Raw genomic sequence first — 514,882 nt, forward strand, 5'->3', positions numbered from 1 at the left:
GCCCAGCGCAGAGCCTGGCACACAGCGGGCGCGCCGGAGCAGAGCAGGGACGCCCAACACAGAGGCCGCTGCTGGGCCTCGCCGGGGAAGCCCAGGGAGCCTCAGGACGGGCTGCGCGTGTGGATGGTGCCCTGGCCCTGAGTGAGCCAGGCCTGTAGCCCGGGCTGGCCCAGTGCGCCTGGGCTTCTCCATTATGCTACTAATAGTAACAACAGCCCCCACCCGCTGGCTCCTCACTACGTCCATTACCTCGCCCAACGGCACACGCCAGCCTAGGTATGTGCTATCATCATCCCGTCCATTTATAGACTAAGAAACTGGGGCTTAGAGGGGTGAAGATCCCGTAGCCCGTGACTGGCTTAGCAAGGATTTTCATCTCTTTGGCTCCAGACCTCGGCTCCTAAGCCCCACTATTTTCTGCCTTCCCACCAGCTTGGGGCCTGGGCTGGGTTCAGACCAAGCCCTCTGGGCCTCCTATCAGCCCTAGCTCTTGCCTGGCTGGCAAGAGGCTGGCAGAGGTGGGCATCCCCACCGCCCTCTGAGATTCCAAGGCCTTCCTTCCATCTCAGAGCTCCTCCTGCCTTCACATCAACACCCCCACCCCCATCTATAGATACCCAGGCTGCAGGCCTGCCCCCGCGTCCGCCCTCCCTTCTCACACGCCCTCCTGGTGGGCGTGTGGCCTGCGTGTCAAAGCTTTTGCTTGCTCAGTGCCCTGCTCATGCTTCATGCCACTGGCCTCAAGCTTGAGGAAGTCGCCCTGGCTGGTGTGGCTCAGTTGGCTGGAATGTCATCCTGTATACCGTACACTGGAAGGTGGCGGGTTGCAGGTTCAGCCCCAGTTGGGGATGCAGGGGAGGCAACCGATGGATGTTTCTCTCTCACATTGATGTTTCTCTCTCTCTCTCTGCATCACCGCCCCCCACAGTCTCGCTCTCTAAAAATCAGTAAGCATGTCCTCGGGTGAGGATTAAAAAAAAACTTTGAGAAGCGCCTTCAAATGTTTCTCACTTCCAGTTTTCTGTTCATGTCCTTCTCGTACCTTCTCCTGCTCAGGGACCCCCATACCGCCCCACCTCAAGCTGTGATTCCTTCTGAGGTTGCCGGCCTAGGTGCCCTCTCCCCTTTGCTGGCTGACCTCAGCCACCACACTGAACCTTCCCAAACATCGCTCTGATCCCGCCCCTCCCCTGCTCACAAGCCTTAGGGGGCTCCCTGTCGCCTCCCGCAGCAGTGGAACACCCCAGCCTTCCCGAGAAGGCCTTCATAAACCAACATTTTCACTTCTCCTCATTCCCCACCCTTAGCTCAGCCTGGAAGTGCGACACCCTCTCATTGTCTCGCCGCCTGGCCCCAAAATTCTAGCACATTCTCCCACTTCCCCCTCCCTGAAGTCTGTGAGGCATGAACGGGCAGCGCCCACACACTCATTTTCCCTGTTGTTTGCTGAATGACCACCTTGGACTAGTCTTGCCCAAGTGTCTTTCCCACAGTAGGTTATGAGAGGTTATTTATGGGATATGTTTGTAATAGGGATAATCAAGAAACAATTCAAATGGCCAAATATAAGGGAAATGGTGTGTGAGCAGTGAGGAAACATGAGGCAGACACTCTAAAGATGGTAGTAAAGACTAGCATGGTGACAAACACGAATGAAACAGTGTGGGATCCACTCTGTTAGGAGGATGGGTTGCGGGTCGTCCCCTGCTCCTTTCCTAAGGGAAAAAGACATCATGGTGAGCTGTTTGGACAGGAATGACATGGGAGGACAGGCACCCTTCCAGGTCATACCCACCCGGGGCTGGTCCAAGACCCCAGAAGCAGCTTTCAGCAGGACCCACTGCGGGCCCTTCTCAGGTCCTCTCCGGCGGAGCGAGAGGAGAAGGCGGCCGCCGCAGCGCACGCACGGCCAGGGAGCGCAGGCAGGATGAGCGTCAGCACACATATTTCCTTTGCAGTTCTCGGTATTTTCACTGAGTCCTTCCCCGGGGCACCTCCACCGGGCCCCTGCCCCAGCCAGCAGGGACTCTGTGTTAAGTGGTGGCAGTGGCAATCTGCTTACACGGCCGGGACATCCCAGGGCTCCCCAAGTCTGATCTGCCTCATCCTCATAACCAGCCTGTAAAGAGGGCCCCCTGCAGACGAGGGACCTGCGGGAGGCTCGGAGAAGCTGATGAACCGGGTGGTCAGCAGGCAGCCCGCTGGGACCCAGCCCAGTCCTCCTGCTTCACTGCTGTTTGCCTGCCACTCCTGGACGTCTGGATTCGGGGGCTGACCCACTGAGTGGGTGCCCAGGCCGGGGAGGAGGCAAGCCCACACGGGGCCGGGGAACGGGGCAGTTTGGGGAAGGGAGGATGGTGTTGCTCCCTGCCCCTTTCACTTGCCTCTTCAGTGGGGCCTCCCCAACCACTCTGCCTTATTTTTCTTCTCCACTCTCATGCTTACTCTCTCTCCCCCAGTGGGAAGGGAAGCGCCATGAAGGCAGGAATCGATGTGCTTCAGTAACTGCCATTATCGCCAGTGCCTAGAACAGTGCCTGGCACGGAGCGGATGCTCCATAAATAATGGAGTATGTGAGAGCTAGGCACCGTGCGTTCCTCGGCCCCGTTGGAGAGCCTATCAGGAAGGAAGCCAGCCACCACAGTGGGGCAAATGGATACAATGTGGGCAGAGCCAAGAAGCTGAATCTGTGCCCAGCTGGCCCCTCCTCCAAGAAGCCCTACCTGACTCCCCTGGGTGGACAGTAGGCTGTGCACGTCTGCCGCTCTGCCTCAGAGCTTGGCTCTGCCTCCCGTTGGCCGGGGGTGGGTACTCACCTTCTCTTCCGGCACCAGGGGGGCACGGCTGATCTCATCACCTGTACACCCCCAGGACCAGGAACACGGGGTGCTCCACATGCATCTGCCAAGTGCATGAATAGGACTCAATTTCTGCCCCTCTCACCCCTCCCCCGCGAAGCAGCTCCCACCTCTGAGCCCATGGAAGGCGCTCAACACACACGCAGGGCATGAAGGCAGGCCCGCCTGGCACAGCACTGCTTGCCTCTTCTTTGCACCTGTTTAGTCTATCCTCCGTTGTCCAGGCCTGGACCCATGGGCTCCCTTGTGTCCTGTGCACACTAGGCCCCTCTCCGTTGAGGCCCGGGGGCTCTGGGACGGCCCCAGCGCCTGCTCACACGGCATCCGCGGGCCTGGCCATCCTTCCCTTGGTGTGGGCACCCCTCAAGGTTTCTGTATGATGCTACCCCCTCCGGCCCTGGAAATCTGCTCCTCATTCTCTGGGCTGCCGGTCAAGGCCAGGGCAGCTCACGTGTGGGCGAGGGACAGACAGGGGCGCTGAGAGCGAGCTGTCATCTCCGACAGCCGCAATGGTTGCACCGCGTGTTTATCCTGCTTCTCCGGTTGACCGTGGGCCTGGCCTGGGGCACACCAGGCTGCCCCGCCAGAGTCTGGAGAGCAGTGAAGGGGTCCGTGACTGACAGGCAAGTTTCAGGAAGGCTAATGTTTTTTGTACGCTTACCAGAGGGAAGGAACCCTTGGCTAAGAAAGCGTCCTAGCTCTGACTGGAAACGGGCCCACTCAGTGAGGTAACTTCCAGTCTTCAGCGCTCACTGGAATCCCTAGCAAGCAAGTATACGAGTCATTGATTAAAAGGGGAGAAAGAAGTGATACTTATTATATACAGTTTAATAACCAGAACTTTTGAAACAAGGGGTCTTAGCTGATGGAAGTGAAGGGTTGGGGACCCCAGGTCAAGCCGCTCAGCACAGGCTCACCCAGGGACCCTGGGGAGAGGGGGCCCCAGACACTCGGGGAGGGACTGGCATCTCCATGACCAGAAGGCAGGGGCAAAAGTGAGTTCCTTTGGTCAGTTGAAGATTAAGGGCAGGCATATGAAAGGTAAGGAAGGAGGAAAAAGGGGCCCAGAGGTAACCTGTGCCAAACCCAAAAGACAGTACTGGGACAAGGGTCTTTTCTGAGTCCTGACTGCGCGCCAGTGCTGCTCTGAGCGGTCCACGTGTCCTGACTCAGCGAACCCTCAGTGAACCCTGCAGGAGTTGCCCCGTTTCTCAGAGAGGTCACCCGAGGTCAAGCACCTTGCTCAAGTTCAAACCGCTAGTAAGTGGTGGAAGCAGGATTTGACTCAGGCAGCCTGGCTCCAGAGCCCACGGACCTCAGCTCTCACAAGCCAATTAGCCAAGGGCTTGGTGTCACCGGAGAGAGGCTCCGGTCTGTACTTCGTTCTGCGAAGGGATTGCTCTTGGTGGCTGCTGACTAACAGAAGTGGAGGTGGGCGGTGTTGTGGGGCCAGAGGGCCTGGGTGCCTGGGGCAACAGCGGGAGAGGCAGACGAGGTCCCCGGAGGACAGCCTGGGGTGCCACTGATGGGTGGGAAAAGGCCGGGGAGACAGAGGTGGCTGCTGGGTTGTGCACCTCAGCAGCCGCCGCAGGCCAAGAGCCCCCATGTGGGGCAGGGGCGGAGTCCTGCCCATCCCTGGGCCGGTGCTGCAGTCCCAGAGGCGGGCCCTGAGGCAGGACAAGGGGCGGCAGAGTCACCTACAGTCCGGCCAAGAGCGAGTGTGGGTGTGGTGCCCTCCGGCAAGGAGTGAGCCTTTGAGGAGCGACCCCCTGCCCAGGGCAACCTGGCTGTGGTAGGCTGACCCCGGCCCCAGACCTCGTGTCCCAGGCATGACATCAGCCCCCAGCTGGGCTATGAAAGGAGTCCAAGGTAAAAATCCCTGCACTCACCAACTTGAACTTATGCACCCAAATGACCCTGACCTCATCCTTCCAAGTTGTCCCCTGGGGAGGTGGCAGCCTTATTGCGCAGGCAGTGTCTTACCCAAATGGTTTTTGGCCAATCCAGGAAGTGCCGTCACTGTCCTGACGCCTGCCTTTGGCTCTCTCAGTGTGGCCTGCCCCAATTCTTGGAGGGGTCAGAGGACCAAGAAGGCAATGGATGCAAAGGGCTTGGAACAGGGACCGGAATATCATGTATGGTGCTTGAGGGCAGCTGCCACTGTCAACGCCCGCCCACCACCTTATTTCTAGAGGGCACCTGGCATTCTCCTGGCTTCTGTTCTATCAGCACCTGTCCAAACAGCCAAAGGTCGTCGAGAGCTGGGAGTTCTGTTTTGTGGCAAAGTATGATCCTGGAGTTGAAAGGGATGGATCTTCTTGGGTGGCTTCTAAACCCCTCAAAAGGCATGTTCCAAAGAGAATCTTAAAAATGAGGAGAGACTCTGCGCCTTGGGGACTTTGAGGACCGGGGTGGGCGGGCTCTGTTTTGGAGGAATGAGTATCAACACTCTCCACATGTCGTTTGCGTGTCCCAAGTGGTGCCGAGGCAGCTGGCCCACAGCAGAGAGGGTCATTCTGGTCATTCCTGGGTTGCTCGCAGGGCTACTTTTATTGCCATGATTAGTCTTGATTTCTCATGACCCCAAGCATGACCTCTCAGGCTTGTAGAGCGTGGTTCTTCCCAAGGAATCAGAGAAAAATGGCGCAAAAGTGGGAATCCAGAAGGTATCACGAGTTAGGTTAGGAAATAACCCTTGGAGCTGTTTCACATGTACCCTGGAATTGGTTTCGGGTCCTGCTGTCTTTGGTAATATCTTGGTAATTTTCTTTAATAGTCACAACAACTGTTTTTATCTTGTTTTCCTCAGATAATAGGCCATTATTTCAACCAACTGTGTTTTGGACTTTAACCTGATAACATGACAAGCTTTGAAGTCCTGGCTCAACCATCTGAAAATCAGTTGGTATTTATATATATTTACATAGCCATATAGTGGACCTATCTGTATACACAAAGACTGCTTCGAAGTTTGTCTTAGTTGGGTGCAGGCAGACACACAGAAGCCCCTGTGGGGAAGGCTGGCCTTGGGCCCAGCACACCTGGGCCTGCCTCCTGCTTCCCTCTGCTCTAAGCCAGTCCCAACCATTCCGAGCCCCTCTCCTCCCATGGAAAATAACAACAGAAAAAGGATGTGAATTTCTTATACATGGCCTTGTATAGAGGAGATGCTCAATACCTATCTCTTCATTTGGGGAAGCTGGATAAAGTATGTAGAAAGAAACAGGAGGGGTGTGGCTTCACTTCCTTTGTGTAATAAAGATAAAAAGGGAGAGAAGGAAGAAGGGAGGGAAAGAAGAAGAAAAAGAGAGGGAAGGGAGAGAATGCATGAGAAGTAAGTATACCAGCTTCCTGTCCTCAGGTAAGTTATCTAACCTTTTTGAGGCCCAGTTGCTTTATCTATGAAAGGGGGATAATGACACCTGTCCTCATTGAGTTGTTTTGAAGATTAAAAGAGACATATACAAAGTAGCTAGTATGGAACATCATTCATAGCTCAGTAAGAGCAGCTATCAGCATTACCACCCACCCCACTTCTATTTGACATCTGGTCTACTCTCCCAACTTTGACTCTCCTGGCACTGTACGTGAGCCCTATCGGTGCATAAACAAAAGGTGGTGTTTCTCCTCTTGTCTTCATTTTTAAAAGCACCGATGAATTAATTATGATGCCATTAATAGAATTCAATGCCTTCTTACCACGAGATGCTGTTTTTAAGATTCAGCCAGTCCTTACGCACTGGGACAGGTTTGGGGCTAGTTCTATTTAGAGGCCCAAGCGAGAAGCAAACTCGAAGTGGTTGTTTCTCTGGCAAAGCTGTGACCCCAAAACAAGAGTTTCTAGCCATCAGGAACTGAAACTGAGTCAGGAGCAAAAGTGACTGATGCTGCTCTGATTTTTCTGCCTGTGGGAAAGCACAGGCCAGGGTGAAAAAGCAGGTCAGTGGGTTGTTTGCTCTCAAGTCCTGCTGAGCGTTAGCAAGACCCAGTGGTGTGTGTATGTGTGTGTTTTGGGGGGGCGGTGGGCTGGGAACTCCCACTCATACAGCGAGTCTCTCATTCGTTAAAATCAAGGTGACTCATCCTTTTGTCTTCCTAGTTAACCAGGCAGGGCCACTCTTCTAAAGGCCGCATTCCCCGGCAGGGCTTGCTAACAGGGGCGTTCTGACTTTTTAGAAGGCGGCCAAAGTCAACATCAGAAACTCCTTTTTCTGGTCTGCAGGAATAACTTCCACTATTTAGCAAACGTTTCTTAGTGCCAAGCACCCCACTTGGTGCTGTATGTACTTTTCTTGTTTAATTTCCACAACCCGGGAAGCAGATATTACTTGTTTCCATTTTATAGATGAAGAAAACAAAACTCAGAAAGATTCAGTCAAGACCCAAACTGGTGCCCACTCACCCAGCAGGGCTCCTACCACAACCACCTTCCTGCTCTTCTCCAGTCTGTGTCTGGTGGTCTCTCCTTCAGGGCTTGAAATGGGTCAGGGTAGGAGTATTTACACATTGGCAATTGGCAAACAGTACAAACCAGGGCCCCTCCTTTTTTAAACCGCTGCGCAACTGCTTGTTCAGTATTTACCAGGCACTAAATGGGCAGAGCCAGGATTCAAATATAAGTCCCTCGCCTCCTCAGGCTCATACTCTTTCCAGTTCGCCCCAGAAGGCCGCGGGCTCTCCCTAATGGAGCACCGCCTGTGGGTGGTGGTGGTAGGGGCGTCCCCCGGGGGCCAGCCGAATGGCAGGGAGCAGGCCGAGCACTGACTACCAGGCGTCTGCGCTGCCTCCCCGGGCCCCCAGGAGATGCCCTGATCACGTCTGGGTATTACTAGTAAACATATGTGCGTCCTTTTCCTGAGCTGTGCTGAGCTAAAGATTCACTGAAATTACAAGGGCTGAGTCAGCTAGAGACAGGATTTACGAGGTAATAATAATGTGCTCTCATATATGGCACTTTTCATCTTCAAAGCATTTTGTGGCCATTTACTAATTAGTCCTGGGCTGCACTCTGTGTATGGTACAATGCTCAATGACAGGCTGAACTAGAAAGAAGTGTTTAAAAATATACAGGTGACTGTCACTCATTTACAAGCGCCACTTGCTTCTGTTGCTATTGGGGATAGAGATAAAATCTCACAAATGCTGGTTCTGAATCCCCAGCATTTAAAATATGAAGTCGCTATTACCACCTTCCATTGTTTGGTTCTGCTTAAGAAAATCAGTCCAAACCCTCCTCTTGTGCTGAGGGGGCTGGAAGTCTTTTAAAAAATCACATTATCTCCACACTTACAAGCTTATATTTTTGTACATCATCCTTTACTGGGAAGGATAAAATAGGTCTCGGTTTACTAGAGTCAAGAACACACATGAAAAATGGCTTTGGCTCTCGAGCCAGGAGCGTGGGTGGAGTCCTAATCTGACCTGACACTGGCTGGCTGGTGACCATGGGTAATCACTTAACCTCTCTGATCTTGTTTCCGCACCTGTGGAGCAGGGCGATCCTACTCCCCTGCCACCTCACAGGTCTGCTACAGAGACGTGCCAAGACGGAGCGTGCAACAGCACTCCCCAGTTAGGCTGGGCGTACGTTGCAGATGTGCGGGCGTAGTCTTTGATGGTCTGGCCAGCCTGGGCGTATGTGGACCCCTAGAGGTTGGCAGGGGCCAAAGGGCCGCCCCCAGATTACACCGCCCACTGCTGATGGCTGTCATTACCTACTGGCTATTTGAAATGCCAAGGGTCTAGGCTACAAGACCTCACCCCATGCCACAGTGCCCTCCGCTAGAACTGGAGCTGGAAACCCCTACTGGGTCCCAAATAAACCCTGACTCAGTCAACTCTTGGCTCTCTTGGTGCCAAGACCAATCTGAGCCCCATCCAAGCCACTCCGTGTGGGGAGGGGGGCATAGCAATCCCAAATGGCAGCGTTACAGAGCAGAGAGAGTGGAGCTTGGCACACAGGTGCTGAGGTAGAGGGGCAGTCGGTGCGCTGAGGGGGCCGTGACCGCCTGCTCAACAGAGCCCCTCGGGGAGTGTTATCAGGCCCCAGCTGCCTGAGTCCCGGTTGGTGGGCTCTGAACTGGCAGGCCTGCCGAGGGACCAGAGCAGTTCTTTAAACAGCTCCTGGGGGATGCTGATGAGCTGGGTCCTTGTATAACAGAGAGCAGGGACTTACCCAAGGTCACCCAGCCAGCTAGTGGCAGAGCTGGGGTGTGGACACAGGACACTGGACTATTCTCTACCATGGGAATTCCCAAGGCTTCAGGGCAAGGGGCAAAGTACCCACACGCTGAAAGATCCAAGCTGGGCAGCCGTCCAACGGGCAGCCAAGCCGGTGTCTGCGGGAGCTCTGTTCCGGCCTCCTGAGCACATTCCTGGGTGCAGGGAACACAGGAAGGAGAGGCTTTCCTCACCAGTCCCCACAAAGGACTGAGCTGGTTCCCTTCCAGGCTCACATGGTAAAGCTGGGCTCCAGGAGCCACAGGGGAACTCGGGACACTGAGAGGCCAGGTTAAACCTTGCGCTTCGCCTCGGCGCGGGCAGCAGGTGGGTAAGGGGCAGCCCAGGCAACGCAGGCCGGCTGCCGGTGTCTCACCGCTGTGCACAGGCCCTGCTTCCTTTTGGTGAAAGCCTCCGCGGTGGAGCGACGCTAAACTAAACTGTGAATCTTGTAAAGCTGCCCAGCTGGCTGCAGTCAACAGGGGTGCGAGTGAAGGGGGGTCGTGTGATGGGATGGAGAGGCCTGGCTCCCGACTCCCAGCTTGACTACTCATCTGCTGGGAAATTTTCTGTAGCTCTTGGGCCTTAGTTTTCCCCTCTGTACACTAGGGGGTAGCGGCGTGGAGGGTGGTGCTGGTGGTTGGGGGGTGGGAACAGGTGACTTCTGAGACCCTGCCCAGCTCCAATCCATTCATCTAGGAAAAATGGTACCCTCCTCAGCCCTGTTCCTGGATGGCTGAAGGGCTGCCAGCCGGAGCCTGGATGTCACGTCTAGCCAGGGGTAACCCCCGAGACCTCTCCTGTGCCTCCCAGGTGCCATCCTCACAGTGCTGCGAGTGCCCCAGCGGCTGTCCCGTCAGCCCTCCCATCAGCCTAGGCAGGGGTCAGGGGGCAGAGGGGCCAGTTCACCGACGCATGCAGCAAGCTCTAACGGCAGCCTCTGGGGTCAGGATGGGCGGTGCCCAGGGAGCTGTGCGGGGAGGAAGGGCGTGGTGCTGGAACCCAGTTGTTCTGAGCTCCACCTTGGGGCCTGGCTGAGTGGATGGCTGAAGTGGTGCAAGTTGGCCAGGTTCATTCAGGCAGCACCTTTTCCAATGGAGGAACGGCCCCAAATGGGAAATGTTGGGGTGTAAATGACACACACACACACACACACACACACACACACACACACACACGACACTAGTTTCAGGGGGTGGAAAAGGCAAAGGAGGGTTTAATCTTAAAACTTCAAAGAGGTCTTAGAAGACAAAGAATAAGGGTGTGTGCATTTATGATGTCTCACTTTCCCTGGAAAAATATTGCGTCATGACTTTTGTGACTTTATTTCTTCCAACTGAGAAACATACTGAAGAAAACAAAGAGGGAGCAACCAGAGGTGGGGGCGGGGGGGCTTGAGGATGGGTTACCGCCAGCCAGCTCAAGTTCGGGTTCCAGCCGGGGCTCGCAAAGCTGCTGTGTGAGCGAATTGCTGCCATGAAGACATTCCAAGTGGCTTCCAGGAAGCGGCCGTGTGTGCTGACACGCATGTGGACAGAGCAGTCTGGCTGGCCACCTCTCAAGACTGGTGTTTCCTAGAGCTTTCCATTGGCAAAGGCCGCCTCCTGGAACTGAGGGACAAAGGTTTTGAAATAAGCCCTGGTGGGAAAGAGATGGAGAAAAAAACTGTGGTTAGCACAAACAACTTGAAAAAAGTGCAACTCAGAGCTTTCAACCTAACTCAGAACAGTTGTTATTTATTGTTCATGCATCTCGGGTTGGATTTTCCTTCCTGCTGATGCAAAGCCTTCTGGATTTTTCCAAGGGAGGTACACGCACTTCACTATTGTGCTATCTTGCACGAATATTTAAAGGGCCTGTACAAAGATCTTCCTGGCTGCCAATTCCTATTAGACATCAGTACTCAGCTTCTGCCTGCTGTTTCCCAGGCCAAAGACAAGATCTGTTCAAACTATAAACCAGAGACTGACCAGGTCACTACCCAGTCTTTGTTGTGATCTGAAATATCAAGAGGGTTGTACTTTCTACTTAATTGGATCTTTGACTTCATGTAGACAAAGAGTGTCTAACAAAAAAGATTTCTAAGTTATCCGTGGTCTCCATTTATTTCCAAACACATGAGGTCTGTCCAGAAAAAGTCTGGCCATTGTTAATATAACAAGAACAGTTTGCACAACATTGATGTAACCTGGCAGCAAAGAGTGGACTGGAATGTGCATGTGTGAACAATGACAACTTCACTGTACTAATCAGTGGGAGTGGTAGACACTGTCGAGTGAGCATGTGAACTGTGTGGCTGTTGCATTCAAAATGAGCAAGTAGAGCAAAAAATCTGCATCAAATTTTGCATTAAGCTTGAACATTCCTCTGTACAAGCTATTTGGATGATTCAGAAGGCCGCAGCTACGGGCAAGTGGTGATTGGCAGCTTTAGAACAACAATGCACCTGCTCATGCATCATGTCTTGTGCAGAGTTTTTTGGTGAAACATCAAATCACCCAGGTGACTCAGCCCCCTACAGCCCAGATTTGGTGTCCTGCAACTTCTGGCTTTTCCCAAAACTAAAATCACCTTTGGAAGGGAAGATTTCAGACTGTTGATGAGATTCAGAAAAATATGACTGGGCAGTTAATGGCAACTGGGAGAACTGTGTGAGGTCCCAAGGTGCCTACTTTGAAGAGGGGGGACTGAGGCGTCATTGTCCTATGTACGATGCTTCTTGTATCTTCTTCAATAAATGTCTCTATTTTTCATAGTACATGGCTGGAGACCTTCTGGACAGATCTTGTATATACAGTTTGGTCTCCTGGAAAGAAAGCCAGGTGGGTATCAAGAGAACCTTCCCCAGCCAAAGACGGGGTCTAGGGCAGACCTGCCCGGTGCTTGGCCTCCCTGACACCCAGGTCCAAATCTGTAGAAGCAGGCGCTACACTATGCATCAGGACAGGGGCATGTGCTGGGCCTCCTCTGTGTAGGCACTCCATGAGGTGCCCGCGGTTGTGAAATGACACAGAAGTGGCACCTGCTCCCCTGGAGATCTTGGTTTAGAGGAGGCGACAGACACAAATGTAACACCAACTGAGGTGGTCAAAGAACTTAGGGTGGGGCCATTAGGCACCCATCTGTGGTAATCAGTGCAGGTGGAGGTAGGGTGGGCATTACAGGGGCTCTAGGAGAAAGACGCAGCAGGAGCAGTGGCGTGGGGGCCTGGGACAGCTTGCTGTGAACTGGGAACTAAACACAGCAAGTGCAGGGGGAAGCCGCTGGACAGGTCAGGGTGGGCAGCCCATGCTCTGGTCACCCAGGCTTGCCTCCTACTTCTCCCTCCTCTGCCCCTGACTCTTACAAGGGCAGAGAAGTCACACTTACCCATAAGTGGCTCACTCAGAACTGTGACATGAACTTTAGGAAGGGCCACCAAGAAGACTCATCACCAGTACTCAAAGGCCTTGTGCACCTCGCACCAGGGGGCCTCCCACAGCCCATTTTATTTAGGCTACGGTTCTAATAAGCTTGGGCTCCAGGCCCTGGGGAGCTCAAAGGCACCAGCAAGAAGAGCGGAGCGGCTAACCGGAAGACAGCACGCAGATTTGCTGAAGCAGTGAGGAGGGAAAAGAGGTGCTCGGGGGTCGTGAAAATTCCAACAGGAATCCCCCAGCGACTCAATGGGCCCGGGGCTATGCCCAGATCAGGGCACAATGCCGTTACGGGTGACACTCAATGCCTCCCCTCCCCCAACACCAAGTCCACTGAAACCGGTTTTTGAATTTCACCCGTTGCTCTGGCTTTCTCAGTCCTAGCCTCTGCAGCCCGCAGGAGCACTGAGATGTCGGGGCCTCCCCCTGGAAGCAGTCCTTCGTGTGACACGGCACATCACAGGTCTCCTTCCCCACTCTCAGATGGGCCACCCCCCTCACCAGGCATCTCCCCCGTCCTGCCCCGCTTCTGCCCCCTCCGGCCCAGCCTGGCTCCTCTCAGGCGCACACTGCCCTCAGCAGAGACCCACACAATCGGGGACCCCAGCCCTCACTTCTCTCCCAGCCTTCCAGGCCCCGTGACCTGGCTGTCTCTTCGTCATTGGAATCACTGTGTTTGTTCCAAATGAAGTGTCCCTCAGCAATCGGTATTTGAAGTGCTTTGGCCCGTTTGTACTTGTGACACCACCCCGTTCCCATTTCTCCCTAAACCTCTGTGGTGGGTTCATCCTACAGGTTCTTCCTCTTGCTCCCCAATGTCCTCTCTCCTTCCTGACACCCCCTGGCTCTCGGCCATGACGCTCTTCAACAAATCTGCTGCAGAAGCCTGTTTCTCGCCTGGACACAGGTTTACCTCACCTTTCTGCCTCAACTAGGTGACTCCTCTCCGCGTACGGGCCTCTGTCACCACCCCCTTGCACCCTGGCACTCACTGATTGTCATTTTCTGGCTCCACAACAAGTTAAAAAACAGTCCCCCTGCCCCCCGCCACTTTGAGAAGCTGAGAGAGCCAAGGGTCCTCTGCCCCTCAAAAATTGGCCACTTGCTCTTGCCCAACACATGCCATTTTTCGCCTCCAGGCCTTATTCATGCTCAGGCCAAACGCCCTTGTCCCCATCAAGTCTTCCCCGGTCACCAGGGTTCTCCTCCTGCACACAGACACTGCATCTCCTGGGGCATCTGTCATGAGTGCTCACATCTTACTTGCTGGGCCGCTGCCAGCCCTGGAAAGCAGACAACGCGTCCCTTCTCGGGGACCCTACAGGCCTGCCCACAGACAGCACTCAGCAGGGCCTCTCGGGCTGTCGGTAAGGGAACTACCGGTGGCCACCAGTTTGCAAGAAGCAGACAGTCCAGGCCCGTCCATTACACACCGTCTAAGAAGGTGGGAGACAGCAACCCTGGGAAGCAGATACATGTAATATTTAGGTGCTGAAGAAAAATGCAGCCGGCTCTCAAGATTCATGCCAACAACTAGTGAGAGAGAAAGATAAAGCTCCCTCCTTCATCCACATCTTGCTCAGCATGGCCCTGAGACAGCTGAACTGCCACCTCCTCTGAGACTTAAGACCCTGGAGCCCTTACCCACCCACTGGACCACGCTACAATGGTCCCCATGGAAAGGGGGACTGTGACAAGGCAGAAAGCGCCCTGGACCTCGAGTGAGATGCCCCGAGCTCCACTTCCCTATGGTGAGGCAAGGGGATAAGCCCACCCTGGGACTGCGCTTGCAAGAGAGGACATGGAGGAGGAAAGAGCAGCTTAGCTTTTCCTTGGAAACTCCTAGGGGAAGGGGCTGCAGCAGTACAAGCTGCTTAGAGCAAAAGGTCTTGGTGGGAGGAAGCACGCCTTCCAACAAGCTCTTTCCTCCTTCAGAAAGTTCTGAAGTTTCCTGTTCTGTCCTGGGCTTCCCCTGCCAGGGCAAACTGCGTGACCCGGAGGGGAAGTCGTGTGGAGGGCTGTTCCCAGGCACAATGCCACGGCCGCTGTGAGTGCCTCTCAGCGGTCCTCAGGAGGTCAGTCACGGCAGGGGAGGAGGTGGCCCGGCAAAATGACACCGGGCTCCCCACCCACGGAGAGGGTTTTTTTTAAAGCACTAGTTTCATTTATTTCACTTCTTTATTGGAGAAAATGGACAGCTGCCAGGAGTATATCTTGCCATCGGCACTGGTTATGTACCTTTTAAAAACTCTTTGACCCAAAGACGAAGTGTTGACACCGGGTGGGGAGGGAAGGACCCCTCACTTCCCTGGGAACTGGCCAGGGTGGGCAGCAAGAGAGGGGCCCGAGGCCGCCCAGCTCCTCACTCCGCCCTCACTGAAAGGGGCTTCGTCTTCAGACGAGCAGGCGCTCAGTGCGCCTCAGGACAAAGGGGCGCTCCGGCCGCCTTCACTAAGCTCGGTCCCTCTGCTCCGGTTTTATAGTCAGGCCTCAGGCCAACCCCAGGGTCTCAGGTTAGGAGAGCGGAGCTGAAAGAGCGGACCCCAGGCTGCGGCTGGGTAGGTTTTCCATGAATGGGAGCAGTACTTGCTTCTGCCCAGGCCTCAGCTCACGGGCAGAGCAGGGGGCAGAGCCCACGGACTCCCTGAAGCCAGGGTCGGGGAACTACGTGACGTGCTCGGGGCGGGGGGGCTCTGTTCTTCTAGTTCTTGGATCCAGAGGGGAATTTCTTCTCTTCTCTGGGCTTATCTACAAAGCAGGGGGCCAAGCCGGATGATCTCCAGGGCCCTGTAGGTGGCAGGCTGTGAGGGGCAGGTGGTGTTGGGGGGCTCTGGGGCCCACCTCACCTGGGCTCCAGGCTGGGCCCTGCTCCCCACTGGTACTATCACTTGGGCAAGTGACTCACCTCTTTAGTTTTGTCAACTATAGAGGGGGAAATAATACCTAAAGGGTGATCCTCGTGAGGATCACATGAGATGGTCCAAGTGCCTGTCATAACAGATGATCAATAGAGTTCAACTGTTAACCCAGTTGGGTCTGAAAGGGAGAGGCTGTGCATCTGAGGGGACAAATGGACCTTTTCTGGAAAGAGAAGTCCCAGGGTCATTGCCCTCAGTTCATTCTTTCCCCTGTGGCTTCCTGGATCACTTTTCACTTAATATATGGAGCTGGCAGTTGGAGGCACAGGGATGGCCAACCTCGGGGATGAATGTCCAGCCCAAGTCACTGGGACACTGTGCATCTCTTGAAAGCCAGTTCAGAGCTATTAGTGACATACTATGGTATCTAAGGATGAGCTCTGCAGTGAGAGGCGCCAGCATGTCCTGTGCGTCTAAGCCGGCACATGTGCTCCTGTGTGAGGCTCTCGTCAAAGGCTTTGTCAGGGAGGAGGCCGAAGCTGTGGAGGTTTAAGAATCATGGGGCTCTGCCCTGGCCAGGAGGCTTGATTGGTTTGGGCATCGTCCAGACCTGCCAAGGTTGCAGGTTCAATCCCCAGGCAGGGCACATATAAGAATTAACCAATGGATGCATCAATAAGTGGAACAACAAATCAATGTTTCTCTCCCCCTCTCTCAAGTCAATAAATATAAATTAAAAAAAAAAATCTTGGGGCTCCTTCATGATGGGGGTACTGAAGTTGGGCTCAAATAGATGTTTTTCTGATTCATAACAGGGAGACAGAGGGGAGGTAGAAAGAGCACTGAACCATGAGGGAGAAGGCGTGGGCTCTGGCCCAGACCCCGTCTTGTGACCACTTTGGGAACTGGGACTCAGTCTCTTCACCTGCAATGAGAAGATCTATACTCGATGATCTCTAAGTGCTGCCCAGCTATGCTTCTAAGCTATCCATGTGACCTTACTGTGTCTTGATTCTTCATCTGTTAAATCAGGGCAGTGGCCAAAGGCAGGGCCCACTGTGTCACAAGTGGTGGCAGTGCAGTGAGGTGATTTTCCGGGACACTTTTTCACAAGCGGGACCGGGTTAGTGATGAACAGCGCAGAACGCTACAGGCAGTTCATGCGGGATGGCTGCCCACCCCCCTCCCCGCCGCCACCCACCACACAGGAGGTCTGCAGTCAGGAAGATCACGGTCAGCTGTCCAGGGAGGCAGTGCGTGAGGAATCCAGGAGTCCGTGTGCTCTGAGGAAGGGGCTCTGGGGGCACTGAAAAGCGTTTCGACAGGAGGCCCTCAGGAACCTCCTCAGAGGCCTTGGGGGAAGGCAGTTAGAAATCTTTGTTCAGCAACGTCTCATCGACAGGGGTTTCCCTACTGGAAACATAGTTCTTAATTTATTAGGTGGAGCTTTTTGAAAGAATAAAACAATCCATGCAATCAACATCTGAAAATCTGAATCAATACAGCTTTAAGAAAGTGAAAATAAAAACAGACTCTAAGTGTGAAGAGGTTGGGGACTCTGGGCAAAAGAAGGAGCCGCATGAGGCAGGCTGCGCGCACAGCTGGGCTCACAGCAGTTCCTTTGGGCCAGCGTGGTGGCAGCCACGCTCCCGTTTTGCCAGTGGGAAAGCGAGCTTCGCGAGTTTAGTAGACACCTGCCAAGGGTCCCCGTGGTCCCAGTGCCACTGAAGCACATCTTCCCACAGGAGCACGGCAATGTGGCGTAGAGCCTGTGGTCTTGCTGCCTTTAGCCTCACTTACTTAGGACTTTTTATTTTGCAAGAGCCTAAAAAAATGCCTTCTTCCAAAATAGGACCAAAAGTAGACTCTTTCTGGAATTCAAAAATGCTTTTCTCTGGGCAATCATAAGATGAGCCTTACGATGTCTGCCAGAGTCAGGCCAACGTGGTGGCGGGGCGGGGCGGGCGGGAGAAGCGGTTCAGGGACACGACCCTCATTGTCAGGAAAATGAGAACATATAAATCAAGTCAGAATTCACTCTGGCAAATAGAGGCAAGTTCCAAAACATCTAAGGCTCATTTCTTTTTCCAGTTTTCTTCTGCAGCGGTGACTTCAACTGGCACATGTTTTCAATCACTCATATGAAAACCGATTGTGGTCTGAAAAATCAAAGCAGTCCTGTAAATAGTGTAAGTCAAGTCCTGCTAATTATTCCTCGTGGTCTTGCCTCGTCCTCACTGTCCCGAACGGCCACTGTAAATAGTGACTCATTTGGGGTTACTCTCCCCATGTCAAAGGGGTCATCGTTGTAATAAGATCTCTACAAAGAGACCGGTTCTACTTCAGTGCCCTTCACCCAGAACCCTCCAAGGGCCCCCGTGAAGACCTGGCACGATGGGAGCTTATTTTGTAGCTGAGCCCCAGGCCATGTCAGCCCGGCTTTAGGAACAAACGAGTGCTTGTGACTGGTTCACAGACAGAGTCTCCCGAAATGTGCCAACCCTTGAGCGGGCCTGGTTCACTTTTAAGGGGTCCAAACTTGCAAAACAAGAAAATTAACACACTTGCAATGCAGAGGCTTGATATCATACTGAGAACGAAAGAGCAGAGCTCAGTGTCAGGAGGTGGCCCTTGTCCTCAGCTGGAATCAATCTACCCTCTGCTGAATTCCATGGCACACGGGGCCTCCGATCTCAGGCCCAGCCAGGTCGGCCCCCGGTCTGAGATGCTGAGGCTGGTGTCTAGACGATGTCTTACACAGCTCGGGCTCCTCGCCTGTGATGTGTCTGAGACCGTAGTCTCAGTATGTGTTGAATTAAATCAAAAGCTGTTTAGGAGAACTTCAACCAACTGGGATCCATTTCTAGACATCAAAGTATTGGGATGAAATCTGGCTTCTTCTAAATCATAGGGTATTTTTAAATGCTTTTCTAAAATGATCAAAATTACCTACTAGTTCTCTCTCCTTTTGAGGCACTCCAAGGAGGCCCCCTGGAGCCTGGCCAGTTCCTCTGGGCCCGAGCCGCTCGCAGCCGGCTTTGCAGCTGCGGGGCCAGCCCCGCTCCCAGGGCTGCCGCAGCTCTGCTCCCCGGGCATTCGCTGTGAAGTGTCTGAGAAGGGGGAGGCGGGCGGGGGAGGGCCAGCTGGCCAAGTGCTAGGGAGGGCCAGGGCAGCCCTCGCAGGCTCCCGAGCCCCCCCCAGCCACAGGCTGCCTCCCTCCTCCGGGCTCCATCGCTGTGCGCCTGTGTCTGTCTCATCCCAACCATTCTCTCATCCATCTTTGCGCCCTACCTTTGAGTATACCGCCCAACACAGCAGCTCAGTAAATATTTCTCAAACAAATGTAAACATCTGGCTTATTTAAAGGTGAACTCTAGAGTTATAGAGTTTTGTAACAGAAAAAAACCTCAGAGTTCATAGAGTCCAGTCGTTACAGAGAAGGGAAGCTGAGGGCCAGAGAAGTGGATGGTCCCTCTGACCCAGCGTACGATAACGCCACTGTCAGCACAGGTCTCCTCTGTGAGCTCTCGGAGGACAGCGTCCGGGGAGAGGTCGGCCTTAGTGCCCATGGTGCTCACCTTCCTAGGGCTCCCCAGCAGGTGCATGTCAACTTGGTGCATGCATGCGTGCATGCATGGATGAATGAAGGCCCCTGGGGCTGACCTAGCAAGGCCCCAGAACCAGTAAGCAGAGTCCGAGCCAGTCCTCCCTGTCTCCTTACTCTCAGGCTGATGTTGTTTCCATCATGAACCTACCTGATGAGAGGCTGGGAGGAGGGGGTGACAGTGTGGCTGCTGGGAAAGGCGGGGTCCTGGGGTGAGGGGTCAGCGAATACGATGGCGTGCCCCTGGCTGGGCAAAGGCCCGACGGTGGGTGCAGGGAACTGAGAGAGATGGTGCTGCCCGGGGCCCGGGACCCCAGCGCAGAGCCGCGGCCCCATGCTCATTGTGCTTCCCCATCTGCGCCTGCCAGGCGTGCCTCGCGTGGCAGGGCCCTTGGCAGCAGGCACCCCCGGTCCTCTGCTCGTGCAGCCCACCTGCATGGGGCTGCCAGGGAGAAGCTGGTCGCCTGCTGGGGCAGTGAGTCACTGCCAAAATCACAAATTACCCTTTCCTTCTTAGTCAGCACGAGGGGAAAAACCAAAGGACGGACTTCAGAGGGGAAGTGCTCAGGGTCCCAGCAGCGCTGACCAGGCGGAGTGTGAGTCCTGGCCAGTGTGCAGTCCAGCACCCAAGCCTCACGCTGGCGGGGACGTGCCTCAAGGCTTCTGCTCAGCACTGCCAGGCAGCGGCCTCTGCAGGCAAGCGCCAGGCCCCCGAAGGACTGACAGAGCGTTGAGGAGACCAGCCCTTTGGGGCATAAAAGCACCATCCCCTCCCAGAAAGCCTCCCTGGGGCTTTGGAGTGCTGTCTGCCTGGCTACAAGCCTGGTTTCTCCCTCTGGACTCAGCCTCTCGAGGCCACAGCTCACACCTCCCGCAGCGGTTCAGGCCCCTGCCGGCTCTTTCAGGCACAGCGTGTGGTTGCTCCAGCACTCTGGGCATTCGCCCTCCTGGCTGGGTGTCCACAGATACCCCCTGAAGATCTGGGGGAGGGGCAGCAAGGATGGCCATGGTGCAGCTTCATTTCACTCTAATCGCCCCCCGCCTGGCCACTGAAAAAACCTCCCCAGGTACCTGGCTCTCTGGGCCTACAGGCAGAAAAACAGCAATTCCAAATAAAGAAGCTCTTCCATGGGAGGTGAAGCCAGAGGCCCGCCCTCCCTGCTGGAGTGCCAGGTGCTCCACGGGAGCTGGGCTGGGGCATGGGAAGGTCCCATGGCAGGCAGCAGGAGGAAGCAGGCCTGCGGGCAGGCGGAGGCCCTTCAGGGTCTTCTCGGTCACGCTGAGGAGCACTGCAGAGGGAGGGAAGGGCACAGGAGAAGGAGCTCCCCTGCCCTGTCGGTCTGCGGGGCCCACTCTGCTCAGCACCAGCCCAGGGCCCCACACGTGCTGTCGACGGGTAGCTCTGTGGCCCCATGTGCCAGTTACAGAAAGGAAAGGAGGAACACACATCCAGTGCGGAAAAATGACAGCCACCCGTGGCATCAAATAGGCTTGTTCACATGGTGGGTGTGATCCACGAGCGTTGTGCAATCAATTTAGTGGGTCCTGAACAGCATTCAAATAAAATTAAATAAAAGAAGAATACATCACATGTGGCAAGGATGAGTATTTTTTGTGTGAAACGTTTGTTTCAGTTATATACACTGGATTAGCATATAAAATAAACGTCTTCCTGTGGATTGTGGTAAAAGTCTGGAAGTCAGGAGTATAAAGGAAGGGAGGTGCCTAACACATGCCAGACATCATGTGATGTGTTTTTATCTATACTCTTTTACACTTACTCCTCCTGATGGGCCTGCTACCAGTTAGGGATTACTCTCTCTATTTTTGCCAACGAGAAATCGACAAGTCAGAGATGCAAAGCAAATTTTGGAAGATCATGCATCTAATAAATGGCAAAGCTATTTATGTTCCAGAGCTGCTCGACTTCAAAGCGCACATTCTTTCCACACTGCCAGGACTTCCAGTGGGGAGAGCACTGGGGGTGAGCTTGGAGTCCAGGGCTCAGCCTTCCGAAATGCTGGAAATGCTGCACGACACTGAGTCACTCCTCCGTTTCCTCATCTATACCATGGAGCGAGATAGGTGATATCTACATTTCTTTTTGATTTGGTGATCCCTGCCCCGCCCCAACAACATCTAAGCTATTTTTTAGTTTCCTCCATTAGAACTGGAATTACCAATGGCCTGGTAGTGAAACAGAGTTATTTACTGCCAACCCCTGTTACACCTACATTCGTTCTTACAACCCCTTCTACATGGAGGTGTCGACTGGTATCTTTATCCCTCTCTAGAGACCTGTGTAGGGTGGCTTTTCAGCAGAATTATGACTCTGGTAACAATGCACAGCAGGGATGAACCTGACTTCCCTCTTACTTGTCCACCTGGGTCCTGATGATACTAACGCGCCCTGGAAGGATGGGGATGGCCCGGGTGTCTGGGAGGAGGAGGAGGGAGAACGAGCACGAAGGGCACGTGCAATCCGCCAGCAGCACATGGGAGGCACCGCAAGTGTTCTCCAAATAAGGGCCCCAGAAAGTTCCTTGAGTATAAAAGCACTATATCCATAAAGTGCTATAAAATGGTAGGTAGGTATCCTAACATAACTGAGCTGTGCACTAGAAACAGGGAGGCCTGAGTTGTGATTCTGGCCCCACTCCTTACTTGCTCTGCGACCTTGGATGGGCATGTCCCCTCTCTGTGTCCCAGAGGCCTCACCCATAAAGTGAAGGGATGTCTTCCTAGTTCACTTCCAGGTCTAATATACTATTATCCGTTATTCTTATTCTTGCTTTGGTATCAATCCAAGCACTTCAGCCAGAGACAGTTTCTGAAGTGGAAGCAGTAATTAATAATGACCTCTCCTGGGCTTCGCTACAGGGGTGCCCTCAGGAGCCTTGAGAAGCATCGTCAAAGGCACTGCACATGTGTGGGTTTCCATATGTCTCCCTGAGTCTCCAGAAAGGACTGCAAGGATGGATGGCCAACATCCATCCTGGCCGCCTTCCTTCCATCCTTCAGAGCACCGAACCACCACAAACTCACTCATTCACAGCTGGCTCCTCGACTAGTTAGTGAAGCTTTGCTTCCAGCAGCAGTCAAGGAGTGAGCCTGAGTGCGGCCCAGCCCTCTGAGGGCACATGGGCGCTTGACTCCCAGAGCAGGGGGCGCGCGCCAACCCTGGTTGGGGGTCGGCGGCTTTGCTTTCACAGCCATGGGCCCAGCCCTCCTCGGCCAGCTCCTTTCTGCTGCCATTGCTCTGGAACAACCGGAACAAACTTTCTGCCTGGGGTTCGACCTCTTTCCTACTCAGGGCTGAAACAGGGCATTATCCAGCAGGCCAGACGTCTAGCATCTTTAATGACAATAATAATAATTTGCATTTATACAAAGTCTTTCATCGGGGTATCTTAAAGTATATCACAAACAATAATTAATTCCCATTTGCAACCCTGGGAGCCAGGTAGGTAGGAGTCCCTTTACTTTGCAGGTTAAGGGTGCTTTCCTGAACCATGGAACATGTTGGGGGTCCTCCTGTCTACTCCAAACCTACCCACCCCCAAGGCCTGGCACAAGCGTTAAGCCCTCCACAGAGTCTGCCACCGCCAACTCCAGCGCAGTCACTTGTCCTGCCTCTGAAGCTCCTCGGCATGAATTGCTGAGCCCTCATTTGGTATTAATCAGAGACAGAGTTGGAAGAGATCTTAGGATCTTGTCCAAGGCAGGACTTGCCCTAACAGCACTTCCAGGGGCGATCCTCCAACCTCTGCCTGAGTATCTTTTGTGAGGGACAGCTCATTCCCAAAGGGTGTTTCTAAGTTACAATGTTCTTCCTTCTCCTGAACTGAAATCAGTCCCTGGGAAACTCCCACCCGTGGGCCTTACTTTTGCCGTCTTGAACAAAACAATTCCACCTGAATTGTCTGGGGCTGCCAGTTGATCTCTCTTCTATACACGCCGTTTGCTTCTGTGGTCAGCTTTGGGCAGGGCATGGTGGCTCACCCCTGCCGAGGTTCAGTGGGGCCTTGTGAACGGAGAGGGGATGCAGCTGAGGCCTCTATCATGTGCTCCTGCCTCCGAGGCCAGGCTGCCTTCCTGAGCACTGTGGGCAGGCTCTCCCTGGGGCTTGCTGGCTCTGGAGCCCTGGGTCTGCCCAGCTTTAAGTGTAGCTCTTTAGATTCCCCCCTTGGGTATAGATACCAGAGGCTTCTGTGTTCATTTCTGGGGGCTGCACCTCAGGGACACAGAAATACCCTAATTTTCTGCTGAATGACTGACTGACCAGATGAATAAATATCCTTTTTTCTTCCCTAAATCTAAATCTGGAAGTCTAGGCAATGACTGCCAATTGCAGGGACAGGTTTTGGAGACCAAGCCAGGCAATAACTTCTTTAGTTCTTCTTCTTCTTCTTTTTTACTGTTTTCTTTATTAGAATAAATACTTGGTGCTAAACTTCAGAAAAGTGGTGCTGGGAACAGACACGAGGACACGGGCTCTGTGCTTACCTTCTTCTCCAAGGAGTTGGCGGCGAGGGCGGCCTCGGGATGCAGGCAGGGCGAGAAGGGCCAATGAGGTCCTTAAAAATTTTATTTCAAAAAGCTGGATCCTCTGGGGAAACCAACAGCTCCCTCGAATGAGTCTGGGTCCTTGCTAGTAGCTCTGAGCCTGAGAAGATGCCTGCGCTCCTTCTGCCCGAGTCACTGTGCGGGTGAGATTTTTCTCGCAGGGCCTCACCAAGGAAGGAATTTTGAATGCGCATCAAAGGCTGCTGTTTTCCTGAAACCCGCGCCCATGTGAGCATGAGGTTTGGCTTGCGGTAATGGAGCCTCATTCTGCTTTGACTGCAAGCGGTTCCAGCCTTCTGGCCAAGAATCAGGGGGGATCATTTTTGGTTTGGATTTGGCCTGGGTCGTTGATCTGGGGAATCCTTGGGAGGAAAAAAATGGACAAGGGAGGGAACCTGCTGGGGCCAATCTCGGGCAATGAGAACACCCTCCAACCATTCCCACCCATTCAGAGGGACGAACATGGGCTTTGGAGTCAGAGAGACTTGAATTCAGACATGTCTCTGTCACTCAGTACCTGCGTGTCTTGGTAAGTTACTTCCTGAGTCTCCACATATTGTATTTTCTCTCCAATGGACCCACAGGACTGATGAGGTTGTTGTGAGGCGACAGTACCAGGCACACAGTAAGGACTCAAACCACATTCGTTTCCTTTCCTCCCATCCTCCACTCCCATCTCATAGCTACATAAACACCCTGTGACCAACTCCTGTGTCACATTCACTCAACAAAGATTTACAGAATAGAGCCTGTTTATGAGGGGCCTGGGACGCCTGGGACCAGCGCCTGTACCCAGTAAGCATTCAACAGTTGTTGAATGAGTAAATAAACTAAACTACCTTCACACTTGGTATTTGACAATATGCTTTCAAAATTACCTCATTTTAATTCAAGCAACAATCATGTCTATGCAACAGAGGCACATGGTAAAGGCACAGTGGGGTCTGGCTGCGAGCCAGTGCCCAGGGACAGCACATGCCAGCCCGGGAGGGTCTTCTGTGCCTTCTGTGGTCACAGGCTTAGAGCAGGAAGGGCATGGCTCTGGGGCGACCACATTCCACAAGAAGGGGTCTAGGGGCACCCATGCCCCATTGGAAAGGCTCTGGAGCACCCATGTTCCACCAGACGGACCCTGCCGAGTGCTGCTCTCAACCCCATGTCTGGCCATACACAGCACCTGTAGCTAAAAGTGAGGGGCATTATCGTGGGCTTGGTGACTGAGAGCAGTAAGTGTTTAATTTTGAAAACATTTGCTAACTGGAGAGTTCCTTCCCTCAGGCCCTGGGCCCCCGGGGCCAGCTAGCATTCAGGACTATTCCCCTGGGGCGGACTGCACTGGGCCCCTATCTGCTTTTGCCACAGGGTGCAGCCTCCCTCTCGTGTCTCTTAGGGCACACAGAGACGTGCTCTCGACCACAGGACTCTAACCATTCCCTAGCGCGGTGCTCTGCACAGTTTAAAGGCTGAGGACCACGGCAAACTACATTCCCTGCTGGTCCCAGTAGCCTGTCAGAACTAAGAAAGGGGACAGGAAGTAATGTTGAGCTCTCAGCTGTAACGGGCCCCAGCATTTCTCCTGCTTCAATTCTCCAGCCTCTGAGCTGCTGGGAACCGCTGATAGATGCAGAAAGAAAAGGGTGGGTTAGGAATTTTTCAAAATTTGCCCACATGGCTGGCCCAGATACAATTTTCAATGTCAGTTGAGAGGTGGAAATCAGATCTGACCACAAAGCCGTCTCACCCACAGGGAGTTCATCACAGCCTTTCAAACCCGCTCTGACGACACGCCCTGCAGAGGAGGGTGTCCAGGCAGTGTCGTCAGCGCACACTCGGCAGCGTGTGCCCCACGCTCGGGGCGGGGAGGTCAGTCCCATCACCACGAGCTTGTCTATTCTGGACCTCTGAAAACACATGTCTTTGTGCTGCTAGCATGTCACCTTTGAGACAGAATTGTGTGGAAAATCATGTGCATTCCCTAAGCTGAGCCAGTTTTAGGTCAGAGGTTGGCAGAGAAGAGCCAGGACCTAAACCAGAGCGGTGCCTACATGCCTGCTGGGAGAGGACCGAGCCTCGGGGCACCTAACTTCCAGCCCTGAGCCTCTGAGCCAACCTCCCAGTGCAGCACCACTGACAGGGACCAGCCCAGGCTGCCATGGGCTCAAACACCAAGGCCGAGCAGAGTTCACCTGCTATCGGCCAGCAAGGCCCCTGAGAGAGGACCGCGCAGACTTCTAGCATGCCAGGCACCAGCAGTGGCTGCTGCATTTGGGAGTGCAGCTTCTGCCCTGCACAAAGGGTCTGGCCCAGGGCGCAAGTGGGGCCCGAATCCAGCCCCTGCTCCACTCACTGAGCTGTGTGCTCTCCCAGGGCTGTGTGCCCAGAGAAAAGGGACAGGTTTTTCTTATGCAAAGCTATTAGTTGAACTCTGCACCAACCCAAAGCGGGGCCTTTTCCCAGTTTGCACAGAAGTTCTTTATAGGCCAGAGGCCCTGAGACGGTTTGGTTCTGTGCTTTGATCCGCTATAACGCACCTGGAACATGGGTCTGGGGTGCTTGTCACAGGGATACTAGTTGTAAATTAAAAGATTAGAAGGATTAGCTCTTTCCCAGTCTCTGCATTTGTGAAGCATCTTCAAGACCCACTCTTGTTCTCACCAGTCTCCCACCTACCCCGCCATGCTGAACTACTGCCCCATCCACTGCTCCGGCTTAGAGACTAAAGCAAACACAGGCTCTAATGCAGCGTTTGGCTCCCTTTCCGGCCACGGTTATTAAGCAGACAAATCAGCATTCTCCTCCCTGTAGATACAAATGGGTGGCCCACCTCGAACACTGTTGCTGATGCTGCTGAATGAAGCCAGACCCACACAGCTGGGGTGCCTTTTTTTTCCAAAACGGGCGGACACCATGGATACAGAGCCATCAGATCAATAAACAAATACAGACATGCAGCAAAAGAAGCCCCCGCCCTTTGCAGATTTCAACAATCTGAACGCATGCTTGGAATGGAACTACTACAAAGGAGAGAGGTCCCCCCCCTCTAGCTAGCTCCTTATTGGTTACTTCAGAAGCACTGGCTGTAAAAAGAATGGCTACAAGATCAAAAGTCATAAAAAGATGGATTTGAAAACACTAAGGATTACCTAGTCCAGGGATTAGCAAATTTTCTCTGTAAAGGACCACCAGATTGTTGGTATTTTCAGCTTAGCAGGCCATACACCGTGTCTCTAGAATTCTTTCCCTGTAGTGATGGCAGCCATGCGTAATATGCAAGTGAATGGGTATGGCTGTTTTCCAATAAAACTTTATTTATAAAAACAGGCAGCTATTATGCCCTTAGGCTATTGTTTGCCGGGTCTTCATCTAGTCCAACCCTTCATTTGCAGAGGAGGACTGGAGTGATTCCTTCACAGTCTTAAGACCCACCCAAGACTAAGACGGGCATGGCTGGGCAGGAGGAACAGCGGTGCTGCTGCAGCCTGGCGGCCACCAGCACCAAAGGCCACACTAGCCAGCGGGCTAACTGCAAGTGGGAAATCGCAGGCTAAAATCTGAGAGGACTGGGGAAGACGGCGACCGTCAGACGGGTAACCATCAGTTACACCCTCGTAAGTGTAGGTTGCTAACGTTCATTCCTCAGTTAGACTCAGGCACGGTCTTAAAATGTCTCTGGGGAAGCTAGAAAAAAGGGGAAACAAGGACCTGGAAAGCCACTAGCACCTGCCTGTGAACAATATGAGAAAAACCCAGCAAATTCATTTTTTCCAGTCAGCAGCTAGTCAAACATCTAACAGTACACAAACGGTCAAAGAGGACAAACCCTCTCATCCAGGGCTGAGAACAGGTTGTTTTGGCTGTCAAGCATTTTCAAAACAAGTTTTCTTGGTCTCATGACAGGTTGTGGCAAGAACAAGAAAATAAAAAGAGTGGAAGATCCCATGATGGCTGCTCCGGGCTCCCACGTGGGCTGGCTCTGACTGCACAGCCGGGCTTGCTCTCAGGGTGTGCAGATAAAGCTCGTCTCAGGGCAAACGCTGCCTCGCCAGGGACACCATTAATAAAGTGATTCCTCTAAGAACTCTCTGGCAGCCGGATAATCATTCTAGTCTGGGAGGAATAGGTCAAAGTCACTCTTAAGCCCAAGGGCGCTGTTCTGCTCAAACTACGCCCTGCCTTATTTTAATTTTCACCTCATGGTACGTGCGCCAATTATTCCTCTGAAACGGAGGTGAAAAGCCATCTGCTCTGAGGTGGATTTTTCCACCCCAACCGCAGAGCTCCTGGTCAGGGTGGGGCGGAGATCAGCCACCAGGCCCTGGCGGGGAGGGCTGAGATCGAGCTGGTCTGAGTGCCGCGAGCTCCCCACCGGCACGGGCTCGCTCTCAGGGGCTGAACAGACTCCGCCTGAAGCAGACGGGGACATCAAGGCTACGTGTGGCTGCGCTGAAAGACACGAAGGCGCGTGGGCATCTGGAGGCCTCTGCTACCAAGTAATCCAGAGACAAGGCTCAGAAATCGGCCACACGTGTGGTGGGAGTTCTCAGACACACTAAATTGTTTCTGAAGAACCCAGAGTAATAGGCCCAGACTGCAGTTCAGACTCACATTCTGAACAGCCGTGTGACTTTGGGCCCAGCACCTTCCCGCTCTGGGTCCTCCCTGTTTCAGGCCCAGAGGGAGGCTGCGGGGTTGTCTGTCCAGCTCCACTACTGAGAGGCTCGGACCCGGCAGGGCCGGGAGCATTTGGTCAGTGCCCACCATGCCTGCTGTGGCCGACTCAAGTCACGCACACCACAGGGACAGTTAACGTTCTTGGAAGAAACTGCGCTCTTATTCCATGACACAAGTTATCAGGCCACAGAGGCTTTTCTCCATTCTGCCACCTGTCTGAATGCTTTGCAGAAGGCGGCCACGGATACGTGGAGACTGGTACCCCCAAACACACACCGCGGCACCCATCCCCATCCAACGTCTCTGCCCAGAAAGTGGTCTGAAGACGCTGCTGAAGTCCGCCATGCAGGACCTTTGTTACCCGCGGGAGAAGCCTAGGAACGGAATGAGTCTCCCTTCCGCAGCTAGTCAGACGGATGAGCAACAAATTACGTTTTAGTGTAACTATGTCCTAACTGCATGGGATATACTTAAACTACATTATTTTTTGTTTATCTGACATTCAAAGATAACCGGGCATCTTGTGTTTTTAATGCTGAAACTGGCAACCCTAACTAACTCTGGAGAACAAGAGTGGGCTCTTAAAGCCCTGGGCATTGATGTGGCAAATAAGGGGCAAAGGGGCCCAGGACAACCATTCCTTGATAGTGTTCCACAAGCATGACCATAAAGAACTTGGTTCTTCCTACCTTTCTTAATATTTCCAAGGCCAAGAGGACCTATTATGATTTTTATCTCCACCAAGGTAGATCATTGTATCAATGCGTAATTTGTTAATTAAAAAAACCCCAAAACAACAAACACCTGATTGCCTACATAAAAAAATAAAGATAGAACGTCTTAGCATGGCAGTTAGTAAGAATAGTTAGCATTGCTTGAATACCAGCAACATGCCAGGCATTTTACAATCACTTTCGCATTTAACTTTCACAGTCCCCAAAGAGAAAGGACTGTTCACCCTTCTGCACAGATGAGAACACCAACGTTTACAGAGGTAACAAAGCACAGCCGAAAGTGGTAGAACCAGGGTTTGAATTCTGGTTGGGTTGATTCCAGGGCACATTCCTTCCACTCTGCAGAACTCAGCTCACCAGCCTCTGCTTTCCCTTTCTCCTGCCTTGCCGACTGCTGCCCTCCTCGGTGTAGCCTGGCCTGGAACCCCCCTGCTTCCTGGCCGCAGGGCACTCTGTTCCCTTGGGCAGGAGTCTCCTCCCTCCATCTTTGCCCATCAAATCCTACCCGTCCTCCCATGTGAGCTTCCTTGATCTCAGGGAACAGACATCCTCTCCTTTCCTCAGGACGCCTACTGTGTTTCACCTGCACTTGGCCCATATTGCTGCCTGAATAAAGAGAGTTATTTATACAGAATTTTCATCCCATCTCTAGTTCAGCCAAGGCAGGCTCTACATCTGAGACATCACTTAACAGGGTGCCTAATACCTACTTTGAATTCAAAAAACATTTGCTTAAGGAAGGAATGAATAAATGGGAGAAGTGCTAGTGATCTGGGCAGAACCTAATCAAAATGCCTGTCACTACAAATCCGTACCAGGGCACGCCAAACCCGAGTGTCAACTAAGACAGAGAGCCTAGGCACTCTAAACAGTTCTAAACAGACAGCTGAGCTCGGCGGCCGGGCAAGTTGGGGGTAATCCAAGCAATCAGTCCGAGGAAGAGACGCAGGGTGTTGTGATGGCAGGGTGCCCACCTAAAAGTTAGAAAACGGATACATATTTTCAGTTCCTGTGCTGTTACTCTGTGACCTTGGACGAGTGGCTTCACTTCGGGGGTGGGGGGCTCAGTTCTACAACCTGTAAAATAGGTGTAACGCAGTGCCTGTTTCCTAGGGTTCTTATGAGAATTACAGAAGGTGGAACATACACAGCATTTACAGCCATGTGGGACAGGGTGAGTGCTCGGCACATTTGTCATTACCATCTACACGGTGACCAGGAAGGACTGGCTGGTCCATTATCATATATGGCCCCATAAATTTCATTATTCTGGACACTTGGAAAAACAACAGTTTAAGGATTACCCGATCCCTGAAATGATCAATAATGGGAAATTTTGATTTTCTGAATTTTAATTTTGATTTTTAGAAGAGCTACAGAGCTTGCTGCTTTGCAGTTCTGACTTGTACCCCGTGGGCTGAGTGGTTAATGCTGTGGGCGGCCCCAATGTCAGAACGGACTCTCAGCCAGTGGTGGACTATCCCCCAAATCAGCCAGCAGGCTTTGTGGGTGGGGCTCTTCAAAATGTCTGGGTGAGTTTTAGCACCTGGAGGGCAGCCCCTTGAGTGAGTGAGAGAGAGAGAGAGAGAGAGAGAGAGAGTGTGTGTGTGTGTGTGTCTCCCCAGTGCTTTGCACACACTCTGTATATAGTGTACGTCACTCTAAGGTGTTTGCAGAATGAAGTACTCGCAATAACGTAACTGCAGAACCCACTGTTACACGTGATTCTTACAGTCACGACTCTTCTAAAGTCTGTCCTCCCGACGGCCCTGGCAGCCCCAGCTGGCAGCAGGGCCCTGACTTCCCGGGGCACGCAGGGGGCAAATCACTCTTCCCCTCGGGGTGCCTCTGGATTAATGACTACCCTAGATCACGGCAGCCTCACTTCTGCTTTCTTGGCTTCCATTTTCCATGAGGCATGACTAAGCGCCAGAGGTTCTGTCTGTCTGGGAAGATAGGAGTCACTGGAATTTTTCGTCCTCTTGTCAACGCGCAGCTTTCCTGCCAGTGTGGCGGCAGCTGTGAAGCAGTGTCTTTCCATTGGTCGTCTTCTTCTTTTCTTTTGCACGCTGATTCTAGTAATAAATTCGGCCACAGGAATGTTCTCCCCTTGCAGGTACTCAGTGCCAGGTCTTTATACTCTCAGGAGAGCTATTTCTGTTCAAGAGCACCCTGGGCTTTCCCACGGCCACAGCAGCCCTCGGCCTCCCTGGTGAGCCACTCCACGGGCCAGGGGATGGCTACGTGCGTGCAGAAATGCTCACCTCCAGCCCTGACTCCGAGGTGCTGCCCCTGGGAGCAAGGGGACAGGGAACAGGCTTAAAAGAGGTAGGCGGTCAGAGGTAGCTTGGGCTGGGCCCTGGACCAGCGACCAGGGACAGAGGGTTCTAATCTTGGTACTGACTGTGTGGCCTTGAACAAGTTCTTCCAGGAAATGAAAATGATGAATTGAGTGTCAAGTCTATTCCAATCACTATATTAAGGGTTGGAAACCAATATTCCATTAGTTTACACCAGAATGGTTACTGCTTACCACACTCAACCTTGGCTGTGCTAGATGATCCCTAAGGGTCCTTCATGTTCCAAGTCCTGAGACTGGCCCCCAGTGTCACACTTACCTTCCTAGATGCATTCCTGCTTGGTCACCCAACTTAGCCCTGCATGGGCTGTGGATCTGGCAGATCACTGGAGTAGTGGCAACTGCCCTCACATCTGCTTCTGTGTTTGCTCACCTCTAGAAAGCTTCCATTTTGAAAAGTCAGGGATTTAGTTCATTTCCATTGGTGGCCCCTGTGTTGAATGATCTGACAGGAGACAAGAGAGGATCCCACTTCCGCAGAAGCAAGGCCTCTGCCTGTCACCAATAATGTGCAGGGTGGACGGTCTTGATTGTTCTCTGACGCTGCCCCCACCCGTCCCCCCTAAAATTCGTGCCTTAATGAGAAGTGATAGAAATAAACACTTGGCCCTCCTGCCTTGGCGGGACTCCACAGCACACACGGGAGCCCTGAGCAGCCCTGGCGGCACCTGTCAGAACCCAACACGCACATCTGAACAGTCAAGCCCGATTCCCGAGAAGCTGTTTTAACTTGACATCTGAAAATGTATTACATCTAGAATTGTTTTACTGGGTGTGTGTTCAGGGCATATATGTGCACGTTCCACACTAAAGTGTTCTATAAATATCAGATACGGGTTGTACAAAAAAGTATCACGTACAGAGTGTGCTTAATTCCATTAAGTAATGTTTTCAATTTGTGTCTGACCTCTGGCAACGGAGATGGAATTTGCTCAACAGGACTACAAAAGTAGGCTAAGCTACCTTAAACAGAATTTTCACTTAAAATGCCAGAAATAAATGAAAACTCAGTGATCATCACTAATAGCCCAGTTCTTTCAGACGAGGGTGCTGAGGCCCTGAAAGGTGGAGCGTCTTTCCCAAGATCACACAGGACATTAACAGTGGCCCAGGCGAGGCCCAGGCCCCCCAGCTTCCGGGCCACTCTTAGCATTTCCTCTACTTACGGCACGTGTCTTCTTCCAACAGTTCAAAGGAAACTCTGATTCCATTAGTAAGTATGTTTCTACTTTTTTTTTTTATAGTTTTATAAAAATCCAGAATCAAGTCCTCTACCCTTTCATTTCTGACTAAGGCATCTATTTTTTCCAAGAAAGAAAATACATGACCATAACTCACAAACAAGGGAGTGGCTGCACTTGGTTATCAAGCGCGTTCCCAATGGCTAGAATGGAGCATTGGAAGCCAAGCCTGGGCCCTCCCTCGGGAGATCTCACAACGGCACCTCCGAGTTAATTTTCTTGACAGAGATGTGCCGACCTTCCACTCTTTCCGCGGGCAGCTTCTTCTGATGCCCAGTCAGTAAACCTTAAGCCTGTTTCTCACTGAGAAAGCAGAATGGACAGGGGTGGGGTTCAGTCCTTACTGCAGCCCTCAGGGGGACCACAGGAGGAAACCACGGGATGCCAGGGACAGAGACAGAGAGCCGGGGGCAGGCCTGCGGGTCCTGTCCCAGCGGGGTGTGGAGGCCGAGCGGGGCTGTAAACGCCCGGTGACTGGTACAGCTGAAAGGCCTGTAAGCAGCTCAGCCTGGGATGAGGGCTGTATTAGCAGTAATTGATGGCCACGCTTTTTAATGGGAGCTCATCATTTCACAGCAACAGATGTCAGGTTCTAATAAATAACATGTTCTCTCTGACCTACGCAATTTGGAGAGGATGCCTGGACGGCAGGCAGATCTGGATTCCTCCCCATCTCTGTTGCTCTCCCCTTTGAAAGTAAAAACAAACCAAATCCCTTGACGATACTTTTCAAAATGATTCTCTTTGAGAGTTCAAGGATCCCCAAATGCCACGTTATTTATCTGCTTTATTTTTCTTTTCACAGCTTTTGTATTTCTAGTCCCCCGGAGGGATGGGTGAGCTTGCCCACGCAGGAACCCAGGGCGTGCAGGTGAGGGGAGGGCTTTGGAGACCTTGACCTTTCTCCGTCCCTCGGTGGGCTCACCCTCACCGGGCCCTTTCCTGTCCTCTCAGGGCGCTCCCGGGCACCCAGGCGCTGCTGGCCGGGGCCTAGAAAATTCCCTCTCCTGAGGGGAAGATGAAGTTGGGATTTTTGTAAAGGGAACTATTCCCAGGAAACTCAAGGTAAAACAAAGAAAAAAGAAAACCCATGAATCATAGCAGCAGTTGGGCTTAGGGTTTCTGTCACTAGGGTCTGACCCCGACGGGCCCCTGTAGCAGAGCTTCCTGGGGGCCCAGACTTCCCCTGTGCTGTCCCTGTGGCCTGTTACCCTTCCTGCCCAGTGGCTCAGCGGCAGCTGCTCCCCCTCGAGCAGGGGGTGCGGTCACAGCTGGCCACAGTCCTTAACTTCCTGGTCATCGCCCTACCTTTGGTGTCAGAAGTACAGATATGAAGGGAAGAGATGGAGGGAGGCGGAGTGAGTCCAGGGAGAGGGAGAGGGTCAGCCCGTTGACAGCCAGCAAGAAAACAGGGACCTCAGTCCTATAACCACAAGAAACCGAACTCCGCCAGCAACCTGAATAAGCTGGGAAGAGACCCTAAGCCTCAGAAGAGAGAACAGCCCAGTCAGTACCTTGAGTTTAGTCGTTTGGGACCCTGCTGCAAAGTCCCCACCAGGGTTTTCCCTAACACTGAGTCGGGTCTGGACAGCAGGGCCCCAAAGCTGGCTCAGCGGGGGCCCCTCTGACCAGCTTCCCAAGCACAGGGGCTGCTGGCCTGGCCGCTAAATTACGACAGAGACAAAGCGTACTGTGAGCTGCCTTAAGGAACTACCAACAAAGGCATGAGTAAGTGAGTGGTTAATTTCTAGAGAAACAAACACATACACAGGCTCATATTATAACCGCTTACACTTCACGAACTCCCCCTTCCCAGCCCAGCCTGAGCGCCCCGAGAATTCTCAGGCCTCAGGGCTCCTGGGCCCGTGCTGTGAAGCACCCTCTTAGAGCTGAGACTTCCACACTATGCTCCCTGGGATCCTGGGGGTCCGCAGGTGTCTCAGAGCGGGTAGGGATGGGGTGCAAACTGAGTGGGAACATCTACCGCCTTCTCCTGAATCAAGCAGAGATCTATTTTTGTCAGTTTTATTTAGAGAGCTGGATTGAAGTATTTGGCAGCTAATGAGAAGTTTGAAGAAAACAGTATCTTTGAGAATACGAAGGTATCAAGAGTGAAAAATAACTGAAATAGTCCAGAGTATACCATTTAAAAAATATTGAAGGAGAAAGTTATTCTGCTAAGATGATTGGATGACAAATAGTAAAAGTATTCATGGTGAAGAGCAACATATGGGAACTCATGGACCGCTTTGGCCGCACTTGGATAGGCTTCTAAATAAGAAAATAGCAACTTTCTGACCTTGAGGCAAGAAGGGGAATAACATATGATTTTAGGAGCTTCATGATGAATTTCTCCCATGTGTACTGAGAAGATATTTTTCAAACATTCTTTAGTAATTCCATTTATATCATAAATTTAATGTGTGACACTGCAGTAGGTGGTTTCCCCAAATTAAATTAAATTCTATTCTAAGAACCTACTTAGGCCGTTAGGATCAACCTGCATTTTGTACAATGAAATTCACGGAAAACTCACTCCACGTATTCATCAATTTATCGAACTAGAAAGAATTACAAAAATCATTTGAGTCACTCTTCTAGACAAACCAAAGCTACATACAAGAGAACAAGTAGGTAGCTAGTGGGTCCGGCTTTTTTCAAGTGAACGTTGAGTTTATGTGAATTAAATAACTCAAGGGCAGATTTTTCCCCCCACTTTTCAAACCAGATGTGCTGGCACCAGGTAGGTACAACCACAGGGAACAGCAGCTATGGGTGGGACAGCCTAGAACTTAAGCAGCTCTGGCCAAGGCACTGAAGTCGGGGGACTGTTTACTGGGGTGCATGTGATGACGGCGCAGTTGACTCAGCTATCTTAAAAAAAAAAAAATATCTCTTTTCTTCCTACAGGCAGGATGGTGCTGAGACTTAACATTTACTGAATGCTCACCACATGTCAGACTCCATGCCAGACAGTTCACCTACATATTACCATGTGCTTGGCAGAATTCTAAGATAGCCCCCAAGATTCTGCACCCTCAGTTTACACTCCCTGTACAGTTCGCAGGACGGTGAAAATGAAGGATTTCATTCCCGTTACTGGGCTGTGATATGTGGAACATAAGTTTTTAAGGAACACAGATTAAGTGGTAGGCCTGACCTTATCAAATGAACCCTTTAAATCTGGGTCCTGAGGTCAGCGACGAGAGAAGTCAAAGATCAGGAACATGAGAAAGACTGGATGCAACACTACTGACTTGACAGTGGTGGGGACCACGTGGCAGAGAGTGGTTGCCAAGGGGACAGCCAGCAAGAAAACAGGGACCTCAGTCCTATAACCACAAGAAACCGAACTCTGCCAGCAACCTGAATAAGCTGGGAAGAGGCCCTAAGCCTCCGAGGAGAGAGCAGCCCAGCCAGCACCTTGCGTTTAGTCGTTTGGGACCCTGAACAGAGCGCCCTGGCATTTTGTCTGGACTCCTGATCCACAGAAACAGATAATTTCTGTTGAGGTAATTTGTATTGTTCTAAGCTGTTAAGTTTTTGGCAATTTGTTAACCGATAATAGATATCACCCCATTTGATACTCATAATAACCCTCTAAGCTAGCCTCAATATTTTACAGACAAGCAGACGGCCTCAGGGAAATTAGGAATTTGTCCCAAGTCATACTTGCGGGCCACTGACGGGCAGGGACAAGTTTCATCCCAGTTCTGACTTGACTAGGGCCAGAGCTCTTAAATGCCACACGAATTCCCTCTCTATATTTATGTTCCCCAAGTGCCCGCACTCTGAGGAGGGAGGCTCAGCCAGTGGTGAAGAGAATGGGGAACTCTGTTTCTCCGCCTGGGTGTGGACGTGCAGGGAGGCCAGAGGCCCCGGGCTGAGCCCTGACTCTGCTGGAAGTTAGCTGTCTGCCTTTGGGCAAGTCATTTACCGTATTCTGCCGTGTATAATGCACGCTTTTTTGCCCAAATTCTTGAGGAAAAAATAAGGATGTGCGTTATACATGGATATAATGACAATATACTATTGGTATAACAAACCCATGTATAATGCGCACAAAAACCATGGGTGCTCATTATACATGGCAAAATATGGGTGATCACTGAACCTCAGTACCTTTATGTGCAGGAATGGTGGTGAGGATTCCCTCACGGTCCCCCTCACAGGGTGCAGGGACGATCCCGTGGAAGTGTGGTAGGCTGCCTGTAAACGGGGAGTCCCCAGGGAAGGCAGAGGTGCCAGGGTGCCACACACCTAGAGTGTTCTTTTCTTGATGAGGGTGAGTCTCAGTGTCCTCTGTGCACAGGTTGAATACAGTCTCTTTGATGGTTTGCTCCAGGGGAGACATTTAAAAATAAATGTTGTGTTTGGTTTTTTATTAAAGGGAGAGGAAATGACTCTCCATTATCTTATTTGGAAATTACAAAATAAAATGAAATGAAATGTGCTTTTTTCTTCTTAAATGCTTTATAAGTTAAAACATTAAAAGCCAAAGTAATAACAATGTATTGTGGGATTAATAAAATATGTGAAAGTAAAACAGGTAAGAGCTCAAAGGACAGTAGTAGAAAGTATAAAGAGAATTACACTGTTTTTTTTTTTTTACTATTATACTTAAAGTACTATATTAATTCATGCTATACTATGATATGTTAAGGAAGTATTATAGTTATTAATAACTCAAATAGAATACAAACAGCTATAGCTAAAAAGTCAATAGAAGAGAGAATGGTATACTAAAAAAATATTCAAATAAATCAAAGGGAAGAACAAAGGAATAAATAATAAATTAAAAAAGAAATGAAATGAAACAACAAAGAGTAAGATGTTAGACTTAAACTCAATAAGCTTATTAATTATTAATTATATGAAATGTAAATAAACCAAATACTCCAATTAATAGGCAGAGGTTATCAGACTAGATTACAAAAACAATTTACAAAAGATTTCTTTGAAATATAAAGATATACATAGGATGAAAGAAGATACACCATGCAAAAAATAAGCATAAGGAAGCAAATGCAACTGTATTATATCAGACAAAAACTCTAAGAAGTATTACCAGAAATAGCTATTTCATAATGATAGAAAGGTCAATTTACCAAGAAGAAATAGGAATTCTAAATATGTACCTAAATAGCAAAAATTCAAAATATAGAAAGCAAAAATTGACAGAAAAGGAGAAAAAGACGAGTCTAAAATCATAGGTGGAAACTTTTAACACCTCCGTTTAGTAGCTGATATAATAATAAACACAAAAAATTAAAGTAGAAGATTTGAGTAACACTAATAAGCAATTTGGCTATATATATATATATATATAATACTATACCTTAAAACTGCAGGACGTATATACATTCAAGTTCACAGGGACTAATTATCAAGATACATGGAGCCATAAAACAAATCTCAACAGGTTTCAAAGGGTTAAAATCTTACAGATTATGAATTTGACCAAAACAGAATTTAATCAGAAACCAGTAACAATAAGATATCTAGAAAAACCCTCAAAGACTTGAAATTCAAGCAGCACAATTATAAATAACCCATGAATCAAAAAGAAACCACAAGGGAAATTAGAAAATATTTCAAAATATTTCTAACCGAATGATAATGAAAAACAACATATCAAAATTTGTGGGATACAGCTAAAGCAAACCTAATAAAGTTTTAAATTTTAAAGACTTATATTAAAAAAGAAGAAAGAATTAAAATCAATGGCCTAAGCTTCCATTCTAAGGCTGAAAAATAACAAATTAAACTGAAAATAAGTAGAAGAAAATAATGAAGATAAAAGCATAAATCAATAATGTAGAAAACAAAAATGGATAAAATCAGCAAGGTCAAACTTGCTTCGTTGAAAAGATTAGTAAAATTGATAACCCTCTAGCTAGACTGTTTTTAAAAAAAGGAGAAAAATATATAAATTTTCAGTATAAGGAATGAAAGAGGTTATATCACTATAGCTCCTATAGATAGTAAAAGAAAAATGAGAAAATATTACAAAGAGTTATGTAAAAACTTAGACATGATGAGTAACTTCCCTAAACACACACACAAAACTTGCTAGAATTAACACAAGAAATTTAAAAAATCTCAGTGTCTCTGTATTTAATAAAGACATCAAATTTTTTCCCCCGCAAATAAAACTCAAACACTTAGAAAAAAACAGAGCCAAATCTACACAAACTATTTCAGAGAGTACAGGAGGAAGGAAAACTTGCCAGTTCATTTATGAAACCAGCGTTGTGCTATTATCAAAATCTGACAAGGTCAACACAAAGAAAAGAAATGTCAGACTAATATCGTTAATGAGCATAAACATAAAAACCTTAACACAATTTTAGCAAATCAAATATAGTAATATAAAAAAGGGTAAAATATCATGACTGAGAAAGGTTGGTCTAACATTCTAAAACTAATTAAAGCAATTCACCACTTTAATAGCATAAAGAAAAACCACAGGATCCATGTCAGTGTATGCAGAAAAAGCATTCTACAGAATTCAACACCCATTCACAATAAACACCCTTAGCAAAGTAGGACTATATGGTAATTTTTTCATTGTGAGAAAGACATCTATGTAAAACCTATTGCTAATGTCAACTTCGATGTGTAAATATAAGGCCAATGTCTGCTCTCACCATTTGTGTACATGGAACTGGAGGTCCCAGTCCATGCAAGCAGGAAAAGGAAATTTAAAAAACAGAAAGAGTATAAAGATAAGAAAAAGTAAAGCTGTTAACAGATGATGTGACTGTCTGTGTAAAAAAAGGCTGAGGGGAAATAGCTGCCGGCACGTTAGCACGGATGGGGAGAACCAGAAGGAAGAACACTGAGTAATGAGTAGATCTGAAAGGACAGAAAAAGGGCAGGAGGAAAGGAGGGAGCAAAGGCTCAGTGGGACAAAGCAGAAGCTAAACCCAAGGGTCCTTCCTAGGTCCGCTCACAGACGGACCTTTCATAGCAAGCTCATGGAACAGGGAGGAGTACAGTCCTGTTTTAGAGGGTCAAGTGCAAGCGGTTAACAACCTTGCCCAAGGTCATAGAGCATATAGGGTTAGACCTAATGACAGGAGCTGGACAGGCATGACCCCAAAGCCTGCGCTCAGCCAGGGGAAGGTATTTCATTTGCAAGAACAGAATTTGCTGGCCCACCATGAGCAAGAAGCACACGTCACAGGAAAAGCCCATGTTAGCGCCAGCAAGTGTCCTTTCTGAGTTCACGTGTTTGGACTTTTGCTCTACGGGAGGGAATAAACAGCCATCCACGCGAAGGGCTCCATTGCTGTTCATAAACTGTGAGACTGTTTATGTCCCTGGCAGAGCTCTTAAAGTGAATTACAGCCTTTCATGCACTGTGCACCTACAATATCTTCGCAGGACAAAGAAACAGGGTGTGGAAGGAGTGCTGTGGCTGACCTTTCTTTCTGTCCTTTCTCTCCAACTTTCTCCACCAGCCTCGGGTCTGTACTGCAGGACAGTCCCCTGGCTGTGCTCCCCATTGCCCAGCCGGCTGACAGAGCCCGGGGCGGCCACTCGGTTCCACTTAAGAAGAAAGCTTTTAAACTGTTTCTTCTTCCTCGCACAAAGATGCTGGCTTTTTCTTTCATTACATTTAAAATGGATCCTTCTTACTACTCTAGAAGGCAGATTTTTTTTCAGTGTTACTTCAGATGTTTTCATTAGGCTGGTGTTAACATAAAGCAAATGTCTCTTGAAATTCTGAGCTGATCTGTTAAGATAAACAAGCTTCACTTACAATATTCCTGCACTGGAATCATAGGCTTGTGGTCTGCAACTCCTTAAAGACTCAATTCATACATGCTAAAATGTCTACTTAGTACACACACACACACACACACACACACACACACTCCAAGATAGTTTTGCCATGGAAACCACAAAGACACATCTGGTTCAGACGCCACAGCACATACCACAAATAACAGCCCATTTTTCTAGGGGCAGATCCTGTGTATACACAGGGAAAGCCCAGAGAATTAAACAACTGCAATACCTCAAACATAAAACCTACTTTATAATCCCTTTTTTCAAGTTTGTTTCAAGGTATGCAAGTCTTAATCATTGTTATTAGTTACATTTGTATATGCTTGTGTTTTTCCTTAAATAGACTTTCAGACTTGACTGTCATAGCTAAAAATGGCAAATACAGGGAAAAGGGCACACTGAAGTGTCAGATAACAGCAGCTCTAGATTCCACAGATGAGTCTGGGGAGGCCTGCATTTCTAGAAGCCACTCTGTCACTATTTAAGAGTCCCGATCCTGCTATAAGTGAAGGGCTTGTGTCGTAGAAAGATAGGAGAGGTCAACACGTAGGCTGGGAGGGAGCAAGGTCTTAGGTGGGGGGCAGGGGGGCAGGAGGCATGAGCAAGAAGTCCTGCTAATCAAGAGCATTCTAGGTCTGGAAGGCCAGGTTGTGTTAGTAGGTACTTTAAAACCGTTGGAAGTTTGATATGACAGAGGCTTTGATCTCTCATGCCGGGCTACAGATTCCGTGAAGACATGGACAGTTTCTATTTGCTTGTCATTGTATTCCCAGCATGGAGCACTTTGCCTGGAACATGGCGATGCTCAATAAAACCGATGAGTGAATGAAGAAGATGCTTAATAGATAATAATTCTTTTCTGTGATTCTCTGGATCTGGCCATCCTTCATTGGGATCACAGGTGTGAACATAAAGCTGTTCAGAGTGATAAAATAATAACCACCTGCCACTCACGCTATGATTTATTTTTGGAAGCAATAATTTTGATCCACTGTTGCTTCAATCGAGAAGGCCATGGTTCATGAAGACTGGTGTTCCACATACTAAAGTCTTACCTATACCTTTACCTGTCTACACAGCATGCTCCTATACTTCCTTATTCCACCTGACTGGTAAACGCTTTCCAGAGAGGTTTGTGTGCAATTGCTGTAACTGTGAACTCCAAACTCAGTGAACTTTGACCTCCCAACCTACTTCCATAGGGATTTTAATAGTTCTAAGCTATTTGTGTAGCCACTTGTTTAATCAAGGAAAATGTGGGCCTTACTTTAGGCAATGGCTGCAGAGATGCCATGAGGGATACATTCCACCCTGTTCCTTCAGAGACATTACAGCTCAATATGAAAAGCAGTTCCTGCAGTTCTACAGGTACTAGATCCACGCACTGACTACTAAGCAAAAAATCTGCTGTCAGCTGGAATTTTCTTTCTTTCTTTTTTTTTAAATATGAAAGCAGCTACCGACATTTCCATCGACACCATTTATCCGTAACTCTAATTCCTATCTAGGCCTTTTCTAAATAGACAAGTTGATTTCTGTTGAACACCATAATCCACTAAAAACAACAACAACGACGCAGTCTACCTGATGAGGCTGGATAAGGGGTTGGCAAGCTTTTCCTGCAAAGGACCAAAGAGCAAATACTTTTGGCTTTGCAGGCCAAATGTTGTCTGTTGTGACGACCCACTCTGCCACTGTAACATGAAAACAGCCATAGAAAATAAGTAAAGGCATGGGCATGGCTGTGTTTCAATAAACCTTTATTTACAAACAGAGGCACAGGGCAGGATTTAACCTGTGGGCAGTAGTTTGCCAACCCCTGAACTAGATAAACAAAATGCTCTTCCCTGCAGGAAACAATGGATTCACTTACTTTGCTCTTTTGGCCATTTCATTTCCATCCCATCTGGGGCTGTACGGATAATTTTTCTGGGCCTGGGAATAAAGCTGTCCGCTGTTGGTAAAGTGATAGACGGACTGAAATGTGAGAGTCGGCTGGTCTCGAGGAAAAAACAGGGGCAGGTCAACTGCAAACACAGAAAAAAGGAAAAGAAAGTTAGGGTTTAAGTGCATCTTACAACAATTTTTTTGGTTCAATCTAAATGCTGGGTACAAGATGCTATTTAAACTACAAATACTGGTTGAGGCTTAGGTAGAAGATGCGAAGAGAGGCACCAAGAAATACAAGGCGTCTTCCCTGCCTTTAAGGAGCTTACAATATAGGTAGAGGCAAATCACATATAAATGAAAATGTAAGCACTCTGAGGCATCGGAAGTAGGTGCTGAAGGAATGCCGCCTCAACTCCTATGGCACTTATCTTGTCCAGAGTTCTACAGCGGAGTTAGCTGGATACGTGTTTTAAGTCTCCATTGGACCATAAACTCGTTGAAGGCTGGGCAGGGCCTCCCTCACCTGTAACCTGATGGACGAAGTGCGACAGAGGCTGTCCTTCAATAGTGAATTCAGGCAGGGGCTCACCAAGAGGACAGCTGATTATCTTTCTGTATTATAGGATATGACGACTGGACCCCCAGGAAAAACAAAGTTATCACTTTACTTCTAAAGAAGCAGTGAGTTTTGACACTCAGCAGTTTCAAGGTTTTTCGCAGGTGTTACCACATACATCTCCCAACCAGTGGGAGCCCCTCAACGGAACGCAACGGGGGCAATGGGGGCACTGCCTGTCTGCTGTGGGAGGACAGGCTGATTCTCGTCCTTGTTGGTAACAAGTGTGATGTGCTTTATCAGTTCAACTGGGGTTCTTTCACTCTACTTTTAAAAAGAAAATGACAGTGATTTTAGTTGAGGAAGATCATCGTTAAAAATGCAGATTGATTCAGTAGCAAAGCCCTCAAGGTATATAATGTATGTTTGTGTGAATGTTACCCACTTCTAGAACAAAGAATGGGCACGTTAACTTATCAAAGATGATAACGAGACAAACGCGTGTAGAACTGTCTAGCTTTTACAGGGCACTTCTACATACTCTATCTAATTTGAGAGTTATACCTCCAGGAAGAAGACATTACTTTTACCGTTTGCATTTAACAGATGAACAAACTTGAGACTCCAGGAGGTTTAGTCACTTGCTCATGCCACAGCGAGGCAGGGGTGGCATTTGACCCTCGGCTCATGATTTAAATCCCAAGCTCCTTCCACAAGGCCACGTTGCCTTCTGCTGTTAGGGACACTGGTACGACCTGCTTGTCACATACTTTCTATGTCACAATCACAACTCAGTAAGTTCAAGTGTTTACTGTGAAGGATGCACAGGCTCATTTTTTGGATGACATGAGGCAAGTGGATGAAAGAAAGAAACCCCATATACGAGACTGTTATACCAGTTTGGGGAGACATTTGACTTGGACTAGGTTCTCTTAGGATCCACCATGATTTCTTGAAGAAAAAGCCAGGTTTGCAGCATACTTTAAAAAATAAAATAAAAAAAGAAATAGAAAACCCAAACAAACCAAGAAATAAAAAACTGTCAGACCAGTAGGGCCTCTCCGGCCTCTTAGGGAGTCTGACTCTGACTCAGCGCTGCAGGGGGTTTCTGCGTGAGTCACATCACAACCAAAGAAAAGTGCAAGACTTCGAATGGCCACTCTTTAGTCACATTTTCCGCCTCAACACAGTCTCCATGTCTATTTGTGCCAAAGCAGAGATTTAGTAACATATAGGAACAATACAAAATATGAAAAGCAGACTAATTCAAATTATAAAGAATTCGATCCAAAAACCACTTTTGAGTCCTGTTTATTACAGAGCATGATCTGTAATATCTTTAGTCATTTTGAATAAATACTGCTTTCTAAAATAAGTTTTTATCTTTCTGGATTACTCATTTATTTCTTCTGGTTAATTTTAGAAGAAAATGCCTATTCACATATACTTGAATTATGTTTATATTATGTGTAAGTTTCCAAATATAAAACAAGATTCATATTAACCCTGAAAACAATCACTGATAGCATAGGTGAAAAGTATATAACATGTAAGCTTCCATTCAAAAAAGCAGCACTTTTAAATAATAGAATTGAATGGCAATAATTGACTAATTTAAAGCAACCACGGTCACCATTCTGTATCAAAGTAATACCACAGGCTTCATGATGCTCAAGCTATCAGCTTTTTGGGTTTGGGAATGAATCATATTTTTTGTTCTTTTTGCTTTGTTTCATAGAAAATGAGTTGCTGGTGTTTTGATAACCTGAAAAATGATTTTCCTACCAAGTTCTGAACCATCCACTCTGTTCACCAAAATGCCCAATCAGCATCATAAATAATTCAAAATGTGAATGCAAATTTATTTATCTAGGCAAGTGAGTTGTTTTGATTAAAAAAAAAAACTGCCAGCCAGGTATATACTGATAGGGACAGTGATCCCACAAAAGCACTGATTACATGATTATTTCTCCATGGAGGTTTTTTCTAAAAATGTGTAGTTGAAGCCAATGTTAAAACCGGAACAAAACACCTAGATTACCAGGGGAGCAGGAATGGCCAGAGTATTTCAGAAATGAAATCAGCAATCCACATACTAATTCACATATGAGAAAATTAGAAAAATATCTGGCTCAACTAAACTATGTTGTATCCTATCTGTATCAGTCAGCAGTCAATAAAAGAATGGCTTCCTTAAAAATTTTCTAGGCATAAGAAAAAAATCATGAAAATATTTATGAAAAATACTTTGCATTCTTCTTGTGAGAATGATTTAAATGGTACAAATTAGTCAGAACTAAAGAAAAACAAAACCTGTTTTCCTTATCCCCAATGGTTCTCTCACTTAACATTTGCCTATAGGCTAACTCATGATTTTCTAACGCACACTAAATGAATTCAGGCCTTCAAAATAGCTTACTTGTTCTGAAGGAACTCCCAGATTCTAAGCAGCTTGGGCTGGTAGTTTCAGCTATATCAAAATTAAACATTTTAACCATTTGCTTCCCTAGAACCTAACCCACCCACTGGCTCATGTTTGATTTCCGGAGTATTTGGGTCAGTTACTGTCAGTATTATTTTGACAACTGCTTTCTATTTCCTTCTTCCTGGATACAGACACTGCATTTTGGTCAGCTCTCTATCCCGGGAAGGGATGGTCCTCACTTGTTCAGTATAATCTCAGTAACCATTTTCAAAGCATTACTTCAGGGACTTGTCAAAACAAGTCACACCCGAACACTTCTGATTCTGCCCGACCTGGGCAGTGCACAGGACTCGCTCCCAGGGCTTTGAGGCCTGGCGCTGGGCAGGAATAACTGAGCTCCGTACCCCCTTGCCTCATGCTGGACACTCGCTGCAGGGCAGTCCCAGAGCGGGTGGCGCTGTGCAGGCAGCCGCCAGCCATGCAGCCTGGGCAGGGAGCTGAACGCCACCTCTCCCTTCAGCACGCTGGGTTCAGATGGACAGACGCAGTCTCACCGTCCCTGTGAATGAGCCTAACCGCCCCCAAATGCCCCTCCTTTCACTGCAAGGAGACTTCACTCAAGTGGTACTGAAGTTCATACGGCGGCGCTCTAGAAACCTCACTTCTCCGAAGCTTCCCCCATGGAAAAAGGACCCTGAGCGGCCCACAGCAACTTGACACTATGCATCTGCTCCACAGGGCAGCTGTCAGATACTTGGGGCACTTTAGACGGAGTTCTAGCAAGTTTGATTTATGTGATTTTTCCAGAAAAAAATCTAATTATGGGAAGATAAGGGCAAGGCACATTAATAGCCAGTAGTGATAACTAGCAATCTGACACAAAGGAGAGGGAATAATAAATAAAAGCAGACTTAAGGACATCAAAAAGAACCCCAGTCCGGGGTCATTTAGTGTAGAAACAGAAAGCTCAATCATCTGTCCAGTTACAGCCGTGCTGGAAGGGATGCTCACCCTCAGCCCTGGAAACCACAGAAGACACCCCTGGTGGCCCGACCCAAAGCCATTCTCCATCCTTCTTTTCACGGGCAGACCCCCCACCCCGCCCACTCGAGTCCAGCAGTGCGGGACACCCTCTCTCTCTACCTTCCCAAGAGCCAAGGCTTGGAAACATGACTCAGCCCTGCCAGTGGGGCCCGAGTGGGGAAGTTGGCTGGGGGTCTTCTGAGAAATAGTTTCTTCTCTGATTAAAGACACGTGTGAGGAGAAGCCCCCATTCCATTCCTGTGAGATCCTAGGCTAGGAGGTGTCAACCCATATTGTGACCACAGGGGAAAGTCAGCCTGACGTCACCGAGGTGCCAAATTCGTCATCCTTGGAGCTGCCTGGCTCGGGGTTCTTCTTATGTGAGGCAATCGCAAGTCCTAACTATTTAAACCTTTTTTCCCTTTTTGTTGCATTTATTGGGGTGGCACTGCTGAACAGAATTACACAGGTTTCAGGTGCGCAGTTCCACAACACGTCCTGTGTACACTGTGTTGTCTCCTCCCGTCACCCCTTATTCCACCCCCCCCCCGGACCCTCCTCCGCCCCTCTCCTCGGCAATCACCGCACGCTGCTGTCCAAGGCCGTGAGTTTTTTCTAAACCTCTTTTTAATCAGGTCTTCTCAGACTTGCAATCAAAGGCATCTAAGGAGAAGTTATTTCTTGCAGCTTCTGTTCAAGAAGGCAGGATAATTGTATAATCTATTTCAGAAATATTTCCACCAAGCATGGTTAAAAAACATCCAAGGCACATAAATAGGAAAGTTTTAGTTGTCTGGAAAATGCAGTTATGTGGGACAGTTCAATCCCTGAAAATGCCAAACAAATGAGGGGTTAACCATAATTGCTTCCCTGGGAGTCACATCATCAAATATTTTCATCATTATTCACAAGTCAGCCATTATTTCATTTCTCCAATCCTTCCAGACTACATATTCCTGTGCTTTTCCCCTGTGCCCTTGGGGGAGCAGGGAAGACACTCCCGGATTCACTTTGTGGCGGTCAGTTACGTTCTCATTTCCAGGCCGCTCAGGCCTCTCCAATTCCTCGAAGACTCGTTAGGAGAGAGTTCTGACCCCATGTGGACTTGCCGTAAAATCCCCCTCCAACGGTGATTCCACCGGAGTCTTCCCGAGAGCAGCAGCACACAGCTCGTTCCCAGGCTACCCCACCGAGGGCACACAACCCATTAGGGAGGCGGCTATCTATTCACTAAGCTCCCCAATCTTACTAGCTACACGCTAAACCTTCAAGACACATGGGTTCTAACCGCTAGAAAGTTAAATACCACGTATCCAAAATACTCGCCTACAAGCAATATAAGAGTAAAGCTTTCCAGTTCAGAAGTATCCTTAGTTAAGGCACCAAAAATTTCCTTTTACTAACATCACTGCCTTTCATTTCAGTGACAGGGGAGACTAAATATTGATCAGATTCTGTTAAACTGGTTTCAGATTTTCACTGTCTGGGTGATTTGATCATGTAAACAGGTCACCTTTGGGGTTTTAATGTTACCAAACTGAGGCCTGGAGTTCCTTGAATTTTGCTGCAAATTCCACAAATTCTAATGTGGGAAGAGACGGCATGTATAGTGGGGAAAGGCACAGTCTTTGGAGTCAGGTAAAAATGGGTTCAAATTCTAGCCCCACCATCGATTAGTGGTGAGGCTGTAGGCAATATACGGACACTTCATCTCCTTGACTTTCTCACCTGCAAAATGAGGGTAAGAATTATTATCTCATAGTGTTGTTCAAAGGCTGAACAACAGCTGAGCAGGTACTAAATAAATATGCTTTCTGTCTCCCTCCCTACCCCCCCTTTTCCTTAGCTTTTTTTTTTTTTTATCCTTAATCAGCTTTATACACTGTTCCACATATGTGAAACTTCTGAAAACGAGAGCATAAGCCTTCATGGTGCTTAAATTTCAACTCTTTTGATGGGAATCTTTCTAAACTGTGTACATATTCTGAAAATAATTTAGCCTTTTCTTGATGGAGAACACATAAAAAAATCACTGTAAGCGATATAGCCTCAAGAGTTGGCGGAGACTTAGCTTGTGCCCCCACGAATGTCTCCTGCCTAAGAGCCACTCTTCCTGCCTGTCCACAGTTAAGAGATGACATACCTTTAGGGTGGTACACTGAGGTCCCCAGGGTTACTGGGGTGCAACACACTGTTTATCCCCTGACTACAAACTTTCTCTACTTCTGTTTTCTTTTTCTACCCAGCTTCGTTTTCCTCTGCCACCTCTCACCAAGGCCAACTGTGTCTCAATGTCTCCTTTCTTGCCTCTTCTCTTTTCTTTTGTCTATGGCACCCCATGTGTGTCTCAGCTTCTGAAGTCAGCACAGCTGCCTGTCCATCCCTAGACCAGAACCTGGCACGGAGCAGGTGCAGCACTAAAGGGAAGCGACGTAGTGTGAGCTCGGGGCTGCTGTCCTCCATTCAGAGACCATCTCTTCCTTGCCCCCCTACTCCTCCCCCCGCCCCACCCCCTTGTCGTTGTTTGTTGTTTCCTTGCAGGCTTACAGCTGTCCCGATAGTTAAAATGACAGGAAACTTGGCCTCTGCTTGTGTCTTGTTTAGCAATTGCTTTTGAGGTTCTTTATAGATGCGAGTTAATCATTCCAACACCCAATGAAGCATTCACGTAAGAATGCAAGACAGACACTCAAATGCATGGGATGCCACCGAGTTGGCTGGTGACAAGCCGCTCTCTCACCCTGCCCTCACATGCAAACCCGCACTGCAACTGCGAGGCTCAGCATCACCGTGGGGCTAACGTTGCAGGTGCTTGGGCCTCCACCCCAGCCTGGAGATGCCTCTCCAGGTAGGAATTGCTGCAAAAACTGGCAGCTCCTAAGGGTAGGACCCATAAATTAGTTACATTAGCATGTCTAGTATAGTACATGACACAGGACACAGAAGAAATACTAAATAAGTACTTGTTGAACTCTGCATCTGGTAGATTTCTTATCTCCATTTTGTTTAGTTTTTTTTTTGGAGTTATGTTCTGTTCTTTCATTTTGGGCCATATTTCTTTGTCTCTTCATTTTGGCAGCTTCCCTGTGTTTGTTTCTATGCATTAGGTAGAGCTGCTTTGACTCCCTGTTTAGTAGCGTGGTCTCTTGTAGAAAAGTGCAACGGTAAGTTGGATGGGGCGGAGCCTCAGGTGATCTCTAGGGTGGGGTGACTCACATGAACCAGCTTGATGGAGTCTCAGATACGGCATCTCCCCTGTGTGGCTCTGTGTGGGGGAAGGTCCAGAGAAGGGACAGTGGCCACTGCCTGGCCTTTGAGGTTGTGTCCAGGAGGAGGCTGTCCCCTGGCACTTGCCCTGATGCCAGACACATCAGCTTCTCCCTGTGAGGCACTGGTGCCTTTCCAGCTGCTGCCCCAGGGCTGCAGCTCAGAGGGAGTGAGTCTGCGTTAAGTTCTAAGTCCTTTTCGGAACCTTTAAGAGGAGACTCTTGCCTGAGATCCTGCCCTTTCTTCTGCCACTCCAATCCCCACTGGTTTTTACAGTCAGAATTTATGGGGACTTATCTTCCTGGCTCTGGAGCCCCAGGCTGGGTGGTCTGGTATGGGACTGGGATCCCTTGCTCCCGAGGTAACCCTCCCGATTTTTATCCTCCATACATGAGTGTGGGACCACCCGTTCTGCGTCTCTGCCCCTCCTACCCATCTGAATGAATGTGTCCTCTTTAATTCCTTGGTTGTCAGTCTTCCATGCAGCTTGATTTTCTGATGATTCTGGGTGACAGTTGTTTTGCAGCTTAGCTATAATTTTTGCTGTGGTTGTGCAAGGAAGCAAACCATGTTTCACCTATGCCTCCATCTTGACTGCAAGTTCCCGACTGACAAACATTTTGAAACCCAGTAATACTCAAGTGTTGTCAAAGCTGTGGAACACAGGGAATTCCCACTCACTGGTGAGAAAGTAAATTCCTATAACTTCTTGTACACTAAAAGTGAAGATGTACATACTTCCTAACTCAGCAATTTCATTCCTAAAATACTGCTACATTTTAGGCAGAATATAGGTAGGATACAGTCTGCCGGTAGCATTATTTATGGTAACAAAAATGGGAAACATCATGAACGTCTTTCAACAGGAAACTGTGTAAGAACACAATGTTCAGTGAAAAAGAGAAGTTAGAGATGAAGACTGTTCAATACACACAAAGTGCAAAAACATGCATACATTATCACATACTGTTTCTAACTGTTTATGTAGTAAAAGTATAAAAAGGTGCACAGGAATGATAGACACCAAGTTAGGGATGGTAGTTTCCCCTGGGGGTTTTAGAGAAGGAAAGAGGGGCAGGAATGCACCAGGGAGGGGCACTCCTAGGGCTTCAACCACACCGGTAATGTGCTGCTTCCTAAAAGCAAAACAAAAAAACCCCCAAAATCAAAATATTAAGATTTGACTAAGGTGGATACATGGGTATTTGCTTTTGGAATGTGGACATTTTTCTATGAACACTTCTAGGGGAAATATCCCATTCCACCCACTCCAGTGGGTCAGACATTTTCCTACAATTTAAACATCCTCAGCATAGTATAAATTCTCCAGGATGGAGAATGTTTGAAAAAGTATGATATACAAATCAGAAATAAGTTATTTATTATTAAAAGAGAGCAGTCATTTACTTCTCAGTGTGGAAAGTGATTCCTTTTTACAAAATGTCTCGACGCTTGCCTCTGGGGCCCTTAGAGCCGAGAGGCTGAGTGGAAAGCCTTTTCATCATGAGTGGGCTGCTAGCGGTTTCTAGGAGTCGCCCATTTTTTTTCCAACAGCTCTAACTTCCTGTGTGGACAACCCATCCAGCAGGGCTTGAGGTTGGGTTTGGGTGTAAGACTGGGCTGGGACATTGTTTAAGTCTAATGCCTGGCAGCGTTTGGGAACCATACCCCTTCAGAGTGATGAGACATGGTTAGCAGCCCTGGTCACCCGGTCATTCCCCCAGGCAGAGGTCTTTGTTTATTTTCTACTTGTGTGGCATGCTTTCTAAGCATTCTCCACTCCAGGTATATACTGTTCTGGGGTATTAAAATTGTAGAAAACTCTCTGACCCACTAGGTTGGGTCGTATAGGGTATTTTCCTTAGAAATGCTCAAAGACAGGACACTCCATTCTTGGGCTGCTTTCGGCTAAGCTCTGTCAGGCGAGATGGACAGGAAACGGCTAGTCTGCGTGACGCTGAACGCGTCAGTGGAGAAGGCGTGTGCTCTGGAGGTGGGTAGTGGATGAACTGACCTCTCTGAGCCTCTTTTCTTACCCATAAACTGGGAAAACTCTAACCTCCAGGTTGAAAATAAAGCATGGGGTAGTGTCTGGCACAGTGAAAGTGCTTGATAAGTAGGGGTGAGCGCCTATAGGAGTGTAAGAACAGGATGGTGTTGTGGAAAGAATATGACCTTTGGAATTTGACAGATCTGGGCTTGATTCCTTCTCTGCCAGTTGCTACCTGGGCAACCTCAGGCAATTTACTAAACTCTCTGAGTCTAGGCTTTCTTGTCTTTAAAATGGGATAATACCTACCTTACAAGGATGTTGAGTGGTTTACACGATATAATGAATATATGTAAAGTACCTGGCAAGTAGCAGATATCCATAAGGGAACCTATTTATTATTCACTTTTCTCTTAGAAGGAATTTAAACAGATAAACTTGAGGTTATATTATTTCTTTTTTCAAACCTGACTTCCAGCTCAGAAAATACAGTCCATAGGTTAGAAGTAGTCATGTTTTTTTCAATTAAGCTTCCAACTTAGTTTTGCCCATTTCTAAATATGAGGCAAATTTGGGAGTCCTTAGGAACTCTTCACTTTTTAATTCTACGATCTTCTTCCTTAAAAAAAAAAAAAAAAAAAAAATCATAGCTCTGGAGAATCCAAGGTTTTGCAGCAAAAGCTGACCACAGACCAGAAAACATTTGAACAGAGAAACCTGATGAAAACTTGGTTAGACCTTCTTATTGAAGGTTTGGGTAATGCAATGTTCTTTCTATTCTCATAGGTGTTTCCTTTAAGGTGAAGAAAGGCTTTTTAAAAAAATTTTTTTTGCTAAACTACTTATTTGTAAGTGATTTTGTGCTCTGGGAAAAAAAAGACCAGAAGTGTAATCAGTGTCTGTACCTAAAGAGCACCTATCCGGTCTGTGAACTACCCAGGTTTTGTTTGGTCATTGTGTTTTTGGCCAGCGCCGTGGCCATTATTTCTTCTATGAGAATCAGTCGGGAAATGGACGTCAACTCATGCTCTTCTTTGATAGCAATTCCAGTTAGAATTTCGTTTGAGATGAAGTAGGATTCTCTCTAAAATGATGTTTTTAAACCGTCATATTCTCATATGTAACTAACTTGAATTAAAGAGGATAAACTGTGTAAACATGAGGTGATCACGCTGAGGCAAGCCCTTGACTTAAATGAGCTGCTTGATTTATATACCCAAATTCAAAGGAATAAGATCATTTTCAAACAAAGGTATTGGATCAGTGTTGCCTAAGAAAAGCATATTCACACCCAGTAACTGAGGATTTATTCTTGGGAGCCAAAACTTTTTTCTTTTTTATTGTTTTGTTGTTTTTTCTCTTGAGAGACATCTTTCTAGGGTGGACTTCCTATCTCCTTCTAAATAACTCTAAGTCAAAAATTATGAATATTAACTCTTAGAGTGGGACATAGAGTCATGACGCCAATAAGGCACGCCAGCCCCTGAACTGTGTAGCACCGGGTCTGTAGTTTTGTGGTTCCCATTACTCCTAACTGCCAGCCCAGGCTACGAGGTTAGCGTACCTGCATGCCACAGACCCCCTCTGGGCAGTCAAGTCACTTGGGACTGGGGAATGAGTGCGCCCAGCTTACGAGAAGGTGCAGATCAGGCCTGGAGGGTTCCACACAGACTCTGTGACACGCCCCCCCCCCCCCCCCCGGCGCCGCCCTGCAGCAACCCACTCCCTGCCTTTCGGCTGTGTTTTGACAGGTATGCTAAAAGGGCTGGGCTGAGCTGCAGACAGGTGAAATAGTTCCTTAAAAATCTCCACATCTTAAAAATCTCGCAACAGGGGACACATTCCTAAACCACAGTTCAGAAAAGGGCCTTGGAAGTTATCTACCCTCTCCGTAACGGAAGAGCCCATGGCCCAGAGTGATGAGCTGCTTGGGTAGCTGCACAGAGAGCCCCAGGGTCTCGACCCTGTATCCAGGGAGCGACCCTGTACCATGTCACTAGTAACCCAGTAAGTCTCTCTGCAGGAGCAAAGTAACCGCAGCTACCACAGTCACTCTTACAGTATGACTTTGTGGTCTTCACTAACCTGAATCTGAAGAATCCCCTTACTACAGATAACAGTGAGGTGTGTTTTTTTTTTGTTTTGTTTCATTCTAATAAATAGTTTTTAAATGCTAAGAAAAAGGAAGGAATTGACATTTATTGAATACCTATAATGGGTGCTTTCTGCAACGAGTAAGAGTTTCTCTTACCCCTTTTTATTAGGGAACAAGCCTTCCTGGGGAAGGCCCGAGAACTTCCTTGCAACCATGAAGGAGAGACGGGCCAGGATTAGCACGGGTTCATCTGGGTCCAGAGCCCATGTTCTCTTCACCACGAGGGCTACAAATTACATTTATTGCTTGTTTTTGACATTCTGGAAGGAGTTCCTACTCAGGGGCATTTTGGCTCATCTACCATGTCAGCCAGGGGTTGCTACAGGCAAGCAAGTCCTCTGGCCATTGATCAAGAAAGTGCACAAAAGTCTGAGACCGACATGCGCAGTCATGACAGGCCGGCAAGAGGAATATAACATGTTTGTCTTTCAGACCTTGTAAGTTACACTCGAGGGTACAATGATCCCCGACTTTTAAGAATTTTTATTTTTGATGTTTCAATTTCTTTGTTTTCTTCCTTTTGATTTGGAAAGTATTTTATGGTCCTATCTATGGGGTTTTAATGGCATTTGACACTGTTGCTCACTTCTGCTCTTCTCCCATGGTTTCCATAACACTGTATTGATCTGCTACTTCCTTTTCTTTTAAAATGTTTACTGTCTTCTTTCTTCCATCTGCTTAATCGCCCCTCTCTCAAAGCTCATTTGAGGGACTTATCAACCCTGAAGTCTTGGCCCTCAGCTTCCCTCTTTCAGAAAGCCCCAGAAAGTCCCATCCATCAATATACTCTGATCATTTCAAAATCTCCATAACCTTCTGTGACCTGCCTTCCTGCTCACCTGGCTTCAGACTGATCATCCCAGAGGCCGGAGGGATGTCATTAACTTAAGTTTTATGGCTTACATATGTTTTCACATATATTGTTTCATCTGTAATCTTCAAAATGGCCACAGTCCCCCATCTACAGGTAGGAACACTGAAACTTAGGAAGAGAAAGTAGCTTGTTTAGGGTTACAGTTATATGGCAGAGCTAGACCTTAAATTCACGTCTTCTGAGTTTGAAACCGATGGCTCTGACCCACCAGGGTATTCTGCTATCATCTGGGAAAGAATCACACCACATGTCTGAAATAAAAGCTTGCTCCTCATCTGCCCATGGTAGATGAGCCAAAATGTCCCTGAGTAGGAACTCCTTCCAGAATGTCAAACACAGCTTGCTCCTCATCTGCCCACATGCAGACGGGGGCTCATACTCTGTCACGCTCAGAACCTCTGCATCACCTCTGACCCTTCACTTTGCTGTTTCCATCTCTGGAAAGGTGCGCCACTAACAGCACATCCTGGGCAGGCCCGTCCACGAGGCGCTGTCCTACTGGGAGGGCTCTGGGCAGGGGCACATTTAGTTCTGCTGCGGATAAACAGAAGCGGGAATGTATATATTTAAAAACAACAGTCTACTTTACACAGCTGAATATGCTTATGAGAACGCCCACCGTTTTGGGTCAGCTCCGAATGCCAGTCCACTCACACCTGAAGTAGCTCGATAAGCTCTCTCCACCTTCAGGAACTGCTTTGCTATCTGCCCTACACCTTGGCGCCAGCCTAATGACCTTAACTCCACCTCTCGTTCTAGCCCACAGGGGCGAACCAAGGTCTCCCACTGGTGGGGGCAGCTCAGAGGAGGCCTACCTACCTTTTTCTTCTGAAGAAGGTGTGGTACAGCTCAAGAGTCTCCGCTTGAAAGACTGAGATTTGAATACCGAAGTCCAAGTTCATATACAGAGCACATTTAAGGATGAATCAAAAGAATCAGATTAGGGATAAAAAAGAGAAGGAAGTTCCAAAGGGCTTTAAAATAAAATACCTTCAACATGGTCACACCTGAGCATAGCCCGGTGCGGACTCCACACTTAACCCCTTCTCATTCAGCCTGCGTGCTGCTCCTAAGCCCTCCTCCCTGCTCCACCTTATTCATGACCTGCCAATACTCTCTGTGCTGAAATCTCTTTGTTTCTGTAGTTAAATAGTTCACTTTAGGTATGTTATTAATTAGTTGTATGGAAAAACAGGTTTGATTCTTTAAATGTCCAACTTGCTAAGTCATCATTCAACCTGAGCTCACAGAAAAATTACACTGGAATCTGCAGAGGAGTGCGTGAGCAGGCACCCACGTGGATCCGAAGGAGGGTTGTGGGAACCCCAGGTCTGGAGGAATGTTTTACCAAGTGGTGCCATATTTTATAAGCATGCACGCCCCCTGTCTAAATACACATGTATGTGTATGGGTATGCATGTAGTTTAAGGAGCAGGAAGTGTACGACTTGTACAAAAAGAGGAGAGAGAGCTGCTTGTCTGAAATTCAAAGCGGCTGACCACGAGCGTTCCTGACCACGGGGCTCCTGACCAGCGAGAGGTGAGGCATCGTTTAGCATAGCACAGAACGTCCTATGGGCTTTACCTATTTAAAGGCAGTAATGACTTGGTATCAGCATGGGGCCAAATGCACTATTGTAGGTCAAATGAGAAAAGAACACGTGTGTTTGTACATTCCTCTTTTGAGCTACCCGGTCTGCCATGGATCCCTGTGCTAAGGGCAGAGGATCGCGAGATGAAGCACAAGTGAACTCTGCCCTAAAGGGCTCCTCATGAGGGAAGGTCAGTAAACAGAACAATCGCATACAGAGTGAGAAGCCCTAAAGCAGGAGGATGCCTTCCACGGCCTGGGGTGCAGAGGGAGGAAGCCTGGCCAGTTACCAGGACGGCTTTCTTTTCTTTGTTTCATGAAGTGCCATTTTTTCTTTAGTAGGTCATTGGAAGTCAACAGTAAGATCAATGGCCTTGCTTTGCTGAGCAACTGTCCTGAGACTTCTGGCTGACTAGACTTCAGGTCCAGAGACAACTCTACTTTGCCTCCCGAGCTGCCTCTTCCCATGGTGGGGGTATTCAAAGCACAGACTCCACGGTGGCCCGATGGGTCCCTCGGGCAAGCCAGCCAGGGCCATGAGCTGAATGTTGCACTCTCTTCCCTCTTTTGCTCACAAGGGGCTGAACTCAAAGGCCGAGAAGTACTGTGGCTGGGTCGGCTGTGATAGTTGCAGGGGCCACAGGTCCAGAACAGGGCGACAGGCCATTGCGCATACTCTGAGGGGCAGGCGTTCCGGTGTTAAGGTCTCAGGCATAAATGGAAATGTGGTAGAGTTGTCCACTGTGAGGTGAAGGACCAGTTTTGTTTTGTTTTAATTTCCAATCTGCCATAGACTTACACAATAAAACCGAATGACCAAAACCCCAATCAGGTGCTGAGCTGTCACAGCACTGTCAAACCGCTATAAAAATGTTTAGATGCTGACTCTCAGTTTCTGTGTGTGTCTCTCCAGTCAGGTAACGGGCAGCAGCCGGCAGCCCGCAGACTGAGGTGCACCAAGGAAAGCCTCCGCTCAGCGGTCAGCAGAGCCACAAGACGCCTCCGGCACGGTCGGAAGCCGGGGCTCCGGGCCTCTGCAGAGGCGCTCCCAGGTCACGTGGCTTGTGCAGTAGCCTGCTGGACAACCAGACCAGCATTGCCCATGGCTTTCTGAGGGTCTGGCCGAGTTCCAGACAGTGACAAGTTTTCTGCCATGACTTTGTGTGTTGCTGGGGCTGCTTTCTTACCCACTGCCTCTGTGCAGACCCTTTGATACCCCTCTTCTCACCCACTTCCTCCCTCACCAGTCCCTCCCTTTCAATGAGGCTCATCTGCTATCTCCGTATAAATCTGCCCTCCCATCTCTTCTGAATGCCCCGTCACTATGGATCCTCTCAGGCCAAACACCTAGTACCACACACCGGTGACCTCTGCTTCTAGTTTTGGAGTCACTTTCTCCTCTCTTCTTAGAATGTTCCTGTTGCCTCCTTGTCTCAGTTGGAAGCTGTCTTTCTTCCTTGGCTGCCCCCTTGAGTAGAAGCCACTCATTTTCCCAGACCTGCTTACACCCTCAGACTGGCCTCTGCAAAAAAGCATCCCATTCGAGGCTCACACCATTTGGCTGGATCACCTCTGTTGATCCTCGTTGCCGTCATCTATCTACTTGGTCTCCTGGTTACACATCTACAGCGGCTCCCAGTCTTCCCCTCCGTCCTGGCTTCTCTAATTATCTGGGGTAACTTCGGCACTTACAAGGCAGCCCTTCCGGCACCCTCTTCCCTGGGGCCACACCCTGAGCCTCCTCATCATCTATTCATGCTCCAGCTGGAAAATAAGAACTTCTAAAATCCTACTCTCCGACCACGAAGTGAAAGCTGATTGATTCAGAGACATTTTTGCGAGTTGACTTTGTCCAGGCACCGTGAGGTGCCGGTAACAAAGAGATAAATTAAACAACTCCTATCTTGCTGTGCCGCCTCTGATGACTATTCTACAACATCCCGTCTCTTTAAAAACCCTAATCCCATCTCTGACACCCTTACTCAGGAGATAATCCTGCTTCCAACGTCTTAGAGAAAGTGAACACTCAAGGGCAAATACCTCCATTTCCTGGCCCTCCCTCCCAATACCTCCTGCTCATCAACACCTGTTTGCCTCTCCCCGCCACCCGCCCCCCCCTCAGAAGAGGCAGAGTTCCCTCTAGTCCAAAGCTTCCTCCCTGATCTGCATCCCAGGTTCCACCTCCAAGATTTTGCTCTTTCAACTCTCTTCTCCCTTTCAGTTTCAGCGCCCTGACCCCCACTGGTTCCTTCTCATTGTGCTGAAGAATCTCTTATCCCCCAAAGTGCCCTTCTTGACCACCACCTCCACCAGCTACTGCTCATTCACTCTACGTTTTATCCCCCAAACTCTTGAAAGAGGACGGGCTCAGTTTCTTCTTTGCCAACTAATGCTGTAATACAGCAAGACCTGGCCGCCACCTAGCGCGATGTACGGATGCTTCTTTTACTACTGCAGCACTGTGAGCAATGGCCATTAATTACCAACACAAATGCTTTTCATCGTCACCTCACTTGCCACTCCTTCCTTCCGGATGCCCCTCTCTCCTCGTTCTCATCTTACCTCTGCTGCTTATGAGCCGCAGTCCAGGACCAGCTGTTGCCTTCCTGAGTTGTTTTCAGGGCTCTCACGTTACAGGCAAGTCCTGTGCTTTTCCACCAGTCCTGTGCTACGTGCTACGTGGATCACAAACCTGCGTCCATCAAGGGGTTCTTCTCAGCTTCAGTCTCACATTTCTGGCAATTTACTGAATACTTCCACCGGGTAATCACATGAACTCCTCAAACTCCATATATTCCAACTCATTACCTTCCCCCTCCAATTCTGGTCCTCCTCTTCAATTTCCACTTTCTACTCATCTATCCCAGTAATCTGCAACTCCTCCCTCTCCCTCACTGCGTGTGCTCACTAAGGCCAGCTGATTCTACCTGTGCAGGATTTTTAGAATCTGTCCTTTCCTCTCTCTCCCATCCCCACTGTTTTGGCTCCTTATATTATTTTGCCTGGAGCAGTCATCCCAAGTGGTTTTCCTACCCCTGGCTTCTTCCCACTTGAATTCATCCTCCACCGGGCCATCAGATGTGTAACATAATTGAGGTAATGTCACATCCTTGTTTAAAAACTTCCAAGGCGTTCCATTAGTAACAGGATGTGCTTTCAACTCCTCACATGCATAACCAGGTGCATTTCTTCCCCACCTCATCTCCTATTACTCCCTTAACTCATGTACCCAGAAAAGGAAACTTTATGAATTATTCCCAATCTCCGGGAGGCACTGCATCAGTTCATGAGCACACTGTTCTCTCTGTCTGGGACATCCTTTCCTAGTTACTTATGTAGTAGATTTCTGTTTCCACCTGAAGACCCAGCTCTGAAACATGTCTATAAAACTCCACAGAAGTTGACTTAACACACCCACATGACACACCTGCATTATATCCAATAGCATTTTCCACGCAGCAGTTGTAGCAATGTATTTATTCGCACATCTGCCTCCCCGACCTGACTGCAAGCTCTTTAGGGCACCTACCCATTTCTGCAACCTCTGGGCCTAGCACAGGGCTCAGTCCTGGCAGACACTCAAACGCGGGCTGAGGCGACTAGAGTGCGTGCGGGCCTCTCTCCAACAGCCGGACGGAGGCTTTAGCCTTGGCGTGTCCTGGCCTTCTCCGTGGCTGTGCCACAGACACAGCAGGTGGGAAGTAAACCGATAATGGGGTCAGTGCCAGTTAACAGAAGTGGTTAAAAGTGACTGTCAACGAGCAGGCGTGGGGCAGAGTACTTTTTTCTTTTTCCTATTTCCTTCTGGAATATTTACTTCTGTAACCCTGCTCATGTTTCCTTGATAAAAATAATAAATATAAACTTCCTTGTTGGTTATGAATAATCTACTGGTATTTCTACAAACTGCAAAGGGCCATTCCCTGTATATTTGAAAGGACAGGTCATGTTCTGAGGGCGTAACTCTGAACAGGCTGCACAGCCATCATGTGCCCACGACGAGGGGGCGACCCTGGGTGAGGCTGCGCCTTGAGGGCCTCCGGCCAGCAGAGCCCTGCGCTGGAGAACAGCGTGGCGGCCCTGTGGGCACAGCGGTATGTTTGCTCTGACAAGTCAGCATACATAGAGAGATTATTCTTACCAGTGTATGTACATTAAAACAATTTTTTAAAAACACAAGACTATGTTTTACAGACATATTATTTTATTTCTTCTAATGTCTGACATGGACATAGTGTGGAGGGGAGTACTGGCCTTTGAAAGCTCTTTCTGCCACCTTATGAAAACTAAAACTTTAAAACGTCAGCCTGAAGATTTTTACACATGCACATATTTGGTTAAGGGACGTGGGCCTGAGTGTTGGCTATCTTACTGGTGAAAGGGTGAGGCTGAGATTTTCCCTGAAGACAGCTGGGCACTAAGGTCAAAGGCCCAAACATGAGGAGGTGGCGCTGCGAGGCAGAGCAGTGGGCTGATCGGGCACGGCAGACAGCATGGACCACAAACAGATTCTCTCAAAGGCCAGAGATGAAGATAACTCCATCCTTGCTAAAATCATCTGATGGCTGCATGGTCCAAAGGCATATTTTGCTTTGCTACGTAATTTCCTCGGCACTTAACTAAAATTTGTGCCCCAGAATTGAATTCGAGTGCTTTTTCTAAATGGGCGCTGAGTCACAGGTACCTCAGTGCTGTGTCTGCAATCTGAAGTGGGTGACTCACGTCTGTAAAATTCTGAGAGAAAGTACCAACCGACCCATTGCTTAGTCATCTTTTGCATGGATGCTGGGTTCATGAGCTCTGTAAACTATAATGAGCTATCTAGCCTTTTACCATCTCTTTATTCTTTTCTAAACAGTACAAATTACATCTCTAAAAATAACTTCATCTATGCAAGTGAGTCACTTCGACCTGACAGGCTTCCACAAGCTACCCTGCTAAATTGTAATATTTACTTGTGAAGGTACAAATCTTACTGTCATATTAGCCCCATTTTTATTTCTGAGATCAAAATTTGGTAGATTTGGGGAAGAAAGGGGATTTCATCAAATGTTTTCATGGAAATGTGGTTTACTCCTAACCTTCGACATGGGCAGGGGTTTGGAGTGGGGATGAGAGAAGAAATTCTGTGAAAGCTATTTCTGAGAGCTTATAAAAACTACAATTTTAATATTTCAGGTTAAAGATTAATGAAAAACTCTGTACTTTTCTTTGGTGAGGGGTGTCTATTGGTTGTTGAAAGAAAAATATCAGTAATCTTATCTGCTTTAAAATCCTGAAATGTGAAGTTCTGACTTTTTTTTTTTAGTTATGACATTTTGGACAAAGGGCCCAGCCTAGCTAATAAATGCAGACACATTAAATGCTAACCTCCAGTGGCTGATTCCATCACCACACACGGATTCTCCAGCCACACAGCGAAGCTTCGCTGCTCCCCCTCCTTGCTGGTCGCGGTCCAGCTCTCAGGCCTGCCTGCCCTTCTGGGCCTGGAGTTGCCAGCTCGCAGCAGCCTCACCCCAGGCCTGCCCCAGGTAGGCAGTATGTACAAGGAATTCACCCGGAGGCAAGGGCAGGTTACCTGCAAGGAGCTTACATCTTCATTAACTGGGCAGCAACACTGAAATGTCAAAGCACTGCTAATCTACACTCTGGCTGAAGCCAGAGAAGAAGAAAAGTGTTTCTCATTAGTGCTTGGTCAGAAATGGAATAACTGACACCTCTGGCCCAGAAAGTTTCCCTGTTGTTCTGGCTTTTCCTTTCAGAGACCAGACCACTTGGCCTCAATAGGATGGCCATGTGAACAGTCTCTCCTGGGGTACAGGGGCGCCTTAGAACAGAAAGATGGAATCACTGGTCCATTTGAAAATTCCCCAGGATATGGCCTGCAAGGCCCACTGGCCCACCAAGCAGGGGTGGGGGCGCTTGCGTCACCAACATCCCCCCTGACTCCTGTGCACTTGTCTTGTCCCACGGGGGCCGCTGGAGTTCCGGGGAGGCTGCTCTTCACCATGGCGGGCAGCCGCCCCTGCCATGGCGCCTGCTGTAGGGTGCTGGGTCCGGTCACTTCTGCTGGGTCTGCACCAGCGCAGCCTCAGCCCCAAGCCCCCACCTCGGCTATGTGCTACCTGCATTTCCCCACCCCACCTGTGCGCTCTGCCACGCTCTGGCTCCTCCAGGACACAGTGCCCTCTTGTCTCCCTCTCGTTCCTACAAGTTTGATGTTATTTCACCTCTCTAAGCCTCTCTGTTCTCCTTTGCAAAACGGGGAAAATAGCCATCTCCCTCTCGGGGTTGTGACGATGAAAAGACATCCTGTCAATGAATGCGCTTTACAGATTGCAAGTGTGCTCTGACCAGCTCCTGCAGCACGTGGCGGCTGGGCCCCTGAGAGTGCCTAACACCGTGCGGGGCACTGTGCGCAACAGTAATTGAAAATACCATTTAGATGTTGTCTTTGACCTTGGCAAGCAAATTAACCAGGATAACCAAGCAAATACACGTGACAGAGTCATCCAAGATAATCGAAATCTCATAATTATGATATTCAGACCAAGCACTGTGAGATGCGGATAATCAGATTAGAGAGAAAGCTGGAGACAGGCTTTAAGAAATGGCAAGACAAGAAGGCCAAGGGAGAGGCAGGCAAGGGCGACGGAGAGGCCAAGGCTGAGCGGGAGGGAAAGCCTCCTGGACAAAATGAGCCTCACTACCGAGAGAGGCAAGCGGGTGCTTGCACACAGGAAAGGAACCAAATGGAGAGCGATGTTCCAACACCAAGAATTTGGTGGCAGGGCACAGGGGCGACAGGCAAACCAATCAGCCAGTGAAATACCCTGGAGAGAGGTGACTGATTACAAACTCTGGTGGAGGCGCAGGAGTGGTAGGCACCTTACAGCTCTACGGCACACGACAGTCTCCAATATGAGTCAGTCCTCATAAAACCCTGGGAGCTGGGCAGCAATGCACCGATCCCATTTCACGGGTGAGAAAAGTCTCAGGGCCAGATGTGATGATGCTGCGGACTTGACCCAGGTTTTCTGACCCTGAGGTGAGTGTTTTTTCTATCTGTGTAGTTCTTAGGCTAAGCTGTGCATCAGACTTACCCATGATGCTGTTTTTAGATAGATATGCGCTCAGCAACTACATTCACCCCCAGTTCTGATTCAGTAATGGAGGGAAGCCGGGCAGAGGAGAAAGGCAGGGAGGTGTTCAGGCGCTGGACCTTTCCAAGGCTTTGAGGGGTCTGGTGTAGGCTGAAAGTACCAATATACTGCGCTGTACCACATGGGGCCCAAACAGATAAAGGGGTAAAAGAGAAGGAGGAATTGCACACCATTCTGAGGTCTGGCGCCTCCGTTCCCAGAGTCTGCCCTGCTATTAAAAGCTGGATGGAGCAGACGATATTCAGTCAAGGTAGCTGGTAAAACCTGTCTCCTTGATGGCGATGTTGTACCTGCTCCGTGTGCCTGCCTGCACTCCTATCGTTTTTATCTTCGCCAACCAGAGCGAAAAAGGGTTTGGCAGCATTCCAGAAGACTGGCTGAGAGCAGGGGCTGTGAAGGCGAGTTCCTGTGATGGGGGGACACACTCCCAGCTCCGAGTGAGGGCTGGTGCTGCTGGAGCCTGCTGCTCTCCCGGTCTCCTCGGCCCTCACACGACTTCAGCCTCGTCACGTGACATGGCTCAGCCGGCGCCTTTGGGAAGCCACCTCCAGCTCCCTCAGCACCCTCTTCAGTTCCACAAAACTCTGGAAGTCCCTATCGCACAGTGGGCTTTCTGAGTGTCAGACTTTCCCGAGACAATGAGTAACTTGAGGGCAGGCACCAGCTCATGTGGTCTTGTACTTCTGACATGGGAGAGGCGCACAAACTATTTGTTTCCTCTGTGAATCAAACTGAATATACCTCAGTCTGATATTCGGCATTATGCTACACCCTTCCGGCCATCTGGGACGAATGTCGAATTCTATCAAACCACAACTTTATCTGACTAGTCTGACAAACACTTGCCTTGAGCCAGGCTGACCTGCCCCTTATCTCTGGGCCTTTGCCTAAGCAATAGGGTGGCCCTTTTATTATATGGGGTCCATTTTCCACCTTATTTCCCTCCCCAAAGCTACAGGTTTTAAAAGGTTTTGCCTTCACTACCATTTTCCCAGGCTGACACAACTCCAAACCAAGCGAAAAACTTGGTATTTCACTTAACTTGTCCAACTTGCTCATGGATGAGCATCTGCTTTTTATTAGGCTTTTTGAATTATAGCTCTGAACATAGTTCGGTCATGGACCTCCACTGCTGCTTTTGTGAATAGTAACCTGGTCTAAATACTAGAATCAGAATCAATCTCTTGCCTCCTGTTTATCATACCAAACCCCACCTTCAAAGTAGAGTCTTAAAACCTCTCGGATGCTTTAGCAAAAGAATTCTCCCAGTTCTGTACCAGCTAACGTAACTCTGCTCCACCGCCCCCTTAGAAGGTGTGGTACCCACCGTCTCCGCGCGCTCTTTCTCACTGCACGCAGGCTCCCTGTGAATGCCCTTGACAGTAGGCACCGCTTCTAAAATCTGTGTGCCCAGGACTAGATGAGTGATCATCTGAAATTACTACACATTACTTATTAGCATAAATGTCATGAGCCAGGGGTAATCATGAAGCTTGAGCACCCATTTTAAACCTGCCATTTTCAAGTTGATAGGTAGAATCTTCCAATATTATCTTGTGCAGTGAACCTGCAGGCTGGCCCTTTTCCCTTTTACTGACGGCTCCATAAAGGATGGCTTTGGGGTTACCCATGCTTTCTGAATTTATCTAAAATCCGTTCTGATACCGCGGGATTGCCTCGGTTTCTGTATGTCACGGGAGCACTTGCTGTAAACGGCATAGGTGTTATCATGCTGCCCAAAGTGATGATTTACAGAGTCAATAAAACTTCCATTGAAATCCCAACAGCATTCTCAACAGACATTTTTTTAAAATCCTAAAATTCATACGAAACCACAAGACAGTGAATGGCCAAAGTGATCCTGAGCAAGAAGAACAGAGCTGGAGGCGGCACTTTTCCTGATTCCAAACTATGTTAAAATGCTACAGCAATCTAATCCACATGGCACTGGCCTAAAAACAGACACACAGGCCAAGGAAACAGAAAAGAGAGCCCAGAAATAAGTCCATCCATTTGCGGTCAACTGATCCTTGACAAGGTTACCAAGGACACAACGGAGAAAGGATTGTTTCCTCAATAAATGTTGCTGGGAAAACTGGACTTCCAAATGCAAAAGAATAAAACCGGATCTTTACCTCACACCGTATACAAAATTCAACTCAAAATGCATTAAAGACTTGAGTGTAAGACTTGAAACTGCAAAACTACTAGAAGAAAACATGGAAAAAAAGATTCTTGATATTGGTCTAGGCAATGACTTTTTTGGATATGATACCAAAAGCACAGGCAACAAAAGCAAAACCAGACAAGAGTGATCGCATCACACTAGCAAGCTGCACAGTCAAGGAAGCAAACAGAGTAAAAAGGCAACCTAAGAAATGGGGGAAAATATTTGCAAACCATGTATCTGATAAGGGGTTAATATTCTATGGAACTCAAAGCCAAAAACCAAATAACCCAATTAAAAACCCAGCCAAGGACCTGAACAGACATTCTTCTAAAGAAAGCACACAAAGGGCTAACAGTTACATGAAAAGGTACTCACCACAGCTAATCATCAGGGAAATGCAAATCGAAACTACAGTTGAGATATGACCTCACACCAATTAAGATGACTATCAGCAAAAAAGACAAGACATAACAAGTGTGCGGGCAAGGATGTGAAGAAAAGGGAACCCTTGTGCACTGTTGGTGGGTTTGTAAATGTAGCTGCACTAATGTAAATTGATGCAGCTACTATGGAAAACAGTATGGAGATTCTTCATAAAAATTAAAAACAGAACTAATGTTTTATCTAGCAATCCTATTTCGGGGTATATGAAATCTGTCCAGAAAAAGTCCAGCCATTGTTAACATAACCAGAATGCTTCACACAACATTGATGTAACCTGGTAGCCAAGGAGAGTGAACCGGAATGTGCATGTGTGAACAACAACGACTTTACTATCCTAATCGGTGGGGACAGTAGATGCCATTGAGTGTGCATGTGTGTACTGTGTGGCTGTCGCATTCAAAATGACTGAGTATGTAGAACAACAAATTTGCATCAAATTTTGCGTTAAACTTGAACATTCCTCTGCAGAAACTATTCAGATGACTCAGAAGGCCGCGGCTATGAACAACTGGTGACTGGTAGCTTCAACACAACAACGCATCCACTCATGCATCACGTCTTGTGCAGAGTTTCTGGGCAAAACGTCAAATCACCCAGGTGACTCAGCACCCTACAGCCCAGATTTGGTGCCCTGCGACTTCTGGCTTTTCCCAAAACTAAAGTCATGTTTGAAAGGGAAGAGATTTCAGACTGTCAATGAGATTCAGGGAAATACAACAGGGCACCTGATGGCAACTGGGAGAACTGTGTGAGGTCCCATGGTGCCTATTTTGAAGGGGACGGAGGCATCATTGTCCTATATACAATGTTTCTTGTATCTTGTGTCTTCTTCAATAAATGTCTCTATTTTTCCTATTACATGGCTGGATACCTTCTGGACAGACCTCACACAAACCGGGGGAAATAAAGTCGGTATCCTGAACAGATAGCTGCACTTCCATGTTCACTGTAGCATTATTCACAACAGCCAACATATAGAAACAATCTAAACATCTATCAATGGATGAATGAATCAAGAAAATGTGATCCACACACAAAGGAGTATTATTCTTCCTTTAAATAGAAGGAAATCCTGACATTTGCGATAAAATGAATGAACATGGAGGACATTTTGCCAAGTGAAGTAAGCCAGACACAGAAAGACAAATACCACACACTCGTACTTGCATGTGGAATCTCCAAACAGTCAAACTCATAAAGGCAGAGAGGAGAGTGGTGGCTGCCAGGGTCTTGGGAGGGGGACACAGGGAGATGGTAAGTCAAAGGCACAAAGTTTCAGCTACGCAAGATGAGCCAGTTCTGGATCTCTAATATGCAGCACGGCAACTGCCGTCAACAATACTGTGTTGTCGACTTGAAATGTGCTAAGAGGGTCCATCCGAAGTGTTCTCGTCACACAAGCACACACACAAAGAGGAAAAAAATGGTAACTATGTGAGGTCATGGATATGTAAATTAGTTTAATTGTGATCATTTCACAGTGCATAGGCCTATCAAAACATCAAGCTGTAGCCCTGAAACAGATGTGATTCAGTTGGTTGGGCATCAGTTATCCACAAAGCAAAAGGTCACCAGTTTGATTCCGAGGTCAGGGCACGTGCCCAGACTGGCTGGAGAGGCAACCAATCAACGTTTCTCTCTCACATCGATGTTTCTCTCCTTCCCTTCCCCTCTCTCATAAATAAATAAATAAATATACATAAATCAAATCTTTAAAAAGCTCCCATCAATTTGTATCTCAAATGTATATAATTTTTATTTGTAAATTATACCTCAATAAAGCTGGGAAAAAAAAAGGGGGTCATGGCCATTTGAGATGTTTGCTTCCTTCAGAATGTGTTGACAGGTTGGTCTCTCAAAATTTCTTTCTTTGAAAAAGAAACCCAGGAACCATTTGGAGACTGTGACTGAGTCACGTCACTGCAATTGGAAGGACATCTCCATGAGGGGCCATGTCATGCAGAGAGGAGATGTACTACCTGGACCGGTAAGATCTTGAAGGAACAATGTCCCTGATGCAGCAGGAAGCGGCCCTGGTGGCAGGTGGTGGCTCTGGTCCAGCGTGAGGCCCAACACTCAGCCACCTTGCCTTTACAAAGACCTCCTCTATTTGGATGAGACAGATGAAAACCCTAAGACCCTGGGTCTATGTTCTTCTGAAGAATTGCACACATCTGAAGCAGTTGCCTCCTTTTACCTCAAATGCTGCCAGACAAGTTAAAAATGCCACTCAGCTTGGCCATGTGCCCTTGGATAGCCATCTTCTACACTGAGAAAACCAAGTAAGGTGCTCCACATCCTTTTCTGCATCCAAGGTTCTATATATGTCAACTCAGTGTTCATGTTCCCCCTGCATAATTGACTCCCTGAATGCCAAGGAAACAGGGCAAGATCACATCACTGTAAGAATCAACAAATAACATCATTACCTTGCTGTGTGAGCAAGATAAAGCGAGGCAGAGCAGACAGGCTGAGAGATGGAATGGGGACAGCTGGGGCCTGACTTAAATCGTCCCTCATGTACCACCTGCGGGGGGCCAGGGGGCGGGTTTCCTGAGGCAGGCTACCAAACCTCTCTGCTTCCTATCTTTCCATTTGCAGAAGAGCAATCACGGTTTTTGTCTTGCAGGATTATTGAAAGGATTACATGACACACTGTACATAGTGTACCTGGCACAGCTACTGTTTCAGAGTCAATGTTCCATACGTGACAACTATTAGTGGAATTTGGATTGAGGGCTGAGACACTTTCTCCTCACAGAAATGGCATAGTTACCAACAGATTAAAGGGAAAACCATGCCATCTGGGTGAAGAGCAGACTGGCTCTTGGTTCAGGCATGAGAAGAGGAAGGTGGTATCTGGTTTAGTTATAATCAAATACCGGACCAACCACAGCAGGGGCCAAAACCTGGTCCGCAGCACAAAGGCCACAAAGCGGGGATGCTGATGCCAGATACCACTACACGGGGTGCTTTTTCATGGATCTGGTGCTTTCTTAGGAGACAATGTTACTATTATTTTCTGGAACAGTAGGATATAATGATGATTTCCTAATTTTAAGTTCCATGACGGAGGGTCTGTGTCCTATTCGTGTATCTGATCCAGTGCCTGGCCCGAACAGGGAGGGGGGGTTCCACAAATGACTTTTAACTGAATTGTAATAGTGGACCGAACTCTGTTTTCCAGGGCAAAGTAGCAGCAAATAGCATACGTGCCATGAATAATGCCAAGGCCACGTCTTTTCCACCATTTTCATAACATGTAGAGTTAGCCAAGTGCTGCTAAGTACTGTTAGTCAAGTACTGTTAGAGTCTCTGATGTGACTTTTGCAGTACAAAGACAAGAACAAAATCCAAAATCTCTAAAGGCTCTTCTTATTGCACAGCCTAGGTTTGTTTTTAATCTTTCCACAGCCACAGTTCACATCTGTGGCCTGCCTTTTATGGGCTCTGGAGCTATAAATCTAAAAGAAGACTGATACGGTAGAAACCTTGTTAAACAAAATCCCCACCAAAATGACAAACATTCAAACAGGAGTGGCCGCCTTTATCTCATCACCGCCCAGTTTTCATGGAGTCTGTTTCCCTTTTACAAAGAGTTTGCTGTCTGAGAACTAAACATTTCACCCCGGAGACCAAAGTCACTCCCCAAGTAGGTATTTCCCAAAGGAGCTGAACTGCACGTCCCAGAGCCTTGCTGCTGAGCCCACTCGCTGGGTGGCTATAAAACGCCTTGATTTTTATCTGCGGTTGCACAGATCGGGTTTTTGATAATTTCAGTCCATTTTCCTGGAAATGCGGGATGCATCCACATGCTGACTCATTCCAGGTGCAGAGAGCACAGAATGCCCTACGGAGGCGGAGGCTGCTAAGGTGAAGACCTGGGGTAGAGAGGAGGGGAAGGGGGCGGGAAGGGAAACCGACGTCCAGGGGACTGTTCTGGATTGATTATTTACAGACAGTTTGCCTGCAGCCAGATAAGAGATGGGTCCTGGCTGGCAACTAGTACTGTGGTACTTCCTTTAGGTCTTTCACTTTAAGATCAAGAAGATCTGACTTGTTTGTTAAGTGATTTGGTTGCCTTGGAAGTTGGGCATGCTCCCGTGGTGATAACTGTATAGTAATTGCTTCTGTTTGTTACAAGATCTGCTTTTATTTGCTGAAATGTTGGATGTGGTTGCATCTTTCTAGGTATGAGATACTTTTAAAGAGACAGTATTTAGTATATTTAGATATATAAAACTTGCCTTTCACTAGAAGGATTACAATATAACTTTGCACGATTTTTCTGCTGAGAATAATTTCTATGGTAGATATCAAGTCACACTACACCCTACGAGTATGACAATAATTGAGTCACTGATGCACAGGAAATTTAGGAGAACTGCGCAGAATCAGATTGGATTTTGACCAGGGCACTGGCACTGGCCAAAACAATGGGGACCGGCAACATCTGTGATCTTAGGGAGACCCGGCCCCAAAGTGGGTCACTTTCACAGTATTAGTAACACCAATTAATATGAGTCACTTTTTCAAGTGATGGGGCTATTCCTTGTCACATTCTCGTGACCAATAAAGGTTTACTTTTACTACTGTTAATTACAGTGTTCCAGTTCATTCTTTTAAAAATTACTATGCAATATTTGGCACCCCACATAAGTTCTATAACATAGTGAAAAACCAGAACACACAGGAATCCACATTCCCTCTCAGAACAAGGCTCCCTCTTTCTAGTTAATCTTTGTACCTCTCTCCTCAGAGAGAACGACTATTCTCCAGTGTGGATTTCCCATTCCTTTGTTTTTTAAAAACACGGCTTTAATACCTGTTTCTTTATCTCTAAATAATATACTGTCTTGTTCTGCTTGTTTTTGAGCATTTTACATAAAAATTCTCCTGAGATTTGCTTTTTTCTAGTCAACCTAAGTTTGTTTTTTTTTAATTTTGTCTTTATTGTTCGTAAATATAGGTTTGTCATTTTCACAATTGTATACTATTCCATGGGGTAAGTTTAACACTTTACCCATTCTCTCATCAGTAAGCATTTGGTTTTTTTTCTGGCTTTTACCACAACTAACAATACCACCAAGACTAGCCTTGGTTATGTGCTCCTCAAACATTTTTCCTTCCCAGGTATAGCCAAACAAATTTCTCAGCTTTCCTGCACGAGGTGGGGCCGAATGACTATTCTGAGCAATGGACTATGGATGGGAGGAATGAATGTGACTTCTAGACCTGGCCCTTTCAACCCTGACCTGCTGGCCTGGAGCAGAGAATGCAGGGGAGGCTGCCCCGCCCAGAGGAGGTGGCGGAGGCGGAGAAGCCAGGCCCCAGGATGCCTGCAGGAGGCGGGTCCTTCCTCATGACCCACCACTGACCAGCCCCAAACTGACATCCCAAGAAGTAAACCTGGTTGGGCCAGCTACAGAGACTGGGGTTGCTTGTCACAACCACATGTCAATGTCAATGTCCTGGCTGTTGATACTGTGCTCCAGTGGTTCAGATGGCACTGCTGGAGGGAACTGGGTAAGCGGACATAGGGTTTGTCCGTATTAATTCTTACCCTTACATGCGGGATATACACTTACCTCAAATTAAAAAGTTTTTAAAGATCATGAAAGGCTGGATGGTAAATATGGAGAAGTGTAAACAAAACTACAGAAGATAGTTTCTCCCCGTTTTTGGAAAACGAAAGGAAAGTGGCACTAGGTACAGAGGACAGCCCTTAGGCTCCAATGTGTGACCCAATGCAAACCCTTTGCCCTTGATTTCCTCACCTGAATAACAAGGACTTGATACCCGCCCTCCCAACTGCACGAGAGTTTTGGAGATTCAAATTAAGTGAGATGACAAATGGGAAAATACTTTGAAATACTGTAAAGTCTTATACTGGAATTGAAGAGACGTTTCTCGTAACAACTTGGGAATGCCGGAAGCTTTCCTAGGAGCTAGAAAGCTGCCGGCTCTGAGTGTTTGTGTAAACTCAGCAACCAAGACCAGGGAGAGACTAGGATTTGCACATATGTAGTGACAAGACAACAAAAACGTGTTCCAGGTACTAAAATGGTATATAATATGCTACTTATCATAGAAGAAATCTAGAGAATTGAGAATATATACTTGTATTGATTTTATACACATAAAGATACTACTAGGCTGAATTTTAAAAAACTAATGAAAGTGCGAGGAGGAGGAACAGGGTGGACTGAGTAGGACTGAGCGAGAGATTTTTCATAGTGTGTATATTTTTAACTAGATGAATATATTGCCTAGTCAAACAATAAAGTAAAAAAAAAAAAAGAAAGGAATTCTTAGGCAGGGTCCCTATATATTTTTGTGTGTGCAGGAGGGACAATTACTCTTTGTGTTTCCCAAGCCTCAGTTTCAGGAGTATACAGTCAGCTGAGTGTGTTATCAGTGAGCGGCGTGTGTGCATGTGTGTGAAAGGACATGCCTGCACATGTCAGAGAATCCTGGCCAACCCCACCTCCTTCCTGTCCCCCCAGGCCGGAATACCAGGGGTCGTGGAGGGGAGTAGCAGTGACCCCTGCTTTTCAGTTTTCTGCCTCGTTGTTTACTTTAAGAATATCAGTGGATTTCATTAGACCATTGCCTTACATGGGGAAACCGAGGCTGACCTAACTTACCTGATAGGGCAAAATGAGATCTGAAACAGGAGCTGAGGTCTTTACTCCCGCTTCTGTACTGTAACCATTAATCAGTACTGTTTTGGGTCATACGTGGCTTGAAAAACTAGTGCTCTCGGGGTACCAGAGTTAAATCTGGCTTGTTTCAAAGGATTTTCTAGTTTTGAAAGAATCAAACTTTCAAAGCTGAAATCAAGACGCAATTCTGATTGTGTAGGTTTTCTGTGGCCCCCGATCCCTGGAATAGTGAAAACAAAGCATGATGTTGGAGTAAACTGTCTTTGAACATTAGAGCATGTAAGTCTCTTTTTGTTTACCCTTTGTGGAGTCCACTGAGCCTGCAATCTTGGGCTGTTCACCTCCCAGAAGAATGGATCTTTTAAAGTATTCTATCCTCTTGGTTACAGGACAAATGAACATGTTTTCATCTTCCTATAAACACAGTGTTCAAGCACCGTCTCACTGAAATGGGTCCCCCCTTCTCACTGACTGGCTGTGGTGGGACAGTTTGAACTACGGGTTTGGGCCCACTCCGCTCTTCCAACATAAATCAAAAGCTATGCCATTTGGAGATGCTTTCTTGAGACCATAATTCATTTCTGAGGTCTCCATCAAACAAGAACTTAAGGGAAAACTTTGCAAGTCCTTTCAATTTGTCTGACACTGGAGACAGTTTACAATACATATGAGGTTTCCAAGCTACAGCCAAATGAAAAATAAAAAATATTAGCACAGCCAAAGAGAGCGTTCACTGGGAAAAGCCTCAGGGAAGCTGAGCATAATACACTGGGAGTTCCTTTGGAAAAGGACCATGTCCCATTCAGCCCTGTATCTTTAGGATTCAGCATGGTGCCTGACACAAAGAATATGCTTACGTATTCCTGGAGTTAAATTCAGGTGTGACCTGAGAGTACATTAAAAGGGAAACCCCATTTTTACAAATGTTTAGGCCTACGAAGCTAAATACGACTCATAATCTAACCCGAAAGACTACCTGGAAAAAATGCACGAAACTAATTTGTATCTTTATTGGGAAATAGATTGAGTGGAGACAATGGTTTGCGTGAGAGATTGTGGGGTGGCTGGCAATTAGCAAGTGAATGTGGTCACCAGTTCCCTGGCCTCAGTCACACTGAGAGAGTCCTTTTGGCAATGAACTTCACCAGGCTCACCTGCATGCAAAGTCTGCTGATCAATGGAGGGTACTATGGTTTCCCTGGAGACAAGGAATCCTTAATCCACCTTTTCAACACTGGGGAGAGTTCAAAAGACTTGACAGTACAAAGAAACAGATTCACAGTTGGGGGCATCAGAATTAACACTGGGGAACCCTGTAGGACCTCATTTGCAGCAAAGAAGCAGGAATTAGGATCCTTACTCATCATGTACACCGGGGTCAGGAATCTCTTGATCATATGCTTACCCAGGTTCTTCTTAGTGGTATAGAGGAGGCAATACAGTGCTGTGCTGCACTCCCCTGCCTCTTTCAAGTCATGGCATGTACTCAGGAAAATGGTGTGATTTAATGGCCCATTGGGAAAAAGGCGTGAGGCTAGCGGAGGCTCTGGACCCTGGGGTCCAGCTGCCCCACGCGTTCAGTCACCTGTCTGTAGCCTCTCCCCAGCCCGGCGGTGCCTGGCACACAGACTGGGAAGCTTTAGTGAGCTGCTGAGTAAGAGTTCTAGAATCAAAAGGTCTTAGTTCAAATGTTGTTTCATTCAACTACTAGCTGTGGAACTTCTGGCAAGTTATTTTATTGCTAAGTGTTCTAGTTTCTGCTCATGGAAAATAAGATAAGTAGCCATCTTTAGGACTACTCAGAGAGTTATACGGAATAATGAAGGTAAAGCCCTTAGCACAGTACTTTGCACATAGTGAGCACTCAATAAATGGTTTTATTTGTATAAAAGACTGGCATTATTACTATTAACTATTACCCAAGGTCACGTCTTACCATCTCAGTAACCTCTGACTGAAAAATGAATTAGAGAAAGAAAAAAAAAAAAAAACCAGGTTGACTGAGACTGAAGTTGCCAATAAAAGGACTGCCTACTAATGAATTGTGTTTTTAATTGGTTCATTTTCAAAGTTGTGGTAAAATATGCATGACATAAACCATTTGAAATGTACCGCTAAGTATATTCACTACCACCCAACTCCAGGGCGTTTTTCATGGTCCCAAACTGAAGCCGCCCCTGAGACGGCAGCGCCCCATCCGGGCCTCGCTCTCCACCCTGTCTCCCTGAGGCCGGCTGCTCTGGGTGCCTCACGTGAATGGAATCATACAGTACTTGTTGTTTTATGAGATGAATTGTGATCTGACACTCCCTTCACCCTCAGCTGCCTAAAGACAAGGGTTTAAACTCAGCCGGGGGCCATTCTCTGTTCAGAAGTAACTCCCAACAGCCTCTTTCCGCACATCCTAGGCCAGGCCACCTCAAGAACTTGAAGAACCTTTTTGGGGGGAACTGTTATCAACAAGGTTTCCAGTTCCAAACCAGGTCCTGTCCCATGGGTAGCATCACTGAATCCTTTTGTTAAGGGTTTCGTCAGCCCAGATAGTTCTGCACCATCCAAACTGCGGTGAAGGACTGGGGTCTCTGGGTGGGAATGGACTCCAGGTTAAGCTGGGGAGAGCCTCCACCCACATCATTCTGTGGGAGTGTTCATTCATTCACTCCTCACCTGCGTACCCAGTGGCGCATAAAAGTCCACTTATCCCAAACTGGGCTCAACATTTCCACATCTGCCCCCTCCTAACATAGTCCCTGCTTCACATAAGGACATCATCAGCTACCTAGATGCCTAGGAAAGAAACCTGTGAATTGCTCTAAATTCCTCTTTGTCCTTTACCTTTTGGGGATCAATCACTACATTCTGCTGATTTTACTTCCAAAACATTTCTTGAAACATTTGCTTCCCCTCCATCCCTAGTGTGGCTGTTCTAGTTCAGGTCTAACCATCTATTTAGGTGCCCTGGCTCCCATTCCAAATCATCTGTTACATAATACCAAATAGTCGATTTTTTAAAAAGCAAATATATGCCATTCCTCCACTGAGCATATTCCTCCACTGTCTGCAACAACGCCTCACTGTCTGTAGGATGAAGGCCACGTTCCTCAGCCCAGCGCACACCACTGACCTCTGGGCTCTGCCTGCCTCTTTAGCTCGATCCCTCCCCGCTCCTCAGGCTCCGCTCTGTATCTGAGAAATTGCAAACTGCCTGTGATTCCTGGTGCACCTTCTATTTCTTCCCCCAGGGCCTTTGTTGCTAGTCTCTCGGTCTGAAATGCCCTGACGGTCCTCCTGTCCTATTGGGTCCATTTTAAAACAATTTCACTCCATCGTTTTTAAACTAAATCGTGTGGAAGGAAAATGGGTGGCGATAACCATTATTTGGGTCCACATGCATTCTCTTCTAAAGAAGGGTTTTCAGGATTCATGGGTCCTGACTTGTTTGGATTCTGATTTGAACAAACCAACTGTAAAAAAACATGTTTGGGACAAACGGAAATTTGAACAGAGACTGGGTATTAGATGATATTAAAGCGTTAGATGGAATAATGTTGTATTAGACACTTTTCTTTTTTTTTTAGGAAAGAAAAACCCCTTATCTGTTAGAGACACACACTGAAGTATTTACAGGTGAAATTTCGTATTTGATTCAAAATATTACAGAAAACTTCTAAAAATTAAATTAAAAGGAGGGAGGGGTCAACGGAACAAAGTAGACAAAACTGCAATATGGGTGATGGGCACATGGGAGTTCATTATATTTTTCTCTCTAATATTTGTTGAAAATTTTTATAATACAAAATGTTTAAAGAGAGATTCATGGGCCATTAGGACAGACCCAGCCCACAGAAATGTTTGGATTATACTGCTTTTGTTTAAATCGAAACCATGTAAAGGGGCGTACAGTTTGCCACGGCCCCTGCCACTCCCTCTGGTCTTAGGCCTGGGTGCCCTTGGCTCTACCTTGGCTCTGGCTCAGGCAGCATTTGGTTTTGTAAGTCTGCATGCACTTGTTCCATCAACCATTATGTCTAAACAGATAAAATCTAGCTTTTGATGATTGGCAGCTGGTTAATTCTTTAATTAGGCCACTCAGTTTTGCTTTTTCTGTGGCCACAGAGTAAAATCTACAAAAGCCAACATATTTGTGCTACGGGTAGGGCATTAGAGCTGAACAACCTCTCACCATTACTGGGAAGTGACACCAGCTTCCTGCTTGCTGCCTTCAAATCAGTAATGTCTTTGGAGAGATGTCCTTTCATGTTCCTTAGTGACGAGACACCCTACACATCCCCGAGTACATGGCTGGATACTAAAACCCTCTACTTTTGTTCCCAGGGTTTCCAGGTTCTCTGGGAAGCTCCAAAGGCTTCCACCATTGATCAGCATCCGTGGGGACCGCACTCACCATAATGTGAACCAGCCCAGTAATGCAGGGTAGCACATGGGCTCTGGAATCCCTTCCTGGATTGAAATCCTAGCTCTGTCACAGTGAACACAGGTGCTCTTTCTAAGCCACGGTTTTGTCATTTGCTAAGTGGGGCACTACCAGGAATTATCCTAAGAAGGATGTTTTGAGGATTAAATAACACGAATATATGCAAAGTACTGGGAACTGTGTCTGGAATATGGTATATGCTCAATACCTGTCAGCTGGTACTGCTATAGCTATTATCTTCAACAACAGCAAAAATTTCGCACCAAAATAATGTCCATGTTTCCTCAATGTCAATAATACTTCAAAATTCATTTTAAGAAAGGTTACACTGAACTAGGTCAATACAAAAATTCTGTCATTGAGTTTGATGCCTTCTTGGATTAAACTTTATTAATTTCAAAGCAGCTGCGTAAACTTTTAAGTTAAAATCACTGAGTTTTCATGACCTTTCTTTGATCGGATGAATTCTCTTTAGTAATTACTTTAATCCAATAATTACGACTGAAAAGAACCATACAACATATATAAAAAGTATGGGGGGAGGAAAAAAAACATCATTTGGCAACACACACCTGCTTTATAACCTCCCTCCTTACAAGAAGTCCCATAAGGTCATTAAAAAGGTGTCACATAAATCCAAGGTATTAGAATGCAGAGAATATTCCCAATGAAGATTAATGAAATAAATTCTCGGAACTTTCTGAAAGTAGACTCTAAAGATAAAACTCAAGTTTCAATCTGAATCAAAACAGTGACAGCAGTTGCTGAAGGGCTCGAGTATCCGAGCTGTAAACTGCATACAGTGTGCGTGTCTGCGCGGGACCAAAAGATAAACATCGCTTTGACCAGCAGAGCTGCGTACTTACAAAGATGTGCAGGACAAAAATTAACAAAAATGTTTAGAGTATCTAAAGGACCCGTAATCAAAGCAAAAGGCACTTAGAAAGTAAGTTTTATCTTTTCCCATATCCATTTATCATTATGAATATAGAGAAGTGATTGGTTTCACTTTTTGTTCATAATCTATTTTAGTTCTGACTGCTTTGATAGCTATTATTACTACTAGAAATAAGGAAATTAAACCACAAATCTTTACACATGCCTCATCTGAGGTAAATATATTAATTATAAAATAGGTTTGTATAGATTTGGTTTGAAATGAATTCTAATACATAACATGATAGTTTATAACTGTAATTGCTTCATCGAGTCTTACTTGTGCTTCAAATCTACTTGCATAGGAATATGATTTGTATTCCAAAAGCATGCCAATTTTGAGACACATCAGTGTTGGCTTCACCGAATTACCCAGCAGCCAGCCGTCGAGTTTGTTGCAGCTAACTACCGCACAGGTCATTGTTTCTGTGGCAATGAGGACCCTGCTCAGGGATCGAGCCACTACTACTATGGTGGCCCTGCGTTTGAGTGGTGAAGTGACAGTGCTACACCGATGCCAGTAACTGCGAGGTTACACCAGCAGCGACACAGCCTGTCAAAATCAGAGCTTGGAAGGGGCATGTGTAGCAATAAACAGAAACCTCTGATTTTTACTTAAATTTCAAAAGCTGGCCTAATTTCTAAGTCATTGGCCTTGATTACAGGCCTATGAAGAAAGAATTATTTAAATAACTAGCAGAATTAGTCTGCAGTTGTCAGCTTCCTCTAGCTTAGGGGAAAAAAGTCTTACCAGAAACAGAGCTCCCTGGAAAAATAAAATAACCGCCTTCTGAACTTAATCTAGGGGTAAAACTAATGAACAAATGAATGAGTAAATGAATGAATGAATGAATGAAAAGATGAAGACAAATACCAAAGAAGATTAAGAAATCTGCATGAAATTCAAAATACAGGAAAAAAAAAATCAGAGTAAGAAACCCATCAGCTAAAACCAAATAAGCCCTGCCGCGCCCCTGTGCACTCACCGTAGCAGCTATGAAGGGGGAACGGAGCGCCCAAAGTCCTGGGTGCTAACACCCATCCCAAAGACACACCGGAAATTATGGACAGGGCAAAATATTGTACAAAAAGAAATTTTAGTTGATTTTGAAAATATAAGATTGATTATAGCAGTAATAACAAAAGCAGCATTGTTGTGTTCCCACTATGATGTGTAGCTGTAATATATGACAGAAACAGCTCAAAAGTGGGGGATGAAATGGAGCAAAGTCGTTACATTTTACCAGAATGAAGTCTCTGTTAATGTGAAGTAGATTGTGTTAAAGATGCATACTGCAATGTCTAAAGAAACCACTAAGAAACTAGAAAAAGTAGCTAAAAGTATTAATGGAGGAATTAAAGTGGTACACTGAAAACATCTGATGCAAAATAAGGTAATAAAAGAGGAACAAAAATGGAATGAGACAAAAAGAAGACAAATATCAAAATGGCAGACCCAAATCCAACTATACTAATAATTACATTAAATGTCAATGCATTAAACTCTCCAATAATAAACAGGAGAGATTGTGAAAATGTCTACAAAAGCAAAACCCAACCATATGCTGTGAACAAGAGACACACTTTAGATTTAAAGACCCCTCCCACCCCCCAAAAAAAGGGTTGAAAGCAGCAGAGGGAAACATATATACCAAGTAAACAGTAAATGTAAGAAGACTGGGATGGGTATATTTACACTAGATGCACTGGACTTTAAGAGAAGGAATGTCATTAGGGACAAAGAAGGGCATTCCATAATGATAAAAAGGCTAATACATCAGGAAGAGACACCTGTGAATGTGTCTCCCCAAGGGGAGACAGCCCTTCTGCGCAGCCACTGGCTGGCAGTGGCTACATTACTCTACCAAAGGCCCTCCCCAGCCCCTGCCGGGAGACCCTCTCCTACAGCTACAGTTCTAGCTCCTTCCAGCCTCTGGTGACCATTCTTTCCTCTTGCTCATGCAGACCTAGAGAAGGTAAGACTCCCTGCCGCTGCTGACCAGCCCTCTTGGGTTTCCTTAACTCGGTCCACGTTTTTGAACAGTCCTTCCGTTGAATTCTCCCTAGTTACCTGCATGATGGGTCATCTATTTCTTGATGGGACGTTAACCTAGAAAAAAACCCAAACTCCTAGCCTTGGTTTGAAAGCGGCTAGTAGCTGCTTATTAGTATCCATTCCCTCTCACTCAAAGAAATTTGAATTTTAGTAGTGCATTTGCTGCCCAAGCTAAAGAACTACACTTCCCAGTCTGCCCTAGCTAATATGCTGAGGCCACATGAACCATGGGACAATGACACGTAGCTTGAAGTGGTGCATGAGACTTCTTACAAGTCTCAGTGAATGAGGTCTGTACCCTTCTTCCATCTTTTTCTATTCTGTTACTTAGTGCGTGGTGGCCTGGCCGGAGCTCCAACAGCCTTCTCGGACTGTAAGCAAGAAAGCCACGCCCAAGGGATGGTGGAGGGAAAAGCATGAAGGAACCTGGGTCCTCTGTGACCTTTGGACCTGCCATTCCAGCCCTACACTGCCTACCCACACACCAGTGAGAATAAACTTCTATTTGGCAATCCAGAAATAAACGTCTACCTCGTAATCCATTGATAAGGGATGAAGGAAGGAAATAAGAAATAAATGGATAAAAAAGATCCATGGCCATATTCATGGCCACAGTCCCCACTCCTGGAATCACCAGGATGCCAGGAAGTTGCAGAATCTCCTGAGAGATCCCAGAATAAGTACAATGTTTTTTCCCTAGGGCATGATTGCTTCCGCCACTCTGGCAGAGTCTGAGGTCGAGCCGTCTGTCTCCAGAGAGGAGTGCCTCTTTCCTCCGGCGTCCAAAACACTCTAAATTATTGCCAGCCCCTGCCTTCTTGACAGTCCTCCTCCCAGGCCCGGGCAGAGCGGAGGAAGGGGAAGCAGGGATGTTACGTGGGGCCCTGCCAGGCCTGCAGTCTCCTGAAGCAGTGGAGCCGGCCACAGAAGACTGGCTACATCTCTGGGCACTTCCTTCTTCCTTCACAAGTTCTTGAGATCTCAGAGTAATACACTGCAATGTTCTACCATTAAGTCTCTGCCACCCCACATTCACATCCCTATCTTCGTGGGAAAAACGGGGAACAAGTGGTCCCTCGGGCGGTGTAACCAAACAAGCAGATGCTTCCATAGGAAGGTAAGTGTCAGGTGCCTAACTGCATGACTGAATACAAAACCATTACCTAGCCAAGCTTCATTCTGCTGTAGCAAGTCCTAGATATAGGAAAGAAGCAAAAAAGGTGGAAACGATTTAGTTAAAGGCAGGCTGTGAGTTAATGATGGAGCAGAAAGGAGCATCCAGGTCCCCAGGGACGTGGTCTCATCTGCCGAAGCACCCAACGTGGGCAGTGATGCTGAGAGACCGGAAGTGAACAGGCTGGGGAGGAAAGGAGCTGCAGCCTGAGGAAACACTTTGGTAAAGTAAATTCAATGCACCCCAAGGTCCCTGAAGCTATTTTAATGAGTGTCTGGGAGTTCTGTGTTTCTGAATAAAGTAATCAATACTAAGTGAAAATACGACTTTGGGACTTGATTTTGCATAGATGCCTCACTTGGAAAAGCTACGACGAGAAGGTGGAGGAGCTGTATGAACTACTGGACACGCGGTGCCATGGAGAGCATATTCTGGGGAAGAGATCATCCAGAGGAAAAGAACTGTCACAGCACTGGCGACACTGGCAAGAAAGCTGGCAGGAGCTGAGAGGCGAATATGTTTTTTTGACCCCTGAATATCACTCTTGCTGGCCACCACTGAGTTGCATGTAAAAACCACAGGTTAGAATGAGCAAAGCCAAGAATATCTTTTTTCCCCTATGTTTGATATAATTAGACATTAAGTTTTTTGAAAGTAGAACCATAGCTAGGAACTGAAGTAAGTTTCAGAGAAGAGTTGAGAATTCATGCCACTTTGGGATAAAGAAACTGGTCAAAGAATGCATCTCATTTAATGTTTGCAATTGTCCTTCTGTGTGTTCTTCCCTCTGTGTCCTTCTCCCATAGCCACTCTGGGAGGGCTCAGCCTGTTGCCACCACCATTCAAGGCAGGGGAGGGACTGCGCTAAGGGACTCACACCAGACTAATCGCCCAGGCAACTGTCCAGGGTCATGGGAGGCAAACCAAGGATACAATCGGCATCTGGGGTCAGGTTACCAGGCTGGAAAAAGGGTCCCTGGGATCAGATGGAGGGGCGAAGTGGATATGGCAAATGGGAAGTGAGATCTATCTCTCAAAGGAATTATGGCTCAGCATGGAAAACCAAAGCAGTGACACAAAGTCAGGCTCAGAAATGGTGGCTGGAAGTAGCCGTGGGGCCACAGAAGGCGGTGAGCAAAGAGGGGAGGGCCAGGAGGCCTCGGCTGTGAGGCTGCCCCCCGCCTGGCCTGTGCTGCAGGTTAGGCGTGATATGTGACGTCTCCACAGGACTGAACGAGATATCCAGGGCACGTATGAGAAAACTGAAGTAGATGCGGCTTGTCCTAGTAATTTGAACAAGGTCATGTAAGTAGTTGGAGGTACAGCCAAGATTAAAATCTTGACCTCTCCAGCTCTGCTTGTCTGTGCACATTATTAATACATAGTGAACGTTTACATTTTTCAGCTGCATTTGAGAGGCTGGTCCCACATAAGACTAGCTAGCTAGAGAGAAGCAGCACAATACAAAGCGCTGCGTGAAAGGTGCTTGTCACTCGGGAACACCTGAAAGGCAGGGAGGACCCACTCCTTTCAAGTACAGCCACCTCTCAGTTACCGCCACATGGAGTTACGGTACGGTTTTGATTAGACGCTTTCTTCCCTCTGCCACCACAGACAGTTTAGTGTTTCTTCCCTTCCTATCTGTTGGGGTGAAATCAGGTAAGACAAACGAATTTCAGAACTATTTTAGCTTAAACAAATCACAACCAAGAAGGTCAATCTGCTGGGGAATAAAAGCCTCCCCAAATCAGTATCCTGATGGCTTGGCTAAACAGGACACAAGCTTTGCTTCCTGATATAGTTTGTGAAGGTCTAGAGTAGTTCTGGCTACTGAGTGAAGTTAACCCAAACCCACTGTTTTCCTGTAACTTCACTTGAATCAGCTGGGACTTCTTTGCCTTTAGCTTGAAAACTGGGCATTTTGCATTCCAAATTAATAAAGAATGAAGGTTTTGGTTACTTGCAACTTGAATCTGGCATTGTGGGTTACTGGTTCTTATAAAACAAAGAAATAAACAAAAAGACTCTTAAATTTTCCATCAAGAGAAAGCTGGACCAAAGCTGATTGACTGACTAATGTAACAAAAACATTTAAATACACATACTTTGTGGAATAAAACTGAAAAGTAATGTTGCGGATACATGGGAACATTGTTTCATCTTAAGAGATATATATATATATATATACACACACACTGTACACTTTTAACGTAGTAAGGATGCTAACCATATGATCAAAGCAAGTATGTTTTGAGTAATCCTGAAAGTTTTGAGACCTGATACTGGAAAGAATCTTTGAAACAGAAATCTGTCTTGGGAAGAGTTTCTTAAATCCAGCACTACTGATATGTTGCACCCAATGATTTTTTGGGGGGTGGTTCGGTGGGGGGAACCTGTCCTGGGCACTGTAGGATGTTCAGCAACATCCTTGACCTCTACCAACTAAAAGCCAGTAGTAATAATCACCTTCCTTGCCTCCCCCCACCCAAATCATGACAATCAAAAATGCCTTTAAACGTAGCCAAAGGTCCCCTGAGGGGAAAATTACTCCTGGTTGAGAATCACTGATCTAGAGGTATTTCTCTTTAAAACCACACAATATATATGCTGAAGTAAAAGAAACCCAGTCAGGACACTAAAGGTCCTCATACTCATTACATGTGGTTTTCACATTTTCAAATGTATGCTGACATGCTAATAGCAGAAGTATACTCACTGTGTACAAGAAAACAAAAATCTTTCCACATCAGCAGTAGAGTGAGTTTTGTAAAGCCTTCTGCATCATATTCCACGACACCTCTAAGTAACAAAAACACACACACACACACAAACAAAAACTCATAAAATAAGGTATAAGAGAAAGAGAACCAAGTAAAGAATATATTCACAAAGTCAGGGTTACTGAATCTGAGATGCACTTAAGGCGTGTGAGTATTACCACAGGAAGGATGTGGATTTGGAAGGACAGCATCTAGGTTTAAGTTAGAGCTTTGCCATTTACTAACTATTATAATCTCAGGCAAATCACTTAACCTTTGGAGCCTCAGTTTCTTTATCTGTAAAACAAACATATATTTCCAAACTTCATTACAGGGTTGTGAAAAACAAATAAGAGAAACCATAAAATGCCACGCAAATGTTAGTTACAGTCATGAGTAAAAGGACACATTAGGAAACCAGGCCGGCAACGACTCTGCTGCCTGGGGAGTGATTTAAGTCTCACTCTCGCTTAGGCACTAAAAGGTGATGAGCAGTGACAATATGACTATGTTCGGGGATATATATTATTTTCTCCCAACGTATTGGATTGGCCAAAAAGTCCGTTTGTTTGTTTTTTTTTTTCCTGTAAAATAAAAGACACATTTTTCATTTTCATCAATAATTTTATTCATTTGGATATTTTGAGTATGTCAGCTTATCTCCCCCATGGTATAACACTGATTGTTCTCAATGTCTCAATTTGATCACTATCAGCTTCAACTCGTCTACCCAACCATGAAGCACTGTCCAGCGAGAAATCTGCAGCAGGAAATTTTGCAAATCATTTCTGACACGTTTGATTAGTCACAGCACTTTCTCCATACACTGCACAGATCTTTTTTTCTTTTGCATTTCAGTTGCGTTTTTATCTTTCTTGAAATAATAAAGCATGATATGCCAAAAATGTTGCTTATTTTCTTCCATCTTCAATATTAAAATGGCTACACAATAATTCACCAATTTTGATGTTTTTATTTTTCAAATGCATGCTGATTATGACAGCTGCCACAATACAACTAACTAAATTGTTTTGAATGAAGTTAACGACAACTAAGCACTACTAGAGCCATCTTATGGGAAAAAACTAAATGAACATTTTGGCCAACCCAATACTGGAATCCTTTCCCTTACACCCCCCGCCCTTCCCGCTGGGCACCAGATGAAGCAGAAATGTTAGCTGGATGGACACTGGGCTCAGGTGCAAGGTGGGCACCTCATGTGTCAAGGGAGAACAGCTCCTGACAGCTGAGGGCCCAGCAGGGTTCTGGTAGGCTCGCCTCACCATTTCCTTCGAGAGCTGAGTGCCTGGGGAATGTCACATAATGTACCAGCACCACCTGCACACCGAGGACAGGGTTTGTGTTCTCTCTCATCCATGCAAGAAGGCCTTTGCTGTCCCTAGAGATGACGTCTCCCTGGCCGAGTCAGGCCAATCAGACCACCAATGCTGTTGGCCACCCAGCTCAGTTCAGAAATAAAGGAACAGTCGCACCCACTGCAAAGGTAAAGGAACTGAGACGCTGAAGGCTAAGTGATTTGCTCAAAGACTCTCCATGTATCGTTTGGGTTTGCTGGCTTAAGTCAATAACTTTATTTACCAGTTTATACTTCTTTTCACAAATTTGTAACTAACTCAATATATTATAACACTGATATCTAAACTTCTTAGATCCTGCATTCTACAAGCAAAAATAAGCAGATTCCTTCTCTTCATGTATACAGGGTCAGGCAAAAGGCGGTTTATAGTTGTTTGTGTGGAAAATAATAATCAATCAATAATACTACAAGGTCCAACTCTTTCACGTCCTCACAACTGTAAATGTGCTTGTGTCCTACCTTGTATAGTACAGTAACATAGTAGTATTTGTATAGAATTTAGTAGTTGTATACAAGTACTACTGTATTATATGTATAATTAAACACATATCAAAATGTACATTAAAAAGAATGAGCTCTAAATACAAATGTAAATGAATTTCCATGTTTTTCTTGTGCAACAGCGGCATGAGGTGGCGCTGGGATGTGCGCGCCCGACTGCGGAGGTCGCTGCACCAGCTTCTTCATTTTCAGTTACTCCCACTGATGACGGTCTCACTCAGGAAAGATATATATCAAAGATGGTCTTACTCATAAATGGTGTCATTTATTAACCACTGTTTGTGTCATAAGGACTTTCTCAAAAGGTTCATAAATAGAGCTGAAAAAGTCTTTAGTAGTAAAGACTCACGTGAGAGACAAATGGTTTTGATACTGACAGATCTACTTTGGAGGCATAAAAATTCCACGATGGGCAATGAGAACATGTCTTGAAACCGTTTTGGGGAGTCACAAATTTTGCTTATAATTATGCCACAGTTTGTAAAATTATATCCCAGGAGAAGGCCAACCTTAGTTTTTATTTCATTTTCTCTTTCCTATTCCCACTTTCCTTTTGCCCCAATATCTTCTTTAACGTGGTATTATTGTACCTATCTTCATATACTTCGAAGCCTCTCTGGAACACGGCGGGCTGTGACCAGACCACTGAAACCCTTAGTGCTTCACGCCCCCACGGGCAGAGTGATCCATCTGGGACGCAGCCTGGCAGAAAATGCGGTCCTTCTCCCCCAGAGCTCCGCCCTGCCGAGCAGCATGGTGAGGCCTCTGCCATCAGGGACAGAAATGGAGCTGCACAGCAACACTGCCCCCGCCACCCGAAGGAAAGGGTGAACGCAGGGGCAGCGGGGGAGGACGTGCCCCCCGTCACAGCAGGGACACACTGCCCCTTTTCCCTCGAAGTGCCTTCTTCCAGCTCCTAATCCTGGTGGGAGAAGGGGTCCTGTTGGGAAACCTGAGTCCCAAGAACCCGGGTTCCCACCCTGGCTCTAGCTCTTCTGGGTGTGACTTCTGTCAGGTTACTAAACTTCTCAAGGTTTCGGGGCTTCCATCAGTAAAGCGTGTCACTAGCGCCCGCCCGGTTCACCTACCGGTGGCTGTGAGCCGACGGAGCCGACAGGCTGTGTAAACTGTAAAGGGCTCTAGGACAACAGGCGGGGCCCCGTCGTTACTGCTGTGCGCGCTGCCGCTTCAGGGACACATTTCACTTTGGTATTTGCTAAAGCTAAAAAAGAGTCTTCCTGGGAGCTTCGGTGGAAGCAATTTATGAAATGTATACTGTAAGTGCTGAACAATTGCTTTTAATAATTGTATGCTATTTAATTTAAACGGAAAAGGAACTCTCCATGAAAGTTCTGGACACTATTTCTGGATCAATGCTGTGTCTTAGCTCTTAGATCAAATATTTTTGACTGCATCTCACTTTACGGTCATCAGGAGGCAAGGGGATCATTGACATATGGCTCAAGTAAAGACAAACTTACGTGCCAAAGTGGCTGAGGAAAGCAGCAATATACTCTCTTCGTTTGTGATATCCTTGAATCACATACTGCACCTGGAATAGGAACCCAAGGCTGAGAAAATTTTAAATGCTTTATTTAAAAGAATGTCAAAGATTCAGAGGAGTAGAAATAGCAATAAAACGAACATCCACATTCCTGCCACCTATATTCAACAACTGTGACTATTCTGTCTAGTTGTTCCATCTAGCCATCTACTTACCTATCAATCTATCAATCTAGCTGAAACATTTCAAAGAAAATTAGAGACATCATGATAGTTTGCCCTAAATACTTCAACATGCATCTCCAAAAAACAAGACATGTTCCTGCCTAAGCACAGTCTCATTATCGCACCCAGCACATTCAGCCACCGTTCTTTGACTTCACCTGCTATCCCGCCCATCTTCAAGTTTCCCAGTTGTCCCAGAGACTTTTTTTTTAAGGCAGGGTATAATCAATCAGGAGTTGGGCAATTTAATCTAGAAAGTCTTTTAGTCTAGAATGAACTGCCTCTTAGGCCGTGTGTCTAAGTGTTTGTGTGAGCCTGCACATGTATGTATGACATTGACTCTTCAAGGAGATCAGGCATCTTGTAGAAAGTTCTGCATTCTACATTCTCCGATTCTTTCCTTTTTCCACTACCCTCTGTATTTCCTATACACTGAAAGTTGGAGCTAAAGTGTAATTAGATTCAGGTTAAATATATTTGGCAAAAAAAATTCATAGTTAATCCTGGCTTGATCCCTGGTTACAGGGATCATCCCACTGTAAAGGGACCAGCCCTTTGTAAAGGGATGCTTCACCTTTGCTGCAGTGAGTAATCCACGGGTACACCTCTCGGAGCATGTAAAGATCTAGTTTGCCACAACTTTTCACGATTTAGTATCTGTTGGAGATCCTTGTCTGAGTCGATTATTTCATTAGGGCCTAAAAAACGGTGATTTTTTTTGAATTCTATCATTTCTTCTGCAAGTATCAGCTGGAATTCTCTATAAAGAGCTTTCACTCATCAAATAGGACTATTTAGTTATCCTGAACTACAACTCCTATCGAAAAGACAGGATAATGCTTCAGTGTTTCTTTTTAAATTCCTAATATTCAGAATAAGGAGTGTTGAAATAGGAGATTTTATTTTGCTTGTTATCACCAAATGACAGTTTCTATTAAAAACTGTGAACTCCCCTGGCTGATGTGGCTCAGTTGGTTGGAGGGCTGTCCTGTAGACAGAAAGGTCATGGGTTCAATTCCTGGTCAGGGCATATACCCAGGTTATATGTTCAATCCCTAGTTGGGTCACATATGAGAAAGCAATAATCAGTCTCTCTCTCTCTCTCTCTCTCTCTCTCTCTCTCTCTCTCAGAAATGAAAAAACGTCCTCTGGTGAGGATAAAAAAATAATAATAAAAATAAAAGTAACAAATTGTGAACTTAGTAAGCTAGGCATCTATCTGAAAGTTAGCTATTTACCCATCAGCTTTTAACAAAAACGTACATTCCTTTCAACGTCTGCAAGAAACAGTGGGAGAAAGAGATCCCCCAAGCTATTTACAATGGCTGTAGCCACAATGAGTTTCCATGGCTAACAAAAGCTTGAGATAAATTGCTTGAAATAACTTCGACACAATTGGTACTGATAGCCATGCTGTACACTTTAAAAGTAAAACAATTCTATTTATATAATAGGGGTTTATGTCAATTTATAAAAACAGTGCTTACTTTGCAGGCTTAATGCAGGATCAGAAATGTTATTTCAGGAAAAGAAAAACAGATGATAAGTTTGCTTAAGTGGCTTTGTTTAAAAAGGGGATGAAAACAGTTCTGTATACTTGATTTTAAAAACAGAAAACCATTTTAACAGAAACCCACAACAAAACTGGCTATAAAGATAGATTCCAATGTAATTATGGAAATTCATTTGAAGAGATTGTTTCTAAAAGCAGCCATACTGTCCTCATTTGTAGCAAACAGAAGAACATCCATTTTAAAAGACAAGTAAAATTAATGAAAGGGAAACAGATAAGAAAAACAAACCAATTCTTGTATATCTGGGGAAATGGTATTATAATTTTTTGAGAAAAATGCATAACTAGAAATTAATCTCAATTGGAGAGCTTTAAACAGGCTTTTCTACCCAGTGCAGGAAGAGCAGATATGCATTTTTCTCCATAATAGTGGGACACAGAGTTGAGGGCAGTGCAAAGCCCGCAATGTAAATAAGCATTCTGTCCCCTGATGCGTTTTGTAAGAGGGTGGAAGCAGGGGAATTCGGTCCAATGAGGAGCAACCACTCTATGAAAGTTAAATGCTCTGGAATCTGCGCCAAGCCCACAGGCTGCAGAGTTGCCAGATTTTAATTTCTCTGACATTTAAAAAATAATATTGAAGCCTATGAAATATTATTGTATATTTAAGAGACTGTCCATGTAGATATAAACTGTCTTTTTTTTTTTTTTTGAGATGAGCTATCTTTTGAATGAGAGGGACAAACAAAAGCTTTATTTTCTAAGCAATGTGTACAAAAAAATAGGAGCAAAGAAAACAGCACTTTGGGAATTAAGCAAAACTGAGTCAGTCCATGGAGAAGAAAGTCAGTATCGCTTATGGATTAGTATCTCCAGTTTTCAGCTAAATACACTGGCTGGATGCACTTTTAAAAAATATCTGACAACAATCATTAATGCAAACTCAGCACCTTGTCAATGTAATGGCTCATTAGTGCAGCTAACAGAGAGCTTCAGATAGTCTGATGTGCCTGGACACAAGGCCAGCTGACCTGAAAACCCTGTCCCTAGAAGGACTTGGGCAAACTGCTCTGAGACATGGCAGGGAGAATGAAGAACTGACTGTTAGAAAGGGAGGTACAGAACAGCCGCAGGCCATGAAGGCAGCTCTACAGAACTATCCTAACATTAACTCGTGAAAACACACACACACAAATACACATACTCATATTCACTCACAGGCTATTGGAAAATGAAGGCGTTCAAAAATTTTAAGCCATAAGAAGATGTAAATTTAGCAAATAATTAGGGCATAAAGGAAATTCCAGAAAGGGGAGATACAAATTTAAAAGATGAAGATACAACTGGAACAAGAGGTCAGAATCCCTAGAAAAGGGAGAAGGAGTGCAAAGAAATGGGGAGAGAAACTGATGAACTGTAATTCAAAGGCGGAGAGGCCGACGTTAGATGGAGGCTGAAGCTAAGAAGGGGGGTGAAGTGGACGGCGCCCGCAGGGCGCTGCTGCGTGGGTGTGACACTGGAGGAGGGCACCTCACAGGGCGGGGTCACTTTTACCTTGTTGGTGAGCAGGTGGCACACTTGAGGAACATAATCAATGAGACATCCTCCTCCTGGAAAAGCTGGGATATGAAGGGCTGAGGAGCCTCCAAGGGCACTGCAAGGACAAGAGTACAACGGACACTTTTCTTAGGGCTCAAGCAATTTAAGAACTGATACCCCCAAAGAGACTTGGCTTCTTTTAGCAAAATTTGCCCACCAACTGCCCAAATTAATGATGGTGGGAAGCAGGCTTTACTTTATGATCACATTTCTGCATGTCAACCCATTTTGTTAAATTAGCATGTTCACATTACACATGACTAACAACTAAGGATAAAAAACAACTAATGATCCTATCACACGACAGTAAAAATTAGCAAACTTTAATTGGCATTCGTAAATGTCTTACCAACATTAATAGTAATGTTGGTAAGTTATGTTATTAGTAATGTTATTACTAACTGAGACATACGTAAATGTCTTACCAACATTAATAGTAATGTTGGTAAGTTATGTTATTAGTAATGTTATTACTGCAACACAGACTTTTTTACTCTTGATTATGTCCAGTTACGTGCTTGGCAAAGATGAGTCACTCATCGACCATCTTTAACGGAACGGAACTGAATTGATACGACATTATAACGCTGCACAGAAGGCACCAGTCCTGCCGTATTCCAGCTTTGTTGCCCTGGGCAGCCTCCTTTGGGCTTCCCTTCCCTTATTTTTAGTGTGAGGCAGGTGGTCCAGAGCAGGTGTTGCAAACTCCAGGGTCTACTCAAGTCCAGGAAGGTGATGTAAATGAGTGGAGAGAGACTGGAAATTTTATGCACAGCAGGAAAGGCTCTCCATTGCTCAGCTCCAACTGATCTCTGACATGGAGGAACATGAGCCTGCTCTTACCAGGTTACTGAATCTCTCAATTTTTGAATGGTGGCAACTGATTAAAACTTTCTGAAATGCTATGCTACCTGGTCCCATGTCTGTGTAAGAAGTCTGCAACTAGTCCAAATAAACATTGATATTCAACTCATCTAAACAAGGTAAGAAATCACTGATCTAAGGACTAAGACCCAAAGCTGACCTAGTAATAATTCCCAGAACTTTCATGCACATTCTCTTTTCAATTTAAATTAACCAGCACATGATTATTAAAAGACATTTTTCAGAACCTCACAGCATGCATTTCACATATTCTTAATCTCAATTTCGTCTTCTTTCCTACTCTTACTTTCCTTTGGTCCTGATTTGTTATTTCTCATTTAAACTTTATCATAATGCACTATATATTTCTATAACCCCTTAAATTCTCTCTATAATACGATGGAATATAAAGACCCCTAAAATCCCTTAATGCTGTGATTATTCATTATCCAAGTCCACACAGCAATAAGATTGTAAATGGAAGCAAAATGTCCCCAAGCAACAGTCTAGAGAATCATTCCTACAGAGATAAGAGCAGACAGACTCAGTCTAGAGTTTGTGACACAGGAACTGATCCGTGTAACTACTGAAAGGTCTCCAGACCCAGCCTGTCTCCCTATCGACTAAACTTCTGAAATTATGTTTTCTGATAATAATGAATATTATCTTTACTTATCGGAATGAAAAACCCACAAACACATAAAATCCTAGGTGATGTGAGGAAGTCAACACAGAGTAGAAATACTCGCTAGAGACTTTTTCTGCTCAGATTGATACCTAAGAAGCACGAACCCTGAGGAAATTATCACAGCACTGGACTAAGTAAGACAGTAACGAATCACCCACAGTCTGCAACTGCACAGAGTCAGCACGAATATCACTTCCATTTGCTGCTCTTGGAGGAGATACTGGATCAGATCTTGCCTAAACCCTGAAGAAGGCCAGGAAAATTCCTATCGCTTCTTGTGAACTGGAGGAAGGCTTTGTATCCCTGATTTTGCATTAATGAGTACACAGAGGGGACACACCTCTAACCAGAGGTTCTAATGGTACCATTAGGAGGAAAAACTGATTAGGAAGAAAATTCTATAGTATAAGAAAAATAAATCCAATATTTACATCCTGTAGTTGTTGGTGAAATATCTATATAATGTAGAGATTACGAAGGCCCAGGCTTCTCATAGCTTACTTAGAGGGCAATATCCTTAGAATAATAAAATTTAAAAAAAAATAATTTGGGTAATTCCTTGGAATTGATTGTAATGGGTTTTGACCTGCATAAAATATTACAGGGTAAGTTCTTAATCATTCATTAAATTGAATACAAGGAATGAAAATAGTCTGTGGCTAATCCTTGAAACTGGAACTCTCTCTCTGCTTCTGAAATACAGCCATTAGACAAAACTACCTACGATGATGGAAGAAGCGAAGGCGTGGAGAAACCCGAAGGCCGGCTGCTCTGCTGCCAAGCATACGTCTCTGCTCCTGCTTTTGTGATTATCAGGAATTAACACTTGTTGCTAGGTGCTTCCTCATTATCTAATTTAATCCTCCCCACAATTCAGTGAGGCAGGAATTACCACTGTAATTTTACAGGTGAAGAAACTGAGGTTCAGAGAGCAGAAGAAATTTCCCTGGGTTCGCACAATAAGAAAGCGGTAAAGCCAAGATCTGAACTCTGGCCTTCCTGTCGCAAGGGTCCATGCTGTTACTGCTGAATTATGCGCCTCTCTGAAACCACTGAGTTTTAATCTTTAAAGGGCAAGGCGGGGTGAAAAGAAACAGTCCAACTGGCCTGGCTACCAGCGAGCCGGGCTGGGACTCCAATGAGGCCAACGGGCTAGCAGCACGCAGACCGCCGCTAACACTGGTGCTGCGACACACAGCTCTGTCTCCCTTTACAGTTGTCCACAGAGCAGCAGAGCGAGCCTTCTCAGCTTTGTTCAAGTCTCATCCTCTCCTACCCCAGGCGTCAAACAACCAGATTCACTGAATCTTGGATGTGAGGGACTAACCACTCTATCATGTCTGACTGTGAATGACTTTGGTAGCAGCGCAGGGTAAGCCTCAATGTGTTGAAGCATTTCAGGTACTGAGATGGATATTTTAAATGAGAGTTTATTTTTAAAGGACACATTGCCCCCCTTTATTTAGCTCAGTACAATATACTTTCTTAGCCTGCGAGGGTACTGAACCTGACTTCTAGCGTCACACACTGATAACTGCTGCTGATTCATGTATAAATATCCGCCTCATGGGTAAATATTTAACAGCTTGCTATAGCTTGAATGCTGCCCTGATCATGCTGAATAAACAGAGTTAAGTGCCATAAAATAAAAGAGCTATTATGTTTTGAAACGGGACAAGATGGAGGCAAGACCTTGTGATCTCTAATTATTTAATATTCATGAATCAAAATACATGGGGCTGAGCATATAGAGCAGAAAAACTCACCCTCTCTGAGAGTCCAGGGCTCACTGAGCTATCCCCAGGAATGCGGGGCTGGCTGGAGAGGAGGCAGGGCCTGACTAACGCCCCCAGTGGCTGGGGAGGGGCGGCTGGAGATGAAAGGGACCAGGTACTGTTGGTCCTTCTGATCGCCAGAGCAGTGCAGGGCGAGCGCAGAGGGGAAAGGGGAAGAACATACTGGTGTGGCAGAGTCTCAGGCTGAGCCTGGGAGGAGAAAGAGGTGAAAAGGGCTGCTTGGAGAAAGTACTTTCTATCTCGTTCTGGCCTGAAATGAAACAGGAAATTGGCTGATAATTTTTAGAACTGAAACTGTAGATATAAATTAGAAGGACAAGGCCAGAGTTTGAGAAGCCTTTCCAACAATGGGGTTGAAGAGACCAAAAGGTAAACCAGAAAAGCATTTCCTGTCTTATTGGCTCTAAAAGTCAAATGTAAAAAACTGTCTATGTTAAATGTATTAATACTATTGTTTTTCATGTAAATAAGAGCTAATAGAGCCCTTTGTGAGCCTTGCTCTGTTTGCAAATATTCAGAGCATCTCTAATATTGAAGACTTTGGCTACAGTGCAATAGCAGAAGGGAAATATTTTTGAGCATTTTGACATGAAAAAGTGCCAGGAGTCAGCCTGTCTGAAAGCTTGACTTGGGACAACAGGGTTTGATTTTGACCCATTATAGGAGAACAATTCCCTCCTCCCCGTGTGGGGTTCTACATTACCGGCCAAATGAAACGAGCAAACCATGATTTTGGCACTAGAGCAAGTCAGAAGGGCCAGTGACTCTTGCTTCTTGCTCCTGCCAAGTTTGCTCTTTGGTTCTACTCAACTTTGTCATCGGGGCAGTGGGGATGACGCAACTTTCAAGAAGACCCATCTCTCTCCAGGGTTAAAGGGTTTGAGCAACAATTAGAGTCACACTAATATTCAAATAGCACCAAGCCCTCCAAATGAGACTTTATTCTGAAGTGCCTCTTGAGTGTTCTGTGCCCCCAGGTTCTGTTCAGGTGCTGTTAGAGGCCCTGGGGTCAGTCTCAGTGACCTGCTTTCCTCCTCCACAGCATGATCCAGGGCAGTGCTGGAGGCGGTCACCTGGGAACAGGGAACTCCCAGGTGGCAGACAGGCACAAGCTTCCACTGGCCCCCAAGTTAAGAGAAATCCTAAGGAGAGGTGGGCCTTCAATTAAACAACCACTAACTGCACATAAGGTCTTGAGTCTCCCATTCTGAGTAAGTGACTAGGGCACCACTGTTAGTTCTCCTCAAGGCAAATGAAGGCCAGGGACCTCAAGAATCCGAGCCCTCCCTAACGTCAGAGTGTGTTTCTGTGGGCCAGCCAGAAGAGCCACGACAATGAAACAAAAAAGTCACTGAGTACCTGCTTTCGCCAGATACTCTAACAGGCATTTCGTGATCTCTAAACCTTACAAGAACCCTGCCAAATACTAATGAGCCCAATTTACAGATGAGGAAACTGAGGTTCTAAGAGTCTAAGTATCCTGTCCAAGATTACTCATCAAGTAAGTCGCAGAGATGGGCCTGAATCTTAGCCTTTCTGGTTCCAAAGCCTGTGTCCTTTTCCATTTGAAATTTTGTCATAGAAAGATGGTGTGAAGTTTATTGAAACAATGGTATAAGTGGCTGAAATTATCCTCAAGAAAGCTTTCATCCATAAAACTCATCACCTTGTCATCTCATTTCTTCTTTTCTTAAGATAGCTTATGTCTCAACAAGTTAGCTTGATAGGATAAAAAAAAATCACATATAGGTTCTGAAAACCCAGCAAGTATATAAATACTACATTAAGGAGAGACTCCTTTAAAAAAAAAACAAACCAACAACAACTGGATTTTCTTTTTCCTAGTAAAGCATTTTCCAGAGCATTGTTAGCCATCTCATTTTACAGATTCAACTTTGAGCCATCTCCAGAGTCTATCGATCCCTCAGTTACATAAAATCAAGGTATAGTTCAAAATGGAAAAATCTCAATGGGTCTAACAGGAGATAAAAACCAAAGATGAGAATGACAAGTTAAATTCACAAGTAGGACAAAATTTGGGGAGCCAAACTCAATAAGAGGTTTACTGAAGCACTGATGTAGGCCTGGCCATATTACACCTGTGACTGATCTAATCTTCCCGCTCAACACGCTTCATAGCCTAAACCAGGTCCTTGTTTAGAGTGGTCTACTAACAGGTCTACTTTACAGTAAAGCACTGTATTCCATTTCTTGTTTCCCATTTTTAGAGGGACATATAAATATGGAAATGTTCTGAGACAATAATAAATATGATTAAATACTCCAAAAATGTTCCCTTGGAACAAAGCCTAAAGAAGTTGAAATTGTGCAGTTAAATTACTTAGAAAGCTATGGAATTATTAAATAGAATAATTTTACAATGTGAATGCATACCATATGAATACTTTAAATCAGCTGTTCTTTGCTTAGGCGCAGTACACATGAAGAGAGTTTGAAAGGCAACATGAGGAATTTAGCTGGAAAATGAGTTCTCCACAGAACGGAGTAGTGAATACCAGCCCCACTTACGAAGCACTGTGTATCAGGGGTTTTCCTATACGATACCATTTCTTCTTCACACTACTCTGTGAGAAAAGTGTTGTCCCGCTTTATAGATGAGGAGGCTGGAGCTTGGAGAAACAACCTAACCTCTCTAAGGTCACGTAGGTGGTAAATGGCAGAGGAGCACTAAATCCAGGTCTTTCTGCTCTAAATCTCTCCCATTGTCAGGTCTTCGGTTTTTACTTTTGTGACTTAGGAATCCTTGTCAGGACCTGCCATCTGGTTCCACATGTGTGAGATTCATCAGGCTCCTGGCTTGGGGACTTCAGGCAGATACCTGGGCTGGCTGAGCCCCTGAGCTGTTTCCAGGAATATTTATTAAACTTATTTAGGTCCCTGAACTGAATGATTGGGGTCTTTTTCATTCTAGGCAAATCAACCCCTGGAAACCTGAAGAACTCTGAGGGCCAGGGGACCTGATAGAGACTTCCCAGTGGAGAGGGAGGAGTGCACACAAGGAGATTTTACGCTTAATGTGCAACGAACGATGGGAATATTGTAATTGCAAACAGAATAGGTCTAATGACATGAACACTAACCAAGTTTTTGTTCAGAAATGTGTATTTTAAGTTTGTTAGCATCTCAAAAAAGCCTTTAAGGGACAGTAATCTTAACAGATGTCCACCATCAGGATTTTGTTAGCATGTGGGAAAGCATTTAAAGTAAGCTCCCTAAAACAACAATGGTCTTAGCAGATGTTCTATTAAAATTTGGTATAAACTATTTATAAAGATGCCCGGCCATGCAAGGCAAACAGGCTAAGGGAGGGAAAAGCCTTTTTCCTTTCGTTGCATTAAAAAAATTTTTTTTAAATTGTTTTCAGAGAGAGAGGGAGGAAGGGGGAGAGAAGGAGAGAGAAACATTGATTTCTTGTTTCATTTATGTACACAGTCATTGGTTGGCTGTTGTATGTGCCCCGACCCAGGATCAAACCTACAACCTTGGTATATCCAGAGGACACTCTAACCAACTGACCTGCCCAGCCAGGATCCCCTCTTGTTGTATTTTTATACCTGCCCTATTACTTAAAGTTGATTCCATCACAATTTCTTTAAGAAGTGGAATTATTTTCAAATACCAGTTGGGAATGAGTGAAGTAACTATGAGCCTGTTACAAATTTACAACTTTCAGGCTCCAGTGAATGATTTTACTGCTCTGCTACTACCATGCAGAGGTTACTTTTCCTATAAATTACCTTCGTATCTACTGGAAAAAAACACACACATCTCAAATCATCACGTTGTACCTTTTAAATATCCTACAATTCTGTCAATTATACTTCAGCAAAGCTGGAAAATAATTAATGCATACAATAGTCACCCTAGACTAAATCCACAAGCATTTTCCTAACTCCTTCCTCCTCATTGCAGGTTTTAATGGTGGTCAAAGGAAGATGCAGAGAATTCTAAAACAATCCCTCTGCCTGACTGACAGTGCTGAAGGCTCAGACACATAAACAGCATTAGACTGCTTCATGCTCACACTCCTGGTCTCTGTAGTCAAAGAGCTAATACCTAGGGAAGTGGAGCTTGGCTTGCACGTGTGCACACACACCCACGCACGTGCACATACCACAAAAAGATACCAGAGGACGAGAAGACCCAGGGTACCTGTACAGAGCACTTTACAATATTTTCCAAAGTGCTATCCAGTTGGTTTTTTACAACAGCCTTACAAAGTAGGTAGCAGGTGTCAACATGCTCATTGCAGAGACGAGAAGACCAAGGCGTGACATGGATGACTGCTCCAAGGTCTTAAAGCTAGCAGTTCTCTGCACTGGTGGTTTTCATGATTGTGTAAGAATAACCTGGGGAGCCTGTTAAACTCTCAGATTCCAGGCCCCACTGGGAATCTACAATTTAACAGCTTCCAGAGTGAACGCAGGTGCAGGTGGTCCTCACACCGCTGCGCTGTACCTCACTGCCATGCACCACTGGGACCGGGGACAGGGAAGAGCATGCTGAAAGCGAATTTTGCCTGTCTCAAAGGCATTAGGTCGCTGACTATTCAAAAGGGGCTATGGACAACAGGAAGGTAAAGAAAACACAGATGTGCTCTTCAGGAGCTTAAGGCCTACTATGGGCCTGTTTATGGGCCTACTATGGGCCTACCCTGGAAACAACCAGAAAGAAGGGTGATTACTGCTAACTGTCAACATGGGCAAAAGGAAGTACGTAGTTACAGGCAGATAACCAGAGGGCAAGGCAGAGGAACAGTCAGATCAAGACTGGGGTGGCACGAGGGGATACAGAGCCTATTTAACAAGCCAAGGCCCTGGATCAAATGCTAGGAACTACACGAACAGCAGATGATGGGTCCTGGGCCACAATGAGCAGCTTTTGCCCCAATGATAGACGCGTGTTTCATACTTCAGGCTGCCTAACACATCTCCTGGTAAAAGGGCATCTGCCTGGAGATATGATGCTGGGTCCGGATGCATGACAATGGTGAACTGCGCAGGAAAGAAAATTTGAGGTTAAAGCATGTTATTCTGTTTAGTCATTAGAGTGAGAGATGTCCTGGAGATTAAAAAAAAAAAAAAAAAAAAAGTCTGGGGTTTGAGATGGAATCTCAGCCAGTTTCATTGCTTAACACATATCTTTGATACCGATAATTCCCAAATTTATACTCTAGCTCAGGCCTTCCTTTAACTTGGGACTCACATAGCCAAGTGCTGACTCACCACCTCCACTTGGGCGTCTAAAATGCAAGCAAACCCTGCAAACCCTACTGCTCCTGTCCTCAGTCCATTTCAGTCAACAGCAGCTCCAACCTGCTGGTTTTTCAGACTCAAACCTCAGCCGTCCTCGACTCCTCCCTCTCATACCCCACAGTCAATTAGCTGGGTCCAGGCTACCATAACCTCTCGCGGGAATCACTGCCTCCGTGGGTAAGCCGGCGCTGCTCCCCGCTCAGGGCACTAGCCCAGCTCTTCCCTCTGCCTGGGACTCTCCTCTCACCTGCAGGACTTGCTTCCTCGCCCCTTCCCGGTCTCACTCCAATATCAGCTTCTCAGCAAGGTTTCCTGAATAGCCTATTTAAATAACCCACCCCCGTCTCTGTGTCCCCTCTCCTTTGTTTTTACTTTTTTTTTTTAATGGCATATATCTCCATAAGACATTCTACAAATTGTATTTAATTATCTCCCCTCACCCCCACCCTTCACTAGAATAGAAACTCCTCCAGAATGGGAAACTTTGCTTTACTCACTGCTATAACACCAGAAACAAAGAATGTCAAGTTCACAGGAGACACTCAATAAATATTTGTGTCCAGAATGGACATCAAAAGTCAGTAAATACATATGTATATTTATCTTTTCTGAAATAGTCATTGTGAAAAGGAAGGTTTGAAGGGTAGGACAGGGGCTGGCAAATGTTTTCAGTAAAGAGCCAGGCAGTAAGTATTGTTGGCTTTGCAGCCGTAAGGTCTGTCGCAACAACTCAGCCCTGGTGCTGGAGCACACAAACAGCCACAGACAGTATGTAAACAAACGAGCACATCTGTGTTCCAATAAAATTTTATTATGGACACACTGAAATGTGAATTGCACATAATTTTTACGAGTCACAAAATATTATTCTTTCAATGTTTTTCTGATTGTTTTAAAAAATATGAAAATCATCCTTAGCTTGTAGGCTATACAAAGCAGGCTGCAGGCCAATTTGGCTACTGGGCTGTGCTGACTCGTGGTCTGGGATCATAGGATCATTAGACAGTCCCACAGATGCTGAAGGTAGGGAAAATTAGCCAGAGAGAAACATAGGCAAAAAGACCTATGCTGGTTAACAAAAATGAAAAGCAGGTAAACACAAGCACTGGCCTTTTTCAGGAGAGGGTGAGGTGAACATTAGGCAACTCATGGATTGGCTGTGGGAGTTCTCATACTGACACTGGGTTGGAGATGTGCAAGAAGGAGCTATTTATATGATTTCGAAGGAAGCTTGAGGCATATTCTGGTGCCTTTTACTTCTATGCTAGGTGAAAAAGCTGCCTACAAAAGTCTTCCTCCCACCCAAAATACTAGCTGTTAGTTGGTGACTGATCCTCAGAAATATTAAGATGAATCATATATGCTCTTTTCACAGTGCAGAAAAGATAATTTTAAAACTCAGAAAATGTCACTTTGGGTAGTCACAAACCACACAATAGGAAAACTGGCCAGCCTGGAAATTGTAAATAAATAAAATCCTGTTCCTGCGCAGAAACCTTTTTCCTCATTTCGATTCCAGTGCTTGTCTGAGGACTTGCCGCCAAGGCTGGCTGGTGTTAGAACGTGTTGGGTCCCATCACCTGGTGATGGAAGGCAGCCTTTGTTCTCTGCCCCTCTTCCCTGGGGCCCTCCTTGGGTAACTGCTGTTCTTGGTAACCTGGCGCACTCAGTCTTGACGTGCTCAGTTGTGGCCTCCCTGCCTACTGAGCCCTGCCTGGGCTGGCTGAAAGGTGCCAGCTGACAGCGCCGCTCAGCCTTTACCCAGGCGCGGGGAGAGGGGTCCCGTGTTTCTTTCTTCTCTCTGCTTGGAGAAACAGGTATTTTCATCTTTGATCCCTAAGGTTTGCTTTCCTTCTCTTGTTACTGAACGGTTCGCTCCCTATCTCCCCCTGCCCCCCCGCTTCGCCCTTTTTTGCAACTTCATCATTTTTCCACATTGCACCGTTTGGCACAGGAGGAGGAGGGAACCACATCAAATAAAGGAATGCAACCACAAAAGCTGCCTTGAGAAGCAAGGCCCCCAAGATTTTTTTGTGTGTGTCAATTTACCATTTTTAGACTTGTTCTCCCATAATCAAATCCTCCCTATCGTGTTAACAATGCGGTGGTGTGTCAATACATTGGAATTCTGCTTCAATCAGCAACCCAGAGCTAACTAGGAAGATGAAGCAACAAAATGTTGGTCTTACTGCTAACGCTGAGCTTGGACTGTGCTTAGGATGGGGATGTTGGCTTCTTGATGGTTCGCAGGCCAAACCTTCAGAGCGCTGCGATGGCTCAGGGCTGTCGGCAGGGGCCCAGGCAGCTCCTTGAGCATCAGGGAGGCACGCCTCTGCCCCGTACGGGGGACCGATCCCCAAGTACCACAGGCTGAAGCACGAAGTGCCCCAAATTTTAGTAAGCTAGCCGACATTTAAAAGACACATTCGGCTTACTGGCAGCAATTCCCGGGCTTGGCTCCTTGACACTCAAGATATCTGCAGTGATCACAAAAGGGCTGCGTCAAGTTAAAGGGGGTATTTAAAAATGAAAAACATGTGTCCCTAAATGGTCAAAAACCATTTAGGGACAACAATAAGGTGCCACAATTCCAAACTCTGAAAGTCACTATTCCATGTCCTCAGGATATGTGTTACAGTTAATGTTTAACAAGAGCTGGCTAATAGTCATTAGAGAAGAAAACACTAGTTAGATGTAGTGATTTTATCTTCTGTGACTAACTTGGAAGTATTTCTGCTGTTGTTTGGGTTCGGTTCACATGGAGTAGTCACTTGCCATTCTGGTTAACGGTGGAAGTTAGCCTGTCGTTGAACACCATCTATAGCCAAAAGAAGCAGTCAACACACAGCCACGAGGCGGCGAGTCCCCATCTGCATCTGCCCCAGCGTACCACCCAAGTAATGTGATCTCTCTCTCAAGAGTCTCTTGGGGAGGAAAGGAGGGGTAGAAGAAGAAATACCTCTTTCCCATCCTTGTTTTAGGGTAGCACGTTAGACTCTCCAGGTAGAGAAATGTACGATCTGAAAAAATAAAAATAAAACCCCCCAAACCCCATAGCTGGTCTTGATATGCATTACAGGGTAGATTTTCCAATTGCCCCCTCCCCGCCCCCCCCCACCCTGGCATGAGAATCATTGTATCAAACATACAGAAGGAGGAGTCTTGCATCCTAGAAGTTAAAGCCCTTCTCAACAGGTGAAACTGCTGGCAATATTCAGCCTGGCCCAAGCTCCACCTTTAAGAGCGCAATCACCTATGTTGTTTCAGTTGCCCACTAACATTCCTGCCCCTCTTCCAGCTCCTCCTCCCTGCCACATCGCCACAGCTGCCCAGCAGGACAGAGTGTGATCCAGTCAAGGCAGTGGGCAACGAGGGGCAGTGGGGACTGCAGGCAGGAACTTGCTTAAAGCAGCCCCTCCCCACAGCTGCTGGTGCAGCGGAGGTGCCCGGCCCCAGGAGCCGCTACTGCCCCAGGAAAGGCCCCCGGGTCTGCGCCCGGGGCACCGACACAGGATGGGGGTGCTGCTCCCCTCCATGGACCACCCCTTGAGGTGGTGCACTCCCAAAGCCACCAGAGAAGCAGGAGCCTTGGCTGGAGCACGCTGGGGACAGGGAATCGAGGCAACTCTGAAGAGGCAAGGGACTGAGGAGGTTGTAGTATAATAGGAATTTTAACAAAAATAACATGAAATATGTAGATCCCTGTCATTTAAAAAACATTTTATCTTCATATTGTTTACTTACTAACGGAGAAAAGTGGGAGTTCAGTTCTGTTAATGTCCATCTGTGCAAAATTGGGAGCCTGTTTCTAAACAGCATAATTTATTTACCTGTATCTTTTACTTGAAAAAAAAAATCCATAGGTTTAAATACTATTTTTATCAAATTTTCTAAAATAGATGATTCAAAACAGCCTTCTCAGTAAGCAAGGGCCTGCACAGCGGTAGAGCGGGCCTGAGGAGTAGCAGCAGGCCCGGCGGCGGGAGCGGGGGTGGGGGACAGGGATGGGGGGGACGGGGATGGGGGGGGAGGTGTTGGTGGGGCAAGGCCTGCTGCTCAGGGAGACCTGTTTGCGGGGAACCTGAGAGTCCAGGAGGCAGATGTGTTTGCCTTCTTTAACCTGGGGGCGCGAATGCAACAGAAGAAAGGTCTACTTGGGAAGGGACCGGGTTCTGGTAAATGTGCACAGGACAACGCCAGTTTAATTGGCTAAAAATAATTGAGGTTGAATTAAAAACACACTTTCTTGGTTGCTTCAGAATTTTGATTTTCTTAAGCTTTCAAAACCAGAACACTCAAAATTTATTAACAGAGCAATATAAAGAGCACAGAGGGAACCGCAAGCACAGCTATTTAAAACGTTGAACGCTGCTGAATCCTGACTCTGCAGTGGGAATGTATCAATGCTGCTTGGTGGCATCTGTGGACCTGAGGTGATTTCACTCACACACAAAAGACGCTGAATGGACCTCTTGGTGTAAGGATTCAGTGCAAGACACTCTAAGCTCTCAGAGATCTTGGTACTTTCTCAAAATAACAATCCCACAGAAGTCTATGTGGATATTTATAGTCTTTGAGGCAGGGAGGGACCCACCATTTCTGGGCCACCTGGCAAACCCTGAGCATCCAAGCAGTCAGGGCTCAGTGGCCCAGCGCAGAGCTTCTGGCCACTCAGGAGCGGCCCCAGGCTCCCGTCATACCTCTCTTTCCCAGTCCCCCAAGGCTGCTTCTCAACACGCTGCAGCAAACTCAGGGCAAGTCGCTTTTCTGGATGCTTACTCATTTCTCCAGGAACTGACCAGGGATCGGGGTGACTTTCGAGTAGGGGAGCCCTTAAGCTCGCTTACATCACATCCTCAAACTACTGAGCTGCAGCCATGCTCACAGCCTGAGCAGCAACCACGCCAATTGATCCCTAGAGTCAACCTACAGATCGGTCATGTCCTGAGAGAGGGGACCATCCTCAGAAAGGTGAGGACTGATGCCAAATGCTAGAGAGAGTAAATGACAAGTTCATATGGGTAGGACCAAATTGCAAATGTACACAACAGATTTCAAACAACTGAAATATCTATTGACTGAGCAGTTGGGTACTGGAAGAGAGTAAAATATTCCAGTGGAGTACCACGTAGCTGCTAGAAACAGTGAAAGGGACCTACAGGTCCTGATTTAGAATAGTGGCCATGATAATATTGTTAAAGAAAAAAAAAAAAGCAAGTTGTATAACAGTATATAATATATCACACCATTTTTATGGCCAAATTAAAGCAATAGCAGCAAAAACCCAAACTGGGTGAGTAGTGACAACATGGTGAAAATATTAAACCCACATACTTGGCATTTCCCATTAAATCATACTTCCCTCTGCCTTCTGAGTGTGGGGAAGACTTGAAGCTTACTGAGCTGAGGAGGACGGCAGAACCGCTCAGGCCAGAGAAGCCCCCAGCAGAGAGAAGGAGGATATAGGAGGACGATGAGCATCCTCCCAGTGGGAATGGACAGAAACCGGCAGCAGGCGGATATGCCACGGGGGAAAGGACAGCTCCAGATGAACTGAGGGCAATTCAAATGGAAGGGGGCTTTTAATTCCACTTCCCATTTGGGGATGAGGAGATCACGTTGTAGAGTGACTGTCAGAGCAAGAGGGAGTGGCCGTAACACAAAATGATGGCATTTTACTTGTACAATTTGTTTGTTGGTGGTACTGAAATTGGGATTGGTGGTTACAATCAGTACGTATTACTTTTGTAGGAGAGAGACCAGACAGACACCAAGGGATAAAAATAAGTGAATGCAAAGAACAGGTGTTGAACTTGGTGAGTGCAGGTGTAACAGGAAGGGCAATGACCCAATGACTGAAGTGCCTGAGTGGTGTGCACAGTATTTCACAGTTTGGTTTGGTTCTGGGGTTGGGAACCTCAAATTCCAAGGGCTTTGGGATTCCATATTATTAATCTGAGTACTACTATTTAGTAGAAGAACGGTAATAACAGCTAACATATACTGAGCACTTTTCATGAACCAGGCATTGTACTGAAAGCTTTCATTCATTAGCATTATTCCATCCTTACAAAGGCTCTGTGAGGTTGATGTGTTTTACAGCTGGACAGTGAGGCTTGGCAGCTTACGTAACTGGCTCAGTGAACTCATCCAGTAAATGATGGACACTGGGTTGAACCAGGCCATCCAATTCCTGAAGCCACACATTTCAGCAGCGCTCCACACCCTGCCTTTCCCACGGAACATCTGGAACATCTGGCCACGGGGGCTTTAGCAACCACGTAGCTTTTCTGGTGTCCAGTTTTCTAATATGCACAATGAAGATGGGACCAAGTAACTCAAATATCTTTTAGTTATGCCATTCTACTCTGGTCTAATGCAGTAGTATAGACAGGAAGGCAGCTATTTGGCTTCAAAAAGCTAGGAGTATATTTTATTAAAGAAAGCTTTCAAACAACTCCTACAACAACTAATGATCTAATCTTAATGTAAAAAGTTTCCCCGCACAAAATTAAGAAACAGTGACTAGTTGGTGCAAACATATTATTCAGAAGCAGAAGGTCAAGGTGCTGGGAAAAGGGCGGGTATTAGATTTGGGAAACAGCAGCACAGCCCTGACTGTCCGGTGTGATTTTCCTCACCAGTCCTGGGTGCACTGAAGTCCCTGCAGCCAGCAGCAACACAATGTCATTTTGCAACAGGGACACTTGGACATTAAGTCCTACATGCTCGTCTGACTCCTCATCAGGCTGCCTAACCCCTCAAGCACTGCCTTCAAGGTCTTGTTACTGCTACACACCCTTCTCAGCCCGGCTCTTGACTACAAGCCTATTCCTATGAGTTAAACATGACACCGTCTCTCACTGAATGGCTTCTTTGCTTGCAATCCTCTGACGTTTTCTCTGAGTAAATGCAAGCACGCTCCTAGCTCAAGCCTTGAACAATGTAGGCATTTGCGATGGGCAGAACTATGGCTCCCCTCAAATGTCCAAGCCCTAATCTCCAGAACCTGTAAATATGTGACCTTATATGGCAAAGGGACTTTGCAGGTGAAATGAAGGTTAAGGACCCTGACATATCCTGGGTTATCTGGGTGGGCCCAATCTACCACCTTCGAGCAGAAGAGGAAGACAGAAGAGTAAGCGAGGAGATGTGACAACGGGAGGGTAGACAGAAAGAACTTGAAGGGGGAGGGGGAGTAGACCTGCTACTGCCGGCTTTGAAGACGGAGGGAGAAAGCCATGCTCAGGGACGCAGGTGGCCTCTGGGACCAGGAGGAGGCCCTCAGCTGACCTCCAGCAAGAATGCAGGGCTCACCCTGTCCTACCACTGCAAGGAGCTGGAGCTTCCCAACAGCCCGAACGAACGAGCAAGAGATTTTCCCCTAGAGTTTCCATAATGGAATATGCAGCCCGTTGACACCTTAATTTCAGCCCAATGAGGCCTGTACTGGCCTCTGGTGTACAGAACTGTAAGATAACAAATTTGGGTTGTTTTAAGCTGCTAAGTTTGTGGTCGTTTGTTACAGCAACAATAGGAATCTAATATAGTACTCAAAATACAACTTTTTCTTCTAGGAAATATGATGAGGTGTTTTCTTTCTCTACACAAAATAATGATAGTAGTGACATATGTCCCATTGAATAATATAAAATTAATAAGTCCCTTCCAATATGAACAGATAAATGGATAAATAAATAAAAAAGGAAAGCCCTTCTTCACAGTAGAAAGACAACTAATAAATGTAGATGGAAAGATGAAACTAGAAAATCATCAATGGGTGTTAAAACTAATGGCCGAAAGTCTGAGAAGGATATTTACAGTCTTGACACATACCCCCACAAATTTCGTATTAATCACAAAGATAAAATCGGTGATGCCAGAGTAAAGAAACCTTGTGGACATCAGCTAGACCAAGTGATCCAAGTTAACGTCATCAATCCTGGGACAAACTGGCCTCCCGTGCCCCTGGGTCTGATGCCCTTGGGACACATGACATGCCTGCAGCCCTGCGGCCCAAAATTCATCACCGGAATCTAAACACGAGGAAACATCAAACGAACCGAACTAAGGAACAAAATAGCTGGTCTGAGCTCTTCCAAACTGCCAAGGTCAAGAATAATAAAGACAGACTGAGAAACTATTCCAGATTAAAAAAGTAAAATAAAGAGACATGACAACTGAAGACAATGTGTGATCCTGGCTTGGATCCTGGACCAGGGTAAAAATTAGCTAAAAGGGTATTACTGGAACAATGGACAGAATTAGAACACGGACTGTGGATTAGATAATAGTACTGTGCCAATGGTACGTTTCCTCATTTGTGAACTGCTCCGTGGCTATGTAAGAGAACGTCCACGAACTTAGGAAATACATTCTGGAGCACTTAGGGTAAAGGGCACCATGTCCCCAACTTGCTCTCAGATGACTGAGTTAAAAGATAATCATGATACATAAATACAAAGAATGATAAGGCGAATGGGGCAAATGTAAACAATTGGTGAAACTGGGTAAAAGATATGAGAAGCTCCTCATTCTCTTATCACCTTTTCTCTTCAGTTTAAATATCAACAGAAAAGAAATCATCCAAAAAACCCTATAAATGATGCTTTCAACTCTTACACTTATATTAGATCCACTGTTACAAGATACACAAAGAATTTGGAGGAAAGAACATCTAAATTCAATGGGTTTAATTTTTCCTATAACGCAGTATGTAACTGCCTAGGTGATTTTTCAATTCATGCCATTAACATGTGATATAAAACCTTGAATACAGGAGGTAAGCGATAAGTATCTGTGGACTGAGCGCCAAGTAATTTATTTTTAGGAGGCAACTCAGTATCCCAAATAAAAGCATGAAGATATAGAACATGATATGAAATCAGAACTTAAAAAAAATAAGCTTAAAGTATGAAAGAGCCATAAAAATGAGGTGGTTAAGAGCCCTTGTTCTGGGGTCAGACAGACCAAGAGGATCTGAAATCCAATTTGGCCACCTAGCGTACTTTCAAACTCCCTTAAGCCTCCATTTGCTTATCTGTGAAGTGGGGATAACAGCTCACAAGGCTATTGTGAAAAGTGAATTAAAGAGTCACAGAAGGTATTTAATGAGTGCCTCACCCATAGTTTTAGATGTTGTTATCATTGAGTTCTAATACTTATGTACTTGTTTAATGGCCTCTTTTATAATAAAGGGAATCAACATTCAACCCGAAGTAAAAAATTAATTCATTTAGTAGGTATCTACTGTTAAATGCTTGGAAAAAAAGAAATCACACTTTTAATGAACTTAAAGAAAGAAAAATCAACCTGCTCTGGAGGAAAGTGGAGTTAAAGGGATCTCTTTACACTTCCTAGGTCACTAGTCTAACAGGCCCCTCCTGCTCCCTCCCCCCACCCCAGGACGCCACCACTTCAGACCTGTTTCTTCACAGAGAGAATTGCTTAAGCATGTCAGGCTTTCTGCTCTCTCTGCTGTAGACCCCCTTGTTTGTTTTCTTGAATCTAGGATGGCTACCTGTAACTTTCTGGTCAAACTTGAACTGTTTCTTTAAAATCCTAAAGTCCATCTATTCAGCTTCTTCATGCTCACTCTCCAAGCGATCCCTTCACTACAGTGCAGTCGGGCACCGAAAAATGCTCTTATTGATCAAAGGGTTATTGACCTTCACACAGCACTTATGAATATAGATAATTCCTCACACATAAAATGCCATTATCTCTGCCCAACCACATCCATCATCTTTTCTAAAACACTTAAATGAGTGACAATCCACTAATCCTTTCTTTTCTTCTTAATCACTTTATTATTTTTATTTTTCAGAAATACATTTTTTGGCTTTGTTAGAGAATTGTCTAAGTACTTTGCTATTAATCTATTAAGAATAGATAAAGATAACTGAAAGGGAATTATGTCATTTCAGTTGCTGAGTATTAAAGCTGATCTGAAGCCTTTCTTGACCACCATAAAATGTATCACTCCACTCGTCATTCATTCAAGAAATATTAATAGACATGGTAGAGAACAAGATAAATACAATTCTTGCTCTCACTGAATTTACATTCTAGGAAGAGACAAGGCAGTAACAAAACAACACTAACCGGAAGAGAACAGAAAGCACGACAAAGGAAATAAAACAGAATGCTGAAGAGCCTGACTACAGGTGCGGGAAGGCAGGAGGAGGCAGCTTCAGGGCCATCAGGGAAACCTTTCCGGAAATCAGTTCTAACGGACCAAATGATAAAGTGGAGCCAGACAAGTAAACATCGGGAGGAAAAGAGTCTTTCTGGTAGAGGGAACAGCAAGTGCAAAAGCCCCAAGGTGGTAATGAGCCCTGGGTGCTTGAAGCTCAGGAAGAGGCCGATGTGGCCAAAATGGAAGGCACTAGGGAGAGCCAGATAGAAGGTCACATGTGCTGGAGTATGACGTGATGGCATGCTGTTTAGATTTTATTCTTTATCCATGAGAGGGTTTTACATTACTTCTTTCTTCTTATGGTAGATAGTTCATGGGTTTACAGAGGCTCTCCATGCAGCAGGTGCTTGTTAGGGGCATACATTATGGAAAAGTAGCTGGGAGAGAAATGGGGCCAGTGCTCTAAGATGTTGGGGTGATGGTTTCTGTCACCAACAGGTACCTGTTCTTCATCGACCTTAACCTGAGGGCAATAGGTCTGTTACACTACAGGAACACAGAGTTGTCATGGCAACTCTAATTAGGTGTTTTCTTTCCAAGGAAGATGAACCAAATACTGCATTTACAGGCTGGTTTGGTTCTCTAAAATACCTGGAAGGACTGCAATCCTCTACAAGCTGAGACACTGAGTTCAGGGAGTGCCCCATTTACCAACACGCTAGGTTCCCAAAGTTGGCTTATTGGTGAGGAGTTTAGGGAATGCATTTTCCTTCAGAAATAATGTAAAGGAGGCTAGACTCTTAGGCCAATCCACTAAAGCTTTTAAAATTCATAGAGCGGCAGTCATACTATAAATCTGCATTGAGAAAATAACAGAAATGAATTCTTTTGAAATGTAGCAATTAAACAAAAATTAAGTTGGTGCTTTTAATTTGTCTTGATGCTGTTATTTGAGGAAAAGAAGGATTAATTAGAATAAAATGAGCAGAGAAGCGGAAAATTTAGTGGAGATTCTATTAAAGAATTCTGGGCACCATCAAGGCTTTTAGAGGTTAATGTCACTAATTTTTTTATTATTATGACTTTTAATTCAGGTGTCTCTCAGATAGCTTAGTCATGATTATAACCATGTTTGCCTCCTAAGTGGTTGAGTTCACCAGGAGGAGAGGCTGTCCTGAGGTCGCTGTGCTGTGGTGAGGTTCTCTATGGAAACAGAAGAGATGAAAGAGAAAAATGGCTTCATATATAATGAAGAGAACTATGAGAAACTGAAAAAGTAAAATGAGGGAAAAAGAGAAAGAGAAAATTCATACAAGAGTAGGGAAGATTGGAGGGGTAGAAACTGGTTCACCTAGAATTGCTGGATTGTTACCAAAAAACTGGGAGGTGAGGAGGACAAAGAACAGGGGAGAGAGAGAAAGAGAGGACAGGTATGAAGGGAACAGGTGAGAAGTTAAGGACCAAAGACTGGTCTTGGATGGGTGGAAGAAAGTTTTCATTCACTTATTCAAACATAAATGGGATGTTTGAAAATTAAATGGCACATTCTTCTAAGATTGAATCTGTGCTTCATATAACTGTCTTATCTCAAATGCCCAGCATAGCACTTAAAAAGTAAGGGAGTTTAATAACTTATTGTGAAATATGTGAAGGCTGCAACAACAATAACAACTAATTACTTATTAAATGCCTATTATGTGTTAAGCAATATATATCTATATTACCTCATTCAATCCTCATAACAACATGAGATAGTTATTAGCCCCATTTTACAGATGAGGAAACTAAGGTGACACATAGTTAGAAAATAATGAAGGCCACATTAGAACCAAGTCTGATTCCAAAGGCATGCTTTTAACCTCTCTGCTTTGTACTTGCCTCAAAGGTGAGACCTTCAGCAAGTATGTGATCAATCCCCCTTGACATATATCAATGAAGAATTAGTAGTAACATGAATTCATATCTCAAGTTGCTTCCTCTGGAATCTTTCTCTTTTTTTGGTTACTATATTTTACCACTAGCAATATGAAGCCTGCAATGAGTACTTGGGGAAGGCAGCAGTTACAGAATAAATTTCATTTGCCAAATTATATAAGCATATCAATAGATGCAGAAAAAAATTCAACAAACTCCAACAACATTCAAGATAATAATGACCAGCAAACAAGGAATAAAGGAAAACTTTCTCAAATTGATAAAGAAGATCTACAAAAAAAAAAACAAAAACCCCAAAAAACCAACCCTAGAGCAAACACCGTATTTAACGGTAAAATCCTGAATGCTTCCCCACTTAATATCAGGAAGAAGGCAAAAATGTCTGCCTGTAGCACTCTTCTTCAATAAAGTACTGGCAGTCCTAGCCAATGCAATGAGGCATGAAAACAAGATGAAAGATATACAGATCAGAAAGAAAAAATGCCACTGTCCTTATTTGGAGAAGACATGACTGTCTATGTAGAAAATACCAAGAAATATACAAAGGGCACACAAAACTAATACACAAATTCAGAAAAGTTGTAGGATACAAGATTACCACACAAAAGTTAATCATATTATTATACACTAGTAATGAATATGGAAATCAAGATTAAAAGCACAATATCATTTATAATTGCTCTCCAAAAATAAGTAAGTACATAAATAAATACCTATGTATAAATGCTAATACAAAAAGCAGAAAAGAATTATTTTGCCACGATATAACAGCTCTGGATCATGATTGTCATAATGGCTACATAAAACCATACATCAGATAAAGCTGCATAGAGCTACACACACATGCATATTGCGCAAATGAATGTAAATAATAAGATGATGAAGAGCAGATAGATGGAGGAAGTATGACACAATGTCAAATATGGAGGATAAGTACCTGGAGTCCAATATACTACATTCTCTGGTTTTGCATACACTTGACAATTTTTCTTTAAAAAATTACTTTTAAGTTCAAACCTAATTCAACATAAAGATGGCAGTTATCTCTTGAAGTTCTCCAAAACAACCCAACTACCTTCTTTTTTGGTGACCACAGGAAATTCAGATGACATTAGAGTGAAATTCGGTAGTACCCTCTGAAGGTTTTGGCTACGATTTGTTCAGGGAAAACAAACTCATTTTATTATTAATCCAAGAAAATTACGGTAAACTTGGAGAACCAAATCATACAGATTGCATTCTGAAAACAGATTTAAAATACTTGAATTGTCTTTACCACTGTCCTTCATTTGCATAATAAATTAAGGGTTAATACTGAGATGAAATCATTTTATATCTCTGTTCCAAAATGTCTAAATGTTCTGCTTAAATGTTTAAAATATTCTGTTTAGGAGCAATATAATCATTTTAAGAAATCTGCTCTGAGGAAGTACTTTTTAAAAATCTGTTCTTCTGGAGATTCATTTCTAAGGAACTGGCCAAAAGTATTTAATGACTGAGCTTTGAAACTGTGGTGCAGTTTCATGGACTGTCTAATCCAGGAGCTTTCATTGACACTATTAGGAGGAGGGATGCTTGTTCGCCTTTGCTTTTCCTTTCCCTTACATTTTATGATGCTCTAAATATAAAAAATGAAAATCCTTTTTCATTGAAAAAAAAAAAGTGCCTAGAGCGCAAACTTTTGGCATCTTTCTCTTTCCTTAAGCTATCAAGGTGAAAAACTATCTTCTGCTATCACCTTTGCCCGGCAAACTCCGAGGCCTTCTTTGGTACCTAGCTCAACTGTCATCGTACCCTGGGGAAACCCCTACTCCCTAGCTTTTCTGAAGTTTCTAGCACTCTCTTCTTTTTAAAATATTAATTTTTTTTTCAATTACAGTTGACTCACAATATTATATTAGTCTCAGGTGTACTCTTTATATAACTTATGAAGTGATAACCCTGGTAAGTCTAGTACCCATCAGGCACCATACATAGTTACTAGAATATTATTGACTATATTCCTTAACTAGCACTCTCTTCTATCCCTCTAGTATACTTTGCTCATAGCTCCAACAGAAGCATTTTCTACAGTGTGGCATAACTTGCTATTTCATATGTTGTTCACCCTCCTTAGACTGTGAGTACCCCAAGAGTAGAAACACATATTTCTTAGTTATCTTTCTAGCTACAGGACTTGGCTCTATCCCAGGCCCACAACGGGTACTGAATACTTTATCGATTAATAAAAGGCAGGAAAGCAGGACAGGAGAACCAGAAAAGAGAAGCTCTTCCCTTACCAACTCCCCCTGCAAGCTTTTTTCAGGGGGCTAAAGTGTTAAAGAGATGAAGGACGTTACTGGGAGCCGCAGAGCCAGGGAACTCCAGGGGTCAGAGCGTTTAAGGGAAGAAGTACAAGAACAGAATGGAAAGGTCCTCCTTTAGACACTACGGAAATAAACCCCCAGATTAACAATTAGAACAGTGAAAGCTGCGTGAATAAGGTACTTAATTATATTTAGGCTTCTGTTTTCTTTTGCATTTCTCTCTATATCAATTATTTTAAAATATGGATACCCTAGCCTTAGCGTTCGACGTTATCTTATGGAATAATTTTATTTCTAAAAGGAAAAATCATATCAGAATCTCCATCTCAGGTAAACTATGTTTATGTTTTGATCCCTAGGTCAGTTGGAGTATATAGAATTAAGAAAACAAAAAACAAAAAACCCCGCTACCTCCTCATGACAGGAAACCCTAACTGCAGGCCAAATGTTGAAAAAAAACCAAACAGTGCTCAGCACTGGCCCTGAGGAGTAAAGAACCCTCAGTGGCTGGACAAGCATCTGACACACGGCTGTTCAGTTAATGTATGCTGAACGAATGAGTAATGAGACAACAATAACAACACAATTACAGCACATACATCATCTCCTACTAATCTGGCAGGTCTTCTCCTTTCTCTCAGTTGGCAATGCTTATAATTCAGAGTCTAGAAACTTAAAACTTTTTACTGTTTCTTATCAAGGTAACCCTTTTCCCCCCAGGCCACACCTATTGCGGGGAATCTGAAGTTCAGGCTAAAGTCCAAAGTTTCTATTATTAGCAAAGTTCCCACCCTAATCTGTGGGATGCCAATCCTAGCAGATTGCTAATGGGTAGATAATCAGAACCTTCTCCACCCAGTGCAGCTACTTACAGAAAACAACTCTGCCTCAGAGATAAATTAATCACCCAACTCCACCTCCATTCTGAGGACGAGCTGAGAGAGGCTACGCTGACTTCCTACTACGGACACACACAGCCAGAGTAGCCACACTGAGCCAACAGAGGATTGCTGAGCTAATGGGGTGTGATTATGACCAACTCAGCGCGCTCAAAGGATCAAAACTTATTATTGAAAACCACTTATTGGGGACCCTCCGACCTAATGTAGTCTCATTACATTTCAGGAAACCAAGACCCAGGCCCACTAAAAGACTTGCCTGAGAACAGAGCCTGGGAAGGCCCAGCTGTGATAAGAGCCACTGCCCCGTGGTACCAAAGAGCACAGAAGAAAGAAGAGTGAAGCCTGTAACCAGTTCACTGGGGACTGATGGAGCTGATACGCTCTGTTAGAGGTTACTGTCCTGTCACCCCGCTTGTCAGCTCTGGAGCCCCTGCTCACCTGGGTAGGTTCGTCAAATCCTATGCTAATAGTCTGACGATAAAACCGCTAATAGGATATTAACTACTTAGGAATTTACAAAATGGTCTGAATAGGAGAAAAGGGTTAGCAGACAAGCAAGCATGAAAAAAAAGAAAAAAAGAAAAAGGACCAAAATCGTATGAAAGGTACAATACCAGAAGAATTCATCTAGAAGGCAGTGCCTCAGGGGTCCCCTTTTGCACATCAGAAAGACTGAGTAAGTCAGCGGAGGTTCCACCAGGCTGGGTTCTGATTCTAAATTGTGCCAACTGGTGTTGGAAAAGGGGGCATTTCTGCCAAATTACAGCTTCCTGCTGAGTGAAAACTCAGACTGAGTTAGAATTTAATGACCGGTCTCTGCACCTACCTGGGCATGTGAAATGGCCCTGTTCCTGAGCAGGCTAAGAAAGGTATCCAAGAGAGCCAGCCCCCTCCCCACGGCTGACTCAAGCGCTGTGCGTGCTGCAGGTGCCTGCGGCGGTGGTGGGGTGCCTCTCGTGTTTTCGCTTCCTGTAAAGTTCCCAGGAAGTGTATTCTGCATACTGCTCTCTCTCAGAGATCAGGCTGGTTCTCGAATTCTCTAAGGTCTTGGCCGAAGCATCCTAATATTCAACGCTCCCTCCTACTGCTAACTCAATGCACATACAAAATATATTTTTTCCCCAGAAAGCTACAAAAATTTAAATAGAATAAATAAGGATTTCCGTTTGAGGAGGAACATAACAGACAAAATGAACAGACAGGTAACTTACAGGAAGAAGATAATGGCAAAGACTAAAACAAAGCATGAATATCTAAAATATATAAGAAACTCTATAGTAAGACAAGAAATAATGTAAAAATGGGCAAAAATATGAATGGGGAAACTTACATGGGTAAGGCAAATAAAGTGATCAACCTACCAGTAATCTGAGAAATAAAAAATTTAAAGGAAGATGCCATAAAGAATGGCAAAACTGCTAAGTTTATATAATACAAAGTGCCGGCAAGGGTGTGGGAAGACGGGCATCCTCAGGCACGGCCTCTCTGGAAGGGCCATCCCTTAGGAGCGTCCACCAGGCACACTGAGGTGCCTCAGCTGGTTATTGCTAAGGGATGAAAAGAAAAATGTGGCGGGTGCTTGGTATGGAACCTAGATATTAAAGGAAAGATCTTAAACGCATAAAGCCTAGTGAGTATGAGAAATAGAGTGGGAACCTTAGTATATCACCTACATAAATAGAACATGTGACTCATGTAAAGTCCACAAAACAACATTATATGTTTTTATTAAAGAGTATACTAAGAACATTATTAATGGGAATGGGAAGAGAATGGAGATTTGGGGCAGGGTGATGAAGTAAAAAAAAAAAAAAAAAAAAAAAATGCATAAAAGCAAAAGCAAGGCCTTGCACAGAATGGTAGTATAGACAATACTAACTATCCAACCAGTATGGAAAATTCAGGTCTCTACCCTGAGGCTCCATCGAAACTCACACCCACATGAAAAGGGAGAAAAATTACTGGAAGGAGTTAGTTGATACTCATCCATGAAGTTCTGCCTAAAATTACTGACTGATATTTGTAGATAAATGGAATAAAATAGGCTATGGGGTGATGAGGATCTGAATAGAAAAGACTTTAGTGCAAATAAAAAATACCGATGTTATTACTTGCTTTTTAACTGCTCGAGTGGATCAAAATTGTTTGATGGCAGCCTTTAAAAGTGAGCCCTTTTCTTTCCATAAAGGTTTTGAAATGAGAAACCCAGATCCTAAAATATAAGGCAGCCCCAGTGTAACATTTTCACAGAGGCTTAAAAGTAGTATATAAATGAATGTATTATAAAGGTCAAAGTACAACCTGCCCCCTTAGCTCACTCTGACCTTCATTGTGCCTTTCCTAATTCTGGTACGTGTTAATTTTGGCACCTCATTAGCGTATACAGGAGCCAGGAAGTGTCCACAATGATTCATCAATAAGAATGTATTCTTTCTGCGGGGGTGTGTAAGAACACAGGTGAGGTTAAGGTACAAAACACATGCTGATACTTTGTCATAGTCAACTGCACTAAAAATGGGAGCAATTTTTTCCCATGTGTGAAGCACTAAAGGCATATATTCATGTTGTCTTACAGGCTTTATTTTCTATTACCTGTTGAAGATTTTTACATTTGTCTCTTTTTTTACTTCTTTTCTTTTCCCTCCCTTCTTCCTTCTTTGTCTCTTTCCCTCCCTCTCTCTTCTGTTACCTCTAAATTAAAGAAAATTTTGAATATTTGTACTTAGATTCAATTTTTGGCATACTTAAAGATAATGTTTTGGTGAAGTTATACAATGCCATGTCCTACTCCTCCCCGAGCTGCGCGGATTAAGTGAACAAAAGCCCCACATAAAGTGTCCAAATCACATAAACCAGAGCAACACCACTAAGTCCAGCTTTGGCAAAACCCATCCACCCTGCTATCTGTGAACCAACTCGATGCTGAAATTAAAGTAGAATTTTCTATCTTTTGAGGACTGCTTCCTTAGCACTGTAAGAATATAAGCAGTCCTCAATAAAGCTACTGAGAGAAAACTGACTTGTTAAAGCCGAGAAGGAGGAGGGAGAGGGACAGAGAAGAGGAAAGGAAGGGAGGAAGGAGGATAGACAGACTGAGGGAGGAAGGGTGGAAGGAACAGGAAGCAGGGGAAGGTTGGGTGACTGAGGACACAGGGAGGGGGACCAGAGGGTCAAGTTGAGGCAGACTAACAGAGCAATGCTAAAGGAATCTTACATTAGGACCGAGCAAGAACCCTCGCCATGAATTGTACTCCACAGAGCGGTACTGAACCACCTCTCTCTGGCGCTCTCTCCAGGATTCGTTCCCACTCTCGGCCCAGGAGCGCTCTCCCAGCTGGCCTCACACTCCCTGTCAGAGTGAGGCGCGAACTGCACCCAGGGAAGGCTCTGGGGCCTCAGAGCACTCTCAGTTCTAAAAGCTTTTAACTTCCTCTGGCGAAGGATGCCTCTGGCTTGCTGCTCTCAATTGCTCCTCTGGCCAACCGGGGCCGCGGCTCACCCCACATGACTCCCCAAATGCAGGAACATCCCGTCTCTGCATCTATGCGGTGACCACAGAGATCTTTCGCCACCCAGGGCTCCAGCTCCATTTTTGTGGCCTGGCCTCTATCAATCCTCCATGTCTTGCCAGAGGCTTTGTCTTCATTTTGCAACCTGTTCCTGCTGATGCACTGTATTTCTTGCCAGCGTCTCTGTAAGTATCAAGACTTAAGAAATCCCTGGCAAGAAGCTGTGGAGGATTAGATGAGGCTACAAAATGGAGATGAAAATCCTGATAGAGCCAAATTATCAGAGTTTGGCCACGCTCGTTCTTGATTTTTTTCCCCTTTCCTTCATATTAAAAATCTGCCTAAACACAACAGTAGAGCCTTTAATCTAAATTAACAGAGGTCCCTTGGTGACAACTACAGCCATAAACCGAAAGCAGCTCCTTATGCAGACAGAGATTTAGAACTCCATGTAACACCTAGGCCAACACCATATCCTGTTTGAGTGGGCACTGGCTTCCTCAAAAATATCATCTCTCTTGGCATCCTACTCGAAGCTCCATATATATAGAAAGAAATATAAATGAAAATGTGTGCGTAAGGCAGCAAACAAATGTTGAGGAGATTGGGTCCACATTAGCCATATGGTATTTTTGGGTAAAAACAATCATTATGTGATATTAGAACCAAAGAATATGAAATTCAAATTCATCTCTAAAATCTGGCATCTTGTTTATTTCTGCTATCATGTTGTATACTAGGAGTTCTTTCCTTAGAGTTAAACTTTCAAAACAATAACAACAAAAAGACACTATTGTACAGAACAGTATACTGCTTTATTTTTTTTTTTTTTTGAGGACTATAGGATATAGCTCCTTGATTATTACTGAAATTTACTGCCTCCTTCCACCCTCTCCCATGGGGGAAAAAAAAAACACACAAAAATTTGGTAAACTTGTAAATAGCCTAGAGTTTTTAACAACAAAAGACAAACCTTGTAGTTTTAGCCTATTTTTGGAAAGGTCAATGATGCTCTCTCTTCTTTGAGTTTGATTGGCTGTTCAGTCAAGTGAGCAAGAAGAGGAAGTTATTTAAACTATTATTTATAGATGATGAGGCCGATTAATTGTTTCGGCAAACTCCCAGCTGCTTACTAATATGCACTTGACCCCTCTGGCTAATTGACTGTGTGCACAGCATGGTTGTAAATGGATAGCTTATGGTCCTTTCTTCCATCTGAAATGATATATTGCTTTTATTAACAGGGAGTGAAGAAGAGGGTTAATATCTATAGATAACATTATATTTCATTTACTTCTCTAAAAAATTAGCCCTTTTAGCCTTCCAATAGTAGAGGGTAATAAGGTACAAACATCCTCAATGGAGAGACACTTGGACTTTGTGAGAGGCAAATGGCAAATGATGATCCATGAAAAATGGATTCAGAAGACTCAGCAATGACTAATGAGGGGAAAAAATTTAGTGAAGAGTTCCAATCTTTTGTCCTGCCATCTCCTTTAGTCTAACAGATAGGAGAGATTGTTCAGAAAGTAGATTCTAAACCAACTATGAAGAGGGTAAACAAAAGTGAAACATGTATTTCCCTAAGAGGCACATTTCACACAGTCAGTAGAGAAGAAACCAGAGCTAAATGTGATTAGCAGTTCACTGTTTTAAAAACACGTTCAGGAGGAATAGGGGTTTCCTAGCACTTACTTCACAACATAACTGGGTGTTGGGAACTGCCCAGCTCTACCCATGCTCTGCTTGAGTGCTAACCCCAGACAAGGGGCACTTATTTAGGTCTTATCATCCGGGGTATTCTGTTCTATACTGGCTGCAATGGCTCCCAAATTTTGGCCAGATACCTATCAGCCTGTAGGTTCTTCCACTGTTGCACACTTCTACCTTCCTGGAACCCAATCCGTCGACCTGACCCAGAACACTCACTGGTTCTCTACTCCTCAGCTGCTTTACTGCTGACTAAAGGGACAACACAGCTCCGGATGTCTTCTTTGGCCCTGGCCTAGGACACTAGTGCCTAGCCAATCTTACCTCCTTGGGCTAATACCTAGTCTCAGTTTTATCTTCTGTACTTTTAACTGCAGTCTATACAAAATAATAATTCGTGCAAAAAATTTACCGAGTGCTTACTTTTTGCCAAGCAGAATTCTGGGAGCTGGGTGTACAGCAGTGAACAAAGTCAATTGTGACTTTTCAAAATTAAGAAACAAAGACTGTAATCTGCTAGAAAAACCCACAGCCACCAAACAGCAAATACAGGCTGGGAACAGGAAGAGCTGGCTGGCTCCTACCTGCGCCAGCAGAGCCAAGAACATGCACGTAAAACACGCAGCTTGCTACAAGCATGGAATGAAAGAGTAGAGGTTGTGTGTTGGCCAAGAAGTCAATTCAGCATGTAATGTAACACATGCCACCTTGTTTCTGGGATTACACCAACTGGCACAATACTTTCAAAATCCACTGTTTGTCCTCAATGCTGACCCAGCACAGGGATTAGCACTGCTTTGTAAAATGAAATCCAAGAAGCACAAAAACAAGGAAGGCACTAAAAGATATGCTGGGACAGAACCCTGGTAACAGGCAACAGGTAGACAAATTCGAGCCAATACACCCTAAATTCTTGCTTTTTTACTGTGCTTACTGCAAGTGGGGCCGTAGGGAGCCCAAAGGTCCAGTCGCCTGCTTTCCCTTCTTGGGCTGCCCTGGGGTCTCATCCTGGTCAGAACGCTCCCCTCTCTGACCTGTTGCCAAAATGAGCACACTCTTAATCCACACCCCCTGACCTTTATCCCTCAAGCCAACACAGGGCCTGCTTTAGGGGTTTCTTTGTGGGGGGGGGGGGTTGTCATTGTTAGAAATGATTTTTAATATAGTTAGGGCATAAAAAAAGCTCTCTTCATTTCTCTTTCTTTTCCCTTCCCATTTGCATCCTTCAGGCCCAGACCAAAGACTGTGAATGCCACAGTGGTTCTCTGCTCACTACAGACCCAAGGTAAGCCTGATATCAAATGAGAGTATCTCAGCCAACTATAGTGTCTACAGGTCCAAAGAAGACCCAGTCTCGTGGTATTTAATCACAAGGAGGGGGCAGGTGCTTGAGGTAGAGCAGAAAGGCAGTTTGGATGCCAGCAATCTAACACAATTTTAAGGAAAGTTTGTGGTTGAAGGTTTTCACACCCTCTGACAGTGTACATGTGGGCTGCAAGCTGGCAGGCTGCCTGTGATTCTGAATTCTCAGGAGGGAACTTATGCTCCCTTCGACCCAACACCAAGGTCAAGGCAAACATGTTTCCTCGTAGTCCTCTTCTGTAGGACAGTCCTTTCGACTTTATCCTCACATAGAGGCCACTGCACTTTAGAGTCCCATTTTTTTTTATGGACTCCTCACATAAAGCAAATCCTTGGATTGGCTCTTGTCCTTTACATCTAGTGAATTATCAGAGACTTACTCCAAAGACATCATTGTTAGATACATGTCTTTGGGCTGAAAGCTGATTTTGGTGCTAACTTACGCCACTGGGTTCCTGCTTCAACACTATTTCTCGCCTTTGAAGTTATGTTACTTTCAGTTTTTATTTTACCTCATTTCATTTCCAGAGTTTTTAGTCAGAGAGTTGTTCGGGTACTTAATCATACACTGAGAGAAATAAAATTTGGAATGTATATTTTTCATCAGAAAGTTCCCCAAGTGATACTGAAATGGAATCAGGTTTGGTTACTAGAACTCTAAACAATGGATGTGGTGGACATAATTTCCTGATTCTTTCTAACAGAAACAGCAATTACCTAGTTAAGCTCTTCTACCCCGTCTTCAGCTCCCACCTGGGTTTAAAGGTAGGGCATGTAAATTGTAAAGAGGCAATATTCTAATAGAGAAAGGAGAGAAGCACATTCTTCTTTGTGCTTTTTTTCCTTCTTCCAACCTAGTAAGTTCAGTGTTATTAGCTATATGTTTACAGATAAAGGAATAAGGTCAGAGAGGCTACACAAACTGGTCAAGGCCGTCTACACGCTAAAGCCGAGCTCTGAGCCAGAGTCAGTGGGACTCAAAAGAATGTCTTCTCCTCCACCCACAATGTTCTTTCTCAGAAGTGTAAAATAGAGCCTCATGTCCTCCTGGAACTCACATTTTCATTGGTAAACAGTTGTGCCAATTCAGAGGTGAAGGAGCTGAGGTTAAAAAAAAGTTAGTGACAGGCTCACAGACACAGTTCACGTTAATGACAGAGTAGGCAGAGTGGGCACGCTTAGCCTTAAAGTGTGTGTGTGTGAGAGACAGAGACAGAGACAGAGACAGAGAAAGAGAGAGAGAGAGAGAGCGAGAGAGAGCACGCGCGCGCGCGTGCAAGCCTTCACTGTGGGCTACCTAAGCACTGTTGTGAGAAGCAGGGCGCTCATCACGGTGGAAGGCGATGCTCAGAGAGTGCGGCAGCGCTCGGCGTGCCCTCTTCTAACCTCCTCGATACCAGGGATGAGCCCAGCCGTAGCTTTCCGATGAGGATGGGATATTTTTTTTTCTTGCTCAAGCTAATATTTTATGTGCGCTTTAGACTTACCTAAAACTACTTCCATGTTAGGCAGACTTGAATTTTCAACTATTTTGTGTGAAAAATGTGTTATGGTCAACTTAGCACTCTTGCCTCTGCAGGTAAGTTAACTAATGGCCTGTGTCAAATATGCTTACTGAGACCTTATGTCCAGGGACAGCCACTTTTACAGACAGGCTCCGCGCATGTCTCAACTGTGCTGTGTATGCATATGCATGCTACATATTTACATGTGCAGGGTGGGGCAACATTAGTTTTATTGTTGTGAGTATGCAAAACACAGTTTATTCTTGTATAATTATTATTTTATTTTCCATACGAACTGTGAACCCACTTTTGCCACTTCCTGTACATGTATACCTGCTTTTGCTACTTCCTGTACACACATCCCAAATAGACACTGCTGTTTTTTTCAGTAATGATTCACTGGCGTACCTGAGACTCTGGGCTTCCTGACAGGCTCCCACAGCCCAAAAGAATGGAAGCCGGGTCACCTCAGTTGCTAACAGGACCCACACCTGGACCTCTCATGTCACAGGGATTTTTCCCCACATAGAAATCTGAACATGAGAAACAAAGAGATAACAAACTATCCTGACACCTGGGGAAAATCCTGTAAAGACAATATTATTATTATTATTATTATTATTATTATTATTATCATCATCATCTGTAATGGAGACCAAGGAATCTGAAAAGTAGCCTAAAGCTATAAAATACAAAGATAAAAGGAAGACCAACACAAGTACAGATAAGCAAAAACTGCAGACTTTTTTTTAAACTCTCACCTGAGGATACATTTATTGATTCCAGAGAGGAAGGAAGGGAGGGTGGCGAGAGGAGGGAGAGAGAAACATCAGTTGGTTGATTCCCATTCATGCCCTGACTGGGGATTAAATCCACAGCCTAGGCATGTTCCCTCACTGGGAATTGAACCCATGACCTTTTGGTTTTAGGGGACAATGCTCGAACCAAGTGAGCCACACTAGCCAGGGCTGTAGATGCATTCTTAATAATATTCTTCAGGCCTGCAAACGTGCTAACCACACCTTCCCCCCAGGGGGTTTTAAAGTGTCGATGTGACATCTAGGAAAAAGGAAATAAACGAATCGTCCCACCGTATAAAAACAAAATCTCACTGCATTTGACCTCAGAGAGCTTCTTCCCCCTGTATTCAGATCTTTCCTGGTCTTCTCCGCTACAGCACAATTTTCTCTCTAATATAGGGTTCCCATTTAAAATGTCTATGTTGCAACCATAGTATAAATCGTGACAGAAACACTGAAAAGCATGCTTTACTAAACAGCATAAGTGATACTGTTTATTTGGAGAGGTTTCTGTTTTCTTGACAGAAAAACACTGTAAACAGTCAGTTAGGTCACCATAAGCCAAGTTCTGTCCAAGGAAACCCTTGCCTAGACAGAGGTCAGCAACTGTCTCAATCGCGAGGACCACCAACAGGGACCTCACGGGAACCTGGGAGCTGTGAGCAGGAAGCCTACCAACAGAGACAGCCAATCCACCCCCATGCGGCTCTCTGCTGCTCTTACCATGGCTTTCGAGGCCCCCAAGCCACCCGTCCCCAGAAAACACCCCCATCCCACCTCCTGCCTTCCTACTCGCCTTCCACTCTAAGCCCCAGTCACACTACACCTTTGCACGTGCAGGTAGGTCCTTTGAGCGGAGCCCTCTTCCCTAGTCTTGCATGGCTCATCCGTACTTATGCTCAGATCTCAGTTCAGAGCTCTCTTTCCCCTGACTCCCAAACCTGGGCTATGGGCCCTGCCAGGCACTGCAGAGCACCCCCAATTCTTCCTCTCTGAGCACTTAACAAACTGCATCACAACCCCCACTGCAATGTCAGCTTCTCAAAGGCAGTGACTCATGTGTTTTCTTCCTTGATTTATTTCAATTGCCCACAGGACGTGATACCTGGCAGGTGCTTAGCAAACATCTGTTGACTAAATAAAGGAAGCAAAATGAGGAAGTAGAGGATGGAAAAGAAAACTGGGAAGAGGGAGAGAGAACTGCTTTTGAAGGAGCAGGGCAGTGTCCATGGCAACAATATCATACGTCTTAGTGACATTATGTTTCTAAATAGAAGTTAAATTATGACATAGTCTTATTTTCCTTCTTGCAAATCGCAAAGATTACATACTTTTGTTTTTCTTGAGCAGTAGATAAGCACACAACGAGATCCCAGACAAGATAACAGCAAAAGTAATACTAACCCCTTCCATGTTAATGCCACAGCTCAGCTTTTAAAAAATGGTTGGTCATGTGACTCTCCTATCAATTCTGGGCAGCAGACAGGACAGGTGTTACTACTGCTCTCATTTTACACATAAACTGGGGCTCTGTGACCCATGACTTGTCAATGTCATGCGTTTATTAAGTGGAAAAGCCACAGCCAGAGACCAGGCCTTCAGACTCCTGGTTCGGGGCTGACTTTTGCCCACTCAGCACAATGTATCATTCCTGCATCTTGCCTAACAGCCTGAGGAACAGAGACTCAAGAGTGCAGAACTGTCAGCATCTATCTACAGCAAGTTAAAATCTAGTCAAAATGTAATTTTATAATGTGCCCAATTTACTCTCCACAGGTACTATAAACAGAACTATTGCCTCTAAGAGTAGTTTCTTTGAAATAAATGCAAACACAAGCTAAAAACAGGAGCTAGAAGAAGCCCAATCAAGTTAACCAAGTCTCACAAATCAAGTTAACAAAGTCTCACAAATCATGATTGCTTTAGCTTTTTTACCTGGCTTAATGTATAATCTCCTGCCAACACCAACGAGGCACTGAGCTCCTGTTAAAAATCTCTTTTTGACTGATGTCAAATGAAAATGACCATATTAAGCAATTTTTTTTTACAGCTTTGAGGGATAACTGGCATACAATAAATCACACATTTTCCAAGTTTACAATGTTAATGACTTCTGACATACATATACACCCAAGAAACCATCACCAAAATCAAGGTAATGAACACATCCATCATCCTCAAAAGCTTCCTCTTGTACTGTGCAATCTCTCCCTCCCGCAAGCACACCACTTCTAACCCCCGGCAACCATGGATCTGCCTTTTGTCATTATGTATTGGTTTGCATTCTCTAGAACTTTACAGAAATGGAATCATACAGTATATACTCTCCTTTGTCTAGTTTCTTTCATTCAGCATGACTGTTTGGAGATTCACCCTCTGTTATATGTATCAACAGGATATTCATTTTTTATTGCTGAGTAGTATTCCACTGTATATACACACACCACAATTTATTTATCCAAACACCTGTCATTTGGGTTGTTTCAATCTTTGGGTCATTACAAAGCTGGTATGAAACTTCACCTACGACACTTGTGGACATATGTTTCACTTCTTTTCGCTAAGTACCCGGGAGTAGAGTGACTGGGTCAAAAGGCAGGTGTGTGTTTAAGTTTGTAAAAAGCTGTCAAACTGCGTTTTTAAAGTAGATGTACCATTTTATATTCCTATGAAAGTTCCCGTTCCCCTATATTTTTGCTAACACTTGGCTGGGTTAGTTTTTTTAACTTTACCCTATCACTGTGGGTGTAGAGTGTTATGTCCTTGTGGTTTTAACCTGTATTTCCCTAATGACTATGTTACCTGTTCAAATTTTTTTCACCTCTATTTTACTCAACTGTGTGTTTTCTTATTCTTATGTTGTACAAGTTCTTTGTATTCAAGAATAGAAGTCTTTCTTCAGATACATATTTTGAAAATTTTTTTCTTTAGTCTATTGGTTTGCCATTTTGTTTCTGTAACTGTGCCTTTGGAGAGCAACCATTCTTATTTCAATGAAGTATACTTTATTGCTTTTTTTCCTTTTATATTTATTTCATGTTCTTTTGTGTACCATACTTAAGAAATCTCTGCCAAACCCAAAGTCACTAAGATTTTTTTCTTTGTTTTCTTCTAGGCATTCTGTCTCTAGTTTTAGCTCTTACATTTAGGTCTGTAATCCATTTTGAGCTAACTTTATAGATGGAATGGGGAAAATACTAAGGTTTATCTTTTTGCTTATGGCTATCTGATTGTTCCAGCATCATTTGTTGAAGTGCTTATCCTTTCTTTGTTGAATTACCTTAGCGCCTTTGTTAAAAAATAAATAAATAAATTGTCCATATATGTTTGGATCTATTTCTGAACTGAATGATCTGTTTCATTTAGCTATTTTTATCTCTTTATATCAATACCACACTACTTTGATCTTGGTAACACTATAGTAAGTTTTGAAATCAGGTAGTGTGAGTCCTTCTTCCAACTATGCTCTTCTTTTTAAAAAAGTTATGATGGCTATCCTTGGCCTTCTGCATTTACATAAACATTTTAGGACTAGCTTGTCAATTCCTACAAAAAAGTCTGCTGAGATTTTGGACTGGGATTGCCTTGAATCTACAAATTTGGAGAGTACTGATATCTTAATATATTAAATCTTATGATCCATGGACAATATATTTTCCACTTATTCAGGTCTTCTTTAATTTCTCTTATAATTTGCAGCATACAGGTTTTGAATCCTCTTCTGTTAAAATCATTGCTAAGTACTTCCTATTTTTGATGCTACTGTATTTAACAAAAACAATCCCTTTGCAAAGGAAAGGTGTGAACTTTTCCTCCCGGTCTGCCTATCCCTAAATCTCCTGTCCTTCTGTTTAACCGATATTTTCTGTGTAACCAGCGTGAACCATGATCTGAAGACTCTGGCCCAGCCCTTGTGTGCTCAATGCCTGTGATACTTAATCAGCACTGTTACTGCATTGCACAACTGAACGTTGTTACCTATGCTGTTGTGCTCTTGTTTTTTGGGATGGTTTTTTGTTTGTTTGTTTGTTTTTGGTATGTGTCTTATCTGCCCAATGAAATTGCAAGCTCCTTAGATGGAAATTGCAAATGATAAAAACTATCATTTATGCTTATTTGTAAATCCACAATGCTGTGAACATATTGATAGGAAAACTGAAGGTAAATCTTTTTTTAATAAGGTATTCACAAAGTTCAGCAAACAAAACTTGTCTGAAACTCTAGTCTATTTGTATTCAATAATAATTTACAATTAAATAAATTAAAAAACCCAATGATTTAGTATGTATTTGTTGTGTTCAACTGTAGCCTAGGGACAAAGGGGTCAAAGGAGCAGTGGATTGGCCTCCTTGTTCTTAGGGAGCTCACAGGAAGGGAAGCACTGCAGAGACACCCCCACCCCGGCCCCCCACAATCTAGATGGCAGTTCTCAAAGGCCCCCAGGGCCTATTGCTGGGGGAAGCCTGGTTCTGTGGTGGCTTCTGTCCACTTTCCATTTCAGTCTCTGGCATGTGCAATTCTGACAAATAGCTGTTAGAATCTGTTTACAAGACACAGGCAGATGTTTATAAGACATGGGCCAAATTCTACCCTTCACTATCCAATAATTATTTTCAGTGATTTCAGGCCCATTATTTGATTCTGGATTTCAGCCCTAACCATTTATCAGTACAGTTAAGACTGCAAACACCATTTTCCAAGCCCTTGAATTGTAGGGTCTCTCTTCTCCTCCAACAGTAAATCAGTTTCAAGCTTGTTCACTGCAAAGAATATGAGACAGGTTAAGGAAGTCATCACTGGTGTTTTTTAAGAGGCAAGCCGGTTAGATGGTTGAGCTGTTTTGCCACCGTCACATGAACATGCAGATGGATATGTACGTAGGAGGGAGGGGGAGGTAAGCGTCCAGAAACGACAGCATGAGAGGCATCAGGAGCACATATATGAGGCAGACATTGTTGCAGATCACACAGTCGCATTTGTCTAAGAGTTTTTACCTAGTTCAGAGATTAAAACATCAAAATTGCAAGTAAGATACTTAGGATCTAGTCTACATCTACAATTTAGCATCTTAGCAAGCTCAACTTTTCTGAGTTTCTCCTTGTCAGCCATCTTCCACCCACATTATAAATCGTCAGTATAAGCAAACGGCTATGGCGGTCACACGCAACACAGTATATGGCAGACAGCCGCTTAACCCAAACTCATTACAGAGAGTGCTAGGTATGCTGTCCAGTGTTCTCTTAAAAATAAAAACAAAAACAGACATAGTGACAGACATGTGTAAATGGGAAAAATACACAGTGTCACAATGGCACGGTTAATTAACAAGCATTAGTTCAAAATCCACCATACCTCATTATAAAACTGCTGTTATGGATGGACCCAACCACATGGTTTTGGATTGCATTTTCTTTCTGATACCAAGCAGCTTCAGCTTCAGCTTCAATCCCAAAGAACTCATACATGTCTACTATCTGGAGTAGGGATGGGGGTAGAGGGAAGCATGTGTTTGAAAAATTTTTCATTTATTGATTTTTGATAAAAGGGGGGGAGAGAAATCAATTTGTTCTTCCACTTATTTATGCATTAATTAGTTGATTCTTGTATGTGCCCTGATGGAGATCGAACTCACAACCTTGGCATATTGGAGATGACACTCTAACCAACTGAGCTACCCTGCTCAGGGCTGAAGCATGCCTTTTAAAATTGCAACTGTAGTGAAGAAGCATCTTTCAAACACCCCAGTGGTCAGATTATAGATTAATGATAATAACTATATTATTTATGTGAGTGTATTATAATTCTCCTGGTAAAAGCCAACAGTTATTATCAAGAATTTTTATTAAGATTTCAGAGACAGATAAATAGATAGGATAGACAAATTTTTCCACTAAAAGACTTAGAGGACAGAGAATCCCATGAACCATTCCTGTAACGCTGCTCTGTCTTTAAAGCACGGTGTCGGGGACTGCATGTGGCCAGGGCTCTACACATCTGCCCCCACTTACTCAGGGGAGAGCTCTACAGACGGAAGACTCCGTTCACTCGACAGTGCCAACAAATACCTACCAGGCGCTGCGGAGGCCACAATAGGGCAGCCATGGCTCCTGCCGTCAAGATGCTCAGCTTGGCGGCCCCTCGATACAGGTCTGTAGGAGGTTAGTATCTCACTACTGCCACTTCACCAGGCAAAACTCTGAGCGCTGGAGGTGCTCGTGAGACGTAAGTGCACTTGACAGAAAACAGCAATCAAGGCTCAGATACCACAGAGCCAGTGACATGCACGACAAACCCATTTTTCCATTATTAAAAATGTTCAATTCCTTATAAGCCACAATGTTACAATGGTACAGAATAGCAGGATAGGCTACCACCCTTCCTTACCACTGTTCTATTTTGACTTGCCTTTCTCCTTCACGCCCTTCCCTCCCCTCCTTTCCTCTCTTTTCTACTTTAGAATATACTTCTCATCCACCTTTTGCTCTCTGTGTGTGTGACAGTAATGGTAAGTCCTCTAAAATGTCCCCATAAAGACAAAAGTCCTTAGCCACATTTTTGTATTTGTTTCAAAATAATCCAGCGGGCGGTGGGGAGCTGGGGCTGGGATATAAGTGGGGTGCAAGACTGACCACAGATAAGAGGAGTAGGCTGATGGGTACCTGAGGTTTATTATGTTATCCTGCTTTTGTATATTTTTGCAATTACCTATAAAAAAGGTTACAATAAAATAAACAATTTTTTAAAAACCTTACCACAGTGACATTTCCCCATATGGTGGTAGGCTACAGTAGGAATTAACCATGGATTTGCAGACATGACAGAAGCACATTAAATTCACATTTATAAATCACTGTCTTTTAAAATACGGAAGCCCTGTCTTCAACTTTCTCTCTTTCAGCCCTCTTTACCATTTCCCATATTAAACCCTACCTTCGGGGATTTGCCCACTTTTAAAGAAAGAAATCGGTGATATTCTACATTAGATCAACTCTCTCAGCAGGCACTTTAAATTGTCACATTTTAAAATAACTTTCATGAAAAAGGTATGTTTAAAAAGGCAAAAAAAAAAAAAAATCCTTCAAACATTTAAGATAAGTATTGAAAAGAAAAGAAATGTGGTCATCCAGGTAATTTACGTCTCTCTCTAAGCAGCTCATCCCAATCAGCTTCCACAGTAACTGGAAAGACCTCAGGCGCTGACCCTGCCTGGGATTACTTGTGCAGAACACACATTCAGACAAAAGTCTCCAATGTGACACTGGAATTCGAGACCTAATATATTTTCAATGTAACTAAAGTTTAATATCACAGGAGTTCAAGTCAGTTCTAAGATTGTGCCCAACAATGTTTCTGGCAGACGTGCATTCCGGATCATCCACGAAGCTATTTACAGTCGCCTGCCAGGTAACCACGGCAGATTTGAGAGATCAAAACACAGGTGCGTGTCAGTGTTGCACAACTCTGCAGTGAGGGTAAGAACATGCAATCATTCCACCTAGAAACAGACCCAAACACAAACACCCACCTGGGGCTCAGGTGTACGGCTCTGTTGGCAGGCACGGGAATTTATCTCTGGAGTTTTGTTCTAATATAATTATCTTCTGATAAGAAACAAGATGTTGCTATATTAATATTACTCTAAACTGGGTGGGTCTTTGTAGCTGGCAAGCATCTTATACACCTGCCTTTATGTTCTTTTTAAATGGGTTTATCCAAAGACCCATTTCTCAATCTAAGTGGATTATAGTTTCCTATAATTTCAATAGCCTTTTTTATTCTTTTCAGCCTCGATAAACATGAGTAGCACAAAAGTTTCAGGACAGTAAAAGGCAAAAAATCTTTTCCATTTCACTATGAACCAAGAAAGAATATTATTAAGATAAAGTCTTTACAAAGTAACTTAATTAAAGCCTCTTCACAAAGTAGTGTGTGCCCTTCATCCAATGTTCACTTAATATTAAATATCTCCTACATGTAAGGCATTACAGACTAACTGTTTCATGAGTTTTAAAACTACTTGGTAGGGAGGAGACAGAAAATTGAACAGAGGCAGTCCAGGTAATCTCTGCAAGTCACGGTTCTGGATCTTTGGTTAAGGTTCACAGTAAATCTGCAGAGATTTATTTCATTTGCGAAAGAAGGCTAACACTAGTAAAGGAGTTGCTGATCCAACTGAACAAGTGCACACTTCTCTCCTGTGCCCAAATGCAAAGTTTATTGCTCAACAGACCAGGAGTTAAGTTTTGCATGAACAGGAATACAAAAGGAAGAGTTATTTGTGCATCTTTGTGAATAAGTAACTACGTTGTTGCTGATTTTAGGCTTTACCAAGAGAAATACATCCTTACTTTAAAAAATAAACTAAGAAAAACAAAAGCATAAACAGGAGATGCATTTTGTACACTACCGACATTTGATGAACAGATGTTGGCATATGTCCTCAGCTCTCACAAACAAATCAATGTACTTTATTTCTGTGTAGCAGCTTCTATCCAAAAGTAACATGGAAAGCTGTGTGGCTGGTTTGACAGTGTGTCTGCAGATTCTGCAGAGAAATAACGGAGTGAACACCTGCCAGGCTGGTTTAGAGGCTGTCTCAGCCAGTGATTGGCTCTGTGATAAGGTGGCCGCGGGGCTGGCAAAATGGTCTTCCCTAAAGTAAAGCCAGGTACCGTCATCTGTCACTGTGTGCCATTGTTTGCTTGCTTTGTGCCACATTACTATATGACCTTCACTTACATTGAGAAGAGGAGAATATTTTGCGAATTTTCATGATTCACGGGGATGTTTTGGATTAATAGGAACCATAAATGACAGACTTTAAAAAACAACACTCACTTCTGAATCCAACAGAACCAGGATCTGGTGTCTGGTTTATTACAGACCATCCCCCCAGTTCTAAGGAAGTCACATAACTCCTCTGGATTTCGGTGTCCCCGCTTGTAAAGGACGTTGGAGATTTGTGTTTACCAACCTGTTCAGGAGTGAGGGATATTCTAACACATCAAAACTTCTCTTAGACTAATCAGATGACAGCAGTTATACTTTAAGAATTTGTGCAGTTAGAAAACATGTAACGATAAAAAGAGGGTTGTGGTGGAGTCAGAGTTGGAAATAAAATTCCAATTTATTAATCGCAGCAGAGTCTGCATCATGTTAAAGTAATGGTATACAGATGTTGGATATTATTTATTTAGTCTGAAAACAACATTAGTTTACATGGGAAATTGCAGTCTTTGCAGTAACTCCGCAGATCTTCCCACCCCAACAATGTCTTCTGTTTAAAGGCTGGGCACCCCGAACAATGCAGACGCCCCAAGTCCTTTCCGGCACTGAACCTCCACCATTCTGGTCCCACCACCATCGTTTACTAGCCATGTTGCTCTGAACATGGTCAGCAGCTCTGAGACACTGCCCTCCGGCCCATGCGTTCCATCCCATCCCCCACAAAAAGCAAAGAGAGACAGATTTAGGGCAACAATACCTGAATCTGAGACAAAATCTGCGGACACCCACACTTGGCTTTCTCCAGAAAGCCTGTGGCTGTAGGTAAAATAAAAACCCACATAGAGGAAGAGGAAGCTGCTATGCACCCCAATGCAGGTGTACAGTGGTTCTTTCCCCAACAGTTCAGAAAGAGGCCAAAAGTGGAAGCCCAGGTCGACCCAGATGGTCTTCTCAGTCCTTGGGAACTTCATTATTAGCATCAGTTTATCAAGGTACTGTCCATATATACATATTCAGTGCCTAGGCGAGCACTACATACTGATAAATTCAGTTATGCTAGAGCCACCTTAATGGACTAATTTCACAAAATGACATGAAACAAAGCTGCATAACAGTCTCTATCTTTGAAGGATAAAAATCCTGATCTTTGCCTTTGGTAAACTTTTAGTACTCAGCTTCTGTCACTATTACTCCAAGTTCTTTAGATGGTTAGATGGTTCTCCTACACATCAGTGGCAATTCCTTGGACGTACTTACCTAATCCCTCCTACTAAATCCACCAACCAATCAACAGACAATCACAGAAACTCATAAAAATTGGACCAAACACCTTAACAGACACTTCACCAAAGAAGATATGCAGATAGCAAATAAGCACGTAAAAAATATTCTTCATCATATGTCATCAGAGAAGGAGATATCACTACACATCTATTAGAATGCCCCAAATCTAGAAAACTGACACCACCAAATGCTGATGAAGATGAGAAGAAACAAGAACTCCCATTCATTGCTGGTGGGAGTGCAAAATGGTACAGACACTCTGGAAGATAGTTTGGTGGTCTCTTATAAAGCTAAACACTGTTACCATACATACTAGCAATTGTGCTCCTTCATTATTTACCCAGAAGAGTTGAACACTTATGTCCACACAAAATCCTGCACATGGATGTTTATAGCAGCTTTATTCATAATTGCCAACACTTGCAAACAACCAAGATGTCCTTTAATAGGTGGATGGAGAAAAAATGTGGTACATCCAGACAATGGAATATTATTCAGTATGAAAAAGAAATGACCTATTGTGCCATGAAAAAACAAATGCATACTGCCTTACCTTACCTTAAATATATATCACATAATACATTACCTTAAATGCCTACTAAAGGGATGATTACTATCAATGGTCACAAAGAGAACTCAATGCCATGTATTTAATGCCTTTGTCCCCAAACTATAAAATGCATACAAGCTATCCCCAAATTGTAGAAATAACCTTTAAAAAACAAAATCAAAAGGAAACAAACGTCTTTCTGAATAGTTATCCCATGAACTACCTTGAATAAAATCCTTAATAATCTTTACCATCAAAAAGTTATTACTTACATGCAACCCAAATCTCTCATGCTACTAATTTGCCTCTTTTTCTATAACTGATTTCTGTTGATCACACATCTTCACATCTCCAGTAATTTTTATATATTTCTCAATGTAAGTCAAAAAACAATAAGGCATCAAACTTAAAGTAAAATCTTGAAAGTAGGACTTCTCTGGCTAGATCAGGCCAAACCAATTTAATAAAGTGTAACATGAGAGCCTGGCTCTAGTACACACTACGGCTGTCTAATCAAAAGAGATTCCTGGAAGTCCTACAGTCTAACAAAGACAGAAAAGAAGGAAAAGTCTTGGCATAAAGACAAGTGCAGGGATATAGCAGGGTAAACATGTTACGGCTCACGGGCCAAGTCCAGCTTGCCACCTGTTTCTGTGAGGTTTTACTGGGCACAGCCAGGTGTACTAGCTTAGGTACTGTCTAGGGTTGCTTTTGCACTCTGCCGGCAGAGATAAATAGTGGGGCCACAAAGCATAAACTAGCTACTCTATGGCCATTTACAGAAAAAGTCTGCTGATCCCTGATTTAGACATTCATCTTGCCCTGAACTGGCTCACGTTGGAGCTCCAGGGTTCAAACTGGGCCTTCTTTTTTTCCATCTAACTCTTGTTTGCTATATGAGCTCATCTAGTTTCAAGACTTTAAATGCCACCTATCCACCACCAACTCCTAAGTGTGTATTTCCAGGCCAGGCCTCTACCCTGAACTCTAGACTCACATATCCAATTGTCTGAGGGACGCAGCCACCTGGGGAGCTAATAGGCATCTCAAGCTTAGTGCACTCACAACCTAATTCCCGATCCCCAGCCCCTTCTCTACCCACAGTGTTTTTTCTTTCAGTTGAGGGCAACTCCATTCTTATAGCTGAACCAATAAAAACCAACCAAACGAAAACCCTGGAATTACCGTAATTCTGCTCTCAGCAAATCCTGTGTATTCAGAAACCTGCCACTCATCACCTCTGTTTCCATCCCTCTGCTCAAAGCTACCATCGCCCCTCATCTGGATTCTCGTAGGACTTCTTAACTGGCCTCCTGGCTTCTACCCTTGTCCCTCTCGTCTATTCACATGACAGCAGTCAGGGTGATCTTGTTAAAATGACAGTCGGGCCACCATTCATCTTCCTTACTGTCACCCGCCCCCACCCCACACACACACTCCTCCAGCCCCACCGGGATCCCCGCTGACCCCTGACCACTCTCTGCGAGCCCGCACCCTGGGCCTTCGCGTTTGGTGACTCTCCTCCCCGGAGCACTCCGCCCCCCACATATACGCAGCGCTCACTCTTATACTTCCTTCTGCTCAAATGTCCCTTTCTCAGCGAGGCTTTTCGCTGACCCCTCGATCCAAAATAATGACTTCATCTTGCAACCCCACCTCACCTTCATACCCTGTCCCTCTTCCCTGTTTTATTTTTCTCTGTTCTCCATGTTTATTCTGTTGTCTGTCACCACCAGCTAGAGTGTAATCTCCATGCAGTCAGGGATTTTTGTCTGTTCTACTTATTGCTATATCCTCAGTGCCTAAAACAATGCCTTGTACACAGTATGTGCCCCCCCAAAATATTTGTTGAATGAAAGGATGTGTGTATACGTCTTTCCAAAGGTTTAGAACACAGTCGTGTGGAAAACAACATGTCTAATTTTATCAGAAAAATTAATGGGAACATTAAAGCTCTTTAGTGAAACGTACTTTACAGACAAATTAGCGGGCAAGTACCATTCTACTCTAAAGCAAGGGACCCTGTCCCTCAATAAATTTTTAGTTTTTCACTCAGATACCTGCATAATAAAGGAGTTTATAGTTAATCTTTACCTTTCTTTTCATCCTTCTAATTCTCTTAACCTTTCTAAATCCTATTTCTCAATCTTGTCTTCGTTTTTTTTGTTTTCTCCTAGATTATATTTAAGGCTTGCAAACCCAAAGGTCAGGTACCAACTTGTACCATAGAATGCTTTAAGCTGCTGTCATTGATTTCTTGGCAGTACATCACCAAATGATGCATTGATTAGTCAAACAGAAATGGCAATATCATGTCAATCTAAACACTACTCCTGAGCGAGTTAAAAAATCTAAAAACAGCAAGGGAAGGTCAGGGACGCTGTGGTCCCAGCATGAAGTCATTCTGCACACATGAAAGCCATACTCAGTGTGACCCAGGAGCCTTGCCCCCTGCTGGCCCACTGAGCTGTGCTAGGTCACTGCAATGGCTTTGAAGGACTTCAAGTACCTTCTTACAGTGCTCTGAGCCCTAGGACATCCAGAGAGCTAATTTTAAAAATCCCCTCCCTACCCTTCCGGGGGTTGTTTGGATCTGGGGGATCTGGCAGACTACCTGGTCCTGACCTAAAGTCATGTGAGACCTAGAGGCTTGGACTGCATGGTGAATTGTATGCACCAAAGGGGAAAAAGTTAATAGAGTCAATTATTCACATATCATTAGTCAGTTTTTGCTCAGTTAGGGTCTTGTCAAAAGCAATGCAACCTGTACCAAGGCAACTCCCACTACGCAAACTCAAGCAAGAACTGAATGTTTATGCCCCCCTCAAATTCACATGTTGAAGCTCTTAACTCTCAATATGATGGTATTTGGAGAAGGAGCCTTTGGGAGGCAATTAGGGTGAGATGAAGTCATAAAGGTAAGGCCCTGATCCAGTGGAATTAGTGCCTTTATAAGGGACAGGGAGAGATTGTGCACTCTTGCCACATGAGTACGCAGCAAAAAGTCAGCCATCTGCAAGCCAGGAAGAGCCCTCACCAGAAACTGACCAGACTGGCTACCTTGAACTTGAACTGAGGAGCCTCCAGAACTGTGGGGAAACAAATTTCTGTTGTTTAAGCTACCCAGTCTACAGCATTTTGTAATGGCAGCCTGAGCTGACCAATACATGAGGTTTTAGGGTTTAAAAATTGCTTTAAATTGTCAAGTCCCAAAAAGCAAATTTGGAATGCTCTGTTGGTGACACCCTAAACCTGACTTCTAAACAAGAAAGCACAGCAACGCTTGTCTATCCTAATGACACATACGGAGTACTCTGAGAGCAGCCACACCAAGCTGAGACAAGGTTTTCCTTTCCTTTGTAGCAAAGTGTAAACTAATAGATCAGTTTTAGGATGTCCTGAGAGAAAAAGACACATCAGGACAGAGTCCCACGGCCCTGGACTTCTGGTCCAGTCCCCTTCCAGTATCCTCCTTGTCCAAAGGAGCCACTGAAACAGAATGAGGCAGACACACGCAGGGTGGTTACGCTGGGGCTAAATGTGGGTGAGTAGGGGTGTAAAACACAGCTCTATCTTTCCTGCTTTGTAACCATTCAGAGGAGATCCTTCAAATGCTTCTAAGAACCTCTTGTTGTCTTTTTAACGAGAAAAATTAGCACAATGAATATTGAACAATTAGAAATAGGGAGAACAAACCCACGTATATAATCGCAGATGTTGTTCTGCAGAGCACTGAACAAATGCACTCATCTAATCGTGTTATCAGGTGCCAGAAAAAAACGAATGGTCAGTTCTATTAAGGATGCTACGCTGAATAATATAAACACACACACACCGTGAAACAAAATAAAACCCAGAAGAGGTAGGTAATCTTTAGGAGGGTCACATTTCCTGAGCTCCTCTGACGTCTTACCTCCCTTTTGATTACATCCCTAACTATAAACTCTGAGTAGCACAACCCATTAGGAAAACCTCTTTGTTCCAGAATTACACACACAAAGTAATCAAGTAGTCATTTTTTCTAAGTTGACTGAAGAGAATAAAATTATTTTTAAAATCTGAAGAAAATAAAGTCTTAATTTATAACTTTCTCTGACACACGTCTCTTAAAAGTCACTAAACATTCCATGTGCTACGCACACCCCAGGAAAGCTAGCTCTGGTATTAATGACATAACTTATTAATTAATATGGAATCATGAGGTGCCCCAAGCAAAGGGTAAATAAAATTCACAGCCACAATTGCCAAATTAAAAATGAGCATAGGGCACTAAACATGAAAAACAATTAAAATACAGAGAGATTTCCCTCCTTTTTTTCCATCTTCAGTTATTATTAATAAGAAAAGCTACCAACTGCTAAAAAAAAAAAAAAGGTTTTTATTACGGGAAGATCTACTGGGCAGGGATGCAAGAGTGGACTGCCTCACCCCTCCACTCCCTAGCCCAGGGCACCCCTAACCGGTAAATGAATGATCCGCGCTCCCTATTGGCCTTATAAGTGCACCTGCCGGCTGACCACCTCCGACTACCTCCGGCAGTGAGGGACCCACCATTTCGGAAGGCAAAACAAATGAGGCAAATAAGGTCCTTCATGGGAAAAGCTTTGAAAACTATACAAATATGTATAGGTACTATACAAATATGAGAATCCCACAACCATTTCTAATCATTTAACAGATGGACAGTTATAACAGTCCTTTCTCCTCAGCATATGTACAAAGATATTCATTGTTGGATAGTAGCAAAAGAAAAAAACCCCAGAGAACAAAAACTCCTATGTCATTCAACAAGGATTTGGTTAAATAAATTACCTTATAATAATTCAGTGGATCTATCTGGCTTAATATGGAACAATCTCCACAATACACTTTTAAGTTAAGAAAAAAAGAAGGCTGCAGCACACTGTGTATGGTATGATAGAGTGATAGAGGATACATTCATATACACTTGTGTATTCGTGAAGGACACGTGCACTTGTAACCGGCTATCTTTGGGGAGAGGAACTGGAAGCCTAGGGGTACTGGGGTTGTAAGAAATGTACTTTGCATTGTATACCCTTTTATATCATTTTCTTCACTTAAATTTTTAAATATCATTTTTATGGATATACTGTTTTTCTTTAAAAATGATTTTTAAAAAAGATTCTGCTGTTTTATTTTTACAGAGTGGGGAGGGACGGAGAAAGAGAGGGAGAGAAACATCGGTGCCTGAGAACTACATAGATAGGTTGCCTCTCATGCGCTCCCCACTGGGGACCTGGCCTGCAACCCAGGTATGTGCCCTCACTGGGAATTGAAATGGCTACCTTTCTGTTCCCAGGTCAAAAAAATGTTTTAAAATGTGAGGGGAAAATGAATTTCTTGCAAAGTTAAATGTTTTTCCTTTATGCTTATGAATCTATTTAATCTCTTGGAACCAAAAAATACAAAACAATAATAATAAAAAGTCCTCTAATTTCCCTTTGACGGTTGCATAATTTTGTTGTAGTTCAAAACATTTAAAAATAATTTTAAAAATATGATACTATCAATCAACTGAAAAGATATGGAGCATACTTTTGAACTATTTTAGGGAGGAATATTTCTTACATTTTTATTGTCCTATATTTTCATCATTAATAGTTACTACTTTAATGGCAATTGGTGGGTAGAGTTAATATTTCAGCTTCTTAAACACACTAATTATGATATGCTGGGCATCAGAGAAGTCAAAATATTGGCTCTATTATTTCAAGGATTCAAATAACATTTTTCTGAATAGAAAGTAGGGCATGTTCATTGTAGAAAACTTGAAAAATAGAGAAAAGCAGATAATAAAATTAAAACAATTCATTATCACACCACTCCAGAGAAAACCACTATTAATTCTGATGTATAGCCTTCCTTTTTTGTTTCCAATGCACGCAAGTGTATTTTTTTCACATAATTGGTGTCTAACTGCACATATTGTTTAAAAAGTCTGCTTTAATAAATTATCAGCCCTACTTATCTTCTGTTTTATAACTTTTATGTTTATGATTATAAAATATACATTACTTACAAAATTTCAAAGACAAATTTTTAATTTTTATTTTTTTGTTCCAATCCCTCTGATAAACATCAACTGAAAAAAAATTTAATTAGCCAATATCAAAGTGAAATCAGTATTGTAAAAACAATTTAAATAATGATTCTTGAAAATCTGAAGCATTTATGCTTCTGAAGTTATTAAAGCTTAAAACTGAACTAAGACTTTTGGAATGTCCTGTGTTATCTATTTCCATGCCCTTGGTATGAAGGACCCATGGTAATGGCCAACAGGGTGGGGCTGACGGGGCGGGGGGGGGCGGGGGGTGAGGGGGCTGGGCGGGGGAGAGCAACGCGGGAGAAACTGGGGCAACTGTAACTGAACAACAATAAAAATAAACATATAAAAACGGCTAATGGGATGCTGTTATTCTGATATGTCCTAAGAGACCAACCCCTTATTACTGAGTATTTAGATGGTTTCTTTGAAGAGGTCATAAAGAACACAAAGATAGGTAGGTAAATGCTTGTAAGCTATAAAGCCCCACCCAGGTTAGAATTATATTAATATATTGAAATCCTGGAAAAAATAGTCATGCACCTTGAAAAAATGTTTAACAAATATCATCAAGTTATCTTCCAGAATGGATAACAAGCAACAATGCCATTGATATTGGGCATACTTGGAGTAAAATAACAATGTCTGTTAAAATGTGTTTTTCCTTAACCAAAGACACCTACCTGTATCAATAATTAAAGTAATATGTTTCAGGCTTAATTTGTTACCATAGCTTGAAATAAAATTCCAATAAATGGCTTAAGGGTTTTTAAAACCTGACCCACCATCCTTACTGGGGCTTGCAAGGAAGTAAAGTTTCAAATAAACCCATAATAAAATACAGTTAGTCAGGTCTGCAATGGGAGTAGTAAGATAAGAAGCCTACATATTGGAGCTCAGCTAAATTTTTTGCCAGTTTTCTCAGAAGCCCCCCCACACCATGAAGAAGTATAAAAGAGGCCATTACTGTCAAATCAGTAAATGCATGAGTAATAAGACCAAACTGTCAACTACAATGTTGTTGTATTTTGGAAAGTTTGGTTGAATTTACTGATTTGAGGAGCAGTCATGAAAATAACTATCCTGGACCACAGGGGAAGTTACTAGATCAGTGCCCAGATAGGACACAAAGAAGAAAAAGTGTGAGGATACTAACCATTTAAGATGCAAGTTTCAGAGATTAGAACCATGCTCAGAACTAAACTTCCTGTCTTGTAAGAATCATAAAGATAACGATAATTTTCAACAACGAATTGGACCCAAAAACGCAGTAAGGAACTTGGGCCATAAACCATTTCATTTTTGTATGCTCCCACCTTTCAAAATCTCAAAAGTGGGGAGAATGTGGAAAAAATAAAAGGAAAATACTCATAGTCACTGGGAGTGACCATGGCCTGCACAAGGCAGGCTGGTGAGCTCCCATGAAGTAGGAGGCTAGGGCTTAGAAAAGTACCAAATGCACTCTAATGATAACACACGAGCCTGGAAGTGATGGTCTTCCAAGGAAATGAGATTCTGGCTAACTTAGTTAATTTGGTACAAGGGATACAATTTTATACTAGCCAAAGATAAAAAGGATATATTTTATCCCTCCTACACAGGCAATTCTGGCTCTTTATGATAAAAAGGTTCAGCTCTGTGCAGGACCTTCTTTAAAGGTATCTTCCGAGTCTAGACTACAGGAACACCTTGTAGGTCAAAGCGTGTTCGTTACACTGGGTTCCGCGTCCTTCTGTAACAAAAAGCCCTTGGATGGAGGCCAAGAAAAGTCTTTCCAAATATTAATGAAAACCCTCATTTATTCAGATAAATAGAAGAATCTGTCTCTGACATTTACTAGCTGTGTGCCCTTGGGAAAGTTATTAACTTCTTTAAACCTCTGTTTCCTCATCAGTAATACGGCAGATATTAATGGTACCCACCTCATGGGGTAGGAATGCAGATTAAATAAGCCAGTTCATGAAAAACATTTAGCATCTGAGGATTATTATTATTTCGGTTTTATAGGTACTATAGGTTAACTACTTTGGAATATATAGAGTAACTGAATCTCAGCCAATAAAGTGTCATCTACCAAAGGGACTTTCAGCAAACTGTTTTAACAAATAGATAAAAATAACCTGTCATTAACTATTGATTACTTATACAGAAATGTATTCCTGAAATCTCTAAGGATACTTAAAAATGTTTTCCTTTGTTAACCTACTTAAACAAAGTTCTCTTAGCAACTCTTTCACTAGTTACTGACTTAAGCAACAGAACTATTTTCTCACAGTTCTGGGAGCTAGAGGTCCAAGATCAAGGTGTTGACAGGATTGGTTTTTTCCTGAGGCCTCCCTCCTCTCCTGATGGCCTTCCTCTCCCTGTGTTTTCACATGGTCTTCCCTCTGTATATGTCTCTGTCCTAATTTCCACTTTTTAAAAGGACACAAGTCATACTGGATTAGCGCCCACACTACTGACCTCATTTTAACTTAATTATCTCTTTAAAAATCCCACTTCCAAATCCAGTCACATTCTGATATACAGGAGATTAGGATTGCAGCATATGAGTTTGGGGGGGAACAATCAGTCCATAGCACAGAGTACGTATTTTTTCTGTGGAAGAGCCTTCACTGCCCCCACCGCCCCTTCTGCAAGACATCCTGTAGCCTTTTACCCACGGCACACAAAAGCTAAGATGGCCTGGCTGCCCTTTCTCCTTTTCCAGCTTCATCTCCCGTATCTCCCGTTTTTGCACCCTGGACACCAACCCCACCATTTCCTACACTTACTCTTTCATATTTCCCTGTCCCTGCATATGCTGGTCTCTCTGTCTAGAATACTTTCACATGTCAGGTATTCTGTGAAGTTATTTTTGATGCCTGAGGCAGGGCCAATTATACTCTTCCCACTCCTCAAAGAACATTCAATACCCTACTATTACAGCATGTAGCACCCTGAATTGCAATTAACTCTTTGCATGTCTTCCCGCGCCGCCCGCATCCCCGCCCCCCCCCCCCACACTGGGAATTCCTTGAAGGCAAGGACGACGTCTGCTTTTGCTCATTACTGATTCCTCTGCACCTGGTGCAGACCTGGTACACAGAGGGAGATGTATATATTTCTTAAATGAAGAAAACAAATAAATAATGAACAAACTAATGAATGAGAAAAGGGTTTGATTTCTCTTTAATGCCAAGTACAATGCTTATAAGTGATTGCTGAATAAAATACTAACTAGATCATAGGAGAAAACCCCAAATGGCGAGGGGATCTGGAGTCATTTACTTTAAGAAGAGTTGTAGAGGCTGATCATCTTTGGGGTAAAAAGAAAATGCATTTTAAAAAGTCTATAAACTTCAGGGAAGAAGTGCCAAGGTACACGTGACAGGCAACCAGAGCTCCACGCTGATCCAAGAACAAAGGGTTCCTGCTTTAAGCTATGGAAGGGCCTGTTCCAGAAGGCAGCTGGGCAGAATTTCCTCACACGAATAGTTCTTAATGTATGGAAAAAAGAAAAGAGCAAAACAAAACAAGCAAAGGCAGCAAAAGGGAATAATTAGTATAAACAGTTGTGTTTTGTTTTTTTTTAAGTGCATTGGACAAACCCCAAGGAGAAAAATGCTGTGGGATAAACATCTGTTCATTGGGAACATGACAGAGCCCCTGACAGGCTCTGTGGCCTGTGCGTGTCCTTATGTGCCCGGGGTTTATATTTGTGCTTCCACTGCTCAGACGGCCCAGACACTGGCCCAGAAAGAGGCCTATTCCAGGCCAGGACGTACTCCACTGACTTCAGTTGGGGCTGTTACTCTCACTCAGTTGTGTTGGATATGACAAAAGCTACATCGAAGGGGAGAACAAATACCAACCGTACGTACGTGCAGAACTGCCTTGCTCTGTTTGTACAGGTTTCCACCAACATTTTATTTTTTACTGCTCCATCAAAGTGACCAGCCGTGTCTCTGTTAGAGAGATAAGCATCTGTTTTCCATCCCTAAGATCCTAGCTATCAAGATAGTAAGTACAGTAAGTTAAGAGAGTCTGTTTCCTTGAGCCAGACGTGCCCACTGCCGTCAGTCACTGAGTCCAGGAGTTTCTGTTAAGAAGAGATTTTCCTGGGAAAATTCTCCAGTCTCCATTATCACCTGTTGGCTTCTGCCTCACCAACTAAATAGTAGGGAGTAGCTGTGAGGGACCAGAGATGAAGCCAGATGGAAACAATCCAGCGATTTTCAGTGGGCAGGGCCCGAGGGGTGGGAGGTCTTAATTCCTCCTCTCGTGAGGCTGGATCATCACCTTCCGTGGCCCGCTCCTGAGCGCTCCGACCCAGGTCCATCAGCCCCGCCCATCTACACAACGTTCCCTCTGTGGAGTACCTCGCGTTAAGATGGAGGCAGACTTGGCCTCATCCTTCATCTTTCTTTCTGGCTGTGGTCAAACTTCTCTTGCTCTGCCATCCAATTCACTTCCCTTTTCTTTTTCTAAGGCCCAGTGATCTCAGTTTTTCAGTATTCTCATGACATTAATGTCTAAATCTGGCATTTTATTAAACCCCAGGCAGGGGTGACTGTCATATGCTTCTTTCCCAGACCTCTGTTTCTAGCTCAGTGTGACCTATAAAGGGAGTTAAAGCCATGACAACTGTAGTGCCCTGATCATCAAAGTCATACTTGTTTTACAGATGTACATTTTCTGTGACCTGCCTCAAGACCAGAAAATGCCCCCCTCCCCAGACATATAGCTGTCTACATGTCTACAGTCTCCTGGTATAGCCAGCTACTGACTTACCCTATATAACACAGGACGCCACATTTAACAGAGCTATTTTGAGAGTGGCCAGTTGGGGCTGTTAGAAAACTAATTATACGTGTTCTGGTCCACCTACTGAGTTGGCTGGAACAAGTACCAGCACTCAGAGCTTCGCATTCAGAAGAAGGTCACAGAGAAAGCAGAGTAGCTGCAGGCTGGGAAGGCGTGTAGGGAAGAGCAAGGATTTCACCAGAACGAAAATGCCATAAGCTGGCCCCAAACCACAGTTCCAACACCTTTTCTCTGGGGTGTCCCACTCTATCTGTCCACATATTCACAATAAAAAATATTTATAAATAAAGATACTTGGTAGTAGTTTTGATTTTCTACAGAACTGTGATTGAGATTGAAAAAACAATTTATTCTTATGGATTGAGTGGTTACTCCAGTTTAATTTTATCTAAATGGGGGGGGGGGGGACTGACATCTAACAGTTAAGTCTTTGTCACCCGAGGCCTGTAACACAAATCTCAATGGTATTTTATGGGCACATGTTTAGCTTTTCTTCCTTTGTGGCTATAAATGCTGCTGGAGAAGCCCCAACATGTAAAGGTTGATGCTTCTGAATGTGCTGAAAGATGCTGGAACTAAACCATGCAGTGACAGCTATCAAAATGTCACCAATGCAGTGTCATATTCAGTCAAGATGCTTAAAAATTCAAATGTTCGACTAACACTGTTCTAGCCATGGAAGGAAGATGATGATCTGACTGGGTGGTGGGGGGCATGAAATGAGGCAATGCGCACACCAGCACTTAGTAGGGCGCCTGGCACGGAGTGGGCTGCAGAGTAAGCGCCCGCCATCACCGGGTGCTTCCTGAGTGCGGGAGTGCACGGCAGCCACTACCCTCAGTGCTGACATCTTCTAGCCCCATTCGTCCGCATGACTGCCCTTAGGCCCAGCTCACAGGCGACAAGCTGACGCACAGAGAAGTTACGGAACTTGTCCAGTATTACCCAGCCAGTAAGCGCTGGGTTCAAACACAGGCCTGCCTTCCTGTTCCGCACAAGCGTCCTCCTACAGGAAGCGGACTACGTTTCAGGTGCCTTTTATGTTTACTGCCCAGGTGTGAGTCATGCACTCAGAGCCCAAAGATGGTACTTGCTTCATCTTGGCCTAAACACATACTGGAGGCAGCATTAAAAAAAACAAAAGTATATTTCAAACTTCTAAATAATTTCTGTTTAAAGGATTGCAGCTCCTAGTCACGTGACCATAAATTCAAAAGGCTTCATTTGAAACCACTGGTACTCATTTCAGGAATTAGTAACTTGTCTGAAGAAATGGATACAACAGCTAAAACTTAAACTTTTGCTAATTAAGGGTGCAGGAAACAGTCCAGTCCAGTTTGGATTATATTTAAAAGTGAAAGCAAACAATAGGATGCCCAAATATTTGGTCCTAGATCTATCAGAGTCCATTTCTGGCTTTAAATCAAATACTTACAGATCTCAGTCCTCAGTTTACCCCAACTGCAAAATAGAAATAGTACCTCCCTCAACACATGAGTGGTTAAATGAGCTGCAGCTGTGCCAGCCTGGCACTGAGTAACTGCTGTGCAAGATTCTTTGACTACAAAAGAACAAACTGGAGGGGGACACGTGCCAAAAAAGGACACACCCACTGTGCTTCCTTCCGTGCTATGAATGTGGGGCTCAGCACTGCTTAAGGGGTTTCAGGACACGACGCGGGACAGGTCTGCCACACGGCTCTGGCTCACCCTCGCATGAAAGGCAGAAGGCGAGTCTGGGTTCTAAGGTGTTCCAGGGTAAAACGAAGACGGGCCTTTGAGACACTTGGGGAGACTGGACAAAATAAGGGACTCTTTGAAAGTGGGGAAAACAAACTGACAAATCCAACCTGTATCAAATACCTGCTTTCCGCCTAGTCCCAGCCCGACTCTGGTCCCCATCCCTGCGCCCAAGCTCGAGAGTCTTTTGCACTAGAAACCTGCTCAAGCCTGAGCAGGTCACTGGCTTACTCCAGCACCAGCCTGGGTCTCAGAAGCTACTCTAAGAGCCCCGGGGGTCGCAGAGCAGCCCTCGGGTTTGGGAAACTCCAAAGAAGAATGTGCCAACTACTGTCCCTCCCCCCAAAAGGGCAATGGTTAGACATGTGCTCTCTGCTCTACAATGGCATTTTTCAAATGCTTTATAAGCCACTTAAAAAGAAAACTGCCTACCCATAATTCCCTGAAGATGTCTGCCTGGTCTAAATAATTCCTTAGTTATGAGACTTTCCTTTAAGGGGAATCTATTGGGAAGTTGGCTCTTCACAATTAGAAAACTTCGGATCATCACAATTATAAGCCACCATTAATAAATCCACAGAGAACCACGCCTAACAGTTTTAACTTTGTAGTAGTCTCCAGAAATTTGACTAAGTAACATTAAATTAAAAGAAAAAAAGCATGGATAGTAGACTTCTTTCATGTACCAGATTCTGACAACTCTCAGACCAGAAGTTCCTGTCCCTCCCAAACTCTTCCCTTCATCACTTTCTAATACCCTCCCAGTCACTTCCTTTGCTCATTTGCCCACAGACATGATTTCATTATGATGTGCCATATGTCTCTATTTTTTAAAACAATTTATTGTGCCCCTACCCATGTTCATGTAATACTAGAAGCTGATGCTTGTGCGCCTCCCCCCTACCCCCCCGGACAGAAAGAACTCCTCACCAAATATTTAGAACGTGCCTCCTGGGGACTCAACTTTTCATTAAGAATAATGGAAGGGAATACAGAAAAGCGTATCTATGTGACTGTGTGGTGGTTATGCGTACACACACAGGCATGGCTCCCTTAAACTCTCGCTTCTGTAGCCTAACACTGCAGGTGAGTGAATGGGTAAAATACTGTCAGTGTGATGTGTGAAAAGACATTAGCACAGCTGGCTAGGTGGCTGGGGACCTGGAGCGGCAACGGCTACAGCCTAAACACACAATAAGCTCTGTGCCTAGGATCTGGCAGAAAAAGAGCCTAGTACACACCAATACTTTTCTGGGTTTTTTTGTTGTTGTTGTTGTTGTTTTTGAGGAGGTTAAACCCTTTACCTAACTAAATTCTGGCACTGAGTGAACTACAGCCAGGACCGCTCATGATTAAACCTCCATATTATTTAACTCGCAGTGCCTGGAAATGCCAGGCACACATTTGCCTCGGTCTAGTTCACACGTCCCTTCTGTCTGGAATGCCCATCCTCTCCTTCGCCCCTTGGAAAAACTTTATTCTTGTTTCAGTGCTCTAGTCAGAAGCCACCCCTTCTGTGACTCCTTGGACCTTCAAGCAGACAGTGATCATAGCTCTACAGCCTGGCTTGTGTGCACGTAACTCCAGCATAGGATTCTTGACGCTGCTGCAGCCAGTCACTTGCGTGCTGGCCTCTCCTGGTAGGCTGCATTCTTCTTGGGGGCTGCACATCTCCATCCTAATTCCACACCCTGAGACAGTGTTAGCAGAGTGCCTGGCATAGGAAAGGCACTCAGAAATGTTGGTGGAGAGAATGAAGGACCAAACATTCTTTAAAAACAAACAGAGGCTCCTGAAATGCTTTGACATAGATCAATTCCCTCAGAATATAGGAATTTCAGATCAAATGTTTTTCTCCCTCACCCATTCAAGTGAAGAGAGAATCTTGTTCATGATGCTAAAGCTCCAAAAATGCTTTCCATACCAGTACCATTTTCAGGCATGAACTGTAAAGCAGAACCGAGGCTGCCACACAGCTTAGACCACTGCTGATAACTTGAAACAGGGAAAGAAAAGGGCGATGCCATGAATGAGAATAAGCGACAATTTCCTACTCTGGCAACTCTAACTTTTTTCTATTTAAAAAACCTCCCATAATCCCTATGTAAAAATCCACATTGTTAATCATTCAATAATAACAAGAAGGCAGGCAAAACCCACATTAACAAGTAGTATCAAGAAGCAAGGTAGAGGTCTCAAACTGTGTTACACTGTCTTTTTATAATGTGGGAAGAGTAAGAATTTGGCTTCCAAATAATGAAGGGAAAGGGGGCACAAAGGTCCAACAAACAAAGAATACAAGTCTGAGAGTGAACTCTGGTACCGCTAAGAGAAAACACTCTTGGGAACTCCTACAGGCTCACACGGTGACACCACCGAGGCCCACGATGGAGGCCAGCAGTTCCTCCCCAGGAACCGCTTGTGTTGCTTTGCTACTGACAGTTTTAGGGCCACTGTGCAGCATGAAGTGGGAGTTGCCTTACTGAAAGAACATTATATAAGCAGTCATCTACGTATTTCCTTTGAATGTGTCTTTTCTCCCTATGTGAGTTTCTTCATTTAGAATTTATTTGTGAAGTTTTACCACCCTGCTGAGCTAAATCTGATGCAAGTATTCTGTTGTTTTTATTTTGACTGTTTGGGTGAGGGTGAACATTGTTTCCATATTCATTAGTTGCCTTATTTTGTCTTTTGTAAACTGAATGACATTATTCTTTACCCTTTTACAAAGACATTTTGTGTTTCTTCTGATCAATTTCTACAGAAAGGATGTTAATGTGTCATATTTGTAACAGGTATCTTTCTGTTGTTTTCATGCTTTTTCTGACATAGAAAAAGAGCTCAGCTTAAGTAGTTGGGTAAATTATTTATGATTATATCTGAGATTAGAAGCCAGGCCTGTCCGATCCCACAGTGCCGTCTTTAAATAATTGGCTGAACAGAATTAATGAATTTTGGTACAAATTCCATTGATAATGTAGAGCCGGCACTGGGAATGTCAGTTAACATATTGCATTTTTTTTTTCCTGCTTTTTATAGCTGTCTTTTTTGCTGCTATCATGGCATGTCGATCCATAGCAGCCTGCCTCTACTTAATCTGCTGTTTTGAATGAGCCACGAGTGTAAAAACAGGCTAACCAAATTTGCCAGGTCCGTATAAAACAAAATAGCTGAATGAATTTTTAAAATAGGTTCTTTAGCTACACAGACTCCTTTTCTCCGAGTCCAGGGATCAAGGCTCCTTTCCAGGGGGTTGCCAGGAGCCTCACCTTCGGAGAAGTGGGGTTTTTCCAAGGGACTGGGAAGATGGCCTTCCCGTAGCAGGCACTTGATAAATGTTTGCTGAAGATGATGAAATACTTTTCTTTAGTTTTCTAAATTGCCCAGGAGAAACTTTTCCAGTCAAGATTAGAGAAATGGAAATTTTCCATACACAGGGAAATAATTGGGATCTCATTCTTATAAGGAAAGAAAAAGTCTTTCAATTTTCTTTAAGTTGAAAACACTTAACTACTTTCATTCTCACCGAAATCTAAAAATTATAGACCACTCACTGCATTTGTTTTCTAAAGAGAAATACTTAATTCACTTTAAAGAAAACCTCACTATAAAAAATATTTCTACCAATTGAATTGAATGGAGTAAATCATATGTTTCTATTAAAGCACACTTAAAAATTTATAATATAGAATGAAATTTGGCCTACTACTCAAAGATGTCCCTAGACTACTTAAACTCATTTAAGCAGAAGATCTATTTTTTTTTTCAATTAAAGTAATAAGTAAATGCATTCCAAATAAGCCACAGACTTTTTAAAATTCCAAATAAGTCTTAAAATTCCATGTCTGCTGTAGGGGGAGTAGACAAAGTAAGATAAGATAAGCCTTGTGCATGGCACTGTCCTTGAAACTAATCCTCTAACTCTTTCTCTGTTAAGATAAATACTTCTTTCTAAAAGTCTTCTCAAGTCTCTTATTTTGTAAGCTGACTCCTGATAGTTTATTTATAATTCTAGGGAAGACTGTTCAGTTACTATTACTAACTTAACATCCTTTAAATAGTCTATGAGAAACTATAATTCACAAATATTTAAGAGTTGCTTATTCTGTGAGTGCTCAGTCTTGTACTCAGCAGTGGGAATAGAAACATATAGTTTCAAGGATCTTCCAGTTAGTGGCAGAGATAAGTTAAAAAAAAAAAAACTATTGTAAGAACTACTATAGTAAGAACTACTATAGAGACTAAAGAGTCACGTAGACATAGAAGAGAGTCTTAACTCTTTAGAAGGGTGACAAGAAAGGTATGGAGAGGAGGTGATATTTCAGCTGAATCTTGAAGGAAGAATAGAAATTAACTAGGAAAGGAAAATTACAGACAGAGAAAATAGGAAATAACTTTCCTTATGCTCTCTCTTAAGTCTGGGTATGTATAATCAGAAAAATAGATCTGAACTTGCCCCAAAATAAATTTGTAAGCATCAGAAAGCTGATTAAAAAAACTAGCATTATTTCATAAACAAATATAATCAAATTACTCTAATTTTTCTTCTCAGATAGAAAGGGTAAAAAACAGTGAAGTGATCTAGAAAATATAGGTAAATATTTTGCTTAATTGATAACAGGTATCTTGTGTTATCAATTATCCATACATACAACAATTTCACATGTCTTCCACCCCCTACTAACCAATAGGAAACCCAGAAGAACAGCAACTGAGCTGCCTATGGCTGACAGCCCCATCTGGTGGTTAATATGGGGAACTATGTGGTTAGGTTTCTGTCCCTCTACTCAGCGTACCGCCATTTTTCTTTCCCACAGGGAAGAATGAATATACTAGGTTCCCTCACTGTTTCTGCCTTTCTCCTTTAACTCATGTCTCCAGCACCTGGTCCTTAGTACACAAATATTTGTTTTGTAAAAAAATCATTAATACAAAGAATTTGTATGGCCCTTCCCATTTTTCGCAAGCACTTTTACTGAGTACTTTTAGCTCAATCATCTTAATAAGATAAAGAACAACGTTGCATAAATCACAGGATTTTGATCAGCTTGCATTAAAATATGTGTATTCTATAAGGAGATGATCCCTCTCTATCAATCAATTATTTGATGAATTAATGAATAAATTTCCTATCCTCTTCTCTTCAAATTCTTAATCTTTTATTTTAGGAACTGTTCATTTTATTTGTAAGGCAAAGGTCACCGTAAATCACCCATAAAAGCAATGCTAGTTACGCATACACCTGCAGCTGAGCAAACGGAAGCTGAAGATTGTGATAATAAAGAACTATCTATTTCCACAGCTGGTGAAGTGCTTAAAAAAACCAAACTCAAATATTCCATAAGTCTCTCAGCACTTTTTTTTTCTTTATCCTTTAATTAAGTCTGCTTTTTTCTAAAGGGTTGATCTTCAGGATTTTAAAAGCTGATTTTAGTTTTCTGTGATACTTAATTAACATTGAAACAGAATTAGTTCATAAAAGCAAAAGAGAGAGAAGGAAGATGATAGGAAGAATACATAGAAAGAAAATGGGAGAAAACTTAAGGTAGTAACAGCAAGGAAATACCACAGGATCAAAAGTTGAGGTGAAAGAAAGAAAAATGGAAAGAAAAAATGGTGAAATTTAATAAGGTCTCCAAAAGACCTGAACTGATTCTCATCTCTAAACTGGATTCATTTAATACATACTCCAACACATTTGAGATATATAATATCTCAAGATATATAATAAAACATACACATATAAGAACTCACAGAAAATGAGTAGAAAAGTGGTTACTGGGGGCTGAGGAAACAGGTATAGGTGGTAAAAAGGTACAAACATGCTATAAGATGACTAAGTTCTATGGATCTAATGTACAATATAACATGATGGCTACGGCTGATTACACTATGCTGCATAAATGAAATCGGCTAAGAAAGTGCACTTCTTATCTCCCATAGCCAAACTTTCCAGGTCATCTTGGGTGAGTCTTTTACTTAACCTTTTCTAGTCTACAGTATCTCATTCTGTAAAACAACGGGGCCTGATGATATTATCTTTAAGGTCCTTTCTAGGATGTTCGTCGTCATCTTCTTCCTCTTTTTTTGAACATTCTCTGACTTTATAAATAATTTAAAAATAAAGATGGCCAGGGAAGGAAAGGCCGACGGAGAAGCGAGAAGGAATACCAGATGTGCAGCACAGAAATGCTAATGAGAGAAACGATGGTGCTTTCCCGCCGAACTTCTCTAGTTATTAAAGGCATTAATTAGAGTAACCAAAAATGGTGGTTTTCACTCAGGGTATACCCTGAAATGCCAAAACAGCTACCACCCTACCACCACCACTCCCCCACCCCCACCCCCAAATCACAAATGTTTCCTTTGAAATAGTCCCATTTCTCCAAGTTGAATGTATCATTATCCAAGAAAAGTGTCTAAGCTAAACTTTCGTATTCAGCTTCAGGTTTTAAATCTATAAAATGAGAAACTTAACACTGACCTCTCTTGCAAGGTGTTGCATAGTATGTTTAATAAGGCACTTTAAGGCTTTCGGTTTAAAGAAACTTGAGAAATACTATCATTATGTTAATTACTATTATTATAAGGCTCCAGAGCTTAGACTAGCTATAGTTTAATGTCTAATGTACTAAGTAGTCCTCTATGACCCAGGAAGGTAATTTCCAAGCATCATGTGTAGGTCTGTTACCCCTGTCCACCTCCGAAGTGCCACACACAATAAGTCCAAGAGGATCCAGTGACTTGGGCTTTGGTAATATTGTTGGAGTCTGCCCTGGCCGGTGTGGTTCCGTTGGTTGACCTGCTGTCCTGTAGCTGAAGGGTGGTAGGTTGGATTCCCAGTCAGGCACACACTTAGGTTGCTGATCCAATCCCCTGTCCAGGTGCCTATGGGAAGCAACCTATCGATGCTTCTCTGTCGCATCGACATTTCTCTCTCTTCCTTCCTCACTCTCTAAAAGCAATGAAAAATGTCCTTGGGTGAGAATAAAAAATGTCGGGAGTCTAACCTTCTCTAAAACTCTTTAATGCCAGGGAGAGTATGACCCAATTCGTTCCTAGCAGTATTCTTCAAAGAATTCAAGTCAAAGATAGACCAAAGAAAGGTCAAAATTCATTTCTCCTGGAAAAAATTAGGTAATAAGTCCCAAATAAGTGAGTGCGGAGCCAACTTCAAGCAGAGGTTCTCAAACTTTCTGCGCATCCATACAACCACACACATAATCCAGGCTTCTGAGCCGTCAAGATTCTGGTGTGTAGGTATAGGATGGATTCAAAGACTCTATGCTATTAATTTCTAAGGCTGGTGCAGGTGATCTGCTCACTATACTTTTTTGAGAAGCACTTTTTTGTGGTTTCAGCCACAGAATAAATTAGCCAAGATTCTGACTCAATACATTCAACAAAGATTTAGAGGTCTCAAAGATAGTAATGTGAAGTGGAACATATTAATTACTTTTTAGTTTCAATTAAACAGCAACTTAAGGGGCTAGGATTTAGACCACTCGTTCTAAAGTCAACCAAAAAAAAAAAAAAAAAGAAGCTGAATTGAGAGACTGTTTCAAAAACGTAATACCATGAAATTCACTCTATTTGAATAGAATAAAGCAAAAGAAAAGCCTTTTAGATAGCAAAAGTGATTGTTACACACTTTGCATTTTGAAATGCACCAACTAGCAGCTCAGGGAACAGGTGTGACAAACAATGGATCAATCTAATGCCCAATGAAAGAAGTAGTTGAGCAAAGAGCCATTTGTGAGTAAGCCTCTAAGGAAGAGCTTCCAAGAAACAGCATCCAAAATCCCAATGTGCCTTTACATTCTTAAATGCTAAAGTTAAGTTAAAGAAAAAAAACAACTCCAAGTGAAATGTTATGAGGTGTTAATGTATCAAAGTGTTAACCACTAAGAATAACACACAAAACTGCTCAAGTGATTACTGGAAGCTTTTATTATAAAGACAAGTAGAGGTAGGAGAGATGGAGCCGAATAAAGGAGAGAACATCTCTGCAGAACAACAGAAGGTCTACACACTCCCATCCTCCAACAACTAAATTACAAGCTGAACTACTGGCAAGGAATAAATAGCATATAAACTTTATGTAAAACTCCTGGTATAGCTAAATCAACTGGATCTGTAATTAGAGCTCAAGTCTTAGTAGCTGGTGACTGTCCTTTCAGACTGCTCAAAGCACACCTCTTCTGGGAAGCCTTCTGTTCCTTACTAGTGAATACAATATAGGCATTAGGTATCCTGGTATCACACTACTCTTACAAACCAATACCGGTATTTCTCTTGGCCTCACAGCACAATCTCAGAGGGGGTGAGCAGCTCCATTCATCCTCAGCTCTCTCCAGTGATTGGTTCTCTCCAATTCCTCCCCGCCCCTGCTCCGGCCTCCCCAGCCACTCTCCCAGACACTTTGACTGTAAAGTAGATGAAGTCTCCCAGCTCCTGCAGTGTCCCCTCCCCACACCAAAACCAAAAAAGGCCCAGGCTAGACTTGGAGAAGGGGGAAGGACTCCCACTCCTGGAGCTGAGGGACCTCTTCCCTGGACAAAGGGCAGCCTGGAGAGAAATCGAAGCCGGTATCGAGGCCAATGGCCGGAGCTGAGAAGTGCCCAGTGTAATGGGGAGGGGGAGAGGTCTGGAAAGCTCCACTGAGGGAAGCATCTGAAATGTGGCAAGAAGTCCCAGTGCCCTGTGGCCTATGCCTTGGCAATTCCAGGAGGCCGAGCCAGAGGGGCTGGGGTCAAAACCCTCAGGGGCCCATGAATCTTCATTCTAAGTTGTTTAAAATATGAGTTTTAAACCTTTAAGAAGTAGGGTACTAAATGTTAAGCGTGGATCTTTTGGGCACGCAGAGGAGTGAGGTGAGGCTGTGGCTGTTTGTTAGTGCTAAAATGACTTGGGAAACATACCCAATCAGAAAGTGTACTGTTCTGTATCCTAACTGGGCAGATTCATTTGGATTACTCCTTCTAAAATCATCTGCTAGAAATGAAAACAGTCCCTGGAAGGATTAGGTTTATCACTTATTTCCAGTGCCATGTAAATACTCTGGTGGTCACACCAGGCCAATCTGCCCACTCCCCAGCAAGGCGTTGAGTGCCCATGAAAGGGCGGAGGATCTGTGGGTGAAGACCACCAACAGCAAAAGGGGTGGCGTGTCCCAACAAAGGCCTGGAAGTGCTCCTGCTCATGGAAAGGCGCGACCTGAATTTTCCACCTAGGGAAATCCTAAGGCAGATTAAGTTACAAATGCAAAAGATTCTAGGTTCTTAGCAAAGGGACCAAATTGTATCAAAGTATTTTGAACTATCTTGCTCTAAATTACAGTTTTTCTCATCTCTATTGTAGAACTATTCGGAATTGGTTACTAGTTTTGGCTCACTATTTAAGACTGTCTGTAGAAAACCCTGACTGTACTGGAGCTCCTCCGTGCTTCCGGAGCAGCCACCTGCCTGGTGTGTGGAGGCAGAAACAAGGTGTCTCGAGGTATCTGGTGTCAGCAGAAGGAAAGGAAGGCACAGTGTCCAGGAGAAACTCCAAAACCTCACATTCATTTCCTTTAGACCTAGCACAGTAAAACTAAAACTCGCAGGTACCGTCGGAGACCCTCCACACTATTCCCCAGCCAGTCACCCATGAGTGAGCAGATCTGTTCTACCCACACATTGCATTAGAACACTACCTTCCACGGTCTCCATTTTCCATAAAAGAGTCAGACCTTCAGGAGCTATAAACATTCAGTTCCCTTTCAAAACCTCTTCATTGGCAAGGTCATTAAGTAGCAAGATGTTTTTCATCATTCTCACAGGTGTTGTTTTCTAAAGATACTTTTCCTACTAACACGATCAAGACATTTCTATGGATGACAATAAAACAGCAGCTGCTGGGAGGGCCATTCAGTTCCCATGGTTTACAGGTAGGGGAACTGGAACCCAGAGCGGGGAGATGACTTACCAGCCCAGGGTCACATGGCCAGAGGGAGAGCCAGAACCAGGACACAGCACTCAGGCCCTCAGGCTGGCCCTCTCCCCGCGCACCTCCCCCCGCCCCGCTTCTCGCTGCCTTTCCAAAAGAGGACGGCTCTTTCCAAGAAGCTTTAGACCTGCTCAGCACGGGTGATGTCTGTGAGCAGGCCCCACCTTAAGAGCCACTAAACCACACGTCGCTCTTAGTTAGTTTACCTTAGTTCAATTAAGTTACAAGTTCAAACTTACACCAGAGCATTTGTCAATAGATCCATGATCTTTAGAAGAAAGAGGAAGGAGTTGGCTCCTTTCTGGGTGGCTGTCAGGGAAAAGAAAAATGGCTGCACTCTACCTAGTTTCCCTCCTTCCTGCCATATCACCACAGCTCCAAGGTGCTCTTTTGTTTGCTGCTGTGTGCCCTGCAGACGGCACTCTTTGCACCAGAGGATGGTGTGTGGGATAATAGACAGAATGTGAGCCCTGGAATCAGGAGGATAGATCTCGACATTCCCTCTACCTTTTATTTGCAGTCACTTAGCTGGTCTAAACTACCGTTTCTTCACCTGTAAAACATAAAACATCATCTACAACACAGGATTTTTGCAAGGATGAAATGAGAGCATACATTTAAAGCACCTAGTACAGTGTCTGGTTCACATAAGCTCCTCAAAGAAATTAGTTCTTCCTTCCCTTTTATGCTGTTATTGTTGAGATTTCAGACAAGTAATTTAACTCGTTAAACTCCCCTATATAATGAAAGATAATAAATGCTTCTGGTGAAACGACACTACATAAAAATATAATTATTAAGCATCAAGATTAATACCTGAAGGCATTAATTCACTTTGTAAAATATGCAAAGGTACCAATTCACTGATGAATATCCTGTGGCAGGAGCTTGTCTTAAGGTCACGATTTGCTGAACTAAGAGGATGCTGGGGCCAAAGTGCCAAGAACGCTGACACGAGCAGCCAGAGGGGGATCCTACGTTTTCCGCTAGCAAGGCTTCGCACGGGCAGGCACAGCCAGGCCGAGGGGAGCAGCAGCGGCGGGAAGAGCACGAGAAGATGGGGCCCCACAAGCCCTCTGCGGGGCAGGTCAAGTTCTTGTGAGGGTTGGGAAAGTCCTTTCAATATTGATTTTAACTCTGGAAAACAGGGAAGACAACACCTGTCCCATCTAGCTGTCTAAGGTAATAGTGGAGAATGTACTTCTAAAGTGGAAAGTGAAAGTTAAAAGTAAAAATAAATAAAATAAAATAAAAGTAAAGTTAAATTACTGTTACTAAGCCAGCACACAGAGGGGAAATAAATGCAATGAGGAAGCCCTGGAGGGTGATGAGAAGTCAGGAGGAGAGAAGCCATCACCCTAAAGAGACGAGGACACCAGTGAAGATTCTCCAGCAATTATTGGAGAAGGGCTCAGGACTCCCTACCCAGCGCTCAGCAGGCCGACGATGACCTAGCATGCAAGGGACAGGGCAGGTGATAAACGGGCACAATAAACATTTAACTTGTACTCAGCTTAATTTCAAAAAAGAAAAGAAAAGCACAACAAAAAAAATGCTGTTACCCTTCCTGTCTTGGAACAGTACTGGGTCTAGTGTTCTGTCAATTCCTTAATCCAAGAACCCAGATCGTGGGGTAGTAAGCTTTTGTGGACAGGCCCCACGACCAGTCTGAGCCGGCTGGCTTTCTGTGGGCGACACAGGGTCTGCAGAGATGACTTACAGAGACGATCGTTTATGGCAAGGACCCTTGGTAATGTAAGAAAGACAGGAAGGCACTCCATCCACTCTGCGCCCACTCTGGCTCCAGTTTTGGCTCTGGGATGTGGGGTGGGTTTCATGAGTGGGGGATAAGTTGCAAATAACAATCCAGAACTGAGCGACAGCTCAGCTGTCATTTACCCTGCCCTACACTTTGTGCAGAGAAGGTATGCCTGGGCTTGGGGGGCTCTTGGTGCACGGACTTCTGCTGGGTGAGCTGAGCCTGGCCCATCTGCTGCGGCTGGGTCCCTGCTGGCTCCCTGCCATCCCCCAGCAAGGCAAGCTGCACAGCTGACAGCCACTGAAGATTAAAAAAAAGGGTGGGGTTCTGTCCCTCAAAATGTGGTGAAATACATGGCAGGCACTATGACTTGATGGAATCCTTCAGTACATCCAGTTTCCTTGGTAACCCAACTATGTACTAAATGGTTTCCATAGCAAAACATATCCCAGAGTCCAAACAATCAACATACGCATATAGTCTGAAATGTAACTTATTAGTGGGGAGCTGCTCACATTTAAAAAATTTAGTAAGCTTAAAAACCAGTCCTGCTCACCTTGTTGTGGCACCAAGGCAGGTGCCTTGGGGAAGCCCTACTCAAAAGGCACCTCCGTATAAGGGAAGGGACCGGGAAAGGGAGAGCCACACCTACAGTGTGTCACCGTTTCCACAGTATCCTCTGTTCCAAGACACAAGATCCTGATGTGACAGATGCCAGACAACCACAGAATAGGAGTGAAGTAACTTCTGGGATTCCTAGAACTCTCTTCTAAGAACAGAAATAAGTTTCTCAAATAAACAGCCTAACATGTGTTCAGTTTATAATCTGGAACTAAAAAGGGAAAGCAATTACTACTTTCTTCCCCAAATGGAGTGATGGCACTCCCTCAGAGGACACATGCGAATGTATGCGGACATAGCAAGGGGTCTCAGTTACTGAGGGGCTCTCCACGTAGCAGGCAGGGGCCAAGATCGCTAAATGCCCTGCACTGCATAGGATGGTACCACACAGCAACCTGAGCATAAAATGTGTCATATTGCCAAAAGGATTTCCTAATGGGAATAACTATCCATTTTTGAGGTATTTCTTGCCATTTTTCCTTTCTTTTTAAAAAACAAAATAAAAAGGGAGTAAAAAATAAAAAAGCTAAGTAATATTTTAATAGTTCTTAATCTACTTAATAAGGGTCTTGCATCACAGAGATGTGAACTTAAGCAAATGAGATACAAGAAAGTTAAAAATGATTTGTCAAAATGAAAACAGGAAGCAGTTTGAATTCCTACAAGAGGACGGTGCTCCAAAGGCAGCAGCAGAGACTCCGACCAGCGCAGGAGGCTGACCCCACCCTGGGCCTACCGTCACCTCTGAGTCCAGAAGCCCTCGGCCCAAGGTCAGGGTCCAAACGGGCCCTCTTCTCACCCGGCAACTCCCTGAGGCTCGCCAGCAGTCTTGCTTGCCAGCAGTTAGTGACTTGTGTGGAGGACAATCACCGAGTGCAAAATCCCTCCTTTCAGGTGTTCAGGAAGCCTCCCAGTGATTGGATCTGGGATGAGCAAATCCTCCCTATCCTGTCCTGCTGCGAGCCCAACTTTGGGCCCAAGACAGTCCGCTGCAATCAGACTTCCTTAGTTCAAGGCTCGCTTTGGAAGCCCTGAACATTTTAAAATTTGTACTGAATTAAAACGCTCCTATTAGCTTTTCTTAAACTTTGTAGAAATGTTAGGAATTTAATCCATGTAAGAGTTCTCAAGACTAAGATTCAAACTGGGATGAGAATGGATCCACTAGGGAGTTGAAGATGTCCTAGGACTTCTAGTTCTGATCAAGAGCCCAGTTCCGCCTAAGACTGCAGAGGCTGAGCGGTATCCAGAGTCACTCAATAGTTCCAACAGCTCAACAGTCCACAGTGGCCCACTGATGGAATACCGGTTCATATTTTATTAGCCATTCATATTTCCTTGTCTGTGAAGTGGCTGCTCATGTTTTTTGTCCATTTTTCTTTAAGAATTTTTACCATTTCTTATTGATTTTAAGGCGTTCTTTATTCTGGATATGAATCCTACACCAGTTATTTTAGGTTTATCATTTATAAATTTCAGTGTTATAAAACTAAGAAAACTAAGATCATTTGTATCTTCAATCAAGGACATAAATGAGCTGACGTAGAAAATGTTGAATATACATATGGGAAAACTTTAAAATATGATTACAGTAGGAAGTAGATAAAAACACTGGGCAAAGGAACTTCAGCAAGTAGCTGACTTCCAGGAACACCACCAAGAGAGTGAAAAGACAACCCACTGAACGGAAGAAAACATTTGCAAAGCATGCCTCTGATAAGGGTCGAGTATCCAAAATATATCATGAACTCTTAAAAAGGGGCCAATTTTAGAATGGACAAAAGATCTGAGCAGACATTGCTCCAAGGGATTTGAAGCCACATGTCCATACAAAAACTTGTACCATAAATGTTTGTAGGAGCATTGTCCACAACAGACAAAAACTGAAAACAATCCAAATGTCCACTGACTAATGAATGTAAATACAATGTGACATAGCCATACAATGGAATATTATTCACCAATAAATTAAAGAGATGAAGTTCTGGTACACAAGAAAACACAGAGGAACCTTGCAAACATTATGCTAAGTGAAAGAAGTCAGTCACAAAAGGCCACACATGCATGACTCCATTTATACGAAATGTCCAGAATAGGTAAATTGACAGATAGAGAAAGAAGATTAATATCTGCCAGGGACTAGGGGAAAATGGGGAGACATTGTTAAGGGGTATGGAGTCTCTTTTGGGGGTGATGGTAACAATCTAAAATTATGGGGATTGTTACACAGCTCTGTGAATGCACTCAAAAATGCTGAGTTGTATGCATTATAGGTAAATTGTGTAGTATATAATTGAGATATAAATTATATCTCAAAAAAAGAACACAGTAGGCTGCAGCAACGCAGCGGACGAGCGGGAGTGACAGCACACCCTAAAATCAGGGTGACAATTTTAGGTTTCAGACACAGGGCCTTTTCCTGTGGGCCTTAGGAGGGGTAAGTGTCATTAAAAAGTGGGCAGAAAACACAACTTGTGAGAGGCAGTGAAAGTCAGGAAGAGAGACAAAGTGCAGAAGGCCAGGGACCCCAGCAAGGGAAAGCCTGGACCAAGTTGACTGAAAAATGTGAGGGTCCAGATTAAAAACAGCAAGGCTGAGATAAAGCAAGAACAGTGTGTATTGAAAGGTGAGAGCACAGGCAGGCCACACTCTTAGTTCTGCCCTTCAGCTTTCCGCTGTTTCACTCGTTTCACTTCTGTGCAACTCTCTCGATAAACCACATCACGTTAGAATGACTAGTGGCTCTCAGGCACTCAGCGAGCAAAAGAATCACCAGGTACCTGTTGAAAACACAGGTCCCCGAACCCACTCCCAGACCTTAGATTCAGAATGTGTCCGTGGCCTCAGAAATCCAGTTTTACCCAAACCCCTCACTCATGCTGATGCAGGTGTGCTGAGGACCCACTCTGAGCGCAGCCCTCAGGGGTCTGTGCCCCCCTACCCCCAGTGGAGCATTGGGTGGTTTATAAGAGCAAAGGCTTTGGAAGATAACGGACCTTGGTCTGAATCCCATTGCTGCCGCACACTTGTTGTTGGCCTTTGACAGTTACGTGCTCTGTGCCTCGATCTCCTCAGGCGTAACTGATTCCCATTATGAAGATCAAATGAAATGGCATTTGTAACATGTTCCACAGAGTGCTCAGCGGCTGCTGGATTGCTCTTGTCTCTGATTCTTCTCCTTGGCCAACCTACCCACTGCAGTGGCCACCAGACATCTCACGGGTGCCTCAATGAGAAATTTTGGAGAAGGGGCTCTTCATTCAGGGTGAGTAGATCTTTAATGGGCCTGGCCTTAGATATATTAAGAAAAAAAAATCTATGAATCCTCTGATGAACATGCAAAATTATCTGGGATGGAAGGGACTATGGGTTGTCATAGTTATCATGAGATTCTCATGTTTGAAATGAGGTTGCGATCCCCCCCCCCCAAAAAGCCTAGTTGCTCCCTTATAGAAATCTTTAGTTCACTTCTGTCCCTCACTCCAGATTTCTGTTTATTTCTGTTTTTACATTTTCCGCCACTAGCTTACCCTAAATGGATCAGGTGACCTGATATTATCTAAGGTCCTGGTGCATAGCACCTGGAGTGGAATTTTCAAAAACTGGTGTCCCTAAACATTTCAAGAGCAGGAGGAAGATGATGAAGATGTTGATTGAGATGACAATAATAATAACAGCAACCTACCATGGATTGGGTGTTTATGGTGTGCCAGACATTATGCTAAAATCAACACTTTGTACGTATTCGCTCATTCAGTCCTGACAAACACTCTATGAGGATTATAGATGAAGACAACTGAGTTATAGAGGTTGAGTAATTTATACTAGTTTACATAACCAGTGAGTGGCGGTCAGGCCTCAATCCCAAATCTGTCCTATTGCAAAGCAGGGCTCTCAGCCAGGGCCTGCCTTTGTATTTCGCTACAGCCTTAATCACGATGGGAGCGGTAGATGGACCAGGATAAAAGGTAAAGTGGCTGCTGAGAGCAGAGGTGAAGATCCTGCTTCTGGCTGAACTACGTTTATCTCCCAAGAATTGAGAATTTGGGCACAAGGCAGAATTAGGCCTTGTGCCCTGTTGATCTTTGGGAGATGTTGGTCTGGAACTAAAATGATGAGGGATGCTTCCAGTAAGGCTAAAAAAATCAGCCCCAAAATGTAAACTGCTCAGATCAATAAGCCTGTAAAAAACTGAGGACTAGGAAATATTTGTCTGTGGAACGGAAAGCAGGAAAAAGTTCAAAGATACGAAGGAGAAACACACCTAAAATAAGGTACCAAGTATGAGCTATGGACCTCCTTCCTGAGCTTAAGGGAGGATAGGAGACAGTGCACTGAAGAGATGTTAAAAGCAAGCTGGCTGTACAGCACACACGGCATACTGTAAATTCCGGCGGCTTTGAGGTTGTGGGTAGGACAGGAACAGGGTAGTATCTGCAGAGTAACTGGTCCAAGATTTTATTTCAATTTCTGATTGTTGTGCATGACCTTGGCAAAACAACTTTTATGGTAATAATGGAAAACAGTTCAATGGTGTGAATGAAAGGTATTTCTAAAACTTAGCACAGATACAAACAGGTTCTTGCAGGTTCCTAAAGAGCAATGACAGTAGATGCGTGGCTCTCAACCAGGAATAATTTTGCTTCCCCTGCCACCTTTTGCCCAGGAGACACTACAGACATTGTTGATTGTCATGACTAGTGTGTACAGGTCAGGGATGCTGCTAAACATCTTTAAAGGAACAGGAGAGCCCCCCAAAAGAATTATCCACTCCCCAAATGTAGATGAAAGGGATTATAGCATAGTACTTCCAACAATTACTAAATGTTCAAAGCCCCACAAAGAATAGCATTTATTATATACAACAAACAGGTTCCATCAAAAAGTACATGAGTCATCAACTATCCAGTAAATTTATTCCAATGTGTTTCTTTTCCTTTTTTTAACAAATTAATTTCAATTTCATAATGAAAATGCCTAGATCCACCCTGAAAAAAATTAAAACATCACCAATAGGCTCTCTTTGCTCTCGACCCTCAATCCTATTAAAGCCAAACTCCCTGGATTCCAATGGCGGTGCCACCATTTGCGAGGCATGCGACTCAGACAAGCGTCCGACCCTCGCGGAACTGCAGCTTCATCATCTATAGAATGGGGACAATAGTGACTGACCTTGTAGCGTTGCTGTGAGGACTGAATGAGTTAATGGGTTTAGAGTAATTAAAACATGTGCTGTACGTGTTCATTGCGCTATTATTTGTATCCAGCATACACATACACACTTACATGCACGCATACTCCCTTGGAGAACATATATGCTATGGTTTTGATGTTTAACTTATTTAACATAAAAATGTATGATTCTGCTCATTTTTCTGATATTTCCTCTTATTCTTCAACTATCTTTCCATGTGAGTACATACAAATCTAGCTAGTTCTTTACTGCTTCATTGTATGCCAAAATATTTTAAGTTATTTCCCTATTGATGAGCATTTCAGTTATTTCTACCATTTGGACTCTTAACACTAAATTCTTCACTTACTGATACCAGGCAGGGCCAAGTTTATCTGTATTTTTAAGAAGGAGTCGCAAAAAGTAAATGGGCTGTTCATCATTGATGAATAACCCTAACAGAGTGGAAATAATTACCAGAACAAGTAATATCTACAACTAAATATTTTGAAGGATTTCCTTATTGTATAAAAAGAAGAATCTAAAATTTTAAAATAATAATAATAATAATAATATGTTCTATAATCTGTTTTTAAATGAATTATATAGAATCACATATGGTATGATAATTAATAAATATTAAAAGTTTTCAAACTAATTTTCTTTGGCTTTAACACACATTAAATTGGTTATTTTAAACTCTAACAACGTTGAAGTAAGGAAAAACATACTAGGTCAGAGGAGAACATGAAAACATGAAAGTGCTATCACCCTTTGGTCATAAACTCCTTTTCTCAGAGAAACATGGCTATAAAACACTGTTCCAGGATGAAAACTTGGCACAAAATGACCCAATATTACATCATACTTTTTAAAGACTGGGGTGGAGTAGGGAGGGAGGGAGGGATTACAATGTGGAAGGGGAAAATTCTTGCTTGGGCAGGGGAAGGTTGTCGGTAAAATAAATTTTCTATTGATGTATATAACTTCACCTTAATGGTTTGGTTTAGCTGAAATTTGGCAAGGTAGCAGATTTTAGTCTTTTTCAAGAATGACCTCTATTTTGTTGAAGCTGTCTATAAAACATAATGCGAACAGACAGGATGTTCATTCCCTGTTATGGTCCTATATAGAATATGTTAACTCATCATTTGTTTGTTTTAAACTAAAGGCCTCTTCATTCATTAAAGTCATTAATGCTGCTAGTGAAAGACAGCATGTGTGAATTTTAACAAGTACAGAAAAACTTCAATGTAATTATTAGCCCTGTATTATGGGAATCAAAATGAGACATACCAGAATCAAATTATCTGCCCTTTGATAAAGACAGTAAGCTCCGACAATATTGGTGTTAGACCTTCCCTCCAACAACAGTGCGGGGGTCCCGCTTTACACATTGAAAGCCTTAGCCATTACCTCCTTACACCAAACACTCATAACCAAGAACCATGCCATTACTTTGATACTAAATATTACCCTTTGAAACCATGTTGTGGACATAAGAAACCGTATACATTTTTAGGAAAAACATGAGGTAGACTGACTTTATTTTTAAAACCCAACTGACATATCTCCCGATCCACACCTGCACTCTTCTCTGAAAACTAAGTAAAAGATATATTACTGGAATAGACCAATTCACACATCACTGTGTAGACAGAAACACACTGAGAAACATGAGAAGCCAGTGGAACATCTGAGAGCCAGGCGCCCTGGAAAACAAAGTACTGTGAACCACATGAGCTTCATGGAGGTCGAGGCAAAAACAAGGGGAAGCTCCAAAGTGTTAGTTTCAATACAGAGATTGTTGCTCTTTCTGGAGCTCCTCTGCCCCCACCACAAGCTAAACTAAGAAACCCAGGTGTTTGTGTTGGGCAGAGTGGAGTCAAAGTGGCGCAGCTCTTCGTGGATCAGTCATCCCACTGTGAGGCCAAACTATAAGGTTAAAGCTGTTTTTTTGAGAGTAAGAAAGTGAAAATATGCTCTTATTTAAGCAAATACCAATCAATATAAACAACAGAATTCTTGGGAAAATGGTCATTCATTATACATCCCTTATAACAAAATGTTCCCAGTCTGTTGGCTTCATGGCACTATGGGACCCTAAACTTGATATAACAGATTTACTAATGTATTAGACACCAAGCAACTAAAGACTGAATAAATGTTGTGTGATATCACAGGTATACAATATGTACACACATATGCATGCACACATCTACATGTATATACACATGTATATGTACATATCCATGTATGTACAGCACACAAGTATATATTTTTAAATACACACCCTGTTGTAGTTAACAAAATATAAGTTCATTTAAAAAACAATTTAATTCACCATTTATTAACAGGAAATGTAAAAATATATTATTTATACCTTTTTTGATCTGTGAAATATCTTCACCCAAGGATATATTTATTGATTTTAGAGAGAGAGGATGGGGGAGAAAAGAGAGAGACAACAAGGAAGAGAAAGAGAGAGAGAGAGAGAGAGACGAAAGAAACATCAATGTGAGAGAGAAACACCAATGAGTTGCCTCCCGTACACTCCCTGACTAGGGATAAAATCCGCAGCCTAGGCATGTGCTCCAATAAGGAATCGAACCCTCAACATTTTGGTGCATGGGATGATGCTCCAACCAACTGAGCCACCCAGCCAGGGCTAAAATGTTTTTTAAATTTATTTTTTACCCACAGTAAAATGTACTCTTTGCTAGGCACAGTTCTAAGGGTTTTGATAAGTGTTTAAAGTTGTATGTCCACCACCACGGTCATGATACAGAACAATTCCACCACCCTAAAAAATCCTCCTGCGGTCAGGCCTCTTTGTAGCCAGGCCCTCCTTCCACCCTCATGTAAAAGGTTTTGAAATTAAAAATAGGTTCTCACACTTTGAAGGGAATGGTAATAACCGCCTTATAGTGCTGGTGACCATCTTTTTCATAACCATAGGCCACCATTTTTATACATTAGTTTCCATTTCTATCCAGTGTTTGACAAAAAGAATGAAAGGAAACTATAGGATAGGAGGAAATAAAGACTTGGAGGAGTTCAGCCTTTAAGACAGTATGAAGAAAAAAGTGCTAGAACTTGATAATAAGCTAGGAAAAGCTCTGAGCTGGACAAAGCTGATGAGCGATCATTTATGAGAAAAGATAATAACCTTGTTTTTAAGTAAGACAATGATGAGATCAGGTCTGTTCTAGAAAGTCTACTCTGCCTGTAGTGCGGCAACTAGACGGAAGCAGGGAAAGAGTGGATACAGAGACGACCAGCCGGAGTGTTTCAATGGTCCAGCTGGGAGAGGCCAGCAGCTCAGATGTGTTACCACGAAGAATAGAGGGTTACTAAAAACCACAGGAGGAAGAACAGAAAAGCGTTTCAACAGCTACATAGCAGACTATCACTGGAATAGTGTTGAGAGCACATTTACAATCACAGTCAACCCCTGCAGGAAACTGAATCGAGACACCGTGCAAAAGAACAGATGTCACAGTATGGACAATGAGTTAGGGTCCTCCTACTACAAAATGCCTAAAAAATGGTGGACAAAAAATTCAAAGAAATATAGCCACACTCCTAAAAAATTAAGAAGATTCCTCCAAGGTACCTCTCTCTGCTTCTACCACTTGTAGGGCTGGGAATGTGGGGGAACTGAGGCTTCTCAGACGGGACAATGTAACATGCATGTTTCTCACCTGTACAGTAAGAGGCACACGGAATGTTTAAGCAAGGGAGAAACACGGATCGAGCTGTGCCTTCCAAAGATATATCTAGCAATGGGTAAGATACACGAGGGCTTGAAAGGGTGAGGGGAAAGGGTGAAGAGAAGAAGTTGAGATACTGTGGAGGCAAAAATCAACTGGCCATTGCTTGGATATGGGAAACAGTGGCGAGAGAAAGACCAAAAACAGATGACCAGGTTTCATGGCTAGAGTCACTAGGCTGGTAAAGTCATTAATAAAAATAAAGAACAATGGAGAAGAGTAGTTTTGGGGAGGGGATATGGGAGTGCTGGATGACAATTTGCACTTCAGATGTTAAATTTGAAGCTTCAGTGCTTATTCTAGCATGAGATGGTATAGAAGGCTAAAAACACAGGACTGAAATCTAGAATAAGGATCCTTAAATGCAGTTTATGAATTGGCTTCAGGGGAAGGTGTTACTCTCAAAACTGTAAATAAACTTTTTGTGTCTGTACATTTTTCCAGGGGTAAAGTCCATGTCTCTAATCATATTTTCAAAGAGGTCCATCTCGATTTGCTATTTCTTTAAACAGAATGTGTCAATTTTGATGACTTCTGGCCAAGATGGAGGAGTAGATGGATACGCTTTGCTTCCTCATACAGCTAAAAGGAGGACGACAAATTTAAAAATAAAAAATAACCTGAACTGCCAGAAAATTGAATTATATGGAAGTCTGACAACCAAGGAGTTAAAGAAGAAACATTCATCCAGACTGGTGGGGGGGTGGCGTGCGGCACGGAGACAGGCAGCCGGGATGGAAACGACGGACGGCAAGGCAGAAGCTGGAGGAGCAGGCGGGCAAGGCAGTGGCTGGCAGCCCCACATTTGCATGTGGATAAACAGGGAGGAACAGCTGGGGAGTGAGATAGACCGCGCAATCCAGGGCTCCACTGCGGGGAAAAGAGAGTCTCAAAACCTTTGGCTGTAAAAACCTATAGGGGTTGTGGCAGCAGGAGAAACTCCCAGCCTCACCGCAGAATTTGTCGGAGAGACCCACGGGGTTCTAGAACATACACAACCCCACCCACCCTGGAATCAGCACCAGAAGGGCCCAATTTGCTTGTAGATAGCAGGGGAAGTGACTGAAAGTGGGTTGAGAGCTGAGCAAATGGCATTCTTCCCTCTCTGACCCCTCCCCCACATACAGTGCCACAATGCTGTGATAGGGGTTATCCCACCCTAGTGAATATCTAAGGCTCCGCTCCTTACAACATAACAGGTGTGCCGAGACAAAGAAATATGGCCCAAAAGAAAAAGTAGATGAAAACTCTAGAAAAAGAACTAAGGAATGAGGAGATAGCCAACCTATCAGATACACAGTTCAAAACACTGGTAATCAGGATGCTCACAGAAATGATTGAGTACGGACACAAAATAGAGGAAGAACTGAAGGCTATAAAAAGTGAAATAAAGAAAAATACACAGGGAGCCAACAGTGAAGGGAAGAAAACTGGGACTCAAATCAACGATTTGGAACAGAAGAAAGAAATAAACATTCAACCAGAACAGAATAAAGAAACAAGACTTCAGAAAAATGAGGACAGGCTTAGGAGCCTCTAGGACAACATTAAATGTTCCAGCATCCGAATCATAGGGGTACCAGAAGGAGAAGAGGAAGAGCAAGAAATTGAAAACTCATTTGAAAAAAATAATGGAGAACTTCCCCAATCTGGCCAAGGAAATAGACTTCTAGGAGATCCAGAAAGCTCAGAGAGACCCAAAGAAGCTGGACCCAAGGAAACACACACCAACGCACATCATAATTACATTCCCCAAGATTAAAGATAAGGAGAGAATCTTCAAAGCAGCAAGAAAGGAGGAGACAGTTACCAACAAAGGAGTTCCCATAAACTATCAGCTGATTTCTCAAAAGAAGCCTTGCAGGCAAGAAGGGACTGGAAAGAAGTATTCAAAGTGATGAAAGGCAAGGACCTACCTCCAACATTACTCTATCCAGCAAAGCTGTCATTTAGAATGGAAGGGCAGATAAAGTACTTTGCAGATAAGGTAAAGTTAAAGGAGTTCATCATCATAAGCTCTTATGATATGAAATGTTACAGGGACTTATCTAAGAAAAAGAAGATGATCAAAAACTATGAACAGTAAAATGACAACAAACTCACAATTATCAACAACTGAACCTAAAAACCAAAAGCAAACTAAGCAAACAACTAGAACAGGAACAGAATCATAGAAATGGAGATCAGAGGGGAGGGGGTAGGGAGAATGGGGGAAAAGGTACAGGGAATAAGAAGCACAAATGGTAGGTACAAAATAGACAGGGGGAGGTTAAGAATAGTGTAGGAAATGGAGAAGCCAAAGAACTTACATGTACAATGCATGGACATGAACTAAGGCGGGGGGGGGGGGGGGCTGCTGGGAGAGGGGGTGCAGGGCGGAGGGGGATAAAGGGGTGAAAGAAATGGGACAACTGTAATAGTATAATCAATAAAATATACTTAAAAAAAGAATATATCAATTTTGAATACTTTTCATCTGTGGTATTCTGCAGTTTCAGATGGTACGTCTAGGTGTCAGTTTCTTTTTATTTAGCCTGTTTGAGATTCTTGTATTTCCTGTTTCTGAGGATTGGTATCTTCCATCAGTTCTGAAACATTCTAGGCCATTTTCTCTTCCACTTCATAATTTCTTTGCTCCTAATGTTTTTTGTTAACTACCATTCTTCATTTGAGACCTTCCATTGAGGAATATTTTCCTACTTGTGAATAAATATAAATGAACATTCACTGCATAAAACAGTAATGCTCAGTGTTCAGAGCTTTGCTGTTGAGATATAATGTTGCACAGAAAATCATGAATTTCTCATCTTCATTACTGAAAATATTGCACAAAACCCTTGAGATGTTTAGCAGGAAGGTGCTAGGCCTGATTTTTAAAATAAAAACACATCATTTTAAGCTAATCATTACTCTAAAGAGAACAGCATTGAAGAAAAACAAGGCACAAAACTGCCCGCAGACACAAAATAAATCTAAGAGCTTAAGGGTCAGACAAGTTTAAGAAACATGTACCAGTGAGATCTGAGTTATCACAGATGTATATACTTCTTTCTAAATGCATATTTTCTGCCTAAAAAGAAAGCTAGATAAAAAAACACTGATATATCACTAACTCGGGCAGCAGGGAGGTGAGAGTTCTATATCAGAATGTTTCCAAAAATATGGTATTTGGAGGCTGATTGATTTTCTCCCTCAACTAAATTCCATTCTGGTTCTTTTTTTGTAATTTTTCAAAGTGCAGGCTGAGCTCTTAATCTTTTGAGAGGCACAAGCAAGACAAAATGCCAAACTCACTAATGAAAACTTGCTGCTTAGTTTTCAGAATTCCATTCTAAGTCACGAAGAGCCCCTTTGGCCCCGCTCCCAGACCAGTAAAATGCACATCTCAAGTCCCTAGAGGCTGGGAGAGCTCGCTGCACTAAAACCAATACATGTCTCCTCCTGACAGCGGGCTGTCTAAGCGTACTCAGAAGTGTGTATTTATCAAAGTGGGGGGACCCTCCAGGACACAATATTTATTATAAGATTATCTCAGTGACTCAAGTAAATGTGAGCAATGCTAACTTAAACCATGCTTAGGATATTCCATTACTTAAATTCTAACACGAAATCAACCCAGGAGATTTGGGGTCTTATTTCTTGAGACAATTGATGTAGGTAAAAAAAAATTAAAAAAATAAAGGCAAGAATCATCTTTTCTTTCAAATCTAACAGTGTTAGCTTATATAATTTTTCTAATTATTCTTAAAAAATATTTGAGCACCTTAGGTGAAAAATTTCCATCCTGTTCAGATGTGGAATTCAGTATTAAATTTTAACAAAATCACAAAATATTAAATTTGCTCATTGCTTTAAAAAATCTATTTTATCTGATTTTTCTGGATTTAATATCCACAATCTCATTAAATCTCACCCATCGTTCTAAGTAGCACTCTATTAATTTTCAGCTCTCATATCTTTCCCTAGGCCCTTCAGTCAAGTGTCCGTGTATCCCTGCCTTTGCGGATTCCAGGCTATCCAAATGTTCTAAGCGGCCGTGTCAGTGGCCAGGGGAAATGTTCTAAGTGACCATGTCTGTGGCCAGGCACACTGTGGGGGAAAGGAAGACTGGAGAGGCCACAACAGGAGTAGACGAGAGGTAACATGAGGTCAAAATCATATTTACCACCTCCAGGATTCAGCTGATAAACCACACCATTGAAATAAAGCTCCATTTCTCAGAAACATGCCTGCTGGCTAGCCACAAGGCACAGCAATGAGAAAGGACTATGGAGACCACCTGCCCGTGCAGGCAAAGGACCCAGCAGGTTTGAAGCTTTCTGCCTCACCGGGGAGTCCAATCAGTGAGTGCTGTGGCTGAGCTCAGGCAGGGCCCAAGGGCGGGGCCAGCTAGGGAGGAGAGGGGCTGTGGCTCCCCAGCCCTCAGCTGGTGGGACAGAGGCCACCCTTTAGGAGTTTATAGTCCAGGGAAACAACTTGACAACAGAGGCACAAACAGAGGAGGAGAAAGTGCAGTCTTGTTGGGGAGGCAGGTGGTAGTAGTCAGAAAAAGTTCCATGGAGGAGGTGATAATGAGGAGATCAAAGAGGACACACAGAACTTCAACAGCTCTTATGGGAGAGGGGAATAAATTCAGTGTTCTGGTACAAGCAGCAGCCCAAGCAAAGGTATGGGAATAAGAAAAACACAAAGCGAGTTCACAGGAAATCACCCAAAACCTCAGTTTGGCTGAACAACAAGATACGTGTAGAACACAGACTGGAGTAGAAAGGACAGTCAGGACTGCAACAGAAAATGCTCTGAACACCAGGCTGAGAGAGGTGTGCCTAATTCAGCTGCTCACAGGAGGCACTGATGATGCTGAGCAAGGAAAGGAAACCACGCGACTAGAAATTCCTTCGGGAAGATAGTGACAGTTCTCTGCTGGGCAAACTAAAATGGGAAGAGGAGTTGAAAGGCTATCAGGAGACACAGCACCTGAAGGGCTGACTAGGCAATGACAGTAGGAATGATAAAAATGAGAGATACTGTGGAGAGAAGATTTCTACTACAAAACAACAGGTTGGCTAATGCCTTTTGAGATGTGGCACCTGAGAAAAAGAAACATGAGTTTGGAGGAATGATGAGTTTGGTTTCAGACACTGAATTTGAAGTGTCACCTGAACACACAGACCTGTCAGGTGGCTAGAAAAGCAGGTCTGTAAACAGGGCAAAAGTTGGGATGAGAAATGGGTATTTGCGGGTCATCCACAAGGAGATAAGAGCACAGAACCCCAGGGATGGAATTATAGGAAACATAATGGAGCAGAATTTAATGAGTTCAGGAAGGAAGGGGAACAGCAAAGGAGACTGGGAAGGGTCTAAAGATTCCAGGTCATAGAGGAAAGAAGATGTATTAAGAAACACATACTAGGACTACTATTATGAGGATCAGATGGGATGATAAAGTAAAAAGTAGTTTGAATATTTTAAAGTACTAAACAAATGTATTTTTATTATGATTACAGTAGTACGTGTTCAATCTTTAGAAAAGCCACATTACATTGAAAGAGCCAGGCTTCCCAAACCCTTCCTAAGTGCCCTCTCCACCAAATCAAATGGAAATATGATCTCTTCCTCCCTTGAACTCTTACAGCGCTCAGCAAATCTTTTCTTAGGTATTTCTCTAACTCAAGATGTACTGAGCATCGCCCATGTACCAAACACTACAGTGGAGACGTACGTGTGTGTGTGGGGTGTGTGTGTGTGTGTGTGTACACACACATATATACACACACACATACATATATACACATATATCTCCTCCCCTTGGCATAGGTGATTCTGAAATTTAAGATTTATCCCCCTTTACAGAAGATGAAATGAAGCTCAAAAAGGTTAAGTATCTTGAGTAAGACTGTCAGCCAATAAGCAGATGAACAGAGGGCTTCTCACGCCAAGTCTTACTGTGCCTTCTCTACTAAAGCACAAGTTGGAACTTGCCATATTTGTTCTTATTTCCCTTACTATATTGTCAGCCAATTAAGGGCACAAGCCATATCTCATTTACCTTGCTATCCTCTACAGCACCTGGCGAAGGGCCCGTTCTCATTGTGGTCAGTTGCGGTGTTTGTTGCCTGACAGGATAAACGTCCAAATTCGCAGGCACACAGGCCTCACTAACGGTGTTTGTGGGCTGGTAAGATCTGAGTGCTCATTTCTAAGGCGGACTGCAACTTAACAACAAAAAGTTCTAAAAACAAATTCTGTACTTGTGAAAGATGCCACCTGGTCTGCCTCAGGGGCTGAAGGCCTCTTTTTATGCACCGAGTGGGAACAGCACAGGGAGTGATGAGCTGGTTTTCTTCAAACCACTCCCACAGATTGGCTCATGCCAAGAAAAGGGCCCACACGTTTCGGGGAAGAGAACTGTGTAGCCCATTTAACCTCTGGTGTCACTGCTGGAACTGCCGGCAGTGTGGGGAGGAGGGAAGGGTGGGGCGTGCTTAGTGCCAGCTCTGATGATGTAAACTTACAACTCCATCTTTTCTGCCAGGAAAAAAAGACAACTGGTTTGGAAACTAGATTTCCACCCCCCTTACCCCCCAAAAGTCAACCAATGCCAGTCTTGCATAACTGACCACGAGGTTTCAATTGCATACCTCATCATTTTTAAAAAACTAATTCAATTGACTGATTTGGGTCCCTTGGAAAACAAATGTATAGAGTCTGAAATATGTATATTTCATAAATGTTTCTGTGTGAGAAGAACAGGAAGTTCTCAGAGGCATTTACTTTGTAAGCCATATACAGGCACAGTGGGAGACCAGGAAACAACATGCATCTAAACACCATAAAGGTGGGCAGTCGTGTTCCCGCTGCCAGAAATACCAGGCAACTGTGCCCGGCTCTGGGTAAACAGTGAGCCTTCTGAAGTGGGCTTGCCTTTCAGAGCTTCATAAATTACAATACACTGGGGAGTTTTCTACCCAGTGTCTCTGACAGATGTTCCTGTTTGTGGGGAATGTCTAATTTGGAGACATTTGGTATCCATGTCTATAGAAATCTTTAGTGTACAACAAATTGATCTCTCTTCCTCCATGTGAAGGCCAAGAGTCCAAAGTAGCCTTTTCCAATTTCTGAGACTAGTTAATGTGAACATAACATCTTTGCCCATGATACGGTCATGCTGGGACAGACAGAGACTAGCCATACTGAAATGGGGGCTCTCCCAGGCTCAAGATACCCTTCCACACTCATGGAGAGCAGGTGGTCAGAATGCAAGCGTTTACTCATCCATATTGACCTAATATCAGGTTAGGCTACTGGTCTCACTTAGGCCTCTGTCTGTCAAATCCACTGCATGGAGCTTAGGACTTCCTAGAAAGAGCCACAACAGAAGCCAAAAAGAGTACAAGCCTCAGCTAGGGCAAGTGTCTGGCATCGGCTTTGGGCGGGTCCACATGGGATGCTTTTCCCATGACTCCTGAAAGAGCTCTCCAAGTCTGAGTTAATAATCAATGCTGGGATAGCTAAAAGTTGACAGGACAGTATGCAACACAGCAAAGAAATGAGAGCTTAACACAGTATCAGAGACAATACCGACCCTGCTTCACTCAGTTTTTAGTATCTTTCCTATGACCTTTGCCTTGCTGAAATGGTATTACTTCCGTTCTATACTCTGATCTCTGTATGAGTTAACCAGAGATATTAATAACTTTAGCAAATATGTAAACCCTTAGAAAGTTATAACAATTTGGCCACTTTCCATTTTAACCTTTCTCCAAAACCTCATTTGTACAACTCTGACTTAAGGATGTCAGTGTGTATGTGTGGCGGGTTGGGGCAGGGGGGTCGGCAGAGGGGGAGGCAGGGATACAAATACAGTTCTAAGTAAATTTTTACTGTCCAGGAAAAATACAAGAGCTCTCAGTGCAGCGTTTTCAAATTTTCTTGTAAGAATTACTTACTGACCTAAAATACTGCCATTCAGGCTATTAAAGGTATGAAAAGACTTGTTCCTTGCCCTTGAGTAGCTTGCAATTTAGTAAAAGATGAAAAAACATGCACATCACTAAGAGAATCTATGGTGAGCAGATTATAAGAGTGATACAAATTCAATACTATGACTTCAGGGAAAGGCTAGACTAATTGTACTCAAGAAAATGTTTGGTAGAGATGGGATTTGAATAAGGCCTTAGAAAATGTATAATATTTCAACAGGAAGAGGGCATTAGAGAATGGCATTTTACGTGGAGATAACAGCTTTAGCAAAAGCACAGAAGCAAGAGAGTGAGTGAGTCTGGCTGAAGGACAGACTACGGGAGGAAAAATGTGAAACTGATCTGGAAAGGTGCACTGTGGCCAGTTCTTAACACAAAATGAAGCTGGAGGAAAGTGTAGAAAGCTGGATGTTAGAAATAGGAAACAACTTAAAATATATCCTGCACTAATAATTTTTCATGCCACATCTTGGATTTTTAGAGGGAGGCATACTTCTTTAGCAAGCTTATTTGCAAACTAGATGCAGTAACTTCAGGGGAAAAGTAGTGTGGGGGCTGGGGAAATTGTTTTTCGGAGCTGGCAAAGTCTTGCCTACAGCCTAACTAATATATTCATATTACCTACACCTGGGATTGTCTCATTACTCTCTCTTTTCGCATCACCAAGAGACCTTCTTCACTCATCACGTACATACTGAGTGGCTACTCTGGACCAGCACCTACTCACTGTTTGCCCACCCTCTCGCTCTGCCCCACTTGTCCCACTAACCATGCCCTCACTCATTCACTCACTCTTTCTTCACCTATGAACTATGTCAATAATAACAATATTAACAGCTACTACTTGTGATAATGCCAGCCAGGCCCTGCAATTAATTACTGCTTTATGAATGGTATTTAACATAATCCTCAAAACAAGACTATGAAATAGGTATTATTATCCCTATTTTACGGATGAGAAAACAAGTCCAAAGATGTTAAATATTTTGTAAACTGGTCCTGCAGAACCTGGGTTTAAACCAGATGTGCTTCTTACAGAACCTTACTTGTTACCACTTCCTTGTAATGTCTCCAGCATTCTTTGACCTCTTCTGATATGTGTTGGTATTTTAAATTAAAAATTAAAATATTCATCAAGTGCCTGCTACTGTAAAATCCTGTCCTAGGTGCTGCCACTGGTATATAAATAAAAGAGAGCATGTCTATAGATTATTGATGCTCATAACTTCCATATTTGAGTGTAAACAGCTATGTCATATCGGTGTGCAAGATAATACGTCCACAATTCATGAATTAGAGTAGCTAATGTCAGAGGGGGTGAAAAAGGCTTAGTATATGAATGCTGAATGACCACATCTCACAGATAAAAATCAGCCAACCCTGACTATGACTTACAGAGAATTTTAATAACACACTTCAATCAGAGTCTGTAAAAAATCTCTCTGCTGATGAAAAATCTGTCCTGTCAGAAGTTCCCAAACAAATCTGGTTACAATCTATTTTCAATGAACTTCAGCTTCCTTTGAAGTAAAATAAGCTACTAAAGCATTTTAACCAACAATAAGCACATTGTGAGGCTAGTCCTGGTAAGAGTCCTTACCAACAAGTAAAGTTATTTGGTTAACACAAATGTCATATCAAACTACTTGTACCATGCAACCTGAATGTTGTGTAAAATTATTTAGAGCTACTTAGACACAGAAAAATAATTCCAACATGTCATCTTTTTAAGCTCTCTGCTTTTAATAGACCTGTACTAACTTCTGAATAAATATTTGCTTAATATTTTCAGGAGACTAGTTACATTTTTAAAAATAGCTATACTAGTTACAAATATATTAAGAAATTGGGTAGGCTGTCGTTCCGCAGTCCTCCTTAAGCTATAACCATACGTACCCAAGGAACATTCGGAAGGAGTCACAATTTCAGATTCAGTCTGCCTACTCATCTCTCTCTGCAAAGGTACAGTATTCACATCACAAATTACACAACCAAGACTCATCCGAAGACTGCAGTGGCAAATACTAATTGCATTTACTCTGAAATCTAAACTCCTAATACAATTCATTTTTAAGAAAACAAAAGTCAATTAAGAAAATCATTTTAAGAGTTCAAGAGTGGCGAAAGAATTGCCGAGACACATTTAGTCAACAAGGAGAAGCACCAGGCTACAGAAGACTAATAACACTGATACTTACTGTTCAATTCGGGGTGACAGGTACAGCTTGGGGTACACCTGAGTGGCTTCGGTATCCTCAAAGCTGACAGAAAGGAGGGCCACGTCTTCTCCAGGGTCTTCATTTACATCCTTAAGCAGGAAATGAAAAACACAATGTCATCAGTTCCTGCTCTCCTAACATCTTTTGCGGCGAGCTCAGTCCACGCGGTCATTTAGGCAAGGAGGTATAAGTTACCTGAATTTGAATTTAGCCGCTCTGTACATCCTTTGCCACATACCTAGTCACTCCCGTAGAGTGATGGCTTCCAAACTCTCTGACCAAAGCCTACTGTGGTGAGGAGAAGACCCTCACTTACCCACTTGTTCCCACATTCCAAGAGGGGAAAAGTGAATCTGGTGATAACAAAGAATTAGACAAAAACATCATTAACAAATTACAGTAAACATGTTGCTGGAAGAGTGTGTGTGTGTGTGTGTGTGTGTGTGCGTGTGTGTGCGCGCGTGCGTGCACGTATAGGCTTATAATTTATATAATGTATTTATAAATGGCTTCTAATTTTACTTTTTATAAAAAGAGTATGAATTATAAACATGATTTATATCATAAGACAACAACCAAAAAAACTTAAAATAGCCAGTAATTTTATTATACCTACATTGATAGTATGCTGTAAGTTGTTTTTAAATAGCAAAAATTCCCAAGAAACATATCACTTTGAAGCATGCCACCATACAAGCAAATGGCAGGGGGTTATATACACATATACTTTAGCAAAATAATCATGGATGATTCATACAAGAACCGTAAGAGACACAGACACACACACACACACACACACACACACACACACACACACACACACATCTCTTAAAGTTGAGTTGTAAGAATATTGTTAAGACAAAAATATTGTTCATCCAAATTTGTATTAAGAAACACTGAGCCTCGGCTGGTATGGCCCAGTGGATTGAGTGCCGGCCTGCAGACCAAAAGGTTGCTGGATCGATTCCTGGTCAGGACACATGCCTGGGTTTCAAGCCAGGTCCCCAGTTGGGAGCATGCGAGAGGCAACTGATCAATGTTTCTCTCACACACTGATGTTTCTCTCCCTCTCTTTCTCCCTCCTTTCCCCTCTCTCTAAAAGTAAATAAAATCTTTTTTGAAATAAAATTAAAACAAATTTCATTAGAAATGTACTATAATCCAAGGAAAAAAGAAAAAAGAAAGAAACACTGAGAGGCTAACCAACCAACCAACAATAAAGTAAACTGATAATAATAAAGTTAAATTGTAATTTATAATTAAAAAGCAAGACCAGAAACAATCAAATGTCATAACCAACTCAAGCAAACACTAATGATATACAGTGAATCCAAACTGTGGGACCTACAACTCTGTGTATTTTACAATTATTGCCAAGCATCAAGTGTTTGCCAGTGCTTAAACGCTCTATTGGGGTGTTCTGAATAGAATACTGAATTAGAATAAAGTCTAGTAGCATGTGCTTTTAATTTGTGAATACCAAATTTTAGTAACCCTTAATAATTTATTTTTGGTGGGTAGTGGCTCCAGGTCAAATATAAATTTTTTTAAAAACTTACCAGAATTACACATCTTTCACCCACAGGGATGACTGACCTGTAATTCCAGGTTAGACCATAGGCCCCCCCAGGGCTGAGCAGCCATCCTGCAAGGGTCCCCACCTGGAATCTAAGAATCACCGCCTGTGAACACTGAGAGCCTCAGGTATGATGTCCCTCCTTCTGTCTGAAACCAGCTTCATGCCTCCTTTCCTGCCATCTTGGGGAGCTGCCATTGCACTCGTTCCTGCTCCACATTAACATCATCAGTTTTCTTGCTCTGCTTTAACAGTGATTATAGGGTGCACGAGTGTGACACGTTTACAAAGGGGCAAGGACCAGAAGTCTCTCCCATCTTAAAAAATAAAAATAAAATCATGCTTGTCTCTACACAATCCCCTGGATTCTCTTTCTATCTCTGCTCCCCTCCACAGTCTCCGGCCCCTCCCACCACCCCTCCGCCCGGCGCCGAAACCTTCTGACCCTGCTAGTTCACCAGGCGGCTCCCACAGAGGGCGTCCACTCAGCACAGCGCATGCTCCTCTCCCCTTCGTTACTTGCTCTCTAACAGTATTTGACACGGGCGACCTCCCTCCTTTGGAATCCTCTCCTTTCCTGCTTCTAAGAAACTTTACTCTCCTGGTCTTCTCCTGTCTCTGGCCACTTCCTCTTCCCTTTTCATTCTTTGTTTCTTAACTTCTCAATTGTTTTTTGCTTTTACATTATAAAATTTTGGCTTGTTGTAAACAGTCATATCATAGAGAAGTTTATAAAGAAAAAGTCCTTCCACCCCCACTTTTGAAGGTAACTAATATTAACTGTGCGTGTAGCCTCAAACAGCTTTTTCTATACTCATAAAAATACACACACTTATACACACATTTGCATATAAATAGCTCTTTAACCTTTCTGTTTTGTCTACCCTAATGGAGTCATATTATACACATCACTCTACCAACTGCTTTCTAAATAGCCACATAATGCTCCACAGCATGCCCCTCGCCACAGACATTCAGGTTGTTTGTAGCTCTTAGCCACTTGATAGCGCTACAATAAATATCCACATATATCCTTTACTAGTGGGACTTGCTTTTCTTAATAAACTAGAACTGAGACTGTTGGGTCAAAGGTTCTGAACACTTTAGCTTTTAAAAGAGTTTAATAGATTCTTTTTCTAAAAATTTATAGCAGTTTACATTGGGACCCATAAATTTCCATCACTATGAGAGCCTGTTTCCACTCATACTGAATAACTAAATAATAGTGATGTTGTCATTCTTTTTAATTTAATGTTGGCAATCTGACAGCGGGAAAATGGTGTCTCGATTTAGGTTCAAAAGACAAAGCTGAGCAACTTTTCACCTGGCTTTTTGGTCATTTGCACTTCTGTAAATTTTCCGATCAAAGCCATTGCATATTTTGCTTTCAGGTTCTTAAGACTTTTTTGTCATTGCCATTTATTAGGTTTCTTAGTGCTTGTCTATTCACGTGTTATACATATTTTCTCTCAGTCTACCTTTGAAGTTTTACTTTGTTTTGGGGATTTTTGGTATCACAGAAAATTTAGATTTCTCTAGAGTTAAATCTGGTCAAAATAACTGAGGTTATTTAACTATTTCCTTAGTTTTCCATCTAACATTGTTATAATTTTATTTTTACATGGACATCTGAACAGTTCTGAAATACATTTTTAGGTGGTATGATTGTAAAAGGAAGTCCTTCGTACAGTGCCTGGAACATGGAAACTACTCAGTGTTTGCCAAACGAATAAATTAGTGAACAAATCAATGTTAATTCCTAACCTTTACTCTCCACATCTAGTTATTTTCAGGAACCTGCTTCACAAAAGTTGCTGTCATCAGAGATGCCTAGAAACTAAGCACTGACCCCTTGCTCCTCTCCCCCCACCCCCACCAATAATACACCAAGTTCCCTGGAACCACTGTTTTTAAAGAGAGCCAAGATGGAGTCCGAGTTTACCTATGACAGGATTATTCATCCTTGAATATTCTCTTCTGTAAAATGAGGATAGATGATTTTTAAAATATAGCCTTAACAAATAGAAACTGCATAATTATATGCCAAGTCATTAAATATCTAAGACTAGGGTTAAAGCTCAGCTTGAAAAAATTCACATTTAGAGGGATAAATTCATTTTATAATCTAAGTTTAGAAGTAATCCCCTTTAGAGTTAGATTGGTCACATTAAGGAAAACAATAAAAAAAAGAATGAACACTGATTTTCAGATACCTTACTCCAATGGCTGTTTCCTTGTTAAAGGTCAACGCTTTGACCACAAGTAACAAAACCCTGTTGCTGTTGTTTTTTTAAATGCAGTAACTAGGGGCCACTGAAAACCTCCTTCATTAGCAGTTTCATTCCATATGTCTATGTATAATTTATAATTATTTCTCTTCTCTACTTTTTAACTTTTCATTTCACTATTATTTAAGTAAAAAATAGAAATGCTTAGGGACAGTCCTCCAAACAGACGGAATGACCCTGGTATCTGTAAATAGCATTTATCATGACATCCTACAAAAAGTATACATGAAACATTAGTCAATACAAAAATGGCTGTTTCCAGGAGTTCCTTTTACCAGCTACTATAATATGACTTACTCCCCTTGGAGTGGCACATGAGTTTTCCCCGAATTGGTGCTTGATTCCTAATGGATACCTAAGTTTGACTTGGAGTGCTTAAATAAGCCCAAAGAGATCCAAAAATACAAATCCACACAGCGCTGTTTCCAGTTTCTGCAACTCTACCCGGCTTGTACATGTGTTCCTTCCCATCTGGGAAATCATAAAAGAAGCTCTTGTACCATGGTTCTTAGAAGCTAACATTACAGATGATTATTGTAACCACTAATGGCAGCATTTGGAAAACAGGAGGTGGTTACAGTGTAGTAGGGGACATTTAAAAATGTACGACTGCACATTTTCAGGGCTTCTTCCTGCACCATTTGAAACTGCAACAGGCTAAAATGGAGGAAAAGGCGGTGAATCTGCTGACGCTAATAAAGCGTACTGTCTGCTACCTTTATAAAAATGCATCAGGCACTGATATACATGCTGCTGTGAGGCAATAATGGCCATGTTATATTGCTGAGATTTTACAGTGGCTTTGGCTCAGCATTTGACTAGAGCAGAAAGCGGTTCCTATGGCTTCCAGTGCATAATAACCGGACGATGAGTTCCTCGCAGGCTGGGGGGTTTTCCTGTTCATTTTTACATCTCTATCACCTGGGGCATTGTACAAACATAGCAAACTGATTGAAATAAAATGAATTGATGCAGGAATGACTATAAGAATGAATGATGGGAGTTTAATAAAAAGTTCTTTCAGATAGAAAAATTCCCAATACTTATCTCTCTAGTTCCTTCAATCGATGACTAAGGTTTTATTAAAGCAAACTCAAATCTGAACCACATATAAGCAAAGGATACACCCACTAATAAGAGTTGCCATTTTGCTTAGGTCATAATGATTTATTTATATAACTATTCTCAATTGGGGCTCTTTTAAATGTCAAAAGAGTGCAGAACCCCCCCAACCCCCCCACAAGTAGCTTTGGAAATGAAAGTAAACACAAGTGCAGTTTATCATTATGCTGTACCCCTTTGGTATGTTACTTTTCCAAGTGAAGACAGCAGCCATTAAACTAGCTCCTATATGTTGTGTGTCAATATAGATACAAAATACCAATTAACCAATTGCTGAGACACATTAGCTGAACAATAAATATTACAAACCACAAGTCATATAGGAAGACTGTAAAAAAAAGCGATTGTATTTCTCAATTCAAAAAGACAACAGAGCTATAACCATTATTAGCAAAACTAGTTTACAGGCATAAAAATTATGAAGAAGCTATTATACAACATGTCAACAATCAGGAAAGAACCATTTTGTGCTACATTTAAAATGGTATTAAACTAGACCCAGGATTAATCATGATTCTTGGGGTGACAAAAAAAACTAGGTCCAGTAAGCACCTCATTATATAAAAGCTCTGAATTGTGTTTTTTTTAAGCTGTAGGCGAATTATAATTTCCAAAACAGAATTTTTTAAAAATTGTACTAAGTGTGGTTTGTACTTATGAGGTCCCAGTATTTTGATAATATAGATTCATCATCAAACTATATAAACTTAGATTTTTTCGAATCAAGTTTCTTTTTTTAAGAGAACAAGATTCATGGTGCTCTCATTCACTCATGCATTTAACAAAGTAAGTAAAGTATATATAGTATGTTACAAATGTTATGGAGGAAAAAAACAAAGCAAGGAAAGGGAATGAGGAGTGAGGAAGGAAGGGAAGTTTAAAGAGGGTTGTCTGTCCAAGGCAGCCTGATGGTGACTCAGTAGTGGCCTCTCACTACTTACGACAGGAGATTTAAGATTTAAGAAAAAAAAATCCTTGACTCACCAGGTTATATAACAACATAAACAGCCACAATCAAAATTTGAATTCGGATTCTACTGGCATTAAGACATGTCACTGAAGGCCTTGGCTGGGTAGCTAAGCTGGTTAGAGCGTTGTCCCGATACACCAACGTGTGGGGTCAATCCCCAGGCAGGGCACATCCAAGAATCAACCAATGAATGCATAAATAAGTGGAACAACAACTTGATATTTTTTCTGTCTCTCTCTCTCGAAAAAATCAATAAATAAATACAATTTTTTAAAAAAAGACAAGTCAATGAATATTCAAGGAATGGAATTAAATCTAAGCAGAATACTGAAGAAAAAGGAAAATGATGTCTATAAAACAAGACCTTGGTCTCACTGTTAAGGAGTGTCTGCCCAATAATAACACCAGTTATTCTGGAAATCAGGTCATTTCCTCTTCATCAAAGAGCTGGGAAATTTACAAGTGCTAGGGAAAGCAAAGCAAATGCTCAGAAAGCAAATGCTCAGAAAGCAAAGCAAATGCAACAGAGAGGAAGTGGAGCCAAAGAGCTAAGGGAGAGCAAGAAATGGGTCCCCAGTTGGGTTCTTTTGCCTGATGATGTGGCTCCTAGCCCCCAGCCTCCTCCTTTCCACAAAGCAGGGAGTTGCAACATGGGACAGGGGTCCTGAAGGCCTAGGAACAGCCTATCTCTAGCACAAACTGAACTCTTGCTAAAAATCCCTTTGATACTTGGATATCTTGTATGAAGATAGCATTTAAAGAGTTACTCCTGATTTGGTTTCTCCAAATGGAAATGGGAGTAAAAAGATTCTCTTTGTCTAGTCCAGACAAGTTGAGACGCTTCCCATGTATTTTACTAGCTCTTGACTAAATACATTTATACTTTCCATTCCCCTTATCAAGAAGCTCTTTCTCTCCTTTTCTTAATTGTCTGTGGTTTTAATTTTTTTAACTGTGATTTCAAATTCACTCGTTCCATTGAGATTCCTATGAGATTCATGTCTGCCCTTGGTAGTTTTCACCATGTTGCTTCATGAATTCCCCAAGCTGTTTATGTAGTATATGAGGTCTGTCTGGAAAAAGTCCAGCTATTGTTAATGTAACAAGAATGTTTGTGTGACATTGATATAATCTGGCAGCCAAGGAGAGTGTACTGCAATGAGCATTGTGAACAATGACAACTTCACTGTACAGTCAGTGGGGGTGGTAGATGCCACTGAGTAAGCATGTATACTGTGTGGCCATCGCATTCAAAATGACTAAGCAAGTAGAACAACAAATCTGCAACAAATCTGCATCAAGTTTTGTGTTAAGCTTGAACATTCTGGTGTGGAAACTATTTGGATGATTCAGAAGGCTACAGCTATAAGCAACTGGTGATTGGCAGCTTCACTACGACAATGTGCCCGCTCATGCATCACATCTTGTGCAGAGTTTTTTGGTGAAACATCAAATCACCCAGGTGACTCAGCCCCCTACAGCCCAGATTTGGTGCCCTGTGACTCCTGGATTTTCCCAAAACTGAAATCACCTTTGAAAGGGAAAAGATTTCATAATGTCGATGAGATTCAGGAAAATATGACAAGGCAGCTAACGGTGATTGGGAGAACTGTGTGAGGTCCCAAGGTACCTACTTTTAAAAGGACTGAGGCATCATTGTACTATGTACAATGTTTCTTCTATCTTGTATGTTCTTCAGTAAATGTCTCTATTTTTTCATATTACATGGCTTGACGCTTTCTGGACAGATCTCATATTTTATATTCCAGACTGTGGGTTTCTTGAGGGTAGGGTAGAGATCTTGTACTTCCTATTATGTCATCATAATAACAGCTGACATAAATAACAGCATTTACTAAATAGTAACTTTCCCTAGTGCTTATATGCATTATCTCATATAGTCATCATAACAATCTTATAAGGTAGGTACTACTATTATACATTCACAGTTGAAGAAACTGAGGCTGAAAGAGATTAAATGGTGAAGATGAGTTTTGAACCCAGGCATACTGACTTAGAACCTGGACTCCTAATCACGCATGCTATACCTACACATAGAAGAGACTCAGTATCAACACACAGGGAAAGGTATAAAAAACTTGGATACCCACAATGCCAAAAAGATAGCAAAGAGCTACTATACACATACTTGTTCCTCATGTAGGGTCTAAATCCTGTATGCTCCAAAAGATCATGAGCAACTTAAGAAACCATTTCTTATTCCCTTTTTACTCAAAATAGACTATCCCACCTGCAGCAGGCACATAATGAGCATTCAAAACAAACTGAGAAGTACATGCTTTGTATGTTTTAATATTCACTTTTAGAAACTATGGAGCAAGAAATTCAAATTCTTAAGCATATACATATCAGAAGCTATAAAGGCCACTATGCCAAATAAAACTCAACCCTTTGACATCTTGATACCGACTCAGCTAAGGAAGGAGGATGGCTTCTCCAAGAACACTGATGAGGACTGTGGAACACTAAGCCATAAATCAACCTTTCTCCAACCATATATGGTTAGGCATGTTCTATGATTAACTAACTATACTCAGTGAAATAAGAAGAGCTGATTGTCAGGTCAGGAAAGGATAACTGCAGTGTTCTTGAAATAGCTGGGGTGAGTCCAGGACACCAAGATAGAGCTTTTGTCACCTACCCATGTTTTCCAAAAGTAACATCTTGAGCCCATTACTACTAGATGTCATGATACAGTACGGTGTTAGGGTTTGTTGTTTTTTTTTAAGTTTATATCTTATTTATTATTTTCATAAACAAAGATCATTTCACTGGTCTCATTTACGCAGAAATCTGCTTGTGAAGCTGTACTTACCCTAATATGCTGGTTATAACTTCTGTTTATAAAGCTAAATTGAAACACATGTTGTGCAAATAAACTTTGGGAGGAAAAATCCTGGCTCTTTTAAAATAATGGTGATCAAGATTTTGTTGCTCAAATATTGTCCGCTCAGTTACTATACCTAAAAGACAGAGCCTGCAGAACCACCAACTATCTTTGAATAGTCACAGCATTACTCTAAAGGTGTGTGAAATGGAGTCTTTTCTTCAGGAGGGGGAGGACGGGGTAGGGAGAAGGAGCCTTTGCAGCACAGCTAGGGTCCTCATTGGAAGCAAATGATGGTTTCTTGCTTCCACCACCTTCTCTAAAAACTCACTGGCATTTTTAGAGCAAGAACCTGGAGTGTGAGGTTTCCTCTGCTGCCCTAACATTGTGTTCTTAATGAGTCCAATAAGAAGCTGAGCTTGCTTAAATAAGCATCCATCTTTGCAATTGTTTTACAAATCACGCCAAACTACATCTTCAGACATCTAGTAGGTGTGATTTTATGCACACCTACTAATACAAACCTTGTGCCAGACTTTTATTCAAGAGCCTAACAAGTTAAAACAACAGTGAGTTTTACATGAGCCCATACAGAAAAAATATGAACACCATTTATGACATCTCCAGTATGTCTCCAAAACTTAAAGAAAAGGCAGATAAAGCTTCTGCACAAATATTTTATATAGCTCTCTGCAAGGGATAGAAAAATACAGCTCTAAAGTGGTAGTTGATACAGTGGACATTGTGACATTGCTTGTCGGCCACCCACTCTCCTGCTGGGAAGCCCCGCTCTCAGTCCCCACCACTGGGCCTCATCCTTAGAGCTCCTGACCGAGCTGCCTGCTCCTACGCCCTGGGAACAGCTGATGGGTCCAGGGAGAGGCTGGGTTTTCTTCTTCAAGATTTGTGAACTCAAAAGCCAAGTATAGGCCAGTCCCTTTGCAGAGTCAAAAGAAAAGGTCAGCAGCCACATTTCCCACACATGGAAGAGTCCAGGCTGCATTGTGAGAGAATGAAGCGAACACGCTGAAGGAGCAGAGAGAAGGGAGACCTGGCACCGTTCACACCCTTAGTCCCCGTGGTTCCTGCCCCAGCTGTGTCCTGCTTCTACTGTGGTTTGGCGATCCAACCCTCTCCTGGCTCTGGAAAGCTAATAAACTGCCCATATGCTTAAGTTGGTTTGAAGTGGTTTTCCTTCACTTATAACCAACATTTTCTCTTGTAAATTATTAAACTAATATAGATGAAAACCCAAATCTGCAAGATTCCATGCAAAAGGGAGACTTTCATTCCTGGGTTGCTTGAATACTTGTTATGCACTGCACAATGCCAGGCCCTAATCAGAACCTAGAAAGGGCTGTTAGGGTAAAGACAGCAGAAGCAACCTTTGCCAGAGCAGTCTGCCTGCAGCTCCAGGCTCTGGCTGCAGTGAGGGCATTTCCCTGGGCTTACTGCTTCTCATGCTGGTGGGCATGAGCACAGCAACCCATCCTGGGCCTTGGACGGAACACCTTGCACTCCCTGCTCCATAGCCCCCTCTAAACCTCACCCAGTGAACAAAAATGTAGAAGAGGTGCCAATGCTAAAAGTGGAAAAATCCACAGCAACATGCCATTTGAGTACGTGAAATATTTTGCAAGTTTGTAATGCAACTTAAAAACTATACAAAAATGGTGATCTCCTAGCTATAGAAGTATTTTTTTTTTTGCAAAGAGTTTACATGTTTTTGGTTTTTCCATATGATATGCTATATGTGGGCCTTATGAAAAGCAACTGGCTTGCACAGCTTTGGTAAGTGTATGTGAAAGTGCTGAGCTGAACGCAGCTCGAGGCCTTAAGAAACTGCTCAGTAAGTGTTAGCTTCACTTCTCTTACTCTTTCTGTACTCTTGGTCTGACACCATTTCCATTCCCATGCTATTCTTCCTACTATTAAAGCTACACCTTAATCTTTCCTTTGTAGGTTGCATTGCATTATGGGGTTTAGAGATTCTTCCAGGTTCTGTGCATGAGGTAAAAGGAAAAGGCACCCTAGAAGCCCATAACACCTTGCACCCACCCGCCAGCAAGTCACTTGGCTCAAACTGCCTGATGCTCATGACGACTAGGCAGTTGGTTACTTCCAAGTTATTTCAACCACCTGGCTACCACATCCTCATTAACTGGAGACGATCACAAACCACAGGTGTTAAAACAGAGAATGCAGCCTACTAGACACTCTCTCCTTGAAGTAGTCTGGGACCTTTGATTTGCATAGTTGATGTTATCTGCAGAACCTACCAGGCAGCTAGCTGGGCGCTCTGGAAAAAATGACAGGCTGGAAGCCGTATCCCTCTGAACTGGCCGGAGGGGTGGTTCCCGTGTAGAAAATAAGCTCTGCGAAGCAGAATGAATACTGCATCTTTCTCCCCGCTTCAAAAGCCCTCCCCTGTCTCCAATGGCCTGTGTTCAAGTCCCTCCAAGGCATCTTTCCAACCCCATTCCCACCGCCCTGTGTGGCGCACCCTAACTGCTGCAGGTGCCCACTCCGCATCCTGTCTGCTCCGCCACTCAACCCTGAATGCCTTCTTCCAGCCCTGGCTCTTCCAACCCCGCAACTCCCAATTCTACCTTCTTTAAGGTCCCAATCAGACACCATGTCCTCTCACAAGGCATCGTTGATCCCACCATGTGATGCAATAGTTTCTCCCCTGAAATCCTACAGGCCTTTCGCTACACCCTGTATATGGTAACGTCATTGTTTCTTTTGTGGTTTAAAGTTATTTACACATATGCTCCTATTTATCCAATTAGGTTCCTTAAGAGCAATGCCTATGTTTAATTCATTTTTGTATTCCTAGTGCCCAGTATGGTGCCTACCACAAAAATAGGCACCCAATACCTGGCCAGGTGGCTCAGCTGTTGGAGCGTCACGCCATACACCAAAAGGCTGTGGGTCTGATCCCCAGTCAGGGCACATACCTAAATTGTAGGTTCAATCCCCAGTAGGGGTGCATATGGCAGGCAACTGACTGATGTTTCTCTCTCTCTCTCTCTCTCTCTCTCCCTTTCCCTCCCCTTGCTCTCCCTCTAAAAATCAATATACATATCCTCAGGTGAGGATTAAAAAAAGCCACCCAATAAATATCTGATGAACAATATATGAATATCCATATGAAAGAATGGCTATGTATGCTTGCCAGCAGGCTGATCCACAAATGGTTCCACCGGCAGACCTCCCCAGTAGAAACAACAGAAGTATAAGTAAGTTAGTGACCTGGCTTTCTAGTATAAATCAGACAGTGTATATTTGCGCAGAATGAGCCATATCCCCTGGGTTCAGAATAAAAGAAAAACTCAAGTTCGAACACCGAGATGAAACCCTAAATTACAGAAAGGCAAGAGCAATTTTTTTTTTTGCCACTTCTAATAAATTTCCAAATAACACACCATGTCCTGTCACTAAGTCGACACCCATTTATGATTTACCTACCATGGGCAAGACATTTTGATAACCACACAAAGAAAAAAATTGCAAAAATCAGCCTCCCGACTCAAAAAGGCAGATGTAAACACATTAAGAAAAGTTATTTTCTTCTCTTCAATAAGAGATCCTATAAGATAGTACATGATTAATCATGAAAAGCCCTACAAGGAAAGGCTGACAAATTCATCAGTTGTTTCTGTGTATTGAGAATGAATTTATTCGACTCTTTCCAGGCATTTGGCTTTTACAAGAGAGGAGATAAAGAAAGCAGGACAGTAATGGGTATCCCAAAACGAAAGTACAAAACTTCTAAGTGGTAAAAGGCGGGGAGGGAAAGAGGATCTGTCTTTCTCAGCCTCCATGATGTTAAAAAAAACAAGTGTTGGATGTTTCCCAGTGAAGAGTGTTCCACCTCCTCCATATTTCAGACTACTCAGTTCAAAATGCATAGAGATAGAGGACCAACACCAGCTCAGAACTGCAAGCGTGCCATAACATTTGTGAACAGCATGCAGCTGACGCGGGAGTGAATGGAGCCTCGCTACTCAGGCCAGCAGCATCTTCACTTGGGGGATACTTACTGTGATTTGTATGCACGTTAAAGTTTGAGCAGCACTTAAAAGTTACAGAACTAGCACTTAACGAAAAGAAAATGGATCCAACGATGAAGAGAGACCTGAAAAGCAGTGGACTGAGATATCCATCCTGTGATTTAACGGAAGGAGAGCACAGATGCCTGTGATGTTTCCACTGGGCGAAGAAAGTACAAGGTATCTTAGACAGAGTTTATGATTCAAAAATAAGTATCTATGGCATATTCCCAAGATGTAGGAAAAAAATCATGGCAGAAGCTGAAAAGTACAATAAGGTATTCTCAAACATTCTTACCCCGTGCCACATCACTACGCTCCGGAGAAGCCAGAGGAAGGGGGCCGGTGGAGAGGGCTGAGACTACTCCCCTTTGGGCCAATGACACTGGTGAAAACGAGCCATAATTGTAGTATGTATGAGGGTAAATAAAATGAGAGACCGTCAAAGGCAAAAAAGACCCCTTACAGATCTGGTCTGGTGGCTGTCACTTGTGTTCTGAGGAGAACTAGGGGTCATATGTACCTTAACAGTAGGTGTCTTAGAGCAGTTACTACTCTGTTTTGTATACTGGGTACTGGAAGGAAGATTTTATTTGTGTAAAGGCTTCCAGCATATTAAAAATAAAGCTTGTGACCATTGATTCCAACACCCACACCTCGCAGGTTTACAGATGGAAAGACTGAGATAAGGGAAGTGATTTGTCTAATTTGTATGGCTAATTAGTCACAGGGCTGAAACCAAAACCCATGACTGCTGATTCCTCGATCAAAGCCTTTTTTCACTGTTTCATTCTGCTACATCCAAATTTGCTTGGAAAACTCTTTGTCACTTACTAAATGAGGTCTGTGTGAATCAAAAAGGAAATGTAATATCCAAAGAGGAGGGAGTTATGAAGAGTAGGAGTCATATGAGAAAGAACATATTGTATTAAAAGCTCCAAAAATGAAAAAAAACTATAAATGTTGGACTTCGCAAAACTATTGAGTGGGCGGCTTTGTTATTTAGAACTTTACTAAGTATAGAAGTGCTGACAACCAGATTTAGAAGAACTATAAATTGAGTTAGACTTTATCATTGACTTAGGTTAGTGAATAGTTCTTTAATTACTAAACTAATAAAAGAGGTTTAAGATAGACCAATTGATGAACATTTGCAGTTTTGTGCTTATGAAAAGACATTGTGACATTTCACGATGCATTAATGATGATGAAGTACTGAAGCCTCCTAGCAAGCTGCAACTTTCCAGGGAGGCTATTAACAGCTTAACATTTCTAGTTCACACTGGAATGTGAATTCAACTTACTGAAAAAAGTTTATACTAAATAAGCACGAAAAAAATAATTAAGAGAGAAAACTAGGTTGAGCCCTTGAGCTTCTTGAGTTTCTTGAGTCTATTACTGAATCAAATGTTGGTAAGTGTACAAAAAAACCTGTAGAACAATCCAAAACAGGTTGCACAAGCTATGCTAAAAAAACAATGTTTAAAAACAATACGACAGCAAAAAAACCTTTCCAATGTCCAAAAAACTGAACTTTTGCTCCAGATAAACCATGGCTGGACCCATGGTTGCCTATGTAGCCTGGACAACATATGTTGCAGATTTTTGAATGTTCTTCTGTCATCAGTTACTTCCATTCTCCTTACCTACTGAGGATACCTTTTGGGGGCTGACATCAGGATTCAATCATTCATTGATTCTCAAGTATGTAATAATGTCCCACTGTGTATTAGGCACCACCTAGAAGGCACTACAGACACATAACCTCAAAACCTTCACAATAAAGTAGGAAAAATAAACAAGAACTTCCGGTCAAGATGGTGGTGCAGGCAGATGTGGCTCGCCTCTTTGCACAACCACATCAAAGTTACAACTACACTATAAAACAACCATCACTCAGAACCATCAGAAATTGAGCTGAATGGAAGTCTGACAACTATGAAATTAAAGAAACCACATCCATCCAGACTGGTCGGAGGGGCGCAGGCATGGAACAGGCTGCTCCCTCACACACGTGTAATGGATAAAAATTCAGGAGGGATGTCTTGGGAGCAAGGAGTCCAGCCCTACACCAGGACCTCAAGCCCAGGGTTCCAATGCCAGGAAGATAAGTCCCCACAACTTCTAGTTGCATAAACCAGCAGGGATTGAGTCAGTAGAAGAAACTGTTGGAACCTCAAGCGGTACCTCTTAAAGAACCCACACACAGACTCACCTACAGACTCACCTACAGACTCACTCCCTCTGAGCTCCAGCGACAGGGTGGCAGCTTGAAAGGCACCAGTGGCATACAGGGAGGAACTGAACTGTCTGGCATCAAGGTGAGCAGGGGCCATTATCTCTTTTTAAACCATCCCCCAACAGGGCTGGCAGGCGGGTACCATATCTGAGGCTACATCAACCTGGCTAACACTGTTTGACCTGCCTTGGAGATTTCAGACTCTGCCCCACCCAATTTACAGGCCCACCCAAGCTGCTTTTCCATGTGAATGGCCGGTCTTGGCTCATGCTTCACAACTTCCTAAATCCTCTCAAACAAGCAATAGCTGGCGTCAGTGCACCCCAGACCCAGCACTAGCAGCAGCCAGCCTAGATGCACAGCTGGGCTTCACCTGGGAGTCTCCAAGCCCAGCACAAGTACCAGCCAGCTAAAATTGCTTTATAGGTCAGGCAGGGTGGCCCCAGGCAAAACACAGGTTGGGGCTAACCTTGGCCTGCACCACCTGGAAAACTCCAGGGCCAGCACACCCAGTGGACAGCCACAGACCACACTGGAGCACCACCACCCTGCTCCTGCACAGCTGATCCTCCACAGAGGAGAGAGGGTGGTGGTCAGTGGTCACAGCCAGTCCTTGCAGCTGACTGGCCTGGGTGAATCCCTCCTACTGATCTGCAAACATCAACCAAGGCTCAAATACAAGAGGAGGGTGTACTCAGCCCACATTAAGGGTGCATCTCGAATACCCAGTTTGGGTGAAAGGGGAGGCTGTGCCACTGGACACCACATGACACCTACCACATTAGGCCACACTACCAAGACACGCAGTCATAGCAGCTCTACCTAATATATAGAAACAAACACAGGGAGTCTGCCAAAGTAAAGAGACAAAGAAACATGGCCCAGAAGAAACTCCAGGAAAAGAGCTAAATGAAATGAAGATAAGCAATCTATCAAATGCAGAGTTCAAAACACTGGTTATAAGGATGTTCAAGGAACTTAGTGAGGATCTCAGCAGCATAAAAAAGATCCAGTCTGAAATGAAGGGTTCACTAATTGAAATAAAAACAATTTACAGGGAAACAACAATAGAGTGGATGAAGCCAAGAATCAAATCAATGATTTGGAACATCAGGAGGCAAAAAAGCAACCAATCAAAACAACAAGAAGAAAAATAATCTAAAAAAATGAGGACAATCTTAAAAAAAAAGATGTCCAACATTTGCATCATAGGGATGCCAGAAGGGGAAGAGAAAAGCAAGAAATTGGAAATCTATTTGAAAAAAAAATGAGAGAAAACTTCCCTAATTTGGTGAAGGAAATAGACATGTAAGTCCAGGAAACAGTCGCAAACAAGTTGGACCAGCTGAGTCACATGATAATTAAAATGCCAAAGGGTAAAGATAAAGAGAGAATCTTAAAAGCAGCAAGAGAAAAGAAGTTAGTTACCTATGGGGGCGTTCCCATAAGACTGTCAGCTGATTTCTCAAAAGAAGCTATGCAGACTAGAAGGGATTGGCAAGAAATATTCAAAGTCATGAAAAGCAGGGACCTACAGTCAAGATTGCTCTAACCAGCAAAGCTATCATTTAGAATCAAAGGGCAGACAAAGAGCTTCCTAGATAAGAAAAAATTAAAGGAGTTCATCATCATCAAGTCATTATTATATGAAATGTTAAAGGGACTTATTTAAGAAAAAGATCAAAACTCTGAACAATAAAATGGCAATAAATACAAATCTATCAACAATTGAATCTAAAAAAACCAAGCAAACAAGAATAATAATAACAGAATCATAGATACAGAGAGCGTTTTGATGGTTGCCAGATGGGAGGGAGTTGTGGGAGGCTGGGTGAAGAGGTGAGGGGATTAAGAAGTGCAAATAGGTAATTACAGAATAGCTATGCAGATATAAAGTACAGCATAGGAAATGGAGTGACCAAAGAACTTATATGCATGACCCATGGCCATGAACAATGATGGGGGGACTGCCTGAGGGAGTGGGGTTGCTAGGTGGAGGGGGACAAAGGGAGAAAAATCAAGATAACTGTAATAGCATAATCAATAAAATATAAATAAGAAAAAGAAAAACAAACAACTAGACTGACCATTAGTTTAAAACTGTAGTGATTAGGTTACAAAAGAGGCATATTGTAAGAGAGATGTGCACCCCCATGGCAGGACAGAGGTGGGGTACTAAAAAAAGAAGACAGAACTGGTTGTCACATACGGCTTTTCAAAAAGAAGATAATGTTTTTAGTTGGGGCAAATCCAAGTGCTCTACAGGAATAAAAAGTATAAGGAAGTAGGAGGAAGAGAGAAGAGCATATGGGAAGACAATGAAGTATACAGCCCCGTGTCACATCCAGGGCTCTGCTCCGGAAGGCAGAAACAGTGGAGACTAGTGAGGAACGGCAAGAGATGAAGCTGGACAAGTTTAAGGGACCGATCATAAACAACCTTGATGCATTTAAGTTAAGGCACTTGTTTTATTTTGACAATGCAAAATCCAAACATAAACCAGGCAATGGCACGATCAGATTGTTTTAGAAAGAGTACTTTAACTGCTTGCTTAGCAAGGATGGACTGAAGGAAGGCAAGGCTGAATGTGGGGTGGGGGAGGAGGGCTACAGTGGTCCAGAGCACAGTGAGATAAACGTCCCTGTAGAAAGGCAACTTGGTGCAGGGGTCAGAGCCCAAGCAGAGTGAGAAGGGTACCCAAGTGAGGGAGGGGCAGCAGCAACAATGGGAGACTGGTTACAAATAGGGGGATGTATATAATATATATAGTGCATTATAATATATTAAGGATAATGGGAACCAGATTTATCACCCTCGAAGAAGTTACAAATATGTATAAAGAGAACAACAGAACAAACTCAGCATACTTAGAATTGGAGGTATCAGCATGAACATGTTTGTTCAATATACACAGATAGACATAGAAATAATATTGGGCATCAAAATAAAAATTGAATTTAAATGACTATAATCTATTAAAAAACACAGGAAATCATGAGTCCATACTACTATAAATAAATTTAATGTTTGATGAAAAATTGATATTTATAGTGTCAAAGGACCTCCCTACAAAATACTTATCAATTACAAGCAGAAAAAAAGTGACTGTATAGTGGATAGCCGTAAACAGGTGATTAAGGGAACACAATCAGTAACAAGTCACACCCCCGTGTCACTTGGGATGGGCTATGAGAAGAAGGAACACGGCCTCATTTTGTGCAAGTCCTGTCAGAGGTGCATGAACAGAATCCGATGCTGACGAAATATCAGAAAAATCCAAATTAAGGGACAGTTTATAAAACTGGCTTATAATATTCAAAAACTTTGTAAATGTCATGAAAAACTGAGGAACAATTACAGATTGAAGAGACATAACTGAATGTAACACATCATTCTAAATGAAATTCTACTGTAAGAAAATTAGGACAATTGGTAAAATTTGAATGGGGTCTTAGAATTGGGTGATAGTAGTACATCAATGTTAATTTCCTGGTTTTTATAACTATATTATAATCACATAGGAGAATGTACTTATTTATAAGAAATACCTTATAGTATTTGGAGATGAAGGGCATTGCATGAGAAGTTTACTCTCAAAACGTTTTTTTAAAAGTGCTTTATACTATTCTTACATTATTTCTATTATAAATTTGAGATTGTTTCAAAATTAAAAAAAAATTGAAAGACGGTAAAATCCAGATCAGGCAATACAAAGATGCTGTAGAGGAGCTGGAATTTTAAATCATAAACCCATTACACATGCTTTTTATTGTAGATATCTATCCTTAACTGCATGATAAAATATGAATTCTTCTCAAAGACGGGTTTAGTAGTTTCCCCAAACATTGCTCCTTTCCCCAAATAAAGAAGGTTTGGTTACAGCTGCCTCCCTGGAATGACTGACCTCTACCTGATCCCCGAATCAGATGCGATGCCTCAAGGGGCCTCCGTTAGTGCTTCTTAGAGCCCACTGCTTAATGAGGCTTGTTTCATTCTGGGTGTCACACAGCACTGCTGCGTTTCTATCAGCAGCAACCCTTTAAGATAAAAAACTGTGATTATCTCCATTTTCCAGATTTGAAAATTTCTCAAAGGGATGATGCAAAATGTCCAGAGTCTTCAACTAGTTAAAAAGAGTATCATTAAACAAATTCAGTCTTCTCTAATTTACAGCCCATGCTTTCCCCACTGTTATCCAATAGCTTGCTACATACGAGGCAGCATGCTGTTCACTGTCGGGGGGACAAAAAAATGAAGGAGAGTGTCCTTAGGAAGTAATTCTTTCCGCCTTCTTCCCTTCATGCTGCAGTCACAATCTTTTGTTTCTTACCTCTTGCCATGACTCTCCCACATCCCAGTTTTCAGCACTGAGGAGTTGCTATAACAATTCTCAAGAATTACAAATGCGCCTTAGAAAAGGTGCTGTGTGAAATGAGTTTATTGTGTATATAATGACCATTTAATAAGCTCAAAATAGAACACATGACATAGAAATAAAATAGGATTGCTTCTGAATAATCTGTGTTGGTTAAGCAAGCCAAAGACCGACCCGAGGAATGTCAGGTGTTCTGGACAAATGAACTGCTTACTCCCAAAGTTTGAATGCTTTGTTTGGTCGAAGAGATCACCTAAGATGCTCTCAGAGGTCAGTCGGGCCCCTGACTAGAAGAAATGGGACAGCTGCTTTCTGAAGAAGCAATGGAATCTTACATTGTTCAATTATCTGTGAAGGTTATGGTAATCCTCTAACTTCAGTGATAGTTCAGGAAAAACTAACTGTGAGACAAATGCAGACGGAGGCGAGTAGCTCGTAAAATACCATTGTACCAAGTCAGTAATGAATTCCCTCAACCAAGCGCATAATACAAAACATGATATGCGTAGAATCATTTCTGCAATTCTGATTCACCCATCTGGAACACTGTATGGAAGGTCCTGGTAGAATTTTGAGAAGCTTGTATGTATCAAGTAAATTTTCCCATAAAACAAATATTCTAAAATTCAAGATATCATATCTGGAATCACATGATTTTAAAAGTTTTATGGAAAAGAGAAAAGAAAACTCTCCTCATAAAACAAAACTAAACTGTAGGCTTTTTATAGAGCATTCAAATCAACGTAATTTAGAAAGTTTTTTTCAGGAACACATAGGGCAATTCAATGCTGTTATGTTCCGTGTCGTTAGTGCTACGTCACAGAGGTCAGTGGCTTCGGCTTACCTCCAACCGGTCTCTCTTCAAAACACCAACTGACTGTACTATTCCTGGAACTGCTCTACCCCCGTAGTGTTTCATCCTTTTGCACACAGCAGTGCACTGGGAACAGTGGTAATATGTGAAACGAGTTCAGAGATCCCGTAGTGGAAGACATTGTTTTCCTGCATCCTACCTACTGTAACTGAAAACTGGGAATTTACTGGAATTGAGGATTTATTATGAGTCAGATGGTTGATAGCCTTTCCAACCAAAACATCTGCTCTACAAAGGCACAACTGCTACAGTCCATTTCCTCTTGGATCTGGAGAATGACCAAATTGTAGCTTAGCCCTTTCCTTAAAGACACACAGACTTAAAATGAGAAATGAAATAAAAGCAGGCCTCTATATCACCTTCCAAATTCCACTGCTTTCTTTGATGGTATTAGAAATACAATAAAATATGAGAAATAATATCATTTTTAAACATTAAAAAATTACAATCAGCTCAGTGGAACAACCAAGGACTATCAGATTATTCAAATTTATAGCAGCACAGCTGAAACCAATTCTTTCTTTAGTATCTGAAGAAAGAAGGGACAAGTATTACATAAACACAGTGGGAAAAGGGTTTCATCATTCATTCATTCATTCAACAAATATTTACTGAGCACTTCTATGTGTCAGGCTCTATTCTAGGAACAAGTGGTGAACAAGCTAGATAATGACCCACCCACGTGGAGCTTAGTTTTCAGCAGGAGATAACAATAAACAAGTAAGCCAATTCATAAACAGTCTTCAGAGCAGGACAGGTTTCCAACAGTCTATTTGTTACAATTGGCTCCAAGATTTTTCCAGTGACTATAAGTAATTAGATAGTTTTTAGGGATCGTATACACCATCCTAGAGCAGTGGTTCAAATTCTGGCACTTGTTTAAAATCACATTCCCAGACCCTACCACTGGAGGTTATAATTCAGTAAGTGTGGGTGGCCAAGGAAACCTGGACTTTTTTTAAAAAGCTTACCAGGAGATTGAACTGCCCAGCCAGGTTTGCAGTCTATTGTCCTAGGCTACTGACCTCCAAACATTTAAAATCATATTCCATCAGTAAAACAATGTTTGAACTTCACATCAATATGTCTATATGTATTTACTTACAAGCTCTACACATGAACTAATACATTATGAACACCATAAAAATAAACAAACAGTAGAAATTCTAAGAGGGTGAGCTAAAAATAAATGCAGCAAAATAAAGTTTTCCCCCAATCTGGGTGGCCACCTGCACAGAGTAGAGCTTGCTACTTACGACCTGGGCACGCCAGGGGGCTTAAGGCTCCTCATATGGACCAGGGCCTTGCAGGCAGGACTCTGGTCCTGTCCAAAAACGTCTGTGCGCATGATTGGTCCATACCACATGATCCTTGATATTTGGTTCTTCCCAAAACATCCAAGCTTAGAAAACATCCCTGGGCTCAAACAGCCCAAAATATTGACTCCTACTTTTGGTTTATAGGATTAATACATCAAAAATACTATGATGTTTTATTGGTGCAACAACTGTGTTGTGGCTGTATTGCCGATAATAACCCTTCCTGTCTCAGTTAGCCTAGCTGGTTAGCACAGGGGGTTAAGTAGGTGGGTTAAGGTTTCATTTTGCAGGAGAACGAGATTTATATTAACTATGAACCCAATGTTTCCATGGGCACTCTGGACAGGACCAAATGTCCACTAATTGGACCAGGATGTAGGACAGCCGCAGGGAAGGCCCTCTGACCCGCAGCCTGGGAAGAGAGCCTATCTCAGCCTTCACTCTGCTCCATAAACTTACAAAAACATCACTTCTAGCAGAGGAGCATTAGATTATAATCATCTCAGTGCCAGCTATTTGCGAGACCCTGCCTCATTCTACCTGCCAATATACACCCACCAGTCCTTGAGAACAGATACTAAGTGAAATATGGAAAAGCCAGACCTGAAAAAATATATAACCTCAGTCCTAGGTTTAGCAGTGGAAACACTGCAGTGTCGATATTTGAATCGCGTGAACGTGTCCACACTTGTTCGGTCCCAGGCAACGCGGTGCAGGTCACAGGCCCTGGATCCACCCAGACTAGTGAGGATCCTGGCCCCACCGCTGCTTACTTGCTGTGTCAACCTGGCTGGGTAACTTACGTAAAACCTGGATGAGCCCCTGCTTCTTCGGCTGTAAGATGCAAAGAGTAATAAAATGGTTGTATCAGAAACAACAAGTACAAAGGGTGGCAACTAACAGGGCCACCATCAGTGTCACTGTGATCCTTGGTCACCTTGGAATATCTGACCCACATGTTCCCTGCTGTGTGCACACAGTGAGCCTGGCCCATATCCCTGGAATGATACCTGTTTGTTGCCTTCCTTGGCACGTCCTGGCCTGTCTGTGCAGAATCAGTTTCTGTTTGGTCCCTGCTGACCATGCTGAATGAGTGGCACCACAACTGGTCATGTTAGAAGCTGTGCCCTACCCTGCCAGGCCTACACACAGCCCCTGGACTTTGGATTGTGTTACGCCTCTTGGACCAACAGCCTTCATATCTGCCCCTTCATTTGGCAACTGACTTCCTGACTGTTTTTTCTCAGGTGGCACAAAATCTCAACAGGTAATGGCTCTTCTCCTCTAGTCACAGGCTCCACACTAGTGTCTTCTGGTTTATGCTTCCTATTGTTATTATTCAAAGAGTTACATATAATGAAAACATTTGAGTTTGAAGATTAAAAGGCAATACTCAAATGATCTCTCAACTGCAGGTATGGCCTTCTATATATGCCCTTAAAGAGAGTATTCCAGCTAATGGGACCGAGAAGCCTGGCAGCCATCTCAAGGTAAACCAGGCCTTTTAGATAAAGAGTTTCCAACTGTCTAGGTTATTAAGGGAAAAAAAAAAAAACAATTAAAAATATATCTAAAGGAGTTAATGAAAAGGGCAAAGAAGCAATATCAAACTACAATCAGAAAAGGCCAAAAATAAAACTAAAAGCAGGAAAGACATATCAAACAAGCTAAGCACCTGCCATCAGCACAAGAGAGAGAAAAATTCATATTATTAAATCAAGACTATTAGCAGTGTTTTAAATTATGGTATTAAATTTTAGTATATGCTAAAAATTTTAGTAATTAAATGGGAATGAATAAAAATTCAAAATTAAAAGAGCATAAAAAGAGAGGTATCAGGAAATAGCAAATTTGAATGAACTGACAATAATAAAAAGAGAAGCTATTTTTAAAATTACTGTTTTAAAAGATATCTACAGGCGATTAGTTTGTTGTAGAATTTTTCTAAACTTTCTAAATAGATAAGAATGTTTATGGTTTTCAATCTACTTCATAAGGCAAATATACTTTTATTTTCCATAACCAGACAACATATTCACAATGATTTTTTATGAGCATGGCTCTAATAACTAAATAAAAATCTTAGTAAATAAAATACAAGCCCACATTAAAATAATATTCCACTATGAGCAAACATAATTTATACCTGGACTGCATGGCTGGACCTAAGGAAAACAATATAATTTGTTCCATGAAGAGGGGAAGTGGTAAGAATCATTCATTACTGCAGTAAGCGCTCACAGAAAACTGAACACGCGTTCAGCCCGTGGCAAGGCAAGTGGCACCACCGTGCTGTCAGGCCCTCTCCCAGATGCCTCAGGAGTGCGGTGCACATTCTTGGTAAGCCTTCTGGGCTCAGAAACTCAATTTTGTTTGCGTACCTACTGCAGAAGCCACTGCCCAAGGGTAGGTGGCGTTTGACTAGAATGCCCATTAGTTTATTAAGGGAAATTAACTAGGTACTAAAATATTCTAAGTTCATATGGTTAAGTGTGTCCTTCCACAATGCCAGTCTATTAATTTGTAAGTCATAGTCGCAGGCTCCTAAGATTAATCCATTCTCTAAGGGAAGGCCCATGGGCTGCTGGATGAGCAAGGAATCAGAAGGGGAATTAGAGGACCTGCATTTTAGTAAAGCCTGATACAGTAACCTCACCTTGGGGGTGAGGGTGCCAGCAGGACCCATGGGACACTACGGGCATTTGAAGGTGCACCTACATCCTCCTGAACCCACGACTACTTTCCGATTATTCACAACTCACTGCCTAACCCATCCTTTTGGATAATGCTGGGATAGTTACTGCCAAAATTTGACTCTATAACATTCCTTCTTTTTTCCGTCCCTAGTTTTGGTTTGATACATTCTTTCTTCAGACATATGAACACATTTAAATAGGTTTAATATTGTTCACCTGGGATCCATTTCATCCCCCAAACACTATCATATGCTAATATCTTTACCTGCCCATACAGGTGCCGGCAGCACCTTTCTCAGGGTATTCTGATTCCCTTATTTCCCAATTCTTACCAAAGCAAGGGCAGTTACTTTACTGAATGGGCAATTAAGCATTAGAGGGGAAAATAATTAAAAAGTATAAACAGAGGAAGGATTGAAAAAATGTATTTTATGCATGAAATCATTCCATATCATTAAGTTAAAGTTATATGATTACGCAGGATGGGGCTAAAGTAGGTTTACAGTTTTGAGTATGTGGAACAGTCTATTCTTGTATTATTATTTGTTAATTATTCTATTATTTTCCATATGAACAACTGAAAGCCTACTTTTGCACCACCCTGTATAACTCAAAATCAATTAAAAAAACAGTGTTAACAAATTACTTCAGCAAAGCTGCAGAATAAAAATCCATTTGAAACTACTACAAGCCTATGTACTATGGGCCACAGCTAGAAAATGCATTGGAAGAGACCCCATTTATAATACTGACAATAAATTCAGTAAGTGGGTATTAATTTAAATCAGAAAATTAGAGGCTTATGCAAAGATGACACAAAGTCTGATGGCAGAATTAAAGAAAGATGAATAAATGGAGAAATATAATTTGCTCCACACTGGAAAAACTAAATATAGTAAAGATGACAACATTCCCTAAATTATTATGTAGATTAAATAAAATACTGATTTTACAGATCTTCATATTGGTACTAAAACACATGTGTTTGAAAACAGAAAAAAGTACCAAAAGAAAAACTCTGAGGTTATGATAGTGGCTTCAAACTATCAAATTTTAATTTTTTATAAAAGAAAAATTATTTTTTAAAAAGATATGGTACTAAAGTAGAAAAACTCAAAACAGAATTCCTAAATCAATATAAAAGATTAGTACATGATAAGCCAGAAGCAATCCTCTTAAAGAAGAAAAGCAAGAGGTTCTGATAGATATTAGTGCTAATGTGAAAACACTTTTCTGTCTTTATATAAAGTATGAACATAAAAAATAAATTTGTAAGGATGGTATAACAAGGGCAAAATATGTATTAAGGCTCAGGAATGAGGAGAATAATATTATCATCATAGTAGATGAAAAAACAATGATATCCAATATTTATATAGCACTTGGCAGTTAGGAATACGTTTTCACATACCTCATTTGATTCTTCTAAAACCCAGGAAAATGGGAATATAAATAGTACTCTCCTGATTTTCACAATGAGAAAATAGTTTTAGAAGCTGAGTAAATTTGCACAAGTTTACGCTAAGAGCAAATGGCAAATCTGGGCTTTAATGGCTGTCCTCTAATTCCCGGTACTAAAAACAATGTACTGTGCCATGGGCCCTTTGGTTGACTATACATAATTTACACAGGAACATGTCCAGAGGTAAATCAAAAGAGCTCTCTAAGAAAAATATAGATCTTAAAGAAGTATAATCCCCTTAGAGTAATCCTGAACTAGAAGCATACCTATCTATTTCAAGTCCAAAATTAAATATTCTGATAAGTGATACCTATAGGAAAGACAATAAGGACATGAAAACAACAGCCAGAATAGAAATTACAAGAGGTAATTTACTTTTCTCAAAAAACTAAGTTCTTTGTGCACGATATAAGCATGCTGTCATTTGGCCATCTCTTGATTACTATATTTTACTCATGGATTAGGAGTTAATAAGTTATAATTCCTGTTAACACAGACAAGTAAAATTTATTCCAAGATTATCTGCACACTAGAGACTGAAAAACCCTGCCTTACAATACCTGTGGCTCTGCCAATTCATCTCAGAGCACCTTCAAATCCCCATATCTTTCTATAAAATAATGCTAACTCATTAAACACACACACACATACATACACACACACAAACCAAAACAAAACAAATACCACAGAGCTAACAATGATAATCACTAGGTAATTTCAAAACAAATGTTAAAGGCACTGAAACTGATTTATTGTAACTAAATTTTTCAACAGTTTTTAACTTTACTGCCCTAGGTACAAAGTCAGACCAAATCAGCCACTATGTAACAAATGAAATATTAAGGCTTCTTACTGATAGGATGTGAAGTCAGAGGAACTAGATTAAAAGTCCCAGATGAACTTATGACTGGTTATGAGCTTTGGCAAGTTACTCAAAGTGCATCAAAAGCGTTTCCTCTTTTGTAAAATAAGGATAATAAAAATAACTATCCATTTTTTCCCTTCATCAGGTCGTTTATTATAAACTTCAAATGCAATTATGGATTTCCTCATCTATTATTATACCTAGAAACCTATCATTTGGGCTCAGGCCCAAAGTCTGATTGTGAAAAAAGAATGAAAATCAGGCCCTAATGTTATATTTTAAAATTATTTAACAATATCAAGCAATTTGTTAAATTCACTTCAGGGCCTCCTGCATTTATAATAGTGATTAGACGATAAAATGGCTAAGACAAACTTGTTAAATGGACCAGTGAATCTAGTGCACAGTGATTTTCACTTTTGTATTGAGTTATTTGTTATTCCTCTCTCGGGTTGCATTTCCGCGCCTTATTTCCTCCTCAGCACAGTCCCCGAGGTGTGGGTCTGATCTCAGCCATCAGAGCCCTGGGCAAACCACCAGGCACTGACCACAGGCCTGCAACAGGCATGAAGGTGAGGTCTTTCCCCACTGAAGCCCAGGTACTCGGTGCTGATAGAGTTCTTAAAAATCAAGGGATGTGGAGTGATGTTTTGACCATTTAACAGTCTTTGCCCCTTTTAAAAAAAAGGGGGGGGGGGAGAAAGGAAGACCTAAATTCATTAATTGTTTTAAAATTTTACACATAAAAAGTATTTTATTAATGTTTTAAAAATTCTATTAAATTTACTGTGGTGACACTGGTTAATAAAATTGTATCGGTTTCAAGTGCACAGTTCGATACCACATCATTTGTATTTTGCACTGTGTGTAAAGGCAGTCAAATATATGCTGACGAGGGGGTAAATAAATAAATATATAAATGTTTTAAAAAAAAAAATGCTGACGAAAGAGACCTGACTCTGGGTGGACATAGAATGAATTCATTCATTTTTGATAACCTACTAGGACAGGCACTATTCTGGACACTTGGGATACAATGATAAACAATAGAAGTTGCCTTTTCTCTTAGTGCTTAGGATTTGTCACATCAAGGCAGATAAACACATAAACATAAACATGGCCTGTTGGTCAAAGGTCACAAAGGGGCTGCAGAATCCCACAAGGTGGTACTGGGATTATAGTGTGTACAGAGATTACTTTCCCAGGTTGGCCCTGAAGACCCAGAGGGCTACTTGGGAATGAAAACCCGTGACTGTTTCCCTCAGGGCAGAGGCTCCCAATGTTAGCTGCACACGGAAATCCTCTGGAGAGTTTTAAAATCTGTACTTGCCTTGGGTCCCCTGACAGGGTTTCTGATCTCATCTATCTGGGGTTCAATCTAGGCATCAGGAGTTTTTAAAACTCCCAGGTACAACCACAGCTGAGCACCACTCACATACAGCAGCTCGGAGTTCCCTAGGAGTTAAAACCACCTGGGAAAACCACAAAACTCTCCCACCTGGGAGAACAGAATAACTGCAGGAAGGCCCACAGTGGGGGATCCGAGCAGAGCGCTTTCAGGCAATCGCTGGGTCCTGCCATCATCACCTTATGCACGCAAATGGCAAGTGTCAGTGGAATACTCGTGTTTTATTAGCCTGAACATCTAGAGGAGAGTAAGTGGGAAGAAAACAAACTGAAAAGAGAGTATTTTAAGTACTAGTGAATAACTATAGGTACATATTACTGTTTTCTGAGAACTCTCTTAAACATTTTTATTTGCAACATTATAGAAAAATTAGTAAATAAAAGGGAAGAAAAACATCATCCACAATACCTTATTTATATGCATGCAAATTATACTTTTTCCTGTGTGCGTGCAGTGCGTGTGTGTGTGTGTGTGTGTGTACTGTACTGTACATTATTTTTTGTAACAGGCTATTTTTTTTAGTCAACAATATTTTGTGGTGGAGACTTCCAGTTAAAGTGACAGATTAAACTGCAGAAGGCAATACTGCTGAGAAGTAAATTCCCATTTGCTTTTTCACATTGAGAAATACCTAAAGGGCAAGCTAGAGGGACTAGGCTTCTGTAGAAGCTGAGGTCAGAGGCAGGGCTGAAAAGAGCAGTACTGATTCCAAGTCTGCAGAAGCCTGCAAAAGTGTAAGAACCCTCCTATGATTTCAAGCCCCAGAAGCTTCATGTTCTCAACAGCTTCAGCCTCCAGCAATTCATCAAAATTCTAGTTTAATTTTCCTACAGCATCCAGCAACTTCTGTCTCAGGTAAGCATATGCTTATGTGCCAGTCCCACTGAAGGTCCACGTCTCCTTCTCAATTCTGACAAGGCTCTTTGTTCTGTGACCTTAGTTCTCTGAGGGGCTCATGGAATTCTGCCTGTCCAGCATTTTGCTTGGGGTAAGGATGGGACTTACATTGTCTTTCCAGCTCTTTATATCACGGAGCTAAAACTAAAAATTCTTTCTAGACTATCAGCAGCCAGGCTTATATGGTCTATCACCCCCCCCTTTCCCCAAGCAAAAGTGTGGAAATTTGTTCCCTAGAGAATAGACCTACTAATGTTGGCATCTAAAGATCTCCCAACGAGAAAGCTCACTGCCTGATCTTCCCATAGTTAAGTCTTCAATTAATAAGCACTAGTGTTTTATTCAATTAATAAGCCCTACACACACACATACACATTACCTCTCCCCTGAAAACACACAGACATAGCTTCTCTTCAGCCTTTTTGTACCCTCTTAAATATAAAAGAACCACAGACTTTTAAGGAAAGTCTCCAACACAAAAAAAAAGGGCCTCAAGAGAAAACACAAAAATTAAAATAAAACCCCCCAAATATCCTAAAATATGAAAACAAAATTTAGAATTTGATGGAAAAATTAAACTCAATGAAATCTCCACAAAAGCAGAATCAAAAAAGCAAAGAGAACCAGGGGAGGCATAAGAAAATAGAAAGAAAGAGAAAATCCAGAAGTCCAACATCCAACAAACTGGGGCTCTAGAGAAAAAGATCAAAGAAAATGGAATGGAAAAAATTTTCAGCCTGGCTGGTGTGGCTCCGTGGATTGAGTGCTGGCCTGTGAACTGAAAGGTCACTGGTTCAATTCCTAGGCAGGGCACACGCCTTGTTGTGGGCCAGGTCCCCAGTTGGGAGCACAGGAGGAAAAGGATCAGTGTATTTCTCATTCTCACTCCCTCCCCCCTCTAAATAAATAAGTAAAATCGAAAGAAAGAGATGAAGGAAGGAAGGAAAGAAGGGAGGGAGGGAGGGAGGGAGGGAGGGAGGGAGGGAGGGAGGGGAAAGAAAAGAAAAAGAAACAAAAGAAAAAAGAAAAGAAAAAAGAAAAGAGGGAGGAAGGAAAGGAAGGAAGGGAACAAAGGAAAGAAGGAAGGAGGGAGGGAGGGGAGGGGAAGGGAAGGGAAGGGAAGGGAAGGGAAGGGAAGGGAAGGGGAAAAATTTCAAATGAAAAATGTATTTCCAAGAACTGAAAGACAGGAGCCTCAATATAGAAAGGGTCCAACAGTCACCTTCTGTGTATCCATACTAAAGAAGAAAAAAAATGAACAGGCAATATAAACCATAATGAATTATATAAGTTTTTTTTTATAAGTAGGAAGCAGGGTTGCTTCCCTACTAATTAAGATTTGCTTAACTGATATTAAAATTAATCTTTCATTCTTAAAACAAAAATGTATCAGGAGAATTCTCAAGTATGGTGGCAAGGCAGAGGAAAACAAAGTCAAGGCAAATGTTTCTTTTTTCCTAGTTTACAAGGTAGGTGATTACAAGCTGACTTAACATGAAGCCATTAGAAACTATGAGGCCGACAACAGAGTGGGAACTGACTGTGGGAGGGGGGGCCAGGTGGGCTGGGTGGAGGAGGGCAAAGGGGGGAAAACTGTGCTTTTTTTTTTTTTTTGTTAGTGAAGTTTCAGAGTAGTTAATTAACAATCATAGGACTAGAAAAATAGGCAAGGCCCTTGAAAACATGTTTCACCATTCTCCTTCCTTCAGACAAAAAGAATACCTCAATCAGCCACAGAGTAACAATCTGCTATGTTAAACTTGAAAAAAAAAAAAAAAATTTAACCCTGAATCAGGTATCCACATACACTAAGCAAATATTTATAGATCACCCTGTCCACCTGAAAACTGAAAACTGTTAAGCCCCCCCAAGATGGCAGTGTATTTTTACTCACTGTGGGTAATAAATAATAAAATGAAATTAATTTAACTAGGAAGAAAAACAGACTATTCTATGAACTCAAAAGGGTATTTTAAAGCCCCAGTGAAGCCTATCCCTGGCTTGCTTGGGGACCATGTCAGTGTGTGAGTACACTGGGTCATCTACGAACCTGCTCTCGGATATGAGCTTTATACAGATACGCGGTATTCAAAATTCTTTCTTCTATCTGTCTAAGCTCGAAATCATATTTTTTTGCACTAGGCATATCCTATCGACAATTTACAGATGGATAAGCTCATTTGAAAATTGACTAATTAGAATATATTGATCATAAAATATGTACTGTTATCTTTTTACCTTAACACATCCTAAAGCTAATCTTAGTTGAAAATCTTTATGTACTTCTCCTTGTACAGTATAAGAATATAATTTAATGAAACCTTTACAAAATGTCAGATTAGTTACGTTTTTTCAGTGCAGATGGATTTAAGGAAATCATCTCTGAAAACAGTACTTCATTTAAAGTAAAATAAAGACATAATCTTCCCTGAGAAGTCAATGTGTAGGAGATGCCAAAATATTAAAATTGCCATATATTGCCAATGCTCTCATATGAATTTTTTAAAGTAAATACAAGTAGTCTGTGATAATCTTGAGGCACTGCCCTCAAAACACTAAGGTTCTCTTTGGACAGCTCAACAGGAAGGATCTATAACAGACACACAAAAAATAAACTTCCAGTTATTGGGGCTAAAAATATAGAATTTTAGAAGAATCATTAACATATAACTTAAGTAAGAAGTTAAATATTTGTTCATTTACCTAACACTTATCAAATATATGCAATGTGTAAGTTTTCAACTATATCTGTAACTCTGAAGTAAAGTTGGTATGAAGTTAATCATACCAGAAAAGTTTACCTCTCCCTTAACACAGGTCAGCATGACATTTCTCTAAAATGACGTCTTTATGAGATTTTGAAATTCAGTGCCATAAAAGTCAGATGCATAAATCACTTCTAAAGAATACATTTATAATGTACCATTCACTGTGCAATGACTTCATGTTTTGGTGGACTTAAAAGATTTACTGTTACTTGAGTTGAACATTAACAGAGACAAAATATCTCTTTGCCCAATAAAGCTTAATATGCACCTTAAAACAATTTATATTTATGCACTTGTTAACACAATGCAAGTAATGTTTTATTCATCCCAAACTGAAGTTTGGTATTTAAGACATTCCCTATGTTATGTCTGACTATAAAGGACATGTAAAAGCAATATTCAAGTTAGGAAATGCTCCCACGTGGAGAGGTTGGAAAGTATTCTTTCTTGTAAAAATGTATTGAAGCTTTCCTTTTATTGTTTCTAGTACTATTATGCCTCACTCTGTAACAGCAATCTTTTTTATATTTTTAAATAAAAATAAAGAAAATTTCATTTGCCTTTAATGCTACACAAAGTAAAACAGCACTGGGCCTGCCTGAATACACAGTCTATCTCTTCAAGTAAATTACACAGGACCGGGAAAGTGTCAAAAATGGGGACGCAGGGTTCCCTTAGGTCTCCTCTCTCTGCCGTGGTTTCCCAACAGACTATGAGGTGGGAGGAGGACTTCTCAGGCCAAGTTTTCACAGACCACGAGCCATGGTCCCTCCACTACTGCCCCAGGCCTGTGAGAGTCCACAAGCCCCTCCTGGACTCCTCCAGGAAATCAAATCTCTCAGATTAGTTCTCTCCGGCAACAGATTAACATGCCGATTGCACGTGTACAAGGCGTCAACGCTGTGTCTTGAGGAAACTACTCAAAATGAACATACCTGAGGCACCTACCAGATAAAAATCTTTCCTTCCATACACCCTCAAGACCTGTAACTCCACAAAGGAAAGAAATTGCCTGACCTACAGACCACATCCAAGTTCTACTTTTAAATAGAATTCAGCCAAAACACTGATGGGCAAATTTTATCTATAAACTTCTACAATGGCCTACACTTCCATTTCCCTCCAGAGAAACGCCTCATCTGCCCTCGTCTCTCGCCGGAGGCGAGGCCTGCTCTCAGGCAGTTCCAGCCCGGGTGGCAGCCCACATCCCTGAGACAGTGGCCTTCAATACGCCCTCAGACAACGCCTCTCCCTCCCAGGCCCGGCTCTGCTTCCCTCCAACACGCTCCACAAGTGGCTCTCCACGTCCACTATTCTAGTCGCCCTGGTAGTTTCTGTTTGCATTTGTCTGCCTCTAGACCCTCTCCAAGTCTCTAGCACAAGTATAAAAATTCTGTATGGTCGCTGCTGTGTCTGTCACTCGGGTGTATAACAGCAGCTACCACAGCCCCGGAGTCAGAAGGAAAAGACAGCCATGCAACCTATCAAGTTGCAACTTGTTCCACCCGGCACCTGAGAAAGGGCAGGACACCTCTAAGGTAACCAATTTCTTGGTTAAAACCAAGTGCCTAACAATGAAGTTTTACATGAAGTAGGTAGGTTTGCCTCTAATTATCAATTCAGAGGAAGGAAGGGCAGGCTGTGTGTTTTATTCTCTTTCTTTCTAATTTTCTTTACTACCTGCCCACCACAGGGCACTGTACTCAATAAGCATAGATCCCCGAATGACCGAATATATACACGCAAGTAAAGAAAGTTCATTTATTTCAGAGATAGCCACCTTCTTAAGTTGGGACACAGGTAACAGATACCTGGTTACTTAACGGCTCAGGCCTTAGAGACACAAACACAAAACTTACTCTTTTACAAAAAGGAATATATATAACATTTTGTTCATTAATCTCCCAGGCACAATGAAAGTACATGCACAACAGCAGAAGACATTAATAATCTTAGGAAAATAAGAGGCAAGATCATGTCCCAAGAGAAAGGAGAGCTAGTTAGGACTGGATGCACAGGGAGAATGAAAAATATTTATTAGTCACTGAAGAAAATGTGCTAAAGAATTGATAAGAAATTACTCTCAAGCCACAATAAAAGCCCAAAATGAAATTAGAATCACAATTTATAGTGGGCCAAATCAGTATGGTTCTGGAAATTCCTGCTAAAATGTTCTACCATAAGATCGCAAAAGGGGGAAAGCACACAGCAATCCTCGCAGTAGATCGAGAGCGATAGGAAGGCCATAAAATGGGCACTGATGTAGCAGGTCTTTGGGACCAGACGGAGCAGGGAACCAGCAGTCTGTAGGAGAGAGTGGCTCAAGGCAAAGCTCCATCTCCACAAATCAGAGTGGAAGAGGCAGCAGTTCAGGACTTTGCAAACAGAGAAGGAGCATAGTAAGATCTTAGAAGCAGGGCAGTGATGATAAAGTACAAGGCAAAGCAAAAAGGAGAGGTGGGGAGGAGGGATGGAGGCGGAAAGAATCTAGCAGGCAGAAGAATGATGAATAGACCATCATCTCACATGCCAAGACGGGTAAGGAGGACAGATGAGGGAGAAAAGACAGGACCCAGGTACTAAGGTTATCCAGCCAAGTGAGAATGTCCTACAGTGGACAGTGCAGGTGCACAAAAGATTATGTTTAAATACTTTCTCAGTGAATCAGGAGAAGGGGGGAAAGGTGAGGCCTCCACAGAGGGAAAAAATCAATTTTCACCATAGAATAAGAGGAGGAGATACATAAAGGACCAAAGAAATGACTTAAGAATGAGGAGGCAAGTCTCTAAAAGAATGTTTCTACTACTGTAACGCTTACTGGCTTAATCAAGCTTAGAGTCTATTAGTAAAATATTCTGAAAGCCTTTGAGCTGAAGTACCACAAAAATAACAACTATTAAATACTTCAACTATTATTTTCTGAGAACTTAAACGCTAGACACTATATGAAGTGGTACACGCATTATTTCATCTCATCCTTACACCTCGACTATGAGATAGGTATTACACTACATTTTAGAGAAGAGGATGCAAAGGCATAAATAAGTTAAATAACTTGCCCAAGGTCAGAGTTGGTGACAAAGCTGGAACTGGAACCTGGGGGTGACTTGATAGCTCCTGCTGTTCTAACCACTAACAGAATTCAGATGGCTTAAAGTATTCCCTCTTTCCATATTTCTGTTCCTTCTTGTTTTATCTTTAAAGCATTTCTTTTAAAGCTATGCAATACTAATCCTCAACCACATCAGAGAACCAACACCACATATTTATTTGCATTGTACTGAGAACACACTGGAGTGTCTTCCCAGGAATGTGACGCTTTCAACCTAAAACTCAAAAATGCATTATGCTAAGGAGCAACTGCTCTTCACTTCCAAAGTACTGATATGATAGTAAATGGCGTGGGTTTTTCCCCTCGTAGCAACGTGTAATGCTCACATCACCCCCAAATCTTAGGCAGTTCTTATTGTTCAGTCTACATATTTATTTCCTCTCCTCCAAAGAAAATAAACAACTCTAGGTCATCTCCATTTTGTTACTATTCACTCATTACTAAAAAGCACAAAAACACAGCCCTGGCCAGGTAGCTCTGTTGGTTGGAGCGTCATCCCAATACACCAAGGTGGCCAGCTCGGTCCCCGGTCAGGGCACATACAATAATCAACCAACGAATGCATAGATAAGTAGAACAACAAAGTGATGTCTGTCTGTCTCTTTCTCTCAAATCAAAGTATGCAACAAATAAAAATGAAAATAAATCCATAAAAACAAAACATTATGTACTTTTACCTTAACTTTTATACATACAAGAACTGATTTTAAAATAAACCACATGTAAAAATGTTTCTAGAAGAGCATTTGATAAAGCATATTCCTGTGCCTTTTTGGTAACTGCATCATTTCCACACCGAGAGAATGAAGCAGATTTGGTTCACTGCAACTAAGGAAACCACAGGTCTCTTCTAACTTGCCTTAAAAAAAGATTTATGATCATTTCTACACTTGATCTTAGCCACAAGGCTGAGAAGTGATTCCTGGTCATTTCTTTCCAAAACTTTAATTCTTTTAGGAATGAAATGAAGGAAATGGTAGAAAAAGAAATATGAGTAGCATAGCATTAAAAATGTGTGAGGGGGCTTGTAAATTAGCTTGTAGAAAATGTGGGTTCTTAAGATGTGTTGAAGAGCAATAAACATTTTAAGTGGTTCTCAAATCCATAGCTCAGGTGCATCCATCTTACTTAGTAATGATGGTCTACAATGTTTAAGTTACCACTGGAGACACTAAAAGCAACAATTTCTATTCTAAGCGGCTGGCCTCACAGAAAACAGCCCAACACAATGGATACCCCTCTGGTCTTGGCCATGGACTGGTGATCAGGGAAGCGCAGCTCTCGCCTGCCCGCACCAGTCCTCTGCACCACAGCCTTTGAGGTTTCTCTTCCAGAGGAGAGGGCACTACCACTAGAGCTGCCCGTCTTAGGGGCCGTGAGAAGCAGCCCCTGAGGGCACCCTCCAGGGCCCAGGGCTTGCAGACCTGCAGAGCGGCCCTGCTTGGCCTCAGGGGCTTCCTGACCAGCCCTCGGGTCCGTGTGCCTGCACCCTGTTTCCCTGCCTTCCTCTCCCACTGCTATATAAGATTGTTTTTTAGGCTCATTATTGCTTCACACACTGCAAGGAAGGAAATATTTCTATGCAATAAAAATTCTTTTGGTGTTTTTTACTCCCTTCTCATCCATGCAAAACAGGAAAGCAGACACATTGCCTTGTATGGTTATAAAAGATCCAGACTACGGTTCTTAATGTTCTTAGACAACTGTACTCACAATATTACCACAACACTTCCCTAACTTAACACTGTTTAAAGAGGAAAAGATGCCTTACATACTCTAAGCTTAATATATATCTCCAGAGAAGACATATCCTAACAAATATTTACTAAACCAGGTCACTAGTTAATCAAATAGAGAGTTCAATGATATAAAAGAATTAATATGCTTGCAGAGGATTACTTAAAGTGAGAATGCCAAGAAAATTTTATGTGATTTTAAAAGCAATTTATTTCTATTTGAAACATGCTCTAAACAATGTGATCTATAGGGCACTGGAAACTTAAGGGCACAGATTTGCCTCTCATACATGATTGTTTTGTTCACTATTATTCAACAACCATCACCATAAAAACTGCTGGGAAAACAGGACATGCAGAAGAATGAAAGTGGACCCCTACCTAATATCATATATAAAAATTAACTCAAAAAGTATAAAAGATGTAAGACACAAAACAATAGAACTCTTATACACAGGACAAAAATATCACATTAGATTTGGCAATGATTTTTTTAGATATGATACCAAGGCACAGTTAACAAAAAAATAATAATGAACTAGACTTCATGAAAATGTTTAAATTTTGTACACCAAATGGTAATATCAACTGAGTAAAAAGACAACCCACAGAATGGAAGAAAATATTTACAAATCACACATCTGATAATGTCCAGAATATATAGAGAACTCCTAACTCAACAACAAAAATAAACAACCCAATTCAAAAATGGGTAAAGGACCTGAATAGACATTTCTCCAAAGATATATGAATGGCCAATACGCACATGAAAGATGCTCAGCATCACTAATCATTAGGAAAATGCATATCAAAACAATGAGATAACACATCACACTTATTCGGATGGCTACTATCAAACAAAAAATATCACAAAATAGCATATATTGGCAAGGATGTGGAGAAATCAGAACACTTGTGCACTGTTGGTGGGAATGTAAAATGGTAAAGCTGCTATGAAAACAGTGTAACAATTTCTCAAAAAATTAAAAATAAATATCATATGATCCAGCTCCTGGATATGTACTCAAAGAATTAAAAGCAGTGTCTTGAAGAGCTTTGTACACATCTTCATAGCAGCATTACTCACAAGAGCCAAAACACAGACGCAACCCAGGTGTCCACAGAGAGATGAACGGATGTGCAAACTATGTTACATATAGACAATGAAATAGTATTTAGCCTTTAAAAAGGAAATTCTACAATATGCTACAACATGGGTTAACCTGGAGGACAGTACTAAGTGAAATAAACTAGTCACAAAAAAGACAAATGTTATACATGAGTCCACTTACATAAGGTACATACAGTAGTTAAAATGATAGAGACAGAAAGTATAATGGTGGTTTCCATGGGCTGGGAGGAGGGGAAAATGGGAAGTTGTTGTTTAATGGTAAAAAGTTTCAGTTTTACAGGATGAAATGAGTTAGGAAGATGGAGAGTGGTGACAGCTGCCCAACACAACGTGAATGTATTTTTTTTTAAAGACTTTATTTTTAGAGAGAGGGGAAGGGCAGGAGAAAGAGAGAGAGAGAAAGAGCAAATGTGTGGTTGCTTGTCGTGTGCCCCACACTGGGGACCTGGCCCACAACCCAGGCAGGTGCCCTGACTGGGAATAGAACTAGCGACCCTTTGGTTAGCAGGTCGGCGCTCAATCCACTGAGCCACACAAGCCAAGGCAATGTGAAGGTATTTAAACCACTGAAGTGCATACTTAAAAATAATTAAGATGGCAAATGTTATGTGTATTTATTTTACCACAATTTTTAAAAAGCCATCAAACCATCCTTTTCTTGGGCCCGTGCTACTGTCCAGTGGGCACACGGCGAGAGCAGAACCGCTGATGCCTAACCAACAGACTCACACCAACCAGAGTGCTGCTTTACCTCAATGCAGTTTTTGGAAAAAAGAAAAAAAAACCACCACCTGAAGGATAGCTCATCTTTAAAACAGTGAAGGATAGCTCATCTTTAAAACAGTACCATCTCTCCCACTATTTCTGGAGATTTCTTTCCTCCTTAAGTTGAGCCAGGTGGTCTATGAATTCTTCTGCCTCATCCAAGTAAATCTGCCCAAAAGGCAAACCTACATTGCTGGCATCAAACCCATCTTTTTTTTTAGTCCTCTAATACTGCTTTTATTTAAGGATGCACGGTTGTTAATAATTATTCTTAAACACTGTATAGTTATTTTTAAATCAGTATCAGAATTTTAAGGCCAAACCTTAGAGATTTTCTAGTCTAATTCTGGAATTAGAGATAAGAAGCCTGAAACTCAAAGAGGTTTCTTGGCTTCTCCAGAGTCACACCATTAAGGACAAATATGATAAAGGTACCCCAAGTTAACTACTTTGAAAAATCTAATCTAAAAATTTGAACTTAGAAAAAGGTATTCATTTTGTAGACAAACTGGCTTAAGAATTTCATAAATAATGAGATTCTGTAGTTTCTTTTTAAGAATTTACTATGCAAAATAAATGTATACAAAAAATGTAGAAATGTATCTATAGCATAAAGTTAACTATGAGCCTACATTTGTGATGATTTTTAGGTAATATAATATTGTTTTTATGTTTGTAAAATATTTTTAAAATTTGTAAAACAATAGCAATTAACTTTTAATGTTTATGCAACCATCAATAAAACATTAGGATAATTCTCTCTTCTTCAAACAGGATTCATTGGAGAAAAAAAAGAATGACCAGTTTACCTTCTAATGTCTATAACAGTTTCAATCAGTAAAATAAAATCAACCCACCCTTAATTCAAATTAAAGGTAGTGCTTACATTTACAGAGAATTACATTCCTTGGTAAGAACAGTAAATCCAAATAATGTAATCAAACCCTGAACTTCCCATGAAAAGGATTATTAAGGAAGGATGCCTGCCCAGGGACCTAGAACTCAAAGCATTTTTTTGAAAACATAAAATGGTCCTACTGTACTTAGAATAAATTTTGCATAAATGAAATAATACTACAGTTCTACAATTAATCAGAAAACTTTTCTTTAGTAAGCTACATTTTCTAATTCAGGGAGCAAAGAACTTTTATTTTACCTCTTTCCCATCCCTCCTTTATTTGTACTACAAAAAAAAAAAATGAAGGAACACTGGAGTTATCAAATTTTAAAGATATGTGCAAGTTGGTTTTTTTTCCTTAAATGACGCTGATGTATATCCAGACACAGATATGTGCAGGTTATTTCTTCCTAAAAGACACTGATATACATTCAGACACTGACAAAATTAATACCAATCTACCCACCATGCGGATAAAGAAACACAGTAAATACAAAAGAACTGTCAGTGCATTCCCTACACCTTCCCCCCAACTTTCTACCCAATTACCCACCACACTGCACTTTGGCATACTTAATGGCTTTTTGAGAAATGATTTTTTTTATTGCCATGTTTTTCCTCTCTGCAAATATTAAACTTAGAAAGTAAGTTGCTAAAGAAGTTGGTATCAATACCCCCCAATTTATTTGAAAGTATATGTTAATTTGTATTCAAAAATTGACATAAAAAGATGAAAAATGGTTCATGCTATAAATATGAGTAACTTTAGGATCTAAGTTGAAAACCACTTGTTTAATAAATAATTACAATGAACAAAGGAACGAACAAATGACAAGCAAGCTGGCCACCATACTCAAACACTGTTTTCCTCTTCATCAGCCAACCATGCTCTCCCCTGGAACATCTCTCTTGGTCCTGCAGTGCTACACTCTCCTGGTTTTCCTACTGCGTCAGCAACCACCCTTGTCAGTCTTCTTTACTGACTGCTTTTCCCCTAAATAATCTCTAAATGTCGCTCAGGACTAGGGCTCTTCTCCCTCTACACTCTCCCCAGGTGACTTCCAGCATTCCAACAGATGTAAGCAAAGTCTTCATGCCAAACACTCCCAAGTTTGTATTTCCAATTCAACCTCTCTTCTAAACTCTAGCCTTACATATCTCCTAACTATTGGACATCTTCACTGAGATGTGTAGTAGGCAGCTCCAAATTAACATTTTGGAATGTCCCAATTGGAATTTTTGATCAACGCCTCAACCTGCTCACCACACCCCAAACGTGTATCCCTCTCCATCCCATATCCTCTCCATCAGGCACACAGCACCGGCCTCTACCTAGTTACTCAAGCCAGAACCCTGGCGGTCATACGTGATGCTTGTTAGCACTTGGTTTTTGTGACATAACAAAGGATTTCATGAAAACTACATTTAACATTGTCCTACCTTCCCAAGATACTGGCACTGTAGAGGGCTAAGAAAGGAAGTCTGATAACATGATATGGTGCCTTTGCTGGTGCCTTTGTGCATTTCCAGAGCATCTTTTTGAGGGTGAAGTTGAGGGAGTAGGAGAGAGGTTAGGAAAGGAATTGAAGCACTATGATCAAATAGAATGTATTACTAGACATCCTGAGTATCTAGCAAATCATGTTGAAGAATATTTGTTTCAAGACTAAAGACAGTGCCTTTAATAAAAAACTTAATCATTCTCTGAAAACACATTTATTTAGGTTTAAATTACTTCAAAAAGAACAGTCTTTATTTAGAATGTAAGTTCTAGAATCTTATGTGAAATTTTTTGTGAGATAAACAGCTCTTCCATACACTACCTCTTCTGAAGTCTGTAATCAAGGATAATTATACTATAGAATAAAAGCCCAAAGTTACTACAATTTTAATAGCATCTCATATACCCTATAAAAATATTTTAAATTCATTAAACATGTAAGAAAAAAGAACAGTAGTTGTCTCTTAAAACTAGTCCTTAAAGAGGAAAAACTTTACTTACATAAGCTGTAAGAAGATACTCAACACAGAAGGTTGTGCTTTGTTGTTACAAACATTTGTGTAGTTTTATAACCAACCAGTCTCTCCACCCCCATTAATTATATTTAATTCTATTGTCAGTAAGTAGGCAAAGCTCTGGGTAATTTTAGTGTTGTCTCCAAAACCTAAAGCCTGAAAGGTTTGCTCAAGCTCTTAAAATGAAAGACCATAGCATCTGAGAGAATATTTATGGGTTTTCTAAGTCATTTACTCCCACAGTCAATTTCCAAGTAATGAAAGGACATGTTGATTTGATGAACACTGTTGACCACCTAAATTAGGTATTGATAATACAAAGATAAATAAGGTACTTAGTCTGTCTTTGAAGAGCTCATGGTACAAAAATACCTTCACACAAAGTAAGAAATAAATTGGGATGATAAATCTCTCTATTAAAAATGTTTATGTGGTCATCTAAAATTTAAACAATCTCAAATTATATGTTAAATTACTGAAATAAGAATTATATTCACAAACATTTTTAATATACAAAGATGGGGATAAAATTTTCTACCTCAGGAAATTTTAATTAAATCTGATAATCTATAATACATAACTTACACAATATAAAATCTGTAATGTATACAATAAATGAGGAAAAACAGGAGGTAAAAGTCTTATTAAAATAAAGTGAAAATGATGATTCTATTGCATTCAAAGTGTTTTTTTTAAATTTGTGACTCCATGAACCATTCATAAATCCTTTGTATCTCTGAAGATTTCAAACTTTGCATCTGAAAGTTTGAAGAAATTACTTGAAGTAAAAATAAGTATTTGTTAAATAAAGACAAAAAAATAATGATTCTATTATGGTTATAGGAAACATAAACGCTAAAGAACACTCAATTTGAGTTGGCTGCCTACTGCAACGACTTCTGAAGTACAAGTAGCAAACACTGCACACTGCACTTGAAAAATTAGTTTCAAACTGTACACCACGAAGACCTGTATGATAAACAAAAGCATGCGATGGCCGCTAAAGGACATCTGCACACATGGGCACACAGCCTTTGATCAGTAGTTATAATCTGAAATGACAGGGAGGCTTTGTAATGCTTTTTCAAATTTAACCTTGCTTTCATCCTTAACTAAGGACAAATTTCCCTTGCCTAGACGGGCAAGGGGAGCCATGGTTACCTACAGGGGAGGGTCCCAGGGCTGTATAGCTGCATTACTAACTTGTTAGGAGCCTAAAAGGTTAGGCTAATCTACCATTTTAAAAAAGAAAGAAAGAGAGAGAGAGAGAGGGAGTGGGGGAGAGAAGGAGAGCAGCCCTCTCGGCTTTTAAACATAGGTGCGGCCCAATCTAGACAACTGTGTGTCCCAGCATAATCTCCTAGATTCAAAAAATTTCCATTGTGATCCAGAAAAAGGCTTGCTTGTTAGGACTTGTATTAGCTTTACTGGGTGTACTTTGTATTAAAATGGGAGCAGGCAAAGGCAACAGCTGGCTTCTTAAGTTAGTACAATAGTAAAGAAAATCTTCAGGGTTCAGTGCATACGTAGTCCCAAGGGGCCCATGAACTGGGAAAACCTCTTGACTACCTTCGGCCTGTTCCGGGAAACTCCTTCAAAACCTGCCTTCCTTGTTCCTGGTCTGTATCAAATCTCCCATCCCCCAAAACTCTTGGCAGAAGCATGGTCTCAAATATCTGCTTAGTTAAATCTACACTAAAGGTATAAACGTTACTATTCTCAAGGAAAATTTATATTTCAAGCAAGATCTTAAAAATGGAGTGCCTGGGTGATGAACAGGGACCTTCCAATGGTCTCTGGGTGGGTGACCATTCCCGCAAATGGTACTCCACCCCTTCCTCAGCCCTCCTTACGCCACGGGGGTGGTAAATACGAACGAGAGTGCAAAGGCCCACAGGCTGGGAAATCGGTCTACTGAAGGTTCACCAACAGTATGACGGCACTGCTTCTTTGGAAGAGTTAGGGAAATAAAAATTCTGTTCCATTAATAAACACACATGCAATTCAACAAAGGGCTAAACTTGGATTTTGTAAGTGTTGGTCCTAGCCCCGCCCCTCAGAATCAAGGCACCCTGTGTCTGCTGAAGAATTGTAAGTATCAGTGGCAATCGATTGTGAGAGGCGAGATGAGAAAGACCTCATGGTCCTAGGAGATGTTAATCTGAACAACAACACAAAGTTCTGAATTTCAGTTTCTACATAAATAAAAAAAAAAGGGAGACTTCAAAGCACAGCGGATTCCAAGGTTTCTTAATACAAGTGCGTGGAAGAATCTGCAGGTCAAGTGGGCGTGAGCACTTGGGAATCTGACCCTGATGGAGGGACGGCATTTCACCTACATCTAGCACTTCCCAAAGTGAGCCAAGTGGCTATTCATTAGAAAACGCCTTTACAACAGTAAATCTTAGTTAGGAACCAGAGCCCTAGAGAGTAAATAGGGATCAAAAAAGGACTTTGTTGTCATGGCTTCTATCACAAAAGTAAAATCACGGCAAAGAATGTTTCTTATTTCTTTACATACCACTGCAAACAGATTTGTAGAGTAAAACTGACAAAAGGCAGTCTGCTCTCTACCACATTCAAGGTCTGGTCTCTACCAGCTTCACCAGTTTCAAATCCAATGGAAGTACCATATATGCAAATAAAATTCCAAGATTATGCTCTTTGAATTCATTTGTGGTTTGAGGGGAGGAGAGGTATTAAACTCTTAAGTAAAATCATGCCAAGATAAAGAAGCAACAAAGGGCCACCGCCACCAGAGTAGAGAGGACTACCAATGACAAAGGGAGGCCGACCGCCCCTGGCTGTCAGCTTCCCACATAGGACGCAGGGACAGAACCCAGCCAGACTGCTGTGCCAAGCTGAAAGGACATGTTAGGTGAGAGTTGTAAATTTCTGTATTTCATAAACAACTCTTCAATATATTCATGTTTTCCACAAATTTTCTTTATTGTTAAAGGAATGAGATAAGAACAATTATAGTTTTACCAAAGGAACTGAGCCCAAACTGTTTTTCCCCTCAAGCTACTGTAACATATAGGAGAAAATACTTCTTAACTACTTTTCAGGGATTTAATAAATATGTAAATTGGTATACAGAGACTAAGAATTAAATTTGACAAACAGACTTGCAGACTAGAAACAAAAGTGGGAGAAAATTCCATGGTTTTCCTCTTGGGGACAAGTTGCCCTCCAGGGGACATCTGGCAACATTTAGAGGTATTTTGGGTTGTCACAACTGGGACTGCAGGCAAGACTTCTACTGGCATCTAGAGCAGGGAGGCCAGAGATGCTATTAAAAACCCTACAGTGCACAGAACCGCCCCTCAAAATAATTACATGGCTGAAAATGTCAATAGTGCTGGGGTTGAAAAATCCTGAATGGCAATCTGTCACAGATAAATTTGTGTCTATGGTTTACCAACTGCCCACAACCCCGACTCTAACTAGTCCCGGCAAATGGCTCCCAAGTGTAACCAAGCCTTAAAGCACCAATCATAAAAATTAGAGGGAGTATAAACCGATACAATCTTATCGAAGAAAAAAATACATATATTATTTTATAACATCACAGAAAGAGTGTCAACCAGACATTTATATGTCTCTTGATAAAAGAACATACCACCACCTACAGTCTTGCCAAAGCACTTAAACCCAGATCTGATAAAGCCTTTTGATTCAGCTGCCAATTTGCAGGAAATAAATAAAAGCATGCTGAACCGTACAATCAGTCTGTGATCAGCAAAATCTCAACTATGGGAAACTCTCTAAGTAAATAACCTGGGTTCTTCAACAACAACAACAACAACAACAACAACAACAAAAACAACTGTAAGGAAAAGAGAAGAATAAAGGATGAATATGTAGGTGAAAAGAGACTTAAAAGACATATCTAATATAAAACAATAGGGAAGGACTCAACAGTAAGTGAAGGATACACACGTGGATGGTAAAGTCATCAAGAAGAGTCTCAGGGGTTCCTTTCTCAAAGTTCGGGTGGTGGTTAGTTTTGAAGGGAGAAAGTGGTTACTTTGGGGATAGGGCACATAGAGTCAAGAGAGAACTGTCTAACAAGATGACATTTGGGGCAGATATTACTACTTTCATTCTGTGATTAAGGAAACTGAGGCTTGGGGGCTACAGTCATTTGCCAAGGTTACACAGTAAGTGGCGGGGGTGTGACTTTAGTTATAACAGGCGATCTGACAAGCTTCAGCTCTCACCCAGAATTTAACTGTCATTGAACACCCCTATTTAAAGGCGTAACTTACAAAATTTAAAGTGGACAAATCTTCAGTGTAACTTAACTTGAAAGTAAAGTTCAATGAACTTTACACATGAAACACTGTTTTGTTCTGATAGTTTTAAATGTCCTTATAAAGAGAGGAATGCATAACCTCTTTAAAAAAATGTCTTTCTCAGTGGAAAGCCATGTTGCTGAGAATTTAAGATTTATAAGAAAGGTACTGCATTAACTGCAGGAATAAGATATTTCTTCCTGAAACTAGATATAGATCAGTCAGTATGATGTCTCCTATGTGATCTCATGTTTTAGTTTTCTTTTTTACTGATCAAAAATAAACACTATTATCCCAGGGATTTCTGAAGAAAACCAAGGTATGTTACTGCAGGTAAGAGATGACAAAGTAGCTTCTCTCCACAGAAAGAGAGACATGCATGGAACATTTGAATAGATCTAAAAAAACAAACGAACAAAAAGTGTCAGGTTAGCTAACAAAAGGGAAAGTTTACATAGCACCACAGCGAGTGAGAAAAAAAACACTAGAATGCTTTTGTGCTATTTACAAGATCTTCTTAAAGCAATAAAGAAAAAAGTAATTTGATTATAGTTAGGCTTAAGGAAGCTAGTTGAAATTGTCCCTTAAAGTTGGTCTCTTTTAAATTAATTCCATGTGATAAAGTTAATTCTTGTATCAGGACCCATGAGATGGAGGTCACCCCACTGGCGCCGGCCCACGTCACAAACCCGAACCCAAGTCAGCTGCACTTACGGGAAACACCTGTCAGGGAAACCCAACAGACACCAATCTCAATCCTCCAACTCAGCTTTAGCTAGTTTACCCTAGACAATACGGCTGCTGGCCTTAGGAAGCTCCACCTCCTAACCAATCATGCCCCGTTACCGTGTTGCCTCTGTGAACATTCTATAAAACTTGCTCTGGTCCAATATCCCTCAGGAAGAATGTTCCGCTGCTTGTGAGGATATCAAACTCCATACTAGTTTGTTTCAGTTTTGCCATTTGACACATTTAACAAGTAGGCCTGGACGTGTTCTGTAAATCATAGTAATTAGCAAATATTTGTTCTGTTATTTTAAGAATTTTTATAACAATGATAGCAATAAGAATGATAACAGATAGCGTTAATATAGTGTTCTTAACTAGTTAAATGTATTAACTCATTTAATCTTCGCAACCATTCTCACAAGTAGGTTGTGGTGGTGGTGGTGGTTGTTGTTGCTGCTATTATTGTTGTTATTATTATTATTATTATTATTATTACTATTAGATGGAGAAACCAAGTCACACAACTAAGCAAGCAGCGGAGCTGGAATACTGGCATTTTTGTGTTTGCATTTATACACAGCTTTGCAGTTACTTGGCAGTTATCTTCCCATTGGGCCGCTTCCACATTAAATTAGCAGGATAACTCCTGGGGTCGGCAATCTTAATGGAATTTAGAAAAAACTAAGAGTTCTCTAGAGGTAATGCCTATCTGAATCATCCCGAGGAAGGAAACATTACAAGTAGACTTGACCTATAACTTAACTTGTTGTAACTCTTTGACCCATTATCTTCTGAACACATGGAATATCCCGAACACGTGTATTCTGGAAATACAACATACAAGATTCAGCCTGTAAACTAGTACAGTGGTTGGCACATAGTAGGTGTTCAACATTTACTGAATGATAGTGAAAGTGAACACATGAGAGAACAGTTACATAACATGCATAATCATTAACACCAAGAAATTAAACCATATAATCTCTAGTGGCTCCTTTCTGTATATGTAGTAGTTGAAAGTCTGAACTAAAGAAAGGGATAAAGAAGGATCCCTGAAGAGAAAAGAGAGGAAAAGGCAAATACAGGGAGTAACAGAGAAAACCAGTAATAAGGATAACAGATGATGATGAAAATTTTCTCACTAATATGTAAATGTACATGGGCATCTATCTTTATTTTCAGCTTGCTCGGAGTCTCTATTATCATGAAAGGTGAAAATATTATTAACACATAGCCCTTCATCACTCTCATACACAGACACATACTCCATTAAAAAAATCCTCTGAAATAAAAGTGAAAAAAATCACAGTAAAATTATTTAAATTCACTCATTCTTCTAATGGGGGAAGTGGGGGCGTCCAACCCAATTTGGAGGTTGTTATTCACTAAAAACTATAAGATATGGCAGTGTTAGGGCCATATGTTTAGAGTCGATGGGATTCTTTTTCTTCTAGCAGTCTCTTTTATTGGCAGGTTTTCTTAGATCTGTCATCTGGAAGAGCTCATTCTGCAGAGTTGATGATTTTCCATAGGTTATGTTTTCAGGCTGAATCATAATCCTTTGTAGCCATAATCTGCTGAAGTTCTCATCACATTCATACAATATTTAAAACATTTTGGTATTTTTTTCAAAATGTGATATATGAGTTTTTCCCCACCTTCAGAATTAAACCAATATCAAAATGTTCGGGAAGAATTAATTACTGGGTAGGGGATAATTAAATTTTAGAATTTAAAACCCCAAATCTACCACAAAGTTGTAAACTTAGTATTTTATGTATTCTTAATAAAGGTTGCCTACTTCAGTCAAGCAAGTTCATAAATGTTACATTGCGTGACTTGATTCTGATTTACAGTTAAGACTGTTAGAACTTGTATTCTGTGTCCTTGCTACACTTGTACACTGTAAATATTGCATAAGAAGATTGGAATGCAATAGCCATAAAAATAATTGCAGGCTATTACATAATCATGAGTCTGTTTCTGTTCTTTATTAGGCTAGTCTCATCATATCAAGTAAAATATATGTACTGAATAAAAATAGAATGAGTTCTAGAATTATAGTTCCTTTTATGTTTTCTTTAGATTTAAGATCTTAATTGCTATAATTATAAATCATGTTCCTTTTTTAAAAAATCAGTAGAAAAAGTTCACTTAAATAAGAACTTACCTACATTATCATGTAATGATTTTATATATACTATATACATGTACATGTATTTTTTCTTTAATAGCAAATTCTTCCTGAGTATTGTCTTTAGGGCACTGTGATAGAATACAGGCAAATACAAAGCTGACTTAGACTAAATCTTCCATAAGGAGCTTAAAGCTCATAAATATCAGTTCTTCTCTCCTATCTGTACTGCTACCAGTACATCACTTCACTTCTAGACCGTTCAAGGAAAACAGTCCTGGATAATGTACTAATGAGGTAAATAAATTAAGTTGAACTTTTAGCTATATGCCATCCAGAACAAATTTTTTACTGCAATTATGGATTGCCTGGGTGTCCTACCATAAAACCTCAGCTTTATTCATGTTAATTCTCAACATAAGGGTTTATGACAATTTGTTAAAATGTATCAACTGAACATTCAAAAGGCTGGTTCTGAAAAACAGAAAAGAATAGCCTCAGGGACTTCCAGTCTAAATAGAGGCATAGGTAAACATGCCTTGCTTCCGTGTACAACTATAGCAAAAAATAGAACTAGACTACAAAACAAATATCACCCAGAATTGTCAGAAAATCAGGCTGTATGGAAGCTCGACAACCAAGTATCTAAAGAAGCCACATTCATCCCGACGGGTAGGAGGGGCGGAGATGTGCAGAGGGGTGGAGAGGTGTGGAAGATGGAGAGGCGTGGGAATCCGAAGGGGTGCGGAAGTGCAGAGTGGTGCAAAGAGGAACGGAGATGGGACCAGGCAGTCCTACGTCCACGTGGTGCATAAAAAACAGGAGGATACCTTGGGAGTGAGGGATCTCTGCCCCAGTCCAGACCACCCAGCCCAGGGTTGCGGCGCCAGGATGGTACGTCCCCGTAACTTCTGGATGTAAAAACCAGTGGGGATTGGGGCTGTGGAAGAAACTGCAGGATTCTCAAGAGATTCCTCTTAAAGGGCCTGCAACAGACTTGGGACTCACACAAACCCACTCCCTCTGGGATTCAGCACCAGGGCCACAGCTGGAAGGGCACCAGTGACATATGGGGAGAAAGTGAAGTGGGAGTTTGGGGAGAAGCCAGGGCAAAACTCCAGAGGCCAGGCAGTGTAACTGTCCCCTCTGCGAGCCCAACACAGAGCCAGAGAGGGGTGACACGGGTTGTACTGCCCAGCGATCACCTGAGGCTCCACCCCATACAGCTTAACAGGTATGCTTTTCTATAATAGTCCACACTACTAAGGCAGGGAGTTAAATGAGCTCTACCTACTACATGGAAACACACACAGGGAGGCCGCCAAAATGAGGAGAGAAAGAAATATGGCCGAAATGAAAAGAACAGAACAGATCTCCAGATAAAGAACTAAATGAAGTGGAGAGAGCCAATCTATCAGATGCACAGTTCAAAACACTGGTTATCAGGATGCTCTAGGAACTCACTGGGTACTTCAACGGTGTAAAAAAGACCCAGGCATAAATGAAGGCTGCACTGAATGAAATAAAGAAAAACCTACAGGGAACCAGCAGTGGAGTGGCTGAAGCCAAGAATCAAATCAACGATTTGGAACACAAGGAAGGAAAAAGATTCAATCAGAACAGCAGGAAGAAAAAAGAATTCAAAGAAAAAATGGGGAAAGGCTTAGGAACCTGGGGGACATCTTTAAACATACCAACATCTGATTATAGGGATATCAGAAGGAGAAGAGGAAGAGCGAGAAGATGAAAACTTATTTGAAAAAAATAATGAGAGAAAACTTCCCTAACTTGATGAAAGAAACAGACATACAAGGTCAGGAAGCACAGAGAGTCCCAAACAAGATGGACACAAAGAGAACCACACCAAGACACATCATAATGACAATGCCAAAGGTTAAAGATGAGGAGACAATCTTAAAAGCAGCAAGAGAAAAGCAGACAATTACCTTCAAAGGAGTTCCCATAAGACTGTCAGCTGATCTCTCAAAAGAAACTTTGCAGGCTAGAGAAGGGACTGACAATAAATATTCAAAGTCATGAAAAGCAAGGACCTACAGCCTAGATTACTCTACCCAGCAAATCTATCATTTAGAATGGAAGGGCAGATAAAGTATTTCCCAGACAAGGTAAAGCTAAAGGAGTTCATCATCACCAAGCCATTATTACAGGAAAAGCTAAAGGGAATTATGTAAGAAAAAGATGAAAACAATAAACATTAAAATGGCAATAAATTCACAACTATCAGTAGTTGAATCCAAATAAAAAACTAAACACACAAGCAGAACAGGAACAGAGTCACAGACGTGGAGATCATTTGGAGAGTTATCAGTTGGGTGCAGGAAGCGGGGCAATGGAGAGGAAAGGTGCAGGGATTGAGATGCACAAATTGGTAGGTAAAAAATAGGGGGATATTAAGAACAGTATGGAGTAGCCAAATAACTTATATGCATGATGTACAGACATGAACGAATGGGGTGGAGAAGGGCAGCAGGGAATGGGTGTACCGGGTGGAGGGGAACAAAGGGGAAAAATTGGGGCAACTGTAATAACATAATCAATAAAATAAATTTTAAAAAAATAGCCTCAGGTTGATTTCCAAGTTTTTGTAACCTCAGTTGTAGCAACTAGAAAAGGCTGAATCATTCTAAAATTATGAGAACTTGCTTAACTTTATTCAGTGTGGAAAACAGATCTCCCATAGCCTTAACAGGGCTCATAAGTCTTGCTCTTTAATGACGTAATTGTTTAGAGGTGCTAATCAAGTTTCCTGGACAGGCTACAGTATTTCAAATGAAACAAGGCTGGGTTACTACACCAGTCTACAAGGCAGCATGTATGTGACCAAAGGACTGAGGTGGGTTCCATTCACCGCCAAGTGACTTGCTAAAGTCACTTTTTAGCAAGAGGTGGAGGTGAAATGTGTTAACAGGACTATTGTGGGTTCCCACCTGAAAGTTCCTGTCAAAAAAATATTGGGTTGGCCAAAAAGTCTGTTTGATTTTTTTCCGTAAAATAAAAGACACATTTTTCATTTTCACCAATAACTTTATTGATTTGGATATTCTGAGTATGTCGGCTCTTTCCCAGGTGGTTTAACATTGATTATTCTCAATTAACATCTCGATTTGATTGCTATCAACTTCAACTGGTCTACCCAACCACGGGGCATCATCCAGCAAGAAATGTCCAGCACAAAACTTCGCAAATCACTTTTGACGTGTTGGATCAGTCACAGCACCTTCTCCATACGCTGTGCAAATCTATTTGTGCGCTTCAATTGCGTTTTTACCTTTCCTGAAATAATAAACCACAATATGCCAAAAATGTTGCTTATTTTCTTCCATCTTCAATATTAAAATAGCTACGCAAGAATTCACCAATTTTGATAAGTTTTTTTAAGTGCATGCTGATATGACAGCTGTCACAATACAATCTAACAAAATTGTTTCAAGTGAAATTAAAGACAACTAAGCAATCTTACAGCCATCTTATACTACAGCCATCAGTTGCTATACAACTGATGCTACAAAAACTTGGAAATCAACCTGAGGCTATTTTTTTTTAATTTATTTTATTGAGTATGCTATTACAGTTGTCCCATTTTTTTCCCCTTTGTTCCCCAATAAACCAAACCAAATGAAAAAAAAAAATGAACTTTTTGGCCAACCCAATAAGTATTTTCATGATTACATCATATCAGAGGCTAGATAGAACTATGTTGGGCACTGAATGTGTGAGAATAAAGTTCCATTCCTTTATGCAGAGAAAAGGGCCTGCTCTATGAGGAGAGTCCATGGACACTCTCTTGTGGTGGGAAAAACACACGGTTTTAATGAGGGAAGCCTGTGCTCAGCCATACACAGTTAAGATAAACCTAGGTAACTCATCTAAAAAAGAATGGAGCTAATAATGCCCTCCCGTAAGAGTCAAGATTTTTCTGATTATCAATGACAGAAACCTAAATCATACTACTCACTGTAGCAAAAAGTATTACTTTTTTAGAAAACTGTTGGAGATGCTCAAAGACTCCAAAGCCAAGACAGCTCCTCCAACCTGAAGAACTAGAACCAAAACATCTCACCACAGACGGTACTCTTTCTCTTTAAATTTCTATCTCTCATCTTTACTTTTTCTATCTTTACTTCTTCATTCCCACAGTACAGAGATGCACTGTCAAAAATGGTAGCCATTAACCAAATGTGGCCACTGAGCATTTGGAATATGACTAGTCCGAATTGAGAGGTGGTAAAGAATAAAATATACACCATATCTCAAAGACTTTGTACAAAATATATATATATAACAGCTCATTAATAATTCTAATTTTGATTACATGTTGAAATGACAGTGAATATGTTAAGTAAAACATATTATTGAAACTAATTTCACCTGTTTCTTCTTAGCTGTTTTAATGTGGCTAGTAGGAATTACAAATGTGGCTCACATTTGTGGCTTGCCTTATATTGCTACTGGGTGGTGCTGATCCAGAGGCTTTTACCACGTGGCGAGGAATACGGTGACCTGTAGCCCTGGACTCAGTTCCTGCCAGCTTATAAACATCACAGCAAAGAAAAAGTTTTTCTCTTCCTACTTCAGTTTTCAAAAGTTCTCGGAAACAGTCTGCCTAGGCCAGCATGGATGATGCATCCAGCCCTTGGACTAATCCCTTCCAGGCAGAAGAGGAGCCGTCCTGTACAGCCTACCAGAACCCCAGGGATGGCACAGGGAAAGGAGGGTGGACACTGGAACACAGGAAGAAGGGCACGAGAGGTGCCAGGCAGGCAAAAACAACAGAATCTCACTGTGCCACCTTACAGGGCAAGTGTGAAGATTAAATATAAACGTATGTAGCACTGCCCTCTCTATCAATGGCAAGATTCTGACCAAAATCCCTCTCTAAATGCTAGTTGTGACATAAAATTACATACTCTTTGAATAAAAAGGTGGCTGGGAGTCATAACAGAAACCCAAAGGGACAAGCACTTTGGGTTTCAATACTTGAGAATTCATCAAATGTGCCCAAACCAACGATATTTTTTTTTAAATCCTTACCTGAGAATATGCTTATTGGTTTTAGAGAGAAAAGAAGGGAGGGAGGGACGGAGGCAGAGAGAGAGAGAGAGAGAGAGATGGGGGGAAGAGAGAGAGAAAGGAGAGAGGGTGAAGGGAGAGAGAGGGAGAAAGAGAAATGATGTGAGAGACAGCGATCGGTTGTCTCCCTCATGTGCCCTGAACGAAGGATCGAACCCCAACTTTTTGGACTATAGGACAACACTCCAACCATCTGAGCCACCGCGCTAGGGCTCAATGATGCTTTTGCTAAACACTAGATGCTGGCAGTTTGAGTAGGATTGATTTTTAAAAAACAATTGGTTAGATTTGTCCCTAAATATTTTATATTTTGATGCTATTATAAATTATATTTAAAATTTTTCAATTTCAGATTATTTGTAGTTAGTATATCTAGAAATTCAATTCATGTTAATATATTGGTCTTGTATCCTGCAACATTACAAAATTCACTTATTAGTTCTAGAAGCTTTCTTGTAGATTCCTTAGGGGGACACTGGATAAAAGGGAATATAAAACCCAGCTCAGCAAAAAGAACACATCTGAAAAACGCCCAGGACCCTCAGAAGACCGCTGTGTTCCAGGACAGGGGAAACAGCGGCAGCTGGGGGCCACAGAGGGCCGCGTGTGGCTGGAGCAGTGATTCTCAAACCGCCTACAGAGAAGGAGCAGTTAGTGCTGGGTTTGCTTTGTTTTTTCCTAATTCTTCACAGATTGATGGCTTCATAAAATACACTAAAAAGAAGTTATTAGAAGAAAATTTAAAACATCATAACGCAAACCCAATATTTTTATCATTACACTCAACAGACATACAACTATTCTATCAAACTGTTGTAAATATTTCTAAAACTCTCAATTTTCTATTTATCTCATCATGAACCAAAACAGATGCACTTCGGCTACCACTGACTAGAAGGTTCTTACTCCGCCCTTTCCTCGCCCTCACTCGCCCTGGTTGGCCACTGGGCGAGGGGAGCAAGCGCCACAGCTAGGCATGTGAAAACTTCCACAGGGTCTGAAACATGGGTCAGCTTTACATCCCCCGAACCCTGACTATCACACCCAATTTCCCTCCGCCTCCTCCCCAATCATTTTATATATTATTTCCTGCCAGATTTCTCTTGTTAAATACAGTTCCAACCATTACTACTATTGGAAACAATCAATCAAAACAATCATTAAGGCTCTACCTATATCATTGTATTCAGAATCTTTAAAATGTGTTTCCTTTCTTTATCTGTCACTGCTTTGTACACATATTCAATGACTTGGACAAACTGGATTGTTCTGTTCTCCAAGTGTGCTATTTCGCCACCTGAAATCCTGCTCATTCATTCTCTCTAGCTTCTCTATCAATACAGACCATTTTTCAGAGCCCATCCTAAATGTCACCTCCTTCATAAAGATTTTTCCCCACCAGAAGTATTCTCTCAACCCACTGAATAACTTCATACTTCTACTTAAATTCTGACTTGCAGTACTATTATTATACAGTCATCTTATGCCCTTAACCACATTCTACTTTTGGGTTCTAGGTCTGACTGATGAAAATGTTTTAATGATAACAGATGACAGTGATAAATGGACATTACCCATTAGGTGCCAGGGGGTACCTTTATTATGTGGACAAAGAGAATGTTACCACAAAGAAAAGAGACTACAGATTTTTTTTTTTAATGGTCACCTATAATGATCACATCCCATAATTCCTATTACCCCCGCTCCAGTACTACTTGCTTCCAGCATATACTCCTCTTTCTGGATTATAAGTGTCGATATCTCTCCTAGAAACAGGCTGGAAAAGGGGACAAATTCAAAAAGACAATATGAAGGGATTAGTCCATACTGTTTTAAAAGATCAACCACAGAAAACAGGATTAGTAAGACAAGTCTGGGATTTTTACAAGCTCAATGAGCACTAATTAATGATGAGGTTCAGTGTTCTAATGAACACTGGACCTGATCAGTCCTTTCTGAAGTTCTGGGCTTGTTTCTGGGCACCACAGTTAAAGAGAGTCACTGACAATCCAGGATACTTCCTGAAGAGAATTATGAGGATAGAGAAAGATCTTAAAACTCATTAACATACATTGAAAGTGTAAAGGACTCAGGATGTCTAAACTATAAAAGAAGAGAATTTCTAGTTGTTTTAAAATACAGTACTTCTGCTATAAGATGATATATACATTCCTTCAAAAATGCATTCTAGTAGATTATGCATTACAAATAAGAGACTAATGAGAAAAACATGGGAAGGCCAGGCCTTACCTTACAGTTGCCTGTACAACTCTGTAACCACAGCATTAACAAAAACCAAAGTAATTACAATAAAAACACTAGCATACTTAAAATAACATGGTATATACCTAATAAGTAAAAAGTTAACTACAGTAAATATAGGGCTTTTTAAAAAGTAAAGGTAAGATAGAAACTGCTTGGTTGTAGTTCTGTGAATACACTAAAACCAGTGAACTGTACCTCTTATACGCATGAATTGCTTGGTATTCAATATGTGAATTATATCTCAATACAGATACAGAGATCTGATTAGATCACTGGGGAGGCGGAAGGAGGGGTTGCCCTAGGCAATGGTAAACAGCCTAGCAGTGACTGGCTAAGAACCTGAATGCCTTCAGAACGCATGGAATTATGGGCAAGAAGATCTGAAACAAAAAGGAGCGCTGGAATGAGGTTGGCTCTGGCTTCTTCCTCAAGGATGCCTGGATGATCATACTGTGGCTACCTGCGTTTCCCAGTGGACAGTATTTTGGATGAGAAAGAACTCCGGTGCAGCCTAGGGCTGGGCTGGGCTGGCAGAGGGTGGAAGGGTTATTCTTCTTTGGGTGTTCCAGAGGGGACAAGCTCTGAGGCAGAAGCCTACCATACTTCCAAAATTGTGCAGCTTTTCTATCTTATGTTGTTTTAGTTTGTAAACTAACCCTACAGAAATAAGACAATTAAAACTAACAGGAATGCTAGGAGAACTCAGGTGTTAAAGAGTTTAGCCTTAGTTGATAGCCTTAAGTGATTAAAGCTGTAACTAAAGAACTAAAGAGTTTAGAGATTAACAGCTGAAGGAGACAGCCACAGACAGTAGATTCCTGGAAGTCTCAAACAGACTGCCTAAGGTCAGAGAGGGAAGAAATCTGACTTCATCAGAGGCAGATCCAGAAAATAAGAACAGTAGTCTCCTACCATAGAAGTTCATACCACAAAGTCAGAAAATCAAAACAGATCAGCTCTAGAAGCAGAAGCAAAAAAAGAAGAATCTTGCAAATAATGGGAAGACAAAGAAATACCCCCCACTCAAAGGGAAAGGAGGAATCCCCAGAAAGGGAAATAAATGAAATAGGGGCAAGTAAACTACCAGATACTGTGTTCCAAACAATGGTTCTAAGGAAGCTCAATGAGCTCAGTGAGCTCAGAGAGAATTACAAAAACTACAGGGAAACTACAAGGAACTTACTACAAACTATATCAGCATGAAAAAGCACATAGAAACTATCAATAAGAGATAAGAGGAAATGAAGAATAAAATTTCTGAAGTGAAGAACACAGCAGAAGGAATCAAAAGCAGGCTAGATGAAGCCAAGGATCGAATCAGTGAGCTAGAGGGCAAAGTAGAAAAAAGCTTCCAGAAAGAGCAAGAAAATAAAAAAAGACTCAGAAAGAATGAAGAGGTGTTGAGGGAAATGCAGGACAGCCTGAAACGTAATAATATCCGTATAATAGGGATACCAGAAGGAGAAGAGGGTGAGGAAGGGATAGAGAACCTGTTTGAAAAAGTCGTGAAGGAAAACTTCCCTAACTGGAGGAGAGAAAAAGTCACACAAGTCCAGAAAGCACAGAGGATCCCATTCAAGAGGAACCCAATGAGGCCCACTCCAAGACACATCATCATTAAAATGGAAAATATCAAAGACAAACAGAGAATCCTAAAGGCAGCAAGGGAGAAACAGGTAGTAACATACAAGGGAGCCCCGGTACGGCTAGCAGCTGACTTCTTAACAGAAACACTGCAAGCCAGAAGGGAATGGCAAGAAATATTCCAAGTCATGAAAAGCAAAGGCCTGCAACCAAGACTGCTCTACCCAGCAAGGCTCTCAATTAAAATGGAAGGCAAAATAAGGAATTTCCCAGACAAGAGACAGCTAAAAGTATACACCTCCACCAAACCAGCACTGCAAAATATGCTAAAGGGACTGCTTTAAGATGAAGAAAAAGAGTCAATGAATACCCAGGTCCTTTCACAGTTGCCAATACTTGATATTACCAATATTTTTAATACATATTAATCTGATTGTGACAATGTGTTATTTTAATTGTTCCTTTATTATTTGTTGAAATTAAACCTATTTTTGTATATTTCTCGCCTATTTCTATTATTTTTTAAAAAGCTTTAAATGACTGGTATTCTTTACCCATTTTTTGATGAAATGTTTATAGAATTTTTTCCCTAAAAAAAACAAAAAACCACTAACCCTTTTTTAGATGTGTTGCAGATACTTTCCTATTCTATTACTTGTCCTTTAACTTTTTTATATATATATTACTGTACAGTCTTAAATGTTTAATATAATCATATTGTCAATATTTTACTTTATAGCTTATGGGTTTGAATATTTTACTTCAGGGTAAGAAAAATAATTAGTTTGTATTTTCTCCTAAAACTCCGTAGATTCTATATATTGATTTTTAACTCACCTGAACATTTCTTGTATAATGTATGAATTAGGGCACTGCATTTGTTTTATTTCAAGAAATAGTGATCCATGCACCTTATTTGTTGAATAAGCCTTATTTTCCCATTGATTTGAAATATCAATTTAATCATGTATTACATTGTTAGACAGATTAAAAAAAAACAAAACTAAAGAGTTAAGCCTTAATTGATAGGCTTAAGTGATTAATGCTGTGTGGAAAGCTATTATTCCAAAATTGTGAAGCTTTTGAATAAAGACTCTTTTCTTTTATCACCAAAACTCTGCCTCTAGAATTTTGAATGGCAGGTGGTGGTAGGCAGCAAGACCCCAATTGCTGTTCGGTAAGAAAGCTATTGAAAAAAAAAAAGAAAGACAAACTGCTGCCTTATGGGAAAGAATAGAAAGATGTCATCATTAGAAGCTACAGTGAAAAAGCAGGTTTTGGACAAAATGTAATAATGCAAGACACAGCTAGTTCTGGCTTGTGCTTTTTTTTCCTACAAAAAAAGGGGAAACCACACAATAAATAAATACAGAATGTGGCAAAGCTGAGCCAAGTGGAAGGCCATGGTGTGAATGGACAGAGTGCAATTACGACATACCTCCACGGTTTGCTTGTTCATCGGCATTTAGCTGCTGTTACTTAGTGGTCAAAATATTAATGTGCTACACCCTGGCTGGTGGGGCCCAGTTTGCTGGAGCATCATCCTGTAACCAAATAGTTGTGGGTTCAATTCCCAGTCAGGGCACATGTCTAGGTTGTGGTTTTGATCGCCGGTAGGGGCACTCACAGAAAGCAACCAATGGATGCTTCTCTCTCGAATCAGTGTTTCCCTCTCCTTTCCTCCTTTCCTCTCTCTACAAAGCAATGGAAAAATGTCCTCAGATGAGGATAAAAAAACAATAATAATTAATATTAATGTGCTAGAAAAAAGTCAACTATAAACCATGGCAATGTTTGCATTATATACAATGTTTGCAAAATATACTGGCATGCTTCCAGTATCCACGAATCATGTATGAACTAATTCATGTTACTAAAACATGCCCTGTAGCAGAATAGACTGCACTTAAAAGACTATCACTATATATGGGGACAAGGTAGCAAAGCACGTACACTGATAATCATCTGAGATACAGCTATATCCTAAAACTGCAATTCAGAAAACAAAAACATGAGCACACCATAAAAAAACAACAAAATAAAATGAAAAGCAAAAGGAGAAAACTCACAGAAACTACCTGTGACTGTTTTTAGTAGAAATTATATTGTCAGAATTAACGTAAATTATATCTGGAAATTTGGGGCAAGTGAAAATTTGAGTTTTGAACTGTAGGTGGAGGAAATCAAGAGAGGAAAAAACAGTATATAACTCCACCTAAATTTCAATAAAAGTCTTCCGAGTCCACAACAAATTCAATACTTTGAAATACAAATTAAGTGACTAAATAAAATCAAGACCATTTCTCTTTGGCATCTACTTGAAGCTCAGAAGTACCATCATATTCATTATCTTATTAATACTCTCAACAATCCAATGGGGTGTGTAATACAGTTTGACAGTTTCTTTTTTTTAAGTGTCTTCACCCGAAGACACTTTTTCATTGTTTTTAGAAAAAGAGGAAGGGAGAAAGACAGAAACTTCGATGCAAGAGAGAAGATCGACCGGTTGCTTCCTGTATGCACCTAGACTGGGGATGGTACACGCCCGGACTGTGGATTGAACCCACAACCCAGCATGTGCTCTGACCAGGAATCAAACCCACAACCTTTGGGTTACAGGTCAACACACCAACCAACTGAACCACACCACCCAGGGCCAGCCTGGCAACATTTTAACAGGTAGGGAAACTTAAGACTTGGAAGAGAACTGAATAAATTATATGTTACCAACAAATTAATTTAAAGTGAGAGACAAGATGGAATAAAAGAAAAAAGGAAGAAAACAGGAAGGAAAGGTAAAATGGAGGAAGGAAAAGCAGGGGGAATTCACCCAAGTTGAAGGTGCTAGTAAAATGTCAGCTAAGTGAGCATAGTATTGAAATCCACTTATACTCTTTAAACCAAACCTGTTCACTTATCTTACTGTGCCACTCCAGGCGCATATGTGAAGAAGCACTCCCCTCCCTGATCAAGAAAAGGGACGGGCAAACAACTGTCCACAGGCCAAATCCAGCCCTATACCTGTTTCTGAAAATAAAGTTTTATTGGAACTCAGCCACATGTATTCATTTACACAGTGTCTGTAGCTGCTTTCATGCTATGAGAGCAGAGCTGAGTAGTGACAGAGACCATCTGGCCTGCAAGCCTAAAACTTTATTATCTTGCCCTTTAGAGAAGATGCCTGAGGCCCTCCGGTCTGGAGTGTATTCTTCTCTAAGCTCTGCTTCTCTCCCTAGAGAAAGGAGGTAGGACAAGAACAATAAACTGAGAGTAGTCCTGGGTCCCCTACTCATGAAAGAATGAAGGGAAGTTCTCTGCAGAGTGAGTTTTTAGACCATCTCACAACTTTCTTTGTGTTAGGTCTCAAATGCAAATTTCAGCTCCGCTTTAGCCCTGATAAGTCCGGAATAAACAGCACCCTACTTGTATGGCACTTTCTTCCAGGTACACATTCCTCCATGTGTAAAAGTATGCCCGCTCCCATTTGGTCAGACAGAAACTATTTCCTTTAAGATAAGAAGAGGGTTCTCTGTGAATTCTTTATGGTCTTTCAAGAAACAGACAACTGTTTTGCTTTAAAAACCAGATTTCACAAGAGTGAGTTAAAGCAGTCTTTATTTCTAAAAGCTGCTTATTAAGTGTGACTTTATTGGATCCAAAAAATTCCCTCAACTAAACGGTCTCAAATTTTGAAGCATCATGTAATCTGTGGCTTAGAGAAAAATCTCTGTGAGGTCAGCCTTTGAATTTATACTCATTTATCAGGATCAGGGGGCTTTTTAATGTCTGCTATCTTATGCTTGCTGAGAAACAACTATAATCAATACAAACCACCCTAAAAAATGTGCTGGATTATAAATAAAGAGAGTATTTGGGGAATATGAACAGTTTCCTTTCTAGCAAATATGTAAAACTGAATGAACTTTCAAACAGTCCCAAATAATAAAGGGCAATGCAAGAATTCACCCAAAAAATTTTTAAGGAGATTAGTTAGCCTAATTCTCTTCTGGGTACAGAGAATGCACAATCCTCCTGTTCCTACTGAAAGGTGAAAAAGAGAGAGAAATTTCAAACTGCAAATTTATTAAAACTCAATCTTTAATGACAAAGTCATATGCATTTTTAACTTAATATCATTACCTATTTATTCTCCCTAACTATATGAAAGAATGATAGCACCACTTGGAATGGTTTTTTCCCCAGCAACGTTTCCTTTCAACTTTTCAGAGAGAACATCAGTTAGACTAGCACATTCAAGTATATCAATTAAGATTTTCTTGAAAAGGCTTCTCTCTGATTATTTTAGCCAGTATGCTATCGCTTCAGTTGTTTCTTAATGATAACACTTGATCATTTCCGATTTTCGAGTTTCCATTCCACTTTCACAACTTATTTTGTCTAATACCCATTGAGCATATTTCCTATTCATTTGCATCTTCATTAAAACCAAGAATCTGGTCCCTATTTTGGTCATTATACTGAAGTGTTCTCTTTAGTCTCAATATCTCTATGGCCCTGGCCAAATCAAATGCCTTTTCTTGAGTATAGTCTTGTTTATTCAATGGCAATTGAGCATTCCCTTCTTCATTAACATTTTTAAACCTCTGGCTTATACAACTCTTGGCTCCTGCAGACCTTCCACTTAGACAGTTCTCTTCCACTGGCTCTTCCAAGTTCAGGTGTTGACTTTCCCATAGTGTATGTTACACTTCCTCCTTTAAAAGGTTCACTTTAATTTCATGATCCCCTTCTTCTCCACCTTGATCTCTTAGCGCCTCTCTAAACAGGTGCTAGTAATTAAAACTAGATATTCTGTCAACAGCCCCAAATAAACACATATGGTCTTGGGCAAGTAACTTGAACTTCTTTGGACTCTACTTTATACTTAGGTCAATTAAGTTAATTCTGCAGGAAAAGATGAAAGAGTAGGGGCTTCAGAGCTGGGGAGAGCAGGAGCAAAGTGACACCTCCCTGGCAGGACAGGGAGGAGAGATGCTTGTTTCAGGCTAACAGCACAGGTTGGGAAACAATGTCTAAAACAGCACTGCCTGGGCAGGCAGGCTTGGGAAGTTACTGTTTGTTTCAAGAGGAGCCTTTCTTTGTTTTAAGAGGAGATTAAAGTAGACTATCCTGCAAATAATATTGCAGGGAGATTGGGCGTGGGAAGGAATGAGACCACAGAAATAAAATAAGAAGTTAATCCAGAGGAAAAGAAATTAAGACTACCTGCTTAATGAAGTCTGAAATCATTCCCTAAGCATTCAAGGTCTTTCCAACTCCTCTTTCCATCTTTATCTCTCATTATTTTCTTGCAAAAAAAAAAACTCTCTCCTCCAGCCTAGATTATTAGCCACTCCCGCATTTCAATTTGCCCACAGAGTTCCACTGTTAATGACTTGAGTGAAATATACTTTTAAAAGTGTTCCCTAATCTTTTCTATGGTCTACAGTTTATTTGCCACCAGGTCATACTCCCAATCATTACCAAGATTAATATCTAATATTACTTACTGACTACTGTAATATGCAGGAAAACTTGTACAAGGATTTCCATCTTCTCTCTAGACTGTTATAAATACTTTTAACTCTTTGAACATCAATTAGGAAGGCAGAAATTTTTCTTACATTAGGTGAAAGGTACATAACCATGGCAGAAATACGGAACTGAGGGCAGTCACAATCAAAATCCACATCTACCATGAACCTAGGCCTCTGTCTTAAGGGTTCCAGTTCAGAACTTGCTCCCTGGTCCATTTAGTTTTGTTTCCCACTAACCACCGCTCAGTCGCTTGCATTCCACCTTTTCTCTGCAAAGCATGTGCGTGTCCCTTCCCAAGCCACACTTTGCCTGCATTACCTTTTAAAGCATGCCAAATACACTGGCCTAACTCCATGCTCAGTCTGCAGGACAGGCCAACTATGAAGATGCCTGAGAACAACTACTAACAGAGATAAAGAAAATAAAATGTCCTTTAGCAAAGTGTAGTTAATGTGTAATCTGGCTTAAAGACAATGCATATTATGCAACTTCTAACAGGTTCTTTCATCTCAAAAAGATTATTAACTAAAGGTATTTTTTTCCAAAGTGTAATTTACTTATACTCACTTTATCTTATAAAAAAAGTCATTTCAAAATTACTTTTAGGGCTATTATTTTAGCATTTAGGTAACAAAGGAACTTAATGGATTTTCATGCAATTAATATTTTAATAGAATTCATCATCTGAAGCAATGTTGGTAAACCAACCATACAAATATTCAGAGTTTAATAATTACTTTAAGGCTCATTTATATTCTCATATTGACAATTATATATTTTTACCTTGAGAAGGTATGTGGGAATATTACTGAAATCCACTGGCAACTTCAAAAGGAAACGAGCTGAAAATTCACCAGTCTGTAGAAAGGAAGGTATAATAATAAGATTAAAATTGGAAATAAATTGTGATATGACAATAATAGCCAAGACCACAAGTTCAACCTGGTCAGAATGTAGGCATCTTCAGTTTGGGTAAAGCAACATGAAACAAGAGAAGAAGGATGAAAAAAGTAGGGGAGGATCAAAAAAAGTATTAAATTATTAGTTACTAAAAAGTATAATTAGAACTTTAAAACCTGTATTATAAACACAATAAAATTACAATGCAGTAGTATTACCTTCTGTTTTTTTAAGTACAAAAAGAATACCTAATGTATGATTTTTTAAAAATTTCAAATAGAGACAGATTTGCCTCTTCTATTCTTTTTATTTTACTACAGCAGGCAAATCAGTTCACTAATACAGGGGTGGGCAAAAGTAGATTAATAAAAATAATACAAAATTAATAAATAATAATTCAAGAATAAACTATTTCACATACTCACAACTGGAAGCCTACTTTTGCCCACCCCGTATTTATAACCCAGAGACTCATGACATTTATCACGAGCCTTTACAGTTTGTCTAAAAGTGACCACAAAGGTCAAACTTCTATGCATTATATAAAGCAGGATATCTGTGGATACCCCAAATAAGATTTAATTCCCTGACAATCTGTTAACATTATCATCAACTGATATTTTTCAGTAATTCTATCTATAAACCAGTCTTCACAGGAAAAATGTACAGAGGCTCAGAGATTTAAAACACTTAACTAAGCCCCGGGCAGTGCTGCTCAGTTGGTTGGAGAGTCGTCCCATACACAGAAAGGTCACAGGTTCGATTTCCGGTCAGGGCACAAACCTAAGTTGGGAGTTTAATCCCTGGTCAGGGCACGTACGGAAGGCAAATGATCAATGTTTCTCTCTTTCTTCCCCGCCCCCCCCCCACTTTCCCCTCTCTCTGGAATCAATAAATATATCCTCGGGTAAGGGTTTAAAAAAATTAAAATTTAAAAAAAATTTAAGCTATAAATAACATCCATTTTTTAAGAGAAAAAACTCATGTAAAAGGAAAAAGTTTTTCTCTCAATTTTTATGATGGGAAAGGCTAAGGAATCACATTTTTAAATAATTCTGTCATAATCTAGAGAAGGGGGTTTTACAACTGGGCCATGCAGACATCTAGGGGTTCCAACCGCAGTCTTGCAAAGGCAACAAAATTGGGTGCTGAGATCATGGGGTCCTGGATCTTTCTAGCCGCTCTCACTGCAAGTCTGCAGCTCAGTTTGGGTTTTTGACATGCTGGGTTTCACTATGACAGGTTGTTTGGACAAAGAACTCCAGGGATAATCTAGAACTACTCTAAAAGAGTGAGTCTCTACCCTTTTCATACTGTGACTATTAAAGAGCTCCCAATACCTCCACTCCCTTCCCCCCTTATAAAAACAAGTACCTGAAGCCCCCCAAAACATATCTTTCAACACCTAGTACGCATTTACAGGTTGCTTTATGGATGAGTGGATGAACACACATGCATAAGCACACACATACCCTTCTTACAGCTGATTCTACAACATGCACCATTCTTTTCTACAAACACCCTAGCCACTGGCTTCACAGTCTTGGCCTTAATTCTAACTCTGACTTAAAACCTTGAAAATGCAAACAAAAATATAAACCTTGAGTTCAAAGATCACAACGATAACAACCATTTGCATTGCTGTTTGCCGCCTGTTTTACTGCTTACAACATCTTTTAATTTACATCAACCTCTGACTAAGGACAGGGCATTTTTTCATCACCACAAGCCTAACCCTGGGACAGAAAAGACAGGCTGAGAGAACTGAACGAACAGCATCGCAGCTGAGCGAGCCAGACAGTCACAGCGGGCACCATGCCCTCAGGAATGCCAACAGTGAGAAACAGGACTAACCCGCAGAGCAGCGGGACTCAGTGTGAAACAACAATATACACAGGTCCTCAAAGCCCAACATCTGAGAGAAGAGTTAAGAACCACTTGAGGATACACAAACAACTCACCATGGTGGGTGGGAGGAGAAGGCCTTTGCAAGAGCCTAATGGAATCCTTCCTTACCTTCTGTTACAGTCCAAGATTACTAAAAAGGTGCGCTCCTAGAACTCCATAACTAACATACCCTGTCAAGTATGATTCTGTGGACCTAAAAGAGTCTGTTTTTAGGTATACACAAGAGATCATACTTTAAGAGGAGTAAGTAAAAGGGCAACCTAAAAAGTATGGAGTCAAATGGGAACCTGTAAGAGGGGCACCTAGCCCGGTAGGAGTTTGGTGAGTCTTCCTTATCTAACAACCCAAATAAACAAACAAACAAACAGAACAGAACAGACTCACAGATACAGAGAACAGACTGACAGCTGTCAGAGGGAAGAAGCAACGAAAGACCGGGTGAAAAGGGTGAAGAGATTAAGCAAAACCACCAAACTGAAAACAACAACAAAAAAAGAAAACTCACAGACACAGACAACAGTAGAGTGAATACCAGCGGGGAAAGGGAGCGGCGGCAGGGGCAGGTGAGGGAGGGTAAAGTCGGGGATAAATGGTGACACAGGGAAACTTGGCTTTGGGTGATGTGCACACAATGTGGTATAAGGATGATGTGTTACAGAATCGTGCACTTGAAGCCTATATAATTTTATTAACCAATATCACCCCAATAAATTCAATAAAAATTGAAAAACCAAAAGTCTTCCTTTCGTTCTGAGTACAGTGCTATAGCAGAAGGAACCCGCATGAAAGAACACACACTCCCCAAAACTGTCCCCCTTTTCTCTTTCTCTTGTTCCTCTTTACCCACTCACTCCCATCAGTAAACACACACATCATTACAAAGAGTCGTTCCTGACTTCACATCCCTCTCCAGGTCTCATCTCACTTCTCTATTTTACAGAATAATCTCCTCTAAATAATCCGGCTATATTTGAGGTCTACACTTCCTCTTTCATTATTCTCTCTTGAACCCTCTCCAGGCAGCTTTTCCTCCCCATGATGCGACCAAAACAGCTCGTCAATGACTCCCCCACTGCCAAACCCAATGTCATTCCCCAGTCCTCGCTTACGACGTAGTCCGGCAGCAGCACTTCCACACAGCCAGCCACCCCTTTCCTGGAACCCTCTTCACTTGGTTTCCAGAGCCCCGCTCTTAGGCTCCTCTCCCCTTCCCTGGCCTTCTGTCTGTTTCCCCAACCTCCGAGCACTGGCACGCACCAGGGCTTAACCCAAGACCTTTTCTCCCTTTATCTACACTCCCTCCTAGATCTCATCCAGGCCCAAGACTTTAAATACCATTTCTATGCTAATGATTCCTAAATATTGTATCTCCATCCTAGACTTCCTACTAATTCAAGTTTCATTTTTCCAACTACCATGACTAAAACCACATTTGCTCTTCCTTGGATATTTACCCATAAACGGCAATTCCATTCTTTCAGCCTCTGAGCCAAAAACCTCAGAATCATCCTTGACTCCTGGAATCTTTCTCTCATCCCACATTCAAAGTGGCAGCAAATTCTGCAGACTCTACCTTCAATTTATATCCTCAGAATCACCTTGGATTTATGTCACGTCTCACCACCTCATCTGAGCCATAATTATTTCTCCCCTCAGAAACTACAACCCCCCCCCGCCCCCACTGCTTCAGTCCTTCTTCATCTGTAGTTTAGTCCCATCACCACAGGCAAAGGGATACTTTCAACACATTAGTCAAATTATGACCCTCCTTTGCTCAAAACTCTCAAATGGTAGCAGGGGTGTCCAATACGTGGCCCATGGTGCAACATGAGGCCTGGATACCTAGGAATATGGCCCAACACAATATTGTAAATTTACTTAAAATTTCTTTTTTGTTCATCAGTTTTCATTAGTGTTTGTGTATTTAATGTGTTGCCCAAAACAGCTCTTCCTCTTCCAGTGTTGGCCAGAGACGCCACAAGGGTGGACACCCCTGTCACGAAGTTAGCCCCTTCATAGAGTACTGTGACAACATAACAACCGAGGAAAGCCGCGAAAGAGGTGAGGAAGCGAGCCATGGGAAATGCAGCGGAAAAACACCCCGGGCGAAAGGAACGCCAGGTGTACCACGGGCTGACGGAGGAACACGCCTGGAAACTCCAGAGAGAGCAAGGAGGTCAGTGCAGCCGGAGCGAACAAGCACTGACGCTGATTGGAGGGCCCCCGGGAACTCTCTTCTCCATTGTGTGAGCTATTGCCAAGCCCCTGAAGGAGGCGCAACAATCATTCATCAAATGAGTGAACACTAAAATGGTTACTGCATCTATGCTGAGCATTTGTTAAATCATTCCTACGGATGTTGAGACAGGTGTTTTAAAGTACCAAGGGATAAGAAGAGGTTGGTGGGTCAGACAATAAGTGAAACTCAATTCATTTCTTACTCATTTTCAAATTACAGAGGCAAACAACCTATCAATCGATAAGTAGTCACTTCTACCAACCAGTCTAAAATATCAACCTTAGACACAATGGCTGTTACATATATTTTTTTAAATAACAAAAGGAGTGAAATGTGGGATTTAAAATATTAAAAGAACTCGCCCTGACCGCATGTCTCAGTTGGATGGAGCAGCGTTCTGTCCACCTAAAGGCTGCAGGTTCAATGCCCAGTTAGGGCACCTGCAAGAGGCAACAGATCAATGTTTCTCTTGCCCTCCCTTCCTCTCCCTCTCTTTCTCTAAAAAACAATCAATGGAAATACGTCCTTGAGTGAGGATTTTTAAAAAAATTTAAAAGAACTCGTGTACATATAAGGTAATCAGAAAAACAATTGCATATTTAGCACTTGGACTCATCTGAACTGCTAGTTATTTTAGTTCACACACTGAATTTTAGCTTTTTTTTCCCCCTTTTTTAGTTTGTATAATATATTTTTATTCCACCAGCTATTTTAGACCCACATTCTTTCATAAATGCTCAGATGATCCTTACTTTATCCCTTCTCAAAATGTTGATCCTAGAACTAGTATAAATGTATGTTTACTGGCAACAGACTTATTTGTACCACTATATTCATAATAAATGAAACAACACCATGAACAAATTTGATCTAACAGAAACCATAAAAAGTGCTTTATGATCTCCAACTTTCAAGCTTACTATACATTCTTTATTTTGCCATTGAGAGACTAAAGAAAATTTAGCACTTGTTTCTAGTAGTATTGGAAACATTAGAAACTAGCCAAGACTTCGATTTGTAGTTCTACCTCTGATTGTCCTTGTGACCTGTAAGCTAATCTTCCTCTGTGAAACTGAGTAAATGGAGATTTAAAACACATCTTACTGTAAAATATGAACTATAAACATGATATTAGGAACAAAACATCAGTAGAGAAATCCCTTCTGAGTTCTAGAACGTCAGGCAATGACTTTTCCTGTGCTTTTATATTTGAAGTTCCAACAGTTATTCAAGCAATTTATGGTCACTCTGTTGTAACATCAAAGACTGCTTCCATAGCAATCGTTCCTGTAAGCTGAAAATGAGATATTTAAATGCAGCCAAGCAAATGGAATTTTTTTTTTTTTTGGTCAATACTTGGTCAAGTCTTTTCTTGGATAGATGTTGAAAATTATCTGACCTATGGCTGTCTAAATGTCAGCCATTCTGCCAACTGCCTTCATGGCAATTTCCCCAGAATTAGCAAAAAATACGTACATCCTTGCTTTGTTCAAGTTATGGTACGCTGGCACGTAACTTACACTGACAAGACTCAGTTTGGGATATTTATTAAATCTCTGCTTTTCTTCTGGTAACAGCTGCTGTGCCCTAGGTCTCTCCTCCTTTTGGAAGAAGGAAGTAACAGGCAGGCATCTTATCTAGAAGAGATTCCAAACCTGTGTTGCTCTGTAAAGGGACATTTTTCTTTCTTTCTTAAGAGCTCCATTCCCTGTCAACAAACAAGACTTCATCTGAAATCAATTGCTCTTACCACACAGATAACTAAGAGCTAAGAAATGCTCAAGAGTGACTATAATTTTGGCTGGGTGACAGCCTAGTAAGAGTGACTCTTTAAATGGACCCTGACAACTGATAGCCGAAGTCTGGAGACTGTTCTTGACCAATGCTTCGTTATCTACTACAGGTAAAAAGGAAAGCCAAAGTTAGGCTAATTAGAATATCTCATACCTGACAAAAAGGTTTTCTAAGATATACTATTTAATTATCCCCAAAACCCAGTTCAGTGGATCTAATTCATTTATACCTATTTTCAAAATGAGAAAACTATAGGCTTAGAATAGTCAAGAAACTTGCCTACAGCAACTGAGAGGATAATAAAGAATCAGAGCTCAGTCTACGGCTTCAGATGTATTCGTCCATTCAGGACTATAGGTTAGGAGCCTAAAATGTGTCAGGCCCTATAGCGGCACTGAAATGAGTAAAATGGAAATGATACAGTCAACATGAAGAAAGGGAAAAAACCAACAATCAAGAATACCATACCCAGCAAGGTTATCATTCAGAAGTGACTATCCCAGAGAGCAAAAGCTAAAGAAAGAAGTTCATCACCACTCTACTGGCATTACAAGAAATGTTAAAGAAAATTACTTAAGTGGAAAAGAAAAGGCCAAAACTAGGAATAAGAAAATATATGAAAGAAAGAAAAAATCTCACTAGTAAAGGCAAACATAGAGTAAAAGTAGTAGACCAACCATTTATATAAAGCTAGTATGAAAACAATTATAATGGCTATAGGTACATACCTATCAAAAATTACTTTAAATGTAAATGGACTAAATGCTCCATTCAAAAGACAAAGGTTGGCTGAATGGATTAAAAAAAACACAAGACCCTTACATACACTGCCTACATGAGACTCACCTCAAACTGAAAGACACACACTGACTGAAAGTAAAGAGACAGAAAAAGGTATTTCATGAAAATGAAAAAGAAAAAAACAAAGCTGAAACAGCAATACTTAGAGACAAAATATACTTTAAAACAGAGGCTATAACAAGAGACAAAGGACCCAGAAATTCCACTTCTGGGTGCTTACCCAAAGAAAATAAAACACTAATTCAAAAAATATATATACCTCTATATTCATCGCAGTATTATTTAAATAGCAATAATATGGAAATAAACCTAAGTACCCACGGAGAGATGAATGGATACAGGAAAAGTGGCACAGGTTTGTGCCCGAATATATGCATGTATACACGCACACGCACTGGCACATTCCCCAGCCATGAAAAGAAATAAAATCTTGCTATTTGCAACAACATGGGTAGACTTGGAGGTTATTATATTAAGTAAAATAAGTCTGAGAAAGACAAACACTGTATCATTTTACTTACTGTGGAATCCAAAAAACTAAACAAATGAACAAACAAAAAACAAATAGATTCATAGCAGAGAAGTGATCGTTGCTGGGGGGTTGGGCATGGGGGGGAGCAAAAGTGACGAGACGTCACTTCTGAGATTAGGGTAGAAACACTGTGACTTCTGTCTTGCTCACACACTCACTCTCCTTTGACTGATCTGATAAGGCCAGCTGCCATCTTGTGAGCTGCCCCGTGGAAAGGCCCTGTGAAGAGGCAAGGAACTGGGGCAGCCTCCGGCCAACAGCCAGCACAGAACTGAGACTTTCAGGTTCAGCGTCCCGCAAAGAGCTGGATGGTACCAACAACCACATGAATGGGCTTAGAATGGAGTCATCTCCAGTTGAGTCTTGGGATGACCGCAGCCCCGGCTAACAGCTTGTGCGCAGCCTGGGAGAGACCCTGACGCAGGGTTTACGCAGACTAGTGACAAACAAAAACTATGATAATAAATGCTGTTTTAAGTCACAAATTTCTGGAATAACTATTTTATGCAGCAACATATAACTGACACAACCATGTTAACCATATGGTACGTAAAAAAGAGATGCAAAAAATGTAGAGCAAGGTAAAGATGGGGGTGTGCGAGTTATAGTTTTAAAAAGGGGTGTTACAAAGACCTGTAGGTGAATGTTTATAGCAACATTATTCATAAGAGCCAAAAAGTGGAGGCCCAAATGTCCAGCGATCAGTGAATGGATAAACAAAATGTGGCACGTCTATCCAATGGAGTATCGGTCAGCCACAAAAGGGAATGAAGTACTGAGACAGGCTACGACATGGGTGAACCTCAAACATCTCATGCTGAGTGAAAGAAGCCAGTCACAGGAGACCACATATTGTATGATCCCATAATATGAAATGTTCAGGAAGAAAAATCTATACAGCAGAAAGCAGTTTAGTGGTTACCTGGATCTGGAGATAGCAATAGGATTAACTGTAAATGGCATGAGGGATCTTACTAGGTGATGAAATCATTCTAAAACCAGATTGTGGTGGTAGTTGCTCCACTCAGCATATGTATTAAAAATCACTGCATTGTTCACTTACAACAAATGAATTTATGGTATGTAAATTATACCTCATAAAAGTTGTTTTTAAAAAGCCAGGCATGTTAACACAAGCATCGCTCAGAATATGGGATATAAGTAAAAACTTTAAGGAGGAAGGATATTAGGCATGCAAATATGCAGGGGAAACACACCAGACCAGAGGAAAGCTATATGCAAAAACCAGGGCCCAAGCCTGCCTGGGGTGCCTGCAGCTCAGCAAGGTGCTGGCGGGCTAGGGCTGAATTTTTTTAAATAGAAAGGGAGAAGATGAAATGAGAGAAGTAATGGTGGATAAAAGATGGCGGTGATAGAAATCACCTAGAACATGCCACTGGCTTTCACCCTGAGAGTAAAAGAGAGGTATACGGAAGTTCTGGGCTGAGGAGGGATAGGATCGGACTTGCACTTTAAAAGGATCATACAATATAAAGAAACTATAAAAAGAAATTATAAAAGGCTCCATAAGAACTAGCTACCTCCAGAGTTAATCTCTCTTACCTGACGGGGGTACTGAAGAAGGTCTATCTTGAAAAGAAAGAGAAACTTGTCAGTGTCTCAAAATTTTGCCTCTAAGCCACCTGCACCAAAACCAGACTTCCAACTACTTGGGGCTGGGGATGTGAGATTCCAGATTTTACAAACCTCCCAGGTGATACCTTTGGGAGACACAATGAACCAGGTGAACATTAAGGCCCCTCAAACTGTAAGTTATGGGAAAGTATGAAGGCAACCTGACCATGTTTAAGGGAATGGCTAGGGATTATTATAAGTAGACATCTGAACTGATTATTTTATTTTATGACAGATAAAGTGGCTTTTCTCCCCCATTCTCAAAAAAGCCTTACCCAGTTGTTTTTTTTCCCGGCATAAATTTCCATGTTCTCTCCATACTGTGGCTCTTCCAGTAATGTCTGGTATTCAAACATGAGACGGGAGCTCTCGCGGAGACGGCTGCATTGAAATTGGTGATATTGTTGCACAAGCTCCTTCACCACAAGTAAGAGGCACTCAGGATTTGAAGGATTCCAGGAGGCGAGGTTCTGTAGAAGTCATAAATAAAAGACCAGTTAAAAACTAATGTTCATACAAATCCAGCATCACACTCGCACATCAGTATAGGAGAAAAGAATGATGCAGACTACTCTTAATTAGTGACAAACTCAGAGCTGAAGTTAGAAGAGTCCTTCAAGCTTGGTGATTTCTCCCGCATTCTAAAAATCATTGCAGAAAAGCAACAGAAATTCTGTCATGAGTAGCCAGAAACAGTAAAGTGTAAAGCAGGGTAGTAATAAACAAGAAATCTAAATATCCTGGAAGACTATAATTTTAGCTCTGGAAGACTTCATTTCTTTCTTACTCTTATAATTTTAATTTTTTTCCATCTGCTCCTAAATTCAGCATTATATGCTAATGTCATCAACTCAGATCCACGGACCATCTGCATCTGTAATACCAGATATAAATAAATGTTCTGTAAACATTAGAGCCCCACAGAAATATACGCACAATGGTGATGGCTCAGCCTGAAACAGAGAGAAATGGAGTAGAGAGGAGGGAAAATACAATTAGGAAATGCAAGGTTCAGAGGAAAAGAAGAAGAAAATGGCTGTGAGAGTTTGTGGCCAGGAAAGGAGCTAGGGATGAGGGAAGAGCTGGTAAATATATACCAGTTTTTAAGCTCACGTCCATTCATTGAACAGTTACCAAACACCTATTACATATGTGCCACTGTTCTTGGCAGTGATGAGAACGAGCCAGGTCCTTATTCTCACAGAGCTTACATTTTAGTGGACCAAAATAAACAACAAACAATTAAATATATTAGGGGTGATGAATACTACTCAGCAAAATAGAGCATGCATTCCAGAAGCCCAGTGAAGAAAGAACTGCAAGGAAAAAGAAGTGATCAGCTGTGTTCAATGGTGCTGCTAAGCAAGGCGAGGCCTGAGAATTGACTACTGAGAATTGACGCAGGTTAATCATGTCCTCAACAAGTGTAATTTGGTGATGTAAAGCCTGATTGTAGAGGGTTCAGAAGAGAATGAGCAGAAAGAAATATCACAGAGCTACACTGACAATTCAATCTAGTAACAAGAGGCGAAAGCAGAGTCAAAGGAAAATTTTGTTCAGATATTTGAAGTCAAATGGAATGTCAGCGTAGAGAGGGGGGTAAACGTGATGATGCCAGGAGGGGGAGCAGAATCTCGGGAGAGATGGTAATAAATAGGCAGCTGGACATGGGATCTCACAGAGGGTTGGCCTTAGAAACGAGCAGAGTCCATCCAAAGGAACAAGAGTAAAGTAAAACTAAATGAGAGTGAATGCAGGCAGGTGAGTGTATGTGGTGAGAGGAGCTTGTGGTGGTTCTCTCCTGCGAGCTTACACGTTCTCCTGGAAGCAGGAAGGAAGGGCATCTGCTTAGAGTAAGGAAGAAGAAATGGATATTGGAAGTTTGAGAACAAGTCTGAAATAGTAATATAGAAAAATAAATGGAGTGAGGAAATGAAGGAGGAATTCCACACAGCACTAAAAGCTCCTCTGAGGTTGGAGGTATGATTGTTAACTGAGACTAATTAGCATAAATTCCACTGTCTGGGTGCAATGTGGAGTGGGATGAATTTGAATTTAACAAAGGTTGGGATTTTGCCAGACAAGTACAATAGATAGAAAGAGGGGTTAAGAAATCTTAGAAAGTTTATAAAACAATGATAAATTCCAAGTTCATAAGACAAGTGAGAGTTAGTGAAAAGATGGTTGGACCAATAGTCCTGATGATCTGGAAGAACTGTTGGAGCTGAGATACTAAAAAGAATGAATTGGACAGACGGGACGCGTAGTCAGAGAATGGGAGGTTTGCAGCCAAGATGATGGAGGTGACCTGTAGCTGGTATTAACAAGGCCGTGCGAAGAGTGTACCTGGCTTGGGTCGAGGGGAGGACGAGGTCACGGAAGGAAAAGAAGTCAGGGACTGACTGAGAGGCCAAGATGTCGGGAGGGTTATTTATATGAAGATTAAATCACCTGGAACCATGGCATGAGCAATAATGGAGAGAGTAACAACAAGGCATATGCTAACATCTTCCATGAAGGTCTACAAGGAAGGGCTGGTGGGTCCTACATTCTGAAGGCATGAGTTTCAAAGAGGGGGAAGGGGATTAGAGAAAAGGGACTGACATCTCCCTTGGTCACAGCATGGAAGAACAAGGAGAACACCTACCACACCTCCATATATTATTACATCATTTTTCAGATGAGGAAACGGAGGCAAAAAGTAGTTTAATATCTTGTCCAAGGTCACAGAGCTATTAAACAATAAAGTTGGATCCTGACAAGCAATCTGGCTCCAAGTCCCTCCGTAAGCACTATACCAGATATTCTTTGGTCTCAGGAACGTTTTACACTCTTAAAAAGTTTGAGAATCCTGAAGAGCCTCTGTATATATAAATTATATAATTACATTTACTATAGTAAAATGAACACTGAGAAATAGAAATTTTTTTACGATTATTAATTTTGAAATAACATACCTACATGTTGTTATAAAAATTTTTAATAACTGTATTTTCTGAAAATCAGTGAGAGGCATGACATCGTTTTAGATTCTTGCAAATCCCTATGCCTGGTTTTTTTTTCTTAAAGCTGGATTCTCCTATATGCTTTTACAAAATTCAATGTTGCAATATGTTGTTTTGGCTGAAGTATATAAAGAAAATCCAGACACATTCAAATATGTACTTTGAAAGAGAGGAGTATTTTTAACAGCCTTTTCAAATAATTCTGGATATTCTTTAATACTATACCAAAACTCAACAAGCAGTAGCTGAATTTGAAGGTATATTAATAAACATTTCATATTTTTACATAAAATTCCATTTGTCTATCCTGTACTTTTAAAATGTTTCAATTACAGTTGACATACTACATTGTATTAGTTTCGGTTGTACAACACAATGATGAGACAATTATATAACTTCCAAAGTGATCACCCCAACAAGTCCAGTACCCACCTGGCACCATACATGGGTATTACACTATTATTGACTAAGTTCCCTGTGCTGCACTTTACGCCCCATGACTGTTTTCATCCCATCCCCTTCTTCACCCATCCCCCTAACTGTCTCCCATCTGGCAACCATCGGTCTGTTCTCTTCATCTATGAATTTTTTTGTTTGTTTGTTTACTTTGTTTTTTAGATTCCACACATAAGTGAAATCATACAATATCTGTCTTTCTCTGTCTGACTTATTTCACTGAGACTCTAAATAGATCTTTTACCCTTGTATGATTTTGTACCATCATGCAGCAGTCATTTAGAAAATACTGATTCACTGAGTTATGCAGATCTTCCAAATGCTGACACGTTTCATTGTATAATATCAAAAAGAATCGCATTCATTATTATCATGACCAAGCTCACCAGAAAATTCCATCAAAAGAAGATAAACAAAAGTTAAAGAAATGTATCCTTAAAAGGATAATAATTACTTTGCTCTATAGAGTGTATGGATTTAAAGGGACTAAATGGCAATGGGGAAATCATTAAATGTTCTTTTATTTATAGGAAAGATACGTCTTACGGGATGTTCAACTAAAGACTTGGTGAACAGAGAAAAAAGTAAGAGCTTCAGCATCATACAGTGATTGAAAAAGACCTCTTGCTATGAAGTAATGTGATAAAGAGTACAAAATCCTGTCCTCACTGGCACACTTACTGACCTCAAGAGCCTGAAAATTCCTTTTGAGCTACTCAAAGTATCAACAGGATAATAACAACAGAGTATAAAGTTTAAAATGATCATTAGGTAGCTTGCTATGAGTCTCCTTCAGAAATCAAACAAACGGTAATAAATAGAAAAATATACACAATACTCCATTTCTTGGTCAAGTATTGCTTTTAAGTCCTTGCTCCAATACAAAAATAAAGCTTTAGTTGCTTCATTTAAAAAAAAAAGATAAAAAGAAACAGCTTTTTCAATTCTATCATTTCTCTTTAGCTGTTTGCAAGCTACAGGCCTATTATCTATACACACACATCCCCCCCGCCAAAAATTATGAAAGCATACTTGCTGGCAAACATCTCTTACCAATTTGAATTCATTTCAATTGATTCAACCTAATTGTTAAATGCATAGTAAAGACAGACCAACCAGTCCCTTTCCATTAAAATACAATCTTCCAATACATGGAAATGCATCTGACCTCTTTGGCAATTAAGCATACACTTCCCAGGGAAATGACTTAGCTGAAAAACATCCCCATCAAGGAAGATACAGATCTGCTCATTAAGATAAAATGTCATCTACTATTGCTACATGACTACTTTTACTTATTAGGTAACTTGTGTTTTGAACTGCTTTGTCTAGAAGAAGAGGACACAGAAGGCATACAAGACTTTGGTCACTTCCTCGGCCTGGAGCATATTTTAAAAACAGGTCTAGCAATGTGGACATTGCAACCTGCAACTCTCTTGAGGAGAGAGAGAAAAATGCCCAAAGCTTCTTTTGGAAAAGAGGTTGGGGCATGAACTAAGTATAAAAGCAGAAAAATAAGTATTTCTCTATTCACAAAGTTCTTACTGTATTGATTTTGGCAATGAATGGAAGAAGAAATCTGAAATGAGAATGACCTTGAAGAACAGGCATAGGGTTCATATATATTAACAAAGAGATTTCAAAAATGAGTAATGAAAAATGCATTAAAAGAAAATAAAATACAGTAAAATAGACAATAGCAAAAGAAATAACCGCTATTATGAAACCTTATTCCTTCCCACTAAACATCTATGAAGCAGGTCAGGGACGTTTTATGCCAGTTCATTTGAAAGACTGGCTAACTGGAGAGGTTGAGTAACTGCTGACACTCAAGCGTAGAAAACTGACCATGCAGAATATAGGTCTGCCAACCCTCCCCCACTCAGTCCACTGAAGTCTTTTCCAACCACAAGATTGGCACCTGCCTCTTTGCAGTCATGACCTATCTCACGTCGAGTGATAGAAAATTCTGATTCCCCATTTTGGCTCCCCAGTCCAAGATGCCTAACTTGAGGGATGCTCCTGCTCATTCAACCCTCAACCTTCCTTCTCTCTCACAGATACACTCCCCCACACATTTGTACTCCCCAGTCAGTGACCCCACAGACCTGAAAAAGCCCAACCAATCCTCAGCTCCTACTGAGCCTCTGTTATGTCAGAAACACTGTGAAGGGTGATGTCTGCAGACGCCTAGCTCACCCACATTCACGCCTCACTGATTCAAAGCACAGCTTCACAGTCCTGCTCAAACGAATTCATCTGCAAGGATACCGAGAGGTGAAAAATGTTGGGAAACAACACACTAGATTCATATCTTTGGTGAGATGAAGAAGGAAAATAAGCAACTTAGCAAAACAGTCCTGGGGCCATCACTACCTAATAACGGAAGGAGAAAATCTTCTACAGGAAAAAAATTTCTTCTAAACAATTAAAGCTTTAATAAAAGCTTTCAATTAATTAAAGGATATATTACAGAAATAAATTAGAAATGTTACTAAAAAGTTATCAGAAATTTCTTGCTACAAAATTTTGCACAATGCTAGCACTGTGCAAGACACACAATACTGTACTATACATTTGAAAGTTGCTAAAAGAATAAATCTTAAAAATTCTCATTACAAGAAAATTTGAAACTATGTGTGATGATACAGGTTAACAAAACTTACTGTGGTAATAATTTCCTAATATATACAACATATCAAATCAAAGTGTTGTACACCCAAATTTACTACAATGTTATATGTCAATTATATCTCAATAAAAATTTTAAAAGCAATATATGAAAAGTATATACTACTATTAATAAAGAAATATAATTTTCCTGGTTTCTTCTTTTCATAAGCTAATGTCTCCTTGAAGAAGTAATATATGTACATGGTAAAAGAAATTTTTTTTTCCAATAGCCTAAAAATGTATAAAGAACAAAATTAAGTCTCCCATTCAAACGATACCATAAGATACCCCCATTCCCCAAGAACACTACTCTTGCGCCACAGAAGCCACACTGCGACCTCGGAAGGAACACTTGACCCTACTTAACCCTACAGATCACCTCTGGCTTTGCTTACTCTGAGTTTCCCCCCAACTCCATGAAGCTCCATACCCCCCGACTCCCATGGGTCAACAGCCCCCTTGCATCAGGTCTTGGTTTGAACTCATTAGCCTGACTTTTACTCCAAGACTGGGCCTTAACCCCCACAAATTGCTTCTTGTTTTCAGGGGACTCACTGATTTGGCCTGGCCCTCACCCAGCATTTCTTGCAAGAGAAGAAAAGGGGGCAATAATAGTAAGAAACAAAGTTTATATTTCATATTAGCCAAGTTCTTCTTTTAAGCCAACAGCTAATGCTGGTATGGATGTAGTTTATTTTTTATTTGTTTTTTATTTTTATTTTGCATTGTGTTTTTTTCCGTTCCCATTCACCCCCCCCGACCTTCTCCCGCCTCCACCCATGCGCCCCCACCCACAGCTGCCATGCTGCTGTCTGTGTCCATGAGTCCTTTCTCTTGGCGTGGATGCAGTTTAACAGACACTTTTACACATGAGAGTATATTCTGGTTCAGCCGTTTATTTTTACTTTTTCAACAATCTTTCTTTTTCAAAAATCATTCTCAATACCCCCTAGAAACCCTACTTCTAGGAATCTAAGAAAACAACAAAAATAAGGGTCATTTAATAACATTATGAAACTGCAAATAATCTAAATGCCTGATCAGAAATAGCTGAAAAACTGTTATAGTCATTAAAAGGAATAATATGCAGCCAATATGCTTACATATTGGATTCCTAGAAATCCTATCTCTAGGAATCTAAGAAAACAACAAAAATTAGAGTCATTTATAACATCATGAAATTGCAAATAACCTAAATGCCTGATAAGAAATAGTTGAAAAACTGTTACAATCATTAAAAGGAATAATATGCAGCCAATATGTTTACAAATACTGAATAATAGCATAGAAAATATTAAATGAAGACAGATTTAAAAAAAAAAACCCTCTATGTATACACAACGATCTTAACGCTGATTATCTCCACACCTTCCAAACCTCCATAGCAAAAACCACCAATGCTTAGAAAAATTACTAGAAGAAATGTTAACAACTGATGTTAACATTTGGCTGGGAGTTATTTAGAAGAGGATTTTCCCTTCTATATTTTCTACACTTTCCAAATCTGCTGAGCTTATGTTTATACATACATGTGTGTATGTGTGTATGTGCACATATATAACACATGCTCATACTTTCATTATGGAAAATATAAATTTTTAAAAAATAGAATAGCATACTTCAGATATTTTATTTCAAATTGTTTCTCAATCTCCAAGTTTAAGAAATTCCACTTGCTATTTACATATCTTACAAAGTCAGACTTCAACTGTGTCTTCTGATCAACAAAAAGTTAGCTAATCCCAGAGCCTTGGAGAACAAGTCTTGCATCACTTAACCCTAACTAAATATGCTTCAAGTAACCTTGAACTCACTGTTCTTAAATTCTAAGCCTCACAGAACATTTCCAGAAAGCTAACGCAATATCCTATAATGTAACAGTCACAGTTGTTGTAATTTATTATGTTTTTCTCAAAACTCTTTTGTGTTTCAGTCCTCTGATTGGAAGCCTTAGGAAATGACCAATGAGACTGTACATTTCTAAGAGAACTATAACTAGACAGCATGAAATTTTTTTAGTATCACTTCACCTGGAGAATGCAAACAAAAATAAAGTTGCTGTTTGACCTATTTGTAAGAGGACCACATATTAACAAAAATGTCTACACTCTACATTAGGACAGAGTTGTATAACTCCTCTAATATATCACCTAAAACAATTTAAATAAAATTATCTTAAACATTTTTTCTTATTTCCTTAAAATACAGCAACTTAACTTCTTAAAGTAGAGTTAACATAACATGAATTTGGGGGTGGGTAAAAGGGAAGCAGGATTAGGAGAAACTACCTTTGGGACTGCACAGGCAAACCTAGTCCCACCTCCATATAACTACCCTTCATATATTACATGTCACTAGCAAAAAAGACAACAGCACTCCCAATAGCATAAAAGAGTACAAAGAATATATTCCTTATAGTTACAGCTAATTTGTAGTTAATGTTTTGGGATTTTATTTTTGAGAAGGTTCAACTATTTTTAAAAAGGGGTACATCACGGCTGAATTCTACTGCACTACCATTTGTAGGATACTCACAGAAATAAATTTTGGTAAGACAAAAAATCAAATAGGGTCATTGTGTAATCCTCAGTGGCTTTATTTTCAAATATTCTAATAATTCTCCTTATCCTTATAAGCAGGACCTATTGAGTTTGAGATTTGCGATTGTTGCCATGATGTTTGAAGCTGTTGTTAATTACAGTCTTTGGAAACTCAGTGGATTCTGAGAAGCACAAAAGCTAATTCTGACAGCCAAATGAATAGCTAAGGAGGCAACCAATAGAAGGTCATTTCTGGGATTAATATGAGCTAGTAAAGGTATTCCTACTTAGGAACTGTGTCTGACAAGTACACTGAATGTACTCTGATGAAAGGTGGTGATTTGTGACCTGTGTTCAATGGGCTGCAGCTGGAGCCAGGAGTAATCCGAGTACAAGGCACTGCAAGACCTCTTAAACCTGGCTTTAACTCCGACACCTCTGCCGTTCTTTGGGTTGGGTTGGGTTGGGTTTGGCCCTGGATTTTCGTTTTGTTGATGTTTCATCTAAGATGTCATTTGATAAAAAAAAAATTTTTTTGAAAAATGGATCTCATCTAATACACAGTGAGTACTTCAGTGAAATCTTATATTCCTTCTGCCCTTCCTATCTGTGGCCACGTTCACCTCAATAACAGAAGCCCTGCTAAGAAAAATTGAGCATCACAAAATGGCCTGGAGGACCTTTAAGAACATGTACTGAATTTTTCTGTAGTTTCTAAGACATTAGCCCCAAGTCACTAAAAAAAGTCTACAAATACACAGTTCATGCTTAGAGTAAAGGGATTGGTCTCCTGAAACTGTACATATCTTGTCAATAAACAAAGGGGAATTGGCATCTCCTCAAAATATCTAGTTTGTTTGGGTCCAGCCATAGAAGCTTCTGGCTGTGGTTCTGCCCAGCTTTCTCTAGAGCTCTCCAAGGTTCTGACCTGCCTCACAACCAACAACCAAATTCCCTGGATTTTTTTTTTAAATTTTGCAGCCTAGGATCTTTCTAAAAGAGTTTTTTAATTGTCTTGCAGGATGCTGGCTACTAATCATAATGTGATCCTGCTTCTATGTCAACACAGAACATGACAATTACATATCCTTGAGAAGAACAAAGGTAATGTCTTGGAGAAAGTGTACAAAATCACTTTTCCATATGATTTTATGAAAGAACTGACAGACTCATAATAGTGAAAAAGCAAAATAGGGAATCCTAAATCTGACCTTTTTTAAATCCTTCACCCACAGTTGCTACATAAATGAAACTTCCAATTAACAGAGGAGTTCTGAGAAATCTTCAAATTCCTACCAAGAGATGATCTACTGCTGCATCACACCAGAATTTCTCTATCACCCCGAGTTTGTGCTGGGCTGTCAGGGTCACCCCAACTGGTACACTTTACCTGTTTAGCTTCTTCCACATGAGGCATACTTTTAATCTAAAATACTTACATAAAAGTGTCTCAAAATTGTATCTTTGGCTCTATTTAAAAAATTGAAAAAAAATGTATATCTCTTCTTGCCCATCAGAAGTTGCTATAAAATTACCTTTCAGTTCCTCGTGGAAGTGACCAGCATGCAGCCCCAGGTCATGTTGAATTGCCACTTTGAATAGGTCTCAAGGATCACACAGCGCATGTCTAACTTCTGTTTCTTTCTTTGGAATTAGGGGTCAATGGACGGGAGGAAACAAGGATAGGAGAGAGCAGGGAAAGGAAGGAACCTCAAAACATACCCATTGGTCCAGACTTCCTTGTTTATTTTATTTTTTATTCTCACCCAAGGACCTGCTTATTGATTTTTTAGAGAGATGGGAAGGAAGGGAGGCAGAGAGGGAGAAAAACATCGATGTGAGAGAGAAACACCTATCAGTTGTCTCCCATACACGCCCCGAGTAGGGACCAAACCTGCAACCCAGGCACATGTCCTGACCAGGAATTGAGCCCACATTCGGTTTATAGGATGACACTTGGTTTACAGGATGACACTCCACCCAACTGAGCCACACCAACCAGGGCCTTCCTTGTTTATTAAGAGGAAGAAAAAGAACAGTTATCTTTCTATCTTGGAAACTTCCTCAAGTGGAACAAATCTGAGAAGAAAGGAAATACCCTCCACAGAACCTTTACTAGTCTTTCTTCTCTAAACACTATAACCACTTGGAGAATAGAAATGGCATCATTTCCACAACATGTATGAAAGAACTAAGACTGGGAACACAAAGACCACTGAATATAAACATGAATATAGAAAAAATAGAGTGGGTTTAGTAGTTATTCAATAGTATTATTCAACTCTTTGGAGGATGCTGAGTTGAACAATAACTAAATCCACTCTATTTTTTCTATATAATCTTATCATTCTCCATACAAGTTTAAGGTGCTAACTTTGAAATAAAAATCAAATTTACTAGAGGTTAAAATGCTCCAGTTTTATAACTTTTATTTCTCAGGAAAAATAACTAATATTATTATTAAGTTCAATTTTGGATAAAATGCTGGCGTAGACTAAAATTTGATGAATAAGCCCTATACATTAAAAAAAAATCATTTTGTCTATGCAACAAAGTGTTCTAAAAACAACCGGAACAAATTCCTTTAAGCTGAACACACACTGAATTCAACAAGACCCCAACAATTACCTCCCCCTGAAAAAAAAATCCTTCTGTGGTTCCAGTTTAGCTGTGGCTCCAAAATGATTGCTGCTATTTACCTGAATCGCTGACGCCACACACCTCCTCAATCAATGCTACTCAGGCTCTGGGGATAAAAGGCAACATTGCAATGGCAGCAAGGAAATTAGCAAATATGATTTCTAACTTAATTCAAATTGTTTTTGCTGGGGATGTATTTAAATTGTCCAGGTTGCTCGAATATCATCCAGGGATGTGATTATGAAGGAGACAGCTTGTTACTGGTTTTCCTGGCTGTACTACAAGAAACAACAGTGTGAGTGTATTTTAAGTTAATGTGTGCTTCTGTGTTTCTTTACAAGAAATTAACTGCAATCATTTAGTTAGAGCAAACACTTTGTTCGGGTTTCACTTTTCATTAGAAAATGTCTTCATGAGTCTTTTAAACTTAGAAGGTTAAGAATCCCAATTTCTGCCCACAGATTTTTAAGTCTGGAGGCAATTATTTAAATCATGATGACAGAGAGTTTGAGTTTGAGTTCAGTGCTCCTTCGTTGCCAGCGAGTGCTTTCGAGTCATAGGTGAGTCACACATCCTAAGAGTTCTATTCATTCTCCTGTATCAAGACAACAACAACCCTTTTCCTGCCTCAGTCAGGACCAGATCTCAGGGTAGATTCTTATTTCTTTTCGACTATGATAATCACAAAGAGACCCATAGGAAAGAGCAGCATGGAATAAAGCAGAGAACAAACATCCCCAACGAAGTTGTTAGCTTTAACTAGGGAAACACCTGCTGGCTCTGACACCCGGCCTCTGGCCCCTGCCCGAGATGATTTCCCCAGCTAGACTTGGCCCCTGGGCCGCAGTGGTTCGTGCTCCACAACTGCTTCTCCTCACCTTAGCGGAGCTCCCTGGACTTAATTCCAGACCTGTGGCACTTGCCAGACAATATCCCAGCCTTCAGGGCCAGTGGCCTTAAAGCCAACAATGTCCTAGAAACACAATTTGTGTGTAAATAATTAGGGGAAACTCCAACTGAAAAGGAGGCTACCCCAAGCCCTTCCTGTTATACCAGCCACATGCAGCTATAAGAGCAATAAAGGAAAAGCCGCACAAAGTAGGCCATCAACTAAAGGAAAAGATATCCACAAAGTTCAATACACAGGGTAATTAGGAGCTTTCAATGTCTTTATCATTCCTCCTAAAAACTGTACCTCCCAGCCCCAGGCCCATATAATGTCCTTGGCCTAAAGCCACATTCAGTAGACATCTATTGTTGGATATCCATTTCCCTCCTTCTGGTAACACAAACCCAAATTTCCTTAGAAAACCACTCCTCCCCCTTCTTGAGCATGGGTTCGGAGAAAGAACCGCCAGTTCAAGTTCCTTAGGTTTTGATTGCCTATCCCCGTCAATATTTTCCATGCAACTATCACGGACAACTGATTCAAGACATACCTAATTAAACCCAATGAGATAAATGAAACATCAGCTGGGACTTCTGAGAAATAAAAATGTTCTTTCTTCTCAAGGTAGGAGAACATAAAAGTCGGAACTGGAATAACAATTCTGCATTCACAAGGGATGAGGCTTAAGCTGCTCGGTGAATATGGAGACTAAGAATAAAGTCAACACGGTGGAAGGCCAAGCAGAGAAGAAAGAGAAAGTAACTAGATCCTTAAATGACATTATTTCAGCCACTAGACTTAGCCTTATCTGAAGCCTTTTTAAATTCTGTAAGCGAATGAATTCCCCTTTTTCTCTAAGCCAGTTTCAAAGAGGTTTTCTGTCACTTAAAAAAGAGGGGAGGGGAGAAGAGGAACAGGAGGAGGAGCCAGGGGGAGGTAGAAGAAATAATAAAAGACAGCTGATAACACCGAAACATCATATCACCTTTTTACCTCCTCTAAGAGAAAGAGCAGAGGGAGAGGTGCATGAGCTCTACTAGGCCACAGAAGCATTCAAGAGCCCTTTAATCCAAAGTGTAGTACATGGTTTGGAACCTTATGGTTTCCACCAGATAAAAAAGTTATGTAGTTTCTTGAAGTGACTGCGGGAAAATCTACATAGAGGGCTAACCTATTCCCACTAATCCAACCATGATTACAATCGTTCTTCTTAAGGAGAAAATAAATAAAAAGGAAGGGAAGATGGGAGACTAAACCCTTGTGTAGTGAAACTCATTCAATGAACTTAAATTAAAATGGATCTGAAATAGGTATCTAAGATGTTCTTCATCCCAGAGGTGTTTAAACACCAGTAAGGTATTTGATCCAGCAAGCAATAAAGCCAGACTTCTGGAAAAGCCAAGAGGTCTGTGAAAAAGCAAGGAGTCCTGTGGAAGAATGCAAAGGAGAAAAAGTAAACAACTGTCCCACACCAGAGAGTATACTTTTGATTACTGACATGTGTCTTCAGGCTGAAAGGAGGTTTTCATTGGCTTCATGGTCCTGTAAACAGGAGATATTTTTAACTTCCCTCCACCTGATTGAAACATAATCAGCACTACACATTGTACTGCGGTATCTCATGAATGCTGGTTCCATGCCAAACCTGAAATGAGTACTTTGACCAGTAAACCTTTTACATCTTTTGCACACATTCTCTCTCCAGAGATTGAAAACTGGGCCACCACAAAGCAGACAGAGCCACTGCCTTCGAACCATCTGTCAACAGAGCAATACATAGTAATTACACAGTTTCATCAGTTCTCATTTCCTTAAACTCACCATCCGTCTGCAGCCCCCAAAGCCATTCCTCACCAGCCCCTTTACCTGTGGTGCTCCTCGCAGTTTAAACTAAAGAAGAGTGTGTTTCAAACTGTGCCATCCTAACAGCCTTCCCTGAGTTTCAGAATAAATGATCATGAATATAGACTCCTCCAATGAAATGCCTCAAGAACCTTAACAAAGCCCTTATATCCTAAGCTTCAAATTTCTATTGCCTTCAATTCACCATCCTCAAACAGAATGGGATTCTATCAAGAAACACCACGTTTTTAAAAAATTCTTTAATTGAAGGTCGTGATACACCATGTTCAGTGACCAAGGAAGCCTACCATCTTGCAGCAGGTATGTGAACTCTTTTCTGCCTACAGCTATAGATCCCATCAGGGCAATCATCAGATAACCCATGAGGGCATCTTAAAAAGACAGATTCTTGGGTCCTACCCTCTGAGGCACTGATTCGGCAGGCTTGGAGTGATACCTGCTCTTCAGCCCCAGAAAATCTGTTTTGTGATTTGGGGTGTCATGTTCTGGCATTCTGATGGCAAGGGGGAAACCCAGAAAATTTGATCATCTTCCTGATGAATTTTCTCATTATAATCAAAGGCCCAAATAATTTCATATAAACTCATTAGGTCTTCACATAAAGATCCACTGTGTCTAATGATGGCTAATGCCTCCATCCACTAGAACTTTCCATCGCGTTGCCCCCACGCATTTCCCAGGGAGTAAGAGAATGTGTCTCCAGATCTCAGATCTACTTACAATAATAATTAACACCTGGTATCCAGGGCCACACATACGCAGAAAAAAAAATCGACAATGGAGAGCCAACATCATTCTTGCTAATTCCTACTTCTCATGGGATTTAGTGGATTCTACTAAGCTTGATCCCCTCATCTGCCTAGATCTCCAATATCTTCCAGGTTCCTCCTGGGATCCCATCATCCTTAATTTAAATGTCACCTATGCCCCAGAAGGAAAAAAAAAAAAAAAAAAAACCCAAATTGCTTACTACATTGTGTGATCATTCTTAAATTGGATTACTTATTTGAGTTTAATTTTAAATCACCATTTTTCCCTCTCAAATGTTTTTGTGATGGTTCCATTAAAATCAAGGAATTACAAAGGGGTCGCAAATTGGCAGCCTCAGCCTGTAGTCATGTTTCCTTTGACCCACAAGATAATTTTATTTGAAAATCTTGAGACAAAGCATGCACAGTCCAATAGGTCACAATCCTTACCAATTACCACGGTTGTATACCTGCCTTTTCCATTCATTTGTATTACTTGGCTGATTCTTTTAGGTACCTGAGTTTGCAACACCAGAATTAATACTTCAGGGTGTTTCCTACAGATATATTTTAGTTCCTTCTATGATTCTTTTACTTATGATAGATACATAAGGTGTTTACTGGTATCATGTAAGCAAAATGCAGCAGAACAAATGGCTAAAGTTCCCCAGGACTGGAAATTAAAGATAAAAAGAAAGTTCTCCTATTCAGTGCACCCACTAAGGTCCGTAAAGAATGACACTGTCCAGATGAGAGAGTTACTTCGTATTATCGTCCCTCTATTTACTTTGTTATCTCAGAACAGGGACAGTGTCTTACTCATCTTCGTAGAGGGGCGTGCTAGACATTATGGGCTATTCCAAGTGGGCACTCATTATTTGTCAAATGAATAATCACTGTTATTCAACTGATTATAAACTAAGTTAAATGTATTAAAGGATCCAAATTTTTTCCAGGATCCATAGAAATACTGGCTACTGGAAGCTAAGCTAATCTGTGGTTATAAGCAGAAGTAGACAGCAATTCTGAAAATACAATATTGCAATACGACTAATTATAGTCATCCATCATTAAAAGAGACTTGGGTGGTGAGCGCACGATGCGGTATGCAGATGATGTATTACTAAGCTGAACACTTGCAACCTGTACGGTTTGATTAACCAATGTCACCCCAATAAATTCAATAAAAAAATAAATAAAAATGATAAAAAAGTTTGAACAGCCTAAAAAAATATTATCTTAAAAGCATTTTAAGACATAATTTCTTTCCAAAGCTTAGCAAAGTTAAAATAGGAATGTAAAAGAAAAAGTCAATACAAACAAAAATCAAATTATGGCTCAATAGACAAGGACTAAGGAGTACAAAATAGTACATTAAATCAGTTCCCAGTTTAAAAAAAAAAAAAAAGCATGAGATGTTGATCTTCCTGTTTTTCATAAACCTTATAATTGTGCTTCCAGAAAACTACCAAGCATCTGCCTCTATGGAGCTAATTCCTTTCATCTTGGAGCCCTCACAAGGAAGTAGAGAGCATACTGTGCCAGGATCGCTATCTTCTCTAGCCAAAATCATCATGCCTTGGAGCCAATTTCCTCTTGGTAAATTCTGATCAAATTCCTTCAATTTACAGCTTTTTTAGTACTAGTAATGGCTGCACATGTCACATGTCAGTATATGTGTGTATCTGTGTAACAATTACATTATAAATTTAACAGTAAAGCATACATGTATGCAGACAGACAGACATCTATCTATGCACACAGCTGCACACAACCTATCCATGCATATCAGCTCCTATAAGCCTCTGCCTGACTCTCCTGTGAATACCACAGTCACAAAACCCACTTGGGCTTTCTTCATCCAGAGATAATTCTCTGATAACTAACACTACTTTGGAACTCTGCATTAATCAAGTCTACTAGACAGCTACCATCAGAACCATCAGAAATTGATTTAATGATAATCAAGGCTGGTAACAATAATTCTGTAAAGTTGTACATCTGAAATTTATATAATGCTATTAACAATGTTACTCCAATAAAGTTAATTTAAAAAAAAACCCAATAATTCTGAAGCAATAAACACTCCTTCAAAAGTTTCTGAATCATCAAAGAAAGATCAAATTATGTTCTACTTTTAGAGTATGGGGCATTTTGTCAAAAATCAATTATTTTAAAAGAATTAGTGATCTATATATAGTTTAAACAGTAAATTTTATGAGTCTGAATATTTCATTAACCAGTATACTTCCCAGTTATTCATATAAAGAAGAATTTCTATAGTTTGTATATATGACTATCTTTAATTACACATATTATATATATCATTAGCAGGGATTTCAAATTAACCACAATACCAAATTTTACAAATATGATATATAATTCTTCAAACCTTTAAGTACCAAATTGTTGACTCTAGCTGTTGTGATTCTTTAAAATAATCCACATGAAATGTAATTCACCTTTCCTGATGAATCAAGGTCATTCTTAAAAGAACATACACTCTTTAAAAAGTGATAAAAATATAAACCATATGATTTCTAAAAATGACATCTAAAAATTATATTGATTTCTAAAAATGGCTACTTACAAATTTACAGTCATGAAATGATGCTAAAAGTTAAAGAAGCTGTATCACTACTAATCTTAATTTTTTAATCTGAAAGTTTGTCAATTTTTAAAACCTTCATTAATCCCTTACAGTAAATATTATAAACATCTTATATCGTATTATTTTCTTAAAAAACAAAAATTCTCACAAGGCATGCTGTAACCCAGAACAAAAGTTTACAGCACAATTTAATAGTTATAAATTAAAAGGTAAAAAAAAAAAAAAAAAAGCACTGACAAAAACTAAGAAATAGTTCCTAGGCTCTCTTCAGGAAGTTAAAGACATTAGGTTAAGGGATAGTATTTCAATTGTTTTTAGTCTTGAAAGACTGAAAATTACTACTACAGATTTTTAATTCAGTAAAATATTATTGAGGTTGCCTATTTTCTTCACTATGAATTAGAAAATACACATTTATAACATAAATTTATAGCTAACCCCAATTGAAATAGTTATTTCATCTTTTCCTAATTAAAATGCTTTTAATTTTCCTGACTTCTAAAATGCTTTCAACCCCTACTTAGGTACTACTCCTAAAACCAAATTCATTAAATCCAGGATAGTCAAGGTGCTGAAAGTAAAACAAATGGTTAACTTAGACTTTTAAGATAATAAATTAGTAGGAATTCCAATGAAGACAGAGGCATAAGTAAACACAGTTCGCCTCCTTGCACAACCACCTCAAAATTACAACTACACTATAAAACAACCATCACTCAGAACCATCAGAAATTGAGTTGAATGGAAGTCCGACAACTATGGAATTAAAGAAACCACATCCATCCAGACTGGTAGAAGGGGCCGAGATGTGGAGACATACAAATAGGTAAGAAGCACAAATAGGTAGTTACGGAATAGCCATGGGAGTGGAAAGTACAGCATAGACAACGGAGTAGCCGGAGAACTCATATGCATGACCCATAGACACGAACAATGGTGGGGGCATTGCCTGAGGGAGTGGGAGACACTGGGTGGATCAGGGCAAAGGAGGAAAAACTGGGAAAACTATAGAAGCAAAATCAATAAAATATAACTTAAAAAAGATAATAAATTAGTGTTAAATCAAGCTTCACTGGGACAAACTTAGCACTTTTTAAATAATTTGCATAGGGGTGACTGAGTTATAGTTCCTGTTAACCTTGCAAACCTTTCCAAATTTAAAAAATAAATAAATCCTTTAAAAATGTACATTTAAATGCCCAAATTATATGTAATCATTACATTAATCACTTTTCTTACCAATTAATTTTTTGAACTCCTAAAGGGCTCCTTTGATTTAAAAATGTGGCTGATGATCTCTAGTAGACTATTTCAGATACTACAAGTAATTAATTGCTTTTTTTAAAATCAATAATAATCTAGACTTTTTACTTCTTAATCTGATTTCTTCATAAATGTTCCTGAAACATATTCAAGAAACTACATTAAATATGTTGAATGTTGTATAATAATATTGTGCTTCTATGGTATTTTCATAATTCCAACAACGTAACATTTTTTAAATGTATACAAGGCCTCCTGAGCCACTGTTAATTCAGGGCTGCAAACCACTGTGCGGGTAAATGATTACATCAGACCAGAGTAAAGGTTGAGCTGGCACTTTACTTTGCAGGTTTAAGTATCTTGGCTCCAAAGCTTGTGTGGGGGCTGCAGCTTGGCATAAAATTCTCAGCAGGATGCAGATAATATCTCTGAAAAATGTTTTTAAATGGCTAAGGTTCTTCGCTTTTTAAAAAAGTTGGAGAAAGCATGCATTAGAACCAGGTTCAAAATTTACAAGATACTTTCTTTTGTAAAGTGCCCATCCCTGTACATAACCCAAGAAGAGCAAAATAATCCCAAACCTAAAGACTTTCAATAAGTACAAAACCTCACGTCTATATCAGTTTAAGTGTAAACTCGTACATGTGAATAAGCTACTTCAAATCATAAAGGGAACCTAGAGGACTTCCTTGAAAATACAAACCTTGCCAAACCCTCTGTAGGCATGATTCTAGACTGCCCTTGGTCGTTCTGGTTTCCACACCTTCAGTTTTATTTCCATTTGTCCATTCAAATGTTACTTTTTTAATTCCTCATAACAGCCTTGTAAGATAAGTACTAATATAAGCAGTTTTACCAATAAATAAATGCATAAATGTTGGTACCTTGGCCAACATAATCTGCCTTGTAATCAATACAGCTGAGACCACGACTCTGATCTCTCTCACCCGTACCTGTTTTCAGCACCTATTGTCGCAGTTCTGGCCATACATTAGAACTATCTAAAACCACTGAAGCCGAGGCTCCACCTCAGACTACAGTAACTAAATTAGAATCTTCGAGAGATAGGGCCCAGACTCAGGATATTTCCCACTATGCCCATGAAAGAATCACAGCATTATACAAAGCAATACAAGAGGAGAAGAGCAGAAAGAAGGGCGGCAGACATGGCCAACATCGAAGTTATTTACTTGCAAAGCCAAGCTTTAATGCCATTTTCTTTATCACCCTATAGGCACCCATTCCTCACTCCCAAACCAGTAAACACCAAGAAAAAGGTACTTGATTTTAATATTTGGCTAGATGACGTTTAATGGGAACATAAGTCCTAACACCCATCAAAATGTATAATTCTAGTTAAAACACCCTCTGGATGGTTTACAATTTTATAACTCTTTACTGCTATCTCCCACTGCTTTCTGCATGTCTGACCTTCAAACGGGGATTTTTTTTCTTTCCCCCTAAAGAATTTGTAAAGTTAAATTTTAAATGGTGATTGTTTTCTTTTATCACATTAAAGATACCATTAAACTTTCTTCTACTTTCCATTGTGGCTATAAGAAGTCTGCTAAGTCTAACGATTGCTGTTTTGTTTTCTCTGGCTGTTTTTTAGATTTTTCTCATTGTTTTTTGGTTTCCTGTAATTTTGCCATGATATGTCTAGAAGTGGGTTTCTTTATTTTTACCTGCTTAGAATTTCCTGGGCTCCCTGAATCCAAGGAATTACATTGATTAATTTTTATGTCAGATATAGTCAGTTCTTTCAAAAAATTTATTATAAAATATAGAGACAGGTCCACAAAACAAAAACGTACAGCTCAATTAATAATCACAAAGCCAACACCCTGGGAAAGAGATGGAGCACATGTACAGAGCTAACTAGAACATTCTATCCCCCAGAGCAACAACATTCATGGATATGACGACCCAAGTGAGGCTAACATGTCAGACGTTAAGACTTCCATTCATGATGTCAGACTTCCTCTTCGGCTATTGACGCGGGTCCGGAGGTACTGGGCGATACCAGGAAGGCCTGAGAACAGTGCCAGCAGAGCGGAAAGCAAAGTGAAGCCCTGGTGGCATTGCCTGAGCCCCAAATACCAGTAGTGTCTAAGCTACCTTTACCCCTGGCATTTTCTGTTATGTGACTCAATAAATTCTCTTTTTACTTATGCCAGTTTGATCACATTTGCTGTCACTTGAATGCTACCAAGTTCTAACTGTTACAATTCATCATGTGATTTCTTTTCCTGAAGAATTTCTCCATCTGAATTTTATTACTTTTCCTTTGGACCAGCCTGTGAAACAGGTGGAGAAAGTGAAATAATTGAGAGATTTTGAGGGAGTATAATCAACAATCAACTGCACACTTTTAAAGGTTCAATAAAAAATTGACTCCTCTAAAAAACTAATGTACACACACAAAGTTTACAACCATTTCCAGAGGTATACTTAACAGCAGGTAGGTAAAAAGTAAAGGCAGCACAAATACCTGAAATCCTCAACACCAAAGGGGAAAAAAAAACCTCCAATCATAAACACCTCACAAATGCTTCATGTCTTTGTAAACCACGTATTTTTAAAAAGAAAAGAACAAAACCTAAGGCTGCACCATTTCTTAATATCACAGCCTAAACTAGTTAATGAACAGTATTTAGCTTTGCATTCTGAACCCCTTAACACTTTGCCTCGGTCTATCCCGTTAACTGTGTTTTCTGCAATTTGCCAATGCAAACTCTCCTCCAAGAAAACGGGCCTGCTCAGGGCTTCCAATGCACCACCCTTGGTTTGTGATGATCCTCTGTAGCTTCATCTCCCTGTCCACAGGGCCATCTCTTCTGTTCATCTTCTAAATCCTATTCCTGCTTAAAGACCCAGCTAAAACCCTTCCTCCTCCATAAAGCCTCAGACCACCACGGGCTTAAGAATTGCTAATTTATATGAACTCCTGTAACAAATAATGTGGTATGGGATAGAGTCATTCATTAAATATATATATATAAAATATATATATATAAAATATATATATGTATCTCCTTACTAAGTACCTGAACCACAAATAACAATAAAATACATTCTAACTTAAAAACCCAACCCTTTGAGGAGAGTGAAGAAAATAGGAAGCAATAAAGGATACAATGATAGATAATCAAAGACAACAAATAATCTTGAAAACTGATCATTAAATAACTCCTCTGGATAAGCAAATTCTTTTTTAAAAAAAGATTTTTTTAAATATTTTTTTAAAGGGAAAGGAGGGAGAAAGAGAAGAGAAACATTGATGTGAGAAACATAGATCTGTGATCAGTTGCCTCTCATATGCCCCCCAGGGACCGAACCCATAAACAAGACATGAGTCCTGATCAGGAACCGAACTGGCAACCTTTCCTTTTGCTTTGCTGGATGACACCCAAGGAACTGAGCCAGGCCTGGATAAGCAAATTCTTGAGCTACAATGTTTCATCCTCAACTCAGTACCTCATTTTCCCCCGGAAAGCATTTTTACATATTCAATGGAGTAAATCAAAACTAGCAACATCTGCTAAATGTTATATTTGCCATTGGGTTTCTAACTTGGGTTGCCTTTTTTTCACTTGTCTCACGAGAGTGAACATTTTACATGTACCTTGTTTGTACTTTCAAGATACTCTGTTTTTCTACAACTGTGCTTAAAAGCCTTGTTTATAACACATGCCTTCAAAATTGTCTCTGTGTGTTGCACACATGTATGTATTAATACTCCTTTCCTTAACCCAAAATTGATTATAATAGCAATACCTTTGGAAAAACAGATGAAACCATAAATCATCATTTTTACACCAGGGCCCTTCCACTGTGTCCCTTAGAAAATACATTTTACAAAGAATAACACCACCAACATACTTCCTACTTCATAAAATGTTTCCATGGCTGATGTGTAAAAATGCATAATGGTAGAAGTACAAATAGAGTTTTTAATTCATCCACACATAAACCAATGTTGCATTGAAATTTCTCATACTTATCTCAGATTTACTTCGATCATACATTGATGCATCCTTTGAATCCAAGACAGACTCAACTAAGAGAGCCAGAGATGCCATCTCTAAATAATGTTTACCCTTATTTCTACCTTAAGAAAATATACTGAAACTTAAAATCTAGGTTTTCATAAGAAAGGAGATACACTGTTTCCTAACATTTACTAATTTTTATTAACTGTTACTGAACATTTTTATTAACATTACATTTTTATTAATGATTAATAATTAACTTTCATTAAGTCTACCAACCACGTGAATGGTATTTCATGGTCCACAAAAGCTTTTTTTGTTCCTTTGCTTTGAAAGTAAATGGTAAAAATTATATGTTCAAAAATGTAGGACAACTGACTTATGTTTCCACGTAGGATGAAGTAGCTTTGTACAGACCAGCACTCTCAATAAAAACAATTCTAGAAAGCCAGACAACATACAGATATGTATCTGAAGGCATTCAATATCTGCTGAAGCAATGAGAACTGGAAAAAGCTGAGAAGTCACAAAGGAAAGAACATCAAGGAGAGGAGCTGACTCCTCTTTTACGGGGGTGGGGGGTACTTTGCAAATTCCAAGCACTGGAGGGAGGCTGAGAATTCACGCTTTGCACAATCACAAAGCTGCTGCTGGACTCCGAAATCATCAGAGCTTTTGGCAGTCCTGAAAGGCCTCAGACGTGCAGCCACTTCCCCTCGAGGAATCTGATGAATTCTGGGGCAGCCCAATGACTAAGAAACTACCATATTTTGCCACATATAGTGTGTTCCCATATATAATGAACACCCACATTTTGGGCCCAAACTTTCGGGAAAAAAATCTTTCATTTTAATTTTATAATTTGATTATTTATTTACTTATATTTAGAAACAAAACCGTTTCTATTCCAGGGTATTATTTTGCATACGGGTATCGTTACTGCTCTCTAGAGTTACACTTTTAACACATAAACATAAATAAAAGAACTAAAACATTTATATAGATACGAATTAGTATACCCATGCATAATGGACATTCTTTATTTTTCTCTCAAAAATCTGGGCAAAAAGGTGTGTGTTATACATGGCAAATGCAGTAGCTCTGAGAAGCAGAGTAAAGTTACCAGCAGTCTTACAAGACAAAATTTAGTATTTGGGATCTATCAGGGCAGAAATCCACACTGTTCGGGGGATTCAATATTTGACAAATGACAGGACATTCTATTTTTAAATATTCTAAAGGCCAAGGCACTTACTAGCTTCTAGGAACACTGACTGCCCCCGACCTAAAGAGCTCCACCTCAGGAGCAGCAGTGAGCCCAGACGCAGACAGTCCCTTACCAAAGCCACAGACCAGCTCAGCAGAGTCCCCATCTGGATTAAGATGACTGGTCAACATCTACCTGCCTGTGAGAAGGGACAATGAACCCTCTCTCTAGAAGAAGACGGCTTCATCTGGAGCCTCCATGGCTTTCACTGAACCGTCTGACATTCACTCACAACTATTAGAAACACCAAATACAGTACCACATGGTTGATAATCAAAGTAAAAAGCAGGCAAAACAAACAGACCCAACGATATTCCAGATACTAGAATTGACTCATAAGAACTTAAAAATAAATATGATTAGCATGCGCAAGAAAATGGCAAAAACCACAGATGAAAAGATAAGTTCACCAAATAATTTATGGAAAATAATCAAATAGAATTTTAAAATATATTACCTAAAATTAAGAACTCATTAGATGGGTTTAACAGCAGGTTTGACACAGCAGAAAATAACATACTGGAAGATAAGTTAGGCGTTATCTCCTTGCGCTGGTTATTCATTTATTGCCTCTCACCTGCCCCAAATCCGTTCTTCTTTGTCCTATTAATGAAACGGGGGCTGGATATTGTAAACCATTTTTCCTTTGCCAGCTGGTGTTTAGCTTGTCAGTAGAAGTGAGGAAGGGGCACTCCAAGGCGTGACAGAGGAGGAACTTCGTATCCTGGGTCTGGCGCACTCTCCATGGCTGCCCCTGAGGCACCACTGCCAGAGGCGCACAGGAGGCCCAGAGGGCTCACCCTGCGGCCCGTTAAGCCGGCATCCAGCCTATTTCGACTCGCCGGCCCTGGCCAACCAGCGCCCAGGGGGCCATGGACCAGTGCTGGCCTGCAGCAGCCCCGAGGGAGGGTGTCCACCATCCAGTGGGCTCCGGCCGCACTCTCCAACTCAGCGGCCGGAGCCCCAGACTTAGGGGCAGGGGAAGATGTGAGGGAAGGGTCTTCCAGGTTTGTTCCGTCTTGGGTATTCTCCCTCTGCCCTAGAGTGGCTACTCCATCCAATTGCTATTGCAATCTTTAGAGTTCTCTTTTCACTCCTTTAAGTAGTTAATAATTCTCAACATGCAATTTTCCTATTAAAATTTCTGGTGTGGTTTCTTCTAACTGAACTCCAACTGATAAACTGATCAAGTTTCATTTTAACTGTACCTTGTTTGTACTTTGAAGATGTTCTGTTTTTCTATAACTGCTTTTAAAGCCATGTTTATAACACATACCTTCAAAATTATATGTGTATGCATATGTATATATAGTAATAGTCCTCTCCTTAATTCTCTATGCCATGTGATCCAGTAAGTCCACTCTTCCATATATACCCATCAGAAATGCACACGTACATTCCCTGAGACATGTACAAGTATGCTCACAGGAGCACTATTCACAACGGCAGAAAACTGAAATAATCTAAATGCCAATCAATAAGAGTGGATAAATAACCGTGGTATGCTCAGTTTATATGTGGAATACTATGAGCCATGAGCATACAGCAATAAACTATATGGGTGAAGCTCACAAATAAATGTTGCGTGAAAAAAAATCAGACATACACTCCATAGTTGATTCCATTTGTAGAAAGGTCAAAAGAGGCAAAATGAATAATGGTGATATAAGTCAACACAGCTGTTTACTCTTTGGCAAAATGGTCACAGTGACAGAAGGGGATATGCACGGGGCTTCTGGGCGCTGGAAATGTTTTGTTTCTTGATCGAGGTGCTGGTTATGTGGTGTTATTTACTTTTTGAAATTTGCCATGCTACACACTTGTGATTTGTACTCTCTTCTGTAAGCATATCATTCTTCAGGTAGCTACACCAAAATATAGAGTACTTACAAACAATCAAATAATCGGTTTCTAGGTCCCTGACACCTACTATATGTGGGTCTGGTGAACTGCTCCTCCTACAGTCCCCACAGCGCCCTGTGCATGCACTTCTACATCTAACCCTGCACGTATCCACCGTGGCTGCAAATCTATGCACTTATCTGCCTTGAATACTACGTCCTGCTTGAAGGCTAAAGATGAATCACTATAGATCATAAATGAGGCATTAAGTAGACATGTGAAAAATGACAGGCCATTCTCTTTTAAAACATGTTACAGGCCACGGCACATGGAAGTGTCTAGGAAAGGAACACCACACATCTGGACAGCCTTTGTCACTAGTGGGCCGTGCAGTCCGTATCGGCTCCATGCATTCTTCACATATACCTCATGTATACAGGGTATGAGCACTGTTTTGCAAGGACACATTCAAAGGATGTCTTTCTGTAGGTAGCACAGTGAAGAGCAGGACAGAAGTGACGAAATGTCGGGACGATACTTCTTCCTAGACTTACATTCCCGGGAGCAGAACCGAGTCAAGGCAAGGACCCTACAAGCAGGGGTTAGTGCCTGCAGTAGCAGCGGCCCCCACCCTGAAGAGGATCGTCCCAAGCACAAAGCTGCCCTCACCTTCTTCAAACTAGGAAGTCAGACTTCAGTGGTTTCCAATCTTGCTGTGATTACAACATGTCCTCCTCATTTAAATTTATGATCCACCCTTCCTCCTTTATGCGACTTTATTTTAAATTAAAGTGAATTATCATTATTATTTTCAGGGGAAATAATTTCACAATACCCTTTGAGGTAGCCAAATATACCACAGGGTGTTGCAAAAGCAAGGCTGAAAAATCACTGCTTCAGAGCTTCTGTTAACTGACTTTTATCCCCCAAACTTCTCTAAAACTGAATCTTTTTCTCCATTTTGAAATTTTCACTTAAAACCTATTTTCTAGTTTCAGAATCCAGCAGGTCCCTTAAGGAATACAGACCCTTAAAGGCCACCTGTTCACCTAACAACCTCGAGGTACCAGGCCCCCTCCTAGGGACTGGGACACAGCAACAAACAAAACAAACCCCATACTCTCACGAAGCTTCCCTTCCAGGGAAGAGCCAAGGGTGACCCTCCACCCCAGTTTGCCTGTGACTATCCCACCTTAGCCCTGAAGGTGCTGCATCTCGGCCCCGGGCAGCTGGTCACCCTACCAAAGACGGACACCAAACAAACAAGGAACCAAAAACGTATCAAATGGTGGGAAGTGGAATGAAGGAAATGAAGCATGATAGGGATATGAGAGAGTACTGTGAAGAGTGCTACGACACGTTCATATAAGCCTCTCTGATGTAACGACATTTGAAGAGGGAGCAGGCCCTTCAGAAAACTGGGGGGGAGAGTTCCACGCAGAAGTGAATGAAAATGATGAACACTAAATAAAAGGTCCTAGGGTGAGAGTGTGCTTAAATGTCTGAGGAATAGCGGGGAGGCCTGTGTGGCTGGGGAGCAGTGAGCAAGGAAAGGAATGAGAGGACACAAAATAAGAGAAGCGACTAAGTGATGGCTGTAGCTTACCCACTACAGCATAGCCATCACTTGGGGTTCAGTACAAACTCCAGCTTTTTCCTGATAATTTTAATCCCACACTTCCAACCTATAATAATTTTCTTTTTTCATTATAATGGAGCTCATCTTAATTTATTGGTCATCCTCTCTTCTCACACTACACAGTGTATATGAAAACACTATCTAATCATCGTGTAGCATTCTATTATCTACTGCCTGCATCTATTTGTCTTCATGTATCTCTATCTCCCTGAAATTTAGCCTCCTTGAGGTCAAGTTCCATAGGATACACTGTTGGACACATGGTGCACAATCAAGAAACACCCAGATAGGCCTTCTCTCAATTTGTCTTTTGTTGACTTTTATGTTTTTTCATTAGTACCAGAGGGCACCAATATGGCAGCACCTTATTCGTAATATGACACATGATACAGTATGACAAACACATAGAAGAGAATACAGTAAAAGTACAGCCACTGACGAATTAACTTACACTGCAGGGACAGCTCCTTAATCACCAAAGGCTTACGACTTAAAGCTCAGAGCAAAACTGTAAACAGCAAAAAGCTCTACAAATGACAACCACTCAAGTCAAGAACAGCTCTTCTAAGTGTGGAAAAAACTATAGACACAGTTTATCTGGATGATTATCATGTTATTTTTGTACCAGTAACCTTCCATGACCAACCTCAAACCAAATTATCTGCTCCATCTGCTATGTACTACTATGCTTTCTTTACATGATCTTTTCACACCATCTATTAATTAAAGCATGTGTCTGTCTTCAGGGAATTCATCTAGAATAGAACTCAGCCTTTACATATATTGACTAGGTACTAGGCCATAACTTTGATTAATGTTGACTTAAATGGTTTGGTGAATGAATCATTAGCATATATAATGTAGAGATGTGAAGCAAATTTTTAACAAACCTATTAGAATTTGTCAATATTGACCTTAAAAATAGATCTCAGAAATACTATAAGCTCCTTGCAAAAGTGTTTCTCTCTATATATTAAAAAATGCTTTAAGTTCAATTTATGAGAGCAAAGGAAAAACAATGTCACTTTTTTATAATCATGTTCCAATACCAAAATTTGTCATCATCCAGCTTCCACAACGAACTGATTTATCTCGAAATAGAGGAAGATAAAGAACATAAATCTGTAAAGAGATTTTAGCTCATTAGAAAGAATAACTTTACAGCAAAAAAAAAGTTAGACCTGTCAGGTTGCAGGATACAACATCAATATTCAAAAACCAACTGTATTTCTAGACAGCAACAATGTGAAACTAAAATGAAATTAACAAACAATTCCATTTACAATGGCATCAAAAAGAACAAAATATTTAGGAATAAATTTAACAAAAGAAATGCAAAACTTTGTACTCTGAAAATTATTGAAAGATATTAAAGAAGAATTTAAAAAAATGGAAAGACATTTTATGTTCCTGGATTGGAAGACTTAATATTGTTAAGATAGCAATAATCTCTAGCTAGGTCTACAGATGGAACACAATCCCTATCAAGATCAAGGCTGGATTATTTGCAAAATTGACAAGCTGATTCTAAAATTAATATGAAAATGTGAGGGACTCATAATAGTCCAAGCAATCTTAGAAAAGAAAAACGAAGTTGGAAAACTCATACTTCCCAATTTCAAACTTATTACAAAGTCACAGCAATCAGAACAATGTGGTACTGGCAAAGGTTAAAACATAGAACAGTGGAACAGAATTAAGAATCTAGAAATAAACCCTCATATTTATAGTCAATTAAATTTCAACAAAAATGCAAAGACAATTCAATAAGGAAAGAATAGTCTTTCTAATAAATTGTGCTAGGAGATCTTCATCTCCACTTGTAAAACCTAAAGCAAGGTCCCTACTTCACAAAAATTAAATGTATCAAAAGCCTAAATGTAAGAGCAAAAATTATAAAACTCTTCAATGGAAACATAACAGTAGGTATTTTTTATAACCTTGAACTAGGCGATAGTTTCTTAGATATGAAACCAGAAGCTCAAGCAACAAAAGGAAAAACAGATAAATTGGATTTCACAAAAAATGTAAAATTTTTCTCCTTCAAATGATGCTATCTAAAAAGTAAAATGACAACCCATAGAATGGGAGAAAATTTTGGTCAGTCATTTATCTGACAAAAAGAATTTGTACCCATAACATAAATAGAAAAAAAGAAAGAGAACTCTTACACCTCAACAATAAAAAGACAACCCAATTCTAAAACTGGCAAAGGATTTAAATCAACATTTCTCCAGAGAAGATATACAAATGGCCAATAAACACATAAAAAGATACAAAACATCATTATGATGCACAGCCATCAGGGAAATACACACCAGACCACAAAGAGATAACATTTCATACATGCTAGGACAGTTACAATCATAAAGACAGACAATAACAAGTGTTGGTGAGGACACAGAGAATCTAGAACACTCCTACACTGATACTGGGGATATAAAATGGTACAGGCACTTTGGAAACCAGTCTGGGAGTTTCTCAAAAAGTTAAAACACAGAGTTGCTATTTGACCTTGAAATTCCACTCCTAGGGATATAACCAAAAGAAATAAAAATATATCCATACAACAGCAATATTTATAACAGCCAAAATGTGGAAATGACCCAAATATCTGTCAACTGACAATGGATAGATGGTGGTATATGAATACAATGGGATATTATTTGGCAATAAAAAAATAGTGATATATGGTACATTAAATACAGTATAATAAATTCAAGTCAATCACAAAATCCACATGTTGTATGATTCTATTTATAAGAAATGTTCAGAATAGGCAAATCCATATAGATTGATTATAGATTAGTTACTGCCTAGAGTGGACAACAAGAAGATTCTGCTAATGGGTTTGCAGTTTCTTTTAGGGTTGATGACAATGTTCTGAATTTGACTGGTTATGGTTGCACAACTCAATGAATATACTAAAAACCATTCAATTATACACTTTAAATGAGTAAATTGCATGGCATATAAATTACTTATCAATAAAGCTGTTATTTAAAAATATTAGAACCGTCTCCAAAACTGAAAATGATGTATCACTGGAAATAATGTTAAGAAAAGGTAAATGGCCTTCTGTTGGAAATATTAATTTAAAAGATTAAGCAACCTAAATGCCCAACAGTAAATGAGTGGATCAAAAAACTACGGTACATTTACACAATAGGATACTACACAGCAGAAAGAAAGGAGCAGTAAAAGACAAATGCCATTTGATCTCACCTATAAGTGGAAACTAATCAACAAAATAAGCAAGCAAGCAAAATATAATCAGAGACATGGAAATAAAGAACAAATTGACACTAACCAGAGAGGACGGGGCGGGTAGCGGGGCGGTGATAGCTGGGAAAGAAGGGGAAGGGTCATCAGGGAACATGTATAAAGGACCCATGGACAAAGCCAAAGCTGGGAAGGATTGAGGGTGGGGCAGAGGGAAGCGGTGGTGGGAAAATGGAGACAACTGTACTTAAATTACAATAAAAAATGCAAAAAAAATCCCCACAACAAAACAAAAGATGGCTTCCATTATAACAGTCCAATAGCAGTTCAGACTAATACATAAAAATCACCCAGGGAATTTAATGACTGCGGCTCCCTGAAGTATCTAATTCAGCCCTGGCCAGTGTGGCTCAGTTGGTTGGAGCGTCACCCCATAACTGAAGAGTTGTGGGTTTGATTCCCAGTTAGGGCACATGCATAGGTTGCAGGTTCAATCCCAGATCCAAGCACATACAGGAGGCAACCGATCAATGCTTCTCTCTCACATCGATGTTTCTCTCTCTCCCTTCCTATCTCTCTATAAAAAGCAATGAAAAAATGTCCTCAAGGTGAGGATAATTTTATAAAACCTAATTCAGTATGTCTACTGGGGTCCAGGAATCTGTATTTTTAACTGGCTCCCTAAATTATTCTAATGCACACCAGAAGTGGGAATCACTAGACCACTAAGATCCTAACTCAATGATTTATGACAGCAGTCCCCAATCTTTTGGGCACCAGGACCCGGTTTCGCGGAAGACAATTTTTCCACGGACTGGGGCAGTGGATGGGGGGTGGGGGCACAGGATGGTTTCAGGGTGATTCAAGCACATTACATTCAAGCTCACCTCGGCTGTGCAGCTCGGTTCCTCACAGGTCTGAACCGATACCGGTCCATGGCCTGGAGGTTAGGGACCCCTGATTTATGATTTCCTGGTATCTATGAGAGATCTAGCTCTAGATCTGGTATCTATCTAGTATTTTCCATTCATCTAAGAATCTCAAAGTCCTTAATGGCACTCGCCTCTGTGAATTATAAAAGTTTGAGTTTACAAAGAGGTGGATTCACCTGATGGATTAGAGCACCTCACATATTTGTATTAATCTTATGTATATCCTTTACTTAAGCTACTTCAAATCTTTTTTGAAAAGGAACAGGTTCAAATAAGTTGAATAAATAAAAGATCTCATATATTTTCTAAAGCTTTATTTCTCAAACTGAGACACACTAGAGGGTCCATTTTTTCTCATATATGTATAATTTAAGATATTTTTATATTAAAAATACAGGTATATTATAAAACTAAATGCAAAACTTCTATAAATTTTTAAGATAGAGACCAGAAACTTCAAGGGAATTCCATATTTGCCACAGGAACTATTTTGGACTACACTCCCAGATTCTAAGGGTACATGTTCATTCTCTTATGTAATTAATACTTCAATGGAAAAATCCAAGATGTCTAGGCATTGTCTCCATTCCATGGGTGATTAAATATGCAATCTCCATGCACTGAAAACCATATACAGTATACACTAATTGGGTTACTAAGACAGTGCTCTGTGCACTTACGGAAGGGAGAAAAAAAAGTCTGAACTGAATCTAAGAACTAAAGCATAACCTGCGAACAACTGAGCGAAAAGTCCTTCAGAGGCATGGAGTGTTCAGGGAACTGCGTGCTGAGGATCAGACCTTGTACTGCAGTTTACCCTACCCGAGTGTTTTAGCCAGATGACAGTGAACGTCAAGGGCACCCTCCAAGGCTGTGTGAACTTCACTCAGCTGGTGGAAGGTGTACCCTGGCTGCTTAGCTAGGCTGCTTAGCTCACAGGTCCATGAAGAAGTGCTGGGTAGTCCACCTGAGGTCTTAGATTGATTGCAGTTGAAGAGGTGTCTCCTGGGTATGTAATTTTTCCTTAAGACATAGTGCTTTAATTTTTTTTTTAATCTAACATTTGTGGTAACTTCTCTCAGGTACAAAATATCAAGAGTGAGTTTATAATATCAACTCTGGCACAATTGTATAAATCAATTCCTCGATACTAACATAGAAAAGTAGAATAAAATAAACCTTAAGGTGTTTTCTAGCTTTTAAAATCTACACTCTCACAATACTTGTCAATATTGAAGATCTGCTTTGCAAATCGTAAAGCCAATTCCAAAACAAGAAGTTGTAAACATGTATTTCCTATCCTTCCCATCCTATTGCCCCTTCTCGGACCATCCTAGCTCAAAGCCCTTTGTGTCCGCTCTTGAATTTTTGCACCTGTCCTCATTTCTGGTCCTCAGTGTCTCCCTAATCCATGACACTGACCGCACTGCTATGAGATGATTGTCCAGTCATTTTCTTCAATGGCTCTCAACCTTAGCATTCAAGACGCTCCAGAATCTTACCCCAATTTATCTTTCTAACCTATCCTAGTCCTTCGTTATATGAGCTTACATTTCAGCAAACTTGTCAGTACCTTTTTCTACAATAATACACAACTTCTTCAAATATGTTTGTCATTCCCCCTACTTGAAATGCTCTCTGCTATATTCCCCACTTTTCTTCTTTCCTTTAAGAGCGAGTACTCCACACTACAAAGGCTTTTCTGACAACCTTCTTTAAATTCCTGAAGCACCGAGCCTGAAATACATGTTCGGTATTTAACATATGGTACCCTCCACTGGGCAGATTTAATACACGAGACGTCTGTAGGGAAACTTCTGCCTCTTTTTCTCCAGGGAAGCCCTTCAGCTTCAATATGGGGTGAATATCTAACGTATAGCATCTAACTACAATTCTATTAAAAAATCAACCAAAGTAGCAGTTTGTGTGATTATTAGACACTTAGCAACAAAGTCATCCTACTCTTACCAATTGTATTTTTACAGCTGTATTATAAAATTTAAGATAATTCTTTAGAGCAGCCCTGGCCAGGCTGCCTGGCTGGCTGGAGTGTCATCCAGATGCACCAAGGTTGCAGGTTCGATCTCCCGTCAGGGCACATACTAGAAGCAACCATTGAGTGCATGAATAAGTGGAAAAACAAATCTCTCTCTCTCTCTCTCTCAAGTCAATAAATTTTAAAATTTTTTAAATAGATTTGTTAGGTTTGAGTTAAAACTTCCTGTTAATACTCTTCTTTTAAAAAAAAGGGGAGGGGGACAAGATTTCAAAGTAAGTCATCAAAATTTTAAATTACAAAACTTAAATGAAACAATATCCAGAAAACAAAACAAAGAACACAGTTTTGAACAACAATAAAACTTCTTACAGCATAGGCATCATAGCAAAATCAAACTGGGAAGGAAAGAGACATTGTGTCTGGTCACACTTTTGAAACAAAATGGCACGTTTTTCTCCACCAGTCATGCAAAACACACAATTTTTATATAAACCACATGTGTTCTGACAAGTACCACCACCCCTTTCTCTGCCTTAATTCCAGACATTTTACTTCAACTGCAAAGTTTTTGGTCTTGTTTGATAAAGTACACTTAATCTGGTCTTTACCCTTCTGATAACAATACTGAGATAATGCAGATACAAGTCCAAATTTGCCACTTTCACTTATATACCAAAAAAGGCCTCTTGAAGAGCCAAAAACCACTCCTCTAACAAGCCCTGTGATGAAGTGTTAGTAAACATTAGAAAATTGATTGCAGGCATGAAATATTAAGTTAAAACAAAGAAAATGTTTTCAACATGTCTCCTAAAGCTGAAGTAAAAATATTTTAACCAACATGCTAGAGACTTTCATTAATTCAAAATAGCCTGAAAGTAAAACTGCAATAAAAATACTTCTTATTTAAACTATTTCAACGTATAAAGAGCTGTACTTATTTTACAGAACAGAGAAAAAAGGGATGGAAAAAAGTCCACATGTTTGGCAAATTCATGTATTAAGCAATTGTTAAAAGCTAACTTTATTTTCTTTCAATAAAGAACATCAGAATGAGCCTGCAGTTACTCACATGCAGAGCGGAGGGGTCTGGCAGGAATTCAGCATCTTCTCCAAAGATAAAATCGGGGGGCAGCTCTGGGTATTGGGCATTGAAAATGATATCCCCTGAAATAAAAGAAAATGTCAGGCTCTTCTTATTTCCTCATTAGTGTGTATGAATGTTCTGAGGAATGCATCAATAAACTTCTGAAAGAAGTTTATATTATTTTAACAAAAAAAAAAAAGAAAAACACTTTCTGAATGATTAATCCTCCAAACAAAAGAACTGATATCCTCTTTTAAATTAACATCCACAAGATGCAATCAAACACTTTTAATCTTTGAACACAGTCTACCTATAAATACCCAAGCAGAAAATATATACACAGCCACAAACAAAGCACCTGGAGACAGCTGTTACAGTTGTTACAGTTGCTACTACTGTCCAATCACTGCCTGCTAACTAACAGGCCTTTGCTGAGGACTGATCCCCTGAAGATGCAGTCCTTTCCTTGAAGAACGTAAGCATAAAAGCCTTTGGTATAATGGAAAGAACATTTGGCTGGAGTCAAAAAAGCCTGGTTTATGTCCACAAGGTCTCCTAATCATTTATTACTCTAGTCATCTTGAGCAAGTTTTAATTTCTTTAGACTCCAATTTCCTCATCAGTAAAAGCGGGATGTAATATTACTAATATCACATCTTTGTTGTGAGGATAAAAGAGACCACTATGTCCTAGCATGGTGTCTGGTATACAGCAATAAGTGATACAGGAACACTACTGTTGTTATTACTACTATTATTTTAATACATAAGGCAAATTACAAAGTCTCCTGGGCAAATCTGTGTAATAAATTCTTCTACCTCTCTGTTTCTTCCCTGTCTCCCTCTTTAGCTCCCCTTTTTCCTCTCCACTCACCCAAAGGATCAATTCTCATTATTCTGCTAAGACAAAGGAGCTGCTTAGTATACCCCTAACTTAACACACATATATTGGGTTTTAGTGTATAAGGGTATGTATACTTGGTGTGCATGCACACCACAACACCCATGCACACACATACAGTTACATCACTCCAATCACTTTTACTGCTCAAGCAGTATCTTCACGGTGATCTCCAAATTCAAACATTGAGACTTCAGTTCTCATTTGAGCCTTTCTATCTCTAGGTACTATGTACATCTTTCAATGTCAAGCTCAACAAATCTAAAAACATGCTCCTCACTGTCCCTTTTCTCACTCCTCTCTTCCCCTAGATGACTTCCCTATTTCTAGGGATGGCACTGCTATTTCTTAGTCACCATGCTGAAAATTTAGTATCACCTTCGACCTTACCCATACCCTTCATACTCACAGAAAACAAATGCTTCTCATATGGGCATTTCCTACTGCAAACAGCTCTATCCAGGCTCAGATGACCTAGTCCACATTAATACATCCAATGAATAAATTTTTTTAAATTGTTTATTTTCAGAGAGGGGGGAAGGGAAGGAGAACAGGAGGGAGAGAAACACCGATGTATGAGAGATACATCGACTGGTTGCCTCTTGCACATCCCCAACTGGGGACCCAGCGTGCAACTCATGCATGTGCCCTGCTGGGAATCAAACCAGCGACCCTTTGGCTTACAGGCCAGCCCTCAATCCACTGAGCCACGCCAGCCAGGGCCAATGAACAAACATCTGAACTCTGCTCTAAGCACTATGCTAGGCACTTAAGATCAAACAAAACTCTCTGATCTTGAAGAGCTGGCAAGACTAAGGGAATTCAATTGTTAGTATAGCTTCTTAAATCGTCTCCTGCTACCAGTGTCCCTCCAGCTCATAATACGTACTATCACAAAGCAGATCTTCTAGAAGGACTGCTTTGCCCCAAAACTTCCAAGCTCAAAAAACTTGAGTGATTCTCTAATGTCAAAAAGAGTAAAGGCCAACTTTTCCAACTGTCATTTAAGGCCTCCAAAATATGATGTTCCTACTTATTTATCCATCCTTCTCTCTATCTACAAGCCAATACCAACCTTCTATTCCAGTCAATATGATCCGCTCACTAGCCTCCAAATACTATTATGACACATGGTTGAAATGCTCTTTCCTCTTGCTCAGTTCTTACCCGCACTTTACAAGCCCACTTAATTACCTTTTCTTGCATGAAGACTTCCCTAACAAGTTCAGAACAAACTGATCGTTGTTACCTCTGAAATTCAACAATACTAACTGGGTATGCCATTCACTTGAGTACTGAAATGTAGTCATGTTATTTTTCTCTCACTAATTTTAAAAATTCATAATAAACACATGCTACCATGTGAGGCACTGTGATACACAGTGTCAACTCAAGGATGGTTATCATCAAAGGGCTTACATTTAGTGAGAGAGACAAGACATACACACGAAATCACAAATACACGGCAGTCCAAGCTAAGTACATACACTTGATCTTCCTAAATATCTTGTAAGCATTCACAAAGTAAACATGCTCTTAAACTTATTTTATGTCTCCAACAAGGCAAAATGCAACACATATAGAATACAGAAATGCTCAATATATGAAATAAACTCCATTCTCTACATTGAATATCTAAATACTGACAAAATCTACAGTAAAAAATAAAGTATGGAAGAGTTATTACTTCTGCCACTTTCTGTAGAGAATAAACTTGAGCAGAAATATATCCTTCAGAAGTTGGGTGGAGAATTAAATTGTCAAAAGTTAGTACAATCGTTCCCTTCACCCAATGCACTCTCATCTCTGGTTTTCAACTAAATCTATTACAAATTATAAAATTTCTCCAAATCTGCCAACTATAAAGCATTAACCTACACCAAAACAAAAAACTAGTGAGAACAATACGAATACCCAGATTACTCATTCTTATTCAACTATACCCAGCAGGCTCAATTCCCCAGGAGGACATGTACATTACAGATATGTTTTAAAAGTTCTTTGGTTGGAAATTCTACCTTTTGAGACAACATGGATGGAACTGGAGAATATTATGCAAAGTGAAATAAGCCAGTCGGTGAAAGACAAATACCATATGATCTCACCTATAAGTGGAATCTATTCAACAAAATAAACTAAAGAACAAAATAAACCATAGGCAAGGAAACATGAAGCAGACTCAAAGTGGCCAGAGGGGATGGAGAAGGAGGACAATGGGGAAAAGAAGGAGAAGGAACTAAATGAAGAACACATATGAATGACCCATGGACATGGACGGCAGAGTGGGAACTGACTGTGGGAGAGGGGGGTGGGGTGGGATGGGTGGAGGAGGGCAAAGGGGGAAAAATTGAGACAACTGTAATAGAATATACATGATTTTAAAATAAAGTTTTTTAAAAAAAGTCGTATGGTTGGCTTACTTTAGTGACTTTCAGAAAAAAAATTTCATAAATTTAATAAAGCAAAGGCATTAAAGTTTCGGAAGAAGCCAAGCTAGAATCTATCATGCCTTGATACTCAAAAAAGAAATAGCATGCTGAATTCCAATAGAACACATTTTATTATTTTTGTTTCTACTGAAGACACAAAGCTGGATTTTCAAGTTCTCAAAGGAACATTGTCAGTAATACATATTTCCAAACCACTAAACGTTAAAAATCTGAGCCAACAATGTTCACTCTTGCCAATTCTATTCAACATTGTACTGGAATTTCTAGCCAGGGCACTTAGGCAAGAAAAAGAAATGAATGGTATCTATTGGGTTGGCCAAAAAGTTCACTTGGTTTTTTCCATAAGATGGCTCTGGTAGCACTTAGTTGTCTTTAACTTCATTTGGAACAATTTTATTAGACTGTATTGTGACAGCAGTCATATCAGCGTGCATTGAAAAAAACTTATCAAAATGGGTAAATTTTTGTGTAGCCATTTTAATATTGAAGATGGAAGAAAATAAGCAACATTTCTGGCATATTATGCTTTATTGTTTCAAGAAAGGTAACAACACAACTGAAACACATAAAAAGATCCGTGGAGAAGGTGCTGTGACTGATTGAACATGTCAAAAAGTGGTTTGCAAAGTTTTGTACTGCAGAGTCCTCCCTGGACAATGCTCCACGGTCGGGTAGACCAGTTGAAGTTGATAGTGATCAAATTGAGACATTAACTGAGAACAGTCGACGTTATACCATGTGGAGATACCCAATATACTCAAAATATCCAAATCAATAAAGTTATTGGTGAAAATGAAAAATGTACCTTCTTATTTTACAGAAAAGAAACATACAGACTTTTTGGCCAACCCCATAGACAGGATATTTAAAAACAAACAAACAAACAAACCCCACTATAAGAACTAATAAAATCAGCAAGGTTACAAGATAAATGTATAAAATCAATTGCATTTCTATACATTACCAATGAACAATCTAATTCATTTACAAGAGCATCAATAAAAATAAAACACTTAAAAATAAACTTAACAAAAGAAATATAGACTTGTATGCTTAAAAACTACAAAAACATTGTTGAAAAACATTAAAGAAGGCCTTTAAAAATGGGGAGACATCATGTTCATGGATGAGAAGACTTAGTATTGTTAGGATGGTAATACTACTTAAATTAATCTACAGATTTCATACAATCCCTATCAAAATCCCTGCTTGACTTTTTTTTTTTTTTTTTTTGTGCATAAACTTACCAGCCAATCCTAAAAGGCACATGGAAACACAAGAAATTCAAAATGGCCAAAAAGCAATCTTAAAAAAGCAAATCTGGAGAACTCATACTTCCCAATTCAAAGCCACAGTAATGAAGACAGTGTGCTGCTGGCATAAAGAGCCATTCTGATCAATGGAATACAACTCAGAGTCTAGTAATAAACTTCCACATTTATAGGCAATTGATTTTGACAAGGGTACCAAGATAATTCATAATGGGGCAAAGAAAGAGAGAGAGGAAGGATAGAGTAAGTGCTGATGGGGTTGAGGAGAAACCGGAACCCCTGTGAACCATTTCATTGGTGGGAATGTAAAATGGTACAGCCACTATGAAAACAATATGGCAGCTCCTCAAAGTATTTCAACAGGATTACCATATAATTCAGCGATTCCACCCTCAATATATACTCAAAAAAAGTGAAATCAGTGTTTCAAAGAGATATTTGTATACCCATGTCCACAGCAGCATTACTCAAAATAGTCTAATGAAAGCAACCCAAGTGCCCATCGACAGTTAAACAGAAAAACACATACATTCTGACACATGCTATAACATGAATAAACTTTGAGAATGTTATGGTAAGCAAAATAAGCCAATCACAAAAAGACAAATACTGTGTGGTTCCACGTACATGAGGTATCTATGGTAGCCAAATTCAGAGACAGAAAAAAAATGGTGGCTGGCAAGGGTTGGGGGGAAGGGAAATGGGGAGTTGTGTAATGGGTATAAAGCTTTAATCTAGCAAGATGCGAAGAGCTATCCATGGAGACTGGTGGCAGGACAATGTGAATGCACTTAACACTACCGAAATGGACACCCACAAATTGTTAAGATGTTAAATTTTTATGTTATGTATATTTTACCATAATTAGAATTTTTTTAGAAATAAAAGAGTCTGCTATAGACTGAATGTTTATGTCCCCTTAAAATTCATATATGGAAACCTAATCCCCAATGTGACAGTACTTGGAGGTAGGGCCTTTGGGAGGTGATTAGGGCATAAAGGCAGAGCGCTCATGATTGGGGTTGGTGCCCTTAAAAAAAGACCCAGGAGAGAGCGCCTTTGCCCCCTTCTGCCATGTGAGGTCACAATAAAAAACAGACTGAACCAGGAAGCAGACCCTCATCAGACACTGAATCTGCCAGCATCTTGATTTCAGAGCTCTCAGCCTCTAGAACTACGAAAAATAAAGGTTAGTTGCTTTGGTCATTCAATGTATAGTAATTCGTTATAGTAGCCTAAACAGGCTAAGACGGAGTCTTTTCAACAAGTAGTGCGGAAACAATTGCATGTCCTCATGCTAAAGAATATAGTCAAGTCCCTAACTTACAACATATAACAAAATTAAATCAAAATGAATCAAAGATCTGTGGGTAAGGGCAAAAACTATAGAACCCTTTGAGGAAAACATAAGAACAGATCTTTACTGGGCAGTGTTTTCTTACCTATGAAATCAAAAGCACAAGCAACAACAACAAAAAAAAACTAGGTAAACCGGATGTCATAAAAATTTCAATTTTTTGTCCTTCAAGGACACTGTCTAGAAAGTAAAGACAACATAGAAAATGGGAGAAAATATATGATTTGGCAAATCATATATCTGATAAAGAACTTATACCCAGAATATATAAGGCACAATTGTACCTCAACAGTAAAAAGACAAATAACCCAGATATCCATTTTTTTCATGGATATTCCTTCAAAGGAGATACAGAAATGGCCAAACAGGCATATGAAAAGATGCTCAACATCATTAATCAATTAGGGAAATAAAAATCAAATCACAATGAGGTATCAGTTCGTACCCACTAGGATGGCTACAATCAAAGTGACGCGTAATAAGTCTCAGTAAGGATGTGGAGAAACTAAGCTCGCACAGGAACAGAATGGTGCCAACGCTTTGGAAAACTCTGGCAGTTCTTCAAAATGTTAAACACGGAGTTACCTTATGACCCATGAGTTCCACTCCTAGGTATATACTCAAGAAAAATGAAAACATGTTCACACAAAAAACTGGCAGCATTACTTAAAATAGACAAAAAGCAGAAACAACCCTATGTCCATCAACTGCATAATGGATAAATAAAATGTGAGATATATATAAATATATCTAAATAATGGAGTATCATTCAGCTATTTTTAAAGAAGGTAGTTACGTGCTACAATGTAGATGAACCTTGAAAACTTTATACTAAATGAAAATAGCCAGATACAAAAGGCCATGTATGAGTACTGTATGATTACTGAATAATTTCATTTACATGAAATATCCAGAATGTGTAAATCCAGGAGACAGAAAGTAGATAAATGGTTGCCAGGAGCTAGAGAGGGGAAAATGGGGAGTGACCACTAACAAGTACAAGGTCTCTTTTTGTGGTAATGAAAATGTTCTGGAATAGTGATGACAGTTGCACAACTTCATGAATGCATTAAAAACCACTGAACTTCAAAGAGTGGTATGTAAATTATAGCTCAATAAAGCTGTTATTTTTTTAATATGATGCAAAAATTTGTCCCACTTTAATCTTAAGCAAATAAATTAGAAAGTATTTACTCATGGGTATGGGTACATTTATTTTTTATAAAATAATCATCTTGAAAATGCAATTAGGGAGTTCTCAATTTAAAAAATAACTCTGCAATGAGCCCTTTTTAAAAACAAAGAATGTTTTTATAAAATGAGTACTTATAAAGATCTTTAATTTTCAAGAAGTCCCTCATGGATCCTTTTCAAGGAGAGTACTGGGGAAGTTCTTTTTTTTTTTAAGTTGATTTTTTTAAATTTTAAAGCAGCCAAAAGTATTTAAATATACAATATTTTTTAAATAAAAAAATGTATATCAAATTATCACACCCTCAACTGAGAGGATCTTTTTAGAGAGAAAGAGAGAAGTTACTATATTATGTGAGGTAAAAACCATTACACAAGTACAAGTATTTTCCAAACAAAGAAGTAAATTTAGATACCTTTCTGAATCTCACACACTCTTACATTTCAGAATTTCTCAAACTCTTATCTTCAACTTCAAAGATTGAAACACTGTGCTCAATACTGTATAGCCTCTTTGGAATAAAACGTGGCATTGTTTTCTTGCTATGGAGAACAGTCAGTAAATCAGTCAAGAACATTTATTAAAAACCCACCACGCACAGATGCACATATTGGACACCTGGGGACTTATATGGGAAGTAGAAAACATAGCACCTGACCTCAAAGCAGAGAAAAGACCAACACAAATCACACAGAAGAGCAATAGCACTGCATTTCCTCTATCTCACCCTGGAGAAGACGAAACGAGCACAGAATGCAGACTCCTTGGATACTGCTTATTTCACCTTTTCATAAAAAAGAGTGGGCAAGAGAACAAAAAAATAAAAATAGCATAAGAGGTGACATAGGTGAAGTTAAAACAAAAAAGTAAAGAAACAAAACACCTAGCAGTTGGGTAGCAGTTGTGACCACCTAAAAAACAAAGTGGCAGTTTCAAGTTTTACTTTTCATCACTCCCTGAAAATTTCCAGGCTGCAACATTGGAACCAATGGAACAGAAATTCCTCTCTTAGAAAATGCACATTTACAATGCTTCATAATATGACACATGAAATCACAGAATTTCCAAGTACAATATAGTTTGTATGTACATACTCGTGCCCCGGAAGCTCACAACCTTTACAGGATATGCACCATCTCAGGAAGGCCCGGTCGCCGGGTCTGCACAGTGAGTTGTAGGTCCTGCTCCCCAGTTACAGAAGGAACACAGCTGGTCTGAAGACTCTTTATCCTTACCACTGAAACCGTTTCATGCTATTTTGTCTATCTTAAAGTTTAAATGACTGCTAGGAAAATACGGTTTCAAAGAAACAACTCAAATATGAAATGATGAAAAGAATCATTCCTATCAGTCGCTACATAAAATGATTATTTACTGAAACTCCAAGTATGGGAAGTAAAGGTCAGGCAAGAATCTTGTGGAAACACCAGGCTGAAGGAGATTCTCAATGGGAAGGGAGATTCAATCAATTATTTGACAAAAGACTTTGCCCAAATGGCTCATTCCCAAGAGTTAGTTCTAACTCTTCAGTGTTTCCTTATGCTGAAATTTAATCCCTCTCTTAAAACTTCATCCACTGGTTCTTAGGAATTTATGGAACAATTCTAATTTCACTTGAATATCTACTCCCTGTACAGGCTGTTCTTGTGGCCTCTCTTTCAACCCCACCAAGAGCGACCTCCTGACCAGGCTAAACACCCTGGTTTCTTTAACTAGTCCTCAGATGACTTGGTCTCAGTTGCCTTCATCATTCTTTCCTCTCTCTTCTCTGCAGGTGTGCCAGTTTGTCCATCATCCTCTTAGAACTAACCTGTAAGATTCCAGGTGTGCTCTAAAGAGGACGGAATCAAGTTCAGAATTCCATGCCTTCATTTTAGATACTAAACTTCTACTAACAAATGCCACTGCAAATTGAAGTAGCTTTTTTTGCGGAGGGTGGGGGGGGTGGGCAGGTACATCAGTGTTGACTTGTATTATGCTTCCTCTCAACTACATGGACTTTTATATATATATATATATATACACACACTGTTGTTAAGCCACACAGTCTTCTTCCTTAATTTGGACAGCTACATTTCAGAATCTATTTCAGGATTTTAAATTTATCCCTATTATATTTCAATCTTGTTAGATTTACCTCTCTATTTACAGCCCATCATTGTATTCTTAGATGCTAGTCCAATTCTGGGTTGGCACTCCCAGTTTCAAGTTATATACAGTAAAATTCTCCTTTTTTAAGTACAGTGATGAGTTTCATCACATGAATAGATTCACATGCACATATTTGTGTAAGCACCTCCAAAATTAGGATACAGAACAATTCTATCACCTTCCCAAAATTTCCACTTTCTATCCCTCTGTAGTTAAACTTTCCCACAGTCCCTCATCCCTGGCAACCTCTGATTTGCTCCCTGTCCCTTCAGTTTCCTGTTTTCCAGAATGTCACATAAATAGTATATAACCCTTTGAAAGTGGCTTCTTTCACTTAGCACAAGGTATTTAAGAATCAGCCAAATGTATAGATACATTTCAGTGCATGTATCAATAGTCTGTTCCTTTTTATAGCTGACTAGTATTCCACTGTATGAATGTGGCACAATTTATTTATCCATTTACCCAGGGAAGGACATCTGAGTTAGTCTGGTTTTTGATTATGAATAATGCTGCTACAAACATCCATGTACATGTTTTCGTTTATTTCCATTTGTAGAAAAATGATTATTATTTCTAGATAAATACCTAAGAGTGGAATCACTAGATCATATGAAGAAGTATATCTTTAACCTTAAAACAAACTGATAGACTGTTTTCCAGAACAGCTGTTTCATTTAACAGTCACTCAAGCAATGCATGAGAGTTCCAATTGCTACTCATTCTCACCAATACTCAATATGATCCATTTGTTATTGTCATTGTCCTTATTGTTTTTAGTCCTTCTAATATACGTGTCATGACGTCTTACTATGGTTTTAATACACATTTCCCTAATGACTAGTGAAGTTGAGCATCTTTTCATATTGTTTATTCACTATCTGTATATCTTCTCTGCTAGAATGTCTGTTCCAATCTATTGCCCATTGGTTTTTATTCAGTTGTTTCTTATTGTTGACTTTTGAGAGCTCTTTATATGTTCTGGAAATCTCTCCTCTTTACTATTTCTCCCACTATGCCTTATCTTTTCTTTTTCCTTTCTTTTCTTTTTTTTCTCGGAAAAGCTTTATTGTTTCCATTTGGTCCAATGCACAGGAGAGGGTTCCAGTGTGAGGTTTCAGGAAAGAGGCTCAGGCAAAAGCCAGACACCAGGGAAATGCAGAGGGACCCCTCAAAGGCCTCGGGGCTCCAAAGGCTTCTTAGTCATGCTTGAGGGTAAACCTTTGGAAGAGACATGCACCCGTCCCAGCCTGGGGCCCAGCCTGCGGCTGTTAGGCAGGTGGTAGGCCCATCTTCTTGATGACTTTCACCTCCTCATCCAGGAAACAATTCTCCAGGAGGTCACAGAGATGAGAGTCTGTGCAGGCAGAACCCAGGACATGTAGATCCAAAAGGGCCTCATTCAGGTTCTTCTCCAAGGCCAAGGCTGCTTCCATGGCATCCTGAGTTTTACCCCACTCATCTTTGGAAAGCTTCGCCATGTCCTGGAGGAAAATGTGGCCACTGCACTGGTTTTGCAGCTTTAAGAGACGCTCAGAGCCCTCATACTTCTCCTTGGCTAACTCTCGGAAGAAGTGGCCCACGCCGTGCAGAGGTCTATTTCAATCATCATGGTTAAAATAGAAGCCCGAAGAGAAGCAGGCGCAGGAGGTCCCCAGACGCAGGTTAGCCAGGTGGTTGACAGCAGCCTCCAATTCGGAGGAATAGTTCTGACGAATGTGGGAGCTCAAGGTTGTTCGGCAATGAAGAATTAAGGTCAAAAAACGGGGTCGGTTGGTCTCAGAGGCTGAGGATGGCTTGGTGGTTTCGAAGGTGGTGACTAGAAAAGACGACGGAGGGCAGTTGGAAAGAAAGGGCATCCCTAGGTCTGTTCCGTCCAAACCCTGCTGAAGCAAGAGAGAGATCCCAGGACCACCGAGGGCACTGTGTCTCATCTTCTCAACAGTATCTTCAGCAGAGGAAAAGTTTTTCAATCGATGAAATCCAGTTTATTAACTTTTTTCTTTGATGAATTGTTTTTGATGTTGTATCTGAGAATTCATTGCCTACCTGAAGTCACAAAGACTCCCTCCTATGTTTTCTTCTCAGAGTTTTATAATTTGAAATTTTACATTTGGGTTACTTTTTGTACATGGTTTAAGATAAAGTCAAAATTCCCCCTCCCCCCCTTTTTTTGGCATATGGATGCCCAATTCTTCTAGCACCGTTTGCCAAGAAGACTATCCTTTTTTCACCAAAGTGTTTTTGCATATTCATGAAAAATTAATCACATTTGCATGGTTCCATTATTAACCTTTCAATTTAGTTTCATTGATGTGTCTATCTTTTTGCCAATATTGTACTGCCCTTGAAAATAAGTCTTAAAATTTAGTAGTCTGACTCATGCAATTTTGTTCTTTTCAAAACTATTTTGGTCATTCTAATTCCTTTGCCTTTCCAAATAAATTTTAAAATCATCTTGTCAATATCTATAAAATCCTGCTGGAATATTGATGGGGATTTCAATAAAACTATAGATTATCAAAAAGAAAATTGACTTCTTAACTATATTCAGTCTTCTAATCCATGAACATGATATCTTTCCATTTATTGAGGTTTTTTATTCCTTACATCTAATACATACCCTGAACATATCTTACTAGATTTATAACTTAATTTTTCTTCTTTCTTCTTCTTTTTTTTAGAGGGCAGCTATTATAATGACACTATCTGTAAATTTCCTGTGTCCAGCTGTTCTTCCTAGTATAAAAAAAATGATTGACTTTCATATGTTGATCTTGTATCCTCCAACCCTGGAAAACCCATTTCTTAGTTCTAGAAGCTTTTTAGAAATTTCTTAGGATTTTGTAAATAAACAATCACATCATATCTGAATAGCAGAAGTTTTATTTCTTTCTTTCCAATACGTATGCCCTTTATTTCTTTTTCCTGCTTTATTACAATGCCTTTGACTTTCAGTATGTTATATTGCAGTTGGGAAAGTGAACGTCTTTGCCCTGTTCTCAATCTTAGGAAGAAAGCATTTAGTCTGTCACATGAATGATGTTAGTTGTAGCTTTTGTGTAGATATCCTTTATCAGGTTCAGGTTGAGGAAATTCCCTTCTATTCCTAGGCTAAGAGTTTTTATCATGAGCAGATTTTGAACTATGTTCAATGTCTTTTCTGCATCTATTGATATGACATATGGTTTCTCTTGTATTAAGTCTATAAATATGGAGAATAGCACTGATTGATTTTTGAATGCTGAATCTGTCATTTATTCCCAGAATAAAACCTACAAGGTCGTGATACATTTTATATTCTTTTTTTCCTGCTGGATTCAATTTGCTAATATTTTTTGAAAGGTTTTGCTTCTCTCTTCAAATGAGGGATATTGGTCTATAGTTTGTTTTGTACAAGCAAGTACTCTTTGACTGATTTTGGTATCAGGAAAGTGCTGGCCTTATAAAATGGGCTGCGAAATTTTGTGTCCACTTCAATTTCTAGAAGAAATTGCATAAACTGGTGCTATTTATTCCTTAAATATTTGGTAGAATTCACCTGAAACAATCTGTGCCTGGAATTTTACTTTTGAAAGATTATTTTCTTAAGCATGAGTTCAATTGTTTTAACAGATATGGGACTATTCAGAATATCTATTTCTTCTTGAGTGAGTTTTTAAGTTTGTGTCTTAAAAGGAATTTCTCATTTCAATCAAGTTGCCAAATGGATTGGCATAAAGTTAGGTTCAGAGTGAAAGTGCTAAACCATCTTCTGTGGGTTTGGTTCAAATGTCAGTGTAGTTTTCAAAGCCTTATAATGGTATTCCAGTTCCCCCTAAGTGAGTGTTACTGAAAAACCAGTCTGGGATCTGGTCACTGAACTACACTAAAGTTCACTTCTCAAAGCCTTTGCTATACTGATTCTGCCCAGTTGCATACTTGTGCAACTCAAAGGTGAGGCTGAGACTTCATGCACAAATTGAAGAATCCTCTTCTCCAGCTTCCCCCCTCCTCTGTACTCTCTGGCACCTTTTCTTGGTGCTCCGGCTAGAAAACGGGAGTTGCAGCCTCCCCGTAGTCCTGTGCATTTCCCATAACTGTCTCCACCTGGAGGTGAAGCAACAAAAGAAAAGAGTCTGAGAGGCTGCTGCAGAAGTCCAGTTTCATAACTGGAGCCTGTCTGAGTTAAGGCCAGAAAGGTTAAATAAGCTCCATCCCAAAGGGCCCCCATTTCTGTCTTCTGACCGAAGTCAGTGGATTTTTATTGGAGCTTTTTTCTGTCCATGCCCGTTGCATAGTTCAAGCATCCAGGGTGCCCTAGGGTCTAAACCAAAAATACTGTACAAAATAAAAAAGGGGGTGGCAGGAGGGAATGGCAGGACGCACAGAAAACTAACGTCTATATGGACCATTCTTTGAATTTGGGTTTCTCTTTTTAGTATATCTGCTATTACTTACTTTTGAGAGTCTTCAAGTAATTGCTATAAAAAGACATCTACACAATTCAGATGTAACCACTGAAAGAGTGTTGACTCCTTATCTGGAACTAATAATCTTAATAAATATTTAATAAGTAATCATAAATAAAAATAATTAATCTTAATATCTTTATTTATCCAATACAAAATAGTGTCATTGTGCATGCAATCAATATAAAATTAATCAGTGAAACATTTTATATTATTTCAAAATCTGATGTGTCGCACTTACAGCGCATCTCAACTCAGGCTAGCCACATGTCAAGTACTCCATAGCCACATGCGGCCAGTAGCAACCATAGTGAGCAGCAGAGATCTAGAGGACAAAATGAAAGGAAAGAGGAGAACAAAGAAAATGAAGAGAAGGTAAGAAGAAAAGGTCATCCATTTTTCCATGACCACTTCTAAGGAACACGTGCTCACTGCTTCATTAGGCAGCCCACTCTGTTGATGGGCAGTTATTAGTTGCTAGAAAAAGTCTTTTGCCTCTATCTGAAAAAAATGTATATACTTATAAGTAACTTTTAGTTATTAATGCTAGTTCTACCTTAAGCATTATTCTACATGGCAGCCCCTAAGTCATCCGCAAATGACCTCTTCTTTTAGTCTTCCCTTCTCCAAGTTAAGCATGCCCAGTTATTTCAGTGTTTACAATAAAAGTTCTCTGGAAAGTGAGTTACATGATTATTCGGTATATGAGAGGGAATCTGCTATGTTGCTGATCCTTAGAAACTTAGACTAATTAGGAAAGGTATGTAATGCCCTAACTTCAGATATTATGGTTTAAATATACCTTTAACCTTGGACTTCTGTATATTTATTTCAGTGCATAAAATAACAATATTTTAAGCCAAATGCTATGAATTAGCATTACTTTATTGAGTAATAAACATTCTACTGTAGGGATTTTTAGTCTCAATAATTTTCTAATGCATATTCATAAACTGTTTCATTAATACAATTTATTACCAATTTTTTTAATGATTACAATGCATTTGACCCTATAAAAAGAAAATAAGCTTTCTCAGCCTTTCTATGATTTTGTTTGTAGTTTTTAAAAGTAGCTAGGAATTAAATATAATTTTAAAACAAATCAGTAATGATGACTATCATGAAACAGTAAAAAACTGAGGAAACAGTAGTAAAAAACTTAGCATATAAGCTTAATTTTTATATATACACACAAACCATTAATTTAGATGTAGCCTCTACACTACTATGTATTTACATTTAATTTTCTCTGAACTGAATATCATAGTGAGATGGTTTTAAAGGTTGGTTTCAATGTACAGAGGACATAGCTCTGCATCTACAGAGAAAAAAAGCAGACACTGTCATTTGGTAGACATTATGGAAAAAATCCTGAAATGTGAAGCAACATTAAAAAATAAAAAAATCACAACTGATTACTCTATACTAGAGGAAGCTTGGAAAAAGAGTGTGTGACTGTAAAGATCTGGGTTAAATTGGCAGGACCAAAGAAGATTTTTTTCTCATCATCTAGAGAGAGAATCTTCACTTGTTAATTCACTCAATACCTCAAAAAATATTTTAAGTAGTGTCAGTAACATAAAAAGAATTTAGAGATTCTGCCCCAATAAAATTTGCAATCTAGGAGGTACGATCTTAGAGGTAAGACATTTATAAAGATAACTATAAACACTAATAAATTATTGATTCAGGATAGGATCAACAATGGATACTAAAACCATTAGGCAAAAAGTTTTCCAGGAAAAAGATACAGTCTCAAAGTATCACCCCACAGATTACTGATAAATTACAATGGAAAAAAGTATATTTCATAATGGAGGTATCTGGCAGATGCCACCTTAATTTAACCACGTGGTCAAATTCAGCAGAACCAATAAGGGAACGAAGGAACATGACGGACCCTGCGATGGCTGCACAGAGAAGACATAGCGCCACCTACTAAGACAGCCTGACGAAAATGTGCAACCTAAATACAATCATGAAGAGGTAATGAGACACACCGGATTTTAGGACACTCCACAAAACAACATGCCTGGACTCCTCAAAACCACTGACAGCATGAATGACAAACATAAAGAAAAAAGGTTCAAAGAACTGGTCTAGATTATTTATTAACCAGGGAATTTGAAAACTGACTGGTAATAAAAGCTGTAAGAAGGAGTGTTGACTTCTTAAAGTGTAACAATATTAAAGTTATGTTTAAAAAGAGTTGTTATCTCAGCAACAGGTACTAAAATACTAATGAATGATATAACACTTTGAATTTACTTCGAAATCATCTGGGAAAAAGCTGATAGACACATGAAACATGGCTAACCACGAGTTGATAATTGTGAAGCTGGGTGATAGGTACCTAGGAATTCATTATACACTCTACCTACTTTTATGGTTGAAATTTTCCATTTAAAAAAAATTATGTGACTTTCTCAAAGACTCCACATACTGCCACCATGACTTGATCTCACATGACAATTTAATTTTCATTCAGCAGACTTACTGAGTTGGAAGAGACCTTACAATGAAGGCAATCCTATAATCCATCATCTAAACTGGGACAGCCTAGAGTGGGAAAGAGGCATTATTAATAATTAATCAGGAAAAGAGACGTAGAGGAGTATGATTGCCCTCCACATATGATATCCAGCTCAGTTTCTGACAGCTCCAGAATTATCCCTTAAAACATACATCCCTTAAAAATCTCCAGGAAAGAGGTTGTATGGTATCTATTTCAGTTCTTCCAATAACAAATAACTCATTATTTTCCAAAGCAGTTCCTGATATTAGAGGACAATACCAATTACTAAAGGCGCTTGTGCAGAGTCAAAATCTGATTCCTAGTAGCTTCTCCTTGGTAGGATTGCTTTTACTTTGTGGAAGAACAAAATGTAATGAGTAGAAAGAGCCCTGAACTAAAAGTAGAGAACTTGATCTGCCATTAACACATGATACTCTCTTGGACAATTTACTTAACCTCTCTTAGCCTCAATTTCTAGTCCTTTCTTATCTTTAAAAACTAGCACTTCTCATTCCTTCAAGCAATGCCTATGTGTCATGATTTCTGTCAGGCACACACTAGTTTCCTGTTTTTCCTATAATGTGGAACCCAAATATCAACACAGCACTCATGTATGATCTACTATGGTGCAGGCAGAACAAACGAATCTCATTCCAAGCTGTGGACCCAAAGTTTCTGTTAATACGGCGGAAGTCTGTATTAGCTTTTTCATTAGTCATATCACGTTAGTGGTTCATCCTATACATATCCCAGATTGTTTTTCATGTAACTGCTTTCCTCTACCTACACAACTAATTTTTGAAACCTGAATAAGAAACTTTACACTATTAAATTTCATCCTGTTGTGTCTGAACCAACACACTAGCCTACTGGGATAAATTTAATTTTGTCTGTTATATATAATAGTATCCATGTCTTTAAACCTGTTTCCTTCACACATTGAACAAGTATGTCCATATCATTCACAAAAAATGTTAAACAAAATATACTTTAAAATATTAGAGTATTTCATTAGGCTCTCCAATGAATTATTCAGTTTACCACAAAACTACTTAACCATTTCTTGGTTTAATAACACATAATATCCAGAAAGACATCACAGGGAAGTGGTCAAATTTCTGATGTCAGCTGATCTCCCATCAAAAAAGAATTAAGGTTAATTTGGCATAAGCTGTTTCTAAGCAAACCTCTGTTGGTTTGTACAGATGTAACATGTTTTAAATTCTCTGAAACCATATGTTTAATAATCAGCTCTTGAGTCTTACCCAACACCAATAAAAAACTTAAGCTGTAATTTTAAGACTCTCTCCTTCCTTTTCTTTAAATACTGGCACCAGGTTTTTCTTCATCTGTAGCCCACTGTCATTATCCACAATTTTTCTACCCTGATAATTATTTGGTAATTCTAATAACTCAATTTTTCAAAAAAAAAATCATCATTATAAAAGCAATATTGGTATGGTTAATTCAAAACAATTCTGCTCAGGGCTCCTTTCAGAACCATGAAATTGTCATGCAGATGAGGAATAAAGCTGTTTTGTCCCGAAGACAAAAATATGATTTGGGTAAAGCACTGTACTGTTGCCTCATAAATAGTAAGGTTCCTATTAATGACGGTAGGAATATATTGTCAACTGATGGTCACTGGTGCCAATTCAACACTAACAGCACTTTCCAATGTGGGGTGCGGTGAAGAAGGAAACTTCATTCAGTGCAAACAGCTCAACTGAGACATGGCACGGCCGTGAAAACAACGCTGCAGTTAGAAGGCCCTGGGAGAGGCTCCTCTCCAGCTTGACAGCTCTGCTCTGTTCCATGTCTGTCTGCTCTGCCCAGGACTGGTCTGCTCTGCCCTGCTGGTCTGCTCTGCCCTGCGCTGGTCTGTTCTGGCAAGACTATCTTTGGTGTTTCATCACCAGTGTTTCAGCTCCAGCCAGGGAAACACACTCTCTGTCTTCAGTGGAAAGGGACAGTGTACTCCCAGAGCCAGAGGGGAGCTGACTTACATAAACAGAAGTCCCTACCCCTGCTCCCTGACTGCTTCTCCTCATGTAAATGAGGATTCCAAATCGTCACAGTTTGACTGGTCCAAAAGGCACTGCCCTGATTGGTCAGGAGAGAGCTGCTCTGATTGGTTGGTGAAGAAGCTGATGGGGATATAGCTGCACAGCTCTGATGAGAAGAAGAAAGCCTCAGTTCTACTGGTTGAAACAGGATTCCAGAAACTCCTTTATAAGGGCTGGCTCAGATGGCAGAAACACAGTGTAGGCAGGCAGTTTGGTGCAGGAGGCAGGCAACTCAGTGCAGGCTTCTCCCTGAAGTGCATGCAGTTTGCATGAGAGGCCCTTGTGTAGAATTGGCTGCTAGGCTCCATTTTTTAAATCTGAGCCCAGTGAGCCACCAGGAGCCCTTCTCAGTATCTTCTTTCTCGGAGTCCACAATATCCACTTACCAAGGACACCACTAAAAAAAGTGCTGCCATCAAGAGTAGATTAGATGACATCAAAGGGTCTTTAACTCTAAAAATAAAGTTCTTCCACTTCAGTTAATTATTGGGATGACAGAAATTCTGACAAATCCATGTCTCTTAAGAGGTACTGCAGCAATACTAATAGGTTGAGAGGAGAATAGTCTACTTGAATTAAATTTGTTTTTGATCATACCTAATTCCTTTCAGACTCCTTCCGATCACAAAATAAAATATACCAGGTACTTAATACTTAAAGCATATGCTAAGGTTAAAATAATTGATAATTGAGTTTCTAAATAAATTTTAAGTCATTTTAAAGTGAAAACCCAATTTTTTTCATTCACAGATACCCAGAGTTTAGCTATACATATCTTGTCCATCTTATTATCTGGATCTTTAAGTTATCCTGATCTTTTAGTTTTCTTCCTTCATTTTTCCCACATTAAAGAAAATAATCCAACTGATTTTAGAAAGTGACTCAAAACTGTTTTAATTTACAATCTGATCACAAATTAAACCAGTTTTTATATCAAAAAGATAGAATTAAGACAATTAAAGATGCATTAGGACACATAATAGACCTAACTCATAAAGCCATGTTACTAGGTCAGGGTCTACAAGATAACTTAAGATCAGAGATTAACTAGTCTTAAGGGCACATACAGTAAAATACAGCATTTAAACACTATTCTCTATATCTCATAGCTAAAACTGAGCCTTTCTCATGAACCTAATTAACTTCTCACCCTATTTTCAGCGAATTCTCCTTATGATTTTCCCTCAAAAATAAGCAAAACAAAAATAACCAACCACAAGTTGTTACTCTTTACTATCCAAGAGAAATCCACACAAAAGGGGAAATTTGTCAGTTAATTTCCCGATCAGATATTTGTCAAATGACCACACCTTTTCTAGCTGATATATGGCAAACGTCATTACCATTTCATGTTGTATTTACCTATTCAGCAATGCCATTGCTTGTTCTTATTTCCTGTATAACTTTCTCAACATGAGTAGCTGATTATTCACCTTGATTTGCTCTTCTCTGCTTCTACTGAGAAACCAATTGTGACCGTGTGGTAATAAAAACAGTATTTCTTTCTCAGCATGTCACAGTGGGCAAAGCACTGAGCTTGTACCTTGAAGCCTTGCATTTGAGTTCTGGATCCCTGACTTCCTGGCTATGCGATCTCAGACTAGCCACTTAGACCCCATGAGCCTTCCCTTTACACATAAAGCAGGATAACTGGTCTTACGAAAACTGTTGGGAGATAACAGTGAGATCATTAGAGTAAAAATACATTGGAAAACATGCGTGCTATGCAATTGTAAATACTTCTTTCTATTTCCTAGCTGAATTATACAAAGCAGAAATTTAAGGCTGATGTGGCAAAGCTTGACACAGACAACCAACACTTGCCAAAAAATCTGGAGAAATAACCACAGAATACTAGAAGGGGGTGGGGGGCATGAAACCATACTGATCTTGCTTACAATTCTGAGTTCATTGTTTAACAATATGTCTTTTGCTGCCTCCATCCACAGGCACAAACCAGAGCACTAGCAGCAGAACCAAACTAGCACACAAAGAACAGTGTCAGATTGAGCCTTGTACTTCAGCTCCCACAAAACCGAGCCTGGAAGATTGTGCAAAAACCCACTCACAAATGCTCAGAAACACTGAAAACTAACCATGAGCCTTTGGAATTCATGGAGGAAAAATACTGAATAATACTTTCTACTGTTGAATAACTCTGAAATGCCCAGCCCTGGACCAAGAAAGATGGAAAAAAAAAAATAGTATGAAGGATCCTTTGAGTTCACACACGACAGAGCTAAACAAGTCTAATAATGAACAAAAGCAACTCTCGTAATACACAGAAGCTAAAGTGGGGGGGAATCTATTGAAATGAATGAAAATTTAGGATGCTGAAAAAGATGAATAAATTGAAATTCTTCAAAAGTAGGGTATAAGAAATGTGTTTTAGAAACAATAAGTAAAATAAATAAAAATAAAACTACTATCAGAGTAAAAACGGTTAAAGGTATACAAGCTCTAGCCAACGGTCACCGAAAATAGGAAAAAATAAAAAATAATCAAGCAACAGAAAATGAGCAGTTTTTTAAAGCATTATTATTACAGTGATAATTTTTGTTTGATAACTTAAATTTAAGTTGATGAAAACAAAGGACAAAGACAATCATGCTCCTGCCAGGAAAATTGTGCAAGTCAGAAAGAAATCAAGCAGGGTCTGTAAAAGCAAGTTATCTACGTGTGCCACAATTTTCAGGGAAGGGGTGGAGAAATAAGCAAAACACAAATCACAGCCTCTCAGAAGCGCCAAGGTCACTCCAACACAGTAGGGGAAAAAATTTAAAAATTGTGAAATAAAAGCCTCTAACAGAGACCAACTGAAATATAGCAGACTCTGATGACACAAGGGCCAATTCTATCTTCTAACTAATACATGAAGCAAAGGTCTGATACGTCATGGTCACCCTGTCAGGAAAGTAGTGTTCTTTTATCCAGTAGTAGTATTTCAATGAGGTTCTATATCATCTCTCTTTGTACAACATTAATTAAAAGATTTCAACAACAAATTAGATATTTTACTAAGGAAAATTACAATTTGCAGGATTCCCAGGCTTATAAGAGTACACTTAGACACGGAGTATGTAATCCTTCACAGAAACAAACTGACTTGCATGTGGCTGGTGGCCAGACCGCTGCAGAAAACAATTCTGTTAGAGAATAAATTCCCCCATTCAATTAACAACACTTGCTGAGTCCTCAATGTGGACAAAAGCCCTATGAAGCCGAGAACTAAAACTGTAGATTTGTTTCCTTTCCTCTCAAGAAAGTTGCTGCTTAAAATCCAAGTCAGCACTCTAAAGGCATACTTCCTTTCCTTTCCCAAGACCACAAGCAGGTTCGGGTCATTAGAAATCCTCAGGTCAAGTTCCGGTTCAGAATTTATAACCAGAGCCAAGTGGTCCAAGGCTCTCCTCGAAGGAGAATCACTTTACCTCTTCTAAGTGCTCAAGTACTTTGCACTTACAGTGTTCACTATAAACACAACTCTCTTGAGAAAGGCAGACCAGAAAGATAAAATGGCCAGCCTCCATCTTTTGTCACATGAGTATGCGTTAAAGGCAAGGAACTGAAGGCCAATAGTCTGTACTGTCTTCGATACTCTCAACCAGGCAGCGGGGCCCTCTAGACCTTCTTACCTTTTGGTAGGTAACTCCATGTCTATCCAAATATAAACATAAATAAAGATATATCTATGTATTTATATAGTGAATCGCCCACGCTTTCTCAACATTTACCTATTTCCTTCCTAATCCTCTTGTCTTTTCCTCCTCCTCCCCCTGAAGACTGAACCTCTGTATCTCAGCTCCTAGTCCGATCTCTTCCACCACCTGCAGGCTCTTGTTCCACTCCTGCTTTTCAGTGTCTCTGTTCCAATCACTAATGCTACCTCACACACCGCCCCAAAACTCAGGCTTAAAACAACCACGATCTCTTTGTGCTCGGAGATTCTATGGTTAGAAATATGGGCAGAATGTAGATGGGGGATTTTTCGCTCCTGCCAGGGCAGGGAGGGACCTCCCAGTGGTACATAGCCGGTATACAGGCGAGGGTGAAGGATCCGATATGCTTCCACTCACATCTGGTGCCTGGGCTGGGATAACTCCAAGACAAGAGCCTCCAACTGCAGGGCCAACATGTGGCCTTTTCATGTGGCTTGGCTACTTGACAGCACCGCAACCTCACAGCAGTCAGGCTGCGCATGCAGCGGCGCTGGGCTCCAGGCACACATGTGCCTGCTAATAAGATGGAAGGTATATTGCCATTTAAGACACAGGCTCAAAGTCATACAACATTATTTGAATCATATTCTATTGGTCAAAACAGTCACAAATCCACCCAGGTTCAAGGGGAGACAAATTATACTCCAACTCTTGAAGGAGGAGTGCGAAGATCACATACAGTACAGGATAGCATGTGGGACAGGAGACATTGTTGTGGCCACCTTTGGACAATCTGCCACAGTCTCCTAGTACTGACAACTTCCTTTCAGTCTAAAATCAGGCTCAGTCTAACCCACTCTTTTTTAAAATGCCCACTCTTAGTGCTGTCCATAATTGGCTTAGATAAAGAAATATAAGAAGGTAATTATAGGCAAGGATAAAACAATTGGCAAAATTTAATAAGTAGAAAGCAAATTATAATGCCCCTTAGAATAGACAACACTGGTAGAAACAAGATATTCAAAGGGAGAACAATAGTTGGAGTTGAAAATGAACACGGGGAACAGACTGTCATAGCAGAGGAGCGGGGGACAGAGAAGAGGGGATGTTGGAAAGGTTCTGGCGGTGCCAAACAAGGGAGGCCCTCCAATACTGTGCTTCGGAACTTGGACTGAGTGTGTGCTCAGTGTGGACCGGGTAATGGGCGGGGGGAGTCCTCTGGGATCTGCGGGTTCGTTCTTTCCTTTCTAGAGGAAATGGACAACCTTGTCAAAGTAGGTAAAACATCTGACGTGTGAGTGTGATTGGCTGGAATGCGTCTTGCCCAAGTGCAGTGAAATTACACTCAGAAACACAGAAAAAGAAGAAACAAAAAGATGAGAACAACAGAAAAAAATTAACTGGAGAAGAAACAATTCTGCAATTTGTTCTATATTAAAATGACTAAATTGTCTTATTTCAACATTAGGCAGCATTCATTCTTTAATCATGACAGACTCTAGGCATACTGTCAAGCAACACATTTTATGTCTAACTAATCATTTCACGATCTTCTAATCAGATCCATCCCAAGGACAGAAGCAAAGGCCCTCCTACTTTTGGGATAAATTCACTTTATTTTTTTTCATACCAATGTGCTATACTTATTGTTCTATAATAAGAAATCAACCTATTAACAGCTGTGTTTTACAAAGTAAAATTAGTCCTATCTAGCCCAGTTGTTGGCAAACTACTTTTGCGAGTCTTTTTCTACGTTCTTTCTAAATATGCCTATAAACCAGGTAGATCTATGTAACCTTTCATATCTCCTATCCCTTTCTTCAATGCAGAAACTATACTGCTCTTTCTCAAATCTTTAGATATGCCCTTTTCCCACTTAAATGTCCCCCAAATTAGTATCCCTCCAATTAAGACTTTCCACATAAAACACAATCATTTAGTGTCCTGGTTTCACTCACTTATTAAACATGTCCTGATCAGTTACTATGTGAGTTACATACACCTTAAAGAGCACAGGAGTTCTCAGGATCACTCTACCTCTAGAGTTTAACAATATACTATTTCAGGAACTACCGATTTTATTTGGTATAATCTGGTTATCAAATTCTCCCATGTCCTTAATCCAAAATTTCTTCTGTCATGCCATCCTGAGCGCATTATCAGGATTTGGGCTACCTCTAGGATGCTGCTGCCTGACATCCATACATCTGACATGAAGTCCACCTTCAAAAAGTTTGCTTTTTTTCTGTCAAGCAACATAACTCATCTTTCCTTTCCCTTCATTCATCTTAAAAACACAAAAGAAACTAAGAGCTATGCTAATGATGTTGTTGAACCTCAGAGAAGATGGAGTTTTTATAAAGATGAGAAGAAGAATCAGAAGTAGAAATGACCTGTGCTGCGATGGACCGTTAGGAATACTATTTAAAATAACTCATGCATGCGTTTGTATTCTTTAGAAATATTCTTCTCTTAGATGAACTGGGCTAAAGGTAATTCCTATTCTACATAAATAAAATCAAGTTGCCAAAATGAGACTTCTGAGTCATAAGAGAAGAGGAAAATTGCTCACTTTTCTAAATTCCACAACATAGTTCACCCATTACGGCATAAATTGGAACAACTCAAATGATACATTTATCTTACATTAAACAGTGAAGAAATGTGCTTTAAATATCTCTGTGTTCCATAGAGCTTGAAAACCCAATGCAAATACTTCAGTCATATCCAAAGTGAATAGTCTTAATGGATGCTGGAACAGGAATAGAAAAATGCCACTGTTACGGAAAAGAAAGAGAGAAAAACTAACCAGGCAATAACACGGCCTAAGTAACTAGACTATTCTCGAAAATCAAACCCCAAAACAAAACATCCTGATGCGACTGATGACTTAAGAATGACTTCATTTGCAATGAGTAGGGGGGAAAAAGGTCTTCCACAAATGCACATGTATGTATAACGGAAAAAACAGACAAGATTTTAAATGACGTCAAAGATCACTCAAGTTTTTGCCCTAGATCAACAAAATGGAAAAGGTAATTTCAAATTGCTACCCAGCATTTTTCGAATTTGCCACAGTTCTAAGATTTTTGTTCTTTCAAAGGAAGAAAGCAGCGATGGATAACAATGGTGCACTTCCTGGCCTTAGAAGAGACAGAAGTTCTCCAGCTGCACTTCCTAGAGAAGTACACCAGCTGCCTTCTGCAAACTGAGATCAAATTGCCAAGAATTTACAGCATAGCAGTTATGACAGATGACCTAAAATGCTGATCTACTGCAAAAAGGATATAGTGCAAACCACACAGGAACTGACAGGAAATCAGCCTTTGGGCTGGCACTTATACATTCAAGGAGGCTAGGAATCCTAGACCTTTGACAGCCAAGTTTCATCATCTTCCTTTGTAGGAAGAGGTATCCTTCAGAGAGAACAGTTAGAAAAGTCTTATGCAAAGATTTCTGGTGCCTATTCCTATTTAATAACACTGCGCCTGCCTGAACCAGTGGTTTCCTCACATGTGTTAAAAGTCCATCTAGGGCCCTACAGCACTACTTGCCCAAAAGTCACATGTTCGCTGGCACACGCCTTCATTCTCTCAGCCATGAACCCACTGAATGCCATAAATGATTCACAGGCTGTGATGATAGTAAGAAGGAAAACTAATATTTAGAGTTCACCAAATAATGAGTCATACTCCTGGAAGAAAAGAAATCATTATTATTGGCAGCCCAATGGGATGAAATTTTAAAAATTGTTTTTAACATTAATATTCATTCCATAAAAGTTGGCTGAAGGAAAACAATTGAAAAGCATGTGATAGTTGGTTTGCTTACGCCTTATAAAAGTCTAGTTCATGCTCCAAGAATAAGAATGAGTAGGTATCTATTACCTATTCCTAGATTTGCCTTATGGATTCACTGCTGCCAAGTTACTCATTCTCCCACATAACACTTTCCATACTAATTTTGACCCTTAAGAATCAAAAAAATCTTGCCTTCTTTGCACCCAAATGCCAAAATGGAGTCTTTTAGTATCACACCTTTATAAAGGGAATGTTTGAAAACAGGCCTCGCTGGCTGTGACATCAGCGAGTTCCTGCGGCCTCCCAGGGCCGGAGGAAGCATTCCCAGTCCCTCGCAGCGCTGCCACACTCCTACGGTGCAATCTGGCAATGGCCAGGGACCAAGTCTTTAAAGCTGTTTTATGGTATTTAACATATGGTCATAAATTGCTCAGTGCTCTAAAGAGGGGCTAAATTTGCCACCCCTATTGATGAGAAATGTTCTTATTTATTTAAATTTAGTGGCAAACTGGCACCTCTCCAGATGGAGAGGTTTCGGCATAAGTACAAAGGAAGAACTAACTCGAGATGAGTTGTAACTTTTCTATACGCTGAATGCAACCACATCCCCTTAGGCTTACAGCGCCACTATCAAACAGGGTTGCCATATAGAATGACAATAATTTGAAAAGATTCTAATTTCTAAGGCCCAAGGAAAGGGGAAGCATAATTTTTATTCAGATTGCATAAGAGAATTTATTTTTAATTATTTTAATCTTCAAGCTAACTATTCCCATCATCTCTCTCTTCCCTTTTCCCTTCATACCCCCCATGAGTTAAATGTATCTGGTGTTCATTTGAAATCCTGTATCTACAAAACTCCCCGGAACTTCCTAAATCCTCTAGCATCTACTTTTCTATTTTGCTGTATTTTTGGTTAAGCTGTTTATTTTTCTTAATGGCTTTAATTCCCCAACACTAAAGAGATCCTACTAAAACATTTTGTTCTCTTCCTTTTACAACCTAGCTCTGTAGCCAAAGGCAGAAGAAAAACAAGGATTTATTTTTTTGGTGGGGTTGTTACTAATGATATTAGTGTGAATGGTATCAAAAGGGAAATGTGAAGGGTAAAGTCACTGCTGGTTTTCTTTTTCATATGCTGACACAGAACTGGCTGAAGAGTCAAAAGCTGATTTTCTTGCCTGATTCTAGAAACCTGAAGAAAAATTTCAATAAATGAAAGATTTGATAGTAGCCTGGGAACAGTATTAAAAGAACTGTTCTATGAAGAATTAGTAGGCTGGTTATAGCAGACAAAAGTCTCACTTTCTAATTTCAACAGAGACAAAGAGTCATATCTGCCACATAAATAAATACATATAAAAGACAGATTTATTAAGAATGAGTATGTAGAAGTTAATGTGAATGATGTCATGTACTAGAAGTTAAGACATGGTTCATATCTTTTGGGAGAATGGAAATATGAAATCTCAATTATTTCTGCTAAAGCAGACTAATGACCCAGTGAAAATCAATGGGCATCAACTGCCAGGTAATGCCACACAGAGCCTGCCACGCAACAGCCTGAGGCGGCTGGAGTGCCTGTGCCATCTGGAATAGCCATCAAATGTCCACAAAGGTCTTATGCCAACTTCTGTCTAGAGATGAGGGCAATTCAATGTTCTTTCAGGTCAAAATAATTTTTAAAGAGGGACTAGTTCAAAACAAACAGGAGCGCATCTGGGCCCTCCATACACTTCCCTTCAGAACCTGGTTTCCTGAATACCCTTCATTCTTAAGTCAGACCAGAATTTTAAAGTCTCTGCTTTACCTCCTCTGAGAAAGTATAAGTTCATCTTTTCTGATCTGAAGGCACTACTGCCAGGGCCATAATCTCGCAAAATAATAAAAAATAAAAAGGGAGGAATCACCCTGAAATACAAAGATAATTAATAGAAATTCAGGCATTTGTTGGCACCAACTTTGTACCCTCACAAGATGCTATACATTTACTAAAATAGTCCACATCCTAGGCCATAAAGTAAGTGTCAGTACATTTTAAAGGATGTAAGTTATACAAACTATGTTCTTGGATCATAATGGAATTAAATTCAAAATCATTAAAGGAAAGATTTCTGAAAAATCCAGGAAATTCTGCACATATCCAAATAACCCATGGGTCAAAAAAGAAATAAAAAAGGAAATTAAACATATAATGAATTAAAATGAAAATACAACATATCCAGGCCAGTAGGATACACCTAAAGCAGTAAAAATGTATAGCATTAAACACCCATATTAGAAAAGAAGGAAGCTCTCAAATCAATGTCCAGAGCTTCCATCTTAACAAACTAGAAAAAGAAGAGCAAGTAAACACAAAATAAGAGAAGATCAGAATGGAAATTGATGAAAAAGAAAACAGAAGAGCAACAGAGAAGATGGATGAAATCAAAAGCTAGTTCTGAGAAGATGAATAAAACTGAAAAATTAGCCAGACCACTAAAAAAAGGGGGAGGGTGGGAAAAGAAAACAAATTACCAAAACCAGGAAAAACAGATGTGAATCATTACAGATTTTACATATATTTTTTAAATGAATATTATGAACAACTTTAAGCCAATAAATTCAACAACTTAGATGAAATGGACAAACTCCTTTCAAAATATGAACTGTCAACACTCACCCAAGAAGAAGTAGATAACCTGACTAGTTCTACTAAGGAAATTGAATGTGCAGTTTAAACCCTTTCCATAAAGAAAACTCCAGGCCCAGATGGTTTCACTAGCAAATTACAACAAACAGCTAAGGAAGAAATAATGTGACTTCCTCACAAACCATTCCCAAAAAAATGAAAAGGGTTTTCATCACAACACATTCTCTCTCAAAGTCAGCTTTGTTATGCCAAAACCAGTAAAAAGCATTAAATGAAAACCATTGTACAAGCCAATATCACTCATGAACATAACTGCAAAATTCTAAACAAAGTTTCAGAAAATTGAATCCAACAGTATAATAAAAAAGTTAATACGTCATGACCAACTAAACTTTATATCGGAGATTCAAGGTAAGTTATATTCAAAAATCAATCAATGAAATCCATCATATTAGTAACATAGAAAATCAACACATGATCATCACAATAGATGAAGGAATGTATTTGCCAAAATCTAACCTCCATTCCTGATTTTCAAACAAACAAAAAACCTCTCAACTAACTAGGAATAGAAGGAAACTTCCTCAAACTGATAAAGGGAATCAGTGAAAAATATACAGCCAACATTACACTCAATGGTAAAAGACTAAATGCTTTTCTGCTAAAATCTGGAACAAGGCAAGAATGTTTGCTCTCAACACTTGCATTCAACATTAAGTAGGAGATTCTAGACAGTGCACTAAAGCAAGAAAAATAAAAGACATTCAAATTGGGTAGGAAGAAATAAAACTGTCAATTTTCACAGCTGACAGCTCATGTATGAGTTTACCAAGGTTATAGGAGCTATTATGTCAACAGACAAAAAAAAAAATCAAATGTATCTCTATATACCAACAATGTACAGTCAGAAACTGAAACGCAAAAGAACACAATTTATAATAACATCAAAATAAACATAAGGAAAGAAAAGGGCAAGACCTACACATGGAATCTGAAAAACATGGAAAACTAAAAAATTGACAAGGTAATTCCATATTTTATATGAAAATGCAAAAGAACCTAGTATTTCCAAATCCATTAATAAAGAGAGAGAACAAAATTGGAATATTTATACTACTTAATTTCAAGATTTATTGTACAACTACAGTAATCAAAACATAAAATTAAAACATAAAAGTCAACAGAACAGACTAGAAAGTCCAGAAAAAGCCTCACACATATATGGACAATAAATTTCGTCCTTGAACCTTATATAAAAATGAACTCAAAATGGATCATAGACTTAAATGTAAAACCTACCATTATGAGATGTCTAGAAGAAAGCAAATTATGAAATCTTTGTGTCTTGGATTAGTCAAAGTTCTTACACGGGACACCAAAAGTATAATTTAAAAAAAAGATAAATTGCACATCATCAAAACTTCTGAGCTGGTAAGACAATGAAAAGACAAGCACAGGGAGGAAATATCTGTAAATCAAACATCTGATAAAGGACTTGTATCTAAAATATAAAAAGAATTTTCAAAACTAAATTATAAGAAAAAAGCAGTTTAGAAAATATGTGTAAAAGATTTGAGCACATTTTACTAAAGACAAAGTCCATGAGCTTTATAATATATGAAGAAATAAAATGCATGACAACAATAGCACAAAGAAAAATTGGAGGTCGGGGTTAGCAGAGGAAGGAGAAGTATAAACTGTTGTTAGGGCCTTACATTATAAATGAAAATTTATAATTTTTTAATAGCAGATAGTAAAAAGTTAAAGATGCATATTCTAAACACTGGAACAGTTGTGGAAAAGATTAATAAAATTGTTAATCCTGTAGCTAAACTAACAAGAAAAGCAGAGAAAAGACAGGCACAATTTACCAATATCAGGAAAGATAAAAGGGAACATTAGTACAGATCATACAGGCAATAAAAAGATAATAAGGAAAATATTATAAATAACAATATGCTAATACATTCAACAACTTGGACAAAATGGACAAATTTCTTGAAAGACAAGACTACAAAACTTCACTTAAAAATAACTAAATAACCTGTTAGCCTTATTTATATGTTAAATTACATTTGTAGTTAAAAAAAAAAAAAAAAAGCTACCCACATACACTCTCACACACACTCCAGGCCTAGATGACTTCACTAGTGAATTCTATCAAACATTTTAAAGAATAAATAAAATCAATGCTTCACAAACTCAGAAAACAGAAGAGTACTGAACACTTTCCAACTCATTTTATGAGGCCAGCATTACTCTGACACTAAAACCAAGCAAAGAACTACAAGAAAGTACAGAATTACAGCATCAAATATAGATGCAGACACCCTTAAAAGAATATGTTTGTCAAGTCCAGCAATATATAAAAAGGATCATACATAATGATCAAGCGGGATGGATTCCAGAACTGAAATATTGGCTCAGCATTTGAAAATCAGAATGAAAGAAGCCATACACAAAAACTACATAGTATATAATTCAATTTATATGAAATTCTAAAATAGGAATAACTTTTATAATTTCAAAAAAATAAAAGCTCAGAAGGTGGGGAGATGGTGACTTACAGAAGGAAGGAAGCATTCTGTATTTTTGGAAAATGAAAATGTCATATATTTTGATTGCAGTGTAGTAACTAATATAGGTGTTTACAAATGCCAAAATTTATATAACTATACAACTAAAATAGGTACATATTATTATATGGAAATTATACCTCAATAAAGTTAATATTAAAAAGTGGGATATAAATCTCAGAATAACTGTGATCAAATGAGATAACGTATATAAATAAATCTAACTCTTTATAAAATAAATGCTCAATAAGTTAGTTTAGCAATTTATCAGTCATATTTTAGTAAACTATAATCAGAATCAAAGCCAGATTTAGTCATTTATTTTTATATATTTTTCAGCTATAACTAAGCTGACTTTAATATTAACTGCTATTCTTAAATTTTTTTTCAAACATTCCATGAATTCCAAGAAAATAAAATACTCTGAAACACCAGAACAAAGGAATCCTCAAAATCTACAGGAGAGATAATATCTAATCCACAAAATTAGCACTTCTTACTTGCTTTCAATGAGCATTTTTTAGAACATTCACTAAATCAAAGGTGACCTGCCTCCCTAATTAGCCTCTAAAAATACCTTGAGTGCTACATAATAATCTTTAAGTAAATGAATCCTTTGAAAAGATAAAAATAAAGTAAAATGAACTACGCTACCAAGGAAAATTATAATGCCTCTCAGCATGATGCAAAATACTATGTCCGCTGACACAGCGTCCAACTTTTTACTTAACTATTATAAGTCACAATAAAAACGGTTAACTCCTGCTCTCCCTGCAGATGATCTTGGAGGCAAGCAGAGTGCTGGCCAGAGAGCCCCCTGGGAGCCCATCCATTACAGTGGCAGATTTGTGAGCGCAAATGAAGAACCAAATGTGACAAAACAAAACAATCTATTTTATTACTTCCTTGGTCCATCCAACTCAAGCCAAAACAGTGTGAACAAAAGCAGGAACAGAAAAGGTAGGGTGTTTGAGAAGTACAATTAACAGATCACTTTTGTGACTTGGATAGTTGGTTGTCAGCTGAGCTCCCACGCAAGAGGAGGAAATGAGACAGTGACAACCCTGTACGCTAGGCTGAAGGATTCAGTCATTAAATTACGGAAAGTAAGGAAGACAGGTTGAAAGCAAAATGATTACTCAGTTAACATTTTTCAAACAGATTTTTTTAAATTTTAATTTATTTTTTCAAATATATTTGTCTCTGCCTACCCCCCACCACTTTCCCTTGCCCCCTCCCTCCTTCCCTCCCTCAGCTCTTCCCCTTTGGTTTTGTCCATGAGTCCTTGCTCTATGTTCCTTGACTTTCCCCTTCCCTTCCTTTTCCCCGCCCCCCCTCCCTCCTTCCCTCGTCTCTGTTGATTTCTTTTCCTTTCAGTGTTGCTGGTCTTATTTTCCTTGCATCTTTGTATTGTTGGTTAGGTTCCACTTAAAGGTGAGATCATATGATATTTGTCTTTCGCCCCCTGGCTTATTTCGCTTAGCATGATGCTCTCCAGTTCCATCCATGCTGTCGCGAAGTTTAGTAGTTCTTTTTTTCTTTCTGCTGCGTAGTATTCCATTGTGTATATGTACCATTGTTTTTTGATCCAATCATCTACTGACGGGCATTTAGGTTGCTTCCAACACTTGGCTATTGTAAATTGTGCTGCTATGAACATTGGGGTGCATAGGTTCTTTTGTATTGGCGTTTTGGTGTTCTTAGGGTATAGTCCCAGCAGGGGAATCACTGGATCAAAAGGCAGTTCCATTTTCAGCTTTTTGAGGAAATTCCACACTGCTTTCCACAGTGGCTGCACCAGTCTGCATTCCCACCAACAGTGGACTAGGGTTCCCTTTTCTCCACAGCCTCGCCAGCACCTGTTGTTTGGGGATCTGTTTATGATGGCCATTCTGACCGGTGTGAGGTGGTACCTCATGGTGGTTTTGATCTGCATTTCTCTGATGGCTAGTGATGCTGAGCATCCTTTCCAATGCCTCTGGGCCCGTTCATTTTAGTGTACTATGACAGCAGTTTATTTTGGCCAAAGTTCAAAATAAAAGGTATCATAGTACACCAAACAGCCCTGGCTGGCGTGGCTCAGTGGATTGAGTGTCAGCCTGTGAACCAAAGAGTCACAGTTCGATTCCCGGTCAAGGCATGTGCCTGGCTTGCGGGCCAGGTCCTGCGTGGGAGGATGTGCAGGAGGCAACCACACAGTGATGTTTCTCTCCCTCTCTTTCTCCCTCCCTTCCCCTCTTTAAAAATAAATAAATTTTTAGAAATTTTTTTTTAAAAATACACAGCCAAAATTCTTATTTGATAATAGTAACTCAATAGAGCTTTAGTATCTCTTTCAGCTGATACAAGAAACTTCTCCACTGGGAGCTTCAGGTGCTACTAGTTTGGTGTTCAGTTTGCCTGACAGCCATCAGTGTCAATCCCTTGAGTATCTCTACACACCGCTGCATCAGTAAGTTTTAGAGGACAAAGAGTATTCTGAGTTTACTTTGCTGACTGGCTAAGACAAAGTACGAGGTAATAAACCTGAGAGGCAAGGCACACTGTGTTAATGTGTGCAAGCACACACACAGCATCCAAATCACTTGAGGTAGGATCAAAATGAAAGTGATGTCAAGGTTCAGTAAAGCAGAAGTTCTAGAACACTATTTACAACATGTCTATAAAAAATCTTTGTATATGTTTGACCTCTGTTATATGAACGATGCATTCCATTTAAATAGCAGTTCAAAGATAGGTTTTATTTTGTTGTAATCATCCTCAAAAAAAAAATTTAAATTCAGTGATGTATTATCAAAGCCTCAGAAATGAACAGTAATTTTACACCACACCTCTGAGAACATGGGAGAGAATGCATCATCCAAATCATAACATTTTTTTTTCAGTTTTTCCTCTGAATGAAGGCTTTTCCTCTGGAACAGTCAACTTCAAAATCTTTGGAGGTAATTTTTCGGTACGACTTCTTCACTCTGTCAGAAATGGCTTTGAAATAATCATCATTCCTCTCAGACGATAAAATGTTATTGCTTCTGTTGTTAAAGACAAAGTGGAAAATGTCTATAGTTTATTTGGGAAGCTCTTTAGAAATAATTCCTGAGACGCTGGAATGGATGCCTCTCTGAGTACCTGCCCAAGCCCATGCTGACCTTATACTAAACTGGCCTCTTAATGTATGACCCGGAACTCTTGGCTAAATGTCTGGATCACGACTAGACACCCAGCTCAAGATGCCAATCAGACTGTCTCTCTCGGGAATTTAGATTCCAAGAGCACAGGAAATCTCTGGTGGCCTTGAACTGAGTCACCACTTAAGGGACTCAGAAAATCTGGGGATGAGGAGGGAGGAAAGAATACAGTGAATATAATGACAGTAGAATATGATGCAGGAGAAAGACACAGACAAACAAGGACATAGACACTGACTGCTGGCTACTCTGGTGTCTACCATCTTTAGAATGTAGAGTCCCTGACTCCAGGGCATGTGAGGAGTGGCTACACTTCCCACCCCTGTGCACCATGGAATTCACTTAATTTCTTATAAAGACAAACAAAAACCTCTTTAATTTATGTTTGTTCCAATGGGTTTCTCATAACCAAACAGTCTCTGATTAAAGTAAATTGTTAGTATAAAAAAATAGAAATTTTAAACAAAAGATCATTTTAATTTTGAAACCAATGTTAGCAAACCATTTGCTTTACCAGCCACAGATTTGCTTGATATAACTTACAGTATTTCAATAATCTCTCTTTATAGTTATATAGTGTTAATTCAACAAACTTACAATATCAAGAATACTTCAGAATTCTGAGCCTCATCAGACCTCATCACTGTCAGATCCAAAGAATGAACAACATGGTTCATTCATTCCACAAACACTTACAGGGCCCCTCTAAGTGCCAGGCAATACAATGGAGACTGGAAATACAATGAGAGCAAAACAGCCTATTCCCTGCCCTATTTCAACAGGGTACCCAAAAACAAAAACACAATTTCTTCAAGAATTAAGTGCTACATCCCTGGCTGGTGTGGCTCAGTGGATTGAGTGCTGGCCTGTGGGCCAAAGGGTCGCTGGTTCAATTCCTAGTCAGGGCACATGCCAGGGTTGCAGGCCAAGTCCCCCGCTGGGACCATGCGAGCGGCAGCTGATAGATGTATTTCTTGCACATCGATGTTCTCTCTCTTGCTCCCTCTCTTCCCCTCTTTCTAAAAATAAGTAAATACGATCTTTTTTAAAAAAAAAAAAAGAATTAAGTAAGTAAATACGATCTTTTTAAAAAAAAAGAATTAAGTGCTATAGATTATGACTAGGATGGTTATTTTTACAAATATGCACTTATATGAAGCTCAATGATCTTCCTCTGTGAATTCTGCTATAACTGGTAAATCTTCACTCATTTTAGAGGCACCATCCTAGACCTTAACATACATTTTATTTAAATCAGCCTAGATCACTGAACTTGCACTTTTTCAATCTTCCTTAAGTAAGTACCAGTTGTCTCTTATATAATCATGAAATTCAAGAACTTCTCTTAAATTCGGATATCCTTTGATGATTTTCCATAAGAATCTTACACAAATTAGTAACTGTTTCACTGTCCCAACACTGAAGAACTGTCTCTTCACATCAAAAGGGCTGAGGAAACAGTAACACCATTCCTGACGTACTGCAATCTTCTGGACCTTTTTATTTCAATTATTTCCTTTTAAATGCGGGTAATTTTTGCAGGAATCAATTCATGAATTCATGGGCAGAAGGGTACCCTCTTCTTTGTCTTTCAGTCTCACCGCCATTACCTGCAGAGAAGTTCCTGCACAGAAGTTCCTTTATTCACAGATGAAACATTTATAAAAGAACTGTTTTCTAATACATTAAATATTTGAAATATAAAATTTAGTTACATGCTATTTTCACTAATCTTCGAACAAGCAGAGTAAAATATATAAAGACAAATTTGATACAGACTCCAATCTGCACAGTACTGTATGTCCTTCCTGTTTTCTGAACTGTTAAGAGCAATGTTCCAATTACAAATTCCTTGTATAATAAATAAATAACTTCTAAAAACTAAATTTCTGTTGGCAAAAGATTGATACAACTAACAGAATGTCACATTCATAGAGAACACTTTTAACGAACAAAAATCTGAACACCAAGATGCATTAATTTATGCATGAATTCGTTTCATTTCTTCAAACAAATACTTAATTGAATATCTTAACTGTGCTACAGACTGAAGATATAATTTAATAAACAAAACAGTCTCCATCTCTAACTTCATTGAGTTTAAAGGTACATTGAGTTTAAAATTAAATTACCATAAGCTCCAAATAGTTTGATTCAGCTTTGGTTAAAATTATAATTTAAACCACAAGATAGGATTTAATGAAAAGCTTGATAAAGTTGTATACTATGATTAATGCAAGGCCCACCCTCCCATTAAGTGACGGTATAGAAACAGTAAGATAAAAATCCAAAACAACCAGAAAATGAAGAGGAAGAGGAGAGAATAGCTATCGGTAGATGAGACATTTCAACAAATTCTTAGAAGGCAGAATGCAGATGGAAGAGTAGTACTTGATGAGACAGGGCAGAGAAAGTTCTGGCTGCAATAATGTGAAGAAGAGGCTACTGATGAGGAGGAAGCCATATGTCCTGGTAAATCCATAAAAGCTTGCAGTCATCCCGTGTAAGGGAAGGCAGGAATGAGGCATGAGGCTAAGAAGAGGGAAATTTATAATTAAAAGCTCCATAGGGAATAATCTACCTACTGTCAAGATAAGAAACATCTAAACCTGTAGAGAATTTTTATGAGTTTATTTGAGCCAAAGTGACAACATATGCCAGGGAGCAAGATCTCCAATGCTTCTAGAGAATAACAGTTTTGCAGCTTCTTTCATGCATTTGAAATTAAAAAGGATACATAAGGAAGACTGAAAAAAGAAAGAAGAGGACTGGTTTACAGGATAGTGAATACGATTATGTGCTCTCTTAAGAATTAATATACCCTTAGAGGTATTTCAAAGGTATGGTAACCTTGATGCACAAGAACAACAGACACGGCTGGCTTAAAACCTTTCACTATAGAAGTTGTAGGCCTAAATGACACTTTAGACTAGATTAATTGATATTTTTAGAACATTTCACCCCAAAGCAGCAGAATATACCTTCTTTCCAAGTGCACATGGAACCAGCATTATTTACAAAAGCCAAGATACGGAAGCAACCTCAGTGCCCATCAATGGATGATAAAGAAGAGGTGTACATATATATCACAATGGAATATTACTCAGCCATGAAAAAGGATGAAATCTAACCATCTGTAACAACATGAGAGTGTTACAGGCCTGGGGCATGACTAAGTGAAATAAGTCAGACAGAGAAAGACAAATACCATATAATTTCACATATGTGTGAAATCTAAAGAACAAAATAAATGAACAAACAAAACAGAAACAAACTCATAGATTCATAGAAAAGACTGATGGTTGCCAAAGGAGAGAAAGGTTGGGGGGCTGGGTGAAAATGCAAAGGGATTAAGGAGTGCAAATTGGTCATTACAAAACAGTCACAGGGACGTAAACTACAGCATAGGGAAAATAATCAATAACTATGTTGAAAATACTTGTAATAACTATGTATGGTGACAGGTAGGCCCTAGACTGGGGGAAGGAGGGGGGATCACTTCTAAAGCTATATAAATGTCTAACCACTATTCTATACACCTGAAACTAATATAAAATAATAGTGTATGTCATGTATAATTGAAATTTTTTTAATAAATATAATAAAGAAATTATAGACCTGCCCAGGTAGGAATTTATGATCAGATCACCCTATGAAGTTACTTTCCATAGAACCCCTTTTGTTTCATCCGCAAGACCCACCCACCCCCAAAAATGTCATCATGGCCAGATGTGTAACCCCAGAAAAAAAATATAGGGGATTTTTCTAAAGAAATAGAACAAACTCTTTGAGGGAGAGCTACAACAGTCAAGCTCTAAAGTGTGACACATACGGGTCCCGCATACTTACACAGCTAGCCTGCCATTAATCCATATACTCAGTGAGCCCAGCCTACACAGAAGTCCCATTCAGAGTTTTTTATCTGTCTTAAATATAAATGAACAACCAGGAACCACCTTTTATTTGAGGAAAGACTACAGAATAACAGAGGGGAAAAAAGATTATAAAGAAACAAAATGGGGGAAATTAAGACAATTCAGAAAGCAGGAAAAAAAACACTTCTATATCATTTGCAAACTTTTAAAATACTGTATTCATAAAATAAGAACAAGATGACATGAAAGGGAAACAGAGAACAAGAGCAAGAAAGAGCGCATGGAAATTGAGATACCTAATTATGACAGTGGTAATAAAAAATTACGAGAAGAGCTATAGGGAAGGTGAAAGGGGGAGGGAGATGTGGAATCAAGCCAAGTTATTTCAGACCATGTTCCAGCAAGGTAAAGCGTCAGCCTATTTAGCAAGGTATAATTCTACAAAACAGGCTTCTCAACACACAGATTCTGTGAAACAAGGTCAAATCGAAGAAAATAATAAAGGCAAACCCCACAGTGATAACCGTGCAGGAGCAGGCCGCAGAGCAACAGTCAAGCAATTTAGAGACAAGGACCAGAAGACAATTACAGATTTGGAATCGATAGTCAGTTACCAATCTTGACAATGCAAAAGGAAAATAAAAATCAAAAGCTGGGCAGTGAAGGGACAGGAATGCAAAGAAGGGCAGGGGCTAAAATCTTCATCTTAGAAAGTGCGGAGCCAAAAGACACTACGGCTAATGGCAAAGTAAATGAAAGCACACTGAGTGTTCATCGTCATTGCACAGGACTGTGCCTAAGTGCTAACAGTGCTAACGCTGTGCCAGGCACTTACTAAGAATTTTACATGCTGTTCATGTAGCTGTACATCACAAGGCTTAAAATGCTCCTGAAGGAAAAGGTTTTAAAGCTACAGGGTAACCAACACAGGAACCAATACCAGTGATATAATTACATTAAAGAGGAGGAAGAGAGAGAGAAAGGATGCAGTGAAACTAGGCTGATGCCTCATGTGTCAGAGCAGGAAGTCAAGGATATTAATACCTGAAGTTGATAAGTCAAGAAACAGAAGCATAAACATATTATTTAAATATAGGGATCATCCACAGAAGAACTCATTTTACCGATTTCCAGTAAAACAGTCATCGTTTACTTACATTTTAACGTCTCTCCAGCATACGGTATGTGCAGTTTAAATCGGTCACAGTTGGGTCCAGGAGTCAATGACGTGCAGCTTTAAAAAAAAGGAAAAAGAATTTCTTTTTTAAATCCCACATATTTAAGATATTTAATAGAGTACATAAAAAGTAATCTTTATAAATAGAAGATTAAAACCCTGGCTTACAGAACAAAGTAAAAGCCCACAGTGGTCAAGAAGGCTACCGCGGTAAGACCTGCCCTAAAACAAATAATTCATTTATCTCACCTTCTAAGAACAAACACCAACACTACCTCAACTGTTTCTCTCAAAGAAGTGTATCCCTCTTTCAAAACAGGAATATCATCCAAAAGAGGTTTGTAATCTTTGATGCCAAGTATTGTAAAACAAAAGTAATGGTATGGGCATATTTTAAATGTAGACTCCTGGCCTTCACTCAGTACTAAAGAGCCCATGTTTGGCCTTTTCTTGTTACCAGGGGCTTTTCTCTCCTTCCCTGAAGGCACGGCACCGCCTGGAGGCTTGGCGCCCCACGGCTTACCTCTCTGCAGGGGAGCACCGTGCACTGCACTCGAGCTCAGACAGGATACAAGCTTAAAGCGGCGGTGAGTCAGTCACCCAGGTCTTGACAGCTTGGTATTTTTTCAATCTATTACTTCACAAAGTTATACAATGTCCTTTGTTCTTTATACAGATCTACTTTCATGAGATATCTTTCATGATCTTACAAGTCATCATTTCAACTGTTTGACAGCACTATTGACTTCATAAATTAATAAAATACTGATACGAAGATTGAGGAAGTTTTATGTCTTCATTTAGTTTTCTAAAGTGAGGTTTTCACTTATAAAATAAAACAAGAAAGCTAATTATGTTTCATAATTCCAAAACTTGCTATGAAACATTTCTGAACAGGAACCTACAAAAGTCATTTAAGGAATGGAAGCATTGTTGGGATAAGTGTACCAGGTCCCTAGATGGCCACTTTGAAGGGCAACAGTCATTTGAAAAAATATTTGAGAAAAGCTGGCTTTAAAGAAATCTAACTCAGATCTCATATTAGACTTACTATTTTTTCCCCAAAACTACTTGAATGTGAAAGAGAAAAGAACAAGACAGAAACATTAACTTGGATGTATTTAATATAGATCACTAGATTGGCTGTTCCTCTTTATCTTTACTGACCAATAAAAACACCAGTTTATAAACTACATGACAAAGGTGACTAGTATTGCATGCGAATGTATTTTTGTTTTTCACAAGTTTTAAGAACATATTCTCCTTTACCTATCAATTTTAGACATTCTGCAAGGCACAGTTTATTAACTAAAATATTTCCTTTATAGTATAATCTTATCTAGCCCATCACATAGTAGTTATTCGAAAATACTTATAAGAAAACAATTACAGCATTACAAAATATAAAGTACAATCTAATGACAGATATGACCCCACAAGAAACAGTGAGAATTTTTTCTTACATTCAATCAATGCTTTAATATAATTTTTAATTTAAAAAATTCATAATTAAGTGTCTTTAGGGCTTGAAGATCAAATTATTTATCTCTTAAGTTATTAATAATACAGGAAATCCTCAGAATTAATCTGACTATAGTTTGTCTGAATAAGTTGTCACTCTTCAATGTGAAATTCATTTCTGAACTGTCACTCCCACTGTTGGGCCACATTTTATGTCACTTACTTTAGGCTTTAACCAGGACTGGGACAGTGTTCTCGTGCTGTGCCCCTTCACCCTCCTGTCTTACTATTTGTAAGGCTGGTTCCAGCCACCCCAAGGTGTAAAAATGTCCATTCCCTCCTCTGAGTGATTCACTGATTTTTTTTCACGTCAATAAGATTTACTGAGTTTTGTTCTAAGTGTCAGGAATACAGGGTGGATAAGACAGACAAGATCTACAGTCTCGTGCAACTGTAATTCTGGCAAGGGAAGAAAAAAACAATACACAAGGGACAAGTATATAAAGAGGGTTTAAGATTGTTAAATGCTATGAAGAAAATAAAATAGGGTGCTGCACTAAAACAGGAGTTACACTGGATGACTGGGGAAAATCTCTGAGGAGGTAAAATCCAAAATCCGGGTAACACCGAGGGGTCAACCGTGTTCTAGGGAAGGACATTCCAGGCAGAGGAAGCAGCTGGGGCAAACGCGTGAAGGCAGGATCAAGTTTGATATTTGGGGGAAGAAATCTTGACCTGTCTGGAGAATGCAGCTAGAACAGAGTGAATGAGGGAAGAGAATAGCAAACGATTAGGACAAGGGGTAAGCAAGGGACATAACTGCAGAATCTTCTAGGTAGTGGCAATTATTCCAAGAGCAAAGAAAGGTTTTAAGAAGAGTAATATCATCTGATTCTATGCTTTTAAAGGGTCGCTCTGTCCACTCTATGGGAAAGGGACTGTAAAGAGTTAAATGGAAATGGGGAGACCAGACAGGAGCCTATTTCAGGCAAGAAAGATGATGGATACGTAGACTAGGAGAGCAGCCATGGCAATAGAGAAAAATACAGTTGTTCAACAGGGTGACTAGGAGAGGGGTAAGTTGAAGGATAAGGGAAATCAGGAGTGTAAAGCAGCAATTTTCAACCTTTTTCATGTCATGACACACACAAACTAATTACTAAAATCTGCAGCACACCAAAAATATATTATTTTTGGCCAATCCAACAAAAAATAGTAAGTATAATTTTGCCAATCTGATAGCTATTGTATTATTGTTGTGACAACCTAAGGGAAAAGAGGTCAGTCCCCCTGAATAAACAGTCACTCATTGCATGTTTTAAAAATTCTTGCCTGACCGAGTAAGTAGATCAGTTGGTTAAAGCATCAAGATGACACACCAAGGTGGGTTTGATCTCTGGGACACGTAAAATAATCAACCAATGAATGCATAAATAACTGGAATAATGAATAAATGCTCTCTCTCTCTCTATTCCCCCTTCCCTCTTTTCCTTCCTCCCCCTCTTCCTCTCTTAAAAAAAAAAATTATTGCGGCACACAGGTTGAAAATCTCTGGTGTAAAATATGAGATGATAACCAAATCTTACATGGAAACAGAGCCAGATGAATGGGTGGGCTAGCCAAAATTTACCTTAGAGGGTATGCTATATGTTGATGGTAAGATCACTCACTTGGAGTGGATATGGGGATGAGGGTAATACTCCCCAAAAAGCGTAACCAAGTTAAAACAACTAATCTCCAGTTAACTGCAGGGTTTCTGTTTTGCTCAGAAGAATTACAAATTTGGGGCCAAGAGGTGAACTGTTCAAGGCAACAGATGAAAGGCCAAGCTTCCATTAGCAGGACTCTCCTGCCTACAGAGCACTCAGCTTCTGCTCCAATGAAATGTTGAGCAAATTATTATCTGTTAAGCTCTGTCTTCCATAATACCTAGGATAAATAGGTTTATGGGGAAAACGGCAATGTCATGTTACCTAAAGGTTCTTTTAAGATTAAACAAATGTTTGTTCTTTAATTACCTCTATCTAAAATTGGTTTTGGTTGTTATTTAACTTACCATGAAATCTCAAATTACACTCAAGGAGGGCATTAGTTTTTCTGTTAACCAAAGAAGGGCATAGGTTAAAAAGACTGAAAAACACACATGAATAGTATCACTGCACTTACGAAAAAGATTATCTATGCATGTGTATTCTTGTGTACATAAACAGATTTCAGAAGAAGAATCACCAAAATGTAGCAGGATTTGGGGTGATTTTTACAACTTTCTTCAATTGCCTTTCTTCATTGTTTTGATTTTTATAATTAACAAGTTATTTCATAATTATATAAATATTTTAAGGCTAACTACATCCTTTTTTTATTTGACTAAGGAAACTTGGCTATGACTGCTTGACTTATCTCTTTCTCCAAAAGTGCTTCACTCCTTTTCAGAAGGAAAGAATGAAGGTGATTTACTGATTAAGAGTCTTCAAGTAAAGTATACGAAAGTTTTTATATTGTGGTATCAATAAGTTCACATTTCTAGCATTTATTGTGTCTCAGTTTCTCTGTGTCAGAATTCTGGCAATGGCTTGGCTGGCCAGTCCTGGTGTAAAGTCTCCTGTGAAGCTGCATTCGGATGTCAGTGACAGACGACTAACAGAAAGGGAAAGTTCGTTCATCTAGGAAAGTAATTTCCTTACACAAGTATGAAAATGCTACTGACTTTATTAAAATTTTAATTGTATCGTGGCAACCTGTCCCACCATATGGTTATTAGATCTATGGCTTAAAAAGCCAGTATTACAAATTGAGGAACTTTCAATAATCAATTTTCAATTATTTAAAATTGCCGATAATTAAAATATAATTTCAAGTTTGTCCCTCTACTATGTTTCCTGAGTGCTTACTATATGTCAGGCACTCTGCTAGGTGCTAAGACTACAGCAATGACAAGAACAAAAAACGTATCTTGGCATTGCAATGAAAAAGGTTTTTGGATAAAGAACTATTCTCTAAAACTTTCTTTTCCTGAATTCTAATTGCCTCAATATACTGGAAATACACTATTTTTAAGTGGGAGAACAAAAGAGGCTAAACTATCACTACAGATTATCTGAACAAAAATTATCAAGTGGAAATTCTTGACAGCATCAAATCAGGCCATTTAGCCTAATACTTCACAACAAAAACTGCAGCTAACCACTGATAAAATAAAGTGCTAAATATAATGACCTCACATACTCTCATCCATTTGGTATCTTACTTACCATCTAATCACACAGCTGCCAATATTGTTATCTATCTTGTAACTGTGGTTTGTTTTCCCAACAAGATCGTAAGATTCTTGGTGCCAAGAACTATTTTATACTTTTTTTTTAAATGGCTTAATACAGCATTTAGCAAAGTGCTAAGCACCCAACAATGATGAAATTTTAGCGTATATTTATAATCAGAAACTAAACTCAAAGTGTCATTTTACAGACGATGACAGAGACGCCCAGAGGGCAGTCACAGGCACTCAGGGAGAGCACTGGGACTGGAAATCACTTCCATGGCATTCCGGCCACCTCTCAGTCCCCTGGACCGAGACATCTTTAAATCGTCTTTAAATCTCCCGCATCTAGCGCCAGTGTCTGCAACACGGACACTCCATCAACTATAAAGATTTGCTGAATGAATGCAAAAATCTTGACTCCCAGTCTTGTACTCTTTTTGTGCCAAAAACGTATGATTTAACTGCAGTTGGAAAGATGCTCTCGTTCTCCTGTCTGAGAAAGGTCAAAGTATAATTACTTGTGAAAGGTTGTCCCTTTGAAGAGCTGTGCATGTGACCCCAAATTTAAAGTCATTAACTAAAATTACTCTATTTTCACAATTAGTGATAATAACAAATAGCTAATATTTGTTGAGCATTTACTATGTGGCAGGCACTGTTCTAAGTTCTTTAATTGGATTAAATTATTTAAGTCCACAGTCACCTTCAGAGATAAATGTTATTACCGCCATTTAACTGATGAGGGGGAAAAAAAAACAGATGAGGAAACTGAGGCACGTGCTAGTAGAAGCTACGTGCTAGTAAGTGAAAAAATTGGAATCCACACCCAGGATGTCTGGCTCCAGAGCCCATTTTCTTACCCACCACACGAAATCATCTCTCAATAATTAAAGGTGAAACCTAGAGAAAAATGTGAATTATGATTTTTTTCAACAAATGCTATTTTATTAAGTATCTATAATAATGAAAAGTAAAAGGGGACAAAATGCTGCCAAAAAAGAGTGTTCTGCCACATGTTTTAATGAAAAGAAAATGATTTATCAGTAATGGGTAAAAAACCTACATACATGTAAATCGATGCAAACGAGGGAACAAGGCTCTCATAACTTGATTAAATAGCCTCTACAATATTGACACTATTGATTTATTCAGCAAACTCTTTAAATAAACTCTTTAAATAAATAGTGAAAGGTAAATTTGGATTTGAATCCTCTTTAAAACATTACTTGTTCCTAGTTACTGAGATCTGACTCAAATTATTAAAGTACAAATATAAAGGGAAAATGTTGGCAATTTCACTACACTTTATATATATGATTTTAATGACAGCCAAGAATTAAGCTGGATTAACACAGCTAAAAAAGATATACTACAACCTTTAATACATTAGCATTTGTAAGGCAATGAAAAATATAAGCAAAATATATGCTTTCTAATTTAATGCTAACCCTATTATTTTATGTATTTTCTGGGAAAAAATATGGTTTAAACCATATCTATTCTTTAAGCCATCTAAAAAGAACAAAGTAGATTAGTCCAGGGTTCCTTCCCTGAGTCTACGTCAGTTTCCTTTCTCCTGACTATTAATTTACCTTTTGGCTTGTTCTCCTACACAATTTCCTGTTTTCTTGATAATGACGTTTGTACTTAACTAACAGCATTCGCCATCAGCTGAGAAGGAAGTCTTCAGCTCTAGCAACCTAAAACAGCAGGTGACTGTGAAAACAAACAGGCTCTAAGACCAGTAACTGTCTGTTAAGTAACTATTAAGTCACAAATCGGAGTGAATTATTTTTACCTGATATTCACCACATTTTCATTTTACAGAATTAATTCATTTTCTCTGAATTAAATCTATCATTAATGATTCCACTCAGATTAATCCAGTTTTAAAATTATCACGGTTTCTACATGAAACGCAGCAGTACAGAAGCTACAGGACTGAGATGGGCTATCCCAACAGCTATCTAAATAATCTATAAAATGGGCAGCGAAATGGCACTAAGGTAGATTTTTTACATTGTTCTCCGGGAGACTAGAACTGCCTACTTGATGGCATATGTTTCTGATCTACCAAATATATCCTCTATGTCTCCAGAGCCTGAAATCTATTTCTAGGCCCCACTAGAAAGTGATGGTTCAATTCTTAGCATAAGATTTCAAAATGCCATTACCAAAATAAGTGACTTAGCCAAGAATGTCTTTAAAATTATAAAAATAAAATATTTTAAAATGTGTTTGCCGGTTCATGTGGTATCAACTGTTATTCACAGTTTCTATGCTGTACCTCCATTTATAGATGCTAGATTTCCAATCTACTTTAGAGTCGGGAGTATTTTTAAACATTAGTAGGTGTTCTTATAACAAAAATGTGGTTTAGATTAAGTATTATTTCAGTAGGAATGATGTGCTAACAGTTAACTTGGAGGGGGAAAATCTTTTAAGTTTTTGAGATAGATGCTGAGGTCATTAATGTTCAAGCTTTCCTTTCTAATATGTGCATTTAATTCACTCTGTTAACAGAATAAAAGAGAAAATTAATAGAATTATCTCAATAAGTACAATATGTGTTTGATAAAATTACACATCCATTCATGATTTTAAAAACTCTTTGCAAAAGAGGATAAAAAAGGAACTTCCTTAATATGATAAAGACCATCTACAAAAAAAACCTACAGCAACATCATACTAAATAACAAAAGGTTAAATTTTTCCCTTTGGGATAGAAAATGAGACAAGGATTCTGTGGACCCTGAGCAAAGAAGATACCTACTAAGAAGTACTCCTGGTGGCTAACTGGGCTCAAATTTTAAAAAACAAAACCTAGCAGCTATTTCTACACAAGAGCCTCTCACCCAAACTGCACTTCACAGAGAAGCCTGCACTGAACCAATTGCCTCTCTGCCTGAACTGCCTGCCTGCACTGTCTTTCTGCCATCTGAGCCAGCCCTTATAAAGGAGTTCCTATTTCAACCAATAGGACTGAGGCTTTCCCCATACAATCAAAGCTGCACAGCTATATCCCCGTCAATATCTTCACTGACCAATCAGGGCAACTCCATTCTGACCAATCAGGAAAGTACACTTTGGAGCAATCCAATTGTGAGGATTTGGAGTCCTCAATTGCATGAGAGCAGACCAATCAGGGACCAGGGCAGGTACCTCTATCTATATAAGCAAGCTCTCCTCTGGATCTGAGAGTGCATTTTCCCTTTCCACTGAAGGCTGACAACTGTGTTTTCCTGGCTGAGCTGAAACACTGGAGATGTCTCCCCAGAGCAGAGCGGAACAGACCAGCAAGAAGCAGAGCACAGCTGTCTAGCCAGAGAGGGGCCTAGCCCCAGGGCTGCCGCACAACCACACTAATTTCAGAGCCATGCTACATCACAATGGAGCTGTTCCACAGCTGTGCTGCATCACAACTGAGCTATTTTGCACTGCTGATGTTGAAAGACCATTAGTTGACAATACTATCTACCAACCAGCTTTTACCAGTTTTACTCAACATTGTCCTGGAGGTCCTAGCAAGTAAGGTAGCATGGGGAGAAAAGGGCGTAAATATTGGGAATAAAGAAATAAAACTATACTTTTTTGCAGATAATATGACTGTGCATGTAGAAGACTTTCAATCTTCATATGCATTATTAGAAATAATATATTTAGCAAAGCTGCTAAACAACATGAAAAATCAGTATATTCTATGTATATCTATATACCATCAACAATCACTTTAAAAAGATGCCATTGAAAATAACATGAAATGATCAAATCCATAGAAATAAATGTCACAAAATACATGCAAGATTATCTCTGTGAAGAAAGCATTTTTAAGAAGAAAATAAAGAAAAAATAAATAAATGAACACAGACCTATGTTCATAGATTAAAAGACAGATAATGAAAAGATACCAATTCTTCTTAAATTGATCTGGAACCTAAAAGACAGATTCTTAAAACGTTAATAACAGCAGCATTCTTTGAAATACTCCCAAACTGAGCGATTAAAATGTAACTTCAAACTGAATCCCCAAATGCCCATCAGCTACAGGATAGAGAAATAAATTAAGATACAATCATAAAATGAAATACATAGCCATGGAGTAAATAAACTACATACATATTCAACAACATAATCGAAACGCATATGAAGCACACAAGCGTAGTGACGAATGAAAGAATAAATACTGTATGATTCTATTTGTTTAAAGTTCACAATTAGAAAAAAACTACAGTGTTTGTGTACTGATAAAAATTTATAAACAGGAAAGTGATAACTGTGAGTCTGAACAGTGGTTTATCTATGGAGAAAGGAGAGGGTGGTAACTGGGAGGAGACACTCAGGGCTCTCCAGAGGCACTGGCAACATGTGATTTCTTGATCTAGGTAGTGATTAACACAGATGGTCACATTTTGATTTTAAGATGCAAGAATATGTTTCGCTATCAGTGTTTTAACAAGCACTCCAGGTGACTGATGCACACTCAAGTTTGAGAGCCACTGCTTTACATGTGTATGTCTGGGCCTAGTAATAACCATAATAGTAATTTAAGTTGCATTTTCTAATGCCACAGATCCACACAACCACCTGCATATGCAAATTCACATTTTCCTTTCTCTGAGGGGTTGATAGTGGTTCTCTCAATTATTCAATTGCCCTCAGTATACTATGATATGCTATGGATGTAAGGAATCCACTGTCTAGTTTTAACTATACTAGAGCCCTAAAGAAATGGACAAGTAGCTTATGCTGATTCTTACAAAGAATCTGTGGCTAGAAAAATAATGCCAACAATGCAAGTACAGGCAAATCTTCAGGTGAGTGAGGTTGAAAACTAGTCTTACTGGCATAATGTATGCGGCCAGCATTGCATTTCTACCATTAGTAACCATGTTTTCAAAGATTTCTTTTTCAGGTATGACAGGTGAAAAATATCGTAAGTAACATTTTTGTAGTATTGCTTATTTCATTTTATATCATTCTTTTTAACACATTTTAAACATGTAAATATATTTTTATAATTAAATAAATATGCATTTATTGGGGGTTCATAATCAAATTATTTGAGGTAAATAATCAAAAAAGTTTAGAGATTACTGCTCTGAGTTAAAGAAAGGAGTCCATTCTCAGGGAACTATAATCGGAAGACAAAAATCAGGTCCTGGCTGGGTGGCTCAGTTGGTTAGAGAGTCATCCTGATACGCCAAGGCTGCAGGTTCATCCCAGGTCAGGGCACATACAAGAGTCAACCAATAAATGCATAAATAAGTGGAACAATAAATTGATCTCTCTCTCTCTCTCTTTCTCTCTGTAAAACCAATAAATGGAAATTTTTTAAAGGTAAAAAAAGACAAAAATCATCCTTATGAAAGTCAAACAAGTCACAATTTAAATAACAATTCAAGACAACAATAGATACAAGTCACAAAGCAATTAGCATGATTAATTGCCAAATTAGTGGTTAAAGGAAATAAGCACAATAGAATTTGAGAGAGCAGAGAAACCACTTTTAGCTGGGATAATCAAGGAAGGTTCAATGGAATATGACTGGCCTCTAAGAATGAGTTGGACCTGGTCAAGCTAGGGGAAAGAGAGGTAATGGTTAAATAGGGGTAAAACAAAGGAGACACACTCTGCTGGACTGAAAGTGCTATAATAAAAGAGTTCATTAAACTCTGAATCCCTTAGAGCTGCGCAGCACACCTGCTGGGACACAGGAAGCACTGATTAACTAGTGCATAAACAGTGCAGGTGAGCAAGTGGAACTGGAGAGGACAAGCACACACCAAGGTCACGTCAAAGTCAAAGCGAATTACATAAATGCCCTGGGCTGATTCCTGTCCCAACTGTGGGAATGCTGGTAATTCTTACATTAATAAATGTCGTAAGAAATCCTCAGGGACAAGGCCAACTTGCATATATTTCTATACATTTAATGTACAACATAATTTTATAATTTTCATACCAAACACTTAATATGTTCAGTAAATATATTCCTGTAACCTTTTTAGGCCACCATTTTCATTCCTTGGCCCAAAACATGTAATAAATGGGTGTATTTCCTAGTCTCTGAATTCTGGGGCTTTATATTTTATATCATTTGTATACAGTTGACCTTTTAACAACACAGGTTTGAACTGTACAGATTTTTCAGTCAATACTGTGAAAGTATTTTCTGTTCCTTATGCTTTTCATTTTCTCTTTTCTAGCTTAGTTTAATATAAGATTATAATACATATAACATACAAAATAAGTGTTAATCAACTGTTTAGAGTATCAGTAAGACTTCCAGTCAACAGTAGGTTGTTAATAGTTAAGTTCTGGAGGAGTCAAAAGTTATACATGGATTTTCGACTATGCAGAGGTTGGGGGATTTTGAGCCCCTAATCCCTGTGTTGCTCAAGGGTCAGCTGTATTATATATCTAAACCCCAATCTCAATTCCTGTTCTTTACAGGGAAGGAATGGAGAGCATTTTGGCATGTTAACTCAGATTCTCAAGGGAATGAACTAGCAGAGCTTTGATCTCTTCCCCTTTTTGACTTTCATGGTATTTGCTTTATTTATGTTTTTATCTCCACATTGCCTTACACTAACTAGGTGCTCAATATATGCTTTTCTTTAAAATATAATAAATTTGAGTGAACATGAACAGTACAAAGGCAGGGTACAGAAAAGAATGGAAAACTAGCAGGAACTAGGGAGGACAGGGAGAAGAAGAAGTGAAAGAGTGAACTGTAGTCAAAATAGATGGCAAAGTGAAGGTAAAAATGGAGAATGAGAGATGGAATGGAAGAGTGGAGAAGGGAAGACGGAGAATTAACTGATTCTGAGGGTCATTAATGGATTCCCCTTCCTGTTGGTAAAGGTGATTTGTAAAGATGGAAGAAAAATTTTTTAAATCCTCAAATTATTCTATTTAAGTGATTATCAAAAAATTTAACATCTGCTATATAAGCATATCCAGAACTACAGGTAAGAATATAAACATACCCTCCATGTATTTATGGTTGTGAGATGGTTCGGGGGGATTTCTATTTTTTAAATTGCTGCTTGAGATATAACTGTTACATACCATGAATTGTGTAAATTACATAATCTGACTCTTCATTGACTTCTCATCTGTAAAATGGAGCTAAATGGTCACAATCCATGCAGTTGCTATGAGGACCCACTGGCTTGGTCATATAAAGTATTCAGAACAGTGCCTGGCACCAAGTAAGCACTTACTGTTACGTATATTCAAAAGCATAAATCGCAAAACCAAAAATATAGAAAAGAAAGTCTATTTCAATCACTATTTTCAGGAAATCCTTAATTTTGCTTCGGTAGTAATTTTCAGGATTAAAAAAGGAAAACAACTTCAGTTGACCCCTCATTTTAGCAGACTTCCTTCATTTCACAAATTTCTCAGAAGGGGTCCAACCATGAAGAGACCGAATCAGAGCAGTAAAATAATTTTCCCAGGTCCTAAAGCAAATCTATGGAGCCTATAGAGCCACTCAGGCTACACAGCAGGGGCCCCACAGGGGAACAAAGAGGCAGGTACCAAGTCAGGATCACTCAGTGGTCAGCAGAGCAAGGAGACTGAAAGGAACTGCCAGGGTAAAACACGGAAGGGAGCCTCAAGTCTAGACCAGAGGCTTTCAAACTTATATGACATAGTAACTTTTAAATCACATTTTATATCACCACTAGGTACACATATGTATACTGAGTATGTATGTGCCTATATTCTCTACTTGTATAAGTGTGCGTATGTATACATATATAAATTGAACAAAATTTTCATCCAGCAGTACTTAGCTTTATTACATGAAATGCACTGATATTTTTTGTTCTCTTCAATTTCATATTTCTTAAATGTGAACTGAGACCCACTAAAATGATTTCTTAACACACCAATGGGTCACAACCTACCACTAGTTTGCAACACAAAGCTCTGTCCAATACAACCTCTGAGAATGAGCTTCCAGAAAAATGAAGATAACAGTAGGACACTTCACACATTCTAGTATTACACTGTAAGAATATAGAGACTAACTGGATCACATTCAGAAGAAGCCAATAGGGACGCTGAAAGGTAACAAACCATAAGGTACAGCAAAAACTACGTGCAGCCTGCAGAAGAGAAAAATGCAAGGCATGAGGGCTGTCGTCATTCATTTGAAGTGTTGCCTCCTGGAGAACTGACTAAGCTTGTTCTACACAGCACCAAGAAGTAAAAGTGACTCAAGAAAGGGTTTCAGGTCAACAGGAAAGCACTTTCTAGATTAGCTGCTGCCAGAGCCTCAGGGAGTTTCTCCGTGACAGGAGAACCTGTACTGAGGCACGGGCTGGGCAGTCGCTTGTCAGGGAAGCGTAAGCAGGGGCTCACGTACCACACGGTGACCGCTGGAGTAGAGGGCCTCCCCATCCTGAGGTTCCGGGCGTCTAGACTGAAGTAAGGCAATGTTACACAACCGTGTGACTCTTAACACCAGTTCTTTAAGTTTTTAAAAAGAACTAAATTTTACCATGAGCTACATAAAACAAACCTGAAATGGTAAATGATAATACTTTTATGAAAACAATGTAATAAAACTAGCATGGTCATTAAAAATCTTCACAGGTTACAATTATATTTTCTAAGTTGATGGTTATCTACACATAACTTTAACAAATAGCAAAAAATGTTTGATCTTTAAAATATGCAGGAATAAAGGAAAAAGTGGTTACAAAAAAAGACTGTACTGTAAACATTTTCTCCTTACTTTAAAGCTATGCATCCTAAGTACAGCATAGGAAACAGAGCCAATAATATTGCAATAACTGTATATGGTGTCAGGTAGGGTACTAGACCTACGGGGGATCACCTTGTTGTATAAATGTCTAACCACTATGCTGTATACCTAAAACTAACATAATAGTGAATGTCAACTGTAACTGAAAAATATAAATACATAAATAAATAAATGTCATGCTTCCTTGGTATATATGCAGAATATATAAACAAAGTAATGATGCTCTGAGTTTTTACTGACCCAACTAACTGAAAATTTTCATAATTTTGAGAGAAGTCTCATTCTTTAACCATCTATCATATTTGTTGTACTTTTTATTTAAAAAAAAACAAAACACTATCTCATATCATCCAAAATATAGTTCAGAATTACTTATTACTAATATACTATTGTCTAAACTTTGAGATAGAATTCTAGAAAGGTCAACTCCTGGACTGTTAGCATGCACAAACCCTTCTAGAACAGTGCGACTCCAAGGTGGCTCAACAGAAAGGTGCTACACTAAAAACAGACACTAATCCATTAATAAGATACGCACAGAAACTGAGAGTAAGAATTTAGAAAGTTTTATACCAATTTGTAAGAGTAGCTTTAAGTCTCTTACAGTATTATGAATCCTGTATTTAAAAACTCAACTTTGTGTCTATGCGTTTTTATTTTTTTTCAGGTCCCAAATTAGATGATTTTTATTTTATTTTTATTATCTTTCATTGGTTATGCTCTTACAGTTGTCCTTCTCCCCCTTTACCCCCCTCCACCCAGCGTCCCCCACTCCCTCAGGCAGTCCCCCCACCCTTGTTCATGGCCATGGGTCATGTATATAAGTTCTTTGGCTACTCTATTTCCTATTCTGTACTCTACATCCCCATGGGTATTCTGTAACTACCTATTTGTACTTTTAAATTCCCCCACCTCTTCACCCAGTCTCCCTCACCGCCCTCTCATCTGGCAACCATCAAAACATTCTCTGAACCTATGCTTCTGTCTCTGCTCTTCTTGTTTGCTTAGTTTCTTTTCTAAATTCAATTGTTGATATATATGTATTTGTTGCCATTTTATTGTTCATAGTTTTGATCTTCTCTTTCTTAAATAAGTCTCCTTAACATTTCATGTAATAATGGTTTGGTGGTGATGAACACCTTGGATTTTTCTGTTATGGGAAGCTCTTTATCTGCCCTTTGATTCTAAATGATAGCTTTGCTGGGCGGAGCAATCTTGGCTGTAGGTCTCCACTTTTCTGACTTTGAACATTTCTTGCTAATCCCTTCTAGGCTACAAAGTTTCTTTTGAGAAATGAGTTGACAGTCTTACAGGAACTCCCCTGTAGGTAACTTCCTGCTTTTCTCTTGCCGTTTTTAAGAATCTCTCTTTGTTTTTAACCTTTGGCATTTTAATTTTGATGTGTCTTGGAATGGGCCTCTTTGCATCCATCTTGTCTGGGATTCTCTGTGCTTCCTGGACTTGCAGGTCTCTTTCCTTCACCAATTTAGGGAAATTTTCTTACATCATTTTTCAAATCAATTTACAATTTCCTGTTCTTTCTCTTTTCCTTCTGGCACCCCTATGATGCGCATGTTGGACATCTTGAAGTTGTCACAGAGGCTGCTTACACTAGCCTCAGTTTTTTTGGATTCTTTATTCTTCTTGCTGTTCTGATTGGTTGTTTTTTGCTTCCTGATGTTCCAAAGCATTGATCTGATTCTCAGCTTCATCCACTCTACTGTTGTTCCCCTGTAAATTGTTCCTTTCAATTAGTGTATCCTTCGGTTCTGACTGGATCTCTTTTATGCTGCTGAGGTCCTCAAAAACTTCCTTGAGCATCTTTAGAACCAGTGTTTTGGACTCTGTATGTGATAGATTGCTTATCTCTATTTTGTTTAGCTCATTTTCCTGGAGTTTTCATCTGTTCTTTCATTTGGGACCTGTTTTTCTGTCTCATTTCGGCTCCCTCCCTGTGTCTGTTTCCATGTATTAGGTAGAGCTGCTTTGACTCCCTGTCTTAGTAGTGTGGCCTAAGGTAGTAGGTATCCTTTAGGGTCCAGTGGCACAGCCTCCCCTATCACCCAAACTGGGTACTCAAGGTGTGCCCTTTGTATGAGCTGAGTACACCCTCCTCTTGTAGTTAAGCCTTGGTTGCTGTTGGCAGATCAACAGAAGAGATTTACCCAGGCCAGTTGGTTGCAAGGACTGGCTGTGACCACTGACCACCAACCTCCACCCTCCCTGGAGGATCAGCTGTTCAAGAGTAGGGTGGTGGTGCTCCAATGTGGTCTGTAGCTGTCCACTGGGTGCACTGGCTCTGGGGTTTTCCAGGTGGTGCTGGCTAAGGTCAGCCCCCAACTGTGTTATAACCAGGGCCACCCTGCCTGAGTTATAAAGCAATCTGAGATGGCTGCTACTTGGGCTAGGCTTCGAGATTCTCAGGTGAAGCCCAGCTGTGAATCTAACCTGGCCGCTGCTAGTGCTGGGCCTGGGGCTCACTGAGGCCAGCTGCTGCTTGTTTGAGAGGACTTAGGAAGTTGTGAAGCATGAGCCAAGGCCAGTTATTCATATGGAAAAGCAGCCTGGTAGGCCTTTAAATTGTGTGGGGTGGAGTCTCTGGGGATCTCCAAGGTGGGTCAAACAGTGTTGCCGGATTGATGGAGTCTCAGATATGGCACCAGCTTGCCAGCTCTGTAGCGGGGAGGGTTTACCAAAGACAACATGGCCCCTGCTCTCCTTGACACCAGGCACTTCAGCCCCTCCCTGTACGCCACTGGTGCCTTTCAAGCTGCTACCCTAGTGCTGGAGCTCAGAGGGAGTGAGTCTGAGCAGGTGTGTTTGTCTGTGGGCTCATTAAGAGGGACTGGTTGGGGATCCTGAAGTTGCTTCCACCAACCCAATCCCGCTGGTTTTTGCAGCCAGAAGTTGTGAGGACTTATCTTCCTGGCACTGGAACCCTGGACTGTGGGGCCTGGTGTGCGGCTAGGATTCCTCACTCCTGACATATCCCTCCCAAATTTTTATCCACCACACGTGGGTGAGAGACCAGCCCATTCCACATCTGCACCCCTCCTACCAGTTGGATGGATGTGGTTTCTTTAATTCTGTAGTTGTCAGACTTCCGTTCAACTTGATTTCTGATGGTTCTGAGTGATAGTTTTTCTATATATTAGTTGTAAATTTGATGTGGTGGTGCAGAGGCAAGCCATGTCTGCCTACTCTGACATCTTGACCAGCAGTCTATATGTGGTTTCAATATTATTTTTCTAGTAATTCACTTTTATTGTATTTTACAAAAAGCTATCACTTGGTGGCAGATTGGGAATTTTTTAAAACATGTTTAGAATTCTGGTCTTTTACCGATGACAGTTTGAGAAACACTTCTCTAAAGATCCTTCAAATGCTGAAGGTCCTTAGATACGATAAACTTCTTTACTTTTACGACCCCCAATCTCCCTATTCACCTTGGTTTCCCCACTGCAGTAACAAATGCTATTAGTTCATTCCTTTCCAAGAGTTCTTTTGATATCTCTGTTAAACTGACAGTAGTATCAATATAGTTCACTGCTTAAAATTTATCATCAGATTATCTTTCTGGCTGCTTCGAATTTGTAACACTACCTCATTTGTATTCAGATGTAGCTCCAACAAATTATTGCATTCATTATGAGGAAACATCTAATTTGATGGTCCAGTTTGGAAGGGTCACCCAATCTTGCCACATGACTGCTGGCATAACCCATGGCAGTCAGTTATATAATTTTTTAGAAAGTCTAAAGATATTACATTACAGCTCAGTATTAAATCCCAGACATTCCCACCTAAGTAAGGGACTGTGGAAGCCTAAGCTCATGCTTAAAGACTTCTCATCGTTGCAGTTTTGCCCATCTCCCTGAAATCTCAATTCTCCATTTGAACTACTCTGGTAGAATCCTTTTGTGGTTTAAATATACTTTTATTTCTTATACAGATATGTACAAAGATAGATCTAATAATAAATATATTTATAAAAACCTGCCAAAAAAATTCCTAATGATATTTTTATTACACACAAAAAAAGTTGTAAGTACAATTCCTAGGAAATACAGAATGTTGTGCTACAGGAAATTATTCCACAAAGACAATCATTACAAACTTTTAGTTAAGGTTTATGGCATCATCAAGCATCCGACTCTTCAATAACTCAAATAATGGGAAAAAAACACCAACCAGGTAATAAAATAACTACTTGTATTTAATTTCTGCCCCAGTACCAACTATGAAATTGTATTCCCTCACCATAGTCTTTAATCTGTAGACACCCACAAACTCTTGGCAAATTATCTATTGCTCTGAGATTGAGCCTATCTACAGCAAACTGCCAAGAAAATATCTCCTATTTTAGATGGCTACTTTTTCTGAATGAGTTCTCATACTGAAGTATTCCTAATGTTTAGGTTTTAGTCCAATTGCCTAACAAATTTCAGAATTCTATCCAATAATTTTTTTCATGTTCATATCTAAAGATATCTCACAAATGTAGATGGCTGGAAAATGCATTCCACAGTATAATATATCAATAAGTGATTCCTATCTTTTCCTGGCCAGTGCTTTCTTGGCGGGGGGCGGGGAGGGAGAGAGAATCATAATGTCTGGCAGAGAAGACCCAGGATCTAGTCCTGGCCCCCCACCACTTATCACCCTGAATGAGAGTTTCTTAACCTCTCAGAGACGTATATCCTCATGTGTTTAAAAAAATTTTTTCTTAGGGAGAATTATAAAAACATTCCTCATAGACTTACTGAGGACAAAGACAGCCTATGGGGAAAACTGAATTTTATACTACTCACAAATACTAAATTCATCTGCTGCTCATTTCATTATTTTATTTACACACACACACACACATACACCCCTATATATAAATAATAGCTATTGACTATTGAGAGCTCTTAATCTACTATTGGCCTTGGTCAGTATCCACTACAGGATTCCCAGTAAAATCGATCTTAAATTCTTAACAAGAATGCTATTGAAAGTTCTCTCATTTCTACAATATAAACTATACTCCAAAGAATCCTAATGATAAACCTATATCAGGAAGAGCACAAAAAAGTGACAAAGCTGCTTTCCTTTGAATTTCATTCTTCCTCTAGTCCATTTCTTTAGCCTTCTATCCCAATGTCTGTCTGTATTCCTAATACCAATGCAAATTTCCCCTTCTGCTATCTCACCCCACTGGGCTCCTACAGCACAAACTAAGACATATTCACTTTTTTTTTTTTTTTACAAATTACATAAAATAATTTCACTGTAGAAAATGCTAATAACACAGAAATGAAAGTACCAAGTATCCCTTCACTGTTCCCACCTCTTTCCATTCCTGAGTTCACCAATGCACTGAGTTTTCTCAAAACAGCCCTGGCCAGGTGGCTCAGTTGGTCAGAGTGCCCTCCCCAAGCATCAGAAAGGATGTGGATTCGATCCCTGTTCAGAGTACATACCTAGGTTGTGGGTTTCATCCTGGGCTGGGGCAGGTACAGGAGACAACCTGATTGCTGTTTCTCTCTCTCTCTCACTCCCCCTTCCCTTTCTTCCTCTCTAAAATTAATAAACAGCCCTGGCTGACGTGGCTCAGTGAACTGAGCACTGGCCTGCGAACTGAAGGGTTGCCAGATCAATTCCTAGTCAGGGCACATGCCTCGGTTGTGGGCCAGGTCCCCCGTTCGGGACCTGTGAGAGGCAACCAATCAATGTTTGTCTTATACATAGGTGTTTCTCTTCCTCTCTTTCTCCCTCCCTTCCCCTCTCTCTAAAAATAAATAAAATCCTTTTTAAATAATTTAAAATTACTACACATATCCTGGAGAGAGGATTTAAAAAAAGGAGTGTGGTACCAGCATAAAGAAAGACATAAAGACTGACTGTGAAGAGAATAAAGAGCACAGATATAAACCCTCACATATATGGTCAAATGATTTTCACCAAGGGTGCCAAAATCATTAAACAGGGAAATGACTATCTTTTCACAGAGAGTGTGTGGAAAACTGAATATCCACATGAAGTTGGACCCTTATTTTGTGTGTGTACACCACACACAAAAATTCTGAATTAAAAATTCAAAATGGATCAAAGACCTAACCACAAGAGCTCAAATGATAAAGCTCTTGGAAAACATAAGGGGAAAGCTTCATGACATTGAATTTGGCAATGATTTCTTGGATATGACACCAAAAGGACAGGCAACAAAGGAGAAAACAGATAAGTTAGACCTCATCAAAAGAATAAAATTTGGTGCATCAAAGGACACTATCAACAGACTAAAAAAAGGCAACTTATAAAGGGGAGTCCTGGCTGGTGTAGCTCAGTGGATTGAGTGCTGGACTGCAAAGCAAAAAGGCAACTTATGGACTGGGAGAAGAAATTTGCAAATCATGTATCTGACAAGGGACTGGTATCCACAACATACAGGGTCAGGCAGAAACACCTGCTGGAATGTGGTTGGTAGGGTAATAACATAGGTGTAATAATTTAGTTTTAATTTGAACATTTCACCTAAAATGTCATATTATGTGCTTGAGTGTGATACTGTTATTTTATAGAATTATATGCTTACAATATTTTAATAAAAGAGTTCATAACAAAACAATGGTGTTACTTATGCCGGACCCTGCATCTAGAACTCCTACAATTCAACAACAAAAACCAGTTTAAAAATGGGCAAGGGACTTGAATAAACAATTCTCCAAAGAAGATATACAAATGACCAATCAGCACAGGAAAAGATGCTCAAGTCACTAGTCATTAGGGAAATGCAAATAAAAACCACAATCTGATACCTCACATCCATTAGAATGACTATTATTAAAAAAAAAATTTAACCAAGAAAGAAAGAAATAAGAAGTGTTGGTGAGAATGTGGAAAACTGGGACCCTCGTAAAATTGTACAGCTACTATGGAAAATGGTATAGAGGATCCTCAAAAAAATTAAACACAGAATTACCGTATGACTGAGCAATTCCACATTTAAGAATATACCCAAAAGAATTAAAAACAGGGACTCAAAGAGATATTTGCACACCCATGTTCATAGCAGCATTATTCACAGAAGACAAAAGGTAGAAGCAACCCAAGTGTCCATTAGTGGATGAATGGATAAACTAAATGTGTTATATTTATATAATGGAATATTTATTCAGCCGTCAAAAGGAGGGAAATTTTAATACATGCTACAACATGAGTGAACCTTGAAGACATTATGCTAAGTAAAATAAGCTCGTCACAAAAGTACAAACACTGCATAATTTCCCACCCAAAGTAGTCCAATCCATAGGCAAACAATGAAAGGGTGAATGCCTAGGGCTGGGGAAGGGAGGACGGGGGAGTTATTGTTTAATGGGCACAGAGTTCCAGTTTCGCAAGATTAAAAGACCCTGTAGGTGGACAGTGGAGGTGGCTGCTCACCAATGGAAATGTATTTCGTGCCACTGAACTGTGCACTTAAAAACATGGCTAAAGTGATAAATTTATGTTACATACAACGTACCACATTAAAAACAGTACATACTAAGCCTCAAACTGAACATGGTAATAATTTACTGAGCCACGAAAAATTTCAAATACTGGGTTTTAAATGAAGAGTCTTATAAGGAGTCTGTAGATAGAAAAAACAACTGTCCTGGGGGCACTATACCTATTTAACAGTGGAACTGAGCAAAATGTTCTCCGAAGCTTCCACTTGATTCAAATCTCTTATCAATAAGTTGGGAAGAGCAAAGGTTGAGATAAAAAACCTCTTCAGAAAACAAAAAGGATATATTTTTCAAAAAGTCAAGAGAAGCAAGGTCAATGGGAAAAACTACTTTCATAACAAGCCATCTGAAAGATAACCAAATTACTCAGGAAATGTGGCCCTGAAAAGGACGATTACAAAACTATTTCTCAAGAACATGGCACCAAAAAACAAGATTAGTCAAATAACATGGATGCAAAAAAGCAGCCCGATGTACAGGGGCTCAAGGCGTACGGGGCACTCCAGCAGTGCCCACGCGGGAATCACTGACTTGGAACCCTAAAGCGTCTGCTAGAAGAGCCTCACTGACCTTCTCGTCTTGAAGGACTTGGCTAACATCCTGTTTTAATGAAACAAAGCTAGTCAAAAACTACCGCCTTAAAATTGTACAGAACAGAGGGGACAAAGATAACAGTAGCAGTGAGTTTCTGTTTCCTTGAACAATGCAAAGCAGAGACAGGAATAAACTAAATGAATTTTCTATCCCCTTTCCTTCACACGTGAGACTGGCTACTTCCCTTCAGCTCTTACCTTACCACAACCTACATGTCAAATGAAATCACCAAGAAATGAAGTCACTGCAAGGCATGAAAAGCCCAAAACTCAGAAACACCTAAAACTCCAGACCCAGATTTATTCTAGCACTTACCATCCAGACTCTATGGGAACACTATTGGAATCCTAGCAAAAGTTCCCAAAGTCAGTGATTTCATAGTCCGTTTTGACTTTTTCTGCAAAAATACTAAGAACAAAATAGAAGTGACAGCACTCTGAGATGTTTAGACATCCATAAACTGTTGAAATAACCGTACGACACTATTATAATTAAAAGAAGGGTGAACAGGCAGCTACCCTGCTTAAAGATCTAAGTAGAAAAGGGTATGAGCTGAGGCATAAGGAGTAGGGGAACTTTTGGTTAAAAAAGCCCAAGAAATAATCGCAGAACGACAACCTGGACTCAGTAACAGCACTCACAGTATCAACACCCTGCACTCGTTCCCTGGGTTTCTGGGTGCTCTAGGACCTAGATAAGCACCCCAAACCCTGGCAAAAATTCTGCCCTGCAACATGTACAATCCCACCCACTCACTGCCCACACTAGGTCTCCGCCCTCCAACGGAAGTCCTACTCTAGTCTGCACACCTTCTAAAGAGGCCTTGGCAGGCAGTCGTCCAACTTCTGTTAAGAACTGCTGCATGTCTCTGCTCAAGACAACCAACGTTCAATCTTTACCAATAATTGAAAACTGCCAGATCTATCTGCTAAAATAAAGTTGGCATCTCTGAGCCCATTCATCCTTCAACCTTATCAGTTTTCATAGCACATAACAAGTTTTGCAAAGAAGTAAGAAAAAACCAAATACCCCACCTGACAAATGGATAAATGTCACCATTTGATAATTTTTACATGCATGTATGTGTGCACGCCAATAAATAAACCAAAATAAAAGAGCAATTAAATACAATGTCCACCCACTGAGTTAGCAAATAATCTTATAAAATTTATAATACTGATATTATCAAAACTGTAGAGGTACTGGCCTCCTCATACACTGCTAGTAAGAGTATAAACTAATGATGTATTTCTGGAGAGAAATGTAATATGCATGTTTATGTATCTTTACATATAACTATACCAACATATTAAGTACATCGAAAGTCTTAAAATTTACATACCCTTCAGCCTGAAAATTGGAATTTTGCTGACACATAGGAATATATGCATCCATTTAGGCACTTTTATTTTTGATAGCCTCAGAGCAGATCTCCAGATAATGAATCTGACAATCACCTAATAAAGCGCCAGGTTGCTGAGGCTCAGTAATTGACAAGCCCACCTATGCACACAGCTTCAGTTCACATTCTAAAGCCTCACTCTCTAACAGACCCAGACAGCCAAGAATCATGAGTTGGAGGAAAGCCACCAACATGAAAGACAGCGCAAACCACAGATAATGCAAGGTATGAGGGGTGGGGGGTTTAAAACTTTAACTAGTCCATTATACCTTGATTTTTACAAAAACCATAATTAATATCCTTACAGAGAAGAGAAGATACTGCATCCTTGAAACTACAACAGTATGTGTGTTGAGGATCTCCACAAGTACAGACCAAGCCTTCCAAAATTCGAAAGGAAGGTAATTTGCAAACTAGACTTCTGTACCTGCCCAAATTATCAGTCAAAATTGCCAGTCCTCCCACCTCAGCAGACGGCAGGACCCTCTACCCACTTACTCAAGCTCTCTCAAATCCCACATTCAGCAGCTTCGTGATTTTACCTTCTAAATAGCTTACGGTCCACCTACTCCCTTCTTCCATCTCTATCACCACCACCACATTCTAAGACTCCATCATCTCTCACCTGGTCTATTGTAATGGACAGCTAACTAGTCTGCCTTATCCAATACAAGCTATTTTCCCTATAACAACCAGTGATTTTTTTTTTTAAATATAAGTTAGATCATGTGACTCTGATTAAAATCCTCTAACATCTTCTCATTCCACCCAGAATAAAATTCAGAGTTTCCAAATACAGCCCACCAGGTCTCTGCATAATCTGGCCCCTGGCAATCTTTAAAATCTCCTTCCCCTCTCACCCTCTGTCACTACATTCCAACCACCGTGGTCTTGCAGATCCTTGAATATGTGAAGCTCTATCCTGCATTTGCACACTGTATTCTTTTCCCATCAACTTCCCCAGCTCTTCACACTGAATTATTCTTGTCTTTCATGATTCAACTTAAATGTCATTTCCTCAGAGCTTTCCTGACCATCAGTTCTCAATTAGCCCCTCACCAGGTCAGTTTCTCTTCACTTCCTTTTCTCAGTGAGTTTTAAAAAAAAGAAGAAGAAGGGGGGTGTTGTTAACTGAATTATGGTATGTCCTAGAAAACACTATGCAACTATTTAAATGAGGTTATCAAAAAGCATTTAGAATATATGGCTCAGCGAGACAATTCTAAGAATGAGAAGAAGATAGAAAAGGAGAATTTTTCCTACCAGCTATCATGGCATTCTATAAAGGTGTAATAGCTAAGACAGTGCAGAACTGGCACAAGGACAATGAGGCTGACATATCAGGACGGAAAGCCTGGAAATAGATCATATGTGATGTAAACTTGACCTAACAGCAGTAGCACTGCAGATCCATGGGCAAAGGATGACCCTTTCAATAAGGGATGCTGGGCAACCAATTACCTAGATGGGGTGGGGGGGGGGCCGCAGGGTGAACTACATCCCTATCACACAACACACTTTATAGAAAATATAAGTTTCTATTTAAAAACCAAAAAGGAAAAAAAATAAACTTTAAAATTCTTAGAGAAAGATTTACTACTTTCCGGCAGAACAGAATTTCCTGAAATGGTCCCTTTCTCTCTCTTACAAATGCACACACATGAATACAAATCTAAAAAAAAAATACAGGGTCCAGCAGAAGTAATACCTGCTTGAGTGTGGTTGGTAGGGTAATAATATGGGTGTAATACTTTATGGTTTTACTTTGAACATTTCACCTAAAATGTCATATGGTACACTTGAGTGTGATATTATTGTGTTACAGAATTACATACTTAGGGTTTTGTAATAAAAAAGAGGCATTATTTGTGCAAGACCCTATATATTAATAAATGTGACTTCATTAAAATTAAAACTTCTGAATATCAATAGCACCAAACTGAGACTATAAACCACAGGCTGAATGTAGATATTTGTATTACATATACCTGCCAAGAGATCAGTATCCAAAATGCTTAGAGAATGTCTTAAAATCTATACAAAAATATGAACAATCACTAAAAAGGTAGGCGAAGGCTATTCCCCAAAAAACAAATATGAATTGGCAATAAAGATATGAAAAGACATTTCACTACACTGGTGATCAGGGAAATACAAGTTAAAACCATGAGATACCATTTCACATCCATCAGCTTGGCAAAAATTTAAGTCTGACAACACAGTATTGTTGAGGCTTTAAAATAAAGGTATCTCTCATTTCTGGTAGAAGAAAATTGATACGACCTGGCAATATCCAGTAAGATAGAAGATGCATCTACTCTAAGAGCCAGCAATTTTATTCCTGGAACTATGCCCTAGAAGGGTACCTTTTAAACTTCTTTGATCATTACAAACATATTTTACCTTTGACCCAGTGCACGCATCCTTACTTAACCAAAACAAAAATTCACAAAACAGGAGTTTATTCTTATTATGTATCACACATTCTAATAGTTTCTGTTCTATTTTCATTCATTTGTTAAATGTTGGAGTGACTCACTTAATTGATTTTAGAACTAAGTGTAAAAACACCCAGTTCAAAAAACTCTGCCCAAGAAAATATTCTCATATATATCTTCTTGCACAAAGGTAGAAGAATGTTCATTATGGCATTCTTTATCAAAATAAATTTAAAATGACATAAAAGTTAACCGGTAGGAGAGTAAATAGAAAACTGAGGGCATAGTCATACAATAAAATTGTTATATACAGTGCAAATGGAAGAACTAGGACCTGGAGTATTAATAAAGATAACTCTCATGAACTTACTACTAAGCAAAAGAAGCAGGTTGCAGAAGACTACATATAGTATGGTATCATCTGTATGAACTTATTAAACATGCAAAACAAGACTACATATTGTTTAGAGACGCTTCTATCCATACTGAATATATAGTGTATAAAGATACGCACAGAGAAAAAGAAAATAGATACCAGAAAAGTACAGAAAAGAAAGTGAAATGAAAAAGCCAAGCGAACGATTAGATACTAAATTGTTAGGAGTTGCCCATCTTAAAATTAAAATTGCCTCCTAGGTCAGTAGCTTCCTTCCAAGTACCAGACTAATAAAGAAAGATTCAACTGCCATCTAGAGAGTAATACAGCCATATTGAGATCAGTCTTCAAAGCTTACAACCCTCGTCTTTTAAAACTGTTCTATTGAGTAATCAAGTACCCTGAGTATCTATTTTTAACTAAGTAATGAAATTCAGAACATGGACAAAAAATGCAACAGGTACTTGTGGGCGGATGAAATGTCACAGCAGATGCCCCAAACACAGCCATGTGCCAATAAGGTTGAGTCACTGTGGTATGCTGAAAAAAGATATTCAGGCTCAGCTGCCACAGGTTGCAGAGCCCTCTCTGCTTTCCTCTCTGTTATACTTGCCAGGCCTCATGCCAGAATACTGAGCGCTCAGACGTCTTCAAGAATAGTAAATCACTAAAAATGACAAAATATGGCATCTTACAAACAGCATATGCTCGTGATCAAATTAACACAGAGCAGAGAGCTAATAAACATTCAGCGGGCTCATGGAATAATTCCCTAAAAATTAAAAAATTTGGCCCCTCTAACTCTCACTATATATTCCACCTAGAACAGTAAACCCAGCTCTGTAATTTCAAAAATATCAATTCATTTGTGAGGGAATGTCATTTATAAGGATTGTGTGCAACAGAATTTAAGCAATAAACTACCAGACCAATGAACATGCTTCTGAGCAGCAAGTCCAAACCACTCTGATCTCTAAACCAAGCAGCTTCTCTAGGAAAACATCTAATCCATTCATTCATTCAACCCTTCCTTACTATACTACATGTCAACAGCACTCCAGTGTATCTGACAGAGGCATAAAAATAAATTAAACAAGAACCCTACCCTTAGAATACTGAAAGCCTAGCAATGGAGTTTGAAAACATACACAGCCTTAAGACAAAACAGGAAGATTGGGTGCCATAAGGGAAATAAAGATAAATTGCTTTTTAAAAAACCTATTGTGAATAGATTCTTACCTATCTATTCCTCCTGTAAGCCAGACCTAAATTATAGATACTTAGACCTCATCTTTTCAAGAGCAAGTAGGTAGATATAGTAGCAAGACTGGTTCTCACAATTTCTAAAATGTAGCCCTCATTTTATACCTCCTTTGTATATTGTGTCCTATGGGGTATGCCCCTTGGAGCTATTAGAAGTCTCAAATGTGGATCCCAATTGTTATTCACCCTCCCATTCTCATTCTCTCTCTCTCTTTCTCCCTCATCAATAAATTTTAAAAATTTTAAGAGATTTCATTTATTTATTTTTAGAGAGGGGAAGGGAGGGAAAAAGGGAGAGAAACATCAATGTGTGGTTGCCCTCTTGCATGCCCCCTACAGGAGACCTGGCCTGCAACCCAGGCATGTGCCCTCACTGGGAATTGAAACAGCAATGCTTTGGTTTGCAGGCCAGCACTCAATCCACTGAGCCACACCAGACAGGGCTATAAATAAAAAATTAAAAGAAAGGGAAATGCCAAAAGGGACACTAAAAAGAAACCATCCTTTTCCCTAATTCTGCCGCTGTTTCACTATAGGAACTTGAGGAATTCACACTTAGGCTGAAGGAAGGACTAAAGGAAGAACTGTTAATAAACTTCTAAAGAACATTCCTGGACCTTTCACACAAGTACTACATAAAAGGCATCAATAATGCTCTCAACTAATAAGGCTTTTCATGTCATTTAAGTATAGCAACTTTATTAAGGTGGGGTAGAGGTGTTTTTATTCCTTTTTTAAATCTGAATAATATAAATTCCATAAATACTAAATGTCATCAAATGCCATTTCAAATATTTTTCACAGAGCTAGTCAGACAGGGCTAGGTCTAGTGGATTTATTTCAAATTTATCGTCAGATCCACTATTTGCACTTAAACAGTCAACTCAACATTCAGGAATCTGGGAGCACCAAAGAGGGAGTCTGCAGAAAAGACACAAAGTGCCTTTATGTCAATGAACCCAACTGTTCTCTTAGGATACTAATAAAGAAGAAAGAAGTTGAGATTTATCTTACATAAAACAGTCCCCAGTTTTCGGATATCAGTCCCATGTCATATCTTCAGTATCTCTGAAAAGAATGTTTGAGACAACTAGAGAATAAAGACCTATTTTTATGTCCTCTCCATTCGGGTCAGTAAACGTCCCTGGTTCACAGATTTGTTTGCTTTTTAATGACAGCTTTACTGAGATATAATTCACATACCATAAAATTCACCCTGGTAAGTGCACAATTCAGTCTTTTTTAGTATATATACAGAGTTGTATAACCATCACCACTACCTAATTTTAGAACATTTTCACCACCCCAGAAAAACCCCATTCCTATTGATTAATTAAATTGAAGGCAACCCAGATCTTTTAAAAAGAATCCTACTATTCTAATGACATGTCCAACCAACTTGGTCTTCTTTATCTCACTACTAAAGAGTGTAAGTCTATATCCTTATATCCAGGTCTTTAGCTAAGTCAAAAAATAGCATCATTTGTAGGAGGCAAAAAGCTAAGAGCCTAAAAAGAAAAGCTATAGAGAATCAAGAATGTAACATTTCTAGTAAGAAAGTACTCAAAAATTATGGAGATACGTCAAAAGGACACAAAAGCCAACTTGACAGAGCTCCTAATGACAAAGGCTAAGCCCACTGAGTCATAAAATAAGTGAAGACAGTATCTGGATTATAACCCATGGGATAAAATACATAAAAGTCCATACTGATATAAATAAATACCTGAATAAATAAATAATCGGGAGAGAAGGGATAGCACTTCTTTATAGTAGAACTGAAATTAATGCGTGTGGAAGGAGTAAGGAAACAGAAAATCATTCTTAAGAACCATCAGTAGATGCAGAAATCAATGGACAAAAGTATGTGAGAAACAGAACATCTACACAGTCTCAAAGCATCATTCTATACGATACTCGATACTTACAAAGGGAAAAACACTTAACTTTAGAGAGAAGAAACCTGGAATACACAATCTTAACCAAGTGGCCGAAGTTAGCATACCAGCAACAAGATATATGAACATCATGTACTCCCTGATGTGATGCACTGAAAATGGTATAACATCATTTCTGTAGTACTCTTGCAAAAAATTTATTTCTTCTTTTTTTTTATTTCTCCCTCTAATAAAGAGAAAACATTAGACAAAGCCGTACTGAGTGACATTTTATAAGATAACTAACCAGTGCTATTCTTAAAATCATGAAAGACAAAGACAGGTACTGTCACAGGTTGGGTAGACTAAGAAGACATGACAACTAATACAGTTTATATCCTGGAGATCCTGGACCAAAAAAGGACATTAATGGGGAAACTGGCAAAATTCAAATAAGGCTTGTAGAAAAATTAACAGTATGGTACCAATATTAATTTTCTGTAGAATTTTTGTAAATTTTGTGTAAATCTAAATTTATTTCAAAATAAAATTTGAGTTTTTTTTAAATGCAACTTCTGTAGGCATGAGACGTTACCATTTTAACCCCATTATGAAAAATGACTTATTTGCACTACCTATTATAATTTTCCTATTAGGAGAGATTATCAAATGATGTCAAATTCAGAATCTCAAAACCCAATTCTTATAGTGCATACTGGATTACAGAAGACATGACTAGAAAATGAATCAATGAATGAAAAATACCATTGCCAAACACAACATGGCATCCTGTTAACAAAGATATATGCTCCCTCCTGCCCCCCGGCAAAAAGACACAAAGCAATGATCATAAAGGAATGGCCCACAACACAAATTAAACAACTTAAAACATAAAATGTCGAGAACTGGACAAAACCAACTGAATCAACATGTGATAAAATCATGACTTGATGAATTTCTGTGGCCCATTTTTATGAGTCTGGCAGAAAAGACTTTTCCTTAGGTAAAGGTTGGATTGGTTCTGTTACATACCCAGATTTCAAGTCAGTTATCCTCAAACAGTTTGTTGCATCCAGTCCCACTTTTCCATTGCGGACCACACTAGATATGAATGGGGAGAGCATTGGAGAAATTCGGTTCAAGGCCACTTCTGGGGACATTTTAACTTGACTTGTAAATCACCACTGAAAGCAGAAGGAAAGAATGGTGATCAGAGTATCCAAAAGAACTCCATGTAACAAGCTTCCTGAAAACTGGCACAGCACACAGAAGTTTCTCTTGCAGGAATAAATACAATGCCTCATTTCCTGTCTTAAGCAGCCTCTCCCAATGAAACCATCTCCCGGCTACTCACCTACCTGGGACCTGGGCTACACAGTGGAAACCCTTGAAATCCAATTCCCGCCTCCTTTCCAAAGCTGATCTCTATACTGCCACACTCCACTTAAAACCGCCCCATTCCGTTTTACAACTGGCAGATTCCACTTTAGTTGAGGCCTTCAGGGGCCTTCACTGACGATCCTCTCCCTCTAGCACACAAAACCCACCTACCACTAGGTTAGGAATCCTCCTCCTGTGAGTAAGAACGTTGCTGATAACACTATTTAAAAACCTAGAACAAGCATAACTTGCTTACCATTGTTACTTACTAGAAATTATTTTCTTCTGATACACTTCTCTTCATAACTATCCCTGCACAGTGTATCATAACCACCTGTTTAGTGATCTCTTTCCTGGGGAGAGATCTCAAACTAAACACCCAATGAACATTTTTAAATAAATAAATGAACAAGGAGACAAAAGCTAGAGAAATACTTATGTGTGGAGAGAATCTGCCCTCAAAAAATTTGGTAGAGGACAGCATACCTGAGGAATAGATGTAGCGAAAATCTACTTAACAATTAAATCATGAAAACATACACCTAGCCAGATACTCAGCAACACAAACACACACAGATCTAAAAGGCTTTGACTGTAAGGCACTAAGAAGTTCTTAAACTTGAAAATACAAAAGTGAAACCAATAAATCATATCTAAATTACTTGGAAACCCACGGGGGGGAGGGGTGCAGGGAAAAAGAATACATGAATTCCTCTTAAAAGATTTCTAAATGAAAGCCTCTACTTTCAGAGGTGAATAAGTCAACTTAGATGATCATTTTCTTCCTCAATCTGAAAGGACAACCCCACATCAAAAGCAGTTAATTTCCGGCAAGTTACAAGTAAATGATGTTCTGGTTCTGGTTTCCATATTATACCACATGAGAACTTACATGTTCCTGCTGAAATAAATGTTGAAAACTAGTACCTGTTTTAATCATTTCAGACAGTAATAAAGGGGAGAACTGCAGTGATCTTTCAAGAAATAATAATACTGTGATCCTTCTGGGTGATGACACACAGCGGTATCTTTGAGTCAGTAAAAGCCTTATACTTTAAAACCTAAATCATCCTCTCTGTAAAAATAAAACAAGCTCCTCCTCTTCAGACCACTTAACAGATGGCCTCCCTCCACCATTCCAATATGTCATCACAAAGTAAGAATAAACTTCTAATGCATGGGATTATCCATTTCACAGATAAGGAAACTAATACTCCACAAAACTAATGAACTTGTTCAAAGTCACCAACTTAGCAAGCAGAAGGACCAGAATTCAAACCCAGACCTCTCTCTCAAAGCACACTACTGTCATCCTCTCAAATAAACATAACTTTAATTACCAAAGAAAAAAGGAGCAAAGTGAATTTTCTAAGTAAACATCTTGTAAAATTTTGACAAGATGGCATGAATTTAAACTCATGGTTGTTTTACAACTAGAAACAAATCAGACTGCTACTGAAATTGACCTGACCAATGACACTAGTCAAATGCTAAAGGGAACAAACCTGCTCCAGAATCCAAACTACGATTAAAGGTGCCTACAACCCATTTCATTTCAGCAACTGTCATGACCTTAGAATGACACCTTAAGGAACGAATTTCTGTCTTTGTTTCCAGAACAGCCAAAATACTATTTTTTGACAGTTCAAGGTTTCATGCAGTGTTAAAATGTTTCAACCATGAGGTGTTGTGACTTCTCTAAAGGAGACGGAGAAAATACTCCAAAATCAGAGGTCACAGAACAGATGATGCTCCTTTGGTGCAGCCCTTCTGAGCCAGGGGCATGGCTGGGGGAATCATCCCCCAGCAGCCGCTTTTACACATCTCAGCACTGTAATACATCTCAGACAGGCAAAAATTTATGGTGACTAGCTTCCCTTCAATGCTAGTCAGGAATTTGTATTTCCTGATTTTGACATATTACTGAAGAAAATGCAGAAAGACAATTTTTACAGGTGTCTGCTGCCTTAAAATAAGGTCACATGAGGTCCTTTGATCGGCCTCCTGGGGAATACAAAGACGTCTAAAGCGTTGTCCAGTTTGTTGCAATTAGGATGGGATGACAAACACGGAAACATGTGCCCTGCTGACGTCATGGAACGGAAAGGGGTAGCGTCCAGCTGCGTCACGTCAACGTCATAAAACGCACGAAGGAAGTTACACTGGAGAATTTCTCCAAGGGGCAGCATTTAAGCAAAACAAGCCGGCTAAGACCCAAAGAATGACCATCCCACTCCAGGAGACATTTAAAAAGGGCACCCTCCCTTCTCCTCAATTTTAGGATCCCATCAAGCGGGAAGGAGGAAGTCAGGTTAATACGGGACCAGGGGGCAGGCTAGGTAAAGAGAAAGAGTAACTCCTGGCCTTGGGGTCTCCTTTTTGAGGCAACCAGCGTGATGGGGATGAGCAGGGCATCTTTAGAACAGGGGCCTTCTCCATAGGAACGGGAGGCGCGCTCTGGGCATATTTAAACCACGGTCCTCAGCGCCACCTGTGCGACTCGGGATCCAACCTCCCCACACCAGCCCCAGTCTAGGTACCTGGAACTTAATCCGTTCGGTAACCGGCGACTACTTGGGGTACAGGTTACCCGAGCGCGCCCCCGAACGACGCACCGACCTGCGCGCGCACCGCGGGCCGATGCGTGCGCGCCCCCGGACGTCCGCCCCGCCCCGCCCCCTCTGCGGCCCAGCCTGGCGGCGTGCGCGTCCCCGGCCGCACTAAGCCGCCGCTCGGGAAGGCGTCCCCGCAGTGCCTGAAAGTTCCTTCCTCGGCGCCTTCCTCGTGTGTGGCGAGCAGCGCGGAGTCCGGAACTATCACAAGGGCCTTATAAGGAGAGGCGGTGCAGGGAGACAATTCCTGGAAGAACTGGGGACAGTTGATGGGCGGGGTTATTCGGGCATTCAGGTGGGCGACCCGCCTAGGCGTCTGGAAGGCCCGGGTAGTTAGGGAGCGTAGGAGCGGCGTCTCTGGTTACGGGGTCGGACAAAGGGTAAAGGGCATCCTCCAGATTGGAGAGCGCCTTCTTTGAGCAATGGCCGCGTCTGGGGATCCCGGGAGGCAGTGGCAGGAGGAGGTGGCAGCGGTGATGGTGGTGGGCTCCTGCATGACCGACCTGGTCAGGTTAGTCTGGGGTCAGAACGTTGAATTCGGCTTAGGGGACGGAGCGAACTGTGTGCTCTCCTCTCTGCCTTGGGACTGGGGCTTCAGGGATGGAGAGGGTCAGCTTTTGGAGAGAGCTGCGGGTTTCCCCAGCCCGCAGGGTGCCTTGATGAGGTGGAGGATGTAGGATAAGTTTGTCAGGTGAGGGAACATAAAGGCCAGGGTGTAGCGAATGCTCTAATGGTACTAGAAGCGCCTCCAAAGATTTGCTCCTGTTTTCTTGACCAGGTTGCAGAGCCTTTTCTCCTGACGAGCCGATGAGTTTGGCCAAGTCATTTTTACCCCCAAGAATGGGGTGTGCCTGCCTCCATGGATTGTTGTGAGGACTAAGGGAAATAAGGGGTTTTGTGGTCCGGAGTACTATACAGGTTGGGTATTCTTCGTCTAAACTTGTATTAAATGAGTGGAGCAGAGGTCAAAAAGGCGATGATCGGTCACCTTTCACCATATCGATCGTTGACATTCCTGCAGTATTTCATATTTGAAACTTATTTTACAGTAATATAGTAACCATGGGTTACCCATGGCAAACCAAGTGTGAGTCAAAATAAAAACCGGTAAACACAATACTTAGAACCATTTTTTAAAATGATCAAATAATGAAAGAAAATACGCTAAATGGAAATAATTGAGTTAGGTTGGTGAGATTAGTTGAAGATAATCCTTTCAATTTGTTCTTTTTTTTAAATGAAAATGGCTTTTCTGATTATAAAAAGAGTATTCACTGTTAAAATATATATATACATATATATATATATATATATATATATTCCAAGAAAATCCTAGCACTCATATTGCTTCAGTTTAATATTTTGGTGAATAGCTTTTCAGATATAATGCTATTTTTATATTATAAAAATTTTTTTAATGATGAGGCCATACTACAGCAAGACCTCATCTGCCCTGCAACCTTACTTTTCCAAAGGAGAGCAGAGAACCTAGAAACAAATAAAAAGGACTTGGGACAATCAAAATAAGTCACCAAATCCCTGCACCAAACCACCTGGGTTTTACTTGGAAAATAATTCTAGGGTCTTCACATAACCAATTTAATTTTACATAGCTTAGAATGTTTATAAGTTCATATATCCAGGCCAAAATTAGAAAAGCAGAGCAGAGAGGGGAGAGACTGCTGGGGCAAATACAGTGATTGCCAGGAACCTGAAAGTGAATGGAACAACAGGGAACTGGCGAATTTTAAATGCCAGTAGTCTTTGTTTTTCCACAAATATTTGAACTACCTTGTCAGACACTGTGCCAGGATAGATGTGCTTGCTTTGGTGACAGAGCATAACATTCAATCTAGCTGTGATGAGGCCTACACATCTTTTTCTAGACCAAGAGTCAGCAAACCTTTCTTTAAAGGGCCAGATAGTAAATACTTAGGGTGTAGGTCTCATCTTTTTTTAAACAACCCTTTCAAAATGTAAAAACTAATCCTATCCCCCAAGCCTTGCTAAAACAGCCCTCAGGCCACAGTTTGCTGACTGCTCTCCAGAGCACCACTGGCTTACAGCCCGCTATGTAATTGATGTTAGTAATAGGACTCTAAAAAAAAGTACTGTGGTCCCCATTAAATTTTATATAGAAGATAAAGGGCATACGTTTCTTTGTAGAAATGGTTTCATCAAGTATATTGAAAATTTGTTGCCTAAAGGAATAAACCTTCAATAAACCTTTAGACATCTAAAATAATTCATTCCTTGGGAAATCCATCTAGCTAAATGTTTACCACAGGTGAAGTGACAGAAGAGTAAGGAAGCTCAACATTTTTCCCAAGTAACCTCCATAAACAAGAGTGTCAGTGTTAAAATTCAGAGCTACTTTCTTAATCTAAGAAAATCTAAGTCTGAGTTAATCTAAGTCTGAGCTTTCTGTGAAACTTGACCATCAGACATTAAAGATAATGATAGTGCTTCCTAAAATCAACACACTTTCCCTGACCCGTGTCCCTCATTTGTCTGGGTGTCGTCCAGCAAAGCAAAAGGTCACTGGTTTAATTCCTGGTCAGGGCACATGCTTGGGTTGCGGGTTCCATCATCCTGGTGGGTCCCCAGTTAGGGCATGTGCAAGAGGCAACCGATCAATGTTTCTCACCCTCTCTTCTTCCTTTCCCCTCTCTCTAAAAATAAATAAAATTTCTATTATTTAACTTTGGGGATGGTGGGGTATTAAAGACCCATGTTAGCATCTGTCAGAGTTTTACTATTTCAGTTTATAAATAGGTAAACTGAAGTCATGTGTTGTGTATCACCTCTCTAATTTCTCTTGCTATCTTCATAAAAGGTTTCTACTCTTCACACGAATCACTAGTAAAAATTTTATTCCCATAGGCTCTCTCCCTTGACATTTCTACAAGCTTCTCATGGTATCTGACTACTTCTGCCTCTGAAGATCTTATACAACATACCTGAATATAGTATTTTTAGTTAAAACCCTGCATCTGTGATAAGCTTGAGTCCAGCTTTGCTAGTTATGATACATATCATGACTGTATTAGTTTCTGATTGCTGCTGTAACAATCGCAAAATTAATGGGTTAAACAACACAAATTTAATACAGTTCTGGAGGTCAGAGGTCTGGCACAGATCTCACTGGGCTAAAATCACCGTGTCTATAGGGCTGTGTTCCTTTCTGAAGGCTCTAGAGGAAATCTGTTTCCTTGCCTTTTCCACCTTGTAGGAGCTGCATTCACACTTCTGCCTCTCTCTTCTACAGTATAAGAACCCTTGTGATTATATTGGGCCCAAACAGTTAATTCAGGATGATCTCCTTATTTTTAAGACATCTTATTAGCAACCTTAATTACCCCTTGCCATGTAACAACAGATACACAAGTTCCAGGGATTAGGATGTGGACATCTTTGGGGTAGGGTGAGGGGTGGGGAGGAGGCATTATTACAGTGGTTAAGCTTAAAGTCAAAAAGGTTATAATACTTAGAGGATCATTGAAGCCTGTCAGTCCATCATCCACATTTTACAGATGAGGTAACCAAGGTTAAATAACTCGCCCCAAATCACACAGCCAGTAGTGGCATAGCAAGAGCTGGAATCCAAGTTTCCTAACTTTTATCTCTCCATTATGTCATTCTTCCTCTAACTCTGTCTAGTATTCATTGCCCTTTTCATCAACAGCTCATTTGAGAGCTTGTAGTCTGTATATTTGTTAACTGTAAGCCAATAAGGAATAACAACTAAGGATTTATAATTCTTAGACCTAAAGATACTTTATCTTCATTATTATTCCTTATTTTATTTCTAAGTCTAACTATAACAAGCCTGGATACCTATGCCTATACTGTAGAATCACGAGGAATAAAACTACTTCAGTAACTAAGCCCTCTTGGAGGGCATCCAAGTCTAACTCACTTTATGTATTACTGTGTGCCAGACACTGCTAATTCAATCAATGAGCAACTAACTTTATTCATTTCTAATTTTAGTTCTCTATGAATAGTAAGCTATGTACTAATAATCTTTTAAACTCATTTATTCACCTACCTTGGCAAACAGTGGACATTATTTAATACTTACCTGTATTTGTCATTACTCTCTTCCTTCTTTGTGAGCACTCATCTCTGAAGTTCCACATTGCTAAAATAAATCAAGCCTGTCATTGTGGAAAATTAAGTCAGTTCCTCCAAAGACAGATTACCATGAAAACCCAATAACAAATGAATTTGTTTGACATTAGGTTCACATGCCTTGGTTAATCATGCTTTCACTAATAATCTTTATTTCTTACGACATGTATCACACATTTTTTCAGTTATTCATTCAACAAATATCTGTTGATTTTATACTATGTGCAGGCACTCTTCTTTGGTGCAAAGGATATGGCAAAGAAAGACACAGCCAAAAATCCCTGACTCATGGAGCTTACATCCTAGTGGAAGAAACAGTCTCAATAGAAATAAGTAAAATACAGAGTATGTTAGATAAATGCTAAGAGGGAAAATAAGGCACAAAATGGGGGTGCAGTGGGAGTAGTAATTTTAGGCCATTGGTCAGAGAAGACCTCAGCGAGAAGCTGATTTTGAGTGAAGACGTAAAGGAGGAAAAGAAGCAAGCCATGCAGATACCTGGGTCTTCCCCGCATGCAAAGGCCCTGAGTGGGACCATGCCTTGTATGATCAGAGAACAGCTAGTATGCTAGTATGGGTACAATTATCACAATGAACCAATACCAATATACCAGGGTGGCTGAAGAAGAAAATTGATGTTTAAAGGATGTTGGGTCATAACCTGAATGAGATGAGAGTCCATTGGCAAGTTTGAGCAGAGGAGTGACAAAGTCTGACTTACCCTTTAATATCCCCCTAGGGATTGTGTGAGGATGGACTGAAGGCAGGCAAGGGCAGAAGCAGGGAGGCCAGTACAGAGCGATCACAAAAATCTAGGCGAGAAATGATGGTAGTTTGAAAGCAGTGCAGGTGGGGAGAAGCAAGCATCTTTTGATTATATTTTGAGGGTTTTTGTTTTTGTGGAGGGGGGAAGATGACATGATAGCACCTGTTTTTATTTATTTTTTTTCCAGGTAATTTTGTATCTTTTTTTATTTTTATTGTTCAAGTACAATTGGCTCCATTTTCCCACCCCCACTTTCCCCTGCCCCTCCCCATCCCCACCTCGCACCCTCAATCCTTTCCCGCGTCAGTGTTGTGCACAGTGATTGTATTTTGAAAGTCGAGCTGAGGAGTACCAGACAGGGTTACTTCAAGTTCTGTGGCCTCTGCCAGCGGAAAGGGAAGTTACCTTTGCTGAGATACAGAAGACTGAGCAGAGCAAGCTGGGTAGGGAGCGGGCACTACCGGGAACGTAGTGTGGACGCGTGAGATTTGAGGGGCCTGTTAGACAACCAACTGAAGTGGTCGAGAAGACAGATATATGAGTTTAGATTTGAGAGGAGAGGTCCAGCTGCCGATATAAATTTGAGAGTCATCGGTGCATGGTTGGTATTTAAAGCCATGAGGCCAGATGAGATCACTGAGGGTCTGGGCTCCTAGGGCACTCCAACATTTAGAGAATACATATTTTTACATAATTTATCTCTCGTGTCCCAGTGTGTCTACCCCTAACACTTGCTTTGAGACAAGTCTCATAGAAACCCATGTTTACATTTCCATGGCAATAGACTATGATGTCAGCTCAAACCCTGTGCTATCCCTTTACATGCTCCAATTAAAAGTGATAGCTTGAGAGATAAGACTCATGTTCAGCCAAGCATCCAAATTTAATCCCTGGCAAGTCAGGAAATGTTGCTTAGTTCTCAAAAGATTTTAATTGGATAGTGGAATAAGTGAATTTAGAAGCTTTTAGATCCAAAGTAGATGAAACATTGAACCTATGTTACTGAAAAAGAAAAAGAAAAAAATTGGCTAAAATTTTATACTGTACCTAGAATGTGTTTGACATATCACAGTTATCCTCTAACCTACAGTGCACCGGAAGCCTCTTGACTTGTCATATTTAGAACATAAAAATCTTCTGCAGTCGCAATCTTAGAAAAGCAAGAGCCAAAGGAATATTGGTCCAAAAAAATATGCTTTCCCAATATTAGAGGACTATAATATCCTTTATCATTCTTTCTAACACTTAAATTGGCATTGAAAGTTGCTTATTGATTAATTTAAATTACCATATTTTGCTGTGTGTAATGCGCTCCTGTGTATAATGCACATCCACATCTTTGGCCCAAACCTTCAGGAAAAAAATCTTCCGTTCTAATTCTTAAATTCAGTTCAATTATTTATTTATTTATTTATATTTAGAAACAAAACTAGTTATCGTATTCCAGGGTATTATTTTGCATACGGATATCGTTATTGCTTTCTAGAGTTACACTTTTAACACATAAGCATAAATAAAAGAGTTAGAAACATTTATATAGATATGGAATTAGTACTACCCATGTATAACATGCATCCTTATTTTTCCCTCAAAAATTTGGGCAAAATTTTGCATGTTTCTGTCAATTGAATTCACTAATATCAAAAGACATCATTCATGGACCACTTGCTAATTTGGTCCCTTCAAATGAAATGTGTTAAAAAGTAAATTACATATGACAAAGATCATATAACGTGTGGTACTACTAAGCAGTCCCTTGATAATCCACTCCTTTGCCAGCTCCTTGTGCTCTGATGTCTGTATTCTTGGGAGAGTGAGGGAAGGAGGGCTTTGGGATAAAAGTTGCTCCAGTATTTTGATTACTTGTATATAATACCAAAATACTGGCACTGCACTAAGTTCTAGGATACTGCAATTAGTAAAACATGAGCATTGTTCTTGAGGAACTTACAATCAGAAAAATAGACCATTGTCGTATGATGTTGTGAGCGCCTGCAGGTTCTGTGGGAGCACAGGACAAAGCTCCTGGATGAAATGCCTCCTGAGTCAAGTCTTGAAAATTGAGCAGATGCTAGAAGAGGAGGGAGTATGCATGGTGTGCTGCGGACAGCAGCCATGGGTCTGGAGCGCATCGGATGTTAGCTGTTGATGAAAGCAAACCATGCTGCAGCGCTTGGGTTTTATTCTGTAGGCCCTGGGAGCCAGCAATGGGCTCCAAGTACAGGAATGACGTGGTCAGATTTGTATCTCACAAAGCTCACTCAGCACCAAAGACAGGTGTAAAAGAAGGCAATGTTTTGAAGATACCAAAGGCATTCTTTCTTAATTTTTGTTTTTTCACATTACATTTTATTGTATTTTTTCCATTACTGTTTATCCCCCCTATACACTATTCCTCTTCTACCAACCCCCTCAGCCTCCCCCAGTCACCACACTGTCGTCCGTGTCCATGGGTTCTTTCTCTCTCTCTCTTTTTTTTTTTTTTTTTTTTTTTTGCTTGGTCCCACCAACCTCCAACCCACCCCCCGACCCCCAGGCTGTCAGCCTGCTCTCTGTCTCACTCTTCTTGAAGACATGGAGACCCATTTGAACGGTAAAGCAGTAGTCTTCACAAGAGATGAAGGCCAGAACTAGGACAGTAGCGATGGGAATAAAGAAGAGGAAAAGGGTTAAAGAAATATTTAGGGTATAAAATAGATGAAAACATCTGTTAAGTACAAATGGGCATGAATCAAGCATTACTTTCCTGGTCCTTTGTGAGCAAACCCTGGCGCTGACAGCTTTCCCAAATTAACAAGACCTAGAAAGCAGCGTTCTTGGAAAGAATCTCATCTTAAAGAACAGAAGTATTCTGTGCTTCATGCTTTTTACTTATTTATTTATTTATTTTTGCATGGGGCAGAGGAGGGGACCACTATGTTATAATTTAGTTTTCACTCCTTAAATACCATTTTTATGTCTTCTTAGATCCATCAGTTATTAAGAAGCATTTTTAAATCTCTTACATATGGAGCTTTTTGATTTATCTTATGATAAGCTTCTAGCTCAACCTGTTAAGGTCAGAAAACATTTTCTAAACAAATTATTCTTTGAAATTTGAAGAGACTTGATATATAGTCTAGGACCACGTTGATTTTTGTAAAGACATAAAGGTGGAAAGAAAGAAGCCATGCAGATACCTGGGTCTTAACCATATGCAAAGGCCCTGAGGTGGGACCGTGCCTCTTCTGATCAGTGAACAACAAAGAGTTCAGTGTATACATTAGAAAAATTATTATTTAGTAGATGTTAGCCATGGTGTTTTATATATGTTCATTAGGCCACGCTGATGTTTTGTGTGATTGATCTGTGGATTACTTAAAGAATTGTGTTAAAATGACGAAACATGATGGTAAATTTGTCAATTTCTCATAGTGGTGTATGTGTGTAAAATAAATACATACATACACCCATCTGTATACTATTTTTGAAAAGATTTTATTTATTTATTTTTAGAGAGAAGGGAAAGAAGAGAGAAAGAGAGGGAGACTGGTCTCCCATACATACTGTGACCAGGGACCCGAACCCACAACCCAGGCATGTGCCCTGACTGGGAATCAAAGTGGTGACATTTTGCTTTGCAGGATAACACCCGACCAACTGAGCCATACTGGTCAGGGCTATATGTACTATTTTGTTAGTTGTATTAGGATTAGAACCTTTTGCTACTCAATTTGATCCTTTGGTTAAGTTAGTAATCATCTTCATCTTTGTCTACTCTTTAAGTTTTTACTTTAGATGACATTGATAAAGTTATCTGGATTTATTTTAGTTGATATTTGCCAGGTGTACCTTTTCTCATATTTTTATTTTAAACTTTCTCTGTTCTTATGTTTTAGTTGTGTGTCTTATAAAGAGCACATAGCTGGAATTAGTCATTTTGTTGGCTGTATTTTTCATGACTGTAATTTTTTTTAATCTAAAGAATGTAATCCATTCACATTTAATGTGAATTCTGGTGTATTTGGATTCATTTCAAACTTGTTATTTTACAATAAACTCCTCTTTAGAATACAGTTTATCAAACTCACTAAGGTTGTACAGCACAAGGAAGTTATGGCATTTTTGTGGACTAGCATAGAATGTTAGGTGTAAGTTAATTATATTCATATTTCACATGAAATTACATTTTCTCTTCTATTAAATTGTAATTTACCCAAGGGTTTAAGAAGAAAAGTTAAAATTGAGAACATTCTGTTCATCAACAATTTCTTCTGAACTCTAGGGACAGGAGCATCTTATTTGGTCTTTGTCTTGGCACCTTGGTTCAGCTTACAAAACTCCAGTGTTCTTCAGGAGCATAGCTACCAGAAATTATGCAAGAAATCGTAAAAACATGAAATATAGATAGGTCCAAGGGGCTTCCAGGACATTTGTGGGTGATGTATTATAATGGGTTATGGAGTCAGACCAACCTTGGATTGAATCCTGGCTCAGCCATCTTCTACGCAGTGAACTTGGGTATGTTTTTTAACCTCATTCTCATTCTCCTTATCTGTGAAATGGAGATAGAAATAATAACTTTCTCATGGGGTTATTGTAAGGATTAAGTGGTTTAGTGGTCATAAAGTGCTTAGCGCGGTATTTCTCTTACGATAAACACTCAGAAAATGGTATCTGACACAACTGATGCGTTATATATTTTAACAAATGTTTATTGGTCACACAGTGTATACAGGCATAGTCTTCAGCTGCAGTGACACAGCAGTGATTGCGATTCGCGCTGTGAGAGAAACGAGCAGAGGGCGCTAGAAGGCAGAGGCAGAGCGGCCGGCCCACCCCGTTACATTAGGACTAGAGGAGATAACACCTGAGTTGAATTTTAAAGGATGCATGTGGATAAGCTCAGCACAGAAGCAGGGAAAGAACTTTCCAGTCACAGGGAGTCGGCTATGAAAAGAGATTTGAAATAGGAATAAGATTTTAAGAATGAACACTATTATGACACTGTAGTAGAGGCCACTCCACTGTAACATCAGTTTGTGCCACAGCGAAAAAAGTAGAGGAATGAACTGTATAGGTCGTATTTAATATAGAATGGTAATCTTTATTCTCAAATTAATAATGTTAAACAAATATTTGTCATGTCTACTGACTGTCCAACATTTTAGTCAAAACTGAGAGGGAAAAAATCTAAAATATAAAAAGAATGTATGTAATTTAATAGCAAAAAAAATCTGATTTAAAAATGGCAGAAAATCTGAACATTTTTTTGAAGAAGATATACAGATGCCCAAAAGGTAGATGAAAAGATGCTCAACATCAATAATTAGGGAAATACAAATCAAAACCACAATGTGACATTATGCCACACCTGTCAGAATGATTATCAAAAAGACAAAAAATAGTAAGTTTCAGTGAGGATGTGGAGAAAAGGGAACCCTGTGCACTGTTGGTGGGAATGTAAAATGGTGTAGCCACTATGGGAAACAGTATGGAGGGTCCTCAAAAAATTAGAGATACCATATGCTCCAGCACTTCCTGTCTGGGTATTTATCTAAAGAAAACAAAACACTAACTGAAAAAGATAGATTCACCCCTATGGTTATTGCAGTATTATTTATAGTAACCAAGATATGGAAACAACCTAAGTGTTCATCGATGGATGGATGGGTGGGTGAATGGAGAGACGGACAAAGAAAATGTGATGCACACACACATATAATGGAATATTATTTAGCCATAAAAGAGAAAGAAATCTTGCCTCTTGCAACAATATGGATGGGCCTTGAGGGCACTGTGCTAAGTGAAACAAGTCAGAGAACAGATGAATGGTTGCCAGAGACAGGCGGTGGGAGGGTGGGCAAAACAGGTAAAAGGGGGTCAAAAGGTATTATTTTTATAACTTCCAGTTGTAAAATGAAAGTCATGGAGATGTATTAAACAGCAGGGTGGCTCTAGTTAATAATGCTGTATTGCATATTTGAAAGTTGTTAAGGTAGATCTTAAAAGTTCTTATTTTTTTTAAATGAAAGAAAGCTGATTGTCAAAAAAAGAGTAACATAGTGTGGTTTAAAGACTCCAGCAATGGAATCATAAGACCTGAATTAAAATTAGACTCAACCACCTAACAGCCAATGTGCATTTTGATAAGCCACTACTGTTTTGAATTCTCACTTTCTCCCTAAAACAGAGATGGTAAGGCCAATGATAATACATCTTACAAATGTATTGTGAAGCTCAAATATAATAAATCAGTTCTTGATTATTCATGATGATGGGAATGCAAAAGAAGCATAAGCACCAAAACCCAAAAATAGTGGATAAATAAAATTTGTAATAATTGGTTCCAGAATACATTTTTGTATGCTGATTTATCCTTCTAATTATATTTTGCTTAGGATAAAATTAATTCCATTTGTATTTCTTTAACCTACGCCAGCAGATGGCAGGAAGAAGTAGCCTAGATAATTACAGCATGGTGACAGAAGTCATTTTGGAATTTTAAAATTACTAAATTAATTGGTAAAATAGAAAATGAAATATCAATTTTGTAGTTATTTGTCACTTCATACTTCGCTTGTCTTCAATAAATTAAAAGGTTTTTCATCAGGAACTTTGACAAATGCTTAGTCTCACCAATTCCCTATCTGCTGTCTATTTCTGCATCCTGATTTTCTGACATACCTTATATGTCAATCCTTACTCCCTAAACTCCCATATACACATATATATTTTTCTCCTGCTCTCTTCTTTTGCAACTTCTAGTTCTAAAATTAGCTCATTTTGTACCTCCCTGTGCAAGTTTCTGTCCTTTCTCAGGACTTTTCTCAGCTGGGTGTAAGGAGATGGATAGATAGATAGGTAGATAGATAGGTATAGAGTTATTGATAGAGATATATGATACACACATATACATACATAATTATGTTAAAAATTAGTTATTAGATGGTATTGAGAAGGAAGAATGATGTGGCCTCTTTTGTCCCCATTAGTCTGACCATATTCCTGTTTAACAACTGGTTTACTTTTCTCCTTGGGCTACAGTCATACACAGCACTTTTTGACCTGCTCTCACCTCATCATATGAGTTATTACGTACATAGGTGTATGTCATCCCTACTATCTAAATAAATGTCTTATAAGTGTAGACTATCCATTCAAAAAATATTTACTTCTAACTGCACTGGAGGAACAATACCAGAACTACCTTCCCACCATGAACAGCTGGAAAACGGGACATCCATGAAACAAAATATATGAAGCAGCTCTTTCAGATATTGAACAACAGATGTGTTACCCAGAAGAGAAAGGAAACAAATAAGTTAATTCCTGAAGGCACATTACTGGCCATGGTCCAGAGAGGAATAAAATAAAAAAAATCGTGACAATATCAGTGAGTTGAGGAAACTAAATTGATAGCTTAGGGAGACTAAGGTGGCTAGAATTTGTGGGAATGTGTACTGGAGAGGAAAGAGCTAACCAGGGAAAGGTCCAGAAATTTGAATAGAAGTTCCCTTAAGTCTGTTACTAAACACTAACTGTAAATACATAGAGAGAAATGCCACAAAGCTAGGCAACTGCTAGGGAGTTCTAAGCTGAACACTCCCCAGAAATCATTCAGGAATGGGAGGTGTTGTGTTCTGACCAGCCAGAGACATTGAACCCTTGGAGCATTTGGTAGAGATCGCAGAAGATCCACAACCTAGTAGAAGGGTGCACTTGCCCTAAAGTTAAGGTTACTCTAAACTCACCCTAACAAATCTCAAAAACAATTTTCAGAAGAATCAAACAGATCCTCGAATTATTTAACTGCCTGAAGGAAAAAAAAAATTTCAACCCTTTGGAAAAACACAACAAATTAAGACATTCAATGATGTAACATTTGCAATATTCAGCATCCAACTAAAAATCATTAGCCATGAAAAGAATCAGAAAAATGTGATCCATAACCACATTTTATAATCAAAACTGACAAAGAAATGGCATTGATGGTGGAATTAGCCAAAAGAAATTTTAAAAGAACCATAAAAAATATGCTCGGTGATTTTGCCCTGACTGGTGTGGCTCAGTTGGTAGACCTCTGGCCTGTGAACCAAAGGGTCTCTCGTTCAATTCCCAGTCAGGGCACATGCCTGTATTGCAGGCCAGGTCCCTGGTAGGGTGTTCATGAGAGGCAACCACACATTGATGTTTGTCTCCCTCTCTTTCTCCCTTTCTTCCCCTCTGTCTAAAAATAAATAAAATCTTTTTGAACAATATATGCTCAGTGATTTAAAGAAACACATGAATATAGTAAGGAGAAAAGTGGAAGAAGTAAAAAGAACCAAATAGAAATTTAAGAAATGAAAAATACAATATCTGAAATTGAAAGATTTGCTTGATGCACTTAATCAGTAGAGTAGACGTTACAGAAGAAAGGATCAGTATACTTGAAGACAGGAATAGATGTTATCTAAATTGAAGAATAGAGAAAAAATGAACAAAATGCACAGTGGTCTACCATATGTGTAATTGGAGTCTAAGAAGAGAGAGAGTAGGAAAGACACAAAATTTGAAGAAATAAGGGCTGAAATTTTTTCAAATTTTATGGAAACTATAAATGTCTAGATCTAAGAATTTCATTGAGCCCCAAGCAGGGTAAGCGTAAAGTAAACCACATCAAAGCACATTGTAGTCAAGTTCCTGGAAACCAATTACAAATAGAAACTCATAAAATCATCCAGAGGAAAAGAACACACATTACATATAGGGTAACAAAATTTGATTACAGACTTCTCGTTGGAAACAATGTGAACCAGAAAAAAATTAAATCTTTAAAGTACTTGAAACATAAACTGTCAACATAGAATTTTATATCCTTCAAATATGAAGGGGAAATAAAGACAGAAAAATGATAGCTGGGAGAACTTATCACCAGAAATTTGCACTACAGTAAACACTGAAGGAAGATCTTTAGGTGGGACCACAAAGATACCAGGTGGAACTCAGATCAACCCAAAGTAATGAAGAACCCCGGAAATGGTAAATACATGGGTGAATACCAAGACTTTTTTTCATCATTTCTTAATTTCTTTAAAAGGCAGTCAATGCTCTGGCCAGATGACTCAGTTGGAGCGTCATCCCATACCCCCAAAGTTTGCAGGTTTGATCCCCAGGCAGGGCACATATCTAGGTTGTAGGTTTGAGCCCTGGTTGGGGCGCATGCAAGGGGCAACCAATCAATCTCTCTCTCTCTCTCTCTCTCTCTCTCTCATCAATAAAATATGCGCCCCAATCAATCTCTCTCTCTCTCTCTCTCATATCAATAAAATATATATATATATATATATATAAAATTGAGTAATGATTAAAAATCTTAAAAGTGACAGTTTAAATAATACCATATTGTAAGGTTTATATCATATGGAAGTAGAATGTATGACAATAGTAGCACAAAGGTTAGGAAGGGGAAATGGAAGAATACTATTGTAAAATAAATTCCATTTATAGGTAAAGAGGCATGTTTTAAAATAAACTGATAAAAATGCATACAGTAAACCCTAGACCAATCACTTCGAAAAAAATAGAAGAAAGTAGTAGAGTTAATAATACACCAAAGTGAAGATGAAATACAAGTAATCCAAGAGCAATTAGGGAAAGAGGAAAGGAATGAATGGCTTTTGTAATGTTGGGCAGTGATATTGCTATGAACAAACTGTTGGCTGGCAGTACTCCATGAATGTTCTCACATTTCTGTATGGACTTTCTGAGCAAAGATTACTAGCATCTAGATTAAAGAATGTTTGAATGGCAAACTGCAGAAGTCAGAGACCTCCAGAGAGATTTAGAGACTTCTCCTTTGGACTGTAAATTTATTTACATTCTAGGGACTGTAAACCTAGAGACCTACCCCATTCTCTCCCCTGAGAGGATTTATTTATATTACAAAGCAAAGGTCAGTACGTCCTGTTCTCTCCTTCCCGCCTCCCTCCTTCCTTCTTCTCCACCTTCCCCCTCACCCTGCCCAGAGGGAAGGAGGAGTGGTAGCCATGTCAGCTGTCCTATATAAACTCCAAAAATTCATTATTTTGAGGCTTCTCTCATCATGTCACCTGGTCGGGATTGGGACATAGAGAATTGAATTAATGCAACTATTAGTGATGAAAAGGCTGTCTCTGATCCAGAAACCTAGTGCTTCTTCCTAGAATGAATTAATGAATATATAACAGAAATTAAAATAGGAAGTGGGTATCTCCTGTAAGGTGGCTGGGAAGGCCCAAGGAGGAAATGTTTGAGCAGAGATGTGAATGAAGTAAGCCACATGAGACTGTAACATGGGAGAAAACCATAATGTACTCATCTTACTGGCTCTCCCAGTGCCTTGCACAGTTATTCACACATAAGCAAAATTTAGATAAATAAGAGTCAAGGATAATGACAATCTGAAAGGCTGGCCACTTCTGGCTAGAGTGTTGTTTTTCTGTTCTATAAATTCAAGAGTAACTACTACTTCAGACAAAATGACTCTTTAGCCACAGACTTGTTAGCTAGGAAAAGATCACCTAGACATCAAACTCAGGAACTGTTTCAAGCATAATTCATGTTTCATTGCTTTGAATGAATCTGCAAATACAGGGTTAGGAAGCACAGAATGAAGTTTTAGTTGGGAGGCTAAGCTTTTCACAGAAGTAGAGATAGACACTGACTTGGTTTGGAATTACTCTCATCTGTGCAAATGTGACAAACACAGATGCTGGGAAGAACAGATACGGGTGAAGCTCACAGGCAGTGGGAATAATAAATGAGCATAATGAATTTTAATTGGGTCATAACTAATAATACGATCCTTATTTTGGTTGTACAGCGTGTCAGAATCTTGCAGCCAGAAGAAGGGATGGAATGTGAAAGGCAAAGGGCGGCGTATTCCTTGACTTTGGGCTGGAGCCAGCGTTAGTGTGACCTTTTTGGTCAAAACCCCTCTCATCCCTACTTCACTAGGTCATTCCTTCCTTTGCTGTGAATCATCTCTGGGAATTGCTAACAAGCACATCATTGTCAAGAAGTTAAAAGCAATGATAAGTTGTTCTTCTAACACCTGTCAGTGAAATAACTCAGAGCACAAAACCCAGGCATTTAGGGAGTTGACAAGTATTATTAAACCTGTTTTGCGCGAGAAGAAGCCAGTTCAAAGAGGGGAAAGCTGTCAAAGGCAATACAATCAGTAAGTGGCTCAGGCCCCCTGCCTCACACAACCAGGCTCTAACCCCAGGCCCCCCGTGGCCCAGGAGACGGTGGGGCCACCCTTGAACAATTGTCAGTGGTGTTCCCTTCTGTCCAACTTTAAAATGTTGTGACCTTTTTAAAGTCACAAATATGTCTTAAATTCAAATATACTTCTTTTGACTGGTTTTCTCTATTTGGGTTTTCACCCTCATTCAGAAATTTACACTATTTAAAATTTTTAAAGGCTAACAACAGGGTTTTTCTACCAGTACTGCTTTCATTATTTTTTTCTCCTTTGAGCACCTAAATTTGTCTTCTGGCACCTTGCTAAACCTCCTATTCAAATGAGGAGAATCATGCTTGAGCTGATGTGGCTCAATGGATTGAGCACTGACCTGCAAACCAAAGGTTTGGTCACTGGTTCAATTCCCAGTGTAGGGCACGTGCCTGGGTTGCAGGCCAGGTCCCCAGCAGGGGGCACACTAGATGCAACTACACACTGATATTTCCCTCTCTTTCTCCCTCCCTTCCCCTCTCTAAAAATAAATAAATAAAAATATTCTAATTGAGATTAATCATAATAATGCTTTTATCCAGAGGATGGTGTTCATGCCAGTCCTTGATCCAGACCTTAATTTCATGATTTCATTAAAGAAGAAAGATAGGAAAGCCTAATTTAAAGTAAATTAAGATTTACATTTGGGAAATGCTTCTGCCTGTTTGTAACTAACTTTCTAGTTGCTCTCCACTCCATTTTCCATTCTCCATTTACTTTTATTAAAAAATACACAAGGAATAAACTGTCTTAGTGTGGGCTTAACAGAAAACAGAGTGTAAGACAAAGACTTAAGTGCACATACTCTATTCAGGGCTCTGATTCAAGGAGCAAAAGCAAGGGACAGGGAAAGTGCAGCACAGGAGTGGAAAGTGCCCATACAAAGGTGCTTGATGTGTTCAGGTTGGCAGCCCATGCGGACAACTGGTTGCTCAGTCCTGCAGGACAGCCTGAAGAACCCTAACAAGGAAACAGAAACCCAGGAGTGGAAAGAGAGGGGCACTGGGCAAGGTGCTGTTAGGTTACACATGCAAGAAGCCATCTGGAGCCCCAGAAGAACCAGCAACTGCAAAAGGAGGCAAGGAGGGCCGATGACTCTCAAGTAGTAACAAGTGGTCTCCCAAAACACACAACTCTATTCTTGTTGCATATGCTTCTGTGCACAAGCATATGGAGTAAAACATGAACTTTTGCTCTCCACCCCCACACTTCTTAGGGATACTCGTCATTCACATTTCATTGTCTATGCATTTACATATAATCTGAGAACATATACATATGAGGTCTGTCTGGAAAAAGTCCAGCCATTGTTAATACAGAAAGAACAATTTGCATGACATTAATTGAACTGGCAGCCAAGTTACAGTGGACTGGAATGCGAATACATGAACAATGACGACTTCACTGTACTAGTCAGTGGGGGCAGTAGACGCTGTTGAGTGAGCATGTGTACTGTGTGGCCATGATATGCAAAATGACTGAGTGAGCAGAGCAACAAACCTGCATGAAATTTTGTGTTAAGCTTGACTATTCCGCCACAGAAACTATTCAGACCATTCATGAGATTCAGGAAAATACAATGGGGCAGCTGATGGCAATTGGGAGAGCTGTGTGAGGTCCCAAAGTGCCTACAAGGGGACTGAGGCATCGTTGTCCTAAGTACAGTGTTTCTTGTATCTTATTCAATAAATGTCTCTATTTTTCATAGTACATGGCTGGATACCTTCTGGACAGACCTCATATATCTTTTGCTTTTAAAAAACATGAATCAGAACATACAAATCTCCTTGTTCCGTGACATGTGTTTTTTTAACTCATGTATTAATTGCATTGTGGTTAGGTTTTACCGATTGTCAGCAAGTTGATTTTGCCCTCTAGGAGGTACATTGGAAAACACTGACTTGACATTTGTTGAATCAATGCATTGATGAAGGAATGATAGTATGAGTTCTAGATGGAGTTCTTGCTTATAGAAGAGGAACGCTGCTAACACTGGGAATGCAGTGGGCACAGTCTGGTAAAACAGATTTGTCATTGCCAGACAATGGAACAGTCATCCCTGCCAGTCTCCTCCTCCTTCTCATTCATCAACACTTCCACAGCCTCCATTCAGAAGAATGGAGACCACACAAATGAGACATGGGAAAGAAATGTAGGAAAAGAAAATAATTTTCCCTCCACCCTTCTTGAGTTCTTTGACCAAGACCCCTGTAATAAACGATTAATAAGAGAAAAACTAACAAGAGTCTATTAACATGTATCCCTCAGGTATACATGGGAGAAACCTGGGAAAAAATGAGTAACTCCCCAAGGTGACTTGAAATTCAGGATTAAATTCCATTTTAATAGACAAAGGGGAGGGAGAGGTAGGCCTGTTAGGGGAGAGTGAGTGACTTAGGAAAAGTGAATGGGTGGGTGGAAGAGATGGCAGATCTGATGGTTTGTGACAAAGTTTGTCTGGGGGTGGTGTCGACTTCTGGTCTCCTCTCCTGTGACCAGAGTCAGTCTTCCCTGGTTGATGACACTCCCGGGGAGGGGACTTGTGGTGCTTAAATTCCTTCTGGAGGACCCATCTTTAGGCAGGTAAGGGAAGTACAGGTGAGGCCTCTGCCCACACTGGCTGTCTCTCAAGAGCCTACAGCTCCAAGTCATCAACATGCCAAAGCGGCATGTTTCAGGGTGGCATGGCCTGGTCTCCTACAGTCATATTTTGGGGTGGCATATTCTGCTGCCCTCGAGAAATAAGGGAGGATACTTACAAAGATTTGTTCAGTCAGCAAATGTGAACCCCGTGTCAAGTGACAGGCACTAATGGTAAAGTGGGGAACACGATAGACTTGGTTCCTGTCCTCATGCAGGGAAAGTCTACAATTGAGGGAAGAAAGCGAGAAGGGTAAGGCAAAGATGCAGAAGGAAATGAAAAGAAAATAGAATTCCCAAGGACTGAGGAATTTCAGTAATGGCTAAATCAGTGCAGTGCTTGTGTTAATACACGTCGTTTAAACCCCAGCCACCTGCTCCCACATCAAACACGTACACACTCTTCCCAGTTTCTCTCGTCCCCCACATACATGTACTTCCCAATAATAATATGGTGATATATTTTTCACAATTTCCCACAGTTGATAATAAAAATACACTTGATTCAAACCAGTGAATGATGACCCAGATCTAAGTATATGAGAAATAGAGTGGAAGTCATAAGTTTCTTTAGTGATGTTCTTACTAATTAAATTATTTGGCCTGTTTTTTAGCCACATTGGATGGGTTTTTTTTCTTTTTTAAGTTGTTATGAATGTTGTTTGAAGTCGCGTCAATAAGATAAGAATTCACATAGTTACTCAATCACACAGATTACTCATCATTGCCTGTTCATAACAGAATCCTAAAATGTTTAAGATTTCTGATGCAAATCAAAATCTCATCATCACTTGTCATTGCTAAATTAAATGACAGGATAATAACATTACATTAAAACCATTTTTCTCTTGATTGAGTACCTTTTTCAGAAGTGAACCTTGTAGATGTATATTTTTTTCATCAGTACTATAAATGCATTTAGAATCTGAGATAAAAATAGAATTGAAAAGGGGAGGAGTAGAGTGGGATGTTTTCAAATTATTGATGAATCTCTTGAATCTCAAGTAACCATATTTGACAGTGCCGTGCTAGGGAATGGAGTAGTTTAGCTTAATTTACTGACACTTTCAGAACTACATATATGAGATCCACAGGTTGAACTTGGTCTTTATTGACACAATCATATGTCCTTGTCAACAGTCTTAGGGCATCCCATTGCAAACAGGCTGTTAGTGACCTGTAGGAATTGGCACTGTTCTGTTCCTCTCACATAAGAAGATACTGGTTTCAGAGAGATCACAGCCTCTGTGGGAAATGAATGTAAATTTCTAATATGCTAAAATAAAATGGGTTCTCAGTTGACTGACCATCTCTCTCAGCCTTTCTCTTCTTCCTAGAGCTAACTAACCTTTGGGTCCCACCTCCCGTCCCTCCCTGCGCTCCACGGAGCCCTTGGCGCTCTTCTGTGTGGCCCGGAAACCAGTCCTCACGCCACTGAGCCCCTCTTCTTCACGGGCCTCTCCACCCAGAACTCCTTTTCCACTTTGAAGTCTTCTGTCCTTCAAAGATTTTGTTTCCCCACGTCTTCTACCTTTGATGTTTTGCAAATCATGTACTGGGGTAAACCTTTTACTTTTGGTCTCATTTAATGCTGTCAGTAATAGGTTATTCCTGACATGTTAGGCAGTAACATGTCAAGAATAACCTGTCAGTAAAAACCGTCAGGTCTTGGAGAGGCTGATGGAGGTACAGACTGAAACAAGATCGGCTGAGTTGACAATAGTTGAACCTGGGTGATGGGTATAGGGGAAATCAATACTCTTTCCTCTAGTTTTATATGTTTGGGTTTTTCTGTAGTAAAAATTTAAAACTAAACAGGTCTTCAGAATTCATTTTTTTGAATAGGTGCCTTTTTTCAAGGCAGCTCAGGAAATGGGTACTGTAGCGGGGTCCCCAGCCTCCGGGCCTGTTAGGAATCGGGCCGCATAGCAGGAGGTGAGCTTGAATGTAAGGCACTTGAATCATCCTGAGACCATCCTCCCTACCCCGGTCTGTGGAAAAGTTGTCTTCCACAAAACCGGTCCCTGGTGCCAAAAAGGTTGGGGACTGCTGCTATACAGGATGGATTAGGATGAAAACCTGAAACTGCCATCGAAATACCCCACTCCCAGCAGCCCACCCCCAAAGAAGCAAATGAGATTCTTTATTGCCTGGAATTGCAACTTCCGTCTTCCTCTTAGGTCCTAGACATGATTGCCAGGACCCTGGTCCCCTTCCTGCTTTGTACTAAAGTGACCAGATAAACCTGGACAGAAACACACATTAACTTGGTCCCATTTATTAAGTCCAACTGTGAATAAAGCGTGGTGCTGGGCACTGAGAAGGGGGAATATGAAGTTACTGCGCTCTGCGAGTTCCCCAAGATGGAAAACAGGCACCCAGGAACAACCTGAGGCAGCACAGACGCTAGGAACCGCCATCTGAAGCAGAGCTACTGAAGCGGAGTGCCGTAGCGGTAGCGCAGGGCAGTGGGGGAGAGCAATTCTGTCAAGCATATGTGTTCTCAGCCATGATGCAAACCACTGAGTGTTCTCTTAAAGGAAAAGGCGCCCTTCCCTGCTTCTGCTTGCAGTTCTGACTGCTTAGAGCTCCATCAGAGAACCTTCCCTCTCTCTTCTGAAGAACTTAAATTGACTGCAGTTACCAATGTGCTTTTTTTCTGTCTCTTAAAATTTTGATAGCCTTACTTCTCGTTTGCCAAAAACCGGAGAAACCATCCACGGACATAAGTTCTTTATTGGCTTTGGAGGGAAAGGTGCCAACCAGTGTGTTCAGGCGGCCAGGCTTGGAGCAAAGACATCCATGGTGTGCAAGGTAGGTGTAAAGCACGGTGGCGAGTATTCTAAAGGTATTGTAAGAATATGGTTTTAAGGCTTGAGTTCATTGTTTTTACTTTTTAAACTACTTTAAAGTGAACAATTCAGTGACACTTGGTACAATCACAGTGTTGCACAACCACCACTTCTATCTAGTTCCAGAACATTTCCATCATTCCAAAATAAAACTCCTTATATTAAGCACTTTCTCCCCATTTCCCCCTCTCCTCAGCCCCTTGGCAACCACCAATCTACATCCTGTCTCTATGGATTTATCTATTTCTGAAGTTTTCCTATAAATGGAATCATGTGATGTGACATTTTGTGTCTGGCTTCTCTCACTTAGCATAATGTTTTTAGGCTCATCTGCCTGAGAGCATGTATCAGTACTTCACTCCTTTTGTGGCTGAACAATACTCCATTGTGTCTGCCACAGTTTGTTTCTCCATCTACCTACTGGTGGACACCTTTTCCTCCTTTTCCTCCTTTTGGCTGCTGTGAACAATGCTGCTATAAACATACATGTATGTGTCCTCGTTCGAATACCTGTTTAATTCTTTTAAAAGTTCATTGTTTTTAAGATATTTAAATAGGAGAGAGTAATCTTCCTTGTTTTTTTAATATTAATTTCTACCTCACTGAATCCTCTGGGAAGTAGCAGTCATCGAATAACTCAATGCTGTGTTCCCTGAATTCAATGAGTATGAGAAGCAAGGAGAATTAGTCTACTCTGATGGGTTTTTCTAGTCCAGCTTCTAAACAACAGCATGAGTCATTCTGTTTTTAGCAGGATTTACTGCAGCAACACAGCCTTTGGAAACTTGGTTTAATAATTGGTAATTTACTCATCTCTATGCTGTTTTCCTCTGATGCTATATCTTGGATCAGGAGGAAATCTGGGCCTTACTAAACTACACATCACTGATCTTTAGGCATAGTTTTGTTTTCAGATATGTAAAGGAATGCAAAATACAGTACTCCTATTTCCATCCATCTACTGACATTATCTGAAAATAAATAAAACTAAATTGGCTGCCAAAGGTTCAACTTCTGCATCTTTAATGAAATTTTTAAATGCTGTTGTTACTGGTATAGCAGGAGAGATAGTTTATTTATTTTAGGAGAGCTAGACTGATTCTACACAGTAGAGGATAAGAAGAAATAAGAGAAATTTAAAGGAATGAACTCTCTGCTGTGAATTGGTTAGATTTTACCAAAATTTATCTGAAATGTCACTTCCCATTGTATACAGCACTTGTGCTCAATGGGAATCTTTAAATGATGCATAAACTATACAATTATCATTTCATGTACTAATGAACTATAACTTTATTTCTAATTTATGATTAACATTATATAATTTTCATCTGTCTATTTGGTCAAAAACATCTCATGAAGCACAAGATTTATCATAAACCCTCATTTGCTAAGGTTAAGCTCTTTATAGATTTAAAATATCACTTAATTGGCGATTAATTACTGGTGGCCTGTTATTTGCTAGGAATATGGGGCTTGGAGAAGGAGCCACTTAAAAATGTTAGGCCTGTCCTGGCTAGTGTGGCTCAGTGGATTAAGCGCCATCCTGCAAACCAAAGGGTCACTGGTTCGATTCCCAGTCAGGACACATGCCTGGGTTATGGGCCGGGTCCCTGGTGGAGGGCATGTGAGAGGCAACCACACACTGATATTTGTCTCCCTCTCTTTCTCCCTCCCTCATCCTCTCTCTAAAAGTAAATACATAAAATCTTTAAAAAAGAAAATTAAAAAAACATGTTAGGCCTGCCCTGAGTGACTCAGTTGGTTGGAGCAGCATCTCCTACACCAAAAGATGGAGGATTTGATCCCTGGTCAGGGCACATACCTAAGCTGCAGGTTCAATCCCCGGTCAGGGCACATACAGAACAGATATTTCTCTCTCACATCGATGTCTCTCTCTCTCTCTCTCTCTCAATCAATCAATAAACATATCCTCGGGTGAGGATTTAAAAAATAATAAACAGAAAGTGGTGGGGGGGAGGCAGAGACAAATGTATTTAAAAATAAATAAAGAAAAAGAAAAAAAATGAAAAAAAATAAACAAAAATAAATGAAAACGTTAAGCCTCATCTTATACTTGATTAGAAATGGAGGGTTTGAGGACTAATCAGATGGTGCGAACTTAAGGGGGCTTGGAAACTGGACAGAGGGCATTGTTTCCCGGCTGGGAAACCTGGACAGAGAACTGGTATTGGAAGCAAGGCAGCGAGAGGAGCCACGGAGCAGGGGGAGGTCCCTAGAGCTGGAGCTGTGAATGGAGAGGTGAGGGAGCCCCGCCCTGGAAGTTCTGTAAAAGTGATTCATTTAGCCATTAAAGTCAAAATTGGATGCCCCCTAGTAAGTATCTCACCCGACTCGAAGGTTTGGGAATTGGTTTTATTTTAGGTCTGTTGACTTTGAGGCAAAGAGAAAAATGAAAAATAGAAACATTTGAATTGTGGAGCTGAACTTGGGAAATGAATCGTGAAACCATAGGAATAGACGTAAGAGGAATGGAAGACAGAGAGCTGTATTTGGGCAAGTGTTCCAGTTAAGAGACTGATTAAAGCAAAGGTGCTTTTTATTTCATTCCAGTCTGTGTGTGATAGTTTGTGTCAGTACCTGTCCAATTTATGTCTAACGTGCCCCTGATTTCGTCGTCTAGCGCTTAGCCGCAGCGTGGCATTCACCTGGGAATCTGTACAGAGAGGATAAGAAAACAATGGCTTCAGCTAAAACCTGTACAGGCTTACTTTGCTTAGGTAACCTGGGACATTTAGATATGGATTTATTTAAGATGAAATGCATAATATTCCTAGACTTCTTAACAAGAAAAATAAAATCCAATTTTTTTTCCAATTGGGCATATAAAAATTGGGCATCCAATTTTTATAATGGTAGTTATTGTTATCCATTAATCATGATATTTCTTCCCATTGTGAAATACATTTTTATTAAGCAAATTAGCCAAACTGCTTTATGGCAGTGTTTTAAAGATGAAAAGTTCTAAGTAGAGACCAAAATCATGAAATTAATCAAGATAAAATTGAACAGATGGAACAAAGTAAAAAACAGAAAATTTCCTATGGTTTTCTTAGCAGCTTTAATTTACCTATTACTGCCATGCAACAAACTAAAATTCAGGCTCTGATGGAGTAAGATTGTTTGATGGCACATGCAAAACATCTTATATTGAGCTAAGGCAAAATATTTGTCCAAATACTGTGGCAAGGGACTGTTAAGACGGAGTCCACCGATATATGCATGTAGTGAAACGCAAATAATGAAACACTTCAAGTGGTTAAGAGTTGTGTAGTTAGTATTTAACTGAGTCATGGGCCAAGGATAATTGGAGATATTTTGAGATTATAAATCCAGAGAGAGATGACAGAAAATGGACGTCTTTTGAGATTTTAATTTTCAAAGATCAAAAATTAGTCACCTGGCCTTTCTAGATAATATACAATAAAGTGAAATCTCTCCTTTCCTGAACCCTGTTGAAAGACGACTGGCTAAAACTAGTTGGCACTGTTGACCGCAATGCCTGGCCATAAGTCCAAATAAATGACCCTAACCAAAGAGATAAAATATGCCTCATACAGAAAGAATGGAAGAAATAATTAAATTATCACAAACCACCACCACTCTCAGATAAGTAGGCCCGACAATGGTGGCTATAACATTAACTTTGTATATTAAAGGCCATTGCTAAAGTAGACACCCATTTATCTGGGATTTAAACAACCAGCAAGCTTCAACAGCTGGGATTTTATGTATTTTTCTTTCATGTTTTATGATAAAGCCACAAATGACAAGTTAAAATGTTAATATGAGGGATTTATTCAAAAAAGCAACTGCTGCCCTGGCTGGCGGCCCTGCTGGTTAGAGTGGTGTTGCCCCGCACACCAAAGGCTTGTGGTTTGATTCCCTGTCAGGCACATGCCTGGGTTGCAGTTTTGATCCCTGGTTGGGGCGCATACAGGAGGCCACGATCAGTGTTTCATGTCAATGTTTCTCTCTCTCTCCCCTCCGCCTTCCCTCTCTCTCTAAAACCAATAAAAGCATATCTTTGAGTGAGGATTTTAAAAAGAGCAACTGCTGGGTTTTGTTACGTGACAACAAAAGCAGCTTAGTGTCTTAAACCTGCTGTTCATTTTGGCCCTCAGACACTGAAAGTCACAAAATTTCTTGAATCATCTTAGTTTTAGTGTTAATTATATTTGCATATATCCTAACTTTGAAAATCTGTAACCTGTTTTAATATATATGATAACATTTTTAGCAGAATATTCAAGATATCTTACTTTAGGTAAGATATCTTGGTCCTCTACGTTCTCTTTACCTCAAGTATATGTTGATGGGGGAATCGCTAGATGTTTTCTGGCATTCAAAGATTCCAAGCAGCCATTCCTCAATCGCTGTGAAATGTAGATGTTTATTTTGATCCTGGTAACTGGAGCTACCCTGCTCAGCGTTAGACCACCGTTCTGCACTGCGGAGGCCACTGGCTGGCTCTCCCTCAAGGCAGAGAGCGCCTTCCCCGTGGTAAGAGGGAAGGAAGCACCTCAGGACCCTCAGCTGGAGGAAACCCCACCCTTTTGTTTTCCATGATCCTCACTCACATCCCCCTAAGCTGCACTGTCCAACAGAGTACCTACTAGCTACATTTGGCTATTTAGATTTAAGTGCAATTAAAATTAAATTAAAAATTGAGTTCCTCAATCACACTGCTGCATTTTAAGTGTCTGTATTGCACAGCAGAGATATGGAACATGTCACAAAGGCAGAAGGTTCCATTCAGCGGCGCAACTCTGCAGCACTCGGAGCACCGGGGGCCATGTGAGTTCCCTTAGCCTGAGTGCGAGTGGTTGTCCTCAGTCGCTGATGACTTGGATCCTTTCACCTGGAAGCGTTACACATGGGCTACCTCGGAGCATGCCATTTTCCCAGAATCTTTTTGCCCAGAAATGCCTGCCTCACCACTGCCTCTGAAAGAGTATTGGAGTTCCTTCAAGAGGGTTATTAGAGGCAAAGCCTTGGAAAAAACCATTCTGCAGCCATAACTAGAACAACATGGGTGCCTGTAGTCATGTCTTTTTAAGAATGATAAAGAAGCCCAAGAAAAATGAACAGACAGGGAACTAAAATGATCAAATACTCAGAAAACACCTCTAAAGCACTAGGCTTAAGGACAGATAAATGGATGCTAAGCGAGAGTCTCTAATAGGCTTGTAGGAAGACTAGGTTTAAGGAAGATTGCTTAGGCAAACAATATAAGGTGGTGTTCAGTTAAATGCTTAATTAGATAGCATCTAATAGGAATGCTATGTGAGTTCTGAAAATAAAATGATTAACAAGGGCTAAATAGGAAAGGTAGGCCTTAAGCTGGTGCTTGAAAAACAGGTGAGGTTTGAGTAAGTGGAGGAGAGAGGAAAGGATTTCGAAGTTTTCCTAAGGCAAAGAAATAGACATGAATATATTGTACTCAGTGTTTTAACACCGTCAAATGGTAAGGTCAAGCTAACAGTGCCTCTACTGACCACTCTGAAAAACATAAACCAAACTAATTTTGCCAAATAAGAGTTTTAGAAGGATAGAGGCTAACGAGGCAAGGGGAACAAGTCTGGGCCACATCAAAGTGAGCCTAGAGCCAGCAAACACAGGCCAAAGCCATCTTGTGGGCTCCGCAGCACCCTGATCCCAGCGTTGGGCCCTGCTGGGCTCCCGCCACCAGCCGATTCTGCAGGCCACACTTCCCCATGTTCCTACTTAGCGACTTACCAGCCTCATGCCAGGCCAGCCTGTGCTCTCGCTGCTCGTTTCTCCCACACACACGAACCTTTGCCGACACGCTCCCTGCTTTAATCCTGCAACCAGTGGTCCTCACTGGGAGGCCACACATGGCAGTCACCTGGGGGGCGTGCCCCGGTCCCACCTGAAGGGGGTCCAATTGAATTGGTCTGGGGTATAACCTGGGCACCAGGATGTTTGCAAGCTCCCCCAAGATTCTGATGAGCAGCTAAGGTTGAGAACTGTTGGCTTCCTGCCCGCCAGAGATAACTCACGTCAGTCCCACCCTACAGCCTGGCTCAGATGGAACACTTTGCTGCAAAATATAGCAAAGAATTTTAATTAGCTTGATAACAGCAGAACTGAAATTAGATTCGAGGTTTCTTGACTCCCATATGTACCATTTTGCCTCAGGGCCAAGATACTTAAAGTTTTCATGTCAGCCTGATAGGGAACATGTGACCAGGAAAATAGGGAAGCCTCCAAAGACACCTATGAAGGTTCCTTTATAATAGTCCTTATTAGTCAAGGACCTTTCATTCACTGTCATTTACAAGACGCTTGCACTCGCTCTCAATGGCAAACTTGAATGACACTATGAATGACAAGCTGTGAATGACAAGCTCTGAGGAGAAAAAGCGTGGGTTCTCCTCCTCTGATTTCTGGTTATCAAATCCCAATTATTGGGGAAGAGGCTTAAATGTGAGCCAGAGGTAAGCAAATGGGACTGGAGGGTGTTCACTTCTCGCACCCTTTTAAAAAATAGCTCCAGAAGAATAAACGAACGTGTGAGAGGTCTCGGGGGCAGAGAGACAGGGAAGAGGGTGTTCCTTTAGTGTTGTGTTGCACGTGTCATCTGTGCAACTCGCCACTGCAGAAAGAAAAAGAGGCTCCTTTTAAAGAGGCCTCAGCTCTCCATTGCTTTCTGTCCACATTCTGAAATGTGATTTAGATCTACTTAAAGCTTAAATATTACTCCCAAGGCAGAGATGCCCTCCCAGTTGTCTGTACTCTTCTCATGAAAGTAACAGGATACATAGTACCCTGAAAAGCATTAGTTTCACCCAAGCATTAAAGAGATGTTATGTTTTTGTTAGAATAATAACAGTAATAAATATAGTCTCATTTTAAAAATAATTTAATGTGCCCACATGCTTCCCTTCCATGATCAAATGCTCTTCTGTTCGAAACTAGGAAGCAACAGGAAGGACTGAAGCACCAGGAGAGCCAGTAGCTTCTAAGACTGAACCCAGGCAGCAGGAGGCCTGCCCTTCCCCCCGGGGGAAGCAGCCTGGTGGCGATGATGCTGATGATGGCACCGAACCCCCACCTAATCCCTTACAGCTTTAAATGTACTTTCATGCATATTATTTTATTTCATCTTCAGCTAGCTTGTGTGACTTTCCAGATAAAGACACTGAGGCCTACAGAGAATTAAGTGGCTCGTCCAAAATCACACAGCTGGCGTGAAGGGCCTCCATGACACAAAAACACTGTCTTCCTACTCGTGGGCTCTTCATCACTTCTTTTACTTTGTAATGTACCGCTGTGACCCAGATGATGTAAAGGTAACAGAGCTGGGGTTGTCTTCTCTTAATTCTCAGTAGTGTTGTTACTTTCCCATTATTTTTTTTAGTTACCAGGTTTTTATTTTTGATAAGGGAATATCAAAGAAGGCAAAAACAACGTATTTTGTCCCACGTCTCACATAGAGTTTAGAAGGCCAGCCAACAGACTTGCCAGGAAATCACTGTTGGAATAAACCTGGAACCATAGCCATCATCGGGATATAACCGATCAGATGATGCTCTGAGCAGGAAAAGAACAGGCAGCTACTGCAGCCTCTTAAACACAGGGGTGGCAAGCCTGCAAAATGCAGTTACCCTGAGCATGAAATCCCTTCCCAGGTGTGCCTCTGATGCGCATGCTTGTCCACCTGCTATGTCTTATTTCCCTCCAATGTTATCAGTTTCTTGAAGGCAAAGCTGCACATTTTTAGGTGTCCTCCACCCTTCCAACAATTCTTCCTAACCTGTGTACTTCTTAATGTTTATTTCATTACCACCAGTTATCACCTGCCCTTGATAGTCACCTTAAACAGGTTTTGCCTATATAAAACTGATAGGAAAGAGAAGTTTCTTTGCTCTAATTTGTATCGTGCCCACATGCCTAGGGATGGCCTTTTCTTAATCCCCAGAACATTCTTATAATGATACTTTACTAACTGTATAACACCCTGATTGCCCACAGGAGAGAGTTAAATAATGTCAAAAAAAAAAAAAAATGAAAGAACAAGGAACTTGTTTCTGCTGTGAATCTTTGACCTAAGGAATAGGATGCTTTGGCACTTAACTGCTAGATAAATGAATGGCCAGCTTTCCATGAAGGAAATCTTTGGTAGATGACCTTCTTCCACCAGGGAACTCTCCTTATAGGAACACTTTGTAGTGCACACTCTTCGTTGTAAAGACAGAAATTCTGCTAAGAAGAAGTTATTATATATTGTTTGAAATTATTGACTAATCAGAATCTGAGCCAGAAAAGGAGCACAGGCAAAAGTGTTCTTTGGGGAACATCAGAAGTGACATTTAAATCACGGGTCAGCAAATATGGCCACTGCATATCTTTGTAAATAGTTTTATTAGAACACAGCAACCTCCATTTGTTGGCATATTTTCTTTGGCCACTTGCACACTACAATGGCAGGGGTGAATTGTTGCAAAAGGAACAGTATGGCCTACAAAGTCTAAAATGTTAACTATTTGGACCTTTACCAAAAAAAAGTCCAACCCCCCTGATCTAGACAGGCCAAAAGGTCACCACCAAATTTTATCGTCACTCATTGAGGATCTTGACCCAAATAAATGTCTAGATTGCTTTCTGTTGATATATCCAGAGAGGAATGATTTTCTGTGGAAGAGCTGAGACCTGGATGGAGATATGATCCACTGAAGTAGAGCTCACCTGCAGGACAGAAAAATAGGAGTAGAGTTCAGGAATGATTCCAGTGAAATGACATTCTGGAAAAGACAAAACAATAGAGACAGTAAAAAGATCAGTAGTTGCCAGGGGCTAGGGAGCAGACAGTGATGAATGCACAGAGCACAGAGGATTTTTAGGGCAGTGAAACTGTTCTGTATGATGATATAATTGCGTATTCACACCTGTACGCTTGTCAAACCCATAGAATGCACTCCACCAGAGTGAACCCTGATGTGAACTGTGGAATTGGTGTGTTAACATAGGTTCATTGATTTTAACAACTGTGTCACCCTACTCGTGTTGCCTATGAATGGAAGAGGAATGCATGTGTGAAGTAAAAACTGAAGTGTCGTTACCAGGATGCATGCAAGGATGCAAGCAAAAACAACAGAATTCCACTATACCAGGTTAACTAGGGCTTTTTTGTATTGATGAGAGAGAGAGAGAGAAAAATATCAATTTGTTGTTCCATTTATGCATTCTTTGGTTGATTCTTGTATGTGCCCTGACCAGATATCGGACCTGCACCCGTGGTGTATTGGAACGATGCTCTAACCAACAGAGCTACACAGCCAGGGCCAGCAAGGGTTTTTATATTCCCTCCCTTTTGTGCTCCATGCCACGGTCAGGGGGGAAGATAAGATTCTAAAACACATGACAAATCATTACAAAGATGCTGTCATTTATAGTAAAGTACAAACAACTGAGATTCTTCATAAATATTGAGGCCTTTCGATGGTGGACAGCTCTTTCTCAGTAGGAATTTTCACATGAACAGATCAAAATGAAAATGAACTATAGAACTGGTGAGAATCATTAAATGCTTCACATTTTAGGCAGGATATAAGTAGAACATTAGTGTATAACAATTCTTTGGGCTGAAATCAAGTCTTTCAGCTTACATTAAGATGATTAATTAGTTAATGTTTATAAAGTACTGTGCAGATATGCCCTTTCAAAATGCTAAGTATTCTAAAAACTACATTGTAGCATTTTCCTAAATGTAAAAGATCTAACATTCATCATTTCTTTGGTACAGGTTGGCAAAGATTCTTTTGGCAATGATTATATAGAAAACTTAAAGCAGAATGGTATTTCTACAGGTAAAACTTCATCTTTTTTAAAGTTGATTTTTATAACTTCTGTGATCTGATTACAAGAAAAGTAAATATAGAATATAATTATTAGATCTTCCCCTGGTGACCAGGGAATTTTTATGCACAGCCTTGGTAGTCTTGCTTAAATAGCCTATAGTTAATTCTTTCGTGTATGTTCCTCCAGATGGGAATAAAATAATAGGAGGTTACAAACCTTGATCTCATGGAAATGTTTCAGAAGCGGGTGACAAGAGAAAATAGGTGCTACATTCACAAAAGATATTTTAAGGAAAGTCATTGACTATCACAGCTGGAAATTATTTTAGAAACTGTTGAGGCTGATACTATGATTTCACAAAAGAAGGAAATATAAGGCCAGAGAGATTCTGCATTTGTCCAAGGGCTCCCAGCAAGGTGGAGCCACAGCTGAGACTAGAAAGCAGGCCTCCAGCTCCAGGCAAGGCCCTTTGCAGCTGCCAAGGGCTGCGTGATCAGCGTTAGCATGTGCGAGCCAGGCCCTGATTCTTGATGAGATGCAAAGCTTATGAGAATGAAGAAAAACAAACACGTTGATTTTATAGGTTTGACCTTTAGTCTTTCGTCTCAACTCTGTCATTCCTTTCACTGAAGAAATATGGTAGTGTAGAAAAATGCATATGTATACAACTATGAGTAACTGGGAGGACTTGGAAGCGGGGGTGGTTTGCTGGGTTGTTACTAATGCAGAGGAAAGGTGCAAGTAAGTGTGAAGGCTTCTATTTTCCTCATTGTATAGGTGATGAGTATAAATTAGCACTAATTACTTACTTCTTTTTTATCATTCCAGATGGTTAAAGGTTAAAAAAGTTTTCTAAGGATTAGTGATGCATTGAAATTGTTAAAGTAAATTATCCATGCCAGGCTGTGTATATGTGATTTTAATTTCTTTTTTCTTTTAGAATTTACGTATCAGACTGAAGATGCTGCTACAGGAACTGCTTCAATAATTGTCAATAAAGAAGGTATGTGTTTTGCCTATTGAAGTGTCATTTAATAAAACAGTTCATTTCCAGAACTAGAGCAGAAGCATCAATTTTTATCCTGATCTTAAGGATCTATTACCATACCCACCAGGCCTAAAGCATGGTCTTTCCAACCTAAATATTAAATATTTCCCATTATTTACACATCCCAGATTGATCATTCAAATATAAAATTGTCCATCAAATACATATGAAGCAATACAGTTGCCTCAGAATAATATTTATATCCTGTAACATCCATTACCCTTCATGTGAACTCAGAATTGATATTTGTCTCTAAAAGCAGTTTACATCTGTCATTTCAGTTACACCAGGTAAATAAATGTAAATAGATAGGTGCAAAAGAAAGTTGATGAATCATATTTATAGAATATTTACTGAGCAAATGGCAGCAACTAATTACTTGTAACATATCGTTAGTGTTCCATGTTGTCTGCTCTTTAAACAGCAATCAAATCTCAAAAGTCTATATATACAATTATGTCTGTCACAAGGCCTTGCCACAGTCAAACAGTTGTCTTTGAAAAGAGTAACTTCCCTTTACCTTCAAGTAAAGTTTTCATAATTTCTGCCAACTATTTTAAGTATAAAACAGCTCCATAAGATTTTTAAAATCAGAATTAATGCTCAGAAGGGCCAAACATTTCATGGGGCATCTAGGACGCAGAACCTAGTGCATTATGGGCCATCAGCGTGCATTGTGTTAAATTAGGATTTGTTGCAACATGTCTTTAATTTATAATGCAGCTTCTCAAGATCATTTCTCACAGGAGACATGATATTTTTACCATTACTGATCCCCAACTTGCAATAACAAAAGGACAAAAAAAAACAGTGTTCCATGTAAAGACAGTAGATTAAAGTTTCTATTCAAACAGTAGTCTGTGTTCATTACTTTAAGCTACCTCTTAAGTAATTATTGTTGCCAACAGCAGTTCATTCCCTGCCTTAAACCTCTTTTTTGTATTCTAGGGATATCTTCAGGTTCTGTTTCTTCCTTATCTGTGTACAAAATATTGCATTTCTGTGCAAAGATATCATTTAACACTATGTATTGAGTGCCTAGGATGGTAGATTTGTCTGGTTTATAGAGCATGTATAGATTGTAGTAGAAGAGCTAATCCAAATGCCCAGAGGTGACAGTCACCTCCTTTAAATAAGTAGCAAGGCAAAGTAAGGAGGTCAGTTGGTGACAAGTTCAGCTAAGGCATGAATGAGCTAGCCACATGGCAATGTCCACCATACAGCTATGTCTTGGGCTTGTTGCTCATCAGCCAAGGCCAGGCCAGAAATGTGGACTCAGGGTTCAGCCACGCAGAAGCAGCAGCTGACACTAGCAGAGAGTGAGGTCACTGAAGGAGAAAAGGCAGGAGGTATGCTGTCTTTCAGTGTGTGGGCATTTTGAATTTTTCCAGTACCAAGATTGGGTTTATGCTGAACCATCCGCACTTTATTAAGTCCTCCTTGTGGCCAACAAACACATCTGTGGTAAGATGATAGGCCAGCATGTGTTCTGTGTTCAGAGGTAATTTTAGGTCATGTCTACACAAGAGCAGCACGAGCAGCCTGCGGCACAAAAAAAAAATGCTGCAATTTATCCCTCTGTGTTAGTGCTGTCCAATAGAAACATGATGCAAGCCACATACACTTTAAATTTTCCATTAGCTACATTTTAAAAAGTAAACAGAAACAGGTAAAATTCATCTTAATATATTCCCTTAACCCAATATATCCAAAATATTATCCTTTCAACATGCAATCAAAAAAGTCCTTAAAAATTAAGGAGGTAGTTTACCTTTTCTTTGTACCCAGTCCTTGAAATCTGCTGTGTATTGTACAATTAAAGCACATTTCATTTTGGACTAACGCATTTCAGGTGCTCAGTAGGCACACATGGCTTGTCATATGGGACAGCACAGCTCTTGAGAGCTCACCTGACAGGTTCAATGCACCACCACACCTCCCACATGAGGTAGGATTATAGAGAACGAGTCCACGTGAAGGGTATACAGGGTGGGGCAAAAGTAGATTTACAGTTGTTTGTGTGGAAAACAATACAATAATGTGTAAATAATAATACAAATGGATAGTCTCAATTATAAACCTACCTTTGCCCCACCCTGTCTAAGATTCCCGAGTCCTGCTTCTGTTTGCTCTGGTACCATCGAGGCCACGTGTCCTTCTCTCCACCATGTTATTTAGCACAATTTTCCATCTGCTAGATGTTACAAAATGTGTTTGGATTTACAGAATCACTTCACAGAGTACCTCAGGGTAGACCTTGGACTGATTGCACACTACGGAGCCTTAGTTGTAAAGTTAGGCATGTTTATTCCTGTTTATACTCATCGTTGTGACGTCTGTCATTTAGGATTAAGAACCTTTGCCACATACATTGTACCAACCATTTCCCATAAAAGAAAATTTGAAAGTATTTTATATATCATTTCTTAGCTAGCATTCTTTGTATATGAGAATATTGAGGAAATCATTTTGCTCAAAGTAATTAGAATAATATGGATCTTAGATGTTGGAAAAGAAGCTACCTTAGGAATATGAAATTTAACCCAAATGGCCTAAAAATGTTAAAATTAATACTTACAACACATTTCGTGTCATGGCTTTGTAAGAGGGATCGTAACAGTGCAGAATATCATTGCTTGGCTTTGCTTGGTTTTAATATAAATACATCGAAATTCTTTATAGGCCAGAATATCATCGTGATAGTGGCTGGAGCAAATTTACTGTTGAATTCTGAAGACCTGAGGGAAGCGGCCAGCGCCATCCGCAGAGCCAAGGTGGTGGTCTGCCAGCTGGAAGTAACTCCAGCAACGTCTCTGGAAGCCCTAGCGATAGCCCACGGCAGTGGAGGTGGGAATTTTACATACTTGTCATTCTTTCTATAAAAGCTTTTATCTCTATTTTAAAGTTAACCTTTTAAGCCAAGCAATACTTTTCTGTAGCAAACTATTCTTCTTCCAACTGTAAGATCCACTGTCTTCTTCCAGGTCTTGATAATATTAGAAAACCTTACGTATAGGGTAAAAACAACATGGGCAGCCTTTCTGATACCCTGCTGTATAAATCTTCAGTCTAATTAGCAGAAATGATAGAGCAGTAAGTAGAATCTCTGAAGCAGCCCATTGGCCCTGTAGTGGAACTTCAGGTAGTGGAGCGCTTGCCATTCTGAGCAGCAGTGGGTGAGCTGCAGGTCAGGTGTGAGCGCCGTCCACGTACATGTTGATCAACAGCTCTATAAATGAAAGGACAGTTCTTTCTCCTTTTATAAGGCTTTACTGTATTTTCTATGTTGTCAAGATCCTTTAAGCAGCTCTTTTGTGTCGTTTGGCCTTTGACTTTGGAAATTTCTTAGCATGCAAAAGCAGGCAGAATCACATAATGAAACCCATCGTCCAGCTTCAACACTTATCGACCCCTGGCTAATCTTGCTTCATCTGTCCTCCCCTCCAGCCCCCCTCTTGCACCCCAGAAGATGACAGACTTTGAAAAATACAGATAGTTTCTGTCTGTCTGTTGCTCTTCTGAATTAGAAGCCCATTTCCAATCCTTGCTAGCTTTGTGGTCTTTGCAGAACTACCTGAACTCTTCTGAGCCTTTTCTGTTTAATGCATATAGAAATACTCCCCCACTGAATTATTCTAAGAATGGAATAAAATGAAATATGGTGCCAAGCTGGTGTAGTAAGTTTCAGTAAATCCCAGTTTTCTTCTCTCTTTAAATTAAAATTTGGATAATATCCTTATCATCACCATCTGGCCAAAAAAAATCAATATAAAAACTAGCCACTCTAAGACAATGGCTTCATTTGTAATGGTTCTCTGATTCACATTAAGAATAACATAGAGAGAGAACCACATTGCTTTTCCAGATAAAACTTTCTCATCAAGATACAATAAAAAAAACACTGTGTGTATGTGAGTGTGAGTGTGTGTGTTCATGTAAGTGATTTCTCCCAAAGTATATAGTGTCCTACCTAGCAATAAATGGAAAATAAGTTACTGAAATGATTTTGTGGAGATTTCTTTATTTATTTATTTAGAGAGAGGGAAAGGGAAGGAGAAAGAGAGGGAGAGAAACATCAATGTGTGGTTGCCTCTCACACACTACCCTACTAGGAACTTGGCCCACAACCCAGGCACATGCCCTGGCTGGGAATCGAACCGGTGTCCCTTTGGTTCGCAGGCCGGCACTCAATTCACTGAGCCACACCAGTAAGGGAGAATTTTTAAATGTATGTCCTGATTTAACAAATTTTCCTCATGGCAAAACCAAGATGCCGTGACAAATTCTCACTGACATTTAATGCATTTTTAATGGACTTGAAGCTGTAAGAAAGAATTCTGACTCAAAACCCATTTGGTTACATTTTCTCAAGAGTGTCACAGACAAAAGCCAATGCTTATGGTAAGTAAGCACTGTCTGCCCTGCACTACCTCACTTGGCCGATATGAACGCATCTGCCCCCTCCTTCAGGCTCCTTGCCTTTCCTGGTATAGATCAGAGCATATTCTTATGTAACTTCTCTTTTTTTCCTACTACCCTTGCTTCTCAGAGATCACTGCTTCCTCTGTCCTAGTCTAGTTACCTGTTCCCTCCCCAGCTTGTGGAAGAGAGAAAGGTACAGCAACCCCAGCTGAGGATCCAGACTTTCTCAGGTGAGGCTAGAGTTATCCACACGGGCAGACAGCCGGACCTCGGTCGCCATTTGGGTGGGTCCAGAAATGCTTCCTCCATCGCCTAACAGGCAGTTCCTCCAGCAGAGGGGCTGGAGGGCGAGGGGCCCCAGATGGGGGTTAGGTAATGGTGGGCCAAAGACCACTTAGGTTCCTTAACATTTTTATGAAGAGCTAGCATGCCTAAGTATTAATTCTGCATTATCTTACATAATAATACCTTGCATATGTATGTACTTTACAGCTTATAAATACTTTCATATATATTTGATCCTCAGAAAAATCTTATGACAAAGGTATGGCAGGTAGTAGAGTCAAGCCTCTGTTCTCAAACAACTCCCATCTCAAACAATTTGGTGCTCAGCCAGGTTGCTCATGGGAAAAAAGTCTCAGCTGTCAAACAAAACTTCAGTTCTTGACCTGACAACCTTTCATGCTGATACCTGTATTTCTAATGGCGGGGGGGGGAGGGGGAGGATTCAGTTTTCGAACAAATCACTTCTCAAACCACCTTCAGGAAAGAATTAAGTTTGAGAACCGAGGTGCCACTGTATTCTCCCAGATTGAAGGCTGATACTTGGAGAGGTTAAGTAATTTGCTCAGCCAAAGTCATGCTTTTGGTCAGTGTAGAAACCAGGATTTCAGGCTCCAAGACTCAAGTTTTGTGTCCTAGACCACACTTTAAAAAAATAAACTTTAAAGTCCTCATGATTTCTAGTAACTGAGTCTTTATGAAGAGTAGCTCTAGAAAAGTAAAATCTGTAAATTGTAACATTGTCCAACATGTAGCCTAATCTCTTGAGCATCTTGCTGCCTAAGTCACAGAGAAGGGACCCCAGAGTGTTTTCAGCTATGTGTCCCCCAACCACCCCCATTAAATACACACACACAAGCATATGTGTACACATACTCCTCTGTCCAGAACTTAGCTGGTCCCCACTTGGTTGTTACCAGCCAAATGCGGCTGAAATTCTATACCAAGAGAAGGGGGGTATGTGTGAATATAATGCATCTTCATTCTTATGTAAGACTAGTACAATGAAAGCGGCACTGGATTGGGAGTCATGAAGCATGGCTTTAAATTCAGAATCAATCACTTAGCAAATGGGGGACATCAGACAAGTCAGTCAGTTCCTTGTTCTGGGCCTCAGGCTCTTCTGTGAATTGAAAATTGGACTCTGAGCTCTCACAGTTCTTTACTGCGATGATGTACGAGTGGATTGATCACAGAGCAGAACAGGCAGAGCTTAAAGATCTATTGTGAGCACTGAACGTCCTGCCCATTGCCCCACAAGGCTGCATATACACTAATCGCATTACTCCATTTACAAGAAAGATGGTAAAATCATCATCATCCTCATCACCTGTGGGTTTATTGCCACAGCTCCCTTCTCTGTACTACTTAACTAATAATGGAGTTTGAATTAAACACACTGTATAACTAGATCATATATCGGTTGTTAAAATACAAGAGGAATAAAACCCCTCCATCTTTGTATATACTGTCTCGGGATCCTCTTGCTGTCTTTACCAAAACAAAAGCAGCAACTTTAAAGAGACAGCACCTGCAGCATCAAAAAATCACCTGTGAGCCCTCTAGGGTCCCCCATCCTCTCTAGGTCACGATGCTGAGGAAGCCCCACAGCAGAGCTGGTGCTGCAGCTGCTTGTGATGAAATTAAGCTTGTTGGTTCTGGTCTTTATATCCATTTCAAAGCAAATGAAACACTACAGGAACAATTATAAATAATTGAGATTTGCAAAATCACCAAGATTAAATTCTAGGTAGGACACAAAATATCTTTTAATGCCACTTTAGGCCTTTTCCATTTGCCAAACAAAACTTCTTGGCTGGCTACCTGGACTTTCACAATAACATTGTCGAGCGCATTGCCCAAACTTCGAGGGGTTTTTTCTGCTCCAGTCAACAGAAAACTCATAGACTGAGAGGCCGCCAAGCCAGCATTGTGCACACTCCGGCCTCCCCACAGTTGCCCTGCCTGGGGTGATTCCCTTCCCCGTTTCTCTGCGCTAGTTACTGGGGCCTTCTTGACTGTGCAGCCGCTGCCATCCATGGCGACGTAAGAGCTTCTGCCTTGTGTTCCTGACTGTGCACCTGTACAACTGCCTCCAGGCCTCTCTAGTTCCTCACTGACATTGTTGTGCCAGCCGTGGACATGCTCTTCGGACAACCAGGATTTTAGTCCATCTTACTTTGTAGGGAGTAATGATGACTGTCGGGTGCTGTCAGTCACCTCCGCAGCCCCGGGTGCTCCACCGTCCATCCTGTGTTCTCTCTTCTGCCCGGTTCCAGGATGGCATCTTTGGTTCTATCTCATCAGTTACAGATTTGCATTCTTCTTTGGTTGGCTGCATCTACTATACTAATTCTTCATGTTTTTTTCACCATGGTGAAGTACTTATTCTTATTTATGGTAGCATGAGCCAAAGAGAGACCTTTTTATGGCATTTTCACTTTTCCCCTAAATGTAGTTACTAATCAGACCCTAAGTGTATATAGTCAGTTATTATTGGCAAGAATTCTTTCCCTCGGTAAAATACAAGCAAGTAAGATTGATTGATTTTTATATAATACTTATGGTCAAATTAAATTGTAGAATTCCTTACTCCAGCAATTATTGCTTAAAAGCCAATGCAAATTTTTTTAGGTTTGTTTTTATTGTGGAAAATTTTAAGTATACATAGACATATAGAGAATACTATGGTAAATCCATATCTACTATCATTTACCTTCAACAGCTATTGACACATGACCAGTCTTGCTTCATCTATACCCTAACTCTCCACCCCGCAATGAAACATTGGACTATTTTAAAATAAGATATCATTTCATTCACAGTGTACTTGTTTTTGAAGTAAATATGTTTTAACAATGATGTCTTTGCATGGTGTACAACAGGTAATCTGACCAGGTATTTTTCCCATTAGACTTTTGTAATTAATCACTTATTAGTTTAGTGAGTAACCTCTCAAGACTTCTATGTAAGCATATGAATATAAATACCCCATATAATGGGTTGGCCAAAAAGTCCATTTAGTTTTAGTTTTGTTTGTTTGTTGTTTTATTTTTTCAAATACATTTGTCTCTGCCTACCCCCCACCACCTTCCCTTGCCCCCTCCTTCCTTCCCTCCCTCAGCTCTTCCCCTTTGGTTTTGTCCATGAGTCCTTGCTCTATGTTCCCTGACTTTCCCCTTCCCTTCCTTTTCCCCACCCCCCCCCCCCTTCCCTCTTGTCTCTGTTGATTTCTTTTCCTTTTAGTGTTGCTGGTCTTATTTTCCTTGCATCTTTGTATTGTTGGTTAGGTTCCGCTTATAGGTGAGATCATATGGTGTTTGTCGTTCGCCCCCTGGCTTATTTCACTTAGCATGATGCTCTCCAGTTCCATCCATGCTGTCGCGAAGTTTAGTAGTTCTTTTTTTGTAAATAAAAGACACATTTTTTCATTTTCACCAGTAACTTTATTGATTTGGATATTTTGAGTATGTTGACTATCTCCTGCATGGGAGAATGTTGATTGTTCTCAGTTAATGTCTAGATTCAGTCACTATCAACTTAAACTGGTCTACTTGACCATGGAGCATCGTCCAATGAGAAATCTCCAGCACAAAACTTCACAAACCACTTTTGACACGTTCGATCAGTCACAGCACCTTCTCCATACACTGCACAAATCTTTTTCTGCGTTTCAGTTGCGTTTTTACCTTTCTTGAAATAATACAGCATAATGTGCCAAAAGTGTTGTGTATTTATAAAATGGCTACACAAAAATTCACCAATTTTGATAATTTTTAAAAAATGCACACTGATATGACAAGTATCACAATACAATCTAACAATTGTTTCAAATGAAGTTAAAGACCACTAAGCTCTACTAGAGACATCTTATGGTAAAAAACAAATGAAGTTCTTGGCCAACCCAATAGTGATGTTTTATTTGTCTTGTTAAGAAAATAAAAAAGGTATCATACTCTAGATTTTATTCTTCATTTATCAATCAATTATATAAATCTTTCTGTAACAAATCAGAGATCTGCTTCACTCTTTCGCATAGCAGCAGAGTATTCCATTGGATGTATATGTCATAATTTTTTTTAACCAATCTTCTCTGCTTGATGCTTGGGTCTCCTTTTGTTTTTTTGTTACAAACAGAGCTGAATGAACATCACTGTAGCACGTCTTTGGATGCCTGTGCATTTCTGTAGAAGAGGTTTAGAAAAGGCACTGCTGGATCAGGGATCTTTTGAGACAAAATGGAACTTTTGTAAGAATGGCCCTGCCCTGCCGTTCCATACCGGTAGCTCGCTCTAACCTATGCCCAAATGCTGCTCAGCGCAAATCTGAGGGTCAGGTAGGTGACCCTCAAAATAACGCTTAAGGAAAATAGGGAGCAATGGATTTGTTCTGAAAGCCTAAAACGTAAATGGGTGTGTGAGAATGCTGGGCATAACTGACATCTCTAAGACCTTGCAAGAGCAAGAAAGCCCATGAGAGAGATTGTTGCCAGGCTGCAAGCTCCAACAGATGGCAGAAGAGATGGGTGGACAAGCGGGGGTGTCGGGCTCTGTGTAAAGGACAATATAATGACAGTAATAATCCCTCACATTTGTACAACACTTTACAGTTTACACAGGGACTTTACACCCATTTCTAATTTAAGCTACATAACAGCCCTGTGCAAAAATATGAGCAACCAAAAATATACCATAGAATTTCCATGGGTGGACATTCTGGACTATTTTAATAATGAAAACGTGGGAATAGCATTATTCTGTAAGCTACGGGACAAGATCCACTGACCAAACCAAAATGTTAAGATCAAAGAAGGTGCAGAAGCAGAATTTGTGGACAGTTTCTTTTAGCCACGTGCTGGTCAGCATCTCCCCAAGAATGTGGACTGGGCCAGTGCCAGGAGAGCTCTGGAAGAGCCACTTGGGGAACTTGTCAGCGTGCACATCCCCCAGTCTTAACCCCAAGAGATACTGATTCAGTGGGTTTGAGGTGGAGCCCAGAAGTCATACATTTTATTAAGCGCTCTCAGTGATGCCGATGTGCAGCCAAGTTTGTGAACCACTGTTCTGGAAGAGTCTCTCAGAATTTTGCTCTTTGGGTCTATGGTAAACTGGGGTTACTAAACCCATAAGTCAGTGGACCTGGGTAGAGGAAAAGAGGACCAACCAGTCTAGCTGGGTACCCTGGTGTATAAGTACCGTACTTGGCCATGTATAATGCGCACCCATGTTTTTGGCCCAAACTTTCAGGAAAAAAATCTTTTGTTTTAATTTTTTAATTCAATTTTTTATTTATTTATATTTAGAAACCTAACCAATTCTCATTTTCCAGGGTATTATTTTGCATATTTTACATTATTGCTTTCTAGAGTTACACTTTTAATGCATAAGCATAAATAAAAGAACTAAAAACATTCATACAGATGCGGAATTAGTACTACCCCTGTATAGTACACATCCTTATTTTTCCCTCAAAAATTTAGGCAAAAAAGTGCACATTATACACAGCAAAATCCGGTAAGTGTTTTGACAAGGAGGGATCTTCTTTTGAATATACTGTCTAAAGACTGAAAAAATACAAAACGTCACACCAAAGGCTGTTTTAAAATATTATGAATTGGGATCGGGGGCTTGTGTTGCTATTGATGGAGTCCTGGCCTAGAGAGGCAACTAGTTTAGAGAGAATCGAACCCTGGACGTAAAGCTAGACTATCTCTGGCTTTAGGGATCCAGTTTACCCAAGTCCCAGCGATGGCCGTAGACTGTGACCTCAGCTCTCTGAGGCTCCCTTTCCTCCTTTCATTCGCCCTGTTTCTGCCCTCCCATCCACCATCCTCCCGCGGTCTCCCAGCCTGAGCCCACTCTCGGCCTCTGATTGAGTTTCTCCTCCTTTCTCAGTCTCTCCTTTGTGTTCTTACATTGCTTACAGAGCCAAGAGTGGAAGCTTTTGTGTACGTGTGTATGTTTGCAGGAGTAATTCTGATATATTTGGAAGACATACATAGGGGTTCAAAATATCCATGTGTATGTATGTGGACTTCCTACTTACTAGTCTTACCAGGAAAATTTTGAGCTTGTTTCTTTTCTATCATCTCTTTTTTCTTTTCCTGGAAAATGGGTATATGAACTAGCCTGCCGAGCACTTAAAGTGACCCACAAAAATGTTCACCAGCCTGCATATTCACATTCACACATGTCCTTTCATGCCACAACATTTAAAATCATCTTTAATCCTCTTGTTGCCCTTTGCCATAACTTTGTAATCGCCTTGGCTATAAATATTGATACTTACCCTTGAAGCTGAAATGTTGTAGAATGGAGAGTAGAACAAAGGGAAATAAGAAGGAGTTCACACTAGGCTATCGTGGAGATTGAGATCTCATATCACTAAGCTGCTTTTTAATCTAATGGGGGAAATGGTTGGACTTGGGGATTTCCCTTGCTGAATGTGTCTGCAAATGCACCGCATTAAGAATGGTAAACACTGAACCCCTCTCCCATTCCTTTGTAGTGAAAACATTGTTCAACCCAGCTCCTGCCACCGCTGACCTGGACCCCCGGTTCTACACCCTCTCAGATGTGTTCTGCTGCAACGAAAGCGAGGTGAGGGTAGACGGTTGTGATCATTCCGTGAGAAACCAGACTTTCGTGCACATGGTAAAGCAAAGAAGGACTAACCACATCAGTTTGCTCGCATGTGAATTCTTGTGCCCAGTGAAAAAAGACTTGTCAGTTGACAGGGGTGTGAAGAAAGGAAATTAGCGAGTCCTGGGGGGAGAAAGGACTCCCTGAGCCACCCCCACAGCCTGGCACCTACCGCACCCCAGCTAACTGTAGTGCCCTCCCTGCCCTCGCACCACTGGTGTTTTGGTTTCCTTTTTCATCAGTCCATATCCTATGTAGACTGTGTCCATAGCCTATGGACTGATTAGTATGAGAGTTGCCATATTTAGCAAATAAAAATATAGGACACCCAGTTAAATTTGAATTTCAGAGAAGCCACAAGTAATACACCAATGTACTTATACTAGAAAACGATTAGTCATTGATCTGAAATTCGAATTTGACTGGGTGCCTTGCATTTGATCTAGCAACCCCAGTTCATGTACAACCCCCGGTGCCTTTGCTACATTCCACTGTGGAGATCCTGTGACTACGCTGGAAGGCAGACGTGGGTTTCCCACCAATGCCATGGGAAGACCTTAGGAGCCGCTCTCTTAGGGGAGCGCCCTCAATACAGCTGAGGGTCATAATGTGCAGATCTGCAGTAAATATCTATCAATATATGCATATTATGCCATTCATTCTGAAGTATTTTAGAAAGATAATGTTAATATTTCTCCCTCTTATAGGTAGGTAATTTTAGACCGGAGCACTCTACCAACTTTGGGAGGCAGGACACATTACACAATGCAACATGCAGAGAGACAACGTTAATAATTAATGAACTATACTGTCACTTTCCATTTGGTTTGAAGGCTGAATGACAATTTCTAGGATTTCTTGACCTGCCTTTTTGTTAATTTCATCTCTTAGAACATAAAGTAAACAAGAAAGAAGACTGCCACAGGAAACTAATTTTAACCACAGTATACTACGCAATATTTTTGAGCAACCACCATGGCCAGGCTTTGTATAAGGAAGAAGGAATTGTGGGAGACAGGGACCATTGCACAATAAGAGGTTAGATTACCCTCAACTGCCAAACGGCCTTAGGTTTCCCTGCTGGACACTGACAGAGAGCATTGTACCTATTCTTCAAACACTAACCACATCTCCAATTACTTGATACTTCTGTCTTCATTAAATTACTAGTCCTGTGAGGACAGGTATACCTGCCTTATTCATTACTGTATCCTCAGTGTCTATCCCTAAGTGTATAATTATCTATTGCTGCGTAATACAATAAAGTACCCCAAAATTTAGTGGCTTACAACAACAGCCATTATGTATTATCCCTCACAGTTTCTGTGCATCAGGAATTGGCACAGGGCACAGCATCGCTTGTCTCCCCTCTGTGACGTCTGGGACTGGAAGACTCAAAGGCTGAAAGCCAGCAGCATCTGAAGCCTCCTTCCCTCACATGCTTGCTATGTAATGCTGGCTGTCGGCCAGGACACTCACACATGGCCTCCCCTTGTGGCCTGGGCTTCCTCACAATATGGAAGCTGGGTTTCAAGATCCAATATCCAGAGAGAGAGGAGAGGGACATCTCGGCAGAACACATGTTGGCTTTTATGACCTAGCTTTGAAAGTCACACAGCATCTCTTCTGACCCAGTCAATTAATTAAGGCAGTAAAGTCCCCCCAGTCCCCTGACTCTCAACAGAAGATTGTTATTGTCACTATGTGAAAAGAGCATGTATGTTATATATAGTGACACAGTTATCTTTATAAATTATTGTCTGTTATTCTGTACCTGGCTCATAGTTGGCACCTAGTAAATGCTTATAGAATGAATGAATGAATGAAAAATGAACGAACTCTGGTCTTTAAGAAAATTGATCTGAAAAGTGTAATGGAAAGAAAACTTTACAAGATTAACATTCTTATGGGTGACTTTTAAATCAGAATAATAAAGTCAAGTCATGGTTTAAGATAGTCTCTGTGCTCCACACACAAACCACTGATGTATAAATATGACAAGAAATAAGGAAAAGATACAAGCTCAGAACAACTCCACACATTGGAAATGGAACAGAATCACAGAGCATTCAGCCCTGGGTATGTTTGCTCCGGTCCTAGAAGCAGGTATTGTGGTAGGAAGTTGGCCTCCTGTAACTTACGGGCACTAAACATGTGCCACTCATGGGAGCCTGGAACAGTGCCCACTGCTAGAAACCAGAGATGCTGAGCTCAGGCTTCCTGCTAACAAAAGAGGCAGAGGAAGCAGCTACTCCTGCTGCTGAGACTACAACCTACACAAGGCTCCCAGCCTGAGGACATAGGAGGACAGAGATGCTACCTCTGATCAAGAAAGAAACCAAGCCAACTGCTGACTTTAGTGACTAGATTGGCCTTATCACCAATAGCACCAGAACAGGAACACTGTGCTGCCAATGTAGTGCCTGGCTCTGGTTTGGAGCTCCTGAGAGGCCTGACAGATGCAACTGGAAACCCTGTAAAGGCAGGGAAGCCATGTGGGAGCTGAAGTGTGAAGACTCTCCAACTCACAGTGAGCACAGTGAGCCCGCAAGGGAAGAAACACAGTGCGGCAAGTTCTTCAGCAAAACCCACAGTCTAAAGATGAATTTGCACAAAATGAAATCAAATAAGAAAGCAATGTGAAAAAGCCTTTAAAAAAAGTAGAATTAAGATTACCGTTCATTTAAAAAGGAGAAGAAATCATGAAGGAAAAACACAATCAAAGCAATGATATGTGAATATGAAAACCAATCAGAAGTCTTGAAAATGGAAAACAGCCATTGAAAAAAATGTAAAACACTTTTTAGAAATATGAACATTAGACCAAAATGAAGAATTAGAGAACTGAAAGAAAAGCTTGATCAGTTCAGAAGTGGAGAACTCGAATCACCTAAAAAGAGCCACAGAGAAAAATTATTTTCAAATATTAAAAAGGAATTTAGAGAACTAAGAGATAATTTATGAGGCCCCAACATATATTTAATTGGAGTGAAAGAAGAAAATGGAGGGAACTGAAGAGAAGCAATACTAGAGGGAAACTGCAAGGTATTTTCTAGAATTGAAAAAAGGCATGATCTAAAAGTGTTTTAAAGGTACCACATGAGATAAATAGATGTAACTCTCTACTAACTCATATTTAGTGGAACTGCCTAACATTAGAGATAAAGACAAAAATATTTTTAACAGCCAGAGGAAAAAAAAGACATTACATGTAAGTGATAAGAATATCCAGAACTTCATTACTTGTAAAAGGGAAAAAAGGAAAAATCAAGTGTCCATGAAAAAGAGAACAGACTTTGTTCCAAAATAGTGTATTTGCAATATGGAATGCTATGCAGTTTAAGAAGGGAGAAGGTAGAGCTACCTATATCAACACAATTTAAATACTGTCAAGGAAAAACATATTGCTAAATACCAGTAATATACATGGAAGATATTTACCTTTTTTAAATAAAAATATATGAAGTGAATAAAGTAGAACGTTAAGGTTTGTTGAAGGTGGGTGGTGCGTACATGGGTGTTTTTAGCATTATTTTTTATGTTCAAGATTTTTCATTAAAGAGTAGTTTTTAAAAAGGTTTTTAGAAACCACAAGAAGTCAGTGCTTCTGAAAACAGACCACCTCAACAGATATAACTGATCCCAGTAAGAAAAGCAATGAAAAACTCATAAAAACAAAATTTAAAAAAGTGACCTGAAAGCATAACGAACTCTGACTGAAAGGGTCTATTGAAAAAACGATGATGACTTCCAGTCAAGAAGGCAGCATAGGCAGGCATGGCTCACCTCTGTGCACAACCACATCAAAATTACAGCTAACATATAGAACAGTCATCACTCAGGACCGTCAGAAATCGAGTTGAAAGGAAGTCTGACAACTACAGAACTAAAAGAAACCACATCCATCCAGACTGGTAGGAGGGGCGCAGACAGGGAACTGGATGTCCCTCATACACGGGTAGTGGAAAAAAATTCTGGAGGGATATCTCAGGAGCAAGGAGTCCCAGCCCCACTCCAGGCCCCCCAGCCCAGGGTTTCAGTACCAGGAAAATAAGTCTTCACAACTTCTGGCTGCAAAAGCCAGCAGGGATTGGGTCAGTGGAAGAAACTTCTGGAACCTCAAGCAGTACCTCTTAAAGAACCCGCACATGGACTCACCTACTCAGACTCACTCCCTCTGAGCTCCAGGACCTGGGTAACAGCTTGAAAGGCACCAGCGATATACACAGAGAAACTGAAGTGCCTGGCATCAAGGCGAGCAGAGGCTATATTGTCTTTTCTAAATCCTCCCCCTGCAGAGCTGGCAAGCTGGAGCCATATCTGAGACTCCATCAGCCTGGCTGATACTGTTGACCCACCTTGAAGATCCCCAGAGACCGCCCCCCCCCCCGCCACTCAATTTACAGAGCCACCCAAGCTGCTTTTCCTTATGAATGACTGGTCTTAGCTCAAGCTTCGCAACTTCCTGAATCCTCTCAAACATGCAACAGCTGGCCTCAGTGAGCCCCAGGCCCAGCACTAGCAGCAGCCAGCCTAGATTCACAGCTGGGCTTCTCCCTGGGAGAACTGAGCTTCACCTGGGAATCTCCGAGCCTAGCACAAGCCTAGCAGCCATCTCAGATTGCTTTACAGCTCAGACAGGGTGGCCCTGGGCAAAACACAGGTAGGGGCTGACCTTAGCATGCACCACCCAGGAAACTGCAGGGCCAGCAAACACAGTGGACAGCTACAGACCACACTGGAGCACCACCACCCTGCCCATGTACAGCTGATGCTCCATGGAGGGCAGAGGTTGGTGGTCAGTGGTAACAGCCAATCCTTGCAGCTGGCTGGCCTGGGTAAATCCCTCCCAATTATCTGCCAACAGCAACCAAGGCTCAACTACAAGAGGAGGTTGTACTCAGCCCACACAAAAAATGCCCCTCAAGTACCCAGCTTGGGTGATAGGGGAAGCTGTGTCACTGGACCCTACAGGACACCTAACTACATTGGGCCACACACCAAGACACAGAGTCAAAGCAGCTCTACCTAATATATAGAAACAGACACAGGGAGGCTGCCAAAATGAGGAGACAGAAAAACAGGGCCCAAATGAAAGAGCAGATCAAAACTCCAGAAAAGAAGCTAAATGAAATGGAGATAAGTGATCTATCAGATGCAGAGGTCAAAACACTGTTATAAGGATGCTCATTTAACTTATTGAGGACCTCAGCAGCATAAGAAAGATCCATTCAGTAATGAAGGATGCACTAATTGAAATAAAGAACAATTTACAGGGAAACAACAGTACAGTGGATGAAGCTGAAAATCAAATCAATGATTTGGAACATCAGGAAGCAAAAAACAACCAATTAGAACAACAAGAAGAAAAAAGAATAAAAAAAGATGAGGATAGTATAAGCAGCCTCTGGGACAACTTCAAGAGTGCCAACATTTGCGTCATTAGGGATGCCAGAAGGAGAAGAGAAAGAGCAAGAAACTGGAAATCTATTTGAAAAAATAAAGAAAGAAAACTTCCCTAATTTGGTGAAGGAAATAGACATGCAAGTCCAGGAAGCACAGAGAGTCCCAAACAAGATGGATGCAAAGAGGCCCATTCCAAGACACATCATATAAAATGCCAAAGGTTAAAGATAAAGAGAGTATCTTCAAAGCAGCAAGAGAAAAGCAATTAGTTACCTACAAGGGAGTTCCCATAGGACTGTCAGCTGATTTCTCAAAAGAAACTTTGCAGCCTACAAGGGATTGGCAAGAAATATTTAAAGTCATGAAAAGCAGGGATCTACAGCCAAGATTGCTCTGCCCAGCAAAGCTATTGTTTAGGATCGAAGGACAGATAAAGTCCTTCGATTCCAAATAAGAAAAAACTAAAGGAGTTTATCAACACCAAACCATTATTATATGAAATGTTAAAGGGACTTATTTAATAAAAAGAAGATCAAAACTATGAAGAATAAAATGACAAAAATACAAATCTACCAATTGAATCTAAAAAACATACTAAGCAAACAAGAACAGAGACAGAATTGTGGATATAGAATTGATGATTGTCAGATGGGAGGGGCATGTTGAGGAATGGATGAAGAGGTGAGGGGATTAAGGAGTGCAAATAGGTTGTTAACACAATAGCAATGGGGATGTAAAGTAAGTATAGGGAATGGAGCAGCCAAACAACTTACACACATGATCCATGGACATGAACAACGGTGGGGGGATTGCCTGAGGGAGTAGAGGGTGCTGGGTGGAGAAGGGCTAAAGGGGAAAAAATCAGGACAACTGTAATAGCATAATCAATAAAATATAATTTTTAAAGAAGAAAAGATGGTAAGAGAGGACATGCTCAAGTTAATGAGACCTGTGCTCCTAGGAAAACTGAAACCCGAATGAGCAGACACTGTGGGGTGATTTATGGGAGTCAGAAAAAACGGGTTAACCTGGGTATAATCCAAGCAAGCACAGAAAGGGCTAGAACCATTCTTCGGAAGAGTCAGTCCCGGGTTACATTCTAATACAGAAAAGACGGAATTTGATAATAAATTTTTTGAGTCAAAAAGTATCATATAATTCATCTAGTTCAGTGATTTTTTTCAACCACCTATCTCAGAACCATGGAGGCTCCTCGGAGAAGCTGGAGGGCTGCCTAGAGGGTGAGGAGCAGGGCTCCAGTCCTCCACCCCAACTCAGCAGTGTATTCTGGGAGAGAACTGCTGATCCTGGGCAAGCCCCCCCTTGTATAAACCGTTCACGGCTAGGAACGATCACAGAGTTAGTAAGTAGTGGCGACCTGAATGTCACGGCATTCGTTGCTTTTACCGCTGCGTATCAGGGCCTCTCCTCCTCTGCCTTCGTCTTCTCTAGCAAAAACAAACAAAGAAATGGTGGTGTATAAACATGAAAGCTGTAACGAGTCATGAGAAAGGCATACGGCCCAAGAGAGGCCTAGAGGAATTTTGTCCTTACAAGTGCAGTTCACAGCTGTGATTTATGTCACTAAAGTCATGGCACTGGCTCCTTCCCTTCTTTTCTCCCTCCCCCTTTCCTTTCTTTATTTTGTAGGATTGTCTTTATTCCCCTTGCCACTTTGTTATGAAAATTATTGTACATTCACAGAGAAAAACTGAAATAGCAATACAATGAATACTCATAAACTCTTCACCTAAACAGGTGTTAATATTTTGCTATATTTATTTTCCTGAGCCAACATCTATCAAAGTTCTCCATGGCATTGGTTGTTACACAAAATTAGGGAGACGTTTTCTAGAAAAACAAATCTAACGTGGAAGCGGACCTCGTTTACTGTTCTCACCGCTGCCTCCTCTCATTCTGTGTCTTCTAGGCTGAGATTCTAACCGGCTTCACGGTCAGCAGCCCGGGGGATGCTGGGAAGGCTGCGCAGGTGCTTGTGGAAAGAGGCTGCCGGCTCGTAATTGTCACCTTAGGTGCTGAAGGATGTGTGATGCTGTCACAGCAAGAGTCTGTTCCGAAGTACATTCCCACAGAGAAAGTCAAGGCTGTGGACACCACGGTAGGTTCTAAAATGTCAGAATCGTTTTGGGCCCTTGAAATTATCATTTAGTTTCTAAGATACTGCATTTCAGTTTTTGGATCATGAGGTAAAGGCTCCAGGAAGTGATAGGGTAGAAAAGAAAAACAACCAGGCAAGAGAACCACATCCTAATCCCTCTCTAACCCACTGTAGAACTGTCTGTCTACAAGTCACGCTCTCTGAGACTTGGTTTTTTGCATCCATAAAATTGGAATATCAGTGAAATGATGCCTGTATTGCCCATATTCATTCATTCAATAAATATTTATTGAATACCTGTTATATGCCAGTGAATAGTAGGTGCTGGGGCTGTACTGGCGAACGAGACTGACTCTGCCGTCAGGGGGCTTAGATTTTAGGCGATGAACAAATCGCCAGGTCTTACCGGCTTCGTGTGGACTAAACTAGCAAGGAGTGCTGGTTAGCGGAGCTCATTCTTTCTGCCAACAAATAATAACAGCTAACATTTACTACGTGCTTACTGTGTCTCTTCAGTATACATCTCATTTGATCTTTACAATAATTATACAAGATAGGTATGATCATTATCCTCATTTTACAGATATAGAAACGTGCTCAGGATCATAATGCTACAACGTAACCGAGCTGGGGGTTCGGAACTAGGTGTGTGGGGACTCCACAGACACTTTGTGCATAAGGCGCTCTGGGAAGGACAGGTGGGTTAAGAGGACAGGTCACTGCTAGCTACAGAGCAAGGATGAAGAGGAAACAAGTTAGAAAAAAGGCTCAGGGCTCCTCTACAGCTGGGGAATAAAAATGATCTCTTTATGGCCTAGAATTCAGAAGAGTTGACTACAAAAGTAAGCACATGTCAGGAACACAAAACTAGAAAAAGAATAAAAATTTTAGAATTTTTATTTATTAAAAAACTATATAATTATTAATAAAATATGTTTTCGTTTTTATGCTTAGAAAACACTTTAAAATGTGGGTCATTTATCAAAAAAAGAAGCCTAAGAGGATCTGATGAAGTTTTGGAAACAAATATGCTTTGAAAAATAGATAAATGCAAGGCATGCTTTTATAACATGAAATTACATTGTCATTGCCTTTCAAAATGTGCTTTATCAGGTATTTAATAAATTGTACTTGACGTTTTTCTCTTCATATTTAATCATTTGTGAAACCATTAGGTTTTTTGTTTTCTCAAGATAGACAGTAACCTGAATTTTAAAAGTTTCCTGTTAGTTCTGAAATTGATCCTGCATTAGACAGAAATTATTCCAGGTCCTGAACCAAAGCAGAAGAGTTTATTCATCTTTTGCTGAACCTTAAAGAAAGGGTCCTTGTGAGGCTGCTGGGCTCTGCGGTTCCCAGAAGCGACCTAGACTCAGCTCTCAGTGCCTGCATCAGTCATGATTCCTTCAGCTCAGAAGCACCAGAGGCACAGCTCAGATGGGCTCACACAGAACAGGGGATTTATTTGGCGCACATAACTAGGAAGTTCGAAAGTATGGCAGAATGCAGAGGCCAGCCGGTGCCACTGGCACTTGCTTGCTCTTGCCCTGTCAGCTCTGCTTGCTTTGCACTGGGCCTGGAGCTCAGGCAGGCCCCCTCCAGGGGACGGTCCCTGGCAGCTTTCTGCCCACACCATGCCTCACATCATGTCCCCATCTCTGGTGTCAAATAAAAATCAAAGAACTCGTATCAGAGGATGGGACGCTGGTCAGACAGAAACAACCCATGCCTACCACACAACGCTCATATGGAATTGCACTGTGTGGGCCTGGGACTAGATCATGAGGGAACTACCCCGGGAAACGTCCAAATTACCAAATCAATGGTAATAATCTCCTGAGCAATTTCCTGTTGAAGGATTAGATTTCATAGATCACGACAGATCACAGCTTTAAGCATCTTAAATACAGTGATGTGAACAAAGGAAGTTTTCACTTTGTTTTGTGCCCTTTCATTTGGTTTCTTAGCACTTGCCACTAAGTTTTAGGTTTCAGGAAAGGTGAAACATAGTCAGAGTCCAGGGAAGGAACAGATGACTTAATACTCGGAGGCAGGAGATGGAAAATGGGGTTGGGAAGATCAGGGTGCTGGGTCAAGACCACCTGGTTTTTTCTATAAAGGGCCAGGCAGTAAAGTTTTCGGTTCACAGGCCATAAAGGAACGTGCTCTGTCACAACTACTGAACTCTCATGCCATGGTAGCATGAGGGCAAAATAAACAACTGTGTGCTATGGGAATTATGGTGGTATTTAATTAAAACTGCATTGTTTTAAGTTAAGGTGTTATTGGAATCACCAGTGCAATCACTAGGACAAGGGAAAACACACTAAAATTAACAAGGGAATTAAAATGATACACTAGAAAATATCTAACACAAAAGACATAGCGATGGAGGAATAGAAGAATAAAGAAGCAACTGGAAGATATCTTCTTGCAAACTGAGTGATAAAACTAAGACAGCATAAGGAATGGGATCCAGGAGACAGGCGATGCAACACAGCAGGGAAGTCTGGTGATGACGCCAGGGATGATGGAGGAAAGTTCTGAAAGTAGCTGTGCAGCAAGTTCATAAGCATTCAGTCCACATGAGAGCAGGTGAATGGAGGGTTCTGGGAGGAGTGTCTCCTAGAAACAAAAAACAAAACAAAAAAGGAAAAAGAGAGGAGACGCCGAGTTTAAAAGAAGAACATATGGCCCAAATAGAAGAACAGATCAAAGCTCTAAAAATAGAACTAAGTGATGAACAGATAGCCAACCTATCAGATGCACAGTTCAAAACACTGGTAATCAGGATGCTCACAGAAATGGTTGAGTATGGTCAAAAAATGGAGGAAAAAGTGAAAGCTATGCAAAGTGAAATAAAGAAAAATATACTGGTAACCAACAGTAAAGGGAAGGAAACTGGGACTCAAATCAACGATTGGGAGCAGAAGGAAGAGATAAACAATCAACCAGAACAGAATGAAGAAAAAAGAATTCAAAAAAATGAGGAGAGGCTGAGGAACCTCTGGGACAACTTTAAATGTTCCAACATCTGAATCATATAGAGGTGCCAGAAGAAGAGGAAGAGCAAGAAATTGAAAACTTATGTGAAAACAATAATGAAGAACTTTCCCAATCTGGCGAAGGAAATAGACTTCCAGAAAGTCCAGAAAGCTCAGAGAGTCCCAAAGAAGTTGGACCCAAGGAAGCACACACCAAGGCACATCATAATTACATTCCCCAAGATTAAAGATAAGGAGAGAATCTTCAAAGCAGCAAGAGAAAAGCAGAGAGTTACCTACAAAGGAGTTCCCATAAGACTATCAGCTGATTTCTCAAAAGAAGCTTTGCAGGCAAGAAGGGACTGGAAAGAAGTATTTAAAGTGATAAAAGGTAGGGACCTACATCTAAGATTACTCTATCCAGCAAAGCTATCATTTAGAATGGAGGGGCAGATAAAGTGCTTCTCAGATAACGTAAAGTTACTGTAATGTAAAGGAGTTCATCATCACCAAGCCTTTATTATATGAAATGTTACAAGGACTTATCTAAGAAAAAGAAGATGACCAACAACTATGAACAGTAAAATGACAATAAACTCACAACTATCAGCACCTGAACCTAAAAAAAATAAAAATAAAAAACTAAGCAAACAGCTAGAACAGGAACAAAATCATAGAAATGGAGATCAGAGGGGAGGGGATAGGGAGAATGGGGGGAAAGGTACATTGAATAAGAAGCATAAATAGTAGGTACAAAATAGACAAGGGGGGGTTAAGAATAGTGTAGGAAATAGAAAAACCGAAGAACTTACATGTACGACCCATGGACATGAACTACGTCGAGGGGAGGAATGCTGGTAGGGGGGTACAGCATGCATGGAGGAGAAAAATAAAATTTGGAACAACTGTAATAGCATAATCAATTATATATATATATAGTGGGATGTTCATAGGTTTGAATATGCCCTGAGATTCTTAGTTGTCTTGCAGAATTTGAGGATGTAGTAATTAACCAGTAGAAAACTGAGGAAACCTTTTAAAGAGGAAAACTTTTCCTCTAGGTTATCTAGAGTCTAAGGGGAAAAGTATGATTAAGTAAATATAATCTCAGTACACCACAGGATTATGAATTCATAATCAGAACAACGTAAGTACCCATTATTGATTTAACCAAAAATGGAGATTATACTCATACTGTGGAGATTGAAAGAAAGAGTGTGTATTTGTGTGCACATGGGGGAAGATGAGAGAACTAAATGCTCATCTTCCATAGTTAGAAGTCACGAGATATCTAAAACTGATTTTAAAAATAGCAGTAGAAAGCATATTACCAAAAATAGAAGATAGCTACCAGGAGAAACAGCTAAAGGAATTGAAAGTATTTGCTTCATGGAAATGGTTGTGGAGAGAGCTGGGGCATTTGCTCTTTTAAGCATTGTCTTTTTAAACTGTGCATAAGGATGACTCTGATTCTTTTTAAGTGGAAAAACACAGCAGGATACCACATCACATCCCCTAGGATGGCCATAATCAAAAAAGGTAACAAGTGCTGACTAGTGCATGGCGAAACTGGAACCCTCAGACAATGCTGGCAGGAATGTAAAATGGTATTGCCATTACGGAAAAGTCTGGAAAAGCTTCAAAAAGTTAGAGTTAGTTATAATATGCCCCAGCAATTCTACTTCTAGGTATATACCCAAGAGAAATGAAAATATGTTCACACACAAACATACATGAATGTTCGTAGCAGCATTATTCATAACAGCCCAAAATTGGAAGCAACCCAAGTTTTCATCAACAGATGAATGAGTAAACAAATTGTGGTATATACTGTGGGGGAAGAAGATTTCCTTTACCTTTCTAGGTTCTTCTGGCTGGTCTAATAATTAAATCAACATGAGTAGAGTCCCTGGAAAAAATAACCAAAATTAATTACATATGTATGGGAACTCTACACACATGAGAGCTTCTGAGACAGAGACTTAAACTGAAGTGCACTGAGCTAATGAGGTAAGCACGGGGCGGGGTGAGGGGGACTTCAGAGGGACGAAGGTCATTCGCAGGATGATACGAAGAGCAGATGTTCAGTGATTAGAAGTTTTTCCTGCCCTATAGAAAAGTCATACAAAGTTATTGCTGATAATAACTCTTATTACCAGAACCCAAATTTAAATTCTCTAAGAGGTAAAATTTTCTCATGAGCCCATAGGGTGTTGATTGTCTTCAGCTCAAAATAATTCACATGCCAAAGTAGCACACCTTGGGGAGGCTTGTTCTGAAAGCCTTTGATACATAAAATAGAATAGTAATCAGCCATAAAAGGAATACTGATACATACCACAACATGGATGAACATCCAAATCACTATATTAAGTGAAAGAAGCTAGACATAAAAGGCCACATGTTCTGTGCTTCCATTTCCATGAAATATCCAGAATAGGTAAACCTACAGAAACACAGCAGACTGATGGCTGCCAGTGTCTGGGGAGAGGGCATAATGGGAAGTGGCTGCTGATGGACACAGGGTTCCTCTTTGGGGCGATGACAATGTCCTGGAACGGAGGCGGTTGCACAATGTTGTGGATACACTAAAACCACTGAATTGTGTACTTTGAAAGGGTGAATTTTATGGTATGTGAATGATATCTCAATTTAGAAAACAAAGGTCAAAAAATAACAAAAATAAAAAAATAAGCAAACAGCTAGAACAGGAACAAAATCATAGAAATGGAGATCAGAGGGGAGGGGGTAGGGAGAATGGGGGGAAAGGTACATTGAATAAGAAGCATAAATAGTAGGTACAAAATAGACAAGGGGAGGTTAAGAATAGTGTAGGAAATAGAAAAACCAAAGAACTTACATGTACGACCCATGGACATGAACTACATCGGGGGGGAATCTGTCTTCTCAAGAATTACTCGCTTTATAATAAATTATCACAATTTAGGGTATATAAGTAAGCTGAGAGTAATTAAAAAGTCCCACTTGGGCACCTCACTAAAGGATGGGTACTCTTGTGATAAAGAATCCTCCATGTCATTGCTCCACTGGACCCACTGAGTGGCTCTCAATGCCGCCCCCTCCCCCCTCGTAGAGAGGAGGTGACACAGGAAACAAGGGTGGTTATTTTCTGGGTGTAGAGTCTCCCTTGGCTTTTCACACTATCTTTGTCCTCTCACCCAGCACTCTCATTATTGAAATTCTTGCCTGTTCGGCAAACAACTGTTGGGCCTCTTCATATGTCTCAAAAAGAGGAGCTAATTCACATGGTGAGGCAAGGAGCCCCCCCGCCCGGAGGCATTTTATTCCCATCGAATGGGCCCCTTCACTTTTCTGTCAGGAGAGCATTACTTGCTCTCAGTCGGTTTGGAACCTTCTCGCTTTTCCCTGCCTCCAAATCCCTTTCAGTATACACATTTTTAAAAATCATGTTGTGCAACCTAAATGTATACCGCTTTTGTTTGTCAATCACACCTCAATAAAGCTGGAAAAATTAAGTAAATAAGTAAACCAGGGATGGCATGATGGTGGAGACAGCCCCCATTGGTCACACTGTGTCCACTGGAGCCAGACGGCCCGCCCCAGGAGCAGCCGTCCCCGTCTCCGCCAGAGCTCCCAGGCTGCTATATTCGGTTTTGCCTTGGTGTTAATAGTTGGATAGATCACTCCTATTTTTACATCTGTTTTCCCGTTGTACTAGAGTGAGATGGTGCCAGTAGCTGCAGATGTCCTCAGCTCAGTTTGGAAGACATGACAGATGTGACTCTCTTCCCATCTCTCTGTTGTCTGAATCTCAGCCTCAAAATGACACCTGCTCATGTCCTTATTCCAGTCCTCCCAACCTGAAGGTTAGGGGCTTTGCCTTCTTGTGCTCACAGTTGAACAGAACAGTCACGTCACACTCAGAGCTATGCATATTGAAGCATGGTAATATTTTAAGATTATTGGGCTAGTGTGATATAATAAGTTGTAATATTAATTATCCTTGGCCTATAAGCTCTGTAAAATTACCTATAGATTGCTTTTTACCATGTGCATGGTTATATCCTAGAATCTTCACTGACACTGACTTTAAGAATTCAGCCCACAGGTTAAATCTGTCTTCTCAAGAATTACTCGCTTTATAATAAATTATCACAGTTTAGGGTATATAAGTAAGCTGAGAGTAATTAAAAGCCAGGGAATGGGGGATTCTCTCCCTTATTCTTTACTTCCCTTTCTTTCTATCCATTCTCTTTGAGTCCTGTAGCAGTCACAGTTGCTAGGGAGGCACTAGCTGCGTGGATGCCCCAGGGGACAACTCAGGGCCTGAGATTCAGCTCTACACCAGAGATTGCGCCAGTAGGAAGTGGAGGTAGTTTCTATTCAAGTTTTCATGGGAGCACTCGTAGAGTGGGTGGCTGCTGGGGCTGATGGGTTACCCACAGCTTTCCAGGGTGACTTCTTGTATTCCCCTCACCCCAGGGTCTGACCCTCAGCCGTCCGAGCTGCTCTCAAGGACAGGTTCCTGTTCATCCACCTCTGAGGTACCATCCAGAATGACCATCCAGTTTGGTCTTTGAAAACTCAGCATCTGAAGAGCCATTATTCCTAACTTGGTGTAACCATTCCACACAACCTACACCTCCTTCCCATCCCAGCGCCCTGGCCAGTGGAAAGCCGAACTAATGTTGCCAGGTGTGATTAGAACCAATGAACGTATGTGCTCATAAGGGGTGTTTCTCAGCTCCAGCAAACAGGTGCTGCTTCCTACTTGGCCATAGTCTTGTCAGTGAGAGGGCACTGCCCGGGTTAGGCTTTGTGACGCCCTTTCAACTGTGTTTCCCCAGCGCCTCCTCCTTTCTGGTCAAGTCATACATACTTTGCACTTGTCAATAATTAGTATGGTTTCTGAGGCACATTTCTGTCCAGAAACTTCTGTTACAGCCAAGATGTTCAAGTGGCCCCTCACTCTTGACTGCCAATACTTGAAAAAGGGTAGGAATGGTAAAATACTGTGGGGAAAGAAGGTAGACTCTTGGGTGCTGAAGAGATAACTATAAAATGATAAGGCTAACTTGGACTACCATATCAATTTATTATCCAAGAAGTAATTTTGATCTTAGGTGAATTAAGAATCTATTGATAGAGCCACTATTCAGAGTACCTTGGGAAATCCTCTTCTAGAAGCATATTGAGAGCCTTCATCACCTTTTCCCCACTTATAAATCTATTGGGGGGGTTTTCTGCTCATGAAATTAATACATGCTTAGTGTTCAAGGGGAGAAAAAAGCAGACAACATAGAAAGGTGCAAAGAAGAAAGTCAGACACCCATGATCCTACCACTTAGATGTAACCACTGTGACCCTTTTAATGTAAATCCTTCCACATTTTTCCATGCACATTCATGCATGAATATCTATTAACAGAATATATATTAACAGAAAAAATTGAATATTTGCAATAGCAGAGATTGTGTAATTATGGGAAGCCTCTACAACTCAAAAAAGTCAAATATGTCTCTGGAATAATGTCAATAGGCAATTCACTGAAGAATAAGTACAAAAAATAATAATAATAAAGACATGAGACAATGTTCAACCTCACAAGAAATCTGGAACATGCAAATCAAAGTAATAGTGAAATTCTCCTTAATTGCCCATGAGGTTGCCAAAAAATAAAGATTGACAATGTCAAAGTCCAAATCAATTGGAAAACACATGCTCTCATGTAATTCTGGTGGGAGTATAAATTCATGCAAACTATTCAGAGGGCAATTCAACAGTACCACTTTTTAAAATATGGTTTCCCTTTGACCAGTAAATCTTCTAAGCCTGTCCTACAGAAATGCTCATATGTATAAATATTTGTACAAGAATGTTTATTTTGTTTGTAATAACCAAATACTAATCAGATCTACATAATCATCAGTAGAAGGAAGTCAAACTATAACAGCATGGTGCCATTTATTTTAAAATAATTCTAGTTATCTTTAAGCTGAAGCATATTTTAAAATGTAGGGGAAAAAACACCAAACTCTTACGGTTATTACTCAAGTAAAGAAGAACTTTTACATTACACTCCATCTTCTGAATTATTTGAGTTTTTCCATAGCCCTGTACTTTTCATGTATTATTTAGAAATTTGGAGTAAATATGACTTTGGGACATAGCAAAAAACTATTTGGAGCCACACCTAGCAAATAAGATGGATGATATTTCTCAAACGGGGTACTGGGCATTATCCTCAAGAAGGAGCCAGTGATTGGCCACAGTTCACTCTTGATCTCATAAAGACGCTCCCAAGCATGCAGAACCTCTGTGTGAGTGGGCTGAGTAGTCCTTTGACTTCCGGTGACTTCTGAATGAAAAGTCTTCTGAAGCCAAAGAAACAGACCTATGTTACCCTCAGAGCCACGGCTCTTGAGCCTTCTTAAGTCTGGATATTGCACTACATGCTTTTAACAGTTTTTTTCCTTAATCTTTCTAAAAAAATAATTCCCTCAAAAATCTGTTACTTTATTCAGTTTCCCTTGGAAATATCAGAATAAATGTCAAAGCTGCATTTTCTGTTCATGACTCAGATGCACAGTAGACCTTCAGAGAAAGTTTACTCATGTTCAAGTTTTCGTTCTGAATGGGTCAGTTTAACTCTTCAGTCCTCATTCTCACAATTAATAATATATTGAATGCTCTAAACTTTGCCTTTTGACACATTTCTTGGTCTAACTGATGACCTGGAGGAGTTGTAAAAGGGGCCAGGCCACAGGTGATGCCTCATGTTTGGGTACTTAGTGGTTCATGTGGTTTATCATTCAGGCACTTCATATTTGATACAGACCTAAATGGAATGGCTTATGAGAGATGAAGGGACATATGTAATGCAGTCCTTTGGACTGAATTGTGTCCCCTCCAAAATCCATATGTTGGAGCCCTAATCCCCAGTGTGACTGTATTTGGAGGCTAGAGTCTCTAAGGAGGTAATTAAGGTTAAGTGGGGTCGTAAGGATGGAGTCCATGGGATGAATGTCCTTATAAGAGAGACACAAGAGCTCTGTGTGCACTCAAAAAGGAGGTCATGTGAGCACATAGCAAGATGGCAGACACGTGCAGGCCAGGAGAAGGGACTCAGAATGAAAGCTACTTCACCAGCACCTTGATCTTGGACTTCTAGCCTCCAGAACTATGAGAAATAATTTTTTGTTGTTTGCGCCCCCCAGTCTGTGGTATTTTGTTATGGTGGCCCAAGTGGACTAACATATACAAGAAAGCAAGTAAGTGTTCCAGAAGGGACATAAAGTGAATACTGAAAAATCAGCTGTCCTGCAAGGAGAAAAGAATCGTCAGATATGAACTAACAATATCAGCCACACTGACCTATTTGATGAAGTCTCTCAAGTGTTTTGCCTGTGGTTTAACTGAAATCGTTGGTCCCGGTGGGTAAGGGCAGATGAAGTCCTGAGTGCTAATCCTAGTTTAGCCATTAACTAGCAGGCCACTGAGGACCAATGACCTAGTACCTTTGGGGCTCAGGTTGTGCATCCAAACATGTGTCTGGAGTGGGTGATCATTGTTGATCTCTAAAACTCCTGATCCTTACAGATCCTTGGAATGAGGATTCTTTGACTAATGATGAAAAGCAGGCACTATTGTGTGCCAGGTGCTTATGCTGGACTCTATGCATTATCTCCCGTGTTCATAACAGCCCTGCAAGAGGGGGTTAATGCCCATCGTAGAGAGCGGGCAACGGTACTGCCAAAAGTAAATAACCTTCCCAGAGAGCCATACAGCTGGAGACTTGGCAGAGCCAGGAATTGATTCTGGGTCTTCTGTCTGTCTGCCCTTTTCTAACACCCCTTGTACTCTCTACTGCACCACTCTGCCTCTTAAATCGGTGGCAATTTGCCTAGCCTTCAATCTCTCCTATTTGGCCTTCCAGCACCAACTTTCCTTGTCACTTGTCATGATAGATGCTTTTATAATTGCTCCATTTATCTAGATCTTCAGAAGCTGCCAGATCTCGCAAAGCCATCGCCTGCTTTGTGCAGTGCAGTGCAGCCTCATTTAAATGCAGTAACCCAGGTACAGCCCTAAAAACAGTGCTTGGCACACATAAGCGCTCATTGTGTGTAGTTCTCATTAGTAGGTCCCTCTGATCGGATTGTTCACTTTCCCTGGATCATTTGATAGGTAGCAGATATGAGGGGCTTGCATCGCTCACCATGACATAGAGTGGGTATGACTTTGACTCTGTACGTAACTGGCTGGAAACCCAGTTCCCACTCCCATTCAACTCCACCGCCTTCCTGTACAGGGCAAGGAGCTGAGCTGCATGGGCGCCGGCGGCGCGGCAGGATCGTGCCAGCCCAGGTGTCACAGTTTCTGGCAAAGATCACGCTCGTACATTCTTGTCATTGAATGACCAGACCTAAAAGGGAGGTGCGCCACTCTGACAGAGTACAACCAAATAATCTTTCCATTAAACTTCTTTAAATAGGGCCTGAAGGGCTAACGAGAGGCTGGGGAAAGGTCATTCCTCTTTTCTTAGCATTCCCAAACTATTTATTTAGTTTAAAGAAAGAAAAATCACTCCTTTTTTTGTCTAGCATGTCTTTTTTTTGTCTGCTTAATACAATGCTGAGCATATATAAACGGGCCCTCCTGAAATAATGGGAGGGTTCTAGTTCTTTGGGAGAAGGTTAACAGGGGGCGTGTGTGTGTGTGTGTGTGTGTGTGTGTGTGTGTGTGTAAGATTACTCAGCCTCACTGAGCTCCAGTGTTCTCAGGGGATGGAGGGTGCACAGGATCCATATAGTCCTGAAATTCTACATTGCATATCCCAACGGAAAGACTAAATCTCAGATTAAAAATGTTCTTTTTTTTAATGATTTGAGAACAAAATAATTACCCACTTTCTCATTTTAAAATATATCCTTAGATTGTTCCTACCTGCAGTCAGAGAAAGTCCAGGCCAAAAAAAAAAGAAGAAAATTTTACTCTTCCAGAGAGTAAATGGCATCTCTGAAATTGGCATCATGAAATAAAGGAAACCCCAGTGAGGCTCAGAAACTGCCATCCTAACCTTAGGAACGATGTCAATAAACAGACAAGGTATCTGAGCAAACTCTGCTGCCTCTGATTGCCAGAAAAGATAAAGACAACACAAAGTTCTGACTAGAAAGAAAAGGACAGAGGACAAGGTAATTGCTAAAGAGACTGACCAGCAGGGCACAAGGCATCTGTCATGCTCCCGGGCGGGGGGCATATTAGCTCTATCACATTACTTCCACCCCAGCAGAGCACCTCGTTTACTAGCTAATCAGGCAGAATTAAATATTTTAAATTATCTTTCTTAATCCTGCATGTGATCAGTTGAAAACCCAGGGCTCTAAAAATCTAATTGTAACAGCTTACCAGAAATGTCATCCTCACTTTGAGGAACTGAAACGCGACCAATTTCAAAGCTGTTTTTTCCATTTTCCTGAAGTACGGTCCCGTAGCCAGACCTGGACATGCATGTACGTGTGCCCAGGGCTGTCCGTGCCAGGGGCTCCCAAGGACAACTGGGATCCCTGGCCCTGCTTCAGAGCTCAAAGGTGGCCAGAGACAAAAAGCAGAGCAACGGTAGTAGAGAGGAGGGGTGGAGGTAGGAGGTAGAGGAGAAAAACAACTGTTTAAACCTTAGCAAAAGTCAAGATGACAAAACCTAAACCTAGATCCGGGGTTCTGTGGGCCTCGCTAGTACCCAGTTGAAGAGGCAGGCGATTGCCCTTCTCCCAGGAGGCAGCAGCGGGTGAGGCTGTGGCGGCGTGCTCACCCCTCTGCGATTAGGCTGCCCTTCCTCTCAGCCCCGACCAGCCGCCCCGCGCCTCAGCTGCCCTGGATGCCAGCGCGGCGCCCCGCGGGGAACCCGTGGCCGCCGCGGGACTAAGGCGCAGGTCGTCTTAGCGGTTTCCGTTCTGTGGTGATATCTCTTGGGGGGACCCGAAATGACAAGGAGGTGAGAAAGCCATCTACAGCCAAACTGTAGAGCCTGGTGAGCTGGACCCGTGCCCACTGCCCTCGGGGCCCCGTGGGTGACAGGTGGACAAGGAAAGAAACAGGCGTCGTTCCTCGCTTGCCGACCGCCTGTCTGCCCTTCGTGTGAAAATGTGTATGTCGTAAGTCAGTGATGTATTATCTGTGCTGATGGGCTCAGTGTGACTGAACTGTTAGTGGCATGAATGTCATGTGCTTGTGTGCGCATTTGTGGAAGTGGAATGTGCTACAGTGCGACAGTTTAAAGAGGCGATTGGCACTCTCGCTTTCTTCCTCCCGCCTCCATTCCCTTAAAAACTACAGGCGTGCTCTAGGCCCTAGTGCAGCCTCTGAAAAAGCTCTGCGACCTGGGGGTAGGAGGGGTCCAGGGGTTAGGTGACTTACATCTTCCCTAAAAGATTTTCTAAAACCTGCACGTTTGATATGCTTTTCCTTCCTTGCTCAAAATAGGCCAAATTTGGAAAAGATCATGGTTACGTTTGCTGGATGACTTCCCCATAACTGTTGTTCCCAGTTAGGAAAATGCTTTTCTTTCCTTAGTCTTCTCTTTAACTTTTACTTTTGGCATGTGGGGATCTAATCTGTGTCGATTACTTTGTAAGTGAATATACTTTGCATCAAATACGTACATGTACTACTTCCCTCCGTAATCCCAAGGCCAACTGGGTTGCCTCCCTTCCTTCATTCTTTCTTTTTAAATTATGGAACATTTCAATTATACTGCAAAGTATAAAGAAAAATATTATGAACACTTATTGATCTACCACTCAGCTTTATTAATTCTTACTATTTTGCTATTTCTGCTTCAATTAGTTTTTAAGAAATAAAACATTACAAACACAACATGACCTTTTTGCGTAAGGTGCTTAATGCTATGAAGATTCAGCCTGTATCAGGACTTATCTTTTAGGACATTTGAACAGAAGAACAGTATTATTTTGTAAGAATTTCTCTTAGTCTTTGCCATTCTGCAGTATTACTACAATGAGTCCATATCAGAATTTATTCTTATTTATACTGCTCATGATCCTTTGTTCTTCCTGAATCTCAGTACTTGTGTTTTACATCAACTCTGAAAAACTTTAACCAATTTATTATTGCCTCTCCCCTATTTTTTTTAATCCCCTCCTTCTGGAACCCCTACTAGGTTTATGTTAGACCTTCTCTTTTCTTTTCTTGTGCATTTTTTTTTTTTAATCAGTTGGGTTGTCATTCTCTCATCTTCTTCTTCTCAAGCCATAGAGAAGAGATCTGCCGAGCTCTGAAGAGTAGAGTGGCAGGTTCCCCATATGGACTGAGGCGGGGATGCTCCTGAGGGACAGCCTCAGATGCCAGGACTTAGAGGCCCTTCTGTGTTTACCTGTTGTCTTCTCAAATGCTGTGTCTACTCTGTTGGATATTCTGCTAGAGAGAAAACTAAATGGGGGTTGTTCACAGTCAGGATCCTTATCCTTGGAGCGTCCTGGTCATTCCATGAGTAAGGAAACAAAACGGACCTCTAGGCCTGAAAACAGTTCTTTAAGAAATGGAGAAGACCCCTGTGGGAAACTATGGCAAAATGGGGTGAACAGCAGCCCAGTATGAACTCATATATTCTGCACACTTTATTTGAATGTTCTGCATACCAAGCAGCAGGCGCACCCACGGGTGATAAGACAGCCCGTGACCACAAAGAGCTGAAGTCCAGAAGAGCATGTGGCCCACACAGAAGCCGTGCCAGCGTGGGGTGCACCTGGGGTGCCCCTGGAGGGCAGCTGATGGGCCCACCTGACCTGCCGAGCCCAGGGAGCCTGCTTTGGGAGGGCAGGAGAAGGAGGTGAGCCAAAGGAAAGGTCAGCTTGATCAAGGGTCACCCAGGCAGAGGCAGCAGTTCATGGGACAGCCCAGAGCCAAGAAAGCATGTCCTGTTCTGCCTTTTCAAGGTGTTCTGTTTGGGGAAAGCTTAGAGTGCAAGGAAAAGCCGTGATGGGGGATGGGCCGTGGAGAGCTTCATTTGCCGCAGGGGGGAATTTGCACGTTCTCCTGAGGACAGTGGAGAACCATGGAAGGGTTTAAGCTGAGGAAAGATTTGGTCAGATTTGTACTCTATAGAAAGAGTAACATGGCTGTGGTGTGAAGAATAAATTGGAAATTACAAGAGTGGAGGCAGAGAGAACTGTCCAGAGGCTGTTGAGAAGAAGGCTGAAAAACTCTTAAGAACTCAGAGGACACACCGGTAGTTCATTTCCTTTTTAAGAAGATGGGGAAGGGAGCCTAAGTAAGATGCTTATTTCATGGTCAAAACAAATAGATCCTTCTACTAGCCTTAGGGGTTCTCAGCATTTTTTCAGCCCTGACTCACCTAAGAGCTAAGACCTACTCCCGTTAGGAAGAGTTCATATCATCAGTGATTCTGCAGGTGGCACAGGAAGTAATTTACTAAAAAAGATAAAATGAAATGAAATGATGCTCAGGTGATTCCTAAGTGCCTTTCCATTGGGCGCTCCTGGCTACCTCTTTGGGGAATCACTGATTTCTGCAACAGAGAAGCATTAGGAGCAGAATTTATCCTGCACTTAAATAATATTTGAAGGAAACCTCTTTTGCAACTTAATGCTAGTTCTAATACCTCGCCCTGCCTCCTGGGCCATAGACACCAGTTTACTCCCGATAGGAACACAGCCTTCACATAACTACACACTCGCCCCCAGTGGAGTGACAAATGAGCCGGTATGTGAAGAATCTGAATCGTGTAGACAGAAACAGCAGGTATTCCGGCCAAGGCGTACACAGCTTGGTGAGAATCATTCACACCAGCTTTCAGCAGTGAGATTCACAGAACAATCGCTCAGTTCCTTCCTTCATTCTTACAGTGCAGACCTGGCCCAAGACCCAGGAGTGAAGCAGCAACTGTGAGGAAGCAGAACATTATAAATAACCCAGAGAACCCTTTTATAACAGCAACTGCCTGCTGAGTTTGTGGCCTAACAGCTCAGGCAAAAAGGATATAAATACAATATTGTGCAATGACTAATTACTCAAAATTTTGTGCATCAGCAGAAGTGGAACCTGTGGTTGGTGCTCATATTATCAAATGCCTTCGCTGTTTAATAATCCGGTAGCTCTTTATTATTTAGCATGCAATTTTCACAGAGAACAATGATTTTATTTCAAGTACCTCTCACTGCAATAAAAAAAAAAAAAGGCGGCTGTTAGAAGATGAACATTTGGCAAAAAATATTTTAGCAGAATCATTTGTGAGATACTAAATCATACTGGATTAACTGTTTTCTGTCTAGAACAGCGGAGTCACAAAGAAGAAAGATTGCTGACCACAGAAGACCAGGCCAGTCTTTAGAACGCAGTGAATCACTACCAGACATTTTAGTTTTAAGTGCCATTTATTCGCCAATATATAAAGTTATTTATATACAAAGCTTCCATTAATATTGCCTGAAGAATGGGCCTTTTTTATTCCAGTTTTAGCTCATACTCAGGATTCTGCTTCTCTTTCATTAATAATGGAATTCTTTAAATTATAGAATAAATTAATCCACCATAGACATTGTGGTCAGAATGGGGTTTGTCACCAGTGTTGAGTCTTCACAGGCCATTCTCTGTGGCTGGCCAGACAGCAGGCCAGGGGGGCTGTGACAGAGTGGCGCCTGCCGAGCGATGCCGGCCCTGCCCCCTGAACCTGAAGAGGGGCGAGGGCTGCCCGCTGGGCTCCTGGCCGCATGGCCTGCCCACCCCCACGTTGCCAGAGCAGGGCCGCATCCCAGGTTGACGGCAGGCCCTCACGTATTCCTCAGGGTGGCCAGCCACTGGTCAAGCAGGAGCTGTACTGGGGGCAAAGTGGCATCGTGACATGGCTCCCGGGCACAGCCGGTTTCAGCCAAAGAACTTTATGAGAGAAGTGCTTTTGTATGGCCATATTGACTCAAGAACATTTTTTATAATAAATTAGTCTAACTAAAACATAACATTCTCTTTTCTAAACTGTGGAGCAACATACAAAGCAAAGAGTTTTGCCTTGTCAGTCCCCACTCCTGGGGTGGAGTGGGCGATGGGCAAAGGTTTAAAATGGAGAGCTTTCGGAGATGGCTGAGGAGCGCTTCCAGGGCAAAGCCCACGCTGGGCTAAGGGAGGTGTGAGGCGCCTAAATAGGGTGCTGTAAGAGATGTCTGTTCTGTGTGTTATTTAGTAATGTGAGACAGTGTGTCTACATTTTTTACATGGTCGTGCTGATGCAAATACTAGCTCAAAACAGCTTCATCAAAATGCCACCTTTCAGTAACGGTGTGACTGGCCAGGCCAGAACCCGTCAAAGCCCAAAAGCTGGCGTGGACCCTGAGACACTGAGTCAGGTCCCAGATGGATCCAGCAAATGACCTCTGTCAATGTGGACAATCGGCTGACTTAAACCAGGAGCCCATTGTCACCAGCAACAGAGCCTGGTCGGCCCATGGTGCTGACCTCGGAGGGCACCACAGCCATCGGCGTTCACGTAGGCTGGGCTGGGCGAACGCGCTGTGGCAAGCTGCTGATTTTCGTTGCCTTTGACTCAATCTGAGATCAAATTGAAGTGATACAGCTATGATGATCATCTGTACTCTTACAAATGATTACTAAGAACTTCTAGGTATCAATATATGAAGGACCTGGCAGTTCTGGGAAACAGGTTGGTAGAGTTTTTCTTGCTCTCTAGTAGTTGAATTTTAATCAATCTATTGAAAACCGAAAGACCAGTTTCATTTTTTTAAAACCACTAGCACTCTTTTGGGCAGTGAAATGCCACACTGAACATATATCTTGGCTCCCACCCTTTGATTTTGGACTCGACCCCCCATTGATCCCACTCCTGCATCCATCTAAATGAAAGAAGGCTTTCAGCCCCATAAGCCTCATTCCGGATGGAAATGCATAATTCAAAAGAAATACTGATGTCAAAGAAGAGAAGGCACATCAATTTGTGTCAGCAGTTGCTGTAAATTAAAGAGGAGTACAAGGAGAGTTTAATGTAATGTAGATTTGAAAATAAAATTAGAACCAATATTTAGGCAGTCCTCCGCCTCTTTTTTTCCCTGCTGTGACATGAAGGATTGACGCCCAGCTTAAGTACCTTTTTTTGCTGGAGTCTTTTCCCCCATAAAATGTTGCATGTTTATCTTTGGCATCCAAAATTAGATCTTTTCAGTTTTTCCCATTCTGATCTCAACAGAACAGTCAGTGTAGGAAGAGTCCAAACTTCCCCCTAATCTTCCGCACCCACCATGTCTGCAGAATGGGAAGGATCCCTGCCACACTAGGCTAACTAGCTTGGCTGCTGTAAATAGCTGCTAATTTTTCCTTAATACTGATTCCCTCTAATGTGGGTGTCACCTCCATGGCTTCTTTTCTTTTTCTAAAGCTGGAAAATAAAAGGTTGATAATGAACGTCTCACCCATGTACCACTACGCAAGGCGTTCCTAAACTTGACTCATGAGGAAAATTCTTTAGCACACATCCAAAGCTGGGCTCCCCTTTAAATAAGTTACGGTGGGAAGCTTCACATTTAGTCCAAGCTGCCGTGTTCAGAACCTTCTGGAGGGCTCTTTATTAGAATTTCCTTTAGAGCTGGTGCGCTTTACTGTTGACCACTGTTTTTGCCAATCGTGGAATTCCCCAGCTTGGTCCCCCACCTTAACCGCTACACTTGGTTTTAAACGATTCACTCTTGCCAGAAACAAATTCATGAGGCTTGTTGTTCTCAAGGTGTGGCCCTGGCCCAGCAACATCAGCACCACCTGGGAACTCATTAGAAACAACCCCCGGCCCCACCCAGGGTTTAAGGGATCAGAAACTTAGCGGGCGAGGCCCAGCAGTCTGCGTTTTAACAAGCCCTCCAGGCGATTCTGAAGCACATTCTAGTTTGAGAGCCACTGACTTAAAAGATAGTCAAAGACGTGCTCCAGACTTTAAAGGTACACCAAAAAAGAAGTTTCAAAATCTTTGTCAGCAGAGTTGGAGTACATGAACGGCCTCTACAGAGGCTGCTTTAATGGAGACTGGCCTTCAACGGAGGGATCCCCGTCCTGCTACCTAACCATGACCTTGAGCAAGCTCTCACACTTGATCTCTCATCTGGAAAATGAAAGACCCACCCTACCTACCTTTCAGGATTATAATGAGATTCAAAATGAAACACATCTACAAACCTGCTCTGTAAGCCAGAAAGTACCAAGAACAAGTGAAAGTCACATCATTCCGCAGACAGGATGCCGGTAGTCCGAGCATTTTGTCAGGGCAGAGTTACAATTTCCCCGGCCAGGTCCACCTTTTTGTCTATGTGATGACTGACTTACCACCTTGGTGGATGTGCCTCAGATTCAGCCATTTCGGCCCACTGGTTTATCTGGTATTAAGACAGGGTAACCATTGCTCGGTTAGTGGCTACAAGGGGCTAGAAAAATATATCCAATTTCAGGCATGCTCTTCTCTGTGGAAAGCTTCGTGATGACCGTGAAGGACAGACATGAATGTGGGCACTGACGCTCTCATGCCCAGAACTTGCCCCACCCTGGAAGTGGGTCTGTACCGAAACCACCCATTCCAGCCCTGTGCGAGGAGTCACAACCTTCAAGAAGGAAGCCAGGTGTCCATCGCCACATGTTAATCATTGCAGAGAGGACCAAAGAGAAAATACTTGGTGACGGAAGGAGATTTGACTTTAGGTGGTGAACACACAAGGCAATGTACAGATAATGTGTTATAGAATTGTACACTTGCAACCTATCTAATTTTATTAGCCAGTGTCACTCCAGTAAATTTAATTTAAAATTTCTTAAAGAAAAGAAAATCCCTCAAGCAAACCAAATCTGTAGCACTCGAGATTTACGAGCCAGACCAGTTCATGTATCTGTGCTTGAGGAGAAGGTGGGTGGATTTTACCTTAGAGGTAAGCCTTTACAAACAGCTTCACCGTAGGAATTCTTAAACAGCGAGCTCCTGGTGCATTTATAATTTAACTTAAAAACTTTACAGAGTACTCAGTGGACATAGCTGGGTAAGGAGGAAGTTAAGTCTGTTGCCTCAATGCTCACTGGGAGTGCAGCTTTAGCAACAAAACAGTTCCCAGCAGGCCTACATCAGCTTCACTTTGCACAGAAAGTACCAGCTAAAAATCAAGAGATTAGGTATGAATCTAATTGGTTAACTATGGATAAATTATTCATTAGTTGTGGAATAATAAGCTATTGGTTAATTATGGAATTAGACTATGAAATGATTTTGCTCAAAAATGTGTGCCCATTTAACAAATCATACTATAGAGAAAGTAGATTAGTGGTTCCTAGGCCTGGGGAGTAGAGGGAAGGAATGAGTGTAAATAGGTACAAGGTTCCTTGTGCGGAGGGGGGTGTGAACATTTCTAAAATTAGACTGTGAGATGGTTGCTCAACCCTGTGGATGTACTAAAGGACACTGAGTTGTATATTTTAAACAGGCTGAATATATGGTATGTGAATTATATCTCAATAAAGTGGTTTTTTAATCAAATAGCTAATAAGTTGTAAAGCCATGGAAAACATTATGCCTATTTAAAAGACAGAAATAAAAAGCACATCAAAACTTCACTGCATGCAGTTCCATACTTGATTAATATAAAATAGTGGTCATTTGAAATATAGTGCAGAAAATATTTGCTCGCTCTTTTAATCACGAGTATTTTAAAAGCAATCTCAGCATAATAACTGAAATTTCATTTTAATAAGGTAGCTATTATAGAAGCCAAAGTCCTTGACATTAAAGATGTAATGATTTGTCATGCTCCCTACAGATTTATTTAGCATAAAAATCAGCAGCACTTACACAATAATGATAAGAAAACTAGATTCTCACTGTCCATTATGTTGTTCCTGAAATGGTCTGTTTAGGGAACGCTGGAAGGTTGAGGTTGGGTAGGATGTGATCTCATCCTTATGATCTAAACGTGTGCTGATAAGAGAAGCTAGAAACACTCAAATGTGAGCTGTGACAACGGAACTCTTGTCTTGCATAAGCAGCATTGTATCTCATGGTACATTCATTGGTCATGTCTGCCTAGGAGACCTAGGAAGTAGACAAGCTCAACCACATAGTTCTAATCTCCCTGTAGAAGTCCTCATTCCAGGGCGTGGGTTTGCCCACGGCTCACTGGCGGCCATGGAGACTGGAGATTGAGGTAACAGGAGAGGAACTGGCTGGGAAATGTAGGAATCTGGCTCAGCGGAAGGAGAGTAAGTGCCCAGGGTGCCTTGCAACGGAGAGGTTGTTGGCTAGGGCTTTGTAACCTCCAGGAGGCCCTGACGCCAGCAGCGCTGTGGGACGTGAGGCTCTCCACTGTTTCTCCGCCTTTTTTTCATTAGTCACCACCCAACCCAAGGACCCGTCTTAAGATTTTTTTTTCCTAATTGCCCTCTTCTCCCATGAAACTTTAATACCACAGGTATTTGATCAATCGATTGATCTATCATCTATCCGTCTATATCTTTGGAGAGCTACAAATCACTGTGTCAAAGGTGTGTGTGTGTTTGTTTTCACCACTGCCCCCTGTCTGCCTGCAAGAATGCAGCTTCTGCCCCAGCGTGACCCTGCCCCGTGAGAAGGCGTGCACTGGATGGAGTGCAGGGTCTAAGCAGGGCCTTCCTCTTTCTGCTCACACTTGAGAGAGTGGTGAGGTCAGTTACACAGAGAAGGCGAATCAGGTGGCCCAGTGTCCATCACTTACCTGGACAAGAGCCAACTACAGGTTCGAGCACTAGAGAAGTATCTTCCAAAATCACATTGTCCCCGCACCATCTGTTCAGCCTGCCAGCCGCCCTCCAGACTCTGCCACCACCTCATCTCCCTGGGCAGCCGCTCAGTGCACCAGCTGGCTTGCTGTGATGGGAAACAGGGTCCTCCCTCAAAGCAGCCCTCTCAGGGAGGTGCTCAGCCTGTGCTGCTGTGGCCTCCCTCTCCCCCTGCCCTCCCCCAGCCCCTCCCCGCGCAGGCCTGTGCCCGGGCCTCGCTCACCCTTCTCCCTCTGTTCCTCGTCCCCGATGAAAGCGTGAGTTGACCAGGCTTCCCCAGTCTTGCACTGACTACAGGAACTTCTACACTCTACACTTTACATTTCTTTAGTGTCCTACTCAAAGTCTCTGTAAAGGTCCCATGAAGTGTCTCCCCTACCCCCACAGAGGAGTGGATTGCAGAGGCCCAGGCACGCACAGATGGCCTCTGCTGGGTCTCCGCGGCCTGGCATCCCTTGTAACCAGAAGCTACAGGACACTGGCTCTGCCCCTCTGCCTCCTGCTGGCTGCGAGAGCAGCCCCGGGTGCCCTCATCCTTCTACCCTGAGCAGGAACAGGAGGCCGGTCACAGCGCAGCCCCACCCACGGGAGCCGTAGGGACAGGCCCTGGAACTTGACCTTCTTTGTTTCTTAGAATCCTCCTCTGGCTCCTGACCTACGTCATGAGCTTTCATCTTCAAAAACATGGTTACCAAGTGAAAGGGCCTCCAGAGACGGGGCGTTGTCTCTCCCACCTTCGGTGCCCACGGTTCTGCTGCAGGCACTGGGCTCGGCCTTTTCACACACACGTTATCTAATTCAGTATTTACAACAGCCCTGCCCCATAGGTCACAGGGAGGTTGAATAACTTGCCAGAGGGGTGAAATCGGGGCTTGAACTCAGGTCTGTCTGCAGAATTCCAAACCATTTACTGCATTGTCCCAGTTGAGAAAACATGTTCCCAGTTGAGAAACACATTATTCCCAGCTAGGTACGGAGGGGCTTCACTGTAGGTGGGAAGATGATGAAGGTCCATTCTTAGGAGGTGACACAGCTAACGAAAAGAGGAGAGGGCAGGGTTTAGAACCAGGTTGGTTGGTTTTCCCTCTGTGGTGCTTCCCCAAGGGTCGTGACACCATGTCTCCTGCCAATCCATGACCAGCCCTTTAAGGAAAAAGAATGACTTTTACTTTCCCAGGCCCAGCCACGCGGTCACGCCTCAACCTCCTGCAAACAGGAACAAGGCAGGAGGCCCCTTCTCAGAACTTGGAGGCAAAAGCAAAGCAGGACTCGCCACCAAGCTGGCCTGAGGGTGAAACACCCTGGCCCTGCCTGTACGGGGTGGGCAGCAGCAGGCACCTTGGCAGGTGACAGTGTTCTCTCTGCCTTTCCTGAGCCCCTTGCAAGACTCTTTTTTTTTTTAATGAAGAAAAAAATTAGCCTGGGATTCAGTCATGTTTCATCCCACTGGCCTTTTCCTTGGCCTCTCAAACCGCAGGCCTGGCTGAGACCTTCAGGTCCACAGCGTGGGTTTTGGATAGCTTTGTGCAGGGAGAGGTTTTGAAAAGAAAGGAAAGTGGTCTCTACTTGTCAGATGGAATGCGTTAAGACATCACGAAGGAATGCAAGGGCTTTAACTGTTAGGGTCCCTCAGCAGTTTGGGTGATGAGTCAGCCAGTGTGGGCACAGATTCCTAACAAATGAAGCCTCGTGATGACATCGTTCTTGCAAGATTATCTGAGATCTGCTGTGGCCGCCTGGCAAGTTCTTACCTTGGGGGTTTCATCACATGGGTTTTTCCCCCAACCACACTTTACTCATCCATTTGTCTATCATCTGGAATGTGGCAAACTAGGACTTTCACAAGTCTGTCTCGTTGTCAGTCCCTCCTACAGGGCATTCTTCACAGCATGTTCTCCGTGTCGGAGGCCAAGGAGGAGGGCAGGAGCATCCAGCAGGGCTCCTAACCCAGCTCGTGGGATCGGGGAAGACAGTGCTTTCAGTACAGTGCCAGTCAGCAAATATGTGTTGACTTAGTTAATGTCTGAGTTGAATCGTAGAAGCTAGTCTGGGGAAGAGGCAAAGCTGAGATATCTCCATGAATGGAGACCCAAAGTTCAATGTGTGAATTGGAAGAAGAAAGAGAGGAAACTGGGAAAGTGGGTTAGGGAGCCTCCTGTGCCACGCTTAGGAGCCAAAATTTTATCCTAAGAAAGAGAGAAACAGTCAGAGAGCTTTAGGCCTGGAAGCAAGCTGACCACGGGGACAGCAGTGTCAAGAGCAGAGCGGGAGCGGCCAGACTGGAGGCAGGGAGACGGGCGAGGAAGTCCATGTGGTCCTCTAAAGGGGATGTGAGCGCAACGTAGGGCAGTGGGAGTAGGGATGGAGATGAGAGGGCAGATTTGAGAAACAATTACATTTCAACTTGGCAACTGGTGGTTAATTAGGTATGTGGAAGAGAGGTATTCAGAAGATACCCAGATTTTCAATGTGGTGGTGCCACAAACTGAAAAGGTAAGAAGCAACCCATGCTCAGGTAGTTACAAGCTCAATTCAGGCACATCGAGTTACAGTGCATGAGGCTGGTGGAGCAGACTCACAGGTAGTTATATGAATCTGAAGATAAAGAAGAGTCTGGGCTACATATATGATGAGCATTCATAACAGTTTGAACTATCACTGCATAGTGGTTGAGACACCCAAGAAATTATGGGGAATGCGAAAGGCAATGGGCCAAGGACAGAACCCAAGGGAATACCAATCTCGGTGGTGTGGGAGGAGGAAGAGGGGCCTGTGATAGAGAAAAGAAGGAAGGTCAGAGACACCCAGGCACCCACGAGGGTCCCTTACTGCTCTGTGCCTCTCTCCGTCCTAAACCTTCCACCTAAGCCCTCTGGCTCTCCTGTTCCTTAAAAGCAAGCGTCTATGTCCTCAGCTCCCCACACAGCCCTCACGGGCGGGCGAAGGCTGCTCCTGATCCCAAAGCTCCCAGCCATCCCTCTTCTACCCCCCTGTAGAGATTCCTTCATCTCTGAGACACATGCAGTTCGGTAGTAAAGCCAGGCTTTTCGGATCATCCCATTTATCTAAGACTGGCATCCACGTCACCATTTTTCTCTCTGCTCCAGTGCTACCTCCAGCACCATAAGGCTGAAGTGTCACCAAGTCTCACCGTTCCTAGATGCCCTCCCCTGCAGTGACTCCTCATTTCCACTCCAGCCTCCCACGCCCATGACGACTCCCAGGAAATGGCCAATACCTGGCGCGGCTTCAGTGCTGCGGGGGTGAACCTCACACCCTGCTCTGATCGCAGCCAGCCCGCTCACCTCTCTTCCAATACTTGTTCTCACTCCCTCCATTTTCTTCTGACCTGTTGACGCCCTCCTGACCTCCCTTCCTTACCCACGTTGGACTGGCTGTCCTTCTGAGGTGTCCTTTCTCCAAACCTGCACTGCCTTTGCACCCCGCCCTTCCCCCACGCCTGCCTGGGGCAGCTCGGCTTCACATCCTGTCCTCCACTCCTGCCCTGGCACACAGAGGGACGTCGTTAGACTCGTGGTCTTCACTACAGAGAACATAAGCCCTTCCCGTGGGGAAACAGGAAAATCTGAGCAGCAGCCAAAAGCCCAGTCTCTCTCTCCCAAAAGAGCTTCTCCACCTGCTCTGTTGCTGGATTTCCACAGATGTCCTTGGGACCCCCCTGGACTGCCACTTGCCACCTTTGTTTTCACCTCGGACAAGTTATTCAACCTCTGAATCCTAGGAGTCCCCAAGGTTGCTGCCAATCTCTGTGGCGCTTTATGCAAATTAAAAGAAGGTGCCCCTCTGGATCCGCACACGGCGAGCTGAGCATGACCTGCAGACCCACAGCCGCCCTTGCCCCGGGCGCCCTTGCGCAGCACCCCCTCACACAACCATGCACTGCGGCCCCACGTATGCCTGCTCCGCAGGGTTACTGCGCACCAAAGGCGACAACATGCACAGCACCGGCAGAGAGCCCGACTCCGAGCAGACTCGCAGGCAGAACAGCTACTGGAGACCACCTGGACTTGGGGTAGCACGTAGGTGCGCTCTGCTGCCGTGGCACCTTCAGCCAGTTTACCGGCGGCGTTCCGGGCATTCCCTGCCAGCTGCGCGAGGCCTCGCAGTGCCCTCCTGTCTCTCAGCAGAGGGCAGAGCCCTAAGAGGCTGGGATGTGAGCTGGCAGACTCAGTGAGGGAGCAGACCCATGGTCACAGTCAAGGGCTCCAGGCAGGCAGGGCCCAGTGGGAGGGAACAGGAGGCGGAGCAGAGAGGATGTTCTGAAAGCGGGCAGAAGGGAAATGAGCAACCCATTCTCCCAGGGCAGCACTGCCCCAGGCCCTAGTGGCCGGCTGCCCTCCCAGCCCCACATCCCAGTAGAGGGTGTTGTCCTTAGGGGCTCTCCCCTCGGGGTCCTCTTACCAGCGTCTCGTGTTGCCCCTACCGCGCCAGCCCTGCAGAGTGCCTCAACCCCTCCCACCCGCCCACTAGAGGGCTCGCCTGTCCCACGGAGTGTGCTCTGCTGTCTTTTCACTTCACCGACACACCAGCTGCCTCCACCGGTACCACAGACCAGAACTTCCCAGAGCCCAGGAGGGTGATGGCCCTCAGGAGAGCAGGAATTTCAGAACGCCACATCGCTTCTGTAAGAGTAGCTCTTCCTTAACAGGAAATCATTGTGAGAAGACAATGAATGGTAGCCACAAGGGTATTTCTATTGAAGAAAGATGAATTATGCCATCACCCCCTTTGGCACAAAAATAATTTTCAGTAAAAGGTTAAAACCATCACGTATCAATGAGACCTATTCCATTATTCCTAGAATGATTGATTGGAAAGTACTTTACTTGCAGGAAAATCACAGTGATACAGTAGAGCTCCCACTTTTAAAGCACTTTCCATTAAAAAAAAATTATACCTATGTATAAAAATAGCGATAGTGAAGACGTGAGTCAACAACCGAGTAATTTATTGGCACTTAAAAGCCCTGTGGTGTAAACAGATTCAACACAATGAGAATATCAAGTAAGTCTGGCTGTGGCAGCCTGACCTCCCTCTTCACGGACAAAAGGAAGTCATGTGTAGTTCAGAGACGGTCATCCAGCCACCGTGGAAGGGAGCACAGGAAGAGAAGAACACGAGGGAGCTAGGACCAGTGGGTCAGATCAACTCAAAGCACTGAGTGACGCGGTGGGAGAGACAGAGAGGACAGAGATGTGGTGTCTGCCCTCGAAGAGTTTTCCAAGTGCCTCAATTGTACGTAGGTCTGTACTCAAAACAGTGCAGTGTCCTAAGAAAAGTGCAAAGGAAAGTGAGATATTCCAAGGGAGGAAGATTCTTTTCAGCTTGATGTCCTGCCTTCTCTCCTCCCTACCTGCCTCCCACGTTTCCCACCGGGTGTAATGTGAACAGGGCATGGAACCAGCAGGGTCTGGATGCAAATTGCAGTTCTGCCACCGACTGCCTGTGACCCTCGTTTCACGGGGGAGGTCATTCTAAAGATGAAATGAGGTCAGGCTTGTGTGTGCATTAAAGCACCCAGTTCTGCAGCCTCCTGAGGCAGAGCAAACAGCAAAAGTTCACTCTGTCCTTGCCCCTCTACTCCTCTGTGAAGGTGCCGTCGTACTCCTCTACCCTTTTCATGCTGAGATCTCAAAGTCCTTTTCCACTGTGTGACGTAATGTGACCCTTAAGGTAGCCTGTACTGGTCTTCATGTCTTCGGGCTGATGGCCCATCCGCCAGGAGTCTCCTCACTTCTTTGCGGTTTTGGACTCGGGACCAACTGCTGCCCTCTTTGTGACGGGACTGTGGAGCTGCACCCCCAGGGCCACCGTCTCCGTCCCGTGCAAGTGAGAAGGTGGAGACTGAGGCAACCGAGAGTCAGTCCGTCAGCCATCATCAAGCACCTAGTTCTGTTGAGGACCAGCTAGGGAGTCACCAAGAAGTGAGCTACACGTGATTTCTGGCCTCTCAGGAGAGTTTCACACGTGGAGTTGCCTTAGTCGAGGTCCTTGGTTGAAGACAAGAGTGACCGGTTGTGTTGCTCGCATGGGACACTGGATGCCATTACAATGATGCCGCCACTAATATCCCAGACCTCAGTCTTCCTGCAGTCCCTGTCACAGCCAGAGAATGTTGCTCCCAGTCCCCTTAACTTTCAGGTGGGTATCACTGCCTAGTATTTAACTGCAGAGGAAACTGCCTTAATGATACGGGGTATTCCCAAATGCAGGGAAGAGCTTCCGTCAATGCAGTTCACTCCAACTTGCAGTAGATGTCCACTTAATTAAGAAAAAAAGGGAAATCATCCAGAGGCTGAAGCTGGCCAATTTGAAAATTCACAAAGTGACTGATGTTGATTTTTAAACTTTTGTAAAATTTATTGAAAACTCCTTTTAATAAGATTTTTAATTTTTTAAAAGTTTTAGGAAAGTTGCAGTACTCTTCAGTTTCACCAATTATTAGCATTGTGCCACACTTGTTTAATTGCTGTCTCTCAAAATACATAAATATACTTTTTTTTATGATGAACCATTTGAGAGTAAGTTGCCGATATCATGACTCTGTGCTTCTTAATACTTCAGGATAGATCTCCTGGCAACAAGGGCATAAAACTATAATTATTAAATTCAGGAAACTTGACACTGAAATAATCTTATATGCAGCTCAATTATGTTCTTTATAAATTTTTTGGTCCAGGAGCCAGTCCAAGAGAGTGTATTGCATTTCACTCTTACATTGCTCCTTTAATATGAAACAGGTCCTCAACCTTTTTGTCTTTCTGGATAGTTCTTTAAAAGCACAAGCTCACTGTGTTATGGACTTTTTCTCAACTTAAGTCTGTCTGATGCTTTCTCATGGCTCAAGTTCGGTTATGCATTTTGGACAAGAACACTATACAAGTAGCCTTACGTCCTTGTCAAGGCCCCATGGGGGAGCATGTGGTGTCAGTTTCTCCTGTTGACACGCTGGTCAAGGTGGTGCCCCCACATTCCTCCCCTGTCCACTTACTCTTTTTTACTCTGTAATTAACAAATAACCTATGGGGAAATACTCCTAAACTTACAAGTATTCTGCCTTCAACAAGCCTTTACCCAGTAGTTTTAATGCATCCATTGATGATTCTTGCCTGAATTAATCACAGTGATAGTTGCAAAGTGGTGATTTTCAAACTTCTTCATTTACTAGTTGACATTATCCTTTAAGGATGAGTTTTCCCTTCTCCATTATTTATTTTTTTCACTGACTTATTTAATATCAGTATAGATTTGTGGATTCTTAATAAATTTTAATGGGACTCTTAACAATTTACCTATTTTTGGAATCTATCCCTTAGATAAATCACTTCTCCGTTTTGTGAATGGGTCAACCTAACTGCAAGCAGACCTCCTTTGTGAGGCTGACTTAAGCATTTAATCGTACCTCCCGATCTACAAAGGCAAACAGAAAATAGAAAACTTCTTTTCATGGGGCTTGTTAGGGTGAACTCAGAGGTGATGGAAGTGTTTGGAGCAGCTGTGGCAAAATGGGGTTTGTCTCTGGGAAGACATACAGGAACAGGGCCTTTTAAAGAAAGGAAGGAAAGGGGTTTTGCAGACAAGCAAGCAAGAGATGGTTACGAAAACTGGCACAATCACTGGCTTTGAGACCACACACAAAAACCGGGGGAGAGGGGGTGTGGGCACTTGGCAGAACAAGGTGTGGCGGGGGAAGGGCAGGGCAAGAACCAGCTATGGCATGAACGTGCCCCCGTCTGTGGGGCGGGAGTGAGGAAGAGCAAGGGAGACCAAGGGAGCAAGCGAGCAACAGTGTTAATAGTCCTGTTAACTGATTTTGATGGGAAGACTGAGGAGCAGGGAATGCTAGATTCACAAAATACCTATGAGGGAGACGTTAATAGTTTCATTTTGTTTATAAGAAAACTAAGTCACAAAGAATTCACATCAATTTTTCCCAATGTCACAAAGCTACTGACAAAGCCAAGATTTAAATACAAATCTGTCTGACTTCAGAGCCCACACTGCCACAAGAAAGAAAAATATTTATAGCAGAAGAAAGGGAGAATTAGGGCCCTCAATTTAAGGACAGGTAGGTTCCAATACGCCAATCACAACACTTAGATAAGCCTGACCCACAGTAAGCCTATTATCAGCCATGCACTAAGCCCAGGGCACCTCAGAAATACGGCCACGGTTTTCAAAAATTCATGCTCCTGCATGACTCAAAGCTCCCACCCCCACCTTTAAAAAAAATCATCATTACTGATCTACCTTTTTCACACACCATTTTAAGTGCACGATTCAACTAGGTTTTGATAAACGTGTACAATCATTTGACCAACACTTCAATCATAATATATAACTTTCAATCATCCCAGAAAGTTCCTTGAGCAGCCCCTTTGCAATTGATAGTCTCCAGCCCCTGACCTGCTTTCCATCATGATAGTTTCGCCTTTTCTAGAATTTCATATACATGAAATCATACAATATGATATATTGTCTTTTGTGTCTGGCTTCTTTCATTTAGTGTAACGCTTTTGAAATTCATCCATACTGTTGTATTAGCAGTTCAGTCCTTTATATCGCTAAGTCATATTCCATTATATGGATATGCCACAGTTTGCTTACCCATTCATCAGTCCAAGGACATTTGGATTGTCTCAGATTTGGAATGATTAAAATAATGCTGCTATAAACATTCACATTAGGTGGCTATATATTTTCATTTCTCTTGGATAAATACCTAAGAGTATGATAAGTGTGTTAAATGTTTTTAAGAGACTGCCAAACTATTTTGCAAAGTGTCTGTATCATTTTATATTCCAACAAACAATGTTTGAGTTCCGGTTGTTCCATTTCTAGTCTAAATCAGTTTTTTCAGTCCTTTTATTTTTAGCCTTTCTAATGAATAGGTAGTATTATCTCATTACTTTGAATTTGCATTTTCCTAGTGTCTAATATTGTTGAGCATCTTTTTATATCCTTATTTGCCATCTGTATATCTTTCTTGTTGAAGTATCTGTTCAAATCTTTGCCCATTTTTATTGGATTATTGAGTTATAAGAATCCTTTATCAGAGACATGTTTTGCAAGTATTTTCTCTCAGTCTTTGGTTTGTCCTTTGGTATTCTTTTGAAGGACAAAAGTTTTTAATTTTGATAAAGTGCAACTCTTTCATTTTTTTTAATGTTTCGTGGTTTTGGTGTCCTAAGAAAATCTACAAGGTTAAAAAAGCTTTTTTCCTATATTTTCTTCTGTATGTTTTGTTGTTTTAATGCTTACATTTAGGTCTACGGCCCATTTAGACTTGATTTTTGTGTCTGGTGTGAGGTAAAGTTTCATGTTTCTGCATATAAATACCCATCTGCTCCAGCACCATTTGTTGCAAAGGCTATCCTCTCCTCCATTGAATTACCTTGTTAAAAAATAAGTTGACCACATATCTGTGGATCTATTTCTAGACTCTCTTTTCTGTTCAAGTGACCTATAAACATCTGACTGGCTCTCACCACTTCCTGTGTTAATTTTTAATACCAAAAATGGCTAATTCTAGGGCTAGCACAGAAAATATACAGCATGAGCCTGTAGCATCTTATGTCAGACAATAAGAAAGTACTCAAAAAAAAAAAAAGAAAAGAAAAACCAACAAAATGATGGGGGTATGTCCAAGGAACACAGAGCTAACTGAAAGAGCCCCCACTGGCCAAAGCTGTAACAATTTGAACAACAAAATAAATAATGTAGTACTGGGTTATAACCCAAAGAATAAATATCCATGAGTTCATACTGATATAAATACATAGTTGAATAAATAAATGAGGGAAAAGAGACAAATCTCCCATAGAGAATTCCAAATAATTTATGCAGATTCTCCACCCTCAGGCAGGAAGAGAATAACTCCCTACCCCTTAAGTGTGGACCGCACTTAGTGACTTGCTTCCAAAAGAGTGCAGCTGAGGAGTGAAAGTAACCTTAGAGTGGAGAAACCTGCAGGGACTACCTCAGCCAAGTGACTGAGAACAACATCAGCGATAAGTGCTGTTGATTGGATGTACCTTTTGATATGACGTGATGAAAATGACGTTTCACCTCTGTGGTCTCCCTCCCAAAAACCTATGTGTAACTCACAGTCTAACTATGAGAAAAGCAGACAAATCCCAGTTAAGGTACAGCCTACAAAATACCCGACCAGTTCACAAAACTATCAAGGGCATCAAAAAATAAATAAAATAAAAATCTCTCTCTCTCTCCCCCCCCACCCCCCCTCTCTCTCTCTCTCAACTACCACAGCCTACAGGAACCTAAGGAGACATGACAGTTAAGTGTAATATGCGATGCTGGATGAAGTCTTAGAATAGAAAAAGGACATCCGCAAAACTTCTGAAATTCAAACTAAATATGGAGTTCAGTTAATGATATATCACTATTATTTCCTTGGTTGTGACACTCGTGCCACAGTAATGTGCTTACAGAACCAGGGGTGGGGCACATGGAAACTCTTTTGTCATAATCCTTGTAACTTTTCTAAATCTAAAGCTACTCTAAAATAAGTGTACTTAGTATTTTAAAAACACAAGTTTGAGGAAAGATGATGACATGCTTACCTCCACAATTGTACTTTTACTTACAGGGTGCTGGCGACAGCTTCGTGGGAGCTCTGGCCTTCTACCTGGCATACCACCCCAGTCTGCCCATGGAAGAAATGCTCAAGAGATCCAACTGCATCGCAGCAGTCAGCGTCCAGGCTACAGGAACACAGTCATCCTACCCATACAAAAAAGACCTGCCACTCAATTTGTTTTGATTGCTATGAAATCCAAAATAAACATACCTGCAAATAAAACGTACTTGGGGGTGACCACTCTTAACTAGCAGCTTACTATAAAAGGTCCTCTTCTCCCTACTTTGCAAATACTATGTTCATTTACTAAGTCATCCTCAAGCTTACATTTTATTTACCATGATTAATTTCTTTGCTTTTCATGCAAGAACCAACCAGAAGGAAGGATTCCATGACCTGGACCTGGACCACCACTCAAGAACCGGCAAACTCCACTGCCGACAGATCATGAGCCCTGTAGCACCCCACACAGCAGGGGTTGTGGACAAGCGTCCGTGGAGTCAGAGCAGAGACTGTCACACAAGGGAATCCATTCGGCTGGCCTGCCCAAGCAGTTCCTAAGAGGGGCAGCCGAAACTCAGCTTTGGCTTTCGTGTTGTCAAAGCCTCTGGTTTTGCAAGAGAAGCCGGAAGTTTTGGATATTTATTGAAATCTGTCAATGGCTAAGTGTCAGCAACTCATTTGTTAAAAATGTAAAAACTGCCTGGGGACCACATTCAGCCTATGTGCTGAATAGACAAGTCATTGGTTAAGCCAGATTTCAAGTTTTGTTTTTTATTTTTTAAATTTTATTTATTCATTTCGGAGAGGAAGAGAGAGGGAGAAGAGAAACATCAACTTGTTCCATGTATTTATGCATTTACTGCTTGTTTCTTGCGTGCGTCCTGACCAGGGATCGAACCCACACACTTGTTGTATTGATGCTCTAACCAACTACGCTACCTGGCCAGGACTAAGAGTTTTTTTTGTTGTTTAGTTTTGTTTTTAAGGCAATTCATGAATGGCACACACCCTTTAGATGTATTTAGCTAACAGGATCAGATGAAAGGTTTTTCTTGTAACCCAACACCATTATGTATAGTTTCAATCTAAAAATAGCCAAGGTCTCACCTATTATTGCTTTGAACCAGAGCTTTAACAAAAGATGCCATAAAATAGCTGACTGACTAAAACGCCACAAGCCTCTAAGACTCAACAGCTGTCTACATCTAATTCCATTTCCAGAGAGCGGCTCTTGCATTTCCTCAGGAGTCACAGATGGGGCCATGGGGAGGGAACACCTGTTATTCTGAAACAGTATTGGTTTCTCAATGCCGGTGGTCATGCTGCGCACTCTCCTCCTCCCTCAAATGCTTTAAATAGAGTACGATGTGAACCAGTAGAGCTCAGAAAATAAGCTGATCCTTCTTACCATCAGCCAGGAATTTGACAAGGAGAAAATTGGGCAATTTTGAAAATCTGTAGGAAACAACAGCTTGAGGGAGACAGTATACAGACCAGGGTAGGGCAGGAGTCTTTAATAACCCTTAGAGATTACAGTGGAATTTCCAAGCTGGCCAGCTGTGCAGTAACATCAAGCCCCAAAGCCCTCCTCTTACAGCTTTGTGGAAGTAACAGTGCAGTGCCTCTCACTAAAAAGATAAGTCTAGGAGATAAAGGGGTCAAAAGTTGTTCTAGAAGATCTATCTAGATACAGCTTTCGTAGCCTGAGTGTGACAGCAAGGACCAATGCCATTTTCCCTGATTTTATAAGCACAAATCACAAAGAGAAGTTCTCGTGGTTTCTTTGGTACTAGGAGGCTGAGGTTGGCTCCCTTCTTACCATTCCCATTCACCTTTGCCATCTCTGTTATTACATGGGATTTTTTTTTTTTTTTTAGAACACTCTGGAAAGAGGTTCTGCCTTTTCTGTGAAGTACAAGAAGGAACAGCCTGGAAACTCTTGCACAAGTCCCATTGTGAAAATTTTTCTTTCATTACATGAAACAATGGTATTTTTTAGTAATGTAGTTGTGTTTTTAATTTTAAATAGTGGGGAAAACATCACTAAGAGACAATAGCACGGGCTATTTTAATATTTTTTATTAAGGGCTATAAAAATATCCAGAAAGATAAATAAATGTGATACAGTGATCTATGTCCTAATATGAAGAACTCTCTCTCACTGCATTGTTCTCCTTCACAATGGCGTTCAAATCACAGGAGGCAGTGGTTCCGTGTCATTTCCTCTTCTTTCATTACAGGCCGCAAAATTTCGGAATCAGGATCCCACCCTCAGTCTTCTCATTTATAAATCAAATTCATTTTCATTCCATTGTTTAGAGGGAGCGTATTTTTTTCTGTTCCACAAAGAGGACTTTTGTTTTCACTACAGGAGGAGAAAAAAGGATTATGGCAGAAAACTAGGAAGTATAATCACCATTTTCTAATAAAAATACCTATTAGACCATGAGCCCTCTCCTCTCTCTTACTTTATTTTCCTCCGACAGGAGAATGGAGTTGACTTGCCAAATCAGTTCCTCAATACCAGAGGCCAAAGACTAGAGACAATGGTCCAGGCCAAGCAGTCGTATCCTTGGTACCCCGCAAAGCCATATTTCAACCAATGTGAAGTATTCGAATTAAAGAATAAAATTACAGGCAAAAGATGGCAAACACTCAATGTCTGCACCCAGTTAACATCCACTCTCATGGGAGGTAAGCAAGGACAGACTGGAGCCGGACTCCAGAAACAGCCGTAAGAACTGAGCAGACTACGGAAGAAAAGGCAGCCTGGCTGAAAGAGTAACATACACGCTGAGTCTTGTGCTTTCCAGAGATGGTTTCATACACCCAAATATGGATTTTCTAGTTTGGTAAGAGAATTAATATAATTGCCACAATCTCATTATTAGAAATAGAAGAGAGTTCAAGTTCAGTTCTCTGAAACAAAACCAAAACAAAAGAGCTAACTGCCCAGATGAAAGATTGGAGACTAGATGCTGGGCAATAAGGTTTCCCTAGTTTTTATAAAATGCCCTACAGTACTCCATAAACCTCATACACACACACACACACTCTCTCTCTCTCTCCTTATTCTTCTTTGCCAAAAAAAAACAACAACAAATGGTGCATCTCTCTCTCGCTCTCTCCCCCCCACCCCCGCTTATTCTTCTTTGCCAAAAAAAACAAGCCGTGCACCCAGGAAGATCCAGGAACTCAGACAACTATGATATGAAAACTAGCCTGTCCCTACCATACAAAGAGATCTTGGCTTTGTTTTTTTCTTCTCTTATAATCAACGTGGTCACTCTGTATTGGAGATTCCAAAACTGTCTATAATTAAGGATTATCTAGGGAGCCTATTGAAAGAAATTCCTGCTTCCTGCCTCTACCCCTATCCTAACTCCGGTTCAGCAGATCTAGAGTGAGACTGGAAGTCTATATTTTTAAAATCCTCATGATTCTAATGGGCAGCTGGATTTAGGAACCATAAACCAGTCAATAGAATTTTATATATAATATTAATAATAAAATATATATATTACATAGGGATATTTAATATACTTCAAATCATCTAGTATTAAATATAAGTAGGACTGACGCTCCTTCAAAGGCCAAAGAGGACTACAAAGCATTATAAAATTATAACAAAAAACCCCAGTTTCCTACCGGACAATATTATTCATTGAAAGAAATATTTCCCGATGTTTTTCTACATAAAGCTAAAAAGGTAGATCAAAGAAGGAACCTGTCTTATTGATAACCAATCAGGAGATTATGTTACTGTGGACAAGAGGAAATGATGAAGATTAGTAATGCAAGGCATTATTTATGAAAATTTTAAATTCATTCATTGCATTCATTCTCTTAATTCAAAGAATAAATACTAAATAAGGCCACAGAGTTAGGCAGCACGGAGTTTACAGAAGTGGAAGGAGAGTCCTGGGGCGTCGGGTATATATGGATGGCGGCGAGGGGGCAGGAGTGGCGTGGGGCTTCACGGCCTTAAATGCTAGGCTGACCACAGGAAAAGGTCCTGATTAAGAAGAAAGAAAAATTAGGTTAATTCAGCTCCAAGCAACAGAAATAAGAGGCCTGGAGTCAGAAGGGTTGGGTTCAAACCTTGGCTCCACCATTGCTCTGAGTCCCTGGGCCAATGTCTCCAAATACTCCCCCTTCGGCTTCTTTCCCTGTGAGCGGGGAACGCCCACTGCCTCTCACGGCCGCTGCCAGATACACAGTGAACACTTACTACCTGCTGGCTGCGCTGAAATGACACACCACTATCCACACTCATAAACATAAATTAATTTTGTCAAAGCATTTGCTGCCTAATACATAAAAGAATGAATCTGTCAAGTTCTCTTCCTTACATCTAACCTAAATCTATTCTGCTTCCATTAAAGTCTATATTGTCTTGCTTAGTCATCCAAGGTATTAAAACTGACACGTTTCCATTTTCTTTATGATAAACCTTCATATATTTAGCAAAGTTTAATAAGCTTATGCCTCAGCCTTTAATCCTTCTCAGAAGTTCGCATCTAGTTTGAGGAAAACGAGTAGGAAAGGACAGAGGCTGCTTCTAGCCACACAGTGAACTATGAAATGCATTAAGTAATTGAGAATTTTTGTTTCCTTACCTGACTTCCTTCATAAAGCAGAATAACAAAACACTTCCCTTAAACTGAATGTTTATTCACTGCAGTAAAACACGCTGGGAGAGCTGCCAAGGTATGTGGTGCCCTAAGCGACGGGCAGGCCCCACGGCAAATACCAGCACGCAAGCCCGCAGGGCGTTCGCCGAGTGTTTAGCAGGTGGGCAGAAAGCCAGGCAGTGTGATGCCCCAGAACATTCTCTCCTTCAGAAAAGACAGTCGTGCCGTCAAGGCTCAGACCACTCCTTCACAAAAGTTCTAATTGGCCATTTAAAATTCATATATGACTCTTTTCCCCCACTTTCAACTTATGGTCAGAACTGTTTATGATTGTACCCTTCCCCGATCTCAATACTTAAAATCAATCCAACAAATGTAAGTTCTTAATCGGAGTCCCCTTGATATCCATGGCAGGGGCGGGAACGGGGGGAGCAGGAAACAGGAACACTGGTTCTAGGAACCTCCTCCCCACACAGATACCAAAATCCATGATGCCCAAATCCCTCACATAAATGGGGCAGTATTTGCATATACCTGCACACATCCTCTCTTATTACTTTAAATCATCTCTAGGTTACTTAAAATACCTAATACATATAAATGCTATGCAAATAATTGTTGTATTGTTTAAGAAACAAGAGGGGAAAAAAGTCTGTACGTGTTCAGTACAGACACAACCATCATAGGACTAACTACACAGCACACATCAGGCAAACACGTAACTCCCCACCCACATTTGCAATCCACGGTTGGTTAAATCCACAGATGCAGAACCCATCAATACAGAGAGCCAAGTAAGGATGAAAATTCCAAAACATTTTCATACTTAAAATACTAGAGGTTATTCCGTCAACATTAATGTTGTACAAGTTCCTAAAAACTCTACAGGAGCTAGGGTGCTAGAAAAACAATAGGCATAGATCATTTTATTGCACTGCGCTTTACTGCACTTTGCAGATAAATGCATTTTTTACAAAGTAAAGACAAGACCTTCCACCAGCAAAAAGACTTAACTCACTGAATGCTCAGATGATGGTTAGCTATTTTTAGCAATAAAGTATTTTAAATTAAGGAATGTACTTTTTTTTAGACATTATGCTATTGTATACTTAATAGACTACAGTATAAACATGACTTTCATATTCCCTGGGAAACCAAAAACTTCGTATGACTCACTTCACTGCAATATTGCGGTCGTCTTGAACTGAACCTGGAAGTCTCCAAGGTGTGCCTCTACTTTATTGTAAAGTCCATCACTTTGAGTTTTCACCAACTGATACAAGAAATCAGAGGGAGAAAAACACCACACCAATCCAAAACCATACTACTGGGTCTGAACAGTTGTGTCTGAACGACCCTGAATTCACATGTTGCAATCCTAACCCCGAAAGATGATGGTATAGGAGGCGGTGGCTTCGGGGAGTGCTTCGGCCATGAGCGTGGAGCCTTCCTAAATGGGGTTCGCGCTCTTATAAGAGAAGCCCCACTGGCCATGCCTCCCCTTCCACCCAGTGAGGGCACAGCAGGAAGGCACAGGCCATGAACCGCGAGGGCCCTCGCCAGAAAGCGACCGTGGCTGGCACCTTGATCTTGGGCTTCCCAGGCCCCGGAACTCTGAGAGATAAATTCCTGTGGTTTATAAGCCATCCAGTCTGAATTATTTCATTACGGCAGCCCAAATGGACTAAGACATATAGCTTATCATTCTATCAATTTTCCACCATATAAGGTGTCTTCCTGAAATTCAGATTCCTAATCATTAGGTACAAACCTAGAATTCCCTTTTTATTACCATATAGAATGACCAGAAATTTTAACACCATAAAAACAACAAGGAATATTATGTTAAAGAATGGAACTCACACAGTTTTAAGCTGACAACTACTTCTCAGAGCCTGTTTTAAGTGCCTCCTCACACTGGTAGAGCGCTTATTTTTGAAGGAGCTCTATTTTAATTTTTCTTAGACAAATGATGAATGCAGAAACAATGAGCAGTGATTTTAAGACCTTCCTAACAAACCCTAAATGCATCTAAGAATGTAGCTGTCAGCCAGCGTTCGCACTAATGCCTGACCAGAGGCCCTGCAGCAGTAAGTAGGTTTTAGCCTCCCCTGAAATCTCTCAATCACAGGTCCCTACATAAAGTAGTTCAGGGCCTGGCTTTTGGAGTCAGTCGTGAGTTCAAAACTTTGTTTCGTCATATGTTTTAGCTGTGTGTCCTTGATTAAGACCCTTGGCCATCAGATTCCTCGTCTATAAAATGGGATCTGGATTGCTCAGAGAGAGCAGGTGCTTCTGTTATGATGGAATCATAGCATCTGAAGACATGGCGTTGTGTAGGTAAGCAAAGGATGCAGAACTCTCCATTTTGTCTGGGTTTTTGCAAGTACTACTTTGTTTTCTTTCTTTCAGAGAGACCACTGTCTTTTGTTGCTTACATTGTACTTTTTTTAGTTGTTATTTCAAGGGGGAACGTAAATTCTTTACCAATAACAAAATCTTGACCAGAAGCGAGACCCTTTGAGTTCTTGTTCTTAATGAAAAAGGTGATTTTGAGGTTGAGTACCTTTCATTACATAATGGATTGATTTTGGGAAATAAAGACTCTGGTACGAATTCCAAGTCTGATCACCAACTCAATGTCTTACAACTCAACCCAATTCTGACACTCTCCACCTGGAGACAGTAACTCGAGAATAGCCAGGTGCAAGGGGTGCACGGGCCAGGCGGCGAGGGGCGCAGCGCCTCCCCAGCCTCTCGGGGCATGCCCTTCTCCTGGAACCTGCACGTCACCGACCCAGAAGCTCCAGCACAGCCCTTATTAAGAAGCAGTCATAAAGGCGCTATTTAAAAGGGCAGAAAAGTGAAATGTACGCCCACAAGTTTTCAAATAAGTAATTTGTTTGTTAGTTTACTTTGCATAAATCTGCCCATGAAATCCAAAAATGAGACAGGCTGCCCCCAGCAGCAGTCGGGTGCTGACTCGTCTGTGAGCTGGCAGACTGGCCTGGGGAACACGTGCCCCTTTTCAACAATTCTTCTATATGCTGAGACCATTTAAAGTTACCCCTTATTACGGTATTTTAGCAGATGTATAAAACAGAAAGTGAAATTTCCTACCCTCCTGCACTAAAACATAAAAACCATACTTCTTGAACTCAACTCTGGATCTAATTACTTGCCAGTTAGATGATCCGAGGAGAACATTCCCTCTCCTTCTCAAGACACTCAACTATTTCTGTTTCCAGAACAATACCACCTATACGCTTCACATGGCTGGTTGCTCACCTCAGGCCCCTGGTTAACTACCTTCTACAAGAGAGACTGTAAATCTACCTCCTCCTAACTTTATCCTGTAATTCGGTATCCTGCTTGTTTCTCTCATAGCACTTAGCATAACTTATACTTTTTTTTCTTTCTCTCCCTTCCAAATCAGACTCTAAGTACCATGAGTGCAGCAGCTGAGCCTGACTTGTGTCCTGGTATATCCCAGCACCAGCGACAGTAACTGGCACCATAGTAAACATTCAACACATGCTTGTTGAATGAATGCTAGCATCAAAGGGCTAAAAAAACTGCCAAATGTTCAGCATCAGTCTGGAGAGAGCAACAGGCCTAAAGCATTTGAATTTATTGTGGAGTAGCTTTTCTGCACCTTACCAACTGGATCATAATGGAGTAGAGTCAGTTTCTCCCGTAGTCGGCTTCTCTTAGCGTTGAAGGAGTAACCTGTCCCAGCTTGGCTTACCATTCTCACCAGAATGGTCCTAAGATTTAAAAGTAAGGTGTTAGAAGCTGAAGAAATAGATTAAAAATCAGTCATAAAGGAGGGCACATTTTGAGATCCCTGTACAGCAGTATTAGTTGTGGGATATCACTCGGCCCTAAGAAGGCTCAGTTCTAAGACAGACTACACTTTCTGTAAGTCACAGTTTCAATGGTTTCTATTCCCAAAGTTTGTTCCATTACACAGAATGCCTTGGCAATGACCTAACCAAAGCAACAAGAACGATCAAATCACATTGTAGGAAGAGACTTGGACACCCACCTCTCAGAAGCAGCAGAGGTCGGGAGGAAAAAAAAAAATACAAATGTACTGGTAACCATAGTGGCCAGTCAGGAAATCATAAAGATAACTGTCTCAGAAGAGCCCTATCTACCAGGGATGAGCAGGGAGAGTAAAATCAGGAAGAGACAAAACTAAGGGATTAGAACTTTTATATTGCTATAATGTAAAACCTTGTTCCTCTTCATATATTTAGTTTAAGTTATAGTCCTCAAAAGCATGAAGTTCATTTTTTTGCCTCACTGGACTTTTTAATAACTTGTATTGTTTGTTACTTTTTCAAGTGACTTGTCTCCCCATGTAGACCATGCTGTTTTATTTCTCATCTAATTCCAAAAAGAATATGAAGCATCTAAGACATATCAAATATCTTTGCATCTCCTTCCTTGTTAGTTAAGCACAGTGCCTCATAGATAAGAGGCATACAGTGTTTGTTGATTAAGAGACAATAATTAGCTATTCATTCAAAAAGATATAACAAAAATTTATTAAGTCCTGGCCAGGTGGCTCAATTAGTTGGAGTGTTCCATACACCAAGGAAGGTTGCAGGTTCGACCCCAGGTCAGGTGCATACAGGAGGCAAGTGATTGATGTTTCTCTCTCTCCCTCAAATCAATAGACATGTCCTTGAGTGAGGGTTTTTAAAAAATCTATTAAGTGCTTACTCTGTGGAAAGCACTGTGGGAAATAAAAAACTCTATTAAGGGCGCACTTGTACCCTCAAGAAATTAACAGTATAGTACGCAAGGTGAGAAGGTCTATAAGGCAAAACACATATGACAAATGTCACAATAAGGATACAAAGAACATGAGAGGCAGGGAGTGGCTCTAAAGAAACCAAAGGCATGAGAGATTCCTACAGAGCCTGGAGGTGGGAAATTCTAACATGAATAACTGGACTGTGGGAAAAGCTATATGAATCAATAAAAGATATGAGGGGACACCAATATACATGTTTTTCATTAAATTTAATTTTTTTAAAAACCCTAGTCTTAAGGATTTGTGATGTTTATGATGTTTCTAAGGTTGTGAGCAAAGACTGCTTTAGAATTTTCCTATTTTTAACACACACACACAAATCTTCAGTTACTGTCCATAAAAATTTTAAGGTCACAGTTTGGTATTTAAAGTCTCTCTGGTACATCATGGATTCTTTAATCTTTGCTATTTTAAAATATTTATACCATGAGTGCAAAGGATTGCAAACTCACTGAAATAGGCTCTATGGTTTAATCAAATCACGGCTTGTCCTGCTAGATCCCTGCAGTGGCTCCAGAGAGCCACTGGAGCTTAGGCTGAGAAAACCGAAATACGATGGTGGTCCAAGGGGACCATGGCGACTCTGAATGTTTCTTTAGGAACAGGACAGGAAGAGCTCTTTTAAGTAAATTATTTGATTACTCACTTAAGTAGGTCAGTTGGGCAGGAGTAAAAATATTTTTTGAAAGGGTTCATAAGGCCAACATAGTTCATCAAGCAAGCAGTCCTCAAACCAACTTTTAGAAAATCAAGGCCAAATGCTTAGTTTAATGTAAGGATGTATTATTGGCAGCAGCTGGACTAAGGAATGTAACATAAACAAGTGAAGTTTTTTAAAAAAGAAAAATTTTTACTTACTTTGACTTGCTCTTGGCAACTTTTTGTAGCAAGGAAGTGTTGGAAGAGAAAAGAAAAAATCAGTTTACTATCTTGTACAAAGTTCATATAAATGCCATTAATAACTAAAAATATTTACGTCATAAAGTATGCTATAGGTTGTCACTCAAGTAACTGCTGCTTAGCTATCAGGGATGTCGTTAGGATTTTACAGGACGATAAAAAGATCCAATCGGACCAACACAATTTTGGCTGTAATGCTTTGCACAATCTCTTTTCAGTTGGACTACCTTTAAAATCTCTAGAGCATTATGTGCTCCATTTGTTCTCTAAGGCGCAAGTATTTGCACTAGAACAAGCCTCTTGTTTGCCAAGTTAACCAGGTGAGGGAGGGAAACTAAACCTAAGTGTAAAGTCAGCCTGGTGCAGGGACGGGCGCTGTCCTGGGAGCCAGAGCGCTTCCTTCACTGCCCAGCGGCATGACCTGCTGGGTAAACGCCCGCCCCTCTAGAAGGCAGTGTCCTTATCCTTAGAGTTCCAAAGGAGTGGACTACAAGTTCTGAGGTTGCTTCCAGTCCGGACGCCCAGTGATTCTGACACATCCCTACCGAGGGCAGGTAGAGGGCCACATTCCTCCGACCGGACTCCACAGTCCCCGCGGAACCCAACCAGATACGCAGCCCCCAAGACCCCCGAGACCCACTCGCCCCGCAGTGACGCGCGCCGCGGAGCATGCCGGGCGCTGTAGTCCAGAGGCCTGGGAAGGCCGCCGTCGCAGCTCCCGGCCGGCGCGCGCACTCCGCCCCGCTCCGTCCATGGCCTGTCTGTCACCGCCTCCTGCTCTCGTTGCAGGCCTCGCCGCCGCGTTTTCCATCCCCACTTACAGGAGACAGCAGACAGGAACATGGTGACGGCACCCCTACAGGCGCAGTAAAGTGCTTAAAGTCCCCGTACAAACTGCTTCCGGGGCACAGGCCTGTTCCGGAACAGGAGGTCAGCCAGTGGCCCTCAGCCACGCCCCCTTGGGTATAAAGCTGGAACCCCCGCCCTGCCTCCTGCTTGTGTTCACTTGCCAGGTAGTTTTGTTTTCTCGGGAGGGGACATTACAGTACCTTCCTATTGGTGAGAGACTTTGTTAGCGCTCAGGGTTGGCGCCCCAGGCCCTGAGTCCCACATCTGGATCAGAGTTAGGTGCTTTCCATGCTTGTTTTACTAAGTAATAGCAACCACCTATGTTAAAGCCACAGAAACGGTACTTGTTCCCCACCGCTCCTGGCTGACTCCTCCGTTGTTATTGTTGTTGTTGTTGTTGTTGTTTTTTTTAATGCAGTTCTGAAGCAAAGGGACCCTAATGACTCAGGTAGAAAGGGAAAGTGTGTCCTACAAGAGCGAGAGAAGCTGGCTTATATAGACAGAAGTTCCTGTGCCTGGTCCCTGATTGGTCCATCCTCATGGAAATGAGGCCTCCACATCCTCACAGTTTGATTGGTCTAAAAGTAACTGTCCTGATTGGCCACAATGGAGCCACTCTTATTGGTTAGTGAAGATGCTCAGGGTGGGGGGCAGGGGAGATAAAGCTGCACAGTTGTCGTGGGACCAGGGAAGTCTCAATATTAATGGTTGAACTAGAGTTCCAGGAACTATTCTCTAAGGGCTGGTTCAGAAAGAACACAGTGGAGGCAGTGCAATTCAATGCAGGAAGCTGGTGGTTCAGTGCAGACTTCTCCCCGAAGTGCAGCTGGTATGAGAGGCCCCTGTGTAGAAATATCTTCTAGGATTTCTTTTGTTTTGTTTTGAGCCCAGTTAGCCACCAGGAGACCTTCTGGGTAGGTGTCTTCTTTCTCAGAGTCCACAGTTTCTAGGAGGGCAGGACCCTGTGCACCTTGTCAACTGCTGTATCTAAGCACCTAGAACAGTGCCAAGAATGAATAAGACTGGGAGCTGTCATATAACTGGCTTAACCACACAAAACTAGTAAGTGGCAGAGTCAGAAGTCTAATTCCTAAGACTCATGCCTTTGCCACTAGACTTTGAGAACTACAAGAATTGAAGAATTTCTCATTCTTCATGTCTCTGCAAGGAACATGGGCTTCTTCAACGCCACGGTCTTCTATGGAAGTCCATAGACGTCCCACAGACTATGAGGTGGGTAACCTCATTGCCCAATAAATAATCAAGACTTTTAGGTTTTTTCCTAATCTGTGATGTTATCAATATAGTAAATCTTATAAACACATGAAATAAGATTCACTCTCATGGATTATTCTCACTGAAAGTAACAAAATAAAGAGAAAATTGAGTTCTCCAATACAATTCAACTCAATTTTTAAAATTAGGACTGTTGTTGCGCTTAATACCTTTAATGTTTATTTTACATTCTAGTAAGTTTTGATCATCACCTTCCCATGACCTGACTCCCATAACTGAGCACTTTCTAGGTGCCCAAATCCTTATCTTACCCTGTGCAGTTCATCTGCTGACAAACAAAAACTTCAGGTGTTCAAGAGGGTAAGGCTTCTAATCTAGGAAATTCCTTTAGAGGATTTATAAGAAAACAACACAGGACCGGAAGCCCACGAACATGAATTCTAGTCTTTGTTATGCTCCTTGGAAAGTCATTTCAACTCTAGACTTCAGTTTCATGCTCAATGTAGGCATTGGATCAGTGGTTCTCATCCCTGAGGGTGCATCAGTTGGTTACCCACGGTCCTTTGAAAGACCCAAATGCCGGAGGTGAGGCAGAGAGCCCATAAAGTAAACCCGACACACACAATTTTCTATAAAGAAGCATTTTAAACATATCAACAAGTTGACAGTATAGTACAATAAACAAACCATATACCTAAAGTAACAAATGTTAATATTCTGTATCTCTGTATATTGAATTTAAATTTATACATATAATACATAGTGTTTTTTGCTAAGCTACGTGAAAATAAATTGCCGACATAACAACCTTTCAACCCTAAATATTTAAGTATCTCCCAAAAATAAGATCATTATAACTACAATATGTACTGTTTTTACTCCTTAAAAATTAATAATAGTTTCATAATATCTACACCATATTCAAATTGTCTTTTATAGCTGGTTTTTTCAAAAGCAGTATCCAACCAGGGTTCATACTACCTTTCATTGCTACAAATCTTTAATCTCTTTCAAATCTAAAACAAAACCCCTCATTGTTTTAAATTCTTACTCAAGTATATTTTTCATTACTGATTTTTAGAGAGAGAGGAGGGGAGAGGAGATAGAAAGAGGGAGAGAGAGAAACATCAATGGTAGAAAGAAACATCGATTAGTTGCCTCCAGTACACACCCTAACTGGGGATTGAACCCACAGCTTAGGTATGTGCCCTGACCAGGGATAGAACCCACAACCTTTTGGTGCATGGGACAACACTCCAATCAACTGAGATGCTGAGTCACGGGCCCCCACATATTTTTTTAATGACACTGAATTTTTAAAGAAACGGAGCTAGTTTCTTGTGGAATCTCCCATAGTCTGGATTTGTATGATTGTTTTCTTATGGTGTCATTTTATTTGTTCTATTCTCTGTATTTCCTGTAAATTGGAAGGCAAATCTAAAGTCGTGAGTTGAATCCACTTAAAACATTTTTGAGAAGAGGACGTCCTAGACAATGCTCTCAACTTCATATTGCAACATATCATGAATTCCAGAATGTCAGCTTGTCCCTTAGCTAGTGCTAACTTAGATGATCTCTAGATCTCTCTATTGTAAAAGCAGGGTTTTTTTCTCTTTGCAGAATTCTGTGGGGTAATACTTTGACATACGAAAATGTGCTGTTCCCCAAAAACCTTTCCTCATGGTTTTAGCATCCACTGATGATTTTTTTTGACTCAGTAATTATTATTTGGGGTATGCAATAACTGTTTTCTAAGTTATATTGCTCCTTCTTCATTTATGAGCTAGTGTTCGCGTGATTTCTGTCGATTTAGGCTGAATTACTGGTCCTCCTAAAAAGGCAGAATAAATGTTTTTTTTTCTTTAATCACCAATATTCAAGTAAGAAGAATCACTTTCACAAGAGTCACTTCCAATGGTGACAAAGAGGTTTTACCCCTTTCTTTGGGGTAATTTCTTTTTTTTTTTAGTATCATTATAATGAATTTTTATTCATTGTTTTATAACCAACCACGTTTATTAATATTTTTGATGATCAAATTTTCCCAAATCAACCATTTCTCCAAGCTACTCTTGCCATTGGGAGCCCCCTAACCGATGCGATGTTCTCAAACACATTTCCTTCCTTGTCTTCTGTCACCGGCTGCATCAGGTTACCCTTGTCCTTCCCCTGGCCCAGGCCTGAAATCAACCATTCCTCCACAGTGCTCTGTGTCCCTTTTTTAGGTGATATGTAGAGGTCACAACCTAAGGCATAGCCCCTGGACTAGGTTTTAGTGGATTTCAAGCTTTATTTTAAATCACGGGGTCGTCATTCAAAGGCAATCTGTATCAGGAGCTCACAGTGTAAAATAAAGCCATGTCTTGAGGGCTGTTCTCAGAACCTTGGACTCCGCACATCACAGAAGGCCTGGACCGTGGAATGGCCGCATTCTCTTCCGACCCCATTTCTCTGGAGTCTAGCTTGAGGTCTCAAACCCCACCCACAGGGCTGGGGAGCTTTCCGTTGTACTTCCCACTATGACTGACCGTGCAGAGGCCTGGTCCAGCCGGGAGATAACCCTGTAGGCTCTTAATCAACAACAGCAGGAGCAACCTAGAGCAGAAGGCTACCCAAGACCTGGACTGCCCCAGAGATAGCAAACAGCGTTTCAGAAGTCATTCAGGACCAAGGTTATAGAGTATCCGCATAGACGGAATGTTTGTGCCCTGCCCTGCAAAAAATTCACGTTGAAACCTAATCCCTGGTGATGGTATTCGAAGTGGGGCCTTTGGGAGGCAGTTAGGTCATGAGAGAAGAACCTTCCTGAAGAGGATTAGTGCCGTTATAAAAGAGACTCCAGAGCAGAGCTGGAGACCAGATCGGAGGCCAAACTTGGGATCTGACAAGATGACTGGGCTGCCCCACAGGACTGTCAAGGAAACCCAGTGTTTGTGGACGAAACCAGTCCCCAGCATTAAAGCAGAACCAGATGAAAGCAATGCCTGTTATTTTCATGTGGTCATTGCTGGCCCCCAGGATTCCCCCTTTGAAGGAAGGACTTTTAAACTCGAACTATTCTTCCAGAAGAATACCCAATGGCAGCACCTCCAGTACATTTCATGACCAAAATTTATCATCCTAATGTGGACAAGTTGGGAAGAATATATTTAGATATTTTGAAAGATAAGTGGTCCTCAGCACTGCAGATCCGCACAGTTCTGCTATTGATCCAGGCTTTGTGAAGTGCTCCCAGTCCAGATGATCCGTTAGCACATGATGCAGCAGAGCAGTAGAAGACCAACGAAGCCCAAGCCGTAGAAACAGCTGGAGCACAGACTAGGCTGTATGCCATGAATAATATTTAAATCGATGTAATCACCAAGTGTGCATCACTTCTCCTGCTCTGCCAAGAGTTCTTCCTTTTTTGTTTGCATTTAATGGACACAGTCTTAGAAACATTACAGAATAAAAGCCCAACATCTTCAGTCCTTTGGTGATTAAATGCACATTAGCAAATTTATGTCTTGTCCTGATTCACTGTTATAAAGCATGAGCAGAGGCTAGAAGTATCATCTGGATTGTTGTGAAATATTTAAAAGCAGTGGCCCCTCTCTGCTTTTATTCATTTCCCCCATCATGATTTAAGTATAAAGCACTGTGAATGAAGATAGTTATCAGGGTTAGCTGCAGGAGTATGGGTGTTTATTTTATTTTACTTTGGGGGGGAAGTAGTTTTAATTTTATGGGCTCCTTTCCTCATTTTTATGGTGATTTAATTGCATTGGTTAAGAACAGCTAACCAGTTCTTTAGAATATGCTCTCTAGCCCAAGTCTAACTTTATTTAGATGCTGTAGATGGACAAGCTATATTGTTTGAACCAAAATGGGAACATTAAATAAATATTATGGCCCTCACTAATAACATTGTGACTTTGCTGTCAAATGTAGAATCCTCCCTTCAAGAAAAAGTTTGTGACCATTTTGTGTGGTTTGTCTGGAAACTGCTATAAATCCTATGTCTTAGTAAAATATTTTTTGTTATTCTAAAAAAAAAGAGAGAGAGAGACCCCAGAGAACCCCTTCTACCATGTGAGGCTACTACGAAAAGTCAGCAGTCTGCAGCCTAGAAGAAGGTCTTTACCAGCACCTTGGAACATGCTGCACTCTGACTTGTTACCTACAGAACTTTGAGAAATAAATTTCTGCTGTTTATGAGCCACACCATTACAGTATTGGGTTATAGCGGCCTGCACAGACTAAGACTCTCTCTCTCGGAGAGTCTGTCATCAGACTTTTGCCTCCGCCCCCTCTCCATAGAATCCACTCTTGTGAAGCCCCCAAGTGACCACGATACCAAATCCATGGTCAGTCCTTGGGCCGCATTTTCCTCAGCGTCTCTCAGTGTCATTTTGCACCGCTGCTCACCTCTCCTCCTTGAAACTCCTTTCACGTGCTCTCCAGGCATCCACTGTCTTGGTTCTCCTCCTACCTCCTCAGTGATTCTTTCTCCATTTTTCTCTCTCTTGCACCTCTCAGGACAGGCATGCCCAGGGCTCAGGCCTTGGACCTCCCTCTGCCCGCACTCATTCCCTTGATGGTCACGCCTAGGCTCCTGGTTTTTAAAAAACCCACTGGCTGAAGACTTCTAAATGTATACAGCCCCAGCCTTTCCTCGGAACTCCAGACTGGTGCGTTTACTGCAACTACGTGCCGTCACGTATCCAAAATCAAATTCCCAAACTTGCTTTGTGCCTCCCAGGCTCTCCTCATATTGGTGTATGGCAATTCCATTTTCCCAGTTGCTCAAGTAGAAAACCTGGGAGCCAACTTGACACTTATCTCTCTCTCGCACCCTAAATCTAAGCTGTCCATAAGTCCTGCCACTCAAATGCCACCTAATCCAGACACACACACTCCCTAGTCTCCTTACCCTGCTTTATATTTTTCTACAGCACATATCACCATTTCATATTAACCTGTGTACTTGCTGATTTCCTTATTTTCTGTCTTTGTCCACCAGAACGTAAACTTTTTAAGATCAGGGACTTTTCTTATTTGCCCACTGCTGTATTCTGGTGCCTAGAACAACACCTGCTTCATCTATTGAACATCTGTCGAATAAATGAATGAATTAATGAATGAGTCTGAAAGGAGAGGCACCACACAAATGTTATATTATTACTAAATAGTTACATTTAAATGGCAGACAATAAGTATTTGTGTATTGTCGATAGCTTCAAGGCTCAGGAGAATTTAGAAGCTTGCTTCTAAGGGATAAACATATGGACTGTTTCTTGAAATTCAACCAGGCTCAGTCTGGGGGCAGTTGGTATCTTCAGGTTGGAGGCAGCTGCCTTCCACAGTCTGGCCCCAGCCTCCTAATTCTGCCCCATCTGCCGGCACTGGGCCCTGCTGGGTACCAGTCCCTTTCTGGGTGAAGCCTCTCCTCACCCTCCACTCCCCATCCCCCTCACACCCCTCTCCACACACTCCTCTCTGAGCACCTCTTACACTCCCTGCAGCCCCTAGATTACTGCCCTGCCTCCCTGCCTGGCATCTAAGCCCCTTAAGGGCCAGAGCTTCTGAATCTCACAACGTACATCATCGCCCAGACTCCCCCAAGCAGGAGCTCCTAACACAGGGGGGCTGCCCTGTCCCCTTTGACAAATACAAACAGAGCACCTTCTGTGATCTGGGAACCCTGCCTCCAGCCATTCCCTGCCTCTCCAGTCGTACCTCCCCTCCCAGGTTACCTGAGACAGGCAGTGGGAGGAACTGGGGAAAGAATAGAAACAAAAGCACAAAGGAGTCTTAAGCGCGTCCTCCCGGGACTAGAGGGTGTGAAGAAATGAGGGAGGTGAGCTGGATAGAGAGGACAACCAGGGCTGGGTAAGGAAGGAACGAGGGGGTTATAGCTGCGGGTTAGAGGCCTTGGTTCCAGGGGCAGTGGGGGAGTTAAGTGATGTGATCAGGTCTCTGTAGTGGCAGAATGGGAAATCACACCATTTTCCGGGCTAATTGGAAGAAGGGCAGGGGCCCTGCGGTCCCACCAAACACGTTCCCAAAGTCTCCTTCACTTGTGAAGCAACAGTAGGCACTTCTCTGCTCTGCATCTTAATGCCTGTTTGTTTAGTTACTACATGTATTTGGTGTTTCCTTAATAATTGGTAAGTTTTTCCTGCTTATTTATTATCTTAAAGCATCCCTGAGCCTGTTTTGAGCGGGGGAGAAAGGTATCCGAGAAGCCTGCAAAAACTGGCAAAAAGCTATGGTTTAGCTTTTCCAGGAAATGCATGTATGCCTATCCAGAAAGAGTTCTTCCAGGATTTTCCAGCGTTCTCAACCTTGGCTGCACACTGGAATCACCTGGGGTGTTGTATAAACTACTGGTTCCTGCCTGCCACCCCAGAATTTTTAATTTAATTTATCTGAGTACAGTCTGAACTTTAAAAAAACCTTCCTAGGAGACTCCAGTGTCCTCTTCAGATTGAAAGTATCAGGCTAGGGACTTGTGGACTCCAAGTTAAGGCCCCATCTTAGACCGTAAGTTCCAGGTATGTTCATTTACCTTTGCATTGTGAGCAGCACTATCTGGGTAGAGGCAAGAGAAAGTGGCCAATTTGGAAGAATGAGGAAGTCTGGAAGGTGTAAATAGAGAGTCGGTGCTCACGTACATTCCAGGAGGCTGCAGGACACTTAGCGTAAGAGATGCTGAAACAGAAGACAAGGGCAGGAAGCTTAATTGCCTGCCTGAAAGATGGATGGAAGTCCAGCCGACAACACCCTTCCCACCCACATACTTCACCTGCCCCAAGAAGAGCCACAAACATCATGAAAGGCTGACAGAATCCATCTTTGGGGAAAATCAACCAATTAAACATGTGGTTTGGTTAGTGTGTGACGTGGGTGGGGAGGGGATGGCACCGGTGGGTGCCAAGAAAAGCATCTGTGAGGGAGTGGAGGTTGCATGCAATGGACTGAAATTCTCCAGCGGGGAGAGGAAGATTGGGCCGTGGTCAAGGAGAGGCATTCCTGCGGTGCGTGGGAAGCCCGGCTGCCTGCAGCGGCAGGAGAGGCAGCTGTGGCGGCAGGGGAATGACATGGGCTCTGGAGGCCCGGCTCCACGTTTACCTACCACGCGACCCTGGGCAAAGACCAAGCCTCGGGTTCCTCTCCGGGATTTGTGTGATAATAACTTTGGAGGAGCCCACAATCTCAGATAATTATCATGAGATCATCTCTAAAGCTTTTCCACCGTGAAGTCCCATGGAATTGGGAAGGTACCTTCCAAAGATGCCCTTTAGGGTTTTCAAAATCCCCTGAGGGGCTCACTGTCAGGTAATGTGACTCAGTGGGAGGGGATGAGTGAGTCCACGGGCACTTCGTAATTCTCATCTGTTGCTTCTGATGCCGCGACTGTTCTAGATCACTGTCTCTAAGTCCTGGGCATCTTGTCAAAGGGCAGATTCTGAGCAGGCAGTTCTGAAGTGAGGCCTGAGAGTCTGTTTTCCTAAGAAAAATGTGCAGATGGTGAGGACGCTGCTGGCTGTACGTCCTTGCCTCTCAAAGTGTAATCCAAGCAGCATTTCCAGCGGCGGCGGCAGCATTCGGGAGCTTGCTACAAACCCAGAATCTTAGGCTCCACCACAGACCCACTGTTCTAGAAGAAATGACTCACTGATCAGGGAACCAAGGTTAATACTTGAGAATGGGAAGATGAGACTCAGCTCCTTAAAATGAAGAAGTTAGAGAAGGGCAGGGATTTCCATCATTTTTAGTTATTGTCATGTTTGTGGGCCTGGCACATAGTAGGTGCTCAGTAAATACATCTCAAGTGAATGGACAAGGTATCTGGAGCCAGGGCATGAGGCCAAACTGGGGCCAGTAACCACTGTGATTCAATGCTAACTACTAGGGCCAAGGCCCTTCCGGCCCTCTGCCTCAGACAAGATTGGTCCTGATACCAGCACAGAGGACAGTTCATGGCCATTTGAGGCAGGAGCACATTAAGCTGTGAAGGTTAAAAGGACACATGGAAAATAAATAAATAATAACATCTTTTTTAAAAAAGGACACATGGAAATGCAACCAAGAAAACACAGTGGCCTTCTCAGATATGCCTTCTACTAGACCCAGGGACTGACCCGGCCGATGTGGGGGATGGGGGGGGAGGTGGCCAGAGAAGCCCCGGGTCCAAGGACAACTCAGCTGGTCTGTAGGAGGGATTCCATGAAGCAACCAGCATGGCTCTTGTGGGTTAAGTCCAAATTCCACGTGATATAAGCAGGTTGGGGAAACCCAACAAAGAACAAGCAGCATTTGTTATTAACCAGCCTTAGAGGAACGGATCATTAACTCCTGTCTGAAGTGATGGTTTTTCCCAGTCTTCAGGGGCGCCAGTCTAGAAGAGAAAATGTTTCTGTTTGTTTTTCCTGTGTGTAGCATTATCCAGACTTTCTGGATAACCCTGACCATGGACATTAGGATTTCAGCTAAAATAAATCCATTCTCATCCTGCCCTAGGGGAAATAATTGCGCTGGAGATTTCTGGCAGACTCTTCAAAACACCAGGCCCTTTTCCCTAATGATCATTTTAAATACACTGTGCCCAGGAGAAACTGCCTTCTAAAGTAGTGTCATTTTTCTCGTCAGGCTATTTCATTTGCTTGGTTCCCCCGAGTGGACCGAGTGAATAGTAACTGCGCGTTCCCAAGGACACATCCCCCTTCACCTTGGGCTGGGTCCCTCACTGAAGGTAACGGGAGATGACCATGTTAATGGCCATACCAGTCATGGCAACATACCCATGAATAGCTATTTTCAGTGGAATAATAATTTTCCATTATAGCTTCTTCCATGCTAACCTGGTCCTCAACCTAATTTCTAACTGTCCCAGGGAGCCTGGTCCCGCACAGGAACAATCCTGTGTCTGCCATTTCTCCAGGGACTTAGGAAGATGGTTCCTGTCCAGCAGGTGGCCCTACACATTGCCAGGGGCATATGAGGAGGGGACAAGAAATCAGACATGGCACTTACTCACTGCTGAACAGATAAGTGATTTAAACTTTTGTACTCAACTGCCCTTACTGTGAAGGAGCCCTGCACCTTTCTTGGCTGGTGAAAAGGATTGGCTAATTCACTTTCTCAGGTGCTTTAGAACAGCATTCAGTGGCAAGTCACCATAGTCATGCAAATTCTCAGCCTTTTTAAGCCAGTTCTGAATGAGTCTATGTGTTGTTTTTTTTTTTTGTTAACTGAGACAGCAAGTTGTCATGTTCACGAGGATGACCTAACTTGGGCTTCTGTGGTTTGGGATGCTGCCTGCCTATGTTTCGCCCTGTTTGCCTCCAAGGCAGGGGCTTGAGTATCATAGCCAGGAGATTGTGGTTAGTTTCCTGGCTTGTGACAGAGGTGGGGACACACCTGCACCCCTTAGGGAGGGAAAGCCTGTGGAGGGTCCATGAGGCCAGGGCTGAGTCACTCGGCTGGGAGGATGTCAAATGGCATTAGAACATCAGTTTGGCGCTTCAGGAGCAAGAGCCCACACAAAAATTCTTCTGTATGTTAACAATGTAGTCCCTTTTCAAACTAAACCGAGGAAAGAAATTGAAGTTTGCTGTTGCCACACTCCAGCCCTGGGGTTTGCTCTTTATGTGAAATCACCCCATGAGTAACCCCATGTCACCCACAAATCCAAGGGAGATGAAGGCCCCACCTGCTAACATTTCACCCCACACGCGCGTTCTTCAACTCCTTACACTGCACAGCCCTGTTCTAGGACCACGCGCGTTCCAGAAGCCCCACTCTAAGTCACCTTAGGTTTTTTTTAACCCAAATTACTTTCTTCTCTCAGAAAATGATTTGAAATATAACTTGAATAAACCTGAACCTTCTTTCTCCTTCATGAAGATCTGCCTTCATGGGGTGTTCTATTCAAAGAAAGATAAGCTGAACTTCAGGTTTCTTAAAAATAAGGTAAATCTCTAATAAGTTTCTTGAAGTGGCCATTTTTCTCACTCAAAATCTCAGCTGCACTCAGACTATTTTCGCTCCAGAGAATAACTTGATTTTTTCCTCATGTAAATTAATTTAGCCTGTTCAATTTCTATCATCCTACCATCCTAGCCATCACCTAATCAAGCCACAAGAGATGGGGGGGAGGTGGTAAAAGCAGCCTGGAATCCTCCACAGGAGGCTGGAAGGCGAACAGGGCTGTTGACGACCGGTGCCTCAGGGTCTTGGTTCCAGAAGTGAGAAGAGGGGAAAGGAAACCAAAGGATGCCTATAGCGCTGCGAGTACCCGAGGGACCTTCTCTTTCCTCAGGATGCACCTCCTGAGCAGCGCCGGGTGCTCCATGGCTTCCCTGGGCTCATGAACAGGAAGGAGGCAGGCAACGAGAGTCTTGGGACCCTCTTGGGACAACTTTACCCAAACAGGGGTAATCACAACAATCTGTTTGTCTCTCTGTGAAACAAGAGCTTCTGAGAAGTTCAAATTGTTTTGATGCAATATGGTGTGCAGCCATAAGAGAAAACAGGGTCCACATCAAGTTTGATTTCCATTCCAATAAGCCACTTCAAATGAAGGAGGCAAAGCCTTTCAAAAGATGTCTTCTATGATTCGGAATAATTGGGTCCATTTTAATTTGGTGCACAGGGAAGTTAAAGAGCTACGTGATTGCTTCAAGTGTGTGTTGCAGTTCCCAGAGTCACCAATTAGCTCCATGACACAAAGGTTAATGAGATAAAACATCTATAAATCAAGTTGATGGCTGATGCAAGAGAAAGCCCCCACCCCCTGCTCTACCATGATAACACTGTAATTTCCCTCTTTCAGGTGGTCCATTTGATTAAATTTGATTATGTATAAATACACACAAACAAATGTATAATTATAAAATTCATACTCAAATTATAAACTGCCTTGCCCAAACCTCCTTTCTGAATTGTTATTCAATGCCAGGAAGAAAAGAAGTCCGTCATTAGCTCTTAATAGAATTCATCACATCTGAATTAACTGACTTGATGCAAGGTCCAGGAGCGACCCTTCCCAGAGAGCAAAGCCTATGTGTTATATCCCAAAACATATGTTCCTTAAAATTTGGACATAAAACAAACTCCAGAAGATAAAACTGTGGATTTTATTGACTGACGTTATGGTGGAATTTGGGATTTACAGAATGTCCTGGTGAACGCTTCTAAAATTTGAAGGATTCTATGCCACTTAACTTCTCCATCCACATACGCGGGCTTCCCGGATGGCTGCGAGCATGGGCTCTGGGGGAGCCAGGGCGCCACCAGGGCCCTCCCACTCACCAGCTCTCTGTCTTTGGGCAAGTTACTTAACCTTCTTTTTTAAAGTATATTTTATTGATTGCTTTTCCAGTGTCTCAATTTTTCCCCTTTCCCCTCCTCCACCCAGCACCCGTTTCCCTCCAGCAATCCCTCCCTTAGTTTATGTCTGTGGGTCATGCATACAAGTTCTTTGGCTTCTCCATTTCCTAGACTGTTTGTTCTTAACCTCACCCAGTCTATTCTATACCTACCAATTATGCTTCTTAACCTATGCATCTTTTCCCCCACTCTCCCCCTTCCCCCACCAAGCTGATAACCTTCCAAATGATCTCCGTACCTATGATTCTGTTCCTGTTCTGGTTGTCTGCTTAGTTTTTTGTTTATTTGTTTGTTTTTGGTTTTTAGATTCATTTGTTGATAGTTGTGAGTTTGTTGCCTTTTTAATGTTTATAGTTTTGATCTTCTTCCTTTTCTTAAATAAGTCCTTTTAACATTTCTTGTAATAGTGACTTGGTGATGATGAACTCCTTTAGCTTTACCTTGTCTGGGAAGCACTTTATCTGTCCTCCCATTCTAAGTGAGAGCTTTGCTGGATAGAGTCATCTTGATTGTTGGTCCTTGCTTTTCATCACTTCCAATACTCCGTGCCAGTCCCTTCTTGCCTGTAAAGTTTCTTTTAAAAAAATTAGCTAATAGTCTTATGGGTACTCCTTTGTAGATAACTCTCTGCTTTTCTTTTGCTGCTTTTAAGATTCTCTCTTTATCTTTTACCTTTGACATTTTAATTATGATGTGTCTTAGTGTGGTCCTCTTTGGGTCCAACTTATTTGGGGCTCTCTGTGCTTCCTGGACCTGTATGTCTATTTCCTTCACCAAATTAGGGAAGTTTTCTTTCATTATTTTTTCAAATAAGTTTAAATTTCTTGTTCTTCCTCTTCTCCTGCTGGCATCCTTATGATTCAGATGTTGGCCCCTTTGGAGATGTCTCAGAGTTGTCTGAAACTCTCATTTTTTAAAAAAAAAAATTCTTGTTTCTTCATTTTGTTCCAGTTGAATATTTATTTCTTCCTTATGTTCCAAATCATTGATTGGAATCCCAGCTTCCTTCCCTTCACTGTTGGTTCCCTGTAGATTTTTTCTTTATTTCATTTCATGTGATCTTCATTTCTTCCTGGGTCTTTTTTATTTTGTCGCTGTACTCAATGAGTTCTTTGAGCATCCTGATCACCAGTGTTTTGAACTCTGCATGTGATAGTTTGGTTATCTCTGTTTCCTTTAGTTCTTTTTCTGGGGTTTTGTTCTCTTCTTTCATCTGGGCCATATTTTTTTGTTTTCTCAATTTGGCAGCCTCCTTGTGTTTGTAGGTAGAGCTGCTTTGACTACCTGTAAAAGGCACCTGTAAATTGTGTAGAGCCTTAGGTAACAGTCAGGGGCAACCCACTGCATTGCTTTGTGGCTCAGTGTGGGGGCAGGGCTCAGAGAAGAGACTGTGCTGCTGCCTGGCTTCTGGGGCTTTGCCCAGCACTCTCCCGATTTCCAGTCACTTTACCCACTCCCCGTACATGACTGGCGTCATTCCAGCTGTTGCCCTGGTGTTGAATCCCAGACTGGATGGGTTTACATATGTTTTAAGGCTGGACAGGCCCTGTAAGCAAAGCTTCCTGAAAATCCAGCAATTTCTTCTGCTGCCCCAACTCCCACTGATTTTTACAACCAGAAGTTATGGGGATTTACCTTCCTGGCAGTGGAACCCTGGCCTCTGCGGTCAAGACTGGAGCTGGGATCGCTCACTCGCAAGATATCCCTCCTGATTTTTATCCACCACATGTGAAAGTGGGACCACCCATGCCCATTCCTCTGCCACCACCTCTCTGTACCACACTGCATCTCCTCGCCTCTCTGCCCTGTCTCCACATCTCCACCCCTCCTACTTGTCTCCATGAATGTGGCTTCTTTAAATCCTTGGTTGTCAAACTCCATACAGTTTGATTTTATGACAGTTCTGGGTGTTATTTGTTTTGAGATTTAGTTGTAATTCCTTTTTGTGGTTGTGCAAGGAGGTGAAGTGTATCTACCTATGCTGCCATCTTGACCAGAAGTCCAAGTTACTTAAACTTTTGTGCCTCAGTTTCTACATCTGTCAGATGAGGATAATGATAGACTGTCTCATAGGGTTTTTGTGAGGATGAAATGTGATAATTTATGTAAATCATTTAGCACAGGGCCTAGCACATAATAAGGGGACAGTTAGTTATGATGATATCAATAACATAAGGCCTACGTTTACATGTTTTTCTTGAGCTGTTTGCAGAGAATATGCAGTCTTGAAGCATGGATTTAGTAAGGAAGACTTCTTTGCAATTGGTGATATAGGTTTAGTTGCTCATTATCAAGCTAGTTTGAGTACAGTATTTAGCAGTTTTACTTATGTCAAGGACTTGATGCACCTTCACCTTTTTCCCCTCACAGTCTCTTTTCTTTTTGAAACTTAAAAGAGTTATTGTGTTCTGGGCATCCATATCCCTGTAAGAAGTAGGGTAGTGTCTCCTTTATAGCTGGGGCCTTGAATAAAAATGGCATTCCCTAGGGCATATTTTGAAGCTTTGGCTATACAGAGGAAATCTTCTGAGCTCTCTGATCCTTCTAACTGGATCCACTTCCTCCTGGAAGAGTTTGTGGGAAACAAGGTTTGGTAGAAGATTCTCAGAACCACCATCTCATTTCTGGGGGTCCTCACTGTGTGTATGTGTGTGTAGTGTATGTGTGTGTGCACGTGCACATTCTTAGCAGGCAAGGATATTCTTTTTGGCTACAGGCTAAAGAGCACAAGTAAATGGATGTGGGTTGCCCTGACTGGTGTGGCTCAGTTGGCTGGGTGTCCTTCTGTGAAGCAAAAGGTCCTGGGTTTGATTTCCAGTCAGGGCACATGCCTGGGTTGCGGGTTTGGCCCCCAACTGAGGAGCAACCATTGATGTTTCTCTTCCTTTCTTTCTCCCTCCCTTCCCTTCTCTCTAAAAAAAAATAATAATTTAAAAAAAAATAGATGTGGGTTAATCTTAACACAAAGTATCAATTACTGCCTCTGATGATGAGAGAGTGGAGCCCTTTTAATAATGAGGATGAGTCAAGAAGAGAAAGCTGAGACTCTGCAAAGAGCCGGGCCTTACAACGGCAGCCCAGGTCGGCCCGCCGGCTGACCTATGCTTAGTCTTCGAAGAATAACACAGGCTTGCAAATGCCTATTGCATCAGCTGCTACCCATCTGCCCTTCCCTGCCCCACCCTGGAGAGTGGTAAATGAGAATTAAGTAACAGCCTGTGAGGCAACCCCTCAGGCAAGGGGAAGTCTGGAGGAGGCTGTCTCACTCTTTCCAGCCAGGACCCGCCCAACAGGGGCTCCTCCAGTCCAAGTCCGTGAAGGGCGAGGACTCGTCTAGCGGAAAGGCCCCCCACTGTCACGGCACTGCATGTATCCCCTTCTACCTCCTACCCGGGCATGTGTGCAGTAACTGACAGGATCTCTGAGCCTTCTGTCAGCCAAGGTGGGCTCCAGAATCAGAATGTTATGACTGGAAGACCTCAGAGGGCATCTGAAGCAACAGTGCCATTTTACAGATAATAAAACTGAGGCCTAGAGCAGCAAAATGACCACCAAAGGGCCCACGGCTAGGTTGCGTCGGCTTGTTCGGGCTGCAGCCCACATCTCCCCTGCACAACCTCAGGCACAGCTACAGGACCGAAGTGTTCAGACTTGTCCAATCTCTGGATGGAAGACAGCACTGGAAATGAGTGCTCAGTGGTCTGCGAAGTCATGTAAGCTGGAGAGGAGGATGCTTAGGAGATTCTGATGAGTGAGGGTGAGATCCATTCTGAACATGTAGAGAAGGATCCTTTAATCCAAGTCTTGCAAGAGAGCGAGCCAGGTTCAGGCTGAGGTGGGCCAGGAACAAACTATGGCAGAGGAGAGGGACCCATTCTGGGGCAGTCCAAGACCCCATGCCTGGGTCTTCCCCAGGCCCTCGAGTCCCCAGGGCCCTGGGAAGTCCCAGGGTCACTGAGGCAGGCCAGCAGGTTCCAGGTTGAACTCAATTACCAGACCCACTGTGGGAGGCTCAGATGGGCAAAGACGGTAGCCATTAACCGAAGGTGTTTATGTGGGATCCAGGATACCTGCTGTGATAATAACTATTGACAACGTATTGTTGATTTAAAGAGTATATTAGATGCTGTAACTGCCTAACTTACACATATTCTTTTTAAACACTTTATTGAGGTACAACTGACCTACAAAAAGCTGGAGATACTTAATGTATACAACTTGAGAGTTTGGAATGCACATGTATTCTTTATGAACGTGTAGTTCCATTGATGCTCTGTCTAGGAGGGAGCCAGCTTCCCTGAGTCACTTGCAGCTGAGAAGCATGGCCTTAGGGAGCTTCAGCTGCTGGAGTCCACGTGGGCTTCTGCTCTTCCTGGGGCCTTGCTTAACAACCACCTTCTTTGGCTTTTAACCCAAGGGCTACTAGCGACACCCGATGTCCTGCATTTTTTTCATCTTTTCCTGGACTCTGGAAACCTTGTGCTGAAAGTCTCCCTCTGTGTATCTTACTGATTTGACAGACATTCAGGATGTTTATCTGGCACGTGTGGTTTGGCTAAGGGTAATGTATTCTTTGACCAAATATTCTAACTGCCCACGTTCTCACAGCCCCTCCAGACTTGAGAGCTCAGCCACATTCTCTTGCTGACACCCAGGTCCTGAGTAATTAAAATTATACTCACCTGATTCAGGGCTCTGCTTTCACAATGCAATTACTCGCCTCAAATTCTTATAATCATCTCAAAGGGACAAGAAGTGTTCTTCCTTCTTTTCAGCCTGATACACACAGGAGGTTTTCCAGATGCCAATTAAATGCTGGGCCCCACCAGGCACCCTAGGGGCCCAGCCCCACCCACTATAGGGTGGGCTCCAAGGAGAGCCCTCAGGTACACACGAGGCCAGTAGGACAGGGCTTCAGTGTGTCTGCGAGCCCCCCATTAGGCCGCCAGGCCTTTGGGGCTTCCAGTAAAGCGTCCTGACACACCACCCCTGCTCCTTCCTCAGAAGGAGGGGGGTTGAGGAGGATCCTGCAATGGGCCAACCCCATGGAGAAGAGCAAGGAGAGCACTGAACTCACAGAGGAGACCGGGAGTGGTCACAGTGGGAAGGCAGGTGCCAGGAGGAAAAGACCCGCATGAGGAACCTCCGGCAGGGGCAAGGAGGTCCAAACCCATATCCTTAGGTGCTTTCTATTTTTTACCTAATAAAGCTTCCTGCATCCACTTGAGTGTTTGCTTGACTTTCTGTTCCTACAGAAGAAGGCCGAAGATGGCTGGTCCAAGGATTGAGAATTTGGGACTATCAGTTTCCACCTATGGGGAATATCCATGAAAAATGAGTGAGTGCTCATACTCTGTCTCCATTCCATTCCTGGTGTAGGCAGCATATTACTCCAAAGGAGGGATGAGTAACAGAAGGTAAAGGGAAATTAGAGATGAGATGATTTAGTCAACGTCCTCATTTTACACAGAAGGCTGAGGCCCGGAGAGGTGCTCAGAATCAACCAATAATTGCAGAGCTAGCAGGTGAGACTAGAACTTGAGCTGCTAACTCCCAGCTCCTGTGTTTTCTTCCCTTCCACCCTCCCTGCTAGGTTCCCACCCCAGCTGCTGCAGCTGTCAGAGGGTGAAAGTTTGCCTTGGAGCGCCCTCCTCTGGCTCTGGGCAGCCACTGGCGCAGTTAGGGTGTAGGCCAGGGCTCTCAGCTTAAAGTGGGTGCAACAGAATCACCTGCAGGGCTCATTAAAACGCAGGTTGCTGGGCCCACCCTAGTAGTTTCTGAATCAGCAGCCCTGCGGGGGGAGGGGGGCAATAATCTGCATGTCTAACAAGTTCTCGGTGATGCTGATCTGCTAATTTAAGGACCACTTATTGAGACTCTCTGGTATAGGCAGGGGTCTTATGAATCTTACTGTTAGAATAGGAGGGTTCAAGCCCCAGCTTTGCCACGCGGATACTGCAAACTTGAACATAATGTTGTTTAATCTCTTGTTATCTTAGTTTCTTCATCTTATGATGGTAATTATAATAACCACACATAGGGTTAATGTGTAAAATGAATAAATCAGATGCAAGACTACCCGAGGAGTGCCATACTGAGGTTGTGTGAATACACAAACTCACAAATAGATGGCCCTTGCCTGGAGAGACGGCACAGTGGGCCAGGGAACGTCCGCAGTGGAAGAAGCCTTCTCTTATTGCTACTCAAAATTCCACAGATTCAGAAAAAATGGTATTCATGCTCACCCGATTATTGCCAGAGGAATTTAGGGGCTGGCCTGGTTTGCAAACGTGAATGACAGTCCAGGCCCTGGAGGAGCAACTAGGAGGAGGATAAACACGCAAATCCTAATAGTTGCCTTGCTGGGTGATGAGCGGGGAAGGAACCCGGTGCCTTGGAGACAGAGCAACCACCTCTGGGGAATCATGCAAGGCTTTGAAGTGCCACCTGACTTTTGAGTAGGGTCTTCAGGGATGAACAGGAGTTCCCTAGGGAGAGAAGTGGCAGGGGCACCCAGGCAGGGAAGACAGCAAACTCAAAGTAGTCGCAAAAGGGTGAACAAGTATGACACGTTCAAGGCAACAGTAGTCGTCCTATGCAGCTAGAGCTCAGTGGGACTAGGGACAGAGAGCAGAGGAGGGGCTGGCAGGGAAGGGAGAGGCAAGATTCTGCAAAATCCTGGACGCCAGGATAGGAAGTCTGGACCTGATCGTGAGTGAGGGGGAGCCACTGAAAGACACTCACCTCCTCCCTGGAGGATTCCTTGCGGGGGGGGGGGGGGGGGGCGGGGTACCCAATGAATCTGAAAAATGAAGACTTAGGAGCATGCCCTCCCCAGCTTTTCCACCCATGTAACGGGTGAACGTAATGTTGATTAAACTCTTGTTGTTTTAGTCTCTTTATCTTATGATGGTCACTGTAATCACCAACCATAGGGTGAATGTGTAAAATGAGTAAATCAGATGCAAGACTACCTGAGGAGCGCCTACTGAGGTGGTGTGAATACACAAATAGATGGCCCTTATCTGGAGAGATGGCGTGTGGGCCAGGGAAAGTCCGTGGTAGCAGAAGCCTTCTCTTATCGCTACTCAAAATTCCACGAATCCAAGAGAAGAGGTGTTCATTCCTGCACAATGAGCACGCTCCTCAGCACCCCCAGTGCCCGCGAGGCTCCCCTGCCAGGAAGCCCAGCCCAGAAAGGCCTCCCGCACTGGGCGGGGGCCCCCGGAAGGCAAGAGGAACACAGGGGCAGCCGCTTACCTCTCACCTTCATCAGATAGGTTTCCTCATTCTCTCTCCCCTTGGGTGTGGAGTCACGGAGAGAACAAAAGGGTGTTATCGCAAACTAAGAAGCTGGGCGCCTGTGGGGGTGGGAGAAGGAGCGGCCTGGGCAGCACCGCGGTGATGCAATCCCGGAAGGAGCCCGAGGACCTGCACCTGGGGAGCAGCCCCCCGCCGCGCTGACCCCTGCGGGATGGACAGCTTCAGGGCCGGGAGGGGCCGGAGGGCTCACCTGCTGCTCCAGGCGCCTCCGTTAAAGATGAAACACTCAGAGGCCGGGGCAACTGCCCGTGGCCTGTCCCTCTCTGCCCCCATCTGACTGCGAGATGGAAAGCCTGAGTCCTGGGAAAACTGGCGATTACTGTGCCCGCGGCCTCCCCGGCCTCCGCAGTCTGCCCCAGGCCCCGGCCAGCCAGGTCCCCTGCCCCTCTGTCCCCTGCCCCTCTGTCAGACTCAGCCTTTGGTTTCCAAGCAGGTATGCGCTGGAGGGTGCAGAAAGTGGCCTCTGCTATTTTTGAAAACTGCAATGATGAGAAGAAGGAACAAACTGCTATTCTAAATTGCATGGGTTTAGGTTTTTATCCCAGTTCCTCTATTTCCTGTGGAGGTGGAAGCAAATTGCTCTTGTGGGAATCATCCCATTTGTTTTTAGGAAAATATTTTAATAGGTCTTTGGGTTATGCCGGGATAAAACTTAAACTTATCCTGGAAAAGAGACAATGCAGCTCAGAACCCTGTGAAGCTGCAGGCTCTGGTTGTAATTGTAAAAAGTGGTTTTCTTTTGGCACGAACGGCATCTCTTCAGGGTTTATGAGGAGTTCTGTGAAATGCTGCAGCGCGGCCTGAGCTGTGCTCCGGGGGTGGCGGGAGCCCGGCTCTCGCACCGGGGGAGAGACTCGCCCACGGAGGGAGCGAGCGGGCCGAGCGGGCCGAGCGGGCGCGGGGCGGCGGCGTCCCGGCCTGTGCAGGGTCCCCACGGTCCTGCAAACACTGCAGAAGGCCCCCCGGGGAAAGGCCGGGCCGGACCGCGCTGCCCCTCTCAGGCTGGGGGCTGCGGCCTGTCCCTCGGTCTGGCAGGGCTACCCAGAGCATCAAAGCTGGCCCACACCTCACTGAGTTCTTTCCAAAAGGACCACGGAGTCCGGCGACACCGCCGCGTCCGCCCCGTCCCGGCCGCGGCGGGAGCGCGCGCCTCCGCGCCCCACGGCCCCTCCGCCCTTCCGCTCGTTCTTTGCGGAGCGGCCTGAGGCCTGACGGGCTCTGAACAAAAGCAGGGGAACCTCTCAGTTCCTAGATGTCTTCCTTTGAAAGATTTCTTTTTCCTAAATACTTAGAAAAGGCAAAATACTTTATTTGGAAAAAATTGTTCTAGGAAACTGGATTATCCTGGGATTAAGAATGCATGTCCTGCTGGTCACAGCGAAATGGGCTTCAGACAGTAACCAGGGGAAGAACAAATGGGCGTTTGGGGGTTAAAGGACTTCTGCCTTATATTAATGTAATAATCACACTGACCTATTGTTTATATAATAATATAAACATTACATAGTACCATATATTTATATTACTTCATAATGTAAATATATTATGAAATAATTAAAAATAATTTACAACAGAAAAACCTGTTAATATGAATGTAGTGCACTACTTTATAGAAAATACATATAATATGTAAATATGTAAAAACCATAAATATCACCAAATACCCTCCTGCCAAAAATTAATTCATGTTAACATTCATTCTGGGTATTTCCTTCCGTTCCTCTGTGCATGCAAACAAATAACTAGATATATTGAACATCCACCCACATTTACTTTACAATCTAAACAGAGAGAGAACATGCTTCTTTTCCAATAGTTCTAGCAACAGTCCCTGGGCCAGCTCTCATTGGCCCAGCACGGGTCATGCACCTTTCCCTGAACCTGAAACCTACGAAAGCCAATTTAATCCATAAAATAGTTTAAGTGGACTACATATATGCTTTTCTGAGTTTTTATACTTAATGACATAAATGAGACCATGTATGTTCTTTGCCAATGTAACTCACTAATTATAATAATATTATTATTATTATAGTCACCCTTTCCCTGTTACTGTCCTTCCTCTCCCCTTCCCGTCGGATCCGTTTGTCTGCTTCTTCCTCTTCCCACCGAGCCTCCCTCCCATCTGGCCCCAGCAGCCGGTGGGGGGCTGGCAGGGGAACAAGCGCTATTCACAGCAGTGCTTCCTGGGGCAGGGTGCTGTGCGGTGACTGGGGAACACGCCATCTAAGGGAGATTCCATCTCTCACTGCAGCCAAAGTGGCGTTTGGGAACTTCGTCCACAGCGGGGAAGGGGAGGAACACACTCCTCTCTCCCCGCCAAGGCCAGCCCTGCCTCCTGCACTGCCCGAGCAAGCCTGTAGGGCGTGGGCTGTGGCAGGAGAGGAGTTCGTCACCCAAGGGGTGCCCGAAAGGGAGGCATTTTTTGTCAGTGGACCTCCAGAAGGAGTGAGGCCAGAGAAAAGTAACCAAGCCAGAGCCTGGAGAGGACATCGATGTGAGGACTGGCATTTTAATTTGGTGAACTGAAGGCTGGGAATAGGGCAGGGACGGTAAGGGCCCAGTGACATGAAGTCCTATATGAAACCTTGGACACATGAAATGGGTAGTTTGGGGAAAATTCTAATGAATTCCCATTTTAAAAAGTGACTGGTTGACAAAATGTGTATACACACTGGAACTGAATAATTAGGTAAGCAAATAGATGGCATACAGTGGGAGCCAGGTTTCTTATTGTTGGAGTAGATGTTTACAGATGAACAAGAGGAGATGAGTAGAATGATCCATGTGGTAATGAATTAGAGTTGAAGACATTAGTGGGAACTCATGTTTAACTTAATATAGATACAGATGGTTATATATGGAAATATTTGTATATACGCGTACATACATGGGTTAGTATACACACATCTATTTCCTTGTTATGTCAGCTGAGACATCCCAGTAGCAACAAGCACACCTAGTGCCCAGAATCTGGTTTCTAATACCATTCTCCAATAAAAAGACTAGGTCATCTTAGAGAAATGGTTGATTCTAGAACTGGGACAGGGAATATACAGGATAATCTAGGAGCATCTTGCAGTGCCAAAAAGTAAGGAAGAGCTCAAAGACTCTACAATGATGTGGGGAGAGAACACAAAATTACACAGGAGCCAAATTAAAGCTCTCCCAGTAGCCTAAGCTGGGACAATTTGAGCAACAAAAGAAATGAAGTATTATTGTATTATAACCAAAAATATAAAATAAAGATTCACAAGTCCATGCTGAAATGAATAAATAATTGAATAAATAAATCAGTGAGGGAGAATAGAAAAATCTCCCAGGCCGAAGGATTCCAGATAATGTGTGGAGATACTCTGCCCTCAGGGTGGGGGAGCATAACTCCCCAGTCCTTAGATATGGGCTGCCTATAGTGACTTCCTTCCAAAGAGAACAGTGTGGAAGGGGGCGTTAGCTTTACAGTGCAGAAACCTGTCAAGTTCTACCTTAGCCAGATGATCAAGGTCAACATCAGAAGTAACGTCATATTGATAGTACGTACCCTTGATATGATATGAGAACGGTACTTCCTCTCTGTAGTCCTCCCCCCCCACAAATCCATAACCTAAGTCTACTGAGGAGAAAAACATCAGACAAATCCGAAATGAGGAACATTCTACAAAATATCTGACCAGTACTCCCCCAAACTGTTAAAGGTCATCAAAAACATGGAAAATCTAAGAAACTGTCACAACCAAGAGGAACCTAAGGAGACATGACAACTAAATAATGTAGAATCCTGAGTGTGATCATACCCCCCAAAAAGGACATTGGGGGGGAAACTAAGGAAATCTGAATAAAGATTGGATCTAGTTAATAATGGTATATTGGTATTGGCTCATTGTGATAATTGCACCCATACTAGCATGACAAGTTAGTAATAGAAGGAACGGCATGTGGGGTATATGAGAACTTTGTACCATCACTGTAATTTTTCTATAAATCTTAAACTATTCTAAAATAAAAAGTTTATTTTTAGAAAAGTGGATGATTGTATCATACACCAAAATATTAATATTGATTGTTTCTGGATGGTAGGATCGTAAGTGTTTGCTTTAATGTACTGCTCAAATTTTCTATAAAGTATATGTTATTTATAAAATCTGAAAACTCTTTAAAGTGTAAACTTCCAGGTTGAGATAATAAATTGATCATATGCCTTCATCTCCTCTCCCTCACAGGCCCCACAAAACTTTTTGAAAAGACTAGGCCCATGAGAACACAGAGAACAGAAGTGGCGACATCAGTGGACAAGAAAGCTCAGTGATTTTAGGATGACTGAACGGGGCCAGAGGAACAGTCATGGAATTAGTTAAGTAGAGAAAACTAAGACTTGGAAAGGCCTGGAGAGAGAGCTGATGGTGAGGAGTGAGTAGATTCTCCCCATGGATCCCAAAGATGGAGGCGACTTGGAAGTAGCAGGCTCTACAAGAAGAGAGCTTATAACATGGACTAAACTCTAGGGCAGGGGTGTCCAACCTTTCGGCATCTCTGGGCCACACTGGAAGAAGAGTTGTGTTGGGCCACACATTAAATACATTGTGACATATAATTACAAAAAACATCTCATAATCGTTTAAGTAAATTTGTGATTTTGTTTGGGGCCACATTCATAGGCCATCCTCGGCCACGTGCAGTCCATGGGCCACGGATTGAACACCCCTTCTTCAGGAAATGGTCGGAAGAGAAATATGGAGATGTTACAACTGTAGATCCCCTCCCAATCCTGCACGGTGAGGCAACCTGGTCCCTGCCATACACTGGAGGTTTTTTCTTTAGAGAAATTGAACCAGAGCAAATTCAGGGATTCCGGCAACAGTAGAGAGCAGTTGCCTGGCTGAAAACAGGGGGGTTAAGTTAAGGCCACACGTTAAGGGCAGGGCTCTCTGCCAGACCCATCCCCTTATCCCATGCCCAGAAAGGGACTATCAAGTATGTCCCTGTAGAAGATTGGAAACTCTTCATTGGAAAAAACTTTACTAGCCCCAGAGAGAAGTTCTGTAAGTTGACTTTTATTGTCTCCCAATGAAATGGCCTGAGGGTGAGGCCCGCCAGTCAGACCCCTGCCCACACACACAGCTGCCAATGCTGTCGATGCCCACTGTCACACGGGAGCGGGCAGGCCAGGGTCACCAGGGATTTGCAGAAAGTATTGCCCATAAGAGAGACAGACCAAAGTAAACATTTAAAAAAAATTGGGGGGGGAGGAGAAAATGAACTCAGAGGAAACATAGATGATGTTAAGAAGAAAATATATTTTTTATTTTTATGTACACATTTAATTAATAGCCTCAGAAATCTAAGAGAAGATGCATATCCATGAAAAAGAATAGGATGGTGTAAAAAAGGAACAGTCAGAGAATGAGTGAGAGCAGTTAGAAATTTAAAACATGACAGCAAAAACGAAAGATTCAACAGAAGAGTAGGAAAATGAAGTTGAAGGAATTTCCTAGAAAGTAGAAAAGAAAGATAGATAAAAATTGGGAGAGAGAAAATGTTAGAGGATTCTTCAAGGGGTTCCAGCGATTGCATGCAGTTTCACAAAACAGAAAACAAAGGATAGGAAATTATCATTTTATAATAATAATAGAAGTAAATTTCCCAGAAGTAAAGGACATAAATCTCCAATTTGAAAGTACCCACTAGATGTCCAGTAGAATGGGGTAGGGAGGAAGCCAAGGCAATAATTTTGATTTTCAGAATACCAGAGTAAAAGAAATAACCTCATAACTTCTAGAGAGAAATATCACATCACGCGTGAAGGAGTAAGAAGCTGTGGCACCAGACCTCTCAACCACGGTATGGGACACTGGAGAACTTTGGCCCAAAGTTCTGAGTAAAAATTATTTTTAACCTAGAATTCTATACTTATCCAAAAAGGGTAAGTGTGGAATGAAGATATTTTCAGATATTTAAGAACTCAAATGTTATACCTCCCACACACCTTTTCTTAGGAACGTAATGAAGGGTATAATTCAGTGAAATGAAAGAAAGACTAAGCCAAGAAGGAGAAACAAAGAGACTCTAGAAAACAAAGAAGTAATCCAAAGGAGAAGAGGGATGAAAGGAAGTCCTAAATCGATACCTGGGCCCCGGGTGTAGAGAGTGACCCTTCCAAATGGAAGCAGGATGACAGAGGGTAAAGAAGGGAAGGGGTGAGGGGAGGAAAAGGTAGTAATTTTTGATACATTTGGATAATTGGGAAAGACATTGCTAGATGTTTAACAGGTACATAGAGAACATTTTGAAAATATTAGCAATAGTTATTTAAAAGAAACTAAGCAAAATAAAAACTACGATAACTCTTAACTGTAGGAAAAACAAAGTTGGAGGGAATATAATTATGCGATATCATTGTTCAGCAGTAAACTGAGGCTGGATAAGAGAGAAGTGGTAAAAGTCCTACAGTTAAAATTTGGGGAGAAAATTGGAAAAAGTAATATAAAATAATTTTTAAATAATATTTGAGAATTTTCTAGAAATGAGATAATATAAAAACATCATAGTGAACCTAGACAACATCAAGAATAAATTTCAGTTTTAAAGTCATGAGAGAACAGGAACTAATTACCTAAAGCCTCCGGGCTGGGGACAGGGCAGAAAGCCCTGGTATCTCGTATCTGTATCTCCTATCTCATATATCTTTAGAACCCAAAGGCAAGGAGAAACTGCCCCATAACAGCCTTCCAGGAAACACTGCGAGGTGAGGGGGAAATAGCTTCTTAGCAGCTCCTCACAAGTCCCCCATCCAGTTTTGGGGGGATTTCAAAGCAACCAACCAAGACTCAGATTAGTCGTGGTTCAACCCTTTCCCTTTGTGGCCTGTTCAAATATGTGCAAGGCCAGCAGGGTACCATGAGAGCTTTACCCATGCAGTATCAAGAAATAACCAAGATAGGTCTTTCCAGTCGGTGCTGAACCATGGGCATATCTTGGGACAAATGGCACAAGTGCCCCAAGAGAAAGCCTTACCACAAAAACAAAAATATGAACGGGGACGCCCTGCTGCCAACACTGATTGACCCTACCACACACAACCAGTCCGCGTGCGAGGAGGCAACGAGAAGTACCGAGCCTTGAGGTTCGACATGGGCAACTTCTCCTGGGGCTCAGAGTGTCATACATGCAAAACAAGGATCATTGATGTTGTCCACAATGCGTGCAACAAGGAACTAGTTTGTACCAAGACAGTAGTTAAGTCTGCATCAGACGCATTGACAGCACACGGCACCGACGGTGGCATGAGTCCCATGGGGCGCTGTCCCTGGGCCACAGGAAGGGGGCTAAGCTGACTCCTGAACAGGAAGAGATTGTAAACAAAAAATTATCACAGAAAATTCCAGTGAAATATGATGAAAGGAAAAAGAATGTCACAATCAGCTGCCTTCTAGAGGAGCAGTCCAGCAGGGCGAGCTTCTTGTGTTCATGGCTCCAAGACCAGGCCAGTGCGGCCCCGCAGACGCCACATGGTGCAGGGCAAGGAGCAGCTTCTAGCTGAGGAAAATCAAGGCCCGTCGAGGCAAATAAATCCTCCCGGCTTCTACCTCGGCTCATGTAAGAAAGGTTTTTATTGTGCTTTAAAAAGAGAGAGAGAGAAAGGGAAGAAAAGAAAAAGAAATATCAGTATGAGCACAAGCATTTTTTAAAAGCAGGACTTATCAGAACAGCAGCTAAAAGAGTTGGAAGTGACCATCTCTGGAAGGACACTGCAAACAGGGAGGGAGGGGCAGAGAACTGATGCTTTTACATAAGAGATTTTTTTAATATAAAAGTTTCAATTTGATTTTTGTTCTATATACTTTGATGAAAATAGAAATCAGTTCTTCTAAAGAAGTAGTGGATACGGGGATTCGTCTCTGGCCCCCTGAATCCTTGGCCTTTCCCCCTGCAAGTGATGTTGGAAGCTTCAAACTACGGCTCGTGAAACTTCACACCCATCTCATCCATGTCAATTTCCAAAGCCTAAAGCCACTTTCCTAGAAGCAGACATCCGGGGACTCCAGACTGAGAGGACCATGAAGTGCCCAGCAAAATGAAGGACAGGAGACACTCACCTGAAGTATCATGACGTTTCAGAACAATGGGGGAAAGTGGACATCCCAAAACTTTCAGAAAGAAAAAAAAATGAGCTATGTAAGGATTGCTGGGAGTCAGAATTACAGTTGACATCTCAAAGCAGCACTGGATCCCAGAAACAATGGTTCCGAAACTCCAAGGGAAGCTGATTTTACTCCAAAATTCTTCTCCCATTCAAACTATCAAATAAATGCAAGAAAAGACATTTTCAATACTTGCAGATATTCAAAATATTTACCTCCCAAGCACTTTTCTCTTAGGAAGTTGATCTCTTTGCATAAAGGCAGGGGCCAGGAGCACATGGCCCATCCATGAGTTGGGACCACAATATCTCCTCTCGTGGCTCGGGGAAAACAAGAGGTGTGTGTAGAAGAATGAAACCTGCAGGCTGCACAGTGTGCACAAAGGTAGGGTCTACATTTGTGCTTTCCAAATAACGTAAAACTATAAACCTAAACAATATTGTAAGATGTAGTTTCCAGAATCAGTGTTTCCAGAGTATTTGGGCAAAGATAACCACTAAATAGTCCATAAGGAGGCCCCCTCAATCCAAACCACATTCAGTAGAAAAGTCCCATAGAAAATAATTTCTAGAGAATATGAACTAAAACACAAGAATTGCAGAAGATAGAAGGAAGTAGCACCATGAAAAACAATCTACAACTTCAAAAGTTGGAGGACACACACCCAGGAATTAGATAAGGAGCATTATAAAAGGGACTTTAAAACAGGTATGTCTAAAACCCCTGAAGAAGTAAACTAGGGAATATTATATAGCAAACAGGAACAGGTGACTATAGGACAAGAATACACACAGATAAAGAGAATGAGCGATTTGGGAAGTAGAAGTGAGACAGTCTCCTAGCTCACAGCTAGAGATATGAGATGGGATCAAAAAGACATGCTAACATTCTTATAAGGATTCTGGGGAAAGTGGAGAGGACAGTGAACAGGCATTTTTCTAAAATATAAAAGTTGAGAATTTTTCAGGAATAAGGAAATACAGCAGCAATACCATGAAGCTAGAGAAGAAAAAAATCTCATCAGTAAAAAAGAAATACTCAAAGCCAAGAGAAAGAACTGATAACCTAAGAGAAACTATCAGCTAGTCATCTACCACAACAGAGACTAAGAGAAGTAATAGTATCAATGTTCTAATGGAAAATCATTGTGAACAGAAATTGCTGCACGGAATTAAGGGGCTGCCATGCCAACATAAAAAAGAAAACAGCTTCAACATGTGATATTGGCTTTGGAGTTGGTCAGGGAATGGTGAGGAAAGGTTTATCGGAGGCTGGAAAAATGGTGACCCCCACGTTGCGGTGGTGCAATATTTGAAAAACTGTCATTTGTGAACATTTGGAAGGCTCGGGTACTTAATAAACATGTAGACTTAAGTAAAGAGGTTGCGAAACAGAATGTTCAGTAGAGAGCCTTGGCTACTGCTGTGTGCATTTGACACTGTTCTACAAGACAGATAGGGGTTTAGAAAAGAACTGGCTGGTTCTAAAGAAGAAGTGAAAAATAAAAAGGAATCCAGAATTTGGGGACTCGCAGGGTTGGACAATCAGTAGAAAATAAAAGAGAAATGCTGTGTGCTGTAAGGCCAGTTAAGACACAGCTTTTGGGCAAAGACTTTTGTTAAAACCGCTAAGTAGAACTAGGCCAAAAGTCCACCAATGAGAACGTGCAGTGGGTCCAGCTGTTGGCCACCTCCTCCTCTTTCTCTGCTCCAAACTGTTAGTTCCTGAAGGGCGAGGATTGTGGTGCTTCTTTTTTATTTTAACCACTGTAGCCCCAGTCCTTACATAGTACATGCCTGACACATAGAGAGGCCCAATAAATGTTTATTAAATACATGAATAGTGGGCAGAGGTAGGAATGATATCACCTTTACGTTACCAGGGAAGAACAGATGCCCAAAGATGGTCAAGAAACAAGTCAGAATCACATGGAGGTAAATGCTCTAAACTTCTGGCTCTGGCCTCAGGGTCACATTGACCCATTATGGCTCTCTAAAACCAAAAACACTGACCCTGTCACTCCGGTGTAAGACACAGATGGCCTGTGGGAGTTTTACAAGCAAAGCAGTGAGAATGGGAGCTCCTTGGAGTTCTCTCCCCATGGCGTCAGTCGGACCTGCTCCGGGTGGCTGGAAGCATGAATGTCCCTTGGATACCAGCCCTGCCCTCCCCTCCCCTTCATCCATGCTCAGCAGGTGCTCTGGGGACCCCGGGAAGAGATCTGCGCTCTGACCCCTCGCCACTATGCCCTACAGAGTGGAAGCGGGCTCCCTGGAGCAGAAAGCTCCACCCTGGGCCAGAGGAAGGTGTTGGGGGAGGGGACAGGGCAGAAGGGCAGGGGGATAACAGATGAGGCTAAATTAATTTTGGAAACCATTAAATCTTTGAAAAGAGAGCGTGTTTTCAGCAGGGACAGTGAATCACTGTGATTTGCAGAAACAGGCACAAAGCAATTAGCCATCTGGATGCTGTGGCTTCCAGTCCCCCCGGCGGAAACGGCAAGCAAGCGGAAGGCTGGTCATTACCCAGCCCAGGCCCAGTTCTCCAGGCCCCACAGATAAGCCTGTGCCTCCAGCCAGCTGGGGACCCAGAGGCCTGGGACAAAGGGCAACTTGGCAAGAGCCAGAAAAATGGGCAGGAAATGCAACACCAGCCACAGGGAGCAAGGACTACTTCCTTCTTCCTGTGAACTCCCCTCCGAACCCAAGAACCCATCATGGCTGAGTGAGGAGTTCGTGTGCTCCACAGGCATTTGTTAATCACCTACTATCACCCAGTCCTTGTGCTGGTGCATAAGCTATGTCACGTAATCGTCACAGCACGCACATGAGGAGTTCCACCCACTGTACTGTTTCAAGGGGACCATGGTAGTCAGTGTGTATAGCACTATCTGGAGTAGCCTTGCCTGGAAGAGATTTTTTTTTAATCAATGAGGAAATAAAAGCTAAAAAAGATGAAATGAACTCACTCAAAGTAAGTAGGTTTGAGAATGGAACTCAGAATTCTTTGCCCTTCCTTAGATGATCCGTATTTGCCAAATTGCTGTTCTGTCTGGCTCATAAAGTTGTGAAAACCAAATAATACACACAAATTTAAAAGGGTTTTATGAAATGTGGATGCCACACACAGCTGAGCTATTCTTACAAAGCAGTTACCCTGCTTCCTCCGATGCCCTGTGTCCCTATGGTACTGCCCCTCCATTCATCCCTAGGAACTACTAGAGAGTCCTGGACAAGCCCATCCGGGAAAAGGGTCAGCAAGCCTCTCCAGGAGGAGCACTTTGCTCGAGGAAGCCTGACCCACTGGACTGTGCTGTGATTTACAGACGGCGACAGTTCTGGCCTGTCATGTCTTCAGCTTCTAACATGTGTCAGAGGGACGCTGCCCCAGGAGAGGGAGAGAAGCCATGGGGGAGACACCAGCTAGATCGGCCAGAGGGCGGTGCCTCCCCACCGCGATGCCTGGGGCTCCTTGCCCTCCTGAGTTTGCCGTGGTACCTTTGCCCAACCACGTCCTGCTCTGAGCTTCGGTGAAGCGTTGCCCTGGCAGAACCTCAGCCCCCAGCTGTGTAGCCCTGCTCAGGACTCCGCTGTGGCCCACAAGGCCCCGGGCCTGGATGGCCAGAGGGTTTTCATCTTCCGTCCACATCTGCAGTCCACCCAGCCGCTGCTGGGAGTGCCGGCTCTCTGAGCAGGAAAAGGCTGAGGGGGACGCAGAGACCACGGACCTGGAGGCAGATAACATGGGGGGGACCTCAGCTCTGCCTCTCCTTGGCTATGACCTTGGGCGAGGCTAGGGACCTCTCTCCTCACTTTCTTCAAGTATAAATGGTCGCACAGGGCGGCGGTGAGGCCTGAATGACAGCCAGGTAATGGGACTCACGAAGAGAGCATTCACAATAAGCTTACCTGGCAGGGTTGCCAGATCGTCTTATTTGTCGAGAAAAACCACAAACCTGGATTTTTCTGTAAACTTTCCCAATTTTCAAAAGCCTGTGAGGACAGAGCAGGTATGTCTGCTGGCTGGCTGAGCACAAACCCAATGACGACGGTCCTGCAGGTCCTGGCTCACTGTGTGCCACAGCCGTTTCCCTCCTCTTCCTGCTCTGCTCCCTCCTGGCTGGCTCCCTGAGGCTCTGCGTTCACTGGTCTGTCTGTCACCCACACTGTAAACTGGACTGGGGTCAGCTCGGCCCTGGGGTAGCCTGAACCCAAGGCCCTGGGGCTAAGGGAGGCAGGACTTCCGGTGCTGAGGGCAAAAGCAGGATGGGTACAGGACGGCCACCTGGAAGCCCCACCGAGCCTCTTCCCCAAGAGGGAGAGGGAAGGGTGAAGAACAGGGATCTTCAGCCACAAAAATGAACGAATGAATAAACGAACGAACGAACCACCGCTACCTCAGGCAGAACTTTGCTTGGCAGTGTGGGGCAGGATCTAACATTCTGCTCTTCTCAATAATATTGAAGGAACGCCAGGCGGCCTCTTGCAAAGGAGTCCTGGCCGAGCAAACTGGCTCAGGGCCAAGTGAAGCAAGACGCCTTCCAGTTCCCAACCAGCATCTCCCGTCTCTGATTAGAATCAGAGGCTGAAATCCCCTCCCCCGTGCCTTCCAGAGAATCAGGCGAGGGCTGCCTGAAGCAGGAGTGCCGGGCGCAGGCGAGGGGGGAAGTGGGTGGAATCTTGCATCAAGGTCCTTCCCAGAAAGGGGCAGCTCCTTCCTAGCACTGGGCCTGCGGGTCTCCCCCGGCTGCCCTTTCCCGGACATCCCGGTGTCGGTGTCGCTCACTGCAGCCTTTCCCAGGCAGCGCTCAGCTGGTGGAGGCCCCCGGAGCCCGCAGTGAAGCCACAGTGGGAAGCCCTTGGCCCCTGTGCACCCCCTCGGCGCTCTCCGCAGTTCCTGGGAAAGGGCGGGCGGAGCCCCACAGAGCCTCTTTCTTCCTCGTGGCACGTCCCGTGGTTCCTCCAGGTGGGGAGTTTCCACAGCGGTTCCCCCTCCGGGGTCCAGGTCCAATCTGGTCTCTTCGAATTCAGAGAATCCCCCTTGGCCCCTCCCTGGATTGGAAGGGACAAGGACTTGAGCCACGTCTCCTTTGGTCTGCAGCTGCAACACTTGACTTCACTGCCCAACAAATGAGCAATGGAGAGCCATCCATTCAAAGATCAGACAAACCTAAACGGAGGCAGCCTTACAGAACAAGAGAAAGACAAAGGAGGGCTAAGGAACTGTTCCAGGCTGGGGGAGGCCAAGAGACACAATAACGAAATGCAATGTGTGATCCGGACGGCATCTTAGATCAGGCTGGGGAGGGAAATTACTGTAAAGGACATAATTGGCAAAAGTTAACTATGGACGACATAAAAGACAGTAATATTGTATGGGTGTTAAATTTCCTAAATTTGATCATTAAAATGTGCTTATGAAAAGAGATGTCCTTCGTTTGTCTTCTCTGAAATATGTAGGGATAAAGGGGCATGTCTGCAATTTACTCTCAAATGACTCAGAAATAATAGTAATAATAATAAGTACACTATTATTCTCAAACATTTAAGTATACAGTTACCATATGACCCAGCATTTCCACTCCTAGGTATATGTTCAAGAGAAGTGAAAACATGTCCACACAAAAACTTGTACACTAATGTTCATAGCACCATTATTCGTAGTAGCCAAAATGTAGAAACAACTCAAATGTCCATCAACTGATGGATACGTGAGTAAAATGTAGTATATATCTATATATTGGAAAGTTATTTGGCTATAAAAAGGTATAAAGTACTGATACATGCTACATAAGGATGAATCTTGAAAACACGCTAAGTGAAAGCAGGTCAAAAAAATGGCATAGTATATGATTCCGTTTCTACGTAATGTCCAAAATAGGTAAATCTACAGAGACAGAGAGTAGACCCATAATTTAGAGCTGGAGCGAGTCGGGTAACGGGGTGGGGGGGATATAGCCAAAGGGTACAGGGCTTCTTTTTTGAGATGATGAAATGTTCTAAAGGTGACTGCAGTGATAGTTGCGCTCATCTGTGAATATACTAAAAGCCATTGAATTGTAAACCTTAAATGTGTGAATTGTGTGGGATGTGAATTAAACTCAATAGAGCTGTTATAAAATAATATGTATATATGTCAAGAGAGAGAAAAAGTGAGTGATAAAACAAATGTGGCAAAACATTATCTGGGAGAAGGACATTCCGAAGTTATTGTACAATTCTTACATCTGTTCTGAGTTTGAAATTATTTCAAAATAAAAAGTTGATTTTTAAAAAAGTGAGACACTTCCCCATCTTTCCATCTTCCTTGAGACTGGCTGCAGAGCGGTGGCCGTCCAGGCTCTGGAGTCTGACAAGCTGGCTCCCAAGTTCAACTCTACTATTTACTGATTGTGTCACCTTGCGTGAGGAACTAGCCTCCCTGGACCTGTTACCTCATCTGTAAAATGATAATAAGGCCCATAGTACTCACCAAAGAGAGCTATTGAGAGGATCAGAGACATACGCATAAAGCTCTTAATTTTTTATGTGGTAAGCGCTCAATAAATATTAGCTATTATTATTCATTCATAAACAACTTTTAGATAATTTATTTTCCTTTTGTATCACAAAAGTAACACATGTCCATTACGGAGCGGGTCCTGACTGACTCGGCCAATAGACGTTGGAAAGGCTGTTCAGAGGTTCTCATGGATAAACAGTTCGGACTGAGAAACAGGGAAGTGCTCTCTGGGAAGAGGAAACAATATATGCGGACCGGCTGGGCCGTTCCTGACAGGGAGGGACAGCAGTGCGACTGGGACCAGGTCACCAGGGGCTCTGAGGGCCATGCCAGTGTTTCTAGAGTGGAGCACAGCCTTCAAGGTTAGAGTCAACTTCCAACCTCCTAACTCTCCCTCTTAAAACACAGTAGTTAGAATCCTGACTTGGAGGCAAATTGGCTGAGTTCAAGTCCTGATGGTTAGGCAAGTTATTCAGTCTCTCTGAACCTTGACTTCTCATGTTGATAATGGAAAATAAACCAAGCTCACTCAATGGTTGTGAAGATTACATGAATTTACAGTAAATTGCTTAGAGCAATGTCTGGCACGTAGTAACCACTAAGTATTTGTTATTATTTTTCACCTATCACCTCAAGCCTCTCTGCTAGCAGCTGATTCAGTAATTTAACCCCAAGAAAGTGTAACCAAGACCAAGATAGATGCCCAGGGCTCTGGGGATCATAGGAGCTGGGTGTTTGCCAAAGCTGGAGCCAGGAGCTCCCTTCCGGCCAAGCCCCAAGAGTAGGAAAAGGTCAAGAAAGGAGACTCCTTACTTTGGGGAACCCTCAGTGATGTCTGACTCCCCCATCAGGAAGTTATCATGGGGCTGGGCCTGGCCCCACACAGCTGCCTCCTCTTTTGAGGAGAAAGCTGTGATGGGAACACTGTTCTCTAGGGAGGAAATAGGCAGAAAATGACATTTGTGTCCCCACCAATATGCAAATCATCCTGTGAGACAAATGATTTTGTAGGAGAACACATCCTGTTCCTTCTAGAACATTTCCCTTGATGTCTGGAGGGGAACCAACTGGTCAGGGTCAGAGCAACTATTCAGGGAACTCCTAACTATGACCCACATCCCTCAGGAGACTGAGGGGGGTGGAGAAGAGAGGCCTGTAGGCTGCAAAGCTCCAGGGTCGGCAGCTGAGCAGCAGACTAGCCCAGGACCCCTTCCCAGGCAGGCTCTCCCACCCAACAAGGAAGGGGGAGGGGCTGGTGGGGCAGGATCTGGGCAGCCAGCAGTCCTGGCTCCTAGGGCTGGTTCAGTCTCTAACCCATCGTGTAACCTTGGACGAGTCATTTTTCCCTCTAGGTCCCAGTTTCCCATCTATAAAATGAGGTTAGAGTAAGTAGATCAAGTGTTTGCAACTTGGGGAACACAGACCCTTAAATCATAAATGGGCTTCAGGGGGCTGGTGCCTCCCTCAGCGGTATGCACATATCTGGGCAAGTGTGTAGTTTTCTGGGGATGTGCACAAAGTTGCCATCAGTTCACAAAGCTGCCACCACCTGTTTTTTGTTTTGGTGGCATCTGTGGTCCCTTGAGCTGGCTGCTGGGTAGATGGAAGCTTCTTGAAAATAAGGATGTATCTTATAACAACAGCATAACATACTGTCTGGTACACAGTAGATGCTTAATAAATATTTGTTGAATGAATGGCACTCATCAAATACTGGGTAATGTCCACAGCAGAGCGTTCGCTGGTGCCAGACCTCAGCTGCGGAAGCCCAGGTGGCCGGTGACAACAGCCTGGGAAGGGGAGAGCGTCATGAGGAGGGGAGAAAAGGGTCTGAAAATGCAGCCTGGAATCTGCTCAGCTCATGGGCTGCCTGGCTTGGACATCTAGACTCCCCAGGGCAGGTACACCCTTAGCGCCTCTTGGTTCCTTGTCAAAGACCCAGCCAAGCCAAACTCAGCCCAGCGTTCAGCAGCTGCATGGGTTTGGTTACAACAAGGAAAATTCTCAAGTTTCTCCAACCAGGGAATCCATCGAACCTGGAGAATGTGGACTCACTGCTGGGAGTGGGGGCGGGGGTGGGGCACTGGAGGGAAAGCTCGCAGTGTCCCCTCCGGCAGGACAGCCCCAGCCCTCACCGTGTCAGCCCCCTCCCGGCCTGGCTGCACCTGGACACTTGGCTGAACCACTGCACCCTGTGGCATCTTTGAGCACCTGCTCCCCACTCACACCTTCTCCTTTGCCTGCAGACGCACACTGGCCTTACTCCCCTGGCCTTACTTAAATGCCTTCGTAAGTTTTTTATTATCTGGAAAAATGCTTGTGGTTTGGTGTTAAGTGAAAAAAAAAAGGGGGCAATACAAAGTGTTTATCTATAGTCTATGCCCAAATATAAAACATATAGAAATATGTATATTATGTATAATAATATTTGTATGTTATTATTTATTTGTATGTGTATAAAGTATAACACCTTAATGTTCTGTCTTAAGACCATCCTGTTCTCCCTCATTTCTCCCTTTAGGAAATGTGCTCAGGTCCAGGACGTTCTGGGCACTCAGCAGCAGGGGCGGCACAGGGGGGCGATGGGCTTCTGCACGGCAGGGGACCCCGGGGAGGACGGCCACATGGCCCAGGCATGCGCTGGACCTGGCTAAGGAAGCTGTGGGGAGGCCAGGTGTGAGAAGGGCTCCCGCAGGTCAGGGCCTCCCAGGCAGGACCTCGGCCCACTAGGGGACAAGGGCTGGGGCGGGTGCGGCACCCAGCAGGGGCCAGTTCCCTGGCAGAGGGAATGGTAAGCACAGGGTCGGGCCTGGAGCTCGGGACTGAGCCTCCCATGGCTGGAGACCTGTGGCAGGACAGCTGTTCCCCAGGCGGAGGCCAGAGCCCAGGAGGAGGATGGGGACACGGGGAAGGAGTCCTGGTCCGGTCCGGCTTCCCCGTCCCAGGGCTCAGGAAGAGGAGGGAGGAGGAATCGCCTCTCTCACTCCTCACGCGAGAGCTGAAGGCCATTTCCCTCTTTCCTCTCTGCAGGCTGGCTTCCAGCCTCTCCTATTTTCTGGGACCGTGTCTTTCCAGAGCCCCATAGGCCCCCTTCCAACAGCAGGAGTGTCATGGCCGCCGGCGCCCCCTTCCTACAGCCCTTTGCATCGCGGCTTTCCCGACCTGGAGATCCCGGTCGTTCTTCCCCTCAAACCAACATTTCTTCTTTCGTTGTGCCCTTTACCAACCCTTCCTGCCCTGCTGGGTTACCCGCCAAGGCTCAGACCTCTGGACTCTGCTCTTCTTTCTCCGTGGGGGGCTCCCTCAGAAAAAACAAGCTCTCTCATGGTTTCAGTGGGTGCTTCTGTTTACAACATAAAGGGCCATAGAGGAACACGTTCCCCACTGAGTAAGGGAGGGAGTTTTTAGGATACCCTTTGCACTTTGCAGAACAGGAAAGGATTCAGATGAGTTAGGTGACTCCCCCGAGGGTCACCAACCCTAGGTGACCTGGCCCTTTTTTGCCATCAGCCTTCCCTGTGGCTCCATCTCCCACAGCTGATCTGCGGGCTAAGGGACCAGCCTGGGGGAGCATTTGCGCACTCTCCGGAGGAGGCGAAGGAAGCACTGCTTAATCCTGAGAGGTGTGACTGCCTGGCCCCAAGACAGGCCCTCTGCCCAGCGCCACACCTCATCCAGGTCATTGTCGGACTGTCCTGGGCATGTGTCGTGGTGACTCCCTGGGCTTGGGAGGGGTCCAGAGCTGGCAATTTGCCTTCCTTTCCTTTCTCTTTTTGCCCTTTCCGAGAGCATTGGGAGATGTTGTCATTGTCAGCTGGTCCTTTACAGATTGCTATTAAATAATCATTGACTGTAGTAGTGGTGTTTCCATTCAATCAATATCTATTAAACCGAGCACCTATTTTCATGGATTCTGGGGATAACAGTGAGCAAAACACATCCTTATCCTATACAATAGAAATATATTAAACTTTTCAGCCTGAATGACATATGTATAACCACATTTGCTGGCCCAAAAGCTTTCATTATAGAGGAGATTTATGGTTTTGTCTGCCCAGAATAGCAGCCCCCTTCTTTTGGGGAACTTCTCATCCACTCTAACATGTAACAACGGAAGGAGCTGCTGATCATGTGTAACAGGTGGGGCCGGTCATAGAATCCCAGGGGCCCCTCGGCCACGGATCGGGCTAGGAATAGGCACATGGCCCAAGCCAAAGCAATCGGAATGCTTCCATAGATTTTCCCTTTCAAATTTTAATTCTAAATACATAAACTATACACAAATATGTGTGTAGCCACGTAGAAACTCCATTTCTTTACCATGACCCTTTCTCCTTTCTGTCCACTTTCTTCCTTAATCATTAAATTCTTAGGACATCAGTTTCTGGTCAGCATCAAACTGTCTTAAGAACAAAGCTTCAGCCTGTTGACCACGGAGGCAGAGTTTTGGTCAAACTAAAGACAACGTCCTGGCTCCAGCTGTGCTTCAGCCCCAGGCCTACGAAGGAAGACCGACCTTCCGGGCCGCAGCGCCCCGGAGCCGGACAGAGCAGCACCCCGGCTGACGCCAGACTCCGAAACAACAATCAGCTACCCTGGCCCCAGCCAACCAGCGAGTCCATGACCCACACTCTATTAATCACCACGATTAATGATTTTTCTCCTTATAAACGTGTCCCCTGGAAACCATCAGGGAGCCAGGTCTTTGAGCATCACTTTCCTGTGACACTGGGCTTATTGCCATTTCCTCAACTAATAAACCCTTACTTTTTTGGTTGCAAATTCTTGATTATATTTGATTTGGTTTTGATGTGTTCAGGCAAATGGATCCCTTTAGTCTGGCAACATGTTGTCATTAAAAAAATTCAAAACTGACAATCTCCTTCAAACCTTACCACTATTCTTAACTGTTCACCAGAACTTTTTCTGTACATTTGGATGCATTTAGAAGTGTATGTTAGAAACATATACAAACATGTCTGTTATTATTTCAAAGTTTTATTTTTGTTTGAGCTTGAGTGATACCATATTGTATGTATCATGCTGAAAATTACTTTTTTCATTACCAACATATCTTAGGGCTTAATCAGTACATATTTCATTCTTTATAACACTTTCCATATTTTCAGAGTATGAAATATACTATGGTTTAAAGACGGGCATTTAGGTTATTTCTAATTTTGTGCTACAAATAACACTTTTTAAAAAAATATTTTATTGGTTTATTTTAAGAGAGAGGGGAAGGGAGGGAGAAAGGAAGGGAGAGAAATATCAGTGTAGGAGAGAAACATAAATTGGTTGCCTCTCCCACACCCCCAACCGGGGACCAGGCCTGCAACCCAGACACATGACCCGATCGAGAATTGAACTGGAGAACTTTTGCTTTGCAGGACAGTTTGCTTTGCTCAGCCCAACCAGCTGAGCCACATCAGTCAGGGCCAAATAGCGCTTTAAATAACATCCTTGCTTATATTTCCTTACATACATGGGTGAAAGTTACTGGTCTGGATTTTGAAAAGTAGCATCATCAAATCAATAATATCCACATTTAAAATCATAATAGATAGTGCCAAATGTCCCTCCAAAGTGGCTGGGACAATTTACGCTCCCTCCAGGAATGTATCAGAGCAGTAGGGTCTCCATTTTCCCATTCCTTCACCAACAGTTGAGAGTTATCAAAGTAACATTTTTTAAAAATCTGTAAGTAAAAAATGGTGTATTGCTATTTGCCAGAGCCTCCAACTGGAGAAAGTGGGAAGAGCCATCTACCGTCTGCAACAGCCCTGAGAGCTGTGGGGGAACCAAAACCCAAGAGGGCGGGGTGGGTGCCTCCCAGCTGCTCCTTCTGCTCTCTCCACAGTCGCCTTCTGTGAGCCTACACCTTCCCCTTTAGGGCTCAAGCTAATTAGAGTAATGTTTCTCTTACTTTCAGCCAAAAGATTGAACTCCAAATTAAAGTGTATAAGTGACCACTGTTTCTGTCATCCTTGTCCCTGAGTTCACAACGTTTAAACCGATTCTGTAGTCTCTCTCGTTGGTACTATCCCTTTCTTTTCTTTCTTTGCCTTTCCTTGCTTGTCTTTTTCTTTTCCCTTGCTCTCCTCATCCACACAGCTCTTGACCTGAGCACCGTATTCAGAGCTCCAGATCACACACAAACCCCCTTTCAGGGAGGGCAGGGCAAAGCTGTGAAGAAAGCCCCTGGGAAGAGAGGATGGAAGGCGCATTTGCCCGCCTCCGCAGTGAGGACACGGACACTCCGAGGGCCCAGTTTCTCTGCCTCGGCTGTGTCCGAGATGGCCAAGGCCAACCTTGGCAGACGGGTTAACGCCTGCTTTAAAGGAGAAAGGAAAAAGGAAGAAAAGGAAGAGAAAGAGAACAAGAATGAAAAGATGAAGAAGCGGCTCTCCCTTTTTGTTTTTAATTATCATACCTCACAACACTGAGTGAAAACTCAATTTGTTTAAAAAAAAAAATCTACATAGCAGTTGCAGCTTCTTGGAGACAGACAAAACATAAACACATAAACACAGGCTGTCAACGGTCTTTTGATGGTAGTGTGCGTTTGTTTCATTTTATCAACAAAAGAGCGAGAGAACAAGGTGCTAAATTACATCCAATCCAGAATCCAAGAGCAGCCCAACCTTTACCCCCATAGGGAGATCTCTGTCTTAGTCTGTACAACACCAGAGCCCGGCGCCCCGGCTGATCTAACCCTGACAGCCGGCTGCCAGGTGTGTTGCCAGCCGGCATGCCCTGCGTGGTGCTGGAGAGTTCGGAGGATGACCCTCTTCAGATATAGGCTCATTCTACCCAGGAATAATTAAGAGAAGTACAAGAGGGATAGGAGCTACATCCTCGCGTCAGAAAGTGGGGGCATTCCAGAGAGAGGCTGTCCCTCAAGGCCAGACAGTGGGTGGGGAGGGAGACAAGGGCCTTCCCCCTCAAGGCTGAATGTCTGTGAGAAAACTGCTGGAGGAAGGCTGGCCAGGCCACAAGCTCCAAGGTGGGAGGAGGAGGGAGGGAGGTGCGGCCCTAGGGTGGGCTGCAGGGACAAAGGGAGACTTGGCAGAAGGGCCTCGCACAGCAAGAATGCACAGAGTAAGAGGCCATGAGAGGAGCGATGTGGCCTCTAACCAAGACCCAGTAAATCTCCAGTAAAATGAATGCCCTCCACCTACCCTCCGGTCCCAGCCCCCACTCCATGTTTGATGGCGAAGGATTTGTTCTGGAAGGTAAAGGGGCTGAATTTCACATTATATTCACTGGGGTCAAAATAGTCAACTCACAAGCAAGAGACCTGTGAGGGATTTGTGCGTGCACATTCTCACTATCCTGTGGTATCCCCGTATCCAGAATGGCGTCTGGCACATAGTGAATGGTCAGAAAATATTGGGTTGGCCAAAAAGTTTGTTTGACTTTATCCATAAGATGGCTCTAGTAGTGCTTAGTTGTCTTTAACTTCATTCAAAAGAATTTTGTTAGATTGTATGGTGATAGCTGTCATATCAGCATGCATTTTAAAAAAAACTTACCAAAACTTTCTGGTAGCCATTTTAATATTGAAGATGGAGGAAAATACGCAACATTTTCAGCATATTATGCTTTAGTATTTCAAGGAAGGTAAAAACACAACTGAAATGCAAAAAAAGATCTGTGCAATGTATAGAGAAGGTGCTGTGACTGATCGAACATGTCAAAAGTAGTTTGCGAAGTTTCATGCTGGAGATTTTTTGCTGGATGATGCTCCACGGTCGGGTAGACCGGTTGAAGTTGGTAGCAATCAAATTGAGACGTTAATTGAGAACAATCAACGTTATACCACACAGGAGAGAGCCAACATAAAATATCCAAATCAACAAAGTTACTGGTGAAAATGAAAAATGTGTCTTTTATTTTATGGAAAAAAATTGAAACGAACTTTTTGGCCAACCCAATATTTGTGGAATAAATATATGCCACTCTGCACATGTGCCATTTTGGCCACACACACTATTCAAAGTCTGGTTCAGCATTCACCAGACTCTGCTGCGGCTGACCCAGATCCCCACTCACAACCGCCAGCACCCTGTCTTGCCGCCCCAGGAAGAGCAGTAGGCTGTCTACCCAAGATCTCCGCTGCCCATTCCAAGTCTGGGAAGGGGTAGAGATACAACGCGTCCGGAGAAAGCTCTCCAAGCTCTGCCAGTGAGAGTTGGCAACCTGCCTTTTTTGCGTATGACAGGTCAGGGCTGTGGACTTGTCCCCCTGGTTCTCAAAACAAGGCCTCAGGTCTGCCCCCTACTGTGTATATGGAGGAATTTCACCCAGAGCATCATCCCCAGGCTCCTGGGAGTTGCAGCATTGTTTATCACTTTCCTTTATGCAGGGGTTAGGATACGTGACTCTGGGCAAGGACTTGACCTCTCTCAGCCCTAGTTCGTTCACCCATAAAGGAGGGGCAGCTGAAAACAGCCTCGCTGCTCCCCCGACAATGATGAGGTGAGGGTCAAATAAGCTCAACAATACGGTGGAGAAAGCACCTTGAACTCTGCAAAACCCAGGCCAGGGGTGGCACTGCTTGTTTCTAACAGTACATCTCTGTACACAGACACACAGACAGACCGACCGACATACGCACACCCTTCATTCCCCAGGCCCACAGCAGAGCTTACATTCCCCTATCCAGTCCTTAGCCCAAGCCCCCCAGTGCAAGCTGTCAGTTGGCTGAGAGCTGCAGGCTCCTGGGCCACCTACCGGGCCGGCATGTGACACCCTGGCCAGGGCAGGAGAGCCCTGGTCCCCTCATTTGTTAAGCCTCATGATCAGAGACAGCAGGCTGTCTACCCAGACGGGGAGTCATTGGCATGTGGAAGACCACAGAGTTGGGCCTGGGCCAGAAGCTGGAAGGCCGTCAGAGACAGGGCTGGCTTCCCCATGTGACCCTGAGACCCACGCGAGGTGCCAGGGCGACTGAAGGATGTGGAGGGAGCCTTACCATGGCCTTGACAAAGGGAAATCCCCAAGGCCCTGGCATGCAGGGGCAGTGAGGCACCCGCTATGGGTTGCCAAATTTAGCAAATAAAAATACAGGATAGATACCCAGTTAGACTTGAGTTTTCAGATAATCATCAAATACTTTTTAAATACAAGTATGTTCCATGGAATGTTTGGGATATACTTATACTAAAAATTATCTTCTGTTTATCTGAAATTCAAAATTAACTGAATATCCCATACTTCATCTGGAAACCCCACCAACACCTTCCCAGGGCAAAAGGGGCTCAGGGGACCCTGCCCGCTGGAGCTTCCAGGAGCCCTCCTCAGGGGCCACGTACTGGCTGCTGCCAAGGCTCCGTTCCTGGCCGGTGACCCACGCCGCCCAGCACAGGGTGGAAGAGGAGAGGGACCACAGCACAGAGAAGAGCCAGGGATCCCCTCAGGTCATTTCACCCCTGAGCCTCTGGGAGGCACAAGGTGCCTGTCTCCCTTGCAGGGCCTTGTCCGCATCGATGGAGTGGTGTGGCAGGTGGGTCCTTTTACTTTGTGACATGCCTTCTTCCTATCATGCCGCACCTGCCTTTGCTCTGCTCTTAAGTGTTGGTGTCCCTAGTGTCTCTCCCTCTTCTCTGAGCCAGCTCACCCGCTGGCCGGCTCCAGTCACCGTCTGTAGAGAGCTCCGGCCCCTTCACAGTGGAGTAATACACACACCTTGCTCGGGGCGACACCAGCTTGGGAGCCCTCGCACACAGGCAGACCATCCACTCGCGACTGCCCCGCAGAGACAGCCTCCCAGTTTGCCCTGCTGCGGCTCCGTGCCCCGCCCACCGCGGTGCCTGCTTAAAACCCCACAGTGGTTTCCCATTGGTCTTGGGATAAAGTCAAAACACCTTGTCTGACTTCTGTCCCCAGGCAGCCATATTTCTTATCATATCACAAAGCAGCCAGCACGGCCCCTTTCCTCAGCCCACTGTCCCACCCAGGGCCCTGCAGCGCCCGGACAGCTCCGCCCTCCCCAGCAAGCTTCTGTCCCCGCCAGCCCTCCATGTCTTTCTTCATCCCTGTTTTAGTTCCTTCCCTTTGTTGACCTCCCCGGTCCTTCCCTGTAGAATGGAGATATCCACTGCCCCGCCAGGCTTCCTAAGGCCTCAGAGAGAATCAAATGAGAAAAGGGATGTAGCACTATTTTGCAAACTGGAAAGTTTTGTGAGAGGCGGAGAACAGAATGACAGGCAGTCCGGGAGAGCTTTACAACCCACCTTAAAGCTGACCTCAAATGCCCACAGGAAGCACAAGGAATGAGCAAGTGAAGGAACCCAGGACATTAGGGCAGTCTGAGCAGGGAGGCGTGAGTGGGAGGGCAGTGCCCGGTTGGGGGCCTCTAATGGAGCAGCCATAACCTCCGCGCGAGGTCTGAGACGGCGTGGGAACCCCTGGGGAGGCAGGGGTGGTGATGGGGGCGGAGGTGGGTACTAGGTAGAATGGCTTTGGCCCCTTCCTTCCAGCTCAGCAGGGTGAGTCATCACTCCTCCACTCGAGGCCGAGCTGCGATGGTTCAGAAGATGCGCCCAGAGCATGGAGACGGCAGTGCAGAGAGTGAGTCATGGGGCCGAGTCAGAGCGCACTCAGCCCTTTCCAGGGCTCTGACGAAGAGTGGCACGCTTCCAGCCTTGCCCCTCCCCCCCCACCCCCCAACACACACACTTCTCCAGATCGGTGAGTCACAACATGCTTCTCGGACTGCTAGCTAGGCGAGCCTCACTCATTGGACAGGTTCAGTGAAATCCTGCTGGGTCTCCCGTGTGATGGGCTTTCTTCACTCACTCACTCACTGTTCATGTAGCAGGGATAAAAACCCAGTCCTTGTCTTCAAGGAGCTCTCCGCCTGGAAGAGAACAGACTCGATCCAGGCCCTGCGCTTCAGAGGAGTGGCCAGCAAGCCACGGGAGAGCCGGGGGAGCTGCACACACCATTGGCACTCCGGGTCAGTCCAGGACAAAGCCCCTCAGCGCTGGCGTGAGCCAGGAAGTCACCGCTCGAACAACCAGTGCCATGCCTCCCAAGTCTGGGGCCCACTAATCCTCAGTGAGAACACAGCCTGAAGGGGTGTCTCTGCAGATTCGAACAACATTGTGTTTTCTTCTTCAAGTTAACATGGAGGCTTTGGCACATGTAAGCATTCATGGCCAGAGCTGATGGTCACCAAACAGGTTCTCATCTGACCTGTGCACTTTCAGTGTGAAGACTGAATTTTGGCTTTAAATCTGTAACAGAAAGGTCCTCCTGTTGATGTCAGAGAATATACAATATCAGAACTAGGTTGACTTAGAAGTTATCTACTTCTAGTCTAATTGCTTCATTTATAGAGGTGAAAACTCAAATCCAGAGAGAAAAGAGGAAGCAGAGTCCTTTGATAATTTCAATCTATTTACGGTCTTTGAACAAATATAACTTTTACTAAAAAAATAAACCACATTACAGAAAGAACGAGAAAGTAAAACCACATTAATCTCAACATTAACATAACCATTGATATAACTTTACTACTATTGCTTTAGTTTCTTCTTATGTAATTGTAATTATATGTGCATATAGTTTTGTATATTACTTTTTTCATTTGATTTTATCTTCCAAGCATTTCCATCATGTACTAGTCTTCACAAACATTTTTTTTAATGACAATATATTATTCTGGCACAGAGCTGGTCGTAGTTTTTTTCATGACTTATTTAACCATTCCCTTATTAAAAGACATTTCAGGTATGTGCAAATTCTGCCTACCATAATGGTAAATATTACTTTTTCATTTATTTATTTCCTTGGGTTAGACAGGCTCCCATAAGTGGAATTGCTTGAAGGAAAAATTTGTGAGCATTTTTAAGTCTTTTGATATCTGTTGACAAACTGTCTTCCTTAAGATTGTACTACTTAAACTGTTGCCAGCAATACAGGGGCCTACCTCCACTGCACTTATACCTTTCATTGTACACTGTGGCTTAAAATAATTTGTCCATTTTAACAAGTGACCAAAATATAAATGTTCATACTTTCTGATCCACCAATTCCCCCGTGAGAATTAAGGAAATAACCATCAAATGTGTAATGACGCATGCAAAGATGTTTCCAAAGAATATGATAATGTGATACCAGGTATCTTAAAATGCAGAAGTATGTTAAAGCCATGGAGAGGGGCATTATGGGAAAGAACTTCAATATTTTTACTTCACACACTTCTGTATTGTTTCAATTCTTCATAGTAAGTATGTATTACTTCTTTTTTAATCCTTACCTGAGAACATTTTTTCATTGCTTCTAGAGAGAGAGAGGAAAAGAGAAAGAGAAACATTGATGTGAGAAAGAAGCATCAACTGATTGCCTTCTGTATGTGCTTGGACTGGGGATTGAACCTACAGCCTAGGTATGTGCCCTGACCAGGATATGAACCCAAAACCATTTGGTTATGGGACGATGCTCCAACCAACTGAGCCATACCAGCCAGGGCCATGTGTTACTTTTATAATTAGTAAAATGATGACAATATTTCCACATTGAAGAAGAAAATTTGCAGAAACCAGCACCTCTTTTTCATCTGCAGTTAGAGTGCTGGTTCAGTGCATGAGAATCCCAGCCCCAAACATAACATAACCTTGAGCTTTCTTTCAAATGGTTATGATACTACTAATATCATAGGGTTACAGAGTCACTTAAATTTGGTATCATTCAAGGTCTGGCAATTAGTAAGTATTTAAAAAATTGTTAACTATAGCCCTGGCTAGTGTGGCTCCGTTGGCTGGAGCACCATCCCATACACCAAAAGGCTGCAGGTTTGATTCCCAGTTGGGGCACGTAAAGGAGGCAATGAACCACTCGCTCTCTCTCTCTCTCTCTCTCTCTCTCTCTCAAATCAATGAACATATCCTGGGGTGAGGATTTTTTTCTAAATGTTAACTATATTATTATTTTATTCTGATTTCTTTTAGTCTCCCACCCACAACCTTAGACACTATTTCTTACCATTTATTCTAACAGCACCCAGCCTCTAGAAAACAAAGCCTGTGTGAAGCCACATTAGACACACGCCTTTTCTGTGAATTCTCTTTTGCAAATTGTAAGCCATTAACCCCAGAGCAACACAAAGGCATGATGTGGGAGGGAGCTAGTTGCGCGTGTGCGCACGTGTGTAGGCGCATGCAGTGCCCTTGAGCACAACTGAATGCCCATTTCATTCCAGATGGTAGTGAGGACGCTCAGCATTAAAACTGGCAAAAATGAGAGTACTTGTTTTTAGTATATCAACAGCTGGGGGGGGGGGTTACCCAGAGAAGTAAAAATAAGAACAGCTGATATTTTTAAAGCACCCATAATAATTAGAATCTCAAATACCTTATGCTTATTTTCAGGGGGGGAAAAAACCCATAACAAAACAAAAAAATCACTTTTTAGAAAGAAAAGCTGAGTAGAAGGGCACTAAGCTTGAGGCACTAGCATATGAAATCCAACAGCACGGCCTTGCAGTCAGAGCACTGGGGCCGAGATCCTGGGCTTCCACCTGACTAGCTCTGTCAACATGGCCAAGTTCATCCACCTTTTTGTATCTCTGTTTTGTTATGTATAAAATGGAGATGATGAAAGAACCTGCCTTAGGGGCTGCTGTGAGGACTGAGTTACTATGTACATACGAATGCTCTCTAAGTGCTGGCAGGCCCTATGGCTGTTCGCGGCTGCGTGCTCTCAGCTGGCATGTGTGGCAGCAGGCGCCTTGCTTGGCACACCTCACAGCTGGTGGGGGAACCTCTCTGAGGGTCCTGCCTGTGGGTGCGGCCACGGAAGGAGGGCCAGCCCAGGCCTGCAGGTAGAGCTTTTGCTTCTTCTCAGCCCCTCTGCAGGCAGGGACCCAGGTGAAGGCCTCTCTGCCCTGCTGGCCTTTCCTGGGCATGGGGCTCTGGCAGGCTGACGGAGGAGGGAAGGCGCACGGCTCAGGGGTGGTGGAGGGGTTACTGCGGCCAGGCCAGGCCAGGCCAGGCCGTGGGAAGCTGAGCTGAGGGCTGCGCTCCTAGAATTTGGACTGAGTAGGAAGGCACCAAGGGCCTCCAGGCGGCTTCCTGTCTGGAGACCAAGGTGCTTACAAGGGAGGCTTAGAGCAGAGGGGGCAGGGCCTGGTGTGTGAGAAAGTAGAGGGGAAGAGAAGGAGAAAGAAGGGAGGGTTACAGGGAAGGTAGGGGGCTTAGGGGAAAACCAAATACAGTGGGGAAGGTGGGAGACAAATTTGGGTAGCAGGAAGGGAGGGATGTTTGGGGAGGGGAGGGGAGTTTGTGGGGAGGAGGGAGGTGAGGGGATGGAAGGGAGACCAGCAGGCCCCTGGCCAGAACGGGCAGCCTCTCCCCAGAGGGTGACTGTTTACTGAGCGTCCCTCCTTCCCCAGCAGAAATGCAGCCTCGGCCTTTCTGGCCTTTACTGGCCTTTCTGGCCTTTACTGGCCCGTTGCATCCACACGCCGCCTCCAAAGAGCTTGTCAGGCAGCCGCTGGGGAGGACTCTGCAGGAGCCTCAAATGCCACCTACTCCCCAGCCTCTCTCCCGGTTGATGCTTCTATTTTAGGCACCACATTATTTCCTGCTGTGATTTTTTCAGCCTTCTAATTCAGGCTCTGAGGTAAGCCGTGACATCCGCTCGCCTCCCCCTCCCGCCCCCTGGAAACAAGCTCGACCCTTCTCCAGGGAGCTGGTGCCCCTGCCTGAGGCCCCGTGCTGCTCTCTGGGGACCTTGGGGACTCACTCAGCCACACTGGCCCCCCAAAAAGGCTTTTCGGAGCAGGGACTCTGCTCCCTGTGCAGGGTGAAAGAGTTTAGCCAGAATATATTTCTAGGCAAGGATTTAGAAAAAATGACAGGGACCGGGTATAAATTATACCATTGTGTTCCAGATTTACCAAGGGGGCTAGAGGGACTTCCAAATCCATGGTTTCCCACTGCTTTTTTTTTTTGGACAAGGTCCCTTCAAGAATCTGATTAAAGATCTGCGACCTCTCCCCAGAAAGGATCCACAAGCACTACCCAGCACACACAGGCACTGCAATTCTGCTTATCACCGGGGTTGTGCGCGGAGCCCTAGGGGCCTGGCACAGCGGCCCTGAGAATCCCACAGGTGCGTCCCCTGCAGCCTGTCTCCTCCCGGCCAGGTTCCCTTCCTCTCCTCCCCTCGCCTGTGCTCAGCCCCATTATATCTAACCCACGTGTCTTTGTCTATGCCAGGATCTCACCCTCAAATGGGGAAATCGGAAGTTAGGTTGTAAACGGAAATAGGTTGTAAAGTGCTTACTTGGGGTAGTGGGCGTGCTGAGTCTCCAGTCCAGTTCCTTACCTGAGTCCTGCCTGAATCTGGTAGAAGGGACATGTACTTGGATTTGGGAAGGTCTGGATTCAACCTTAACACTTAGTAGTTTTGGTACCTTGACCTCCCTGAGCCTCCATTTCAGTTGCGTAATGGGACTCTGCTAATAAAGCTAACCATAATGCTTCCCTCCCAGGACTAAACGAGCCACCGCCATCAGAGGCACCGTTCATAGGTTACTTGTGTGCAGGGAAGGGGGCAGTTTACTTCTTTTGACTCACTCAGACCTTGCCTGTTGCCTCTCAGAATGGGCAGCACCCGATACATTGCTTTTTTTAAATCTGCGCAGGTAAAACAGGAAATAGTCCAAAGTAAGAAAGCAATGTCAGATGATACATCTCCAGAATGATGAGTGAGAAGCCAAAAGGCCCCAAACAGCAGCAAAAGCGGGAATGAAGTCTTTGAAATCTGGCTCATCTCGATTCGGGATCTCCCCTTTTCCACAGGCATCAAAAGGGGTCCCCCCAGCCCTTCCTCTGTTGCTTTCTTCCCTGCCACCTACAGACGCGCCCCCTGCCCCGCCCCCACTTCCCCTGTTCTCTAGGGGCCCCATGCTCATCGCCTCAGTTCGCCCTCCAGCCCTGTGCGGTGTCTCTAGACGATCTCAATCTGCGCTCTCAGTGTGATGCCTTCCTACTTGTCTAGTTGTGGGACCTTTCTCAGCCCCCATTATGTCCCCAGACTCCTGGGACATAATTTCTAATACTTTCTGACACGGTAAAAGACTCTCCTCAAGTTCTTTTCTGAGCTTCTCCAGAGATACCCGACTTGGTTCTCTTCCTCTCCAATTGTTCCCATCCTATTGTTGGCTCCTGTTCCTCCTCTGTGCCTTTTAAAGGATGGTTTTTACCCAGGGTTCACCACGTTGCCCTCAGTTCGCCGTTCTCTGCCCTTTGGGGGAGGGATCTCACTGACACTGGTGGTCTCAGTGACGTCCTCTAGGCTACCAGCTCTGACCTCTCTTGAGTTCCAGTCCCAATTTCAACTGCCCACAGACAACTGTAAGCCCTGTTGTCACCTCAAATTCATCATATCTAGAAAGGAACTTCATCTTCCCCCAAACTTGCTTTCCCTTTCTATTTGGGGCATGACCATTCCCCTGGTCACCCAGACACAGTGGCTCCATCGACTTTGACTCCTCTCCTCTCTTCCCACCTCCGTGCAGCCACCAAATCCTGCCCATCTCCCTTTGGGATCTCCCTCTGGTATCCATCTCTTCCTTCCCTTTCCCACCTCCGCTCACCTACGCCCAGCTCTCAGCTCTGATGGCAGCATCAGACTATGGGCAGCGTTTGCCTGTAGTCTCTATTCTCTAATACAGGTTACCTTCTGGGCCAAGACCCACCTCCATTATAACTTTCTTGACCACCTGAACTGCTTTAGCACATCTTGCCTATTCCATTCACTTTTCCAGTGCATCTTATCTTGCCACATGGTATCTCTCCTAGTGCTATTTAGCTTTCTACATGTTCCACCTAAATGGGAGACCCTAGAGCTCTTTCTCAGTCGTTACCCAGGGCCGGCCAGCCATCCCCAGTGCTGTACCCCGGCATTTAACACAAGTCTCTCTCATCCCTTATTGTCTCCCCTACTTCTCAGTCTGGCTCACTTCAGCCCTCTTTTTTATTAACCAAGGAGCACCCTTCACCAGAAAGCAGAGAGCCCAAATTCCAATGCCCAGAGGGACCAGCAGGTCATGAAGTGGCTGAGGAAGGCCACGAGTGCAATGACAAGGAGTGACTGGACATGGTGTCTAGAGCCCATACCCCCAGGCCAGAGGGGCTGCTGCAGCTCAGCTCTCCTTCATTGCCATGGGGCCCCGTGTGGCCAGATGATCCACTATTTTCAAAAGAAACACTGAATGTGGATTTTTACAGGAAATTTCGCAATTTTTAAAAAGTCAGTGCAGGCCAAACAAAGTACTATTGCAAGATAAATTCAGCCTGCCAGCAGGTAACCCTGGACAAAAGGCTTCCTGCTTTGTCATTATTCTTGATGTGGCACAAAGCATGGTGGACTGGGAGTTTCTGGCTATGGCTGTGCCAGTCAGGAGCTATGGAACCTTCGGTAAATTACCGCCCCTCTCTGAGCCTCAGTTTCCTCATCTGTACAATGAAGGATCCTATTAAATGAGCCCCAGAGCCTTTTCAACTTGGTAATTCTGTGGTTCTATGGCTTATCCTAAGTGGTAGGGGAAATCCTGTTTAATAGAATCATCTGGTTATTGAGAGTTACCATAAATACACACTGAACATAGATTACCACATTTCAAAGAACTAGAACACAATAAGGCGTTGGTTAACTGAAATTCTCCAGGATTAGCTGGAAAAATCCCCTTTTAACCAAGCTTATTGTTGAAAGACTTTCTAAAACACCAGAGTTCAATTTCCTGCCTTTCTGAGCACAGGAGATGCAGCAGTGCCAGGCCGGGGAACCGATGAGTCAGTGTCTGGGGATGATTCTGCCACCTGGGCCGATAGGCCCGGGAGGTCCTCTCAGGCCACACCCAGCCAGGGGGCTGCCCGTAGGGAAGGACCAGCTGGCTGGGGCCAGAGGACAACCACACTGGGGCCTCACCAGCCTCTTTGCAAGACTCGTGCTCCTGGGCTTGGCATCCACTTTGGGAGGACACTTTACTCCTAAACTGGGAATTAGTAGAAAACTGGCATCAAGGTTGAATGCCCTGACACAACCCAGTGCTCCTTCCCATTAAAAAGAGCAAGAGCCTCGGAGCCCAGCAGGTCTTGGTGGGAATCAGATTCTAGCTGGATGCCTTTAGGCAACAGCCTTGCCTTTCTGAGTCAGTTTCCTCATCTACAAGTTGGAAATAACGATAGTCTCTCACAGAGCTGTTACCAGGATTAAGTGGAATCATACCTGCTAAACGGCTCCTGTGATGTTTGGGGTTCCCTAGTGCTAGGCAAGGGAGAGTCATTAAACCATTAGAAAATAACGCTTATCACTTAAAATCCAGTTTGATTCTGTTTATTTTTAGCTTTGTAAGGTTAGAAAGTCAATACCAGCTTCCCAAGATAAGACAGTTGAGAAACAAACTGTTTACAGAACTACATGTTGTCTCTTGCTCCCTCTTCCCTCCTGTTCTAACCTATTGTCCTGGAAACCACTCTTAAATCAGAGCCGAGGCCTCAACTTTGCAACCATTGTAATTGATTCAGTTAAGAATCATCGATGGATGGAAAAGTTTGATGAGGATGGGATACACACAGGCTTAAAGTACCTATCCCTAAATTATTTAATTACAAAGGGAAAAAAACCCAGCAACTCTACAGTGGAGAAACCTGGCAGACACCTCCTTCCCCAAGTGACTGAAGCCGACGTCACCGACAGTGGGTCAGCACAGGCACGGGGCTCCTGACAGGGCTCGCTGAGCAGGGCCAGCATCGCTTCTGCGAGACTCCTGCCCGCAAGTGTCTGACCGGAACCAGTGAGCAGACACAGGTTGACCCAAGCTGAGGGACATTCTACAAAACGACTGGCCTATACTCTTGAAAAATTTCAATGTTGTGAAAGAAAAAGAAAGGCTGAGGAAGTTTTAAAAGCTAAATTAAAAACTAAAGAGTTATGACAGTTAAATGAGATGTGTGGTCCTGAACTAGAAAAAAATGTCATTATGAAGAACATTATCAGAACAATTGGATAAAATTGTATAGGGATTGTGAATTAATAGTATTATATCAATGTTAAATTCCCTGGGTTTGGTTTTATGTAAAAGAATGTACTTGTTCTTGATAAATTTACACTATAGTATTTGAGGGTAAAGAATTATAATGTCTACAACTTACTCTAAAATAGTTCAAAAGAGAAAATAAGTACAAACCTGTAAAAAGACACGTAAGGACAAAGCGAGAATATTCAAACAAATGTAGCAAAACATTAACAGGACCTGAATGAAGGGTACACAGGAGTACTTTGTACTAGTCTTGCAGCTTTTTGGTAAATTGAAATTATTTCAAGATAAAAAGTAAAGAAAAAAATGTCACAGCCAGGGGTTAGTTAGCGGCAGGTACAGACTCATGCCATTTGTCCCTTCAGTCTGTTGGAGAAAGAGCCCCAACTTGGAGATGGGGTTCAAATCCAGCCCTGCCAACTGCAAGATCCTTAACAACCCTAGACTTCTGTTTCTTCACCCTGAAAGGTAGATAATAATAATAATGCTTCTCTTATAGTTGTCAAGAGGACTGGGTTAGTCTACGTAAAAACTCTGGCATGTGCCAAAATATTATTCACAAATTCTACAATGATATGCTCTTAAGGGTCCAGAAGTGATCAATACAAACAGAATTCTTGCCTTCACATAGTTTATATTCTGGTCAAAAAGGTGGAAAATCAATGACTAAATGAGCAGACAGACATATAATTACAGAGTGTCATAATCCTACGAAGACAGTGGAGTGTGGCAGGAGAGATGGGGAGCCTGCCACAGGTAGGGTGGTCAGGGAGAGCTTTACCGAGGAAATGGCACATGAGCCGAGACTGAAGGACCAGGAGGAGGGGTGGGAACTGCAGGAGCAAAGGCACGAAGGTGGGCAGGAGCTTGGTGTGTGCAAGCAACTGTTACAGTCTCTCTTCTGCTAGAGCGCTGACGACTCCTTGGATGCCCCTTGAGGGCGGAGGCAGCACAGCACCCAGCACAGATTGGACATGTAGTGTTTGATGAGTGAACAAATGACTGGCGCCCTTTGGTTTCAGTATTTGCCATGAGATCTCTCCTCTCCCAGCCCTCAGCTACACTGTGTAGCGGGAAGAAGGAGGCTTCTTCTGAACTGGCAGCTCTGGAGTTTTCCCCTCTATGGGCAACTCACTTAGATCACAGAGCTGAAAGGAACCCCAAAACTTCCATTTTCACTTCCCATGTTCAAAGGAATACGCAGACGTGCCAGTCCCCACAGATCTGGTCGGGGACCCATGTCTGGTGCTTCCCCTGCCCCACTGCCTGCCTTGTTTATTTGTTCAACATGTTTGTTTCAGCCATGGCACAGACTGTTCTGACTCTGGAACATTTAAAAGATGAGCCAAAGAAATCACAGAAAAATGGTTTGTTCTTGGATCTAAGGCATGGGGCAGCCAGGGTGGAATACAGGTTTCAGGCCAGCTCCGGGGCCGAGTTTTGGCTCGTCCTTTGCTGTCTTCTTCCCTTCTGTTCTCAGGAATCAAAGGGACTCCAGCGGGATTTCCTGTGCCGTGGTTTCTCCAGGACCATGATGTATGGAAAGACTAGAACATTCAACCATAAGGTAACTGGTTCTCATCCCCACTTGCATTGGCTCCATTCCTAACCCCAGCTTCCACCCTCTGAATTCAAGCCACAGCCTGACCCACTCGGTCAGCCCAGGAATGGATGTGTCAGGCTTAACACCTGTCCTCTGCCCCCTCGGCTGGCGGCCACCTTTCTCTCTGTTCGTGAACGCTTGCTTAGTCTTCAAAACCCAGCTGTCATGTCGCTACCTCTAGAACTTAGAACTGACCTCCCCCATGTAGTCTGCCAGCAACTGTTCAAATTTTATTTATTTAAGATTTTATTTATTTTTAGAGAGAGGGAAGGGAGGGAGAAGGAGAAGGAGAGAAACATCGACATGGGAGAGAAACACTGATCTGTTGCCTGGGCATGTGCCCTGACCAGGAATCAAACCAGCAACTTTCCGGTTCGTAGGGCAGCGCTCAACCTACCAGCCACACCAGGCAGGGCTGTTTACATTTTTAAAAGCCCAACCAGGATCAACAGGATAGCTAAAATGCTGACTGTCTGTGCTTCTGTCTGACTGGAAGCTATCTCAGTATAGTAATGCCAGTGATTATCTCACATTGATAAGAAGCACTTATTTGCAGTTACATAAATATTTGATTACAAAAAACTCAAGATGCCTGAGCCGGTGTGTCTTAGTGGATTGAGTGCTGGCCTGCAACTGAAAGGATGCCGGTTCGATTCCCAGTCAGGGCACATGCCTGGGTTGTGGACCAGGTCCCTGCTGGGGGTATGAGAGAGGCAACCAGTTGATGTTTCTCTTGCACATCGATGTTTCTCTCCCTCTCTTCCTCCTTTCCTTTCTCTCTAAAAAATAAATCTAAAACCTTTAAACAACAAAAAATTCAGAAATTAATAATAAAAGCATTTTTTTTTGGCTGACAAAATAATTTATATAAACCGAAGTCCAAGTGGTAGAGGGGAGAAAGATGACAAAAGGAACCCTGGTAGCAAAAAGGTGACTGAGGTCTTATGCAGCCTTTTGATACGTGGCTGCCCCATTTCCCCAAAAGGCCTGGTACATAGCAGGTGCCCAGAAAGTATTCACTGAACACTAAGTGTGTGAGGGGACGTAGGACTATGTGGTGATGATGACACTCCCTGGCCCCTGGGGTCATTGAGGCCTCTGTCAGCCCTCGGTGGCTGTCCCATGGGGACCAGGCTAAGAACCAATTAAAGAACTGCCCTAGTCTCAGGCTCTTTTCCCCCCCTTGGGTGACATGCCAATGCTCAGCTCTCATCCAAGTAGCACTAACACTGGTGAGAACCTGGGGACAGGGCTGGGTGTTCTGGGGCCCCTCCAAGGAGCGGAAGCAACAGCTGGATTCCAATGCCCATGGCAAACCCCACCCCCATGCCCTTTAGCTCCAGGCAGGTCTGCACAGTCTGGCCAGCTCGGGGAGGTGCTGTTCTCCTTTGCTTCCAAGATTAGCTCAAACCTTAAAAATCACAGCCTGGCGCCTGCTCCTCTCATGCCAAGGAAAACAGTAGATGTCAGAAGCCTCCTTAGGTATCTGGAAGAGAACAGCTCCTTCTGCTCCCTCCCTTCCTTGTATGAGGTCATTGAATCAGGATGACAAAGCAAACAGTGACATGTGTTGGGACTTGTTCCCACACGTACTCCAGGCTTTTTCTCCAATCCCTCTCTCCTCCCTGTTCTCACAGTGGCAGACCCAGGTGCATACAACGAACTGAGCTGGACCCAGTCCTTGGGATCCCGGGCAATGGGGGTCATCCACTGCGGCAGTAAAGAACAGGTCCTGGAGAGGCCTCGGTAAAAGGGGGAATCAGGATAGCAGCACCCCAGACATTTGCATAGAGGTTTCCCAGGCTTCTGCACGCTTCCATTATTCTCATTGTAGTTAAGAAGGCTGAGAATTCTTTTCTGACTTCACAGTTGAGAAAACTGAGGCTTATTTAAGGTCAGCACTTAATCAGGATTACATGGCTTAAGGGTCACAGAGCCAGACTTGAAATGTTTTCTCACTCTAGTTACATCTTCCCACCTCACCACAGTTCTTGAACTTCAGTCATGGCATATCTGCTTCACACTTCTGTCTTGTTGCATAGCTGCCTACTATTATTTCCTTAATGTTTTTCTTTAAGAGTCACTTTAAAAACTCACCTCATTCTAAGCAACAATCCCTGTGTATATATGTTTAAATAATAATGTATGTATTTATATGCATCGTTGCTAAAATCAAACACATGCGTCCCCCCCGCCCCCCGCCCCGAGGTCAGCTCCCATAAGACCAGGAGAACTAGGGCACACTTGGCGCGGCTGTCCGACTACCCTGTGCCCGCCCTGCGTTGCTGAGAATGGATCTTCACGGGCTGGCGGTCGCTGGGTGGCTGCCCTTGTTGAAATATGCAGCCAGCAGGATCGTTCGAGGCCACCAAGGCTGTTGTTAGGGCTGTGCCTCAAAAATCACAGAATTACTGAATCCTGGAGGTTGAGAGAGGGGTCATAGAATCCCACTCCTAAGGGGCAGGGCCTGATACAACACATCCAATCACAGTCCTGAAGATTAAGGGGACACCATTCAAAGAGATAAAGATGAATCAGGTGCGGTCTTGCTCTTAAAAACTCACGAAGATTACAAACACAAATAACTGAAGACTAGAGGAATAAGCAAAGGATCTAGACTCAGAAAAACTTTAGACTTGGTTCTACCACAAACTCACTTTTGAGCAAGTCCCTTCATGTTTCTGAGCACCAATGTCCTTAAACAGAGAGGATATCTCTTTTTACCTTTTAAGGTTGAAAGGAGATTCAGATTTTTAAAATGGGTGTGATATATCAAAATATCAAGTTTTGCACCTTCATTCTGTACATTTTGTCAATTATACCTCAATAAAGGAGGAAGTGGGTGTGAACAATTCTCTGTAAAAAACTATAAAGCCATAAATAGGCCATGTCCAAACTCCTGCTTAGAATATTCTCATTATGACTGGAGAATGACTTTCTCCAGGTGCAAACTATACACAACAGGCTGGGAAGAGATTTGGGGAGCACCATATGGGCCTGAACAGGGTTCCTAACTTGCTGCTTCCAAGTCTCAGGCCTGGTCAAGAAGGTGATCAGTTGAACCAGCTTGGTGCCCTTCACTGCTTCAGAATCCTGCTTTTCTTCTCTGATTCTTATTTTTTGCTTTGAAACATCTAGCTTTCCAACCCATGGCCACGCTGCAGCACAGTGATGGATCTTTACTGCCCTCTTGTGGCCACTTCCGGCAATAGTTGCACTGACTTTTCAAGGGTGTGTGCTCGACAGCCTGAGGAAACCAGGGCCAACCTTCAAGATCAAAATTTTCCAGGGCTGGCAGAAGACTTAAAGCCCAATTAAAACCTTGGCCGGTGTGGCACAGTGGTTGGAGCATCGTCCTGTACTGCAAGGATTGCAGGGTCATCCCTGGTTCCGGCGTGGATCCCCAGCCTGAGTGCACATGAAGGCAACCAATCAATGCTTCTCTCACATCAATATTTCTCTCTCTTCCTTCTCTCCCTTCTTCTCACTCTCTCTCTTTTAAAAAAAAGGCAAATGAAAATGTCCTTGGGTGAGGATAAAAAAATAAACAAACAATTAAAGCCAGCTGCTCCAGAGCTCCTTAAGGGGACGGCGCAGTTCCACCTGACTTTGGCCCAAGTAGGAAAAGATTCAGGCCTCTGCTTTTGCCCCGCTAAGACAGTCAGTCCCTTGACCGTCCAGCTTGTCAGGAAAGGAACACGGCTCTTCTTCCCTCTCTGCTTGGAAAATCCAGGGTAAGAGGGCTGGAACTAGAACGTGCCCTCCAACCCCCACCCATGTAAATCAACAGTTAACTGAGCGCCTGTTTTGGGAACTGGTAAGTGCCATGGGGTGTAGGTGGGGTACACAAGAAGATATATAGTTCCCATCCCCAACTCATAAAGGTTACAAGCATAAATAACCTAGGCACACATAGAAGAGACACCAGGCCACTGGAGCAAGAGCTATCACAGAACAGAAATAAAGTGCTACGGGGCTGGCGGAGGGGGAGTCCGTGACAACCATGGAATAGGGGTTCCTGAAGGCAGGGGCCACTCAAGTTGGACTCTGAAAAATGAGGAGGACCTTACCCAGCAAACATGAGCGAGGAAGGCCACAATGATACCAATAACAGCTATATTTTGGGAAAACTGTTTATGCAGCAAGCACAGCTACGGGCTTTATAGCTATATGTTATTTAATCTCCACCATGATACTATGAGATAGGTATTATTTTCTCTCTTGACCAGAGAAGGAAACCAAGGCTCAAGGCCATGTATACAGCAAGGATTAATAGAAAACATAGAAAGTAAAAGCAAAAGGTGTGTTTGGGGCAAAGAGTCTATTATCATTAGAGTATCAGGTACACCTGGTCGGGTGGCAGAAAGGAAAAGTCAAGGGTATATGGTAGGGGGTGGTTATGGTGATCAGAAAGTATAGGAACCCCAAAGGTGAAGGGATTAAGAAGTACAAATTGGTAGTTACAGAAAAGCCAGGGGATGTAAAGTACAGCATAGGGAATACAGTCAATAATGTTGTAATAACTGGGTATAGTGTCAGATGGGTAAGAGGCTTATCAGGGTGATCACTTAGTAAGTTACATAATGTCCAATCACTAGGTTATACACCTGAAACTAACATAATATTGTACGTCAACTGTAATTGAAAAATAAAAAATTATTTCAAAAAAAGTATAGGAATCCCTGTAACAGGGGATTTGAAACCCTAAAGTGAATTGAGACTTCACTCTTTGGCTACTGGATAAAGTGCTGAGATTTCACCGCAAAGAATTCTGCTCAGAGATGCACTCTGGCTAATTCAGATGCATGGAGGGGAGCTCAGTGAGGCAGACACAAGAGGAAGGGAGATCTGTGCAGAGTCAGAGTCGAGGGGAGCCTGGTCAGGACAGTGAGCAACGGAGAGGGATGAGTCCTAATATCTTTACACAGGGAAGCTTTTGTTAAGATTGACTGGGAGGATGAAGAAGGGGGAGCTTCCCACCCTCAGGAAGACTTACATGTGGAGCCCTGCAAGCTGCATCACCAATGCCAGGGCCAACTAGGGGGAGAAAGAGCTCTGTTTTCCCATGGACTGGAAGCCTCATTCTTGCCCTACTATAGTTGTGCTACACCTCTACAACCATAGCAAGGCAAAGTCTGTTCAGATTGCAGACGACAAATCTTGAAAATTGTACTCAATGTCTACAACAAGTGAGGAATCTCAAGATCAAAAAGCAGCCTGTCACAAGAAGACACCATACCAGTTTGATGCTGTGACCTTCCCCCATCCCCAAAAGTCACGGAGGGTTTTATGTCGTTTCCCAGCAGTCCGTCAAACTTGGTTGGGTCCAAAGCCTGTAAGGAAATTCACCACCACCACCCTCCCTCCCACCACAGGCTTGGATTCCTGCTTCTGGCTGCCCGAGCGCTGGCAGCCTGCCCTCCTGCTCCTACTCTCAGGAAGTTGGCCACAGCTGCTGGTCACTTGTCACATCCTATCCAGGAGGTGGCAGTATTTCAATGGCAAAGCAACAAGTCCCCAGGCTGTGGCTACCAGTTTTAAAATTTTTTAGGAATTGTGTCATATTTCCAATGAATTTAGTAATGAATAAAGACTTGGGCTACCGGGAAATGGTGGCACTTCATACTTCCTATCTTAGATCAAAACATTTCCAGAGAAAATATTTATAGCAAGAATTCAACAAGCATTTTTTAATATACCAGGCACTGTGTAAAACACTTAGAAACTTCCTAAAACAGAGACTTGTTTTAACATTAAAAATATACCCATGACCTTTTCTCTACAGAGAGCTGCTACATGCCCCACTTTACCTTTCCTCCCCCAAAATGAGCACCCATAGCCGAGAAAAACTTTGTTCCCAATGCAAACGGTATGTCAGCTGTCCAAGACTGCGGTCTGCCCGCAGAATTCCTGCTGGCCACCTGGTCTTTTTTATTTTTTTAAGATTTTACTTATTTATTTTTAGACAGAGGGGAAGGGAGGAAAAAAGAGAGGGAGAGAAACATCAATGTGTGGTTGCCTCTTGCACACCCCTTACTGGGAACCTGGCCACAACCCAGGAATGTGCCCTGACTGGGAATCGAACCGGCGACACTTTCAGAGTTCTCAGGCTAGCGCTCAATCCACTGAGCCACACTAGCTAGGGAAGCCACCTGGTCTTTAACCTCACCTGCAGGTGCCCCTGACTCTTAGGCTTACCTCTGGTAGAGGGCTACAACTGTTCTCTAGCCCTCTTCAGAGTTCCAGACCTCTATATCCAACTGCTTTCTGGGCATCTTACATGTCTCAAAGGACATCAAGCTTGACTTGTCCAAAACCGAACTCACGATATCCTCCACCTCCACCCCATCCTCCTCCAGCGTCCCCTTATCTCAGTGAATACCACCAGCAGTCTAGAAATCACTCCCCACCCTTCCTTCCTCTTTACTCCTAGACAATCCCTCACAGCCATTCTACTTCTAAAAATATTGTTAAAGACCCATTTATCTCTTTGCATCTTAATCTCCACTTAGTACAAGCTACTGTAATCTCTCACCTAGACTTCGGCAGTAGAGTCCTAGCTGGTCTTCCTGCATCCTCTTGTCCTCTTCCATCTTTCCTCCACACTGAGGCTTGAATGCTCTCTTAAAAACCCAAATCTGATCGTTTCACCATCATTAACTCCCCGGGGCCTCACATTGCTCTTTAACTAGAGAGGCAGACACGAAACAGACCTCCTGGGGAGTCCAGGATTCCCCAGGACTGAGCAGGGACACCTTGCTTTTAGTTAACTTAGTGTTCTTGGTGCAATGATATTTTTTTTTGTAATGGCTAAC

General features: G+C 42.0%; 2 protein-coding genes and 2 pseudogenes across 3 annotated transcripts; 3 read left to right on the plus strand and 1 right to left on the minus strand.

The window, feature by feature from the left end:
- Positions 1–10,274: 10,274 nt before the first annotated feature.
- Positions 10,275–357,815, minus strand: BABAM2 (BRISC and BRCA1 A complex member 2). 2 transcript variants are annotated; one of them, XM_054568447.1, is made up of 12 exons: positions 357,744–357,815; positions 354,856–355,007; positions 324,862–324,938; positions 285,610–285,704; positions 251,234–251,428; positions 241,933–242,007; positions 178,069–178,178; positions 90,570–90,669; positions 87,256–87,326; positions 83,853–83,935; positions 42,197–42,350; positions 10,275–10,715 (listed from the first exon to the last, which is right to left on the minus strand). In XM_054568447.1, exons 2-12 carry the CDS (start codon positions 354,981–354,983, stop codon positions 10,652–10,654), a joined length of 1,152 nt encoding a protein of 383 aa, XP_054424422.1. In that variant the 5' UTR covers positions 354,984–355,007; positions 357,744–357,815; the 3' UTR covers positions 10,275–10,651. The 2 variants fall into 2 exon arrangements, with proteins under 2 accessions (XP_054424422.1, XP_054424431.1); XM_054568456.1 differs by lacking the exon at positions 357,744–357,815 and adding an exon at positions 299,638–299,721 and having other exon boundaries at positions 354,856–354,870.
- Positions 357,816–358,195: 380 nt separating this feature from the next.
- RBKS (ribokinase) lies at positions 358,196–441,844 on the plus strand. The gene is made up of 8 exons (XM_054568470.1): positions 358,196–358,326; positions 379,276–379,408; positions 389,237–389,300; positions 390,233–390,295; positions 393,023–393,187; positions 401,552–401,643; positions 409,022–409,210; positions 441,632–441,844. The coding sequence occupies exons 1-8, from the start codon at positions 358,238–358,240 to the stop codon at positions 441,803–441,805; spliced, it is 969 nt and encodes a 322-aa protein (XP_054424445.1). The 5' UTR covers positions 358,196–358,237; the 3' UTR covers positions 441,806–441,844.
- Positions 441,845–456,958: 15,114 nt separating this feature from the next.
- Positions 456,959–457,416, plus strand: LOC129064877 (ubiquitin-conjugating enzyme E2 N-like; annotated as a pseudogene).
- Positions 457,417–479,728: 22,312 nt separating this feature from the next.
- LOC129064570 (40S ribosomal protein S8-like) lies at positions 479,729–480,301 on the plus strand (annotated as a pseudogene).
- Positions 480,302–514,882: the final 34,581 nt, after the last annotated feature.

Source organism: Pteronotus mesoamericanus, unplaced genomic scaffold (assembly GCF_021234165.1).
Source record: "Pteronotus mesoamericanus isolate MK-2021 breed Mesoamerican mustached bat unplaced genomic scaffold, CSHL_Meso_final contig_101, whole genome shotgun sequence".
Taxonomy (NCBI): Eukaryota; Metazoa; Chordata; class Mammalia; order Chiroptera; family Mormoopidae; genus Pteronotus; species Pteronotus mesoamericanus.

What these genes read in the sequence shown, in the direction of transcription:
- BABAM2 (XM_054568447.1), bottom strand. Translation starts at nt 354,983, where the DNA reads ATGTCCCCAGAAGTGGCCTTGAACCGAATTTCTCCAATGCTCTCCCCA. An exon ending in TGCTGGAGAGACGTTAAAAT is followed by an intron (nt 285,705 to 324,861) that starts GTAAGTAAACGA and finishes CTTTTATTTCAG; the next exon opens with GGGATATCATTTTCAATGCC. An exon ending in GAAATGGCCAAAAGAGCAAA is followed by an intron (nt 10,716 to 42,196) that starts GTAAGTGAATCC and finishes CTTTCCCACCAG; the next exon opens with GGCTTATTTCAAAACCTTTG.
- RBKS (XM_054568470.1), top strand. Translation starts at nt 358,238, where the DNA reads ATGGCCGCGTCTGGGGATCCCGGGAGGCAGTGGCAGGAGGAGGTGGCA. An exon ending in TGCATGACCGACCTGGTCAG is followed by an intron (nt 358,327 to 379,275) that starts GTTAGTCTGGGG and finishes AAATTTTGATAG; the next exon opens with CCTTACTTCTCGTTTGCCAA. An exon ending in TCAAGGCTGTGGACACCACG is followed by an intron (nt 409,211 to 441,631) that starts GTAGGTTCTAAA and finishes TTTTACTTACAG; the next exon opens with GGTGCTGGCGACAGCTTCGT.